This window comes from Plectropomus leopardus, chromosome 11, assembly GCF_026936395.1.
Source record: "Plectropomus leopardus strain MGB_pleo_1.0 chromosome 11, ASM2693639v1, whole genome shotgun sequence".
Classification (NCBI taxonomy): Eukaryota; Metazoa; Chordata; class Actinopteri; order Perciformes; family Serranidae; genus Plectropomus; species Plectropomus leopardus.
The window spans coordinates 22,183,147-22,734,704 of NC_142186.1; the positions used below are offsets into that span (position 1 = coordinate 22,183,147).

The window sequence follows — 551,558 nt, forward strand, 5'->3', positions numbered from 1 at the left end:
TATTTCTATTAAACGGTCAACTTACAAATCATTTTTTGAGTCATGAATTGGTGAAAGGACATGCATCTGAGAATGAATAGCAATATTTACAGTGTTGACATCTGCTAAATGTGTTGCATATACTATTTAACCAGGCACAATGAGACTGCAGGGGTGACAATAACAAATCCAACCCCCCAAAAAACTGCATTACATATAAAGTCAGACACTAGCTGTTCTATTATGTGAAATGTTCTATTTGCCATCCAGGCACTCACCCATGTATAGCACCCTAATGCATTTCAGGGAATATACCACCAAAGGAAACATCCTCTATTGACACAGTCTATTGACAGGACTATACAACCTAAATGCTTATTTCCAAATATTTAGCTTGGGCAGATGAGAAGAGATGTGATTGTGTGTGATGATGGAAAGGATGTCAGACATCTGGTGGTGACAACACTGAAAAAATATAATTTTTTTTTTTCATAAATGAATGAATGAATGGCATATGTGGTCATCAACTCAGTGTCAGCAGCCAGTCGCAGACTAGCAGCACTAATCTGCACAGTACAAACACGATTATTCCAAAATTACCAGAGGCCCACATAATGCTCACATCTCACTGTTTAATCAGTCTGAATATTTAATTAGCTATTAGAACAAACTGCACAGCTATCTTTAAATTCATTCAATTAATAATTCAGTCTTTAAACAGTTATTACACATAAATTATTTCTGAAAGCTTTCTTAATAATTGAGTATTGTACAATATCAGCTATCATTGATAAATAAAAAATGCAGGATATTTCATGCAATTTCAAGCAAACACTTCCTGAGTTGCACTGCATTCCAGTTTGTCAGCGGTGATCCTAAACCAGCACCAGAGCTGTATGTCAATAATAATACACTATGAATTAAAAAAGCCTTGAATCGTCAGTGGTTTTCGAGATTCACAAGTCTTTATTATGATGTAGCTTCTGGTCTCGGTGTAAAAGAGAGCATTTTAAGGTACTAGGAGCACAAAGTTCAGGGACAAAGACTATGCAGTCATTCATAAATACCAGGGGACTTGACTAGTGTTTGCTCGCAGTACAAAGAAGAGAGGAATCACAAGGGATTTCCTGATGCTTGTCACAAAGGACCCCAGTCATGAATATTTAAAGTGTTGCCACCAGATGAAAAGTCTAAAGGTGTGGCAGGTAACATCAAAGTTAGATGAGCAAAGTTTCTATCAATCTCAGGACGCTGCTCTGTATATCTCACTCAGATGGCCATGTTCAGTCTTTTCCATTGAAAAGCCAGATATCTATACAATAAATAATGCATAAATAGGGCTACATTATACAAAAGCAGGGCATTGTAACCCTACTTCTAGTGGTATTACCCTTGATCCTTCTCTATAGGCTTGAATAATTGATCTATGCAGGTCATCAGAAGTGAAATCTTATTTGAGTAGATATTCTCCTACATAACAATGCGCAAACTGATTTGTGACTCCATGCAGCTCGTTCCCACTCCAAAATCACTTCAAAGTAGGAAAAAAATCTTGAGTTGGGGAACCCAAATTAGCAAATCCTAGGATACCGAAGGACTGACCCTCCCTATTCTCCCTATAATTGGCCTTTACTGGTTGCCTTCATTGGTTGGATTGGTTAGGTGTAGACAAGAGGAGTGGGACTGTTTAAGGTCAGGGTAAAAATGTCGGGGTAAGCTGATCAGAGGTAGAGTAAGGCTTACTTTGCCTTACTCTACCTCTGAGGCCTCTGAGGCCATTCCTTCATTATCCTAGGATTTGCAAATTTGCCCTGGGGATAATGCGGTAGGTGTCATACACAAAACCTTCATATATATTGCATACCCTTGTGAAATGCCAGAAAGGTATTAAAAAATAGATAACGCCCAAGTCTAGCTGGAAGCTCAATGACACAGTGACTACTCGCAGGGATAGTTAACAGTCTGTTTGGCAAACTTGTTAGCTCACTAGCTTACCTCGCTTGCTACTGGGACAACTTCTGTCTCACACCTGTCTACAAAGCATTCCTATTAAATGAAACAGTTCTACTTAAAGTTCAAAGTGCAGCACAGCTAATGAAGTATGTGTGCTGTATCTATTTTTGTACTGTCAAAAGCGCTTGGTCAAGTAACACACATTTGCATATTAAAGTTTAACAAAGTTGAACTATATGACATTCACAACAATTATTTTTTCTTTCTTGAGTGAATGCTTTTATTGTGCCAATTTAATTGATGCTGCAGAATTTCTCCATCTCCAATCTTGGTGTGTCCAGGCCTGAAGTCTGGCTCATATTCGCCACCATTACCACTGGCTGATGGGAAATGATTGCTTGGATAGCTGTTTATGCCAAGTTAACACAACTCAGCTCCCAAAGCAGCCTCGATAAGTAGCTAGAACACATCAAGGGATTTCGCCCATACTTGGCCGAATGCTAACATTAAATTGAGACAGTGCTTGGGCTGTCATTGATGGTGTTTTCCAACTGCTTAAAAACAAAAGTACAGATAGGAACACACAAAGACAAAGGGTCTTTATTGGCCCAGTAATTCCAGCACCATGGTAAGAACCACACCAGGCTGCATTTCTACTGGACTGAACACATTTTCTGACTTTCCTCATCAGAGCAATGAATTTTGACTTTTTTTGTTAACCCTGGCTTAGATATTTTCACCCCAGCCTGGGAGGAGTAGTTTCAGATCAGGGGAGTTTCCTGGCCTACTACACCCTTTTCTTGCTGAGTAGTTTAACTGAAGCAGTTGGAGCTATTCTCTGATCAAGGGCACTTGTTTATCAAAGGACACTTACGAGGCAGTTGTCAATGAAGCTGAGAGCATTTCTTATTATACTTTGGTACCCAGACTTTTCCAGCCAAAATTCAAACTAGTGACCTTGTCGGATGCTCACTTGTATGTCCATTAGGCTGCTGCTGTGTCAAAAAGAAAAAAATAATGGCAACTACTGTACAGCCACTCCACTTAGTGTTGTAACATTGTGTGCTGTGATATGAAAAGCCATATTTTCGTTTTGCGCCCACCATTCATAAAAAGATCCTCATGTCTCCATCGTGTAATTCACTAGAGGACAATGGAGTCATATCAAGGCATGTCACACAAATCTCTATTGGCAATGTCTGACATCTAATCTAATCTTGTCCACCCTCCATTTCATTTCACTGCTGGTTTAACAGACTATTATGTTTTTAGCATTTTTGGCTTCCGGTGCACAGGCCCTCCTGTATCTTATCGAGTGGCTTCTCATCTAGGCTGGATACTTGATTTGCCACAGCTATGGATGTCAGGATGCCTCATAAACCTTCAATGAGTCATTTATTTTGTCTGTCCAGCTTCTCTAGCATTTCCGAGCTTTCCAAGGACTCCAGTGGACTCTTAGTGTGTTTCAAGGTGCAACAGTTTGGTCCTAAATTGACATGAAAAGAGAGAAGACAGAAAAAATGTCAATCAAATCATAATAAGTTAGTGACTGTGATATGTCATCATGTATACAGCATGTGAGGTAGCTTTCTCTGCATGTGGATGTTTCATTATTCCCTTTTCTGGCAGTGTATGCATCAGTGTTGAACCAAAAAAAATGAAATGTTCTGAGTCGTCTCTTTATTCCGATATTCTCATCTCTTGCTTCAGGCGAAGACAGCAATACACCACATGTACACCCACATGCATCATTTCAACAGCATCCCCTTTGGTGACAAGTCCATTCCCACAAGCATTATCCAATGTAACATCGCACTCCAAAATAGCAAGACTGGTAAGGATAGAGCAATGTGAACATGTAAAAGCACAGATTTTAATTGCCCGTCATCAGATCTAGTTAATCACATTTACAAAAACCATTTCTTCTTTTTTTTCTCTTGTGCCCACGCAGCCTGCTTGAGAGTCTTTAATATGAAGCCTTTTTTTCACCCTTAAATGTAATGATTAATATTACGTTGCAATGTAGGCTAAAATTTCAGAATTATTTATTGATTTCAGTCAGGGGCCTTTGGCTCTGGGTGACATACGAGTCTGAGCAACCTGTGCTGCAGTGCAATACCTGTGGTACGCAGATGATGAAGTCATGCATTCAAAATCACATTAGCATGGCTTTGACCAGTTTTACATAACGTATCCCTGGATACTGCGGCTCCCACAGGGACGTGAATAAAGCATAAGGCCTTATGCAGTATCTTCCTGTGTTCTAAATATCCCCTCTCAACTTTTTCTAAATGTGCAGTATTTATCATTTGGAATTCTACCACAAAAAGCCTCTGTGTATCACTGGGGGAAGGAGAGGGAAATGGCAAAGGGAGTACTGGAATAAATTATTCGCAGACAAATCTTTTATTCCAACACAGAGCACAGAAAACAAGTGTGCCAGCTCCCCCAGTAATTCAAGAGGTACTTTTCTTTTGTTCTTCCCTTTGTTTTCAGTGCGAATGTGGAAATAGAAGTTGCTAAATAAGGCCCCTCCCATTTCCCAACTCCCCTACGAGCTTCGTCTGTCTTTCTTTTTCACTTTGGCAGCCTCTCTTAAGCAATAGATCATTACCTGTTGTCTGTTTTCAGTAACTTGTACCTCCCAGTCAGGTCTATAATTTAAATTGCAAGTGACAAAGTCCACATTGGAGTTGGCGGGGAGCGTCCCCTCCAGTGTTTATTAAGTGCACCAATTGCATAAATTACCTGTGGTGGCCACATAATTGAGTTGACCTTATAAAATAACAAGAGGGATGGCTCTGATGTGGCACACTGGGCGTCACACCTTCCTCCGCCCCCATGTGACCCTCTCGCTCATTGTTTGGACTGGATCCCTCTTATTAAGACTTCATTACTGCCACACTATCAATATTTCATCCTCATTCTCTCCAGCTGCTTTGGTTATGCTGAAGATGATAGTCAGGGAGGAGGAAAGACTTGGTCAAAGGAATGAGACGGAGGAGAAAGGAAAGGAAGCTCTTTCATCATGCATCACTGTTATTCATTCAAAGTCCTGCATGAGAAGTGGAGCCTCCAAACAAGACTCTCTGCTTTCAATCCCTTAGTTGAGTTGGAGGCCGAAAGGGCAAATTTAAGCTCTTGAATAGTTCAAATACTCTTCATAGAAAAACCCCTAATAACTAAGGTAACACCCTCTGATTATAAACTACAGTTTTCAATAGTTTTACTTCTCATTTATACTGTGAAATACACAATTGCATTAATTTTCTGTCAGTATTCAAGGGTTAAAGAAGTTTCACATAAAACTGGACCGTTTATGCAGTAAAAAGAGATGCAAATACTTTTCAAATTGGTGCTACAGAAAACAGAGAAAATGATGGTTTCGTTCAAGAGGTAGAAAGCCGACAACTACCAGAATGTTATGCACCTGATGTAATGCTGAATGGTCCGTGAAACAATGGCGGCAAGCTGTATCTCGTATTACAGTTAAACGGTAAAACATGTTTCTGAAAACACTGGAGGCGAGACATATACAACTTATTAACTGAATCTTGGTTTGTATTTGATCAGCGCTGCTTAGTTTTACCATTAGATCTGTGTTTTTCGGCGCCCCTTTTTACTGTGCAGGATGCAGCGTGGTGCCCACAGACAAACTCGCCATTACGGTGAAACGGGGTGTTAAAATATGTTTTTGAAAACATTTTAGATTTATATTCAATCAGCACTGCCTAGTTTTTCTTCTGAATTTTGGTTCGAGTCTGAGAGACAGGGTGATGTGCAGGTGTGTCTCTTGATCAGCTCTATACTCGTCAAGCACGTGATGAGGCGCAGTGGGGTTGGTGGGCAATTCGAAAATGCGAAGGTACAGCCTGTAGTTCGAGCAAACCCCTCCAAATGATGTCATTTACGTCATTTGGAAGAGTTTCACCGGGCTGATAGAAAGGATATCTAAACACTGGTTAGATGGAGAAAAATGTTACCTCAATTCATCTACACATATTACCCCCATTAGTTTGATACAAAGCTGATTGAAAATTGGCGAAATCCCCCTTAAAAAATAATGTTAAAGTACATCCCCACAGTGTCAGAATTTATGAATGTTTCAAACTTTGTTTCCACAAGCAGTCCAGGAATTCAGATTGAAGCCTTTCACTCACAAGCCCACCTTGTCTCACCTTTAGCTCACTGCCTCCCTTCCTGTGAATGCTAAGGCTCAAAAAAGCTGGATTACTGCAGCAGAGGACTGCACTGTGAGCAGCTTCTGGGTAAAACTCTACAAGTCTTAGAGTAACATTCTGTTCTTTAGTAAAGCATGTTCACTCTGCCAGCTCACTTTCTTGATCATGTCGAGTGTTGCGTCAATCTGAGAGGTACTGCAGTTTCTCCAGAAATGTTTCAAGGCCTGCCTTGTTCCTACACCTGGGGTTCAAGTGCATGCTTGAATTATTGATGCCCCACAGGTGCGTACAGTATGGTAAATGATGCATAGCCCGCATCAACTCATCCACACTAGGTTGCGATGTGTATTTTGAAAGTAATATTCACTACTAGAAGATTTTATTCAGTTTAACAATCCGTTGGACATAATGAGTGACCTTCATATTATTTAATCTGAACATTTAGAGGTAAAATAGATATCAGTTTGTGGTGTAAAAGGAGAATTGCATCATTTCTCAGCTTTCACCATCCAAAGTGCTGCAGTGATGCAGATGTTTTGTACAACATCAAAATGTGTTTGTTTGGTTGTGTGCATGTGTCTGAGTTTTCTCCACACTGTAGTGTGTGTGTGTATATCTGCTGTACTGCGTATAGGCACTGCATACGTGTGTGTGTGTGTGTGTGTGTGAGAGAGAGAGAGAGAGAGAGAGAGAGAAAGAGATCTTGAGATACCTGGCATCGCTGCTGCCTCTGTTTGTTTGGCTCCAGGCTTTCAGACTGTCAGCGCGAGGGCTGTGTAGTGAAACAAAACATGCTGTCATCTCCGTAACAAGTCTAGCCGCCGGGATTCAACACACACACACCTCAGTGAGACAAGATGCAATGGCACAGCCTCCACCTCTACCTCTCCGCATTCTGGCTCCAGCAGTTGACACTCAGGACCACAACCGCTCTGGGGATATTGGAAAGCTATGAAACACTCTTCCGTTGGCGTGTTTATCCTCGGTATTTCTTTAAGCTTCATGCAGCTCAGTCATTTTGTATAAGTATATTACACAAGGCAAATGTGACAAGATGCAGATCATGTATCCTTTCGGGAAATCAGCATCGGTTTTCAGATAAGGCATCACACAGACTGATATGTGGAGACGAATGTGATAATCTGCGAGGTGAAAATGCCTTCTCTCTTTGAATTGTTTTTTTTTTCTTCCCCTGCAATTCTGAGCCAACTTTCATGTTGTTTGTCTTTGCCCATCTGTTTTCTAAACGCCATGCTCCTAGAGGCACATCAGCCCTGGTCTGTAAGCTGTTACAGACGGGAAGTCAAGCGCCTCTTTCAATTACTCTCTTATTGGTTTAGACCTCCCTCTGGACAGGCCAGGCCCAGTGTCAATCCTGCTCGTAATGAGAGGAGATCTCTCCCCATGGAGGAAGTGTCTCTTTGGGTTTACGTTATGTGTCCTCGTGCTCTAACCTGACAAATAGGAAGTGCAGGGGGTAGGGGTCTTATGTTTGAGCACATGTGTGCAATGATTGTGGGAGTGTGTGTCTTGTGTATCCACTTCTTTGTTCTGCATTTGACATTTTCTGCAGTCAAAATCCCTTCACACACATATAGTCTTTATCCTAATCTTCATCATGTATGTGAATCAAATCTTTGACCAGCTAAGCACCCACATTTGGAGCCACATTTGACATTTTGTTCAACAGAGCACGCTGCCCTTTTGCCTGCCAGCTAGTTGACTACTGTTGCTACCAGCGCAATAACACATAACACCCAAAACCTCTCTCCCAACTAAACTTTTTGCTCTTCCCCAGGGATTGCAAGCTTGTTATGTGTGTGTGTTTGTGTATGTGTGTGTATGTGTGTGTCTGTGTGTGTGTGTGTGTGTGTGTGTGTGTGTGTATACCGAGGGTGTGAGTGTGTGTTTGCGTTTCCCAGCCAGACAGCTGTACACCAGCCCAGTGTGAAGGTCAGGGTACAGGCCGACTAGCAGCAGGAGATGTCACACCAGGACAGGCCATGGCAGCCATGCACAAAATTGCCTCAACAGATCACAGACCTCCACCCATCTGCTGTGACGCCAGATTGGGGGGCTGCAGAAGGTTGAATTCGGTGGTTGAGCTAATAGCCCTCAGTGAGATTCACCACAGTAGCATGGACCGATTTGTAAATGAAGTGTTTGTTCCCTCAGAGATTTGGGGATTAATGAAATAATATTGAAACGCTCTCTGATTGTTATTGAGGTTGCAACACTAGCACAGCCTCAGATGATGGTTGACAATTACTCTTCCTCTCGTCTTGAATATATAAGTTTTGTAAAGTGAAGTAACGTTATGTGGGAAAGTGGGACAAATAAGGTTTTACATCTCAGGCTCTTTCAATATTAGCAGCCAGCCACCAAACATTTAGTTGCATTGAAACTACAATTGTGCTTTACTTAAAACAGTCATTTGGATTAAGTTGAGATAACCAGCAGAGATAAGATTTTAAGATAAGATTTTTTTTTTAAAATCCCAGGTCCCCGAACTTTCATGGTGAGTTATCTTCCATGTTGATTTTCTGTTTTCTTGTAATAAAAATGCTTCAGATAAAACAATAAGCGTATAACCACAGACTGTAAAAATAATGGACATAGCTACTTTGAATTCACCCATTCGTGTGTGGACTGCTGTTTTTTAAGGCCACAAGTTTTGCATTTTAGCTGTCACCATCTTTTTTGAGCCAGAAGTGATCATATTTGGATGAGAGGCTGCTGTAGAGGAGTCAGAGGTGAATCTGATTGAGAAGCTATGGATACTATTTGCGGACAGCCTACCCTTTAATAATATGTGCCTTTAAGCTTTAATAAAATCTAAATGGGTGAGTTATATAACAGTTCCCCCACATATATTTGTCATAAATGGGGAAATTAGCGATGGAGACCAATGCCTATTTGTACCAGGCTGTAAACATGTAAATTTCTTATGTAAAGTTGGGCATTTTAACATGGAGGTCTATGGGGGTTTACTCTGTTTAGGAACCAGCCTCATGTGGTCATCCGATAAAGTGCAGTTTTTAGGACCAAAATGTGGGCTTCATTTTTGAGCTTTGGGGGTGCCCACTAGAATAAATTACAAAAAAAAATGTTGTACTATGTTGTTCTTTATAAACAGTTTGAGCTGAAATCAAAATATTTCCACAGTACATGTTGCTTTTTATGATAAAAGGTAAATTTGGACAAAAAATAAGCTAAATTTAGACATCTTTCTAAACTGAAACCAGGGTGTTTTTGGCTACCAAGTGTCATAAAATCATTGATTATTCTATTGTGTGCCACCTTGTCATATTGCAGACATTTTTAGTGTTTTGCCAGCTAAAAAAATACTGCAATGAGCCCATGTCAGCCACAATAGTCCAGAATTATCCATAATTGTTACTTCCACACATGTCACTTGTAGACAATATGGCACCAAGGAAACAGGCGGCAAAAGAACAGAGAAAGCTTGGCAGAAAAGTTGGCTCTACTGAATTAATGACTGAACTGAAGAATTGATTTAACCATTTGAAATAAACATGACTGTCCCATTTTACCTGAACACCTCAGAGTGAGGCAGCGGTTCTTGATGTGTTTGAAGGTCCAAGTTCCTGAAGTAGCTTAAACAGCAGCATGTTTGTTTGTTTGTTTCAACAGAAATATGGCAGACATGCATAACAAGTTCTAAAAGTAAAACAAGGTAGTCCTCAGAATTTAAGAACAGCAATCTAGCAATATAAGTTTATTTACTATGACACTTTTGAGGTAGTTCTGTATCTTGTATGACAGGTAGAAGTATGGCACACACTGTGAGGTAGTAATGTAACACTTATGTTGATGACTTATCATTGCTATGCAGCATTTTCAGGACAGCATCCCAGATTTGAGAAACCTGGTGGGCCTGTCCACCAGGTCTACCGATGACATAATGTATTGCCAGCTTTAACAACATAAATATGTTCACCGAGCAGCCTACGTCACACTACCACCTGTGAGAGAGGTAGAATAACAGTCGCTGTTGTCAAGGTAAACATAGAAATATTGCTAGTGTGTCAATAAGAAATAGCTCAGGAAAAAAAAAAATACAGGCAAATAAAGATGTGTTTTTTGTTTTCTGTGGCTGCTGGAGTGCTCAAACACACCTCAAAAGCACCAGTAGTATTGCAGTCGCAAAGTGTTGCAACAGAAGTGGGATGAAAATATAATTCAGCAGCACATCATCCTCTCTCTAGGAACCTGACAAAGTCGGAAATGTGTAAACACCAACATCATCCCACACACGCATCACAAAAATGATTTGACTAGACTGAAGACGCGGGGACCGAAGTGACAAGTGCAGTGCAGTGACTAAGTTTCTGCGTCAAAGTTTAATTACATTCTCATAGTGTGGAAATTACAAAAGTGCTGACCTCTGGGAGAATTTGATGGCTTGCAGTCACACTGCATAGAATATGTATTATTATTATATACAGCTTTGAGATTGGTTGGGGGGCTGAACAGAAAGTCTGTGAGCAAGCGCCTTTCTGTCGGCAGTTTCTATTTCTGTTTCCGTTCCTTGTGGCTGATGTGTCCCATCTTGGAGGAGTCAATCTTCCTCACAAAGGAGGAGCCTGCCTTCCCCGGGGACATCGTTTATTCATGTATCAGATTTATTTTTTGCTGCCATGGCCTCCCAGGATTCACACCGCATTTATTACGGGGGGTAATGAAAATTGAATTCATATGGCGAAGCCCCACATGCATTGTGTGACTTGGGTGCAATGTGAAGGTCTCCTCCCTCCACTATAGCTGGCTGTAACCGCAGTTCCAAAGTTGAGATACAAATTTACTGTTAAAAAAAAACCTTGAAAGTTTTCAAGGAGAATAATGGTGTCGATTTCAAGTAAGAAAAAAAAAGAATATTTAAGGATGGAAAGTTTGTTTTTGTTTCTTTTTCTTTTGCAGTTCACTGCGGGAAGAAATTCAGCTGCTGGTTGAATTGAGCTCTCAGCTTCTTTTTTGGAAAAGGGTCGCACATCAGTATGAAGCTATTGATTGTATAGAAGCACCTGTCATCTTATATTTTCTTTTTCCAAACAACACAACTATACAAATTTCAAGCCTCTGTGAATGGAAAAAATATGTCTTAAAATGACATAATGGGCTGCATTTTTCTCAATAGGACAATCTTCACTCTTAAGCTGAATCCGAGATCTATACTAGACACTAATTATCGTACAATGTGAGAAAATTAAGTGTACTCACAGATGGCTTTTCTAAATGAGCTTGATTTTTGAATGTGGTATTGATGGACACTATTGTCCCACACCACACTGCACAAAGGAAACAGGAGCTGTTCACAGCTGGAAAAAATACAACACATTGTTGAAAGTGGCGAGACAGCTCCCGGAACATCTCTGAAAGCCAAAACTAAAGCATTACATCTGAGGAAACATCATTTCCTTTGTTCAGTTTAATTGGCAGTAGCTTTCTAAAATAGCAGTTTGATTGGCGTCCGTCTGTACATGTCTTGTTTCATTTCCTGTTGGTACAAAATGGTGAACTGCAGTAATTTCCTGCAAATGCAGCCAGTTAAATATATACCTTGAAAAAACACTGAAGAAAAAAAAGAGTTTGAGATTTTTACAGGAAGCACAGTTCATAATCTAGTAAATGTCCACAAAAGTAAAAAGAGTAAAGTATCAGTTAGCCCAACAGTTAATTCGCAGTTATTTAGAATGGAGTTTGAGCAACACATAGCCATCTGTAGGTACTTAGACAAACACAAAGCAAATTTGCCCTGCTGGACTTTTTGTGCCATCTTTGTTTATTCACCGACTGACGTTAGCTGCAAGCCAGCTAGCAGCCAGACCGTGTGTGGTGGGTGTTTGGTTGTGCAGCAGCTCAGGCTTTGACTGAACACCTGGAACTGCAGTTCTTTATTTTTGGTCAAGTTGGAAAAAAATGTATATCATGTGCTCACATCTTTGACTCAATTTGTACGACTCCAGTGAAGTTAAGCTGAAAGCAGCTGAAAATATCAGTGAGCTTTAATGGAACATTTTAAACTTAATATATGTTTGACTAAATGGGTCCCTTTGTTTTCCTTGGTGGAATGTTTTGCAGTGTATCACTGCATACAAAATTACATATTATGCACTACATAGCCATACTTTTCAAATGCGCTGAGCTGCAAATACCACATTATCGCAGACCGCATTTCACTTCATTGTTTAGTGTGTTTTCAGCATTACACTTCTCACTTACACTTAAATTTAAAAAATATTGACATTATGACGTTATGACATCAGCTGACAGGAAGTTAACACAGATATATTTAATTAACCCCTCTGTTCAGCTCTGATTTAGTAAAGATTAGATTTAATCTCCTGCCACGGTATTGTCAGGTAAAATACATTAATTTGATTGGTGATATTCTTCATTTTGCATCATTGAATCTGTTGGGGATCATGTGGTTGGATGATAGATAGACTTACAAACTGAATTATTCATTTGTTTATTTATGGGCTCAGATGAATACTTTGAAATGATTATTTATAGTGACATTCCAGCAAATTCACAGAGGGCCGACATGCTCAGCTTGAAACTTTTTAGATATAAAATGGATGCATGCAGGCTCACTGATATGAAGTCGGCAGCATGCATAGATTCAAATAAAACTGATTCAGAATATAGTGAGGCTGCTCCACACTGGGACAGGGAGTCAGGAACCTTCAGTCTTTTTCCTCTGAGGAGTCTTCATCTCCTGCCGCTTCATCTCCATCCCTTCCTGTTCAACTCACCGTGATCGTTTGTCTCCTTTACCTTGAGTATATTTTTCCTTCATCTGTCTCTGCAATGCCTTCTGCCGTGCGCTCTTGCCTGACAGGTTGGCCTTTTTAAATGACCGTTTGTCATTGTGGGAGGCGTCAAGTTGCTTTCGTGAGCCGTTTGCCCTATGAGGCAAAAAGGACAAGGAAAGGAAGAAGGGAGAAGGGGGAGTGGCAGGATGAAGAGAGAGGAGGAGATGGAGAGAGGCAGGAAAGGGACAAGGGACACAGGAGAGAGGGGGGACAGGAGGGGAGATTTGAAGAGAGAAAATAAATCCTCCCGTCGCTTTGAATGACTGTGAAAGAGCATTTTTTCGCGCCTGATCCAACACCAAATTATGAAAGGTAATCTCTAGTGCAAGTGTGTGACACGGTGATAACTTGGCCAGGTGGAGACGAATCCTACATCCTTAGGACCAGGAGTAGAGCCAGCTGATTTTATCAAACATGGCTGATGAGGCCTTTGCTGTTAGCTGTTTCTCTCTCTCTCTCTCCCCCTCTTCTCTCTCTGTGTCTCATTCTCTCATTTCTGTCCTACAAGCTCACTGGGCCTCTCCTGCTGACATGCTTCAGCATGACCACTAAGCACATCCCCACTGTCGGGTCCAGAGTTCACACTGCTGACAGTGCCAATTCATTAGTGTCCACTGACGCACAGCCAAACTCTAAGTCATAATGCCACAAAGCATTACATTTAACTTTTTTTTTTTTTTAGATCTGTCCTTTTTTCCCCATTTTCATCAGTACAAAGGAGCGATTAAAAGTATGTGCTCCATTCTTTCACACCGACATCCTAAATCAATTAGATGGAGAGTGACTGAGAATGACAGTAAACTCACCCAAGCATCTGAAGCCACAGCCAGAGAAAAAAAACCCACACAGGCTCATTTATGTGTGGCTGGCTTCCTCTGAGGCTTTTCAACACTTTAATTAAATTGGATCTGCCTCCTAATTATTCTAATTGATAAATTATAACTTGATTATGTCACATTTCGGGCTCTGTAAATCTAAAATGCTCATTTGCTTGACAAATACAGCGATGTCTACCACGTGTTTGAAGTGAACACGGGATGGCCTGGTCCATACCGAGGGGAACGTGCGGAGCATTGAAGATCCCCTCTTTTTTTCAGTTGCTGCTCAGGGTTGGGCAATTATTTGTCTCCTTTAATCACTAGAAGCCAGTCAATTAGAGCTCTTTTCATTTTATTTCAATAACTAATCTGGGAGTTGAGGGTCTAGACTTTAGAACACACAGGCTGTAATTATATTCAAAATATATTGCCACACTTTTTTCTTGTTCACTTCTGGCTGGGAAATAACAGAACCCAAGGGCTGTATTGCTGGAATGGCTCCTCTTTGAACCACATCAGCTAGAGCTTGATGATGTTAGATTAGCTGAATTGGAAACAGGCTCCCGGAGAGGGGATTGTATAACGTGATAAAGATATCAATACATGTGAGTGGAAATCTGTGAAGTCAGGAGTGTCGCTGCTCACCTAATACAGCGAGGAAGCAAACCAGATGAGCAGCTCCACCATGAGCCAAACAGCAGCTTAGCAAAAGGTAGGTGCTCATGGCCTTTTATCCTCTGCAATTTAAAATAAGATTTCAATAAACAATAAGCTCTCCCAGGATGCCTGCTCATCCTGCAGCCACCTTTGACCCACAGCATGACCTACTGCGTGAACTCGACCGCCTGCAGCCATAAACAGCACACATAAAAAATTGTGTGGGTTGCAAGTGTACGTGTGCTGTGTGTGTGTGCATGATGGAAAAAACAACACTTGGAGAAACACGGAAAGAAGCAGTTAGGGGGGTTATGAACCCTCTGAGACCTCATTAACTAGGGAGCTGTCACCACTTTGTGTCATCCAGCAGCATCTGCTGTCTGATGCTCAGAGGCCAGTACAAGTGGATGACCGCACTGTAATTTTAGTTATTTTAACTTCAGTTCAGTCAGAAACATTCTCGTCATATAGAAGTTGCAGCTGAATTTGCAGTCGTGGCTCAGTTCAAAGCAAAACAAAACCCTCAGGGGGAGCAGAGGAAACAGGAGTCGCAGTGTTGTTAATGTGCATGTGAAAAGGTGCTCTCAGACAGAAATACATATTAAAATTCTTTAGGTTTTCTACATATAATGCCAGTAAAACAGTTAACTAGTCCAGCAAGTCAACAGCTTAAATCAAACAACATGTTGGTGAAGGCTGATGTGGGAGCTTTAGCTGCTGATTAGTAAAATGCAGTCAGCAGCAGGAAGAGATGTATGTAGTTATGCCTACAAGGTGTTTTGTAAAGTGAATGAGTGTTTAGTTGGTACTGATCAAGTAATAATCAGTTCACATGGAGGACACAAATTACTTTATGTTCCTGCCTGAACCAAGCTCCATTAACACAGGCATAGACATATATGCACCATATCACAGTAATGCTGGATTTAGATGTTAAGGCCCTAGAATTTTTGTTTTTCGATTGTTTAGTGTTTTCATCTGACATAACATTATTGACAGTGCACAAAAGTACACATTTTAATATAAGATACTTTCCCCTCCACTCTGAGCCACTTAAGGCTAATAAAATGAGCAGGGAGACGATGTGTTTGAGCATGGAATCTAAAAATAAGCCTATAGTGTGTTTTGAGCGGTATGTGGCTCCTTTTAAGAATCTCAGGGACGTTAGAATACCATAAAATGCAGGGTGCCACTGCCATTTTTTTGAAAGCGTTTCTATTAATTGAAGTGGATATTTTGATCTTTGAGATCAAATCCTGAGGGTATTGAACATCAACAACTTGTCTGCTAACTAGATGCTGATTTTGTGGAGTTCTCAATTAAGTAGATTTTCTACTGCTGATTTATTGATGAGAGACGAAGAGAGATGAATTATTTGCATAAAGAAACAAATTGCATACACAGGCTGACTTCATGTCAATAACATATAGCAAAAAGAAATGAGGACCTAAAATGCAACCCTGTAGGACTCCACGTTTAAATAGTTGCAGTATGAACATAGTTCCATTTACATTCACCACTTGCTTAATAATAATAATAATAATAATAATAATAATAATAATAATAATAATAATAATAATAATAATAATAATAATAATAAATATTAGTATGATTATAAAGGGAGACGGGGAAAGTGCCAGATTATCTTGACCACTTAAATTATATGTAAACACTGACAGTAATTCACTTGTAATGTAGCTCATAATCCCTCAGTGCACTTGAAAGCTTTAGTTAAGTATGGTAAATTGACACCTTAAGGCACTATGTAATCTGAGTTTTAAAAGGAATTTATCGTTCACTTTCATTTTCCGTGTTATGTCGTCTTATAACTACATAAAATTTAGTCTGGGACTTTTGAGGAGCCTTGACTTGTCATTCACAATAAGCAGCTGATGAAAACGTTTTTCAGTTTATTTATCTAAGAAATAAAAGCCCTGTATCTTTGAACAAACAGTGGAAATGTGACTATGGCAGTGTTTAACCTTGCCTGTGTGTTTTACATAATGCCTACCTTAGAGATGATTAGACCTTTTCAGTATCAATCATGTGCCATTACAGGTGGAACAAGGGGGACACTGAAAACGTTTCACTTGTCAGAACTAGAGGGTTGGTATTGTTGCCAGGATCTGATCTGCTGGGAATAAATGTATCCTGTTCTGCTTCTTACACTTTCCTTCAAATTGCACATTGTTAATTTTGAAGATAAGTAAACATGCTAGTACATACTCAAGACTGTGATGGAAATTTTCACCTGACACTGAAAATTGAACCAACTGAACGTGTGACTTCATCTACGTTTCTGTTTCATGTTAGGTCTCTGAGGAAATCGTTTCCTTTGTTGCCACAAGCAGTGATTCTTTTTCAAAGGTTTTCATGTTAATTATTCTTTTTGCAGATTTACTGAACTGTCTACAGGGTTGATGACAGTGAACAAAGTGATTGCACAGGATTCGGTCTTGTGTTGAGCTTACAATTATGGAATTTCTCATGAATGACTTCTGAAACAAAAATAGTCAGAAGATGCCTGGATGCAAATTCCATCAGTGAAGTGATGAATTCAAATCAAGGAAATCAAAAGCCTCCACAGTACCTTGAGTCTTGATTTTTCTGTTCTTCCTCAAGCTCGGGCTGACAGCATAAATCTCACTTGGTGGAGTTTAAGGCCAAGGACAATATTGAATAACCAACCACAGCAGAGTGACAGATTGATCTAGCGTGAACATGATACAGATGTAACCACGCTATTCATCTTCTAACTCTGTCAGTCTATTAAGATGCAAGGTGTGTTTCCCATGCCCTGGTAAATAAGCTTTTATTGCATCAAAGCCTCAGGGACTCATCTGAATATTTAAAATCTTTGGATGAATACACTGATTTAGTAGCTTTGAACATTGCCCTCAGGGTGCTGATGAGAATTTGTGAGAGTAGATTCAGTTTATCATCGTTAATCTTTGAAATGACAGAAAAGCGATGCTGGATGATGGGAAAAGACTGTCCATTAGGGCGAAATTATAATTAATATGTAGAGGAAGGAGACAGGAGAAAATATTTTTATTGTTGAGCTTGTGCTTATTAAAAAGACATGGTTTAACCCTTACAAATCGGGAGCAACATAATTTTTCTTGTGCTACCTCCAAATGACTTTCACAAGTATTGATGCCTTTGAACCCTGAACAAATTGGTGCAATTTTTCTCAAAAAAATGGATGAAACAAAAATGAAATGTGCAACTTGGTAAGAAATTTATTTTTCAAAAAGCTAGGGAAATCATCTAGGGCAAAAAGAAAAAAGCTGGGGAAAAACAATATTTATAATAATAATTACATCTTTAAAGTAATGTTACAAAATTATTCTAATTTTTAAGCAATTTTTCAAAGGTAATTTCTTTGTTGCTGTTTTTAATATTTCTTTTTTATAAAACTAATTTTCCTGTAATTGTTTTGTTTTTTTGCTTACTTTAAGCCAGTTTTCAATTCATTTTTTCTTTTTTTGCTTATTGCCTTCTTCCGATGTTTTTGGAGGAAATCAAGCCAATTTGCTCCGGTTTTAAAAGGTTAAAAGTTATTGAAGCACCACATTATCATGGCAATTTCCAGTTCATTTTACATTAGAGTTTTATATTTTGAAAGCAAAGTTTTTATAAACTCAAGTGTTCTGCAGGCTGGCGAAATATCAAAAATGAATTTTCCAGGCAAGGTGGGATCAAAGCAATATCAAAACCTCAATCTATCATCAGCACCTCATATCTCTGCAAAACCCACATGAACTGAGGTGGATATTGATCATGATACCAGCACACACCGAAAACCTGCGTGAGGTCAAGAAAAAAAGATCCCTCGGAGGGACCTCCAATTCCCACAATCCCCAGTTAACCTGAACATCAGCACAAAGTGAAGCATCTCTCAAGGTCAGAGGAGACGCCTCTACCTACATAAATCATGAGAAGAGTCATCACAAGAAAAACTCGAATGCCCATGAGCGTCACTCAGCCTCGGTGTGTAAGCAGTTTTTTTCCCCTGTTTTCTCACAAAAGCATCCATCAGATTTTTCATCTTTGTTTTCTTTTTCTGTTTTTCATGATTCATCTGTTTTGTTTTCATGTTTGTTGCAGGCTATTCAGTAAAGGTGGATCTAAACCTGTGTGCACAGATGTTTCTGTCTTCTTATCATCTCTTTGTATATGTTCTGTATTAAAACCCCTTCGAGTGAATATTCACCTCGGCTGTAGGAACAGCCACTGCAATATTTAGTGTGGATTTTTTTTTATTATTATTTGAAATGCAGCTTCTTAAAGATCATTTTAATGCATTTAAGTTCTTAAAGGGATACTTCACTCACACAATGATCATTTGCATTTCAATTTCTCACCCCAAATTACATTACGTTCATGGAGAAGACTTTGTTTTTCTTGAATGCCTCCACGGTGAACAAAGAATCCAAAAACTGAGCAAATGCTTGATGAATTGAAGGTATAGGTGGCCGCCTTCAACAACAGCAATTCTATATTAAAACATCCATTTACAAAGCAGTAGGCTATAATTTAAGTTTCATTAATAATGTCTTATGCTCAGTGATTCTCGGACACATCCGTATTTTGCTAAAATGTTACTATTTAAAACACTTCTGCATAGGAGTGGCGTCTGGGCAAAGCGTGTTAGTTTGAACTCTGCTTATGCATTTAATTAAGCAGAATTCAAACGCATGTGGTCTACCCAACTGTATGGGAGACTGTATATGAGTATATGAGGAAGTATTTGAAAAAATGTGGTTTTATAAAAAATGCATGTGTTTGGGAGGTAGTAGGCATACAGCTGGATAAATGAGAGTTGTGCAAGAGTTTTCTAAACAGATGTCTTAAACCACTATAATTTCACTTAATCAAGAAGTTTCTGGATTCTTTTTTCCAGAAGCATGTGAGAAAAGCAAAGTTTTCTTGGTGCATTCAGCATAACACAGAGAGGGTAACTGAAGTACAAATTCTAATTTTTACAGGGGAGGTATTCTTTCAAGTGCCAGTTCTTAATATCAGCATTCATTGGGCTTTTACACCCACTCATGTCTGAGCTTTAAATGTGATCTTATCAGCTGCAAACGTTGCCTTCAGGGACAGAATCACAACTCCCAAGCAGATTGCACAGCACAGTGAAGACATATGTGAATAGCATATTTCCCATTCAAAGGATAAGACTGCTGATGTCAATAGATCCAGTGTTGGGCTTATTACTCTAGAAAGTAATGCATTAGACATTACTCATTATTATTAAAAAGACGAATGCATTTTTTTACCCAATTACTTCCTGTAGAAAGTAATTTGTTGTACTTCTAGTTACACTACTTTTGCATTTCTTTGCAACATTGCCTGAGATGCATTGTCATGTAGTCTAATTGCAAGTAACAACATGGAATATAGGGTGCTTTGTTTAGGCCCCTTTCTAAATCAGTATGAATATGACACTGTAAAATCTGAGTTGATTTTACTTAAAAACATATTGGATAGTGACTTCCTTATAACATAACTATTAATTGTTTTAGGTTTACTTTATATATTTTTATGGTTGATTTTGTAAAGTTGTTGCAACTTAAATGACAAGTGAAACTGCCTTGTTCTCTTAAGTATTAGCAACTTCAGTAAACAAGGTTAGTCTGACTTAACTTGATCATGACAAAGAGGATTTTGCCATGATGAAGTGAGGAGATATAACATGTAAGAATTTTTAGATATGACTGACTAAAATGCAGCTGACAGAATACAGAAATGGCACAGTACACATGGTTTGCTGAAGTTGCTAAAACGTAGACTAAACTTATCTACTCACATTTTTTAAGGCAATTGGTTTACTAGATGTGTTTAATAAAATCAGCTTTTCAGATTTTATAGTGTAGCAGTGCCTACCTGTAAAAGAGAGAGAGAGAGGCACACACAAAACAAAATGTTCTTGCTCTTTTTATTTATGCATCTATTTTTTATCCAATGAATTGCTGTTGATTTGAATATCATTATTTTATTTTATTTTTTTATTTTTTTTTGGTATTTATCATCATTTAAATTGTATCTGAGAATTTTGCAATATTGTTTTTTTTACATTCATGCCAGTAAAGCAAATTGAACTGAATTGAATTGAGATAAAGAGAGAGAGAGAGCGAGAGAGTGTGTTACGACAGTCGTTTTACGGCACCCAGCACACCTCAACAGCACTTTCTATGTGGTAGCAACACTTGCAACTTGGATTACTTTTTATGAAGAACTTCTTTTTTAAATATTTTGATCGGTGGACCTTTACACAGGGGTACTGACGGAAGATTTAATCGAGGACAATGCACACGTTTGGACGTTATGACGTTTTCAAAGGTAGGGAATCGCCACTTTTTTGGTCTCTTTTGTTTAGCACGTCAGCGCTAAGGTTGGCCTAAATGAATACTCTTTGGTGCTCATGTGTTTTTAATAACATTAACTGAAAGATTGCAATGTGTGTAACCGAGCTGACGGTGTGTAGCATGTCTATACCGACAACAGTTTTAATATTTACGTTTGTATGCGCGAGCCTAGCGGCTAACTAGCATTAGCTCTGCAGCCATGTTTAACCCTAAAGCTGCTGTTCACCTCATGAGATCCCCAAACCGTCTGCCAGACAACCTGTTGTCCTCACAGACTGTCCTGCAGGCTGCAGACGTCTGCCAGCAGTACACTGCCACTGTTGTTATTTTATTTTTCTATTCACCCTTTAAGCAGATTATTGGATAATTATGTAAAGAATAAAACAACATTATTGTTTTGTTAGTAGCCGAACTGGAAACTGATTACTGACTTCAGAACAGTGGTGTGTTAGATTACCTTGTTATAGACAAATGTTAATAACAAATGCTAATTGATTACAGTCACACCCAACACTGCATGTAAAGACAACAAGCCCATTTGTTTAAGACATAAATCTTAAAAAAAAAATCAGGCCATATAAAGTTTTTGTGTTTTAAAGTCCTAGTATTTTTATAAAGAGCCAGGCCCTGTTTCTAACAGATGTAACTCACACTGGAGTAAATAGTGCATTTGTTGGGAAATATATTCACTGGTGGATTAATTCACATTTAAGGCTGTCGTGCAGTGGTCACCAAGTTTTTTTTTTGCTTGTGACTCCTTCGTATGAAGAAATCTCTCTGTGTGACTAGGTTGCATGTCTACAAATTACAAACAGAAACAAAAAGTGATTTTTCTTTGTCAGACTCTTTAGTTGGAATAATAGTAAGGCCTGTAGAGCTAAACCTATATACCAGGGATACTCAACTTCCTTTGTTTGGGGGCCGCTTTCGCAAAATAACTGGGGCCAGCTGCAGCAGCCCCATACCTGTTTATATGTTTTTAAGATGTTTCAAAGATTTTAGGATGTTACTAGGATTTTAGGACATTTCTTGGAATTAAGGACAGTTAATGGATTTTAGGACATTTCTAGGATGTTTGGACATTAGGGGCTTATCCAGGACCTCCATGGGGAGTGTGGGGGATCCTCCACAGGCACTTTTTTTTATAAACAGTGCTCTATTTTTATGTTGTTTTATGCACTCTGGAACTTTATGTATGCCAAAAGTACAAAAATAATTCTTATTGTGAATCACTTCATTTTTATTGTGAAGGGGGGCCATCCGGCACCTTATCACGGGCCAGATTGCTGAAAAAAAGTTTTGTGTAGCAAGAATTATTTATTTTTTCTCATTTTCTAACTCAGTAATCACCTCATGATGCATTAAATTCACCACACAACCCTTTCTGCTGGTCGTGATCCCTGGGCTGGGAAACACTGCTCTAGTGAGTATGTACAGCGTTTGTAAAATAAACTTCAGCAAACATGTTCATCGTAGTAAAGGAGCATGTCACCCAGTGCAACGCTGTGGTTCGATGAAGTGTTTCTGATTACAATGAAGGTCTCTGGCACAGAAGAGTGAGCTCAGGCTTTGGTTTAACGGGCAATACTTGCCAGTAACGTTTCACTGCTGGTTTTGGTCTTGTTGTGGAATTTGTTGACTATTAGAAACATACAGATTATCATCATACTCTCCTTTATTTTAGCATGCATTTCTTGAGAAGCTGAGATCCCTAAATTTACATCATGAACATGATACATCATAGAAAACTCATTTTCCCTCTCCATACCTAACTAAGATAGTTGGTGGAGTTTAAAGGTTAGTATGTATGACTTTGATGTTGCATGCATGGTTCCTCGTCTCTGAGCTGCAACAAGCATTCACTCATCTGCACGGTGTAGTCTAAGTTTCTCACAAAGGCCCATTAGCGTTTCTTTATCGTGAGTCTTTGATGCACCTTTTGAGAGAAATGGCTAATTAAATAGTCGATACCGCTTGCAATTCCTGGAAATTTGCTTATTATTGATCCACCCTCCATCTCTCCTGCTGTGAACCAGATGCATTTCTCTATTGATCCCGCTTCAGACTGTGCAGTGTACCGGCACAGTATTTTTAAATCTCAGGCTATTACGTATTGATTTCAAAAAACTTTTCATTTTTGCTCCAAAATACATACAAGTTTAGTTGGAAGGGGAGTCATTTTCAGCTCAAAAGCAATATCAGACTCACAGGGACATTAATTGCTCGGCTCATAATGAAAAATGCATTTGTTGCCATTAATTCAGCCCAGGTACTACCACAATGTTCCTGTGCTCCATTAGAACAAAGGGCATTCTTGGCTTGCATGACACCTTCATAATAAATCCTTTCCTCTGTCATCGTCAACATCATCATTTTTCTGAGGGCGTTTGAAATGTTCCAAGTCAACAGCCACCTCAGTGTTAATTCATGCCTGATTTACAAGATTTCTATATATGGCTCCTACTTCAAGGTACACCCTTTGCGGTTTTGATACAGAGGTGCTTTGTTGTTAGGAAACGGGGATGAAAGACCAAAAAAACAAAAACAGTCTATTTCTGTCGAGCGACAACCCTCTGCAGTCTCGTGGATGTCAGAAGTTGAATTTACAAGACAAAGGCGGTGAGTGCACCGTCGACATGCTGCAACTCTCTCCTGACAGATGGATGAGAAATAAACGGCAGCAGCTGAAAAAGAAAGCGCACCCCCTGTAAGCCGAAGTAAGACGTTTGGCAAGATGTCCACTATTTCTAAATGACAGTCGGGGCTTTGTCACTTTATTCTTTCTGTGCGATCTGTTCACCATGTGTTTATTGTATCTTTGGTCTCTATTGTGTTCGATCTAAAATGTAGCAGCCTGTGCCAGCATTTGTGTCACTTCAGTTCCAACTTATCAGCCAAGAAAACGGCATTTGTTAAGCTTACAGTAATAAGCTGCAAGGATGAGGTCAACACGTTTGATTCAAGCTTCTTGTCTCAAATACATCCAGTTCATTTTAGTTCAAGTATTTTGCATTTACCTTTAAATACAGTTTTCAAGAGCACATTGACCTTGAACCACAGCAGCATATCTCATATTCACTTCCCCTTATCCCAATTAATTCAGTATACTTTTGAACCGTAATGTTAACATCAAGTAGTTTAACATGTGTATATAAGAAAAGTCCCTGTGTATGAATATGTAATGAGGTTTCACAGAGACTCAGCTATGATTATGACTTATGAATATGCATACTTTTAAATCTGGGAGACTTCCACGCTGTTTGGGAATTTTCCAGGCGAAGGGTGTCGAGCATCACACTGTTGCTGCACCGGGGTAACTGATGGGGACACACTCTTAATAAATTCATAAGGAAACAAGCAAGACATTGTCTGAGATGCTGCATGTACGTTCACATGTCTTCCTGGCGTCTGTATCAGCAGGTGGTCGCACAATGAGGTGGAAATTCAAGGATATGACAATTATTATTTGTGATTTCAGATCTTCAGTTTTCTGTTGTTGCTCACAACAATGGCTATAATAATAAGATGCAGCTTTAGTTGTTTTTTTCATACTGTAGCAGAGTGCTGTATAGGATATTGACAGGCAGACTTAAATTATTCTGTATGTTTATGTCTCAAACTCGTATCCTATGCAGATGCACAGATTAAACAAGGGATTTCATAGATATTGAATGAGTGTGTCAAATGATAAATAGGCAACGGGGCGATGTGCCATCATACTGTTTTCCACATACATTTCTTTGCTGTTTATAGCCCTCAGTTGTTCTTGTGCTGCATGGTCGGCTGTGCTTTAACATCCTGCATTGTTTTGTATAATCCCCACTGAGGCAGGTAGGCCTGTGTCGTATCATTATATTTTGCCACTGAGACATTTTCATATGGTTAATATTCATTCTGGATTAGATTTTTTAAAGGATAAGATAGATCCTGCCCCATGTGCTGAAATTTGAAAATATTCACCTCTGAGATATCTCTCTCCACTAAATACAATGGAGGTAAATGGGATTTTGTTTGTGGCGCTCACAGCATTCAACCAACACCTCTTTCCCGAATGAACTGTTTTTATTAAAACTCCTTCCTACCAAAAAAAAATATACCCTATCAAAATAGTAAACAGGGGCTGTGTCCAAAATCACTCTTTCTTTTGCTCATTCACTATTATCATATTGAGCAATAAATTGAGATTTCAGACACATAACAAGTTTCATTTGGCTTCATCACTGGCAGATGTAGTGTTTTAGGACACTATGTTGAGGATAAATTTCACTTTCAATCAGAATTGGGACACTAAAAATAATTGGACAGTAAATATAATGTAGGGAGTGGTTTCACCTCAGCCACCAGGAGTAAAAGTTGTCATTGTGTCTTTCTGCAAACTACAAACGTGGGACATTATTGTCTTTCATATGGATCAGATCAAAGTTTTCAAAGAGACGTAATGTCCGAGGTGACTTTGTCATTGGAGGGGATCATCATCACCATTTTATTTTATTAAAAAACCTCAGAAAACACATTGAGGGAGAACCTTCATTTATCAGTGGGACAAAGGTACATACAACATACACAACTTAAAACAAATTTCAATACAAGAATAATACATGCAAACAAAAAAAGTAAAAACAATGACAGTTTCAGTCAATAAGGTTGCCAATTAAACCTTTCTCTCAGCTGTGTTATGGATGGTATGGATGGCATGATGTTGATGACATGACATGATGGATTATTTTTACCAAGCCGTCACTGTGTTTTTCTGCTGGGATAGCGCAACAAAAAGCACTAGCTTTTTACCAAGGCATCACTGCATTTCCAGGGTGGAATTGTACCCCCAAAACATGGTATCTGAGGCCTTCTGGTGGTGCTACCCTGCTGGCAATCTAGACTCACACTGTTGCTTTTTAATACTGTTTAAGGCTGCAGGTACTGTGCAATAGTTCTGTGAACAATAGGGTGTGTAAAATATGTATTATGTGCAATGTATGTGCAATATTTTGCATGTGCAACTTTGATTATGTGCAGTTTATTGATGTGATTTGGTGCAGCTATAGTGCTGTTGTGTTCATATGTGGTTTGTTATGTTAAGGCTGTCAAGGCATTTAGGTGTGCAGCATCTCAGTCCAAGACCAGTTTCCCTTCAGGGACAATAAAGTGTATCGAATCATATTGTATCGCATCATACTGTATCATATTGTTTTGTCTTAATTTGCACGATTTGATGCAAAAATATTGATTTGAGCATTTTAATTCATGCCAGTTTAATTATGAGAGGAATAGTTTAAACTGTACATTTTGAAGCACATATTCCACTTCATCTGTGTCTATAAAAAACAGGTGAAAAGTAAAGAAAAGGTGGAAAAGGAGTGAATTTACAGTACCAGTCATGAGGTATTATCTTAACTTAAACACAAAAAAATACAGCATGTAGCAGTGTGGTTTGTAGCATGCGTTTACTTTCTCTCTCTCTCTTTCTGCATATGTGAGTGAGAAACTGTGGCTGATACTGTGCCCAGGTGATGAATGACCAACAGTGGATAAAGTACACAGCAATAACCTCCAGGCAATCCAGAGCACACTCGGGTGCAGGCCAGCAAATTTATCATTCAATTGTCAGAGGATTTTATCAAGTCTGTTTTCTCACGTGTCTTTTGATTTATTTTGCAATTTATAAAAGTCACTCTGAGTCAGCATTCGACAAGTGTCATTGCAGCCAATACACAGAGAACTTGCACGAGGCACAGGAGAAATCCAGGAGCAGATCCAGAATTTAACGGTGACCGATGAACAACAAAAGGACGTAACATTTTGCAAATTCTATTAATTTACCAAGTTGTACAATTGTCAAATCGGCCGACAACAGATGAGCGTGAGTGGTGCTGAGGCCAACATTATGCTTCAAACTAAACAAATGACCTCGCTCTCTCTCCTCTCTCTGCTTAGACGAGTGGAGTGCGTAGGTTTGGGCAGCGTGGTGTAGGAGGCACAAACCCTGCTGAGCCCCGTGGGCTATGCACACTCATCAGCACATGGAGTGCACTTCACTATCTTGAACAGAATATACATGCTCCCCCCATTACACAAATGGGTCTACAGGAGTGGAAAAGTTGTCTCGGCAAACCGCTTGTTTATTTCTCTCTAGCAGGCTAATTGTTAATCATTTTCTTTTTAATTGTGGTGGTGGGCCCTGCCTCTCAATCTACAGTGGCAGGCCTCCCAAGGCTCACCCCGGTGTTAATGTGATGTTCAATCTCATGTGTTGAGCCTTGCAGCGCCAGCCTGTCCCCCAGCAGCCACTGAGCACAGCATGAAGGCAGCCCTTGAGGGACATTACCAGGCCAGCCTCTCGGATGCGTAATGTGTAAGCTGCTTCTCACTGGAGGCAGGGAGCCTGGTTCTCTATCTTGCCCGGCTCTTGCATCTCTCTCTGGGGGCTTGGCAGTGCCCATGTGGGGGTGGCAGTGATTGATGATGCCCACTCCGTTTAACACACTGTGGAAACCCAGCGGCAGATGGGGATCTACAGATGCATGCTTTGCTGCAAAGCTACACAAACTCAGGTCTTGAGGAAGTCGGCGTTGCTACAGTGTGTGTTTTACAAGCGCAGTAGATCATGCTGCCATCATTGCTCATATAGATCATTGCATTGAACATGTATCATCCAATATGGCACATGTCAGGAGAGGGGTAACTAATGGTTTAAAGTACTATATCATTCTTAAAAGCATAAAGACGTGGAGCTTGCTTAAATATTCTTCCGCAATGTAAGTTTTTTTCACCCATTTTAAATGCATTAAGTATAAAACTTAATGCATTATGCTTGCATGAATGTTCTCATTATGCAGTCATTGGAGCATTATCACTCTGTGTTCATGTCGTGCAGCGTGGCTCCATGTCCAGAGAAATTGCATTTGTGCTGCAGGTTACCACTTGTTCATTCTAGAGAAATCTGAAACCCCCATTTCCTCCACCACTTTGATTTGACGTATTAATCTTATCAACTTTACAAGAGTGCAGATGTGCATAACTTAAACATCCCAAAGTTATTTTTATGCAAAGGGGAGAGGAGGGTAGGAGGAAGTTATTTGTCGGTCTGGTGAAGTGGGAGGAAGTTCCATTTAATTGGATTTTGATGTGCCCTGTTGTCATGGCACCCAGATCCCATCCTTACACATGAACTTATGTGTACACGTGGGTCTGTGTGTAAGTGTGTGCGTTGGACAGAAGAGCGAGTGAGAAGAGAAATGGAGACAGAAAGACAGACGGGAAACAAAATGGGAATGAATTATCTGACACAGGACATGAGCTCATATGAAGAGCGTTTAGCGATGGAGGTATAGCCGGTGATATTGATTGAGAGAAATAAATGTGTTTGGCCATTTGTCACAACGGACTCAGGCTACAGCTGGTTAAGTGGCCATGTATCCCTTCACCACTGGCAAGAGAAATCATAGCCAAGAGGTTTAGTGCATGTGTAATGAAGGGACACAAAGTCCATCTGCATCTCAGTCTGCTTTGATGCTTTGATGTGGCATGTGCTCTATCTCGGTTTATCTCCAAAGGCAACTCTATGAAACCCCAGTTTAGCAAGATACACACATCGTTTGTCTGTGCTGGATGTGGAGCACAAGCATTAAAGTCCAGAGCATATTTTTTTAAAAAACCTTAATTAACTGGTGGAGAAAACATTCATATTTAAAGCAACAATTCTGAGAGGTTACCATTCAGACTGTTTCTGCTGCCCAGTGTGTCTCGCCTTCTTCAATAGAAAGGCTTGGATTTCAAGTGTTTTTCTCAAAGCGCTAGTTGGTAACTTTAATTTTTTTTTTTCATATTTGCTGATGCTGTCACATTATTCACACAGCCCTAAATGAGACAGATAATGTTTGGGGAAAAAGCTTACTCCCCTTTTTGTTCTGTTGCCTTGCAGCACTTACTTCGTTTACTCATGACTCGTAAACTGTGGTCAAACTGTCAAACTAGGCAGCGTTGAATCAAGATTCTACTAATGTATTGCATATTTCTTATTCCAAATGTTTTCAGAAACATATTGTAGTGTACTGTTTAGCTGTAAAATGAGAAAATTGATCCAGCCTTTGAGCTGTAGAGCTTTAATCAGCCCCAAAAAAATCCGGCCCCACTCCACATCACACTGTTCAGTCCAAGCCTGACCTAAGCCGAACCCTGGCAGCAGTTTTACAACCGAGCCCAATGAAAAACCAGAATTCCTACTGTAAATAGTAGGAGTTCAGTAAAATTCCTGCTGTGAATAAATTAATATATAAATAAACTCAAACGAAATTACAGCCTGGGCCCAATCAGGCTTGGGCGGAGAATCAAAGTGCTGAAGGCAGTGCTTGGTACTTCAGTCAGCTGTTTTTGTAATTGTGGCCAAGTCACAAACTTTCTTATTCTTCAGCTAAACTGTACACTAAAAAAATGTTTCTGAAAATATCTGAGCCGAGAAATTGGCAATGCAGTATCAGATATTCAGATATTCAATTAATATTTGACCAAGTTTGATAGTTTCAGCTCAAAACATTGGTTGTTTTGTGCATTGTTGTCAATTGATGTGAATGCCATCAGAAGCAGTTTGAGGGGAGGAGGGACTTTTTTTTCAACAGACTATCTGTATCATGTACTTCTTTCAAAAATAGTGACAATTTCAGCAAAGATGACACAAAGTTAAGGGCATGTCATTAATAGTTCAAGTTCAATTCCGCATTATTTTTACATATTTCTTAGAAGTATAGTCAAATGGAATGAAAAGCATGGCTATCTCTGTACAATATACACAAAAATAATGTATGTATTTCCAACTTCTAAAGCTGTTGTGGCTAACATGTTAGCTAACAGTTGCTTATTTACACACCAAGCAGAAACACAGCAAGATTTTTTTGTGTTTCTGGCCACCTGAGAAATGAAAATTTTATATTCTAATCTGATCTAATATTAAGTAACCTTTTAGCCCTGTTTTGATCTCATGAGCATGCATGAGAAAAGTTTCTGGCTCTTATCTGCAAAATGCCCCACCATGTTTACAGCAACTCTCTTACTCTACTTCTCTGCTGTTTGGTGCTTGTCTGCAGTGGAGTTATCACAACTTCCTAAGAGCAAACAACTGCCTGCTGCACCTGAAAACAACACTGCTGAGAGCTGTGAGACTGAACACAAAACAGTGAAGTTGCAGGATATTAAACCAAAACAAGGGACTAAAAGAGACTAAAACGCTGTGTAGAGATGAGGGGAACTATAGAGTTGGGTGATGATTCTCTGTTGGTTTGTCACTATGATCAATCCTGTTAATGTTGATCATAGCAACTTGAGCTAGAGCTGATATTGATCAGTGCAGCTTTAAATACTTAATATACAGTTCGGAGAAAGTATTAGGCCAAAGATGTACAATAAATAAAAAATAAATACAGATATACAGCCATTCTGAAAACAGTCAATAAAATATTCATCATTTCTCCACCCAGATTCATGCAGTAAGTGTGAGGATTCAAATCTATAACTTTCACATGGCTTTTCTTATATGTGTTTGTTCAGTCTTCACATTACAGATTTGTTAAGTGGGATGGAAGCAGGCCTTTAAATTCTAATCAAAACAGCAACTGCATTTCTTTAATTCCTTCTTTGTATATTTGTGTATACCAGAACACTGAAGCTGGAAGCACAAGGTGAAAAAAAGACATCAGAAGTAACTGATTCACTCCTCAAACGCAGTGTTGAATTAATTGCTGGTCCCAGTCCACTGAAACAGAGTCATTAGTCTATAAATCCGGCCTGTTGCCAAGGATGTTAAGAGTGACATAAGGCAAGATTAACCATCCGTCCTCAGAAGTACCAAACTGAGTCACAGTTGAGTGTGAATGTAAACACTAATATTGACATGGGGAGCTCTTGTAGCTTAACTGTGCACAAGGGAGCTCTAGCCAATCCACTGACACACTCTCAGTCACAGACACACAAAGAGAAAAGACACTTCTTTTGAGGACGCCTTACATCATAAAAACAAGTACATCCTACTTTTGTGAGTTGTTGTTTCATTTCAAGAGGTGTTCCCAAAGCAGAGTAGACACTCCTAAAATAATTTACCGCAGTCGTAATTTAGAAAAACATGGTTGTTTGTTCAGAGGAGGTAATAATAGAGGAGGCTTTTAAGAGACAAAATGAGTCTCGTTGCATTAAATAATGGACTGTGACACAGCTGTTCATAGTGATGGATTATATGCACTGTATTATTTTTATATCATATCATTACTTGTGGCTGGCAGATATCAATGGTGAAATGTAGTTAAGTACATTAACTGCAGTTCTTTACTTAAGTACAAATTTGAGGTACATTTACTTAATTATCCACATTACACTATTTAAGAGGAAAATATTGCACCTTTTACTCCACTATTTTGGAAAGTTTAGATTTTTGAGTACAAAACAGTCCCTCCAGGATTTCATGATGTTGCAATCCCAACAGTCGATGCAAATTCAGGCAATCCCTGAGAATTCTGTGCAACTTTACCGCAGATTAACTGCTAACTATTAGCATCACACTGCTCACGTTGTTGGCATCAAATTGAGATTAACGACTCGGTGTAGGATGTTGCTGTGGGGCTTCAGTTCATGATGGCAAAATATGAGGATGATATCACATTGTGCCAGTCTGTGGAAAAAAATGATGTTCCAAATCTGTGTCAGCATTACAACTATTTTATAGGTACAATTTTCAGAACCAGACACTTTCATTGCAAAAAAAAAGCATCTTTACAAATTGCAACTTGCATCATAATTTTTTAGAACAGCTGCCATGAAATCAGGCATTTCAGGCTCAACAATCCTGACAACAGCCCACAAAATTCTGGAGGAACTGATACAAGTACCCAAGAGCTGAAACAATTAGTCACTTTACTGATTGCTTGTTTGACAGAAGATTTATTGGCAAGTATTTTGATTATCGTTCTAAGCATAAACGCCCATGAGAATTTGCTGCTTTTCCCTTAAATAATTGAAATCTATTTTCATTTTGAGATTTGGATTATTGGTTGGACAAAACAAATACTGTGAAGGTGTCTCTTTTGCTTCTGGGTAATTGAGATGGCATTTCTCCAGGGTTGCCTCTTAAAAGTTAGAGATATGAGTCATCACTCAGAGACCCTCAGTCGACTGAGACTGATTCAAGTCGAGCAGTCGTTTATATTTTTTAACTATATTTCTTGCTAGTAAGCATGCTGTGCAGTGTATTCACGAGGACTATTTGGTCCCCAGATTTTGCTGCAGAATGAGTGCTCTTGACTGTCACGCTACCCTTTGATACAGAGAGATACGGACATGCTGGCAGCAGCACAGAGGATGAGATGAGAGACGCTCTGCTTAGAGATGGTGAATTTATAGCTCACAGCACCTTAATATAACACGCTATCTGGCTTTTGTTTGATATCTAGTGTTGGCAAAAAGATGTTGTTTGCAAATTAACAACCCATCATCAGCACATTTAGCCTGTTTACTATAAAACATAAATGTCGATATCACACTGATCTTCCCATGGAGCCCGTTAAAACATTAAAACTTTGTATGAAAAATAATACCAGTTGTCAAATATTCGTATTCAACTGCCAAATCGGATTTGACTGGCGTAATTCTGATTAGGGTACAGCCCTACATTTCCCAATGAATGATGAATAATTAAAAAAAATCTAGTTGTTCTAGTTGTAGTTAAAATTTAACTGTAAAAACCTGCTTTCATATTAATGCAAAAGCAAATAGTCTACGGGGTTACCACAGATCCTAAAAAAGTCATAAAAAGCATTTAATTCATTAATATAAATATAAGGCCTTGATTGCTATCAAAATGTCTTAAAAATGCTTAGACATGGGAAGTAGGATTTTATGAATTGGCTTTTTTTCTGATGTTGCATTGTGAAATATCAGAATAACTGGAAACATATTTTTCTTTTTTGAAACAATTTACCATATGTCTCTTACATCAATGTCATGCAGATCATGGTAGCATAGACAACAACACTCACATTTTTTTTCCTGCTGGCATGCTCAGAGCCGCTAGCTGTCACTGTACCCTAAATTCAACGAAAAAATTCTGTTTGATTAAGACTTTGCAGCATGGCTGAGACCACAGCAGGGCAATGTATATGAGGCTCAGTGTACTGTATGTATGCAAAAAGGTCTTCATACTCGGCAAAATGGGTTTCACATGCAGAGAGAGAAACACAAAAATGCCAAGAAAACTCACTAAAAATATTAGGTCTTTCTCACTTCTGTTGTACCCTCAACTCCAACCCCATCTCCGATACCAGCACCAGGGACAGCCGCAACGGATCTCTGAACTACATTCAGGCTTAGGCTTGTACAGAAAGTAGAGGGACTGTGGTGCCTGAACACAGTGACAAAACACCAGTCATACAAGTCATATGAGGGAGACCTCAAAATGGGTTGGTTCATGTTTTTTCCCCCTCCGTTTTGGTGATTGTATATTGGTCATAAAATTTAATCCCAAATTGCATTTAAAAAAGGTACTTTTAAAGCCTTTAAAGTGCATATTCCTAATTATACATACTTTTACTGAAGTAGTATTTTCAATGCACAACTTTTACTTCTAACGGAGTATTCTTACAGTGCTTTATTAATACTTTTACTTGAGTAAATGATCTGAATACTTCCTCCACCACCGGCAGATATCAAAAATAGATAAGGAAGCACCTCAGTGTTGCGAGCGAGCACTTAGATCCCACCACAGTGCTGACGAAAATCTGGAGCATCCAAATTTAGTCGAACGAAATCCAGGGTTAATCACCCAGGATGCAATGCAGACACTCAAACATCTGTTAGAAAAGAGAGAGCACGGTGGCTTGCATGGAAAATTCATTTGCTCCTCAAATAAATAGATGGGAATAGGGAAATTACTTTCCGATCTCTGAGTGGAGAAGACACATTAATTCAGTTTTTGACCAAGCTAAAAATTATGTCGAAGGGGGGGAGAGGAGGGGAGGCACAATGAAGCTGTCCACAAAGGATGCCTGCCTTTAAACAGCAAGTGTTTTATAAATGCATAACCTATTATTCCAAATGGGCTGGCTCCTCATTACTCATTTGCGTCAGAGAAATTAATTGGTATACATGCAAAATCTTAATTGTATTTGCTTCTGAACAAAACCACGCATAGGCTTGCATGGCTGTAGGCTATAATAAGCTGTGCAAATGGTGTAGATATTAACCCACATCAAATGAAAGCTCACTGCTGGCCAAGTGAGCTAAGTGCCTCATAAAAATCTCAAATATTTGGACTTCAGATCTATGAAGCATGGACGTAATGTATGGTGATGGGGTTTTTTTTGTAAGGCCACAGCTCGGTTGCTCACCCTGCACTAAGAAAAGCTTTGTTTTGTCTCTGGAGAGTTTTGGGTTTCTATCCCAGAAGACTCTATCCTACTCCACTCCACACTACCTGATGCAGTGTTGTAAACAGTTACATGAAAGTGCATTTCTCTAACAAGGAGTTTTCCTGGCTGTTAAATTGTGAGTAAAATCTTTTGGCTTGATGCCTGTTAAGCTCCTGCTAATTGTCGGGGAGGAGAGTTACCTTGAAAACACTCTTCAGCTCTCACGTCACATTAAGTCTAACCAATACTGAGAAGTGAAGAGAGAATGAAATAGACTTCACTCCAAAAAACTTAAGACAGAATCCTATGGGAAGATCCGTGCCCATTCATCTTTAATGTATCTCAACTTGTGCTCCGAGGCTCTGAGGACTGACAATGGAGAACAGACAGAACGAAAGAAGAATGGCAAAGGGAAAGAGAGAATTTGGAAGGAGAAAAGAGAGGACGATGGGGCAGCTTACTGGGGAATAGGAGTATACTGTGAATGATAGATGAGCAGACAGGGCTGTTGGGTGCGTTCGCCAAGCAATAAAAATGGACTAATCCATCCTTTTCACTCCCTGAGGATCATAGCGCCATAGCCATCACTGAGCTAGTGGGATTTTTGGAAGTTTCTTTTCACTGACCAGTTTTCAAGAAGCAAAAACAGTGGAGGAGTTTGTGCCAAATGGTATCCAGCACACTGGAGTCTCTCCATCACCTCTGTTTTTCAATAATTTTTCTCCCTTCATCCTCTCCCTGTCTGTCTCTCCTTTTGTCCGCCTGTACCTGTCCATCTGACGCTTGCTTGGTTAATTTGCTTGGATCAATCTGTTCTCCCCTACAAAATGTCCACACTCATCTCCTCTGTCATTTCCCCCTTGACCACCCACTCTCACCAGTGTAATTTTCCCTCCAAACTCACCTCGATTCATGCTGCATCCTGATTACCCTTTTCTCTCTCTTGTTACTATTTTACCCCGTCAGCTGCCGGCCTTTTTTTTTTTTTTTTTTTGCTAAACACAGAGTGACCCCTGTTGGTGAAGAATATACTTACAGGCAGTGGCACATCTTTTTCTCCTCTGGGGGACATCAACCGTGAAATCAGTCTGGCATTGGCTACACTGTGACAGACCTTCTGTCTCGGGGCCATATTTGCCCCCTGCACTCCCTCCTCACTTGGGAAGTAGCACCAGTCAGCAGGTGGGGTGAGTCTCCCTGCTTCGTACGTCTCCACAGTGTTTCCTCCCACTCTTTTACAGCTACTGTACAGCTGACCAAGTCATTAAAGGCTGTACTGCAAGTCTTGTAGCTGGCCATCAGTGCCTCCTCGTGTTTTTCTTTTTGTCTTAGATTCATGAAGTAATGTTTTTGTCGAAGAAGTTCTCAGATTCTGTACTTAAGTCAATGTAGTAATACCACAAAATACTCCATTACATGTAAAAGACTTGCTTCCAGAATTACACTTAAGTATAAATACATAAGCATGCATTAACAAAACCATGCTGTAAATGTAAAAAATAGGAGTATCTGTTTTGCACAATAGTCTCTTTTAGGTTGTTATACATTATACATACATTATACATACTGGACTATTAAAATTGACCTTTTAACATATAAGCAGCATTGTAATGTTGTAGCTGGTATGCTGGACTTAGTGTAGTTTTACCCATAACAATGCTTCATAATGTATTGTAAAAATGGGATATTAGTAGCATATACATGTCAGTCCCAAATTCGGCCTGCCTCCAAAACCCCAGTGAAAATAGGCGGTGACTTTATTGCAGTATCCTGGGGATTTTTTTGCACTGCATGCACATTTGTGTATTGTATTTCAATTTATCAAATACATTTAATCAATCAGTCCATTAATTCTTTGCATTTAATTCAGTTCTCGACAAGAATGACAAAATGTAAGCTAGAGTTGTGTCATAATCTACAAACTGTTAGTCCATTTTTCTTTCTTTTTGTCCTTATCTCATAGTTTAATTTGATATTTATTTTTAATTTGCTTTCATTTTGACTATACTCCCAGGGGCAGAAAGAGGGTTTTTTTTCCTGCAGCTCGAGCCCTGAACATTTTTTTAAAAGCCCTGACCGAATCTCTATTTTCTAAAGAAATCTAATATAAATGAGTAAATGTTATTGTGTAGGACTAATATTAAATTCAGAGTACTGAAGACCACATTGGCATTGTTGGGGATCATTGATTTGAAATTTGAGCAGTTCATTTTCTTATGGCAGTGATCACTCTGTGAACTCTACTTCAGCACTGTATAACAGAAAAAGGATGATGATTTAACATTGATTATATGATAGAACTCGTCTGTTTGTCCATTTTATCTTGTATTGTAGGTCATTTAAATCTGACAATCTGCTAGTGTGCCCTGTGCATGAACCCTCATCTTTCTTCAAACAAATCTGAATGGATTGCTTCACATCTGCTGTTGAAACAACTGACTGACTCATCCAGTCTGAGATACCGTAGCTTCCTGAGAAACAAGGTTGATATCATTGTATTTATCCTGCCGTTGCTCTTGGAAGTCAAAACAGAGAGAAGTGAATCATCTTAAATTTGCTAAAATGCTTAAGTTATGACACAGCCAGCAGAGATTTCCTTTGAAATGTGGAATGTGGTTTGCAGGGCTGTCTACAGTAAGTGAAGTGTAATTGGGTTTCAGTGTAGAAAAATGTCCTGAGCCTCACTTCAAGTTTAATTTGCTCCAGAGTGAAAAGAATGAATAAGACATATGCAGATGGGAATGTCAATATGAACTATGCTTTCTCTTTGCTTTCATCATTCACTAAAGGCGTCGTGGCATTGCCGATTTTGTTGAGGGGATTCAGTTTGAGGAGTGAAAAAGATGTATGCTTGAAACAGGTGATGAGAGGGTTTGTGTGGAGCACCTGGTGTGTTTGATAAAGTCATGTACAACAGCTCTTCTATTAGAGAGAAATTAATCTCAGTTACAAACTGAAACTTAAAGGGACAGTTCACCCCCCACACATTTAAAAGTACACATTTCCCCTTTTAGGGCTCATTTATGCCCGACATTAGATACATATATGGACACAAACGGAGCCTTCTGTCTGTACTCTACGTTAATTTCGTCTGTATTTGTTCACATTTTCTGAAAGCTTATTGATCTGGACAAAATGACGCAGTACCCATAGAAATCATGGAGCATAGATCAAGCAGGATAAGACACCGAGGAAACCACGAGGACATGAAAAAATGGCAGATGTGTTACAATGCGAAAATATAAATATTATATAATGGCCTCACAGACCATCACAATCTACAAAGTTGCCTCCATTAAAGCATACATTATTATGAACTCCTTCATTGTCTTCTATGTCTGAAACTTTTAACTCTGCCCTCTAGATCCGTCTGTTGGCTGTATTGTTGCCAAATAAAGGACACATGGAAGTATGAGGGCAGTGATGTCAACCTAATTTCTTACATAAAGGGAGTATAAATGAGCCCTTAACCAACCTGTAGTGTTATTTGGGTTAGCGCACACTTATACCGTCAGATACTGCATACCCAGGTGAAATTTCAGGAGGACGCCAAGCCTTTCTACTATGAACAGATACGCCCTTCTTTCTGCATGGTGATACGATTGGTGGATGGACATTGTTCACATGTGTTTTCTTTGGTGCTTTTTGCACCACAAGCCGAGTGCCACCTAGTTCTACTATATTTGAGAGAAGGCAGACATCTCTACGGCAGATATCTCCAACACTCAGCAAATCGCACCAAAACAATTTAGATTGATAAATAGCACTCCAGCTAAGAGGCCAAATATTTTGTTCTAACTTTTCTTTTAAGTTTCAATATCCCTCTAAGTGATAATTCACATGAAGATAGTTTACCACCAGAAGAAACTGGCCCCTCTCACGCTCCCAATTACCTTTTATGATTTATTTCAAATTTCACTTGATGAGACTGACCCATTTGCCCCAGCCACAGAGAAGACTGAGTTATAAACGCCAAACAAGAGAATTTGATTTAGGGAGATCCAAGTGATTAAAAGTTAATTGTAGAAATGTGTCAAGGTGGCTTGTTTAATTATGGCGAACGAGGCATTCATTTGGGCCCTAACTTAAAGTCGCGCGGCAGGTAACTAACACCGCAAGGCTCGCCTGTGTGGATGCAGCGCTGCTTTATTTACTTTGCAGAAGTCACAGCGATGACCCCTGAGGAAGATAATTAAGGTGGAATCAACATTTCATGCGGTACGTGATGAGCATATCAAGACAATTATGCTCTTCAGAAAAGGGACAAGGGAGCTTGAAGCAGGAGAAAGTGCTGATAACCAGTGTTACGCAGGTTTAAATTGTGAAGTATAACAGACAGTTTTGAGTATTCAGATGCGGCTTATCCCCAGGCTGCTGCTTACACGGGATAATTAGGTCCGATGTAGTAGCTGGAGGAGGTAGCTGGTGGAGTGGGAGTGCACGAATTCAATCAGCCTGTTTTGTTTTTTTTTTTTTTACCGTATTGTTAAGCACTTGAGCTATTCCCCACTCAGTTAGTCAGCCCCCCCGCTTTCACTGCAGAACCAACAGAATGCTCTACCCATCTCCTTTAGATTTGTCGGGCACATATTCATTGCCATTGATTTATGTGTCAGGTCATAGTCCTTCGTTGGCATTAATGTATTCCATCATTTCCACTGTATTTGAGAAGAACAGGAGCCATGAAGAGCTTTCTTGCCTCCCGCAAAGTTTGAACTGGGTCATGATAAAGACCCCGCAGGCCATTTCTCTTTGCATAAGTATTCCTTTCATGGCATGCCAGTTACACAGCAGATACTCAAGCAAGGTTCATTTTCATATGAACTACTGCCCCCTTTCTCTCCTTGTGAATAGGAAAGAGCACATCAGACTATTAGTCAATAAGGACACGCAGTGTGATTGAAGCACGAGATACCACTCAGCTAATAACATCCATTTACAGACCCGCAGTACTGAAAGTAGCGTCACCTGAAGACTGAGTTGTAGCTGCAAGAGCAGGATTTTTGTTCACACAATAGCTGTTTGTTCGATGTTTGATATTTTACTAGGCCTGTCAAATGATTCATTTTTAAAATCATGATCTAATCACAAAATTTAGTTAATCGCAGTTTATCACATATTTAAAAACGTTTTCAATTCCATTATTTTGCATTTCAAAACTGTTTTTGAACTCCATATTGACAAGCTAAGGCAATTCTTACCAGATTGTCTTGATTAGGAATCAAATTACAGCAAAAAAAGGTATGGGACCTGCAAAAAGTGGGTATATATGTAAAGGAGAGACTCGTGGTTACCCACAGAACCCATTTTCATTCAGATATCTTGAGGTCAGAGGTTAAGGGATCCCTGTGAAATAGCCATGCTGCTTTTGGAGCGTTATTTTGCCTGCTTACTGAGAAGCTAACATGACATGGTTGTTACCACTGGATTCCTCCGGTCTTCTACTTTCATATGATACCAGAGATGGAATTATGATGATATGATCTCATATCATCATCTAGCTTTAAATCCCAGCCCAGTACAGCATCTTAAATACAGGATGAGGCTGGAAATTTATTAAAATTTATTAAAATGTATTTGTTTCTATAAAAAAATTAAGCCGTTAATTATGGACCTTTATCGCATTGTGATTAATGCATTTATGCTGACAGCCAGTCCTATATTTTATTATTTTAGAATTTGTCATTTGTAAGTTATTGCAACTAAGTATTATTTTTTTATAGATTAATCTGTTATTTTCTTGGTTAATCAATTGTTCATTTAGTCAATAAAACATCTGTCAATTTTATTTTATTTGCTGGCATTTGATTTTATTTTTATGCTCTGTAAGGTGACCTTTGGTGTTTTGAAAGGCACCTTTTAAACAAAATTGATAATATTATTATTCTTATTTTCAGTAGTAGTAGTAGTAGTAGTAGTAGTAGTAGTAGTAGTAGTAGTAGTAGTAGTAGTAGTGCTGTTATTATAGAATCAAGGTTCAAGGCTTCATTATACTCATTACAGCGATGCAAATACATGAGAAGAAATAAATTAAGTACTCAGGTCTGGATGGATAGATTTGGTCTGCATAAAAGACATAACTCAAAAAGGACAACACCTCATTAATTTATGTCAGGTCTCTATTCTGACAGTTTTACTCACCAATCCTTTATATTCTGCTTAAAATTTCTATCTGCTTCAGTGACTCTCAGAGATACTGGAAGTTTATTGCAGTGAATTGCAGCTTTGTTCAAAAAGAATTTTTTGCCGATTGAAGTCTTGACTAAAAAGGATCAAATCTTTTGAGCTGCATCTTTTTGCAGTTCTCATTGTCTCTGTGTTTCAAATAGTTGGACAGATATTTGGGGACCTCGGCATAATTAATTTTATGGGTAGGTCTCAACTTGATTTGTATGACTGTTTTTTTTCCACTGAAAGCCAATTAAGTTGTTGAAAACATGCTGAATCAAGATGGGTTTGAGGAGGCAATGACTTCAGATGTCTTGATTTTTCCAACCACTAGTCAAAATCCATATCCAGTTTATAATGATATTAAAGAGAAAAAAAGTCTGAGATATTGGAGACGCAGGAACCAGATCATTTTTGGCATTTTTTAAAAAGTTAGTTCTCTATTTCAAAGGCATACTTTGCAGATTTTCAACCAGCTTGGTATAACAATGTGGGCAACATGTGCAAATGAACTACAGTAAACTTTCCTGAATCTCAACAGCACCCAGATCTCCCTGCTCATCTCTCAGCTTTTTTTTGCCTGCTCTAGGGCTGTTGTTCAAACTACAGGTTGTACTTCTGTGTAAGGACACAAAGGGAATAGAACTGGATCGAGAGAGCGAAGCTGCCTTTCTCTTTCCCTCAAACTCAGAGCAAACTATAAAATGTGGCAACGCTGATCAAATATAAACCAAGATGTTACTGTACTGTTACTATATTGCCTAGTTCTCGCCTAAAATGTTTTTGGAAATATATTTTAGATGCTGTTCGGATGTAATAAGAGAGTTTATGAACATAAAGCAGGTGTCATTTATTTGAAGGTGATGATTACATCTGCACTTGGGCAGCACCCATAAATCACTGCTGTGAAATTGGCAAGACTGGAGAGGGAAGGATGAAAGTATGCATTAAATTTAGGGCTTAATGATATGACAAAAAAGTCATAATGCAATTATTTTGACAGATATTGCCATTGTGATAGAAGTTGTGGTTTAGTAGCAATGTTAAATTTTGACAGAAAAAAAAAATCCTGTAATTTGTTTGCTTGGCTCTGTACCAAACAAGCATGTTCCCTTACATCTCAAAAGTGATGTGTGGGCCAGTGCATCTCTGTAGCACCGCAACGCTTCGTTCATAATAGTATGTTGTGACACGTTTCACCTTTATCTTAAAATTGCTGCTCCTGCGGTTTGGATATTGCACTTTGCCGTTTTGTGATTTTGATTGTATTATGATGAATTGTGCAGCCTTGATGAAGGTATGCTGTTTGTGCCGCATATTTGAACCACAGATGACTGTTACTAATGCATCAGCTTACTTGTCCACTTCTTAAATATGTAGAAATGGAGAGCAATGATAAATCACATAATATAAATACAACCAATCTTAGAAGTGCTATTTTGCATGTTTCAATAGCATTAAAACACAAACACACACACACACACACATAGACTCATTCAGTATAATTGCAAAGCTAAATTATGGCGGCCATGGGGAAATAAGAATTATTTTAGTGTGCTGTACTCATTTCACGCCTGATGGACTCTCACCTTTAACCGGGAATGTGCATGTCTTTCAATGCAGTTTCAGGCAAGGGCCTTCTAATAAAAGAATAATGGAAGCATTCTCCCCTTTTAATTGGACATTGTTAGAGTGACATATCAATCCTGCTGCAGAGATGCCCTTTCCATGTATACTGTAATTGAAACGTTCCCCATTTTCCCCTCACAGCCCCACTATACAGGAGATTGAGACTGCTTATGTCGTGCAAATCTGAACTGCCTGCGTGGTTGTTTATTGTTGACTCTGCTTTACTGAGCATCATATCATCATATCAATTCATTTTTTTTATTTGTTTTCTGACTAATATCTTGGTGCTCGTGTGATTTACTCTCTCTCCGTCTGTCTTCTGGGTCGTAAATTCTTATTGCGTAGAAACCCACTAATGTGCAATTCTCTTTGTATTCTCACTGATATTAGCAAAACTATTTCTATTGGTGATTCATCCGCCTTCATAGCTATTTGTTTTCTGCAATTTTACATTCCAAAAGCTCTGATTTCCATTAGCATTTTTGCAATTATCCAGAAATTCTATTAAAGTTTCTGGCAATGAAATGACAAGAAATGATCACCCAATTAAGCCCCGGAGCTAAAAAACAACATAATGTGCACAGTATTGTATGGTAATAATTTTCATTAGAGGGGAAAAAAAACTGAATTACTACCTGTGTTTAACCACTCAAAATTCCATTTCAGGTATTCATGGCATGAGGCTGACAAGCGAGCTGAAGCCGAGCAAATAAAAACTGGCAGCCGCTGGATAAATGGCTGCATGTTTGGGTCATGATAAGGAAGAATTACATTTTTACACATCACTGAGGAGAGGAAAACAAAGCCTGGTGTGAGGTTAAAAGCTCTTTAAACTGTTGGAAAATAACCCAGTGGAAAAAGAAACAAAAAAACAAAAAGCATCATTCTCTCTTAGCGGTTGAAGCCTTTTCCTCAGTGAAAGATGTAAGTGATTTAGAGCTCATCAAAATCACACAGTATGGCCCCCAAAGCACACATAGTGAAAAGCATGAGAGTGGTCTGCAGGATGGGTAAGGTACTGTATCAATCCTTTGGAGGAGTTCCTAATGGAGCCATTACAGTCAGTTGTCATTTCCAAAGAACTTCATTAATCATGACGAGAGGGATAATACTGCATCATTTAGCAGCAAAACTTCTAGATTCTCCATTTTCTGTAAGATCAAATGTAACACTTCAAGCTCATTCATAGATGTTGGTCCATCTGTCCATCCATCTGTCCGTCCATCCATCCATCCATCCGTCCGTCCATCCATCCATCAAGTCTAACTCACTCTAACTCATTGTCCTGCTCATTGTCAGCCTGTCTAACATTAACTGCATTATCAATATTGATATAAAACAGAAAAATGGCTGCAAAGATTTTTCTCTGGCGTTAAAAACAATCCAACTGTTGTAGAAAATCTTGTACTCTTGATGAACCGATGAACAACAAATTAAACTCGATGAATAATAACAAAAACTCAATGAATAATTAAATAAACTGGAGTAATGAAATAAACTAGGCAAGCTTCAGTTGTCCTAACTTGAATTTATGTTTATTACACAAATCTGATCAGCTTTTGGCATGACGTGTGCATGGACAGAGACATACCAAAACTTTAAGTAACAGAAGAATCCCTCATCTTTTAAATAGTACATTTCACACGTCAAATAGATGTGCCTATCAATGTAGTCTACACGTCAACAAGATCGTGCCCCTGCAGTATCTTAACTTTCAGACACCCTGGAGCTTCCTCACATGTTTACATGCAGACAGTGAAGGACCCTGAAGCCATGATAACTCATGTTTACATTTACATAATTTAATAGTATAAAATACTAATTTTCTATGACACCAACAAAGCCTGATTTTTGGTAAATCACTCATCTTTTTTAAATTGCCAGTGAAAGTCATATAAAGTGTGTTGTCATTTTAAAATCTATATAGTAGATATAGAATAGAAAGTAAATATCTCCATTATTTTTATTGTGAAAATGGTGCCCCAGTTTTTCTGTAATTCATTTTACCTGGTATTTGTGTTTCTGTATTGTTGCCAGTAATTTATCTGATGTGATTTACTGTAAGATTTTTTCATTTGTTGCTTTTATGCATTGGAAAATTTTAATAAAATGCTGAAATTACCAAAAGACAGAAAAACAACCTTAAAACAAAACTGAAAACAAACAACACTTTCTTATTTTTTATAAATTGCAAAAAATCAAACTTAAAAAATGATAAGAATTACCCCAAATGGAAAACCTAATAGAACTAAAATAATGGATTTTTTTTTGTTAACTGTTTCAAATGTCAAAACTTGCTTCTTGCTGCCTTGTGTTATAAACAGGACCATAAGAAGTGTGCCGAGCTTTGAAACCATTTTTCATAGTGGCCAAACAGTGTAAAAACTGTCCCTGTGGCCCAAAAAGACTTTTTCCCGTTGCCGAACATGGCAAAAGACGTCAGTAAATCAGTGAATAAATGCTTTTTCACTATCAGGAGTTAATCCCTTCAGTCCAAGTATATATGAAAACACTAGACAAGCAGCACATTTGAGTCTTATCCTGGTAATTTGATGCACAGCAGTTCAACTGATTTGACTTCATGCACTACTGAGCAACTTTTAAAGGGGCTTCGTCTCTAATGCTGTATCCAGGTCTGTTTATACATCGATGGTTACAAACTGGTGGCATAGAGTTTGGGAGATGCAGGCAGGGAGGGGCTGTAAAATGAAATTATGCTATCAGTGGCATTATGGGAAGTGTAGGATCCGGTTGTTTTGAAATCAACCCAGATACTTAGAGTCAAGTTGTCTCGGCCTCCACGTCTTTGATTTTGACCAACTACTCTTTTATTTTGTGCTTGCAAGTCCTCAAACTTTAAAGAAGTACAAAAGTTCATTGTTGGAGTGCCCTTATAACGGCCACAAATTTATTGCCGTGTATCTAAAATCAAGTGATTTGTGTTTCTTTAAGTACTTGAATATTTAGTCAAGTTAATCAATCAACTATTTTGATATTTAAAGGTTCCAGCTTCTCAAATGTTGAAATTTGCTGCTTTTCTCCATTTTATATAAAATATTGTTTGTTCTTTTTATTGTTTTTTTGGGGGGGGTCAATGGTCAGCAATGGCCAGACAGAGAGCATAGATGCAGATTCAGTTCGGTCATGAAGCACAAAAAAAGGGGGGGGCACGAGGTCTACTGTACATTATCCCAGCCAGTTGGCAGCTTGGCTCCTGAGAGCCCACTCCCACTGGGTGTGAATCAGAAATCTAACAGCTAATGGCAACAGTCGCCCCATGGTAGCGCTACTGACAGTAAACTAATGCCCACACATACAGAGTGGAGCACAAGAGCTGTCAACACCCCACCATGACCCTGTGGGTATAAACTGGCAAAAGAAAGAACGAGTTGAAATTGATGGCTGTTATTTCTTTTCCCAACACCTCTTAAGCACACTTTAGCTTCTACCATTATAGCTGGATTCCCCTCTTTGGTGTTTGTTTTACAATAATTACAAGTGGAAGAGGGAGCATATATTATTATCAACTCAAGCGTTTATTTCAGGCGCTCACACACACATCAAATGTGGATCAGCAGGAAAATTTACAGAACCTGCAAGTGAGCAACAATTTAAGGGAAAAAAGTTTTGGTAATTCTTCTTTCTTAGTCATGCAGGGCCCTGCTGGTGGGATGGAATAACAGATTTTAACACATTTGTTTTTTGTTTGGATGATGGTTGTAGTAGGGCTGTCTAGCATGTTGTTCCAAATTCTCCCATAGGTGTTCAGCTGGGTCGAGATCCGGTTTCTGTGAAGGCCATGGCATATGATTCACAGCGTTTTCATACTCAAACCCATTAATAACGCCTTGTGCTTTGTATGGAGGTGTCTGTTTCTGTTATGTTTTTCCTCTAATCGTGTATGCAGTTTGATGATGATTTGGCACAAAGGGTTTTGTTAGTACTGAGTAAAAGAACATTTCACCTGTATTATTATTAGTATTATTATTTTATTTTGAATGGTATTGCCTCTGCTTGATTTTTTAAATAAAGGACTCAACATAAGGAGCAGCATGCAGCCTGTTGTGTTAGATCATGTGTAGCTCTGCAGAGGGCTCTCTGAGGTATGAGAAAAAACCCTGATGATCTCGGCTCGAGCGTTGAAAGCATGTGTTACAAAATGGTGGCATGGAGTTTGAAAGAAGTGGCATTGAACAGTCAGAGTGGGTCAAATGAAATGTAGATTGGTTGCAATCTTGGAAGATCTTGGCATCTGCTGCTTTGATCTCTTTTTTTCAATATGTCGCTTTATGTCTCCAAATGTTACCGAAGCGCAAAACTAAAGTGCCCCTTTAAACATACAATATGTAACTTTCTGCCGCTAAGGGTCTCTTTATCCAAACAATAACAAAGGACAGAGCAATGCTGTGATGCAGTCAGTTTCTCCCGGTTAGGATTTCTTTATGGTTCAGGAGATTTTTACCAGGAGCCGAATTATCTGCAAAGCAAAAAAAAAAAGGTTCAGGTGATTAAATCTGGTAAATACACCAAATATAGCAGTATTAAAAATCAGTGTTTCTCAGACCCGGCTGTTAGCTCAGCTCCTGTTAATGTCTACTCACCTTTATTCTCTGATAACTAAAGATCCAGATGTTCAGGAGGTTTTTACCAGGAGCCGAATTATCTACAGTGGTCTCTTCTTCTCCCAAACAAATGGAGCAGGGGATTTAAAACCTCTAAAAACACTGGTTAAAGCAGTTTTAAGTTGAAAATTAGTTTTTCTTTGATACTGTTCAGCACGGCAGGGACTGGAGTCGAGCTGCCGCCAACGCTCACTCAGCTTGTTTCTTTGATGACTTCAGATCCAGACATCGATGATCAAAATCCTTCATCCGGTTAAAACATATAGTGAAAAGCAACCAGTATCAGTAAAATGTATTGTAAAAATATGCCTTAAAACGGTATAGGCGCATGCGCAAAAAGGACATGGTGCCACTGACAGTCAAATAACACAGAGTGTGTCCTTGATTAAACATTTGTGGTGGAACATCGTTGGAAACATGTAAGAACACAACTCAACAAAATATTTAACACTGGCCAGGTCGTTTTTAGACATTAATGTGGAAAAGTTACATATTATATCTTTAATTATCAAGTATCACATGTATGTTACTGTAAATCGTGAGAGCAGAGGGAATTAGAGGCTATCAGAATATATTAAAGCGTTATTTAATTAACAACAAAGCTACTAACCCTGCAGGGTGTCGTGAGACGAGCACTGAATATAGTGAGGGAGCCGCTGAACAGCTGCACTCACGGAGATGAGCAGTATCTCCAGCGTTCAGCAGCAGCACCGAGCTGAATCAAGTTTGTGTTATCAGTATGCAGGTTAAACACCAACACAGAGCACCATCAGCAAAGAACAGGAGTCCTGAGGGGAACAGACATCAAAGTAATCAACCACTGAATGCAAGACGAGAGAACGGCTGTCACACCATCCAACGATTTCACCTTTTTTTTTTACTTGGTAGAGTGGAAAAGTGTTCTCTACTAACATTCCTATGAAGGCCATCATTTATTTTACAAAACATAATCCACTGCCATGATAAACCACCAACAATAATGAAATGCCATTTTTTTATGCTTAGCTCCTACAGGCCATAACTGGCTTGATTAATAAAGGCGGGTACAGGTTCAGAAAGTTGAATTGGGAGCTGAAAGTGAAAAACAGCAGCTTATTCCCAACAATACTCTGAGCAAACAGGCATCAGCTTAATCTATCTCGAGCAGCACACATGGCAGAATGCGAGACCGTCATGATTTTCAATTTTGTTATTTAGTTATTTTTTTGTGGATATTGTGTGACTGAATCACCACAATGTGAGCGAAGCACTTCAGCAGAAACTCCAGGTTCTTTCCCTGCGATCCCAGCTGAGAGTGCATTAATCATCACAGTCTCCCTTCTAAGTGAAGACAGAGAGCAACAGCTGGGGGAGAGGAGCTCGGCTTTAAACAGTACAGACTGCAGGAGGTTCAGCCATCACTTCTTGTTGTGGATTCTGACATCAATAGTAATGAATACCTTGGAGCGTTGCCTGACTGCCTGAGCATGAATTGCTATCACACATGAGGCCGGGCTTTGGAAGCAGTTTTGTTTGTGTGTCTTTGTGTGCGCTAGTGACCATGTGTACTTGCAATGTGCGCACTTCTGTGTACCTGGATGTCCTCACGCATTGCTGTGAGTGTGTACCTTTGTTTGGGCAGATGTGAGTAATTCATAGAAAAACAGGTAGGCTGAAATGACCTTAACTGACAGCAACAATTAATCAGAACATTGTTGGTGCTCTTGGACGAGGCTGGGGCCTCATGCTGAGGTTACACCTGCAAGGGCTGGAGCTGCACTGGGATCCAGTGCTCCTATATGCAATGATCTTTAAATGATGTATGGCCGGCTGGACCACATTTATTTCAAGCAAATAAGCAAGAGTTTGCATGGTTGTTGGACAGTTATAAACACATCTTTAAAATCATGAGACGGTCGCATTTCACTCCAAATCTAATGGAATACAGTATTTTATAAGAATTTTTGTCATGTGACCTTTGTCGCACGACAATATGACTTTTCACTAAAGTCACTGGTGTAGCATTCTGTTATTAAAAGTAGTCTGTGTTGACTTTGGGACGCGCTGGTCTTCTCAGGGGAAGTGCTTTGTTTCTTTGAACTATCCACCACCTGTCCCGCCCATCCTACGGTGGTTTTTCTGATATTTGTACAAAATTGTGCACATTTTTTGCTTTTAGTGCTATGTTTAGTCATTTCCTCCTTTGCTATTGTAATGATAACTACAGTCACTAGAGGGCGCAGCCTTATAATAAATTTAAGCATTAGTCAGAATAAGCTGCTTGCACAGTGTATGTGGTCATTTTTTTCAGTGAGAGCAGCCTGAATAAAACGATCTTTATGGCAACATGCCACACAGATAGATGAGAAAATGCTTTTTTTTTTATTTGGTTAAGCTAATCCTTTAATAGAATAGAGGACAATACACTCAGGATACATGCCAATTCTCTTTTTTGATTTCCTCGCTCCTTGCTTCACCCAACAATCACTTCAGTCCGCCATCATGAAGGCCGCTCTAAAGTTCTTATTTCTGCTATGAGTAACATAAAGTTACAAGGTGCCAACAACTCACAGTCTAGAAAAAACTATATATACGTATATAATATGTACAAACAATTGCAATTGCAATTGGGTCTTCAGTTGGAGGGACTAAGATGCAAGGAAAAAAGTGAAGGGAAATTTGGATGCAATAAAGGGAATTGTCATGGACTCATGGACATTTTAAAGTTTTTGTGGCACATTAGCAAACTGTTATTTTCAAACTACTTAACTCAACTAGCTGACAGAGAAAATAAGAATTATAAGATTTTATTTAGGCTACGTTCACATCACAGGGCTCAATGCCTAATTCAGACTTTTCTCCTCAGATCCGATCTTTCTGGCTAGACTGCTGACATTCATGTTTGAAATGACTCATATCTGACATCAGTCTGAACAGATCTCTTCCCTGAAACTCCTCACATGCAGTCAATAACATAACACAAATGCATATTGGAACAAAAACAAAAAATACAACATTTGTGAGACACGTATTTTAGAGAATTACAAATGAAATAGAGATGCAAACTTTCATCACCCAGATGATTTGCGGATGATGATGATGATTGTCGGATGACAGTTTTTCATATGTTGAGGATGAGATGAGAAGACAAAGGAACCAAAAGCCAAAGCTAATTTAATAGCTTTATTCACAGCTGCTGCTGGTAGTTCTGTGGTGTCAGAGGTGTGAGTGCATCCGGTAGAGGAGTCAAGAGTCAAGGGGCAGAGATGTCGAGGGTTTCACAGAGGAACAGTTTCCTCTAAACTTTAGGATGTGCAAGGCTGCATTCCAATATCTCTGTCGGCACCTCATGACAACACTGTCACAGCAGGACTCAAAATGTAGGCAAGCTGTCTTCATCAGAAAGCGTCGGGCAGTCGGGCTCTATTGGATGGCAACCGGGGCAGCATACTGCAGCAGCTGTACAGCTATGACAGCCTTCTATAGTTTAAACAGACACTATATCACGAGTATGGTGTAAAAACAATATGGATGTATGAGAAAAACGTGCCAATTCTGAAATTAGTGTTTTCATAGCAGTTGCTTTGCTAGTTGTTTGATTTGTATCAGATGTAGGGCCACATATGATAGTTTCCCCAATCTGATTGGAAAAGAAATATGATTTCTTTGTTCACACTAATCTGGAAAAAAATTCTGATCAGTGTCACATGAGGGCAAAACAATCTGATTTAGGCCACATTTGCTTCTGTGAACGCAGCCTTAGAGTTGTTTTCATCCACCTTGTGACTGTGCATCCAGTATTGACATTTCTTATGGCTCTGTTTTGGTCTCCACCAACCCCTGAGGGGTAATATCTGGCTCATTAGTTGCTAAATGCATCACTGCGTTCACTATCTAGTGGCTAACCTCATGTGCCATCGGGTGCCGGCAGGCAGTGTAAAGTGAGTTTCATGGAGCTTTTTTGATTCTATCTGTGGCATCCGGTAACAATGTTGATGAGAGACTGAGAGTGAACCAAAACAGTAAAATTGGAGGCCATAAAACCAAAGAAATGAGTTAAAAGACACTGAAACGCTTCAGATATCTGAGGAGAACTGGAGAATAGGGCAACAATTCTGTCACTTTTTCATCATTCATGTTCACTTTATCCATTTTGAAATCACCTTCATTTGACAGCATTACAAGGAGTGCTGCATATTTACAATAATAGAAACCCGGTGAATACGCCTTGTAAATTAAATTGTTGGCCAGTAAGAAATTTTGACAACCCACTCAAATTAGTGTTTGTGATGTTTAGATAAATACAAATGCCTCAACAGTTTATCTCTGTGGGTAGATGTCTATGATCAGCAGGCTGGAGTAGTCACTAAATTGCAATTCTGTGCTCACATCCTGCTCAGGGAATTCAGTTGTCACTAATCAAAGCAAATCTAATTAAACACAGACTTAAAACCTGGGCCGTCTCCATTCTACTGCTCTTTTGTCCAATCCTCTATCAATGCTGTAGCCACCTCGCCAGCTCTGACGCCGCACCTTCTCTGCACTCTGCACACAATGCCAGGAGGTCTTTGCTTGCTGATCTATGTAGGACAAGCACTGGGATGTCTGAAGTAATAAATGAACAAGATGAATGTGAGGGATATGTTCATTTGAAAGCTCTTGTCACCGAGGGTTTGTCGTCCGGCTGCACAAAGGGTGGAGCCGTCCTGCCTGATTTACTTTAGATTCAAACCATGGCTAAATTGGAAATCGTGAATCACTCTGACACCATTGGCGCAAGATGGATTACTCCAGTTAAAGGCTGCCTTTTCTTTACTTTGCTTCTTTTTAAAGAAATCATACAAAAATTAATTTTTCTGACAGACGGCTGACCCGGGCAGTCAACGAAAGGAATAGCAAAGGGAGGCCGGCGCTGAGGCACTACAAAGCCAGTTTTATCAGCGCGGCGCTATCCCAGCCACATCCAAAAGCTCTCAGCAGCACAATGAGCCCAGCTGAATATTTGATCAACTGTCTCAGGTTTAACAAGCCTTGCCAAACTACACCTGCCTGGAGGAAAAAGATATGCCTTTGAGCAGGGCAATGCCTCCCTCCAAGATGTTAAGGAAATAAGCGTTTGATGTTCACAATACCCAATCTGCGCTAATCTCATCCGATCTTGGGCACTTGGATTCTTAGCGAGGTGAGAGATTTGCATTGCTGAACAATAGCTGTCTGGATGCCAATGATGCCTTCCAGTATAGCTGTAAATTACAGAACAATGCACTCACCCAGCCCACTGTAGGCGAAAAAGCGCTTTTACATATTGAATTCAATAAAATACTATATAACTGTCCTTCATGCCGAGTGTGATACAACTGATATTTTTTCATAACTTAGAGACTACCCCGTATATACAGTCATGGATAACTCACTTCTATCAAGAGGTGAATTCACGTGTGTATGTTTCTGTCTTTCACCCTGAGCTTGAATATGTGTGTGTGTGTGTATGTGTCCACCTCGAGTCCTCGTCGCTGGCTGCAGCTCATTGCCCTGCAGTAATATCAGGCCTTGCAGACACCTGGGACCAGTGGTGTGGGCCCTCTGAGGAGGCAACCGCCTGGCAACTGGTCCTGATTACTTTCTCCACTCTCCGGAACTCAACTCTGTATATGCCATTAACCAGCTGCACGCGGTGTGATCCCAACTCGACTGTGCCATTAACCCTGTACACAAAGGGTTGTTTACAAACACACACACACACACACATACATACATACATACATGCACGCACGCACACACACTAGACCAAACTTCACAATTTAACCGCCAGCCTGCTAAAGCCACAACCATCTGCAGGCCAACGTCTTCCATAATCTCCCGGTGAGAGTTGTGCAGCGGGATAACACGAAGCGAGGGTGACATCTAGTGGGCAAATCATAGAACAACTAGACATGAGTTGTCATTTTAGTTGCAGTGTGTTATTATTACAGTAATAATAATGCACAATAATATACAGGGTAAAAAGCTGTACAATAACGTCTACTGAAAAAAATAGGAGGTGTTTTAGTGTGATTTCAGTATGTACAGTTTGATCATGCAGTTTGGAAGATAGTCTGTTGAAAATGGCTTTATTTCCTTGTTGTTTGTGCTCCTGCAGGTTACTGTATGTTTAAAATCAATGGTAATAATTGCAAAATTGCAAAATCTGCCATTTTTTTCCCAGTAGAGTATAAAGTATTGATGTTGTAAGTCTTTACTTTGCTTTTTTCATGAAGGTGACAAAATGCAGAAATTATCAGGAGTGTAGACTCAAGTCACATGGCTTAGACCCATAAATATAATGGTTTGACTCCACTTGACAAATCAAAAAAGACCCGACTTGACTTTGATTGTAACACCAATTCTGACTTCACTTGGACTTCAGCCTATTGACTTGAAAAGACTTGATACCTTCTTCAAGTCCAAAGATTAAAAAATACATTATTTGAAATAATCTATAGAAGCAAATCTCATAAAATTTAAGAAAAGTCATGAAGTGTCAAGGCTATGAAACATTACATATATATATAAAGTACAGAAGTATTACCTATCAGCATTACATCCTTTAATTATGGGGTACCTGTGATGCTGTAATAATGTACCTGTAGTTCAGAGAGTTGTATCATGTAGTATCATATTTATTGATTCTTAGTAGTACTTCATGTGTAAGCAGTGTTTTAATTATTAGTGTAGCTTGTCAAATCATGCACTGATTATGAGGAAATTTGTCATGGTTTTGTGCCGCTTTATGTGTCATTGAGGTAATTTTGTGTCTTTCTGGGTCATTTGTGTCTCCTTGTGGTTGTTTTGCCACATTTTGTAGTCATTTTTCTGTCTTTGCAGTTAATTTATACCTCTTTGTGGCCATTCTCAGTCTCTTTCTGGTCGTTTTATCTAGTTTGAGTTACATGTTGCCGGTGAAGGCCAAGGCGGCACCTGACACTTTGAACCTGGGGCCTACGAACAGTAGAGCGTTTCAGTGATCCATCCATGGTCAGGATATGGCTTAATTTTGTACTGTTTTGTATATTGTACAAAAGGTGAGGTACTTTCCACTACTACCTCGGAAAAAACCCCAGTAACAAACAGCATTGAAATGATGTTTCAGTTTCAATATTTTAAAGAGCTGATTTCATGTCTTTTAAAGACAACATAATATTCGTCTTTTTGTGTTGTTTTTTTTTTTTGTTTTTTGTTTGTTTGTTGCATTTTTGATTAACTTTTACACATTAAAAAAAAATCAATCCACATTAAAAATTCCAAGGGAGATATTTGTTATTTTTCCTGAAACCACGAGGGGGCGCCTTGTCCCAATAAAAATGTATTTATTCATTCATTTAAAGTAGGGAAGAATACCTAGTAATATTTAACACATATAGTCAAAGTGAAAGGTTTATAATAATTTAAAAAGACAGAGCCATTATCCCAGCCTTAACAAAATACAGAAAAGTAAAATGACAGCTACTATTGCATCTAGGCTACAATAAAGCATAAGATTTAATTACTCTTCCAATCGTTTTAACATACAACCTAACAATACATATTTCTATTTGTGTTTTTCTTAAGCCATTATTTATTTATTTTTTTAAAAAAGTATTTGATTTTATTTTTCAATTTTGTCTGTATTTGTCGTCTACAAATCTGCTTTATAAATGAATTAATTTGAGCTGATTTTGTTATAAGGTGCTACCTTATTATAGTAAGGTATTACTATATTAAGGTATTATTATAGCCCAGCCAAATACTACAATAATAAAGAGTGGATTTCATTTCATATCGTGCTTTTACTTCCACTGTGTCGCCTAAAGGAACAACAGCAACAACAAAGCAAATGTAAAGTGCACACTCAGTCGCACACAAAGAAAGACAGAAAATAGCTGGTGTTTACTGCGTGACCGACTGACTGACAGCCACAGGGAAACGTACACCTTATCTTATCTCTGATTTATGCAAATGTTGCAAGGCTCGGCATGCCTCCGTCCGTCTGGAGGAGGAAAAGGAAAGAAATCATTTGCCAAGTGGGAGGTGCTTTGAAGTCCGTGTCAAAGTTACTGTACTTGGAAACATTAACGGGAGTTGTGAGTGAATTCTGCTGACAAATGGGACGCGAGCCGAGACAGACGAGCAGTGGAGGTAAGTTGTCTTTTCGTGACATTTGTTTGCGAAATTTGAGTTGTTACCAGCAAACCTGCCGACCGGTTAATAGTGGAAATGTCCCTCCGGAAAGCTGTCACCTGACCCAGGTAGATGTCTTCTACCGCAGAGAGACGTTTATAAGTCGTTTATATGTTTGTACAGTTACCTTAAAACTAACATAGAGTAAAATGGCGCGGCGTTTCTTCCTGTTGATGTCCAGCTGTCTTTATTTAACAGAGGCTGAGGCTCAGTGGACTTTACAATAGGCTATGTACGGAGAACAGGCCTTTTATATTGGATACTGTGTAGTAGTCTTTGTTATTTAATTTAAACTGCTCATTATAAAATGTAACAATGTCGACATCCACATTTACAGACATTTACATAGAATTCAACTTTTTGAATGTCTAGGTTGATCAGTTTTGGGCTAGCAAATGATATTTTAATATACATAATAACTTGGAAAAATGGAAACTGACGACTCTTTTAAGGGTTTTTGAAAGAATAGATATTACGAAGTCACATTTAGGCTATTAGGATCCCCATTACTTGTAGTGGAAGCAGCACTTGTTCTCTCAGGGGTCAGTGGAAATTATTGGTGAATGTTATTCGTGAAAGTACTTAAAATGAAGTAGGTTAAAATGTAATCTATCCATTTTTATTATAGGTCAATCAATTATTTATTGATGGTTTAATTAATCTCTTGGTCTAAAAACAGATTACAATATCATAGAGCCTGAGTAAAATCATCAAATGTGTTGTGTTCACCCCAAAGTCCAATCCACCCCAAAATATTAAATCTACTATCATTTAGGATCAAAAAGTAACAAAATCTCACACCTGAGCAACTGAAAGTAGCATTTTTTGTGTTTTTGCTTTTAAACAAAATGATTTACAGCTTTAAAGAATCCAGCTGTACTGTATGAAATTCTTTAACAAGCAGTTGATGAGATAGTTATTGAAAAACCTTTGTTGTGCAACAGTTTCCAAAGACACCAAATTTGTCAGGCTTTTTGGGGAAATGCTTGTAAAATGGTGACATCATCAAACGTCATTTGTTCAGTCCAAAACCCCAAGCAACAAATCTATCTATCTATCTATCTATCTATCTATCGTGAGCTCACGGTAAACATGTTACAGTCAGTCAGTTTTGAATATACTCTGTAGTCTTTCAGACAGTGTGGATTATTCTGGTCTTAATGCTACTTCAAGGGAAACAAAAAGAGAAAACTGGATGTGAGGATGTTAAAATTTGTCATGTTTCTAATTCAGTGTCATTTCCTCCAGTCTGTCGATGAGCATCGCCCTGAGACTGCGTCACACGTCTTCTATGCTGCTGAAAAAAGGCCTAGATGCTTCAGAATGGATCAGGCACTTCCCAGCCAGAGTTCAGCATTGGACCTGCCCGAACCAGACAGCGAGGAGCTCCAGCTCAAAGTGGACTTTTTCAGGAAACTGGGTTACTCCTCAGATGAAGTGAAGGCTGCTCTGAGGAAGCTGGGCCTGAGCATGGACACTAACGCGGTGCTGGGAGAGCTGGTTCGGAGCAGGACCAGTGCTGCACCCTGCTCGTCCAGTTCTGACAGTGATGAGAGGAGCACAGGCCAAAAGGACCCCCTGCTGCCCGCCAGCTGGGCTGTCGGACCCTTTAGAGTCACACCGCAACTAGGAGAGCGGAAGAACGCAGATGCAGAACTGAGGCCTATTGTTATTGATGGCAGTAATGTTGCCATGAGGTAATATTAATAAGCTTTTTGTCTCTCTTAATGGTATCATAAATTCAAATCATAATTCACAATCTGCCATCTCTCATTCTCATTTTGTCATTCAACTCTGCCCTAGAAACACGCATTGTCGTGTTACTTTAAAAAGGTGGGTGTTCACCACCCTGCCTGTGCATGTTTTTGTAAAAGCCACTGCTACAATATGCAAATACTCGGCACACACCTCAAAATCTCCACCTCTCAGTAAATATGAGATGTAATACAGGAAGTTTGCAGCAGAGTAATAGCCCGAGGGACACTTCCCTCTGAGAGAACACTCAAAAGCATGTGGTGTTTACACAGATCAACTGAATTTTTGCTTTTCCCTTTCATTTTATCTATAGACAAATTACTTGTACTCACTTCTCTCCCCTACTTCTTTTTTTCAGTCATGGCAACAAGGAAGTGTTCTCATGTCGAGGCATCCAGCTCGCAGTGAACTTCTTCTTGGATAGAGGTCATAACACCATTACTGTGTTTGTTCCCAGCTGGCGCAAAGAGCAGCCCAGACCTGATGCCCCCTTAACAGGTGAGGATACAAGCAATGTACAAGCAAGCAGACAGATGGTTTTCATCGAGCAGAGAAGTGTTAGTTTAGCCACACAAACACTTCCCAGTCAGAGCAGAAACACTTTCACTGACAATGTTTACATGCACACTAATATTCCCCCATTATTCCAAATATTACAATCTTCTGAATTTGATGCCGGTCATGTAAACAGCATATTTTGTTAGGATTTTCCGAATTAGGCCATTTTCTGAATGATAAAATTTTCTGATTAAGACATGAGATGTGCCGTATTCGTCAGGTTTTACAAGGACTCTTTTGACTTCTATGCAGGAATATGCATTTCAGTTTGGTTTTTACTGGACTTTGTGGCAGACAGTCTCTAGACTGTTTACGATGAGATCTTGTCATGAATGTGTTGTTCACTGGAGATGCATGTCCAGAAGAAAATGGCACCTTTCTGATTAGTGGGACAAACACATCTACTTCTAAACAGTATTAAAGACCTGGATATCAACAGGTTTTTCAATATGCACCAGTTTCACAATGCCAACCTTTTCAAGAAGGCGGTTGAAGATATGAGAGATGGAGGCTGTGTGTGCATGGTCCAAGAAATCAGCCACCGGTGAAGACCTTTAAAAACCTCCTGTTTTGATGCAAAGAATCAAAATTCACATTTTGATATGATAAACAACCCGTTCAGGCATGTTAATTGGAGTATCTACAGCTGCATGTGAACAGGAATATTAGTGGAATATTCATTTTCATTACTCATGTAAATAGCTTAGTAGGAATATTGTCTTTTTTAGGAAAAAAAAGGATTTTTTTCGCGGTTCATACATTCTTGACCCTTGCATTCATAAGGTTGAGTGATCAGCAGGTAAGCCAGCCTAACTAGCTTACTTATAAGTTAGTAGTTACAGCAGTGGACTTCACACTATTAGCATTCAGGAAGAAATCACAATTGCTTATTTGGCTTACTTTTTTTTTCAGTTCAAAGATTTGTAGTCACTGATTTCTTAAAGGGCTTTTCTATTGGAACTTTTGGCTGCTTGGAGAAAAAACTTTCTGCATCTATTTGGATTTCCATCACCAGTTTAAACGCACACAGTTGTGCTGAGTTTGGCCCAATATGGACCATCTCCAAAATCCAGCCAAAGTGTGTCCGACTGCCCTCAAGCGGGTTGCTGTGACATCAGATGGGCTTCATCATCATTATTCATTACTGTAATAAAGAGACATGATAAGAGTTACACGTATTTCTTTATTTTTGCATGTAAATAACTTTATACACTGTGTCGCTCACAGGTGGAATGTTTTCTTGCATGTTACGCAGTGTATGAGTTGACATCATGAGTCTATTGATTTCATTTCATTTGAGGTCTTTTTGGCTCTTCCTTATATGCTTTACTGATGGATGGATCTTTAAGCCCTTAAAAATTTCAATAAGATTTTGAAAAGTGCAAAAACATTCTCTACCTTGGAGAAAAAAAAGTGGTGGAGCGTTATTCATGTGTGCTCTGTCAGCACTATACCTACGCTTCTGAGACAATGCAAGCCAAACTCTGACAACAGCACGAAAGTTGTTGACCCCAGTAACACCAGCACAAGCACATCCTCAGTTAAAGACACACCTTAAAGCGGGTGGTTGTAAGGAAATTCAAATCCTTGCTGCACTAAGGTGACGCGCGGGCTAAGCAAATGTATGGAAAAGCTTCAAACATTGAAGCGCATGATTCCAAACTGTCACGTTCAGTTCTGTACACAAATACCCTTTACAAGGACTTACTCATTCACCAACAATGGTGATTCAGTGGAGTCAGTTCTCGTAAGTCAAATCTGTTGAAAGAGATTTGTTCATACACGTACTTAACAATCCTAAGTGACAGTCAGTTTTAGAAAGAGGGGTTGGCTCTGCATCTTTCAAGCCAACAATGCCTTAAAAAAGCCTGACATACCAGCATTGACGAGCTGTACTGGATGCCTGCACTAACATCTTACATGACATTTATAGTTTGTTCTGCTCACAACAAATGCATTTATTGCTGACAAACTATTTTGATCCTCAGCCATTTAAGAACTCTATTCAAGTCTAAGGGGAATTTCAGTGATGACAGAAACACTTCATAGTGAAAACCACTAACCACAGGTTATCTTAGCTTGACACAAAGACAGGAAATAGCACGAAACAACTAATTTGTACAAAAACTAAAGTGTAAAAATATCAATTCACCATTTTAAAAAAAGGGTTTCTGTTTTCTCTGTTTCTTGGCTGGGAGCACTAACTTCTTGGAGTTTCTGCTGGTTGCACTGATCCTGCCCGTGAATTAGTCCAACAAATAAACCCTGTACAGTAAATGAACTTTCATTTGGTGCTTTTTTCCAGGTTCAACCATCAAGATATAACACATTGATTAGTGAACTTAAGGTGTGTTTGTAACAATCGAATAAGCACATTTTCCATCATTTTTAACTAATTGTAGTTAAAGAAATCGGAGGTTCTTATGCTTTATCCCTGAAGATATTTTTGCTTTTGTAGAACTTTTCTCTTACCAGGAAATGTGAGAATGGCTACTACATAAATTTTCTCTGAAACATGGAGGAAGTATTCCCGTATCTGTAAATCAGTCCCGCAGCTGCCATGAGATACAGTTTCAGTATTTTCTAAGGCAGAACTACTGAACTCATGCCAAATCCATGTGGTAATACATTTAGGATTGTGAAACAGTAGTTTACCCAATTGGCAATCAAGTTATGTTTCTTTGTTAAGCCAAGACAGCAGTAAGCGTGGGCACACGAGGAATGATTTGCTGTAATAATTTCCGTGTGGGTACGGTGTGATAATCTCTGGCTGTACACGCAACAAAGAGCTCCGCATTTCAAACAGCGGAGTCACTAACATTTTTGGGTGTATCTGAACAATCCAGATTATTATCACATTATTATCACATCTTATGTTTGAGTACACTGCTAAAGCTGGCAAATTTATCTTACTTAAAATAGTCTTGGAAACCCATTTCCTTGAAGAGCTTAAGTAAATATAACTATCTTAATTTATTTTTACTTTAAATCTAATTGTTGAGTTTACTGAAAATTGGCTGTATTTACTTGATTTTGTGAAGTTGCGGCAACTTAAAAATAACTAACGGAATTACCTTGTTCACTCTAAGTTTTAGCAACTTTTGTAAGCCAAGATAGTCTGACTTAACTTGATCATCAAAAAGAATACAAATAAGGTTGACTAGTTTGCAGCTGGCAGAATACAGATATGTAGTACAGTAAACTTGGTTTACTGACGTTGAGATGCTTACAAAGATTGATTTAATTAAACCTGTTATTTTTGACATTGCAACTTCACAAAATAAAGTAAATAGAACTACATTTTAGGTAAACAAAGTAAACATAAATTACGACTAATAGTTATATTTACTTAGATTTTTCAGGGCAATCAGTTTCCTAGATTATTTAAATTAAAATCAACTTATCATCTACAGTGTAGATGTCTGTAATTCATTCAGTCTTAATGCAGCATGTTTTCAAACTATTCATTCTGAGCTAACCTCTGACATCTCCAACAACAACTATATAATGAATGGTGGACTATTATTTTCAAAACTGATGCATCATCACCATGTGGCTGTCATGATTTAGTAACTATGTGCAGCCTGGGTGGAGCAATTCAAAAGCTCTATTCTCAATATGGGAACAAGGAAATAAAAGTCACCCCACTGTCATTCCTGGGAAAGTCCCATCAGGAAGTACAGCTGTGTTTTTTCTTCCTCACCTGACCCACTTGTAGTTAACTGCTGACTGTCATCTACATTAAGAGGTTAAGTGAAGACAGTCACCCTGAGAGGCACTTAGTTAAAGAGGTGCTTTTAAGTGTTTGTGTGTGTTGTCTGTTAGTCAGTAGCTCAGGCATACACACTTCAAGCTTCCATGTCACCCGACCTCTTTGTCATGCATTCAGGTTTCATGGTTCATTTGACTTCTTACTTATGTAACAAGCAACTGCAGTGTGTGTATTTTGTTGTTGTCCAGTCATATTGCAAATATGATTATATATTTGCATATTAGATAGTTATGTTTGTGCTGGTTATGTAATACCTTGTCTGCCATCTTTTGTTTCCTATGATTGATTGCTGGGGCTTTTGTAAAATACTTAGTGCATGTTTTTTTTAAACATTGTGGTTTTTGAATCCTGAAGGTGCGGTTGTGAATTGACAAATGTGTGACATGTTACACAACAGATCTGTTCGCTCAAGGGCATAGGTTTCAAAACAATGTTGGGGTTAGGAGTCCTTTACCAGAAAATTTTCGGCGACAAATACTTAATTAGCATTCTTGGGAATTTCTCCGCATCAGTTTTTGCCTTTTCGGCATCACTTTATGAAAGAAATGTCTTTATTTTTCACTTAAAAGTCTAACTTTCGACATATTTAGAAGAACGTGTCTCCTGCGTCCCTCCAAGATCTATGTTTACAATTAATACACAGCTTTTAACAAGAAAGGGTAATACAAGTACCTCCTCTCTGCTATTTCTCTGCCACCATTTGACTCCAGCTTGTTTGCACTTTCAGATCAACACATCCTGATGGAGCTTGAAAAACGGAAAATATTGGTCTACACTCCATCGCGCCGTGTTGGGGGTAAGCGAGTGGTTTGCTATGATGACCGCTTTATCGTCAAGTTGGCGTATGAGTCAGATGGAGTGATTGTATCCAATGACACCTACCGTGACCTCCAAGGAGAGAGACCTGAGTGGAAGAAATGTATCGAGGAGAGGCTCCTCATGTTCTCCTTTGTGAATGACAAGTAAGCAATTAGGCTGTTTTCCTACCTGAGCTTTTTCTTTCCACCGATGCTGTTAAATGTGGTTCCAGAGGGCATATTGCATCTTGAGGGTTAAACCAGGGGAACATGATTATGCAGCACCCAGCTGAGTTGTCACAAGTAAATGAAGAAATCACTCATTTGAAGCCGTGTTTATCTGGGTCTAGGTTCATGCCCCCAGATGACCCTCTCGGTCGCCATGGCCCCAGCCTTGACAACTTCCTTCGGAAAAAGCCTCTGGCGACAGAGCAAAAGAAGCAGCTCTGTCCGTATGGTAAGATAAGATTAGCTCAGGAGCTCAGGAAGCCCTCTGCTACAATATACAGTATTTTTTATTGTTTGACTCCTTTAAAAGTTTTAGTCAAGGAAGTAAGTTGTTTCCCAAATAAGATGAACTTTTGCTTGTGTTCATTTTTGTTTCCTTCAGACAAAAAGTGCACTTACGGCATCAAATGTAAGTTCTACCATCCAGAGCGGTCAAACCAGTCCTACCTGTCCTTGGCTGATGAATTGAGAGAGAAAGCCCAGATTTCTTCAGTAAAAGAGGAAAGAAATGCCAGATTATCACCCAGACAGTTCCAGTCTGATCCTGGGCCTGCTCACAATGCCTTTTCCCACCCTCAAGACAGATTATGTGCAGAGCACATAAGAGACCAGCAAAGTTCTTCACATCCTGGCAAGGTTCGTGAAAATACAATGCTGTACTGGGACGATCCCAGAAAAATAACAAATCATATGCCCTGTTCTGTAACAGGAAGCCAGTGTCAGAAAGAGTGGCCTGGGCTGCACTCTGTCCCAAATCATTACTATACCAACATCTCTCACGAGCACCTTGATTCTGGCCTTGGCTCGTATGAGAGTCAGTACTCTGACTATTCACCTTGCCTCAGCAACTCCCACAGGCTCATGCCCCAGCAGCAGAGCGCCCTCGCTGGACCCATACATGCCCCAGTGCAGGCAGAGAAAAATAACACGTGCCAGTCTTGCAGTCGCTGTTCCCATGTAGCGCCCTCAGCTGCTCACCAGCAACACCACAGACACCCTGACCCTGAGTGTCACCCTAAATATGACACCTACCCTCCTCACATGTTCCCGCCTGGTGTGCCACAACAAAACAGCCTTCCTAGCCAGCTTCATTACAGCACAGCCCCACATCATCAGCAGAACTACTGGTCAGATCCCTTTCAGGGGCTTCTCCAAGCCAGGTCAAGTAGTCTCCCCTCTTCAGTCCCTTCCCCACACTCCCACAACTCACACTGCTCTTACAAAGGCCAGCAGTACCACGCCTGGGGCCAACAGCAGTCCTCCTCTGCTGTGTTTAACCCAAAAAGGGTGGAAATCCGCAAGAATCTGCAAGCCATCTTCAACCCACAGCAGGTCGATACAGTCATGGAAATGTTTCCACATGTGATGAATGCGGAGAAACTGGCTGCAGAGATCCTTAACCTGAAGGCTCAGAGAGGGATATTCTGATTATTACTGTGACAACTTCCTTCCTTTGCTTCTTCTCCAGTCAGACCTACATGATACTTGTGCTGACAGAGCAAGTAGGGAATCTCTTGAGAAGCTGTTTTAGTGCCTAGAGTTGAGTGATTTGAAAGCTTATTGAAGAGATGTTTAATTCTATGTAATGTGCCATTACATTGCCTTCCTATTTATGAATAGTTGAGACAATCTGTTTTATGCATTTGTATGACGCTGTAGTCAAATGTGACCCTGTCATCCAGTGTTTTGGATGAAAAGTGCCTCTAGACCAAAACTGAGTTTCTAGAGTTTTGTCTGTTGATGCATATTGTGTCAAATGTGATATATTGTAATCTTTATCCAAGAACATTTTTGTCAAGTGTTGAGGAATTGCTGTGTAAAGTATTAGTTTTTTTTCTTCTTTTACTGCAGTTCTCAAAAAAAGATTGTTCAATATTATCCTGTGAGGTGTAGCTACAGCATATTTAGATATACAGAAGCCACCCAGCGTGTAGGTTACACTCCATCCAGCTGAGGATCCACACTACCAAGTGGTATTTACAGTAAATACTATCCTAACAAGGAAACTGAGAAGACACTATCAAAAGGAATTTGCTGGTGTGTAATAACCATTTCCTGTAAATCGACATCAGTTTCATGAAACATTGTCAGATCAAGTGTTGCTATAATACCTCACATGTATTTGGGTCACTGTCATTGAAAAATGAAATTGTAAAATTTGGAATTTAGTTCTCATGAACGTTTAGATTTATTTTCTCTTAGAAAAATCACTTTGTTAATGTATACTGTAAGATAAATGTATAGTAAGCATGTCTAGAAAAAAGCATGCCAATAAAGATTTAAAGATGTGTGAGATATGATGTGTGTAGTACTTATAGTGCTGCTCTTTCTGGAGCTCATGCATCTGTAAAGACATGTCCAAAGATTATCAGGAACTTAGTATTGGCACTCACTCATGCTGACATCATACCATATTGCCTAAGATTCCTTCACTCCCTGGGTAGAAGATATACTTGCGTAATTAAGTAAAATTACGCAAGTATATCTTCTACCCACAGAGCTGACGACAACTATTTTTCTGAAAAATCTGGGACAGCCCAAGGGTTTTACAAACTATGAAAAGTTTTACTCTGCAGTGCATTTCACAAGTATGAACACATCAGTAACTTTGTGTTTCTAATGTGTGTGTGTTTGTGTTAACAGAGTTTACTATTGTTGAATGATAGTTTAGCTTGACAACTATTTGATGGATTGCCATGAAATTGTGTACAAACATTCATGGTGCCCGCTTGATGAATCCTAATGACTTTGGTGTCCCGCTGATTTTTCCTGTGGCACCACTATGCTGTGAATGTTTGGTGAACATGTTGTAATCATTTTCATCGCCCAGACTACTTTGGTTTCTGACCAAATACCTGCAAAAAGACCCATGGCATTTCCATCAGCCTCTGCTGTACTTTGTGTTCAGTGCTAATTAGCAAATGTTAGCATGAAACCTCTGGTTCCCACCCTTTTTCAAACCACATTGTCGATCCCCTGACCAAGTGGCATACTGCTATATTTCATGTTAGACTCAATGCGTAACAGTAACAGAACTACAATTAAACTGTACAATTAACCCAAATAATGAATGCAGTAACTGCAGGAAGATTGTGTAACCAAGATGCCAATAGATGAATTTTGAGCAGATTATTTCCGGTAAATTTTGTTAGTTTGTTTTATGTTTTTTTTTAATCATACATATTTAACAGGCTTCTTTTTCTTCTTCTCCCTGACGCTTGATCATTGTTCTGTTAGCTCTTTGTTTGTTTTACCTGTGTACTTCTCTAATGTATGAAAAGGCCATTTACCAGAGAGTGAAGGCGTCCTCACCATGCCATTATCCAGAGAGAGTTTTTTTTAATTATTATTATTTAACCGTTCTTGAACCAGGAATTATACCATTGAGATTCAAAATCTCTTTTCTAAAGGAGTCCTGGCCAAGACAGCAGCACACAGAATTTCACATAAAAATGTGTATATATTTGTAAAATATATATATTTATAACAGTAAATATATTTGCAAAGTAATCTAACCTTTACATTTATTTTTTTTACAGATCTTTTTAAAATGCTGGAATATAGATTTACTTTTTTTTTTTTTTTAACTCCCCTTAAATTCAAAAAGACCTCATGACCACCCATGAAGCTTCGATGACCCCCATGTTTGGAACCAATGTGCTAAACTAAGACAGTGAACACAGTAAACATTATATCTATAGCACAAGGCCCAGAGTATAATGACTTCAGACACTTAATTTCCTTAATTTTGGTGCCTTTTATGCATTAGTTCATGGCATAAATGTATTTAATTTTGTCAAAACAAATGTCCTCTGCTATTTTCATCTTTTGGGTGACACATAAAAATATTCAAAATATTGAGTGGGACATGTCCCCTGTTTCCCCCCTGAGTTCTACACCTCTGCTATAACATGTCATTACCATTTTAAGCATGTTTGAGCATGAAGCTCAGGGCAAGAAAAAACATTTTTTGGTCACAAGCTCAACAGGTTTTTCAGAACCTATGCTTGTCATTTTTAAATTTTGGCCAAACCTTACCTTGTGCTTGAAATTGAGCATTTCTCAGTGTGACTGAGACGCCGTGTTGCTAGTTTTGTGAGCAGCCTCGTGCTCCAACTCAAGCAAAGAACAGCAGTTACTTTTGTGCAACTGTCTGTCCAAACTCACACAATGGAAGTATTTGATGAAAGAGTGTTTTTATTGTGAATAACAGATGATTTTACACTTTTTATGTATATACTTTGATACAAAGCTTGATCTCATCACGATAAGATGTCAACTGAATTCTGTTGGCCTTGTTTCCATGCATCCAGATGGGACCAGCGGTTTGTTTTTCTGTCATTCCCAGGCCATGAGTAGTTTGTGGAATGGCACAAAGGCACCATAGCCAGGCTTGCTGCAAAGTACAGACACAGAAACAACAAAATACTAATGATGGGTGTGTTTGAAGCTACTTTAAAATAGAATCTTCCTTGAGATAATGGGCTAAACATATTTCAAACAAAAGAAATGCACATAGGAGTGGTGTTAAAGATCATCCTTTAGTTTTCCCATGTGTAGCCTACAGTAGCTCATTTGCTTATTGTTCTTTACAACCGGGTTAAGTCAGGCTGAGTTTAATTTGTCATTGCTGCAGGCAAGTGAGTTAACACCTCACATTCCAAGTTCATGTCTTGCCTCTTTAATATTGTAATTTGAGGCTGACAAGTTTACCACAGCCTGAGATTTGCATATTCAGCTCAGCCACTAAGTACACAGGATTTACTCAAGTGTGTCTGGAGGCAGTGTTTGGATGTTAAATAGCTAAGGACCACAGTGGGATGTTTTAATTCGCAGAGATACTTTAACCCTTTGAAACCTGAGCAAATTGACTTGATTTCTTTCATAAACACGTGAGAAAGCTAATGAGCAACTAAAGAAGACGTGGCCCAAAATTAGCAAGAAATTAATAAAAAAGTGAGTTAATGAGTTTAGACCTCCTCCAACTCCTTTTTGAACATGGTTTCATGATTCCAGTTATCATCCATTTTGGTTATAGCTATTTTTTTAATCATTTTTTAAATCTTTTTTATTTGCTATTTTATTATTATTTTCTATTAATTTGGTGGGTTTTTGTGCATGTTTGAAATATCTATCTATCTCTCTATTGATGAAAAGTATTAAAAATTTGTTAAAAAACAAATAGTGCTTAAAAATTAAACTAATTATTTAACATAATTTTGAATATTTAATTATGATAATTATAAATATTATATATGTAGATTATACATTTTTCCCTAGCTTTTTAAAAGTACTTTTTTTAAGCTTTATAGAATTTCTTGCAAATTGCGGAACATTTTTACCAAGTTGCTCATTGCCTTTTTTCCCATGTTTTTTAAATAAATCATAGTAATTTGCTGAGGGTTCAAAGGTTTAAATACTTGTGAAAGGCATCTAAAAGTGATGCTCAAGTGATGCTAAAAGTGACCAAGTGATGTTGGTCCAAGTTTCAAAGGGTTAATGTGTTTTATGTAACCCTGGCTTTGGGAATCAGATGATCCTCCAAGAATATTACACACCGTGAGACGCATTAAGGAGCAACATGTTGCTTGTGTTCACACGGTAAGAAAATAATCGGTTACCATTCAAAGTAGTTGTGTCCCCTGTGGCTGCCATCGTGCAATCCATGATCAGGTGTCTGCAGCTCCACCCCAAGGTGGAGATCTGCCTCCCCCTGCAGGTGGCCCAGGAAACGAATCGTCCCCGTGCTGATCCGTCCAGACGGCAGCACGATCTTAACCCGGTGACCCAGCTCCAGGTCCATGGGGGAGTGAGGTATAAAAACCCGGTGAGGCCCTTTGGACGTCCTCCATGACCTCACACTGGAGCAGGAGGGTTCAGTCAGTTTTAAAACATCATAGAGATGATCAGCTCTCTAGGACTTTGGACAAATCAGTGATATTACATCGAACATCACGGATATTACATCATACGTGTAATGTGGGGTTTTTTTGTTGTTGTTTTTTTAAATTAAAGGTCCTGTATGCAGCATCAGACCATAAATGGATATGCATAATTATAATGGAGTAGGGGCACCCTGAGTCGAGAATGAAGTCACCTCTTCGTGTGTTGTAATCTGAGCTTCTCCGTGGTTTGTTCTGGTAAGATGGCCCAGCTGCATATGCATAGTAGTGCATGTATGTATTCGACTAGCTATCTTACTGCTGCCTCTTTGCACGAGCTTATATGGCGGTTACTGCTGATATCTGGAATAGCCTTTCAGAGGAGGTCAGACTCTCCGACTCAGCTGACAGCGTCAAACAAAGTCTTAAAACCTGTCCTTTTAGACTTGCATTTATGTAGCTTTTATTAATTAATTGGTATCAAACCTATTTTTTATTTTTTTATGTGTGTATGTCTGTGTGTGGTAGTGTGTGTGTGTGCGCCGTTGTTGTGGATGCTTAGAGTCCACCCACTGTCACTGTTAGCTGTGCTGGTAACAGTGCTGCCATTGGTTAACACTGTTAGTGGAGTCAGTTCTGTTAGCAGATAACTCATATGTTCTGAATTCTGCGTAGAGCCCATTTAAAAATTAGTAGTAAAGGGAAATAAAATATAAACATTAGTAGGGTTTACTAGATCTGTATCTCCATGCAGTCCTAATTTGACTTTTGGGAGATACACGTATTTGCTTTTTAGCAACAGCCAGCCACCAGCGAGAAACAGCAAGCTTGGCTCTGTCCAAACGCAGCAGCTGTAAAGCTCACTAATTTGCATATGTCCTTTGTTTACTGAGCACAAAAACTGAGAGTAAAAATGTTGTTTTACCGGAGTCATATGCAGGACTACGTCTTGCCTGGGAGCAGCTGTCAGGCAGCCTTTCCAGACTACAGGAAGATGCTGGGCCCTCCCAGTCAGGAAGTAGTCCTGCATACAACCAACCCCCTTATAAGACTGGCAAATTGTGGTTCTTGCTCTTTGGTTTTTGGACAGATGAAACAAATGATATATAAGGTGTTGGTGAGTGAGTTTTAGAGGTAGTTGCTTCCTGTTTCCAGTCTTTGTGCTAAGCTAGGGTAACCGTCAGATGACTGTAGTTACACATTTGCAGCACAGATATGATTTCACTTCTTATGTAACTCAGGCCGACCTGTTTTTAAAGGCTGTACCTGGTGGCTGAAGATGAGGAAGAGGAAGGTCTTGAGCTCAGACTGCTTGTATAAGTGTCGCCCCTTGGTGACGCCTCAGACGCTCTGTGTTGGTACATCGCTCTTGAGAGACCGCCTGTTCATTAGAGCACAGCAGTTGATGTCATTATTGAATGCAGAAGCATGTATGAAAACTTCATCACTGTCGGTGTGTAGTTCTGTCGTTTACTTGAACACTCCTCAAATGCCTCTCCGTTGTCCACTCCTGACTCTCCCTGCTCATCACAGCCGCCCACGTTCACCAGCACTCCTGCCTGAGAGGTCAGCTAAAAAAAAAGGAGACAAGTTACCATTACTGATGTCCACTGGTGGAAAGTTACTAAGTGCATTTACTCCACTTATGTTCGAGTACCTTAAAATTGTACTTCAGTATTTCCATTCCCATCCTACTTAACTGTACTTCGCTATGTTTGAAAGGGAAATATTTTATAGAGCTACAGTTACCAGTTACTTTCAAAATATAAGATTTTACATACAAAAAACTCAGTTTATAAATTATCCATTTTAATATTTAATTACCAGAATATGTGAAATAGCATCCACCTAAATCAACTACATTTATGTACAACTTACATATTAATATATCAGTAATGATGATCAAATATACAATACTATAACACTGACAGTAGCCGCTGAACATTATGAGTCTTTTTACTTTGACACATTAAGTGCGTTTTGTTAATACTACCTTATTTTTACTTAAAAGATAAGTGTGGTCATTTTATTCTGGACCCTAATTTCCCTTTTTTTTGTTTTTAAGTGACTTATGGAAAAACAATTTTTGAAACTGGTCCAGTAACTGACAGCCAAGAAACTGGCTGCAATGTAAGCAACCAGGACATTTATGAACCGACAATGTAGGTCCACAAAAGCTGTTTGGTTTTGCAACTGACAGAATAACAGTTTGAACCTAAGTGCAAGGCCACATTATGGAAAGGAGCATACGGTGATAGACCTATTAAAGAGTGAGATTCTTTTTGGTTTAACCAAACAACCTCAAAAGTGACTCTGTATAAAACACAGTCATTTTTATCATTGTAAAACACTCTCCGTTCAAAGTTCCAAGAAACAACATAAACTCACAAAAACGTCCTGGTTTGTCCTTCTGCGGTTTCAACAATCGCAAAAACCTTAATTCACCCAGTTAGATGTGAAAATATGCTGTCTTTATACACGCTGAAATGAATAATTATTTAAAGTACCACACAAAGTCTAGCGATTTCAGGACATTTTCTGGTGAAACAAATAGGATCTTACTCTTTAACAAAAAGGTCGAGCTTGGAAAAACATTAACAGAAAAACAATAGAGTCCAGGTTGAAAAATACTGAAGTTACCCTTCAACTGAAAATTTGGAGGCAGGAATTTTACATTAAACTGAATATTTTTATACTGTGGTATGCTGCTTTTACTTTTTAGGTAAATGATTTGAATATTTTTTCCACCACTGCTGAAACCCATAGAACCAATTTTGACTACACACACAAACTCGCACACACACACACACACACACACACCCCACACACACACACCTGATAATGTAGCTCTTCCTGTTTTCTTTGCAGCTCTCCAAACCTCCTCTCCCATGATGCTCTCTCACAGGCAACTCTCGTCTTGAGTGACAGTATTTCTTTCTCAGTTTTGGTTAGTCGTTTATGAAGGGCAGTTGTTCGGTCTGGGCTGCCCGGGATGGCTGGCACCCCTTTCATTTCAGAACCTGACAAATAAAGTCGAATAAGGTCATCACATCATATCTCTTCTCACACACGCTCAGGAGATGTAAAGTAGATTTAGAGTAGGATGCAGACAGACCTTTGGCTTCATAAACTAGATAAGACAACACAGCTTGTTGTTGGTTTACATTTAACCTTGATCTATGGAAAACATAGACTTCATCCCATCATAACAATTCATTTTGAGGGGATCATCTTTAAAATTTCCCAAATGACTGATGCATGTTTAAGACTCCTGGAGGCAGAACACACCAGCATCTCTGAATTGATTTAAGCCAGCCAAATAAAGTCTTTTCAGTTTAGAATAAAAATTTTATTAGGCAGTTTTTATCTGTGATTTTATGAGATCCTCACCCACAAGTTGTTTTAGGTGTCGGCTTTTGTCCTCTGTAACGCGCCGTTCCCTTGGCAAGAATTTGATTGCATTGTACGGGCATATCTGAAAGGCACATAAACATGGTTGATGGTCACCATAAAAATCCAAATGTGTTATTGACGAGATGTCCAAATTACAATATGAATGGTTTGTTTCATGGAGCAGTGGTTCCCAACTTGTCCAGCCACGGGGTCCAGATTTCTCCTTAGTCATAAGTTCAAGGTCCACAAATAAGAGAAATTGCCACAAATTAAATTTTATTTCAAAAAATGTTAACAGTTTGTGGGCTTAGAATACAATGACATATTGCAAAAATAAAGTGGTCAGTTACTTAAAACTTAGGAAATTAACAGCACTGCAACACAAAAGTGCATATTAATGCTTGAAGACGAGTGACAAAAATGCTACAAAAGCAAAACATGTTAATAGGCCAAATAATGCTAAAAACAGTCAATAAAATAGTTGCCGTTCTCAAAAAAAATCACTCTCTCACTTTACAGCAGGAAACAACACTTCAAAATAAAAGCTCTGTGCAGGAAAATCTACTTCAAAATGATATGGGTTTTTTGGGGGGGGGGTTATTTTTAAACAAATTTTAAATGCTTGCAAGTCACTTGTGGTCCATTCAGAATAGACCCACGACCCACTTTTGGACTGCGACCCACCAGTTGGGAACCACTGTCGTAGAACACACACTGACCCAAAGGAACCTGCAGGTGCACAGTATCCCCTTGAACGTCCATGTAAACGCAGTCCACAGGATGTACGACGTCATGTTGAAGCATGTTCATCTCACATTGTGGTAATCTGACTGGAGAAAGAATTACTTCTGAATTACATTGTAATTCACATTATGTTGGATCTCTGCGGTACATTGTCGTGATGACATGGTTTTACTGAACTGTGACGTAACGAGTCCAAAGGATCAGGTGTAGGCTGCTAAAAAAAAAAGACGGCCTTCTGTAGTTGGATGCAGCCACGCTATCACTTTTAAAACATTTATGTAAAAACAATTTGGAAATATACTACTGGGAAATGTGGAATCAGCTATAGACAAACAATCAAATAAACATGGATGGAAGTTTCTATTGGAAAATTTAGACAGAGCTGGACACTGACCTTTGCCAGAAGCTCAACTGTAGGATGGGAGGAAACAATCCCATGTGGGGTCATAAGGAAACGGTCGCTCCCATTTCTCCTCAATGGGTCTCTGTCCTAGTCCATGCCGGTGAATGCTAATGTGGCGCACAGGGCTCACTGACCTGTTGCTATGCACCAAGTCTGTGTGAACAGCGCTGCTGACGACTGCTGGGAAGGTAAATCTTGTCTAATCCTCTTAGTCATGCAGTTACACAGTCCAGTTGCATCCCGGCTGCTTAATTTGGGCTGCTGAGCCTTATCTATAAACAATGTGAATAAGCCTCCACATGCAGTGCAACTGTTACCCCTGTTGGAGGGAGGAGGATTCAGTGTCAGCATCCATCTGTTCTGTCTGTCGTTTGATTCAGTCGTAACAGATGAGCAGGTCATGAGCAAATTTTAGGCCTAAAACTTTTTTAGGGTGGATACCTATGAGGTCAAGGGGTGACTCTCAGCTTTAAACACGTCATTTCCCTTTTGATTTGCAACATACTCTATTGACATTTCCCGAGTGTGACAGCAAACACATAGATGTTTTCTATTTGCGTGTGGTTTTTACACTGAGTAAAGTATTAAATCCTAAGGGACTTTAGACTTTAGACTCTTCTTTTTCCACACTGTGACCCTTCCTGGAGGTTTGTGGACGTAGTTAAACATGAAGAAGAAAAGATAACAGATATAAAGTAAGTGGACAGCGACCCTTGCTGTCCAGTTATACAGTTCAGTTTAGTATACAACTGAGCAAACAAGCACAATTTGGTTAATATTCAACAGTTACTGAAAGGAAGCTTGTGCTGTTTAATTTATTATAACTCTTAGATGCCCTTAAAGCCTTTACTATCAGGGCCCCTTGTTTTTGAAACAAATTGCCTGAGGAGATAAGGATGGCAGAATCAGTTCTTTTAAGTCACTTCTAAATGCCCATTTTTATAGACTTGCTTTTGTCTAATGTCGCCTTTTTTTTAAAACTTAATTTATTTGACCTTTTTTTTATGTCTTATTTATTTTATTTCCTTTTATTTGTGGTTTTATTGCTTTTATTGCTTCTGGTTTTTTTTGGTCTTTATTTATTTGTATTATTTTAGATTCACATTTAACGTATGGTATGTATTTTATTAAATGTCAATCAAAATTCAGCCTGACATGCAATATTTGGCATTTTTGGAAACTTTGGCACTGCACTAGATTTTGAACATGCTAGTGAGAACTTACCTGCTGATGTCTGTGGATTGTAGATTTTTTAACTAAATGTTGACGACAAAGGATTTACAGCCAAGTAATAGATATGATAGCTTCATCACATGCTCACTTGAAAAGGTTTAATAACTATTTTGTTCCTCAGTCTGTCAAAGTATTACATAAGAGTTTGGGTTTTACGTAGACGTCAGTGTGCCTGAGTTTAACACTGAATGTAATAAGATGTGATTATTCCACTTTTCTAATGTGACACATTTTATTTGTAGTATGGATTTGTTGTTTGGTTGAACATTGTGTTTTGTTTGCGTATTCATGTGAGACAGTGCTCATCATGGGATGCAAAACATATTTTGAAAAATATTCTTATAATAAACCCCTCACTTACTCTCTCTCTCTCTCTCTCTCTCACACACACACACACACACATGCACACAGGTCACTGTCCTATTATGCGGTCTGCACAAAGGGTCACTGTTGCCTAGTTGTTGTTTTTTTTTGCATTAGCTTTGTATGGACACTGTGCCCTATGTCCAGTATTTCCAAGGCAAAGTTTCCAGGCAATGCAAATATTTAATTCACTGACTAATATATTCCTCATAATGTGGTTTTGGACAGCATTCATTTCCTGAAAAAAATGTTGGAGAGCTGTGAGTAACTGAAACAATAGTGACTGTCATGTAGGTGCTTGTGAGACACAGGAGTATTTGTTTAACATTTGCATCACATGTCTCACTGTTTGGGGATCGAGAGTGAAATGATTATATAGTATTAGAGGCATTGGTTTCAAAGCATTCAAGTGAAATCTGAGCCTACAGGCAACAGCCATTTACAAGGTTAACCGTTGTGTGTCAGTAAGGCGTATAAATTCGGCACTTATGTGGTCATTTTCTGTTCAGGTGTGCTATATATTTTTTTTCGAAATGTTTGCATTGTTTACCTCTGCAAACCCACAAATATGTTACAATTGCGCATTTCAGACAAATCAGATGAATTTGCCATCAGGAGGTGGAGGGAATGGTAGATGGTGTGTCACTTAGCAGGGACACCTGCCAAGCTGGAAACGACTTTTGAGATCAACAAACAACAAACTGGTTGTATTATAGTGACCTGTTGCTGTTTTTCCAGCAGCTTTTTTAGCCACCAAATGCAGGTCTTTCTTAATGACCCACCACTGTTTTTCCACCGGGAATAGTGCATCAACAAAAGGTTGTTTTTTACAGAGACGTTGTTGAGTTTCCAGGTGGGATTGAGTCCCCTAAACCCGATTCTGTGCCTAAACCTAACACCACATTAACCACAACATTGTTGAAACATAAAGTTTTGGTGTATAAAAATTGACAGTAACAATGATATTTCACCTCTCTACTCACAGCTACTCATTTGGCTCGTTTGTGGCATGTTGGCTGTCACACAATAGTGTTTTTGTAAAAGACAATTTTTGAATTATGAAAATGATGAGGATATTTACATGGAGATTCTGTTACAAGAGATGTGTTCCCTTTTTTTGGAATTAACAAAGAGGCAGTTAATGTGCAGTAGTTCTGCAATATGGAAAGACGACCCAATTTGATAGATTTTTTTCCTGTGTGCCGTAGCAGCCCTAAATAAAATATCCTGTTGGTCACCGTATAGAAAAAAACATTGTGGGGAGCTGCAGTATGTATGAGTGTGCATGTATGTTGTGTCAATCTGTGTGGAAAAAGAGATGCAATCTTATATTTAAAAAATAAAACACATTTTATCTTTGACCTGTAGTTCTATTATCAGTCTAGACTGTTTTGGTGGGAGTTTCCCAGAGTTGGAGATATCTGCTGTAGGGATGTCTGCCTTCCCTCAAAGATTATGGAACTAGATGACACTCAGTTTGGGATGTTCAAAGTGCCAAAAAACAAGCAACAAAAAAAACATTGAAAAACTCAACAGCAATGTCTCTTTTGCAAGATAATCCACAGACGTTGTTGTGAGCAGTTTGTGTAGATAGCATTTCCATTGTTATATGCTGTAAAGCCCTCTGAGGCAAACTGTGATTTGTTAAAATGTTTTTTTTAAATAAAATTGACTTTACTACTGATAGCTCTCCTGGCACCACTGAGTTTAGCTGAGGTTACAGCTCAGCTGAGGGGGGACGTCATTTATGTTCACATCTCACACTGTCATGAACACGAGCCTCCATGAGTTAATGTCCTCTTCTTCCTGCGCAGTAATACAGTTGGCGGGTGCAGTTCTGTAGAAAGAAAATAGTTCCTACACAAACTGCTCCCAACAAGGTCTCTGGATTATCTTGAGTAATTGGGTCACGGTTTCTGGGATGAGACATTACTGTTGAGTTTTTAAATGTATTTTTTGGCGCTTTGAGCACCACAAGGCGAGTGCCATCTAGTTCCATTATATTAGAGAGAAGTCAGACATCTCTACGTCCGATATCTCCAACACCTGACAGCTCACACCAAAACAATCTAGATTGACAAATGGCACCACAGGTGAGAAGAAAAACGTGTATTTTTGATTTTGGCATCTATTATCCTTTAATGTAATACTGACTTGTATATATGCAAAACAACTAAATAACTTATATCCAACAACAGGGTTGAAGATTGTGTGGGCACACAAATGTAAACCATTCCCACATTTTCTGGTCATGTGAAAAGATATTTTGGAAGAATATATCTTTAACCGTTATTATTTGCATATTATGAAATTCCCAAGGACAATAAGATGATGTATCTCTTTCTGCACAGAACAAAGACTGATGAATCAGTCCCACATCTTGTATAGAAAATACTTTATCAAGGGATCGCTAGAAGTGGAACAATTACAGCTATTTATCATTTTTTTCAGTGTACATATGGATATGTTAGTATTCCTTTAATGCTCACTTGAAAGATACAAACATATCTTTTTAAGAATAAACACAGCATGCCTCTTTTTTTTCACCTGCTGCACATTTTATCCCACTAGCAACAGCAATGATGCCCAGAATTTCCTCTCATACTCTTCAGCATCTTTAGTAACATCTTGTAGACCAAATACAGCAGACAAAATTTCATTTGTTTTGTGAAACTGCGATGAAAAACAAGGAAGGACTTCTGTCACCTGAATTGCGCAGGTCCCTTTTGTGTCGTGCCCAAGAATTCTACGTTCTGTTGGCCACAAAGAGGTAATTGTAGTCTGTGTGGGCTTTATGGCTGGCAGAGAGAGGGGTCTGATTTCACATTGTGTTGAACAGAAACCAGGAGGGTCCCTATACAATCACCCCACAGGGCACTGAAATCTCACCTGTGCTCTTATAGATTCGCAGAGGCTTAATCCACTGAGTTATTTGACTAAATCTTTAAATGCTGGGTGCACAGTTTAGCATTCGTTGAAGTAACCCAACAATGTGATGTACTGTAATGTAATATTGTCTTTTATGTTGAATGGGCACAATATAAAGTCCTGATAAAAAATATTTTGATAGCTGAAGGTTGAAACTGGAATTATAAGTATTTCATACACGGTTTTATCAAATGTTGGATTTAAAAAACAAAACAAAAAATTAATTACTATGTCACCGAATTCATTTAATTTAAGCATTTAGTTTGATCTGTCTTTGTTTGGACAGATTCCAGGTCCAGATGGAAAGCCTGAAGCGGTCATAACAGGGATAATTATGAAACACGTGCTTTTAGTTTTGACAAACAATGCTGTAATTTATCTTGCCAATGAGGAGCTTTTTCCAGGAATCATTACCACATCGATTCTGAGGCATCTTTAGACCCACCCAGCAACCACAGGCCTTTAGTCTCCTCCTCTCACACCAGTGTAGCTGTGCAGGTGAGAGTTTCCACTTGATACGTTGCCACTTCAGTACTGTCGGCAGGAAGCGAAGAGGGGGGGAGGTGACAGAGAGCAACTCAGAAAGGGAACACCAGAGAGAGACCTCATTCACTTCAAGCACAGCTGACAAAAAGCCCACAAAGTGCACTGCGGGTAAGTGGAACATTACTGATTTTATATGATGTTTCTTTTATTTGAATTCAGCTGAATAGAGCTTTAATGTTTGTGCACTGGGAACCACAGGGGTGATGGAGGTCAACAACAGCGGTGCTTTTCATGTTTCTCTTGCAAATGTTATTTTACCTACGTGCTCTCAATTTGTTATATTTGGAATAAGTCAATTGCTAACAATTATTTCGTTAAAAATATGGGTGAATTTATTTAATTAAAATATAAATGAGTCAATCAGAGAGCCAGTCCAAGGATTTTCTGTATTTTTTAAAATATTATTTAGATTTCTTTCTCTATACAAATGACTTACAGTTGTGTTTCATAGTATTCATAAACAGATTCTTATGAATCTTCACAGCAGGTGATACAGATGAGGATGGCTTTTGTTTCCATTTAACTACCTGACACACCTGTACAACAAGATGAAACAAGGTGTGATATGAGAATTTAGCACATTAACACGCCTATTGAAGCTCTGTACATCAAATTGAATATCCACTTATAAATCTAATCTTTACTTTTTCCAATTAAACTCTACATTTTCAGCTTGAAGCCAGAATGGCCACTGTTGTCACTCAGTTTCCAGGGTGGAGAGCCCTGAGGAGCCCGTTTTGAGCTCCAAGGGAGAGGAAAAAAACAAGCTGTGTCGCTTAGCGGTTCTCCCAAGGGGACTAATGGAGGAACAAACACTTTTTAATTGTGTTCACTGATAAACCACTGCAGTCAGAGATGCTTTGGATATAATTGTGTGCCACCACACAAACTAATCTTAGCAGAAATTGACCTTGTGAGGACGTCACTATTGATTGAAATGGCTTATTGTGCTTAAACTTCACTTCAAATATTATTATTAAAGCTTTTACTCCACTAATGTGAGAAACTGTGCGAAAGAAGTAAAAGTGCAGTTTTAAATCTCACATTTACAATTTCTTATTGTTGTGACCCAACCAAACAATTATGAGATCAGTTTCACCAGAACAATTAGAGGATTGTAAAGGAGGACTCACAGATCAAAAGAACTGCTCAGGTGGGTTACAATGGCTCTAATTCAGAAACTTATTAGCATGGGTAAAACTTTGAATTGTACCCAAATTATTTGTACCCAAAAAAGGTTTGTCCTTGCTCAGTTTATTTTAATAGCATTAATTGCAGAACATCTGTCAGTTGTTTCATACATGTTAATTGTGTGTTTTTACTCTTCACTTCGCCAGCATTCTGGCAGATATGACTTCATTACAGGCTGGACAAAGACCCCTCTCCCTCTCTGCCAATGTGGTGATGGCCTCCACTGCTTTTTTAAAAGACACAGGTATGAATGAGTTTGCTTTATTTTAAATCACTGTCAGCAGTCACATAGTTACATGCTCACACTCAGAGCAACATAATAGAAATTGTTCTTTTCATAAACCTTGCCTGTAAAGGAAGGTCAGATTTATTTTAAACAAACTCGTTCTTTAGATTCTAAATTTAGATAAAGTCAAATTAAAAATAGTGATTGTATATACAAGATGGACAATCTGAATGGCAATATTAGGTCTGTTGAAGAACAACAACCTTAGTTTTTGATAGTTGGGATTTACCTGTCTTGTGCAAAGTGACGTGCATGTACTGCAGTGCGTGTCTTGCTGAAATCCCTTTGGCAGGTCACGTGACTTTTGTGTGGTAAAAACCTGAAACCTCTCTCTGCCTGTTGGTTGATGTTTTCCATGCAAAGTATTGCATATTAATTTCTTGTTCTGTTTAATGTATATTTTATGCCATGTAGGCCGTATTATGTATTGCCTGATGAACATTTGTAAATTAACACCCATTACACAATGCAGATAGAAATGTTAAAACTCTGCTGCCGCTGTCCCAAAAGCAAAGATGTCATGCGGTAGCTCTCTTGTGAAATGATGACACGTGCTATTGGTATAGGCACTGTGCACCAGCGCTGCACGTATGGCCACAAACACATACAAGCATTTATGCTAATGAAAGTTTACACTGTCTGCTTGATTTCGTTGCTGCTGTCTTTATTTACATGTATGTCTCAGTTTCTCTTATCTTTTCACTTTTGAGTAAATGCCATGTCTTGCTTAAATTTATTTTTTTCCCCCTCTTTTGTCACTGTGCTTTGAGTAATGCAGACAATAGCTCGCTAAAATACTCACAATTACAACGCTAACATGCTGATGTTTAGCTGGCATAGTGTCAAAGGTTTAGTATTCTTCTGGAGCATGGAAGTTGATTGTTGAGTATCATTCCCACATTGTGAAATACCAACAACCTTGGGTTGGTGTACTTGGACCAAATGACAAACCCAGAGTGACGCCATTTAATGACAGGGAATGAGACTCAACCTCTGCTATGCTTAAGTGAAGGCAAAATATCCAGGATATGGCTGCTGCCATCTTGTGCTGGCAATAATTCGAAGCCAGAGTCTGCAGTACCGATCTCTGTGGTGGAGGAGCTCCACCCAAAACAGAAAACAGTGCGAGAAGCTACATTGATCTTGAGCTTATGGATTGGCACACACTCATGGCTGAAAATCCCCTTTTTGTTGAATTAAATAACTCACTAATCTTATTAGAAAAACAAATATTAGGGTGATGTAAACTACCTTCAATGACAAAAATCATCTTTAGGAAAAAAAAATTTGGCATGTACTTTCAGTCTTTAGTTTGGACCATTTCCCATTCATCCTCACTTTGAGTGAGCTGTCAAGTGGTCCATCTTTATATACAGTTTATGGACTCAACAACTTTCAATCAACTTTCTTTCTCCAGAATTAAATATTGCACTATTTAATTACGTTGAGCATCTTCTTTTTCTTTGTAACATTTGCTAATGCAGCTGAAATAATTAGTTTTACAGATAGGCCTGATGGTGCCACAAGAGTAAAAGTAAGGGGATCACCAAAGTTGTTTAAAAGAGTGCAAAGCTATGTTGAATAACTGCAAATAATTTTCCTGTTATTTTCCCAAAATGCCAGGCTGCACAGGCACCCTGCGCCTCCTCCTGTTAGGACTACTTCTGCCATCAGTATTAGTGTCAGGCCAAAGTCCCACTGCTTCCTCTTCGATGCCCTCCACTTCCATGACTGCACCAACCACCACCTCCCAACCTCCTGCAGCCACCACCTCCGGAAGCACTATCATGCAGGCTTCCATCTCTACTAACTCTGGACCCACAACACCCTCAACCACCATACAGCCCTCTACGACAACCAACGGTGGCCCAGCGACCCCCACTGCCCAGTCTGCCACCTCCACCACAGTTGGAGGTACAGAAAATACTGCCGTCACCCAGTCTCTCACAGACACAGCAACCTCTGGAGGCATAGCAACCACCACTATCACCCAGTCACCCATAACCACAATAACATCTGGAGGCACAGCAACAACCACTTTCACTCAATCACCCTCAGCCTCTAGCACCTCCGAAGGCACAGCAACCACCACCATCCAGTCTCCCACAAACACAGCAACCTCCGGAGGCACAGCAACCACCACCATCCAGTCTCCCACAAACACAGCAACCTCCGGAGGCACAGCAACCACCACCATCCAGTCTCCCACAAACACAGCAACCTCCGGAGGCACAGCAACCACCACCATCCAGTCTCCCACAAACACAGCAACCTCCGGAGGCACAGCAACAACCACTTTCACTCAATCACCCTCAGCCTCTAGCACCTCCGAAGGCACAGCAACCACCACCACCCAGTCTCCCACAAACACAGCAACCTCCGGAGGCACAGCAACCACCACCACCCAGTCTCCCACAAACACAGCAACCTCCGGAGGCACAGCAACCACCACCACCCAGTCTCCCACAAACACAGCAACCTCTGGAGGAACAGCAACCACCACCATCCAGTCTCCCACAAACACAGCAACCTCCAGAGTCACAGCAACCACCACTACCCAGTCTCCCGCAACCACAGCAACCTCCAGAGGAACAGTAACCAACATTTTCACCCAGTCATCCTCAGCCTCTAGCTCCTCTGAAGGCACAGCAACCACAACCATCCAGTCCCCCATAACCACAGCAACCTTCGGAGTCACAGCAACCACCACCATCCAATCTTTCACAACCACAACAACCTCCGGAGGAACAGTAACCAACACTTTCACCCAGTTATCCTCAGCCCCTAGCACCTCTGGAGGCACAGCCACTACCACCATCCAGTCCCCAACAGCCACAGCAACCTTGGGGGGGTCAGCAGTCACCACACAGTCTGGCACCAGCACAACAACCACTGCCAATTCTGCATCTTCAACTTTAACCATTGATTATAATTATTCAAGAACCACATCTGCCTCCTCTACAGTTAGTTCAGCAACGATGAACCAGCCCACCATGACCCAATCCAGCCCCTCCATGCCCAAGTCCAGCCCCACTATGCCCAAGTCCAGCCCCGCCATGTCCAAGACCAGCCCTGCCATGCCCAAGACCAGCCCCACCATGACTTCTAGTCCTGGTTCCATGGCCTCAATGATGACCACTGCCACTGGTATGTTTTGTTTTAAAAATGAATAAGTTGTTAGCTTCCCAGCCTTTATTTTCTCGTGTGAAAATACAAAAAGAACAGCTTTATTTTTATTTGTCTTTCCCTCTCATTGATCGTAACATCTGTCTTTTTGCCGTAGGTGGTATGCCTGGTATGAATAATAATGGAACCAGTATGGTAAAACCTACTTCCATGAGCATGCTAAGTTCACCTTATTAGAGAGAAGTGTAATGTTGTATTTGCATGTTTCCCTTAGCCTGTCATCTTCATCATGTACTTTTCATCTCTCTCAAACACAGATTTACTGCCCCTCATTCATGTGTAACTACTCAGACTGCTATACAATGTACAACAGTCAGAATGCCACTTCATGTGCTGCTGGTGACTTTTGTCAGGTAGGTAGGAAAATGACACCGGCAAAACCTTGAAAAACCATACTAAAAACTTTTTTTCATGTATTTCCCATAACAACCTATGTATGAAGCTAAACATATATACAGCAAGTGTATTGTACTAAAAATTCATGGAAGCAAGAGAAATTTTGAACGATGCAATTTAATGTCTAAGAAACTGCTAAAAGTAATGGCTGATTATCCTTTTTTTGTACAACCCCAATTCTGAAGAAGTTGGAACACTGTGTGAAATATAAATAAAAACTGAATGCAATGATTTGCAAATACCGTTTGACTTGAATTAACCTGAATACAGCACAAAGATATACTGTTCAAACTACTAAATGAATGATGCCCCCCCCACCCCCCAACTTTTTTTGAAATGTGTTAAAGGTATAAAATTCAAAATGAGTGTATACTTGTACAGTAAATATATTGTCTTTGTACTGTATTCAGTTGAAAATCGATCAGAAAAGATTAGTAAATCATTGCAGTCTCTTTTTATTTATGTTTTGTAAATACTTTATGCTGTTACTGTCTGTATAATGCAATTAAGTATCGTATTATCATATTATTTTGCTATATTGTCAATTTCCTTTATAAGAAAAAAGGGCTATTAAAACATGTATTCTAATGTGTCATTCTGCAATGCATCAGCTGATTAGACAGACGGACATGTGCTACACTGTTAGCTGCAGCGCCTCCTGTGCTGATAGTTGCCTCAACGCCTCTCTGACCAACTGCTCTGTGAACTGCTGCAACTCAACTGGCTGCCTCAATGGTAGTTTTGCATCCATGATGATGACAATGACAACCACAGGTAAAACAGACTCATCTTTAAGATCCCCTGTCTCATAACTGTTTAATTTATTTCATAATCCTCACACTGTCCTGACAAATTAATACATTTTATCTAATGTACTGGTTTACAAGTGTGCACCTTTTGTTGTAAACTTGCACATTTGCAAATCTCTTAAATATTTTATTCTTTTCATCACGTGATTTCAGCACCCACAACAACCCCAACACCCAAACCAGCGACCACAAAGACTACAATCAGTCCACAAACAACAGCAGACAATGTAAGACAAAAGGCTGCATGTGTGAGTGTGAGCTGGCATGTGAATGGATGCAAAAGTGCGAGCAGAAGACTAGAGAGTTGTGTGCATCACTAAATTCAGTTAATTTTGTTTTCTCTTGGTCAACATCTCTCAGACACAAACTGTCTTTGTTTTGATTAAATTGGTGACTATAAATTGTCCGTAGGTGTGAATGTAAGCATGAATGGTTGTTCATCTCTGTAGCCCCTTTTACACTGCCTGTTCAAGGCGGGAATATTGTGCCGGTCTGACGCCTTGGCGTTCTGTATCTGATCGCAGACTAAGAGGACAGAGTTGTCTCGCCTTTAAAATGGCAGCGTAGGTAGTAGCTGAATCGAAAACTGTGTAAAAGTGACAGCTGGCAGAACGGGACCATGGGCCTGATAGGTATGATGTTTTGATAGCATGTCATGCATACAACCCACTGCGGGAGATTTAAAAAGTAGCTAGCAGCGGTTAGCGGATAACTCAAAAAAGAAGAATAGCCATTAAATTAGGAAAACAGTGATAAATTAGGAAAAATTAGGAAAACAGTGTAAATTAGGAAAACAGTGATATGTCATCGATATTGTTTAGAAATGTTGACACCTATGTTATATATCACACTAGAGGCAGACACTGGTGTATCAAATATCAGGCCTGTCGCACCTCCTTTACTTCCATGATGCTGGCATGCTATCTGAAATCACGCTGGTGTGGCTTGATGCTGCCGTTGTTTGGTTCTGTGTAGAAATAGTTCACCCCTGCGATAGTCTAGCAACTTGTCCAAGGCCTCCAGGGACAGCCCCTGCCTGAAGCAGCTGGGCCTCACAAAGTTTCTCCCTTTCCCCCCCTTATGCCAACAGCTGCCAATGTCTAAAAAATATCTGTATACAGTGTTGACCTTAAGCCAATGCCCAGCAGTTATAATAACATCCTGCCCAATTATTTTATATTTTAATGGAGTATAGAACATTTGTAAAACAGTCAAAGCCAGGCCTGGTGTGACATTAATATCATCCTTTCTTCTGTGTTCTTTTTTTCAGGGAAACAAATGCCATAAAGGTACGTGCGTTGGTACAGATTGCTACAAACAGTTTGCAACATCCCAAACATGCGCCCCCTCACAGCCACACTGTCAGGTGAGAACTGCTCCAGCAACATATTCATATTCCTTAATATACGATTGATTAAAATGTCCAGGTTCATGTTGGTTCATCTTTACAAGCTTATATGCACTCAATTTTGTCTTTGTTTATCACCTTTTAAATTATTCTTAGCCCACACACACAGGTATCCACTTTTTCAGCACAAACTCAGTGACAGGACTGATTTAACAATTTGTCAATACAACAAAGTATTAGGTTGACAGGAACCCGAAACACAAGAAAAGATGTATACATCTTTAGTGATAATCACTCAAACTACAATTATAGAACTGTTTAAGGTGATAATATCCGTAAGTTTTATTATTTATACAAACAAATACTGCAGAAAAGGGGAGAAAACTATAATATTTATGTTATGTAAAGGGATCTTATCCACTTTTTTGTGTATTTTTCATTTAAGTTTATGTATGCTTGTAAATTACTGAAAATGTTAGCGCTTCATAGTTATAAATTTTCTTTCAAAAATATTTTAGTCTACAAACATACATAAAATACTGAGTGAAAGACCCACATATGCACTTTTAACTTTTCTCAGCTTGTCTCTATTTGATATTTAAACTAAACTTTCTATATATGAAACATGCTTAGTGTTTTTTAACATTGCATAGAGAAATAACAAACATTAATAGTTAATAATGTCTCGACTTTACACCACAAGGAGCTTACCGTAGGTCCTGTACGATTCTTTCCCTTTCAACTTTGCCTGTGCAGCTGAAAAAGGAGTCCAAAGATTCCAGTTTTCAGTGGACATCAGGTTGCACTACCAACTGTTCTGGCGAGACCCCATGCAAGACCAACACCAAACCTCCGTGTCATCTAGAGTGCTGCAACGCCACCACGACCTCCTGCCTATGGTTGAATGGTACACTCAATCACCCCAATTTTGCCACAAGAGGTCCTCATCTTCACACAGAGTTGATTGCTTTCTTAGTTTGCCTGCTTGCCATCACTGTGCTGCTGTGAGAGACTGAGTAGGAGCTTGCTCAGCGGCTGTGTGGGTCATTAGGTAATCAGAGCTTTGTGTAACTCTCCATCCAGAAACAAAACGCTTAGCAGTGCAGAGGTTAACACTACTTCGCCTACAACCATCTTTCTCACTGATTTTCACATCAGATTGTAATGTATATAGTGTATGTATGGAATTATGTAAAGCATAAGTTACATTGTTTACTTGTTTTATTAAAACTTCCCAATTACATTTTTTATCTCTGATTCAAGTTCAAAGAAAAATGGATTTGAACAGTATTTCTAAACTGAGAACATCAACTTCCAGAATTCTGAAAAACATGCTGAAAGCAGCTCAGTCATCACATCCAACATTTAGTCTGCAAATCACTGTTGTAATTAACAAAACCATTGATTAAAGGGACAAAAATACATATTTTACTCTTAACCTGTACTGCTGTTTATCAGTATAAACAGAGTTGGTGTGAGTTGCTGAGTGTTGGAAATATCAGCTGTAGAGGTGTCTGCCTTCTCTCTAGTAGAAAGGAACTAAATGGCCCTCAGCTTGTGGCGCTAAAAGAGGCGAAAAAAAAAAATTAAAAAACTCAACAGCAATGTATCTCTCCAGTAATTATAAGCCAGTTACTCAAGATAATCCACAGACTTGTCAGAAGTACGAAGCATTTTCTGTCTACCAAACTACGCCTTCAAACTGTATCACTGCACAGAGGGAGGTGCTTCCACTGCTAGCTCACCTAGCACCACTGAGCTAACCAACATCACAGTTCAGACAAGGAGGATGCCGATATTGCATCTCATGCTGTCAGGAGTCTCTTATCTATGAGTAGATGCACGCTTCCCTCTGTGCATTGATATGGTAAGCAGCTGTAGTTCAGTAGAAAGAAAATAGTTCCAACATTAAACTGCTCACAGCAAGGTCTGTGTATCACCTTATAAAACGGTCATAATTTCTGTCAAGACACGTTGCTGTTGAGTTCTTCAAATATACTTTTATTGGCACTTTGGGCTCCACAATCTGGGTGCTATCTAGTTCTTTGACATTCGAGAGAAAGCAGACATTAGTTCGGCCAATATCTCCAACACTCAACAACTGACACCAAAACAATCTAGACTGATAAACAGCAGTACAGGTAAGGGGGAAGCTATATATTTTTTATTTTGGGGTGAAATCCTTCTCAATTACAAGCTTTGAGAAAGAATAGGAATGGCTTAACACCTTATGATTTGTTTGGGCCATGACCTTGCCTGTAACAATTTGAACTCAGGGCCTATCTAATTGAAAAAAAGCAAAAAACACTTGCTGTCTGTGTCCTCTCACTTTAAATGGATTTTCGACACATTCAATTTTAAATGGGTGAGTGAGCCTAAACACAACATTTTATGTTGACATGGCTATAATTGTTTTATTACCAAAACGTCTCTGTAGATTACAATCTCTTCAAGCCATCGTGAGAGTAACGCAGCTATGACTCTATATGCACTTTATGAAACACAGATGTTGAGGGTTGCTTCAGCAATTTCAGTAGATGTGCAATTCAGTACATTTTGGCTACTTCTTGTGCTATATTTATATATGATTTTTTTTTTAGCTGGATGTGTATACTGTGTGGTTTACAAAGTATATCTAAAGGTATAATGGTGTCATGTAAATGTTGAATCAGAGCTGTCTGAGTTATAGTTTTGTGTACTGTGTAAAATATGATGATTGTACCTGCAAAGATATGAATCTCATAAACTATAAGATGAATCTTTGATAATTTATCAGTTTAAATACGAAATCTATTTACCATAGAGGGGTGGTGAAAGGTTAATACATTTCTTGGGGCTCATGGTGGCAAAACAGCCAACAAAATTACATTAGGATTATTTTATTATAAATGTTAAGTCCTGTAAATTTTGTTGTTGTCACGTGTCAGTTTTTCTTAAACACTTGGCTAATTTAAACAAGTCAGTCAGTGGTGCTTCTGACTGAGCAGATGTAGGTCACTGATGAAATATGCACAATACCTTAGTGTCCATTACATTTGCATTAATGGGGATTTGTCTTAGGCACTGGTAAATAAGACAACACTAAACTATACAACAGTTAGTCCATCTTGCCAGCTTAAAGTGACCAAATGGCAGAAATTTAAACTGATGAGATGATAGTTCTTCCACTGATATGTAAAACCATAAAAACATCATCACAATGCATGACATTAAGCAGTATTTATTTTTTTAATTAACATTTTTAGTCTGTTGCAAATAAAACACTTTACTACTTATCAAGAAATTTACTCAGAAATGCAATATTATTTTAAACTGAATAGCCTAAATCAGAATCAGAAATACTTTATTGATCCTGGGGGAAATTGTGGTTTGTTAGAATCGCTCTGATGCCAAGCATAAAGAATAATAGAAAGTTGAAATATATATATATATATATATATATATATATATATATATATATATATATTTATATTTATTTTATATATATATATATATATATATATATATATATATACTTTATTTAACCAGGTAAAAGACTCACTGAGATTTAAAATCTCTTTTCCAAGAGTGACCTAGCCAAGAGGGCAACTTAAAACAAAGTTACAACAATAAATACAGACAGACAAATACAACTATCACACAATACAAAGAGTGCGCACAATCTTCAGTTAAAAAGTAGAAATAAGTACCAGAACGAAGTATATAAATAATCTAAATACAGTAATTTAAAAAAAAACTCCAATTAGCACTTTTATGTAAACATTTAAAAAAAATTAAAAAATATAAAATAGCCTTTAAATATAGCAATAAAGAACAATTAACACTAGTGTGTGTGATCATTAAAATTTAAATATGTGTAATGTGCTGATTGTGTAAAGTGTGTAAAAATGTAAAATAGCCTCTAAATATTGTAACAAGGAACAATTAGCACTAGTATGTGAATATTCAAAATGTAAATGTGCTGAGTTTGTAAAGTGTGTTAAAATATTACATATAAATACAGTAATAATAAAAACAACTGGCACTAATAAGTTAATACCTAAAATTGAAAAATGTACAATGTGTTTGTAAAAATATAAAACTATGAGCCTTATGCTACAATACAATATATAAAACGAGTAGGTAAAGTTAATCAATATAAATAAATATATCACAAGTTGGTTTCAACAAACGCCCGCTTAAACCTAATTGACCTGATCGGCTCACCAAAACCTCTTCGAAAGCTTTGATATAACTTTGTAGAAGTTGGGATACGGCTCTATTGTGGGACATAATCCTCTTTGGATCAAACGCCTGAGGCCTAATCCAAACCTGATCCAGACCTGATCCAGACCCAAACTGCGCTGACGGTGACAGCCCAGGCGTGACGTCACCGCGGGTGCACGGCACGAGCCTGAATCAGTGCGTGGCAGTCGGACTGGGCCGGGCCAGCAGCGCAGGAAGAAGACAACATCTGGACCGAAAAGGGAACAATGTCGGATAACACGAGGACCCCGAAGTACCTCTCCTCCTTCTGCTGCGCACTGGGAGACAAATAAGAGGTGTTCCGTGAAACTCCTCCGGGTATTTTCGCCGGGGAAGCGCGTAGCAGAGCAGAAGCTGTCACACAAGTCTCCACCATGGATCAGTCCGTCGCAATTCAAGAGACTTTGGAAAGGGAAGAAAACTGCATCATAGTATCCTTTGCTGCTTTCATGCGCTGTTTTTAATTTTTATTATCAACACTTAAGACGAAGGATTACCTGCGCCAAACTAAACTGAACTAACTCTGTTGAGGAATGTCTGAGCTCTGAGAGAGGCCTGTGAATAAAAGGCTCTGCCACGTGTTTGACATATATCTGGACAAATAATACAACAGTCCTGGGAATGTATTTACAGTACACGCAGTTTTCAGCACGAGGGTCGGTTTAGTCGGGTGTGACTTCTCAAGAATTTGAGCCAGTGTTTGTAGTGAGACCTTTCATCCACACGATGGCGACTTTGTGCCGCCAGGTTTGTCATATTGGCGGAACAAACTTAGAAAAATACCAGTAAAAGTGCATTCAGTTGTCACTTAGGTCAAAGTATTAACAGCTTAAAACATCTAAAGTAAGAGGATTTTTTAGAAGAATTATATAAAATAATATTTGATTGTTATTAATGACCACTAACACAAAAGCAACATTTATTGTTGCATGGGGTTGAGGTTTTTAGAATGTCATATATTTTATAATATGGTGAAGCTGTTGATACAAGGCAGTAACTATAATATATACCTAAATTAAAAATAAAACATAGTATAACTAAAATATATATATGTTAATAAATTGCTATGCTACAGAGACAGTCTTTTTATTTTATTTATTTATTTGCACCATTAAAAACAGTAACAGAAAACAGGTCAAAAAGAACAAAAAAAAACCAAAAAAAACAAAAAAAAAACAGGGTGCCAGAGGTTAGAAACCCAACTGGGCTTATAGAAATACTTCACTGAAGGTAATACAACAAATTACAAGTCATACAATAAATTACAGTGCTTTGATGCAAAAATATACAACAGGGTCATCAAATAAACAACAAAAAGATACAAAAAACACCCAATATTGACTGCATGGCTACAGCCTTGGGTTAATATGTAATTTACCAATTACTAACTCGTACATAATTATGTCAGATCAATGCTGTAGAGTATAACAAAGCACATTATTTCCTTGTGGAATGAAGAGGAATTAGTATTAAATGGAAATACTCAAGGATAAGCACCTTACCACTACTGTAGGAAACAATCTTAAAACATTGCCTATTGTAGCAAAAAAATGACTTGGTGTGATGAAGAGCATGTAGCTCGAAACGTCTCTTCGGCAGTAATTGTGTTCAATATTTATGGGAGCATAATCTAATGTGCTGACTTTGTTTCTCTGCTATTGTGTTATCTCTTCTCCAGCACCTAGTTTTTTGTCATCTGGATGTGCGTGCGTGCTTTTGTGAACATTTAATACCAAAAAAGGTGCAACTGAACGAACACATGAACACCTTTCCACTAATTCCTTAACTGAGCTGTAAACATGCTGTCCAGTGTGACGTCTTCATGGATGACATCACAGAGAGCAGACTGCTGGGATTGGTGGAGTCTGCAAAAGAGCATGCGTGAGTTTTAAAAGACACTAGAAATTATGTGTAATATGGCTTCTGTGTCTGCAATGCTGCAAAGCTAACAAAGTAATTTTGTAAGGGAGTGACAGCATTATGCAATCCATGGCAACGCCACAAACCGGCCTAAAAATGACCACAGAGTTGCATCAACCTGCCTGACACAGTAACCCAAATTATACGTTGTATGGAAATGGTAGTATTTACTGTCGAGCTGCAAGGCCACTCCTGTACTGGCTTGCACATTTTTTTATACAGGTGTGTTTTTATGTGTCAAACTCTGCATGTGCCTTCAGACTGCCAAACTAAATCCACCTTTTTGTTTCGTAGACTCTTTATTTATACCCATCGAAGGATGGCTATCACTGCTGATGACGTGTCACTGGAGGACATCGTACCCATCTCCCTTGACTTTGCTGTCGTGGAGGGTGAGCTGCCTTCACGTCTTGTTTCTCATTGAAAACACACTGACAGATAAGATCGATGATAATGTGTTCCTCAGCGTACCATGTAACAGCACAGCAGTAATTTCACTAAAGTGACCTGAAACAATTCTCACGTTGCACTCTTTTTTTAGTTTCCTCACCAGAGGAACTTGCAGTTGTGGGTGAGTTGCCCTCATTTCCGCTTAATCATAATGTGCTACAGAAATGATCCACTGCATGAAACTGAACATTTTTTTGCCATGTTTTCCATCCGATTCTAGGTGCCGATACCAAAGTGAGATTAAGCTACCAGGAAGAGGAATTAGAGCTCAGACTTCCTTTTGGGTCCCACTCGCGACTCTTCCTCAGCGAGGTCAACAGAGCGTGGAGTGGTAGGTCAGCCCCCAGATATGTGTGATATTTTTACACAACACCCACGTGTGATTGCTTTTTCGAGGATTTTCACAGCTGTTGAAAATTCCTTGAAACTTTAAAGAAATTTTAAGGAAAAAAAAACATTAACTTCGGTGACATAGGCAAGGATGCCACTGAAAGACATGTGGACACTAATACACATTCAAACAGAGCAGACACATGGACGCTCACCTTTTTGCATATGTTTGAGTTTAGTAGTTGATATATTTAGACTTCCTCCTCAGAATAGCGTAGGAGGCACCCACGTATGAAAAAGAACAAATAATCTGCTCCCGCCATCTGTTTGGAGTGAACCCGCTCAGCCAGTCTTCAATTGCCTTGAGGTTACATTATGTGGCCGATTATTAAATACTGTTTTTCTTAAAATATCACCTTATTTTACCTGTGAGGGGGGGTTAAAATACAGAGATAAAAACACAAATACTTTGAGTGACTGTCGGCAGCTGTGTATCACAGCTTCAGCCAATTTTAGAAACCGGTGGTGTCACTTCGTCTGTCAGTGAATAGGTGTGCATGACGCATGGCTGAAGAAAAAAGACAGACGAAGAGAAAAGGGGTGGAGTTTAGATGGTTTACTCTTGTGTAGTTTGTCTTTTTCCACAGTAACCGTTTACACGGGACAGGATAAAAACAGTTTTTCAAGGATCTTCCTCTTCATTACTCCCTTTAACTACTTTTTACTTCATGTATCCTGTGATTTAAAAGGAATGGGCCATTAAAAGAGCAACAGATGATCTGCTTTGTTAGGAATGTGTCACTTTTGCCACTGGCTCACGACTTTTCACGGTGGAAACCCCACAGACACGCGGACCAAGACTGATATGTTTGTGTCACTTTTTTTATGTGGTACTCTAAGATGAGACACAAAGGCTTTTAACCTGGTGAGGGATACCAGTGATGGAAAGATCAAATGACCTGGCACCTGTTGTTGTTACCAGGAAGAGTGCGAAAAACAGTAAAGGTAAGCGGATAAGAGAGCGATATCTTTAAGGAAGTCCAGCACACGTATCTCATAGTCACACTTAAAGAAGTAGAGCATAAAGTGTGAAGGTGGGCTTTAGAACAAGCATGTAAGAGCAAAAAATACAAAGTTTTGAAAATTCCTTTATTTCTTTAGCACATGTGGAGTAGATAAAGAAGCACTGTTGTTAATGAATGAATCTTAGCATTACTGTCGCTCCTGCGTCTCCACTTCTGCCTTAAGACAGCAGAAAATGTGATGTTCAATTCTGCTCTTCACTCATGCAACAACTTATTCTATAACTCAAGTTTTTATTATTTTTGAATGGGTTGGTATATGACAGGTTATCATACCTGATGTGACATTCCTTTGGCGACAATAAAAATAAAATGGCTGCAGAATAAAGGAGAACCGTACAAGAGAGGGCACAACTGAAGTCAAAATCCACAAAAAATAAATAATTTGAGATGAAAAGTGATTAATACTGTAAAAAGAAAATTAAAAGTAGGCAGAAGGAGACAGAACAATAGTCATATTTCAGGGTTTTCAGACAGTGTAATGTAATTCCAACCCCCCCACCTAAGTAGCATGTTTTTTGTCAGTCATCCTGGTCAGCATGGATTCATGCGGCCGTTTTTTGTCATATAATTGACCCACATTTTTTATTTCTGGGGTTTTAGTTGATTTCCAGTACTGGAGGATTGTTCTAGCAGCTGCGGTGAACCCAAAAAAACGTATGATGATACAATGATCTTACGCTCTCGTTTTGTCTTCCTTCCTTCCAGATGTTTGCAAGTCTACCACACAGACACCTAAGTTCGAGTGGATCAGCAAGTACCACAGAGCCAACACAGGCCAGGGAGTTGTCAAACAGGCCCTCGCACCTCTCGGCACAACACTCACTAAACTCAACCAGCACCGGAAAACAGGTTTGTCGTCTTAATTCTACTTGAAGGATTTCATAGCCAGTATCTTCACGCTGATAAAACTTGGATGGATTGTAATAAGTCTAACAGTGCTTGTGAGGTGGATGCTCATCTTTATCTTTAGTGTTGACTCTTCCCCTGCATCGATAACCTCACATGGAGAGAAATCTACATGAAAGAGTTGCGTCATAAAACTGGGCGTTTTTGCAAGTGCCACTTCCTTTAAATGCAATTTGCCCAACCTGTGTATGAGCTGAGAGAAATTTACTCAGAGCTGTCAGGGAGTCACACAATATGTTTGACGTGTTGGTTTTCCCTCTATGACACAGACACTACATAGAAAGTTTTTTTCTGGAGCACATAAATTACAATACTGTAAAACAATTTCAAGAGAGGGTAAAACTGTGCGATAAACAAAATAAATTAAAACAACATATAAATATTGAAGTAATAAGTTAGAAAAATGCCATCCTTCACACGGCCGGTTATTAAAAGCTTTGTGAGATGGGTTTCAGACTTAACTTGTCTGACACTGAGGGGGAGTTTGCTCCAAACTGGTGGAGCATACACAGCAAACACATGCTTTCTTTTGACACTTCAGCATATTTGGTTGCCAGGTCAAACAAACAACAGAGTAAAAGTAAAGCACCCTCTAGCTATTAAGTGATATACATAAAAGGCAAACACATACAAACGATCTGCAACAAGATTCCATATGAGCTCTCTGAGTGTCTTGCTGTGAAATGCTCAATTTGCATGCTTTATGTATACAAATATGCATAATTGATCTTACATGTTGATGTCATACAGATGTCATACAAGGTTAAGTTTTTGCATGCTAGATTAGAGCCACGCTATTAATGACTGCATGAATGAATGAATGCATGTTATATGCAAAACATATAATGTAAAATGCAGCGGTGTTGTTAGGCCTGGGCGTCCGAAGCTTCAGCCCTGGATGTTTTATAAAGAGCCATGGATTTAATATACATGCTTTATTTATTTTTCAAAAACAAGAATAGGTCTAATGATAATTTAAAAAAAATGCCCCTCATCTAATAATTTGTCATTCCTCTCAGTCTTGTGCTAAATTAACTTAGCTATATTTGTTAACATATATTTAACTATTTTTCCAACTCTAGTCTACACAATTTATAATGATAGAATTTGTAAATTAGTATTCTGTACTCAATACTAATTACTAACAACTACTTATATTTTTTATGCTATTACAATTCATTATTAACTTGGAAAGTAAACAAACAAAAAAAAACAAAAAAGTTTTTAAGGTTAAATAGGGTGCCAATTTCATTTGATCATGTCCTTGGTCCAGGAAATGCTTCAGAGCAAATCCCTCTTTTTTAAATTACCCACACATCCATAAACTGTATTGCACTACATCTGAACTATTTACTGTATTTGCACTATTCTTCCCATAATCCTGTCTATGTACTTTCACTTTGAAAAAAAAGCCTTAAAATAGATTTTGAACATTAAAAAAAAAAAAAAAAAAAATCCTGGGGAAGGATCCCCAAGACCCCCCCAGCCGAGGTCTGGGCTAGGCCCCGTATGCATTCAAATCCTGGAAACGCCCCTGGTAAACTGCAACTAACAAATCTAATGCAATGTACAAATGATGCATTTTCAATTAAAAAAAAAAAAAACACAGTTACATAAACAAAGATTGTGTTTACGGAACTTAATTGTCTTCTTGTGGTGCCTGAGCTTAACTTCCTTATGAAATGCTGATGCGATGAAGCGTTTTCAGGTCGCATTTTCTGCATAGTGGATGTGTGTTTGGAGAAAGATACTGTTGGTTCGTTCAGCCTCCTGCCTCTGCAGCAGGAAGGTAAACTCCTCCTACTACAGCCTTAGCATGGGCAGGTCTGACACAAACTGGACATTGCTCTTCTGCACAGAATGCGTTGGAGCGGGGCTTTGAGATGTCTAGGGTGATGAGAGACTCTGGTATGAAACATTTTCCTACATCTTTTTTTCTGTCCTTTTTGAGTTGGTAACAGGAAACGCCATCGCGTCACTCTGTACGATTCAGTGTACGCTAATTAGCTTCGTAGCTAATGCTAGCGAGTAGTAGTGGTTGTGGTAGTTATTTCAAAGAAGCTATCTTTAGCCATGTTAGCTACAGGGGCCAGTGTCGGGCAGGTGGAATAATTGTTTGTCTTAAATTTTGGTTGAATTAATGTCTGTTGCTGCCTCAATGTCAAGCTACCGTTAATATTAGCCCACATAGACGGTTGGTAATAACGGCTAATGTTAGTCCTGGCTAAACGTTAATGTTGTTGCTATGTCATAGAAACGGACACACCTGTTGGTGTTGCAATACAGTGTTGTAGTTAAACAGAATTGTGCCATTTATTGAGACACTGTTTCTCAATACGCAGCTTAATCTGTGTGCCGTTTTATTTCTGGCTGTTTCTAGATATATACTTTCACTTGCGGCTCATCCTCTAAGCTAAGTTAGCTTGTTAGCTTAAATCAGTTGTCTGTAAACTTTGTTCAGACAGCCTCTCACTCAGATAAAGTTGTTCTCTGTCTGCTGCAAATGTGAGACAAGTCTCTGTCAAACAAATGATCCAAGCGTCTTATTACATTTTTTTTTTAATATTGCATAATAAGATGTACAGTTGAGAATAAAAAATTAATTTAAAAATTGGTTCCCCTGCAGTTTATTACCCATAATTTTAGATCATGAGAGGAAGTTGTGCAACGCTGAACTTTGAGCAGTTGTAGTTAGAAAAAAAGCTGTGGCTGTTTTAATACAGGAGATTCTCAGAACTGATATGTCTTGACATTTGTGCTGACTTAAGATCCACGGCAGATATAAAGGCGTGCGAAACCATAGTTAGTGAGACTTCATGCAACTTATTCCTCTGTGGTTAAAAATTTAGTTAAGCTCTTTAGCTCATTAGCTAGTTAAGAATACTAAAGCATGGGCAGGAATGTAAAACATGTCATGAAATAACAAAACCCTCATGAGGCCGGGCCTCATTCTGGTGCTTGTTGCATGAACAGTTGCAGGGGTGGTTAAATTTAACAAACTAACTAATGAGAAACACATTGTTGCATTACTTTCTTCAGCAGGTTGCAAACACAGCAATGACCAGTCACTCATATTTTCAGGGACACCATTAGCTGTATTGTTTATCTGAAACTGTCAATATTTTCTGACAATTACCATATGTAAATCTTGTGTCTCAAAATTTGCTTAAGTTCTGTTTTGCGTTGCACCTTGTTTTTACAATGGGAATCTTAGTATTTACGGTACAGTGTTTAGTGTGCCATTGCTGCTGTTCTACTTTTTCCAGCTGAAATGTAGTTCATTGAGAAAAAAACTGTGAAACTCTCGCATATCACTTTTGATTAGGGATGCACAATATTGGATTTTTCTTTTGATATCTTTCAGCTCAATTGCTGATTTTGATAATTGCAAATATGTTTTAACACCTAATTCCTGTGGTGGAATTATCACATTAAGCTTACCCTTAACCTGATGGCTGAACTGGCAGATGCAGACATAATATTCAATGCTTTTCACATTGTACACATTAACCTGGCAAACAGGAAAGCGGCTTTAACCTTTATGTTATGGGTAAAACGTGCCATATTTATTTCCATGTAACACATTTAAACGAAACTGTAAAAATTATCCTAATTTAACAGATTGGTATGACCCTCTCCCTGAGACAATCCTGACAATAGTCAAAACCAGGACAAATTGGACATATTTCAACATAAAGAAAGCTTCATCTTATCAGTCATACTCGTAGATATTTCATTTTAAAGCCGATATCTGCCTGATAATATCATGCATCCCTACTTTTGATCCACCTGGTATTCTAGCAGATTAGAATAAGCATTTTAAACTTACTGTACCTTAAGGTTATTGATACAAACTAAAATCACCTATAATGGGTTATGGTTTATCAATCAATATGAGTCCTTGCAGTCCAAGGGTTGTTAATACTCATGATCTCTTTTATTTAACAATGAAAACTCTTATCAATTGAAGTTTTTGCCATGCATGCACATGGAGATTTTCTAAAATATAACATGCCTATGCACATTTTCAAAAGCATCTCTCAGTTTGCTGGTGTTTTTCTTATGCAAACACCAGGCCATCTTCTCTTCTGTTTCTTATTCTAACAAACAACAATAACACTGATCTTATATTTAAACATCAATTAAAGCCTTTGGGAATTTTTTTTGAAATGTTGCTTATAGTCAGCTCTGTGTAGCCTTACCCTTTTTTTTCTTTAAAGAATGTACAAAATGTAACAAGCAGTGTAAGCATTTCTGACATGTCTTTCCAGAGTCTGGTCACATAAGTCACAACCTGTTTTCTTAATAAAGTTAGAGTAATGAGAACATTTCCTTTGTAAAACATGGATGAAGCAAAAAATAATGTCACATGCCAATTGTGGTCATCGTGAAAAAATCAATAGAATCTTTTGTTATAATTGACCGAAGTGCTGCGTTTGACACAGCTGCGACAAAACTCACACCTTTCTAACAGAAGTTGTGCTTTGGGTCTGGCAAAGCTTTGTCAGTCAGTCTTTAATTTGCATTGTTAAGTCGGATATATTTTTAGATAGCCCAATCCCTTTTGTTTCACAGGTTTACCTCCTTGTTTTATTTCCTTATCTCTGTGAACTTGTTTTGAAAATACATATTTTTAGTAACTTAAAAGTATGGTTGATATCCATGTCCAGTCAGATAAAGTCAGTTTAATTCAGCTACAGTGTTTAGTAGTGAAAGTTGCGCACAAACAGATCATAAAACAAATGCATTGCAGGTTGTGATCCCTTTTTAAGAGCAAAAGTGGCTCTTATTGTGCCAAGTAGAGGTCATGTTAATAAAAAGATTACAAGAAAAGAAGCTTATTTATTTATCTCATCTTTTGGGTCATTAGGCGGTGTTGTTGGTCAGGTGCACTCCTAATGTAGTCTGCTATAACTTTGTAGAGTTAAATTTCCTGCTCAGAGAAAGTGGCTTTTCCTTTCAGAGCAGCCAGCTGTGTTCCCTGCCAAGCTGCAGGAGACAGGGGCCATGCTGTCTCATACTTCACACTCGCCCATTAAATCCAGCTACTTAGGATGCAATAACTGTAACCAACTGCAAAAGGCAGCCTCGGCCAATTGACCACAACAACTGAACCCTGACTTGGCACTTTTATGATTGACTTGCGTGTTACTGTGTGTTTGTTTTTAGTCATAATTAGCTTTAATTTATTCTCCATATCAGTTAGAAAAGACTTGAATATGGATTTGCACAGGGTTGGGTTTCTTCTCATTAGGTTGTCAATACCTAGGGCAGAGTTTGAGATAATGCTGATGGGAAGGTCTCCCGGCAGCTAGAAAGACACGTTGTCACATAGTCTTAACTGGCAACCTGCAAATAGTATATAAGTTTGTGATTTAAAGTACAGGCAGTTCTGATCAATTATGCAGAACTGTGGTATAATGCCATTATTTACCTTTATGCTCTGTGTTTAACCTTGTAAACAAGAGATCTAAACAAACACTTAATATTACTTTTCTCTCCCGCTCTTCCTAAATAGAGAAATCATCAGACAAAAAAGGAACTTCGGAAAAGGAGAAAGGGTCAAACAGTGGCACGCAGAGGTCCAAAGCACACTCCAGCCCAGAGAGGTAAGGCCTTGTATCAGTTCACATGTGGGAACTCTCAATAACAAACTGTATACACGACAGTGTCTTTTACACAGTAGTAGAGAAAGTCATAGAGTTAAGCAACAGTTTATGACAGGCCAGGATATGTTGTGCTCATATCACAGTTAAGGGGTGTTTTACGGCCAATACAAATCTATATCAGTTGTGATATAATCATATCACGGCCTGGAGTGAGCTATTGCTTTTACAAAATGGTTTTCCATTTCACTATGAAATTTATAGATGGCTTCTAATTTTAGACATATTAAAAAAAACAAGATCCTGGAGTCTGACATTATGCAGACAACCATGGGGGGGTGAAACAAGGGACTTCACCTTCAGGTTAAATAATCATCATGTTTATGCTTTGATTATATGCAATCTCAAACCATAACCCATTGGTGTTTTTTTCTACATTTTCTTTAAGTATTTGTAAAACATTGTTCTTACAAAGAAATCGACCGCCCCCGCTGCCTGCACAAAATGCTGGACAATTGCTGTGCAATATATTAGCTTTTTTATTTATCACCCTGTAGTTCCTCCGCCACACTTTTACCGTGGGTACACTGCGTCGCTCAGAGGAGAGCGGACAGCATTTGCGTAGATTTACCTTCGGAGAATGACTGAAGTAACTCGAATTCAGCCAGGTGATTTTCCCCCTGAAGATATGCACTGCTCAGTCTACTCCTCCACAATTATACCCAAACAGAGGTCAAAGTGGACCTTTAAATGTTTCTATTTTGTAGCAGTTTGCTAGCTAACTTGTTTTTTACGCTAAACTTGTTATCACCTCATGTGCAGAATTTGCCTGATATCAGCAGAATTGTCAACTTGTTACAGTCTGTTTCAACTCCGTGGAGTGGGCGGATTCAGGTGTGACACCCAGGCAAACATGGAGTGATCCTAAATTGTGTAAAGGAAGTACAAGTCATTGCCATTGTGTGGTTGTTACACTATGGCTAACGACTAATCAGTTTGCGTGTTTGTTTTTGTTTACACATTTTCAGTGTTACCCACCAAAATGTGTTGTTTGTATCCATGAGGCATAACAAAAACATTGAAGGCAATTCCTTCTTCATAAAACATGCACATTTTTGTTGTTAAAATATTTAGAAACATACAGTATTTATAGCCACTATTACCGTCTATCTGCATTCCTCTTTCCTGCCTTTTGTCGGTGTACTTCTGTGTTTCTTGGTGCATTACCGCAATCTTAAGATGAGTGCGCTTATCTAGTGTGAAACCACAGTCTTTACCATTTGTACAGCTGCGTAAAGCCTAAAACATATACTATGTACTAAGTATAAGTAGATAAAAAAGCAGAATTACAGTAATTTGAGTACTTTCCTCCACCTGTCTCACAACAGATAGTGTGTACGTGTCTGGCAGCAGCTTGGCAAATAGTGATTATTGAAAGTTATTAAAGTATAAAATGCAAATTTGTTCCTTGGAGATGTTTAACCTGGAAGCCTCTGCTGACACTTTTGGAATGAACGCCAATACTGGAAGATTGAGTTTCGTTACAGCATATTCCTGGAAGATTACAGGGTCCAGGCATATTAGATTTCTTCCTCTCCCCTCCGTCTCATTCCATATTGACAGCATGGAAATGGAGCTTCACTGCAGAGCCTGGGTTCCTGTTGTCACTGCAGTGATCTACTGTACATTAATCTTAGTCTGGAGCAGAGTGTAATACCTCTGCTATGCCATAATTTTATGTGCAGGCCATAGGAGAGGTGTTGCTTGATGCAGTTAGGCTGATTTTTAATGTGAACCTATACATACAAGCAAATGAATGCACCGTTTATGTTAATATGTTCCTTCTAAAATCACACCAGAGATAAAAAATGACCCTGTTTCTATCTTGGTCTGTCTCTCACCCCCACGCCTAACTGTTATTTCTCCTCTCCCGGTGTTCAGTCTGGCCATCCCCGGTCGAGAGGACCGGGATGACCTGGTGCGCTCCTCCAGCCATACCCCGTCCAACAAAGCCCAGATACTGGCCATGCCGCAGTTTGTCCTGCGTGACAACCTCATCAAGTGTGAGCTGCGGAAGAATGAGGACCTTTACACTTATCTGGAGGATTTCAGGTAATTAACTCTTGACTGCTTGTTTTAAATCTGTTTAAAATTGTTTGGCTGATAGGTGCAGGCAAAGAACTCGGTGATCATGATTCAGCTGAATAGCACATCACTTTTATCATGGGAAGTCTAACTTCTTACCTCCTTTATATTAACACGTGTTGATACTTGGGTGGGGCTACTTAATAGTTGTGTTGATCTGTACTCTGCTTGTCAGTTGTAAAATAGTCATTGTCGGGGAGACAGTTTGTGCAGGAGCAGTGTGAGCCCACAGTGTAACTATGAGCACAGTTTGGATGGAGAAGCGTTGTGTAAAAAGAATGAGTCAACATCTGTGGGTTTGTGTTTCTGTGTACTTAGCTCTTTGCTAAATTAAGCACCACCGTCTCAGACACTGTCAAGAAATGCACCAATGTAGTGTAATGTAGCTAATCTAGTTTTATATTTATTGTAGAAATGAAGGCCCCTGCAGAGAGATACTTTTAGATAGTCAAACGAATAAAGCATTTGCTGAGTTGGCATCATGTTGCAGCTTTTTACTACACTGCCTCCTGCTGGTAGATCTGTGCCTTAATATTGACACCCATATAAATAATAGAGCAACAAATAAAAAGGAATATTGATATAATGGGAATGGAGAAAGGAATCTTAAATATGAAAAGATTAAAATACAACATCATCAATGATACTAACAAATAAAAAGGGAAATATTCCATACGTTGTGTTAAAACATGCAGAAACATTCATGCTAGTGTAAAATTTTAGAACTGTAAGAACAGGCATTATACATGGCTTTCACAGCATGTTAGCTCAGTGGATGATACCCAAAATGGTCCCGTGTTATTTGTTCTCAGTTCTCATTTCTTTCTGTGTGGAATTTGCATGTTGGTGCAGGTTTCCTCTGGCTGCTCTGGGACATGAAGCTTGGATTAATTGGGAACTCTAAATTAACTCTGGCTGTGTTTGTATTATGTAGCCTGTGTGACTGCCTCCCAACCTCCCCAAGGTATTTCACTACCTTTTGCTCAAAGCATTCTGGGAAGACTCCTGTCCCTGCATGACCCTGAATAGAATAAAAAGCTTAAAGTTGGCCTCTACAGAAACGGCAGTTATACAGAAAAGGATGTGTTGTGCTGGGACATGTGCATTTCCTGTTTTCATCTCGTATTGCGCTACATACTGAGAATGCACTTAATTTCTCTGCTGATGTGCAGATTAGAAAAAAAAGCGCGGGAGATAAGTAGTCCAGGATTATGTTATACAGACAGCTTCAGCGTGTTGCTAGTTGGCTGAGAATGGGAACATAAGGGCAGCAAGTGTTGTACTGTGGGATGACGGTCAGCACTAAATAAGAGCTCTTTGCTGCCCCTGTGCAGCTGCATGAGTGGAGCTGCAGCTGCCTGAAGGTCAAAGAAAAAAAGCTTTTGGATGGAAGGAAGTTGATTTTCAATTTGGACCCGCAGAATAAGTCTCAGTAGGAAGGTAAAAGACAAGGGCTGGGTCCTTTTACCATTTCTCTCAATTTTAGACATCCTTCAGCAAAGAAAGTTGCAGTGGAGCTGCTGAGAGACTTTTTTTATGCTTTAATGTCACTTTCCACTGTAGACTTCTAGTTGTTACTATGTATGAGTGAAAGGTACAGGGTATTCTCAATCACAACTAGTTCTTAAAATGTGTCCAACCAGGTTGGAAATCAAAAGTGTTTATAATGGTAGTTGTTCCAAATGGCTAACAAATAAAGCAAGCAGAGGTGAGGTGAAATGTCAGCCGTCATAGAGACAGAGGAGATGAGATATTGTTCAAATATGGGGATATTATTGCACACATTTCCACACTGTCTCTCTCCTGGAAGACATTTGTAGTGTTTCACTTGGTTGTACACACGAAAAGTGACATGTTTTGTCAAGAAGGAAAAAAAGAGAGCAACAGGGAAGTTAAAACCTTGCCTCCTTTCTCACACAGTCATGGCGTGAAGCTGTTGTGAGTGTTGTATCATAAATTTCAGAAAGTTACAGGAATAATTGGACAGAGATGAAGGATACGGGGTCTGTGTAGCTGTCTGTCAAGCTGTTGTGATGAAAACTGGCTCCTTAATTGAATAGGAACATCGTTGAAAATGGTTGTTCTCATGTAATCTAAATTTAAAAAAAAAAAAAAAAAGAGAACATGAGGTGGGGAGCTCTGCAGTAAAGCAGCAAGGCGCCATCCTAACATAGATTGAGGTCAGTGTTTCACTATTGACTCTATTCAGTTCTGATGTGAAGTGAACAGGAAATTATAAAAAGCAGCCTTCACAGTCTACAAGATAAACTCGAAGTAGTTGGCAAACAAACTGTGGATCTTCACTCCTCTTCTTTTGTGCCAACCTCTCATCTCTCCCCATTCTTTTCTCAGCTTTTTCCTCGGCACATACAATGTGAACGGACAGACACCAAAGGAAAGCCTCCGTCCTTGGTTGAGCTGCACCCTCAACCCTCCTGACATGTACTGCGTGGGGTAAGATACACTCACCCTGCTGGAGAATAGCCTTGCAAGTCTCTGTTTAATCCCATTTCACAGACAGACATGCACTGCTCAAACCTACAACAGATGTATGCAACCATTGATCCTGTTTTAAGTAGAACATGCCCACCCACAGATTCAGCACTATGTGTAATCCCGCCTACGTTTCAGTTTACTAACTTTGGTATTGAAGTGTGGAAAAAGTTTTGAGAATACCATGGAAGCACTGGGAAAAGCTTAAACATCACAGTTGTAGCTTTTGTCATTTCTGATAGTTTTCAGGAGCTCGACCTCAGCAAAGAAGCTTTCTTCTTCAATGACACCCCCAAAGAGTTGGAGTGGACGAAAGCAGTGTCTGAGGCCTTGCATCCAGATGCCAAGTATGCCTTAGTAAGGAAGTCTTTTTTTCTTAAATCATGTTTTCATGCGTTAATATAGTTATCAACCCCTGGTTGGTGTTTGGACTGCGAATGTGTTTTCCAGCTGACCATATACTTCCTGTAAAGCTCATGTCTTTTTAACATGGAGGCTGGTACTGAATTTTGGTTGATTGTGTTGGAAGTGTTCCGTATTACAGTAAACTGTCCGACAGCTTGTGCAATTTCTGCCTGTCGCCACAATAAATAATAACCCACTACATAACACTGTACCATCAGATTATTACACAGGATATTCCTGCAGTCATGATATCCCTGCTTATTTCATGAGCTTAGTCAGGCAGTATATTTTAAGTTACTTTTTGGTCTTTCTCTTTTTCTTCCCCTTACATGCTTTCACCCACTTCTCTTTTCTCAGAGTGCTGACTGGCTTATTAGCTTCCGCCTCTCTTGGCTTGACTGTTTTCTTCTAGTCATTTTGGGGCTTACAGGATGTCTGCAAGTCACGTAGGCAATATAATGACGTGTCATTTCTTCATACACTGTCAATGCTCAGACTAAAGCACACTTGGCTGATCTGTGACTGACACTGCATAGCTCAGCAGGCTGAAAAATAAATGTTTTCACCATCACATCTGAATGTTGATTTGTGTAGGATTGACAGGGAGGGGGATCAAACTATTTTTGCAACTGCTTTATATTCTGTGTCTTTTTTACTTCTGTTTTCTGTAAGTTGGGATGAGACTAGGGCTGGAAAAAAATATGATTGCATTAATTTTTCCATACTGATATTAATCACACTATATAATTTGATAATGCTGTCAGTTTAATATCCTGATAATGACCGAAGCCTGAGGAAAGAAGGTAGACTAGAATAACATAAACATTTAACTGTGCAAACATGGCTTGGTTTAGAATATACATAGTAATGAAAGGATGTTTTGAATATTATCTAAATGTAAACATTTAACCTTGCAAACATGCTTAACAAACAGTACAAGTTAGCCTATGCCTTGTAACTTGCTAAAATAATGGTGTGGTCACTGGGATTGTATCTTCTATGGTGATGGAAAAGATTTTAAGATTTTGAGATATCTAAACCATTTCCAACAAAGTGATGTCAGGCCAATTTCTTCAGCTTTGGAGGATAACGCAAGTTCACTTTAGCATAATAAGCTCCGAGCGGAGAGGCAGCAGGCTGACTGACTGACTGTTGTCACGTGTATTTCCACTGTGGTTTGTCTTCTATTTTCTGCATGAAATGACATTTGTAAATCTACTCATCCTGTGCTGCAGGTGAAGTTGGTGCGTCTGGTTGGCATCATGCTGATCTTCTATGTGAAAAGTGAGCATGCAGAGTTCATCTCTGATGTGGAGGCTGAGACTGTGGGCACTGGCATCATGGGAAGGATGGTAAGGACTGATTTTACAGCTCTTATTCTTTAGCGCACTGGTCCTGTAGATTTACTGGTGGTGTGCACATTAGAAGATATTACATTATGAGCTGTTGGGAAATTTTTAGAACCCCTGTTTCAAGCAAGCTGCCCTTTGAATGGGCAGGCATAGAAGTATAAAAGTGTCACTCATTCCCTTTCCATTCCTCTCTTTGCTCACATACCGAACAGCAGTCCTTAATGTTTCCTGATTCCCTCTCCTTGATCTTGCTTAGTCAGGGATGTGATAAAATCCTTGCAGAGTTTCAACTTCCAGGCATCAGGTGCCAAAAATGTCAAAATTGATTTTTACAGTCAGTATTTTAACCTCACTGTTATTGTCTTTGGTTTCACTTTAAAGGCCTTTCATTGCCATCATAAAATGCATTAGTTCTGACATACAAGAAGGAAGTGTTGAGTTATTATCAGCAGTGAACAGCATTGGATTAGAGCAGCAAATGAGTGAAGCAGAGAAAAGCATTTGGGCTGCTACAATGAAAGTGTTGTTTCTTTGCCAGAACAACTGCAGGCAAATACCAAAAAATAAAGGCAATATTATGCTCTAGGGTTTTGAATTCAAAACACTTTCTGGTTACTGCTTTGAACTGTTTTATCTTTAGTGCTTATTAATCCATTCAGTGCTTCATCCAACAGTCCCATCTTAACTCCTCATGTTCTGTTGCAGAATAGATTATTCTTGCACAGAATGTGGCTGTGCTTACTGAGCAGTCCCTGCAGTGTAGAGCAGATGGCTGGCTGGTGACCAGTAGGGGCCTTTGTAAGGTTGCTCCATCCTTCCCTGCAGTAATGAGAGGCTGGTTTATGATCTGCACCAAGAGCCATCTGAAACAAGTGTCAGACTGTTTGCATAATATCGGATTACAGTCAAGCAAAGGAGCTTTTAACTGCATACTGTCAAAAATGTGTTTTCTCAAAGTCTTCTGGCAGGAGATTGTAGTTGTGCTTCTTACATTATTCTGACTGAAGTTCTCTTTCTTTCTTTCAACCAATCATTGATTCGCAGGGCAATAAGGGTGCTGTGGCGATCCGTTTTCGCTTCCACAACTCTGATATCTGTGTGGTCAACTCTCATCTAGCTGCTCACATTGAAGAATACGAGAGACGCAATCAGGACTACAAGGACATTTGCAGTCGTCTCCAGTTTCGCCAGCTTGATCCTACCCAGCCTCCACTCACTATTATGAAGCATGAGTATGAAAACAATTAAATATTATAGAATTTGTCATCAAATGTATTCAGTGCTTTCTTTAGAAACATTGAATAAAGTCATTATGCCACTACATCAGGAAATTGTCATGCAAAACTCATCTCATAAAAATAATGCCTTTTTTGCTTTAAATTCAGATATGCTGGGATATATGTTGAGGATTAGTATGTTATGCTGAAAGAGATAATTCCAAAATTGTATCCAATGTCCAGATGACAATATTTCATCCATATTCATGTTTCTTCTGTCTCTCTGTGTTTCCCTCACCAGTGTGATTTTATGGATTGGGGACCTTAACTACAGGATCAGTGAACTTGACGTCTCTAACGTGAAGGAGCTCATCAGCAAGAAGGACTTTGAAACGTTGCACAGTTATGATCAGGTAATGTCAATGAATGTCTCGTCTTTCTGCTGTTTTAATAGTCTGCACTCATCATTTGTGTTTGTAAATGGTGAAACTTACCAACTCCATGTGGTCCTTAGCTCAAGAGGCAGATCGATGAGGAGGCCGTGTTTGTTGGCTTTGCGGAGGGAGACATTGATTTCCAGCCCACCTACAAATATGACACCGGCTCTGACAAGTGGGATACAAGGTAATCTTATATGAAGGCCTGACTGAAATGCAGAAGGGAGCATTTTGAGTAAAGAGATCATTCTTCAATGATGCGGTTATTTTTATAGTTAAAGTAATCGAAAGGGGAAGTACTCGAACAATAGTTGGGTTTCCATCCAAATGTAGTGCAAATGTTAACCAAATTTTTAGAAAAAAGAGAGAATAAAATACAAATTTATGCTAAATTCTTTTTTTTTTTGCATTTCGCAATTTATGCAAATTTTATGCTTTTCTATCCACTACTGGGAGTTGGTTCATTGATAAAAGCAGTGGGTGGCGCTAATTCTCCATGCCAAAGTCTGCAGAAGAGGCCACAACCAGATGAGGTAATTAAAAGACCGCCAGCCAAACCTCAAACAAAGTAAATCATTGAATGCTTAATAACAGAGAGCACACTGGACAGTAGAAATAGAGTTTAGAATTATTATTACAACTATATGCCTTTTGGTGACTGCCCTGTGTGCATACATAAGTGTGTTAAAAACCTCCAGAAATGTCAAAGAAAGACTATAGTTGCCTATGCAACGACTGTATGTTGTTAGTTATTTGCTGAATATGTTTCCATTGCACTAAGTCACATTTACCTTTATCGATACTTAGACTTTTCCATGTCTCCTAGGTGTAAATACTTTCTTGCAATATTTTAAGATTATTTTGAGTTTTTGGTGTTTGGATGGAAACACACCGAATGAAACTATTTGCAAATCTTTATGGATGCTTTCTAGTCTATGAACATACAAACGTCTCTCCATTTATAGACCAGCAATGTCTTTGCATGTGTTCTGCTATTTTAAAACCATGGTATTGAAATACTCCCAAAACAACAACAACAAGATAACATCACAGCAGCATTAATAACAGAAATATGGGGTTCAGGGAGGAAGGCTCATATTGTAAAGTAATGCAAATTATGCAAAAGGGGAAAGGGTTGTTTATTAAGTGAACTCTGCTCATGAGCACTTTTGAAACAGCTTGCCTTGCACAATTCACCTGGTAAACATGTAAAGGGGCTTCTTGCATTGAACCACTTACATTTGCACTTAAGAAATCACTTTACCCACCCTTTTTAATTAATGTTATCAAAAAAAACATCTCTCACAGTTAATTTGGCTCTAAATCGTAGGAGCAGTGTTGTGTGGTAGTTTTGCTCATGCACCTCGTTACCTTTGAGTGATGTACAATCACCCTGTGTATTTGGATAACTTGTAAACTAAAAGATGTTATAAACATGCTTGAGAAATAACCTCTGTCCTTTCTTCTGCATGTAGTGAAAAATGTCGTGTGCCTGCATGGTGTGACCGTATCCTGTGGAGAGGGAAGAACATCATGCAACAGCATTATCAGAGTCACATGGCTCTGAAGACCAGTGACCACAAGCCAGTCAGTTCCCTGCTTGTTGTTGGGGTAAATATTTCAGCCATCCTTTTGGTTTTAATCTTGAATTTCTTTCATTTGGTTTCTTGTTGTTTGAAAAAGATGCAGTGGTACTCCTTTTGACATTTGTACTTACTTTTGAAAAGTGGGGCAGGGGAAGAGAGATGATAATTCAATAAAAAATGCATTTAGATTCAACGTAATCTGCTTGTCAACAGGTTCTTTTTTTTGCACAGGCCATACCACATACCTATTGCAGTCTTGTCTAAGGGTTATATAACACAGATATTTATGCTGCATTGTTTCTTTGCCCCTTACGTTTTTCTTGTCTGTTCATACAGATCAAGAAAGTAAATGCGGAGGCCTATAAGAAGACCTTTGAAGAAATTGTGCGCAACATAGACAAAATGGAGAATGAGTGTATTCCATCTGTAACCTTATCCAAGCGAGAGGTAAAGTTTCCCATCCCCTTTGGTCCTATAAGAGTGTAATGGGAGCTATAATACCTCTCTGATACACCTTGTAGAATCAATTTCATTCTCATTACCCTTTGATAAATTCAGTCGGTTAACCACAACTAATGAAGCTGTGTATTGATCTTCGGCTGTGAGCCGAATGCAAGTATTTGAAAGATTTGTTTACATGAAATTGAGTAAAGTTTTTCTTTGCTTGCCACATGAACCTTTCCCTCTTCTTTCAGTTCTACTTCAAAGATGTAAAATACATGCAGCACCAGGCAGAGACGTTGAGCCTCTTAAATGATGGGCAGGTCCCGTGTCAGTTTGAGTTTATCCAGAAGCCTAATGAGCCGACATACTGCAAGCCCTGGCTCACAGCCAACCCCCCGAAAGGCTTTATCGCTCAGGGTGAGTAGCACATAAAGTCAGAGTTTTATCACATAGGCACATATTTCATCTTGATAAACATTACTGTTCTGCCTTTAAGGCCCAGACACACATGACAGACATCAAAGAACCAGTGGCGACAAAGCTGACTGATCTGCTGCTTTCCGTCGCCTGTGTCATGGCCAAAATGTTTTACATGAACACACCTCAAAGATTTCAACTAATGGCCATCTAACACGTATGTTCTGCACCTGTGTATGAGGAAATGACTCCATACCAGCAGATGGTGGTAGTCTGTAATCGTCATTAAACCGGAAGACCGTCTTGACGATAGTTAGCCACTTAGCACTTTAACAACACCAATGTCAAAAGATCATAGCATATATAGCGTGTACCAGTGAACAACAACAAAAAACATCCGGAAATGGTACTTCAAAGAGCTCAATGGCTAAAGAAAAATAATTTCACCCCATATAACTAATTTGGTTTGATCTTACTTCTTCTTGACTTTAGTTCTTTTACTTTCCTCACTTCTGTTTGTCTATTCGTGCACTGAACTGAACTGCCAATCAGAGTGGTTATAATTCATTGACGGGCTCTGTTGTCTCTGACGGCAGTTCAGCATGCTAAATCGGTGAGGAAAAAAAGCAGATGAGGGCCAATATTGTGTGACACACTGCAGCAACGAGGGTGATGGATGCTCGCTAACAGCCCAACATTGACTGACGGCCAAATACTGGCTTGGTGTGTCAGGGCCTCAAGGTTTTAGAAATTATGAAGTACCGACATGAACTACGAGGCCAGAACTCGTTGATTTTGACTGACATTGGCAGGCGTTCTGTCTTGGAAGAAGAAATTTAATCACGGATCACAGATATCTTGCTGCTTTACAGATCCTCAGTAACTGCTTGTCGTAACCCTAGCACAGCATTACACAATGGGAGAGCATTTATCAGTTCCCAAATTCTGACAGTTCAGCCACTCCCTTACTGTGGGTTTCTCTCATACAGGTGGCTCCGTGGACATTGAGCTTGAGATTTTTGTAAACCGCTCAACAGCTCCTGAACTTAACTCTGGCAAGGAGGAGATCGAAGACATCCTGGTGCTCCACCTGGAGCGCGGCAAGGATTACTTCATCTCTGTGACAGGAAACTACCTGCCCAGCTGCTACGGCTCCTCCATCCATTCACTGTGTCAGCTGAGGGAGCCCATCCAGGACATGCCGCAAGAGACCCTCCGTCAAGTGGTTAGTGCCCCCATGTGCAGAGCAGGGACAGTGTCCTTGAAATACCTTTTCTCCATTCAGGGTTGTCTCATAGCGACAGCAGAGTAGTTTCTTTAGTGTGCAAATTTGACCTTAAAACACTGTTGAGTCCATTTTGACTAAACTGCTTCGTTTGTTCACAATATCAGGCGGAGATGTCTGTGGACGAGAATGCAGCAAACACTGAAAAGCCTCTAGACATTCCTAAAGAGCTCTGGATGATGGTGGATCACTTGTTTCGCAATGCACTCAAACAAGTAAGAAAAATGTGTTTCTTAAGGTTCTATTTTTGTGCCATAATAAAATCAAAGAACACTTTATTCCTATTGAGTTTTTTGGGGTAGCTTTCTTGTTTCAAGGTTTATGGTTGCTCTTGGCCTCATTCCAAGCTGTTTGTGTATTTTGTCTTCAGACAAATAAATGAAAGACACTGCATGCCACAAATATTAAGCAGAATATTAAGTTTTAATGTATACAAAGATTCTGGTATGACCCCATTATTTGTGACTGTGGATCCAGTGAAACTGGAAACTGAAAGTTTTGCATGACAGATTTTTTTATTGATTTTTTTAAAAAGGGACCATTTACAGTTTAAAATGTAAATGTTACTATATATACTATGCACTGTACCAGATTATATTTTGCATCTGCAGTCCCATCGCAGGCCAGAACAAAGACAATAACATAATATAATATAAAAATACACCACACGTCAAAAAGTGATGCAAAGAGGAAGACATGAGACACTCTGCAACATGAAAACTAAACCAAAAAGCACATCACACGCTTAACACGCAATATAAAGCTACAGATTGTAGTTGTGTAATGACAATGTTAAATGTTTCTAAATAAACCAGTTAATGCATCCACATCCATCCTGGATCACAAAAACAAACTGATCCACAGGTCTTTTGTCTGACTTTTCCCTTGAGTGGTTGTGCCAGCAGGCTAAGTAGTTTGTAGAGTTAGTGCATTGATTTGGTGAGGAGAAGTAATCATTATTTTAAAAAAACTTTGATTCAGTTAATGTAATCATTAGATTGTGGTATTCATTTTAATTATGTCCATTGCAGCTCCACAAGCTTTTTTTTTGTCAGCCCAATTGAAGCTGTTTGTAATTTTTCTCCTTGGCTTAAAAAATGTGCTTCTTTAAGGACATTGAGATGTAATATTAACATTTCTCTATTTGCAGGAAGACATATTTCAGCAACCAGGGCTCCGGAGTGAATTTGCAGAAATAAGGGATTGTCTTGACACTGGCATTCCAGATTCTCTTCGTATCCTTCAACACTATTACCGTTATAACCATGGGTTGAAAAAATGTTTATAGAATATCTGAGTTAAAAATAGTGTAATCCATACATGTTTTCTTGTTTTGTCAACAGTCCTTTTTTATATTACCCTCTCTAATTGTTGAGCAGCTTTGGCCCCATAGTCATTGTTTGATTTCAGAGGTATGCAACAAAAAGTTTGTTCTTTCTAAACACTGCACTGTCTATCTCTTTTGCCTGTCTGGTGGTCAGCCTGCTCCTTTTGAATAAGTCCTGGGATATAACAGAATTATGTCCTTGACTCTGTATTGACTTGCAGCGGGCAGTAACCACTCAGTGGCAGAGGCCTTGCTGCTCTTCCTAGATGCCCTCCCAGAGCCTGTGGTCCCCTACTCCTTTTACCAGCAGTGCCTAGAAAGCTGCTCTAATGCCAGTCAGTGTGAGAAAGTGAGTGAGACAGCTTGCAATTAATCTATGATCACCGTTGATCTGTTCCCAGATGTGTTAATTTAGACAAGTTAGTCTCAGTTTTATTTTTCTTTGTTTTAAATCTAATTTTGATTTCTTTTGTCTTCAGGTCATTTCCATACTACCTCAGTGCCATAAAAATGTGTTCAACTATTTAGCTGCCTTTCTCCGTGAGCTGTTGAAGAATTCTGCTAGCAATCGATTAGATGTCAACATCTTGGGTAAGAAAAAGAAGCAGGTTGCACTTCAGTCTCTTTCATTCGTTTATGTGTTGTTATTATTAGAGCTGCCTTGTGCTTTAGTTGGTATGTTAATAAGTGAAAAGAAACTAACAAAGCGATAAAATTTAATGAAAATAGCGTTTAATATTCTGCTCTGCTTATGGCTCAAGGACTGTTTTCACTTTATCTTTTCAATACTTAAAGCAGAGCAGGAAGTTTGTGTATAAGAGAATGTGTGCTCACCCAGCCCTATATAAATATATCTTGAATATGAATAAAATTATAGTAGCAAAGGGGATTGTAGCAACATCTACTGTAAATATGACATATTTAAAATCCTTCTTTTAGGACAGAAAGTTGAAAGTTCCCATCTTTTCTGTCTTGTTGAAACATGCAAAAAATGAAACTGTTAATAAAGGTAACATTTAAAGAAAAAAGGACACCTATTAAACGATGCAGTGTAATGCAATATATATAAATATTCGTTTTCTCCTCTGCATAGCCACCATTTTTGCCTCGTTGCTCTTGAGATCACCTGCGAAACAGGATCTTGCAGAAAAGAGGAAGACTCAGGAGTTTTTCCAGCACTTCCTGACCCACAGCTCCTCCTAGATGGAGGACTTCTCCGTCTTGTTCTTCATGCTGAAGTGGAACACTAAAAACTGTACAGTCCAGTATTTGAAATAAAATGTATTGATTTCTTATATTCTTAGATGGCTCTTTGTATAGATATATAGTATAATAACTGTAAGTGACAGTTCTAATAATAATAGTTTGTTTCACACACGATAATGTTTGAGATCTGTTGATGCACAGAGTTTATTATATATGGTTAAGCATCTGTAGAGACCTAACAATTTGTAATGTATGAATATTTTATTTAAAAAAAGATCATTTGTATTTTAATGTTTTTGATCTCAACAGCAACGTATTGTTTTTATATATAAAACTGCTGGAAACAAGGTGTGTGTAAGTGATGATTTTTGCCAGTCACAAGCAAAGAAATTAAAATTAAATGAATATGTTTTTCATTATACCCTTCTCTAAATGCAACGTATACAATCACATTTGCCTCACACAAATAAAAGTTTATTTTTTAGGATAAATGGCTTTTAATGTAGTAATTTAGCATTAGGGATGATATTTAATTTCCCATAATTCATCACGAATGGCTGAGTCCGTGACGTTGTTTGGTATCCTAGGGAGGGGATAGGAAGAAAGTGGCAAACATCTAAAGCATAGGGATAAGCGTCAAATTTTCGCAGGTAAATACATTTTAATGTAATTTCCTTTTAGTCCGTGAACCATTCATTGCGGGGTGTTTGTTAGTGTATCACTCTGTAGCATGAATCGTGTTAACCTTGTAAGGAAAATGGGTAATATAAACTGTCGACAGTGAGCTGGTTAACGTTATCTGCTAGCTCCCCTAGCTAAGCTATGAGCCAAATTGCTGTTAGCTAGCAAAGCTATACATGTGCAGAGAAATAAAAGATAGTTGAATTTTGCTATCTAATGCTCGCATAAAAAGACAAAAAGGGTCCTGTTTGTGACACAAGTTGAAGAAATGCTGATAACGATAGTCGTTTTATTCAATGTTAAAATAACCTTACACGCAACACTAATACGTTTTGATATCTATTTGTAATTAGCAGGAAGCTAGCGACACATCTGAGGCTAGTAATGCTATGATATAAGATGTACTCTACACTAACATCAGGATATTATAAACTAATGCATTATTACACAGTACGCTAACTAATGTTATACTGGTAACAGCCTCGGTACCGTGACATTAAGGTAGGTTAACGTAAGTGTATTGTCAGTTAACGGGGTAAACTTGGCGTGTTTATCGGGCCACCCGTGTGTTTGTAAACGCTAGCTAGTCATGTCTAATATGGCAAAGTTAGATGGCATTGTCAAGTGAGAGTGACATCTTTCATATGTTACTTGTTACTTTTTCTAAAAATAGCTGGGGGAGTTTTAATCGATGGGAAATCATCAATCATGTCAGTTATATTAGCTGAGTTTAGCCGCTAACGTTACTGTCGCGTGACTTCTGTCATTGAAATAAGAAAGTTCTAGATTTCGGTAACGTGAGTTTCTCCTAAACGGGGCACGTTTGTGCTGTCATTCATGGTTTACTAGGGAGCAATCCGTGTTTCAACAGTGAAATAATTAAATTTGATTGACTCAGGAAGATATTTTTCATTGGCATTTACCGATTTGAGTTGGCGCTGGTAACTGTTTCTCTCAGAATAGGCCTCCAGCTTTTTTAACAAGGCACTGGGTCTCTTTATTTTGTGTGTATGGTGTTCACGTGGGCCAGTGCTGCGTTAGATCTGCTATGTCGAGGACAGTCCAAACCTCTCGAATCATTTGGGACAGGTTTGTTTACTGAGGAAGCAGCTTTCAGTTTTATTTTTACATCACATGTCTGGAACAGGCTCTCAGAAAATATGAAGTCTGCTTCAACTCTTAATTATTTTAAATTTAGACTTGGGTTGCTGTGGTTTTAAATTTTCATGATTTAATAATAATTTCTCAGAAAAGATGGTTTCGTGTTATGCGATATAAAACTAGTACTGTTATCAAATGCAGTTACCTTTAAATTATTTTTTTTTTTGGTTTAACAAACACTTCATTAGAATTGGAACTAGTTTTTAACTTAAGTATGAGTAAAAAATCTCCCTTTTAAAAATAAAACATAAAGGTGAGATTCTCTGTCCCTTTACATCCTTTTCAATACTATAGATAAGCAGATGCACACAGTATGATAACTGTCAATGTTCATACCATGCTATACCTTGAAACCAGTATATCACTGCAACCTTTATTAAGATATTTCCATTTGGTCACGGGGGGGCTGGAGCCCATTTCAGCTGACATTGGGTTGCATTGATAATATTGGATTGTTGATCACTGTGTATATGTAGGTCCACATCGATGTATCGTTAAATCCCTACTTATTTATAATAATTATCAAATTTGTATTTCAGGCTGTAACGTCAACAGCTTGAGTGTGCAGTCCTCCTTGCCAAGGAAGGAGAGGCGCCAGGGACCATGAGTGACAATGGCCCTCATACAGAGGCGCCGATGTACTTTGAGGTGGAGGTGGATCCCCTGGGGCATGACGATGAAGAAGAAGAAGAGGACAAGATCCACTTTGACAAAGATGATGATCTGATTGCTGAGCCTTCGTCGTCCTCTGGTCGGGTGTACGACCGAACCACAGTGCTAATTGAGCGGGACCCTATCCGGCTAGATGAGGAGGGTGAAGAGGAGGGTCATTGTGGAGGGGATGAAGATGGGGTCACCTTCTTAACCGAAGGGGAAGGAGATGGTGATGAGGAGGATGGCTCTTTGGCCTTCATGACCGACCCTGACGGCATGTCACAGGGTTATGTGCACCACACTATTTCTCCAGACCAGATCCAGTTCACTATAAATCCAGGCTCCACCCCGATGCCACGCAACATAGAGGGGGCCACCCTCACCCTGCACTCTGAGTGCCCAGAGACCAAGCAGAGAGAGGTAAGCCTAAAAGGGTGCATCTCCTCCAAAATGTACTGATAAAATGTATATGTGCTTGATGGGTTACCAAGGGAATTTCTTTTGTCATGTTCTCAAAAATATATATATTACTCTGAATGTTTAGTCTGAACGCAGGTGCACAATGATTTTGATAAGAAGCTACTTTTTGTATCAAGGTTTTGTGCTTCTATTCAGTAACATGGCGTAAATACATTTTCACACCAGGTACAACACAGGTGAGGTTAGAGTGTGGTCAGCTCTCATTGTTGAAATATTGTTTGGTTTTGTTTGGTTAGTGATGAAGTAATCACTTGGTTTTGTTTATGTAATGCTTGGTTTGGTTTAATTATTGTTGAAGTTATTGCTTGGTTTGGTTGGTGGAGGCCTTTCCAGTCATTCCAGCTAATTTCTCAACAGACCAGCAGATGGTTTAATGATTAAACCTGTCCAAAACTGAGATGCGTAATGTAACAATTAGGGCTGTCAGTGTTGGCACGTTAATCGCAATGCAATGAAAGTTCATACATAATGTTTATTTTTGTTGTTGTTGTGTTGCGGGTGATCCCTGCTGACATTTCGGTCTTTAAGAGGCTGTGCTGAGCTCAGTTTTACTGGTAGAGTGATGATACTGGTATGAAACTAGAAGACCTAAGGAAAGTGTATTCTGTGGGTCTAAATAACGCTCCAAAGTTAGGCTACCTTTTGGCAAGGGCAAATGACATGGACATTTCACAGGGGCCCCTTAACCTCTCACCTCAAGATGCATAAATGAAAATTGTGGTGAGTCTCCCCATGAGTCTCCCCTTTATAGACACGCCCACTTTATGCTAGTCCGTTGCATTTTTTACATGCATTATAAATATGTTATATTCGCCCATTGTATTTGAATATTTTTGCACACTGGGATTCCTAAACAGTCTTGAAATTGCTACCACCTACAATCTGAGCTGAATAGGTGGCAACTTACTGCACACTAGTCATTGAGTGATTCCCAATCAAGACAATCTGATAAGAATTCCTTCACCTTGTCAATATGGGCTTCAAAACGTTTTGAAATGCAAAATAATGTTATTGTAAACATGTGTTAAAAAATACAATTGATCACAACTAAATATTAGAATTCAGCAATTAATTGCAATTTAAAAAATTAATTATTCAACAATCCTAGTAACAGTATAAAAAATGTCATTATTTCCATGTATTTCTTTGGTTAAATGCAATGTACAGTTGCAAATATGTTAACATGCTGGAAGGTCTTTTAAAATTAGCTTCCCCAGCAGCTTGATGGTTGTTCAATTGGGTTAGGTAGAAGTTACCAACTGAATCTAGCAGAGACTTCAGCTTATGTCTGTTGGTGGTGTCACCTCGCTAACAGAGGAATTTTTACCCAGTGCTTGCCTTGGGCTTAGCACACTCACAACACACCTCTTCTCTGTGTTCATGTGGTTAATATGCCATATTTTGACATCTATCCCAGTCTAATCAGTGGAAAAAGACTGAAATAACGTGATAGCGAGTATTCACTGGTAAAGCAGCTGGTCTTTGTAGAACAAGAGGTAGGGTGCTGAAGGACAACAGCAGGGAACGGCTCAGTTTTATGTTAAGTCAGTTGTTTCAAATGTCAGATGATGCACATTATATTCCTATCAAGGAAATGCAGCTTTCATTTCTTGTGCCAAACACTTGGAACGAGAGGTTGTTAATTATTGACCAGTTGCTTCAACATCTACAATAATGAAGTCCTGAGAGGACAGTGATAAATCCATTTGTGGTGTTACAAAGAAATTTTACAGTTTGTATAGGAGGCACAGAAGCATAGAAGATTTTGTTTTTTTATATCATGCATGACATTTACTGCCATCTTAATAGACCTAAGCAATATACTCTTCTTTTCTTTTTGTTGGTTTTAAATGTGGGTTTAATTCTGTAAGACTGTATTTTATTTTGTGAATAATAGCACTAGCATCATTAGATGGGTGGAGTGCTAAAGTGGGTGCAGTTTTTTTCTCTAATGTTATTAATACAGAGACCCCAAGGGAGAAATTCCTCTCCAGTGCGTTTTTTTAATCTTGACTTTCTAATGACAAAGCCAATATTGGTTTGATCAACAACAACGTTTGAGACAAAATATTGTGGATTGTGGATTTTAGGCATTACAATTTTTTTTTGAGGATTTTGAAAACACTGAGAAAATTATTTTAATTGTAGACCCCTATGCCATCCCAGGGAGAATGTCACTGAAGCTGTGAATGAATACACATTACTATAGACACTATACTATAGATTCTTTATTATTTAGATTTTCTGGAGATTTTGTGTTACTTTTTTGTCGTTAAGTGAGAAGAAACTGCACCAGTAGTTAACATTTCCTGGAACAACAAAATGGTGCAACTCTTTTCTGATGGTACTGAGTCACAAGAAAATGACAGACAATTCTTGGTGATGTATCACTTCCCTTTTTTAGTGAAAATTATTTGTTGACATGAAGTCGAGTGTATGGGTTGTCTTTTTGAAGTTATGCACCCGTAAGGCTTTTTAATCCACCAGAAAAATGTCACTAACCGACAAAATGTGAAACATGATACTATGGGTGGAGGTTGGCTAGTATTTGTGGGTGTTACTATTGTACGCCCAGCACAGTGTTTGTTTTATCTGATTGTCTTGATCGCCGTCATTGGCCTTCCATTGTAAGTTGGTATTCATCTGCATTGTTTTGACGTTACAGCTTAGTTTTTATGACACTGGAATGATGATTGCCATTCTTTGAGAAGCATTATTTTTGATTTAGTCCATGAAAGTGTACTTTCTGTCAGTGGAGTCTTTCCATGAAATCACAGCATGTAGTAAATTGTGCTGCTGATGTAAATATGAGGCCACTGTGATGTGGTGCAAATAATGCTACTAGTAATGCTATAGTAATACACAGAAAAAAATGTTCTAGCCAGTCTTTGAAAAGCATGGCAAGAATAGAGAACACCCAAGAAGAGTGGTTATTTCATTTGAATATATAGAATTTTTAATCTCCTGTTCAGCAAGTGTCAGAAAGAAACCTAATGGCTAGCAACGTCAAGCATTTAGTGATATTGTTATAAATACACTGACGTAACCATTTCATCTGGTGGTCTTTTTTCCACTATGCATGTGGGAGACCAAAGCATACAATGCTCGCTGACAATGATCGAACTGATGGTAGAGAAGAGTCACGATGGAGTGGGAGATGAATACAGTACTGAGCTACAAGTTTTAGCAGGCCACCTACAGTGGCTTTACATGGATGTTTGCCAGACAAATGATCTCTCCCACATCCTTAAAATCAAAAGGAATGGCTTTAAGATTACCCATCATTCAGATGAGTGTTTGTGAGTAAGGCTGAAAGGAAATTTAATCAGCTTTATATCAATCGCATTGTATGCACAACAGTTAAGCAGGTTTTGTCATTTTCTTAAGTTGTGTTGGAGAGTGTGTCCTGAAGTGAAGCATTGATACTGAAAGGATGAACATCATAGGGTCTCTGATGGGTCATTTTTCAAACTGACAAAGGCTGGGGATGTGTGCGATTAATTGATTAGGTGTTGGTTAGATATTTTCTTGCTAGACGGAACAAGAAAGGTGCTATTTGGCACATGGGACATCCACCTCTGTGTGTGTGTGTGTGTGTGTGTGTGTGTGTGTGTGTGTGTGTGTGTGTGTGTGTGTGTGTGTGTGTGTGTGTGTGTGTGTGTGTGTGTGTGTGTGAGAGAGAGAGATATCCCTTGAATCTGATGAGTGGAGATGAGTCTGAAATTGGGATGTAAAGACACAGTAAATAAATGTTGTTTGTGTTTTTATTAAGTGAGTTTTTGTCATGTTTTCTAAATGTATAATGGTCATAACAGTGCAAAGTGCCGCACATTTCAGCAGCATTTAAAATACAGTTTAGTCATTGAAAAATGTGATTAATGGTTTCAAATTGCTATTTAAAATATTTTTTTCAGTGTTTACCATAACAGATTGAATTGTGCTCGGTTTTGACTTTTAATTTTACGCTCTCTTAGTGTTTTTCTACTTTTACACAAGTCAGACAGTCGAAATTTAAACTTCAGTTTAAACGTCAGGAAAGGTTACATTAGAAACATCCCCAACAAAATTATCACTTGCACCTTAAGAACATCATAAAGAAAAAGTTTTTGCTTATGAAAAGATGTAACCCAATGCATCAGCCCTTGACTTAAAAGTGTTTTGTCATTTACAGTTTGACAGTTTTAATGAATTGTTTAAAGCAGTTTCATTTCGACATCAGGTCTGTCATTTCAAAAATGTTGCTTCAGTTGTCTTGCTTTCTTGGATGTTTTGCAGCACTTTTGGTCAAAGGTCTTGCATTACAAATATCCTGATCTCAGATGTCTTCAACAAAATGAAGATCTTATCGAAACGCTTTGTATAGTTGTTCATTACTTGGTGTAAAAATGAAAATAAAAATAAAACATTTTCTTTCACTTTCTATTTTTCTCACTTAGCTGGCTACTTAACAGAAAGCACTCAGCAACTACCTGATCCGTTACAGAAGTTTTTTCTTTTTTAATTTCATGTACCAGATATTTAAAAGGGTAGGGACAGTGATTTACAAGAATAATGTTCGCTGAGAAAAGGGATCCTTTTGTTGAGGTGGCCCACCACAAATATCATCCTCCTGACTTTGCGTTCAACACAGGACAGCATATTTTGAAGAGGAGAATGAGCTGCCTTTATTCACATTGCCCCAGGGCTTTAGTGTTTGAAGAGAACAGGAGACTGCCATACTGCAGTGGATATTGCTGCTGTGAAACAGAATTGGAGGGGATGTATTGCACGGGGGTTAGTCATCATTGCTGTCCTTTGTGCTCACCCGCTTCATGTGCTGACGGGTGGCTGAGTCATTGAGTTCAGGTCCCGTCTGAAAGGTCACACTGAGTCAGACTGTCACTTCATCTTACGGCCTTGCAGGTTATAACTGAGATGGATTAACAGTTTACTTTCTCTCTGGCTTTAAGAAATACAGGTTAAACTAATTTTTCAGAGTGGTAATGTCATATTTTTCCATGGTTTGAGCATGATTTTACACAGTCCAGTTGAATTTAGCCATGCTTAAGTGTTAATTTCCCTCTTCTTTTCTCTCTCTATCAGGTGAAGCGCTACCAGTGCATGTTCGAAGGCTGCACCAGGACGTACAGCACGGCAGGGAACCTGCGAACACACCAGAAGACACACCGGGGAGAGTACACATTTGTGTGCAATCAACAGGGCTGTGGAAAGGCCTTCCTCACCTCGTACAGCCTCAAAATCCATGTCCGTGTTCACACCAAGGAGAAGCCGTTTGAGTGTGATGTGCAAGGCTGCGAGAAGGCCTTCAACACATTATACAGGTAAGCCTTTACTTAGCTTTGTTGTGTTTCATTTTGCCTCACGTGCTGTTCAGTTCATCATCACCTCAGGTTCTGTCAAGGAACTGTAGTAAAAGCAATAAAGATTAGACTGTGTTAAGATAGCAGGTCAATAAACAGGCAGGTCCTGCCTAAACGTGGGTGGCCCAACTGATGTTTTCACAATACACACATGTCTAACACAAATAATACAATATAAAGATAGGCATGTGTGTGTGGTTAATTTTCTTCTACCCACAGTATTACAAAGCTCAAATTTAATCTAATTATCCAAAGAAGTACATTTATTTGGTCAGAGGTGAAACTAAACACAATCAGCACAAAATTACACAATGTAAAAACACTAGAAACAATCCATAAATGGAACAGTGGTTCAATTTATGGATTGAAAAAGGAATTTAAGGTTGCCTAAATTCTGTGGTTTTAATCTTACATTGCAATTTTCAGACCCCTTTTACTCAAGTAATGAATAAGTAAAGAGATGAGTGTGGTCATTAAATGCATTGTGTATCTTATTAAAAAAATAGGTAAAGCTGCCTCAGAAATGTCTAAGGGTCTGTTTTTGACAACACCAGGCCCAGTTACAGTTTTAGCCCATTCAAACCAATGCCAGGCATGTTTTGTATTTTGCATTTTCACTGTTCAGATGTTGCTGTATTTTGCTGTGATCTCAAGCAGTCCACATCCAAGCCCTCTCTGATCTGTATTGGTTCAGTTGCTATGACAACATGTTTGGGGCTTGGTGGAGCTGTGCCGCTGCCATCAACTCTTTGTCAGAAGCTGGTACGGCCAACCAGTGCCACACATGGCTGGATTCTCTTTTTAGTACCATCACTTTTCTCTCGCCATCTTCCTCGGTGCCGTTCTCTTCTCTGTAACCAGAATCAGTTGGTTGTTTCAGTCTTTTTTTTTTGTTTTTTTGTTGTTTTTGTTCTTTGTTTTTTTTGCCTGTGTATATTATGTTGTCATCCAAATGTGGAATAAACTGTCATTCCATATGCTTTTTACACATTTAAAAGAAGTGCAGCAGGAGTCAACATGCCATTTAATGCCACTGTGCTCAGTGTGTTTCTCTCTGCATGTCTCCCATTGTGGTTTAATGAAACACATATGATTGCCTCTGCAGACTAAAAGCACACCAGAGACTTCACACAGGCAAGACATTCAACTGTGAATCAGAGGGATGCACAAAGTACTTTACCACACTTAGCGACCTGAGGAAGCACATTCGCACACATACTGGGGAGAAGCCATTCCGGTGAGCATTTCCATTATCAGCAGGTTTAATCCAGCCTGAGTAGAAGATGAAGGACCTTTGATGCTTATAGTTAGTCACAGAAGGCACTCTTAGTCTGTTGCAGTGTTTGCTTGTTGACACAAATAAAATGTTCAGGGTTTTTATCATATAAATTGTTTTACTCATAGTGTTCAGTAGAAGCCCTAAATATAAATTCTGTCGATTTTCATCTGGCCTTCAACATGATTTATTTTTCTGTCTTTGCCTTCAGGTGTGATCACGATGGCTGTGGCAAAGCCTTTGCTGCAAGTCATCACCTAAAAACACATGTACGGACACACACAGGTAGGTATTACTGGTGTGTTTTATGTAACCTTAGTTTTTTAAGGGAAAGTCAAACAAGGGCATTTGCTTTACAGCTATACCTGATTTGCATTTTGCAAATTGCCTCCTACACACTTAATTTGAATAGCCCAAACAAAGATGTTTCCTGCAGCCAAGAACATTTTTATGTGATTTTGTTTAAACAGAAGTCTGTGTAGAAATGTAGTTAAAAGACCAGTAATTAAAAGTGTCCATACTGATTGGACAAATAACTTCCCTGAATATTGTTGGCTTTATTCCTGGACCTGATGGATAAGAAACTAAGTTTTTAAAATAAGCCCCAGAAGTACCTTTTTTCCCACTTGCTGATTTAATTTGTCTTCATCTACCTGTAAACTTCCATTTATTTTGAAATGTGCTTAAGTTACTTCACTTCATAAAGGTGATCCACTAGATCTTAGAAATTATGGACCAAATAAGAAGTTAATTTTTATTCAGTAATCAGTATAATACATTAATTATTTCGATGTTTTATCCCCATCACAGTTTGGTTTTGGTTCAAATTTTCAACTGCTAGTGCCCTTGACATCATTGTTTTCAGGCAATACAATGGTTTTATCCTCAAATGGAAATTTGAAATTAATAAATAGGAAGTTTCCAGATGGACAGCCCAAATGTTTGTATGCTTGTTCAGGGAGGGGAGTCCACTACTTAACAGTTACAGATATCACTCCTGTTCAATTCTTTATATGGTTGATTATCCCAAACTGTAGATCTGAAAATGTTGTAGATCAACAGTCCAGCGTCAATATCCTAAACTTAGCTAAAATCATGAAATGATATTTGTTGTGTCTGCAGTGGATCATTGTTACATTTCTTTGTAACGTTATCCATTCAAAGTTAAAAATAAGAGGGGACTTTTATCTCTGAAGTTAAAAGATTAAGGTGTAAAGATTAGCTCTCGCCTCTCAGTCTCCTTTCGTATTCTTCCCTCTCTGTCTGTGCTCATTCTATAGGGGAGAAGCCATTTAACTGTCCCAGTGACGGCTGTGAGAAGACTTTTAGCAGCCAGTACAGTCTGAAGAGTCACATCCGAGGCCACGACAAAGGACAGCCCTTCACAGTCACCCTCACCCATCCGCTCTCTGAAGTGAGTCAGAGTACAGTAACTTATTCACTCAATGTTCTCTTCTCCACGCACAGCCCGAGAGCAGCATGACACTTTTGTCCTCATCATTTTCACTTTATTAAAACGTGAATATAACACATGCTATGTTCCAAGACTCCAGTGGGCCTTTTGATGTTGAGGGCATTTTGTGTTATGCTCTCACACACATAACATGGCAAGTTTTGCTACTAGATGGGGAGCATTAATGAGGGCATTGTAAAGAGTGTGTCGGCCACACTCTACATTAAAGTCTGAATACCTGCATGATACTGACATATGCAAATGTCTCAGTTGGAGGGGTTCACATTATACATAAACTACAGTAAATCTGAATTTTATCATTTCAAAAAATATCTGTAGATTAAACTACTTGTATAAAAACAAAGTTTGCTTGTTCTGTTCAAAGGAATGATTATTTTTAATGTCACTAAGTGTGTCATTACCCACTTTGTGTGGTAAACTGTTCCTTTCAACTAAAAGGATTTTCAAATTAACATACAGTAGTTGCTGCATTCTCTCCAATTTCACTCCCCTGTCATGACTCAGCGTTTGATCCCACAGCAGTACAAAGTTTAATCAGGTCCAATTTATCTCTTAATTACAGGATGCAAATCACTCGCTGTGCCTCAGCGACTTGAGCCTCATCTCTACAGACTCAGAGCTACGAGAGAACATCCATAATGTAAGTCTGCCCTTTGCCTTAGCTTTATCAAACGGACAGTGGATTGAAAATGTTTAGCATTGATCAAGATAGTCAGTAAAGATTCCAAATAACAGGCATCTCTTTTGACACCTAAGATAAATTGTAACTGTAAAAGGAATTTAGAGTTTCATAGATGCTACAGCAAATCTCTTCCCTCTGACTTAACCACCCTTTCCACCGTAGCTATCCTGACCAAAAATAGGTTATATGTAATAAGTCAGGGTATTTTGTCTGAAATAAGTTTCTTATTTATGTGCCATTGTCGAGAAGTCTGTTTTATCACTTGCTAAAAGAACATATACACACTTTCTGTATTTAAATATGTGTAGATAGGTGCATATTTTTATATGTGCGTATTCTTCATGTCTGTTTTTGTGAATACATACGTATGCATGTTTATTTGTGTATATACAGCACAATTTTGTTCTAGGTAAACTATTTTGTGATTTAAATTGTAATTAAAGTTTAATGTCTTAATTAATTTATTATGTACTTTTCTGTTTATATTAATTAATTAATTAACTATTATCACAGTTGTTAGCTTTATTATATTTTTGTATTCACATTCTTTTAATTTATGTAGTTAAGTCATTTAATGCATTTATTAAGTTTTAATTTGATTACAGGCTCAAAATTTGGACCTCAGCAATGTGACCCCAGTGAAAATCTTTGAGCTCATGTTCCAGAGTCCTGAAAATAGTGTCAGCCAAGATGATGTCCATCCCAATGGTCAGTGCATTTCAATACCTGTCAGTTTGAATTGAACTGAATGTTTTCGTTCACTGATGGAGGTTTTTTTTCCTTCCTCAGAGAGCCTTCCTGAATCCTTCAGCATAGAGAGGTCTACCCAGTCAGTAGTGACTGATGGCTCGTCTCTCATCTCTTTCTCTCTCCATCCTTCCTGCTCATCCTCCTGCTCGCACACATCTACAGTCATGGAGGCTCCTCCCCAGATCAGTCAGACCTCTTCCTCACAGGCATCCACTCCTGCCTCTGTCACCGCTACTGTCAGCAACACTCAGCCTTCCCCTTTCATGCAACTAACTGGGCCTCAGCAGATCTCTGATGTGCCTGCTCAGGCTTCTGTCCAAGCACCAAACCATGTCACCCCCCAAAACTATGTGGCACTGCCACCCACATTCCTGCCGCCAGATAGCGCCACCCAGACCACTCCTGTACCACCAGCCATCTCCGCTCCTCTTCCAGTGGCTCCAGCACTGACCTCCACAGCGCCAGGCACTGCTGCTGTGTCTGTCATTGCAGGTACTGCAAAAGATGCTCTGGTAGCTGGGGCTCAACCCGTGCCTTTGGCCAACAACCCTGTCCCAAACCCCGGCCCTAGTTTGGCTCCCGCCCCTGCCACCATCACCATAGCTCCCACCCCAAACCTGCTGCAGCCCAGCCTGGTCATGTCTGACCAGAACCTCCAGTGGATCCTCAGCAGTGCTACCAACAGCCAGCAGAACCCAGAGCAAACAGTGAGTAATGCTTCCACACAGTGTTTGCACAGAAAATGGCAACTTGATTTATACTTGTCTTGATTTTGTGATGCATTAGTAAGTGAAAAAAACACGTTGCAAAAAAAAAATCATGATTACATTAAATTAAAATCAAGAATTTCTTTAATTTTGTCCTCTAATTGCATGTTAACATAGGAGGATTAGCAAAGAGCCAGCCATTCACTTACGTAAAACTTTTTAAAGTTTCTAATCACCTGAAACTAAGACTCTTTTTGTTTTCATTACCGTAGAATGAGCCACTTAAATCTATATATGTGGGGGGTCATCTTCCACAGAGTCTGCCATGTTGTTTTCCCAGAACGGACAAACTGACCACTGGATCTAGATAGAGCAATTCAGATTTTTGCATTAAGCTCTCCTTCAGTGTTAACACATTGAAGTTTCAGTTGGTTGCAGTCTGCAGCCTTACTACTAGATGCCACTTAATCCTTCACACCAGACCTTTAACATATAAATATGTAAAGTAAAACATTTTGAATAGCTATGTCCATTGTAAGCACTGACTGTGTTCGCAGTGTTTGTTTTTTTAAATAATACTTTTAAATCAACACAAATACATCACAAACATCCCTTTGATTCGGGTAGAACCAGGTGAGAACCAATCTGATAACCTCATAACAGCAGCGGGTCCCCTGTTGTGTTTGTTTTTTCACAGCCACAAGGAGGTCCAAAAGTGGAAAAAGTTTTCTTCACTACAGCCATACCAGTGGGAGGAAATGCTGGTAAGTTAATGAGCATATATTATTATGTATTTTTCTGTCATGGTTTGGCTGTTGGCCAACAGGCTGTAATGAAATCATTAATTTGTCTTGACACCCAGTGCAGTACTTAGCTTTAATAGGATTCATTAAATAGTAGATTGGTGTCCAGAGAGCTCCACTAAGGTACTGTCACAATGGTTTTATTACTCAAATGAGAGTTCCAAGACACTGACGCTCAATTAATGCATAGTGCACAGTTAAAACTTAATCCCATTATAATATTTAAAAAAGAAAATGGCAAGTGAAGGCACAGGAGCAATAACAGTCAAAACATTCAACAGAAAAGAGGAGAGTAAGAACTGTCAACTTATTGATTAATCGACCTCTTCTGTTCTGCATTTATATTATCCTTATTATCCTCCTCAAGAATCTTGACAAGGTATCTCTCAATTTTTAATTTCTTAAAAGTTAACTCTTCGAAGGCTGTGAAGGAGTGCAGTGTCATCCACTTTAAAAGTTGATGTACCTGTGAGGAGAAAAGTTATCTCTAAGTCATATTTACTATATAGATTTTTACTTGTTGACCAAGAGGTCAGTCAGAACAGGTAGCATTTACTCTGTTCTCTACTCACTAATGAATGACTTCTTCTTACCAAGCAGCTAGTAATTTTTCATCTTATTTGTTTCCTCTTGATAGGCTTTGCAGGGCATTTAGACAGCAAATATGTTTTGTGGTTCTTCTTTTCAGTGAACTTCTGATTGTGTGTTTGTTTTCAGGCAACTCGGTCCAGCAGATCGGCCTCAGTCTGCCTGTCATCATCATCAAACAGGAGGAATCCTGCCAGTGCCAGTGTGCCTGCAGGGACTCGGCTAAAGAGAAGAGTTCAAAGAGTGCCTCCTCCACTGTTTCAGCCCCAGCACAGACACAACCACCTGAGCCCCCGCCTCCCCCGCTGCCACAACCCCCAGAGCCTCCACAGCATCCAACCGCCTCATCTTCCTCATGCTGCCTCTCTGAGTCTTCCTCCAAGGTGGGTGAGGTGGCCCCCTCTTCTTCTTCTTCCTCTTCCTCCTCCACAGCTCAGACTTTCTCCACGATAGTGAGCAGCACTGCCACAAACCCTCCTTCGTCTGGCACGTTAGCCAACATGGATGTCTCGGACTTCCTGTCCCTGCAGAGCCCCGAGACAGCTGCCAACATTGAGGCTCTGCTGCTGGTCGCCGATGATTTCAACATGGCCACTGATGGCAATCCTTAGAAGAGCTGCCTTCTGAGTCTGGCACCATGTGTTCGTCTGTTGCACCCACTTATGCACAGACATCTATTCCACCCACATCTCGAGTCATTCTCCACAGCGACGCCTCTTCTTTCTCCCTATATAGCGTGTGCATCAAACCCCCTGTACCTGCAGTGCATTCTGTTCTGTAAGGAACAGCATGCAACATATATATAGATATATATAGATAGATAGATATAGACACAAACTATGGATACTTTTTCTGTTGAAGCTCACCGCAGTAATTGAGTTTTAAAGAACAGGATTAGTTTGCGTTTTGAGGTTTAGCAAAGTCAGCGTATGCAGGGAAAAGGCAGTAGATCCTTTTGTTATGAACATAATCAAACTGTATATAATAACCCTTGATATCAGCTCTGAATTGATTGAATGAAACAAACGAGTGTCGTCCAAGCACTGATAACTTAAGTTCCATTTTCCTGGCTTGAAGGTCAAACACCTGAGCAGGAAAACAGAACTTGTCTGTATATCCTTGTACTGTACTACAGGTCCTAACAAATGTTTAAAGCTGGTATGCAACTGACCAGAATGCACTGTATAATAGAGGAAGTTCATTTTAACAAGCATTGCTCCCAGTAGAAATTTAAAGGGGTTTACCACGTAGCCCCTCATATGGCGGTCATACTATATGAAGTAATTTCTTCAGTGTTTTTGTTTTCTAGGAAGACTAGTGTAGTCCATAAAATGTGATAATTCTTTATACTTCTTTTGACAGTTATTTACTAATTGAGAAAAGAACCTGTGATCCGACCTGCCTGTCTTTAAGTGAAATTAATACATCAATAAGTTGCCTATAACTTAAACTAATTTAAAATTGTACATGTTAATTTATTTAAATGCCTGATTCTTTCATTATACTGGTAATAATATTATCTTCAAGATAGCAAAAAAATCTATTAATTTATTCCAATCACTTGTTGTATTTTTAAGTTGAGTTGTTTTTATGTTACTGAAATGTTTTTTTAATAACATAGTGGGGGAATGCTTGAGAAAAGAGGCACCTAGTAGACTGCACAGGGAAACAAATTATCCTGGAGGAAGTGCTTGTTTGCAAAAAATGTCCACAATGAAACAGTAAGGAACTACTGTCAACATCCCATGTTTTATAGGGTTGTGACCCTCTCAGGGATGCATCAAGTCATAACTGATCCTGGTTCCCTTAATTTGTTACTCTGACTTAAGTTTTTTTTTTCTCATCAGATGCCCCAACTTTGCAGTAGCCCTACGTTTTGCTGCACTCTTCCCTGTTTATTGCACACTAACTTGTAAAGCGAGTAATCCGACAGCTCGTTAGCTGAGGTGCAGCACCACTACAGATGTTTTTGTATACAACTGCTGTAAAGTAGCATTTAAAAGATGGTGTCCTGGCGACAGTGTAAATACATTTTAGTGTAAACATCTTTGAGAAACTTGTAGATTATTCTAGAATTTGTATTTTTGTATAGACTTTTGAATTACTAACTCTCAGAGTTTGGAGCTAATGTATACCCTCTATCCTTGCATCCTCTCCCCAGTCACATTTATGCAGAAGAGTTTTTGCTGTGTTTAGTTGAGTAGTTCTTCAGCCAGCTGGGCTTTTGTACAGTCCCCATAGTAACAAAATATATGTAACAAATAGCCTCCTGCTCAGAGTATAATTTAACAGTATTGTTTCACACGGGACACAATGCAATGATGATAGAACGAAGGCATTATGCCCTGTATACTAGAGTGTAGAGCTACTTGGCCTTACAACATAACTGCTCTATGAGCCTCCTTGCCTTGACAGTCTCTGCTTCAGACAGACTTGCCATCGACATGCCGACACGCTCATCTTCACTGAGTCTCAGGCAATCACTTCCAGCAGCAGATCATAATCAGGCTAAAGCAGTGAGACAAAACTTTATTGTTAACCTAGAATCTGTTTTCCAGCTATCTGTTTGCAAAGTAAGTGTTTATGCAGCCTATACAAGTGATGCGATTCTACATTTTTTTGATTGAGGTTTTGGGATCAAACCAAACCGGCATGCATGTAACATAAGTTGTCTGGCTTTTTTTTTTTGTCTATTTGCCAAAATTTAGGAGTTGAGCCTCAATTTACATGTGCCATGGTGGCAGATAGATTTGTTGTGAAAGGCTCCAGGCTCATTCTGTGCTCAAAACCATTCCATGTATGCAGTATAAGAATCAGGATTATCTCTACTTTCAAAAATGTTTTTAATTTACTCACCATTTCCCCGTTAAGGCACTGGGTGAGTGAAATTACTGCCAGGAGTCTCATACCATCAATGTTTATTCTCATACACGCATACAGTCAATGAACACAACTATGCAATTTTACATATGGCATTCAGATATTTAAACAGACAGAGACAAAGATTTATTCCTCCCTCCATTCAATTATATTCTGCCACAATTTAATAATATGAACTCCAGAGGCAAAACCTGCCTTTCCAGTGCATACAACGTTCAGCATGTTTCTTGAACTCCAGTTTATTTCATTTCATGTTTGAGTGGTGTGATTCTGGACTTTGTTATGTGTCCAAGTACTGTTCCCATGAATGTTGCACCACAGTGATCCTTTTACATGCTGTTTAAACCCCAATTGGATTTGTTTGAAGGAGTACTTCATGAATGAATGATTCTGTTTTAAGAATTATTTTTTGGTCAAGTGTATGCAGCTTTTTTTTTTTTCAAACACATTATGCGTAAACATGTTTCATTTTGGGCTCACTCCATAAATGTAATCATCTCAGCCTTTCATGTATTTGAATTTGACATGTGGATAATTTGTTGGTTCATTTTCACCACTGAAAGTTAAACTTAACAGCTGCAGTTTTCTTTTATTAATAAGCAGAGAAACTGTTTATGACTTGTGGCCCAGGTTTGTCTTTCTGAAGTTTACCTGAAAAGGTAACATCAGCATATCACTGATGGGGACATTTCATTGGAAGTAGATTGTTTCTTCAAATATAGCCAGAGTTTTTTTGGAAATTGAGATTAAGAATTTCCTAACCTATTTACAATTGGGCAATATTAAAATAGTAAACAAACCATCTGCTTCCAGGGGAATGTCCGAACACCCAAAGAGAGAGGAATTGTTAAGGATTTGTATTTTTAAAAAAGAATGTATAATGTGAAAGTGTTTTGCTTATGCTTGTTTCGTATAAAGTAACATGATAAATACATTTGGGAATTGAGAGCAATATAATACTAATAAAACCTTATCCTTGTCACTGAAATGCGTGTTACTCCTGCTTAATGAAGTCTTTTACAGTTCAAACTCACAGGTGATCATATATTGGATTTATTTAATTATATAAAATAGAAAAAAGGGAGGGGGGGGGACTTCTTTTTACTTCTGTGATGGCAAGGACACATCATGGAGAGATTTTCTCTGTGGAACATAAAAAAGACTTTTGAAAAATGGGCAATAAGTCATGAACGTCCAATGAGAGAAACAAAAAAGCTCACCACTAAAACATCACTTAGATCGTTCAGATCATTCAGGACCTGGTTGCAGAGGCTTATCTGCTCAGACAGGGTCACCAGTCTGTCCCCAGCCTCCTTCAGGCTCTGTGGAGGACAAACATGTTGGTCACCAGTTAGTTTGGCAGACAGTCATCAAAACTTCTTGCCTCAGATTGTGTCTGACCAGTTTTATCGATGAAACGTGCTCATCAGTCCGCAGGGTCGTTGAGTCCTCTGTACAATCTGTAACTGTTTTACAAGCAGATTTAGACGTTATATTGATAATGTATCAGTTTGGCTGAGAAAGTGCATGTTTTGTTACCTTTTTCCGAAGCCATGAGCACACACTTGTTATTTGTCCTTTGAACTCTGCGTTGTGTGCGCTTTCTGCATGTTAAAGGCAAGTGCTCACAGGTGATTTAAATTGTCCTAATCACTGAGGGCTGAGCAAGGCAGGTAAGAAATGTAGAATATATGTACAAATATAAATATATACATAAATATATATAGAGAGAGATGGATACTTAGAATAATAAAAAGACAATTATTTAAAAGATATGCCTCACTGTGGAAAATCTCTGAAGTTATAAGAAATAACAGGAAATGCAGCTCCAGATTTTGCAAATGCATATTTCCAAAATAACATATAGAGCATTTAAACTGTGCCGACCCCAGATTAGAATTTTTATTTATTTTATCATTTACATGTATTACCAAACTTTTCTCTTGTCTCTTCAGACAATTGTGTTTTACAACTGAAATATATTAAATAGTTTTCGGTAAGGTTGATAAAGTTATGGACTGTTTGAATACAGTGGTTGAGGATTTTTTTTTTTGTTTTGTTTTGGGGTTTTTTTTCATTTTTTTAACTGTATTTGATTGTTCGTTTGAGTGTTTTACGGTAGTTTTTGGGATATAATATTGTGCTTGGATTTATTATATATATATATAAGTTATATATATAAGTTATAGCGTTGTTAACAGCAGACATCATGAAAACGCGCAAAAATGTTCCAACCTGTATATTTGTTTGAAAAATCTTCCCAAAAATAACAGTTTAACACAGCTCTTTAAAAACAACTTTTTTGTTTATTTTTTACCATCAAGTCCACGAAAGGGGCATTCATGTTGTGTCCTTTTTTTGTTACCATAAAATATTTTGTTCAATATCATCGATGTAGTCATTTAATTTAAAACATAAATCACAATCTAAAGTCCGACCTTTCCCACTGCAGCTCCGACACAACGTGCTGCTGTCCCTTTAAGAAAATTGGCGTAATTTTTTGGGGGCGTAACCCGGAAGACGCCAGCATGCTCCTTGGTTTTGAGATTTCAGCTCTGCCGCTGTCGCTTTGATTTTATGAAGTTTCTTTGTAACATCGCCGTTGAATTAATCAGATCTCGAGCAGCTCACATTTCAGCCGCAGCTCGTCGACACGGAGGAGAGATGTGTAAAGAGCTGAAGACCAAAGTGCTGCGTCTGCTGCCGCCGACCTCCAACGGACCCTCCGTTCAGCCGGAGGGCTACACAGGTTAGCTTAAATTTAAATGCACGTGCTTTACTGTAACGCCTAACATTAGGTTTTCGACTCTGATTGGCTTTATCTACCGAAGAAAGATTTGTACAGTGTGTTTGGTAATGTAATCATTGCAGCATGTTACATCAGAAACCAGATTTTCCCGTCATAAATGTCGACGATCCGCCCCACACCGATGACTGTACACAGTTTACGTCTTTACCAACACTTTTTAAGAGTAACTTTAAGTTTCTTTAAGATTACACTTTGTAAACAGGCAGCTGTCTGCCAAAGTTGGACATCAGGGCCCAAAGCTTTATTTCTTAAGATTTGATGCACTAGTTTTCTCACATGACAACAATCCTGAGCATTTAGCTGTTGTTTTCTACAGTAATAGATATAATTAGGGTGGTATAAGTACATTTCCAAGATATCCAAATTTACTAGCCACCAATTAAACAAGTGCAAAAGACAAAAAGGAAATCCTGTAGTTAACAATTCACTTACAGTCGCCAGAGACTGTGATTTGGCTAATTGTTTTACAGTTTTACATTTGGCAGTTTTGTTAATAAAATGACAAATCAAATGTGTTTTAAGTAATGCATTTTTATAAATAAATACAAGTTCTTATTGTTGTTACAAGTTGTATCTTATTGTTTCTATACAGCAAAATACAGTTTTCAAAATACCCAAAAGTAATTAAAAGCATATATTAAATATATTTAATTGAATGACTTCCCATTTCTGGGAGTGGAAAAGAAACCTTTTTAATTTTTTAAAGAAAGGCCAAAGTATCCTATGTGGCAAAGAAATGCATCTTGTTGGCCTGGAACGACTAAAGGCCATCAACAATCAGTTTGTTTAAAAACATTTTGAATGAGACTTTACACTTTGAGCTGCACTTATACCCTAAAAAATAAGTTGGACATATTTCTGAAAACATGGGAACCACTAATAACCTCTGACCTCGACCTAGCCGGCAAGACTTTATCTGATTCTGTGTGGAAAGAAGACAATTGTTTTGTGACCATAGCTGATCTATATATAGTTTTTTTTTTTATTCACTCATTTATTTTTAAATAATTTACTCGCTTTGTTTCATTGTCCCAGTAATTGTTTTGTCTAATATTACCCCTATTTTTACTGTATTATCTTTTAGATGTTTGTCAGTTTTCTGTACATACTATACAATATCTTTATTATTAGTTTTGTTTGCTCTCTTATTTGCTGCTGTAACAATTTCCCTCACTGGATTAATAAAGTATTTCCATTCTAAAATGTTGAAAATCTTAAAGACATAATTGACAAATAAAGAGAGGTCAAAATGATAAAACAAGGGCTGAAATATTCCAAATTATAAACCCTAGTATAATAAGTATGGTTATGATTCAAAATAGCTGAAAACTACACTCCCCATAATGCAACTCAGTAGCTGTGTAACTGGTCTTACAGGCTGAGCCGCATTCAACCATTATTTTAACTCAGAAATACATTGAGGTAGAGACCTCATTTACAATATAGCCAAGTAAAAACTAAAAAAAAACATCTTGTACACATTTACCAACTTGGAAAAAAATGGCGATAAAAATCAAGTGATTAAAAAACCAGCTTAGTAAAATAATAAAAACTGTAAGAAAACAGTTAAAATGTAAGCAAATGAATCAACTGGAGCAAGAACAGCTGGAAGTGAGAGAGGGGAATTTTGAATTGTTTTAAGGGTAAAAAATAGGTAACCTTGATTGTTCTGCATGTTATTTTAGGTGACCGGTGCACAGAAAGAAAAAAATAGATTTTTCCAGCTCGATAAAAACATCTGGCACCTGCAGCATCATCCAGTCTTGTTAGCGTGCTCGATAAGAGCCCACTTTAAAATACAGCAACGAGGTAATGCAAAAGAGTTAAAAAAAAAAAAAAAAGTTTATCATTGGAGTTTATGTGCAGTTCAAAAGCAACACGTGTAATTTATCACTGTTCACCTCTGCAAGATGAGCTCATCCAGTAAAAACCCCCAAATCAGTTTACACAACACAACTGACCAGCTCAAAACAGTATTATTGAAAATAATAACAAGTGTGTTGTTCTTGATATGTTTATTATCATATGTGTCTTATGGTGGATGTTGCCTCCGTTAACCCTCCTTGGTTTTTGAACTGCAGATGGTGCTGAAATCCTGAGCTCCACTGTGAAGGCTCTGAAGGACGGTCATGTGGTCGCTGTGCCCACAGACACCATCTACGGCCTGGCGTGTCTGGCCCAGAACTCCGAGGCCGTCAGAAAAACCTACAACATCAAAGAAAGAAATGGACATAAACCGCTGGCCATCTGTGTGGGAGAAATCCAGGATATTTACAAGTAAGTGTGTGTTTTGGTGTTTTACCACCAGACTGAGAGGATTACTTTGAAATGGGCCCATTTTGTTGTTTGATGATGATGTATTAAAGGAAAAAAACTTTTACTTCTTCCAAAGATGATTTTCTTCTTTTCTTCATTCTTAGTTGTTTTCCAAAGTAATAATCTGAAAGGGGAGACAAAAATTTACCACCTGTTTTAATTTTCTTCTATAAAACCTCAACATAATGTTTTGGGTTTTTTTTTCCCAATTTGCATTTTCTTTTATCAAACTTACAATTTTTTAACTTCAAAAAATTCTTCGTGTTTTATCTTGGTTGACTTCTTTTTTTTTTTTTAAAACAGAGCTGCTGTTTGAGTTTTTTTGTCATTTTTGTAACTTATAATATCCGTGGTAAATGTTGCTGTCGGTCCCTCTGAAGTCTGAAGGTTTCTCTGTAGACTTTCAGTGTTGCACATAAATATTAGTCATCCACAGATGAGTCACATATAGAAGAGAGATACCGTCTCCACACTGAGACACATTTTACATTTTGAGCGACAGGAACACCTGCTGTCGCAGAAATACCCCAGCGTTTATTATTTAATTTGTTAGGTAACTGTGTCTTAAATGATGGCATCTAAATCTCAAAATAATAGAGCGATGCAAGAATGAGTCCTGAAACCTGGAAATGAGTTTTTAGCACAGTTCCCTCGTCTCAAAGTAAATGTTTTTTTTTCTTTAAATTAAATTTTCATTAGATGCCTGGAATAAGGTCTGTGGTTAAGACAACTTGCTTCCCACAGTTATGAAATTCTTGGAAAATTTGAAAAACAGTTTCCAGGCCAGGAAATGGTTTGGAATGAACTACGTGTTTTGGAAAAGTTTTGGATATACATTCAGGGTTCCCACGGTCATGGAATACTTGGAAAACTCGCGGATCTGATAAAATCTTGGATAAAAACATGCAAATTTGTTGTGTTAAATAGATTAAATTACTTTAATGTAACATAACTGAATTTATACACACCAATCACGAGCACACCGGCTGCCACATGTGGCTGTCAATCGTGACATCAGATCCTTTTTCTGCATCAAATAACTACTTAACTAATGATTTTTTTTTCTTTTACGCACAGACTGAATCGCTGTAACAATTCATTCTTGCCCACTTTCATCAGGTTCCTCACACCCTCACACCCCACCGCACGCCCACCCATCCCACCCCACCCCCTTTTTCTTTGCAATATCCACTTTAACGTGCAATACTTTAAAATGCAACATTCGGCAAATGTGCGGTTATTCCACACGTGCAATGATTATTTTTTAGGACGTGCAATAATTTGAAATACTTGTATAACTGCACTGCAATGTATTCAACAGTATAAATAGGTTAATGTGATGTATGTGTGTCAGTTACAAATGTCTCAGTTGTTTTTTATGCTGCACTGTAGTGAAACAGAGTCCAAAGCAAATTTCTCTACGGGGACAATAAAAGTTTATCTTATCTTATCTTATATTATCTTATCTTAAAACCAAATTTATCAAAAAAAAATGAGCCCTTGAACATACTTCAGTGTAATAAGAACTACCAAAAATAACAGAAACCATGTTTGGATAGAAAGTATTTGATGTGTACGTTGATCTTTTACTTTGCCCCATGTCCCCTCCATTAAAGTTAAGGGGGGGTTATGACCTATACTGCAGCCAGCCACGAGGGGGCGATCAAGATCACTTGGCTTCACTTTTGAGGGGCCATCATGTTATCCATCTTTATATTCAGTCATTGGGCTTTAAATCAATCATACACCATGGTGTAGTTCGTTCATAGCTTAACAAAGGGTTCCTACAAATTTATAAGGACAAAATTTCAAAACTTTTCTACGACTTTTCAAGAACCCTTACTCAGAATTTGCTTTCTTCTCATCCTACTTTCCCAGCGTTTTTTCAAACGTATCAGATTCAAACTCTATTCATACATAATTTTAGCTGCAGAGAATACATTTGCTGTCATGTTACATTATGTTAAAGGTGATTTGTGGAAGATTTCAGTAACAGTTTCATCACACACAACAAAATCCCATGTCTAATATTATTGAAATAAATATTATACTGGAGAGCTGTTGGCAGCGAATGAATCCTCATACCACGGTTACAGTTTGACTTTCTGCTAACGTGAACATCCAACTGTTGACCGCAGGCTTCAAGTCCACAGCAAAAACATCAACAAGCTGTGTCCTTCTAAATAAACCACAGGTTCCGCTTTGATTTATGTAATTATGACAGTACTTTATCTAACTTCACTATAACAGTACTTCATTTAACTTTTTACTTTACTTTATCAACTATTATAACAGTATTTTATTCAACTTTATTTGTAACTGTGGTTCATCTAATACTTTTTTTAAATTTTAGAAGTTTACAGTAGTTCAGAGGAGATATCAAAATATCGAAATACGTATCGTGTATCGCAATATAGCCTAAAAATACTGTGATATTATTTTAAAGCCATATCGGACAACCCTACGCAGCACCAGTTTTAAATGCACCGCTCAACTCAAACATTGTTTTTGTTTCCATGTACAGGTACTGTAAGGTGAAGGTGAAGGAAGCTCTGCTGAGCGACCTGCTGCCTGGTCCCGTCACTCTGGTGTTTGAAAGATCTGAAGCTCTGAACACAGATCTCAACCCCTTCACTCCAGTGCGTCAGCTCCTTTTTGATTGGATATTACAGAAAATGAAAACTGCACATGAATGTTTTATGAATAAATGTCAGTCATCTGTCGTTAACACGTCCATGTGCTTCCCAGCTTGTAGGCGTACGGATCCCAGATCATACCTTCATGAGACGCCTTTGTCAGATGTGCGCTGAACCACTCGCTCTTACCAGCGCCAACATCAGCTCACACACCAGCACTGTGGCTGTACATGTAAGAAAAAAATAATAAACGACTAGCCAAGAGATGGTTTTATCAGTCTCACATTCACAGTGTTTTTTTCCAGATGTTTCCCAGCATCCTCATTCAGATTGCAACGTAGTCTCTCTCTGTTTTATCTCTTTGTCACGTAGGTTTACAAATGTGTGCTTTATTGTTTAACGCAGCTGTGTTTTTCCTCCGCAGGAGTTTCAGGAGCTCTGGCCCAAGCTAGCGGTGGTGGTGGACGGCGGGCCAATAGGAGACGACAGCCGGCTCGGATCAACGGTGGTCAACCTATCAGTGCTTGGGAAATACCGCATCATCAGACCTGGCTGGTGAGTTCACACTGTGAAAATTTTCTCACTCCAAATTAAATCATCAATAAAATCCCCAAAATTATTAACAGGGGCATTAAACCTTTGGCAAAGAGAAAGTTTTTATTAAATGCTCTGACACAACACAAATACAATAAAGGTGATCTAATATGAAGTGAGATTATTCTATTTCTGATTGCACTGAGCAATTAATTTAGCATTTAAGTGGCTTCGCATTTTACCTATGATTTATTTTTGGCCTCAAAATATATTAGCATGCTTAAAGGTCACATTATACTTCCATGCAGCAGAGTAGCCCAGAAAAAGGATGTGATGGATCAGATTGTGGTCATAAATAAATATTGATTAGAGCAATCTGTAAAGACTGTGTGAGACTGATGCTGCAGTTTGTTATTTGGTTGTGTAATATTGTACAAAATTATATCATTACTACTAAACTAACTAACTAACTAAATTTGGCAGTTGTTCACACTTCAAAAGAAGTGAATTTCAAACAGAGCGTTTATATGCAAGACTGATATATAATGTGACTGTAGCTTCAGGTTTCCACTTTACTTCACAAGTCAGGGAGAAAGGAAACGTGCTCTAAAGAAAAAGCTCGAGCAAATTCATAGCACCACACCAACAAAGTGTCAGTTGTTTTTTTTTGTCTGTTTCCTGCTGCTGTGCTTTCTACTAAAGCATAAATGTCATCACAATGTACTCCACCACTGAGAGGATGAGCGTCCTGCAGCACCTGCAGTGAATAGTAGTACTTTACAAGACCTAGTATAGTATGTCATGAAAAATATACAAAGAAGTAATAGTATGCCATAGCCTCGTATGTTAGAAAAATGTTTAAAAAAATTCTCATCATTGTATGTTATACAAAATGTTGGAAAAATTATAGTATGTCATAAATAAGGGCACTAAACAAGTCGTAGTTCAGTATGTCATGAAAAAGTCATAGTAAATTATGTCATATAAAAATATAAAAAAAACAGTCATAGTATAGTATAGTATAGTTTGTCATAAAAAAGCCATAAAAAGTCATACTATAGTACATCATTAAAATGTTTTTAAAAAGTCATAGCATAGTATGTCCAAAAAATGGCATAAAAGTCATAATATAGTTATCATGTATCATCAAAATTGAAAAAAAAAGCCATACTGCAGTATGTCTATGTAGTAACTGAAAAAAGTAAAAGTATGGTATGTCATGAAAAACATGAGAAAAAAGTCAAAGTACAGTATGAAAAAATATTAACAATAAAGTCATACTTTAATTTTCATAGACATATGGATAAAAACAAATGGGTGTAGTATGTTATGAAAATGTTAAAAAACAAAACAAAACAAAACTCATAGACTTATAGTCTCTCATTAAAATGTAGAAAACATGCATAGTATAGTATTTCGTTAAAAACAATTTTGAAAGTCATATTATACTATGTCATAAAAATAATCAAATAAAGAAATAGTTTGTTTGTAATAACATGTAAAAAGAAGTCATCATATAGTGTCATTAAAGAACGGAGCCAGTCTCCAGTGGCCATTAGAGGAACTGCAGTTTTTAGCACTTATGCATCGGCGTCATTATTGCCGCTTTTACTCTGGAGGACACCCTGTGCATTAAATGAGAAATGACTGTAACTCTTCTTTTCCAGCGCCCTTTCTTTTACGGTTGAGGTGCTGGAGCACAAATATGGACTGTCAGAAGACACGGGGGACAAATGACCTTTGAACTCTCCATAACACATGCTGAGACGCACAAATAGCTCTGACCCCGGGGCTTTTTCAGAGAATATGAATCCTTTTCATGTTCGCGTGGAAGTCTTCCCGGGGAGGACTGAACTCAGGAACAACTGGATGGACGATATTATTCTGTTGACTGCTTTAAGGTCTGGACTTTTTTTTTTTTTTTTTGCGTTTGATGACCGTATTATCTGCCTTACAGCGTCTGCTATCATGGGATTATGTGGGAAACACAGTGCAGGGTCAGCTATATAGTATGGGATTTTTTTGTGCAACAAATTTAAAACTTTAACTTTCTGTACTGTTAAAACAATGTGGCTTAACGGAAATTGCAATGGTGCGAGTTTTTATTTTAATATTTCTATAATGGTGAGAGGTGTTGGAGCCAACTTTTTTATGGCCTGAATAGTCATTTATGATAAGTGTTGGGAGGAGCTCTAATTTGCGTTGACTCAATGTCAAACTTGAGTTCAGAACTATTTTTATTAACTTTGAAATTCCCTGTATTTATTTTATCCGCATTTCAGTTAAACAGTGTGCAGTTACGGTTACAATTATTTAATGTAGTTTTATACTGTGGCCTAAAGGAACCGTACACTCCAAAATCAAAATGACATATTTTTCCTTCTCCTTTTGCCATTTATTATTATAGATTGTTTGGTTGTGAGTTGCCGAGTGTTGGAGATATCACCTTTAGAGCTGTCTGTTGTCTCTCGAATATACTTAAGCTAGATGGCATTCAGATTGTGGTGCTAAAAGTGCCAAAAAATACATTTGATAAACTCTACAGCAAAATGTCTCTTTTCAAAAATCATGACCCAGTTACCCAAGATAATCCACAGTTCATGTAGGAGTGGCAACCATAACACTAGACAGAAGGAAATACATTTTTCATTTTGGGGTGAACTGTCCCTTTAAACAATTTACATTTACAAGTTAAAAAAATATATATATCAGAGTTGTGTTGGTTAGCACATTCAATAAGTGGATAGACTTTATGAAATTAATCCGCCCTCTTGTATGTTTAGAGCTGAAGCATTTTTAAAATTCCCATCACCTACTGTAAACTCTGCAATGTACAATCATTGAACAGACACAATAAAAGTTTTTTTTGTATCAAAGTCTTATTCATGCGTAAGAAACCATCTGAGAAATATGTCTCTTTATTTTTAGGTGTCTGAAAGTTAAGTATTTTTAGAAAAAAAAACGAAACAGAAACCACTCAGAAGCGCCCTTCACAACCAAAGAGCATACTTTTATTCTCAAAAATGCCCGTCTGAAAGTAGCTTTTACTTTAATAGGTAGCAGGATTTCATTAAATCTAAATCTCACGAATCCATATAACAGAGTGCTTCTGTGTCGTACATTTTTATTCATCTAGTTACTCCAAAACACAGAGCCCCGGACCTTAACAAGTCTGATTCTGTTATTTTTACTTAGGTGAAAAAAGTTAATGCATACCCACAATCAACATGGCTCCTTTCTTTTGCAAATTACACCAAAACTCAGATGAATATTAGTCAAATTTATCAAATTTCAGACTGTTTTTACAACCTTAAGACCAAGTTTGGCCTCATGACACTGCATTGACCTGTCTGACTCTCTTCACTTGCCAAATAGATCGACATACTCTGACTCTGAACACTGCCGGTTAGCACAGTGGCGAGTAGCAGTGCTGGTATGTGTGCTATAAATGAAAACATGCTTAAGGTACTTTTTTTTACTTACTATTATACTATATAATCTTTAAAGGGGCTTCACTTTAGCAGTCTCTCTGATAAAATTACCAAAATCTGAGATGATACAAAACCATTATTACCAAATAATTCAAAATAACATGACACTGCACTCATGACCCACTGGAAAACAAACATTTTTGCCATCTTACCGAGTGTTAGATAACATCGACATAGCCATAAGGTCGCCAAAGACTTAGGAAAGTCACTGCACCTGGTTAAGAAATAGTCATAAAACGTCATTGTTAGACTTTGATTTTTGGAGGACAAAAACGTAAGGTATAATTGGTTAATAAAATAGCTTTAGAACTGCTGGACAATTTTGTTATTGTTAGGCTACCTGTTTCCAGTCTTTATGCTAAGCTAGGCTAACCGGCTATAGCTTCATATTTAATAGGCAGCTATGAGAGTGACATCAATCAAATGTCTGCCAAAAACCATAAAACCATAAAAATGTCTGACTATTGTAATCAATTCTATTATTTTACTACAGAGAGGGAAACGAGGTTCTTACACGATGACAGTTTTCTCAGTGTGATTTAAACAATCGTTCATTCAGCTGAACAAAGACGACCTTTTAGAGCTCAGTGGAACAAATTCCCCAGAATAACCCTTTTATGCTGCTTTCCCCAAAACTCAACTGAGACAACTCACACTGCGACAGTGTCCCGTTCTTGCAGATCAGCAGGTGTGCACAAAAATATGCAAACAAACTTGCAGGAACATCTAGTCAAGTTATAAACAAGTCCTTGTGCACTCACATCTACACTGATCAGTCTCTACACTCACGCTCCTCTTTCGTTCTTTCCCTTTCATGTGCACACACACTACCACTACAGCATGCTGTTTCAAGTCAGTTTGATGAAAAGCTCACATGAGCCACTGCTCCTTCTCTTTGTTGAACTGCTCCGCCCACCGGCGCGTCAACTCCAGGTAATGATCAGGTCCATGCGGCTGATAGTCCAAGTACACACGTGTCACCGTTTTTTTAGGCACCGCCCTCTCTATCTGCGTCCCCTCGTGCCATTCATTGAAAGATGTGATTGTGACGACCTCTGGCCTCACATTCAGCGCCGCCTGCAGGGCCGTCTCATAGTAACGACCATTCACCCTGTTGCGCATGTTGTGGTTGTTCCACGGCCGGATGCTGGTGTCGATGTAACCAGGTCCGACACTGGGAATGAAGAGGAGATTGTTGCCATCACAAAAAGCTTTGATGGCCTTCCAGTTCTGGTGAGAGGAGCCAAAGGAGAAACCGTTGGAAGCAAAGTATGTGTACATGCCATCGAAGCCTCCCGCAAGGATGTCATGCTTGTGCCGCTCTTCCACAATCAGGGCAATGAAGATGGAGTCATAGGCCGAGCTGCGCACACTGTGGGAGCCACTGGGAGTCAACAATTCAGACCAGGACTCTGGAGGAGTCAGGTAGGAGTCGTAGATGTAAAACAGAGGAAGACTCTTTCCTGTGCTGGAGGTGAACTTGTAGAAGGCTCCATGGTCACCGTACCTTTAAGGACAATAATACAGTAAAATAATAGCATGGTAAGTTCATGCTGAATTCGTTAATTAAAACAAAGAACTGCACTGTTAATGATTTTTCAAGTAGTGGATCTAATAATGTCAAGAAAAAACTGGAATTTGCCTGTTAAGATGATCAAATATCTTGTGTTTAAAGTTGACTGTGGGACAAATTTACTCAGTGAGTTTTTTGATAATCTTAATATTCAATGAAAAAAGTGAAACATGTGGCCTGACTGTTTTGATTTTCTCTTTTCTCTCGTAGATTCATTTATGGCTGTAGAGGAATATTTAGCAGCTAAAGAACTGGCAATGGCTTACAAGTTTTCCATTTTAAACTTACAAGGTGAGTAAATGTCACTGTCGTGTTCACAACATATTTCTGCTGCCGTTGAGATGATCTTCTTGACAGACTCTCCTTTTCAGGGCAACTTTCATACTTAAAGTTTAGAAAAATAGAAAAAGCTTTTGCTTCAAAAACTCATTCATAACTCATGAAACTAGCCTTACATAATCACAAATGCTTTCTGAAAGTATTTTAGTTTTGTGACTAATGTTCTTTGAACTGTGCATGAAATTTTAATGATTTTCTGAGTCAGTGATGGAGAAGTGCAGCCCACCTGTCAATGATATATTTGATGTTGTCATGCACACTCTGGTCGTTTCGCCCTCTGTATGGCTGGATGTGAAATGCAACCTAGAAAAACATGCAAAAAGACACACACGTTGTTAGTTTTAATTCATTGTATGACTGTCAAGTATTGGCTTTATGAAACGTTATGTTTCAAGAGGGAGACTTCTAAAAGAGAGCTGAAAAGTGCAACAATGTGTGGGGGAAAAAGACACAGAAAAGTATGTCAAAAATGTATTACTGAAAAGTCATTGTTTATTTTATGACATACTATAAAAGGTATGTGACACGCTAATACTATAAAAAGTAAAATAATGTATAGAAAGCTATATAGTCATAGTATAGTATATCGTCAAAAATTACGATAAAATGCATACTTTATTATGTAGTCAGAATGATGAAAAAAGTTTAGTATCCTGTCAAATAGTGAAAACAGTCATACTATATAATTTCATTGAAAATAATTTAAGATAATGAAAAAACTCAAAGTATCATATGCCACCAGAAATCATGAAAAGTCATAGTATAGTATGTTGTCCAAAATCAAGAAAGGTCTTAGTATAGGATGTCTTCAAAAATCATTAAAACCATTAAGTGTCTTACATAATCATTACAAAACTCATGTAACAGTATGTTGTTGTCCAAATATGTCCTCCCAAATCATTTAAGTAGTATGTATAGTTACTATGTATCACAAATTCTGATAAAAAGACAGAATCATATCATAGCAGGTGGTCCAAAATCACTGAAAAAAGTCATAGTATGTCTTGTTTCTGAACTCATGACTAGAAGTTATAATATAGTCAGTTGTCCAGAATCATAAAAAAAAGATCATAGTGAAATGAGTTGTCCAAAATCATGAAATATGTCCTACAAATTCATGAAAGAAAATCATGGTACAATATGGATAAAAAAATTCTAAAAAAAAAAAAAAAAAAAAAGTGATGGTATGTATGCTATCAGAAATCATGAAAAACGGTTGTAGTAATATATCTTCTTAAATATCATGTAAGAAGCTGTCATGTAGTCATAAGTAGCATGTCAAAAGAAGAGCCAAACATGTCATGATATCGGATGTTCAAAATTTGACAGAAAACGTCAAAGTATAGCATGACGAGACACGTCATCGTATAGCATGTTGAAAAAATGAACGAAAGGGCAAGGCTATAGTAAGGCAAAAATTTCAAAAAATAGCATGTCCCAAAAACAGACGAAAACATCTCAAAACAGTGTAAAATAGCGCGTCAACACAAGCCATAGTATTAAAATCCGAAAAAACGACCAAAAACACGATAAAATAGCATGTTGAAATAATGAACAAAAAGGCAAGGCTATAGTAAGGAAACAATGTCAAAATATGACATGTCCCAAAATCAGCTGGAAACACCTCAAAATAGCATAAAATAGCATTTTGACATACGCTATAGCATTAAAACGTGCAAAAACGACCCAAAACACCATAAAATAACAAGTTGAAAAAATGACCGAAAAGGCAAGGCTATAGTAAGGCAAAAATGTCAAAATATTACATGGCCCAAAATCAGCTGAAAACATCTCAAAACAGATTAAAATAGCGTGTCAACACACGTAGTATTAGAGTATTAAGTATTAAAATCCGCAAAAACGACCCAAAACATGATAAAATAGCATGTTGTAAAAATGAACAAAAAGGCAAGGCTATAGTAAGGCAAAAATATCAAAATATGACATGTCCCAAAATCAGCTGGAAACACCTCAAAATAGCATAAAATAGCGCGCTGACACATGCTATAGCGATAAAATCCAAAAAAACGACCCAAAACACCATAAAATAACATGTTGTAAAAATGGCCAAAAAGGCAAGGCTATGGTATGGCAAAAATGGCAAAATATGACATGTCCCAAAATCAGCTGGAAACACCTCAAAACAGCATAAAATAGCGCGCTGACACACGCTATAGCATTAAAACGTGCAAAAACAGACGAAAACACCATAAAATAACATGTTGAAAAAATGACCGAAAAGGCAAGGCTACAGTAAGGCAAAAATTTTTTAAAAAAGCATGTCCCAAAAACAGCTGAAAACATCTCAAAATAGAGTAAAATAGTGCGTCAACACACGCCATAGTATTAAAATCTGCAAAAACGGCCCAAAACACAATAAAATAACATGTTGAAAAAATGACCAAAAAGGCAAGGCTATAGTATGGCAAAAATCTCAAAATATGACATGTCCCAAAAACAGCTGAAAACACCTCAAAACAGAATAAAATAGCGCGCTGACACACGCTATAGCAATAAAATCCGCAAAAACGACCCAAAACACCATAAAAAAGGACATCAAAAAAATGACCGAAAAGGCAAGGCTATAGTAAGGCAAAAATGTCAAAATATGACATGTCCCAAAAATAGCTGAAAACATCTCAAAACAGAATAAAATAGCGTCAACACATGCTATAGTATTAGAATCCGCAAAAACGACCCAAAACACGATAAAATAGCATGTTGAAAAATTGAACAAAAAGGCAAGGCTATAGTAAGGCAAAAATGTCAAAATATGACATGTCCCGAAAACAGCTGAAAACACCTCAAAACAGCATTAAATAGCTTGCTGACAAACGCTATAGCATTAAAACGTGCAAAAACGGCCCAAAACACCATAAAATAACATGTTGAAAAAATGACCGAAAAGGCAAGGCTATAGTAAGGCAAAAATGTCAAAAAATAGCATGTCCCAAAAACAGCTGAAAACATCTCAAAACAGAGTAAAATAGCGCGTCAACACACGCCATAGTATTAAAATCTGCAAAAACAACCCAAAACACAATAAAATAGCATGTTGAAAAAATGACCGAAAAGGCAAGGCTATAGTAAGGCAAAAATGTCAAAATATGACATGTCCCGTAAACAGCTGAAAACACCTCAAATCGACAAAAAATAGCGCGCTGACACGCGCTATAGCAATAAAATCCGCAAAAACGACCCAAAACACCATAAAAAAGGACATCAAAAAAATGACCGAAAAGGCAAGGCAAAAATGTCAAAATATGACATGTCCCAAAAATAGCTGAAAACACCTCAAAACAGAATAAAATAGCGCGCTGACACACGCTATAGCAATAAAATCCGCAAAAACGACCCAAAACACGATAAAATAGCATGTTGAAAAAAATGAACAAAAAGGCAAGGCTATAGTAAGGCAAAAATGGCAAAATATGACGTCCCGAAAACAGCTGAAAACACCTCAAATTGACATGAAATAGCGCGCTGACACACGCTATAACAATAAAATCCGCAAAAACAACCCAAAACACCATAAAAAGGGACATCAATAAAATGACCAAAAAGGCAAGGCTATAGTATGGCAAAAATGTCAAAATATGACATGTCCCAAAAACAGCTGAAAACACCTCAAAACAGCATAAAATAGCGCGCTGACAAACGCTATAGCATTAAAACGTGCAAAAACGACCCAAAACACCATAAAAAAGGACATCAAAAAAATGACCGAAAAGGCAAGGCTATAGTGTGGCAAAAATGTCAAAATATGACATGTCCCAAAAACAGCTGAAAACATCTCAAAACAGAGTAAAATATCGCGTCAACACACGCCATAGTATTAAAATCTGCAAAATCGGCCCAAAACAATAAAATAACATGTTGAAAAAATGAACAAAAAGGCAAGGCTATAGTATGGCAAAAATCTCAAAATATGACGTCCCAAAAACAGCTGAAAACACCTCAAAACAGAATAAAATAGCGCGCTGACACATGCTATAGCAATAAAATCCGCAAAAACGACCCAAAACACGATAAAAAGGGACATCAATAAAATGACCAAAAAGGCAAGGCTATAGTAAGGCAAAAATGTCAAAATATGACATGTTCCGAAAACAGCTGAAAACACCTCAAAACAGCATTAAATAGCTTGCTGACAAACGCTATAGCATTAAAACGTGCAAAAACGGCCCAAAACACCATAAAATAACATGTTGAAAAAATGAACGAAAAGGCAAGGCTATAGTAAGGCAAAAATTTCAAAAAATAGCATGTCCCAAAAACAGCTGAAAACATCTCAAAACAGAGTAAAATAGCGCGTCAACACACGCCATAGTATTAAAATCTGCAAAAACAACCCAAAACACAATAAAATAGCATGTTGAAAAAATGAACAAAAAGGCAAGGCTATAGTATGGCAAAAATGTCAAAATATGACATGTCCCAAAAACAGCTGAAAACACCTCAAAACAGAATAAAATAGCGCGCTGACACACGCTATAGCAATAAAATCCGCAAAAACCACCCAAAACACCATAAAAAAGGACATCAAAAAAATGACCGAAAAGGCAAGGCTATAGTAAGGCAAAAATGTCAAAATATGACATGTCCCAAAAATAGCTGAAAACATCTCAAAACAGAGTAAAATAGCGCGTCAACACACGCCATAGTATTAGAATCCGCAAAAACGACCCAAAACACGATAAAATAGCATGTTGAAAAAAATGACCGAAAAGGCAAGGCTATAGTAAGGCAAAAATTTCAAAATATGACATGTCCCAAAAACAGCTGAAAACACCTCAAAATAGCATTAAATAGCTTGCTGACAAACGCTATAGCATTAAAACGTGCAAAAACAGACGGAAACACCATAAAATAACATGTTGTAAAAATGGCCAAAAAGGCAAGGCTATAGTAAGGCAAAAATTTCAAAAAATAGCATATCCCAAAAACAGCTGAAAACACCTCAAAACAGAATAAAATAGCGCGTCAACACACGCCATAGTATTAAAATCTGCAAAAACAACCCAAAACACAATAAAATAGCATGTTGAAAAAATGAACAAAAAGGCAAGGCTATAGTATGGCAAAAATGTCAAAATATGACATGTCCCAAAAACAGCTGAAAACATCTCAAAACAGAGTAAAATAGCGCATCAACACACGCCATAGTATTAAAATCTGCAAAAACGACCCAAAACACGATAAAATAGCATGTTGAAAAAATGACCGAAAAGGCAAGGCTATAGTAAGGCAAAAATTTCAAAAAATAGCATGTCCCAAAAACAGCTGAAAACACCTCAAAACAGCATTAAATAGCTTGCTGACAAACGCTATAGCATTAAAACGTGCAAAAACGGCCCAAAACACCATAAAATAACATGTTGTAAAAATGACCAAAAGGCAAGGCTATAGTAAGGCAAAAATTTCAAAATATAGCATGTCCCAAAACAGCTGAAAACACCTCAAAACAGAATAAAATAGCGTCAACACACGCCATAGTATTAAAATCTGCAAAAACAACCCAAAACACAATAAAATAGCATGTTGAAAAAATGACCGAAAAGGCAAGGCTATAGTAAGGCAAAAATGGCAAAATATGACATGTCCCAAAAACAGCTGAAAACACCTCAAAACAGAATAAAATAGCGCGCTGACACACGCTATAGCAATAAAATCCGCAAAAACGAACCAAAACACAATAAAATAGCATGTTGAAAAAATGAACAAAAAGGCAAGGCTATAGTAAGGCAAAAATGGCAAAATATGACATGTCCTGAAAACAGCTGAAAACACCTCAAATCGACATAAAATAGCGTGCTGACACGCGCTATAGCAATAAAATCCGCAAAAACGACCCAAAACACCAAAAAAAAGGACATCAAAAAAATGACCGAAAAGGCAAGGCTATAGTAAGGCAAAAATGTCAAAATATGACATGTCCCAAAAATAGCTGAAAACATCTCAAAACAGAGTAAAATAGCGCGTCAACACACGCCATAGTATTAGAATCCGCAAAAACGACCCAAAACACGATAAAATAGCATGTTGAAAAAATGACCGAAAAGGCAAGGCTATAGTAAGGCAAAAATGTCAAAATATGACATGTCCCAAAAACAGCTGAAAACACCTCAAAACAGCATTAAATAGCTTGCTGACAAACGCTATAGCATTAAAACGTGCAAAAACAGACGGAAACACCATAAAATAACATGTTGTAAAAATGGCCAAAAAGGCAAGGCTATAGTAAGGCAAAAATTTCAAAATATGACATGTCCCGAAAACAGCTGAAAACACCTCAAAAAAGAATAAAATAGCTTGCTGACAAACGCTATAGCAATAAAATCCGCAAAAACGACCCAAAACACGATAAAATAGCATGTTGAAAAAATGACCGAAAAGGCAAGGCTATAGTAAGGCAAAAATTTCAAAATATGACATGTCCCAAAAACAGCTGAAAACACCTCAAAATAGCATTAAATAGCTTGCTGACAAACGCTATAGCATTAAAACGTGCAAAAACGGCCCAAAACACCATAAAATAACATGTTGAAAAAATGAACGAAAAGGCAAGGCTATAGTAAGGCAAAAATTTCAAAAAATAGCATGTCCCAAAAACAGCTGAAAACACCTCAAAACAGAATAAAATAACGCGTCAACACACGCCATAGTATTAAAATCTGCAAAAACAACCCAAAACACAATAAAATAGCATGTTGAAAAAATTAACAAAAAGGCAAGGCTATAGTAAGGCAAAAATGTCAAAATATGACATGTCCCAAAAACAGCTGAAAACATCTCAAAACAGAGTAAAATAGCGCATCAACACACGCCATAGTATTAAAATCCGCAAAAACGACCCAAAACACGATAAAATAGCATGTTGAAAAAATGACCGAAAAGGCAAGGCTATAGTAAGGCAAAAATTTCAAAAAATAGCATGTCCCAAAAACAGCTGAAAACACCTCAAAACAGCATTAAATAGCTTGCTGACAAACGCTATAGCATTAAAACATGCAAAAACGGCCCAAAACACCATAAAATAACATGTTGAAAAAATGACCGAAAAGGCAAGGCTATGGTAAGGCAAAAATTTCAAAAAATAGCATGTCCCAAAAACAGCTGAAAACACCTCAAAACAGAATAAAATAGCGCGTCAACACACGCCATAGTATTAAAATCTGCAAAACAACCCAAAACACAATAAAATAGCATGTTGAAAAAATGACCGAAAAGGCAAGGCTATAGTAAGGCAAAAATGTCAAAATATGACATGTCCCAAAAACAGCTGAAAACACCTCAAAACAGAATAAAATAGCGCGCTGACACACGCTATAGCAATAAAATCCGCAAAAACGACCCAAAACACAATAAAATAGCATGTTGAAAAAATGAACAAAAAGGCAAGGCTATAGTAAGGCAAAAATGGCAAAATATGACGTCCCGAAAACAGCTGAAAACACCTCAAATCGACATAAAATAGCGCGCTGACACACGCTATAGCAATAAAATCCGCAAAAACGACCCAAAACACCAAAAAAAAGGACATCAAAAAAATGACCGAAAAGGCAAGGCTATAGTAAGGCAAAAATGTCAAAATATGACATGTCCCAAAAATAGCTGAAAACATCTCAAAACAGAGTAAAATAGCGCGTCAACACACGCCATAGTATTAAAATCCGCAAAAACGACCCAAAACACGATAAAATAGCATGTTGAAAAAATGAACAAAAAGGCAAGGCTATAGTAAGGCAAAAATGTCAAAATATGACATGTCCCAAAAACAGCTGAAAACACCTCAAAACAGCATTAAATAGCTTGCTGACAAACGCTATAGCATTAAAACGCAAAACAACCCAAAACACCATAAAATAACATGTTGTAAAAATGGCCAAAAAGGCAAGGCTATAGTAAGGCAAAAATTTCAAAATATGACATGTCCCGAAAACAGCTGAAAACACCTCAAAAAAGAATAAAATAGCTTGCTGACAAACGCTATAGCAATAAAATCCGCAAAAACGACCCAAAACACGATAAAATAGCATGTTGAAAAAATGACCGAAAAGGCAAGGCTATAGTAAGGCAAAAATTTCAAAAAATAGCATGTCCCAAAAACAGCTGAAAACACCTCAAAACAGCATTAAATAGCTTGCTGACAAACGCTATAGCATTAAAACGTGCAAAAACGGCCCAAAACACCATAAAATAACATGTTGAAAAAATGAACGAAAAGGCAAGGCTATAGTAAGGCAAAAATTTCAAAAAATAGCATGTCCCAAAAACAGCTGAAAACACCTCAAAACAGAATAAAATAACGCGTCAACACACGCCATAGTATTAAAATCTGCAAAAACAACCCAAAACACAATAAAATAGCATGTTGAAAAAATGAACAAAAAGGCAAGGCTATAGTAAGGCAAAAATGTCAAAATATGACATGTCCCAAAAACAGCTGAAAACATCTCAAAACAGAGTAAAATAGCGCGTCAACACACGCCATAGTATTAAAATCTGCAAAAACGACCCAAAACACAATAAAATAGCATGTTGAAAAAATGAACAAAAAGGCAAGGCTATAGTAAGGCAAAAATTTCAAAAAATAGCATGTCCCAAAAACAGCTGAAAACACCTCAAAACAGCATTAAATAGCTTGCTGACAAACGCTATAGCATTAAAACATGCAAAAACGGCCCAAAACACCATAAAATAACATGTTGAAAAAATGACCGAAAAGGCAAGGCTATAGTAAGGCAAAAATGTCAAAATATGACATGTCCCAAAAACAGCTGAAAACACCTCAAAACAGAATAAAATAGCGCACTGACACACGCTATAGCAATAAAATCCACAAAAACGAACCAAAACACAATAAAATAGCATGTTGAAAAAATGAACAAAAAGGCAAGGCTATAGTAAGGCAAAAATGGCAAAATATGACATGTCCCAAAAACAGCTGAAAACACCTCAAAACAGAATAAAATAGCGCGCTGACACACGCTATAGCAATAAAATCCGCAAAAACGAACCAAAACACAATAAAATAGCATGTTGAAAAAATGAACAAAAAGGCAAGGCTATAGTAAGGCAAAAATGGCAAAATATGACATGTCCTGAAAACAGCTGAAAACACCTCAAATCGACATAAAATAGCGCGCTGACAAATGCTATAGCAATAAAATCCGCAAAAACGACCCAAAACACCATAAAAAAGGACATCAAAAAAATGACCGAAAAGGCAAGGCTATAGTAAGGCAAAAATCTCAAAATATGACATGTCCCAAAAACAGCTGAAAACACCTCAAAACAGAATAAAATAGCGCGCTGACACATGCTATAGCAATAAAATCCGCAAAAACGACCCAAAACACAATAAAATAGCATGTTGAAAAAAATGAACAAAAAGGCAAGGCTATAGTAAGGCAAAAATCTCAAAAAATGACATGTTCCAAAATCAGCTGGAAACACCTCAAAACAGCATTAAATAGCTTGCTGACAAATGCTATAGAATTAAAACGTGCAAAAACGGCCCAAAACAACATGAAATAACATGTTGAAAAAATTACCGAAAAGGCAAGGCTATAGTAAGGCAAAAATTTCAAAAAATAGCATGTCCCAAAAACAGCTGAAAACACCTCAAAACAGAATAAAATAGCGCGTCAACACACGCCATAGTATTAAAATCTGCAAAAACAACCCAAAACACAATAAAATAGCATGTTGAAAAAATGACCGAAAAGGCAAGGCTATAGTATGGCAAAATTTCAAAATATGACATGTCCCAAAAACAGCTGAAAACACCTCAAAACAGAGTAAAATAGCGGCACAACACACGCTATAGCAATAAAATCTGCAAAAACGAACCAAAACAAAAGAAAATAGCATGTTGAAAAAATGAACAAAAAGGCAAGGCTATAGTAAGGCAAAAATGTCAAAATATGACATGTCCCAAAAACAGCTGAAAACACCTCAAAACAGAGTAAAATAGCGCGTCAACACACGCCATAGTATTAAAATCTGCAAAAACGACCCAAAACACAATAAAATAGCATGTTGAAAAAATGACCGAAAAGGCAAGGCTATAGTAAGGCAAAAATGTCAAAATATGACATGTCCCAAAAACAGCTGAAAACACCTCAAAACAGCATTAAATAGCTTGCTGACAAATGCTATAGCATTAAAACGTGCAAAAACGGCCCAAAACAACATGAAATAACATGTTGAAAAAATGACCGAAAAGGCAAGGCTATAGTAAGGCAAAAATGGCAAAATATGACATGTCCCGAAAACAGCTGAAAACACCTCAAAAAAGAATAAAATAGCTTGCTGACAAACGCTATAGCAATAAAATCCACAAAAACAGCCCAAAACACGATAAAATAGCATGTTGAAAAAATGAACAAAAAGGCAAGGCTATAGTAAGGCAAAAATTTCAAAAAATAGCATGTCCCAAAAACAGCTGAAAACATCTCAAAACAGAGTAAAATAGCGCGTCAACACACGCCATAGTATTAAAATCTGCAAAAACAACCCAAAACACAATAAAATAGCATGTTGAAAAAATGAACAAAAAGGCAAGGCTATAGTAAGGCAAAAATGTCAAAATATGACATCCCGAAAACAGCTGAGAACACATCAAAACAGAATAAAATAGCGCTGACACACGCTATAGTATTAAAATGCAAAAACGACCCAAAACAAAATAAAAAAGCATGTTGAAAAAATGAACAAAAAGGCAAGGCTATAGTAAGGCAAAAATCTCAAAAAATGACATGTTCCAAAATCAGCTGGAAATACCTCAAAACAGCATAAAATAGTGCGCTGACAAACGCTATAGCAATAAAATCCGCAAAAACGACCCAAAACACAATAAAATAACATGTTGAAAAAAATGAACAAAAAGGCAAGGCTATAGTAAGGCAAAAATTTCAAAAAATAGCATGTCCCAAAAACAGCTGAAAATATCTCAAAACAGAATAAAATAGCGCGTCAACACACGCCATAGTATTAAAATCCACAAAAACGACCCAAAACACGATAAAGTAGCATGTTGAAAAAATGAACAAAAAGGCAAGGCTATAGCATGGCAAAAATGTCAAAATATGACATGTCCCAAAAACAGCTGAAAACACCTCAAAACAGAATAAAATAGCGCGTCAACACACGCCATAGTATTAAAATCTGCAAAAACAACCCAAAACACAATAAAATAGCATGTTGAAAAAATGAACAAAAAGGCAAGGCTATAGTAAGGCAAAAATGTCAAAATATGACATGTCCCAAAAACAGCTGAAAACACCTCAAAACAGAATAAAATAGCGCGCTGACACACGCTATAGCAATAAAATCCGCAAAAACGACTCAAAACACCATAAAATAGCATGTTGAAAAAAATGAACAAAAAGGCAAGGCTATAGTAAGGCAAAAATGGCAAAATATGACATGTCCCAAAAACAGCTGAAAACACCTCAAAACAGCATTAAATAGCTTGCTGACAAATGCTATAGAATTAAAACGTGCAAAAACGGCCCAAAACAACATGAAATAACATGTTGAAAAAATGACCAAAAAGGCAAGGCTATAGTAAGGCAAAAATCTCAAAATATGACATGTCCCAAAAACAGCTGAAAACACCTCAAAAAAGAATAAAATAGCGCGCTGACAAACGCTATAGCAATAAAATCCGCAAAAACGACCCAAAACACCATAAAAAAGGACATCAAAAAAATGACCGAAAAGGCAAGGCTATAGTATGGCAAAAATGTCAAAATATGACATGTCCCAAAAACAGCTGAAAACACCTCAAAACAGAATGAAATAGCGCGCTGACACACGCTATAGCAATAAAATCCGCAAAAACGACCCAAAACACGATAAAATAGCATGTTGAAAAAAATGAACAAAAATGCAAGGCTATAGTAAGGCAAAAATGTCAAAATATGACATGTTCCGAAAACAGCTGAAAACACCTCAAAACAGCATTAAATAGCTTGCTGACAAACGCTATAGCATTAAAACGTGCAAAAACGGCCCAAAACACCATAAAATAACATGTTGAAAAAATGACCGAAAAGGCAAGGCTATAGTAAGGCAAAAATTTCAAAAAATAGCATGTCCCAAAAACAGCTGAAAACATCTCAAAACAGAGTAAAATAGCGCGTCAACACACGCCATAGTATTAAAATCTGCAAAAACAACCCAAAACACAATAAAATAGCATGTTGAAAAAATGAACAAAAAGGCAAGGCTATAGTATGGCAAAAATGTCAAAATATGACATGTCCCAAAAACAGCTGAAAACACCTCAAAACAGAATAAAATAGCGCGTCAACACACGCCATAGTATTAAAATCTGCAAAAACAACCCAAAACACAATAAAATAGCATGTTGAAAAAATGAACAAAAACGCAAGGCTATAGTATGGCAAAAATGTCAAAATATGACATGTCCCAAAAACAGCTGAAAACACCTCAAAACAGCATTAAATAGCTTGCTGACAAATGCTATAGCATTAAAACGTGCAAAAACGGCCCAAAACAACATGAAATAACATGTTGAAAAAATGACCAAAAAGGCAAGGCTATAGTATGGCAAAAATGTCAAAATATGACATGTCCCAAAAACAGCTGAAAACACCTCAAAACAGCATAAAATAGTGCGCTGACACGCGCTATAGCAATAAAATCCACACAAACAGCCCAAAACACGATAAAATAGCATGTTGAAAAAATGAACAAAAAGGCAAGGCTATAGTAAGGCAAAAATTTCAAAAAATAGCATGTCCCAAAATCAGCTGGAAATACCTCAAAACAGCATAAAATAGCTGACACACGCTATAGCAATAAAATCCGCAAAAACGACCCAAAACACAATAAAATAGCATGTTGAAAAAATGAACAAAAAGGCAAGGCTATAGTAAGGCAAAAATCTCAAAAAATGACATGTTCCAAAATCAGCTGGAAATACCTCAAAACAGCATAAAATAGTGCGCTGACAAACGCTATAGCAATAAAATCCGCAAAAACGACCCAAAACACAATAAAATAACATGTTGAAAAAAATGAACAAAAAGGCAAGGCTATAGTAAGGCAAAAATGGCAAAATATGACATGTCCCAAAAACAGCTGAAAACACCTCAAAACAGCATAAAATAGCGCGCCGACAAACGCTATAGCATTAAAACATGCAAAAACAGACCAAAACACAATAAAATAGCATGTTGAAAAAATGACCGAAAAGGCAAGGCTATAGTAAGGCAAAAATCTCAAAATATGACATGTCCCAAAAACAGCTGAAAACACCTCAAAACAGAATAAAATAGCTTGCTGACAAACGCTATAGAATTAAAATGTTCAAAAACGGACGAAAACACGATAAAATAGTATGTTGAAAAATTGAACAAAAAGGCAAGGCTATAGTATGGCAAAAATGGCAAAATATGACATGTCCCGAAAACAGCTGAAAACACCTCAAATCGACATAAAATAGCGCGCTGACACGCGCTATAGCAATAAAATCCGCAAAAACGACCCAAAACACCATAAAAAAGGACATCAAAAAAATGACCGAAAAGGCAAGGCTATAGTAAGGCAAAAATGTCAAAATATGACATGTCCCAAAAACAGCTGAAAACACCTCAAAACAGAATGAAATAGCGCGCTGACACACGCTATAGCAATAAAATCCGCAAAAACGACCCAAAACACAATAAAATAGCATGTTGAAAAAAATGAACAAAAAGGCAAGGCTATAGTAAGGCAAAAATGGCAAAATATGACATGTCCCGAAAACAGCTGAAAACACCTCAAAACAGCATTAAATAGCTTGCTGACAAACGCTATAGCATTAAAAGCGATGCAAAACGGCCCAAAACACCAAAAAATAACATGTTGAAAAAATGAACAAAAAAGGCAAGGCTATAGTAAGGCAAAAATTTTAAAAAATAGCATGTCCCAAAAACAGCTGAAAACATCTCAAAACAGAGTAAAATAGCGCGCTGACACACGCTATAGCAATAAAATCCGCAAAAACGACCCAAAACACCATAAAAAAGGACATCAAAAAAAATGACCGAAAAGGCAAGGCTATAGTAAGGCAAAAATGTCAAAATATGACATGTCCCAAAAATAGCTGAAAACACCTCAAAATAGAACAAAATAGCGCGCTGACACACGCTATAGCAATAAAATCCGCAAAAACGACCCAAAACACAATAAAATAGCATGTTGAAAAAATGAACAAAAAGGCAAGGCTATAGTAAGGCAAAAATCTCAAAAAATAACATGTCCCGAAAACAGCTGAAAACACCTCAAAACAGCATAAAATAGCGCGCTGACAAACGCTATAGCAATAAAATCCGCAAAAACGACCCAAAACACAATAAAATAGCATGTTGAAAAAATGACCGAAAAGGCAAGGCTATAGTAAGGCAAAATTTTCAAAAAATAGCATGTCCCAATAACAGCTGAAAACACCTCAAAACAGAGTAAAATAGCGCGTCAACACACGCCATAGTATTAAAAATCTGCAAAAACAACCCAAAACACAATAAAATAGCATGTTGAAAAAAATGAACAAAAAGGCAAGGCTATAGCAAGGCAAAAATGTCAAAAAATAGCATGTCCCAAAAACAGCTGAAAACACCTCAAATCGACATAAAATAGCGCGCTGACACACACTATAGCATTAAAACATGCAAAAACAGCCCAAAACACCATAAAATAGCATGTTGAAAAAATGACCGAAAAGGCAAGGCTATAGTAAGGCAAAAATGTCAAAATATGACATGTCCCAAAAACAGCTGAAAACACCTCAAAACAGAATAAAATAGTGCGCTGACACACGCCATAGTATTAAAATCCGCAAAAACGACCCAAAACACAATAAAATAGCATGTTGAAAAAATGAACAAAAAGGCAAGGCTATAGTAAGGCAAAAATCTCAAAATATGACATGTCCCGAAAACAGCTGAAAACACCTCAAATCGACATGAAATAGCGCGCTGACAAATGCTATAGCATTAAAACGTGCAAAAACGGCCCAAAACACCACAAAATAGCATTTTGAAAAATGACTGAAAAGGCAAGGCTATAGTAAGGCAAAAATGTCAGAATAGATTGATCTCTGAAAAAGCTCCCTCTCTCTTATCCAGTTGCTTCAAGGTGTGACAAGTATCATTCTACTTGAAGCTCTCTCTACAGATGTGAAGGACAAACACTTTTTGTTCTACTGGACCTGGGGACCATTTCTTGATAACCTATGTGCATCTGCATTTCCAAGGATGACATCGGGGCTCAAAGACCTGGCCTGGAGAAAGGATGTGTGGCCATAGTTTGATGTGATATCAGTATGCTGCCTTCCATGAACCTTCTGGACTCCATAAATATAATTATGCATTTGTTTTTATTTTTATTTTTCGATTTTAGTCTATTTATTTGTTTTCTGTCTGATTTTGTTTTGTTTCTTTTTTCTATCTATTTCCTTGTTAGTTTCTATCTTAGCATGCAAGGTTTAGTTGTGAGTCATGTATTAACTGTTTGTATTATTGGTATATAATTTGTTTTCCTTGTCTTCCCTGCTTTGCAAAAAAAATAAATGAAAATATGTCTAAAAAAAAAGAAGTAAATAATTACATGTCAAACAAACAGATGAAAAAACCCCATATCAACATAAAGTTGCATGCTGAGAAATTTCATAGCATTGGATGTTGCAAAAAGAGCCAAAAACACCATAAAACATCATGTCGAAAGGATGACTGAAAAAGCAAGGCTATAGTATGGCAAAAATGTCAAAATATGACATATCGCAAAAACAGCTGAAAACACCTCCAAACAGCATAAAATAGCGCGTTAACACACGCCATAGTATTAAAATCCACAGAAACGACCCAAAACACGATAAAATAGCATGTTGAAAAAATGACCGAAAAGGCAAGGCTATAGTAAGGCAACAATGTCAAAATATGACATGTCCAAAAATCAGCTGGAAACACCTCAAAACAGCATAAAATAGCGTTTCGACAAACGCTAGAGCATTAAAACGTGCAAAAACAGACGAAAACACAATAAAATAGCATGTTGAAAAAATGAACAAAAAGGCAAGGCTATAGTATGGCAAAAATCACAAAATATGACTTGTCCCAAAATCAGCTGAAAACACCTCAAATCGACATAAAATAGCGCACTGACACACGCTATAGCAATAAAATCCGCAAAAACGACTCAAAACACCATAAAAAAGGACATCAAAAAAATGGCTGAAAAGGCAAGGCTATAGTAAGGCAAAAATGTCAAAATATGACATGTCCCAAAAACAGCTGAAAACACCTCAAAACAGCATAAAATAGCTTGCTGACAAATGCTATAGCATTAAAACGTGCAAAAATGGCCCAAAACACCATAATAACATGTTGAAAAAATGACCGAAAAGGCAAGGCTATAGTAAGGCAAAAATGTCAAAAAAAAGCATGTCCCAAAAACAGCTGAAAACATCTCAAAACAGAGTAAAATAGCGTGTCAACACACGCCATAGTATTAAAATCTGCAAAAACGGACGAAAACACGATAAAATAGCATGTTGAAAAAATGAACAAAAAGGCAAGGCTATAGTATGGCAAAAATGTCAAAATATGACATGTCCCGAAAACAGCTGAAAACATCTCAAATCGACATGAAATAGCGCGCTGACACACGCTATAGCAATAAAATCCGCAAAAACGACCCAAAACACCATAAAAAAGGACATCAAAAAAATGACCGAAAAGGCAAGGCTATAGTAAGGCAAAAATGTCAAAATATGACATGTCCCGAAAACAGCTGAAAACACCTCAAATCGACATGAAATAGCGTGCTGACACACGCTATAGCAATAAAATCCGCAAAAACGACCCAAAACACCATAAAAAAGGACATCAAAAAAATGACCGAAAAGGCAAGGCTATAGTAAGGCAAAAATGTCAAAATATGACATGTCCCAAAAACAGCTGAAAACACCTCAAAACAGCATTAAATAGCTTGCTGACAAACGCTATAGCATTAAAACGTGCAAAAACGGCCCAAAACACCATAAAATAACATGTTGAAAAAATGAACAAAAAAGGCAAGGCTATAGTAAGGCAAAAATGTCAAAAAAAAGCATGTCCCAAAAACAGCTGAAAACACCTCAAAACAGAGTAAAATAGCGCGCTGACACGCGCTATAGCAATAAAATCCACAAAAACGACCCAAAACACCATAAAATAGCATGTTGAAAAAATTACCGAAAAGGCAAGGCTATAGTAAGGCAACAATGTCAAAATATGACATGTCCCGAAAACAGCTGAAAACACCTCAAATCGACATGAAATAGCGCGCTGACACACGCTATAGCAATAAAATCCGCAAAAACGACTCAAAACACGATAAAATAACATGTTGAAAAAAATGAACAAAAAGGCAAGGCTATAGTAAGGCAAAAATGTCAAAATATGACATGTCCCAAAAACAGCTGAAAACACCTCAAAACAGAATAAAATAGCGCGCTGACACACGCTATAGCAATAAAATCCGCAAAAACGACCCAAAACACGATAAAATAGCATGTTGAAAAAAATGAACAAAAAGGCAAGGCTATAGTAAGGCAACAATGTCAAAATATGACATGTCCAAAAAACAGCTGAAAACACCTCAAAACAGAGTAAAATAGCGCGTCAACACACGCCATAGTATTAAAATCTGCAAAACGACTCCAAAACACAATAAAATAGCATGTTGAAAAATGAACAAAAAGGCAAGGCTATAGTATGGCAAAATGTCAAAATATGACATGTCCCAAAATCAGCTGAAAACACCTCAAATCTACATAAAATAGCTTGCTGACACACGCTATAGCATTAAAATGTTCAAAAACAGACGAAAAACACGATAAAATAGCATGTTGAAAAATGAACAAAAAGGCAAGGCTATAGTAAGGCAAAAATGTCAAAATATGACATGTCCCAAAAACAGCTGAAAACACCTCAAAACAGAATAAAATAGCGCTGACACACGCCATAGTATTAAAATCTGCAAAAACGACCCAAAACACAATAAAATAGCATGTTGAAAAAATGAACAAAAAGGCAAGGCTATAGTATGGCAAAAATGTCAAAATATGACATGTCCCAAAAACAGCTGAAAACACCTCAAATCGACATGAAATAGCGCGCTGACACACGCTATAGCAATAAAATCCGCAAAAACGACTCAAAACACCATAAAAAAGGACTTCAAAAAATGACCGAAAAGGCAAGGCTATAGTAAGGCAAAATGTCAAAATATGACATGTCCCGAAAACAGCTGAAAACACCTCAAAACAGCATGAAATAGCTTGCTGACAAACGCTATAGCATTAAAACGTGCAAAAACGGCCCAAAACACCATAAAAAAGGGACATCAAAAAAATGACCGAAAAGGCAAGGCTATAGTAAGGCAAAAATGTCAAAATATGACATGTCCCAAAAACAGCTGAAAACACCTCAAAACAGCATGAAATAGCTTGCTGACAAACGCTATAGAATTAAAATGTTCAAAAACGGACGAAAACACGATAAAATAGCATGTTGAAAAAATGAACAAAAAGGCAAGGCTATAGTATGGCAAAAATCTCAAAATATGACATGTCCCGAAAACAGCTGAAAACACCTCAAATCGACATGAAATAGCGCGCTGACAAACGCTATAGCATTAAAATCCGCAAAAACGACCCAAAACACCATAAAAAAGGGACATCAAAAAAATGACCGAAAAGGCAAGGCTATAGTAAGGCAAAAATGTCAAAATATGACATGTCCCAAAAACAGCTGAAAACACCTCAAAACGGCATAAAATAGTACGCTGACACACGCTATAGCAATAAAATCCGCAAAAACGACCCAAAACACCATAAAATAGCATGTTGAAAAAATTTCCGAAAAGGCAAGGCTATAGTAAGGCAAAAATGTCAAAATATGACATGTCCCGAAAACAGCTGAAAACACCTCAAAACAGCATTAAATAGCTTGCTGACAAACGCTATAGCATTAAAACGTGCAAAAACGGCCCAAAACACCATAAAATAACATGTTGAAAAAATGACCGAAAAGGCAAGGCTATAGTAAGGCAACAATGTCAAAATATGACATGTCCAAAAAACAGCTGAAAACACCTCAAAACAGAGTAAAATAGCGCGTCAACACACGCCATAGTATTAAAATCCGCAAAAACAACCCAAAACACAATAAAATAGCATGTTGAAAAAATGAACAAAAAGGCAAGGCTATAGTATGGCAAAAATGTCAAAATATGACATGTCCCAAAAACAGCTGAAAACACCTCAAAACAGCATAAAATAGCTTGCTGACAAATGCTATAGCATTAAAACGCAAAAAATGGCCCAAAACCCCATAAAAAAGGGACATCAAAAAAATGACCGAAAAGGCAAGGCTATAGTAAGGCGAAAATGTCAAAATATGAAATATGACATGTCCCAAAAACAGCTGAAAACACCTCAAAACAGAGTAAAATAGCACGTCAACACACGCCATAGTATTAAAATCTGCAAAAACGGACGAAAACACGATAAAATAGCATGTTGAAAAAATGAACAAAAAGGCAAGGCTATAGTATGGCAAAAATGTCAAAATATGACATGTCCCAAAAACAGCTGAAAACACCTCAAAACAGAATAAAATAGCTTGCTGACAAACGCTATAGAATTAAAATGTTCAAAAACGACGAAAACACCATAAAATAGGACATGTTGAAAAATTGAACAAAAAGGCAAGGCTATAGTAAGGCGAAAATGTCAAAATATGACTTGTCCCAAAAACAGCTGAAAACACCTCAAAACAGAATAAAATAGCTTGCTGACAAACGCTATAGAATTAAAATGTTCAAAAACGGACGAAAACACGATAAAATAGCATGTTGAAAAATGAACAAAAAGGCAAGGCTATAGTAAGGCAAAATGTCAAAATATGACATGTCCCAAAAACAGCTGAAAACACCTCAAAACAGAATAAAATAGCTTGCTGACAAACGCTATAGAATTAAAATGTTCAAAAAGCAGACGAAAACACGATAAAATAGCATGTTGAAAAATTGAACAAAAAGGCAAGGCTATAGTAAGGCGAAAATGTCAAAATATGACTTGTCCCAAAAACAGCTGAAAACACCTCAAAACAGAATAAAATAGCGCGCTGACAAACGCTATAGCATTAAAATCCGCAAAAACGACCCAAAACACCATAAAAAAGGACTTCAAAAAAATGACCGAAAAGGCAAGGCTATAGTAAGGCAAAAATGTCAAAATATGACATGTCCCAAAAACAGCTGAAAACACCTCAAAACAGCATAAAATAGCTTGCTGACAAACGCTATAGCATTAAAATGTACAAAACGGCCCAAAACACCATAAAATAGCATGTTGAAAAAATGACCGAAAAGGCAAGGCTATAGTAAGGCAAAAATGTCAAAATATGACATGTCCCAAAAACAGCTGAAAACACCTCAAAACAGAATAAAATAGCGCGCTGACACACGCTATAGCAATAAAATCCGCAAAAACGACCCAAAACACGATAAAATAGCATGTTGAAAAAAAGAACAAAAAGGCAAGGCTATAGTAAGGCAAAAATGTCAAAATATGACATGTCCCGAAAACAGCTGAAAACACCTCAAAACAGCATTAAATAGCGCGCTGACACACGCTATAGCATTAAAATCCGCAAAAACGACCCAAAACACCATAAAAAAGGACATCAAAAAAATGACCGAAAAGGCAAGGCTATAGTATGGCAAAAATGTCAAAATATGACATGTCCCAAAAACAGCTGAAAACACCTCAAAAAAGCATGAAATAGCTTGCTGACAAACGCTATAGAATTAAAATGTTCAAAAACGGACGAAAACACGATAAAATAGCATGTTGAAAAAATGAACAAAAAGGCAAGGCTATAGTAAGGCAAAAATGTCAAAATATGACATGTCCCAAAAACAGCTGAAAACACCTCAAAACAGAATAAAATAGCGCGCTGACACACGCTATAGCAATAAAATCCGCAAAAACGACCCAAAACACGATAAAATAGCATGTTGAAAAAAATGAACAAAAAGGCAAGGCTATAGTAAGGCAAAAATGTCAAAATATGACATGTCCCGAAAACAGCTGAAAACACCTCAAAACAGAATAAAATAGCTTGCTGACAAACGCTATAGAATTAAAATGTTCAAAAACGGACGAAAACACGATAAAATAGCATGTTGAAAAATTGAACAAAAAGGCAAGGCTATAGTAAGGCGAAAATGTCAAAATATGACTTGTCCCAAAAACAGCTGAAAACACCTCAAAACAGAATAAAATAGCGCGCTGACACACGCTATAGCAATAAAATCCGCAAAAACGACCCAAAACACGATAAAATAGCATTTTGAAAAAATGAACAAAAAGGCAAGGCTATAGTATGGCAAAAATCTCAAAATATGACATGTCCCGAAAACAGCTGAAAACACCTCAAATCGACATGAAATAGCGCGCTGACAAACGCTATAGCATTAAAATCCGCAAAAACGACCCAAAACACCATAAAAAAGGACTTCAAAAAAATGACCGAAAAGGCAAGGCTATAGTAAGGCAAAAATGTCAAAATATGACATGTCCCAAAAACAGCTGAAAACACCTCAAAACAGAATAAAATAGCGCGCTGACACACGCTATAGCAATAAAATCCGCAAAAACGACCCAAAACACGATAAAATAGCATGTTGAAAAAATGAACAAAAAGGCAAGGCTATAGTAAGGCAAAAATGTCAAAATATGACATGTCCCGAAAACAGCTGAAAACACCTCAAAACAGCATTAAATAGCTTGCTGACAAACGCTATAGCATTAAAACGTGCAAAAACGGCCCAAGACACCATAAAATAACATGTTCAAAAAAATGACCGAAAAGGCAAGGCTATAGTAAGGCAAAAATTTCAAAAAATAGCATGTCCCAAAAACAGCTGAAAACATCTCAAAACAGAGTAAAATAGCGCGTCAACACACGCCATAGTATTAAAATCCGCAAAAACGACCCAAAACACAATAAAATAGCATGTTGAAAAAATGAACAAAAAGGCAAGGCTATAGTATGGCAAAAATGTCAAAATATGACATGTCCCAAAAACAGCTGAAAACACCTCAAAACAGAATAAAATAGCTTGCTGACAAACGCTATAGAATTAAAATGTTCAAAAACGGACGAAAACACGATAAAATAGCATGTTGAAAAATTGAACAAAAAGGCAAGGCTATAGTAAGGCAAAAATGTCAAAATATGACATGTCCCGAAAACAGCTGAAAACACCTCAAAACAGCATTAAATAGCGCTGACAAACGCTATAGCATTAAAATGTTCAAAACAGCCCAAAACACGATAAAATAGCATGTTGAAAAAATGACTGAAAAGGCAAGGCTATAGTATGGCAAAAATGTCAAAATATGACATGTCCCAAAAACAGCTGAAAACACCTCAAAACGGCATAAAATAGCGCGCTGACACACGCTTTAGCATTAAAATCCATAAAACGACCAAAACACCATAAAAAAGGACATCAAAAAAATGACCGAAAAGGCAAGGCTATAGTAAGGCAAAAATGTCAAAATATGACATGTCCCAAAAACAGCTGAAAACACCTCAAAACAGCATTAAATAGCTTGCTGACAAACGCTATAGCATTAAAACGTGCAAAAACGGCCCAAGACACCATAAAATAACATGTTCAAAAAAATGACCGAAAAGGCAAGGCTATAGTAAGGCAAAAATTTCAAAAAATAGCATGTCCCAAAAACAGCTGAAAACATCTCAAAACAGAGTAAAATAGCGCGCTGACAAACGCTATAGCAATAAAATCCGCAAAAACGACCCAAAACACGATAAAATAGCATTTTGAAAAAATGAACAAAAAGGCAAGGCTATAGTATGGCAAAAATCTCAAAATATGACATGTCCCGAAAACAGCTGAAAACACCTCAAATCGACATGAAATAGTGCGCTGACAAACGCTATAGCATTAAAATCCGCAAAAACGACCCAAAACACCATAAAAAAGGACTTCAAAAAAATGACCGAAAAGGCAAGGCTATAGTAAGGCAAAAATGTCAAAATATGACATGTCCCAAAAACAGCTGAAAACACCTCAAAACAGAATAAAATAGCGCGCTGACACACGCTATAGCAATAAAATGAACAAAAACGACCCAAAACACGATAAAATAGCATGTTGAAAAAAATGAACAAAAAGGCAAGGCTATAGTAAGGCAAAAATGTCAAAATATGACATGTCCCGAAAACAGCTGAAAACACCTCAAAACAGCATTAAATAGCTTGCTGACAAACGCTATAGCATTAAAACGTGCAAAAACGGCCCAAGACACCATAAAATAACATGTTCAAAAAAATGACCGAAAAGGCAAGGCTATAGTAAGGCAAAAATTTCAAAAAATAGCATGTCCCAAAAACAGCTGAAAACATCTCAAAACAGAGTAAAATAGCGCGTCAACACACGCCATAGTATTAAAATCCGCAAAAACGACCCAAAACACAATAAAATAGCATGTTCAAAAATGAACAAAAAGGCAAGGCTATAGTATGGCAAAAATGTCAAAATATGACATGTCCCAAAAACAGCTGAAAACACCTCAAAACAGAATAAAATAGCTTGCTGACAAACGCTATAGAATTAAAATGTTCAAAAACGGACGAAAACACGATAAAATAGCATGTTGAAAAATTGAACAAAAAGGCAAGGCTATAGTAAGGCGAAAATGTCAAAATATGACTTGTCCCATAAACAGCTGAAAACACCTCAAAACAGAATAAAATAGCGCGCTGACAAACGCTATAGCAATAAAATCCGCAAAAACGACCCAAAACACGATAAAATAGCATTTTGAAAAAATGAACAAAAAGGCAAGGCTATAGTATGGCAAAAATCTCAAAATATGACATGTCCCAAAACAGCTGAAAACACCTCAAATCGACATGAAATAGCGCTGACAAACGCTATAGCATTAAAATGTTCAAAAACGGACCAAAACACCATAAAATAGGACTTCAAAAAATTACCGAAAAGGCAAGGCTATAGTAAGGCAACAATGTCAAAATATGACATGTCCCAAAAACAGCTGAAAACACCTCAAAACAGCATGAAATAGCTTGCTGACAAACGCTATAGAATTAAAATGTTCAAAAACGGACGAAAACACGATAAAATAGCATGTTGAAAAAATGACTGAAAAGGCAAGGCTATAGTATGGCAAAAATGTCAAAATATGACATGTCCCAAAAACAGCTGAAAACACCTCAAAACGGCATAAAATAGCGCGCTGACACACGCTATAGCAATAAAATCCGCGAAAACGACCCAAAACACCATAAAAAAGGACATCAAAAAAATGACCGAAAAGGCAAGGCTATAGTAAGGCAAAAATGTCAAAATATGAAATATGACATGTCCCAAAAACAGCTGAAAACACCTCAAAACAGAATAAAATAGCACGCTGACACACGCTATAGCAATAAAATGTTCAAAACGGACGAAAACACGATAAAATAGCATTTTGAAAAAATGAACAAAAAGGCAAGGCTATAGTAAGGCAAAAATGTCAAAATATGACATGTCCCAAAAACAGCTGAAAACACCTCAAAACAGAATAAAATAGCGCGCTGACACACGCTATAGCAATAAAATCCACAAAAACGACCCAAAACACGATAAAATAGCATGTTGAAAAAAATGAACAAAAAGGCAAGGCTATAGTAAGGCAAAAATGTCAAAATATGACATGTCCCGAAAACAGCTGAAAACACCTCAAAACAGCATTAAATAGCTTGCTGACAAACGCTATAGCATTAAAACGTGCAAAAACGGCCCAAGACACCATAAAATAACATGTTCAAAAAAATGACCGAAAAGGCAAGGCTATAGTAAGGCAAAAATTTCAAAAAATAGCATGTCCCAAAAACAGCTGAAAACATCTCAAAACAGAGTAAAATAGCGCGTCAACACACGCCATAGTATTAAAATCCATAAAACGACCCAAAACACAATAAAATAGCATGTTGAAAAATGAACAAAAGGAAAGGCTATAGTATGGCAAAAATCTCAAAATATGACATGTCCCAAAAACAGCTGAAAACACCTCAAAACAGAATAAAATAGCTTGCTGACAAACGCTATAGAATTAAAATGTTCAAAAACGGACGAAAACACGATAAAATAGCATGTTGAAAAATTGAACAAAAAGGCAAGGCTATAGTAAGGCGAAAATGTCAAAATATGACTTGTCCCAAAAACAGCTGAAAACACCTCAAAACAGAATAAAATAGCGCGCTGACAAACGCTATAGCAATAAAATCCGCAAAAACGACCCAAAACACCATAAAAAAGGACATCAAAAAAATGACCGAAAAGGCAAGGCTATAGTAAGGCAAAAATGTCAAAATATGACATGTCCCAAAAACAGCTGAAAACACCTCAAAACAGCATGAAATAGCTTGCTGACAAACGCTATAGAATTAAAATGTTCAAAAACGGACGAAAACACGATAAAATAGCATGTTGAAAAAATGAACAAAAAGGTAAGGCTATAGTAAGGCAAAAATGTCAAAATATTACATGTCCCAAAAACAGCTGAAAAAACCTTAAATCGACATGAAATAGCGCGCTGACAAACGCTATAGCATTAAAATCCGCAAAAACGACCCAAAACACCATAAAAAAGGGACATCAAAAAAATGACCGAAAAGGCAAGGCTATAGTAAGGCAAAAATGTCAAAATATGACATGTCCCAAAAACAGCTGAAAACACCTCAAAACAGCATGAAATAGCTTGCTGACAAACGCTATAGAATTAAAATGTTCAAAAACGGACGAAAACACGATAAAATAGCATGTTGAAAAAATGAACAAAAAGGTAAGGCTATAGTAAGGCAAAAATGTCAAAATATGACATGTCCCAAAAACAGCTGAAAACACCTCAAAACAGAATAAAATAGCGCGCTGACACACGCTATAGCAATAAAATCCGCAAAAACGACCCAAAACACGATAAAAAAGCATGTTGAAAAAAATGAACAAAAAGGCAAGGCTATAGTAAGGCAAAAATGTCAAAATATGACATGTCCCGAAAACAGCTGAAAACACCTCAAAACAGCATTAAATAGCTTGCTGACAAACGCTATAGCATTAAAACGTGCAAAAACGGCCCAAGACACCATAAAATAACATGTTCAAAAAAATGACCGAAAAGGCAAGGCTATAGTAAGGCAAAAATTTCAAAAAATAGCATGTCCCAAAAACAGCTGAAAACATCTCAAAACAGAGTAAAATAGCGCGTCAACACACGCCATAGTATTAAAATCCGCAAAAACAACCCAAAACACAATAAAATAGCATGTTGAAAAAATGAACAAAAAGGCAAGGCTATAGTATGGCAAAAATGTCAAAATATGACATGTCCCAAAAACAGCTGAAAACACCTCAAAACAGAATAAAATAGCTTGCTGACAAACGCTATAGAATTAAAATGTTCAAAAACGGACGAAAACACGATAAAATAGCATGTTGAAAAATTGAACAAAAAGGCAAGGCTATAGTAAGGCGAAAATGTCAAAATATGACTTGTCCCAAAAACAGCTGAAAACACCTCAAAACAGAATAAAATAGCTATTGACAAACGCTATAGCAATAAAATCCGCAAAAACGACCCAAAACACGATAAAATAGCATTTTGAAAAAATGAACAAAAAGGCAAGGCTATAGTATGGCAAAAATCTCAAAATATGACATGTCCCGAAAACAGCTGAAAACACCTCAAATCGACATGAAATAGCGCGCTGACAAACGCTATAGCATTAAAATCCGCAAAAACGACCCAAAACACCATAAAAAAGGACTTCAAAAAAATGACCGAAAAGGCAAGGCTATAGTAAGGCAACAATGTCAAAATATGACATGTCCCAAAAACAGCTGAAAACACCTCAAAACAGAATAAAATAGCTTGCTGACAAACGCTATAGAATTAAAATGTTCAAAAACGGACGAAAACACGATAAAATAGCATGTTGAAAAAATGAACAAAAAGGCAAGGCTATAGTAAGGCAACAATGTCAAAATATGACATGTCCCAAAATCAGCTGGAAACACCTCAAAATAGCATAAAATAGCGTTTCGACAAATGCTATAGCATTAAAACGTGCAAAAACAGACAAAAACACCATAAAATAGCATGTTGAAAAAATGACCGAAAAGGTAAGGTTATAGTAAGGCAAAAATTTCAAAAAATAGCATTTTCCCAAAAACAGCTGAAAATATCTCAAAACAGAGTAAAATAGCGCGTCAACACACGCCATAGTATTAAAATGTTCAAAAATGGACGTAAACACGATAAAATAACATGTTGAAAAAATGAACGAAAAGGCAAGGCTATAGTAAGGCAAAAATTTCAAAAAATAGCATGTCCCAAAAACAGCTGAAAACATCTCAAAACAGAGTAAAATAGCGCGTCAACACACGTCATAGTATTAAAATGTTCAAAAACGGACGTAAACACGATAAAATAGCATGTTGAAAAAATGAACAAAAAGGCAAGGCTATAGTAAGGCGAAAATGTCAAAATATGACATGTCCCAAAAACAGCTGAAAACACCTCAAAACAGAATAAAATAGCTTGCTGACAAACGCTATAGCAATAAAATCCGCAAAAACGACCCAAAACAAGATAAAATAGCATGTTGAAAAAATGAACAAAAAGGCAAGGCTATAGTAAGGCAAAAATCTCAAAATATGACATGTCCCGAAAACAGCTGAAAACACCTCAAAACAGAATAAAATAGCTTGCTGACAAACGCTATAGAATTAAAATGTTCAAAAACGGATGAAAACACGATAAAATAGCATGTTGAAAAAATGAACAAAAAGGCAAGGCTATAGTAAGGCGAAAATCTCAAAATATGACATGTCCCAAAAACAGCTGAAAACACCTCAAATCAACATGAAATAGCGCGCTGACACACGCTATAGCAATAAAATCCGCAAAAACGACCCAAAACACCATAAAATAGCATGTTGAAAAAAATGAACAAAAAGGCAAGGCTATAGTAAGGCAAAAATGTCAAAATATGACATGTCCCAAAAACAGCTGAAAACACCTCAAAACAGAATAAAATAGCGCACTGACACACGCTATAGCAATAAAATCCGCAAAAACGACCCAAAACACGATAAAATAACATGTTGAAAAAATGAACAAAAAGGCAAGGCTATAGTAAGGCAAAAATCTCAAAATATGACATGTCCCGGAAACAGCTGAAAACACCTTAAAACAGCATTAAATAGCTTGCTGACAAATGCTATAGCATTAAAACGTGCAAAAACGGCCCAAAACACCATAAAATAACATGTTGAAAAAATGACCGAAAAGGCAAGGCTATAGTAAGGCAAAAATCTCAAAATATGACATGTCCCGAAAACAGCTGAAAACACCTCAAATCGACATGAAATAGCGCGCTGACACGCGCTATAGCAATAAAATCCGCAAAAACGACCCAAAATACCATAAAAAAGGACATAAAAAAAATGACCGAAAAGGCAAGGCTATAGTAAGGCAAAAATGTCAAAATATGACATGTCCCAAAAACAGCTGAAAACACCTCAAATCGACATAAAATAGCGTCAACACACGCCATAGTATTAAAATCTGCAAAACGACTCCAAAACACAATAAAATAACATGTTGAAAAAATTACCGAAAAGGCAAGGCTATAGTAAGGCAAAAATCTCAAAATATGACATGTCCCAAAAATAGCTGAAAACACCTCAAAATAGAACAAAATAGCGCGCTGACACACGCTATAGCAATAAAATGTTCAAAAACGACCCAAAACACGATAAAATAGCATGTTGAAAAAATGAACAAAAAGGCAAGGCTATAGTAAGGCAAAATGTCAAAATATATGTCCCAAAACAGCTGAAAACACCTCAAAACAGCATTAAATAGCTTGCTGACAAACGCTATAGCATTAAAACGCAAAACGACTCAAAACACCATGAAATAACATGTTGAAAAAATGACCGAAAAGGCAAGGCTATAGTATGGCAAAAATCTCAAAATATGACATGTCCCAAAAACAGCTGAAAACACCTCAAAACAGAATAAAATAGCGCGCTGACACACGCTATTGCAATAAAATCCGCAAAAACGACTCAAAACACCATAAAAAAGGACATCAAAAAAATGGCCGAAAAGGCAAGGCTATAGTAAGGCAAAAATTTCAAAAAATAGCATTTTCCCAAAAACAGCTGAAAATATCTCAAAACAGAATAAAATAGTGCGCTGACAAATGCTATAGCAATTAAAATCCATAAAAACGACTCCAAAACACCATAAAATAGCATGTTGAAAAATGAACAAAAAGGCAAGGCTATAGTATGGCAAAAATCTCAAAATATGACATGTCCCAAAATCAGCTGAAAACACCTCAAAACGGCATAAAATAGTGCGCTGACACACGCTATTGCAATAAAATCCAAAAACAGACAAAAACACCATAAAATAGCATGTTGAAAAAATGACCGAAAAGGCAAGGTTATAGTAAGGCAAAAATTTCAAAAAATAGCATTTTCCCAAAAACAGCTGAAAATATCTCAAAACAGAGTAAAATAGCACGTCAACACACGCCATAGTATTAAAATCTGCAAAAATGGCCCAAAACACAATAAAGTAACATGTTGAAAAAATGAACAAAAAGGCAAGGCTATAGCATGGCAAAAATGTCAAAATATGACATGTCCCAAAAACAGCTGAAAACACCTCAAAACAGCAAAAATTGCTTGCTGACAAATGCTATAGCATTAAAACGTGCAAAAACGGCCCAAAACACCATAAAATAGCATGTTGAAAAAATGACCGAAAAGGCAAGGCGAAAATGTCAAAATATGACACGTACCAAAATCAGCTGAAAACACCGCGAAATAGCATAAATTAGTGTGCCAAGACATGCCATAGCATTGTATGTTACAAAAATGGCCAAAAGCACCATAAAAATGTATGTCAAAAAATGACCTAAAAAAGCAAGGCTATAGTATGGCAAAAATGTCAGCATTTGACATGTCCCAAAAAAAGCTTGAAACGCCTCAAAACAGTATAATCTAGTGTGCCAAGACATGTCATAGCATTAAAACCCACAAAAACGACACAAAACACCATAAAATAGCATGTTGAAACAATGACCAAAAATGCCATAGTATAGTATGTCGAAAAATGTCAAAATATGACATATAGCATGTTGAGACACGTCATATATAGCATGTCAAAAAACGGCGAAAATGTCTTAATATATGATGTCCAATTATGTCAAAATATGACATATCGATAAAACTGTTGAAAACCCCATAGTATAGCATGTTGAGACATGTCATAGTATAACGTCAAAAAAACCCTCAAAATATAGTATGTTGTGACAGCTGGAGTTAAATCACGTGGGTGTAGAGACTCGGGTCCTGTGGGTGTGTATACTGTCTATGCTGTGTCTCCAGATCCTGGACCATGTGGAGCCAACTGCATACTGCCCTGACGTTTTTTCATGATTTTTGATCATGTTATAGTATGACTTTTTTTCATGATTTTGGATGACATACTATGGTATGACTTTTTTCATGATTTTGAAAGACATAAAGTCATAGTATAGCGTGTCCTACAAAATCATTGTGAAAAAAGTCAGACTAAAATATGCCGTACAAAATAATTAAAAAAAGTCAGACTAAAGTATGTCATCCATAATCATGAAGAAAATTACACTATAGTTTATTGTCCAAAATTACGGGAGAAAAAATCCGTAGTATACTATGTCATCCAAAATCACAAAAAAAGCAAAGTATAGAATGTCATCCAAAATCATGAAAAAATGATAAAGTACAGCTTATCGTCCATAATTTTAAAAAAAGGTAATACTTAAGTATGTTGTGCAAAATTATTGAAAAGAAGGTCATAGTATAGTGTATCGTCCACGATTTAATTTACAATACGAGATGTTGTTTAAAATCATAAAAACAAGTCACAGTATATTATGTTGTTGAAAGTCACAAAAAGTCAGAGTATCATATGTTGTTGAAATTCATGAAAAAAAGTAATTGTATACTATGTTGTCAAAAATCATGAAAAAAGTTATAGTGTACTATGTCATCCAAAATTGTAAAAAAAAAAAAAAGCCATATTATAGTATGTCGTCCAAATTCATAAAAAAGGTAATAGTTTATTGCTGAAATTCTTGAAAAAAACTCAATAGTATGCCATCCAAAATCATGAAAAAAGCCATATATACTATGTGGCCCAAAATAATGAAAAAAGTTATAGTATTGTATGTAGTCCAAAATCATAGAAATTGTGACAAAATGTCATAGTACAGTATGCTGTAGGGCTGGATGGTATGGTCTAAAATTTAAATCACACTATAATTTTGAAGAATAGACTGTAACAGTATTTATAAGGGTATTTTAATTTCTCTTAAAATTTCTTTATAAATGTTTCTAAAGGGGTAATACACTGGTAGCTATTTCTGTATCGTAATGGCCTAATAAATAAAATCTCGAATTTTGTCACACGTAACCTGATTTCCGTTTTTTTGGGGTTTTTTTCCTTTACACCAAGCAAACTACAAATTAAATATTCAATAAATTGAATTTCCCTTTGGGGTAAAAGTGCAAGCTGCAAACTTGTCTTTAAAGTATAGAATATGTCTTTATTGTCATTGCACAAGTACAACGAAATTGAAATGCAATCCTTACAGTGCAAGAAGAGATGTCATAAAACTATCTAAAAAACTACAAAAGAGTAAAAAAACAAACAAACTATGAAATAAATAATTTAAAAAACTATGAAATAAATAACTAGCATCCTCAAACAGCAGGCAAGAGACATATTACACACACACACACACACACACACACATTCTGCAGGCATTGTACGATCCATATCAGTGTTGAAGCTTTTGCATTGTTTAGTGCAGTTATGGCTCTGGCATTAAAAGTGTTCTTTAACCTGTTTCTCCGTGCTTTCAATGTCCTGACGCATCTGTCCAAGGGCAACAGTTCAAAGAGGGAGCGTCCAGGGTGAGATGGGTCCCTGAGAATGCTCTGCGCTTTCCTGAGACAGAGCGAATCGTACAAATCTTCCAGGGAGCGGAGAGGGCAGCTGATAATTTTCTGGGCCCTCTGGAGCGCTTTCCTGTCTACAGCTGTGCGGCTGGAGAACCACACACAGACGCAGTAGGTCATAATGCTCTCTATGGAGCAACGATAGAAGGACAAGAGCAGCGTTTGTGTGAGTTGGTAATTCCTGAGAACTCTCAGGAAGTGCAGTCTCTGCTGTGCCTTCTTGATGATAGCAGTGGTGTTGACGCTCCAGCTGAATTCATCCTCTATGTAAACGCCCAGAAACCTGAAGTCTGAGACCCTCTCGACGCAGTCCCCGCTGATGAGCAGGGGCTGAAAGCCCGTTCTTTTCCTCTTAAAGTCTATGATCTACTCCTTGGTCTTTTTTGCCAAAAAAGTGCACTAAGTAGTCTCAGGGGAGTGTAGTTGTTTAAATTTGCACTGAAGGTTGCAGTAATTTCACAAAACACATTTACATGAATTCATTTATAACATATCTTCAGCGATATGCAGCGCAACTGTATCAGTAAGAGCTTTCAGTGTTCCTGCGTCACCTGCACTAGTCTATATTAGGTACACTGAGGGGGGTAGAAAACTGCGTAACTTCTTCTACAGCTGCCAACAGCCCACCATCACTGGGTGAAATCAAAGCAAGGCAGTTAGGCTGGGGCACCAGGCCCCCAAATCATTAAATCCGCCCCTGATAATGAGAGCCGCTGGATGAGAGGTCTGTCACTGCGCTGCTCTCAGTCTGCTCCGATGGATCTATCGATCAGTTGTGTGATTAGCCAGCGGTGTTGTTTGTTTTTATTAGGTCTACTTTTTGTCAGTTGTTAAAAACAGTAAAGTTAATCACTTGGGCTCAGTTACTTTGGTTCAGACAGGAATGTGTGGCACGAGCGTCGCTCTAGTATCCAAATGTGTCTGTTTTCAGGTGCGTTTGCTAAAAAAACCCCAAAAACAATAGTCTATTTTTATGCATTTTGAGTATGTACTCAACCAGCTGCTGTTGGATGTTCCCGTCAAATTTCCCTCTTTGTATATCGGGGCAGACGTGACCCCTGGTCCTCTGTCAGTATTACGCGCCTGGTCTAGGGCTCTAAATCGGGAGAAATGTGACGCTGGGAGGACACCGGGAGAGGGCAGGGAAAAACATGGGTCTCCCGGGGAAAACAGAAGGGTTGGCAAGTTTGCTTCTGCCTCTTCAGGAGAAAAAATACAGTGTACTTCGCTGTCCTGTGCAAACCTCGCTAACGTTTAGGCCTGGCAAGGGCTCTTAACATTGTTGGAGAAACACTGTAGCTTTGCAGCAGGTCACTCTCCTGTAATACAGGACAAAATACTGTGTAAATAAAAGAAAGCATAGTACAGTACATCGTAAAAAATCATCAAAGTAGTAATAGTATAGTATGTTGCACATCAAAAATCATGAAAATAAAACCTCGTAGTATAGTATTTTGTCCAAAATCATAAAAAAGTCATAGTACACTATGTCATCAAAAAATCATGAAAACCCTCATACTATAGTATGCTGTCCAAAATCATGAAAAAAAAGAGTCATAGTATTGCATGTCATCCAAAATCACAAAGAAGTAGTATAGTAGTATAGTATAGCATAGTATAGTATGTACTCCAAAATCTTACAAAAATATCACACAGCATGTCATCCAAAAGCACTAAAAAAGTCACAGTATAGTATGTCGTCCAAAATCAAGAAAAAGAAGTCATAGTACAGAATGTCGTCCAGAATCTCAAAAAATAGTCAGTGTACAGTCATTGTATTGTTTAGCATGAAAATGGCATTAAAAAGATATAGTATAAAGTAATCTAAAATGCCCAAAAAGTAATAGTTTGTTACAAAAATCTCATTAAAAAAACCACAGTATAGTATGATATGAAACATGGGAGAAGTATGTCATAGCAAAATATAAAAATGTTATCAAAAGCAATAGTACATAATATCACGAAAAATGTTAAGAAATAAAAAATAAAAAATAAATCATAGTATAGTATGTCATAAAATTTGGCATTGGAAACTCTTAGTGTAGTATGTCCTAAAAATAATTATGTCATCAAATTGTTAGAAAAAGTCGCAGTATATGTTAGAAAAATGCTTGAAAACAGTCATAGGGTAGTATGCCATGAAAAAACGAAAAAATGTAATTAAATAGTGTATAGTATACCATAAAATAGAAAATAAAGTTATAGGATAGTATCCAATATATAATGTTATAATATATTATGTCCAATGAAGTCAAAGTACAGTAAATAGTTCATAAAAGTGTTGCTCATAGGCCTATTGTGGGCCCTTAGATACAATCGTCCATGCACTTCTCCTGTGCGGCCCTTAATCATATGGTTGCGTCCTTATTGTCACTCAATCATCAGAACTTTGAGAACCCCTGCCCTTAAGTATCGCATGACATTTGGTTTCTCTCCCCTGGTACCATGTTACTGATGACTATACTTGTTTACAGTTTTTTTACACTATAAATAAAAGGGTACAACACAGACTTACAACAGCAGATCCTTTCAGAAAGGATGTGACTGTAAAACACTGTTTTCCCTGTTTCATTCTCTGTCACACTGTAGGAGATACTTTTCACCCTAAGTGCTGCCTCTCTGGAGGCTTTTCTAACACTCAGTTAATGGCTCAGCTAGAAACGGGTTTTTGCAATTGATGAGCAAAAGCAGCAGAGGAACAAGGGACCCGAAGTGACACGTACACAAAAAGTGCTTAAGTTGAATATTTTAAGAAGCAGCCAGAGAATTCAGAGACATTGAATTATGCATGATCAAAGTGAAACACTTTTCTTCTCCAGAAGTGGACACCCAAGGGAAACAATGTGAGGGAAAAGGGCTTTTTAAGATGTTTGAGGCCAACAGCAACTAAATGGATGTAAGATGATCAAGTGTGCGACATCACCTATGTTGTGTGACTCCTGTTATCCCTGATTAAACCTTATTAAAGTCTGCATTTAGAATTTGCTTGAACAGGACTACAGCGGATTAAAAAAAATGAAATTTCTGACTGGACAGTGGCCAAAATCAAATGTTAAGTGATTCACTTAACTCAGTATAAGCAGAGTAATTACAATTCATCCTGAAGGGGAGGGGTAGTAAATTTCAAGTTTATCTATCAATAGCTGCAGAGACATTTCACTTAAAACCACAAAAGTCTGCTGGTGCTGCTAAAGTGAAAGTCAGGGGATCAAGTCATTAAGCACCCACCGCTTTAATTCCAACATGAAAATGTCACTGGAATCCGTCTCATAGCAGAGATATTTCAGTCTGGAGTGGCTGACATTTTTAACACTGACCGAAAATCTGCAGGATTACAGTGCATATATTACTACCAAGAATAAGAGCTTCACAATGATGAAAAGGGATGTTTTTGATTTTTGTTCACCATATTTTACCATTGTCTTATGTATTTTGTAAAGGTTTGCCCATTGTCATTTAAAATGTCTACTCTAGGGACGCTGTATTGCAAGCATAGGGTGAAGAGTGCTTTTTCTGTGGAAAAAAAGGATTGTCGGCCACACTGACTGTCAGTATGACTTTGACCAAAAGTGTACTAATGGATTAAAGTGACGTTTGGAATTGGCTTAAGCCAAGCAAAGTGTTTTAAACTGCAAATGTCTATAGATAACTGCCAACTTGAGGCAAGAAAAACAGAATCACTTGTGCCACTAATGGAGATGCTAAGTGCTTTTATGTGCAGCAAAACATACATTTTGAGGGATTAAGATGCACTTCGCTGGCAAAATATCAATTTGAAGAAAGATGGGGGAAAGAGGATGCTGACTATATGAGTAAATCATATAGTCAGGAATCTGTGTTTGTGAAGCCATAACTCTCTGGACTTCTATTCATTTTGAAAAATGGTCAGGTAATAGAGGATATGAAGCCATACAATTAATAATCCACAGAGGGGGGCGGGCATTTATGGTCTCCTGTTCACTGCAGCAGAACGCAGGCCACTAGAAAACTCAGCTCATTTTCCATACACACTGGTCCATTACTCTGTGGTAATTTAGAAGTAAATGAAACAGAGTCGATGCATTTTAATACCTCATAAACATTGACAGCATGAGCCAGGAACAGCCCCAGCATGATTCATGCTGAGCAGAGTGGAATTTAGTGCCATGTCATGCAGAAAGCACTAAGGGAGGGATATGAGCCAACACAAAGATAAAGGTCCAGACCCTCGTAACAATTAGATCAAATCCAACAAAGCTGAGCACATTTCCTCATAAGAAAGTGCCAGTTTTGGTCTGTGGTCAAAGTCAGCAGACGCACAGAACAATGCAAGGACGCAAACGACTGCGTGTAGCTACTCTCTACATCTGGGAAGTGTGGCTGATGCCATCATAGGGCACCCATGGGCGTTATTCCCCTGTGCACATGCAGCCACATGGCCTACTTACTGGATAGAACTTTTACAGCCCCTCAGGGTGCAGATTGTTCAGAGAGGCAAACTGAGTCATGGGACCCATAATGCACATTTCCCCTCTGCTCCAGCTTCCAATCACCCCCCACCCTGTCCTCACCAATCTGCCCCCACCCTCCCCTGGGCAGAAGGACTATTTCAGCTCGCTGTGGAGGCTCCATGTGATCTGCTCTCCAACTCTACCGCTCAAAACACAGGCTACACAAGCTGTGTGTGGGAGCTGCAGAAACACTGTTTAACTTATATAATAAAAAGTACATTGCTTGCTTGTGCAGCGTTACCTGAAAGAGGGGTCAGCGTGTTTTTAGCTGTGCAGTGTGGGATTGCTAGTTTGATAGAAGATGGTTGTTTTTGTTGAAGAAGCTCTGCTTCAGTTTCCATTCATCTACATTCTAACTGGGCATGCGGTCGTGTCCAATATGTAATTAGGTGCATGTCTCTCATCTAAACTGGCAAACAGCTTCCCCAGTTTGGCAACGCTACATTACCAACCCGGATAAATACAGGAAATGGTCCTGATGCCCAAGAACCCCAGTTCTAACCCCCCAGTTCTAATTCGATCTGACTATTGTTCAGTTATCTCTTGTTATATACCAAGAAATGTTCATAACAAATCCTCCATCTTGCCTGTAAGGAGGCTGGGAGTGACAACCATTTATTGGCATATTATTGACTTGAGCGTCACACCTTAATTGACTTCATCTTGTGTTGTGCTGCACTTTCTTCTCTATTAGGTTTATTTTTTCTTTTGTTCTTACTCTTTTGTTTTGGTATTTTTTGCCTATTCAACACAAGTCAACGGCTGCTCTTTTTAGTGTGCTCTACGCATAAAGTTTGACCCAACTCAACCTGAACGCAGGGGTGTATACATAACTTTATCCAATCAGATGGGGCTTTGGACAACTAATTAATCCTGCATAATACTTGACCATTAGCTCAGAGGTCATATTTGCTAGCAGGCTAATGTCATAGTAGGAGTTGTGTGTTTGGATGTCAGTTAGCAATTATGGTGGTTAGGCTCAAAAGTTTTAGTTTTACCCACCTCCTCCTGATTCAAATATGAAGTGATGCAGGGCAACTGTCTTCTACAACTCCAAATCACGCTGGATTTACTGAATCACAGCCACTTTTAAGGGATCCATGCAAATTTGAAGAATCTGATTTGACAGTAAATTCATTTAGTATTTTGAAAATGAATAATATGTTAGTAATTTTTCAAGCAAATATGCCAAACACTTTCAGGTTTCAGCTTCTGGAATGTGGGAATTGTATGCTTTTCCTGACCTTACAAGACAGTTAGTTAAATATTTTTTGGGTTTGAACTGATGATTAAATAAAAGGAGGGAAAATGGCAAGAGGGCAAGAAATTAGTCAATTTAGAATGTTTTTTTAAGATGGGGAAAAATGTCCAGAAAACTATATTCACAGTTATCATAATTATATATCATTTTAAAATTAAGTTCAAGAATTATTTCCTTGTTAGTTTTTTTACTGTACTTTTCTCTTTATTTATTGATAAGTAAAAAGTAATTTTCTTGTACTTTTTCACTACTTTCTGGGAAACTTAATGTTATTTTTGTGTAATTATACAGACTCTCCAAGGGCTTGATGTTTTTAAAAACAAAGCTGCCCAAAACTCTCCCGAGCATTTCTCAAATTGGCTGGTAGCCACTTTGCTACTAAAAGCAGATTGCAGATATGTGTTTCCTGAATCCTGATCTGATACAATTTTGGCTGTAGCCACTTCTCCTGTGGGACCATCTGTCCTCCTCACTCAGGCTTTCCTCCCTCCTTTTAGGCTGGCTCTCGGTGGAAAAGAGCAAAGAAATTATTTAAGGTTGTTGCTTTAGAAAATTTGCATTTAAGTTCCAAATGATCAGAGCCAAAGTTCTTTACCTTGTCAGCATTTTCACTGAAATTATGCAAGAAGAAGCACTCCAAAGATAAATGTCCTTCTGTGCAGAGGGAGTGGGAGGAGTTCATCAAAAATAAGTACTGGAAGAGGACGCTTGTAAACGCTGCACTCAACACGCTGCTGTATACAGAAAGAAAGTATTCAATGGCTTTCTCTCTTCTGCTGTCTGATTGTGATCTATGTGTTTTTATAGGACAGCACTTCCTTGTGTTTTCAGTGAGGCTCTAAAATGAGCAGCTGATTTGCAGAAAACATATCTCGGTCTGTTTTACCACACACGCTTCCTCTGTACTTTTTATGAAATGTCGTGCTTGCTCAGTCAGTCATGACAATAAAGCATGGCAGTAAGTTCAATCTATTAGCTTTTCTTCTGACAGCCTTTTGTGTAAAACCTCATCAGCTCAGTGTTGCATGTATAATCCCGCGTACTTGTCTTGCCCTCGCAGAGATACATTATTTCTTTGCCTGCAGCCAAACAGCAGACTAAATAAGTGCAATATCAAATCTGACAGACTGGCCTGACAAACCTACTGCTTCTCATCCGAGTTGTTTACACGGAGGATGAGGACAACAATATGTGTCACATCGCTGCTGGAAAATAAATTATCTTTATCTTCCCATCAGGATACAAACACTGGCATCATAATGGTTTTGTTATGATGATCCTTGCAATGACTTTGCTTTGTAATTAACCTTGATGATCAGTTTAGGGAGTTGCAAATACAATTTGTCTCCTTATAGTCTGGTTATATTTTGTCCTATATGTTAAAATAGGAACGTACCTCAGTAGTCTTACAATTACATGTGGAACCTTCTGTCTTCAGCAGAACAGTTTTTCAGTGTAAGACAGGTGAGCTCCCTTAAAGCTTATTTATGCTAAATGCTAGATACTCAAACAGAGACAGACAGGGCCTTCTGTCCATACTCTGCATTCATTTTGGCCGTATTTGTTTTTAAGTTCTCTAAAAGTTTACTGATATAGACAAAGCAGAGCAGTTCCACTGGAGATTGCGGGAGCAGTTTAGCGAAGTTCAAGCGAGATACGACCATTGGAAATGACAGACATTAAAAAAAACAATGGGATGGAACGAATCATTAATAAATTTAAAAGCATTCTTTGTCCATGATGTATTTAATGGCCAAGCAGACCATCGTCGTCTACAGTGTTGCCTACTTTGAAAGGTACATTACTACGATCTTCTCCATCGCCTTGTTTGTTGTTGTGTAAAACTTTTGACTCTGTCCTCTTGTGCCATCTATTGGCTGCATGTTGCCATAAAAAAGGACACATGGAAGAATAAGGGCAGGAGGTTTTTACCGAGATATGAATCTCAGTGCAGTGACGTTTAAAACATTTGAAATGGACGTATATATTTTTGTACATAAAGGGAGTATAAATGAGCTCTTGAAGGTCTATTTTAATGAGGCTGGATTTGGTAACATCAAACTTTTCCAATGTGTAGAGGTACTACGGTGACCAATGCAAATACATGAATAGCCTTATTTCTAACCACTTTTTGGTTTGTCCATTCTGGTTTACTGTAAAAACATGACGTACTCTATTGAAGAGGACCTGCTCCGTGTATAAATATAACCAGTTTATTCCAAGGTAACAAAAGCACGATTCGTTTCAGGTGACTTAACACTAACAAAGATATAGTTATGAATATTATATTTCATTTCTGCCAATATAATCCCCAGAATCCTGCACACTGGACCTTTGAAGTGAATTGAATGGTCTGCTAAAAATAATGATAGTCTATGAATTGGGACTCAAAAAATAAAACAAAATAAAATAAATTCCAAGATTATTGCCCCAGATTTTTATTTACTCTGATCACTAGGGCTGCACCTAACATTTATCTTGATAATCAGTCATTTAGAGAACATTTTTTAATTAATCATTGGTATATAAAAAAAATCAATAGTAAAAATTGTCCATCACAACTTTCTAACTGACATCTTAAAATGTCTCCAAACCCCAAAGATATTAAGTTGATAATGACCTGACATCATGATGATGATTGCTTTTTTTTTGTTTTCTCATTTAATTTGTCTAATTTCATTTGATTTGATTTGATTTTTGCTCTTTCTTTTGTCTGACTGTGGATCCATTTATCTCTATATAATTTACATTTGTGTATTCAGTGCTAATGTCAATATGTTTTGGATAATGCTAAAATTAATTTTAAAAAATGAATGACAAAAAAAAAAATGATATGACAAAGAGAAGCAGCAAACCCTCATATTTTAGAGGCCTGGACTGGGGAGTAGTTTGACATTTTTTTAAAATTAGTTTTCACTGAACTATTCTTGAAACTTGTCTGAATAATCAGCTAATCCTAGTAACTAAATCGATCAAAGCTACTCAAGCATATTGACCTTACAGTAATGCATATGCTTTTATCTAGTCGGTTGTATGTAGTGTGTCACACAAATGCTGTTGTTGCATTATTAATGGCACCTGCTTTGACATAAGAAAACTCTTACATGCCTACATCTCTTGTGTCATTTTAGATTCATACAGAAAGCTTCTGAGTATTTTTCATATGCACATAATGACAGGATGCATCTTTCTTCAATGATTATTTAAGACCATTTTTACCGGGGAAATCTGATAAAAAACACCTCAAACACTGATAACTGTTCCATAATCTCTAATCTTTCTGCACACGTCCTCTCTGTTAATCTGCAAAGCATCTGACGTGAATTGTATTGCATTGCAAGCGAGCGTTCCCTGTTAAAGTTTAATAAGCCTTCGATACAGTGACAGGACACAGAGAGACCAACATGGAGGGCAGTTATTTCCTTCAATGTGCCATTTTCCAACCTAATTGGCAAATTGGTCATGTGGATTTGCAACCCCCCACCTCTTCACCCTGCTGATGTGCTCCCAAGCACATTCAATCCCCGCTGCACAACTGATCCAGCAGAAGCAGCTATTTGACCTGTTTTTTTTTTTGTTTTTTTGCTCTAATGCTGGAGACGTCACTGCAGCTGCAAACATCCAGAGACAAATCCCTGAGTAGCACAGACAGCAGCAGAACAAGTTCAACAGCTCTCAACCTACCTCTCTTGTGACAAAAACAAACTGCTGCAGCTTCTGTGTATAACTCACAGCAGCAATATGGCTGCGTTGAGATTACTATCCTGAGCAGTGTTTAGCTCTCTGCTCACCACTATAAAAAGCATCATTAATCCTTTTCTGGCTCCAGTGTCACTGTGCTCATGGTGAGATGAATGGATGGAGAGATAATGGACAGACAATCATATTTACACAGTGTGTCTCAGCCTCAATCATATTCTGGCAACGATTCAAAAATCAAATAATGGCCAGTTCCTCAGACACTGACATTTGAGTTCAACAGGTTGGATGTTTTACACTATTAACCCATTTAATTGGTGCTGAGTGTTATTACCAGGTTCTCAAATACGGATGCTTTCAGTTGGTAATCCTAAGTGTTTTTCAGCTATCAATTATTTTCTCAACACTTCTGTACATCGTTTTTAAATACTATGATACAGCACACTGTTTGTGTATGATGTAGACTTTCTGCTGTTTCATTTAGTTTGTAGAGTCTGAATCAGACAAATGTCAATGGGCACAGTCAAACTGGTCAACTGTATTTATTGGAGTGCCTCAAGGTTCTGTGCTTGGCCTACTTTTATTTTCTCTTTACATTAGGGATGTCAAAGGATGTCATGGTTGACAGTTAATCTGTTAATCACCAAGAATATTACAGAATTATAATATATAGAATAATATCCCTGAAGATGTATTTCAGTATTGCAATCATCATTTCAGATCACAACATGTATCTGTCTGTCTGATAAGAAAACGCTTGTTTTCTGATCCACCTACTTGGAACAGTCTGAAAAATGAGATTGATATGATGAATCTGATATAAATAAATATTTCTTTTCTTAATTTTGTCAGTTTTCATCTAACTTTTAGTCTTATATTAGTATGTGTCTTTATTTTTGTTCTGTGTTGGTCTGTGTTGTATGATTTTATATTTTTTTCTATGCTAAAGGAGATTTAGTGGGTTTTACCTTGATAAATTAACTCAATTAGAAACAACTAAAAGGTTTGCATGCCCACTTCAAAGTCCATGCCAGCATTATTGATTGAAAACCAAACAGTCTTTCAGCAACTGCTGATTTAAAATGGACAAATCATTAAAAAAATTAACATTCATTTTCCTGCAACAACTTGCAGTATGCATAAAAATCGAGCTCAATATCACAACTCAGGGGAGATTTGATTGCTCTTTTTCAAGCCTTGGACTCGTCTCCCACTTCGTTTGAGGTCTCTCTCTCTCTCTCTCCCACACACACACATAAAGGAAATGTGCTGATGCTTTTACCTTGAGGTTGTGTCTATATGCAGCATCCAGTACAGATGGTACTAAATCCTCAGACGGTTCCCCGTTGTCGTCAGCCAGACCGGGAGGATACCAGGACAGGACCAGAACCCCTGGAGACACACAGAAACTCATGAGTCTGATAATCCGCCCTGGACCAAAGACACAGGTTAATACCTCTGAGAGCATCTACTGCTGAGAATGTCCAAAATGCATATGAACCTCTAGAGGTGTTATCTTAGGCATTGTTGAAAGGATGGATTTCATGCTGATTGTAAGAAATGCTGACCATCCTGCTGAGAGAAACAGGAGCTGGAATATTTTTGCTTTCATGAATCTACAGTGAGGTTTTCACGCAGCCCTTCGCAAAGTTTTACAGGCCTATTTGAGACCACTGAACAAACTCAGTCAGTTGTGTTTTTAGTGAACACACTGAAATTTCTGCCCTGGTAATCCATTAGGGTAATTACCGTATTTTATGGGACTCAGACAGATGCTGGTAAGGATTGTGGCCAGGTGCTATTCATGGACGGATAATCAAACGGGTCCTTGGTGGCAGATATGCAATAGGTCAGACCATCACTCCAAAAAGCAAAACTTAGACTTTGTGTTGGTTTTATCTCTTTATGTCGTTGTCATTTTGTCTCTTAATTTGAGTGACATTTTGCAGGCAAGGCCACAGAGCACCTGACACTTAAGTAATTCATACATGGTTGCAGATATGTTACGTGTTCCTGACCCCACGTTATAGTCCTTTCTTGTCATTTTGCATCCCTTTGTGGTCATTTTGAGTCCATTTGTGGTCATACACGCCTGATGTTTGTCTTCCACTAAAATGCTGATTTCCCTTCTATTAGAGCAGGCATGTCAAACTGGTCCACAGGGGGGCCGGTGTGGCTGCAGGTTTTGTTTCCAACCAAGTAGCAGCACACCAGACTTGACTCATTTAATCAACTGATCTCCGTCTTCAGACAGTTGATTGGTCAAACTGTGTGCTCTTGGTTGGTTGGCACAAAAACCTGCAGCCACACCGGCCCCCCTGTGGACCAGTTTGACATGCTTGTATTAGAGGCTCTAGCCCAGACCCCTTGAAGCACTGTGCCCCTGGGTCTCTGCTTGGTAGCCCTGCACAGTAATCCATCCACTGCTGTGTCGAGGTCAGCTGACTCTTTATCTGAATGCATACCTGCCCATCACCATATCCCTCACCTAATTGATAAATATGCACTTGTCATCTTTGAACTATTTATTATGTCTTGTTTTAGTGGCAATCTCTCTGTGCAGCTCGAGTGTGTGACAGCTCATAAATTCCAGTAGAGAAATGCCTCCTCATGCTCTGACATCGGCTGAGAAATACTGTAGCTCCATATCAGCCACAACGGCACTTGGCACCAGAGACAATCTGGCACATTGGATATGCACTAAGAGCTAATTCATTAAACTCACATCCGCTTGCTGTGAAGCTGTGGGGACTATTAGATTACAATACCCAACTATGTCTGTGTGTATTAGGAATATGGCCGCTGCTATTCATTTTATTTATGGGCCACTAATGAAGTGGCAGGGAATTAGTCATCAAGCCAAATGGAACTATTTAGTGTTTGGCTCATTATGGTGTCTAATTAAATAGATTATTTTAAATAAGCACCACGAGCCAGCACTCCCATGATCCATCTGTCAAGGCAGTGAGGTTTCAAAGGGATGGACGGCCTGGTCATCAGTCTGGATGGTGTACAATAACCTACTGGGCCGCAGGACAGCAACATCAGGGCCTATCATGTGAAGTCTGCTGACGGATGGACAGACCAGGCTGTTACTTGACACCAGGCGACAGGACTTTGCTGTCTTTTAGGGAAGCCATACAAGTTTTTGAAAAGGCCAACAAAATACCCATTAATGTTTAATGAGACATTTAAAAAACTGATCTAAGCCTGAAGTTCTAAGAATAGACATAAGGGACATATGAGCTGGCTTTTTTTATACAAGCCTTCTAACTACAGTACACAACCAAATTCACATTTGATAATTTCACACATTTGAAAATCACATTGTTTCATTCCTCTAGCATTTAAAGCTGTGTTATCAGATGTGTTCTGCACATCTTGGCATTGTTTTTACTAAATTGATGTGTTGGTTGATTGATGGTTGTCTGGCTTTAGTGTGGTTTTTCTAGAATGCTGGTTATGGTTGTCTTACTGTTAATGTTTTCTCAGGTGGCCCCTCATGAAAGAGAGATCTGGATCTCAATGAGACTACCTACTGATAGGAAAAGTGTGGAGGAAAGGGCCCTATCTAGAGAGAATGTTTGGTTTTTCAGTTCAGGGCTACTGTAGAAATATGATGGTGCAACATGGCGGACTCCATAGAAGAGGACCCCCAACCTATGGAGAGATAAATGGCTCAATCTAAACTAACAAAAACACAACGATTTTTATTTTTAGGTGATTACTACCTATTTCTGCCAATATGTCCCCCTTAATTCTACACACTGGACCTTCACATAAAGTTGCAAAGATATTAACGTCTTTTCTCTTAGTGGGAAAGTATTCTAATGATAGGACCATACTGTATTATTGTTTTACCTAATTGTGATGAAGTTATACCTGTAAAAAGTTAATCTGGTTCAAAAAAATTTTTTTTAAAAGTCCTACAGTTCACTGTATCAAATATACCACTGATATGGTTTTCGCCATATTATTTTTAAACATACACTTATTAATACCCTGATGTTATTCATACATGCTGTATTGATAAAGAATACTAAATTAAACCACACCTCCTGAGTAAGTGTGACAGTCAGGGAGGTGGTCTATTTATAATTAAGACCTGAGAAGTTTATGTCTTGATTACTGAAGCTTTTAAAGTCATTAAGTGTCTCTGTGCAGCAGGAGGAAGCATGGCGGCAGATATTTGGGGACTTTAAGCTGAGCGCGTAGGGAGCTGTCCACTGGACGTGTGGTGCTGAAAATATTTTGTGCCCCTCAAGCAGCTTTATGGATCCCAGATTTCTATGCAGCTGCTGAGCACGAGAAACAACACTCAGCTCTTTTCTCTCTCTCCAAGAAACTGGTTGCATCTCTGAACTGTACCTGCAGCAGATGCCCCGATCTGCTCCATGTGGGACTCCAACACGTCCGGATCCCTCGAGCTGTACGGACTGAGTTCGGGATAGAAACTGGAGCCGATATCTTCAGGCGGCATGTGTCTCCCTCTCGGGTAGCTGGATGCAATTTTGGGGTCCCAGTGTGGCACCAGGATGTGGTCCCAGTGGATGTATTTGCCATCCATATGTGGGTTGCCGTACCAGGTGTAGTAAAAGATGTGAACATCATAGAATATGGTCCCTTCTGGGCCGGAGTTGGACCAAACTGCTTTGGCGTTGCTGCCAGCCGGCTGGGCTTGACCCGGGGACGCAGTGGCGACACGGGACACGGAGCGCCGGTCCATCTTCCCTGCTATCACCGGCAGGAGCTCCAAGCCCGGAGCCAAATCCGAGAAACCGTCACTGGGCTTCAGGGTCCTCAGTCCCATCATGGTCCCAAAGATGAATAGCGTAAAAAGAAACAGAGCTATACAAGCTTTCCTCCGTAGTCTTGCCATGTTTGTCTTGAGTGGCAGAGGCTGAAAACGGCGTGGACAAACGAGCTTCTCTCTGTCCTGTTTCTGCACCGAGAGTTCACCTCTCAGCCTACGAGCTCCTCTTCAAAGTGTCCTGCGTGACATCTGCAAACGGCATATCTTTCTGCTCTGATTTCATTACTAAAAAGTGACTACATGATTGCAGTCCGGTCGCTGCAGACTACTTGACGCAGTTGCTTGTTAGATTTTTAACTTTTCTCCTGCAGCTTTATGTTTTTCCTTCTGCTGAGCTGCTGTATCATCGAGTCTACAAACCCTTGCAGCTGTAACCGAGCGGATGTTCCCGATGTTGTCTCCATCAAGACGTATCACACACTGATATCCAAACTGTCACTCCTCCAGCTGGCTGCCGAGTGCCGCCCGGAAGCTGATCCATCCACCTGACACCCGACACAGACAGACGACCGGCGTCGAGATGCAGAGTGATGCTCTCCGGTGATGGTGTCCGGAGGGATTTTCCAGCCTCCGTGGGTGGTTGGTTGGTTTCTCCTTTACACAGACCGTTTTGGGTATCAAAGAGGCGGGACTCTTCTGATCTCTGTTTTGCACGTTTGCGCAGCTTGCAGACAGAAACATATGGCATGGGGGGGAAAATAACCTTATGAATGCTGCCCGCAGATCAGCAACAGAGTTAGGTCAAAGTCTTGTCATTAATGTCACCGTGGCTCTTTATGGAGTAAACGGGCCTAATATCTTCAACTGGAGACAAGAGCATTTGTCATAATATTGTTTTAAAAGTTCAAACTGACTGCACGGTGAATTCAGAGTTATACTGACATCTAGCGGTCAATTTATAGAACACAAGGGAACTTCGCCATGCTGCGTTCAGGTACTGCCGAGAATTATGATGTCTAATGTTATAATATGCAGCTTAATATGCAGAGAAAGCAGGGAAATTGCAAAGTAGGTGTCGCTAATTGTGTTCTTATTATTTTGATTATTATTATTATTATCATTAGGCTGCAACAAACAATTATTTTCAGTCAACTGATCTGCTGATTATTTTCACAATTAATTAATTAAAAATTTTGGAAAAAAAATACTCAAAATTTAAAACCAAAGTGACATCTTAAATTTGACAAATTCTGTTGTCAAACCAACAGGCCAAAACGCAGTTACTCCTCATTTACTATTATTACTGCTACTACTGTGGTAGAAATGCCAACTCAGTGAGCTTCTTTGATTTATGACGTGGGACCTATTTATTTTCGAAAGCAAAACGTCCTTTTAATGTTATTCATTACTTCCCACCTAGTACAAAATGAGCTAGTTTCAAAAATTTAGCCCACTGAAGAGCACTGTCGCAAAAAGGGCATCCTGTGAGTTGCCTTTATTCACATAAAGGAAAGTTGGTCCAAATAAAAAAATAAAATAAAAACAGCTATCCTGTATAATTCGGAAGGGGCCGTTGCAGTCTATCAGCTTGTTGCACCTTGGCTTGGGTCCAACAGGGACATCTTGGCTTCTGGCCAAGACAGTCTGAGGCACTGGGAGGCACTGACCCCTGCTCTGACTTGCTGACAGTTAATTAGATTGCTTTCCTCGTCTATTGGGCAGTTTGTTTGGGTATAAACTGATATATCCTCATGCAGCCGGTGTTTTAAGTTATGTGTGGTTTGACAACTAAATCTAAAATAATTGAAATTGGCTTTATTGTCGAGCGGATTGCTGTTTAAGGACGCTTGATAACCCATAACCCATTATTTAATTATGTAAACATGTCGTACATATCCAACTTTTATTGCGTGCAATTCTGGAACTACAATATTAGGGCGAACTGAGCTGGAGAAGATAAAATGTCTATTGTTGTTAGTTTTTAAAAGGCAACATTTTGCGCATATTTTTGCTCAGATTCCGTGTTTCAGGGCAATAAATAGGCTACAAAATATGTGGAACTGTATTCTGTTACTGTTTGAGTTGAATACAGTTAGGCCTATTGTCTTTTAAAATATAGTAGTATACTTGAAGGGATTACTTTAGGCTATTTGTTTTGCTATTTACTGAATGTAATGCGAGTGAGTAACGGTTTCAATACTGAAATTTCCCGCGAGCGACGCAGCAGTGCTGTTTTGGGCTGGACTTTCTATTAATTCTCGTCGCTCCTTTGAAAGCTCGGTAGTGGAGGAGGAATGACTGATTCATGAAGTTTAATGAGTAATCTGCACGACATCTGTTCATTGCATTGCAAAAGCCTAAAAACGGTCACAGTTGGTGATGACCAAGAAGTTTCAGGTAAATGACTATCACCGATAACAATCGACTAGCTGTCATATCATTTTCCAGATATAAATATCACAATATAAAATGTGACTTTTCCGTTTAAAAGGTACAAACGCCTATGTAGAAAGACAGAGCGTCCTCGCCTATATTTTAAGTGGTTAGGGACTATACTTTTCCAGAGCCTTTTTTCTTTCTTTCTTTCTTTCTTTAAAAAAACCCCCAAAAAACTCGTATATTATGATCCTTGCAAGATCTACAAATACACTTCCTTGTCTATGGCACATAGTGTGCTTTGGAGATTTTAAAGAAAACATCAAACCCACTGCACGACGATTTTGAAGTAATCCAAAAATATTTAGAATGCATCACTTAGATTGAATAATCTAATAAAAGGCATTACAAATTACATTGTGGGGCATGTACTCAGAAATATGTAGATGTCTGCAGTGGAATGCGTTTTAAAGAGAGACCGTCCCAAGACTATTATTTTATTATTTTATCAAACCTGGTCATTTCTTTCTTGTGTCGTCCTTCTATTTTTAAATAACTAAAATTTCAGACTTACTGTGGGTTATCGCATATAATAATAAATTATTTTTTAAACGTCAAGCAGTAGCCTAGTAAAACAGGGGGATACTTAAACTTAAAACATGATAAACTAAATAAGGGAGCATAGATGATTTTGGCAGATTGAAAAATACCACAGAACAACTACTTGTCATTCTACATTTCAACATCACATAATGGCACCTACGTTTCAAAAGCAATTCAAAACAAACAAATATCCCAAACAGGACGATGTATGAATCTAACAAGAAAACAAACCAAATTAACAGCTGGTTATATTATTAAAATATATTAAATGCGTTGTATTCGGATGAGAAACTTCAATGGTGTCTATATTGGTTTAAATTTTCATCTCGTCGGTCTGTAGATGTTACACGAAATCTGAGAATGAAAGTTCTGCCTTTCATTATAATATAACCCCTCTCTGGTCAGTTATATATTCCAATACTTTTCTTTTTTCTTGTTGAAAACACCAGCTTATCATTTTAATGTTAGGCATAGCTTTCTCTGATTCTTGCCGTTATCATTTGGGATATTTAACGTGTTACATTACGTAATGTCCAGGGTCATAAACGTGCGTGTTTTGCGGGTCCACAAGGGGTCGTTGTGGTAGTTGTGATGAAATCGACAGGTCACCTCTGAAACATCCATTAGGCATTATATACGCTGAGGCGGAACCCATATAATTATAATAATACTAATACTAATACTAATACTAATACTAATACTAATACTAATAACATCAACAACAACAACAACAATAATAATAATAATAATAATAATAATAATAATAATAATAATAATAATAATAATAATAAATGAATACATATTTCTCCACAAATAAAAGTAGCTTATCAATCTCTCGCTCTCACGGGCGGACAATTCAGCTAATAATAAGCCTGTTCATTTAAATAGACCTGCATACACATATAAAAATTGTGAGTGAAACTTGCCTTATTCCTCTGATACTGGTTAGTGTAATTTGAACGAATAAACTATTCGAAAAATATTATTTCTCATAATTTAGTTATTTTTTTCTTATTGTAATTCTTTAATCCGTTTTAATTCATCATTGTAAAAATAATTTATGTAGTTATTTTTGGGACTCTTTCACTCAAAGCTTGGTTAAAGGATCACTTTCCTCTGTCTTTGACCCATCCATCATTCCACAAGGACACGAGTCAACATCTTAGCATGATGTGATCAATCACTATCGATCCATGAATTCGTTTGGCCAGTTTGGCTTGTTTTCGTGATGCCACCTTGTCGGCCTGCTGTGGGCTGGGTTTTTTTTTTATTTTTATAACTGATCTTTATCCTTTTTTGTTTGGTTCAAGTCCGTTTTCGTTTTCTTTTATATTTCAAAACGCTCCACCTCTGGTGTTAGGGTCAGATTAACTGTTTCTCCTCGGCTGCATGGCAAGAAAACACTTCCCAGCTTCAATATGGATCAAAATTATAAACCTCTCTTTGGCATGTTAGGACAAAAACTCACTGAGTACAAAGCAACTAATGCATTAAGGACCACAGACAAAATACGCAATAACATGGAGTACAATAAAGTGAGTCTCAGTATTGCCTAAAAAAACTACACATTCCTAATAAAAACACCTATTAAACCTAAAAAAAAATCGTAAAAACAGGCACTTAAGGTTTATCTCCTTCATTTTATCACCAAGCTTCATAAAGTTAGATCGAATTTTACACAAAACGTTACTTATTTCTTCCAATTGGCCTATGGAAATTTAAAGGTTTTTGGGGGGATAGGATTTGTAATAAAATACATTTTAACCAGTTTTATGCCGAAATAGCACTTATACTCTAAATAAAGTACCCTACAGTTATACACAGGCCAGTGAGTGCCAAATATTACTGCGGGCCTAAGTATAAATTATTTAAGTCACTAAACTTTCTGGTTGGAAATAACAAACATATCACGATGATTTTTCGTTGGACCTGATTGGTCACCTTCAACATTTGGGCCCTTATTTCACACAATATGCAATCTCTCCTTGGGGACTATAGTTGTGAATCACGTGGACATGACCGAGAGTGTGTGTGTGTATGCGGGGAGGTGTTAGATGAGAAATGGTCATTTGTATTGACCATCAGAGCTGACCACTGCAGGACAGAGAGAGGGAGAGAGGAAAAGGCGTTTCAAGAAAGACACTGGGAGTAAACATGGCAGAAGGTATGTTGGGAGCTTTTGGGGGGGAAGTTATCTCCGGGAATGGTTGAAGTGGCTTTGGAAGGGGTTGGAAGTTGTTGCATTGTTTTAGCTTTTTTTGAGGGGGGGTTCTTCAGCAAAAACCCTGCCCGGTGGCCCCCACCCCCTCCACCCTCATTGTTTAGGGGGAATAGGTTGCCAGCCCCCTTTTGTTTACCTCCCTCTCCCGCTTTCCCTCTCGCTGCGCAGTTTCTGCTTTTCACAGCATTTTGCATGAAAGTGGCAATCTGTGAGGATTACCCAGTTTGAGGGCTAAAAAAAGGATACTGTAGCTTGGGTGCTAATTTTGACTCAGGGCAGAACTGAAGACATGGGCTCCGTTTCTAACCAGGAATTCCCAGGTTGAGTAACGAAATGAACTGCATTTTTGCCTTTTTTTTTGGTTGACTTTATGAAGTTGCTTTCTGATGCCACTGTGTGTGTGTGTGATAGTAGTGAAGCATTTTAAGGCATTGTTCACACACGTGATGTGCATCCCGTGTGTCTTATCAATGAATTAAACGCTCTTCAAAGATTCTGACATCATGCAAAGCTGCAAGAGTTTGCACGACTCGTGATAGTAGAGAAAAGAGAAAGAATGACCTTTAGTTGCTTTTACTAAATTAGTAATAATCGAAATGAAGCCAAAATGCAGCCGAAGCTTGTACCTCACTTCATTGATTTCTATTGACTGATGATGCAGCAGCGCGAGAGAAAGGGGGGGAAACTTTTCCAGTTTCACTTAAATTACGTTTTTTTTATACAGTATGTGCATTTTAAACACGATCGCATCAATAACAGTACCTAGCCTACAGATTTGTGTTGTTTTTACATACATCTTATCTTTGCAGGCGTGTGCAAGACCGAGGAGGATGAAGGACCGAGCACCGAGGAGGATTCACAGTCTTTTCATGGGGTCGGCGTGTGTAAATGGTTCAACGTCCGCATGGGCTTCGGGTTCCTGTCCATGACCAACCGGGAGGGAGTGCCGCTGGACGAACCGGTCGATGTATTTGTCCATCAGGTAGGATGACTAACACGGTGCACGGTGGCGGAAACTGTGACTATCAGTGTGCGGAAAACCAGCACTGATCTGAACACTGCTATAAGTGTTTCAACTTTTCCGAAATCAAAAATGAAACCAGGAGCGGTGAGATCATACCACCTGTTCTCTATAGGCTACAGATTTTTTTTTTTTTTTAAACTTTGCCTTTTTTTTCTGACGGTATCTTCGAAACTAGTCAGCAATTACTTATTAGTCATGTAAAAATAATCCGAATACAATCAAATTGGATTTGTTATAGCAAAACTATCATTCAAACAGTAGGCGTGGGTTCCGGCGTGTTTGATTAAAAGTAAAACAAAATGCTATATATTTAACTGGTTTAGATGGGTGTCCTTTTGCAGTGTGGTGGGTGTTTCTCCCTCAGGGGAACACGTGTTGCAGCCAGAGGAGAGCTGCTGCAGGCCTCCCTCGTGGGTTTTTTTTTTGGGGGGGGGGGCTTAATTTAATGTGATGGACAAATAAAAGTGTGGCTGACATCAATGCGTATTATACATGAGGAGAATATAGAGTACAGGGAGCGCTGTGAACTGCTTGAAAACTGGTGTTTTAGGAAAGAGATGTAATTGATCCTGAAGCTATTTAAACAGGGCATTTGTTCACTTCAGTTTTTGTTTGGAGTATAGGGAGTGGGTGTCACATTTTGCAATTTGTCATTGCATCTGTTGACAAACCTGGAGCATTTTAAATGAGTCATAGGTGGTTTGACCTCAGTGCATAGGAAACCATCTAAACAAGGAGTGCTGGTTACCTATTAAAGGTTAAATATGCTTTTGAAACACACACATTTAAGGCAATATTTATGATTGTGCCTTTTTGTGTTACTTTTTTACAGCATACAGCACAATCACTTCACCTATATCACGAAAGACTTCAATGACTATATGTTTGTGAGAGCTGGAAAAAATTATCATATTTGGATAAATGTAACTGCAGATTTGCAGAAGGTGCTTTCTGTTCATTTCACACTTGGGGTTTTATTTTTTCCTTTGTCAGACTAAAGAGAGAAAACTTCTGGGTTCATCCAGGTTTAAACCTTCCTATATACAACTAGTAAAGTGAGCGGTAGAGAGGTGGGGGATACATCTCCCTCTGACTTCTCATGTGAGTGAGCCCCTCCATTACTGTCTGATAAGATAAAGGCTTAGCATGTGAATGAGAGGAGTCCCCACTAGCTGCTCATTCACCTCAAGGTTCCTGTCATAAAGTGATTAAAGGCTCTTTGCTGTCTGCTCAACCCCCTGTGTGTGGGTGTGGGTGAGTGCATGTGTGAGGGGCACTGTGTTTTATTAGCTTTGGAAAGGAAATTTTTGTTTGAGGTAAATTTCCTTGTTCACATCATGCCACCAATTTCCAATGCCTCATACACTGTAGACATCAAGTGCCATTTCTTTTTTAAGGGTATGATTTCATTTGCCAAAAAAGCATCCATACAAAGACAGTCTATCATCTACATTTTATCCTTATAAGCTTTCATGTTCCACACTTGGTTAAGCTTAGTTTTCAGACTCGAGCTGCTCTAACTGGTTTCTGAGGTTGTATGTTTATGATGATTCAAATAGAGAGATTTCATTGCTCTGTGCAGCCGTTGTAACTGAAATATTGTTTGACTATGCACAGGAAGTAGTCTTCTGATTAATCATAATGCCACTGGGGTTAGAAACTTACAATTTGGTGCTCCAGTAGTTACAGAAAGGTATGTGTGGTTTTAGGTTTAATGCCAACTGCTATTATATGCAGTTTAATTTGAAAACCTTGTGTCTCCATGTCAGGTAAATAAGCTCATTATTGCTTAAAAAGGAACTAGAATTGAGGGAGAAGAGTAGTAACACTCACTGCTTAATCAAAGTAAGAACCTCACACGGCGCTCTCAATTTATCTGCAAGAAATGCGTAACCAATGACTTACTTCCCTTTCTGTCACCAGAAAAGGTAGACACACACACACACGTGTCCGTGATGGATGTATAGGGGTTATGGCAACGTAAAAGGCCTCAGCCCTAAAATTAGTGGCCGCGTGTCAAGGAAAATTAACTCCCAGGGTCCACTGGCCTTTGTGCAGGTGGACAATAGAGCCATGCATCCGAATGAAGCACCCCTCGGCCGTGACCGAGCCCCTCTTTGTCTCAGAAGCAGTCCTGCTTTTGTCCCTCGCTGCTCTGATGTCTTTCTCTGCCTCACTTGGCTTCCAGACACATCCTGGACAGAGTTTACAGTAGACCCCACTAATAAGGCCTACACATCAGATCCTTTAAGTTATAGGCATGTACACTATCTGTGTGTGTGTGTGTGTGTGTGTGTGTGTGTGTGTGTGTGTGTGTGTGTGTGTGTGTGTGTGTGGATAACCTGATGTGGGCATGTGGCTGCTGAGGGTCCGTTATGGGGGTGGGGAAGGTCACACATGGGAGAGGAAGTGGGTTAACGGTCACCAGGACAGAGAGGCCTGATGGGATTGGGGCTGTGCGGACATCCATGTTGCCACTCAAATGTCATGGCTCACCAAACGTGTTGCTTGGGACTTTGCAGCAGATGCTCAACTATGAGTCACAGGATTAGAGGACGGAGAGATTTGTTTGTTTTTGTTTTAATCATCCCAGACTGCGTTGCTAGTTTGCAGCTCACTATAACTATTACTTGTATCCTTTAATTGATAACCTGTCCCAAAGGATTGTCCCATAGGATTTGGTTTAAAGCAACCCCCAGACAATAAACAGAGTGCTTTGAGAAGCTCTGTTTCATCTCTGGTGGTTTTGGCAAATGCAGGCTGCAGACGGACATTCATAACTGACAAATCGACGTGATGTTACCTTAAAGTGAAATAAAGAAAATAGGATTAATGTCTATCAAAACAAAGCTGCAACATCATGGATCTTCCTTCTTATGCAAACAGTCTTCTATAGATGTGACAAGTTGATCTTACAGTCTCACCAAGGGAATTTTAGAAAGGGGTTTCCCATGTTGTGTTAACCAATCTTTGGGTTTTATCCTCGAAACCGCACCACACCTTCCCTTCCCCTTCATCACTGTTTTCTTTCCTTTGGCATCGGAAATGTTTCTCGCAAGAACATGAACCTCCTCAAAGGTCACTTCAGGTAAACACAGTTTCAGTTTATATGTAGCTAAGTAAGTGGCTCAAAGGGAGATATCAGTCATTTTTGCTTTCCCACAACTTTTATCTTCCACGTCTTTCTGCCAAACAACTATCCAAGGAATGTCACCCTGACCCCCAACCTCCCAGAGAAGCCTTCTCACCCCACCCCCAACCGTAGCCTAACCCCTGCATCCTGCAGTGTAGGGTTAGTGGTGGTGGTCAGTGTGTTAGTGGAGCTTTGTGATGTGGGTGGGAAGAGGGATGGGGTGGGGGCAGCAGTGTGGAATGCTGTTCCTCCAGAGGGGGGGATGGGTTGAAGGTTATCCTCGTCAGGTTTACCACTCAAATACAGCATAAAGACAAAGCAGCATAAAGACAACAGTGCCTTGTAATGCGGCGCAGTTTGAGTTTTAACTGATCTGTTGACTGGGAAGACCAAGCTTTGGGGCTCTTTTTTGTTTTTCAGGTGATTTAAGAATGATCACCAGAAAATACCTTAAGTCCTGTCTGGCTGTGATGGTATCGCAGAGAGAGGAATGAGTGGGGGGTTGTTCTTATGGGTCAAAGTGTCTTCAGGCTCCATGTGAAGGTGATTTGGTCAAAGGTTGTAAAAAATCAAGCTATCACTATCCCACTAGCAACTATCTACTGTATTTCTCCAATGGGGGGAAAAAACGTTAATTTATCCATTTGGTTCTACTTGTTATGTCTTTTAGGCCTTGACAAACCCAAATCACCATAAAACTTGAGTTTCCCAAACATCAAACAAAAAATTTGATGTCAAATCCTTTTCTGTCCTATGTCACTTTTCAGAGCAAGTTGCACATGGAGGGCTTTCGCAGCCTGAAGGAAGGCGAGGCAGTCGAGTTTACCTTCAAGAAGTCCTCAAAGGGCCTGGAGTCGCAGAAAGTCACTGGACCGGGCGGCATCCACTGTGTGGGCAGTGAAAGGAGACCCAAAGGGAAGAAGGTCCAGAAGCGACGTTCAAAGGGAGATAGGTAAGCAGAGATGATCTGGGAAAGAGCAGAAATGACAATAAATGAATGTTAGGAACACTTTTCAGTTTATCTGAAACTTATTTGAAAGTAATCACAGAATTTGTAGATACATGGCATCAGATGATTCACCTTTACATTAGAGGGCCTGAATGTTGAGGCCAGTTTGGATCACATACACAATGCTGTTTTAGTTTCTCCCCATTTTTCTTCCTCTTCCAACCCCCACCTCAAGACCTAGCAAGGGTCATACCAGCAGGCTTGACATGTGACCTGGATCAATAACTGTTTAAATCTGCTGGCCCCTGGTGAATTCACAGCCACTGACTCTCACTGTTCCTAAACCTTCCTAAACCACCAACATAATTTGAATATTGTGGAAAATTAATGTAGAGTTTGTAAATTATTCTAGCACTTTCTCCATTTCATAGATTGAGGGATGTTACTGACTGGGTGATAGTCATTAATAACTGCCACACAAGAATAGATTTTTCTATTTTCATTTGATCTAAACCTTAAAATGATCCTAGAGGAAGTAGTTTTGTGAGTTGTGGTCCTGTGAAAGTTATGAGAAAACTTAATGATCAATCTACTTTTCATCATGAAACATTTTTTCGTAAGATTCAAGGGTTTCTTGCAAAGGCAAAAATATCCCAAGTGAAAGAAAGGAAGAGGGAAGAGCCGAGGGGGCTTGATTTTTGGGTCATTCTTTGAATATCAATATAGCATGGGGTTAGAGGTGTATCAACTTCACCCCCCTGTCAGTTGTGATTAGAGCCAGAGAGTAGTCAGTGTGAGAACAGAGATCATTACCGCCTCAAAGAGTCCTGGGAGGCCCGCTGTGGCTCAATAATTCTCCCTAGACCACACTGATCCATGGATAAGATCGTTCCCCTCTAGCGCATTTCATTATGTAACGCTGCATGGTGTTCCATCGGTTCATGTTTGATTGATTGATCATATTTATAGCCAATAGTTAAGATATCATTAGAACAGTAAGGAGTCCAGTTCTGGGTTCCTGTTCTGCCACCAGCTGTTTTTCAGTCTATGTTTTATAGACCACCTTTGTGAGTGTGTGTGTATATATATGGCTGAGGGTGGGGAAAAAGCCCCTGTCCATTTAATTGATAACAGATGTAAGAGCCTGGGCAAGGGGGTGAAAGGTCACTGTTGTCATGGCGACAGTGTATGAGTAAATGCAAGAGGGCTGGGGGCTGGGATGGGATTGGGGGTTAGAGAAGTGAGGAGAGGGCGGGGAGGGCAAGGTTCAGAGGTCATTACTGCAGTTTTTTTAGACAAAGGGACCACTTCCCCTTCCCTCCGCTTGCCTCCTCATGGCCGCTGATGTAGGGACCTTTCTGTGATGTGACGGTATAGACCTTGACACCACCTTTAACGGCCACACTGACCCCACGGCAGCCGCCCTGTCCAAACGTCATCTGCTGTTACAATGGTGGCAGGGGGTCCACAGTGGCACAGAGTGACCGCCCCACGCCCACTACCCATCTGTCTTTCGCCCCTGCACGCGTGGCCATTCTATAGATTATGTTTGAACAGAGGTGGCCGATGGCACCCGTGATGGCTCCTGCTGACCCCTCATGGTGCTCATTTATAAAGTTCAATGCCGATGAAACGGATGTCTTACTTTGATACAATAGAGTCCAACGGGAAGCTTTTGGCAGTGACAAACTGACAAATAGGACAAGCTGTTCATGATACACTGAGATAATATGAGTCATGGTGACCTAACAGGTCTATGGAAAAAAAGGATCCCTACTAGTTGAACAGTGAAACCTTCTGTTGTCCAGTAAGAACACTGGTGTTTTGGCTGTAATTTCTGACCATCTGAGGAACTATGTTTTGAGATGTTCTGACCTGGTTTGCGCTTTCAAACAGCAACTTGGTGTGACCTGGAATGCCCCTGCAAGATTAATAACCAAATGCAAACTCAAGTCATTTTAGGTAAATGTTGCCATCTAGTGGCAAACAGCTGCAACTTAAAGTCCCTGTCAATTCTAATGTGCTTTAGTTAATGGTGGGCCTCTTCAAATGTTTAACCATCACCATGCAGAATTATTGATGTGATGAGTTTCACACTGGAAGTTTGTATCTTTCTTCAACTGATGAAGGAGAAAATATTTCTGTGGTCATGATTATTTCAAGATATGTAGGTACAAGTATGGATTTGCAACATCATAACCACCAGCCAATCAGGGTTCAATTTACAATATGGCAAGGGACTTTTTCAGTGAGGTGGCATGTGTCTTATGTCCTGAGGTAACGTTTCAATTTTGAGGATTTATTTATTTAACCAATTAATTGGACCTTTTTTGTCAAACAAAATGCAATAGACACAATGTCGCAAAACATTATGCTTTTCTTTGACCTCAAACATTTCTAGAGTGGATCTTTCAAGCTGTTATAATAAATATATAAGCCTACTTCAATATATTTAAGAATGGATCACAAGGTTACTTTTAGGCAATATAAATAGCGTCACTTGTTACAAACTTTATTTGTCACTCTTTAAAACAGGGTTGCACAACAAAACTACACAAGAAAAACAGAAAAACAAAAAAGTGGTGCATTCTTATAGTTTTTGAATTTGCATCAGGAGGAATGTTCTCTGGGCAGATGATACAGCTGGCATTTTTACATTAAAAATTCAACATCAGTTTGATGCTGCCCATCAATTTTTGATTATGTTTGAACACAAAGCATAACTGATGTAAACAGAGTCCACTTCCCCTCATCCCACTGAAGTCCTGCTGGTGGTCGACAGTCCTTTATCAAACAACAGGCCAATCTTGAAACTCACGATGAAGGCAGCATAACAGTCTCCAATCTCTTGTTACTGAGTTAGTCTGAGTCTGACTTCATCTATTATACAAAAGCTTATGTCCAAGCTGGGCTAGTCTATCTCCTAACCAGGCTCTCTTTCCTCTTTTCCTGGAGTGGTCACAGCACCCTCAGTGGCGACTGGTCTAGCACGACGGTCATAAGATGTCATTGGTACTGGTCATCTCAAGGCCCACTGGCCAAAAACTCATCCCTGCCCCTCCATCTCTGATGTTAATGATTGTATTCCCATCATAGGCCATACATGCTCCATTAACAAAAGGTGAAAACACATCAAATCCAAGCATAATGTATAGAAATAGGCCGCAAAATCAGCATGCACCACTGTTGCCACAAAGAATTATCTGCAGTTCCCCTCAGCTCTTTGGAGATTTTCATTGTCTTTCAGCTCATTGTTTTGGTTTTCTGGTCTGGATCAGCACTTTTACTACTCTCAGTGTTGTTTATGACCGCTGCAGGCAGCAGTCTTTGAGTTTAAAAAGTGATGCCATGCCACCTTCCCAATAACAGCAGACAGACAGAGGTAGTGAGGCAGCTGTCGAGCATAGCTGAGCGTTGTGCAGAGCTAGATATTTCCTTCAAGAATAAATGGAGGCTAAAAAAGAGTTAAGAAGAGAGTGAATATTGGACTTGCATTTGGTGGCCAGAAACATGACTCTTATTAATTAATAATGTTGCTCTGCTTGTTGTGAAATTGCATGATCAAGAACACATTACATGTGAATAAATCCTCTCGACTCTTGTAGGTGCTACAACTGTGGAGGCCTGGACCATCATGCCAAAGAGTGCAAGTTACCACCCCAGCCCAAGAAGTGCCATTTCTGCCAGAGCATTGACCACATGGTTGCCAACTGTCCAATCAAAGCACAACAGTCCTCACCAGGTTCTCAGGGAAAACCATCCCCCTCGAAAGGAGACAAAGAAGAGCACAGCCCCTCGGCACCGCCTCCCGAGACCTCCGATTAAGCCGGAAATTGGGCAAAGCTGATCCCGGGGAAGCACAGAGGCCAATCAAACTGCTTTGATGGAGAGATGGGATACAGAGATCCCCTTCATCCCGTTGAAGCTGCTTTTGGAACTACCTCAGGTTAAAAAAATGCTGATGAAGAATGTTGCTGATATTTTTTTTTTGTTTGTTTTCAGTTGGTGTAACACTCAGGAATACTGCTGTATAATTGCACTCAGGATGCTTTCTAAATGAATCACTGCTGTTGTTTCAAGGGATTGAGATTGTAGTGAGTAATGCCATATTACGGATTATCTTGATGAGTTTTTGTAGAATCTGCCTTTTCTTTTCTATGGTACATTGACCCTCTCAAGGGTATTGTACTTCTTGGGTTTTTACATAATACTCAATGTGTTTAGTATAGAGCTACACTTTTGCTGCCTTACCATTTAGTCCCTTTTCTGACTGTTACACCTCACTATCCCACAAGGCAGATGCGTGACAGTTGGTACCTCTGTAATGAATGTTAGTTTGCATATCGCATGGGGAGCGGGAGGGTTCATGAAAACACATGGGACGGGTTTTAGGGTATAGCTATAGGCAATGTATTGGCATACGCCAATATTGCAATTGACCATCCAGTTTTCCTGGGGCCAAATGAATGTCAGACCAGAAGTGGTTTCCAGCTTTTGGTCAGTTATTTTTTTGTTGTTTCATTATTTTCATCTATCTTTTGACAGTTTTGCTGACTGTTTAAAGGTGAACAGTCTACCTCATTGGTGCATGTTTGGTCTGCTACTAAAACTGTTGTTCTAACTGCTGATGGTAAACCAAATATTCTCAGAATACAGCTTTGGAGATTGAGATTTAAATTGGGATTGAATCAAATCCTTTTTGCACTACAGTATTTACACAGCATTGCCATTAGTTGGAATAGATCCCATTTATCACTGCCTGATCAGGAAAATTTGCCTGAAAAGGAGAAATTGTCAGACGCATTCCCTCCAATTCTGATGTCAGAAATGTGTGGAGAAACATGTTTTAAAAGCTTGTCAACCAACCAACAAGCACTTCAGCATACTGTTGAACCTCTCATAAAACCCAATAGCCATGAAAAATGACGGCATTGTACATTTCTGCAAACCCTGGATATGTTACAGTTGCACATTTTTATGGAGCTGATACAGTTAAACTTAAGGTTTCAACAATGCTGTGGATTATGTTTGGGCACAAGAACCATCAGATATGGCAAGGAAAAGTGCACAAAACTTGATGCCATTATTCCAACAGGAAGAGCAACACTTTTTGTGCCTAAAAAGCCACTGGAAACAGCAATTACTTACTAAATCACATCAGCTTTGGTGTGCGTTGGTCTCAAAAAGTGAGCTACCATTTGGCAGGACCCATTGCATCTTGCTTAGGTGGCATACTTAAGATGACAAAGTCAGCTTATGTACCACGTCACCTTAGGAATGTTGATATATAATATGTTTGAAATGAGACAATGTTACATATTAATGGTTTGCAGAAATGTACAATCACAACATTTTCTCCAGGCAACTGGGCTGAACCACACTCCAGCTGGATGTGATAAGTTGCACTTGGCTACATCACAGCTGCTCAGTGCTGAAAAACATGTTGCCACCACTTTTTGGCAGGAAAATTTCAATTATCAAAATGGGTATATTGAAAGTTTGAAATCTCACTCAGAGAGGGCAGCAAACGTGCTTTTCTGCCAGGTGTGAAATCCCTATTAGAGTTTTCTGTGAGCTTACCATCTACCATATATTCTCATTTTATTGGCTGCTGTGTGAAATACTGCTGCTTTATAATTACCTCAACTTGGATTTGATAGTATTCCAACTAACATGATACTAAACCCAAAACATTACTTTTAATAAGATACTTGACCTGGACTGAGTTACTGAGGGGTCCAGCTAGCTCTCCTCTTGATACTTGAATATAACAAGGCAGAATCAGATATGATGTTGCCAGTGAGAAGGCTGGTGTTTTTGTTTATATCCAGTGTGATCCATTTCTAGGTAGTTATTTAAGACATTACCTCCCTATAACCCTTAGTAGGGTAATAGTTCAGGAACACCAAGCCTGCACGGAGGAGCATGTAGAACTAGCTAGCTAATCAGCATTTTACTCCCGTTTTACAGGAGAAGCTGAAACGGCTTTTACACCCAATTAATATATATGTAAAATTATTCTAAAGCTTTTTTAAAAAAAAATCATACTTCTTATTTATTTTCATCCAAGAGTGCTGCCGCTTCTTCTTCTGCTCCTGTTGAAGCCTCTCAGCAATGAATGTTCAAAGACACATCAAAACATTCAAAGCTAAATATGACATGAGAATATATTTGGTTAACACATTTTTAACATCAAGGTACTCATATTACTTTGTACATATGTGCTTGATAAATCAATGTCATTGTCCTGAACAATAATTCAATGCAGTATGAATACAGTGTGACAGTAATATATTCCAACATATTAGTAAAAATATACAGTATGTACTGTACAGGGACATAGTGTTATGAGGACTGACGTAAACTGTGAGTTTATTTTTATTTCTTTTGTTTTTTATTTTTAGTTTTTTGCCTTGAATGATTTCTTTTTTACTCTATTTTTGTACACAGTGAGACTTTCAGAAGACAGACTCATTGTTGATCTTATCTATCTATGCCAAAACCAATGCAATGTTACTCTGCACTCATCATGTGTAAGATGCATTAACTTTTTAAAAAAAAAATATTCAGTTTAATCTCTTTATGAATATATGTTCAATATTTTATATTATATTTTTTTAGATTTTCATATACCATAAACAGTCCGTCACCAGTTAGGGAAAAAAACTCCACTCTTAGGCTCATCTCAGGAATTGCCAGTCTGAAATCTCAGGGAATACATCAGATTGATTGGAAGGAGTCGAGGAGTGTTTATTCCGAACAAAGTAGGGACTGAATGTTCATCCACATGATGTGAAGTGTAGGACAAGGATGCCAAAGTAAAATGGGTTTGGGAATATCTTTGTGTTTTGATTGTGGTGAGAAAAAACAATGATTACAAATGATGTGTAACAGTTGAAATTCACAAGCTTTTTGACTACTTTGTCGACTTTCCATGCACCCAGTGTGATGATGTTCTTTATATTTTCGGCCTCTTTGACAGAACTTTGCCATGATATGAAGAAATGTTCCACTATTGTTGTTTTTGTTTTTTTTTTTTTCCTCTATAATCGTTGTAGATGGGGATGTAGTAGAATATTGTTAAAGGAAGTGGGGCGAGTAGGACATAATCCAGGGTTGTCTCATCTCAACACAGGGCCCATTCGAAGTGTTTCAGACTATCAATGCTTTTGACAAAAAGAATGTGTCATGGATGACTTAACGGCCAAATATTGCTTCATACTCTGCTGATAGGTGGTGTTTATATAAATGTAATAATTGATTTTTTAAAAAAAACTGTTGTGATGATTCTTCTCAGGACATGAAAGGATGGAAAGATTGTTAAAGTGCTCTGATCAGATGGGATGGTTTACTTTTCTGTGTATTTTTATGTTGAGTTTACCACTTACGATTGCAGTGACAGAATATCCTGTAACTTGAACACTTTCCTTTCTCTGCATTTAAAAAAGGGACATACATGGATCAATTTCTTTGATTAACTTTCTCCAAACCACTGACTAACTCAACTGTCAAACCTTAAATTGTATATGGCACCCACTGTTTAGATAAAGGTTGAATTAAAGTACTGTATTGTGATGTTTGCAATATTGTGCTGTACTTGTTGATGTTTTCAAAGTATCATTTGAAAACTAAAGTCCATGAAAAACATTCTGATTGCAACAAATCTGTTTGACCCCTCAGTGGTGTGTTATTGTGATTTGATTGTCAGGTGTTAGATGGGTCCTTATATATATATACCTTGAAAACTCAAGGACTCTTAAGACTGTGTGCTCAGGGCAACATTTGAAGCACGTCAAAGAATGTATTAATGTTTACTGCCATAAAACTACATGTATCTTGATCCATCTTATCTTGATTTAATGGCTAGTTTGTCAATGATGAGCAGCATGTAGACTTTTCAAAGTATTTCTGTGATGATGTTTCTATATGGAAAGATCTGCTCCATTTCCTAGTAAATATGTCAATATTCATGTGTCCCTTTTGCCTCATTTTTTCTTCTTACAACAAAGATTTTAAACAACTAACAACTACATGCATTTAAAATCTTACTAAAGTAAATGTGCCTATGTGGACTATTATCATCAAGGTGAACTGTAACATCCAAAGTGAAAGTATTCGTTGTGCCGGATATCTCCTTACAAAGGACGATATACTGGCCAAATGGATCTGTGTAATACCTGATAACAGAAATATTTTTGTTTCTTAATGGTTTATGATCAATCTATTCAGTCTTAATGAATTAAATTTTGACACTAATAGAGGCATTTGTTACAACATACGGTAGGCCGTATAACAAAATGGTACCCAATATTTTAATGATGTAGCAGGTTAAAGTGCAGCTTATTTTAACATTTTTATATTATTATTTTATATTGTGTTGGGAAAGTTATTCCACCACTGAAACCACCACTACAGAGTTTTAATTGCTGAAATTTGACATAGCTATATGTCAGGATAGTGAGTAACTTTAACTTTACAATGTGAGACTTTGCCCTTTTCTGCTTTAATATATCAAAATTTATATCATACATATTATCTTTGGTTTTGGACTGTTATTCTAACAAGACAGAGACGCAGAGCACTGCTCATTTTTTTTTAGTAAAAGATTAATAATGTTGAATGTGTTTGGTGTCCAAATGTCAATAATATGCATCCTTGGTTCCCCACCAATGCACCCACCAATAGTGAACTAGATCGGATGAACGGTTATTGAGATATGCAAAGGACACATACACATACAAGATTCCGTGCTTGATAGTTTACTATTTTTTATGGAAAAGTCTGCTTTTCATTCAAAAGAATCCATTTTATGTGACTAAGTGACTCAACACCAATAACAAATAATATTGCACAAGACACAAAGGACACACACCTTAATAATGGATTTTAGTACTTATTCTATTCTATATAAATATTTGTATATGTCAGGCAATCTTGTTTCAAACAATACCGACAGGGTTAAAGTCTATATTATTTTCAGTATATCCATGCCAATTAAATTACTTGGCATATACAGTAGAAAATCTCACTTACATTATGTACCATTAATCGGTTAACCGGCAAAAATATCACTGACCAGGGATGCATGTTGGTCTTAAGATCAATTTTGCTACTCTTCAGTAGAGTGTGAGCACATTGCTGTACCAAACAAATCTAGATGAAATATTCATTCATTCACTCATTATAAGGGGTGGGATTGACTATGTTTTTTACTTCTTTTCAAATATTTGAAGCGAGTCATTTTGTATTAAACACTTCTTTTGCTTTATGTTTTTTCATTGTTGTAAACATTACTTTGCTTTTTGTCGGTCTGTTTTTGTTCAATATTTCTTTATTTCCTTTTTTACATGTTTGAAATAAAATAACAATCAACAAAAAAATAAATCAATGCTACACTGGCTAGCAAGCCACCGCCACTCTGAACTGTGCACTACACCTGCACATTCGTGGCCGACCCATGATGGAGGGATGGAGTTGTTACAGAAACATTGTTCCCACCATTTAATCTCCACTCAGGTCACCCCAGACAGCAAGCGGCTCACTTGACTGCAAAACCCCTCTACAATCCACAGCTCTGTCAGCACAGCTAGTGGTGCATATCCCTATAAGAAATGTAGCACTTCAGACAATGAACATCCATATCAGCAACCTTGCTCAGCTCCTTGGAGATCATCTATGTTGTAGATGTACAGTGCTTTTGCAGGATGAGTAAAACGCAATATTCCAAGAGTCCCTCAAATCCCTGGGAACATCCTGAGATGTATCAGAGGGATTATACAGCGACATGGAATAATTTCTCTACCAGAATTATGCACCATCATCTAACATCTGTGATGTCAATGATCTGCGTTACCTGCTCTTCTGCACCGAAAGGGTTTCACTGGAGTCCAGCCTACTTCCGCCTCGCAGGGACTGCTTACAGCTGCATATACAGTGTGCCAAGTACCAGACAGCAGTCTGGAAGCACTGCCTGGAAGAGTAACCAGACATGCCAGAGTTAAAAAGACATTACTGGACAACTGATGATTAAGAAAATACAGTAAATAAATGTTTATCATTTTTCTCTAGTAATAAAATTGCATAAATATGTAATGTAATGTAATATAATGTATAATGTAATGTAATTGTAATGTAATTTCTAGACTCACTGCAAAGGATGAGAATTTTTTTTCCATTTATACTTACAGGTATGCTGATGTTAGATTGGATGCAGGAATCTTTCACACCAATGGTCATCCTGGAAGTTATGACCTTACGGTGCGTACAGACCAGCAAGCTTCCAGACTGCTCCTGCCCTGCTCCTGCCCTGCTGCAATCAGAGGGAAGAGGAGGAAGCACAAGTTGTCATGAAACTGGTTACTATGGCAATAATAATGATGATTAAGAGGAGTACAGGGCATGTTTTCACACATACACACAAAGACAAAGACCTGCTAAATTTTGGATGCTCTGCTGCAACCACTGCAAATGTTCAGTCACTTGACAGATCTATGTGCTGATAATGATAAATAAACAGAATATGAATACTCAAGAATGGATATTACTTTGACAGTATAATATGGATTTTTGTTGTGATGATGATTATGATAATGATGATTATGATGATGACTGGGAGAGGTTGAAAGAGGTTGTTTTATTATTTTCTATGTTCTACACATATCAGGTGACAAAACTTTTTTCATTCTTTGGATCAACAATTTGTGTAATTGAGTGTTGATTACTATGACTAAGGATAGCATTTGAAAGGCTTATCATGTCAAAATATCACCGACAGATAAAAAAAAAAAACTATTTCAAAATACCAGACATGAATTTGACACCTTGATTGGTAGAGGAAATTCTGGTTGGGTGCTCTAACGTGACTTTCTGCCTGGCTGGATCTGCTCTGTGCAGCTGCATTTGACACAGCGCTGCAGCAGCAGCGTGTCCACAGCATCTGAATAGTAATACTTATTTTTCAAAACGCACCATAGTTTGTTTTTCATCCCTCTTCAAACCGCCTACTGGACTTACTCCACATTTAACTACATTTACACATGGATGTAGTCCATTCTGATAGATTTATGTACCTGAGAGGATAACCTACTCCACCTAAATGAATGACCTACCCCACCTTTAACTACATTTATTATAGAGCACATGTCACCCCGCTGCTAATTTCTCTTCACTGGCTTCCAGTGGCAGCCAGAATCAAATTCAAAGCACTTCTCTTGGCTTACAAAACAATCACAAGACCTGCTCCAGCCTACCTGGAATCCCTGATCCAGGTCTACTCTCCTTCTCGCCCACTACGCTCTGCATGCGAAAGACGCCTGGTGCTTCCAGCCCAGCACGGCTCTAAATCTCTAGCCAGACTCTTCTCTTCTGTTGTTCCCAAATGGTGGAACAAACTTCCAAACTCTGTGCGTTCTGCTGAGTCCCTTTCTACTTTTAAGAGACAATTGAAAACTCAATTGTTCCGAGAACACCTAGGCACTTAACCTGACTCTTCTCCTCTTTGCCCTTTGGGGTAGAGTAAGTCAGATGGTCCAAAACCCAGCACCTAATGATTAACAAAGTTGTGTGATGTTGTATGTTGATTGTCATCGTAAGTAGTGATACTGAGATTGTTGAATCTCAGATGCTGAGATCGCTACTGGTTATTACTTTGGTTTCCAAAAAAAAAAAAAAAAAAAATGGGGGAGGGGGCTGTGCGGCACTTCTTCTGCCACTAGACGGCAATACCTGTGACCAATCACACCTGAAGCACTTTTTGCACTTACTAAGGGTTTTTTCCTTAAGTCTAAATTCTTGCTTGTGTTGTACGTCGCTTTGGGTAAAAGCGTCTGCTAAATGAAATTGTAGAATTGTAGAAATATTAAGGAAGTAGGCCATTGTGACAGATATTTGGACCTGTCCCAATGACCTACACCACCTGCCAGAAAAACGTCACGGTCTGTCCGATACATTACTCGAAGTAAAATACCAAAGAAACAACAAATTCCTCTTTTTCTCTCCCTGAAGTACTTTACCATGCTTCTAGATAAAAGCAAATTACCGTTTTTTTCCACCAGGGGCGCTTTTCTCTGTTTATATTCTCAATGACACAACCCCACCAAATCCAACATGGCCGCACAGTAACAGGATTGCTATCAAAACTCGCAGTTAAAATAACAAATATCATTGCATAGTGGGGCTATTTTTTTACAGTTTGAAGTGAACTCTTCAGTCGCTATGTGGCTGCCATTTCACACAGTGTGTTTGAGAGGCCAGGCTCTCTGCAGAAGAAGCGTCGCTGCTGGTTTTTTAAGGCGCTCAGGGCTCAGGGATCATGCTAACGTGTCTCTCTTCAGTCTTTCTGCTGGACTTGCAGCACCAACATGCAAGGCTCTTCTGTTCAGAAAACACGGAGACCCCTCTCAAGTTGTTCAGTAAGAGTTTGTCTGAATAAACATTCAAAATATTGTTTATTTGCCCCCTTGTGACCACGCAAATGCAAAGTTTCGGTTAATGTGAGGCTAAAGACGCTCTTTAACGGAGACGGGGCGGTTAACCACACAAACATTTGCAGTGGCAGCCAGTTAGTCTTCATTCATTAAGTTTTTAATCTTGTGACACTGAAAAAATACTGAATTACACGTGAAAATCACGAGTCTCACCTGTCGCTTGTAAACAGTGTGTCGAGTGCGACGTCTTCTTCTCTTTATTGTGGTGCGCCAAGCAGCACTGGGCTCATTACAGCCCCTTGAGGTCGGAGGGCAAAAAACACCCACCGTTGTCAGCATTTTTGGAAAAAAAAAAAAAAAACATTTCAAAAGACTGGAAGAGTTGCACAATTGAATAATTTCATCAGCATTTAAGTAAACAAAAGTCTAAACCAAATAAGCTGCTTGGCTCATAAAGATTTGTAGACTACTTGCTCAATAATACAGAATATAGGGGAAATCTTTACTTGGGAGGTCAGATTTTATTGGCTTCTGGCACCACTGAGACATTTTCATGAGAATGAAGGGGGCCTTGGTCACTGTATCAAGTTATCTGTCTACATCCATACATTCGACACAGCATGAAGTCTGTTTCACATTCTTTATTGTCTGCTTTGAGTATTACTTTTTTTTTTCAGTTTTTTGTGTCCAATATTACTTTGGTCAAACTTTTCATACCTGTTTGCATCTTGATAAACACAAGGGACAACCTGGGCACATTTATCTGTTACTAGATAAAGTCTGAAGTCTGAAGTCTGAAGGTTTTTTTTTTTGGTTGTCAGGTTGGAGGATGTAGACCTACCTACCATAGGTGCAAAGGATGTCCTGGTTAAAATGTTGGCAGCTCCAATTAACCCATCTGACATCAACATGATTCAAGGTATTTGGTTCAGTAGCCACCCATAAACTAGACAGCACCCATACTTTTGGCTTATTTGGATAATGCTTTACCAACAGGAACAAAACAGTAAATAAACCCAACACAGAATTCATTTTGGTAAGGTTTTCAGATCAGTCACTTATCTAACTATGTGTTCTCAGGTACTTATGCTATCCTGCCTGACCTCCCAGCTGTTGGGGGCAACGAGGGAGTGGCCCAGATTGTAGAGGTGGGCAGCCAGGTGAAGACCCTCAAAACAGGAGACTGGGTCATTCCAAAAGACGCCGGTCTAGGTTAATAACAGCTTGAATTACATAAATGAGTCAACAGGACCACAGTTACGTCTCTTAAAGCACAAGTTTTTGTTCATTCGTGTGAGCAGGGACGTGGAGGACAGACGCAGTGCTAGCAGAAGACGATGTCATCTCACTGCCAAATGACATTCCCTTACTGTCTGCTGCCACACTGGGGGTGAATCCCTGCACTGCCTTCAGGATGCTCTCTGACTTTGAAGATCTCAAGCCAGGTAATCATTTACAAATTTACAACCAATACATGGAATGATTCTTTATATTCTACTAATGTTCCACTTTCTAAAGAAAATGTTGGCCAAATTGCATTTTTGGTCAGCATGCATGTTTCAAAAGACCTCCAAAGCACAGGCGACTTTAAGAAGTAGTCCTTACTTTGGTAAGTGAATTTAAAGCCACTGCCTTGGTCAGGTTTATGGGCTGGTATACAAAGGAATCCTGCACTTTTAAAGGCAGTAATACATCAAGCCAACATCTGAGAACTAGAGGCAACAAAACAAACACATGATGGAAACAACACGACCAATTTATGATTTGAGGATCTCTAAAAACATGACATTTTGTGCAGTAATTTTAACCATTATGTTACAGTTTCCCTCAACCTGCTGTTTTTGCAGGTGATTCTGTGATCCAGAACGCAGCCAACAGTGGAGTTGGGCAGGCTGTAATACAGATTGCTTCTGCGAGGGGAATAAACAGTATCAACATCATTAGAGACAGGTGAAGTCAAGTACATAATTCTTTTTAAGAGGCTAAACTTTTCAGTCTTAATCAATGGCTCAGGTAATCAGTGAAGAGAGAGACTTTTTTTTAAAGAATTTATGACTGTAATGAATTTCTTCATTGTTTCTTCCTTTTCAAAGGCCAGAGTTCACACAGCTCAGTGATAGGCTGAAGGCCATGGGAGCAACTCATGTGATCAAAGAAGAGTCACTGAGGCGACCTGAGATGAAGGAGCTGTTCAAGGTCTGTGGGCCTGAAGACAGCTTAAAAAATATGATAATGTGGCTTTGGCATTTGGTGAATAAACACAGCCCTAATATAATTGTTTTTTTCTTTTAAAAAGACCTGTCCAAAGCCTAAACTTGCACTAAATGGAGTCGGAGGCAAGAGTGCAACAGAACTGCTCCGTCATCTACAGTGAGGAGTCATCTTTGTTGACATGATCTAACGTTGTAAACTGAAGACAAAATATGATCATAAAATGTTGAAATTTCCTTTGCATTCCAGGTATGGAGGATCTATGGTGACGTATGGAGGGATGGCCAAACAGCCAGTTACTGTCCCTGTGGTAAGATGAAACCTCCTACGGCCTCCCAGATTTAATATTTCACTTCACAGGAAGATGTTTTCCTCAATACACCCACTAAACTTTTTCTCTCCAGAGTGCTCTTATTTTCAAAGATGTTCAGGTTCGGGGATTCTGGGTCACACAGTGGAAGAGAGATCACTCAAGCGGTAAGTTGACATGTACCTTCTTCTTTCAACAAATAAATGTCTTAAATTGAATGAAATGAGATATTAAACTGACTTTCTCCTTAGATGGAAGGGCATTTAGAGCCATGCTGGATGAACTCTGCCACCTCATCCGGCAGGGAAAGCTGACGGCTCCAGCCTGCAGCGAGGTGGGCCTCCAAGCCTACAGCAGAGCTCTGGATGCAGCTATGCAGCCTTTCACTTCAGCTAAACAAGTCCTGATCATGTGAATGGATTCATCAACTACTGACCAAAGTATATGAATTGACGTGTGACCCCAGGAGTGCCACATTATTGTTAATCAAATACACTGCTGAAGCACATACTCAATAAATGTGCCTTCACAGCCAGCTCAAAGTCCAACATCTGTCATTTTATGAGTTCTGCTAAGTTTACTGACTGTAATTGGGAAGTCATTACATCCAGATATTGCAGCTTTATCTGATATGTTTAGTAACAGGTTGCACCGGTTGCACGTTATAGGGGCATGAGTCAATGTAATTGACAGTAATCACTTTTGCAATCATATTAATACATCCATTACACTGATTCTTGTTGCTAAAGTAACATTCGACCAATGAACAACAATTTTAGCTATTATTGGTTTCATTAAATAGATAGAGTTTGACAGAAAATAGAAACATTTGACAAAAGTCTGAATTTGATTTAGAACATCACAGGAGACTGATATGTACTTAAGCCTCTTGAGCCAAATTACTACCACCTCATTGTTTTTCTGTTTACTGGAAACAAAGTATTCAACCAGCTTCAATAAACCATGGTTGAAAGGCCACACAAAAGATTGCTGAAGCCAAAGGTTGTTTTTTTACCTGCGTTAGTATATGCATGACTCATCTAAATTAGAGATGTCTACAATATAAAATATAAAAACACATCCTGCAATGTCAATTGTTAAATATTTACGTAGCCACAATGATCTGTGATGGATGATAATTACTGATTAGCAAATACTAGACTTAAAGCCACAGAGAGAACTGGCAGCAACCGGCCATAAACTGCAGCTGCCCCTTCTTTTTCCAGACAGTGCTCATACCTTTCAAAGTCTACCTCTCTGGCTGCACATACGTGGTCAATACGGCAGTCCTTGTTACACTCTGTCAGATCATAGCTGACAGAGTTGAACTCATAGTATTTCTGCAGGTAGCAGCGGTCATTAGCAATGCGCTCCAGAACCTGATGCATGGAAGCTGGGGAGGCGTCTGGCACTCTGAAACTCTCTGTGAGGCGATACTCCTTCTCCCAGCGTCCGCGGGCTGAATTAGCGTAAGTCAGGTTCAGATAATAGGTCACCACATCCTTGGTGTGTTCAAGACAGTTTAAGAAACAGGACAATAAAATTGTTAGATACTTTGTGAAAGCTGTATATTGCAGCGTAGAAATGCTCCTTAACATATGTGAATAGAAATGATACAGACTGTTTTCTGACTTACTTTGACCAGGAGTGTTTGAGTGTCATATTCAAAGATGCGAATCCCAGGGTTGTTAGCTCCATCCACAACTCCAGGAAGTGTTGTTTCCCACGGCGTGACACCTGGGCTGAGGAACATCGTACTGACAGGAGAGCCTGTAGAAGCAGAAGGGCCATCACCTCTGATTACCACAATATTAAACATGCTATAGGCACTGCTCTACCCTGAATAAATGATGTTTACACCAGATGCTGCAGAAATAAGGTTGGGAGATCCCAACCACTGAGATAACTGCCTTTTCACCCTGTTGAGAATGGTAGGAAAGTACAGGCTGTTCCAGGCTAAGGAAGAGCTTCGACCCTCAGGACACAAGGATCCTATATGAAGACCCTGACTAATCCTAACCATTGCCATTGGTTTATTAAAACTATACTATTTTGAATATGCAAATTGATGGAAGTAAAAGCTACATTTTGCTGAAATCATATTTTATGATTTCATTTGACAAATAAATTGATACAATACTATGTAGCAAAAGGTGAAAAGCAACTTCTGGACACCTAATATGAGAGTCACTCATTGAATTGCCAACCAACAGCCACTTGTGCAAAACAAAGACAAACAGCAAATCAGTGTCATATCAGTCAGACCTTACCCTCTGAGCTGTAGAACATTCGAAAGCTATCAGTATGATGATGGCCGAAGAATTGTCCAAGTATGACTGAATGATGCTTCTGGATTAAATCCAAGTACAGCTTGTTGAATTTAGGCGTGAACCAAGGCTTGTTTCTCTTCTTCTCAAAGAAACCGGGGGGAACGTGGCCAATGATGTACACCTGGTAGATAAGCCAATGTGAAGTTAGCAAAAATAATCTATTTTCATTAACAGTAGAAATAATTCACCTTATTAGGCTATTTCCAAGACGTGAGTTAACCTGGCCTCAGATTTAATAATTGCTCATACAGAGGAAGTAAATTGAAAGTATACTTCCTGTTAAACAGCATTAAAAAGAGACATTAGGTTTTAATTACTAACTGAACAATTCATTGCCCTCTAAGCTGTTTTTCAAACATTACATTCAATCCAATTCAACCCCTGTTGTGGATCATAGATAGACAAGATGCTTTGCCTTTTCTTTGTTGTTGGCTGCCTCTGTGAGAATCTGATCCGCCCAGCTGAACTGGCCGGCTGGGTCGTCCATGTCCTGGGTCACCTTGTTCTGGTCATAGTAGAGGTTAGTGTTGAGGACCAGCATCCTGAAACCTGTTTGACCTAGCAGCTTTTCTGTATAATATCCACCTATAAGAAGAAAAATAACACAGGAAATGCATGACACAGCTGGACATATGCTTTCCCAGCAGGCCACCAATGTCATTAGATATTTAGTTGAATTTAGGATGTGACATCGGGGGACCAAAATTCAATGTCAGGAACACATCTGTAAACTTAACCGATTTAAAAATTCATTCGTTCCGACCTCCATTAAACGTTTAAATAGTGTTATTTGAGGCTGCAGGGATTGTGCAATATTTCCATGGGTTTTTACCACAGGGTATGTGCAATATGTGCAATGTGCAATATATGTTATGTATTTGTATGTGCAATATCCTGTGACGTACAATGTTAACTATGTGCAATTCATTATGTTTGTTTTATCACACTGTGGAGGCATGTTGTGCGCAGCATACGAGTCCAAATTTCCCCATGGGACAATAAAGTATATCGTATCGTATCGTATCGTATCGTATCGTATCGTATTGTATCGTACATCTGATCATAATGTTAAGTTGAATGTAGAATACTGACAAAAGATGAAGTTGATATTTTGTTGGTTTTAAGTTGTTTTGGTAAGCAACTCAAATCCAACGTCCTCAAAATGTCTCACAGGGTTCTTGCGGATCCTCAAAAGGTCTTGAATCCATTAATCTAAAAATATGGCCTTAATTGGTATTAAGATATCTTCAACAGATCTTTCAAAAGTCTTAAAAATGATAAGACATGGCAAGTATGATTTTTCCAAACTGTTTTTCTCATGTTGCATTGAAAAATCTCACAAATAATTAACCTATTAACGTCACCAAAAAGTCATCTTTAATTACAATAAATATTCGGGCACCATACTTTCTTTTCTTAAGTAACTGATCTTGTGGCTTTAAAAAAGTCTTTTAAAGCTTGAATCTCACTTTCTGTAAGCTGTAGGAACCCTGGTCTCATGCCAACATCATCCTGCAGAATAAAAAAATGTAGTCGTAAAGTATGGAAAACAAATCCCTTGGTTTACAAAACATCATGGTAATGTTAACACAACTTGAAATTCTAACGTTGTCAAACATTTAAAATATTGTCAAGACGAGGTTCATTCAACCCAAGAGTCCAACATCTTTCTGCCATCAGATTGACATCCAGTGCTAGCTGCGTTATAATGTTTAATGCCATATGTCACAATTTGATCTATTGATTCTTTGAAAAGCCATGTGTTAAGAGTATCACCTTTTTTAAATGTTCCTTGTGACTCTGGCTCCAACCAGTCCTGCCACATTTCGGCTGTCCGGTTATAGATGTAGTTTGAGGTTGCAGGAAGTTGGCTCTTTGGGTGGTAATCATGGTTGCCCAGGGCAGAGTACACCTTAGTGTCTAAGGAAGGTTTAACCAATAATATGAGTTAATCTCTGATGTTTTCTCCTTTAAATGCAAATGACCTCACACTTACTTGGAAACACCTCAGTTATAATGTGGGTAAGGTTGCTGATTATGTGGAGCACCGCTTCTTCCCCCAGATCCTCATTAGGTACATGTGGTGTGTCATCACTAAAGGGGAAACAATACATAGCAGATATATTAGCACTGAATGCTTGTAGTGGAAAGTACTTCTTTTTGGACACCACAGTTTAGAGGGTTTATTCGTGTTGGAATATAAATTTCCAATGAAGGCCTATAAATTCTTTCCGTGGATCAATACTTCTGTGCACCTAGAGCATGATATCTCTTAAAAGAAAAATATAAGACACACAAGCATTCCTCTCTACAGATGGACTTGGGACTCTAGCTTGCAACACGCCATGAAATATGTAACATAAAGCTGATACATACCCTGTCCACACTATGAAGTCCGGGTCTGGTAGAATATCCCTCATGGCATAAACAGAGGAGTTTATTAGAAACCATGGCGAGTCACAAACATAGTCTCCATATTTCCCCGCCTTGGCTGCAGGTCGTTTGCCGCTTGATGCGCACACCGATTCAGGATTATCGCTCAGCTTGTATGACGGGTCCCAGTGCAGATCCGTGATGTGCCAGAAGTTTCCTGGATAACAACCACGCGTAATTGCGCACATAAAGTTGCTCCTCCACTAGGATTTTAGTTTGTTTAGAGAAATATTTTTTTTTAATGTTTTTGCTATAAAAAAAATAAAATCAGGCTACTTACCAGATAGCGTGACAACCTCTTTGAAAAGCAGACAAGATAGGACAAACCTCACTGCGGACATGTTGAACTCTCTCGGGAAAGCAAAAGTCCCAAAAAAGTCAAGTGCGGGTTTCAAAGGTAAGTCTATAAAGGGCAAACGAGATAAGAGACATGATACAGCTGTTCACGACGCGTCTCTGGTCCGAGGGGGGTCCATTACCGATTTCTCTGCATGTTATTTTATAGCTCTTTCAGTTCCCTGGATTGTTATACTTTTACAACGCAGATAAACAACCTGCCTGCAACAGGTTGGTGTACTACAAAGTTCAGACGTCAGTAGGGTTTTTTATGGATTAAAAGAAGTATAGGCGCAATATAGACAGATATTTGTCAGCAGGCCCAGAACACGCCTGCGTTGGTAGCTGGCTATGAGGCAGATCTTCTGTATTATGTGGAATTACTCCATGGGTTAAATTCAGAGATTTAAACATTGCAACAACAAATAATATTCATAGGCTACAGATTTGAGAGTGCCATGAAAAGAAATCAGATCGGCCTACACTAATACGGGTACTTCAGTGCTGAATCCCTCCATACAAACTATTTTTATTTGGGCTAAAGATAAAATCACGAGGGATGCTGTTGCAGTTGTCCTTTTTGGCATGTAGCCTAAATTTTAAGTTTACAGATGACATTTATGTGTTCACAGCAAAACAAATGAGAACATGTGTCTCTGTTTTCTTTTATCGATGTGGATGCGTTTCCATTTTTGTTACATTGTAAATGTAGCCTGTGTATAGTCTATATCATTCAACGTAAAGTGACAGAATAGAACAAGTTGCGTGTGATGCCTTCGGGTGATGCTCGTACTAGGCAACATGAACTGCAGATTTCTTTGAAACTGTTGATTCAAATGATTCTCCTTAAAATCAAATTATGTGTTGATCAACTAGTATTTTTTTTTTAATATACATAAGCCCGTTAGGTAGACATTAAGAACTTCAAAAATGTCTAACGCTTGAGAACATTGTGCCTGTTGTTATTTCATAAATTGACATTATGCCCCTTAGTATTTACTACCTGAGAATTGCACATTAAGTGGTAAATGAGACTCTGTATAAATTTTAGTGAGCTACGTTCACGCAGCAGCTGCCACGGATACAGCAATATAACGCTCAATATTTCCAACAGGACTTGAAGGCAACACAGATCTCGCGTTACTCTTGTATTATGACCCCGAGCGCTGTCTTTCAGGTGCTCTATTATCCGAGGCTGTGAACTGCCCCCAGCAAGCTATATGACCATAGTCTCGTGTAAATTAACGCTAACGGTATATTCAAGGAAATTATTAAGAAATGGGGTTTCCACAAAAGTGGTACTGTACGCATTCAGAGATGAACGACTCCCTGACAAGCTAAAATTAGGTCTAAATACCCTCAGTAGCAGCTGTTGGATAGAAGGTTTCGCGGGACTTCTGCTATGCGCATGCGCTGTATATCGAGTTTGGCGCGCGGGACTACACTAGGAAGTCTGCTGAACTGCGTGTGGCTGTTTTCCCTACTACACAGTGTTAATAACTTTTCAGATTTTATTTTATTACATTAAATACAAGGAGCTGACATGTGGAACCAGGGTGAGTTTAATGTTCGCACCGTTGTGTTTTTAAAGGGTTCAGATCGGCTTGTTGACGTTGTCTGGCTGCAGCTAATGTTAGCTTTACTACGAACTTGCGTCTTTGTTATTGTGTCTGTGACGTTAACGTCACAACACAATAATCTACACAATAATCTAGAGTTTTCACGGGGAGAATAAACGGATCTTTATATCAGCTGTCACTGCCTTTTTTGCTTTTTCAGGAGGATACGGTGAGTCGACTGTGGGTGGAGGTTATACTCAGTCTCCAGGAGGTTTTGCATCACCTGCTCTGTCCCAGGGAGGAGAGAAGAAAGGGGTCTGTATTCAAGTCACTACAGCTTCTTTATAATCAACTAGGAACTAGGGATGATAACATTTAATCAACAATCGAGTCAATCAGACGTTTATCGAACATGCACAATTGAAGTTATTAATCAACAGGCTATGAAATGCTGTCAAAGAATATCCAAAATGTTGCTTTTAGCTTTGACTGAGGAAAAAAATGCATTGGTATTGTGCTAAATAAGCAACTTTTTTGTGTATTTCTTTTCAAATAACGAGTAATCAATCATTAAATATACCGATTAATCCATTAAGAAACATGCTCACAATTGACAACCCTACTGGGAACAGATGTAGAGCACAAAATAAAAAAAATAAATAAAAAAAATGCTGAACATTATCTTAAAAAACATCCTCTAAGTTGCACATTAGGTTCATTAACCCATCAATATCTTAGCCCATCTCTCCAATTCACAAATTAGTTCATAAACTGCTGTATAGCCTATTGTTGGAAACACTGACACTATGTGTGTGTGTGTGTGTGTGTGTGTGTGTGTGTGTTGCAGAGAGCTCGTGCCAATCAGATAATCCCTTGTACAGTGTCTCAGCTGATGTCTGCCTCACAAGCTGATGAGGCCTTCAAAGTTGGAGAAGTGGAAGTTGCCCAGGTAAGCAGAAGCAAAACAGGGATTGCATGTATATGTATGTATGTATATCATTTATTTTCTGTTGTCAAATATTTTGGCTTCTACGTGGGAGCATAACTGAAAAAATATCAGAGTTGCAAAGATGCTAAACATACTTTCCCTGAGTCCTAGTTGATGTCCTTAAATTGCCCCTTTTGTCCAAACAATGATCTAAGAGATTCAATTACGGTGACATAAAAAAGAAGCAGCAAATCCCAATGTGAACACTTTTGTTAGTTTTGTTTTAGAAGTGATTTTAATGATTAGTCTGAAATTGTTGCTGCTAGAGCTGAAATTATTATTTGATTAGTCAATGAGTCAAGTGACAGAAAAACAACCTGCAACTATTTTGATTCAATTTTCCCTTTCGTAGGCCCTTGAGCTAAAATGCCCAAAAAATACAAATGTGAAAATTTTGTGTTTTTTTTCATATGGTAGTAAACTGAACATCACTGAGTTTTTGGTTGGTGGGATAAAACAAATAATATTAATACATAATCTTGGAAAACATAATGGCCCTTTTTTCTGCTTCTGACAAATTATAGAGAACAACTAAAAGAAAGCAGCTGTCGGATAGATCAGTGGTTAAAATCTAGTCGGTAGGCTCCCTAGTTGTTGAATTAGTTCTGTGGTTCACTAATCCACTGCTTGTTTAAGCACAACATGGACGTCTGTAAGGTACTATTGGTGAGAGAAATTTTATGCAGAATAATTATCCAGAATTAAGCTTCTGTGCAAATCACAACCTCCCACTGAATTTTCTCTATCTCAGATTAATACTCCATTTGTGTCTCAACAGTGAGCGTTAACAGTGGCAAGGACCACAAAGCTGCCGGGAGAATAAACTTTTAGATATTGTGAGGAACACGGGGAAATTTGCCAAACAAAATCCAAAAAATATGAATGTTTTTTCCTATTATGTACGAACTGTATATGATGTACTATAACATATTGATACACCCCTATCATGGAAATGCAGCCATTTAACTGACTGGATTTCACAGTTAGATAACCCTTTCTGTACTTTGTCACAGGTAACCATTGTGGGTATCATCAGGAGCACAGACAAATCTATGACCAACATTCAGTACAAGGTGGACGACATGACCGGTGCCCCCATGGATGTGAAGCAGTGGGTAGACACAGAGGTCAGTAACAGTACCATTACATTTGCACAAACTATTTGAAAATATTCTGCTGTTGTATTTGTCTCAATCACTTGTGAGAGTTTCATTTGTAAAACATAAATGCATGATGAATAAAATCTATTACCAAAGATGTCACATTGTTAGTGATTTCCTGTCTCACACTGTCTAACAGGCTCTTGGACCATTTGATTGAACAAGATTATATATATATATATATATATATATATATATATATATATATATATATATATATATATATATATATATATATATATATATCCTTTATTTAACCAGGCAAAAGAGAAAAACAGTCTCTTTCCCAAGAGCAACCTGGCTGAGAGGTCAGCATAAAACATTGTTACAACAGCAAATACAACTATCACACATTACAAAGAGCCAGCACAATGTCAAGTTAAAAATGCAAGATTGACTACTGCTGTCGATCATTTCTGGTGAGCTATGAGTTTTACTTCCCAATTTTGTTATGAACCGGGGAAGTTTTGGCTTACTGGCAGGCAGGCATCACAGAAACAAAAGTAATGACACTCACAAACACCAATATGAATATATACCTATATGAATATATTTTAAGTGCTTTAATTAAGCCTCTTGGCAACACTGTTGTTTTGGTTTGTGTAGGACCCCAGTGTGGACAGCACTGTACTTCCTCCGGGCACATATGTCAAAGTTTCTGGCAACCTTCGCTCCTTTCAGGTCAGTTTACCATCCAAACATGCTCTCTACAGTACCCAGAACCAAAGAGGAACTTAAGGTCCCTGGGGCCACAGGACTGTGTGACACTGTAATTGCTGGTAGACATAAGCTTGTTTCATGAGCAGATGCACTATTTTGTTCTTGTTATTTTTGTTTATGTCACAGTAGTTCTCTGAATTGAGCTGTTTTTCAGCTGTTTTAATTCCATGGGTCTGTTTCTTGCACTGTTACACTGTTACTTGTGTTACTTGTTTTGTTTTGCACTGTAAGACTCGTACTTTTTATATTTTATATTTGTATCTTCTATTTTATCTGTTTTCTTTTTCTATATTTATGTTGCACCAACCCACCAGAACAAATTCCTCGTATTGTGTTAACTATACCTGGCAGTAAATCTTTTTCTGATTCTGATTCTGATTCTGATTTAAAAATGACTGAGGGTGTGAATCTTTTTGTCTTCCTGCCTCAGAACCACAGATCTGTTGTGGCATTTAGTGTCAGATCCCTGGAGGACATGAATGAAATCACCTCACATATGCTGGAGGTTGTTCAAGCGCACATGATGCTCAGCAAATCTCAAACCATGGTGAGAAACTTTAAGCGTACAGCAGTCTTTTGGTGGTTTCAATCACCAAGCGAGGAAGTAAGGTTACCAGTTTCTGTTCTGTTCTGTTAGCCAAAAGTAAAGAATGCCTTGTTAAGTTAGCAGTGAGAAAATAATAATAATAATAATAAACATCTCTGAACTTTTAAGACACTGATAAGCTGACAGAGCACATCAACGTGAAGCTAAAATGCACTAAAATTATGTTTGCTGGACAACTATCATCTAAGAAGAGTATACTGCACGCACGGACACTGTTGTTAATACATTTGTACATTTGCTTAGCCTTTTTCCTGTAATGGTTCATTTAGGAGTCAGTTTTGCTCGTCACATTTCTAAGTATCTGTCTTGCATCTATTTTTGTTTTTTCTGTTCTTACCAGGAAATTTGTCACCACAGTTAGTTTCGTTTTTGTTTCTGTTTCAGTCAGGTGTTGGAGTAGGAATGAGCAGTAATGTCAAACCCATGACACGACCAGGCATGGAAAGCATGGGAGGGAGCTATGGAGGTGCAAGCGATATGGCTAACAATGGGTTAAGCGCAAACCAGAATCAGGTGAGCCTAAATCTGTGTGTTATGGATACTGACCCTGATTGTAACAGAAAAAAAGTTGCCATTAATGGGTTTGACGGCTGGTCTTAATAAACGGTCTTGACATTTTGTTATATTTGAAAGCTTTTCAACCCCACAAAAAAAAACTTTCAGTAGTGATCTGTGAGCAGTAAATATGCTGCGGTCATGATCAAAGAAAGCTAATCAGTGTCGGCAGGAGCATAAATTGTCTGTGAATTGTTAAGCCAAAATTTTCATTTTCATATAATGCACAGAGGAAGACATTGCACCACACAATGTCAAGTGTCTCATACTTGCTGTCCCTCAGTGGTGGGTAGTAATGAGTTACATTTACTCCATTACAAGTATTTGAGTATTTTTTTAAATCAGTTGAACTGCTAAGAGTTGTTGTTCTGCTATATACATTTTACTCTTTCTCAAGTACATTTGCGCAACAGTAAACTTACTTATACTCACTGAAATTGAGCTGCACACTTTTCTGCTCCTCTCCTTTTTAACATTTTTTATATATTATACATATATACAAACATGTACCAATACACAACTATACACACATAACAAAACAAAGAGGAAAAACAAATATATGGAATAAATAATGTTCATAGCTGAGCTCACACACGAATCAGATTGTCCAACAGTGGTGGTCTATGTTTTGGACTCTAAATGCATTGACTATACACACACACACACACACACACACACACACACACACACACACACACACACACACACACACACACACACACACACACACACACACACACACACACACACACACACACACACACACACACACTGCACTCTGCATGTAAGCCTCTCCTTTTGGGATTCTGTAGGTAACACATAGGATTTTTCTTGTATTAAGAGATTAAATGATGCTTAAAACATATTTTGCCATTTTACTGGTTCCTGTAGATGACCTGTTTGAACATGGCACATTGATGTAGTAAATTGCATCTATGAAGTTACTCACTACTTGAGTTGTTTTTATACACTTGATTATTTTTACGAGTACTCTTACTTTGACTTGAGTCAGTATAATTATAAAGTAACAATACTATCACTTGAGCATTTTTGTTTACCCAGAACTGCTGTCTCTCCATGCTGTATCTAAGTGTTACATTAAAAAAAGCGCTGAAGGATGCCTCTGTATTTGCAGTTTGATGCTGTCTTCATGTTTTAATGTGTTACTGTTTGTTCTCACAAGGTGCTGAGTTTGATAAGAGGCTGCCCAGATGCGCAGGGCATCAGCATCCAGGACCTGAAGCAGAGACTCGGTACCATGAGTCTGGCTGTCATCAAGTAAGAGAAGTTCTGCTTTAAGTTGTAGTGGAATAACCCATCACATAAAATTTCTTTTGCGCTGTTCAAGTGAATTTTTAAATTAAAGTCAGTGACTGTAAAGCTGAAAAGTTGAGCACTCGGGCTCATTGACTCTGAATTAATGATTGAACATTGGTACACTGACACCACTCGATGACTTTGTTCGTTAAAGCCAATCCGTTGCATTGAAGGGATGCTACAAACACTTTACAGGAATATCCCATATATTGTCAACTGTAGGGACCATATAGCTGTTTTTTGTTTTTTGTTTTTTTTCCACAAGACTTTAGGTGAACTGGTTTTCAAATGACAAGTGAGCCAAATTTTATACTATTTTACATTGGTGTGATTTTTTTTATCAATCTCTTATGAAGCTTCACAGTCCTTGTTCTATGTAAAAGATGTATTCAAAATTTATATGCAGCTAATTTCAGGCTTTAGCAGTTAGTCAAATCAAGTGGGTATCACTTGACTAATTACAGCTTTTTAAGTACTCAAGTTCCCCTTTGAAACACAAACAGAATCTTCAGTACTTAAAAGCATCTTGTTGTCCAAAAGTTTCAAGTATTGAATTTACTACAGTGCAAGACGGAGAAAATAACAAATTAACATATCAAAGAACCCAAATTCTCAAATGTTTGACAGTTTTAGTTGACTGAAACATTTAATATACCTGCCAGGTGATTTTCTCTCAGTCAACTAAGTTTTGCAGCTCCAATTGCAAATCAGTCAAAGAAGTACCGTCTCTGTTAAGTTAGTGCAAATCTAAAGTCTCAGACTGTTTGATAAATTCAAGAGCGATATTTGCAGTGCTTTAAGTTCGTATTTCTCCTTGTGCTCTAACAGGCAAGCAGTGGAGTTTCTCAGCAATGAGGGTCACATCTTTTCCACCATCGATGAAGATCACTTCAAATCAACAGACAGTGACGATTAGACACCTTCACCTTCTTCACACCAGTTATCCGAGTTTAACCTGATAAGTTTCATCAGTATAAGGTTTTATAACTCAAAGCTTCTACTTCTCACGAATCATCTCTAATCTGATATTGAGGTTCATGTTGGTTCAAGAACACATGGTTTATGTGAGGTGAGACCTTTCAGTTTACACATCCTGTATTCCTGAGGTTGCTTCTGCTTTTTTTTGCAAGTCCCAAGGGTGTTGCTGTTGAAGAAGCAGTTGTTGGCAGTTAATACTGTTATTCTGTATTTTTCACCTCTAAAGCATTTTGTAATTTTTAAAGATTTGGAAAGCAAGTACTCAATTTATTTGTGTTTATGTATCTGTGTTGTCCCAAAATAAAAAACTTAAACAAATACAAAATACAGTTGGGTTATCTATCACCAAGTCTTTTGTTTCATATTTTATACATACAATTTTAATTATATTTTTCTAATTGATGTTAACAGTAGTGGTGTTGTCACAGTACTTGAATTTCTAACTTCACTGAAAAATAACTTCATACCAGGGGGAAAAATTAAGATACACGGCATAAATTTAAAAAAAGAAAAGATCAGGGATTATTTTCTTGGCTAGTAGCAGAGAACAGCAGAACTGTAGTAAACATTATAAGTAACAGAGCAAGAACGCGCAGCTGGTGCTGGTGTGTCAATACTGTGAAAACTTGCTATTGAAACTGTTTAATATACTCGGAATTGATATGTATCCTCAAATTTTTTTTTGATAACACTATTTGAAAATATTTAAGCCATAATCACTTTTCCACATTTTGTTGGATTGAACAGTAATTTAAGACAGTCACATCTGCATCCCATTCCCACAAAGAAATGCAAACAAGCACATTTATTAAAATACAGAAATAGCCTTATTTACATTTGTATTCACAACTTTTAGCTGTGCCACCATGAACGGAGCGTCGCATCTTGTATGCTAGGGTCACATGTGATGCAGAATTGTTACAAAGTTTGAATAAACCCTGAGAGGATTCTGAGACAGCTTTTAAGAAATTATTTTATGATTATGGATGTCTTTAGTACAAAAAAATAACACTCAAGACAAAGTAATGACAGCATGTTTGTAATGGCAATAATACCTTTAACTTTAAAATGGAAATGGCATGCAGAATATATTTCTATTGGCTATTTTGTTGTTTCTTTAGCAGTGACTTAAAATCATCAGTGAGTCATTTCAATGAAATACAAAGTAAAACCAAACAGGATTTGACAAAATGTGTGGTACTCTTAGATCATTAGTTTGCTGTGACAGCGGGCAGAGCTTCTGCTATTTGAAGGTTTTGACCATCTGAGAAGCTGGAGAAGTGCCATTTTGTGTTCTTTGTGGCTAAGACTGTTGCCGCCCAGCGAGGACTAATTCAAGCCTCACTGTTTAGAGTTTGCATTTACTGGAAGAGAGTGCCTTGTACATTCAACGACTGCACAATAAAATGTACCCAGTACTATTTCTGTGAAGCTTATAAATATACATTTTAGAGAAAACAAGGTGTTGATATAACTCTGGTTATTTTGAAGGTTGTTTGTGGCGTCACGTAATGTTTACAAAACCACAAGCTACATCTTCCAAAACTACTACATGGTTAAATCTATAGCTAACAAGTTTGACCAAAAAGTACAATAGTATGATATTTCAGCAAATACTACAACTCTAAAAACTACGGCAGCATTTGTTCAGAGTTTGTGGGTTGTCTACCATATGTGACACAGCCATAGCCTCGTACAACCTTTAAGAGGATGAAGCGCAGAAATGATTGAACAAAGTGTTTCACTGACCACATCACAAACAGTGGTGTCATTGTATAATTTGTAATGCTCTAGAGGATGTTGCCTTGACCTCAAATAGTTGTGAAGTGAAACATTTGCTAGTGCCAGTGCTTTTGCCAAACCTGCACTTTGTGTTCACATTGGTAGAAAAACAGTAGGGTGACCCAATCATGTCACCAGTCACCAAAAGCTCTGCGGGGTGCTACAAATCTTGCACATGATCTCATCACAGATGCAGATTGCTGACCTGAATAATTTAAGATATAACTGAAATATCTATGTTACACAAGTTGTTTTTGGCACAAAATCAAAACGCATAACATAATATTATAGGATTTAATTGACAGCTTGCTTGGTCTGACTCTAAATCTCAGTATAAGACTATGCATTCATACACTGACATAAAATTATTCAAGATAGGACAGCTCAATAACTGTGATATGTCATGTTCTTCAGTCACTTTTAAATTAAGATCCCTCTGCACGTATTTTGTATTTGACGTTGCGACAGAACATGAATTTTAGTAATACATGACATTTGCTTGTGCTTTCTTCATCATCTTTGTGAATGTCTCATCCACAATTTCATAGTCATGGTCGCTGTCCACATTTGCTTCAACTTCACACTGTTTCACTGGGGGAGAAATGTGCAATATTTCATATTTATCAAATAAATCCAATGAAAAAGCAAACGAAAAATTTGATGAATCAGAAAATATAAAAAGTGCTTAAATGAGTCACAAATGAGTCACTTCCTTGTCTACATGAATGTAGGCACTGTAGTGTGAGTCAAAGCCCCATACATTGTCCTGGTGCCTTATATATTTACTAGAGCATCAAATGTGTATCAGACTGCATCTAAAAACAGTGTCAGACAAATGCTTTATGAGTTTCTATTTGCAGGGGCATAGCACCAGTTTCTGGGTCCTTTGTTGGTTTTTTTTTTTGTTGCTTTCTTTACTTTTGCTTTCTTTCTTTCCTTTTCAGAACCCTGACAATCTAAGTTGGGGCTCCAGCAACATAAGCAGTCACTCACTGGACTCTAGCTGAATTTAGAAATGAATCCTGGTACAGGGCGGACTAAACCATTTGCGCCTTTAAGGGGGGAGGATGGCATCAGAGAGCTTCCAAAATAAAAAGTTCAATCTTTATAGTAGGAATTGAAAATTGAATTGAATTTGGTTATGGCTTTAATTAAATTAAATGAATTTAAATAAATTTAAAAAAAGAAAACAAAACCCAACTTTTTATTAATGCCAGACTTTTTGAGTACCCTACTCTCCCATTGGATAATCAGTCCCACTCTTCCTCCCTTTAGAAACGCCCCTGTCTGCTTGAGTAATATTTATTACAAACTACCAAGTATTGTTGGTTTTGGTCTTTTTGTTACAATTATAAGAACTATAGATTACCATCAGAATGATGCTTTAAGTGTTGCAAGTATGGCTGAAACCTGCATGTTTCTGCAGTGAGAGCCTCACCTTTTATCCTCGACTCCTCCATTTGTACATATGTGTTTGGCAGAGCCTTGCCTGTTGTCATTTCAGCCGACTGCTTTCGTGGTACGACTGGTGGAGGCTGATCATCTGAGATAGCCTGTGCAATAAGAGGAAGTCAGAAACATTCAGCTTTATTACACACGTCATTTCTTTACCTTAGTGAAAAGTGGAAGCATCATGTCTTTGCATAGTGTGAAACAGTTTGGGATTTCCTGAAAGTGACATTGTGAGAAACGTCTTTCTCACAAACAAAAGTAATTCTGTGGTTTTTAAAGAATAGCATGAGACCTGTGACAAGAAGACATGTTAAAAATGAGGTCGACCATGATTGATTCTAAATAGTTTTTGAGACTGTAAAACACTCAAGAGTGTAGGTTTTGTTTCTATATTGGGGAGTGTATATACAATGAAGGGTTGGGGGATCCTCCACCAGAAAATATTTACCATCAAACACTTTATTTCTTGCAGTCTGGTGGATTTTTCTGCACCAATTTGTGCCTTTTATGCACAAATTTATGATGTGCTAAATTTCCTTTTTTTTGGTCAAAATAAAAGACTCCTACTATTCATGTTTTTATATTTAAATATTTTATATTTTAATTTTTATTGAGGGAGACATGTCCCCTGCGTCCCTCCTGAAATCTACGCCCAGCATGAAATGAAATACTTACTGGAGGTGGGGGAGCTGGGGGCCTTCTTTTGCTATTTAAAGTCAAATTGGCTAACTCCTTGGTCGGGATGCTTTTGTCTGCTCCATGCTTGGACTTGTCTTTCTTTGATGTTTTTTTTGAGGGTTTTGATGATTTTTTGCAAGACGTTGAAGATGACAGATTTCGCTTCGGTGGTCGAGGTGGAGGAGCTGCATCTGAGTTCCCCTTTTTGCGAAATTCGTAAAAGAATGTGTCTGTCACCTCGGTAACCCTGTCCGTGCGGCATGTAGGCTGATGACTGCTGGGCCATGGGAGGGGGTCCTTGGTAAAAAAGACAGACATAGAGAGCCACTGGATTGGGATCTCGAAACAGTGGTCTGGCCTGTGTGAGAAGCTTGCCTGGATGACGGGCTCTAACATTGCCCCCTCAATTCTGAGACATGCAAGCCCTACCAGCGGATCTGAGTCGAGTTCAGTATCCCTGCTCACCACTTTAACATCCAGGGGCAAACTGAACTCCAGCCCCAAGTCCTTGAGTTTGTACTTCTTGTTATCACTTAGTACCTCCACAAAGTGACCCTGCATATGCAGAGGCAGAAGAATCTCCTCTGTCTCATCCTTCTGCTTCACCTCCTCTTCATCATCTTCATCATCATCCCCATCATCCGGATCTTGGAGACGCTGACACAAAAGAGCCTCGACGGACTGCTTCTCTCCCTTGCTGCTTCCGCAAGGTACCTCCATCGTTTCATAGCGGACAACCTGCAGTTGTTCCCCCACACTGAGAGCAGGCCAGCCCTCCTCCTCAACTTCCTCACAGTTCCTTGTTACGCTGACCTTCAGCCCCGGGGCCTGGACTGAAGCGACATGCAGCTCATACACTGAATTAAACTCTCTTGGCCGCCTCCGAAATCGTCCACCATATTGCTGAGATACCAGGAAGTACTGCTGTGCCTTTCGGCTCTTCAAGCTAGACAGTAAAATCATGGCTGAGGTTCCTTTCTTGTGGAAAATCAGGCGGCTGCTCCTGCTAAGCTCTTTCAGCCAGCTGCACTTGAACAGAGAGTGGGTCTCTGGACCTTCCAGTATCTCCACTACGGCAGGGAAGGACTCCTCTGGCTGGGAGTGGATTTCCGTCAGACTGAGCGGGGTCACAAAACTCACATCCTGACACAGCTCAGTGACATCGATCACATCCACTTCTAAGCTGGACGGAAACTTCAACACGTTCTTCCTCACTGTGCAAAAAAAAAAAAAAACGAGAAATGATAAGGAACTTGATGATGAAATCAAATGATTAAATTGAATTAACTGAAATCAGAGTACAGCGGGCTTTATCAGTGATGGAAGTAAAAGTACTGCTTGTATAAGTAGAAAATATAATGTGAAAATACACCTACATTCAAAATCTACCTCAATGAAAGTACAGCCATGTTTAATCACCAGCAAAATAAACCTAAAGTGATAATTCAGGATTTTTGAAGTGGGGCTATATGAGATAATTATGTTTAGTCAGTATATTACATACAGTAGCTGGTGGTTGGCATGCTCCCAGTTTGCAGAAACAGACAGGGTGCGCACCTTACAACTCAGCATTACCACACTGTACGTGTTTTAGTCACTATAAAAAAAGGCCCACCTAAAAAATACATCAGTCTAAATGGATGCCGTATTGAGAGTATTTTCAACAGCTGCTAACAGCACTTACTGATCAAGACAGCTGACTGGCAGCAGATGAGAAATACAGTGCCAAAGGGAAAGGCTGTGTTATGCCCACCCTCTGTCTTGGAGGCTGTCATAGCCAGTCTCATCGGGCAACTTCCCAATATAAGAGGGTCGTTAGCATGATAACGCTCAGCTGGGCCTTCCCAGCTATAAAAGCCAGCCCAGGTGTTTACTTGTTCTCTCCCTTACTCCTGCAGACATTTACCCTACATAGCGGTTTTGGTTTGGTTTGTTAATTTTTGTATGTCCTAGTTTAATAAATTTTAATTGTTTTTACTAAATATCTTGTGTGGACCTCCTCTTTGTCACATTCACTGAGCCAGTTTATGTGTGACAGGGGGGTAAAGCTGTGAAAATATTTGAAATATAGAATCCACTTAGACTGATATTGATTTTTTTAGGCAGGGCTTTTTTTTTAAAGTGGCTAAACTATGCTTTAATATCAACCCCTATGGGGTGCACGCCCCTGTCGGTTTCTGCAAATTGGGAGTGTGCCAACCGCCAGCTACTGTATGCAATACATTGACTATACATAAGTATCTCATACAGCCCCACTTCAAACACCCTGAACTACCCCTTTAAATTCTCAGTAAAGTAAAAAGTAAAAGCACTCATTATGCAGAAAGACTATTCCTGTTAGTGTTAAACTATAATAAAGTATATTATAGTACTGATCACTAATGTATTCATGTTGGCCAAATTGATGCTAATTTTAATGTATTTATTTACTGTTGAGTAATTTAATCTTAAAAAATTCTGACTACCTCTTCCCTGCCAATCTGTCTTTATTCTACCTGTTTTAAAATTGTGACCATTAAACACATCATTTCCTGGATTCTGGTGAATTTTTGTGCACCAATTTGTGCCTTTTCTGCATTCATTTATGATGTAAATGTCTTTAAATCTGTCAAAATCAAAGTCTATGCTACTTTTGTGTTTCTGTTGAGGGAGCCAAATGCATATGTTCTATATATTGAAGTGGATGTGTCTCCTGCATCTCCCCCAAAATCTACATGTGTGGTTTTGTAAAATCTTAATCTGTCCAAAACTACAAACGAAATAGATATAGCAGTAAAGGTGTAATATTTGCCTCTCAAACGTAGCATAGTATAAAGTAGCATAAGAGGGAAGCACTGAAGTAAAAGTCCTTCAAAATCATATTTAAGTGCAGTACTTGAGTAAATAAAAATTCAAAAAGTGCGTCATTCTCACAGTTCATGATGGCGTGGACCTGGTATATCGGACTGAGGTGAAGGGGCTGATCACACTTTGTGGTGTTGATGAGACAAAATCTTCGACTTCGCAGGAAGGGTGAGGACATGATCTCTTGCAGAGTGAAGCGCTCCTCGCTTTCACACTCTCTGAATTCCCCTTGGGAGGAGAGTGGGATGCACACCTCTGCAGAGGCTTCCTGTTGTCCTCGAACATGGCAGCGTACCTGATCCTCTGCACCCTCATGCCGCTCGATGGAGAGCACAGTCAAAGCTCTGTTGGCCCCCAGTGTAAAATTGCCGATCGTCATCTTGGAGCAGCTGGTAAAAGTGAAGGGGAGGCTGGACTCAAGGCCGATGGGCCTCAGGCTCACCATCTCTTCGATTGTGCTGTACGGCATCTTTTCCGGAACAATCTTGAACAAACCTTTGAAACAGCAACAAACAAGTCTCAGTGGTTGGCCACGAAACAAAAATAGCTGTTCTCACAAAAATCTTGTCTGTTGTTCAGATTAACCTGTGTGGTTGATAGGCAGCTCAAACTTCTCATTGTTGCTGATGTCTTCACAGCAAACTGATAGGAGCTCAACGCCAATGACCTTTATTAGGTCTCCAGTAGAAAAGCACACTTCACTCCCAGAAATTTCATATATAGACCCTGAAACGGAGAGTGAAAAGTAGAGCAAAGAAGGAACTGAATGAGATCAACACACTCAATAATGAGTAGATATATTGTGTGTTAATATTACTACAGCAATGTCTGATTTGGGGTTGAGAAAGGAATGAAACATGTACACGGCATTAATATAAACATATATGCAATCGCTACAAAGAAATCCAGACACATAGCAATGTGTAGCGATCTAATCTCGTCAGATAATCTTTTATCTCTTTAGCTTTGTTGTCATCTAACATTTTCAGTTCACAATGACTAAAACAATCAAAATAGGCTACCTACCTTGGAAATACACCCCAGAGCAAACTTGAAGAATTTTTGGCAGACAGGAGTTGTCCAATGAAGCAATGAACTGTTGAAGTGGCAAAGCAGTCACCCCTGCCATCCCTGCTGCCTCAGTGTACTGCAATCAAAAATGAAGTCAGACAGCAAATGGCAAGCGACGCATGAAAGGAGGTTGCTTTCTCACTCAAAAAACCACAAAAGTGAATGAGGAAGTCACAGGAGCTATTTGCACACTATGTTTGCATTCACAGGCGGAGGACAAGTGATAGGACTGTTATACTGTGGAGTTGTTAAAGATTATGTCTGATAGATTACTCATTTAATTAATTGTGACATAAGGTCTTGAATTTCTGTCACCCAAAGAAAATAGACTGAGATACTCTAAGATTTATGCCCTTATAAGGAAATGTGTGAGAATTTGCGTATGTGTGTGAGTGAGTTTGGGACCTGCAAATATTGCAATGTGCACACAAGGCGATCCTAAGGGATAATGTGCTCTACTTTTAAATAGACAAAATCTTTTAACAACTGACACTGTTTTAAGGGCTAAAAGATCCAAAACACCTAATTTTGCTTTTGCCTGTCAAGCAGATGAACAACTTCATGCTTTGACCAAACACAATTTTTTTGTGTCATGTAGAAACAATGTGGACAAATTCTACAGGGCCAAATATAAAATCTCTCCCAGTCTGTTGCACAGCACTGATGCCAAAACACAACAAAAATAACTGATTCTTGAGAGGAAGGACATACTCTCTTCCCTGAGCTCCCTGAGTAATTTAATTTTAGTAACTGTACCACCTGCCAATCCAAATATATACTGGTCACTTCAAAGTGCTTCATAACACATCATACAAATATGGTGTTTACCCTCCAAAACCACCTTTGACACTTCATAGAAAAAAAAATATATATTCACTTCCTTCTGTTGATGTGCAGTAAACTCTGCCTCCTCCCACCCCTGTGACTTGATGAGGCAGCCTTCATTGTATCTGAAAAAAATCCACAACACTTTCCACATAAAACTGTGGTGCATGATTCTTGCAACAAAAACACATGTGAGAAACTTGGGTTGTTCTAGTTTCCAAGCTACCAGCTGTTTATCAGAACAACACAAGGCATACATTTCAAAACCATTGTTCTGCAGCACATGGCTGCTAAAATATGGTAAGAAATCTGGCCTCCAATGACCTCTAGTGGTTATTGAGGGCATTGAAAGTATTTGAGACTTGAATTTCTCAGAGGGGTTGGCTTGGATGTGACTTTTTTTTTTTTGGTGACAAGCATTTTTCCTTGAAGCTCAATGACAAACTGGGAGACAATATATGACCCTCCCTCTTAGTGCAAACTGTTTATTTTGGCCAAAATTGTAAATGACACCCAGAGAATTACGTAATTTTTAAGACAGGCACCTACATTGTGTATGATGTGCCCAAGAACTGTAAAAAAAAATAATAAAATCCAACAATGATTTCTGTTTTTACAGTTTCTGGCTATAATATAAATGGGTTAATTATGGCCATGTTAAATAAAACATGTCTTTGAAAGACGCCACCAGGACCTGGGGCTCAGTGAATATTTAAAATAAACAAAACAAAACAAAACAAAACAAAACAAAAAACAAAACAAAAAACCCACTATTATAATTGAATGTGGGAGGGCCCCTATGCCATAATTAAAAACACAAATCCCTCACTAGTGCTTAAAAAATAATTGACATGCCTCCCCCGTTTTGCACCAAACACTCCACCTTATTATAATAATAATAAACCGTCCCTTACCGTGATTTATCTCACTTTAAGTTAGCACATTGATAGCATGATAATAGTAATAACCCAGTCGAGTTCTTTTTAAATTGGGGAAATAATATATTTTATTAACTGTTTGTGAAATCTGGATGCTATGTGTTAGGATTGTAAAACTACAACTCCCGGTAACCCAGAGCCGCGATTACCCACCATGCAGCTCAGCCATGAGAAGATGAGGCAAGATGGCGACTAAAACAAGCAAAGAAAGTGCTCCTCCTTTTGATTGTCCAACATGGTGAGAAAATGCACATGTTAAAGTTATAACCGTTTGCTCGCAATGCAACATCAGACTCAAATGAGCAAAACGGCGTTCCCTTATTAATATCATTCACGTTTTTCTCAGAGAGAAGCTAACCATTACTGTAGCTAGTGTTAGCAACCAGGCAAGCTAGCAAGCTAACTCGTTAACGCTGCTATCAGTTTACAAATGTTGGGTGTTTTAATTTTATAGTTTTTTTCGTTTTTGACAGAAAAGACGCTTCATAGTTTTAATTTTAAAGTGTCAGTTATGAACACAAGGGATTTAGTGATACAGATCGCACATTTTAGCCTTTGTCTTGGTCTGTGATAACATTGCTCTTGCAAAAACGTTAGCAAGATGACGACCGCTGTAAACGTGAACTGCTCGGGTCCAAGCAGTCGTTTTTATGAATAAATCGTTAAGTAAACAAAGGGAAATGGTAATATGCTATTCAGTGATCGCGTGTAATGATAAAAATTGCTTAAATATCCGGTGTGAAGACCATCAAATACTTAAAACGTCCTCAAACTGTTGTCTTTCAGGGCAGGCAAGCCGCCTCAGGGGCTCCATTTAGACGTGATGAAGGGAGACAAACTGATGGAGGTAACTGGAAGCTGGGGCATTATTACTTACACGTTATTTAAGTACTTGTGGTAAAGCATGAACTAGATAATACTGTGGGAGCTAATGCACCAGATACGAGCCTGACAGTCCACCTTGTCTCAGATGTGTGTTGCACACTGGGATCCTCCATGGCTGCATGGCTTCAAACGGTGCGAGAGCAGCAGCAGCCCTGAGATTTAAGCTTTTCAGTGGGAAGCAACACTGTTAAGTTATGGCTCAGAGGCACAGAGACATCGCAGACTGTTAAACAGATGTTTTCACCGGTTTTTGAATGACCTACATTCACTAATACAATCTTTTCCTGTAGAAACTGATCATAGATGAAAAGAAGTACTACTTGTTTGGGAGGAACCCTGACTGGTGTGATTTCACCATCGACCATCAGTCATGCTCTCGTGTCCACGCTGCCCTGGTGTACCACAAACACCTGAAAAGGGTCTTTCTCATAGACCTCAACAGCAGTAAGACATCATTCACAACCGTACTTGTATACTCATTTTGTATTTAAAAGCAGTTTCTGGAATGGTTTGACACACACATGCAATGGGCTGAAAATCTAATAGAAATGACGTACAGCAAATAAAGGGTGGGATTTACCACAATATTATCACAATAATAGAATAGCAGTAACGTATTGCAGTATATTACTATTTGCTACATTTTTTCAACTTCAGATTAAGGAAAAAAAAACTTTGTAAACATCACTTCTATCTAACAAGATAAAGGTTTCAGTCCGTTCACCTGACTTCAGTCGTTTTCATCACAGCAACATGTAGTTAGTGGACTGATAAAGCGATTGTTTGTTTGTTTTTAACAGTAGGCCAATAAAAATTTAATTTGTACTTGCAATAATAATAATAAATTATTAAATGGAAAAATGTATACATAGTGGCTGTGTATAAATACAATAATAGAAAGCAAAACCTTGACATTAAGTTGTGTTGATTTTTCCCCCTCCCCTTGCAATGAATTATTTTTACTGGCTAGAAAAAACAGATTTAGAGTGAAAACTGTCAGATAATTACTCTATTAGATGATGGACAAAAAATAATAGACAACAATTTGATCACCAGTTACCTGTTTTAGACATTTTTGTATTAAAAACATGCTATATATCAACTAGTTCTAGCTTTGTAGATGTGATGTTTTCCAGCTTTGTCTTATATCCCTGTAAATGCAATATCTATTTTTATTTGTACTGTTGGCCAACCAAACAAACTCTTTTTAATATTTTACTTTTGACTTTAGGAAAATTTGATGGACTTTTTTTAATTCATGACATTTAGACAAAGCAACTGATCATTTTGCAACACATGCATTACAACCAGGACTGCCGTAATAATAACATCTAAAAACTATGAATAATCTCTTAACATATGCACACTTATTCATTTGATTGTCACTCTTTTAGCACACGGTACTTTCCTTGGACACATTCGTCTAGAGGCACACAAACCTCAGCAAGTTCCCATAGACTCTACAATATCTTTTGGGGCCTCAACAAGGACCTACACCATCAGAGAGAAACCCCAAACTCAAGGCACCGCTGGTTCTGGGGACAGTAAGACAGGAGATGATGAGGAGCTGAAAGGACTGCTCGGGCTTCCAGAGGAAGAGACGGAACTGGAGGTACATTTAGTTTGTCAATAATAACAATATTGTCATGCTCTCAAGCATCATCTACATAAAAGAAAGAGAAAATGGCTGCACCTTGTTTATTAATGATCCCTGTTTCACCATCAAATTACAGTTAAATAGATGCACAACAATATTTAAAATGTAATTTAGTGTTTTTCAGCTGTTTTTTTAAGTAGCTACATCTACAAAGTGTAATATTTGCATTTTATTTTAACTCTCACAGATCAGATTGTATAATGTGTATTATTACAAACAAATAACATTTATGTTTGATTTGTTTACGCCTATTTCCTAGTTATTAAAAGGTAGTTATCTTTACTTTTTCCTTAGTTTCACGTTGTAACCTGTTATTTTTCTGCTTAGTCTGGTACATTGTCGTGTTGTAATGTAGCAATATCTTTATCAGTGCAACCGCATTTTTCCTTTCCGGTCTGCATCTTGCCAGAACCTGACAGAGTTCAACACAGCTCACAACAAGCGCATCTCCCTACTGACAATTGAGGAGGGTAATCTGGAAATCCAGAGGCCTAAGAGGAAACGGAGGAACTCCAGGGTTACCTTCAATGAGGAGGATTCCATCATCAACCCAGGTATGAGTCACAGTGAAGGCAGTATTGAAATACATACAAAGACATACTTATACCTAGAAATAACTCTGTTTAAACAGCACTGTGTTGTTTTCACTGACAATGCCAAACCAAACACTTTCTTATGGTTGATTGATCTCCTCACTGAATAGTCATCTTGTGAATTATTTAAAATTAAATATTAAATTATTGTAAAACTTGTACTTTAAATGCTTACAGAGGATATAGACCCCTCAGTGGGACGCTTTAGAAACATGGTCCAGACTGCTGTCATCCCCATCAAGGTAAGCTTTGGCTTTGTTATTAAAAAATGTTGAAGGACCATAAATAATTATTCTGTGTTGGGTGGTTTGGTCACCCAGTGCTATGGTTAGGCGAAAACAATAATTTATAACATATAACTCACTAGGTGAGCATGGCACAAGTATTTTCAGAATTAGTGCGGTGCCAATGACTTGAGTATTGCTGCTTGCAGCTTTCTTGAGAACCATATATCCAAAATACTCCACAAATGGACATTGCACACCTGCCATGCCATAGTTGCATACCCTAGCAATGCTAGATTATAAACACAATTTACTAACAGCTAGCTATTTGGGACCAGGCTTTTTCTTGGAACAAAGGCATTATTCAGTGAGTTATATCACTGATGCTTAAAATGTTTGAGTTTGCGATCATGTAACATCTCTGGTCTCTCTTTTTTATGTTCTTGAACATACTGTAGCGTTGAGAATGAGCTGTATCCATTATGCAGTTCAGCGGTGTCAACAGTTAATAGGAGTCCCCTCTCAATACACTATACATTATGTACTGTTGGTAGTAGCAACACGTGACTAATGATATTTTTTTCTTGTGGGTCCATGAAAACAGCACAGACAGAATTCTTAATTAGTTCTTCTTTTATCAACAGCAGTTTGTTGAGTTTGAGTCATGGGAAAAATAATTGATAGTTGATCCAATCATAGCTGATCAGATCAATGTATTAGAGGAGCAGCTGCTGCAGAGGCGATTGAATGCAAACTTTTAGACCCAGCAAAATTAACGCCCAAGTTTCACTTTCACAGTGCCTGACGGTCCAGCTCCAAAAAATAAAAGATCAATAAGTGGCTTCAGATTTTTTTATTGTGGCTTTTGTGCTGCCACAAAAAAAAATATTTGTGGGAAACCCTACATGTATGACGAAGTTAATACTTTATCATCCCTGCTCCAGAAACGCAGATCAGAGGGACAAAACACTCTGGGTCTTGATGACCTGACTTCGAAACGCATGCATGGCTACAGCTTGGGTGGTGGTCTTTATGGGGACTTGCCTCCCACCAGTCATGAGAACCAGCCAACAGGAGCTCCAGGAGGTGTTGCCATGCAGGGAGGCCTACCTCTGCCTTTCCCCAATCCAGCACCAGAGGTGGACCTGGCCCCAGAGGCTCCCCAGCCCCCTGTCACACTCAATCCCACTCCTGTCACAGCCCCCTACCTACCAGAGACCCACAACGAACCACGCAAAAAGAAGTATGCCAAAGAAGCTTGGCCAGGCAAGAAACCAACCCCTTCACTACTCATCTAACCGCTTTCTCAAAGCTGCTGACTCTCAGGTTACCAGCAGATACATCAGGGACTGTGACCTGGCAGAGGTGGAGTCATTCACTTCTAAATGTTTTTATTTTATTTGTTGTGTTACTCATCGATATCATAAAAAGGCACCACATTTCCTTGTGGTCTGTTACAAGATTTCATCTATATTGCCATTTCACTTAATAAATTGGCCTGCAAGCAGTAGACTGTTGTTGATTGGGAACAAAATGTATGTAAATTGACAGGACTTGGCAGTGAACATTTAAACGTCAGAGTGGCATTTATGTTTGTGAGTGACAGGCTACATGGATATGATGGGTCAAGAGTTATGTTTTTGATGTTTTCTGATGTTATGTTAAATTTTTTTTCTACTAAACATGTTTCAACATTTTTTCACTCCTCAAGTGTTTTGATAATGCTATTAGACAAATGGCAAAAAGTACTTTTATATAAAATACATTACGGTGAGAAGTCAGGAGAATTCAAACGTGAAGTCAGTTTCTATCTAAAAACAGGGCTGCTTTTTATTTTTCAAAACCTCTTGATATAATGTGAAACATTTCCAATATGTGTGTTAGACCAAAATGACATCAACTGAAGTGTCAACAGGCCACTAGATGGTGACTTGTGCATTAAGGTCAGCGAGTTTTCAGTGAGATTTGGCTGCAGACTTGCAGGTATCATTGTTTATGGCCTGCTGCACAAACCATAATCTTGGCCAGAATCCACATGTGGCATCCTATGAAACCGGTGAGGCAGGCTTAATTTTAATTTTGATTATTGTTTCTATGTTTGGAATTAATTGGATTGTTGTTTAGTAGAATAAAACTGAATTTGAATGGCATCACAAGAACAAATACTAACTTTGCTGAAAAATACAAAATTATAGTAAAAATAGAAAAGGTTGGATTTAGTGTTTTAAAGGTCATGTGGTGTGTCAACATATTTTACATACAATAGAATACAGTGCAGTTTATACAGTATACCATTCCTATTTAGTTTGCCCTAAACTGACGTAAAATATAGGAACTGTCTTTGCACAGACGCAGATATTCATAGATAGCCATGTAAAACACGTAATGGGCACTATGTATTTGGTTTATACACAGTGTAATCTAAATGTAAGGGTCCCATGAAATGGTGTTCATGCATTTCTGCTTTAATTAGAAGACAAAGAGTTGATAGGAAATGAAGAGAGGGAGAGGAAATAGCCTGCAACTTAAGTCCTCTAATGTTTTCACACCTAAAATATTGTGGTCACAGTATATGGTATGCATCTTAACCACAAGGCTGCCATGGCGCCTCTGTGTATTCTCTGTTAGTAGAGCTTGTAGTGGGGACATAAAACCGTTAGCTATCAATCAATTCAGAAGATAATAGTGGTTAGTGTCAGTTCTCCTTTGTACAACAAAAGGATCCCACTAAAGATGAGCTGTTTTCTTAAAATTGAAGTGGCCATTTCATGGGATCTTTAAATAATTGACAGGTTGGAGATCAGAGATCAGCAAAAGACGAGGTGTTTCATTTTTACAAACTGTGCTGGTGACTTTTCATCCTTGTGGGAGTGTGGATTTTGTAATCATATGACTGTAAATAAAAAATGAATTACTTTTGACTCAACTCGGCAATGTCTTTAGGTGTTACATACTATAAAATAGTTAATGTTTAAAAATGATCCTTGCACACTACTAAATAAAACAGAAGCAAAGTTCAAATCAGCTTTGTTGAGTACAAAAGAAGGCGGCCAAACTTTTAGTTGGCTCTAAAAAATGTTTAGATAAACCTTTATTGCTTTAACCTGACCTGGGTCTAACTCAACCATAAACTATAAGTTAAACTGTCAACCACTGAATATACGATAGTGGGTTACACAGTAACACTGACATCATTTCCCTATAGTAGTTTCCCTTGTGGGTCAACAGGTTTGATCTTGATGTAGATGCAATCTTTTGAGCTAAGTATCAGTTTTGGAATTAACCTGCCCTTCTTTGTAATCTGCCTGTTCCAAACAGGCATGTTTTGAATGGGCACTGCACAAGATGTTTTATTCAACATTCAGAGCATATCTATGGTTCAGAGTGTGAGGTGGGATAGTCTGCACACAGTTCTCTACATGGAAGTGGCTGAGCTGGCAGCTAGCAGCTAATGGAGCTAATTCAATAACCAGTGCTGACAGCCACAGTGCTGACAGAGCAAACTGTGTTAGCCAGGGGAAACCGCAGGTTGCTTCCATAAGAAAGCCGTCCTGCCACCGTGAGTCAGGAAGGAATTATTAGCAGTTACTGTCATATTGACACATCTACGTACTGCAGAGTTTTGTCTGATAAATAAACAGATAGAGAGTAACCATAGACTGAGCCAGTCACACGGTATCAGGTGAGGACAAACCTTGGACCAGCAGAGAAGGGCACGAATGCATGAGGTGACCTTTTGGAAGCATTCTCCGGTAGGAAACGCAGTGGGTCAAAGACCTGTGTGGACACAAGATGGAAAAAGCAAATGCCAGTCAGTCCCACATTTTCTTAATTTTTCCTCTGAGAATTGAATCACTTCATGCAGTTTATGACACGTTGACATCTGGTACTACGGCACTATGGATTTTGCATTAAGTATGCACCAATTTGATGACAATGTTACATCTATTATTTAAAACATTTTATGCAAAAGTAGGGTGCAGGGCCACCACAGAAAAGAGAGATCACACTCTTAATTAAAATTTAACATGAAGTGAGCGGGTGACAGGTGAGTTATTTCATTTCAAAAACATTTGTTTAGGATCAAATAATCTTGACTTACAGGTCGGGTTTTCCCAGACAGTTGCATTCCTGTGAATCCCAAAGACACTTATTCGAATATAAGAACCTACAAATAAGAAAAAAAATGTCAAAATAAAGTTTAACGCTGCATAAATCCAACTTTAAGTGTAACTTAAACTAAAGCTTTAAGTTTAAAAAAATGAAGTTATCTGTACTGTTCTATAACACTTAACACAAAGTTGCGCCTTACTGGGTGGGTGAGTTAGCTTACCTCCTTCACATGTCCGAAAAGCCAGTGTGATGGAGGTCCTGGAAAAGCTTCGAAGTTTTGAAGTATATTTCTTCTCCGGACAAACAAGTTGGCAAATGTATAGATGATGGCAACCAGACAAAGTAGAGCAAACAAGTGATTCATGTGAGGCCAGCCCAAATAAAATTTCACGAGAGCCTCAGTTGACTCCATCTCGGTTCAGTAAAGTTGGTGCTTTTTTGGTGAAAAGACTCTGAACACAGAAAGTTTGCAGGATAATAAAGTCAGGCACAAAACAAAGGGTCTGCATCATTGTGTCACCAGCATGGTGAACAGAGTAGGCAGAGTTGACACACCATTTGCAATGAAATTTCAAGGGCTAGAGTGGCAGATGTCACCAGGTCATACTGACAACACTGGAAGGAGTGAGGCCTGTTCCAGAGTGAACGTTAACAAACTCTGAGTCAAACTCTGAACTTTGAGTTGCCATGAGAGATGCAAAACTCTTAAGACTAGAACACCTTCACAAGCTCCTCTGTCCCAGAATAAAGGTTTTACAGATAATGAAGGCCTTTATTGGTGTGAATATTGTTTTCAAGACGACTGTTGGAATAAATTGCCCACCGTCATCAGAGTGAAGATGGGTCAGACCCCCTGTGATTGTCCATTTGTTTTTGTAAAACAAAATATATAACCAACTGCTTTGCGTATCCAGTTCTATGAGTTTGTCAAAGTCAATCCTTTGTTCAAAGGAGATTCTGATATAAACTCTTGAGACAGTCGATGTTATTGCAGGCAGCAGTTATATTCATGAATGTCTGGGTGAAGTGACTGACTTAAAATATACTTTTGACACAAGTAATACAACTGCACCCAAGAACTCTGAACAAAGACCAGAATCAGACTTGCTGAATTCCAAGAAGTCTGTACACTTTGTAAATGTCAAAATAACAGATGCAGGAAAATATTTCTGCTGGAAAAATGGATGTGATAGACACAAGCAGAAGCTATTGACCACCAACTTGTGTGTACTTATAGGTGATAAAGTAACACATGAAATATATGTCAGAAATATATATGTTAGAATTCAATAACATCAAATCTAATGTCACATTAAATGTGGAGACAAACTCAAGGTCGACATCAGTGCTTGTAGATCAATATGGGTCATTGATTTGCAGTGTAAAGCACATATTTAAAGGACACAGTACAGTTAACAGCACTAAGGGACCGTCAAATCCATCTGTTTTTAAGGAGTTCATGCCCTGAATCAAAGGAATGTCAATTCTTCTGATTTTTGTTTTAAAGATATACCGAAAGGATCTGGATATTTGATTCCAGTTATTTATGAGGCATCAGCAGCCCATATGTGTCGTATTTTAATAGAACTTTTGGCAATTTGGTACCTAAGACCAAGACTGCATATCTACAGGATATGATGCTCTTTGGCTTATTAAATTTCCAGTTTGTTTGTTCAGTGGTCTGTGAACTTGAAACAGAAGTAGATGTTTGACATTGGGCTAAGCATGCGTGTCCCTCCCGATTCTGTTTCTCTTCAAAGCATTTCCTATCCACCTTTGTTTCAGTGTCTTGACTGGCAGGGTAAGGTTACTTAATGGTGATGATAGGTAACTAATATCACTTGTGTTGTTTTGTTTGGATGATGAATATCTTACCTGTGACTGCTGCAGGTGGAGACATCAGTGGTTTACTTGACAACTGTCATCAGGAGACCTGCAAAAACAACAATCAAATGACTTACATCAGAGGTTTGGTGTATACTGAATTGAAACTCTAAGGTAAAGTTCCCAAATTGAGATGCACAATAATTGCAACTGTTATGTTCATAAGGAAAAGTTAGATTTCATCAATTCTGAATGGAAATTATGAAACATTAGGTTTGGTTTGCTTCTTTTTTTTCAACAGAAAATTTCCTGTGTGAAATTAATCAAGTGGCAGTCATGATTGTCTGATTGTATTCTCTACACAATAAAAAAGTAAATGATCACCTCCTTTCCTTTTTATTTTGTCAAACACAAAAAAAAAATTAGACAGCATAGTAATATTGGTAAGATAATTTTAGTGGGAAACTTTAAGTTTGATAGTTATGGTGATTTATGTAAAAGTGACATCACTCATGTCCTTGGAGATTGTAGCTTCACTGAATTCAAGGGTTGCTATTTGTGCTCTAATACTGCCATCTCGTTGGCTTATTGGAGAACACACCACATTATTAACTGAATAAACTCTCAAGTATATCTTATACAAGCTACATTTATTGTCAATAAGTAGCCTACAAAACAGGTAGGCTAATATCATTCTGCATTGTATGTCCTTCTGTCTTCATTATTTGTTGTGTTTGTCGTGTTCACTGTCATTATAAAAAAGTGCCATATTTCCCTGTGGTCTGTCACTAGAAATCACCTACATATTGACCAATCAACTCATAAATTGGTGAGCAAAAAGCAGGAGCTTGTTGACTGCGAACAAAATTACGTACATTAATTACGTTTATTGGATTTGAGTTACAGTTACATATGAGTATCTGTGAGTGTCATGCTATATCCATATGACGCTGTATCCACTTTTTTTTAACTCAACTGTTTTTTGATAATGCTGTTAAACAAATGGCAACAAAGTACTTTCACAGAAAATATATTACTGCAAGAGGTCTGGAGAATTCAGAAATGAGGTCAGTTTCTATCAAAACGAGGGGCTGCTTTTTATTTTGAAAACCTGTTTATATAATGCGAGACCATTATTTTGATTCTTTTTTCTATGTTTGAAGTTAATTGGATTATTGTTTAGTGGAATAAAGCTGAATTTGAATGGCAGCACAGGAACAAATACCAACTTGGCTGAAAATGAAAAAAGGTAGTAAACATAGAAAAGGTTGGATTTAGTGTTAAAGGTCATGTGTTGCGTCAACATGTTACACGCAATAGAGTACAGTGCAGTTTATACAGTATATCGTTTATATTGAGTTTGCCCTAAACTGACATAAAATATAGGAACTGTCATTCATTGTTAGCTGTGTGAAACATATAATGAGCACCATGTAATCAGTTTATACAGAGTGTACTCTGTATAAACTGATTACATAGTGCTCATTGTATTCATTGTATTCATGAAATTGTATTCATGCATTTTTTCTTTTAATTCAAAGGTGGAGAGGTGACAGAAAATGTGGAGAGAGAGGAAAAGTGACCTTCAACAAAAGTCCTTTTACATATTCAAACCTAGAATATTGTGGTCACAGTATGTGATATGTATAGTGAGTATGGTACTAAGTATATGGTTAACCACCACCACCATGATGCCTCTGTGTATTCTTTTTGGTAGAGCTTGTAGTGGGGACATAAAACTGCGATCAATCTTACTTTGAAAGAAGAGAGCAGTAGTCAGTCGTAAGTTCTCCTTTGGTACAACATGAGGTTCCCACTAAAGATGAAATGTTTTCTTAAAACTATAAAGAAAACTATGGCTATTTCATGGGGTCTTTAAATATTTGACAGGTTGGAGATCAGTGATCAGCAAAAGACGAGGTGTTTCATTTTTACAAACTGTGCCGGTGACTTTTTGTTCTTGTGGGAGTGTGGATTTTGTAATCATATGACTGTGAATAAAAAACGAATTACTTTTGACCCAAATCTCTGACGTGTTTCCATCCATCCACATATCCAAACTTTTACAAGTTTAAAGGTCCTCTTAGGGTATATAATTTGTTGCCTTATCAACAAACAACACTGACTGAGAACAAAGGTGATCCTATTGTCCTGCACACTACACCTCCCTAAGACCTTATTCTAGGGATAAAAACTGACCAGATGCCTCAGGTGACTTAGGACATGATTAAATTGAGTTAATCTGGCACAGATAAATCACTCATGACAGGAAAATATAATCTTCACACAGATTTAGTGAACTTAGTCTGTTAATGTTTGAAAAGCACATCCACATTACTGAACAAAACAGAGACACACTGAGCACCAAGATGGCTGCAAAACTGTCAATCACCCACAAATTAAACTGTGAACTACTGAATTTATGATAGTGAATTACACAGTAACACAGACCTGCAAACCTGCAAAAAAAAAAAAAAGAGTAGTGGAAAAGTTTACAAGATACAAGACCAAAATCCAGTAGAAAATTTAAGTGATCTTTATACACAAATGTAGTCCTTTATACATGTTTTTGCATGGGAACATTAGAAAAACACCTCTTTGATTAATATTAAGTTTTATTGCATTTTGACTCTGTTACAGTCTTATATAATACATACTTTTAATGTATTGGATAGCCTATAGCCTGGACTTGAACAGGAGGTCTGTGGTGCGGGGGGCACCAAATTACTTTATTTCTTTATTTTCATATTAAGATATGTCTGACAGAGACATGAGCATGAACTCAACATATTATTAATGAAAAGAAATTGGCCTTTTTATAAAACCCATGTAATTTCCAGAACATTAATGATAGGCTATCTGTTACCCACCGTTATGAATCCTTGTGTAATCATTGGTGGCTCCTTTTTTTCTTCTTCATCATGTAGTACCTCTCCATAACAGCAAAGTGAACTGGTTAGTTAACAGTTTTGTAATATTGACACTTTATTGCCCAATTATATTGCATTAATTATTGCATGTCCTTGCGTAAAATCAAAGCGTATAAACCTAATGTTAGCTCCACCTTCACTGAATGCAGGCGCACTCCTGTGGCCAGGGTTATCAGGGACAGCTACCTTGGCACAACACCAGCACTTTATTTGCTCAGGGCTGCAACAGATAATCCAACTGGACTCACAGCAAATAATAATATACAGTTATTGTTTTCATTATTATTTCTTTGTGATTCTATAGAGTTTTTTTTTAATTTTACAATTTAATAAACTTTAATTCCTCACAGATTTCCCTTACTGATAAAAGTACTTTCCAGGTTTACAGTCCTTTTTGCAGTTACTTCACCTTTACTCTCGTGGATCTACAGGTTTGATCTTGATGTAGATGCCATTGATCGAGCGAAGCACTAGTCTTGGAATTAACTTGGGTTTGAGAGTTGGGTCCTCTATCAGCTGGTACCTCATCAGTGTCATGGCTGTTGCCACTTTCAACTCATTCATGGCAAAGTTCTGACCAATGCAATTTCTAAGAAAGAAAAACAACAAAAACGTGAGGTATGTGATGATAAATGCAATGCTTCTAAGCAATAACATCAGAGGACAGAAGCAAGTTAAGTACACTTTTGAGGATGTTATGGATGCAAACATGGTAGAATGACCACATTGTTTTACAACATCGGCATACTAACTTCTGACACTAATAAAGTTATTGCTGCAATAAACCTGCTCTAATTAAGTCCATGTTCTACTTTATAATGGTGGTTATGTCAACGAAGAGCTGGGAACAAGACATTGTTTTGCAAGTCACAAGTAGGTTTCAAGTCTTTGCACCAAGTCCCAAGTCAAGACTGACAAGAAGACCCAAGGTCTAAACTTTGTAATCTGCCAGTTCCAAATAGGCATGTTTTGATTGGGCACTGCACAAAATGTTTTATTCAACATTGGGAGCATATCTATGGTTCAGAGTCTGAGGTGGGATAGTCTGCACTCAGTTCTCGACATGGAAGTGGCTGAGCTGGCAGCTAGCAGCTAATGGAGCTAATTCAATAACCAGTGCTAACAACAGCCACAGTGCTGACAGAGCAAACTGTGTTAGCCAGGGGAAACCGCAGGTTGCTTCCATAAGAAAGCCGTCCTGCCACCGTGAGTCAGGAAGGAATTATTAGCAGTTACTGTCATATTGACACATCTGCATACTGCAGAGTTTTGTCTGATAAATAAACAGATAGAGAGTAATCATAGACTGAGCCAGTCACACGGTATCAGGTGAGGACAAACCTTGGACCAGCAGAGAAGGGCACGAATGCATGAGGTGACCTTTTGGAAGCATTCTCCGGTAGGAAACGCAGTGGGTCAAAGACCTGTGTGGACACAAGATGGAAAAAGCAAATGTCAGTCAGTCCCACATTTTCTTAATTTTTCGTCTGAGAATTGAATGACATCATGCTGTTTATGGCACGATGACATCTGGTACTACAGCACTATGGATTTTGCAAGTATGCACCAATTTGATGACAATGTTACATCTATTTTTTTAAATATTCTATGTAGAAGTAGGGTGCAGGGCCACCACAGCAAAGAGAGATCATACTTTTACTTTAAATTTAATATTATATTAGTCATGTACAGCATGTAGTGAGCAAGTGACAGGTGAGCATTCATTTCAAAAACATTTCTTTAGGGCGAAATAATCTTGACTTACATCAGGGTTTTCCCAGACTGCTGCATTCCTGTGAATCCCAAAGACACTTATTGCAATATAAGAACCTACAAATAAGAAAACAAAGATGTGTTTGGGTTTAGGATTGTGCAGTGACTGAACAACAATGTGTATAACAACAAAGAGACCTTTAACCTACATCAGGGGTCGGCAACCCTTACTATCAAAAGAGCCATTTCTGGCCCAAAACAAAAAAAAATCTGTCTGGAGCCGCAGGTAACACAACACATATAGTCAAACTAGCCTATCAATATTATTAATGGGTCTACATGAGCGTTCACTAATATGACCACGATTTTTTATTTTTGTTACATTAACTTCGCAGTGTTGGCGGTAAAAATAAAAAGATCTATCCATGCACTGTTAGTTAATGAAATACATTTTCATATTCTGTGTACAGGCTACATATTTTTGCAATTGAAAAATTTAATGAAATTTTTTAAAAAATAATCGCAATTCATTTACATATCATTTTTAGTCAGACACAGGAGCCACTGGAGAGGGGCAAAAGAGCCGCATGTGGCTCTAGAGCCTCAGGTTGCCTACCCCTGACCTACATGGTAATACCGTGTAGGTTAAAGGGTTTATGCTGTTTATTCTGAAAATTGCGCAAGGTGGACTTTGTAAATGTTAAATGTTAGCATTTTAAACGTGGAGTAAAAGTTAATATGTACTCCATCAAATGTCACCTTCCCACCTCCAACAAGTTCAGAATGCAGCAGCTAGGCTTCTCACTGGTTTTAACAGATACCTCACATCACCCCAATCCTGGCTTCTCTTCATTGGCTCCCTATTTGTTTTCAAATTGATTTTAAGATTTTACTGTTCACTTTAAACTCAATCTGGGTCTGGCTCCAAGCTACATAGCAAAGAAGTTGACCAAATATGAGCCAACTATCAGCCTTAGATCTGCAGTTAGTGCACTTCTGGATGTAACTACTTCAAGGTGCAAATCTAGAGATGATTGTGCTTTTGCCATACGGGCCCCTTGGTGTTGTCTAAAAAGTTATTATCATTATTTTATTACTTTTATTAACAGTAAACTGTCTCATCCATAAGAACTTTCCAAAAACATTAAGAACAAACCTTTCTCCAAAGTCCTTCCATCAATAAAGGTCATGGGTTTTGTGATCTTTCTGCCTATTCCTGGTACAGGAGGGTAAAGGCGGAGGGATTCTTTTATGCACATTGTAGTGTATGGAATTTTACTGAGGTCCTCCCTTAAATGAGACAAACATGTGTTAGTTGTCAATATTCTAAAAAAGTGACTTCCTAAAGCTCACCTAATCCATCTGCTGTAGCACAAAGCAGCACTGACTTGCACTGCCCTTTGGTTTTCAACAGGTAAACCTACCACTCCATGGTGTCCCTGCCATCCAGGGCTTGAATGATCTCCTCCCTGCACATTTTCTGGTGTTCTGGGTGGCAGGCCAGACAGTAGAGGATGAAAGACAAGCCACTGGCTGTGGTGTCATGGCCCTCAAACATGAAGGTGTCCACCTCTGCTCTTAGGTCCTCATCTGACAGACCCTGCTGCTTTTCATCCTGATGGTGAGGAAAAAAAAACAGAACTTGCAAAAAACAAACAAACAAAACATAACAAAATATGAAAGATATCCAATCTGTATTGTATTTGTAAAGCACTTTTGAAACCACAGTAAGATAGCATAAAAACACAAAGACAAAACATATTGGACCATATGTTACATGCACACAGCGCAGCACAGCTATCATCCCTACTTTGAGAAAAGGAGTTGTCTTTTGTGACAGTTCGCGTGTTGTTTAAGTATGTACTTACACCCAACTGTGCACCCATAGGTCTGTAGGTCATAAAATTGAGGAATGGTCAGGTGCATTGTTGACATATTTTTATTGTGTGGCAGCAGAAAGCGACTGGGCTATTAACCGACAAAAACTTGATGTGAAGTCAGAAAGACTCAGTACATCCCTACCATTTAAAGGATGCATTATTTTGATGGTAAAATGTACCTGCACATCACATTTATATTGTACCAGCATGCAGATGGGTTGCATACACCACAGTTAAATTTTAAGTTCACTAAAATTAGCACATAGCAGAGGGCAGAGCAGAGCTCAGGCCTGCTGTCGGACTCCCTTTAAAGAAAGACGATATGCACGTTTACACACAAGGAGCAGATTAACTTTACTGATTATCAAAGAGGCTAAACGTTTAATTCTGATTCCTCTGGGAATTTTTTTAAAGAGCAGAAATGTCACACAGTATTTGCTGCAGAGACATTGCTGCTCTTACTACATTACTCTTGCTTCTCCAATTTGCAGAATCCACCATACAAATAGCAAAAGCTTAAAAAGGAATGGGAGAAGGTACTCTAATAGCATGACTTCAAGTTACAACCAAAAACAGCTATGATTAATCAGGAGACAAAATGCAATCCCTTGGCTGCTTTTGTCCTTTTTTGCACACCAGGTCAAATCTGGAGTTAGGCACTCAATTGTAATCTAACAGAGGAGATTGATTAACAAAGCACAATATGTTTTTGTGTGGGGGGTGGCAATTATAAACCATACTGTACAAAGGTACAGTAACTTCGTGACTAATTGTGTATTCTTGAGAATATTTTCATACGAGCAGTTGATGGAAATTTTCCCAACATTTAGATAGACACATGCCTATAGTCAGCCTATCGCCTTTTTATCAGTGGCCATTGATATGCTGAGCATGAGGCAGCCTTCTGCTTCTTTTTGCACAGGTGCTTTTCCAGTTGGACATTATGTCAAATTATGTCTTACATGATCTTTAGTTTTTCTACATTACTGATTGTTTTTTAAAGCCATTGCTTTTGTTGTCTTCATGGTCTTTGTCCATTTTTGGTATTCTACATGTTTGTGTGGTTATCCCTATTGCTGTTTGTATAGTGTGGTATTTTGAATGTTGGCTGCACAGTTACTTTGAGCTTAAATTTTTAAATTATTTTACAGAGGACTTTGTAATAAAGTTACAAAGTCCTCTTTGATGGTTGGTATAAAACCACAGTTGACTTACTGCAGGTTTGTTACTCGTTGCTAATGTCATGACATTGGCAGAAGTGAGAACATCTAATACCTTAAATTAGTATACTACATGCGAAGTCACATAACATACTTCTGCAAAGAGAAGGATGTCCAGAAAATCCAAGTGTCTTTTGGCCTGTATGCGGTCCAGCTCTTTCTCCTCCTTCAGTGCGTCCTTCCTCTTTCTGATGACCGCCTCTTCAAAAGACAAGACAATTAATATTTGCAGACTAACTCTTTAATTACAGCAACATGCTATATGGCAACTCAAAATTAAGTGTACGGGCTATTCTTTATGGCAAAGCGATCAAATTCAGTTTGACTGACAGATGGAAATAGTTTTAGATTGTCATTAACCAAAGTATGCATGTAAATTTTACCTGTATGACCATGAGCCACTCTGCATGCTTTCCTGTATCTGAAGCCATGTGGGCTGAGGTAGAAAATCAAGTCGTTATGGTATGGAAACGTCCTAAACCGAATGTCAATCAGATTGCTGAGCTCATAAACTGCCTTGATGTATTCGTTTTTTCCACTGAAATGAGAACGTAGACAAACATTGAACGATCAGTTTCTTCCACACGATTCAGACGGCTTAAGCAATCAACAACTGAAAACATAGATCTGAACTTGTGCACGGCTGAAAAAGGGTTGTATGGACTCACCTCTCAGTCTGACAGTTGCTGCTGTAGCTGAAAGCACACTTTAAGATGCTGTCAAGTGTCATGAGGCTCACGTGTTCAAACAATTCAAAGGACTCACTGGTGTTTGCATAACTTTCCCATTTGTCCTGGAAACATTGAGAACAGATGTGACATCTCTGCAGGAGATGGAAAAAACTCCAACACACTCAACCAACTCTGACACAACACATGTCATCTCGACAGCATTACTTCACTATTATGGTCTCTGTTATCTTATTATAAATTGTCATTTACATACCAACATTGTTTTAGCAGAGTCTGCCATCAGTTTAGTGTATGGTTTCAACACATCATAATGGAAACCTGGGGTCAAAAGCCTTCTGTGCCGAAACCACTTTTGACCCTTTGACACCAACAAACCGTCACCTTAAAAGAGAGGAACAGTGTGTTCATGTGTGTGTCGTTCAGTCAAACATCCATCTCAGTAATTAGTCAAAATATTCTGTAGAAAAAAGGCAAATCAGTCTTACCAATCCATGACTCAATAAATCTATATCCTAAATCATTCTTTGGCTCTGTTATAAAACAAACAAATAAATAATCTGTTAGATTGACCTTCGGTTGTTAAAAAAAAAAAAAAAAATCCAAATGTTCCTGTTGGAGATTATTTAAAGCACTGAATTGATAACATTGCTATAATGGTTTATCACTTCAGTAAAGATTTTAAAAAATGCTCACACACCTGTTGATGCCAATACAGTCTTCACAAAATCTGGATGTTGAATATTGAGTAAACAAACAAAGGGCCCAAACCAGATTTGGAAAGCATAACCATACTGCTTTCCAAATTCCACAAGCCTGTACAAATCTGTCCCATCTTGTTTAAACTGAAATAAACATGAGAACACGGGAGAGTTAACTACACCTTTCTTTCCAGTAGCCTGGGGAGGAAAATGTGTTGCTGACTCAGCTGATGATCACTAACTGTGTGTCACTAATGTACAATATTACTTAAATCCCCTAGTTAAGTAAAAGTAGAGAAACAACATAAAACAAATACTCAATTCTAAGTTTAGGTCTTGCATTAAAATGTTCATATCAAAGATCATAAAATATATATATATGTGTGTGTGTGTGTGTGTGTGTGTGTTTTTTAAGTTTTAAAACTAAATGTACTCTAAATGCAAAATGAACTGATACCAAGTGTCATATACAAACCAAATACAATTTGGGAGCTTTAACATTTCCCCTGTTGCTGGCCTGTACAGCCTTGACATATGTTTGGATAAACAGTTTTAAAACATTTCATCAACCTGTAATCAAACATTTTCATAACTATTCAAACATCCCAACATACCCCACTCTCCCCTACTGAATCGAGTACCCTGAGTTTAATGGAAGCAATAGTTAATACAAACAACGGGGTGAAACATTGTGACTATAGACCATCTTTTGTAAACTATCAACAAATTTAGAATCGAATTTGTTATTTTAACCTGCTATTGTTGAATTCGGTATGTCAAAATAAAGTTTAACGCTGCATAAATCCAACTTTAAGTGTAACTTAAACTAAAGCTTTAAGTTTAAAAAAATGAAGTTACCTGTACTGTTATATAACACTTAACACAAAGTTGCACCTTACTGGGTTTTCATGAGTTAGCTTACCTCCTTCGCATGTCCGAAAAGCCAGTGTGCTGGAGGTCCTGGAAAAGCTTCAAAGTTTTGGAGCGTATGTCTTCTCCGGACAAAGAAGTTGGTTAATTTATAGATGATGGCAACCAGACAAAGTATAGCAAACAAGTGACTCATGTGAGCCCAGGCCGACTGGGATTTCACGAGAGCCTCAGTTGACTCCATCTCGGTTCAGTGAAGTCGGTACTTCCTTGGTGAAAAGACTCTGAACAGCGCAGATGTTTGCTGAACAACAAAATGTGAGGCGCATAACAAAGGGTCTGCATCATTGTGACATCAGCGTGGTGAACAGAGTAGGCGGATCAACGGGCCATTTGACCGTGAAATTTCAAGGACTAGAGCGACGGATGTCGCCGGATTGTAGTGACCTAAACTAGAGAAGGCAATTTCGATACACAAGATTGAACTGTTTTGCAAAGTTCTTCAGCATGCAGCTCATGACGGGTTTCGAAACGTCACGTGATCGGTTAACAAACCCGGACAGAGAGTATTAAAAGACCGCGGGAAATGCGGGCGTTTGTGGTGTTGTGTTGTGGCGATGAAGTAGAGAGAGATTTGTGCGAATTGAGCTAAACTTTTGGTAGGTTGACAGATAGTAAGGTAGACGCATAGACAGATACATGCATACATACATGTCAATGAGTTAAGGCATATTTATATTTTTATTTGAATAAACTTATCCTTTTCATTTAAGGTGGTAGAGAAGCGAAGAAGCCAACTGAAGTCAAAAACTGTGGATTTTTTTTCTAAATAAAAATATTTGAACAAATGTTTCTGAACATTATTCTTGATTCCACCTTGTTATTGATGTGTATAACCATAACAGTGAAGTGCAATATTTGAAACATTTCTCTTTGTCCAGGCCATTTATACATACAAAACCATTAAAATGCTCTACAAACTAACAATAACATAGCATAGGACCAATGTCCTTAGGTCACATAGCTAATAATGATATGAAATAGTCACCATATCCTACTAGAACTAAATCAATACCAGTTTGATTTGATTTGCATGACATTGGGGTAGGCTTTGGGGTTCAAAACGTTTCAAAATAAAAGTATTGAAACGTTTCAAATTTGCCATCTCTATCATAAACAGTGGGAGACTGAGAAGTGGGGCCTGTTCCAGAGTGCAGGTGAACAAACTCTAAGTCAAACGGAACTTTGAGTTGTCATCCTGAGATGCAAAACTCAGTTTTTGGTTTCACAACAGCTGATCATAAGAGTCAGTTAAATCAACTCAACTAAGATAAACATTGCAATGCAAAATAGATATACTGTCAAGACACAATACCGTCATAAATTCTTTTGCCCCAGAATAAAGGTTTTGCACAAAATTAAGGCCTTTATTAGTGTAAATATTGTTTTCAAGACGACTGTTAGAATAAACAGCCCACCGTCATCAGAGTGAAGATAGGTCCGACTCACAGTGATTGTCCATTTGTTTTTCCATAGAACACACACACACACACACACACACACACAAACAGTATGTCTGTACCCAACTGCTTTGCTTTCTATATGTTTAAAAAACAAACTTTTTTTCTAGAAGAAACTCTTGAAACAGCTGACATCATCACAGGCAGCAGTATGTCTGGGCACTTATGTATGTCTGGGTAAATTGAGTTATTTAAAATTGACTTTTTAAGCAAGTAACATGACTGCACTCAGGAACTCTGCACAAAGACCAACATCAGACTTTGTGGATTTGAACAAATCTGTACACATTGTAAATGTCAAAGGAACAGAAGCTGGAAAATATTTCTTCTGTAAAAGTGGATGTGATGGATACAGGCAGAAGCTACTGACTATCAACTTGAGTGTAAATACAGGCAAGAAAATAACATAAAATAATTATATCAAAATTAAATGGTATAACTTATAGTCTTTTTTTCATTTTATAGTATACGAAAGTCAGACTTCATCTGTTTTTGAGCTGTGATGTATGACTTAGCATTCAATATCATCAAACCTAATGTCACATTAAATGTGGAGACAAGCTCAAGGTCGGCATCAGTGCTTATAGATCAATATGGGTCATTGAATTGCAGTGTAAAGCACGTGTTTGAGGGACACAGTACAGTTAACACTGCTTCCAACAAAACAACAAGTGAACGTTTTTCCATGTCTGTCTTTCAGGAGTTCATGGCCTGAATCAAAGGAATGCCAATTCTTTTGTTTTTTGTTTTACAGGTATACCAAAAATCCTGGATATTTGATTCCAGTTATTTATGAGGCATCAGCAGCCCTTATGTGTCTTATTTTAATAGAACTTTTGGCAATTTGGTACCTAAGACCAAGACTGCATATCTACAGGATATGATGCTCTTTGCCTTATTAAATTTCCAGTTTGTTTGTTCAGTGGTCTGTGAACTTGAAACAGAAGTAGATGTTTGAAATTGGGCTAGGCGTGCATGTCCCTCCTGATCTTTCAAAGCATTTCCTATCCACCTTTGTTTCTGTGTCTTGACTGGCAGGGTAAGGTTGCTTAATGGTGATGATAGGTAACTAATATCACTTGTGTTGTTTTGTTTGGATGATGAAATTTCTTACCTGTGACTGCTGCAGGTGGAAAAGGAAACATCAGTGGTTTACAACTGTCATCAGGAGACCTGCAAGAGATAAGAGATATTTCTCATGTCTTTGAGACTGTAACTTCACTTAATACAAAAATTGCCATGTGTTAATACTGCCATCTTCTGGGTTTTCAGGAGAACACACCATATTATTAACTTAATTAACTCTTAAGTGTGATATTGTACACAAGGTATGTATATTGTTAAGTAACCAAAAGCTGAAGTATTTTTTCTTAAACTCAATTCAGTCTTTATTTCTTGACCTCAGTCTGTACAAAAGGTACATGTAATTTATCTTCATTATTTGTTGTATTTCTCAATGTCATAAAAAGGTACATTTCCTTGTGGTCTGTCATGAGACATCATCTACAAGTCAGCTTATAAATTGGTGAGCAAAATGCAGGAGCTTGTTGACTGTGAACACAGTTAAGGTACATTTATAGGACTTGGCAGTGAGCATTTAAGGATCTGAGTGGCAGTTTATATATGTGTATCTGTGAGTGTCATGCTATATCCATATGATGGGTCATCATGAGTAATGTTTTTGATGTTTTGGGTGTAATGTTGATTTTTTTCTTTCTGTTAAACATCTCTCAGCATTTTTTAACTCCATAAGTATTTTGATAAGGCTTTTAAACAAATGGCAAAAAAGGACGTTAATAGGAAATATATTACTCCAAGAGGTCCAGAGAATTCAGAAATGAAGTCAGTTTCTATCGGAACACGGGGCTGCTTTTTATTTTGAAAGCCTGTTAATATAATATGAAAAACTTCTGTTACATCTGTTAAACTAATATGTAATCAACTGAAGTGTCAACAAGCTACTAGGTGTGAGTTTTCAGTAAGATATAGCTGCAGACTTGCAAGTACCATTGTTCATGGCCTTTAGTAGAATAAAGCTGAATTTGAAAGGCAGCACAGGAACAAATATTAACTACGCTTCAAAAAGACGTAGTAAAAACAGAAGAGGGTGGATTTAGTCATTTTGAAAGGTGGTGTAGTGTGTCAACATATTTCAAATGCAACAGAGTACAGTGCAGATTATACAGTATACTATTCATATTTAGTTTGCCCTGAAGTGACTTGAGACATAAGAACTGTGTCTTTACACAGTTGTGGAAAATCATAGTTGTCACACATGTAATGAACTGATACACTATGTAAATTTTTTTTGCAGCGTGTACTCCAAATGTAAAGGTCCCATAAAATGGTATTCATGACTTTTTACATTCAAAGGTAGAGAGGTGACAGGAAATGAAGAGAGAGAGAGAGAGAGAGAGAGGAAATAGCCTGCATTTAAAGCCCTCTAACATAGTCACACCCAAATTATTGTGGTCACAGTATATGGTATGCATCTTAAACACAAGGCTGCTGTGACGCCTGTGTATTCTCTTTTGGTAGAGCTTGTAGTGGGGACATAAAACTGTAAGCTATCAATCTTACTTTGAAAAAAGAAAATAATAGTTAGAAACAAGTTCTCCTTTGGTACAACATGAGGTCACCACTAAATATGAGTAGTTTTCTTGAAATTTTAAGTGGCCACTTAATTGGATCTTTAAATAGGTGACAGGTTGGAGATCAGAGATCAGCAAAAGACAAGGTGCTTCACTTTTACAAAGTGTGGATTTTGTAATCATATGACCATGAATAAAAAATTAATTACTTTTGACTCCTAACGATCTGTGGTATTTTGAGCTGTTATTAAATAATGGTGCACTTGTTCTGATATTAACTGCCTGTATTCTCACTTTCTACAAGTTGAAAGGTCTTGTAAAGGCATGTAATTTGATGGCTTAGAAGCAAACAGCACTAACTGAGAACAAAGGTGATCTGATTGTATTGCAGACCACCTTCCTAAGACCTTATTCTGGGAACAGACACTGAGCAGATGCCTCAGGTGACTTTGGACCTGATTAAAATGAGTTACTGTGGCACAGATAAATCACGACAGGCAAATTAAATCTTCACAGAAAGGCAGTAAATTTTCTTAATAATTAAGTACTCTTTAAAGACATGTATGCTGCTACAGGAGGCTGTTTACCAAAATCCAAAATCACATCAATTGAAAGGGTGGTACTCACTTCCTAATCATATTACACAACATAATATTTGGTTTTGAAAAATGTGAATGTGTGTTTTTGTATTGTAACCATATAACTATATAGACCCTAGGAGGAATAGCTGCTGCAATGCAAAAGCTCATGGGTATCATGATGAACAAACACAAGTAAACAAAAAATAGAGGTGAAGTTAACACTACTTTTGTAATGAGCACAATATGTCAGCTAGCTCTATAAAATGCCCAGTTAAACCTATTATTGCTTTGGCCTGACCTCTTCCTTACTGAGCCATCAACCCCCAGTGAAACTGAAAACGACTTAATATATTACAGTGGATGATACAATTATGGCACAGTCTGGTCTGAAATAATTTGTACCCCTCTACATTTTTTGCAAAAGAAAAAACTTATCCATATGCACCAGGCATGGTCTTCAGTTCATACAAAACAAAAAAATACTAAAAATGCATGGTATTTACATAGCACGTTAATAACACAAAGCAATTGAGGTAACTTATGCAGTGTGCCTAAATATGTTCCTGCTCTCTATAATGTGCAGTCTCTACTACCATCAAGAAGTTTATTTTGTATATACTTAAGATCATGCCTAATGCTCTTGTAAAAATGTAGACGTTTCAGTTTTTCAAGCAGAAGTTATAGTGGGATGTAAATTCTTTTAGACTGCATTTTCAACTTGCAGCAAAACATATCCCCTCTATATAATGTACAGTCTCTGCTCTAAAGGGTAATCAGTTAAAACATTGCTTGCCTCACTCTATTTGTCGAAATGTTCAAAAAACTGAATGTAGCCTTGTTAATAACATTGTGTTCCTGTTATGCAGGTTTCCAGTGCTATGATAGCCTACAGTGTTGACTGTGTATTTGAATAATCAATATCCTTACAAAAGGTTGAATTAGGTGTACATCACGTATAGAACTAACCTCCAAACAGTAATGACCAAGTAACTGACTCTGTGGTATATTCTAACATTGCCAAAGTATCATTAAAAAATGTTTGCTTTACAAGGAAAAAATGTGATTGCCTTGGTTTTTCAGTAGACATTCTCAGTTTAGTACAATGAATAATTTGATACTACATACAAAATAATAAAGCTATTAATTTGAACAAATGAGCCATTTATTACACCGCAAATTATAGTTGATAAAACAATTCTAAAAAATAATGTAAACAATCTTAATGTTGCTTTTCCCCATTTCCTCAAGTAAAATCAAAGAGTAGAAGCCTAAAGTGGCTCCACCTTCACTGAACATGCACCCTTCCACAACCACAGGAACACTTCCTATGAGGGGCAACTATCTTGAAACAAAATTGGTACTTAATTTGCTCAAAGCTGCAGCAGGTAATCAAACTTGACACGTGGCAAACCCTTAAGTGCAAAGGGTCAAGCATTCCTACTTAATTCACTTTAGCCTCAACAACAAAAGTGCCACACTGTAGCCTCCAAACATGACAAGAGTGACCATGCATGTTGATGTTTGCTATGAAAATAAAAGCTAGACACCTGCTAATGTTGAGAAAGGAGTAGTAGTAGTAGTGAGTAGTCTTCCAACGGACATTGCAGATGAGAACCACTGAAATGCCACAAAAAATGGAATACCATAAAGTAATTCTCCAAAACACATTCAGACACCAAATAAAATATTAACAATTAATCTTCTCATTATTATCTGTTTGTGATTCCATAGTGTATTTTTTTATATTAGAAATAAGAAACTTCAACTCTTCATGATTTATTCTTACTGATTAATATCTGTTTCAGGTTTATAGTACGTCTTACAGTTGCCTCCCTTTACTCTTGTGGGTCTACAGGTTTGATCTTGATGTAGATGCCATTGATCGAGCGAAGCACTAGTCTTGCAATTAACATGGGTTTCCAGATGGGATCCTCTATCAGCTGGTACCTCATCAGTGTCATGGCTGTCACCACTTTCAGCTCGTTCATGGCAAAGTTCTGACCAATGCAATTTCTGAGGAAGAAAAAGCAAAAAAACGTGAGGTATTCTGATATACAGAAGAAGGTCAGAGTATTGATATTTCATCATTTAATCATACACTGAAACAACAAAACATTAAAACCACTGAGAAATCAAGTGGATGAAATTGAGCATCTTGTTACAATGCGATGTTCGGTCCTCAAATTCATGTGGACCTGGGACATGAGCTGAGGGTAGTAGTGCTGACAAACCTGGGCCCAGCAGAGAAAGGCACAAACGCATGAGGTGACCTTTTAGAAGCATTCTCTGGTAGAAAACGTAGTGGGTCAAAGACCTGTGTTGAGACAAAACAAAGTAGCAAATTCCAGTAAAAACTAAATTTTCTTTATTTTTCCTCTAATAACTGAAAGACTTTATGCTGTTTATGGCATGCTGACATCTAGTTCCAAGGCAAAATATAGCATTGTGCATTAATGCTGCATTGACTATGTCATTACTATTATTTGACACATATTGTGTAGGAACAGGATGCAGGGCCACCACAGCAAAAAGGCATAATGTTTTTACTTAAAACATTGATTCTATTAGCCATGCACTACATGTGGTGAGCGGGTGACAGATGAACTTTCATTTCAAAAACATTTGCTTCGGATAAAATCATACTGACTTCGGGGTTTTCCCAGACAGTTGCATTCCTGTGAATCCCAAAGACACTTATTCCAATATAACAACCTACAAATAAGAAAAAAAGGTGTGATGGGTTTAGGATTGTGCAGTGACTTTACAAGTTGTATACAGTACATACAAACAGACCAACATTGTATCTATTTAAGTATGAGACAAAGCATTGTAAAGATGCTACTACCATTTCAAACATGTATGTCTATGGGTGTAAATGTGCCCATGTTGTACAAAGCTGACTTTGAAAAACAAAACATGCTTATTCCAATATAAGAACCTACAAATGAGACAAAACAAAATATGTGTGTTTGGGTTTTGGATGTACAATAACTGGACAACAAGTTTATAAATTCAAATACACTTCATCTATTTACGTATGACATACAGTATTGTAAAAACGTTTCTACCATTTAAAACGTGTGTTTAATGATTTATATGTGTATATGTCCTATGTTGTGCAAGGCTGACTTTGCGAAACAAAAGCCATAGTCAATCTGGAAAAAATGAATACAAGTTAATATTTTACCAGTCTGGTAAAAGTGATTATATAACGTAAGAGTATGCTGTCTTATCTATATAACCTTTCCAAAAACATAAACAACAAACCTTTCTTCAAAGTCCTTCCATCAATAAAGGTCATGGGTTTTGTGGTCTTTCTAGTTACTCCTGGTACAGGAGGATAAAGGCGGAGGGATTCTTTTATGCACATTGTAGTATATGGAATTTTACTGAGGTCCTCCCTTAAATGAGACAAACATGTGTTAGTTGTCAATATTCTAAAAAAGTGACTTCCTAAAGCTCACCTAATCCATCTGCTGTAACACAAAGCAGCACTGACTTGCACTGCCCTTTGGTTTTCAACAGGTAAACCTACCACTCCATGGTGTCCCTACCATCCAGGGCTTGAATGATCTCCTCCCTGCACATTTTCTGGTGTTCTGGGTGGCAGGCCAGACAGTAGAGGATGAAAGACAAGCCACTGGCCGTGGTGTCATGACCCTCAAACATGAAGGTGTCCACCTCTGCTCTTACGTCTTCATCTGACAGACTCTGCTGCTTCTCATCCTGACGGTGAAAAAAAGACAGAAATATAAATAATAAAATACTAATAGGGTCGCTCACTCTCTATTTTATTTACAAGACACTTTTTAAAACTAGTACTTCACTGTACAATAAAACCATATTAAAAGAGCATAATGTGGGGCCATCAGTGAGCATCTGTCAGCCTAGTTTTTTCTGTGTCCCACAACGTTGGCACTTGTCTGCTTTTTGGCCGACACACAGGCGGCCAAAAAGCCATCATCGCCACTAGTTCTTTGATGTTCATTAAGTGTGTCTGGGCCTTAAAGGTTTGTGGTTTGTTACCTGTGTCATGACAGTGAGCAAAATTGAGACTATCCAACTCCTTGAATCATTGGACTGGATACAAGATCACATAACATACTCTTGCAAAGAGAAGGATGTCCAGAAAGTCCAAGTTTCTTTTGGCCTGTATGCGTTCCAGCTCTTTCTCCTCCTTCAGTGCTTTTTTCCTCTTTCTTATGATAGCCTCTTCAAAAGACAAGAAAATTTAATATTTGCGGACTAATTGTTAAAATACAGCAATGTGTACACCAACCAGTGTATGCATTACTCTTTAATGCAAAGTGATCAAATGCAGTTTCATTGAAACTTGCCAACAGTTTCAAATTGTCATTAATTAAGGTGTGTGTGGAATTTTTACCTGTATGACCATGAGCCACTCTGCATGCTTTCCTGTATCTGAAGCCATGTGGGCTGAGGTAGAAAATCAAGTCGTTATGGTATGGAAACGTCCTGAACCGCAGGTGAATCAGATGACTGAGTTCATAAACTGCCTTGATGTATTCATTTTTTCCACTGAAATGAGAACGTAGACAAATATTCAAAGATCAGTTTTCTCTACACATGATTCAGATGGCTAAAGCAATTAACGACTGAAAACATAGATCTGACCTTGTGCATGGCTGAAAAAGGTTTGTATGGACTCACCTCTCAGTCTGACAGTTGCTGCTGTAGCTGAAAGCACACTTTAAGATGCTGTCAAGTGTCATGAGGCTCACGTGTTCAAACAATTCAAAAGACTTGCTGGTGTTTGCATAACTTTCCCATTTGTCCTGGAAACAGTGAGAACAGATGTGACATCTCTGCAAAAATCTCCGACACACTCAACCAATTCTGGCAAAACATATAGCATCTAGAAAGCCTTAAAGCCTTTTTGTTCACTTATAAATTGGGATTTAAATGTCTACATGTCTCATTTACATACCAACATTGTTTTAGCAGATTCTGCCATCAATTTAGTGTATGGTTTCAAAACTTCATAATGGAAACCTGGGGTCAAAAGTCGTCTGTGCTGAAACCACTTTTGACCATTTGACACCAATAAGCCTTCACCTGAAAACAGAGAAAAAAACAGTGTGTGTGTGTCATTCAGTAAATCATCTCAGTAATAAGTCAAAATATGCAGTAGGCAAAAGGCAAAGCAGTCTTACCAATCCATGGCTCAAGAAACCTGTATGCTATATCATCTTTTGGCTCTGTTATCAAACAAACAAATCAGTAAAAATTATGTTACATTGACCTTTGGTTGTTAAAAAAAAGTACCCAGTACCCAGTGTTCCTGTAGGACATTGTAAAAAGTACTAGATGTACTACACTGTTATTATGTATATCATTTCAGTAAAGGCACACCTGTTGATGCCAATATGGTCTTCACGTAATCTGGATGTTGAATGTTGAGGTAAGAAACAAAGGGACCGAACCACAATGTCATAGCGTAACCACACTGCTTTCCCCATTCCACAATCTTGTCAAAATCTGTCCCATCTTGTTTAAACTAAAAGCAAGATGAAAACATGAGAAGGTTAACCACAGGACAAAGTGCTACTGACCAAACTGATGTTTAATAACTGCATTTTGCTAATGTGCGACATTATTTAAGTCCCTTCGCTAAGTAAAGGTTAAGAAAATGTATAAAAAGTACTAAATTACAATTTACCACACAGAATATGAAAATGTATTTCATTAACTAAAATGTGCATTATATTTCTGTGACCTTGGTGTCTTTTCTGCTTAATTTTGCCAAATTTCAAAAATGGTGGGCAGTTCTGGTTCAAAAGGCCTGACTAGCTATGGATTCCAAATCCAAGACAGGAGAAGACTCAGAGAAAAATGGAGAATAATAATAATAATAATAATAATAATAATAATAATAATAACAGTGCATGGATAGATCTTTTAATTTTTACCGCCAGCACTGCAAAGTTAATGTAACAAAAATAAAAAATAGTGGTTAAACATATTAGTGAATGCTCATGTAGACCCATTAATAATATTGATAGACTAGTTTGACTTTATGTGTTGTGTTACCTGCAGCTCCAGACAGATTTTTTTTTGTTTGTTTTGGGCCAGAAATGGCTCTTTTGATAGTAAAAGTTGCCTAGCTGACTAGCTAAAACCAACTAAACCCAACTAAAAACCAACTATTAGCATTTGTAATTTAGCTGTTCTCTTTTTTAGCAGGGTGCATAGATCTGTCATTGTGATGCATCACTGTAAAGCACTCTGCAACCTTTACTTACTTATAAGTACACTAACATTACTTACACAAATATTGTTTAAGTTACTAGGCAGAGTACATTACCTCCTTAGCATGTCCAAAAAACCAGTGTGCTGGTGGTCCTGGAAAAGCTTCCGCGTTTCGTTGCGCATCTCGTCTTCGGCCAAACAAGACAGTCAGTTTACTGACGAAGGCAACAAGACAAAGTAGAGCAAACAAGTGAAGCAACTGAGGCCAGCCCACATGAAATTTAAGGAAAGAGTCGGTTGACTCCATCTCAGTTGAGTAGTGTCCGTGCCTCGCTGGAGGAAAGACTGAATTTATGGAAAAGTGGCTTGATTATATTGATAAAGTGAGACGCAAATCACAGGGTCCGCATCACTACAGCATCGGTGTCCCCCTGTGACGAGCCGAGGAGTCGGACAGTCTCAGTCGGACAGTCTCAGTTTTCATAGCCATTAACTCTCAGTGACAAGGTATGATGTAATCAACGGTGGGCGGGCGGAAAATCTGCTCAAGCTTGTCTATCATGTGATGACTTCAGGTGCTGACAAAAACACAGGATTTTGAAGGAACTTGGGAGGAAAGTTCATGAAAAAATGCCTAGTAAAAATTATCTTTGGGAATGATCAGTTTTGTTCAAAGTGTATCAACAGAGAGGTGTTAATTCAACTGTATGGTCATTTTGGAGGTTTATGGCGTTGTTGATCAAGGCTCAAACTACAACAGGCTATTGTGTTAAACTTTATCTCTGGGCAGCCTTAATGAGGGATTTTTTTTTTTAAAAAAATCTTCCTAATAAACATGTTACAGATGCTCAAAAGTCAGAGACAGAGAATAATCCTAAAAAGTGATTTGAGTGCAAAAAAAGAATAAAATATTACAAAATACATATTAGATAAAATAAAAATAATAAAATATAAAATCCATATACACTGCATACACCTTTTACGTATACAAATACTGTACATGATAGTTACCCACGATAACTAAAACATACACATACTGTGTAGTATATTTACTAAATATTTTTTGTAATACAATGCTGCAATATATATATATATATATATATATATATATATATATATATATATATATATATATATAAAAGCTGCATTTTCTTAGGCATTGTGTGTATTATTGTCCAGGTTCACTAGTAAGCTTATTTTGTATGGGGGAGACTTTAACTGAATTTGTGATCCACAAATCTCATCTAGCTGTCCCCTTCCATCAGATGCTCCACTCTTTGCAGCTGTAGACGAAATTAAGAAATCTTTTGGTTTACCCGATATATGGTGCTGTCTAAATCTCGGCTGCCATGAATACACATATTACTTTAAACTCTGCAACTCTTACTCCAGAATAAACTATCTGCTTTTGTCAACTGCCTTGAATGAGAATGTAAGATATTCTGAGATCCGCCATAATTTGAGATCAGAACATGCTTTTATTTCTGTGATATTTTCTCAAAGTTAAACAGTATAAGAAGCTTGTGTCATTGGTTGAGTGGAAAAATAACAGACTGATTACATGTATGGGGTTGAACATTTACTCTGCTTTAAAGCAAAACAAAGGTGCCAAAGAAAAACATTGTGGATGGAACTTGAAAAATTAGAAAAGCAACATATGGATAATTCGAGTAATTTGGAGCATCAAAAAAATCAATGTTTCTCATGAAGTCGGAGTTGCAAACTTTGTATAGATTAATGCCATAATATTTTGAGAATGGTGATAAGGCTGGCAAAATGTTAATTGCTCAGCTTATAACAAATGGAGAGTAATTGATAATTGTTGCCATCCATTACTGCAAGGGGTCTTTAAGAACAAGAACCAGTACAAATAAACATGACTTTTTGAGATTACTATACATAACTATATGATATATTTTATTATTAAGGAAGCTGATGCAAATTTATCTTAACATCGTTGAACTACACTGATAGAGAATATGGAAAGGACAGTGTCAGAGATTAAATCTGCAATTAAATCACTTGCTTCTGGTAAAGCACCTGATGGTGATGGATTCACTATTGAGTTTTATAAATATTTTAGAGATACACAGTCACCTTTTCTACATTTAATGTATCATACTGATAATTATTCACTGCCAGGCAGCATGCGCTCAGCTGTGATTTCTGTGTTGCAAAAACCATGCAAAGACCATCTACAGGAGGATAATTTTCACCCCCTGAACCTTTTAAACAGTGACTATAAGATGTTTGCAAAGATGCTCACAATATGCCTTGAGACTCCTAAACTCATCCTTCAATTCGAAAAGATATAGCAGGATTTAAGGACAAATTTTTATTCCTTTTTTAAAAAAAAAAAACTACATTAAAAAAATTACTAATACATCTACCTTGTACCTTGAAAGAGTGGTTACTTCTTTAATATGAACCAAGTGGGTTTCATTGCTGTCCTCCAACATGAGGACACCTTTTCATGCTATGTTGAAACAACATCTCATCGGCATCCAGCAGTAGTGATATCGCTGGAAAAAGTGTCTGACAGGATAGAATGGCCTTATTTATATCACACAGTAACACAATTTGGCTTTGATTAAACTTGTCTGCAGTGGATTAAGGCTCTTTATCATGAAACCATTGCCAGTGTTATAACCAGTGGTATAATATTGTCCCTTTTCCAACTTTTCAGGTCCACCAGACAGGGTTGTCTAGGTTCTCTGGCTTTTTCATACCAGTACTTGAACCACAGACTGTGCCATCACTGCCAATTCAAACACAACAGATATTATTAACCTTTATGGATGCCATTTTAAAATGAATCTCTGTGTGGACGACAATCTTTTGACATCATCTCACCCAGGTGATTGAGTCCCACACCCTTTAAAACTCATTAATGATTTCAGCCATTAGTCTGGCAATATGGTCAACCTCAGTAAGAGAGAGGCCACTACGCTTAACCATTTTACTCACCCAGCAGAGTTAGCTTCTACATTGTGTGCAAGACTCATGATATGAAATATTTTGGTATTATGTAATGTAATCTCCAGCTGAAAAAAAAATTACGAGTTGAATGAACCAAAGCTTTTTAAAACTGTGAAGCAAGATCTTAATAGATGAACAACAATGCCCCTATCATTTTGAGGAAGAGCAGAAATAATCAAAATAAACGAATTTCCAAGACAATCTTTTTTCACGTACACACACACACACACACACACACACACACACACATATATATACATATATGTATACATATGTATGTATAGGGTATGACATGATTTGAAGTATACAACAGGTATTTCAACTTGACTCATGGCAAACCCTGACATTCCTAAAACAATTATTCCTGCTTAATCAACTTTAGCCTGAACAAATTACGTACCGCTCTGTTGCCTCCAAACATGACCACCAAAAGCTAGACACTCCCTGACGTCAAGAGTAGGGAGTGTCTTCAAGTAGGCATCACATCGCAGATGAGAGCAAAGTTCTGACTGGACCATAATAAAGCCACGGAAATGGAATACCAATGTAATTATTACAAAACTGATTTGGTGAAAATGTCCGACTACAATATACTGTAAGTGCTATTCATTTTATCATACATACAGTGCAAAATGCATATTAAAAACTCTTAGTGTTAGAAATGATTCTAAAATACAAGTGTAACTTATTAAGTCAAGTAATTTCCCCAAAACATATTCAGCCACTAAATAAAATAGTTTACATTTTTATCTTATCTGTTTCTGATTCTATAGTGCAGAGGGGTTTTTTTTTAATCTAAGAAATTAATAAACTTCAACTTCTAACAAATTTCCCTCACTGACCAATGTATTTCCAGGTCTCTCCAGGTTTCCCTATAGTAGTTTCCCTTATGGGTCTACAGGTTTGATCTTGATGTAGATGCCATCTATTGAGCTAAGTATCAATCTTGGAATTAACTTGGGTTTCCGAGCAGGGTCCTCTATCAGCTGGTACCTCATCAGGGTCATGGCTGTCGCCACTTTCAGCTCATTCATGGCAAAGTTCTGGCCAATGCAATTTCTGAGGGAGAAAAACAGCAAAAAATGAGGCGTAACATGATAAATGCAATGCTTCTAAGGAATAACATAAGAGGACACAGGTAGGTCAGAGTAGTGATATTTCATCCTTTGTACTCAGAAGGACAAAAACAGTAAATGATCAACAAAATAAATCAACAGTCAGTACCAGAGTTATTATTTTTGCATGTGGACTGACTTAATATGAAGAAAAACATATGATAGTCCTGTAGTAAATGTGGATGTAATAAAACTCATGCTGATCAGTTTTGGTGAAAATCTACATGGGACCAGTGTAATTTAAGTATTTTTTTAATGGATTGTCATTAGTGCTGTACAAAATACTTTCAAACGTCTTTCATAACTTCAACATCTGATTATACATACATATTTGCATGTCTATTCATTCTGTTAAAGCCTAGTATTTCTTGCAGCAAAATATTAGGCTACGCTAATGTTGGTATTAATATACTTTTTGTAGAATTAGATTCCAGTGTGTAGGATTATTTCTGACCTAAATGATTCAAACATCTCCTATAACTCCTTCAGCTCTAATATGTCAATAAAATGAAACAATAATTTAAAATCTGGTTTTATCCGAGGTTAAAATTTTAGTTCAGGAAATATGCACATTAGTGCATATTTAATTAGATTACCAATTTGCATAATACAACTTAAATTTCAGAAAATGTGGAATACAAAAAAAATTGTCTTACTGTAAGTTATCAACTAGGGAAGTTAAATGGTAATATCTGTTAGTTAATCCTATTCCACCTGGGGTGTCTCCCCATGAAGTATTACCTTTAAGGGTTGTGCATCTAACTATTAATCCCAGCAATCTGTTTCTATTTGTATGTGTGTCCTTTGCATATCTCAGAAAAGTTAATCCAATCCACTTCACCCTTTCTGGGTGCAATGCTGAGGATCCAAGGACGTACAATGTCTAATATAGCCTAGCAGTTTTTTTTGTCATGGTAAAAAGGCGGCTGGTGCAAGGTTACACATCCGCATACTACAGCCTTTTGTCTGATAAATGCACAGAGAGTAAGTGTGGACTGAGAACCTCCCTCCCTAGCTCTTAGTGAGGCAGTAACGCAATATGTAGGACAAGGTGAGGACAAACCTTGGTCCAGCAGAGAATGGGACGAATGCATGAGGCGACCTCTTGGAAGCATTCTCCGGTAGAAAACGCAGTGGGTCAAAGACCTGTGGAGACAGCAGATCAAAAAAACAAATGCCAGTAAATCCCAACATGTTCTTGATTTTTTTCACTTTTTTCCAGTGAGAATTGAATGACTGAACTCTTTTCATGATATGCTGACATCTGGTACCAAGGCAAAATAGATTTTGTATGAATTATGCACCAATTTGTCACCACAGCTAAGAGCGATGATACTTTTATTTTTAATGTAATACTTCTATTGATCATGTACACCATGTCGTGAGTGGATGACAAGGGAACTTTCATATAAAAAACTTTGCTTAGAATATAATCATCTTGACTTACATCGGGGTTTTCCCAGACAGCTGCATTCCTGTGAATCCCAAACATGCTTATTCCAACATAAGAACCTACAAATAAGAAAAACAAAAGATGTGGGTTTGGGTTTTGGATGTGCAATAACTGGACAACAAGTTTATAAATACAAATACACTAACAGTTCATCTATTTACGTATGACATACAGTATTGTAAAGACGTTACTAGCATTTAAAACGTGTGGTTAATGGTTTATATGTGCCCTATATTGTCAAAGGCTGACTTTGCAAAACAAGGTGAAAGTTATTATGCACTCAACAGTAAAAACATCAAGATCAAACCTTTCTGCAAAGTCCTTCCATCAATAAAGGTCATGGGCTTCGTGGTCTTTCTGCTTATTCCTGGTACGGGAGGATAAAGGCGGAGGGATTCTTTTATGCACATTGTAGTGTATGGAATTTTACTGAGATCCTCCCTTAAAATAAGACAGATATGCAATACCCGTCAGAATCCGAAAAAAAATGGTGACTACCCAAAGCTCATCTAATCCATCTGCTGTAACACAAAGCAGCACTGACTTGCACTGCCCTTTGGTTTTCAACAGGTAAACCTACCACTCCATGTTGTCCTTGCCATCGAGGGCTTGAATGATCTCCTCCCTGCACTTTTTCTGGTGTTCTGGGTGGCAGGCCAGACAGTAGAGGATGAAAGACAAGCCACTGGCTGTGGTGTCATGACCCTCAAACATGAAGGTGTCCACCTCTGCTCGTATGTCTTCATCTGACAGACCCTGTTGCTTTTCATCCTGACGGTGAGAAAAAAAGACAAATAGAAAACAAAAAACTTAATACTGTATTTGAAACTGTCATTGATAGTTTCAGACCAACAGAGTTGTCATTTTAATGGTCAGCGCTCACATTGTGTAAGTATGTACTTGCACTCATCTGTGAGCTCACGGGCATGTTGTTTCCTACTTGACGCATGGTCAGGTGCATTGTTGATGTATTGCTATTTTGAGGCAGGCGAAAGCAATTGAGCCATTTAAAAACAAAACCTTGTCTGAAGTCAATGCCACAGTATTTTCCTAGTATTTAAAGGGTGCATTACTTAGATAATAAGATGTGCCTACATAGGTGGGTTCATAAAGTGGACACATTCTGCTTGTAACACAAACAAGGACTTGCTAATGAGTGAAAAAATACAACTCCAATTACAAAAAAGTTGGTATGCTGTGTAAAATATGAAAACAGAGTGCAAAGATTTCCTTTCGACTTATATTCACCTGAATACACAAAGACAATACATTGTTAAAACAGATAAATCCTTTTTTTGAAAATACACTTTACAATACAAATTTGATGACTGCAATATATTTAAAAAAAGTTGGGAAAGGGTCATATTTACCACTGTGTTACATCACCTGTCCTTTAAATAACACTGAGTAAGTGTTTTGGAACAGAGGACACTACTTGTTGAAGTTTTTAAAGTGAAACTCTTTGCCTTTCTTGCTTGATGTACAACTCTGGTTGCTGAACAGTCTCTTACAAGTTTTTTTTTACCTTTAAGCTGCAAACTGGACAATTCCAATGAAATCTCACTGTATAACCTACAATGACAGTGAAGGTCTATCTATCTATTTATCTATAATGTGATACATTCGCAATTGGAAACATGTCTTGACAGTAGGCAGGCCAGTTGAGTGCCCACTCTTTTTTTTTTACAATGAAGCCACGCAGTTGTAACACATGCAGAACGTGACTTGGCATTGTCTTGTTGGAATAACAGAATGTCCCATCGTCTGGATGGCAGCATATGGTGCTCCAAATCACGCATGTATGTTTCAGTGCTCATGGTGAGTTCATGGATATGAATGTTACCCATGATGCCATACCCCTATACCATCACAGATGCTGGCTTTTTAACTTTGAGATAGTTACAGTCTGGATGGTCCTTTTTTCTCTTCAGCCCAAAGGACAAAATGTCCATGATTTCTAAAACAATATGAAATGTGGTCTCATCAGACCACAGCACACTATTCCACTGTCAGTGCATCTCAGATGAGCTCAGGCCCAGAGAACTTGGTGGCGTTTATGGATGTTACTGATATGAGGCTTTCACTTTGCATGGGACAGTCCTAACTTGCATTTGTAGATGCAGAGACAGGCTGAGTTCATCTACATTGGTTTTCCAAAGTGTTCCCGATCCCATGTAGTAATGTCCTTTAGTAAGTCATGCCGGTTTTTAATGAAGTGGCACCTACAGCCCAGTTCAGATCAAAGATTTGCGATGAAATGAAACCATTATAGAAATTTGCAGAGTAGGAATTCGCCAGTCTCAGCTCGACACAGGCCAGCTAATGGTGTCACCTGCAAATAACCTGGTCAAATTGCTAGTGGCTGGTTGTAGAAGGTGAGGCATGTTACCTGTTTCAACAGGTACATCAACTTGTAGTAAAGTCCGCTAGTCAAGTCAGTAAACTGTCCGCAAACAGCAATTGCTGCTGCAATTTATGACAACAGACCATCCGGCACGATCCGGCAGGTTGTTGGAACGTTACAGACAGGTGCAGTGCAAGTAGTTGCCAGTTTCACATCCTCTCATCATGAATCTTTGGTCTGAACTGGGCCTAAGGGATTGACAGTCATAGGCACTCAGTGTTGACTTTCCACCTTTTCCCTTTATGTGCAGACATTTCTCCTGATTTTCTGAATCTTTTGATAATGTTATGGATTGTAGAATCCATAAATTCTTTGCAATTGTGATTGAGAAACTGTTGGACTATTTGCCCACAAAGTTTTTCAAATGTGATGAACCTTGCACCTTCCTGGTTTGTGAATGACTGAGTCTTTTGAGGACAGGGGGACCTGTTACTGATTAACATTTCAAACAGCCATTTTTGAGCATTTCAAAACTTTTTCAGTCTTTTGTTGTCACTGTTCCCACTTTTTTTTAAATGTGTTGCAAGCATCAAATTCAGAGATAGTGTATATTTTCAATAAACAATAAAGTTCGGAAAAAAAGAGAGATTACTGGTTTGCTCTGTGGATCACAATCAAATGTAGGTCACAAAATAGTATTGGTTGCTCATCGAAGACAGGCTACAACAGGATAAAACAATACAGTTTATCAGTATGAATATTAAATATCTCTTGGACTGTATTAAATTGAATATATTGAAAAGTATTTGAAAATCATTGCATTCTAATTTTATTTATACTTCAGAGAGCATTGCATCTTCTTGGAATTAGGGTTGCATATCATTTGTAAGAAAGATATAATATACATTTTCAAAATGTGAACAAAGCAGAGAGCATAGCAGAGCAGCAGAGGTGCAAGACGCTGTACGTATTTACCACAAGAAGCAGTGTAACTTCATTGATGATGTCAGAAGCTTATAGTGAAGGCTATTTATACTTTAAATGTCTTTATACTACACTTTTTAAGGAGGACTTTGTAATTTTGTGTTTTGACTATTGGTTGACAGTTTACTCACTAAAAGGCCCTGACACACTAAGCCAATGGCCAGCCTTTAGTCCAGTATCTTTGATCCTTATTTTTGTGGTGTGTCCCATACTGTGTTTTTTTTTTTTGCCAATTCAGCACGTTGAATCAGTGACTGAGACGTCAGAGCCCGTCATGCAATCAATCTGATTAGCTCAGTGTCGAGGTGAGAAATGGAAGCGAAGAAAATAAACTTTGTATTGGGTAAGATATTTTTTTTGGCAATTGACCTCTTTAGCAGAAGTGGCTTGTAATTCTTGGGGTTATGGTTTGCTAGCACAAGGCAGATATATTTTTTTCTTTTAAAATCAGATTGTGTTGTAACATAACATACTTTTGCAAAGAGAAGGATGTCCAGAAAATCCAAGTGTCTTTTGGCCTGTATGCGGTCCAGTTCTTTCTCCTCCTTCAGTGTTTCTTTCCGCTTTCTGATGACTGCCTCTTCAAAGGACAAAACAATGAATATATGCAGACTAACTCTTAAAATACAGCAACATGTAAAATATCAACCCAAAGTTTAGTGTCTGGGCTTCTCTTTATTGCAAAGTGATCAAATGCAGTTTCATTGAAACTTGCCAACAGTTTGAAATCATTAATCAAGGTATGAGTGAAATTTTTACCTGTATGACCATGAGCCACTCTGCATGCTTTCCTGTATCTAAAGCCATGTGGGCTGAGGTAGAAAATCAAGTCATTATGGTATGGAAACGTCCTGAACCGCAGGTCAATCAGATGACTGAGCTCATAAACTGCCTTGATGTATTCATTTTTTCCACTGAAATGAGAACATGGGCAATCATTAAAAGACCAGTTTCCTCCACTCATGATTCAGACAGCTAAAGCAGTTAAGCAATTAACAACTGAAAACATAGATCTGAACTTGTGTGTGGCTGAAAAAGGTTTGTATGGACTCACCTCTCAGTCTGACAGTTGCTGCTGTAGCTGAAAGCACACTTTAAGATGCTGTCAAGTGTCATGAGGCTCACATGTTCAAACAGTTCAAAGGACTCACTGGTGTTTGCATAACTTTCCCATTTGTCCTGGAAACATTGAGAACAGATGTGACATCTCTGCAGGAGATGAAACACACTCAACCAACTCTGACACAACATATGTCATCTAGACAGCATTACTTCACTATTATGGTCTCTGTTATCTTATTATAAATTGTCATTTACATACCAACATTGTTTTAGCAGAGTCTGCCATCAGTTTAGTGTATGGTTTCAGAACATCATAATGGAAACCTGGGGTCAAAAGCCTTCTGTGCCGAAACCACTTTTGACCCTTGGACACCAATAAACCATCACCTGAAGACAGAGACACACAGTGCATGTGTCATTCAGTATAACATCTCAGTCATAAGTCAAAATATTCTGTAGGCAAAAGGTAAATCAGTCTTACCAATCCAAGGCTCAATAAAGCAATATATAAAATCATCTTTTGGCTCTGTTAGGAAACAAAAAAAATCAAAAAAAAATCTGTTACAATGACCCTTGGTCATAAAAATATAGTCAGTGTTCCTGACGGAGATTATAGAAACCACTGAACTGGCAACACTGATATAACATTGTATCATTTCAGTAAAGATGAGAAAAAAAATTGTTCACACACCTGTTGATGCCAATACGGTCTTTACATAATCTGGATGTTGAATGTTGAGGAAACAGACGAAGGGACCAAACCATATTGGGAAAGCATAAGGGTAATACTTTGACCATTCCAAAATCTTGTCAAAATCTGTCCCATCTTGTTTAAACTGAAAGTAAGATGAAAACATGTAAATGTTAACCATACCTTAAGGTTAATGACAGCATGATGTGTTACTGACTGATCTGAAGTTTACTCAGTTTTGTTAATGTGCAGTATTACCTAAATTCTTTAATTAAGAAAAAGTAAAGAAACAACATAAAAAGATACTCAATCACAAGTTTAAGTCTTGTGTTTAAAATGTATTGATTTATTTTTAGCTTTTGGTGTATCAGACCTTCATTAGAGTCAATAATGGATTCAGCAATGGACTGGCAGGTTAAAATAACTAATCCCATTTTAATCATTGGCATTGGGCCTATGCGACACACCTGTGCACACCATGGTGGCAGAGGCATCACCTCATGGAAATTGTAGTTTTTAAGTAGGGGAGAGCTGAGTCAGTTGGGACAGGGGGACACCAGGGACAGTGCCTTTTTAGTACATTTGGAAGCAACTATTCCTAAAATATTCACTAGGCTCATACTAAGCACCCCCCTCTTCATCTTCAACATCAAAGTGGAGATCTTATTCCAGTCCAAATTCAAAAATAACTAGTGCTGACTGCTGATTTATTTTGTTTATTGTTTGTTGAATTTTCTGTCTGAATTCAGAGCATGACTCATCACTGCTCTTACTTGCTCCTGCCCTCTTATGTTATTGCTTAAAATCATTGCATTTATCATCATACACCTCTTTTGTTTTTTTCTGCTGTTTTTCTCCCTCGGAAATTGCACTGGTCAGAGCTTTGCTGTGAATGAGTTGAAAGTGGCAACAGCCATGACACTGATGAGGTACCAGCTGATAGAGGACCCCACGCAGAAACCCAGGTTAATTCCAAGGCTGATACTTCCCTCAATCTATGGCAATTATATCAAGATTGAACCTCTAGACCCACAAGAGTAAATGGCGCTGCTATAAGCCTGGGAAATACATTAATCAGTAAGGGTAATAAGAGGAGTTGAAGTTTTTCATAAGTACTTTCTTAAAGAGAAGTTGCACTTATGTTTTGGTATTATTTTCTCACTATGCAACAGTTTTTAATGAGACATTTTGCACTTAATATGTGAAAAAGGAATAGGACCTATAATAAATTGCGGTATGACATTAGCACCAAATCAGTTTTGCAACTTACAGAGTTGTACTCCACTTCTGTGGTATTTCTATCGACCAGTCAGAAATATGATCTCATCTACGACATGATGTCCGATTTAAGACACTCTAGTCTTGACGTTACATAGTGTCTAGCTTTAAGTGATCATTAATGTGCATGGTCACTCTTGTTATGTTTGGTTGCTACAGCGCAGGGCTTTATCTGTTCAGGCTAAAGTTAATTGAGCAGGAGTAGTTGTCCTTGTTATGTGAAGGTTTGCCATGAGTCAAGTTTGAATACCTGTTGCAGCCTTGAGCAAATAAAGTGCAGGAGTCATGACAAGGTAGTTACCTGGCCACAGGAGCATGCATGCATTCAGTGACGCTAGATGCTATACTTTGATTTTACTTAAGAGAACAAAAATAGCAACATGTGGATTGTTTAACTTATCATTTAGTATCAACTATGAACTCAGTGTGGCATTGCTCATCTATAAAAATAAATGTAGCATATGTAAATCACATTAAGCTGTACCACTGAAATAAGGACTCAGAGGGTAGCCAACTTCCATATCTCAGTAAAAATTTGAGGATATGTAATAATTTTACATACGTTTTCTTTTTCTTGAAAAAATGTTTGAAAAAATTATAAATAAATAAATTATGAATGCTACATACCTATTAGACGATCAATTTATATTTATTTATATTCCCTTCTTTTTTTTAATAAAAAATCTTTTTTTTGTGTCCCAACCATCCCTACCAACTGTCCAAACTGTCCAGAAGAGGCAGAATTTCAGGAAATTGCATTCCTACATTTATAGTACAACAAAACTTTTCAATTTAAATCTATATATGGCCATTTAATAGGGTTGCTGATCGATTTAGGCCCAGTTCTTGACATTTGAGTGCTAAGTATTTAAATTTTACCTTTTGAGTGTAAATACGCATTGTGCCTGCCCTCTAAAGGTTAAAACCTGGCTATTGCAATTTAAATTTGCTGTTGGCAGATCCTGGTAGCAGAAGCCTGGTTTCATCACCAACCGAGCCCTCTCTTGCCGCCCCGTCACCACCCTCTCACCATCTGACTACTTTGTGTGTGCAGGGAGGTTTGCTGTGGATCAAGAGGTGGCAGGATTGGGTGACTGGGCATGCCTTAGCCACTGTAGTTAGTGCTGTAAAGGCTTAGTTAATTGTTAGCAGACACCACCTGTGGGATCCAACTGCTTTGATTACTTTGCAATACATCTGTGAGTAATGAAAAGTGATTTTGTATCCATAGAAAATGTCCCAACCAACCCCACTCTCCCCTACTGAATGGAGTACTGTGAACTATACAAATGTAAGCAATGCTTTTTATAAAACACAAAAATGGGGAGAAACGCTGGGAATATGGCAAAACATTTCTGCCAATGATTACAATGAGATTTGTTATTTGCACCACCTTGAATAAGTCTGACATACTGAAATCTCCAAAATTAAACAATGGATAGATCTAACATTATCTGGCCTAAACTGTTATCTGTCATTGTAAAGCACTTTGCAATTTTGTTTATTTAAACTGCTATAAAAACACAAAAGTTATTTTTAATGTTACGTAACACTTATCTAACACAAAAGTTGAGCCTAACTGGGTGCTCATGAATCTTGAATTACCTCCTTCACATGTCCAAAAAGCCAGTGTGCTGGTGGTCCTGGAAAAGCTTCGAAGTTTAGAAGCGTATCTCTTCTTTCGACGAGCAAGATCGTGAATTTATAGACGACGGCAACAAGACAAAGTAGAGTAAACAAGTGATACATGTGAGGCCAGCCCAACTGAGATTTCACCAGAGCCTCAGCGGACTCCATCTTGCGTAGAGTTTGTGCCCCGCTACAGTACAAATAGACTACAGGTAAAAGTGGTATGATACTAAAAGTGTGAAGAGTAAAACAGAGCGTGCGCACTATTGCTACACTAACAAAAGGTGGTGAGCAGAGGAGGCGGTGTCTGCACGCAGTTAGACAGTTATCATCCGCTGGATCAACTGGCGTGTATTTCACCTTAAACACACGACACGTTAAGGGAGATTGAAAAACATATCTGATTAATGTCATTAAGGCTAACACCATGAATCATGAAACGTACATTGTGATCATCAGCCTTCTGTCCATTAATTGTCAACTAATGCGGGACGAAATTGTTGTTTGTTTGGTCAGCTTACAATTGTGTTATTATTTTCCCGGCCAAAGGTACGTAGATGAATATGAGCACAAAAGGTTGGCGTGAAGGATCTGCTCGCACCTGTCTGTCATCTGATGATTTCAGGCACTGAGGGAAACACCGGATTTTTCCATACAAAAGATCATGAAGGAGAGTCATTGCCTAATAAAAGTGGTCTTTGGGAATGATCAGTTTTTGTCCAAGCTGTTTTAGAGAGGTGCTGATTCAACTCTGTGATCATTTTAAATGTTTTAGCATTGCACTGTGCTGTGTTTGTATGACTCACATCTGATTCATATCCTTCATGTCATGTAAACTTTTCCATTGTTGGACTTTCCAGTCATTGAGCTTGTTTGCTGTCAGTGTCTGCTCTCTGTTGACCTACATAATCCTTTAACTTCAATAGCACTAAAATAAACCTCTGGCACTTTCAATGACCTGTATTTTATGACTTAAAGTGAGATAGCCACTGCAAGAGATCCCAGTTAAATTTGAGCTTGGCAGACGAATAAATCATATAAGAACTACACTAGCTTTTTTGTTTTACTCAAATAATTTACAGATTTTCTCATCTATATAAAAACAGCAAAGACTTCATACAGTTTGACACGTTTATGTGAGAAATTACACTTGTTGCAAATGTACATATTGCATCTCAACACCTAATGCAAAAGTGAAATAAATGCTACACGATCAGAAAAAAATGTGTGGGTGAAAGCCGCAGTAAATTTCCTTTGCATTGGCTGTTGGACCACTTCCGAAGTATCAACATGAATTTAGTCCTTATTCTCAATCTTAAACCTTCTGATGCGTTTCAGAGACTCTGATCATTGTTTTCATGTGCAGCAATAGTATAACCACAGAGGGGGTGTTTCATCCGTTCAGTATTGTCTTCATTTCTGAAGAGACATTACTGCCTCAAGCACAATGCAAACAGGCTTTATTTTTCTAGTGATTATTTGGGCCTCATCCACTTTTGCCTCAGGACACAGTAAGTAACAAACTTCATCATTGATTTTACTCTATTTCAAATAGAGTTTTGGGACGTATTGGTGATACATTATTTATACATTTTCAAGCTACTGTTAAGTACAACTGAATGTCTGTTTTTTACAGCCTCAACTCACCTTCAGTTCTCACTTGGATGTCAAGCTGTGATACCTTGTCAACATAAGAGAAGTGGTTCAAACTCTTTCAAATGGTTTTTTAAGAAAGATTATCATCACAAGACAATCCAGATATATTTTCAAAACAAGAATGGATTACAATACCACAATCCACTCTTTCGCCCCAAAATGAGGGTTTTGCGTGATGGTTCCTTGGTCATTGATCGTTTGACAGAGGATGATGAAGGCCTTTACTGGTGTGAAAATTGTTTTCAAGACAATTGTCGGGGACAGTCCCCAGTCATCAGAGTGAAGAAAGGTCAGACCCACTGTGATTGTCAGTTTGTTTTTGTAAAACACAATATATAGCCAACTACTTTGTGTACCCAGTTCTATAGGTTTGCCAAAGTCAATTCTCTGTTCAAAAAAGCAACATCTTTTTTTCAGAAATTCTGATGGGAACTCTTGAAACAGTCTACGTTATTGAAGGCAGCAGTTTTACTCATGCATGTCTGGGTGAACTGACTGACTTAAAATGGACTTTTGAAGAAAGTAATACAACTGCACTCAAGAACTCTGTACAACGACCAGAATTAGACTTTGTGGATTCGAACAAATCTATACACATTATAAATGTCAAAAGAACAGATGCTGGAAAATATTTCTGCTGGAAAAGTGGATGTGATGGATACAGGCAGAAGCTACTGACTATCAACTTGTGTGTAATTACAGGTGAGAAAATAACACAAAATATATGTGTCAGAATTAAACAGTTTAACTTATAGTCTTTTTTTTCATTTTATAGTACACGGCAGTGAGGATTCATCTGCTTCTTGTGCTGTGATATGTGACTCAGAATTCAGTAACATCAAACCAAATGTCACATTAAACATGGAGATGGGCTCAAAGACTATATCAGTGCTTGTAGATCAATATGGGTCATTGAACTGCAGTGTAAAGCACATGTTTAAGGGACACAGTACGGTTAACAGCACTCACAACAGCACTCACAACAGCACTCGCAACAGCACTCGCAACAGCACTCGCAACAGCACTCACGACAGCACTGACGGATCGTCAAATGCTTCCAACACAACAGGTGAGCGTTTTTGTTTTTTTTTCCTTTGTATCTCTCTTTAAGGAGTTCATGGACTGAATCAAAGGAATATCACTTCTTATGTCTTTGGCTTTACAGGTGTACCTACAGAGCCTGAATATCTGAATGCAGTTATTTATGGGACACCAACAGCCCTTCTGTGTCTTATTTTAATTGCACTTTTGGTAATTTGGTACCTAAGACCAAGACTGCATGCAGGTAGGATATGAAGTTCTTTGTCTTGTCAGATTTCCTGTTTGTTTGCTAAGTGGTCTGCTGCCAAAACATAAGTAGATGTTTGACATTTGGCTAGGCAGCTGATTCAGTTTCTATTTCTTTAAAGCGTTTCCTGTTTACATTTGCTGCTGTGGCTTCAATGGCAGGGTAAGTTTACTTTATGATTATGATGGGTAACTACTATCACGTGTTTTGTTGTATTTGGGTAATGAAATTTCTTACTTGTAACTGCAGATGGAAGAGGAGATGTCGGTGATTTACTCATCAATTATCATCAGGAAACCTGCAAAGATAACAAACAATCATATGACTGACAGTGACAGTAGTTGTGTGTATAGTGTAATAAAAGCATAGAGGAAAGGTCCCAAATTGAGATGGTCCATAAATGCCAGTGGTATAGTGATAGCCGACCTGTTTTTCATGAGAAAAGTTGTTTGTGATTCTGAAGGGAAATTCTACAGCAGCATTAGGTTTTGTTTTTCTTTAATTAGAAAGTTTCCTAACTGGGTGAAATGATCCAAGTGGCAGCCATAATAAAAGCTGATTGAATATTTTTATGAATATTTATTAAACAATTTCTTTCTTACTTCCTCACCTTTTTTTGGTCGAACACAGAAACATCCTTTTTATAATATTTTGCCCTAACGTGACAGGCACTTTAGGTGTTTCAAGACAAAATATTTGTTTGTCCAGAGAATTTGAATTTATAACTTTAGGTTGATGTGTCTTCAGATATTGTAGGCCTACTCAGATTAAGAGTAATTTCCAAATTGACTAACTACAACATTTCAATGTTTTATTTGTCACATAGAATCGTAAGGTAGAACTCCAGGGAAATTATGGCCTGTATGTTAATCAATAATCAGCATCTGTTAGCCTATACCTCATTAAAAATATTATACAGCCAACACATTTGTTAACTTTTCTTTTGTTTACAAAAACCTTGAACTCTACTCTAATGTGTAACTTTGCGTTTTAATTCACATCTTCCATCATCATCTTCCAGTTGGATGTAACAAGTTGACAATTCTGTATCAATTGTGATACCATACAACCCTCACTTCCTAAAAAAGGAAAATAATGGTAACTTTACCCCAGTAGGTGGCTGTAATGCGCCAAAAATGTCGATGGCAATCCTACGAAATACAGCAGATGGAGAAAAGTACGCCTTCCATTCACTCATGCCGACTGTGTTCATTCATTATCCGATAACAAACCGAACAGTGTGGTAATTTTTGCTCAACTTGGCTCTTTGCTGTCACATATAGATATTTTTCATCCCATTTAAGTAACCAAACTAACGCTGAAACGTACGGAAACTTGCGGAACACAGCTAACATCGTGGCTAACTGATTAGCTTAGGTAGCTGCTAGTTAGCAGGGTAAGTTAGCTACTAAACGTTAGCCGTGTGTTGATGTAACGGACACGGTGAGGCCTAACGTTACCGGAACCCTGGTCTTTACTGTGGAGGTTCAACCAAAGACCGACGTCTGTGTTCCCAGCAAGTGGACAGCTACATTTTGTCTTTTCTCAGGTAACGAAATAAATTAATTTTGAGAGCGAGTTAGCGTTAGCTGCTAACCACACTGAATAAGCTAACAAGCTAGCTCGCGAGTTAAAGTTGTCAACTCAGTTAACGGTCGAAAGAAAACAGTGCCTGTAACAACTTACATAAAAATATTAATGATAATTATAATATTATATGTAACAACATCTTCTTACAGAGTAAAACAACTTTTTGCCCGAGAAAACATGGAAGCTCCTCCTGTCACCGTGATGCCAGTCACCGGGGGCACAATCAATATGATGGAGTACCTGCTGCAAGGTGAGCTAACGTGGAGATACGTCCTTATCTGCGTACAATAACATTAAATTAAACATCTTTATCGATTATCCACCTACCAGTTAGTGTCATACATGGCCTGTAGTGGACTGAAGTTTTACAATACTACTGGGTGTTATGTGATAAATTAAAATGTCAGCAACTCATATAGATATTTTTAAAGGTTGTGCTATAAGCAGTTACTTATTTTAAGTGTCTAATTTTACGTTAACAACCACGTCTTGTTTGGTAGTACTATAATGCTTAAAATAAGGAAAATATAAATTAAAAAAAAATTTAATGAAACTGTAAAGTATTGTAATTTTACAATTTCCTTGGTTTAAAACAATAAAATGTCAAAATATAACTTTGCTACTTTAACTGAGAATAGTTTTACAAATACACACTTGGGTGAAGTTATAGGAAGAACCAACATGAAGTACCATACCTATGTTAACCCTTATGCCCCCCTCAGACATTTTTGTACCTTTTTCTTACTTTTTTAATTTTTAATATTAAAATATTTTAATAGTTTTTTCTGGGTTTTTTTCATAAATCACTTAAACAACTCCAAAAGTGCTCAGAACAACCAAGCATTAAACCATTTTCAGGATTTTAATCCTTTAAATTCCTGTTTAATTATTTGAATTACTAATTATATATTACAAAAAACACAAAAAATAATTATTTTCCATATAATAAATAGTAAGGGATGGGGCATTGGAGGTGATTAGAGTCTTGGATATGCCAAAGATTAGTAACAAACTTGATTTGATTGCATCACTATTCTTTATGTAGTGTCAGTTACTCCCTCTGGACACCTTTGTGGCCAAAAATGCCTCATTGACTTCCATTAAAACCATTTTTAATCTCACTGCCATTACAGTATATAACCATGGATTCTCTAATGTCAGCATTTTATTTTGAGGAAAAGTAGTGATATTTGACATTTTTACTGTATTTTACTGTATTCCAGATTCAACCATTTTCCCATTGTAGGCCGCTGTATGAAATTCTTGTATTTTTGCCAGTTATATTATGGACTCATGTGACTACCAGGGGGCCCCAAGAATTTTTTTTTTGTGTGTGTGTGCGCGTGTGTATGTGTGTGTGTGAGTGTGAGAGAGAGAGAGAGAGAGAGAGAGAGAGAGAGAGAATCTGCAAGCATGCATTGATCATTTCAGTTGTGAAAAAAGGACATCTTTTGAGGGATGTGTTTCATGTGTCTTTGAAGAGGTGCTTGAGTAAAAACATGGCCTCCTGCCTTTGCTGTATTCAAAAACAAAAACAACTGTTAGTGTATTTATGCACATGGCTGCTTTCACAGCCAAAGATAAACATGCACCTTGGCTGAGGGGTCATTTCATTAGTGAGCAGAGAAGGAGAACGATCTGGAACAAAGAGAAGGAGCAAAAATGAAGAGGCATTTCAGTGCAGAAGAGGCTTTAGAAATGGCCATGCAGCCTTTATCTGCCAGTGAGCTGCAGGACTCATCTGAAGAAGACACAAGCTTCGAGGAGGAGTCTGACACAGAATGCTTCCTGGAGTCCTCCACCTCTGTGAGTGCCTCTGACCCTTCCTCTGAAAGTGGAGAGGACACTGAGGATCCTGCCCATCCTAACAGTGAGTGCACAGCGAAGAATGGGCAAGTCTGGTCTCCATCTCATGCCGAGACGCTGCCCTCAAAGAAACCACCGACACTGCAGAAGGAGAGTTGTGTGCTGGTTGTGCACAGGCCTAAAAAAGAGGTCTTCTACCACCTGCACCAAGTGTAACAGGTGCATTTGTAGAGAGCACCAGGTCACATGCTGCAGGACCTGCTGGTGTGCTGCAGGAAATGAACTAAACTAAACACACACACACACCCTCTCTCAATCCATGTATCTTTTTATCTCAAACACACACATAACTCACATATTCAAAGCCTTGTTGAAGTTTTCAAAGTTGTTTCAGTTTGCACAATAAATATTCACATTGATGAATCAGATTTTGATATAAAAAGGATTTATCTCTCTCTCTCTCTCTCTCTCTCTCTCTCTCTCTCTCTCTCACACACACACAAACACACACACACACACACACACACACACACACACACACAATCAAATGACTCTTGGGGACCCCTGGTAGTCACATTAGTCCATAATATATAACTGGCAAAAATAAAAGAATTTCATGCATCGGCCTACAATGGGAAAACGGTTGAATCTGGTGGAATACAGTAAAAATGTTAAATATCACTATTTTTCTTCAAAATTAAATGCTGACATTACAGAATGCATGGTTTTACACTGTAATGGCAGTGAGATTAAAAAATGTGGTTTTTCATGGAAGTCTATGAGGCATTTTTGGCCACGAAGGTATCCAGAGGGGGTATCTGGCACTACATAAAAAATACTAATGCAATCAAATTAATTTTGTTACTAATCTTTGGCATATCCAAGAGTCTAATCACTACCAATGCCCCATCCCCCTACTATTCATTCTATGGAAAATAATAAATGTTTTGTGTTTTTTTTGTAATAAATAATAAAAAAATAAAATGATTAAACTGGCATTAAAAGGGTTAAAATGCTGAAAATTATTGAATTTTTGGTAGTTTTAAGCAAGTCTGTAGATGTTTTAAGAGATTTATGAAAAAAAAAACCAGAAGAAAATATTTATGTATGATGATTTACTAGCAGTTTTTTTGTGTGTGCACATTTTTGCCACGGAGGTGTCCAGAGGATAGTAAATTTGAGGAGGTCACAAGGGTTAAATGCTTGGATACATCAAACCTTTCTATTGGATTATTATGATTGATATGAGCCTCTACTACTGTGAGCTTATTTACAGGTCAATGAGGTGATGTGATATTAAGATTATCTCTTAAGTCAAGTGTTGTCTTTAACTGTTTAATGAAATACTTGAAAAATAATTTAATGAATGCATTCTTTCAAAAGATACATCCACTCGTGATGTTATGATTATGGTGTTGGAGTATGCCAACTAACCTCTCGTTCCAAGATCTTCCAAATAGTCTTCCCTCATTGATGTAAACTGGAAAGACAAGATATTAGAAACTCGTTAACATGCAGTGGAATTCAGCATTACCAAACTAAAGTTGAAACCAAACCTCTACCTCCACCTAGAGTTTCATAAAACATTTTACTAAAAAATGAATATTAAACCACTGATAAAGTGGAAAAACATCTGATGTGTTTGTGACAAAGGCCTGTCACCTTCCTCTTTTGTCAAGGAATCTCCGCTGTTGTAATGTTAGAGGCCTTGTGTTTATTGTGCAGATTTAATGTATATTGAAACTATTGCATTGGATACAAGATATTGAACAGTCCAGATGATTGCACCACATTGTTTATACACTGTTTATGTATTCATGCATTTGTTTGTCAACCCTTTATTAACGCAGGCAGTGTGTTAGACCAAGCCCTGGAAAGCCTCTTGCATCGCCTCCGAGGTCTGTGTGACAACATGGAACCTGAGACCTTCACAGATCATGAACTGGTTTATCTTCTGAAAGGCCAACAAGGAAACCCTTTCATTCTGCGTGCCCGGCGCTCCCTCTCACACCCCACGTCACCATGGCACCTACGCTACCTAGGCCAACCTGAAGTGGGTGACAAGAGCCGCCATGCCCTGGTGCGTAACTGTGTTGACGTAGCTGCCTCTCACAACCTGCCCGACTTCCTCAATGAGATGGGCTTCCGCATGGACCACGAGTTTGTGGCCAACGGGCACATATTCCGCAAAGGTGCTATGAAAATTGTGGTGAGCAAGCTGTCACGCATCCTGGTACCGGGTAACACAGAGAACACAGAGCGTCTATCACTTTCATACCTGGTGGAGCTGAGTGTGTTGGCTCCTGCTGGTCAAGACACTGTGTCAGAGGACATGCGCAGCTTTGCTGAGCAATTGAAACCATTGGTTCACCTGGAGAAGATTGACCCCAGCAAACAGAGACATTGAATGTCACCATTTGTATGGTCAAGTCATTTTTGACTACCATGGACAAACCAGACTTCTATTTTTTTACATTGTTTACATTTGAACTAAAATTAAATACAGTTCAACTTTGACTTAACTGTTACACTCCTGGTTAATTTGTTATTTAAGCGGGAAAATAACTCTGCAATTACAAAACAACATTACTGTATTCTTTTTCAACCAAAGCATGTACACAATTTTGAGTTTTGACATGGTAACCTTATCATTCTGTCACAAATTAACACCACACAGTTTTGGTTATAGGAGCAGTGTGTAGGATTTAGTGGCATGTAGTGATTAGGATTGTAGATCGCAACCAACTTCCCTCATGTGCCAAGTGTGAACTCCCGGGTTGGATTTCTTTAGTGTTCACTATTTAGGATTTTTTTAAAATCTGGAGCCGAGTTGCCTAGAGAGGTCTCCTCTTCTCTCAAACAAACAGACCAGGTTATTAAAATCGGTAACAACACTTAATAAAGCAGTTCTGCATTTCAAAACCTTTTTTCTTTGACACCGTTTGACTTATTGCGAGCTGCTAGCCCAGCATCTGCTGATGTGTCCCCAACTTTTTCCTCTGATAACTTAAGATCCAGACATTTAGGAGGTTTTCACCAGGGGCTGGGTAATCCGCAAAGGTTTTTACTTTCCAAAACAAACAAACCCAGTGATTTAAACTGGTAAAACACTGAATAAAGCCTTTTCTCATAAAAAAAACCCAACTAATTTTCCAATGCTAGTTGGGTCGTTGCAGAGGGCCAGCCAGTGTAAAAACGTATGGCCCTATCTAGAGCAACTGTTTGCTTTATTCATCCAGGGCTACTGAAGAAACATGTCGGACTTGGTTGACGAGGACCCGCTCCCGATGTAGATAGAAATGGTGGTTCATTTTAAGGTAATGAAAGCATGACAATTCTTATTTTCACATAATTATGCATGAAAGAAAATGTATTACATTATATTCAATATCTGTCAATATATCCCCCTACATCCTACACACTGGACCTTTGAACTAATTGCCAAATTCATGTTTTTGCATTAATTACATTTAGTGTTTCCATAAGTAAGCTAGTGACTGTGTTGAGTGTGAAGCAGTACAAGAACCACCCCTTTATACAATAAGTGTTGCCACAAAACACTTCTCAGACCAGAGATAAGTGGTATTTGTCATAGTAATAGAGGGTCTTTACAACTTGTTGCTCTTGGAAATTTAATTTCTTTACTTGGTTTTAGTTTAAGACTGATTATTGATTATATTCTTTTATTAATGCACAAATTTATTTCCCTCTATAAGTCAGGTTTAATAGCTGAAAAAACACTATTCCTAGTGTATGATGTATGTTGCACAAATACCTGAAGTATTTTTTTTTATTTAATATGATCTGTGTTCTATATTTAAAGCTATTAGTTGTTATATCTTTTTTTTTTTTTTTAATTCTGTTGCTTTTCCATGAACACATTCATTTTGTCCCACTAGGGGTCTCTCTTGCTCTTCATGTGACTGGCTGTCTTGCCAGCTGAACGCTACCTCAGATCATCTACAGGAGCTGTGGTTGCCATGGAAATAATTAGCTGTGAGATCTGCACATCTTTCCCCCCACTCTAATTAGCTTTCTCAATTGCTTAATGATACATAGACCTGTGAAAGCCTTTCTTTCTTCCCCTCAACAAAAGCATTGATTTTCCCTCTCTTCCCCTCTCATTTCTACTGTTAACCCATTAGTGCCTCTTTCATGGGAACTTGAGCTGGGACTATTGCACATGAAAGCACTACAGCTGCCTCAGGTTCTTCACTCCTTACGCTGAATCCCAAAATGGCTCGTACACTCGTGTGTCAACATTATGGCCAATGTGCTGCAGAGACTGAGGTAACTAATGCACATCCTGTCAGTTATGATAATAATGTGGGCAATATGACATGAGTGCTTCTAATAATACCCCAACAGGAAGATGCATTTGCAGGGGCTGCGATGTAAAGTGGCTGCATGCGTGTCTGAAGGGCGAGCTGGAGGGCAGATGGCTGTCTGTACATGTTGACCTACCTGTATATCACAGCTGATGAGGACAAGCTTGCTGAGGTGGAAAGGTGAGATGACATTGCATTCACATACATTTGATTCATCTCGAAAAGCACCATTTGAACATTTTAATATTCTGTACATTGTATTGCTAAGGGACTCTTTAAATCTGTCTTTTGAAGGCAAATCTGATCTGAGCTCAAATTGAATTTTAAAGTTTGATACTCGGTACACAAAGTTGCCCGTCAATGAGAGACCAGATTATCTGATGCAGACAGTTTTATGTTCCAACAACCAGAAGTAGACCACTGGCCCTCAGGACTAAAGCATGATGTTTCAGCTCTGAGTGAATTATGTATTAAAGAGGCAGATGCCTCCTTGCCCAAGGCTTTATATGTCCAGCATGGATACACTACAGTCTGCTGGCTTTCTTCCACTTAAACTTGTGTTTAGCACAGTGCTCTTTGGTGATGAGCTGGACTCCCACTGCACCTCCACTCCGCATTGCCTGGAGAACAGAGGCAGAGCTAGGCTAATCAGTGTCTTGGCATCAGGCCTTCTCGGCTATTGTGGATGTAGCCAACCACTGACTTGCACAAGTGAGGGATTTAAGTCGTTGCTGGAGGCAATCTGATATTCTGCATGGTTTATTTCAAGAAACTAAGACTTGAGTAGCACCATCTTCCAACACAGATGCAAAAATCCTGATAAGTCTTTGAATATGGTTTCATTAGGGGTTAAGGTTACAGCATATGACTGATCATCAATCTGATTACTTTTTATAGTGGGATTGTTATTCTTGGCAGTGAAAAATGTGTTGATTGTAGGGTCACTGCTAATTTCATAATGCTTGCAAATAAAACTGCGGCAGAACTCAAAAGTATTTTTTACAATTGAATTTAAAATGATATAAATGAAGGAAAAGCAGCAAGTACTCACATTTGATAAGCTGTGATCAGGTATAGATAGATAGATACTGAACAAAAATTTAAATATCTTTTTTTTTTGCTCCCATTTTCGCAAGCTTAAAAATTTAATACTTTTTATGCACTCAATAGATGTATTTCTCTCCAATTTTGGTTGCAAATCTGATAACCTGTGTTTGTGAGCACTTCCTTTCCAAGATGATCCATCCACCTAACGTGTGTAGCATATCAAGATGCTGATTAAACAGCGTTATTATTACACAGGTGTGCTTTGGACTGGTCACAATAAAAGGACACTGTAAACTGTGCAGTTTGATCACACAACACAAAGCCACAGATGTTACAAGTTTTGAGGGAGTGTGTTATTGACATGCTGACTACAGGAATGCCACCAGAGCTGTTTGCCTGTGAACTGAATGCTCATTTTATTACCACAAGCCATCTCCAATGTCGTTTCTGTGAATTTGTTAGTACATCCAACTGGCCTCACAACCACAGACCACATGTAGCCACGCCAGCTCAGGACCTCCATATCCAGCATCTTCACCTGCTAGATAGAATTAGAGAGTAGCCCCCCAGATGCAACAATGGTTTATACAATGGAAGAATATCAGCACTGCTCCGGAAATTTTATCATCATGCACATAGTCCTTTACTGGGTCATGACCTGACAATCATAACTATTCATCGTCACCGTTTTGTGGGGCTGGTTGGATTTCCTGCAAAATCCAGGGAAACAACATTTGAGATGTCTTATGGTAATGAAATGAAAATTAAGTTCATGGGTAACAGCTCCGGTGGATGTTTCTGCAGTCAGCGTTCCAATGGCAAGCTCCCTCAAAGCTTGAGCTATCTGTGGTATTTTGATGTGTCATTAAAGCAATACCTGTATAGTAATGATGCTGTTCAACCAGCATCTTGATATTCCACACCTGTCAGGTGAATAGACTATTTTGGATAAGGAGAAGTGCTCACTTACACGGATTTTAACAAAGTTGTGGCCAAAATTTGTGAAATAAATCCACTTAATGTATGAAAAAAAGTCTCAGATCTTTAACTTAAACATGTGACAGATGGATGCATAAACAGAGGCGTTGCCTTTAAATTTTTGTTTAGTGTTAATTAATAGATATATAGATTTTTATTTATATCTAAATTATTACAATTACTAATTATCCTATGGACAGGTGAACAAGATAACAATACAATCTTATTGTACTAGTTTGATCTATGTTTCAGAAATATCATAATTAACTTCACTGTCCAATCGCTTCCACTGTAAGCATCTTTGACATCAGTTTATTAAAATAATTACGCTCGCCGCACTTTGGGGTATGATAGCAGAGCACACTGATTTTCCTCATTGGGCCATTTGGTTGTTCTGGGTCTCTGACTGTTAAATATAATTAATTGGTGAAGGCAGATAGTGTTCGTCTATTATATTTTGTTAGACCTTTGAAATTGGGAGAGACGCTGTTACCTGCACATGCCTTTACTTTCCATTCCACAACACAGTCTTAATTAAAACTCTTGGCACCAATTGTTTTTGCTGCCTTTGAACATAATGTTCATAGTTGGCAGCAGCATGCATGCCAAGATGCCACAGAAAGCTGGCTCTTGCTTGGGGCAGGAAGTCTTTAAGTCATCCTACTTTGGGCCAGTGCCACGAAGGGGTGAAATCCAGCTTCGTCTACTCAGGAACGTTCCCGATACTTGGATTTGAGCCCTCTCCTTCATGTGTCATTGGGAGCCCATATGCTTGTTAGAGAGTGTGGGTTGTTTGCGGAGAGGGGAGGAGAACCAGGGGAAGTGTTTTCCCAAACAGGCAACGATCTCCCAAGGGTGTTCTTGTGGCTTCTCCAGCATCCTCTCGTCCTAATCCCACCGGGCAGAATGGGTTGCAGGGATAAATTGCACAACATCATGAGGTTGCGAAGGACGTCTGGAGTGGCACGGCCAAGGAAATGAGGATGGGCCTCGCGGAAACGGGTGGAAAAAACTTGTCCCTTTCCTTGTGTGAATGAAATTCCAGAGCACTTTTTCAGGGTGCAAATTGACAGACACAAAGCTCTGCTTGTTGTTGGTGTGGTGCTCTGCCTTGCTTGTGGCTGGCTGAGGTGATTACTGCTGTGCAGAACATGCTGTTCCAGGATCAGCCACTCACAGCCTAAAGCCAGCCACGCTGCCTCTGGAATGTCTGGTATGGGGACAGTGTAGCAGTCAGCCTGGAAGGGACCAAACATATATGTAGTTTTTTAAAGTCGTGCTGCCTGCGCCTCCCTCCTCTCTGTCTGGCTGACTCCTCTGCTCTTCCTCTGAGTCTTGTTTCTCTGGAGATTCAGGCCTGCTGTGAGCCTCTCAATCTGCTCATTTGTCTTCACAATTACCTTCCTTTCACTTTTTGTGTAATCAAGCTCCGTTGTGGAGTCTTGTGTCACCAAAATTTTGGCACTCGGGAGAATTATTTGTGAACAAGCAACACAAGTAGCACCTTGTATTACTAGACTAGAGGATATGGAAGAATGCCATTCTCTGGCATTGGTTAGATTTGACTCTTTGTACATATTTAACCCTATAAAACCTGGATCAACAACAGCATTTAAACCTTTTAAAAGGCAATGAGCAACTTGGCAAAAAATGTTCTGCAAATTGCAAGAAATTGGTAAAAGGTGAGAAGAAAAATGACCTCAAAGTGAGATAAAGATTTTTTTTTATAAAACTAACAATAGCTAGCGAATATGTAAAGAGAACTACATATGTATATATACGATTATTTATTTAAAAATTATTTCATAGAAATATATATGTAGTCTTTCAGCACTTTTCTGCATAATGTCCTTGTTTGTTTTTGTTTTTTTTACTTTTCTTTCCTTCAAATTTTCAGGACATTTTCTTGTAAGCCCAACTTTTACTATTTCTTACTATTTTTTGGATAATTGTTTGTAAAGTTGCCCATTATTTCTTCTAATTCTTGAAAAAAAAATCAGGCCAATTTGCTCAGGTTTCAAAGGGTTAATTGGCCAAATAATAAATACTACATAATAAATAATTTCCCCTTAATCAAATGTATTGACGCAAAGGGGCTTGAGGACTTTTTTTTTACACAGAAAACTATTAGCAACATGGCATTTTAACCATCTGATCCCACTGATGTTCAGCATTAAGTCATTTCATGACACACGATGACACATCCTCCCGCATTTAAAAAGTGTGCTATTTTTGACACACATTTCTCAACATCCATCTCGCCTGAGTGCACATAGTGTGGCCACATTGTGTAACTTTTAAGTACAGCTTCCATTTAAGCATGCCTTGCACATATAGGGCGGGGCCCCCTCAGACACCTTGCTGCACAGGTGCTTGTTTTGTTGGTGGTGATAAACTATGAATGTGTCACTCTGAAATATGAGGGTGTTTCATTGAAACTATAAGTATGTTGGGTAGAATCCCCCCTTAAGCGTCTCACTGTAGACAGTTTATGCCTCTGTGTTGACAGACAGTTTATTATTTAGCTGTTGAATATTTTGACTGCAGTCCATTCATAAGAACATGCCCCGGTTTGTCATACTGATTACTCATGGGCAGGGGTGCATTTGCAAGTACATTTTCTTAAGTACTGTTCTTGATTATAGGTTTTGAGTATCTGTTCTTTACATGAGTATTATTTATTTTGAAACTTATTACTTTGACTCCTTAAATGTTAACTGCGCACATCATGGCCTACAGGAATATGGACATTTCTATAGGCTTTGCAGCATATTAAACAAACTTTTCATTGTACAGCTTCTACAAGAAAGTCAGTGCATTCAGTGGGTTGTTTTTGAGCCATTGGGGTCTGTAAATATATTGTGACAATATAAACGAATGTTTTGAGATGAAAAAAAAAATACTTTGAATACTCAAATTTTTTTAAAACAAGTTCTTCAGTACTTTAACTTAAGTAATAATTGACTCTTTCAACTTTCATTGTATTGGAGTAATATTTGACCAGGAGTATCTGTACTTTGGCTCACGTTATAGAGTTGTGTACTTTGTCCACCACTGCTCACGGGTGGCTAAAATGCTTACATGGAACTCCTGCCTAACTTCCAAATAGTATCGGAAATTGTAGTGTGCAGTGTCAGTAAGTAATTTAGGAAGTAAGGAAAGCTTTATTTATATTATAAGAACACACAGGTACAAAGTGCTTCACACACATAGGCTATACACACTTAAAATAAATAAGTGAATTAATCAATTAATCAAGTTTCAATACATTACAATATAGAGCACAGCACAATGAGGGACAGACAAGACCAAAATAAAAACAAAAACATAACACATAAAGTTGCTCTATGGAAAGGCTTGCCTATTAAGATGGTTTTTTAGGAGACGCTTAAAAAAGTCAAAGGGCGCAGCAAATCTGATTGACTGGGAAAGATTGTTCCAGAGGGTAAGGGCTAAAACAACAAATCCATAATTACCTTTTTTGTGTGTGTGTGTTTGTGTGTTTGTGTGTGCGTGCGCGCATGTGGAGGACTGCCTATAAAAGTCCATGAATAAGTAATATTGTCCCCACAGCAACCATAACAGGTGTGAATGTGCATAAAAATATGAAACAGACTGTTGCTGTAGAATAGCTTGTGAGCTCAGCAGATCTTTTGTATTGAGGTGAAAGGTTATGGGCAGTTTGAGGCTACCATCTTATTTTTTATAGGCTAAGAAAAAAAAAGTAATGGCTTTTTGTGGGAAATAAACAGCCAATGAGATTCGAGCACCTGAGACCGTGAGCCCGCCCTGCTGTCTGATTTTAGGAAGGGGGGCTGGTGTGGATGGAGGGGCGGAATCCCCTGCATCCATCCCATCCAGTGTAGCAGAATTACACACACGGCTCTGACCACTGCCAGAGCTGCGTGTCTTTGGCGTCGAGGTGCTTTTACGCCTCCTCACTTTGAGTGCGGAGCAGAGATGATCTTTCAATCTGGCCTCTGAAAAGCCCCATTTCACCTCACTCCGCGCTCGGATTAAAATCTAGGGTTACCTAATCTCTCGTAATCTGGACTAAATCTGTCTAATCGGCATAGGAAATTACACTGGCTGAGGTATAGCCCAGCACATAATCAGCAGGGGTGAAACCTCATGCGCACCGTGAGGTCTCCCCGGAGGGCATTTGGACGCTGCATACGTTACACGGGACAATTTGTTACGCACAAAGGCAGATCAGACACTTCTTTTTTTTAAAGACAAAAAATGTTGAGATTATGAAGGAATTTTCCCCTTTGTAGCCTTCACAAGTGTTTTTTTATTTTTATCACCGCTGGATGGAGGCTGGCACACAAAGCCCAGGGTGACGCTCCGCCAGAAAGATCATTATGCAGAGTTTTGATTGAGAATTTGGGGTTTGCTCCCTCCGTTCATATCAGATACGGTGGAGAGACAGCGAGAGAGAGAGAGGGCGGGAAAGAGAGCAAGAGAGAGAGAGAGAGAGTTCGGGATTTCGTTGTAATCATGTTAGGAGAGTATTGATTTCGTGAGCGCACTCCAATTGGCAGCATCTCCACTACAGCGCCGGCGCGTCATCCTCGGTTCACATCGACGGAACGAGTTGTAAGCAAATGAGAACATGTGTGGGATCTGAGAGAGTGAGAAAAGGCAAGGGGGGATAGAGGGGAGCAATAGGAGGTGTGATAAAAGACTATTTTATCAGCCTGACAAGTGGATACGAACATTTTTGATCGCTGGACTATTTTTTTTTCTTTTTATTTTCCAGACTGGGAATTTATCGATTCGTCACATGCGCACGCCTCTTCATTATAATTGCAGACAGTTGGGTGCTGTTCAGGCTGAATGGACTTGAATGTGCCGCTGCCAGCTTAATCCGTGCAGACTGGAAGATTTAATAATTCACGGTAATCACGCATTATCGCCTCAGTGGATGCTCTCAACACAGCTCTGGTGATTTTCTCCACCATTCTTCCTGTTGTCTTGTGGAGGATTTATCGACGACTGCTTTGCAAATATGCTCCTTATCTGAAATATCATCTGTTGCTGCAACTGGATTGAAAAGCCCCCACATGACTGGCTCTGACACGCTTTGAGGTAATGTGGACTGTTGAATAAGAAGCATTTTAATCACCGTTTGATATTTTGACTCCAGGTAAAATGGACGAAAAATTATTATTACTTTTATTACTTCTCTTATCTCTGCACGCGAGGCTGTGATTCTGCTTGTGTTCATCATGATTTTTTTACTCCGTTCAATTGCCTCTTATTGATTCAGACTGGAAGCTTAATAGCAGTATTACAAGGCAAATTTGAAGTGAGGACAGTTGCGGATCGTGGAGGTATTTCCCTCCCTCGCTCTTCATTTGATTTCATTTTTCAACTGAAGGGTAAATGTTGATGATGGAGGACGACGAATTAGACAATCATCAGGTTGATTCGGATTTCGAGCCGCAGAGCCGGCCTCGCTCGTGCACCTGGCCGCTGCCTTGCCCGGAGGATTTCCCCGGTGGACACGAGGTCAGCGGGGGTCTTCCGCTGGCCAACATCAAGGTGGAACCGGAGGACGTCCCGGCTTGCATAGCGGGGCTCGTGGGCGGAACGCCCGGGGAGCTGAAGCATCCAGCCGGCGCCCCGGCACCCACAGGCGCGACGCACCCATGCCTGGCTGGCGCGGCGCTCGATGTGACCGGACCGCTGCGCAAAGCCAAATCCTCGCGGCGGAACGCGTGGGGGAACCAGTCCTACGCGGATCTCATTACCCGCGCCATCGAGAGCACCCCAGAAAAGAGACTCACGCTGTCACAGATATACGACTGGATGGTCCGTTATGTGCCCTATTTCAAGGATAAGGGCGACAGTAACAGCTCAGCTGGCTGGAAGGTAAGAAATAAAGCACACACAATGGAGGTTTTGACGTGTTAATCACAAGAGTGTCTCGAGATTATTCCTATTCACTAAGCCATTATGATTTTTTCACCCCTCGTGCCATACACATGTCACCGTGGGATTCCGTGTCGGTTACGCATGAATGGTGCCATGCGTTATCTTGTCTTAGTTCATTACTGCCGTCAGTCAGTCTAATAGATCATTGATGGCAGGGATGTAATAGACTGGAGTGTAGTCACTTGCTGCGTGTGTGTAACCAGTTCATCTCAGAGCAGCTCATGATGGGCAACAGCGTCCGTAGTAGCGCATGAAATCCTTTCAGCAGAAGCAGGAGAGTTAATGATTTATTCCCTGCAAATAAATGAGGCAGATAAACAGAATAGTCAATGCATTTTCATGCAAATGGGCAGCACACATTTTTAAAAACACACCAACAGAGGGGCACGTAGCAGGAGGTCAGCTGTCCACAATGTAAATATTCAGAGGGGTGTCCACAAGTGACCACAGTCAACCACCGCTGCCTGTCTGGCTGAAAGCCTGGAGTAACCTCCTGGACTTCTGCCCATGTTATCAGCTTCTGCTCCCAGCCTCATCATGCTGCTATTCATTATGGCCATCTGAGGACAGGGAGAAGGGGCAGGGGAGATCAGCAGTGCTTGTCCTCACGGAGCGCCTCTGCTGAGCTGATGAGACTTGATGTTAATGATCTGCTCACCTTTTCTATGGCAATGTGTGACAAGTTAGAGGCTGTATCATCATTCATCAGAATCATGCGCTAGGCTGTTTTTGACCAAAGCAAGACCACTCAACAGGACTTCACATTGTCTCGCCTCACCTGTTCCTCAGCATAAACCCATTATTGAAAAGACAGTTAATGCTGATTCCTAGATTTATCCCATTAAATACTTAGTGGAAGAATTCTTTAGTTGGCAGCCACATGATTTCTACCCGCCCAAAACTATCTGGGTGTGCCATTCATATCATCAAATACAATCAAAGACCAAATTAATGGCACACATCCAGCAACACATACATATTTGATCCTTTCCGAGAAGCCAGTCTGTTGTCAAAACTTGTAGCGTTGCATAACACAGACTCTGTCACCGCTCGGAGTCTCAGCCGTAATCACAAGCACATGACTTGACACCTTAAGCCTGTCCCATTAAAGTGAACTCTGCTAAGGTGCGTCTCCAGGTAGACTTCATAGTTGCACCAACACTCTTCAACCACAGGGCCTCTTTATCTTTAGTGCCAGAGTCCTAGTCTGCTATTTATGAAACTGCAAATTAGGAGGGGGTTGACACTGGTAGTCTGAGGTCCTGGGCTATTTCAGGCCACCGGCGAGACGTGGGGCCCACTCCAGGTAATGACGGGGCATTAGGTAAGTCGTTTAAAGCAGGCAGCCAGAATGTCAGTAACAGGGTTGACCTGGTTTGGTCAGAGACAGAGTGGTAATGTAAACATACACTTAGAGTCACATGTACTAACAGGAACCAGCATATGGAAATATTCACTCAGCAGTGTGTGTACAGTAAAACCATAATTTCTGATGCAACTGCCTACCTTGGCTCTTGCAATAAATGTGTTCAACTTTTAAGTGAACTTGGCACGTCAAATGAGAGGTCCTTTTGAATCTGTAGGAATACAAAAGGAAGCCCTATGGAATATTTGTTTGTTTTTGGTAGTATGACAGAAATTTACATGCAAATTATTTCATTAAGGGAGTTATGGAATAAAAAGGGCAGCGACACAAAAAAAACATAATCTGTTTGTTTTTAAGATCGCACGTAAAGACCAAGTTCAACCAGGTTAATATGAAGTCCATATTCAGATTAAACCCCTGAACCCAGGAGCCAAAAACACACTATCTCCCCTCCTCACTTGCGCACAACACAGGTGCACTCTCATACATGTAATTTTACAATCATATCAGGCAATTATATTTGACAGCAGCATTTGCAAGTTGGAAAACATTACTTGTATCATCCGCTACATTTTCATCTCAATCAACAATATCATGCACGAGCAAAGCACTGGATGCAAAACAGCCGGCTGCTTTTTTTTTGTTGTTGTGGCAGGGAAAGGGAAAAAAAGATAAAAGAATTGTTGGTAAGCTGCTGATGAAATAAAATGAAATTAAGTGGTATAGCTTGGCAGTTTGCGTAGGAGGCTGGCGGGCGGGGGGTTGGGTTGGGGTTGATGGCTTGATGATGGGTGCTAGACAGCCAGTACACCTAGACAGTGCCATTAAGCTCCTATAAATACCTAATGGCTTCTGACTTCTAGGAAGACCGCAGTATTCTGAGGTCATGGCTTCCTAATCACCTCCTTACTGAAGGGAAGTTACGTAGAATCATGTAGTTGTGAACCTGATTACACTTTCCACAGTCACTACTGAGGTGTAGATTAATGGCAGCTTGACTGGCCTTTATTTTCCAGTGTTCTGTTAACTGCAACCCAATTGGCAGCATAAAAGTTGGCAAGGTATGTCTCTGCAAACCAAAGATATGTAACGTTTAAACAGTATTACATTGCCAATATGTTACACATACATTTCTTAACATTTCAACACAGCTGCGATTAATGTGTGATTATGTGGCACAAAAACCTCTTGGTTATGGTTGGGGAAAGATCATATTTTGGCTAAAAATACCAGGCTTTGGTGCCACAATCACAGCTGGAAATGTAAATGGGTGAAAGATCTCTGTCTACAAATGGATTTCTGCCAGAAGTGCATTATTTGTTCCGTCATAGTCGTCATGGTTTTACCGCTAATGCTAAAAAAGATTTTTCGAGTATTATTTGCTTCAAATCAAGGCAAAAAATTTGATCCTAACAGGGACCGCCATTATGCATATTGCTACATGAAATGCAAATGTTTAGTATCAGTTGATACAAAGTGTAAAGCTGAATGCGAAGGCACACTGGCATTTCACTGTACATTTAGCATAAAATGAATTTACCACTCTAAATTATAAACAATGGATTACCGCAAAGGAAAGAGGCAAAGATATGGCAGTTTTAATTAATGTGCACTTCTCTGTAGGGATGGGTAACATCAACAAAACCTGGTATTAAATGGCCCCAGGGCCAAATTATTAAAGATGCTTCATCAACGGTAGCTTTCTTTTTGAAGGTAAAATGTTTTATTTTACACTTTTTATGCATACATTACTGCCTTCTTCCAGGGTTAAAATGCATGCCCAGAGTGCACCAGAAAGCACTATTCAAAAAAAAAAAAAGATGTGGGAAATGCTCTTTGACACCCCTAGGTCACTTCAGTGGGCGTCAGTGAGCGGTGACACATCACTCGCATCAAGTGAACTCAATTTTTTTTTCTCACCAGGACCCAAAAATATGGTTGCTTAGCAGCCATTTCACCTATGTGTCACACCATCCATTGTCCCCTCCACTACCAGATGAAAAAGCAGGCTCATATACATATATTTCAAACTACGTCACTTTAGAAATATTGCTTTGATTCGTATGAATGTACAGACCTAACGTGGTGTTCAAAAAACACACAATGGCAACACTGTCTTCTTGCAACTGGGCTGGCAATCAAGCTAGTCCAACATAGAAATTTACAGGATGCTAAACTGAAGTTAGCGATTGTTTCTGAAGCCATGTATTTACGGTTGTGTTTTATGCCTTTACAGCTAATTATATCTAAATATGTCCTCGGGTGCATGTGGATGCATACTGCATGTGTGCGTGGGAGAAGCACATGTCAATTGCAACAAAGCGTCAGGGTTGGTAGAGTTGTGTGTGTGTCTTTGTGGGGGCTAGTGCAGGGGGAGGTGCTGTCTACTTCTATAGGCGTGTGTGTTTGGGCCCGCTGATTGGTCTGACAGCATGTCACTGCAGAGAATGCTGCATAGTCTTGCTCTTGACTTCATAATGCCTCTAATGGAGGGGTTTAAAGGCAAGTTGGTGTGGGGATCGCCCTGTAGGCGCCCAGAAGTTGATTAACTTCAAGGGGGTTAGATAGAGCTTTTGTAATGCTTGGAGGGTTTGCTTTATTGTATATATCACTGTGGTAGTTATGGGATACAAAAATCCACAATACATCAATCGCTTTGTTGTATAGAGTTTATTTAAATAAATCGCATTAGGTTTTGGGCAATTGCAACTACAGTGCATCTGTGAAGAACTGGTTTGTTTCTTTCCTGCTTTATTGTACAACACGTAGCTTCCCTGTATGTGTTTACAGGTTTTTTTCCGGCACTTGGGGCATGTCAGATGCCAGGGGATTGCGCAGCAGGTCGGCAAGGGTGCCAGGCAGTCACTCAGACACTTTAATCCAAAGCGACTAGACTGTTATTTATAAAGTGTCTTTAGGTAGCGGGTCTGTGCAAGGCCAGCAGGGTAAAAGGTCATGTTTCTTCCTTTAATGAAAGAAATCAGAGACAGACCAGAAAGATGAAGCTCCAAAAAATCTAGAGAAATGTGACAGCGACTGCAGGGCAAAGAAAGGGAAAGACGAACTGCATGTGAGGAAATGAAGAGGGAGAAAGAAAGATGTCTCTCTGGGTATATGTATAGTCTTATCTTCTGTAAAGGCACATAACCCCTGTCTCCACAGGCAGTAGTATTTATAACAGAGCAGGATCATATCACTTTATCTAATTGATTTATAGGTAAAGAGACAGACAGACTCTCGTAATCCTGTCACTATGCACGGGCTTCAGCAGCTGCAGTAGAGAAACACTTGTCAAATATGAGGGATATGAATGTCAAATGTGCAGCAGAGAGCGTGTTTGACGAAAGCTTAGCATGAAGTGGGGAGACTTGAAACTTTCTGAGTGTGTGCTGTTGCTCGCGCGTGTCTGTTACGTGTGCATATGTGTAGGAATGCATGCTTGTGTCGCTTGTTGATGGTTGGGGAGTCTGGAGAGACTGGAAACTATCCTAGACTTCAGCTGATTCATATTTTATCCTCCGTCTTGGCTCAGGGGAGCAGAGTAATTTGAGAGTGTGACAGACACACACACACACACACACTTACACACTCAGAAAATGAGAGCATATGATGCATGCTGGACAGATTTATGGTGTAGGATTATGAGCACCTTACATCTCCCCTTGGCTCCCGCAGCCGGAGCCAGGTTGGGTTCAGGCAGTATATTCGGGTTGAGCCGGGTTTCTTGTGCCAAGAAGCCCGTTCTCACTGCCTTTTCCCCCTGCAGCCGTCAAGCAGCCGTGGCAGTTCATTTCTCTCTGAAAATGATTAATGTACATGCAAATTACCAAACCATGGGCACGCATTCAAATATGGGAGACAGCAATCAGGAGACGGTAATATGAAAAACAATATAATTTTGCCTTTGATATTACTTTGCTCTCTCCTATCACTCTATCTAGCAGACACCCATGTTATCTTCTCTGTTATCTCTCCACCTTTCTCTCTCCATCCATCTATTAGACGTTCTATACATTTTTTCTCTTTTTTAGTGGTTTTCGGCACAAGGGCCAATTGAGGTGAGGAGTCTTTCTCAAGGGAGCTTTGGCATCAGTCTCCTGCCAGTGATCTAGACTGCCTTAAGCAGCGTGCCTCCTCTCATCTAAGAGAAATCTCATATCTCACATTATCTCAAGAGATAATAGGATAACAATGCTGGATTTTCCCCAGCTCAACTCCTCTCAGCTACTGGGTCTTTTGGAGCAGAATACAAGGGGGATGAGACCGTCAAGTTCCCAATTCGACAGGGTTGAACTAATTTGGATGTTCTTCTCAGCTGAACTGAACTTCAGCTGTTAAAGCATTTCTTACCAAGCCTATTACCCATGGCTCTGCATTTTTTTTTTTTTTTTTTTCAGCCCTTTGGTGACATTTCTCAGAATATTAAATACTCCTCTCACTTCATTTAGTTTCCTTAAACCGAAGAAGCATAGTGAAGCAAAGAGAAATTGTCATTCTTTTCCCATTGCACTATTTAGGGTGATGGTTTTCGACTATTCCCTCTGGCTCACACACACACATACACACACATTTGCACGAATCACACAACACACTTGTGCCTCCTCAAACCACCCATGGAGGAACACTCTGTTCTTGGGTGGGGTGAACCATTTTTGGGGGAGAGGAGGGGGCTGACCGAGAGCGGAAGCGACTTTCTGCGGTGCTGTTTTGCTGTCTGATTTGTTTTGAAACCTGTCTGACTCGCGGCGATTGGCTCATGTGGAAGGTGTGGCTCTGTTTGGTAAGCGCCCGCGGAGTTTTTGGCAAAACCGCTCACAGCTGCAGGGACAGAATGTGGTGTGTGTTTCTCTCTGAGGCTGTGTAAGTTTGGTGTCATGGAGATGTGATTTGGGGGGGCAGCTTTGAGTGTCACACACCAATACTGGATGATATGAACACATCTCTTTTTATTTCCAGGGTTATGCAACTAGGGACAGAAAGAGGTCCTCTCTCTTTCTCTTTCTCTCTTTTTCTCTCTCTCGCTCTCTCTTTGGGTCTATGTGCATTTGGATTAGCACCTCGCTAACTTGAATGGTGGTCTAAAAAATGTAATCTTGCAGTTCTTTTAGACTTTCCAAATTTTATGGAACCGGATGTTTTAAACCTAGACAGTTATAGAAGATGTTTCGCATGTGTTTTGACGCTCACAAAAAATGATTTACTGATTAACAGACATCTCTTTCCCGATGTATGTCAATGGGGAAAAGTCCCTCTGGGCCAATATGCATCACATGACCGACTTGAACAGTGTAATTCTACTTTCAGCCACTATGTGAATTTTGCATCACTACTTGCAGACCACCATGAGTGGGTATTTTTTAACGACAGGTTGGGGCATTTTTTAGCCGTTTGTTGTGACCTAACTGGGTATTTTTTAGCAAGAGTTGGGGACATTTTCAGGTGTGTTTTCTTGGGACAAAAGTGTATATTTTTTAACGACAGGTTGGGGTATTTTTTAGCTGTGTTTGTTGTGACCTAACTGCGTATTTTTTAGCAAGAGTTGGAGACATTTTCAGGTGTGTTTTCTTGGGACTAAAGTGTATATTTTTTAACAAGAGGTCAGGATATTTCCAGCTGTACTTGCAGATTCAAAACCTGGCATTTTTAATGAACAATCACAACATTTTTAGTAATGTTTGTAGTGACCAGACAGTATTTTTTATAAGAGGTTGGGAAATTTCCAACTGTGTTTGTGGCTACCAAACCATATATTTTTAAACAAAAGTTCAGGACTTTTCTAGATGTACTCGTGGCCACATGAAGAGGTATTTTTCAATGCAAGGATGGGACATTGCATTGTATTTTTAGCAACCAGACCGGGTATTTTTTAATAAGAGGTTGGGACATTTCAAGTTGTATTTGTAGTGACTAAACTTGATATTTTAAAATGAAGTTCGCTACTTTGCCAGCCATATTTGTAGTGACAAAAGCAGGTAAATTATTCATGAGAGGTCTGGACCTTTCCAGCAGTGATTGTGGCAACCAAACTGGGTATTTTCAGCCAAAACATGATCTTTTTCTAATCCTTACCTAGTGGTTTTTGTGCCTAAACCTAAACCCACATCACAACATAAAATGAATTATTGTACAATGCCAGCATTTATTCTGGTAATTAGGTCGCTATATGTCTGGGCAAACATTGAGCTTTAGGCATCCAGCCATAGGTCTAAATGTTAATAAAATGAGAGCGAAAGTCACTGCTCAATTTCCCCCACCCACATCCGATTGACACCAGTACTGTGACTTGTTGTCCTACTAATAAAAACTCCAGGAATTGCTTATATTTTGCTAGTTCAGACAAAGATCTCAAACATTTTTATTGGCTCCTTATACTTCTTAGAATTAAACACTTTTCATTCATGACCATTAAATACTTTCCAAAATGACTAATAGGCAATAAATGACTCATCATCTGATAACTGGCTTGCCTCATAGAGATGAAATACCTCAGTATGCTGTTTCTCAGTGTAATGCTGTTAAGAAAATGCCCTTTGTTATTACACATGCTTGATCAGTAGAGTAAGCTGAATGGACAGGAGTCACTTGTTGAAAAGCGTTCTTCTGCTGTGTGAGATATTTGGCATTTTTCAAATTCACTCAAGTGTTTTGTTGAAGTCGCTTTTTCTAATACTGAGAAAAGTCTGTCAGTTTCAATCTGATGGCAGCGTATGAAGTTATTTTGTCCCAGAGAAATGTTATTTGTATTGCAAATGTTGTAAATGGCTTTGGATATTCACTTCGGCGTGCGAGTAAAATGTGTTAGCCCTCGTGGAGCTTGAAATTTCAGTCTCTGTGTGTAGCAGCATGCTTGTTGCTCATCTGTGTCAATGTGCATAATGTGTGATTGTCGTCGTGTGTGTGTGTGTGTGTGGATGTTTATGAGTGCATTTCTCTCCCCTTTTTCCCTGCATCAGTGTATATGAGTGTGTGTCTGTGTGTGTGCATGTGGGTGTGGGGGGGTTGATGGGCTCAGTGGGAGCCCGGATCCCGGGGGAACAGCTCTCGTTAATAATTCAGACGAGGCTCATTATCAAGGCAGCGCAGATTTCTCCCTGATTCCACCTTAATTGCAGGCAGGCTGCTCCACTCAGGCAGGCGGTAGTCACGCTGGGTCGACTCTCTCTGTCTTTTTCTCCACCACTACAGGGCCTGCTCTGCTCCACTCTGTTCTGCTCCGTCTCCAGTACTCACCCCTATCACAGCAAGACGGCCTCAGGCTAGCCTACTCCATATTAGCGTACACCTTAATAGCCGTACTATGAACATGCTATTTCTTTGTACTTAAAGATGTGCCTCATATATTTCTGATTAGATGCAGACCATGCACTGTTTGGGCATCACTATGGAATGTTTGGTTTCGTTGGCCAACAAAGACGCAATGTGGTTGGTTGTAGACCTCAAAGAATAATTAATCATATTAACTTATTTGCACAGAATGAATCAGCAACCTTTTTGATGATCAATTAATCATTTCAGTCATTTATCAGAATTAAATGCCAACAGTTTGCTGACTCTCAAAGTGAAATTTTGCTGCTTTTCTTGGCTGTACAACATTATGAATTGAATATTTTTTCAGTTTTTCTTCACAGAACATTTTTTGTAGACCAAGGATGTTCAGCTTGCTTTGCCTTGGGCTCACTTTAGTAATATGATTAGGTACCAGTGGCCAGTTATTAGACATTAATAACATTTATCAGTATTTCTAAGAAATGAATTGACTGCTTTTAACCATAGACTGTATAAAATACTGGAGGAAGCCACCGTGGTGTCATCAGTTGGTTTGTGGACTGCTGTTTTGAGGCCTCAAATTCTGCATTTCAGCCTTTGCCAACTTGGATTTTTGGAGCCAGTAGTGACCATATTTGGGCAAGAGGTGGCGATTAGAGGAACTACAGTTTTTGGCCTTTCGGTGTTACTTTTTTAACTCTGAAGGTCGCTACTTGTTTTTCAACCTTTTGATGTTTGCTGTCCCCACTTCTCTTTGCCAAGAAGCAAATTCAGTCGCAGCAACCCTGCACAGGTCAGGTGTATGCAGGCCCGTTTCTAGGATTTGACAACATGCGGGGCTTAACCTGAACCTCTGTCAGGGGAATCTACCTCTTGCACTTTTTTTATAAACAAGCTCCATTTTGATGCTTTTTATGCACTCTGGCACCTTTTTTACTTTCAAAATACAAAATTTGAATTTGAAAATGGTCTATGGACCATCGATGAGTTGAGTGTCATTGTAGACATGATGATTCATTACAAAAATAACATTTATTGAAAAAGAAAACAATCATTAGATCCAGCCTTTATGATTTACATTTCATTATGACTGAAGCACCATTTTGTGCTTGCAGATCCATCTAAAACATAAGCTATATAATGCCTTATGATGATGCTCATGACACAATGCCTAATGTGTTTTGCAGTGGTTATATGCTTTGTGAAATATTATAATGGTGAGTTTATCCTTGAAATAGCCTATAGCATATTATCATACTGATGACACTATAGGACGTGTGTTGCCATGATTTATATCGGGCTACAATAATACTCCTCTTCATGCCCATCTATAGGCTTATGTAATGTATCTTGTCTTCATAATTTACACTGACTGATGGGTTCCCATTCAGTCCATTCACCGAAGCCTCGCTGAGAGAGCAACATAATGGGCCTGATCTTGTCATACATGTATATGAATATTTCAGATCAAGCCATTGTAACTAGATGGGGCTTTAGATAAACAACACAGATGCTTCTTCCTCTTTGCTCTTGCTATAAGATGAAGTGTGCTTCGAGCTGTATTTCTCTCTAGGCCACAAAACTCGCTTCCCACAAATCACGGTGCCCATATTTCCTAATTCAATTTTTCTCTTCGTCGGATATCCCTTCCTGTATGCAAGGGATTGATGGCTGTGCGCATGTGTGCAAATGTGTGTGTTTACGTGCACGCATATTGCCGTGCCTGTCCCTGAGAAAGAGATGATGTATACCGAGCTAAACGGTGTATTTCACAACGCTCCATCTCCGGACCCTTCCTGGCAGCCACGTGCCGGGTCTCTCGCTCCTCTCTGCCTGTCCATCAAGCTCCTGTCATGAGCCAAAGGATTGTGGGAGGGGAAAGAAGAGCGTATGAGGGCCGTCGATCAGTTTACCTGAGCTTGGCGGTCCCGGCAAGTGATGGAGGGAGCCAGCTCACAAAGGGAAATGTAGTTAACGTTGACGGATCGGGGCAGGTGGATAGAAAAAATAGGAGGGCAGCGGAGAGGAGGAGTAGCAAGAGTTATGTTCAAGAAAGATGCTTGTTATGCTAATGGCTGGTGGATGTGCTGCGGCTGGGGCATGCGCCCGCGGCTGATGGATGGAGCTGTGGAGGTCACCTCGGGTAGCGGCTGGTCACTGCACCCCTGCTGAGCTGTAATGTCTGCTCACCTGAGCTGAAAGAGGAAACTGACCTTGGAAAGAAATCACTTTACATCCCAGCGTGGATATTTGTATGTGTAAAAGCAAACCATGTGTGAGCAAATCTGTGTGGGATCCAGCATATGTGTTGGGAGGTTACAGGATTGGGGCGAGGTTGTTGGGTTATGAGGTGACTGTCAGACCAGCTGGGATCGGGGGGGGAGGGGTGTGTGTTTTTGTGCGTTTGAGGGGAGGTACGGTCAGACAGGGGGGTGAAATTCTTCCCTCCCCGATTGGATTTGTGTGTCACTGACTTGAATCTGGGTCAGGATACTGGGTCCGGTGTTTAGTATGCTAACCGTGTGAGGTCTGAACTCCAAGTCTGCTCATAGCCCTGAATGAACCCAGCACGTCTGCCTCGCTCTGTCTCCTCTCCCCCTTTTCTCTCTTTCTCTTGGACCTTTTTTTCATCTTTCCCCTCTTTCTCCCTCGTTTTTTTCTCTCCGTGCCGAGAGCCTTTTTCTATCCCCTCCTCTGTCTCTCTGCCTTTTTTCTCTCCGTACCCCAGGCTTTTTTTTCATACCCTTCTTTCTCGTGCTCTCTTTTTCACTGTCAGTCACTCACGGCCTTCTCTTCTCTCCTCACTTGTTCTATTTCACACTCTCAGTCCTCCCCACAAAGTAGCCTTTTTATCACTCATTTCCCTCTTCCCTCGCTCATTTCTCCTGCTCCTTTCATGTGCTTTTGAAATCCCCTTTTCATCTTTAGCTCTCGCTCTCTCTTGCCTGCTCTCTCCTACACACACACACACACACACACACACACACACACACACACACACACACACACACACACACACACAGGCTCATTCAGTCATTCCTTTATTATCCCAAAACTAAAGTGATAAATGGCTCTCTTTCTTCTCCGTAAATGTCACTCGGGGAATTGTCTCTGCTCATTGATTGACTGGAGTAGAAGGATGGCCACACATGCACGTGCACCAGTCGCCCACACGTGCACACGGGCACAAAAGAGAAAGACAGAAGAAGAAGAGGGCGGCTGGGTAATGATCTATCATTAGAAGTACAGCTTGGCTGGGACTGTAGCCGTCAGGGTTAACATCTGGCCCTCGCAGGTCCAGCTTTCTCTCAGAGGTTGATGCATCATTTGAAGAACTTGTGCGGTTGGTTTATAATGAAGCATCAATTCTCAACAGGACTTGGCATTCACAGGAGTGCCGGGAAGCAGGAGCTCGACAAGGGATCAATCACAGTTAAACAATCTGAGCAGGCAGGCCGGGCCCGTCTTGCCATTCTTTTCTTTCTAAAGTGGCGTGACGCAGAATGCATAAGTGTTATCCCCGGTTTTATCATTTATCTTTAGCATATTCCTAAGTGTCAGAAAAGTGGCGGCTGAGGAAATAGGCACCAGAGCAGACGGTGTGCCACATGTGTGTGTAAGTAAGTAGGGGTTAATAATGCTCAGTCATTTTCTTAATGTCTCATTCACCCTGCCTCAGGCTAAAGAGCTTGATAAAGGTCAAGACTGCTGGTGGTTGCATGTCGTCTTCCCTTATTTCATTCTCTTCACTGCACAGCGGGGAGGAGGGAACCAAAAGTCCGCGGCCAGGCAGCGACTATCCGCGTCCCTTCGTTCTCAGAACCAGGATAAAGAGATTTAATAGGGAGACAGAAGGGAGATGGGGCGGGCGGCTCAGTCAATGAAGAAGGGATGAAAATATTAAATTGATAGAGAGACAAAGATATAAAGACAAGAAGAGGGAGGTGAGGAAGATGGAGAGGGAGAGAAAAGAGAGTTGGGATAATACAGAGTAGATTATAGGGCATCCAAGCAGGACTGGAAGCCAGACTTGGCTGCACTTCAGCTACACTCTGCACTTTTCAGCTCAAGTGTGCGTCCATTAGTGCACTCCCATTGCACTCAGAAAAGCCATGCACTCTGAGATGCAACACACATGCATGCACACGGCAACATTCTTACATACCATTCATACATGCAAAGCCCCAAAGACATACAGTACAGTTATCTTACAGTGTCCCTCACACACATTTCCCCAAAAAGCTACGCTGACCCAGTCTTGCTCCTCCTCTCTCTCCCTCTCATTTTCCCTCACACACACACACACACGCGCACACATTCACGATCCCTTCACTAGCCACCAGATTGCTTCCCGTCAAAATAAATAATTAAATGCGTGCAATAACAGCTTCCGAAAAAAGATCCCTCAATTAGTGCAAAATGGGTAAATGGCATGGGGGTAGGAGCTGCGAGGGGGGTGGGGGGAGTGGTATTTCGGGAACACACACACACACACACACATACATCTACACATACACACAATCTATTACATAAGGCATGACCCAAGAAGGTTTTTATGCAGTTGTGCAAGGGTAATTTCTCCCCTCCCCTTTAGCAATCAGCTTAGTGAAGTCTTTTCTCAAATCCTTACAAGTGATCCATGCCCAAAGAGCAGCCGGGGAGAGATCTAGATGAGCGCCAAGGAGGTGCAAGAAGGGTGGCTGAGGGGATGCTGCAGGGGTCAGCGTTGTGTGTGTTTGTGGAGCCTTCTTTGTACATTTCCAGGGCTGTGTTATCTGAAACGGTGATTAGAAAAGGTTGTAATTCATGCAAGGGAGTCTGTGTGTGAGAGAGAAAGAGATACAGGGCTAGACACTGATGTTCCTTTTGAGAAAGGTGTGTGGTAAAGGGCAGAGGTTGCAATGTTACCTGGCTATGATGAGAGAGAGGTAACTGTAGGATAGATGCATGTTTATTCACAGGGATTGGCGTGGTAGGGAGCTTTACAGCCTGACCGTGAAGATCAGTAATTAAGTTGGAATTGCTAAATCCCCTCGTGGAAATAAAAGCATGATTCAGACTTTAATGGAGCTGCAACTGATGATTATTTTCATTATTTCTTAATCTATGGATTATTCTAATTAATAGATTATTGTTTAGTGCATAAAATAAAAAGAATAGAGGGACACAAGCTTAATGTAAGCATCCAAAGACCAAAGGTCATCTTTCCTATTTTCCATTTTTTTAAAAACATCTTCAATGAGATGGAGGCTTCAGCGGTTTTAGTGTTTGCCTTATAGCCAGGAGCGTAGTACCAAATTCTGGGCCCAATACATGAGCAGTCTTTGTGGACACCCCACCTCCCTTGATCCATTTCCCTTTCAATGCACATTTTGATTTTTTTTCATAGTGACTTTGCTTTCTTTCTTTCTTTCTTTCTTGGGGAAACACATGACACTCTATGAACTACAGTTATAGCTCGATTAGGCCATTTAATAGGAACACTGTCCTTGTCCCACTATACAAGCACCGAAGGAGAACTGATTTATTGACAAAAGTATGTCCTACTCCGCCATGGTAGGTGGCGATATGCCCCCTTTTGGCTTGTTGCTGTTGGACCTTCTTCCGATTGACCTATTACATCACATACCTAACAAGTTAGGGTTACATGTCAAATGGTGACAACATGGATAACTTTTTGGCACTGTACGTTTTGTATGCACCCAACACTTAACTTCTTAGTGATTTGTTTTCTTCCCTTCCTCTTCTTATTTTGTTTTTCCCAGCTGTCTTTCTTCTACATCTGTATGCTGTTTGACTTTCTGGTCAAAAATCCAGTTTTAGACAGACTAACACAATAATTAAACTTTTTCTACCATTATGTAAATGCACTTACTGGGTCTTGCTGTGTTTAGAGATGATTCCTACTGCAGGGATGGACAAAACCATTGTGCATCTTTAACGGGTGAGAGGGGCCTCAGCAAGCTTTCACTATTTTTTTAATACAAAGTTCTGTCTTTCAACCAACCTATTCTGCCAATTTTAATTAAGATATGGAATTAATTATTTAGATTTTTTTAAAAATGCAAACAAAACCAAACTTTTCATCCCAGGCTTTTCAAGGCCTTCCCCTCCCGTTGGGATCCTTTGGTGATTAATCCCACCCCCCCCTACGATGCCCCTGCTTGTAGCCACCCCACCCCACTGTCCTCTGTTGTACCTGGTTGGTCACGTGTTCCTTCAGCAAATGCTCACATGCCAGTTTCATTTCTGACACCGCACCACGCCAAAAATCTTTTCACACAGCTGGCATCTGGCCGTATTGTACTGTTGTCATCAGCAGGGCTATAATACTAAACTACACTCACAGCAGGTGCCAAAAGCAAGCTCGCAAATGTTTCACTGGGACAAATATATTACAGAATAGGCCTAATCTGTGTGTGATGAATGCTACGACAGTACAGCAAACAGATGGATGCCTGAACCTGGAAACCTATCGAGTAAGCAAACTAGGGGAGAATTAGCACTAGCGCTAACACAGCTAGCTTAGGCTGAGCTGTTCTGATTTTTAAATGTCAGGCATGTTGATTCTGGTATTCAGCAGCACAGGTCACAGACCTGGAGGGACAGAAGGAGATCAGAGGGATCACTCTGACTAAAGAGAGGGTGAAGGGAGTGATGGAGAGAGTCTTATGGTGGAGTGGTGCACGAATGACTGTGGACATGAAGCATACTGACACAGAGTGTCAGATGAATGGATGGATTGATGGGTAAACGTACAAATGAATAAGCTGATGGTTGAAGGGGTGAAGGGCTGGCACGAACAACATGCAGGGGATGAAGTGCTGAGATGGAGTATGGAAGTGACGGCTAAAGAAGTGAAAATGTCTCACATGTGTAGAACAGTTGTTTCACCTTGCCACAGTTAAGAGTAGGTCAACTTGCAGTGATGTTTAGTGCAAGGAGAGAAGCGGCTGTGCAATGCAGAGTGGGTGAAAATGGGAGCAATGGGCTGAAATGGAAAGATGTAAGCGTAGAAGGGAAGTAGGATGGATAAATCTGGAGCTGGGTAAATGAAAAGCTGCAACGCACCGTGCTTAAGTGAGGGCACGGCTTGAAAGATATGGGGAGGGACAGAGAGGGTCAATCAGAGATGCAGGGTGAGAGGGGGGAAGATGGATGGAGGGAGGGAGAGTGACAGAGGGGGAGAAAATGACAGAGGAGGGGGTCTTTGCGGTGGGGCGATTGCGTGACTGAGAGGAAAGTGCACTGCTGTGTGTGTAATGCTCTCAAGACGGATATTAAGACGCGCTGCCCCGACTCACACAGTCACTGCCCCTCTCTCCCCTTTTCTCCTTTACTCTCCTCCATTCTGCTCCCTCTCTTGCTCCCTCCGCGTCCACTAATGATCCTCGCGTCCTGCCACACTGCCAGGCTGAGTGATGCCCACTGACAGTCGCGCTCAGGCGGAAACGCTGCAACCCCCCCTTCCAGGAGTGCTGTGACACACACACACACGCGCGCACACACACACAGAACATACAGAGGTGTAGCACTTTCTCACATGCATGTATCAGCTCATGCAAAGCTGCTGACAGATGAGAGTGTGTGTGTGTCTGTGTGTGTGTATGCGACCATCACCCGCACCGAGCCCCTTCGTGGTGCTCACAGTCACGCACTTACTGTAAATATGCCTCCATTCGGCTGCATCTGTCTTCAGGAATTTTCATGTGATGGATAGACGTGGGCCATCGAGGTAATCACAGGGTACAGCTAGCTCGATAATGATGCTCCCCAGTCTGTCTTTTGGCCCGTGAGCTTGATGACAAATGAATTTGTAAAAGCGGACATGGACACAACAGATAATAGATTTTGAATTTAAGCATTTCTCGCTATAGATGCACTACAGTTTGCATAGAAATGCTACATCTAATTTTTTTATTTTGTTTCTGCAAATGCGGCATCAAAGTCGCAGATTAGTCATTTGACACACTGCATATGCAATCCACTTTATTTTGCAATTTAGATGACAGAATTAGACAAAGGGTGATAAATGCACTGGAGTACCCAGTTGACAGCAAAGTGAAATCTTGAACTCAACCTCTTAAAGTACAGTGAGCATTGCCAATGCAGTCCCTTCTCAAAGGTTAATTCCCCTCTCAGTACCTCCGCTGGTTTCCCTCTATCATGCCTAGAGTGTGTTGGCAGTCGAGGCAGGAAACAGTGAGTGGGGTGGGGGGGCAGCTTGTGGTGCTGCTTGTTTTTAAGTTAGTCTGTGGCTGCGGCCCAAATGCATGAAAGCATCCTATTGAGGTGGTGTTTATAGGTAAAAAAAAAAAAAAATAGAAGTCTTTAGTTGTGTGATTCTCTCTGTCTCTCTTTTTAGATAGTTTATATGGTAAGCTTTCTTTTATATCTCTGAATGGTGGTTCTTTAACCAAAGAATAAAATTCCTACACCTCCCAACATAAAGAAGTTAAAGTATAAAATGTCTCTGCGATGTTAACACTTATGTGTTTGCTCTTCTTAAAAGATTATTTTACAACATTAAAAAAACAAGACATCATTGCTGTATCAGTTTATTGTAATGAAAACTATTTTCATTGAATCTTTACATTTCAGGGCAGTTGAGGCCTAGTTAGCTGCTACTGACAAGGCCTAACCGCTCCAGCTTTTGTTTAAGCCCAGAAACGTAAAATATCAGGGCTTTAACATGTAAAAATAGTTATACTAATACTGATATTTTGTTTACCATGGTTTTCCGCATATAACAGTTTAAAAAAAAAACTTGAAAGGGGTTGGAAAAAGATTTACTGGTTTTTATTTCATTGAGAAATTTTCAATGGTTGACTGGTGAAAGAGCAGTGTAGATTAGTGTGGTGGAAACATTTGAGAGATTGAGCCATACGTGTTTTAGCCTTGTTTACCTAAATTGAAGGCTGGCAGATATAGCAGAATGGCAACTGTAGTTAGCATTGTTTATTTATGCTTGTTAGCTTGTAGACTCTCTGGCAGTGACTGAAACAGCGCTGGTGTTTGTGAAGCATACAGTAATAACTGATGGAGTTTTTGGTAGGTAGTGGAAGGAAGCTCCAGTGTGTGGTTTATATCCAGAAACTACAAACTCTACTCTGTTTTTGTCAAAACTTTCACTATGCTAATGCTAATGCTAACTCTTACTCTGACAAGTTCACTCTGCAGTTGAGATTTCAGTTTTCTTCAAAATTGTTTTGTCAAAGTCTGTTCCCTGTCAATACCTGTTTTCTGTATTATACAGCAATTGTTTTTCGTGTTAGTGTCATAGCCAGTCTAGCTTGCCTGGCGTATAGTTGAATCTCAGATTTTAGGGAAATGCAAAGACATAACCTACTATAGCAAAGGAATGTAAAAGGCCTCCATAGAGGATATAAACACAAGAAAAATACATTTTTGAGTAGAGGGGGACTTAAAGTAATTGCACTATATCCACATTTTTTACAAAACTTAAAAAATGTAACAAGACAACAGAAATAAAATGGACATAATGTTTAATTTGAAGGACAGTCATAAATACTGCTGTTATCTGACTACAGTAGGGATTAGATGCAAAAAAGTATGATCAACAAATTAACAACATCTATAACATCATTAAACATAAGAGGGCATAGTTCTGATAGCTAACGTGTAAAAAGGTTTAGAATATATAATTTGTTATGGAAAAAAAATGCATATCGTGCAAAGTAAAATGCATTGTATGCATTATATTACATGATTACACATTAAATTTAGCTGCAGTCCCATGATGGTCTTGTCTCACTCTCTGCTGCCTGAACCCTACCTCCTAATTTTTCATATTTAAAGAAATCTTCCCATCACTTCCCCTCTGTTCAGCCTCTTTCCATTGCCATACTTCTCCCTGTGAGGCACCTTCTTTTTTCCCGCCCTAGTCCAACTGATCCAAGCAGAGGCTCCAACCCATACCGCCGAGGAGAGGTTAGGAATTAGGTCACAGCATCTTACTCCTCTAATTAGATGCTGTGAGTGTATGCATGTCGATGTATGTATGTGTGTGTCTGTATGTGCGTCTACACGCTGGATGCTCTTAATCCGTAGGTGGCCTCTATGGTAATGGAGAGTCCTGGGAAGACGCGTTAACGGGCATTTCTGTTTCTCCGCGTGTGATCAAAATGTGTCAGTACTTAAAATGATGATGAGGTAAGGAGTCCGTGATAAGAACGCTCAGGTGAAACGTATCCCAGGGGTGAAAGAACAGGTCAGATCCAGCCATAAAAGATGGATGTAAAGCATTAACATTCCCAAAGAACAAGCTGCAGTTGAGAGGGCGCTTTGGCCTGTACACGCCCCACGATGCAAGCAGGTCAGGATTCGGTTCAGGGCAACTCCTCTGTGGAAGTAAATGGCTTTTAATGTGAAGGAGCTCTTCACCTTGCTCCTCAGAGCCCTGTAAAGTCTCTTCTTGAGATGTATCCACGTAGGGGGTGAGGAGCGACATACCTGCCTGTGCAGTTTTAATGTCTACTCATGTTTTTGTTTATCTCAGGATGTGTGCGCGCTAACATGACCGAGAAATTGACGTGTGCACAAAAAGCCTGCTTGAGTCATTTTTCAAGTTTTATACCTAGAGGTCTATTGTGCATCAGATCAGCGGGGTGTGTAAAAGGGCAAGGGGTAAACAATTGGCATGCACTAGGAGGAGAGAAGATGAGAACGAGGGATCATAAAGAATTTTTTTTTCACGTGTGTGTGTGTGTGTGTGTGTGTGTGTGTGTGTGTGTGTGTGCAGGCATGCGAGCATGAGTCGGAGTGTGTGCGTGGGAGAGGGAGTAAGAGAAAGGAAGAGTAGCGCGGGGCTAGTCTTAATTAAGTTTTCAGGAGGCTCTTAAAAGGTCATGGCACGCCGCTGCACCCCCTCACCACCACCACCACCACGCCCCGCCGAAATTTCACTTTCCCCCCTTCCCTCCCTTCCCTCCTCTCCCTCCCTCACCTCCCCGTTGCGATCTATCCAGTCATCAGCCCCCCATCTGTGCACATTAGCCATTCATGAACACACTCATTAGGGTGGGAGTTTGAAGCGATTGTGTTCACTAGTCTGCGGCTGGAGCGTGGCGATTAATATTTCAGCGTCTCCCGTCGAGGAGCTGAGAGCAAGTTTGGCCCTCTTAGGCTAGAGAGAGAGAGAGAGAGAGAGAGAGAGATTCACCCCTCTTTTTCTCTCCCTAACAAACCTCCCCCCTTTTCTCTCTCAGACAGTCTCTACAACTTACAGTACGTTGCCCCCGTATTTCCATTTATTGCACACACACTTGCGCTTTGGATTCACAATTTTTTGCCAACACACACACACAGACACACACATAAGACCCTAACTCAAACTGACTTAATTGGGCTCTTTTTGTTTCAGGAAACGGAGAGGGGAGGGGGGAGGAAGGAAGGGAAAGAGGAGGGGGTAAATCCTGTCTTTTCTTGTCCCCCATCTCCTCATTCCTCTCAGGAGTGTCTTTCTCCCGCTACCCTTCAATTTCTCTCCTCCTGAGGTTGCATTGAGTTGGTCGAGCTCCAGTCAGGGTGGGGGAGGTTGAGGTGGGTGGTGTTCTTAACCGCATATAACCGCACGGAGTTCATTGAGACCAAATCGATACGCTCCCTGGTTCGCACTGTACACTGGTACTTAAAGTATGAGAATTTGAGGCAGCCAGGAGCATCATAGGTTATCAGGCAGTCAATATTTGAAGAACTGCTCCTGAATACAGAACTCACTTTGACCCGACAGGAGTTGAGCTCTTCTCCTTGATTTCACCAGCAACATCCTTCAGAGGTTATGTCCACACTAACGTGGATTCATTTTGAAACACATCTTTTTCTCTCTGTGTGGAGACTCAATAACACTAAAGCAGCACTTTTTGAGCACCAACAGTTGATCCGTTTGGAGAAAAGGAAAGATTTCAAAATGCTGGTTCTGTATTGTGTCAAAATATTATCACACAACGATATCTAACAAATTAGCAAATAATGAATGATGTTACATACTTAACGCAAAATTGTTTCGGTTAAGCACAAAAGAAACATGGTAGTGACTTACCTTAAAATAACTCAAAGTTCACTCGGTTTCCCACAGTTCCAAACAGCAGTCTTGGGAGAAAGTCCAATGTTTGTTTGCCTTCTTACACCATGGATGTGTAAAGAAAATTGGATACAGTATTGAAGGCGGGTTCTGTTAATTCATAAGAAAGTTGCTCACTAGCGCATCAAGCCAAAGTTGTTCAACTGCCATGTATAAAATTACAGAGATGATCAACACTGTTTCCGCACCGTGCATCCCACAGAGGAATCCCGCCGGAGACTTCTGACTGCCAAGCCAGCTACCTCCAGTTTACCTTTCTGCTAACTTGAATTCATATGAATTTTTTAAATTGTGCAGCTCTTTTAAACTTCCAAATGTTATCAGACCAAATAGATTGAATTCCGATAATGAAACTGATTTACAGACATCTTATTTACCATGTTAATCAATGGGAAAAAGTCTTTTTGGGTTGCTTGGCATGACATGACAAACGTGCAAGTTTTAATTCCACTGTTTGTGGAATAAAGTTATATACGATTGTGGAATTTCTTTGGTAGGTATGTGTTTAAACTGTGCATGAGAACAGCCTGAATGTGGACAGATCTTTTTCCAAGTTGTTATACATTGTCATTTATTCTTATGCATGATATTATCATGATGTTCATATGTTAACAATCTCAGTACTCTTTCACTATTGGTCTGACAGTTTCTGGGGGTACCAAACAATATTTTGAGAAATCTGTTGAAGCCAGTGGATTAAGTGGGAAAATACTTAATCTTCCATGCACTGGTCATTTTAGCTAATCTCAATAAACAGATATCTGCATGTGAAAGCAGTTAAATTAAAAAAATTAAAAGATACATTGATGGGTTTCAAGACTGCATTTCGGCCAATACCTTCATCTCAACACAGACTTTTTACTTGCTGCTCAAAAATGGTTGGTTAATACCGCTTGAACAAAAAAAAAAAAAAAAACAACACAAAAGGCTTCTGATACCAAAATCTTGTCCTGTGGCCTACAATTGCCTATGATTGCCTACACATATGCAGATGACTGTTTATAGATGTTATGTCATTTATAGAAATTTAAGCATTTTCTAAATTTGGTCAATTCAGTTGATCAAAAGTATCCACACACGCCTCTGTGGAGTGAAACTTTTGACGCACAATGCATCGAAGCTTTATGAGGACAGTATCAATGAAATAACTCTTCCACTCAATTTTATCCTTAGTCATGAGGCTGTGTATGCTCATATGGATAAAAAAACAAAAAAAAACAGTTTTCTCAGTTTCGTCCTTCCATCCAAATCAAAGTGAGATTTACACCTGAAAATTAAGCTTTTCCTTCCAAGTGGATAAATCTGAAAACTGTGATGAATGCTCATAAATGTTACCTATTAACCAAGGCCAATGGTACTTCTGGGGTGCCACACTGAGATGATATAAAACAATTTAATTGTAAAATCAGTTACACATATAGACAGTTCAAAGGAATTAATTAAACTCATAACCACAGTTACATTTGAGCGCTAAGAGGAGGCACCTTGGCTCTGTTTGCAGAAGCTTGATTGGTCGTCAGTGATATGTTAGTGTTTGTGACAGCTCCATTAACAGGTAGCGCTTACAGCCATCATTCACAATCAAATTGCTCTTTTATAGTCTGACCACAGAAACTAAGAGATATTTAAATGACAACATACAGAGTGTGTTACACAAAAAAAAAATGTTACTGAGAGTGACACAGCAAACTTTTAGAAATTTAGAACAAAACATTTAACATGTAAACATTGCCTGCTTTACCATGGGCATGAAAATGTGATCACAAATGGTAAAACAGCTTGCTATATGCTCCAAAGCAACCTTAAAGACTACGGAGGAATGTTTGCAGTTTGTCATGCTGTTGCATTGTATTCGAAGAAAGCAAACTGTATGTACAATGTGCTGTCTGTGTGTTTGTGCTATTCTTTGGTTTGAAGGATAGAGGCTGTAGCTGAAGGTCAAGGTTGGTTAGGAGGAGGCACCACTATAAAGGGAACTGCTTTCATACAGCCTTTAACTACCTAAGAGTCTGCCACTCTTTCAAGCCGGGCCCCCACATTCAAGACCCTTTCTAACTCCCCTTTGTTCCCCCATCCTTTTTTTTGTTCTTTACCCACCTCTGCCCTCTCAGCCCCTCCCCCCGCAGATACGCTCGACCCCCCCACCGCCAACTCCCTGCTTTTCATTCTAAGCATGCCATTCTCTATCCTCCTCTCTGTATAGGTGTGCGAATAAGTGGGAGTCTATGGGCTGTGCGTGAGTAAGTGGCAGTCTGCAGACTGAAGTGTTGCATGTGGGTAGGCATTCATGGGAAGCAGTGGTTGGTGCGGCACACACTGATGGCTAATGAAGTTCCCCTGCACCTCATAGCCCTATTAAACCGCTGCCCCCTACCTCTACCCACTTCACCCCCCACCTCTTGCCTTGTTTCTCCCCGAGGGAGAGAGTTGGCAGGGAGCGAGCTGGCTGCTATGGCAACAACAAGGAACCCTCCCTCTCCCACAGGTCTCCTTAGCAACTGGTAGCTTGGCATTGCAGTAATGAGTGTGCCCGGTGTGCCAGGCTTTGTATCATGTTGGCATGTGTGTGTGCAATGTAACGGAGTGTGTGTATAGGTGTGTGTGTGTGTGTGTGTGTGTGTGTGTGTGTGTGTGTGTGTGTGTGTGTGTGTGTGTGGTGCAGTTTGCCAATTTAGGTGAGAGTTAAAATGTGTGATGACAAAGAGATGTGGAGCCACTACTTGGTGCAGGTTCAAAAAAAATGTGAAGCTTATTTTATTAAAATGTAACCAAAACTGGCATGTGACTGACTACTTATCTCCTCTCTGTGTGTGTGTGTGTGTGTGTGTGTGTGTGTGTGTGTGTGTGTGTGTGTGTGTGTGCGTGTGTGTGCGTGTGCGCGCGTTGATTGCGGTCATCCTTCTCTGTTCTGTGAAAGTGAAGCAATTAAAGGGACGATCCGATGAATTTTGCATGGCTGCCTATGAGTTTCCTGCTCTGCTGAAATTAAATTAAACGCTGAGAATGATGTTTATTAAAGTGTGATCAGAGGTGTGCACTGACCTTTAGAATGTGGGAAATGAGATTCTCATTGTTATGAATGAGATTATGTTGGAGGCCGAGTGTGAAAAAAAAAAAGCCCGAGCCTGCATTGATTCCATTGTTGGCCGACAGTTTCTTGTATATGGCAGAGGGAGGTTTCAATATAATCAAATCCACACGGTGCCTGTTGGCTATTAAATGGACTGATACACAAATATAGACACACAGCCGCTCACATAAATGCAGATTGACTTGTGTGCGCTTGCACACATGCATATCATGCAGATCTTGTAAAAAGGGCCATAAAAAGCCTCTCCAGAAACGTGTTGGTCTTTAACAAAAGCATGGCAAGCCCAGTGGAAAATGTTAGTTTGCTCCCTAGACGAGGTGTGAAGTGCGAGCAGGCGGCCGGCTCCACAGGTGGCTCAGCCCAAACACCTGTTGTGTGAATCCTCAGTGGGAGGGCGCAAGCTCTGCCTACCTTGCAGGTCCCAGTGGAAAAACCACACCCATGCTCTCCTCTGGCACGTGCACGCTCATGTGCTCGCACCCACTCGGAGGCTCCCCCCGTTTTATGCGTGGGCGTTGGACACGATGCCCAGATTGTGTCCCCTTTGTGCCCACCGGAAACACTCAGCTGTCCCTGGCATCAGGCTAGCGGATTTTCCGATCTCCTGTCCGGGTCTCAGATGCTCTACTAATCTGTCAGCGTCTATTTTTACCCACCAAAGCTGCGGCAGCCCTTCTCTATCCCACACCCCGCCACCCCGATGCCAGCCCTTCCCTCCGCGCCGGGGTGGGCACGGCTGATGGCTCGCCAGCCATTGGATGCAATTAGTGCACAGTCAGGCAGGAATCCCCTACCAACTCCATTACACCCCTCTCCGCAGCCACTTCCTGATCTGAGACTACCAGACACACTACCACACACTTGCTTTCCATTTTAAGCCTTTTTATAAATGGCACTCCTGCAGTGTTGTGGAATAATGGGGTCGGATACAGAGCACCTTTCACAGTGCTTGAATCACTCTACTGTGCAAACGCAGTCTATTCAAGTACAATGGCAGGCGAGGGAATGCACATTTGAATTGTACCTGTTCAGATTTGGTGTTGAGATTAAATGAAAGTTCTGTCTGTAATAGGACAGCTATTGGTGAAAAGTCCTTGAGCCACCTCAGTTCACTTTAGCCTGTTCTGTAATGATTCGAGAAGAAAAGAGTTTTTGACTCTTTCCTGTAAATCGTATTTATTCAGCAAGAAATTAGAAATGCTGCCAATCCTCAGAGACCCCACAGTGATACTGCGATAGATGCAATTCCTAATCCCAGGTTTATTTCTTCCCCAACAAGGGCTGTAATGCGCCTCGCATGCCAATGCAGTCGTGACCAGTGCTGTGGAGGCGATGATGGCATGTGGCAGAGAAGTAACTGTTTCTCACCTCCTAATAAAAGAGACTCCTTTTTAATCTTTTCAATTTGATTGCATTCCAAAAACAGGCCTGTCTGCCCATCTGTCTCTCTTAAAGAAGCCTCCTAAAGGGATTTTAATCATCTGACTCTGGGCTTCTCAGGCAAATAGCTACATCTCTCTCTTTCTCTCCCGCACACACACACGTACTCTCTCTTACACACATACACATACAAACAATTTCCAATTTTCTTTCTTGTACTCACTGTCATAGTCTCACTTGTCTTCCCTCACTCTCTGATACACCATATCGTCTCAGCTCCATTGTGCCATATCAGTGCAGCCATTAGGCCCTTCAGTCCCTCTTCAAGTCCCCCTCAGACACATAAAATTCCCCCAACCCTGTCCCTATTAATCCACATGGCTCTAAATTCTTTATTTCCCTTCAAAGGGACAACGCGAGCCGTGACATCAATCATGGAAAGCGAATATTTAGCCGGCGCTAATTTCCACCAATAGCCTGGAGACAGGCTTAGCTGACAAAACTCATTCCTGTGCTGAACAAAACTGCTTGTGTTGAAACCTCCCCTCCCCCTGATCCCTCCTGCCTTCTGCACAGGCAAAAACAGCATCACAATAAACACAGTTAGTGCTTCTGTTACTCCCCCTTGATTTGGGCTTATCAAATGAATGTGCACCACAGAGGGATACCCTTTGACAATACATAATGGCTCCATTCTGCATGAAATGGTTTGGTAATACCAGTCGAGTGTGGCAAACAGCTTTACCCGGTGCCACTACAAGAACAGCTGCTGTGTTCTTAGCTGGGCAAGCGCACCACGCTGCTTCACCCTTGAGGTTGTTTGAATCGGGTGAGTGGTTTCTTTTTGCTGGTTCCCAGACCCCACTCACAGGCCTTAGTTCGTCACTCAGTTCTGTTTGAATGAGTGCACATTCGCCACAAGATGGGTCCTATAAACCGTTTGACCTGTTTCCTCTCCCCTCTGTGTGTGAGCATGTGTGTGGGTGTGTGAGCGGGAAAAAACCTTGAGTGGGTTCTGATGGGGGTGGAGGGTGGGGGTTGGGGGGCTAATGGAGGGGATGGGGCAGTGGGGGGCATTTTGAGGGCACCCCTTTGTGTGGCGTGGAGGGGCCCCTTGCGGTACCTCTATATTCCCACCCCTTACCCCCAGGCCCCTCCACCTCCTGCTGTACCCCCCAGCACAGCTGCCCCCATGCCAGTCAGTCAGGTTATCCCAGATGAACCATTGGGCCCAACATAACAACCCCTGCCCCCACACTCATGTACTCCCAATGTTAATGCCTGACTGACATCTTGGGAGAGGCAACAGAGGGACGCGTTGGGCACAAAGCCATTTTACACAAGTGGGCACAGTCACTTTAACTGACAAGCCTGTGGCAGTTACACATTGTTGTGCGAACAGTGAGGATATGGCATATTGAGCACCCATATTGGCCTCATAATGCAGGTGGATTGTTTAGTTAGTCAGACCTTGATGTGTGCTAAGCCTCAGCACTGATAGCCATTAAACTTCATTGATTCCCAGCACTAAATAGGCCTCTCCAGTCCCTGAATCAAACCAAGTGTGTGTGGAAGAAGGGAGGGAGGAACAGGAGAGCAATTGATTGGTATTGTAAGATTTCCAAAAGCCAAATGAATGGTTCTTAAAGACATTATTATGGATGGATTCCAGGAACCTGGTTCAGCTCATCAACAAATATTGAGCCAATGAAAAACCCTCTTATTGCTTAGTCCACCTGTGTGTAAGCAATATGAAAACATAATTTACAACATTTATTAAACAATAAAAAACATGCTTAAAACTCTTAGAATGGAACTAGAATATACATTTTGTTAAGAAGCAAATATTTCTACTGTATCACAGATAGGACACTTCTTTTTTTTTTAAGTGGAAAACAACCTCCAAAAGTCAGGCTTTTGAAATTTCTGAAATGACAATTATTTTTTCATATTACTAGTTTTCTGACATTGTATATTTAAATATGCAAATGAGGTAACATTTAATTAAAAAGATCTGCAATGATTTGCATACAATTTCAGAACAAAAATCTTAACATTGGATAAAACCGGGTTTAACATTTTTGTTTGAGTTTGTTGTCATGTTAGAGCCATAGGTTTCACAGAGGAAATGTTGGATATGTCTTTTCTTCTCTCCACAATTAAGAAAATACTCTTAATAGTCATTTAAAAAACTCAGATTTTGCCATGTTTTTAGGGAGAAAATGTTGATGATAATAATAATAATAATAATGAATCAGGCTATGAATGATACATGAACAAACCCCTCTGTAAAAAAAAAAAAAAAACCCCTTCAGAACATAGGTAAAATAAAACTGTAAGGTGTGGTGAACGTAAGTGCAACTAATATGGAGGTTTTTGGCTCAGAGCATGAGAAAAAAAAGTCATTTTTAGAAAATGGCCTTTGACGATATGTACTGCAAAATTTCATACATTATAAAACTAAAAAAACAGATTACATTAAGACAATCATTTTTTGTATTACAAGTTTTCTGAAATGTCATGTTTAAATATGCAAATTATTCTTTATGTAATTATGCAGTTTTTGCATACATTTCCAGAACAGAAATCTAAATTAAAAAAACATCTAAATGTATATTTTAGGCAGGTTCCACTAGTTTGCACTTGTCTTAAAGAAAACATGTGAAAGCAAAATAACCCAAAATATGTTTTCACCTGACCTTTTGCATCTTTTTGAGGTCATTATTTATACAGTTTGTTTTTGCAGAGTTTTTTTTTATTGTTGGTTGCCCAGCCATCTCTTTCGGTGCTGCTCGACACAATATTCATGATTATCCTGATAATGGAAATTCACTGCGAATTGTGTTTTTTATGACTATATGTGTTAAATTTGCATACCGATCCATCCCTACGTGTGTGTTGTGAGAAAAAAAAGTGTCACTTTGGCAAATTTGTTCCAAAAGAGAGCTTAAGCTTCTAATCTGAGTACAAAGAGGACTGTCCTGTAGCTTGGTATCTATTGTCTTAATATCTAAATCAGATTTTTAGGCTTTAATGAGAGTTGAACCCAAGTTCATTGTTTTCCAGCGACCAAAAGAACCTTGTTCACCTTAATTGGCTTTGATTGGTCCATAACCTCTTACCCTTATCCTCTTTTACTTTACATCCAGTTTAACCCCTTTCATCCAGATTGAGTTGTGTTTGTAGACGGAGGATGAAATTGGATGTCCCTGATCACAAAACAAAGAAGTCACACCTCTTCTTATGACTCTGTCGGTTCTGTTCAGTATTACGGGACCAGGCGGTGCATCTCCCTGCATAAGCCCAGCCACTGGTTCATTCATTATTTAGAGCCCTCTCCACTAGGCCCATTGTATTAAAGGGCTATGATTTGAATAGGAAGCAGCTTCCTGGACCCAGGCGTGTGATGTGTGTGTTCCTCTCTGTCATTGTATGTTTCTGTGGGCTTCATCCGTCTGCCTTAGCAAGCCAGGGGGCTGAAAGAGAATTTCCATTTTATGAATATTTAATACATAATAAAGTTTTCAATTTTATTCTATTCAACCCGTAGGGGTAGAAATGTGGCAAAGCCAACCCTCAAGGACAGAACACAGAGTAAAGGTAGTTGATTCGATGGAGGCATCAAAAAATGCGGTTAACATCGGATCACTGCCTCAAAAAATCTACTAAAAAGCACACACACAGACATTAACACTACATCCTATAAGGGGTTTATGGTGTCCCTATTTCACACATCTCAAACTTCCCTTTTGCTGTATTACTATTGGATCATAGCATATCTGGGCTGCCCGCTGCGTCCGCGGTGACCTGGCATGGCTCCGTGTGAGACACCCAGCTGGGAGTGCCCCTGAATCAACTTGGGATTAGCCCAGGATTGTCTGGGATTACTCAGGGATGGAGGGGGATTAGCAGTGACTGCTTGTTTCGGGGGCGTGAGGGCCATAGGCTGGCCAAATTGCCCCTGACTCAGAGTGAGGGAACAGGAGGCGGACAGAACCACACCCACAGTGGAACCACCTGCAACCTGAGCTATTCTTAGATCCTAAAACACACAAACAGGATGACAGAGAAAAACATGTGGTGGAAAACTACACGACAGGAAGCCGGCAGCTAGCAGTGATGATGATGATGATGCCATGGCTGGCCACTGTCCGAAATCTCTCAAATCTCTCTAGCAGGTGGATTCATCAGATAAAGAGGGTTTGGGATGATGACAAATCCCTCCAAGTTCAATGGGGCTGCTCTTCCCTCATACGGGGATAAATCGAGATTTGAATCAGACAGGTCACACAGAGTTGCAGCATGAAGTGGCTCAGCTCTCTGAAAGATGCCCCATTTACAACCGGCCGTGGTGGAATGGCATGAAAGCTTACATATGTTTTAATTCAGGCATGCACAGGACTTGATGGGGATGATTTGGAGTGGTATGATAGGTGGATGATCCAGCCAGGGTGAGACAGGGAGTTGGCGCGGCACGTAGAGAAGCCGTCAGAAGCAGGGAGCGGGCATCCCCTGCGGACCTGCACTGCCGAGATGAAAGGCTGTTTAGTGTTGGAGCAGCAGCATCAAACAACCGCCTCCTCTTGCATCCTTTCCCCCATCCCCCCACTCTCCCTCCATCTCTCTCGCTCACTCTCTTGACTCTCACCACAATATGATATAGTTCTGCCGTTGCACGTTTACCCGGTTGCCATGGTTACCCAATGCCGGAGGTGTCACAGCGAGATAACCCAAGGAGGCATTCACAGATCACCTGAATTCAGTTCGCCTCCCGTTTCTGTGTTCTCCGCCGCAATTTGATTTATTTGTTTCCCCGCCGTGCAATTCAGCGTGAATACAAATAATCCGCAACATAATGGAGATGGTGGAAGTGTGAGTACCCCTCAATCTGAAACAATCTATTGTCCCAGTATATTCCTAAACCACAGGAGGTGCTTTTGATTTGATATTTTCCTCCATGAGCGTCAAAATGCCGCACGCACAACAAAGAGCAGAATTACGACGACAGACTCTGTTGCACACCAGGAACCTTCAGCATTCAGCAACCCTTGAGATGTAAATGATTATAAAAAAATTTTTTAAAAAAAACAAAACACTATATCCTATGAATTACTGAGTCAGTGACTGTACATGCCGGTGTAGAGGATAATGGGAAAGTAATTGGTGACACACTGTATAATTGAAGGCACAGAGATGGAAAGCAGAAGTGGAAAATGACTGTTGTGTGCAAAGAGGTGTGTGAAATGGGAAAAATAAAAAATATGTAGAACTCAGTGACAAAAGAGGAAACGGGTTCGTGATGAAGACAGAACAAGGGAGGGAGAGGGAGATAGGCAGTGAAGGTAGATGTCGGAGGGTGGGATACATCCATTAGCCTTCCTTGCTCCCGGCTCAATCTTGCAATACATCCCCCCATTCAAGCTACGAGAGCAAAAGAGACAGCGCTGGCACTAAGCCAGACTGGCACCGACTTCAAACATACAGTACGCCCAACCACAGCAGCTTACATCAGCCCGGCTGAAAGGAAAAGTAGAGGAGGACAGATGGATTGATGGAAATTAAAGTGGGAGGATTGACGCACATAGGGAGAATGTCTCAAGACCGAGTCTCAGGTCGTCTCAGGTTGGTTGAGGCTGATGAGGTCGTGCTCCGTGCTGTCCTTTGAAACATGTTTGTGTTTTTTAACGTGATCTAATTTTTCTGACATTGGTTGACACTGATTGCACGGAGGGTTGTGCATCTACTTAGGCGTGTTTTGTTCATTTAATAATAGACGTGGAAGCGACCTTATAATTTGGCACATTTTTTTCTACAACTGAGCATGTATAGAATGAATGATTCATAAGTAGGCTCGTCTGCATTGCTGATTTTTACGTTTGATGTCAAAAAATCTTATTTTCCTCTGGTACATTTTATATGAATCTTATGTAAATTGCGCTCATTTAAAGTGTTCACCTCAGAAAAGCAGTTTGTGTACAAATGAGAAGTTATGTGATGTAATACAATTTAATTTGATCTCTCTCTTACCGTGTTCGTCTCTCTCATCTCTCTGCAGAACTCCATCCGACACAACCTATCCCTTCACACGCGTTTTATCAGGGTGCAGAATGAGGGAACGGGGAAGAGTTCTTGGTGGATGCTGAACCCAGATGGAGGGAAAATGGGCAAGGCCCCCCGCCGGCGAGCAGTTTCCATGGACAACAGCACCAAATACCTAAAAAGCAAAGGCCGCGTCAGAGGCAAGAGGGTTGGCCGTCCTGGGATTGGAGCGGGGTCTGTTGTGGTTGGGCTCCAGGGCTCTCCCGATCATGGCAGCCCTCCACAGAAAGGCCTCCCAGGAGCTGGAGGTGCATCTGGCACAGATGGAGAGTTTGATGCTTGGACAGACCTCCATTCCAGAGCTAGCTCCTCAGCCTCCACGCTGAGTGGCCGTCTGTCACCGATCCTCGCAGAGGGAGAGCCAGAGGAACCAGAGGAAGGTGGTCTGTCCTGTTCCACTTCCCCCCATCTCTACCCCTCACCGACCAGTGCCCGCTCTCCGTCCATGGGGGCAGGGAACCGCTGTCCTCCTCTTGAGCAGCTGCCTCAGCTGGCCAACCTGACAGGTGCCATCAGCCTGGATGAGCAGCTGATGGAGGACAGTTATCATCACCATCACCCACCGCAGCAGCAACACCAGCAGCATCCAGCTGTTGGCAGACACAAGCACCAAACCCCTGTCTACCACTACAGCTCTGGAGTGAAGGGGCAGAGCCCATATGGTGCAGGCGTCTATGGTGCAACAGGCATGGGGATGCTGCGCCACCACTCACCCATGCAGACCATTCAGGAGAACAAGCCAGCGAGTTTCTCTGGAACCATGCGAGCGTACTCCAGCACCAATGCCCTGCAGAGTCTGCTAACAGGGGGTCCAGCCAGGCAGCAGTACTGTTCCAAGGACATGATGCTGGGACAGGAGAGGGAAAGCCACCCTATGATGGCTCAAGCTAGTAATGGAGTAGGCTCCAACCATCACAGCCACCACCACGGCCACCACAATGGCCACAGCCACAATGGACCTCATAATCACAGCTCAGCTCATAGCCATAACAGAACTCACAGCCATACCAGTAGTCACAATCACAACAATGTCACCAACCACAACCACAACTCACCTCACAGCCTCGCTCACAACGGTCATAACCTCAGCCAGAGCCATAACCACACACCGCCCCGGGCTGTGGCCCTCATCCCGCGTGGCAACAGCAATCAGCTGCAGACCTACAACCACAAAGCTCCGTACCTGTACAGCCCCCCTTCACACGCCCACCTCCCTGCCTCCACCACCCTCCCCCCAAACCCAGCAGGTATGCTTGGCATGCCCCAGGACTCCTGCCATGTGGCCACCGCCCCACACCCCCGTCACAACCATTACCCCGACCCACAACACCAAGGCATGACTAACGGACCATATCACCATGGCCAGGGGATGGGGAATGGTAGTGTTGGGAGCAACTACCACGGCTATCACCAACCTCACCCTCACGAGAGACTACCGGCTGACCTGGACATTGATATGTTCCACGGTAGCTTGGACTGCGATGTGGAGTCTATCCTCCTCCATGACATTATGGACTCTGGGGAGGAGATGGACTTTAACTTTGACTGCTCCCTAGCCCAGGGGGTGGGCATCGGCATGGGTATGGGTATGGGTGTGACCATGGGCATGGGGATGAGCGGTCTGACTGGTCCACAGCAAGCCCACAGCAACCAGAGCTGGGTGCCTGGCTGAAGTCAACACCTTCTGCCCTCTAAAGAACTACCCTACCCATGAAGCACTGTGCTCAACTGTGACATTCCTGACTTGACACAGAGACTATAGGACCAACACTCCCGTCTCGCTTTGTTGTCTTGACAATTCTTCTGTCGCCCTCTCCTCTTTTGACCCCCCCCCCCAGAGATCTAGTTCATGTCACATTAGGTTTTTCTTCATATCAGCTATACTGTGATGACAATCTCTCAGCTGTGCTCGCCCAACATCGCTTCTCATCTACCATGAGAACTGAACTCTCAATGCACTTTATTGCAAGTGGGTCACATCTCGCAGTGTCACGCGTTCACAGAGCAGCTCAGGCAGAGCTTGGCAGATTTTGTTAAGGTGACGGCGGTATTTGACGCCAACAAATGAGGAAATTACAAGCTCCATTGATAAAGTGTCACATCTTGACACTGAATTAAAATTGGACTCCTTTTCTAATATGCTGTCATTGTCAGAGGTGGGGACTTTTTTAGTAAAAAATCCTTGGTTGCTTAGAGCCTTGTTTTTTCCAAATTCAGTGTCAGCTCAAAAGCTTAGATATTGCCTATTCCTCATCTGTCCACACAATTTAAAAAAACAAACAAACATAATTAATATTATATTGTTAAATTAAACCCAGATTTGACACTAGATTCAATGTAAATACGGTGCATTTAAAAATAGTTTTCTGATCTGAAACCAGTAAAAAATCTTAAAGGGATAGTTACGATTTTTTTTTAAGTGGTGTTGTGTGAGGTACTTAACCCATAGTCAGTTTATTACACACATACTTACATACCTCTCCCAGTTTGGAAAAGTAGCAGGAGTACCGACTCTGAAGCTAAGCAATGTACTGCTGTGGACGGGGGCAGCAACAAAGCATATTTTAGCCACTTAAAAATACAGATTCACCACAAAAAAATAAATCTATAACAGTTTAAGTATATGCTGCAATGAGAGTATTTCCACCACTTTACCTTTTTTGTCAGACAGCCTGTTCAGACGGAGAAGCTGTTAATGCTTCAGGTCCCCATCTATGTGCTCGTCAAAGCCACCAGACCCCATTGACAAAAATGATAGTTTTAATTGCTGGCCCCTCTACAGCAGTATATCGCAGAGCTTCCATGTCAGACTACAGCCTGCTTCTCCAAACTGGAGGCGTGCTGATTGCCATCTATTGCAGATAATACACTGACTATGGTTAAGTACCTCATAAATCCCCACATCAAAAAATCCAAACTGACCCTTTAATGCTAACGGCATTCACATGTTCATCAGATCCAACTAATTATCTTACACCAGCAGTCCTGTTATTTACAGCTACATGCATTTAGTCCTTGGTGCATTGACTTTTATCTTGGAAGTAACATTTTGTCAGTGCCCTGTTGTCACCGGTTAGAGAATATTGTCACTACATCCTTAAATGGATTCTATCATTACTGGATAGCATGCAATTTGGTGAATTAAAATGTCGTATCACCTTGTCTCACCTGCGCTTCTCGTGCCAGGTTCCCTCTCTCTCTGCCCGCCAGTGGAGACAAAGTGACCATTCCTCACACCGAGCCATTAATGTGGCTTGATTGAAATTCAGCATCTTGTTTTTAATCTCCAAAGTGATGCAGCAGCGATGCGTCATTATTGAGAATCTAACGCGTCGTCCTCCCATCTCTCACCCCGGCCGTCCGGGCAGCCGCTTGCCTCCCGTGACTTAATGTGCCAAGAAAGCGAGACAAAACTGTGATTAACGCCAAGTCACTCTGCCTGCTGTCCTGCTCTTAGAAGGGCCAATGTCACTGTCCGCTTGCCTGCTCACAGAGGGTACAAATAGAAAAAGATGGAGACAAGGGTGGAACAAAAGCCTGTTGTTGCAGTGGGATCAATCATCGGCCTCAGTTTCCATACTCTGGGTGTGTGTGTCTGAAAACAGGTAGTGTATTCGTATTGTAAACCATCTCCATTCTCTGTATTTTGTACTCCCCTGTTGCCATGTTTTCAGTGCTTATACCCTGAGCTTCAAATACTCAAACAGGTGCAAAGGGAGCGATTTAAGGAGAAAACAATCAGCCCAATCTGAGTGGCATGAGTCTATGTCAAACAGGGTTGTAATGCCCCACAGCCATCCACATCCACTTTTTGTGTGTTTATTCTGTTGTCTTGTAGTTGTTGTTGTATTGTTGAAATTCTAAGGACCAACAAGAGCTGAAATACGCATAGTTTAAGGACGGAGTTCAATGTTGGTAGTGCAGTATGACCTTCCTATTACCCTGCACCCCCTCCCACACTTGCTCTGCTTAATTGTCTCTGTTTGTGAGTTGGAGAGTCTGAAGCTTGTTTCTCATCGGCCTTTAGAGAAATAGAGAGAGAGAAAAAATATTCTCTAGTTCCCTAAAGGAGACTCTGTGCTTGGTCTGCACCAAGTACGGCACACAAAAGAAAAGATGGGGGGTAAGAGTGCGGCGGGGGTTATTGTTACAGCCAAAGGTCAAGCACGGCGCAGACTATCAGACCCATAATTGAGGTAAATACCTTTATTTCAGGGCTTTTAGTCGCGTTCCAGCTAATCTCCGTGTGGAAAATGCGTGGAATTTTCTGAGCAAATGGGCCTCACAAAGCAGTTATGTTATAACCTATGCTACAGACATTTAGCAATGCCCTGTTATTGGAAAGAGCTATATATGATGTCTAATTTTCCTATATTTATTTATGAAAGAGATTGGTCTTTGTCACTCCTAAATGTGGTAGTTGTTTGAGTCAACTCCTATCCCCTCCCCCTTTTTATTTTCTCTCTGTTTTTTAAGATATCACTCTCTATTTGCCCCTTTTACTGACTTTTATTTTGTACAAAATCTATATATTAAGAATATTGTATAATAGTTTTTAAAATCTCAAAAATAATATCAGTTTTGTTGTCTATTTCTTTTTTAAGAGAATGTATCTCATCATCTGGTGACTGTTAAATAAATGAAATTAAAAGAAAGTCTTGTGTCATCACATTTTTTGTGAATATGACCATGAAGATTTGCTTTTGTTCATGGAAACACAACAAACTGACCTTTTCCTGAATCTTCACAGAGTCTGAAGTGGGTTCTCCTGAGCGTACTTGTGCTTGTCAGGTGCTATTTCTTTCATGCGCACATGTACAGGAGCTGACAGGATGAATGAATGTGGGCTGCTTGTTAATTTATTTCTTCATTGTGTTTGTTTCATTTTTAAAACATAAGTCCTTTGGCACATGCAGACAACCCTGCTTGGCAGTCGTGTTTGACCAGAACACCAAGTCGCTGAGTGGGAGGTAGAGAGAGTGGGCAGTATGAATGAAAAATTAGAAAAAAAATGTACCTTCACATATGTCAGGAAGCATCACTTGTGCTAGAGACTGCATGAGAAAGAAAGACAGAAATAATGTGATTTTTGGGGGGTTTTGTGTGTGTGAGAGAAAGAGTTCTTGACAGACAGACAAAACAAGGACAGACAGCCAGACAGAGTCAGAAGGATTGGAGTAATAGGTGTGTATGTGTCTGTGTGTCATAAGGCTTGTTATGGCCCATGAAGCAGTATAGGTTGGCCACAGCTGTCCCGGTCCCATTGGAGGCGTTTTCACAGGAGAAGTGTGCCGAGCTACAGCGCCATACTGCCAGACCCCAGGGGAGCCCCCACCTCTACATGCACTCAGACATTTCCTACACAGACACACAACACTCATTCACACACATACATCTGAAAACACCACAAATTCACACATTTACACAAAGAAGCACACAGCGCGCTTACGAAACCATACGCGCCGACACGCGCACTCAAACAGACATTTCTCACTTAGATGTACGGTTTTAATTGACTCCACTTGGCAAAGCGTCTCTGCAGGGAGAGGAGTGAGAAGTAGAGGGAAAGGAAAATGTATAGGTTGAGGGAAGAAGTCAGGCAGCATTTGTTTAAATTTAAAGATGCCTGAAACAAAAACATTTTTAAGCGTCTGATGAGCTTAAACATGGTCTGGTAACTTTATACTTGTTTCATAATTTCACAATTAGACCAAACGGTGTGTGATTGAGTGTAACTGAGAGCCTGGCGTACAGCCAAAGTCTCACTCTTCCCTGCCCATCTCCTGAGAGAGACAGAGGCTGAGGTAGACAGGAAGGCAGTCCAGTCCAGGTGCTGTGCCTCGGGGAGGGTCTGCTCTTCTGTTCCTCATTATCAGAGAGAGAGAGCGAGAAAGAAGCTGTGTTACAGTGTCATTATTCATCCACTCAAGCATCTGGGAGCAGGTCCTTCCTTACTTGGCCCGGTGATATCGCTGTAGAGACCGCCCTTGGAGCTAAAGGCTGGCTGGGGACACCGCTAACTGCTAACAGACAGACCCACCCAGGCAAGGCTCCAGGGTGCTGATGTCCTTGAGTGCTTATGAGGATTCAGCAGTTCTTGCTCGCTGGTCATGCTGCAAAGGGAAAAACTGCTTTATCTTCAAAGTTCAATTGTTCATAGAAATGATTAATTTGCTAATATGGAAGGACTGAGTCTGATGTAATGGCTCTACAATGACACTTTTTTTCTCAGCTACTGCAGCCACAATAAAACAATAAATGCAGTTATCATCATACCAACGACATACAATAATGATCCTCATACAACAGGCAGTATGATATATTAAAAAAATGCATGCTGCAATGCAATGTTTGTAGGATATCTAAGAAATTAGATATAATAACGCGCGACCATGAGATAGTTAATGCGTGGCTACGAGATAATAAGGCACGGCCACCAGATAGTTATTGTATTCATCCCATGCAGACTGTTGCTTTTATCATGGACAAGTTTGATTTAATTTTATTTTATTTTAATATAGGAATGAATTACAATGACATACTTAAGTCACTTGCGGCAAGGCATGGAGTAAATCTTAGCAAGAGACACTTAATTCGGCTGCTCAAAATGCATGGGCTTAAACACAAGGAATCTCGTGGCCACAGGTATTATCTCGTGGCCACGCATTAACTATTTCGTGGCCACAAGTTATTATCTCATGGCCGCGAGATAGTAATATGTGGCCACGCATTTTTTTTTTTTTTCATCCAATTTCACCAGAGGGGCTCCGTACATTCTTACCTTATTTAAAGTTATGTAGGGTAAGTTCAGGAAAAGGAACAACATGATGACAAATATATCATATTTGTCATCATATATATTATATTATATTATATTAGCTTCACGCAGTTCAGAAAAGCAGTGTCCTGGTTTTCTACCCCAACCTACCTTGTTACATGAAATTTCAGTCGCTATGCTCCCGTCAGCACATTGATCACGTGATTGCAGCCTTCCCAATTGCATGGGCTATACACCAACTAATGGTTTGTGATGATGTGTGTCAAATACAAATTGTGGTGCATTAAGTTCCCTCGACAAAAAGCCAATGAGATTTTTCCATTGGCTTTTTGATTATACAGAAAATAAGCTCTGTGGCAAAAGTGATGATACTCACATGTTTTGCTCAACAATACAATCTTCACAAATCATTACTTTTTTGATTTTTGAAGCCAATGCAATCCCCAGAAGTAGAAAGTTATCATTATAATACAAATGAACAGTTTGTTTATAACACGACAGTGATGTACTTAGTTACAAACTACACCACTGTCATAACAACTTTATCATTCACAGACAGGTTGTGTTAACCACAGACCTTATTTCAGGCATCTAATGTCATAATTTTAGTTTTATTTGTTATTGTATGGACTTTGTTTGGGGGTTTTCTGTTTGTGTTTCATATTTTTTGTTTTGCTTGTTTCTAGTTACAGTGTACAGTTTCTGTTTCCTGTTTTATTTTGTATTTATCACTCCTCATGTGTCATGTCTGGTTTTGCTCCCTGTCTTTGTTTGTCTTCTCACCATTATGTGTTTCCCTTGATTAGTCTTATATCAGTCTGGTTTGCCCCCCCTTGTTAGAGTCTTCCCTGCACACCTGTTCTGTTTTAGTCTTGTTTGCTCCACCCTTTTGTTCTCAGCCAAACCTTCATTAGTTAGCCATCCCTGTGTTTCCTGTGTCCACTTACCTCACCTGCGTGTCGTTGTCTTGATTAGTTCCCAGTGTGTATATATACCTGTGTGATTCCTTTGTTCCTTGTCAGTTTGTCTGTTACTCTTGCTGTGCTCCTACCCTGCAGCTCTGCCCTGTGATTCTCCCATGTTCTCCTGTGTGTTGCTGCCGCCTTCACCTGAGTTATTTGTTGTTATCCTGGCTTGTTTCAGTTCAGTTTTTGTTATTTTGTATTTTGGGGTTTGGATTCCTACTTCTTTATTTCTTTTTTCTTTTTTTTTTTTTTGACTTATCAGCATTAAAGTTAAGTTTTTGTTTGCATACCTGTCTGCGTTTTTGTGATCTGCATTTTGGTCCCCAACCTTGACATCGAACCAAAAGTTCTATTCTAGACCCTAGCACTCTATTAGCCTAGTTTTCATAAAAAACATAAGAACACTGCATCAGAAAAGCCTGCATTACATCATCATGAACAAATCCACTGTCTACATCTTATAAATCTAACTGAGGTCCACAGACGCATGCAAACTGATGTGTTTTATTACATCTCTGTCTGAAACCAGTCCAAAGGCACAAAGGTTGGTGTAACGTGATCCTGACGAGGAAAGTTAAGGTAAGGTAAACAAAGAGTGACTAATACATGGGCGACTTTTTACAGATCAGTGGAGGATAAAAACGTTTAAATGTGGAAATATCTTGTAGTGGAAAAAAGTCAGGTTGCATGCAGACCTTTTACTCCAACATGTTGTGGTGTCCTGAGGATGCCAAGTGATCCTGATGATGGTCCTCCAAATTGGCTCCATATGGGAATAGAGCTCACAGAGGACACCAGCAGACCACCAGGAGAGGGTTGCTGTAGGCTCGGCTGTTGAATTTAGAGATTACGTGTTGTATTTTAACAGCCAAGGCCAACAAGTTGTAGCAACATCACGTTCTGCCCCAGACTGAAATGAAGAACGAGGACAGTTGAAGGCCACAGACATTTTAGAGATGAAAATGGATCATTGTGGTTGTATCCACTGGTAAACTGAGGACAAGAGCAGGCTTTGTGCTCTGTATTTCTAAGATTATTCAAAGATATCATTTAGCCCAAATCTTAAGTACTGTAACAGCACTTAAGAGACAGGCGCAATTCACAGGATCAGTTCTTTTTTTTTAAACAAAGGGATGATCCATTGAGGGTTCAACCAGAAGGAAAAAAATGTGACTGTTCTCTCAAGAAAAATCAGAAAATGCTCAAAACATCATATTAAAGACCTCTGCATATAAATCGGCTCCCGAAAAAAATCCTGAAGGTATGGATCATTAGTTATGAGAGAAAAAAAGGTGAGCACACATTAGCAGGTGCTAGGCTAGTGGCCTATCTCTGAAATGCAGAAAAGCGCTAAAGAGACACTGATTGATTCAGTGAAATGGCTTTATTCAGTGTTTTTACTGGTTTAAATAACCATGTCCATTTGTTTTTGAGAGGTGGAGCACTCTAAAGTGGATCATTTGGCTCCCGGTTAAAACTATTTAACACCTGGATCAAAAATAAGTTATCAGAGAAAACAGTTGAGGACACATTTGCTGGGCAAACAGGGCAACTGTGATGTGATGAACGGGGTAGGAAAACCACTGTTGTTTTTTTTTATTTTTTATTTTTTACATGAAATGACTTTATTCAGTGTTTTTACGGTTTTCATCACCTGATTTGTTTGTTTTGGAGAGGAGGAGACCTCAGTGGAGGATTAAAAACCTCTGGAACGATGAACACTAAAGGACTATTAAACCAGTAGAAGTTTCAGCTGGTTGCAATATACAATCCTCACCGATATATGCCACTAAATCCCCCTAAATCTTACATAATGATCCTTAAATTGTGCAATTGTGTGATTTATTTTATGTTTTGTTCTCAAAAGCAGCGACAGCATCAAGAATATTGTCAAACAAGAGGTGTTAAAATGGCAAACAACCTTCTCGGGGTTGAGACGAGGCACAGGGGTAGTGTTAGAGGAGGCTGTCAGAAGGCCTCTGAGAGTTTTCTGCTGAAAGCAGAGTTAAACGCCGTGGGACTGGTGCACAGAAACTGGCACAACACAAAGATAGCAGCATGTTCAAATTGGCCTCACGCACAGATAAAAACATGTTGGTGAATACAACAAATGACAACTTTGTTAGTATGCCTCTATCTTTCACAAAATATCTATAATACCATTAATCAATACCATGGTACAGTATAAAAATGTCATTTTAGTATCATTTATGCCAGTTACTCAGACAAATTATGAAACATTGCACAATGTAGTGTAAGGCTCTATAAACGACACCACAGAGAGGCCTTTGCATCACTTCACATGGCTTGAATTTTCCTCACATTGATGTAAACAAACCTTAACAGCATCAGCAAACATTAATAACTTGGATTCAGTTGTTGTCTAGAGCCTGTATTAAAAGACCTGTCAATCTATTTGGGAGTGATTGGTGTTTTCAGTCCTGTGTTTTTGTACTGAGGCTACTCTTTTCTTTATTTTTGAGCCTTAGCAACATCTAGCTGCCTAGCTTCCGCATAATAGATGTTTTGGGATATCAGTGCATCAACTATGCAATCAACTATTTCTTGTCAGCACCAACTGAAAAATAGATTGAGTGGCTTACTGAGACAAATCAAGGCCAGTTATCACAAAACAAGTCTAATAATCTGGTGCATATGGTGCTTGATAACAGTATTTATCTTTAATAAGAAACAAATGAGATCTAATCCTTATAAAACAGGATCTTGTGACTTTTCTAAATTTGTATTTGCCAGTGCAATGAAATTTTTATTAGCATACTTTGTGGTGGCTCGAAGGCTTGTACAAGAAGTCTATTGACTGTAATTATTCAATCCAACCATGATGCACTCTGAAGCAAGAAGGAGGGTAGAAAAATGAATTATGGACACAGCTTGATCAAGTCTTCATGGCCTAGAGAGCTGAGAATCTGCGTTAAACCAGAAGTCAAATGTTTAAGAGCCGAGCCTACGCTTTGCTGGAGCGTCCCTGAATAAGACAATGAATCCCTGCACGCTTCAGGGTCCCTATCAGTTCCGACTAACCTCTGCAGGAGCGCATGGTGGGGGATGGATGATGTCTGTGTTCGGTGATCAATAGCAGGTACACAAAAATCAGTCACAAACATTGGCCAACAGTTAATTTCAGTAGTTGAGATATACTCTAAAGCAGCATAACCTCATGAAATCTGCTTCAGGATTGGGTTTTACCAGCTATTCATCAATCCATCACTAACTTTGTGTGTGAAGTCCCACATGAGTTCTTTGTAACAACTAGCTGTTGTAAAAGTCATTATTTACTTCATCGCATTGCACCATTAAGATATAAAAGGTCTTAGCTAGTAAAGATTTAACTAATGTGTGGTCTTAATTGGATGCTGGGAGGACACATCTGTGGTGCTGCCATCCAATCAAAAGCAAGCAACTATGTAAAAAGGAAGTCACTGTAGCATCCCAAACTGTAAATAGCTGTCCCATATATTAAATAATACCTTGTAAATATAAACATATTGTGTATTTTTAATGAAATGTGATACAATTTTTCCAGTTAACATTAATATTAAGCAACACTGTGATGAAGTGTCAGATCAGGTATTGGTGTCCATCTTACTAGGCCTATGGCATATTTTTAGAAGTACAGCCTACCATGAAGAATTTTTGGTTACTGTTTGTTTGTAAACAGGCTAACCATTGAAAGTGAAAGTAAAAGTCAGATTCACTCTTATTTAGTGTTTCGCCTTGCTACATTTACATTTTTTCGACATTGTGTCTTTTGGTTGCCTGGTGCCTACAGTCTGGCATCTGGTCACAACCTGAGCGCTGTTGGGGTACACAGAAAAAAAACACTGACACACTTCTAGTGGGTCATAAGTGATGTCTGGAAAGGATTACTTCTCTATGAGTCTGTACCATAAACTGTAAAGATGGACAATAAGGCTCCACTTAACCCCACTATGACTACTTGAAGTCAAAATATCCTGGATATGGCCAATGCCATCTTGCGCTGGTGCGTCAATTTGAGGAAGAGTCTGCACAGCAGCGATCTCCAGGGTGATTGAGTTCCTGTCAAAACAACTATCTGACCAATTGCAAGCAGCACCATTGAACACAAGCACACGGATTGGCACACCTAGCTGTCAATCATAGCATATATTCCCTTTTATTAGTATTAAACAACTCATTAAAAACCAAACACATCAAAAAAACAAACACTTGAACGTAAACCTGAATAATGAGAACCACTTAAATGACAGAAAAATTTAGTTGACGTGTACTTTGAGCTGACATGTATTGAATTTTAGTTTTGGCCCAGGTCCTAACATGGAGGGGCGGGCTTTATGACCTTTACTGCAGGCAGCCACCAGGGAGCGATCGGGATGTTTTGGCTTCACTTTTGTGGAGCTGTCATGTCATCCATCCTTATATATATAATTTATGGTCTATACATTGTTTTTTAAGAAAATCCTGCAGAGTTTATCTTTGATACAGACAAGTCACATATGAGCAAGCCAATGTTACCTTTCTTGGTTGGTTAGCTACATAACAGTTAGATTTGGTAGTTATGGTGATACTTTGTTCCTTTCTAACATGAAGCATTAAATTGACAGCTATTCTATAGACCTACTTGTGTGAATCCAGTTTCCTTGTCACTGCAATAATTCATTTTAACAAAAACTTTAGTCTTACTCTTGAATACCTAATCTTTTCTGACTTGTAATTACAATCATCAAATCTAAATCTAATACAACTTTTACAGTTTCACAACTGCTGCCACAAAAATCTCCAAAGGCCAACTCCTTATCTTCAACCTGTAAGGCAAATGTGTGTAATTTGTAGCTGCGCTCCCACATGCATAGTGCAGAATATTTACATCATAACTAAGATGAGTTTGAATGTAAGAACAGTTAAACATGCTAAAAACATAACAAGTGAAGCTGTAAATTATGACTCAAAGCTTTCTCAAAGCCCATTTCGTTAATTATTTCTCAAAAAAAGAAAATCCTCCCTAAAATGATCCAAAACCCCAAAATAAAACAGATTACATAATCAAGTCTATCGTCCCTTGGGTGTCCAGGGCTACTGAGTTTCTCCTGATTAAAAGAAAATGACCTACCAGGAAATCCTCCTATCCTATATCCCTCTCCTTCGCGCGTTATTAAACCAATCACTGTCCTTAATGACTCCAAGCCCCCACCCTCCTCCACCTCTTCCCTCTTGTCCCCGTTTCACCCTCTTCCAGCACAGACAGTCAAGACAGATCTAATCAGATCTTTTCTCTTCTCATCCGCCAATGATCCACTCATCAGGAGTGGGAGAAGAGGAGAGGTGTGTCTTGTGTGTGTGTGTGTGTGTGTGTGTGTGTGCAGGGGAAGGGGAGGGGGTGACCTGAAGCGGCGATGACACAATTAATGTCAAATTAATGCTCCTCTCAAACACCGACATCACCTCACCTCATTCTTGTATTCCTCCCCGCCCTCACCTCACTACCTCTGTCTTCTGCACCTCTCTCCCTCCTTTATTTCCTCCTAGCACACATCCAGCCTGCCTCACCCATTCCTCCCCCCACCTCCTCTCCTATCTAACCGCACGTGGCCTAATCTCACACATGGGGGAGCTCAACTCAGCATTGTGCAAAACTGTGCAGCAGCTAGCTTAGCTCAGTAGCACACAGAGAACAGTGTGGAGTGTTAATGGGGGACTGGGGGTGGATGCGAAGGGGGGAGCAGAGCAGGGGCCTGATTGGTGTCTCTAATTACGGCTTGATACTAAAGAGTAATTAATGAGTTTGTGGCTGATGGCAGCAGCTTTGGAGCGTCAGACTCGATCGCAGGAGATAAGAGCTGTTTGTGCCGAGGCCAGGATCCCACGGGACCGGCATACGTACAGACACACACATAGATACACTGAATGTGCTTATATAATTAACAGTTGCTCTTTCATGAAGTACACTGCTGAGGTGAAACCGGGTAAAATAGTGTATCTCAATGTTTCTCCATAAAACCAATCACAGAGAAGAGGAAGATAATGCAGATCTTTAAGCACTGATGGACATCATATAGATTTTGGTTATGGCATATTAGCATCTGCTCTGTACATTCAGTACAGTATTGACTAAAAGTCAACATATCCTCATACAATGGTTCACACAATATCTTACAAAAAAGCACATACAGTGGTTTGTATGATATTTAAGAAATTGCCATTATGTACTTTATGTAAAGTTACGCTGGTTAGGTTTAAGAAAGAAACAAGGTGACAACATACCTTAAATAACTCAAAGTTAAGTTTGTTTCAAACAGATTTGAACATCTGTCTCCTGGTTAAAGAATGACCCACCCCAACCCGCCTCCTGACAAGGACTACTTCCTTCTTATGCATCAGTGCTGTGCCGTCAGCGCACTGGTCACGTGATTGCAGCCTTCCTGATTTCATGGGTTACACATGAATTATTGGCTCATGATTATGTGGGTTATACGCATTGTTGTGCTTTACATTTTGTAGGTATACGTACAAATAGTGCATGAGATCACCCTGCAAATGTATGATTCGTAGAAAGAAAATTCTAAAAAAAGTATAAAAACATTTGAAGTTCACCCTTCTAAAAAGTCTTCATCGTGCCAACTAAATTATGATATAACCGCTTTATTTCGTAAAATCACTCCTTTCTCACAATTATTATGTTTGTAAAATTGCAAATACTCTACAGTTGCACTCTTTTTTTGTTATAGTTTTTCTCAATCACTGATAACTGGGCCTATTAACTAAATGTCCAAAGCCATGACACCAAAAGACAGACCCATTTTCCAAAATTATGAATACTGTTCACCTGATTCCACTCATTTTGGTATTCAAAACTCATTCTGCCAAACTTTGCACAACGGTGGCCAAATAAATCATCCACAGCACTGTATGTTCACTCAGCAGACACATGCTCTCAATTTAATTAACTTAACTCATCACAGCTTATATTTGAATGCCACACCTTCTCCAGGTGCAAACACTGAACCTCTAAATTGTTAACACACCGATCAGAAAGGCACAAGTCAATTAACAGGTTCTAGGGGCATATCCATGTGCTTTGGAACAACAGATCCTACCAGTAACAAATTTGCTAGACCAGAGAGAGGAAGAGGAAGACAACAACAACAACAACAACAACAACAACAACAACAACAACAACAACAACAACAACAACAACAACAACAACACGGGCAAGTACGCTGCAAAAATGTCAATTCTAAAAGCAAGAAGAGAAGCAATAAAATAGGGAAAATATTACTTAAAATTAGCAAAATTGTCTGACAAGAGAACAGGAAAAAAATTTTTGTAACAGGTAAAAAAAAATCTAATCTTATAGAACCATAGATATCTGAAAACTAGTGCGACCAGACTAAAAACAAGTCCAGATACAAGATTTAAGAGTTTGTCTCCTTGATAATTTTGCAAATGCTTGTGCCATTGATTAAGAATAAATGTTTGGGAATTGTATCTTAAAACCCGGTATAGCTACACTTCACAAACATGCTGCAAAAGGACAAAACAGCTTAAAACAAGTCGTAAATGTCCCCCCAAAACAAGCATATATTGCCTTGATTTAAGATATTTCATCTTACTTAGACTTCAGTTTTTGCGGACTTTGTGCAAGTTTATGAGGTGCTCATACATGGTAGGAATATGAGAGAAACTGGGCAGCCAATGCAACTTGTCATCTGCAGGCAGCCTTCTATTGGCGGTAGGCAGAGTCTTCTCACAGCTGAGCAGGAGTCTGTTTTGAATTTCTCTCACCAGGCCGTCCATGAAAGGGTTATCTGGAGAGTCAGTGCTGTGATTTTACAAAGTTCCAAATTATTTCTCTGAAAACTTATTCTTTGTTTGCAGTGTTTTGAATTGATCCCTCCAGTGTGTAGCAAATGATCACATAGTCTGTGTTACTGATACTTTGTGTGTTGTCTGAAGGCAAACTTTTAACTGCAATCAGAAGTTAGATGTTTCTACCAGTGTGTGAGCTTTTAAAAGTGTGTGTGAATATTTGAGAAAATGGCAAGTTATTCTAGGAATTGTGTCCTAGCAACTGAGAAAAAAAACTGTAATTCTTGAACTCACTGACTTTCAAATACAGATTAAATCCTGGATTTAATCCCATATAAAACAAACCATGTTGAGATGTATGCAACCACTCCCACATCTACCATCTACTACTGCCATGATTTTTGCAATACTGAGGTCAAAAGGCAAAATAAGATTAATTAATTTTTGCTTTCTATTTATTCGGTAACTGCTGAATGATACTGTCTGTGAAATTTTTATTTTCATTTACTGACCTAAAAGTAATAAAAATGAAAAAAATGTGTAAAAACATGCTGGAATCAACCTGTGAAATACCAAGATATGTAAAGTGTACATTTCCTAGAATTTGCCAGATTTACATTTACAAAAAGGTCCCACATTTAGTCATGTATATGATTCTTGACTTTACAAAAATCACATATACCATGCCAGGACCATTATATAGACTCACATGGTTTAGCTGAAAGAAAAGTAAGGCATGCACAAGTTTTATAGCTGCACTAGAAGCGCCTTGTGACAGTTAAAGGACAAAAACAGACTCCAAAACAAAGTCACACCAGGAAGCCAGGGACATACTGTATCAACATGTCCTAAAGGTTTCTACGGCTGGTCCAGTAATTACTTATTTCGAAGACTTTACTGTAAAATACAGTGATTAGTTTCCTTGTGCTGCAGGAAACAGATTTAGATGTGAGGGATAAAAATTAAAGTGCAAATCAGTGTAAATTACTTCTTCAACTACTACTTGTGCTTTTACAGAATCTGGGTATTTTTTTGGGTTAAAGTCTGTAATAAACTAAATTGATGAGCCTTGTGATGAGTGCAGAGAAGTGGGCAAAGAGAAATACAAAGCTTGAAGGACAATATGTGTGCCTGTGACTCTCTCTCTCTCTGTGTGTGTGTGTGTGTGTGTGTGTGTCTATTAGGGGCTGTGAAACAGAGGAAGCCGTGTGTGTGAGTGTGTGAAAGAGAGAGAGAGACAGCGTGCTGAGGAGTGTCTCTAAAACAGGGGCAGCTGTAGTGTAGTTAATGAGGCCTGCAGTCGAAAGCCCAGTGTGTGAGCACATCGTGTGTGTGTGTGTCAGTGTGTGTGTCTCAGAGAGAGAGATCGAGAGACAGTGAGTGTGTGTTTCTGTGTGAGCAAGGTGAGTTACCCAGTGTGCAGTCTTGCTTGACCCTCAGTAAGCCTGTCACCTGGAACCAACGGGCCTCGGAGAGGAGACGGAGAGCAGGAGGGAGGGCGTGGGGATGAAACAGAGACAGTGAGGGAGATTTTTTTTTTTTTTTTAAAGGCGGCGCCTCTCACTCAACCAAATAACTGGAGCAGACTTTCAGCATGGCTGCTAACAAGCTCTCTGTCTCTCTTTCACTCTCTCTCTCTCTCTGCTTCCTTTCATTTGTCTCTCTCTCGTTACCCCTTCGTTTTCTCGCCCTCTCCAGAGTGGCACTTTAATGAACAGAGTGTGTGCGTGCAGTGGCCAGGTTACCATAAGAGATGCCTCACAAGAGCTCCTGATTATAAAAACCCATGTAAAGAGACAAAGAGGGAGAAAGAGAAAGGCCCCATAGTGAGACAAGCTCCAGCTTTTCACAGCTCACCCCACAGGCACCTGCGCTGACAGGCGATATGAAGTCCGCTGCCTTCATAGTAGCATGCAAGGCTAGCTGCTAACAGCTTCTCCCTCAGTGGCTCCTGCGTGGACAGAAATGGGGAAAAAAACCCTTATTGAGTCATTTTTGGCTAAAATTGAGCCCTTACTAAACATTTTTTTTTCTTCTGGAGACACTGTTGGAAAAAGTTATTTATGGGAATACACATATTCACTGTCTTTCTGTTAATGGAATATGAAGATTGATATTCATTTAATGTCTGAGGTTGATATTGATCTTCTCATCGCACTCCCAGAAAGAAAGCAAATAATCCGATTTCACAAAATGTTATACTATTGCTTTAAAACAGAAGACGATTTATGTCAGTGAATAAACAATATGTCCACCTGTTTGTGATGCAGATCAGACAGAAACTAATTTCTAGAAAACTCTTGAAATTATTTCAACAATTTTAATAAAGACATAAGCCATGAGAGGCTGTGGTTTGCAGTGATTTTAGAACAGCTAGGGGCATTTTTAAGCACAATGTGGAGCCAAGTCCCCTTAGCTGTTTTAAAATCATTGTAAAACAAGGCATGTGGTCACTTTTATAAAACAGTTTCTATCTGGCAATGGTTCATTAAATTCTTTAAAAGCAACAATAAATGCAAAAATATACTGATAATAAATAATCACTCTTCTGCAATGTAGTTCTTCAGTAACGTTTCAGAGAAAAACAGAAAAGAGAATCAAAGAATCACACTGGACGCAGTGGAAAGTTCTGGTTGTTTTAGGGCCGGCACACATGCTGCGACTTTAACAGCCTGGAAAACATGAGGTTGGGTGCTGGGTGCTACTCTTGTGCCTAATCTGTGCAAACTTGGGGCATGGAGGCATGTTAGATGTGTGGTTAAAGGAGCATAACCAACACCACATCACAGCCTATTTACCAGAAATCCTGAGCACAGAGTCGATCTTGCAGTGCGGCTTCCAAAAGTTGAATTATTATTATCTTACAGCACAGCTCGGGCCCACAAAAACTGTTGCTATGAATGCCTGAGCGCTGCGATGTTTTCCCTCTCACTGTTTTTTTAGCATGCCTACTGAATGTCTACATAGAAAACAATGGATTTGAGGGTGCAAGAAAGGCGGCTTGTTTACAGGCCCTTACAAAACTCTAACAATATGGAGCCAAGAAAGATATCCCCCATGGGCTGTAGTTTATCTATGATTAGGACAAAGAATAAAAATGTTCTTATCATCATGCAGTTACATTAAAACAACATATGTATTTATAATCGGAAACTTTTTTGCTCACTTCTCCTGAGCTGTTGTCACTTCCCAACATTGTAATTTTTGTTACAATGTAGCTGTTTTACCTGCTGAGTAATGAAGTTACACTGTAACAAATAGTATACAGTAGTTGATAGCAAAGCTAAAGAAACATGTTTCTGGTGGATCTCGTCCTGGTGAATGATTCGAGCTTCAGTTGGTGGTTGCTCTCTTTAGCTCTGTATCCAGTATGACAACAGGTGACTAACTGACACAATATTTCTAGTTTAACACTGTCACAGCTGTATGTTTACAGAGTGATTTACAATGAATTTGAACGCTCAACTGGAGCTATCAGTTTTATATTTATTTTAATTTCTTTTCAGAAAAGGTTTTCAGTACTCAGATGTAGACAAAAGAAATTAATAAGATGGAGAATTTTGCTGAGTGGCATCCTGAGGGAACAGACAAGTTTCCTTGGTGGTTTCTGGCGGCGGCATTTTTTCTATTTGTGAAATATCGAAGCAGCCTAGTGGCAAACGGAGACAAGAGTGGAGATGGATGCTGGGAAACATGTGTAACTGAGTACTTCTGATGACTTTGCCAGTGGAGAGGTCTCTCCAGAACAACAGAGGTCCCCCTGGTGTTAGCAGAGGTCCCTGTGGTGGAGCTCCGCCGTGGGCTTGTCTATGAGGAAATAAAAGGGCCTCGGCAAGCTAGAGTGTGTATGATGGTGGGATTTGGAGGGCAGATCTTTTTTTTTGTCAGCCTGTGAGAGCAGAGCCCTAACAGGCAATCACAGTGGAGGAGGGTGTGTGTGAGGGCATCCATCATAATATTGTCTGCCCAAGGGCCAGTTTCTCACACACTCGAATTATAGAGATAGCAATGACAGTAGCACACACTGTCACTCAGACATGTCTGTGCACAGTATACAGACAAACACACACTCATTCCCCACAAAATACAGCTCTGCAAGTGCACCCCTCAGACACACGCACATGGCCAATACCTTCACATGCTGCTTCTACACACCTCCCAGACACACACCCCTCAGAAACACACTCTCCTCTCTCCACACACACAGACACAAACCTTGCCTCTCGCTATTCCCTCAGCAGCAGCAGCAGCAGCAGTAGGCAGGGTACAGTGTGTGTAGTACAGTGCAGCGTGGTGGTGATTCTTTGCTGAGAGGAGCTGCCCAGTCTAGACGGAGGCGATAGACATCTCATTAGGCTTTTGCTTGCTCTCCCTCCTCTACAGCACCCGCCGGCTAGCAGCCTGTCCTCACTAAGAGGGCCAGAATAGAGAGGAGAGGAAGGAGGAAGACGACGGAGGGGCGGAAAGGTTGGAAAGAAGGAGATGAGAGATATATCAGAGAAAGAAGAGGGAGAGGCAGATGAAATGAGAAGGATTGGGGGAGGGAATAAAGGAGGGGAAAATTAGACAATGATAATAGCAATAATAGTCTTGATCCTCCAGGAGGCCCACTCCCAGAGGCTCCTTCTCTCTCTCACTCTCTCTCGCTCTCTCATGCTCCTTCTCTCCGCCAGTCCCTCAGCCGCCCTCCCTCCCATCTTCCCTCCTGCTGCTGTTTCACTCTTAATTAATTTCTCACTACTCACCAGAGCCCAGAGCTGCAGCTCTCCTCAGCCGGCCTCCGAGACTGCTCTCAGATCAGCGCTGCCGTTGCCTCTCAGCCACAGCGGCTCATCTCTGCCTGCTTCAAATCAGCGCTGAAGGTAGGCCTGCACCGTGACATTGCCACAAGGCATGGATCTACACTTAGATCAGTTTCACTTGCTTAAGTCACTGTGAGGCTATGTGCTCTGTCAGTCCATTAGGCTTCATGGGGGTCAGATGATGTGCACTTCAGTGTGCGGCAAAGTCAAATGGCCTGCGCTCAAATCAGATTGTTTTCTCCCATAACCGCAAACCACTTGTGTGTCACCCGCCTGCATATTTTGGTGATCATGTAGAGAAATCCAAACAAATTAAACCAAAGAAACTAACTTTTTTGTAGTGGAATTATCAAAAATGGTGGAGAATATTAAAGGATTAGTCTGGTTTACTACAACTTGGATCTTATTCTTGTAGTTTGAACAGCCCTTCTTATAGTAATAGTTAGATTTTACTTACGCTTAGGGATTAGGAGTTAACCCTGTATGTCGTTTAATTCCCACACTCCAAAAACCCAACCAGCATATTTTAAATATCTCATTTTGAGATTATTATGAGAATATTTTATGTTTAGAAGTGTAAATAATATTTTATCTGTGCCCGTGCCCCATGAGAGCTCTACACCTCTCTTGATGTAGACTGCCTCTCTATTAACCAAAGCCTAATGTCGCTAGAAAGACAACAGTTATATACATCAGTTACCCCATAAAATGGAGAAATGTCTGCTTGTGACCCTTAATCACAATGTGGACGTGACTAGTGAGCAGGTCAACAAAAGAGATTCTCAGATTCTTTAATATGGACAACTTTGAATGCATGTTGTGTCCCCTCACATTGCCTGTGCATCAGCCTAGAAGTTGCATTTGAACACTCTGCAAAGACTGCAGTCAATCTCCAACTAGCATATACGTTCTGTGCATGTCATGTTTCGATGTCATGCCCTTTTCTTGTTTGCTTTCCTCACTTCCCTTTCTCTTCTCCTGCACTGAGCTGAACAGCCATTCAGAGTGATTTCATTTAACAACTGGTTCTGCTATCTCCGACGTAGATTCAGCATGTGAAATTTGCTGAAAGAAGCCGACTAGGGCCGACTAGTGCCTATGGTGTGGGACACAATGCAAAAACTTGGGCGACAGACTTTTACCGTAACCCAACATTGACTCATAAGTGACGGATGACTTTGTGTGTCAGGGCCCTTTGGGATTCTGAGGAGGTGAAATTATCTTAAAAAAAAAATAAAAAAATAAGAAAATGAGAGAAAAGTAAGAAAACAACAGAAACCACTCTCCATCACAGTTTACAGACTGACTGTGCTTGCAACAGTTATGGCCAAAACTATAAAAACAAAACACAAATTGTAACAAAAACTGAATCCTCCCCTAAACAGTTTCTGGGCTGGTTCGATTCTTTGGACAAAAAGCATTTAATCTCTGCTTACATCAGCATCACCTCAGCTAACACACTCTCAAACATACCCCTGCACACACTTAGCACTCTGACCTTTGCCTTCCCCACTAATTCCCAGCCCATGGTAATCCTAGCCCAGGGCATACCCTAAAGTGCTCACTGAAGCTTTTTCTGATAGCTACCTAGTGCATCAAGAAAAGAGGAAAGGGCCATGACCTTAGGTTTTCCACCTCCCACCCACTCCCACTCCCACACACACACACACACACACACACACACACACACACACACACACACACACACACACACAGAGTCTCTTATACCACAGAGAATCAGGTCTCTTCCCTTTGCAGAAATTGAGATTCATTTATTTGTGAGCTTCCTATAGCAATAATCCAGTGAGTTAGGAGAAAAATGGTAGGACAAACAAAAAAAAAGAAAAAGCATGAAACTAAGCAGACAATCTCAAGGTCGTTCTGCAGTGTGTGTGTGTGTGTGTGTGTGTGTGTGTGTGTGTGTGTGTGTGTGTGTGTGTAGAGAGAGAAAGAGAAAGAAAATGCATGGATGAGCTTAAGGCCAGATCTGTGTTGTGACCTTCCTCAGGGGAGCCAATCACTGTTGGCCTTTAGGTTTGACCTTTAACCCCTGTGGCCACCAATTTAACTAAGAGTAAACCCTACACAGTACTGCACTCCCCTTCCTCCCAGCTCAACTACTCACAATGTTTATCTCTCCCTTTAGAAACCACTTGCCCTCACTCTCTTATTCAGTGCACTTTAGTTACCTGGGTAGTCTCAGCTGTCTGCAGATTTTCTTGAATGCCACATCACGTTGCTAAATTGGGGGAAAAGGATGAACACTAAGATGGTTAACACAGCCACATTTCATCTGGAGAAACCAGATATTTTTGTCCATTATTCTTATCAAGGATATTTTTTTACATGTGGATGACAAAGAGAAAAAGAGCATTACTGTGCAGCAGTTCAGCAAGCTGAAACAAAAACATCTTTACTTTCAGCCAGAGGTGGAAGAAGTATTCAGATCTTTTTACTTATGTAAAAGTACTGTAACCTTGCTGTGAAAATACTCTGCTACAAGTAAAATTCATGCACTGAAGATGCCATTTAAATTAAAGTTATTAAATATTATCAGGACATGTATTTTAAGTATTAAAAGCAAAAGTATACAATGCAGAGAAATCTTAAAAAATTATAAAAACAAAAAAAAACACCCCCAGAAAACTCCAAATAAAAGATAGAAAACTCAAAATTATAAAATAATTAAAAATATTAAGAAAACACACCCCAAAACTTACAATTATTTGTGAAAAATAACACATTCCAAACTCAGAATTACAAGAAAAAATAGAAAAAGACTTAAATGTATATACAAATAGATTACAATACATTTTCTGTCGACTGACTAATTAACCACTAATAGTTTCAGCTGTACTTGTATAAACTGGTTGATAATTTAAATTATAACATCACATTTTATAAACTCTTATTATGTTTTAATGCAAAAAATGGTAAAGTAACTAAAGCTGTAAGTTGAATGTAGTGAAGAAAGAAATACAATGCTTCCTTCTGAGGTGTAGTGAAGTAAAAGTATACAGCAGCATGAAAAAATACTCAAGTAAAGTAGAAGTACCTCCAATTCATACTTAAGTACAGTACTTGAGTAAATGTACTCCCTCCGTCACTCCTCCTCTCCTCTCCTCTCCTCTCCTCTCCTCTGCCTCCTTCCCTGGTTAAATGAGCCACAGGGGAGCATCAGACAAGCCATAACCTAGCAGCTGGAGCTTCCAGCTGGGTTAAGAAGGAGAAAGAGAGGGAATAGGAACGAGAGACACAGCAGAGTCTGCTCTTGGAGAAGGCAAAAAGCAGGGCTTACTGGGATGGAGATTGATGCTTAAAGTCAAATGTGTTCTTGTGTAAGTACACATTTTAGAGTACAGAAAAGGTACTGTTTTTTTTCACCATCTTCTTCTTATCCCAAATTTCTATTTTCGTACATTTTAGTTTTATAGTGTGTTGCAAAGGTGACTTGGGCTGCAGTGAGACTTGATTCACAAATTTGATGACTTTAGACTTGACATGACAAAATAAAAAAAAGACTTGCAACATGACTTAGACTTGAACATAATTGACTCGTAACTTCACTTGGACTTGATCCTTTTGACTCCCCCTAACCCAAAGATTAAAAAGTACATGATTAAAAAAAAACAAAATAATAAATTTCTCTTAATTTCCTAAATCAACTAACATTAACAATATTCATTCTCAGCAAGTCAACACCTTCCGACAGCATCCAATCAAATTGCAGAAGACAACCATGAAGAACTAATGTACGTTACTGAGTGGAAAAAATTATACAAAAAATATTTTTTTACATGTACAAAAACACATGGTAGTTTACATATCCAAATTGTGGTTTGCAAGGGAATGGGATGCTGTGTGATGTTTACAATTTATCCAGGTTCCTGGTCACTATCTCCTCTGTGCACAGGCGAGTAATCAACCATAGTAATGGTACATACTCAGAAAAAAATATTATGACAGATGTATATGTACATGCTGAATGTACATGCTGTACATGCTGAAGTGAAAGTGAGGCTATAAAATGTGGTGGATAAGTTGGGTATCACTTGTAGCTCACATTTTCCATTGCTTGTGATGAGATAGAGGAACTAAATCCAGCAGACAGTAAAATGCAGCAGTGCACCTGTATATCCGAGAACAGGGATACAATAGTACAGTGTGAACTCAATGTGTCTCTCTGTTGCGTCACTGGGCCCACCATCCACCATCTTTTCTCATCACTCTGTAACTCTGTTTGTTGTCCCCCATCTTGACTATTCACACGTGTACCTGCACTTCAGACCACATACCAGTAACCTGAGGTTTAGACTGGAAAATAGCAATGCCCAAACCTGATGGTAAGGGACCGCTGGGGCAAATATACTGAAGATCACATGACTGACAAGACTGAAGCTGGGACCCATTTCACCAAATTTGCAACATGCAAACTGTGATGCTCAAATGAGATGATTTCCCATTTTTGACACTTTTTACTAATCATAACAAATGCCTTCCGTGCCTCTAATTCGCGAACATCTTAGTCCTGAAGGATTTGCAAATTATACTGCGCTGCTCGTAAAATGTCTGTGAAACCGGCTCCTGACACTCACTTGTAGTTGGAGAGTTTGGTGTGAAGGATATCTATCCTGCACCAGGAAAGTTTCATGAAAATGCTCCTTAACACGACAAAGACTACAGCCAACAGCCAGCTGGAATGTATGTTCTGCACCTGTGTGAGAGGAAATAATTGTATTCGTCATTAGAAAAGGAAACCAGACAACTGACGTGATGGATTCAAGACACTAGTTAGATGGTTAGCACCCTAACAATGCAGCCCTATTTTGAAAAAAAAAAGGGCCAACTAGTGCCCATGGTGCAGGACACACTGTAAAAACTATGGTGAAAGATGCTCACCAGCAGACATTAACTGGTTGACCTTTGGCTTGGTGTGTCAGGGCCCTTACAGTAACATGTGATCTTAGTAGCTTCTAGTTACCACATTAATTTGGAAGACATGTAGGTATGGTTAGATTTGACATCACAAAAATACATTAACTTCAGCATGCTTACATGCATGCCACTGTAGCCTAAAGCTGTCACGTGCATTATACAATTGTTTGTCAGTCAGTATAAATCAGATAATTAATAGAAATAATGTAGTATGTTATTCATAGGGTCTAATAGGATCGGGAAGGATTGAACTGATGAATGAGTCGAGCACTCGGGCTCTGATGGTAAAATTACGTAATTATCCCCGTAGTCTTGTGGATGTTGACACAGAAAGGTAGTGGTAGGGAGTGCTAATCCAGATAATTTGGACTATTCTGCGTCACCCAAAAATGTGCAGCCTCTCACACCTTGAACTATAAATTTACACATCACTTAAGTCTCACGGTAATGAGATTTGAAGTAAATAATAAGATTTGAAAACATGCAGAGGGGCTAATCTGGGATTGTTATTTTTGATGCTGTTTTACACATTTCTTTGCAACCATTTAATGTTTGATGACAAGCCTACCTCGCCATCTGTGCACCATGAAAAACCATGATAAATGTAAACGTCTGACTTGATCGTGGCATCCTGTGGGGATTTTTTTTAAATTTACCCTTCGTGTTCTCATATTTAGAATCACACTGTTATCACATTTAGGAAATTATATCAGATCAAACTGTCAAGAATCCCCACTGGCATCTCATTCATTATGATTTATAAAGCCCTGAAGTGAACCTAAATCAGACCTCCTACTGTGTACAGGAGGAGGAGGAGGTAAGGCGGTCAACGGTAAAGGCCAAGCACGAGCAGACAAACGGGCCAAGTAGACAGGGAATGCTCCCCAACCTCCCACCCATGAACAGACACTAATTGAGAAGTCTATGAAATATAGATGATCTCTGTGGTGGCCCCCCTCTTACTCTCCCTCTTCTCTCCACTGTTCCTCACATCCTCTGTCTGCCTGCTTGAGTGACTCAAGATCAAGATTGCATGCAGACGCCGTGTTGGCATGCACATGCCCCGCTGCACACTAGGTATATCAGGGATGGTCCAGTGGACATGATCGGTCAGCTCAGTCGGTCAGTGTGTGTCTCAGTGTGTGTGAGACAGAGAGAGGGACCAGGCAAAACATTATCCATAGGATTGTTATTATCTAAACATAGGAAAAGGAGAGAATAATTGTAAGTGTATTTGAGTTTCTATGCTTGTATGTGTGTGGTCTTGTTTGCTTTTCTGTGTTTGTATTCTTGTAATCACAAAATATCCAGACAGAACAAGAAGAGAAATATGAGAAAAATACTTCAAAACAAAATTCCCCTCACTTGGGGGACTATTTTAGTGCAATCTTTAGGTTGAGGTTAAGTTTTTGTAGTTTCCGTCTTTAACATTGTCCACATCAGAAGGGGCATTTTGGCGGTGAGGAGTCATGGTGGGCAACAATGTGGTGAGAGAGGAAGTCGTAAACCGGAAACATACGGCCCAAAGGATGCCAATACCAATTTAGGTGACAGTGTAGTGGGTGGCAAATACGGATGCGGGAAAATTTTCACAAGTTCCGTCCGCCAGCCACAATCAAACTTAAATGCCAACAATGGCAACATTGTTTCTGTTGCAACACTGTTATTTTGCATCCTGGCACAGTATCCATTGAAGTGATGTTCGTATGGAATCTGCAGCAGATTTTTGTTGAAAAACAAAATTCATTGACAATACTGGAGTCAGTGTGTTGTGTAGGGTGTAGAAGACAGGGGTGTGGATGGGTGTGTCGTGCATCTGACTTTCATGTCCAGAATAACAATCCATCCTGGCTTTTTTTTTGTTTTTTTTACTGTAACCATGATTCTTCCTCAAAGAAATAGTTTAACATTTTGGGAGGGAAAAATGCTTATTTGCTTTCTTGCTGGGAGCTTTATAGGAAGTTTGATAAAACTGTCAGGCCTGTATAACATATATAAGAAGCAACCACAGTTGCACTGTGACAGGAGCTTACAGAGCGCTCCAGCAATGACATTTTGCTGTAGGCAGACATGGAAGTTAGCATTGTCCTGGTTCCCTCTTCCGATAGCCAATGGGAATTTTCCACTGGATTATTGGATTTTTGCAGAAAATAAGATCTGTGGCATACAAATGTTTATGATACATGTTTTGTTCAGCAAGATAATCTTAACAAATAAAAAACACTTGTGATTTTTTTGTAAGTCTAAATGCAATCACCAGAAGTAAAAGCTTTCAGTTGCTTGACTGAGTCCAGGAGGGCATGTGAATAGAGACACACAGACAGTCAGGTGAGCAAGGGAGCACCATACTGACTCTGCCTATGTGTTCAGAAAACTTGTTTGGAGTCAATTATCTTGCAGGCACTTGGTGTTATTGTCGTGTGTGTGTAGTGCAGTGAATGAAGGTCGGGGTTAGGGGTTAGTCTGTGAAGGTCTTCTCAAGTGTAATTATACAAACTTGTGTGTGTGTGTGTGTGTGTGTGTGTGTGTTTAGAGGGAGCACAAAGATGGAGAGGTCACTAATTTGCCCTGCAGCTGCAGAGGAGATGTTTAAAGGCCAGCAGCAGAGGACGGATGGGGGCCTGTTGCCACTGTAGTTATTTTTATGGGATATCCACACCGCGCACAACCAGGACAAACACAGTCACTGGGGAATACAGTTTAACCTTCCTGTATATCCAAACTTGTCTTTTTCTCTTTAAATTCTTTAGTTTTTTTGTCTTCCTTTTTGATTTTTTTTTTGTGTAATTTTGTTTGCATTATATTTTTATGCTCATTTCCCTTCAATTCAGTACAAATAAATTATTTTCAGTGAATTTAATTCAACTGAAATAAAGCAGCTGTTTTATAAGAAACATTTTATAACATTTTATCAGACAGATATCACTGTATTTATCTTAAGAAGTAGCAAAAAGAAAATCTCTATGAGAATTGTAAAGCTCTGCCTCTTGTGTATATCTGGCAAACACACACACACAAACACACACACACACACACACACACACACACACACACACACACACACACACACACACACACACACACACACACACACACGCACCCTCCTGTCCCGGCTTTTGAGAATTCCAGGAGAATGTTGCTTACCATCAGCACTTTGCCTTGGCTGTCAGTCGTCTCCTAGCTCTCTCCGATGGCTCACACACAAGTGGAAAATCATGCCTGTGTGTGAGTGTGTGTGAGCGCATGCCATGTGTGTGTGCGCTCTCATGTGCAGATGCACTTGACTGTTAGATTACATGTGTGTTTGTGCATGATCAGCTGAAAAGCCTGGCGTCTTTCTACAGACTGTGCTGAGGAACAATACTGGGTGTAGCTCAGAGAAGCAGCTCGCTCTGTCTGGAAATAAAAGATCTTAGTTTTCGATGGAGTGCCGGTGCTCAGTTTTGCCCTTTTCCAGATGATAAGTGACACGAGCTGACATCAGGGTCAGCCATGCAGTCAATTGTGGAGCTGTGGAAAGCCATTCTGTGCCACTCCAGTGGTGTTAAGCCTCTTTAAATCTCATTATCTCGCTCATTGGCATCTGCAATGCATTCTCCACCAAATGTCACATTATAATTTGTGAAAGTCCAAATCAGCCGTACTTTTCTTTACAGGTGAGTGTGAGAAAACTGATGAAGTGAGCTACAGGAGAAAGTTAGGGCATGTAGGAAGGAGACAGACAGCAAAAGAAGGACAAGGGAGAGTAACTGCTGTACTTTTATTACCTCTCTTCTCATTTATACATCCTCAATTCCTTTTCTCTCCTCCTTTCCTCATAACTTATGCCACATTCACATGCTGCTTGGATGGTCCCATTTCCCAATTTCGGAAGTCTTTATTCTGACTTTAGTGTGTTTTTCACAAGCTTTAAACTATACTGTGGAAACAACAGGGGCGCTACAAAGATGTGTTGACTTTTATTGTCCAGAGCATTCAAGCAACATGTTGATTACAGATTGAAGCTTTATATAACAAAGTGATTTTGTCTCATATTTGTTGCTGCACCAGTACCACCCCTAAAATACTAAATTATTAACTAATCTAGGTCCCTCTACATGGACAGCAACTTTCGATTGCAACCTATTATGTTTCAAATTGCATGTGAGCAAATAATTGAGACGCAATATGTGAATTAATATAGTTTCTATCAACATTTACTTTCACTTTTTCTGCATGTATGGCATTAACTTGTGTACCAACATTTTTTGAGCAAAAATCTGCAAATATCAAATACAGAAAATATCATAAAATGTTACGGAAAGATTTTTTTCAAATGTAACCTCTTTGTAATCACCAACATTTTGATAAGTAACTATAATTTAATTACATATTATGTTCAATTACAATTGCATTTATTTGCAATCTAATTACTGTAACTAATTACTCTCCAACACTGCTGAGCAGACATTGAACTAAGCATTTGCCAGGAGGAGAGTGGCTCCGGGAGTGCTCCTCAGCCCTTTGTCTAATGGTTAGCAGGTGATAAGTGAGGATATCATTTGAATGATCCTTTAATTTGGACCGAGCCTTTAATTTAGACCAGGACAAATGAGCGTACATGCTGCTGAAAGAAAGTGGCCATATGCGGCCAAGACCAGCTTCGAATGTGGTTTGAGTGATGGGATCTCTAGACACATTGAGGACGCATTTGGCGCATTTACACCTGTACTTAGAGCTGTCAATTTGTGATCTAATCACCTAAGATGCATTTTAATGCCAGTTATAAACAGGGCCTTAATAAGTTAATAATGGTTCTAACTGTGCAAGTTTAATGACAATATGTAAAGACAAACGAATCACTGAAATGATAAGAGTCAATTTTATTTCACATTTTTTGTTAGTTATGTCTTAGTAATCTTGATTAGTAAAACATAGTTTGCTATAATTTCTAATCTCCAAAGTGATACTTCCAAAAGCCACTCTTCACTTTCCTCCATCCTTCTGACTTCTTTCTTTCACTTCCAGCTCCCTTGTGTCTTCTTTCATACAGGCCACAGTCTCTCCATCCAGCTCTCAAGTCATCAGTTTCTTTCTTCAACCACCCTCCCCTCTCCCTCCCTCCCTTCCCTGTCCTCCAATTTCCTTCTCCCTCCTCACCCAGGTTTGTCGTCTGCCACTGTGGCATGCTAACACTCTGACAATGCGGGGAGCTGAATAATTGATGTGTGGATGTGAAAGTTTGATGCCTGACTCGCGGGCAGATTGAACCTGCAGGCAGCATGCCTTTGCCCATCAGCCGACTCCCTGCTCTCTGCACCACTCAACACTCTCTCTCTCTCTCTCTCTCTCTCTCTCACACACACACACACACACACACACACACACACACACACACAAACACACACACTTTACCATACAGTATCTCCCAATGGACTCCTCCACTTCTTCTCTCAAACTCATTGTAAAACCTCTCAGATATTTGCTGCAAGATTCTGTAACTGTTAGAGAAATTGACCTGAAATGTGTTACCAGTACTTGGGCTATCACTTATGATATTGATGGAATAAACAATATTTTCTGGAATAAAGAAAAGCACCAGTTGAAAACACCACTGAGGTGTTGACAGAGGAAATTTGTAACCAAAGCAACAACAAATTACAGAAAAGTGAAGTCTAAAACTCATATGGCGCTAATCAAATGACCACTAACCCACACACTAGACACACTGACACATAACAGAACCTCACAGCATGTAACAGGATAAAATCATAGCATAAAATCACCTGCAAAGTAAATGAGTGCGACTTTAGATTCATGACTCTTTTGTGTATCACTTGATTTATCACCTGAAGAGCCAATCTCTCCTGTAATGACTAACCAGGAAATGTCTTTTTTAATATTACCTTCATGAAACTAAGGCTGGCTTATAGATGTCCGGATATCATTATAACTCAACAATACGTTTCTCCTTGACAGCTATCACCAAACTAGAAAAGTCACTTAGTGCCGTGCGTGCAAGACTTGGGAATTTTAATGTCAGTAACAGTTCAAGTAAACTTACATTTCAGTTGACTCATATTTCCCGTGTGATAGGATTTGCTGTAGGCTATCCATCAATTAGTTAGAATCTAAACACACTTTCTAAGTGCTGAAATAGAACCTGGTTTGCTTGAAAAACTCAATTTAGTTCATCTGTTGTTAGGGTTTTCTGTGTTCAGAAAGATGATGACTCCAAAATACCTAAAAGTCTAGCTACAGTTACAACCTATGACTGCATTTACAAAATCTTTAAGCATTTAATAATAACTGAGGACTGCTTCTTTCATTTCTTTTAGCATCATTCATATTCAGCACCCGCACAAATTAAAGATGAAATCAGAACTATATTTAGGAACAAGTCATTTTCTTTTGCAGCTAAAAATAACTTACCACTTAAAAAAAAAAAAAAAAGCCAGCGCATTATTATATTTACATGAGCATGATTACACTGATCTCATGCAATGTATCATGGTGTATAATAATGGCTATCTTAAGTCCAATCATTAAACATGTAAACAATATTTATCCTCTGTGTGTCTGCACTGTGTGCAAGGTCACCATAGTACAGTATATTAATGGGGGTTGCAAGTGTCGCTTATCAGTGCCAGACAGTCACTTGTCAGTTACATCGATGTCTGGAGATAAAGACTGCAACTAGAACTATGATGGTTTTCATTATCAGTTAATCTGTTAATAATCCAGTATGTGGGATTTAGTTGCATAAAGTTGTGAGTTTGCAAAACTGAAACTTCTCCCGTTCGCCAAGCATGTAGGAGAGCTAAGGCGGCCGACACGAAAATACAAAAACGCCAATGATGGACTCTGTGGAAGGGGCCCCGCTCCTTATGTCACTAGAAACAATATAAACTCATTCTGTAGTAATGAAAACTCACTGTAAATGTGCTTGGATACTTTCCACTACATTAAATTATTTCAGTCTGTAATTTAGGTCAAGTCAAAATCAACTCGTTACCGGCATTTTCTAAAAATAAAGTGTTATTAATGGTTCTTGGTTCTAGTGCAGCGACATGCCTTACTTCCATGTTTCAACATACAAACACTTATTTGTAGAACAGCTTAATTTTTATAGGAAAAGGGTTGAGCAGGTTTCCATTAGTAGTTTCCATTATTAGTTCCATGAACTGTGGTTCATGTACAAGCACAACTAAACTAACTAAAAATATAAACGTAAAAATAGAAGTACAGTAATAGTAAACAATTAGTTCAACATGTACATATCTAAATAAAAATAAAGTATGTATAATATAAAATGTTTTATATATATATATATATATATATATATATATATATATAATGCAAAGAAATACAGTAATAGACAATTTGCACTAATATGTGAATATTTAAATTATAATATGGATAATGTGCTGAGTGTATTAAATGTGTAAATTAGAAAACGGTGCCTTATGCTATGATACAATCTATAAAACTAGTGTGTAGGTTTAAATATAAAATTAGAAATATGTGTGCAATGCTATAATGAACAACAGAGATACGCATAAGTAAGAATAACAATAATAATATGTAAAATATATACAATATGTGTCGCATGTTACAATACTTAAGTACATTTAATATTGTACAATTACTTTTGATACCTGAATACAGTAAATGTCAGATACTTTAGGACTTTTACTTAGTAATATTCTAACAAACTTTAACCTTCTACTAAAGTCATTTTCTGGCAAGATATTTGTACTTTTACTCAAGTATTGCTCTCTGGTAGTTTGTCCATCACTGCACAGTAACCTACAACAGTCCATAACGGAAATGCATTCAGTGTAAGATCACTTAAAACAGAGAAAAGTGGCATATTTGCACATATTAGAAGTTAAAATCATTTTGTAAGAAAAAAAAATCGATTTAAATTCTGTCGATCAACTAACTGATTAATCAACTAAATTGTTTCTCCTCTGCATATGTCAAGCTGTTAAAACACGACACCTGACACTATGCATTTGCTGGAGATTGTCTGAACTCCCAGGCCCCCTGAACTGCCCACGAGACAGTTTAACCAGCGCACCTGAAACTGACAGGAAACGCTTCAACGTGGATGCGCAGTTAGCTTGATATTTCCTGGACAGGTAAGAAACTTGCCTGCCTCAAAATCATTAATATTTTACATACATTCAACACGAACCCTCTTTAAGCATTGTTTTGTGTCCTTCACAAGAATGAAACACATGAGTTATGCTGGCACATTGTCTCGTTTACCAGGCTGTGCGGCACCACCTCACCTGTCTAAAATGTAGTAAAACTGTGACTAAATATTTCTATATGAAGCCTCGAGTTATCTCTGTGGTCTCCAGCAACTGCCTGTGGACGTTAAGGAGAAAACATTTAGCTAATCATGCCCTAAAGCATTAGAGTCAGCGCTTACATGCTCAGATTTAAAATGCCTCGATTTAAGCATTTTTTCTTTAATCTACAAGGCCTCCTAAGTGTTTGCGCTCCTTTTAAATATACTGTGGAAATTACTGTTTATAGCCCTAGGATTTGTGTCTCGTATTTCTCCCTCAGGTCACAACTGAAATGGGCCGAAAGTGCCTCCATGAACTTCATCTTAATGGAACTCGAAATGGCTTAAAGCAGCAGGAGCTGGTCTCCAGGTGAGTTTAACCTGTTAATGAAGGATCTTATGGCACACTCAATATAGTTGTATTCTCGCTTTGTTCGGTTAAGATAAGACCAAGGTTGACACATATAAAACTTGTGTGCTGGAACACATTAAGAGCACACAACATTTATCTTGATATCATAAGCTGATACAGCAGTATTTGCACTTTGCATGCATTTTTTAGATGTACTGTTTTAGTGTGTAGAGCTCCAACAAATGTACCAATCAATTGTCTTTTTTTACAAGCAAATTTGCTCAAAAGTCTGAGGTTCAAGCTTCTTTATTGTGGGGATTTGCAGCCTTTATTTGTCTTATGTGATAGTAAACTGAATGTATTTAGGGGTTTGTGCCAAAACAAGCATTTCGATCCTTTGACTCCTTTGAGCACATTGGTTTGATTTCTTTGATTAACATAGGAAGAACGCAATGAGCAACTTAACAAGACATTGCCAAAAATGAGCAAAACATTAATAAAAAGGTTACAAGAAAATTAGCTGGGGATATGCAAAAAAAAAAGGGGAAAAAGCAACAACAAGAAATTTACCTATTGTGTTGAAAATACAAAAAGATGTATTCATTTTATATTTTTTCTAATAATAAATAAAAAAAATAATATATAATAGTTTTTCAGGGCATTTTTCCCTAAGTTTTTGATGATTTTTCAGTAACTTTCTCCCTTTTTTTTTGAAACAATTAAGTAATTTTCTTGTCACATTTTACAAATTTCATGCTAATTTTTGGGATGTTTGTTGCCAAGTTGATCATTGCCTTTTTTCCCCCCGTCACTGAAAGAAAGCAAACCAATTTGCTCAGTCTCAGGGTCAAATAGCTTGTGAAAGGCATCTGAAAACACATGAAAACTGATGTGAATTCAGGTCTTTAAGGGTTAAGGGTGCCCGATGTCACTTGGGATAGACACCAGCCCCCCGCAACCTTTAACAGGATAAAGCAGTTTCAGATAGTGAATGAATGAATGAAACTTCTCCCGTGTGTCAGGCGTAAACTCCCGCTTAGAATTCCTTCAGTGTACGTTGTTCAGAGGATTTTTTTTTACCCTAAACTGAATTATCTGCAAAGATCTCTCCACAACAAAATGGCCAGCCGATTTAAACTGATAAAAACACTGAATAAAGCAGTTTTATGTTACAAATCAGTGCGTCTCCGATGTTGCTTGGCCTGTTGGAGATGGGCCGCTAACATTGCACCTGCTAATGTGTGCTCACCTTTTTTCTCTGATAACTTAAGAGTCGGATGTTTAAGAGGTTTTTAGTGGAAGCCAAATTATCCACAGAGGTCTCTTCCTTTCTAAAACAAATGGACCTGATGATTTAAACTGGTAAAATACAGAGTGATGCAGTGTCACCCTACAAATCAGGGCTTCTACATCGCTGCTTAGCATGTTGGAGATGAGTTTCTAACCTAGCATCAGCTAATCTGTACTCATCTTTTTTCTCTCATAAATTAAGATCCAATAATACAGGATGTTTTTACCAGGAGCCAAATTATCCACAGAGGCCTCTTCCTCTCCAGAACAAGTTGCCCCAGTGATTAAAACTGATAAAAACACTGAATAAACCAGTTAAAGAAATCTTTTTTTCAGATGCTGCTCCTCTCAGACGGTCTGATAATAATGCAGTGCACATGGCAGAATCCATGGATGACAACCTTCTCCCTCTGTACATATAAACTGCTCATTCTAAGGTAAGGAAAACACAACTATTCTTATTTTCATACTTGTTATATTATATTTCTGCTAGTATATCCCCTTAAATCCCATACACTGGACCTTTTAAGAAATCCCCTTCAACTTCAGATGAAAATAATTGTTAGATGCAACCCTGGTTTATAATATGAGTGAGTGCCCGCTTTTGTGCTCATATGCATTTTGCTCTACGTGAAGGCATCCGTGTCCCTGCCTCTCTATCTTCCTCTCCTTCTGTCGACTGTATGTGAATGTGTCATGGAGGAGACGTTAGAGCCCTGCATGCTGATTTATTCATGATATGACTTTTAATATCATTTACTGGGACATGGGAGTCTGCATCTCAAATAGGCCTGCCGGCACCTTTGTGTGCGTGTGTGTGTGTGTGTGTGACAGAGAAAGAAAGAAACAGACTGCACTTAAATATGCTCACATGCATTTATATTTGTGTGTGCATTTGTGCATATAACTAGGCATGAGTGCATGAATTGGCAAATGCTTGTGCACTAACATTTGTGTGGAGGAAATCGAGACAAATTGTGTTTGCAGCAAAGTGTGTTTGGACCAACAAAGAGGTGGACCTTATGATGATTGCCCATAGTAGGGTTGTGATTGAGTTATCGTACAACAGTAGGAAGTCATTGTGTAATGGGCAGTAGCCAGCTATGGGGGCTGATACCAATCTGTTAAGCAGCATAGGGTGTGGAGAGGAATGTAGGAGGAGGTGTCTAGTTTCTGTGGTAGCTGACTGTTTTGTTAGCCAGTGTGCGTGCTTGCTTGCATGCATGTGTGTGTTTCCATTTAATTCATTGCTACGTATTTGTCAGTACATGTTTGACAGTTGACGCTGCCAAGACAGCAAATGTAAAATTAATTTTGCCTACTGTATGCTGAAATCTACTTTCCGCATTTCATTCTGACTATATGCAGTAAATATTCAATTCAACAGCCACAAATACATATTCCACATATATTTTTGTCAATTAGCTCCATGTGCAGAGGTTTTTTTGTGTGCGTCTAACCATACCTATTACTGACTATAATTAAATGATGAGGAATAGGTGGGTGGATGGAACAGGAGGCAGACAGAGAAGGGGGCGGCTGGAAAGCGTGATTTAATTTGGTTATGATCTAATTTGCTTTGATTAAAAATGTATGCAAATCCCTCTTAGCATAAGGGATCAGTGAGGAGAGGCGACACCTCTTGCTCTCTCTCCCTTTCTCTCTCACTCCCGCTGTCACCCACCTCCTCCTCCTCCTCTTCTTTCAGTCCTCCTCCTCCCTCTGTCTGCGGCCACTAAAGTGAGATGTGTGAATTGGAGAGCGCAGTGTGTACAAGTGTGCATGTGTTGTTCGAGGTGTGTTCTTTTGTGAAGCGACGAGATGAACCCACTCACATTGGGTGTTATTGCACCTCATATCTATTGGCTGAGTATCTGCTACAGGCTGGCTCTGGGTGTGAGGTGGTTTTGTGAGAGCGTGTGCGATTTTGTATGCGTGTGTTTGTTTGGTTTGACCCCGTCTGCCAGTGAGCCGCGTGTAGGAGTGACTTTGCCAAGCCGCACATGTCTCCCAGAGGTTGATCCTCCCCACAGCCCGACGCTGAAGGTCAAACTGCTGAACGCTATCTCCTCCTCCCAGTTTCCCTCAACATTCTTCATTTCTTGTTGATCTTTCTCTCTTTCTTCTTTTCATTCACACATGTAGACACACAACCTTACCCTCCACCTCTGTCCAGTCTGTCCTGTGCTCTCGGCCACTGACAACCTTCACAAAAAAAAGCCTTACACACAGTGTATGTGTGTGTTTACCTGCCACTCTCCATTTTGTGTTTGTGATTTTATTCTATTGTGTCGGTATAAGGAGCAGGCCATCTAGGTAACTGCATCTATTAGCATGGGGGCTCAGTCTTCACGCCACTCTCAATATCTTCCCGTCTCTGCACTCTCTGTCAGCCTGTCACCACTGCCTCTCCAAGTTTACTGTAATGAACTCTGGTTTGCCTCTGTGCTCCCCTTTCTCCTTTCCTCCTCTCTCTTCTCCTTCTCCTCTCTTTTCTGTGCTCGCCTGACTCCAGGCAGCCAGGCAGCCAGCCAATCAGACGTTTTATTAGACATCTAAGCAGCCAGCTTTCCTTATCAGTTAGACCGACAGCTGTCATGTCAGGAGGATGACTAGTTAGTTGGTCAGCACCACTAAGCTGGTGAGTCAGCTAGGTAGTCAGTAGAGGTAGGCACAAATATTACAAATGTTGACTCTTTTTTTTTTGGTCAGAATTAGTCATCACAACTATGTGGACCAAGCATTTCAGTCTTGTTGACAGCTGGGAGATAAGATGTTACAGTGTGGGGTTTTAAAGAGTAGTTTCTCATCACAGTGGGGAAAAATACAGAAGGAAAACTGTAAAATAATGTGATCTTTCACAGGGGAGAGGGTATTATATTCTGATCCAAGTAAGAGTTTCAGTGTAGAGCCGCAGCATACCTGATGTTCATCCGCACTCTTATGGAGCTCTCGCTCTCCTCCAAATCTCTCTGCAGAGTTTTAGCATTTTGCATTTTCACTCCATTTCTTTGCCTCTTTCTTGCAAATCCTAGCATAAAGTTGGGAGACACGTTTTTTTCCCCCCAAGGATTTCTGTTTTGGTATAGGAACAAATCAGAATTCATCCTCACAGGAATTCCAGGGTTGACTACCACTGTTGACGACTGTAACTGCAACTGCCTTTTTGATAACAGTGTGCAGATTGACAGGAAATGTAGGAAGAGAGACGGTAACCAGGACACTTCAGCTATGTAACTCTGGAGGGCTTCACACACCAGGGCCGTGACAAATAAATGACACAAAAATGTGAAATACTCTGCTGCGAATATGGCTTTACCTGACTTGGAATAATGTCAGTCAGATTGAATTTAGCTGTTCAATACGAATACATTCAACTATTCTTATTTTCCCATATGGAGTTTGAGAATTTGAGACGGCTACGTTCACGTAATATAGTGAGCAAGCCAAGTTACCCTTCTGACCTAATTCATGCTAACTACACTAACAGTGGATCAAAAATATGGAATGTTTTTTTCGCTGACACTAGATATCAAACAAAAGCCAGAGACTTTATCATATCAAGTTGCTGTGAGCTGTAAATTCACTGCTTCTAAGCAGAAGGCAGACAATAACTTTATCTTTGAGCCTGACTGGGAAAAACCTCTCTTTCTCTGGGCAGCTACCTCCATCTCACTTAGACTCACCCTGGGTCTGCGTCTGCAGCTGCCTATGCTGCAACACGATGTGAAAGTGAGGAGCAGTCAGACCGAAACATCCCCAGATGTACACAGACTGACAAAAAATAATAATAAAAAAACCCATCTGCTCGACTTGAAGAATCTCTGGCAAATATTCAACCCATTCTCATTCCAAGTTGTCAAATAACGCATGTTTGTCAGTGATTTCTGTGTAAGATACCAACACCAAAAGCCACCTTTCATGGCAGTATGATAAACTTTGATGATAAACTTTAGGTTGTCATGAGGCTGGACAGAATCTTTTGCGATGTTATGATACACCACCAGTTGAGTTGACAGCATATGGCGCGGCTGTATGATACATGAATTGGCGGAGTCAGTTGTTAATGCAGCTGGATGGAACCCGTTACGGACATATAATATGTTGCTGGACAGCGTCAAGTTGAAACGCTGCCGGTAACAACGTAATTTAAGGAGTGTGAGGGTCCTTGTAGGGCGGGCGGGAGGGGCAGTGGATGCGTCAAACAAACCCTGGGAACCTGGTGTTCACCTAGAGCGTAATGTGTAGACGTGGAAGTCCACTTTCAGAGCAGATGAGAATGTGTTGCAGTTTTAGACTTTCAGGGGGCACCCCAGCCTGCAAATACTGTCCATCAGAACTATTTCTACTGGCAGCTATGCAAATTTTCAATAACAACTTACCAGGATCCTGTTGACCCAGAGCAGCGTCTAGCAGTCTGTCTGAGCTAAATTGTTGTATAGCCTAAGCTATTGTTAGCAATTTTATTGAGTTTCCTTTTTGCAACATGCGTAAACTTGAGTCACGCAGTGTTTTTGCACAAAACTGACAAAAACATCAATTAAAAGAAAATGATGTGCAATAATCTCACAAAAAATACCCCTGGTGCATAAAGGCCTTAAAAGTTTGTAAGCAATTTTTTCCTACCTTTTCTGATTTGTAAAGGCCAAGGATATGTGCAAATTTCCACTCAGATTGAAATATTCTTAACTTGCATGGATGCATCTTCGCTCAGGCATGTTTGCGTCTAATCACGTCTAATCACGTCTTCCCACGTCTTCCCACGTCTTCGTCTTCTCGCTGACTTTATATGTAAATGTACCATCTATAAACTTTGCTTCGCATGCATGTCTGATCGAGTGTTCTTCTCTGCATTTACTTAGTTGTTTAATATGTGCTTCTTTCTGTCTGTCAAAGCCAAAAATATGTTTATATCGATGGCAAAGGTTGTGTGTCTCATCTTTTGTAAATTTCAGTAATCTAAAAGTGCTTTCATCTAATCACTCAGTCAAGTCAGCCAGTTTTTTTTTTTGCAGTTTGAAAGGCATCAAATCAGTCAGTTTGTTTACTGAGTCAGTTGGTCAGTCAGTCAGTAACTCAACCATTCATCCAGTCAGTCAGTTAACTCAGTCAGTCAGCCTGTGTCTGCTCTCTTACATAAGCTGGGCGACAGATGCTGAATCATGAGCTGCCCGCTGGAATGCTCTCTCTACCCAGAGGGTGCCAGGAGGGAAGACAGCACACACACACACACACACACACACACACACACACACACAAATATCCCCTCAAACACACACATGCACAAACTCAACTGTATGCATTCATGCAAACATCGTGCACACTCTGGCTTGCATGTACAAACACACACACATTGCATGTCATGCACTATTTCACATGAGATTCACTCCTCATGATTGAACTCCAGAGGGGAGATAGTAGAGGAGAGAAAGAGGGAGAGAAGAAGGGAAACACAGGGGTGAGAGAGTGAGCGAGCAAGGTTGAGTGTGAGACAACAAGACAGGGAGAGAGAGAGAGAGAGAGAAAGAAAGAGGAAGAGAGAGAGAGGCTTGCAGATAGACTGACAGAGAGTTCAAGAGAAAGAGAGAAGAAAGGAGAGTGAGATCTTCCCTCAGCTGTCTGTGAGGGTTTTGATGTGGTTTAAAGGGTTTTTCATGTTATGCAACTTTGAAGACGAGGCGTTTGATGTTTAGTTTGCTAGTTTGTTAGCTATTGGATTAATCTCTCTACCTTCTACCTCTCTTTTTCTGCAATTTATCTGATTAGTGCTAGGGGGCTTGCGTCACCCTCTTTTTGCCTTTTGTCTCGAGCGATGCTCAGAAGGGTGTTTTTCAGCGTCTCTTCAGAAACTTGGCACCTATCATCTATTTATGGGAGAAGCAATTGAAACTGGAATAACGGCCCTATTTGCCTGCCTGTCTAGCCTTTCAAAAACACGACTGAAATGCTGATGGAACAATGACAACCATTTCTCCCTTTTTTTCACTCTCATCTCCCAGTTTCTCTCACTACCTCTTCCAATCTCGCCTCTCCACGTCCCCTCAGCATGGGTGATTCATTTGTCTCCAACACAATATAGCACAACATGGGCTCGCCACCGTCCATATTGCCACAATGCGTATTTGCCGAACGCCGGGGATTACATAAATGTATTTCCACATTCCCTCCTTCCAGCGTTTTCCTCCTCTGCCCTTCCACTTTTCCCCTCATTCACTTATTCCCTTTCCTCTCAGCAGCAACACACACGTTCCCAGTTTCTCCCCCCTCTTCCTCCCTCTCTCTCTCTTTTCCATCCCTCTCTCTTTCCCTCTCTCATCAGACCAATGTAAGAATAGAACAGGGGAAGCCCTCTCACCTCTCCCTGCACACTGGCTAATTAGCATATTCATGAGAGGTGCCATAAATTATACATGAGATCCGGAGGGGAAACAGAGGCAGAAGAATGAGACGCAGACACACATACTCTCTCTCTCCCACATGCACGTGCACACGCGCACTCCCATATGCAGGTATGCTCGCGCACACACAAATAAACACACACACATACACACATATCCTCACTTTCTCTTCCTCTCACACCCTCTCTCAATCACACAACACAGACGGAGATATACAGGCAGGTAATTGGTGAGAAAAAGTGTGTGGTACAGTACACTGGCAGTGTGCAGGGCGAGACAGCATACACAGTATCGAAAGGGAGAAGTCACTCTCAGGCGAACAGAAAATGCAGTGCACACACGCAGGCACAATGCTTAGGTTGGCTGTATTTTTCTCCACACTCGAAGGTAAGAGGGTTTAGGCACTTTGAGGCACTAAGTAAGGTTAATGCAGCGAGGGTTAATGCTAAAAGGAAGCTCGAGAATGGAAAGCGTTAGATTCAGACAGATCTGGAGGTCATTGGTTTGCTTTATAACCAGTAAGAGGGAAAACTGAAAGGCCAGAAAGATCCCTGGGATTATTCCTAAATGTGACATTCCTGTTAGGGAGAATAAAAGCTTAAAAGTAATTAAAACATCACAAGTTCAGCTGCCACTTGGTCGAGCAAGAGCCTCAAAGTTATGCACCATCATTCAAACTATACCATATTTGTTTTAAATCCAATTAATGTGTTTTTCTCTCTTATGTGATGGATATTCCAATTTGGAGCCAGACTCTGACTCAGCATGCTGACGGATGATCTAGACGTCTTTAGCCACATATATCATATTTACATGTGGTCCAAAATAAATGCAGGAAGATGAAAGCTGACAGGAGGCTGGAATACCTCCAAGATTTTTTCTTTTTTTGATGAAAAGGGGCTTCTTCAGTCTGGAGAATGAAGCCACTCCATGGCAGCATCACTGAAAGGGATAGACTTTCAACCAGCTTTGTATCGTAACAGTATGGGTGGTATGTGTAAATGAACTGTGGTAAACTTCTCTCCATCTTACCAGTTACCAAATTTGCGCTGGCCTCGAACTACAAATTTTTACCTCTGTAAACCAGCAAGCACAGAAACACAGAGTATAGGCACGAATCCAGAGAGCGACGCTTGCCTCTCTCACTTTCTCTTAAATGCAGACCAAACTCAAATTAAACTGTAAAACTAGACAGTGCTGATGAAATATAAACCAAGATTATATTACTGTGTTATCTGTCCCTCATCTAAAATGTCTTTGGAAAACATATTTTAGTGCACTGTTTGGCTGTAAGAATTTATGAACAGGAAATGGGCACCAAACTGCTCATTGTAATGTAGAAATTGAGGCTGAAAAAACTGAGATCAAACAGTTAAACAACATGATGTTGTAAACCAAGAGTCTGTTTCTCTATTGCCTCTTTCTCACCTAAAATGCTTTCAGAAGTGCACTTCTTAATTGTAATACAGGTTTTTTGGTCATCAGCGGCCGCCCTGTTGTTCCAGGCATCGAAACGGACATGCTCATATTACAAAACCCACCAGTGGGTTTAGTTTAGTGGTCCCGTATGGCCAGTGCATTCTGGTAATTGTAGGTTTTCTGCCTCTTGAGCAAAATCAAATGCCACAGCTCTTTTCTCAGATCATGTAACACCAATTTCAAAAGTATTTGTGCCTATCTGCTATAAAGACAGCCCAATTTTAAGAAAAAAACATCTTCCCAGCAGTGAAATGCTTCTTTAAAAGGCTTTATATCCCTAAAAAAGTGAATTATATCAATACAAGAATTAGAAAAAAAGGAGTTTGATCCATAAAATGGCAGAAGGTTGTGAAAAATGCCCATTCCAGTTACTTAAATCCCAGATGTTGATATCTGGTTACTTGTTTTGTTGAGCCAAAATTCAAAAACCAAAGCTATTCAGTTCATTATCACACAAGACAAAACAACAAATCCCTCACATCTGACAAGCTGGAACTAGAGTACGTTTGCTATTTTTACATGAGCAGTTAATAAAGTATCAAATTAGTTCCTACCATGTTTATGTTAATTACCTAATTAATCAATCAAATTATCATTCTAGCTGGATTTCAAGCACTCTTTTGTCCATTTTGGGGTCAGTTTCGGCTAACATAAACTCATCCAAAAGAGGTACAAATGCCATCAATAGCCTTTTTTACACAGCGATTGTGCTATGACTGCTTCAAAGTCCCATCTTTGTGCCATAACTATGCGGCCCAAGGTCCCTTCCTGCTGGCTCTCCCTTTTACACAGACCTCTGTTTCTGTGCTGTTACTACATCCATCGTCAGTGATCACACCTTTTAAACAGAACAGGGAGGCAGCATAACGGAGCGATATTCCTGCCTTGAACAGACAGTATAAAAAACATCCTCTTCAATGTCTTTTAGTCAGTAAATTCTTTGATGATGCAGCTGACTTAGAGGTCAAGGTATTTCGATCTCTCGTCACACCAGAAAGGCAAGGTAATAACTGATGAGGTGACAAGCTTCTTCATACAGGCAGCATGCAAACAGGAGCATATTTAGGGACCCAAATCCAAATATCAGATAAAACTCAGTGGGCACAATTTACATTTTCACTCTCCCATACATCTTTGAAATAAACTTTTTTTTTTGATGTGGCTATGTAGAATTTAGATTCAAATACACAACATCAAGAAGATGTATACACATTACACACACTGGCTGTTAATTGCTTGCTATCTGCATTTAAAAGCCTTAGACTTGCCTTGATATCTTTTTTTCATCGAATACTGATTTAGTTTTTACTGTATCATTGGAATCCTGCATTTGCCGCCTCATTTGCACTTATTTGAAGAACTGCAAACAGGTGACAGCGTGTTAAATAGCATACTGCAGATACCTGAACACTCTAAAATAATCATAATTCCACTTTATTTGCGTCAAGAAAAATGTGCTTTTAAGGCTTGGGAACTGAGTAGATTAGATTAGAGCAAGATGTGCTGTTATTAGATAATGCTGTGCAGTGTGGATCCATATGGCACTCTTAACTACACTTTTAGGTACGACAGAGGTCCTGTTGAAATGATGTGGAGAAATGGAAGCGACAGCCTGAAGTGGAGGCAAGTGATTTTTACAGAGTTGCTGTTGTACATGATGGTATGTCTAAGCGTGCGATGTTGCAGCTAAAAGGTTCCCCCTCTGGCTTGCATAATGCTCTGTCACCATTATAGTCCGCAAATAGGCAGTAGGGATCCTGCCATACATGCTCAAGTGCTTACGACAATTAGCTGATTCTGGGTGGTTTGGATCTAATTGAAACACAAGGGAATGAGCGCGATTGAGCGATTTGCCTCTCCAGTGTACTAGATGGAATATTCATGAACATGTTGCCAGGACTTATCGTGTTCAACCAAGTCCTTGAGTGTTCGCCGGAGAGAATCTGCTTTCTTTTATCCATCCGTTTCCTGGATCCATTGGTTTATTGATAAAGAAACAGAGGATGAGCATGAATTTCCTCATGTATATGTTGAGCTGACATGTTTTTCTGTGATATTTATCATGAATTTGTGGTTCACCATGTGAGACCATGTTAATGTGTATGTGTTTGTCTGCAGGACTCTGTGTCGCTGTATACATGTGGACATAAACATCTGTGTACCTGTTGTTGTCTCTCTTAAAGGGCTGAAAGAGTTTTGAAAAAAAATCGAATTGTGATCATTCTGAGTGATTGCGATATGAATTGCTATATAAGCAGAAATACTAATGTTTACAGCACCATTCTCATTTTCATTGAAACACATATTGAAATGATTGTGGTGTGATTTTTATGGGGATCTGTATGGAGCATAAAAAATTCTGAAGTCTGCAGAATATGATGTGTAGGCCACAACATCTCTGCAGCATAGAAATATTTAATTAGATTTTTTTTTTTTCTTTTTTTGTGCATTTCCTCTTTAGCAAATATTTCGTGTCCTGCAATTTGAAAAATTCAATAGGCCATAGTTTCATTCCTTGAATTTGATAAAATTTCAATTAATTGTTCAGCCCTACTAGTGTTAAGTAATACAAACCGGGTAAACCGGTGCAGAAGAAAATCTCAATTACTATATTCTTTTTCCTTATACACAAGATTGGTCTACACACATTTGCACATCCCAGTTTTGATGATTTCATATTTTCAGTTGAGCAATATCATGTCTTGCTATGATGTTAGCACAATCTCAACCCCTCTCAAAAGCATGTTGGATGTCATCAAACGTGCAGTGTCCTAAAGCTAAAAACAACCTTCATCTAACTGCAAAACTGATGTTTGGTACACATGCATTCTTGACTTGTGCAATCGCATGCAAAAATGGAAATGCAAAAATTAAGAAAATGCCCTGTAAATCTGCTGTAAATACTAGAATGCACGAGTTAAAGTACAAGCTATGGTAGAAATTCACTCCTGTTGCAGTGTGAAATAATGATAACCTGCTCGTTGGTGAGTTAGCATTACTAACGTTACCTTCAGTCTAGTGTGTTTTGATACTTCTGTTTTTTGGAGCATATTGCCTTTGCCCTTAGGGGACACCATAGTTTTCACCCAAAAGCAGTTCTCCTCTCTTTCATGAATATGAATAACTAATTTCAAACGAGTGTAAGTGTGTGTGCTTTTGTCTACCCTGCAAATGTGTGCACGCCCGTTTACATCTGTGTGTGTATGTGTGTGTGTGCTCCTTCAGTGCGGGTGGCAGGAGCTAATATCAGATTACGGATGTAAATTGGCAGAGTGGCTCTCTCTCATTATCACTAATAAGACTATGGCCTCGCTCTCTGCGCCCTCTCTCCCTCTCTCTATGGTCGGTTAGATGAGAGAGAGATGAGCTGATAGAGAGAGAGAGGGAGAGTAAAGGGCCGCTGCAGCCCTGTTCCTGAAAGCAAACGATTTCAAAATGCACTCGCTGATACAACACACAACTATACCACATTATACACTGAAAGAAAACCAGGGAACTTTTTCTTGAGGAGCACAAAAGCGGTGCAAGTGTATATATTATTTCCTCCTCCCCCTCTCTATCACACATGTAGACAACTGTGTATCTTACACTATTAAAGTAGCATGTACTCACTGTTTCTTTCCCTGTCTTTGTCTCATATATAATTACACATGTATGCACAGCACCATTCTTCACACATCAGTCCAAGGACATTACACTAAATGAGACAGAGATGTATTTATAGTCACAGAGAATTTCTGAGGCAGAACTAAGGCCTAACATACAAACTAACACGCAATTATTCTCACTACTTATCGTCAGCAATGCACTTTATTTCATAATCTAAGCAGCAAAGCTCTTTATTATATATGTATTCCAGCAAAGATCTGCATGAAGATTTACGATGCCAAAAGGAGTTGCAAGCAATTTTAATGGTACTGTAGAGTCACAATCAATCATGTAGCTTATTGGATATGAAGCAGTTTAGAGTCATTCGAACATATGTGCACATGCTTGTTTGGAGACGCACAAAGCTCTGGTGTGTGTGCGTGCACAGATACAAAATTTCAGTATTTGTGGTGATTATCCCAGCAAATAAACTTCGACTGATGCAAAAATGTGCACAAAATTGTGTTTCATCGCGTATTGATAACATTGCTCTAACTACATAACACACCAATGCGCTCAGTGAACACAATAATCACTCGCTCTGTCTCTCCGTTCCTTTCTGTCTTACTCCTCTCTCCGTGGACTGCATTCATTCAGTAATTACATTTCAGCCATTATTCTCAGCTGACACTTGTGTACAGTTAATCATGTCCATTTTGCCATCACGCACAGGTCAGAGTGTGAGGGTAAGTATGAGAGATAGAGAGAGACAACCTAAAAGGATAAAATTACATGTGAATCATGCACCAGGATGTCTGCTGTGAGCACTCATTTGACTACTTGTGTGTGTTTGCGTTCTTGCATCAGCTCCGTATTTGCATGTATTACCATTTTTATTTATCTGCCTTGGAAATGTGTAATTAATCCGTCTGTGTAATGCTGCATATGTACATGTGCACTGTACACACGTTTTCTTTGTCCCTACACTTTGTCATGGCACAGTATACGACAAGGGTAATGATGTGTAAAGTGATGATGTGCAGCCACCCACTCTCACCAGCAGGGTCACAACCCCTGGCCTCGGTTGCACCCTTGCTTGTGTTTGTGGGTATATGAGTGTGTATGTGCGTGTGTTACAAGCCAATCTGGCTGGCGTCTGCTCACTCCTCTATCCACTGCAGGCCGTCTGCTGTCTTTTATTTCTGCTTTAATGACCTATAAAGGGACTGTTACTTTTTAAATAAACCATAAAGCAAGGGTCATAAAAGGGGAGTGCAGTGCTGGGCACAGGCCAAGCTCTGAGAGAAGTGTGTGTACTTGGGTGTGTGCCTGTGAGTGTGTGTTTGCATGTGTTACACCAAACTGAACCTGCAGCCAAGCAGATATCACAGTCTGAGAGAGCTCTGTAGCTCTGGTATGTAAAATGATAAACCTACATATGGTGACCTTGCTTCACATAGAGATGAGTGGGTGGGTGAGGAGCAGGTCCAAGGCTAGAGCGTTTTCTTTCCCAAGCCACTGTCTTGGAGCTGCTGTAGTGGGTGTAGAAAGAAGCGAGCCTGGGGCGGCTTCAGTGGCGCTTCATACAATGAATAAAACCCCTTTACAGCAACTTATATCACGGAGGACTCTTTTATATTCCCACGACCGACAGAGGAAGCTTATGAAAGTGCTTAGAGATGCTGAGAAGTGGTTGAGGCAGGTTCAACCAAGCACTACTGACAGTAATATATGGGTCTTAATAGGTGCATGGTGGTGATATCTGCAGGAGGTGTAATTTCAGTAATGCTTGTGACAGAAAAAAAGAAAAAAAAGTTTAGGAAACAGTAAAGTGCCTGTCTTAGAAGAAAGGTCTTTGCACCATGCATATTTACGTCTTAGTTAGAGGAATGTGTGGGTGCAAGTCATCGCTCCCTGTCTCTCTCCTCTACCCCCTCCTCATACGCCGCGATTCTAAAGCCAAACATAAAAAAGGGGGGAAAAAAAATAATTGCCCGTTTTAGCAGAGTGTAACGTCGAAAATGTGTGTCGCTCATGCAGAGCTTCAAACGGGCTCGGCGAGGAACAGAGAGCAAATCTTAGCACGCCGCGTTTAGGACATCAAACGGGCCGCAATCAACCGCTTCGCAGAGAGGAGGAGGTGGAGGGGGGGACAGGAGGGGCTCGGAGGTGGCGGCGGCGGGGGGCTCATTTCCTTTGACGTTCATGCACTTCTTCTTCCATAAGAAGAAGTTTAGCTACTTCCAGCATCTATCAAGAGAAGGAGAAAGAGATGCGCTGACTGTCATACAAGGTGTTGGGTGATACAGACATAAGGAAGCGGAACAAAAGCTGCAAGAGGTAACGCTGAAGGTTATGTGGGTTGTGCAGACAGGTGTAGAAGGATGGACGATGCAGGATGGCAGTGTGAAATCCCTGACTTTTTAAAATATTTCCCTGAGATGTCATCATCTGTTTGAGGTCTTTTCTTAATTAGGAGGCAATCTTATTTTCCATGCAGCTGACAAAATAGACTGCTCTCGCTTTTACTCACAAACATTTCTTGTTGCAGTGCTTCACTGATTCTTGCCCCTAAAGAGGAGCTGATGGTGGAAAAACGTGTTGTGTTAATTCAGAATAAATGAAGGGCAGGTAAAAATGTAAATTAAACAGTGTTTTTACAAATATTTACCATCAAGGATTCAAATGTTGCCTGGTACCCAGAGCTGAGACTAACAATGATTTTAACTTTGAGAAATCTACCAATCATTTTTGGATGAATTGTTAAGCCTAGTCATTTAGTCTATATAATACATGGATGTATAAAGAGATACAAAGTTCAAGGTGAGGCCCTGTTTATTCAAGTTGTTCAGTGGTGCATCAAGCCAAAGCATTTTTGACTTCCTGGGTATAAAATTGCCCGCATCTTCCACGTCGTTGGACCTGAAATGCACTACAGAGCCGAGCAGCTAAGATGCGGTTAATCCCTCTTCTAACTTGAGTTGGGATAAAATTATTTCAAACTTCTCCAAGTGTTGACTGAAAAAGTCATTCATACTATAAAATGTCATAAAATAGTGAAACATTTCCAAGAGCCCAAGGTAGCGTGCTCAAACTGCTTGTTTTGTCTGACTCACAGTCCAAAAAAGATCATTCCAAAAATGGATTTTTAATTTAGAGCGCCCTACACCAGAAAAAACAGGATATCCTCAAATTTAAAACACTGAAAGCAGACATTGTTTGGCATTTGTACCACATCTTAGTTACGCTTATCAAAATTGTCATCACAATTTTTTTTAGTTTAGTTGATTAACCTATGAATCAATTGAGCACCACTTGTATCAGCATATCAGATACCTTATCTAATTTCAGATACTGGTATGTAATATGCACCATTTTCATTAGATTTACTTAATGTGCATCAAGTGACAAATGTGTACTTTGAAGGGATACATTGACATTATTTGACATTGATATTTTAAAAGACCATTTTCGTCGACAATTTTCAAAAAACGTTTCTACGTTTGTCCTTCACAATCATGCAAAACACGCTCTTAGCGCGGGACTTGTTGTGAGGGGTGATAACAACATGAACACTATTTACAGAACCTGCAGAGTGGATGTTTTTCCGTCAGTGTGACAAATATCCGCTGACAAAATATATATTTAAAATGTCAAGGTATGCCTTTAATTTCTTTGAAATGTACCTTTCCCAAATGCTACAAATTTGCCCTTTTACGGGCACTGCCACGGTGACAAGCTATTTGTTGCAATCTGTTCTTTTAAAATGCAGACAAAACATGCAGGGGGAAACATTTCCCCTGGATGCTTACTTCAGTGTAACAGTCTTTTATTTCATAAACCTGCAGTAGATTGACAGGCTGACAAGCTGCAATAAAGTGTTCTTTGATCCGTCTCACTCTCAAAGTTGCACTCCGCTCATTCCAGTCTTCAACTTAACTTGTAACTTTTACATTACAAAGATCCTTGCCTCCAATCACCTCTTCAAACACGTCATCTCCCTGCTAGTTGCGCTGTATTTCTCCTGTCCTTGCCTCACCTCTCCTTTCTTTCGTCTGCCAAGTCGCTTTGTGCCTTTCTTTCTTAATGTTAATTCACCTGTGATCTTTCACTGCTCTCCCTCTCTCCCCGCTCTGTCTTTCTCTCTTTTTTTTCCCCCTTCTTTTCTCGCATCTCTCCTGCACTTCTTTTGTCCTTGATTACCTAGTAGTGAGCTCCTGGCTGTGTCTCCCTGCCACTGGGTAATGGACTATTTGCATGCAAATGGCAGTGCCTGGAAAGATTAGACAGGGTGGAGTGGATGGTGGAGGAAGCAAGGGAGGAGGAGGAGGAGGAGAATGAAGAAGGCAAGGAGACAGACAGACTTTATTGAAGGAGGGAAAGGAGGTGGAAAAGAAGCTCAAAACCAGATGAAAGGCAGGGATGAGTGCGTTCTGCTTTTTATCGTTTTGGCAGTCTGGAGGTCTAGATGATTGTCTTCGTTAAGACGCTATTATTGACAGTTACTTCCATGTGTGTGCGTGCATGTGCATCTCAGTTGTGCTGCGTGTTTGTGTATGCAAGTGTACGTGATGCTCAAAGACACAGAGAGAAAAAGTTTGAATGTCTGTGCCTCAGTATTTGCATGTTTATGTGCGCCTAACTAGCTTAGCTCCGAACTTGGGGAAGATAGGGCACTGCGGCATCTCTATTTCTGAAAAATTAAAGCTGGAGACCAAAGGTTTTTTGTCTGGAGAGAGAAGCCCAGGCCTCGCTGCCTCCTCCCCCTCCTCCTCCGACTCCTCCAAATAAATAAGAATTTTTGATTACAGTAATCAGGGCCATTAATAATGCAGACGCTGTGATGATGCAGAGGAGATGAAAGATGGCTCTTCTCAACCTTTCTGTGTTAGGAGCGAGGGGAGATAGCTGCTAGCTAGCCGCACACACAGACACACACACATTTGCACATGCACACACGCACACGCAAACACTCACCCACAAGTATTAAACATCAGTGGAGACTTGAGACCCAAAACGCAACCTTAAAAAGATACAAAGTTTTAGGGCTATTTTCATCCGACTTCTAATTACATTTGGTACAACAGTCCCGACTAGTTTTACTGCCTAGAACAAGGGTTACATCTAGGTCATTTTGTGAGTTTTTGATAGACATTATTAAGACACCAGCTGGTTATTTTTGTATTTCACAGAAAGGATTGCAGATCAGCAGAGTTGTGAATTGGATTTGTAGCATCTGATTATTGTCTTTAGCGCTCTTTGAATGCTCCCTCTCGCATCTACCTCTCTCTCTCACACACACATAAAATCAGAACATATTACATACCTCACCTTCCTCACTCTCTCTGTCTCTCTGCCACACACGCACTCCTCACACCGTGTATACCTCTCCCCCCCGAGGGTGAGTTGGCAGCGGGCCAGCAGTGGGGAGAGAATGCATAAAGAGCTATTGTGGCTGTTGTCGTTAATCAGGCCCGTATGCTTTCTGACAGCAGCATGCGAGGAAGGGAGACTGTCTCTCCTATAGCCTCTCCATACTCTTCTCCATTAGCTTACACCAGCCAGACAGACAGTCTCCAGTTACAAAATGCTAAAGCGTAATGGCACACAATATCGAAAGAGAGAAGGAGGCAGAGGGAGGGCGAGACGTGGGAGAGAGATGTATAGCACCATGGTGGCATAAACTGGATGCCCCGCCACCCCTCCAGAGTCCCAAAATTCACATTGGAGCCAAGCTGTCAGTGAGTGAATGTTGATGAATGAGGGGTTAAAGATGGAGCACGTTGTGTGTGTCTACATGTTGGCATATCTGTGAGCATGCACTTCTGCCGGGCACATGGACGTCCATATGTACATCTGGAAACATGCACGGCCATACATATGTGCTTATACGCGCGTGCGTGTGTGTATGTGTGTGTGCATTCAACACAGATCCACAGAGACCATGTCAAAGACTGTGTCTCCTACAGGTGTAAGCCCTGAACATCTGGCTGGCACATTTCAAACGCTCAGAAAGGCAGGAGGGGTGGGGCAAAGCCACAGAGGAGGGCTATACCACAGTCATTAAACAGCGGAGGGTTGGGGAGGTGGGGACCAGGACTGCACCACTACGGCATACACCTGCTCCTTGCACGTCTGTCTACCCACAAACCAGTTTTCTTCCGCTGTGTGTTCATGCAGCGCAAGTGGCCACCCATCAAAAACGAAATGGCTAAAAAGCAGCATCTGGGGCCAATCAAGACCACACTGGTTTATCAGCAGTGAAAGGGTAATACAAGTTTACGAATTTAGATCTAAGATTATTATTTTCATGGCAAAAGCCAATCAACGACCCTTTTAACGATGTTTGACTAAATAGAGTCACCCAAAAAAAGAGCACGGGGAGCGAGCGATCCCATCTGATTTAAACTGACTGTCCTCAGAAAACACATTGCTAGTTAAAAACAGAGTGTTTGTCTTGTTAAATGTGTAGAAGACATTGCAGAGTTTATATGGATTCATTAACAGTGGTTACATGGTCCCTCAGACATGTTGCGGAGACGTCTAAATAAAAGGAAAAAGACACTTCAAAACATAAAATTTGACAGTCACCCCCGCTTTCTAGTACGACTGGCCAGGTGTGGAAAGGTGTGAAAATAGGCACAACACCAAGTGTATTCTCTGTGTTGCCAGCAGTGGAGGTGTTGCGCTGTCAGAAAAATGAGAAAGAAAGTGACTGAAACCTGAATCGAGTTCTGAATAGCAGAATTTATACTTCATCAGAAACAACCCGGTAGACAAAATTTTCCTTCATCTTAAATGAAATCCTTGCATTTAGTATTAAAAATATCATGTAACATTTCTGCATTTAATTTATGAAAACAACAAGACCTATGTTATATGTTTTCTGAGTTGTGCTTATATTATCCCAAATGTTTTCAGCAATGTTCAAACCAGGAGAAATCTGCGATTTTATTCAGAGTGATGGTACCATTTATTTTGTTGCCTGTCAAGTCGAGTCATATAACCTTTAACCCCTCTAGTTGCGGTAACTTATGGAGAAACACAGGAAACACCAGATGATTTGTGATGTCAGTGAAAAGTATGCAAGCAGTATTACAGAGCAGTATCACAGAGTTTTAATACAGCATTTTTTTGACCACACAGCAAAGTTTTCATTAATTGCCATCCCATTTTGCAACACAGTATTCCAGTAGAGACCTAATTTGTTGATATATTTGAATGTCAATTCATCTCATTAAATGTGCTAATATGACAAGTGGTTCATGCCAACCACCTTGCCAATGCATACTTAAGGGAATAAAGGTACAGCAAGCAGGTCGTCCCTAAATAAACCCAGACAGGTTAATGCAGGACTTTGACACTGAATTCGAGTTGCTACAGAGCATTTAATACCAGACTAGAAGATGAAGCTATCACGGCCTGTTTTTGATCTCATGTGTCACATTTCTGCTTTTGCTCTGAATTAGTACATTTTCATATGTAGAAAGAAAATATCTGTAAGTTTGCAGTAAGGTTAAGTAAGGTTTTGTGAGGCCTGTCAGCTGTACTATATTAAGCCTTCACTTGTTTCATAATCAGACAATAGGGGGATGTAATATAAGTGATGGCGGTCAAATATAAAATTACTTATCTGTACTTTAAACTGCTGTAGCGCTCATATACACAGTAATAATGTAAGCCCAAGGCATTTACAGTATGTTGATCTTTCAAAGACATTATTGCCACATTAATGGACTTATTTCATTATGCAGAAGCCAGAAGTTATGGACAACGGTTGACCTCTGTTGGATTCCACTTACATCATCTCCAGCAGGGCTCCGCACTGTACACATACACAGCGTGGAGTTTACACATGGATGATGGAAGCACAGTGCCGGATTTAACATTCACACTGTGGGCACTTACATGTCAGCACACATCAGCCGGAGTCAACTACGCTCATGGTGTACGTGATTCACATGACAGAGTGGAGAGTTAGGCTCAGAGCAAAGATTCTCAATGGCGTCCACAGCGTTGGTCATGTTGGCTTCAAACGAATCAGGGTGAGTCAGGTTGGGGGGGCGGGGGGGGCGTGGTTAGACTTCCAATGCTTGTTCTGTTGGATCTCACAATCGAGCCTCACATGGGTTTTTTAACTCAACCTGCGTGGATTTGGCACTACGTTGCTTCAGTTGTGATTCAGACTGATTCAGACTGGACGTCCACTCAGTTTATCATCTGTATTCATTTGACAGAGAGTCACTTTATGTGACAGCGGAGACTCTCCACCCCGACTCAGCATGAATGTGCCGGTCCAATCTACTCCAGTCACAGCCTGCGAGTCGTGTAGCATGTCATCTGATGCCTGCTGTGTCTGCAGATGCCAGGGCGGCTACCTCTGTTGTAGGATAGGGCACAGGTCACCACCCCTCTGCCTCTATCTGTCTCTCTTCCCCTCTTTTTCTCTCCTTTTTCCTCTCCTTCAATCTCTCTTTCTCCTCTCGCCTGCCTCTCACCCTCCCTCACTCCCTCCTCTTTTTCACTCCTCTGCACTGACACGTTAGTCAAATCTGCCCATTATGCGCTTCGTTGGCCATGCATTGCTTTTTATATCTGGCATAAAGCAGTCAATGACACTGAAAAGGGAGAGCACATGAAAAGAAAAAAAAGGTTCACATACAGAAAGGGGTCTTGCGGTTTGGTAGCCTTTAAATGTGAGCATCTAAGAGTAAGCATCAGTCATCAGTGTCACTGTTTGTTTTTCTGAATGCTTCCTCATCATTGGTGTATACAGGGTAAGACAGAAGGCTTGTTACAATAATTATACACTCTGCAGTGCGGCCCATCATTTGGCACAAAAGACAGGAGCATGTGTCTCAACAAGATCAGGCCAGAGCTGTTTTACATAGAAAACTGTTGGGGTGGATGGTTTTTCTATTAGTGCTCTGGCTATTGCATACTGACCAAATGAATGATGTTTACATATTAATATTGTGATTTTCTAGGGCCTTTGGTAAGAGTCTCGCAATATAATTTGTATCATGATACAGGAGTTACAAATCAATATATTGCGATATTTTGCGATACTGTAAGCCAGATGGTGTATTGCTATATTTTTAAAATCTAATTTTAGGCACTAGAGGTGCACCCTTTACGAGTCTGCCTATTTCATTGGCTTTGTTTTTTATGCTTGCGATATGTTGTGCTGAATTGGAAGAGTCAAATGACTATTGATAGATTACCATACTGCTACCTAGTGGTATGGGGCATGAACACATCACAAAATGAACAACAGATATTTGCATATAAATTATTAAAGATTGATAGTGTTTTTAAGATTTGACATAGTATTAAAAAACATAATATTGTGACACTTAAGTGTACTGTTTTTTTTCTTACACCCATAGAATTTTCTTGGGGTAGGGGTTGGTATCATTTGAAGTTTGAAATACTAATACCTTTGGCTTTACTGAATGCCATTTTTGAGGTTTTGAATCTTCAGTGATATTTCCTGCAAATTTTGAAAATTTGCAGAAAAATTCAAAGTTTCAGCAGGGGGTATGAGTAATCAATCATATTCATATACACCAATCAACCAACCGAACACGAACCGACTTGGGTAGGACTTGGCGCCGCCGCATGTGTGTGAGAGAGAGTGAGACAGAGAGAAGAAAGAGAAGGTGAACTATTGCACACACTGTTTCTGTAAATTATGAATAACTCAGAAGGCTTTGGGTCGGGCTCATCACAAGGTGCAATCCAAGTGCTTTTCAACAGATTACTGGTGAAAAAATTAGCAAAGAATGAAGCATTCAAATACTGGTGTGGATATAGATTACCATAGCAAAGACTGAAGCTTTGAAGCATTCCAGTCTGCCCTACTAGTACACATGTGATACCTGAATTTAAATGCCAAAACAGTATGTCTTTTCATTTCCTCAGATTAACTGTGAAAGAACCAAAAAAATCAACCAGGTGCACTGAATGTAGTTATGTATTTAGATTGTGTATTTGGATTTTTTTGCAGTTGCATTTGATCAGACAGGAGGGTGGAGGAGGTCATGTGTCAAAAGGGCCGTAAAACTGACCTAAAACCCACTGGTAGGGGCTAGGTGAGCTACCAAGGCGCACTTGTACTCACTTTCTTTACAACATTTTGGTCCTCAGACCTTCATCAGGTAAAAGTTTTGTATTCGTACCTTACTTTGAGAAATATATTTATGTTGTCATGTGTATTATGTTGTCATGTTGTCTTAGGTAGCTGTGCAAGAACTCTGCACTAAATAAGATAGTCTAAAATGTTGATTTTACATCATGAACCATCTGATCAAAAAATAAGCAAACAAGATTACAAATCTGACCAGGTACAGACACATTTTTGTCACTACCAAAAAATGTCCCATTACATCCGAACAGTCTATTTTAATGCCAAGCAGTCGGGTCGTATGGCTTTTAAATTTCATTCCGGGAAGCCTGTGGCCGAACTGCTGGAGGCATAAAAGCAATTCTGGATCCTGCACAGTGTTGCAACTTTTTGAAAATATAGGGCTTTGGCCGTGGCTATAGTTGCCTGTGATGGGAGTGAGCTGTGAAGACTATAATCAGTGTCAGCTCACACAGCCAGACCTGACACCGCACACTGCGAGACGCAATATCTCTCCCTGTGACACACTCATACAAACACACGTATGCACATCATGCACACACACACTTTCTTTCTCAATCTGTCTCTCTTTCTCGCTGTCTCTCCGTCTTACACCCACACTTTCTTTTTCTCTTTCTCTCTCTCACTCTCACTCTCACTCTCACACACACATACACACAGATGGATACTGGGTACAATTACAGTGAGTGACCAAGCACACAGGCATCTGGGGGGGGAGTGGACAAAGAGATTGTCAGTCCACATTCAGTGTGTTGAGTGTGTATTGCGCTCACAAACACGAGGATGGCAGGACTTGTGTCTATCTATGTGACAGAGGATGTGATTCCCAGTGAAGTGTGTGTGTGTGTGTGTGTGTGTGTGTGTGTGTGTGTGTGTGTGTGTGTGTGTGTGTGTGTGTGTGTGTATGCGTGTATGTGTGTACTTATGTGCATTCCTTGCCTTTTTATCTGGGTATAGCCTCAGAGCAATTCACAGCCTGTCACTCACTCTCTAGGACTGGCAGTAAGAGTGAGAGGGAGAGAAGGATGGGGTGGAGAAAGAAAGAGAAAGAGAGACTGAGCAGCAGGAGGAAGAAGAGAGATTAACAACAATTGGGAGATGGAGAAGGACAGCGAGAGGCTGAGAGGGAGGACAAGAGAAGGAAAGGGAGAGATGGTGATATAGAGAGCGGTGGAGGCTGTTTGCTCCCTTGGGTGCATGGGTTAGGGCAGCCCGCGGGCGCAGTTGGCATGCAGCTGGGCGCACTGTCGCTCAGTCCCTCCAGCAGGCTGTGTGCTCCCACTGCCTTCCCTCGGAGAGCAGAGGTCGAAGGCAAAGAGGAGTGTATGTGTGTGTGTGAGTGAATGTGTGTGTGTGTGGCTGCTGCCTCATCAAAAATGCCAACAGTGCTACACCATAGCCCATATCTGTTTATGGGCTCATTGCTCAGTCCCGTTGTTGCTCAGAGGGACCATTTGCAGTCACACTTGCATAATGATAATAATAGGGTGACTCGGAGTGGTTGGGAGCGTGTGTATGTGTGTGTCTTGATGCTAAAGCTGCACAATATATTGATACTTCATTTTTGTGATAAGAGATTAGATATTGTAATATCATAGGTGTTGTCTTGTCCTAGTTTTAAAGACTGCATTACAGTTAAGTGATTTAATTTTCTGAATTTACCAGACTCCTGTAGCTATTCTATCATTTACCTCTACCCACTTAGTTAATATATAAGCATTACTGCTGATTATTTATTGAAACTTTCAGTGTATGTATTCCATGAAAGCACCAAGCCAACCCTACAATATTGTTGCAATATCGACATTGTACCTGAAATCCACACTTAAGTAAAATTACAGGTATCTCACCAGAAAATTACTTGTCTAGAAGTTAAAGTTGTCTCTTAAAATACTCCTTGAGTAAAAGTCTAAAAGTGTCTGCTATTTGCTGAAGTTAAGTACAAAAATAATTGTATTATATTACATGTATTTAAGTATTAAAAGTTAAAGTACAAGTAAATGTTAATGAAAAGCAAGCGGATAGACGAGACAAGACAAGATGAGATGAGATGAGATGAGATGAGATGAGATAACCCACACCGGGGAAATTTACACATTACAGCAAGCTCAAGAGTCAAAAACAGAGAAAAGATCAAAAAAGTGATTTCAGTGACTAAAAAGGATGAAATATTACAAAATACAATGAAAATAAAATAAATTAATATAAAATATAAAATCTATATACACAATGTATGCCATTTACTTACACAAATACTCTATATGTGAGATTGATAGCTGCACTAGATAACTAAAATACACGCATTTAGAAGTTAGAATTAGAGGATGATGTTTATTTTTCATAACATACACCACTTTAAAAATAGAGCACATGTTACACTTGAAGAAAAATGGGTTCTTTTTGAAACTTTAAAGCTTTAAAGAACAACATCCAGTTTTTCTATTCCTCTTATTCCTTCATTATTCTGTCCATCCCCTACTCCCTTTCTCAGTTCCTTCCCTATTTTGTAGTAAGTAACTAAAATGCTTAGGGGAAGTGTAATGGATTAAAATAAATAAATATAAAAACTCAAGGAAATTAAGAAAACTTAACTGCAATTAAGTATTATTACTTTGTTACATTACACCGCTTCACCCCCAGACCTACTTCTCCTCCTCCTCCTCGTCCTTGATTATCCCCCTATCTCCTCTCCACACTGTTCCTGCCCCGTCCTGCCTCCATTGACTGAGCACCCACACACATGCCCTGGCATGACCCTGCTGGCATGCCACAAACTGCTGGGGCACGGCCCACTTTAACCATACACTGGACCAAAGGTGATGATTACATCACATGCATCGTCGGCCTTCTGACTCTTCCACCAAAACCAACACCCCACCAACCCATCATTAGCTCACATGCCACATTGGGCGCGTTCATTTTTCTTCCACCCCTTTTCTAATTTTACAGGGCTGGGATCATTTTACACCCAGCGTGTTTTTTTCTTTTTTTCTTTAACCGCAGGGCGGTTTGGGCCTGCAAAGTATTTTGCAGAGGGAGAGAGGAGAGAGAAAAACAGACTCAATGAGCGAGCGGGCCCTCCATGAGTACTCACAGTATAGCACATTATATCACATCGCTGTGTGGAAGAAATTTAAAAACATTAAATTAGTACAAAAAATGTAGCAAGAAATCAAGAAAAATAAAATAAAAAAAGAAATAGGTTGACGGAAAAAAATGTAAAAGTAAACTGGTGACTTAAACACCTTTTAGTCAACTACCAGCTGCTTGCAAAATTAGGTAAATACCACTTTTCTGACAACTTTTTCTAGTATTTGTTGCTCCATAGTCACTGGCCTATACTCGGATTAACATTTTTAAACATGCATTAAATTGTTTTATTTTTTAAATTAGCTGGGAGTGTGTGTAAACTGGAAATCAATTCAAAGTTTCATACAGTTGTTAATAAGTGATTGAAAAATGTATGGCCAGGCTGACTGAAACGTGTTGTCTGACATCAGTATGCCAGACCAGTCGCTCATCTTCGGAGAAGCTTAATGTTATATTATTTTAGAGTTGCTCTGATACCAATACCAGTAACGGAAATGCCACCGATACTGCCAGAAGTGCTGTATTTGGTATTGCAGCATACGTAAGTATATGCAACAATCCGATACCACGTGATTTATTCATAAACTTTAACCTGAATGTTGAGGCTCATGCACACCTTCAAAACACTTGTGGACTGCTGCATAGGAGGAAATTATCCATAGAATGTTAAAAAGAGAGAATTCTTGCACACAGTCCTGTTAGTTTTTTTTAAACTGATGAAGGTCTTATGACCAAAACATTGTTCACTTAATATGATATTCTTTTGCAAGTAATTGGATAGTGTGCCGGAATTCTCTCTTTTTTGCATAAACTTTAACCTGCCTTGGTCATTGATGTTTTATACAACATCAAAGTACTATATTTACTATTTTTAATATATCTGCCAAGCACTGTGGTCTAAAAACTTACTTTAAATAGTCCTGGAACAGCAGGTTTTTTTAGAGACTTTATAAAACTAATAAATCCAACACTGTATGTTTTCTGTGATTATGTATCCATGTAGCCACAGTGAAAGGAGTTCTTCTTGTTAGCTGTCGGTTGACAACAATTTTTAACGCAATGGCATCAGATTAATATTTAGTATTAGCTAATATGCAAGCTCAGGTGTTGCAATCGGTATTGGGATGGAAAAAACTGGAATCGGAACTCCTTTATTCCATAGACACACAAATTTAGTAACAGACATTTTACTAACCTCACTATCTATATGATCTCATTAATGTTTGCAAGGTCTGATTTGCTCACCAAACCTGTCGAGGGTAAAATACTGCTGAACACTTGCTGTACAGGTGTCTTTAATGCTTGTGAGGGCTAGACTCCTCGCTCAAGATTGCCTTTTGTCAGTCTCGAGGCCGCGTGTCCTGCCAGCATAACAAACAGCGCTGCTGCTCATCCTGCACATTCAAACCTATACTCTTGAACAGACGGTCAGGATTTTTATAAGAAGAGTGCGTTTGATCACATTGTGTGGTGCCCATATCATTTGCGCATCTGTGCCCACATATGTGTCTCAGAGGCAGAAAAATATGTGTATGTGCCATGCCACATTCCTGCCATCTGACTAACCGCATTCCTGCCATAGCCTGGCAATTAAAAGCCTTTACCTCCAAATCCCCACCACATAACCTAGCCCAGCAGTGAACTAAGAGCACAGAAAGCCCATTAAAATGGGAAATGCATGCCAGCTTCTTAATCGAAACACATGTAAGCCATTAAGAGTACACTTTGAATTCTTCTCTGTGAGCTAAAGGGGGGGAAACAAGACATAGAGGGAGAGAGCCAGAGACAGACGTCAACTCGGAGAGGAAATTAGGGAATCTTGTCACTCTTAAACAACTTCAAAGTCCTCAACAGAAGGAAAGAAATGCAGATAATAGAAAAAGAGACAGACAAAAACATAGGGAAAGTAAAGAGAAACTGGGGGCTTTGATTAGTGGGCCAGATGATAGTATTAATATGGGGTATTTAAGCACTCAATCCATGCTCCAGCCGAGCCTTCGCATCTTCAAATCCCCCCCTTCCACATCTTTCAGATGGTTTGGCCGGGGGTTCTTTGAATCGGGTCCCTATGGCGACAGCCCGGCTGGCGGCCAGAGCAACACTCTTTCCTGATGCTGTTTGGAAGTGGCAGGGATCACAGAAGGCCACTTCTGAGCACAGGCTCTCTGCGAGGGCTTTGTGTCTGTCTGTTAAGTGAATCTACCTCCCGTACTTCAGCTCAATTATCACAGGCAACATTACCAATTTCTTCTTGTAGTTTTGGTAGTTTGTGAGAACCAAATGAAGTTTTTCTGTTATGTAGCTGTATAAAATGCTCTGTCTGTGGTTCCCTTCTGTCTCATTGTCTCTCTTTTTATTGCCCTCTTCCTCGATTTGTAATTCCTAATTCAACCTCCCACTGTCTGTGTCTTGTGGTTGTTACATAAGTGAACCCAGCTTCACACACATGCACGCACACATGCGCACGAGGACGCACACACACACAGTGCCCATTCATAGACCCCTCTCTCTCCATTAGAGACACACATTCACAGCGTTTCAGTTCAGGTTTAACTGTTACGTAATGTTTGAGGGAAGCGCCAACATTTAATGGATTTAGGCTCATGGGCTCATAGGCTTTCTTGAGCCAATATTCAATATCTATAGATTTGACCTAAAATCCATAAGTATTTCTTTAATCTTATATATTTTGATTTGAAATAGTAGATAATCCCAGGCACACTGGATAACATGATAATAACATAAACACAAATTAAACAATGTAATGCATTTTGTTTATAAATTGATTTTAGGAGCTGGAGATTTTGGGGTCTTTTCACACCTTAAAGTGCGAACTTTTTTGTTACATAGTGTAGATCCTGTTAGTTTTGGTGTCACTTTGCAATTGCAATTATGCAATTTAGTAATGAACTATACATGGCATACCTACATCCTGTTGTCATCACATACATAAGCTGAGTCTCCCTTTACTTGATTGGCTTGTGTACTGGCAGCGCGTCCTCATATTCCCTCTCTCTCATCCTCTTAGAAAATAATTGAAAGGTTACTGAATTCCTTTGAGTTTTTTTTTTTCAACTTACTCTTCATAGAGTCGTCTTCTCCTCTCCCCGTGTGCCGTGGCAGCTCACTTTATCATGCTGCATTGTTCATGGACCAACTGAAACCTGCACTGTACATTTACAATCATTTGACAACTTCACAACTAATTTCTCTGCTGTTCTGATCATCAACACCTGTCTGCTCTGAGCGCAGCCACCATCACTCTCTCTGATGCTAAACCACACAGACTACACATTTTTAGATGCCACACTACTCTTAAGTATAGCCTGCCAAAACTTCCTGTAATTGGACCAAAAGTCCGAACAATCCAAAATATGTTTCCACAACAGAAACGAACCTAACCATTTTGTTTAATTCGGACCGAGACCACCTCTTTTCATCAAACGAGCTGTTTGGTTTGGACCATGGTCTAGGAAGGTTTTGCATCTGTAATTTTTAGTTCAGGTCAAAGTGAAAAGTTCAAAAGTGGGGTGCCCAGTGGCTCACCTGGTGGAGCGGGTGGCTCATGTCACCACGGGTTTGGTTCCACTCTCAGCCCTTTGCTGCATGTTATCCCGTCTTTCTCTTCCTTTCACACTGTAGCTGTGCTGTCAAATAACAGCCAAAAGCCCAGAAAATAATCTTAAGGAAAATAGAAAAGTCCAGAAGTCTAGACCGAATGAGGTAGATAAAAGGGCTCTTAGATGGTGTGTAGGTTGTATTTTTCCAGTAAAAAATCTGAATGGATGAAGTAAATGTTCCTGGATTCCTGTAGAAAATAAATAGGTGATTAAATACTGCGTACTGCATTATATCAATTGAAAAATTTCCTCCAAGAATTTGTGGCAATTTAATTAATTTAGTTAGTAGATGATGGCCTAAAAAGTAGCAACACTCATTTTGTGTACAGTATTTCCTGTATGGAATAGTTCTCCTGCTATTTTCCTTGACAGAAAATGTGTTACTGTTTTTCTGTTGGTCCTAATTCCTGTCAATGTGGCCTGTTGTGTTGCATCAGATTTGTACGAGGATTCAAGTTTCCCAGACTTCTAACAAAAAGACTCATGAATCTGCTCCTGAACTGTTTGTCCTTCAGTGTCCTCTAGAAGTGTCCTGGGCAGATTGAGGTTCAACACTGGCAGCTGCATGAGACACACACTACTGAGAGGGAGCCCCCCACCCCCTCACACACACACACACACACACACACACACACACACACACACACACACACACATTCGCACAAACACTTTTCACGGGCTATTTCCAAAGTTTTCTTCACCCCCTCTGTTCTGTTTTTTTTTTTCTTTTTCAGTTGTCCCTCTGACTTTTTTCTTCCTTTTGTTGTTTTGATGCCACTGATGTTTTTATATTCCTTCTTCTTTTTTCTCTGTCTTTCTTATTGTCAAATCCCTCATGCACTCTCTTTGAACGTGTGGACGCACACATCACAAACTCTCATAGAGAGACTCTTCCCTCCCTGACCTCCTCATGCATCTCTCCTGTCACCCTCTGTCTCCTCCTTTCTCCCCTAACCTTTTCTCCTCCTTGTCTCCATCACTTCCTTCTTTCTTTTCTTCTGTCTGTTAAATGTTTCTGCCCTCACTCCCTCAATCCTTTAAACATTCCCTAAGATGCTCCTGTTCCTCCCTGCATCTCTCCATCACTCACTCACTCATACTCTCTCTCTCTCTCTCTCTTCCTCCTACGCTCCTGCCTCGCTTACTCTTCCTTCACTGTCTTTGATCCCGTTGGTCAGCCTGGCACACTGCTGCGGGCGTACTGACCAGGGTCATAGCAAAGGAATCCCCCTTCAGCCCTCCCTCCTCAGTGCATCATGGACATGTCTAGCACATGGCATCGGCCACACTTAACACTGACAATAAAGGCCTGACACTGTCTAACGCCTCAGTCTTTGACCTCCTCACATTTCTATGAAAGGAAAAAAGGAAAAGATTAAGGTCTTCCCTGCTGTTAGGTTTTGAAGCATTTGTATTGTCTCTATGTACATTTTGCATTTTTCTTTAAATGTGCATACATATGTGCATGTGTGCAGTGAAGCTGTTAGCTTTCAGTACTGCATTTTGACAGTTGGTTTGCGACTGTGACAGCCACCGTGCTCAGCCACTTATGACTGGAACCTGCTTCTTTGGGCTGCACAAATACAAATGCACACAGGTTCTTTTATATATCGATTCAAGGATCACTGATCCAAAATAATTTATGCAAAGTCAAAACCGTGATAACACTTTACTATCTTAATGATGCGCCTTTATTTTGAAATTAACATGATATGACTGTGTCACCATTTCAGTCCAAGCACACCTCTTCCTAAACAATCATACAGTGCTTGCAGTCTAATGCCAGGCAGACAATGACAAGAGGCCAAAAAAAGACAGGGAGGATAATGAATGAATGAATGACTTTAATTTGAACCAAAAATTAACACATATTAAAGCAAACAAAACAAATTACAGTGTCCAGAAAGGAGTAGGCAGAAGTAAAACGTATATATCCCTTCCCCTTTCTCACTTTTTTTCTTTTAACTCATGTATTATTTCAGCAAATTTCGAAATTTATTTACAGCTAGTACACAAACAACCATCCCCAGTTTACTTACCACCAAATTAAATATATAAATAACTATCCCAGGTTTATTTACAATCTAAATATCCCTCAGTGTTGCAAAATAAATAGAAACAGCCCTAAAACAACCTTTCCTCATTCATATATTTACTGGCAATGTATCATATTGATCGCAGGTCCCTGAACTGAACTGAAATGAACTGAACTGAACTGAAATCATATCGTAGCAGACTCTGTGATAGGCTATCAGCAAATATTGTATAATCGTCCAAAGACTTGAGATAATATTGTATTGTGATGCCTTGTGCTTGTGATTGACATTCCTAGTTGTGTGTATGATGTTATTTGTTAGTCATGATTATCATGTCCAGCAGCACCAAAGAGACTGCTGGTAAAACCAGCAATAAAAGATAATCTGCAAAAACAGGCAGCACACGCACCAAGCTCTAAAAAAAACGCAAAAAATCTGAAAAGCCAGTCTTTTTAAGAGTGTTTTATTATTTTTCAATCAAAAGGATGTTCTCTAAAAAAAAGATAGAAAAAAAAATGTTCTTTGACAAAATGCTTGTTTTAGTTCCATTTTAGTATGAAGTATATTTAGATGATTATAAGGATAACATTATGAATCATTATTTTTTTGGCCAGGATAATTATGGCATGAATTTTCATATCGTTATATACCAGGCACATACTGAAATTAAGCAGCTTGTTTTTGAAATTCAAGCTAAATTCAATGACTGTGGTGCGTCTTGGTGGCTGATATCTGTACGTAAAGGGTCAGGTGGACAGTCAGGGGTAATAAACAGACAGAGATGAGCAGACAGGGGAAGAGGAAGGGATTGAGAAAAAGACAAAAGCAGGCGTAGAAGTTAACTGCCCAGTGACAGCAGAAGGGTAATTGTACAGTGACTGGATTCTTCTGGAGAGAGTAGTCTATATGTGCACACATAGACTTGTGTTTTTACAGTATTCATGTGCGTGTAGGGGTGTGCGTGTGTGCATGTGTGTACATTGCAGCCACAGGCAGACACATGGGAGCCTGAGGAGCGGTGAATATTACAGAGGAGTGGACCACAGAGGGACCAGGCCCATAGCCAACAGACAGGCCCCGCTCATAAATCCTCTCCACACTGACGCCTTTCCCCTCTGTCTCTCTTTCTCTGTCAATCTGTCTTTTCTCGACTTATCCCACTGTGTGCGTGTGTGTGTGTGTCTGTTTTGTCTAACTTACCCATTTTGCATGTATTTCTCTCCTTAGCTGGGAACATAGTCTTATGAACAATTTGTAACCCTCCAGTTCTATGAGTATGGGCTCTGTGGTCTAATTTGAGGTGGGGGGAGAATTCACTGTGGTGGCCTATAACTTGTAAACCCACACAAACATTGTGTTGTACCACTTTGTACAGATTTAAGAAATTCATGCGTGTACAGGAGATTGCGTCATGTTAGTACACAAGCGAATTCGCAACAAATGGATTGCTGCCATGATAGCACCAGAAAGGGGGCATCGCCTGCAGCCACTATCTGCCCTGGCACAATGTCCTATTGCACTACTGATATTACAGTGCGAACATGGCCATAAAATGTTGCAGCTGAGTGCAGTTTGACCTTTTTTGCATCTGTTTGCGGTAATTAATGTGGCAAAGTATAAATGTTGCTTTTTTGCCATAAAATATAAATGTTCACACTTGGAGCTACAGGTCCTGACTGACGAGGTGCAGGGGCATTCCTTAAAATTGTCAGGCAAGAAATGTATATGTATCCAAGAGAAATTGTGCTTGGGTCAGTGCAGAGTGTGACAACCCTTATAATTGAGCTTCAATTACCACCAACTCTCTCACACCAATTGCTCATGTCTGTCAGTGCTGATCATTGTGAATTGGGCTGTTTTTGCAATGGCGTCATTTGCATTGAAATGGGCATTTTTGTACCATATTTATATACATTACCTCATTTAAGTTGTGCAAATTACACATGAGCACCAATACACTATTTGCTTGGCAGTGCAGCTAGGAGTGCTTTTGTGGTTGCTTTCAGAATTACACGGTTTCTTTTTGTCTTTTGCCTTTTTGTCTAGTTTAACAGCTGCAAATGTCTCATTTCCAAAAATATTCTTGCAGTATTTTTCTATAATTTTCTATTAATTTTTCCAAAATTCATCCAGCTTTAACCGACACCTAAATGTCTTTTAACGTGCAAATCACCAATCCTCATTGACTGAGCTGTGCTGTCATCTGCTGCTCCAGTGATTATGTGCAACTTTTGAAAAGCCTGAATGAAAATTCATATGCTTCTGCTCCATTAAATCTTCACAGATTTCATTTTTAACTCCATTAAAATCCTCATGGTCTGTCTGAAACAAAACACATTTCCTGGCCTCAAAGATGGTACTTTTAGAAGTGTATTTGTTTTAGCATAATCCTGTGCTAGCAAATTAGGTTCAAAACAGTATTTTGGGTATCGTGCTGTGGGTTGTAGTCACTACAAAGCACATCTGTCCTGTTGAGGTCTGTCAAAATAATAAAGGTAATACTGATTCTTTAAACTCTAAGTCACAAGCAATTTCACTCTCGTGTTTTAGGACTATAGTAGACTACCTTTGTCTGTCAGAGGTGTCAGTTGCTGACAGATAAATTCAGACATTTGTGCTTTCACTGATAAATAAACTGCATTCAGTTCAACTATTTTGGCACGGTAAGGACAGTGTCATTTGAGACACATCAACTTATAAATCGGACAGTGGGTTTTCCTGTAAACCAACCCAATTAATCCTGTGGAGCAACACACTAAAATTTGTGTGTTTTGGCTCATCCAGCACCCTGCTGCTGTTGAGGTTTAAAGAAAGGCCACTCTGTCTGTGTCCAGTTGACCTCAACGGACAACAAAAAACTCTGGACACCACTGAGAGGGGGGGAGGCCAGTAATGGTTAACTTCTGCTCAAACAGAAGTAGTTTGTATAAAAACAAATCAAAAGTTTACTTTCTTAAAGTTATACTTGTTCTGAGAAGCAACAATGGAAGGTGGGGTGAAAAGTCAGCTGTCACAGAGAGGGGAGATATGCTATATCGTATCCATTTTCAGACAGTGTCTCCTGGAAGGCATTCATTTTGCTGCGTGAGGGTGGTCACATAAAAAGTGACAGAAATAGTCATGTCAAAAAGAAGCTAGTTAGAGGAGTTCAAAGTGGGTGTGTATGCAGATAGTCTATTTCGTAAAGTTACAGAAATGGTCCGACACAGCTCCCCCTAATCGTATGTCGGAAAGGTGAATGGGAAAGGAGGTTTCCAAAGCTTTTTGATTGTCTGACGAGCAGTTCTGATGGACTATACAGACAGCTTAAGATGCCGCAGCCTGCGTGCAATAGAACGGCGTCTCTTACAACAACTGAAAGTTGTGGGATCACAATCACAAACATATGCAATGTCAGCATGAGGCAAACGGACCTTTGTGGCATGGCATAAATCTCGTTTCTCTCTTTCTCAGTTTTTCTTTTTAGCTAGAGCCTCAGTCACAAACAGCATAAGATCAAACTTGTGCTAAATCCGTGTTAACATCTTTACACATAAATCCAGGATCCGGCAATAGCAATTTCTTTGTTATGTTTGTTATCAAGACAAGTGCCACAATATAGTGAAACAACATTAAACTGAGATAATATAATAGTTAGAAGTCAGTATAATAGCATAATTTTCAGTTCTTTATTTACAAAGACAATACTTTTGTGTGTGTTTTTTTGTGGTTGCTTGCACAGACATCTTACCAATACTTTCTTGTAACACTTGGTTTGAAGTGTAGAACACTTTACCCTACCCCTCTTACCCAACAAGAATTGGGATACGCTAGCCCAAAGTGTCACGGACAAGGGGTGTGTTGGTCATCGGACACACTGCTCTCACTCGATACCTTATCATGCTCGAGTCCTGTCCACCATGGGTTGCCTGGATACAGGGTCATATCAGAGGGATATAGCAGATCGGGCTGGAACGTATTTCCTTACATAGATAAAAGTATGCGTGACAGTATGCTGATTGCAACTAGGGAGCATGCACCTGTCAATTTAAAATAAGAAAAATTCACTAACATTTGCACGGTGATAATAAACTTGATCGGTGTGCACGTCTTGAATCCGCCTATTTTGTGCAGAAAGGAAGAACATTTCTGTGCATGGTAGTGAGTGAGGTCCATTGCCAGCACAAATTAACAAAAGAATAGCACTACTTACCTGAGCTCATAGTTTATTAACAGCCAGTATAAAGAAAAAAATTACAGTAGAAAGTTAAAATGCAGAAATTGTTGGCTATTTAAGAAAACTCAGATGGCCACCATTCCTGCCCATCCATCCACCGTGACTTTCTTCTCTTTTTTTCTTCCTGGAGCTGAAGTGTCAGAGAGGCAGAGATCTATTCAGCAGGCAAAGTGTGTTGTGAGTGGCAGAAATGAGATTGATTTTAATCAGAGAGCCTATAATTACATTGCTGCCGTTGTTGTCACTGATGCTGACAACATCCAGCCCTCCTATCTGCCTGTCCTTCAGTATGACTATATCTCTTTGTCTCCCTGCCCAAAGCCAGTCTCACTGTCAGTCTGCCTGTGTCTCTCTCTGTCTTCTTTTTCCTTCTACCTGTCTTCCTGGCTATACGACTGACTATTATTCGTGTCTTAAAGCATGTTCTTTTGTGCGTTTCTTTTAATGGTCATGTAATAAGCAGCGTAATCACTTGTTTCTTTGCATGTTCCTGTGACTCACACATACAGAAAGCTTTTAACCAGAAGAAAAAAACGAGCATGGCAGCCTTGGAATGGCAGCTGCAAAAAAGTGACCTTGATTCACAACCTTCTGCTGAAGTCTGTTTGTCCTGCTTCCTGTCTGACTCATTTTTGTGTTTGCTGTCACATGTTTGTGTACCTGTCTTACCTTCTGTACATGAATGTACTATCTGTTGTAATGACCGACCTTGTGCATCCCAAGATTTCAACAACACCTGCCCGGAAGTCTGCTTCTGGGTCTAATCTAAGCCATTCACATTACTGATTGTGTAGCAGTACAGAAAAAGCACACAAAAGTTGACCCAGGTGCATTTAGTGTAGTTACGTGTTTATTGACAGTATGTTGACCTGCATTTTAGTTTTTGAAGGGAACTTCTTTTTAAAAGGCAGAAGCAATTGAATTTGGCTAATGCAAATAATCACTGTAAATGTGTACTTAATAATACAACCAATAACATCAAAAACAAATCATGCGTTCCAGTTCCCATACTTGTATGCTGGGATGCTGGGGAAAAAAATTTGAGTAAGTCCGAGTACATAGTATGTCAAATGCAGTATGCCAAAAATACCGGGATGTTCTACTACATCCGGTCTCATTTTGCAGTATGCAAGCCAGCATGCTTTTCTGGCTATTCTGACTCACTGTCTTCTGCGCAGTGGAAGATACGTCACATCGACTGAGCTGCAGACAGATCATCGACTGATCACAGAAGCTGAGATTACTATCATCATTTAATCATCAATTGCAAAAAACCCACAATTGCAGTTGCTACAGTATGAGATTTTTTTTTACAGAACGATAACCATCTTAGAAAATATCGTGGTTTCACTGTGCCACAGTTTACAGAATTATTCTTATCAGTAATGACGACCCTTAAATAAATGAGAAATAGAAGGGGTTTTTTTTTTTGCTTGAAGAATTTTTTTTCCTATGAATGAAACTCAAAGCTATTTTTGAAGGAAGTATGTAAAAAAAAAAGGTATTGATGGTGCTGATGGTAATTCAAGTTTATATGACAAACCTCTTCTTTGTCTGTAGCTGTTCACTTGGCATTGTTTACATGAACAAAGCCTGTGTTCAGCATCACGTTACAACATTTGGATAAGTGTTTTGTGTTGGCAGGAGTCGTGTGTGAGGTCACAGCTCAACAGCTGGCCAATCAGAGCTGCCAGACCCAAAGTGTCCCCAAAATTAAGTGTAATAAGTAATATAATAATTATGGAAACAGACTTTTAAAAGAGGGCATTTACAACTTAAAAATGTTGGAAAAGCATAGAAATGACCTGCAGTAAATTAATGTGAAAACACAAAACAGAAGCTAGACTCAGTAACAATGAGTGAGAAAAGGGGGTTTAAATATTTATTGGACTGTTTCACTATTTAATGGCAGTATTATATTTTTGATGATTTATTTCATGACGTTGATATTAATCATTTTATGTCTCTACTTTGCGGGTTGGACAGAGCTTATGTACCCGAATGTGTAAATGAGATGAATTGTGAGATGGCATAGGATAAAATATTGAAATCATTTTGATAATAAATTTTGTAATTCCATTTAAAAAAAACATTTAAAGGCAAAATTAGGAGGCTGAATAATTAATTGTCAGATGTAATTGTCTTTTCATTCTAATGCATAAATCAAATGCTAATTTAATTAACTGGTTTATAATTGCTTTTCTAAATTCATCAATGTATTAATTGCTCATAATTAAACAATCAAAGCGCATGATTATTCTGATGGTGCACTGCAGACTTCATAGACCGCACCACTTAGTAAAGGTTAGTAAGCTAACAGTATATTTAAAATTGTGGTGAACAGATACTTACGTCACTGCGTGTACGTCACTGAAGCTCGTCTTGTTCTTTGGCTCTAGTAATTATGGTGCAACAGAAGCAAAGACATTGATTTTGTCTCGCTAAAAATGTCAGCAAGGTGCAAACGTTTGAATCGAACATAATCCTATAAAATAAGAGCCACAGGCCTCTGTCGGGGTCGGGCCAAAAGGTCCTCATGGCTCCATGTTCAGGAGCCGGTGCATCCGTCTGCCTGTTTCATGTTCGACATGGCAGGGTGCAGTGTGGTGAACTTTGCTGCCTGGTGGCGCAGAGGACTTGTGACACTGCTTATCCTCCGCACAGTGTGAGGCCGACGCTGCAAGCAAGACAAAATGGCATAGGTCAACTCCTCTCTTCTCCCTCCGTCACCCTCAGCGGCAGCGGTCGGAGCAGACTCCCAATTAAGTGACTGTGATTCCCTCATAAACAAGGTCAAAGAGACAGGAATGAGAGAGGAAGTGAGAGTCAGAGCATGAGTTTGGACCCGAAAAGTAAGGAGGGAGAGAGATGGAGCAGCGGAGGAAGACATATGAGGCTGGGTGAGTCAGGACGGAGGGAGTGAGAGGAAAAAAAGAGAAACAGAAAGAAGGGGAAAAAGAGAGGGAGATTTGAGAGACAGAAGGAAAAGGCAGTATTAATATTCACAGACTCCCAGCGCTTCCTAAATATTTTATTACTTCCAGCTGTTTGATGTTAAGGAGACTCACCAGAGAGCCCCCTACTCACACACTCACACGCACAAACTCACACTCATAAAAATGGATACATGCACACACCATCACAAAGCCACATGCAAGTAAATACCAACACATACACACACACACAAACAAAAACTCACGACCACAAGCTCAGTCACATGAACGGCAACAACACCAACAAACACACTTTTAACACACATGCATGGACAACTACACACATGTGCTCAGCAGGAAACACACAATAAAAACATGCATGTTTACAGCCCCAAACTAGCACACACCAAACCACATGCAGAGTGGATACGTACCCATACATAACCATAACACACAAAAGTAAAAAAAACACGTTTAGAAAAACTCACACACGCGCGCACAAACGCATGCCGCTGACTGTACATCGATCATAATCTGTCTTTCAGGAGTTCTGTCACGTTTATTCATTTATTTATTGGCTTATTTATTTATTTGTGTATTCATTATTCGTTGGGCTGACTTTCTTTTTATTTGCCAGCTCGGTTCCGAGGGGAGAGCGGGGAGAACATTCATCTTCTGATGAGAGCAGTCATTAATTCAGAACAGGCCCATCCCTCGCTCTCTCCCTTTGTCAGTCTGTCTCTTTCTCTCTGTCCATCAGACGGGTTCTCTCGCTGTCTGTCTCTGCCCATCAGCCCAACTTTCTGCCACTGTCTCTCACTGTGTGTCAGTCTGTCTGTCCTTCTTTTTGTTTTCCAGTCTCGGCCAATGTCTCTCTCTCTTTCCCTCTCTGTCTCTTGAGTTTCCCAGCAATGCATTCTCATTCTTTTTGCAAGAGTATGCCCATACAAAGTGGATGAATTATGAAAATGCATCGTATCCAACTCCACATCAGAGTTTTCAGACCATTTCATTAAGATCTTGTTCCACGCTGAAACATCAAAACAAAAGGAAAATGGTAAAATCTCTCCTTTGACATCCTCTGTCAGTTCACAAATGAAAGTGCATCATAGTCAACATCTGGGACAGACACAGCGTGATCTGTCCTCTCTCTGTCGTAGCCCATACCATGCCCATACTATACATGCCAAAAAAGTCATTTGCAGAGTTGTCTTCTTATCTTAACTGCTACACAGTCTGACTAAGCTCACATCATCTTTCTGTAAATGCTCACTTTTCCATCCACGCTAACATTTGAGTCTAGATTTTTCAGATTAATCCACAGTGGATCTGAAAAACATCAGCTTTGTATGGATAGAGGGCAAAAATGGTCAGCTGCAACATTAAGAAAAACACAAGGAGCTGCGCTGGCTGGAGTGTGTTGCTTTTAGTACTGGGAATGATGGAATTTGATACAGGAAGGCCTGCTGGGGTGGTAGATCTCCGACTTTTCATGTAAATTAGATGTCAAAAGACTGCACAGAAGTTTATAATACTATGAGGATTTTATAATGCTGGATATGCTCTTGCATTTATAGTTGAGGTCCATAGTTTGTTCATGTTTATAAGCATTATTATATTGGTATTATGTTCATTTTTGCGGCTGTTTATTTTTATTGATTTGACTAATTCACAAAAAAAACATCAACTAAATTTGGTTTCTTCAACAAATAAATCGCATGTCCTCTCGACACAAGATTTAACAACAGCAACAAAAACAGTTCTAACACAACTAGACTTTGGTTGCATGCCCCTTAGCCATTTTCACCTCATTTGAATGCTTTTTGTAGCCATCAATACTTAACTGGCAGCATTCTGGATGAATCTTTGACTACTCCTCAGGACAGCATTGGCTAAGTATAAACAGATTTTGCAGTGACTTGTCTTTTCAGACCAGCCTGCATATTTCCAGTGGGTTGAGGTGAGGACTTATAATACTAGCTTATAATACTATGTGACAGAATTTTAGAACCCTGGAGACAATCCTTTTGTCCATTTGAGGTAGACCACAGAGGTATAACCTTCATAATGCAAAGTAATCATCAGGAATGTGAAATTGCATTCACAGTTATTGATTGGCCCCCACATTGAGTTGCTGGATGATGTTGCATTGTGTCAATCCAGCTTCAACCTGTTTGACATAAAACCCTGCATTTTTATGCCTCGAGGCATTATTTCTTCAGGTAGTCCATCCCATTCTTGTGTGTGGGATATCTCAAGAACCCTTTGAGGGAATTCCCTCAAATTCGGCACAAATATCCACTTGGCCTCAAGTATAAAGTGATTAGATTTTGGTAGTCATCGATCAAATGCCAAGGTCACTGTGACCTTATTTCAGTCTCATTCTCGTGAACGCAATAGCTCAAGAACACCTCGAGGGGATTTCTTTAAAATTGGCACAAACTTCCAACAAGACACGGTGTAAATTTTGGTGGTCAAAGGTCAGTGCCACCTCGCAAAAACCTTTTGCCATAACTCATGAATTCATACACTAATTACGACAAAATTTTACCTAAATGCGTAATACAGGATAAGGGTAAAAAGCTGAAGTGATGGCATTTTATATTCAAAAGGTCAAACGTCAACTTCGCAATGACATTATAATGTTTTGCAAAAACACTTTTCTGTGCATAACCCCGGAACAGAAGGGGGGAGACATTTGGCCGGACACTGAAATGGTGACACTAATCTTGGGTGCCCACTTTGAAACTGTGCTGATTGTAGAGATCTTCTGTGCTGCCGGGTTGAGGATGTGTGTGAAGCATCCACGTTTTAGAATTTGTAGCGTCTTTGCAGCCACATTCATAGTTTAAGCACTGTCTACTGTCATGGCTACAAATAAATCTGGACAGACATGGATATAATAATATTAATAATGATAATAGATAGGACTTATATTCACTTTTCTAGGTACTCAAAGACTCAATTCAATACTCAATTTACATAAAATACAAAAAGAAAACAAATGCAAAATAGAGTATACAAAATTCTGAAAGACGCTTACATGAATAGAACAGATACAAATACAAGAGTAGAATGCAAAAGCAAAATGTAGAGGCTATGGCAGTTCAGATTTGGGGAGGCAGTGGGAGATGGGAATTATGGGCTTTTTTGAAAAGGTAGGTTTTGAGCTTATTTATAAATGAGGGTAGTGAGTTTGAGTTTGCGAAGTTTGGAGGGAGTTCCAGAGGGTTGGGGCAGCAATGGCAAATGCTCTGTCCCCTAAGGTGCGGTGCTTAGTCCTGGTGATGGGGGTATGGGGGTCAGAGGTTTGCATCAGAGCTTCTGTGTGTGGGAGTGACGTCGAAAAAGGTCAGTAAAGTGTAAGGTGGCAAGTTTATAGAGGGCTTTGTAGGTGATGAGGAGGATCTTGAAGTGAATTCGGTGCTGTGTTGGGAGCCAGTGAAAGTGTTGAAGGATGGGTGTGATGTGTTTTCTGGAGCAGGATCGGGTATTAACTGTAACTTGACTGGGTGGCAGAGGCGTATAACTGTGAGGTGGTAGCTTTAGTATTTTTATTCATTTCTATTTTTTTGTGCAGGATCCCTCATCCTCTGTACCACCGCTGTGCCAGCCCCAGCGGTCTCACCGAAATGAGCGAGACGGCTAAGTTTTTTTCACATGGTGCAATGTTAGTCTGAACATAGGCTTACTGTGGACATACTCAAACACTTCTTTTTCTCTGTCTCTCCCTCCTCCATCTATCTCTCCCCCTCTGATCCGTCTACCCCCCGTGTTCCCAAGCCTGTTAATCAGCAGATTGTTAATGAAGGCCTGAGTTCAAAGACGCAGAGAGAGAGAGAGAGAGAGAGAGAGTGGAGGCACAGAGTGGTAAGATAGGGAGGAGTTTTGGACCAACTGTCTGTTTGTCAAAACATGTCCACCCGTCTGTCTCTTTGCCTGTCTTCTCCTCTGATGTGAGTCCCTCAATGAGCTCCCCGCAAGGACCACAACACAGCATTTGCTCTTTGGGTTTCCCTTTCATGTTCCATTAAATGTGAACGAGAAGGAGACAGAGAGACAGCCAGAGAGGGTGAGAGAGAGATTAATTACATGTTTCAATAATGGAGATTAATTAGTATTATTTAAACATTGACAGTATCAACTAGACGTCAAGCATTTTGCGAGGCGCACACTAGAGTTCTCACTTTAATGGGTAAATTCATGTCTCTCCATGGCAGCCTAAAAGTCATCTCTTCACATCTTTTCCCTCCTTCCACCGCTCTTTCAATACTGTACATCAACTCCGCTGGCATCCAAAATTGTTGTTTTCGTGCATATTATTTCATGTTTATTCCTACCTATATTAAGCTTTCGCAAGCTTGAAATAATCTTCCTGACATTTGTCTTTTGCTGTTTTAGACAAACCACAGCTTTCATGAATGACAGGAGCATAGAGAAAACTCTCAAAGTGGAAATGGTCAAGTTAGAAGCACTAACGAGTCAAAGCCTTCCCCTCCCCTTCCCCTCTCCCGATGGATGCCGACACAAAAGTGGCAATACAGAAATGGAAAAATCCAGCCTAGTGGCTGTGAAGATGTCACACAGCCGCTGAAAACATGCCAGTGCTCTCCAGCCTTGGCCCCAGTTTGAGAGGGTGACAGGAAACAGTGAGGGGAGAGGGAAAGATGGCAGAGTTACTGTAGAGAGGAGAGCGTGAGCTTTCAAACCACATCCCGACACCACAGGCCGACTTCACCCTTTTTAACAGCGCCATATTCCCCCAAAATGTATCAGACGCAGCACGTGATAGCCAAATGGCGGCGAAATCTCTGATAAATCCAGGGAGGCGTTTTACTCTTGAGGGAAAGGCTGTCTGCTAGAGTCATTTATAAGGGAGTGACGAGGAGATCTAGGAGATTAACCCTTTGGAACCTAAGCAAATTGGCTCAGTTTCTTTCAAAAACATGGAAAGAAGGCAATGAGCAATTTAAGAAGAAATGACCAAGAAATTAACAAGGATTTAGCAAAAAAATACCCAAACATTAGCTGAAAATAAGCAACAAACAAAAAAAGAACAAACCAAAAATTGGAAAATATATAAAAGCCACAAATGTGCCACAAAATCTATACACTGACTTGAATTTTTGCTCTTCGGGGGAATGTAGGTATGTATTAGGTAGGGTTTTTTCTCCTGCAAAGACCAGCTTCACAGTCATAGCTTTACATGCGGCACATGGGAGCTGTCCGGCATTAACCCTGAGGTCTTTTACTATTGAGCAGCTCCGGCGCTGAAGAGCAGTATGAAGCGCCCCTCCTTGCTATGTTGGCGTGAGGGTTTGAGATGTATACTGAAGTAACAAGATCTCTGGTTGAACTCTCACAAGACGGAGATGAGGGAAGTGAAGAAAAACCAAACAGCGGGCATCCGCCTCATACTCGGCTCAACGGGGTGCATTTGTGTGCGTGCATGCATGTGTGTATGTTGTTGTGCGTGCATGCTGTGGGTGTTTGTGTATCCTTTCTCCAGCAGGACCCCCAGATCAAAACCGCAACCCACTCTCCCTCCCCATGCCTCTCTCTTTCTCTCTCTCTCTCTCTCTCTCTCTTCGTCTCTCCACCCCCTCTCTCATTAAAAACTGCAGGCCCTGGCTTCTAATTAAATCCCACTTGAAAAGTCTTAAAGTCAGCCTCAGATTGATTCAATTTGCATTTCTGAACAGAGAACATTGCCTAAAAGGATTAATAAATTGGACGAAAAAATTCCTTCTTTCTGCGCCACGCCGTCAGAGCTTGTAAGACAACATCCAAAGAGAAATATCCCCCCTCAACAAACGTCTATCCAACATATGCTCTTGCTCTCTCTCTTGCACGTCCCTCCCAGGATGCCAGCAGAGATGGGAAGTGTGTATCAGGACTCTTTGTGTGTTAGTGTGTGTGTATGTGTGTGTGTGAGTGTGTGTGCGCATGCATGTCCTCGTCTGTGGAACAAGCGCAGAGTCCTCTGAGGCACAGTCGGAAAGGAACACACGCAATCTGACTCTCACTGTGTGTGTCTATTTATGCCCGCGTGTGTGTGTCTGGGTGTGTGTGCATGTGTGAGAGGGGCGACTTTGTTGGAGCGTGCCAGAGTAGCTGAAAGTGACAAGGAGGCACAGTGGGAAAAGATCCTCGCTGTACTGTCTGTATGTGAAGAAACAGACCACGGTGGTGGAGCCTTGCCATTGGCGAGTGGACACCTACAGCAACATGTTTGGAAATCCAAAAACACATCGCCAGCTCCGAAAGCCAGATTCAATTAGTTCGATAAAATGAAAAGAGCAAGGAAGATGTTTCAAACGGGCCAAAAACTGATGCCGCTGCCAAAAGAGAGGAGCAAACACTAATGTGAGAATTTACATTTGCATTGACACAAAAGGTCCCTCTCAAAAATTGGACATTTGGAGGCTCTTTGTGTATTTGTACTCTGGAATTGACTAACAAGATAAGAGGAGGATTACCTCTGAAATTTCTTCTGAGACAGCTGAAAACATTTTTGCAAGTCTTACAGAATTGTGCCTATAATGTGTGTGTATGTGCAATTTGTTGAACCTTGTGGGAAAGTATGATTTAGTGCAGACTGTTGGGACACATTGTCACTGTTGTTATTTGCCAGTCAAACTGGCTTGTATAATGTCTGATGGACTTTCCCACTGGTAGTTCAGTGGTTGAAGCTGGATTAATAAAAAACTAGAAGCAAGTGGAAATCCTGACAAACAGACAGAAAATATAGCAGGCACGGCTTCACCACACAACATTTGGTTTGCCTGTAATTACAGTAACGCAGACAGAATACGATTATTCCCTCAAATGCATCAGACTCACAACTGTCTGCAAAGGAAACAAAGCCAAGGAATTTTGCATAATAAAAGAGAAAGTATTCATTGAAAAGAAATAAAAATCCATAATCATCATTAGAATAAAAGTCTGAGAGTTTAAAGAGGATAAAATTATTCTGTGCTGTGCTCTCAGGAAAGCACAAAATAATCATGGTGAAATGAATTTAGGGAGAGGAAAGCGGCAGAATTATCTGGCTCTGATTTGTATAAAACAACACTGACCCCTAGTGATGTTAGTTAGGACCATCCACAAGTGATTTGCATTATGCCTGTGTGCAGGCAAGTGTGAACAACTGTATGTCTCTGTCTCTGTGTGAGGACGATGAATACATAATTTTTCTGTGTGTGTTCCTGAGTTTTTCTTAGTATGCCTGGATTTTTTTTTCCCGTGTGTGTGTGTGTGTTCTCACTGTGTGTGTGTTTAATCCTCCACATACAGTACAGACAATCATGAGAGCATTAGATTTAAGTTCTGTGTACAGTGTGTGTGCATGAGGTGTGTGTGTGTTTGTGTGTGTTCTAATAATGGTGCCTGGTGGACTGGGGCTTCCTTTGATGCGATGAAGGCTGACAGGCGTGAAACAGGTCCAATCAGGCGCGTGGGCACTGCCAATTAACCCTTTTCACCGTGTGAAACCAAACATAATTGCCTGGGGTGCAGGGGGCCACTGGGCCATGGCCTGCCCAGCGTAGGCTGAAATGGGCATTAGCAGTGCTGCCAGGTGACCATTACACACAATTGAACTGCTGGGTGTTTTTCCAAATCACACAGTTACAGTTGCTACCCAGATGTAATTGGCATGGCATTACCAAATGGCCCTTATTTCTAATTTTCACACCTACACAATTTATCTGGAATATCTTTAGAGATTTTGTTCTCTGCCAGGTTTTTTACACTACTGCAGGCACACTGTATTTCAGTGGTATTTTGCTCTCATAGCGTGGATCACATTATGTTTGAGATATTAAATTGCTCTATTTGTAGTACATTTTGACACTGTCATGACTCTGTTCTCAGAATGTTATAATAATCTTAACTGGAACAAATAGTGGTTAATAAGTGAAGCTTTGTGTGCACTGATAATCAAATTTTATTCATGTTATGCTCAAGGCAAATACCCCACATTCTTAGTCAAACACCCCAAACTAGAGCACAGTTTAAATGAAAATAGAGCAGCGCTCTGTACGGCAGTAATGCTGCAATAATAATGTTTACAGAAATTCCACAAACGTTTGTCTTCTTTTAATATTCTTACAATAAATTAATCATTATGACTATCAACATTGTTTGATAAAATGGCTGCTTATTATTAATGAGACTTTATTTCAAATTAAAGAGATACATAAAAGCTAGAAAACTCAATTTCTGCAGCATTTCTACTAGCAATTCAGCAGTTTCAGTGAGCTTATTGGACCTCTCGAAATTGTTTTTTAAGTATATTATTTCCACTGTAATATGCAATACTACTATTTGTGCAATGGCATTTAACCACATAATATTCATTTATAAGCAGGTTGTATGCTGTCTGCTTATATATGAATATTAGTAGTGATATGCTGTTACACAAATTGGGCTGCATACAGTGTTGGGAAGGTTACTTTTGAAATGTAATGGGTTGTCAATTACTACTTACTTTTTAAAATTGTAATACATTGTGTAACAATTTAAATTACTCCATCAAAGTAATGTAACTTATTTTATTGATTATTTTCATAACAAATGTTTTTAATGTGGAAATAAAGCTGAAAAATGTCCAGAAATAGGCTGTAACAAAAGAAGGCATTCTTGCCTAGGGAAAAGTTGCATAGAAACAGATTACATTTTAAATTCTAGGTATGAAAGTCCTACTGAAAAGAGTATATTCATATGTAACACCTTTGTTAGTAATTGTAATTTAATTACATATTTTTTGCATATTGTTACTGCCCAATTAGTGACCCTAAGTTCAGCACCTCTCATAAACTGGACATTAAAACCTTTATTAATGTAGAATTTATTGCAGGACTGTTGTATTAAATTTTATTAATTTTAACAAGGTGTGCCTTTTGAAACTAGCAATTTAAAATATTAATAGAGTGTGCTTATAGCCTAAAGATGTAAGTGCAGTAGATGTTTTGGTATCGCAGAGGAAAAATTGTGTCTTAAGATTTTTTTGTATTTATTTTAAAAAGCTTCTGAATCCTGCAACACGCTGGCAGGTTTAAAAGGTATGTTTTATTTAACATTCGCCAAGATCAGACCTTATATTATAGCGCAAAACTGTAAAATCAGAAATCATTGTCAGATTTTCACATTTTTGACAGTCCTTGAAAACTTATTTCATGAAAAAAGCTTCCGTCAGGAAACATAACCAAATCTAAGCTTAAAATAATGATATTTCATTAAAACCACATTATTGTCTCACTTTAAATTTCAGCAAAATATAAACCTTTTGCACTAAACAGATCCTGTAAAAAAAAACACACACACACACACAAAAAACAATAGTAAATTTTGTGCTTCTGCAGGAGTAGAGGGGTAAGTCAAGGTTTTTTTCAATTCTGAATTTTTAATTGTTATTTTTTTGCATAAGAAATTAGTTGTTTGTTTTAATGATAACTCTTACTCCCACGCTGTGTGCTCGTTGCATTAGCTTCAATATTTAGTGTGAATATTAGAAAAAAATTTAATAAAAAAAACATTTAAGGTGATTCACTTAGGGTGGCTCTAGGAAAAATAATTGTAGCCCAGGGGAGCTTCAAGGGGTAAAAAGCCTCCCACTCCTCAGATAAAGTACAGTCCCCAAAAGATAATTCGGTCATTGGACTTAAACCCTTTGAAATCTCGAAGACATAATAGACACAAGAGAGACACAAAGAGATACATAATTCCAAGTTAATAATAATTGAAAAATAGGGAAAATGTCCAGAGAACTATTATTATTATTATTAGTAGTAGTAGTAATAGTAGTAGTAGTAGTAGTGGTAGTAGTAGTAGTACCTTAACTTTTTCATCCATATATTAATTTTTATTTTTATTTTAAAATTTTGTTTCGTCATTTCTCTTTGATTTTCTTTTTTTGACAAAGGTTTGATAAATGTAATTTTTTAAAAAAAACTTTTTTTAATTCAAATTCTCCAAACTTAATTGACATGCTCAGTACCTATACAATTAACATTTTCAAAATAAAGGTTGTATCAGAATATTTCATTGTTAAAAAATTAATTAAATTGCATTATAAGTAAAATGTAGAGGAAATAAGAAACAAAAACATAAATAAATAAATAACCTCAGGATCTGCTATAAAGATGGAATTAAACTGAAATTTCCAAATTGCCAATTTAAAATTGATGCGTTTTAAATTGTCAAGTAAATTTCAGAATTATTGTCTTAAAATATGAACCAAATCATTTTATGTACATAATATTTTTGCAAAAATAACCAATAACCAACTTGAAATGCTATAAATAATGATAATAATAATGATAATAATAATAATAATAATAATGATAATAATAATAATAAAGTTTGGACATTTTTTCCCTTATTTTAACTTGAAATTATTTCTCTCTGTGTGCCATGTCTGAAATCTTTTAACCGCCAGGGGTCGTTGTTTTGCCCTCTCTCCATCCCCCTCACCTCCAGTCTGCCTCTTGCCTGACTGACTGCCCACCGAGAAATGTTGGCAAAACACCCCCTCCTCATCGTGTAAGGGAAAAAATGGCGGACAAGCGCTAAATCCACATCAGAAACAAACACACACGTTATAAAGCAAGGTAAACAGCCTCGGATACACCGAGCGACGTCGCCTTTTGGGGCTCAGCTTCAGCGTTGAGCCCAGGTTACCACCGGCTAGCTTCTGTGTGCTAGCACGCTCCCGTTTTGCTAATGCTAATATTTATAATCAGGTCAACGAGCTAGCGAGCCACCTAGCATGCTAAGCTAGCATCCCGGGCAGTAGGCATGTCTCTGTGTAGCGTCGCATAGCATGCTGGAAGTGGTGTCTGCATGGACCGCGCCGGCTTTATGCTTGTGTAATTTCCTCTCTGTGTCGTTATTATCTGATTTACACCTTAAAAGCTACGGTCGAGGCAGTGTTTACTCCTGAATAACACAATTAGCGATGCTGTCACGCATGCAAATACAGCGAAAGAGAGGGCGGGGGTACCCATGTGTTGGCTTTGTGTTTTGAATGGAGCTCAACAATTTTCTGCAATATAACACGCCATATTTTGGCAATACATGACAGTAGTGTCCCGTGTAGATGTCAGAAAAGTAGTGTTATCTGGTCGTTGAGTTGTAAAGACTCGCAGCAACAGGAGGACTCTGTCCCCGGCTGCTGAGCTCTCTAACGTCAGTCCTCCTGTCACTGTCCCAGACTGGAAAACAGGGACCGGGCCGCTTTAATTTGGACGCCACCCCCCTTGGCGGAGGAAAAAGGCGCACTTCCATTGAAAAGGAAATCATCCGGGGAGGAGAAACGCTGCTAAACGGTTATGAAGTTTTAAGGTAGGTATGTTTATATTAACAGCATCGTACTTAAGACACATTGTGGATCATCTGTCGTTGCTTGTTTGCGAGTTTTTCTGTTTGATTTTACAGTTCATTTATAACACAATAAGCTGGCATGTTTTCTCAGCAAATTCAAATATTTGGCAGATGGTGAACAACTGTGGCTGTTACTGTTTGTCAGTACTTGCTTTGGCATGTTTTAAGAAAACGCTTGCATATAGTTGTATTATCAAAAACTCTAAATATGATTAGAAATCTGTGCAATTTAGATTTATATTGTGTCTTTTAACTGTCCCATTGGACTGTGGTTACTGTGGGACTGACTGGGACAGGCAACCACTTGAAGCACATGTTTCTATCAGTCTGACCTATTGACCTGGATGTTGTGTCTGCTTAGTAATGTTGGTTAGACCAGGGTTTGGGTTACAGGAGTCACTGAGCCTGAAAACATGTTGCCCCTCTCTAAAGCCTTATGCACTGATTGATGGCGAGAAATGTTGTGAACTTTCAGCACTTTCATTTTTTACACAGAGGCAATTTTGTTTCTTATCAAAACGTAGTAGGTTGACTTTCTTATTAAATTATAACATATTTTATAACTGACATCCTGTGCAAGCTTAGTTTGTAGGGTTGCAGCAGTGTACAATGAAACTGTATACCATGGTATGAATATATTGAGGGATATCATACCATGAACATTTGCTTATCTATGATATTGGGGAAAAAATGCAACCAGATTGAGAATCTTACCTCTGAGTGTGTATCCCCTGTTCTACAGCACAGACTTTTTACACATACAACAAAAAAATGGTTTTAAGTTTCAATAATGGACATTTATTCAACAAAAAAAACCCTCCTGTTTTCATGTCTTTAAGGGTCTCTGGAACTTGTAATAGTTATAATAATTTTGAACCATAAATTGTGATATTTTCTTGTGAAACTCTCATGCTGTTGCAAGCCTAGCTGAGTGATACTGATGAAACTATAAGGTAGGTGTTAATTCAGTGTTTCTAATATTTTTTCCCCTAGGTTTATATGAGTGACTGCCTGCATTTGCAGTTAGTACAGCAGCTTTAAATTAGTCTTCAAGGTGTGAAAAAGCTAATTGAATCCACATGAAGTACATTGATCTTGGGTCTCTTTATTTAACTTGCTGCTGGTTGCCTCCCATGATGACCCCCTGCTTGGAGAGAAGGCCTGTGGGCTTCAACAAGGGCTGCTCTCTGGTTTTTCTTTGAAATGAAGTACAGATAACATGTGGCAGCCTAACCTATGATCTGAATACTGCTGAGTTTTTATTGCTGTGATTAATTATTTGAGTTAACTCTTACACTCTTCATTGCCATGCTGTTAACCCCTTTATGTCCCTCTATCTATTTATTAATTACATTTTTTAGAACAAGTATATGTAAACACAAACAAGAAACAACACAATACTTAGCTTTCCCCCCTATACACCTACTGACCTGCAATTAAAAAAAGTACTAGAGAAATAAAATGTTGCCTAAGTAGCAAATAGTTGTCCATGTATGCCCAGATATGTTGTCTCTTAAAGCTTTACTTGATGGTCACATAAAGTAACACACACTACTTAGTTACAGGCAGGTTGATTTGCTTTCTAAAAAAAATAATGAAAGGACCCCAGATCTCAAATTTACAGTATGAGTCAGATGTGGAGTAACTAATTACCTCTGGATATAAAAAGAAATCACATCATCGGGCAATACAGAGGGGATGTTGATTGTCATTCTTTCAAAATAACACAACACATTTAAGCCCATTCTCATGATAGTGTTAAGGTTCAGGTCCTTAAACAGTCTTCATATGTCTTCATTAAAAAAAATAAAAGTACTAGGCTTTAAAACTGCATTAAATAGTCATAAGTGTGAATTCGTGAGGTCTCCATTGCCATAAACATTATCTAATGCCGTTTTTCCATCTTGTAATTAATTTTTTGTTTAAATTATTTTGTATGAAAGTCCACAGTTCTGTTAGTGCTAACATTAACAATGGTTCTGTTCTAGTGAGCAAGCATATGCAAAACCTGGAACCTAATTATGTGTCTTTTTTCCATGTCTTTGCAGTAGAGGCCACTGTAGTGTTGTGAGCTTGGTCAGTATTGCTGGAGCATGAGGAAACCTGTGCCACAGAAAAGTAAGACTTTATATTCCATTCACAGCATGATTTGTAACAAACAAATATTCACAGCAGCTTGCAGGTAAAGCTACAAGTATGACACATTTTAGTTCATTTCAACCAGTTTATTTTCTTTTTCAGTGCAGGCAGATTCATGCATTATCTTGTAGTAATGTCATTGCGGACAGTGTTTGGAGCGTTGAGTTTGTCAGGTCAAAGTCACCAGTAGTTGAGAGCTTATTGTATCTTTCTTGTCTCCTTTAGCTATAGAGTGGAAAGATGCCAGAAGGATCAAGCATGCCCGGAGTGGACGGCCCTCCCGGGTTCCCTCGCAGTACCAAGGTAAATAAGCCACAGCAGCCAGTGATATATGAAGTCCATTTTGGGCAATTCCAATAGAAAACAGAGCCTCAGCAGAGTTTCATTAATCACAAAGACAACGTTTTCTACAAATGTTGATAACAGATTTTAAAGCCTCATGTGTCTTTGCTGTTCTGTTTAGGGCTCACAAAATATTGCATGTTAAATTGAACCACAAATTAATAAAAACTTGAACATTTGTCAGACTTTCTGCAACTGGAAAAACATCTTAACACTGTTGTAATATGATATGAATGTCTTGTTGCTCCTTGTGGTCCTTTACAGGGCATTTCAGTTGGGAGAAATACCTAAAAGAGACAGGTGCCTCAGCTGCACCCTCAAATTGCTTCAAACAGGTGAGAAAAATTGCTCTTAAAGTCCGCTCTTAAATGTCTTTATTGAACACGTTTGTAAGCATCTCTTCTGTGAATACTTCATCACAGTAAAGTCTTTGTCCACTGCTGTTATCATGCTGCAACTCTCCAGCTAACACTTGTCTGGTGACACTATCTAGAGCCTCACACCTCCACTTAACGAGTTCAAGGCGGGGATGAAGCTGGAGGCCCAGGACCCGCGAAACACCACGTCCACCTGCATTGCCACAGTGGTGGGCCTGACGGGCTCTCGGCTGCGGCTGCGCTTAGACGGCTCTGACAACAAGAACGACTTCTGGCGCCTCGTGGATTCTTCAGAGATCCAGCCGATCGGCAACTGTGAGAAGAATGGAGGCATGCTGCAGCCGCCACTGGGTGAGGACGCACACACAAATCACATGATGACAGGGGAAAACACTCGCTGCGTTCCAAAAGTCGTTCAACATGCCCTTGTTCACTTCCCCTCGGCACTTGGTCTGTGGTCTGTACAGGTCGGCTTACACACATAAAATACCACTAGTCTATTAGTAGATAGATGCTTATTGAAAACTGTCATATAATTAATTAGTTAGGCTCATATTTATGGATATTTGTCCTTTTCAGCTTGTGGAATGTCTGTATTTCCAACATTATTTGTAAATGGATGGGGAAATGCTGTTTTGATATCATAAAGATATCATAAACCCAATAAAAATTATAGTTATGATAATGATGATACAGATCACACTCAAAAATGATAAAATCAGAAACTATTGCAGCTGATTACCGATTGACTGTCAGTGTATTGCAATTACCTGCAGAAGATGCCTTCAGCTCACAAAAAGGGGTCTGCAGGTATTTACTATACATTTATATATATATAAACACAGTGTAGTTCTGATGATTAAGAAATAAAAGCAGTATATAGCCGTTCCTGAAACTGGTGGTCGATCCATGATAGTCAGGTTGAAAGTGAACGTTGGCAGGTGTGTTTCATTTCAGTCCCCCGCCAACTTTCCTTCGGCTCTCCAAGTGGCCTCCGTATGGCGTCAGCAGTTGTGTAATACTAAGGGCTGAGGGGAAGTGAAGGAGGGCAAGTGGAACAACTTTTGGAATGCAGCAATTGTTGAAGGTTTTCTTCTGATTTCAGTGTCTTTTCTACTTTTCTTTTTTTTAGTGGTTTTCAATTTGGTCCACTAGGTGTCAGCGACTAACAGCAAAGAATGTCTATGTGTCATGTTAATGCCTATAAATAACTTCCTGACACAGCTTAGAAAGCCTCCTACTCCAGAGGTTTCTGCATTAAATACCCAGGAGAATACACCAGAGCACGGTTTTGTCTGCCTTTTTAGACCACGAAATCTTGTTGAGTGTTTTGAGGGCTGCAGATACAGATGTGACGATTAATCGATTAGTTCACATATATCGAATTATTTACACCACTAATTTGATAATACATTTGAGGGATTTATATATTTAATTAAAAGTAAAAATTCTCTGTGAATATTTTCTGGTTTCTTTACTCCTCTATAACTAAATATCTTTGATTTGTGGACATAAAAGACATTTGAGGATGTCATCTTGGGCTTTTGGAAACATTGATCAAAATTATTCACCATTTCCTGACATGACCAAATAGCTACTCAATTAACTGAGAAAATAGACAGACATATAAATCAATAATGAAAATAATTGTTAATTGCAGCCCTAGTTTGAAATATTTTTCCATTATTGATTAATCTCCTAATTATTTTCTTATTGCTTGGTCAATAAAATGTCAAAAATAGTGAAAGTTCATCATAATTTCTCAAAGCTAAAGTGATGTCTTCAAATGTCTTGTTACTTGTGACCAACAGTCCAAAACTCAGATATTCAATCTGCAGCAAACAACAAATATTCATATTTGAGAAACTGAAACCAGGAAGATAGTTTGTGAGCTTTTTCTTTATAAAATGACTGAAACGATAAATCCATTAATCACTGCAGGTCTTACATTTATCCTCTGTTTTGTTTATGTCAACATCACCATGTTCATCAAACAGCCCATGGATCTAAAGCTGGTGTATTTTTAACAGCAGCTGATCTCCTCTGCAGGTTTCCGCCTCAATGCGTCCTCTTGGCCCATGTTCCTTCTGAAAACATTAAACGGAGCAGAGATGGCACCCTCCCGCATATTTCACAAGGTACCTGTACAAGGCTCACGAGCTCAACACGCTCCGAAAAACTAGTTGCTGTTGTATATCAGGGAGAAAACAAGCATGCTTATTTACAGGTCTTAATAATTTTTTTTCGAGAGTCCACTAGGATCATTTTGTCCACAAAAGATGTCTTATTGTCTGGTTAAAAAAAAAAAAAAAATAGTCACCCAATACTAAATTCAACCGCATTTTTATTTTATTTCACTCTATTTTCCTAGTACAAATAAAAGTACAGATACCTGACCCCCTTTCTGTCTCTCCCTGTTCCCCAGCAGGAGCCCCCCGCCCCGGAGCAGAACTCCTTCAAGATTGGCATGAAGCTGGAGGCAGTGGACCGTAAAAATCCCCACTTTATCTGCCCGGCCACTGTGGGTGCGCTGCGTGGTGTCGAGGTGCTGGTCACCTTTGATGGCTGGCGGGGAGCCTTTGACTACTACTGTCGCTATGACTCGCGTGACATCTTCCCTGTTGGCTGGTGCGCCCTCACTGGAGACAACCTTCAGCCGCCTGGCACCAAAGGTACACATCTTAACAGTAGGTGGGAGGTTTATGAAAAGGGGTGTCACGTGTTTTGGGGAGTTTTTTGGGCACCATGAGCATCACAAACAAGATTGTATTCACATCCGCTGTACCACTGAGGAGGTGGAAACATGAGCGATCGATGTTTCAAACCACCACATGTAAAGCCAAATCTGTCTGTATGGCATTATAACAGTATGGAAGGTGAGACGTTTTGATGAACTGACCCTTAAGAGCAGTGATTGTCAAAGGGCGACCTGCAGGCCGCATCTGGCTCGCCATAGCTTTCCATTCAGCCCACAGAGCATTAATTCATTCATAAAATATGAAGAGGGAAAAAAATGCAGTACAGTATGTAGTATGTTGAGAATTTCGTTTCTCCCTATATTAAAGCAACACCTGAAACATTTGAGATGAAAATCATTTTATTGATAATGATATAACCACCCCAAATATGTGCGTTTGACCCATGGTTACCTAAGATGTTATAAATGCATCTGTCAGCTTATTATTAGTTGTAGTGCAGAGTTTAGTCAGCTGACCTGAAAAACATCAACATCAGTGTCAAAAACTGGCAAAGTGAGTTGTCATGAAGTGACAGAAATTGGTGTAGTAGTTGATCTTCCACCCTCTACTCCCCTCTCTTTTTCTCTTTTTCACACAAACACACACACACACACGCCACAGCGCTGTCTCTGTGCAGCCTGTTGTCACTCACATCTCATCAAATACAGGCCTTTTATCAGTGGATTTCATCCAATGACTGATGCTCTGTCTGAATCTCTGTACTCAGTCCCCACTATAATAAATAAAATGTGTGCTTTTCAGGTCCATATCGCTTCATGTTGTTGATCAATCAATAATTAGCATACTAAGGTGCAGAGGGGCGCCCTGTAGCTGACCTGGTACAGCGGGCGGCCCATGTACGAATGCTATGTCCTTGCTGCAGCCGCCACAGGTTCAAGTCCGACCTTGGCCCTTGCTGCATGTCTACCCCTTTCTCTCTCCCTTTCACTCTAAAGTCTTTCCTATCTAATGAAGCTGAAAAAACTAAAAAAAAAATCATCTTAAAAAAATATATATAAATAAAGCAAGCAAATTGGATAAGTGTAGCAGAAATGGGATGTTGCTTGGGCCATATCTTTAAGCAAGACTAGGGGCAAAATTATAGCTCTGATGTAACTTTTTTCCCCTACATGCTCTTATTTAACATGTTTTATTTTCATATTGGCAAACAATTAGTAATTGAATCATTAAACAACGATAGGCCAATCACAGCCGTGATGATATATAGCACAACAGCACTGCCTCTCGTGTGCTATTGCTTAAATATAAATACACACACACACACACACACACACACACACACACACACACAGACACGCACTCACCTTTTTTCAGGACACTGGAGTGGAAGTGTGTGCAGTGTCTTGGTCGACATGTCCTTCCAGTTACAACTAACACTTTTATCATTATGAATTTGAGCAGAGATCCAGTCATCGGGGTTAACTGAAAAAACCTTTGTGGGTTTGCAGGGCCTTAAACAAGCCAAGGTTGTTAAGATTTGGGTTATTACTATACAGGGTTGGACACGCACATTACATTGAGCTGTATTTAAAGGATCTAAAGAGCATGGCAGGGTTTCCCACACATTCATTTGTGGCGCACTCCCACAACAGCAGCATCTGACACCACTATAGATTTTCTAGTTTTGGAGCTTCCCCCCTCTCTCTCTCTCTATCTCTATCTCTATCTCTCTCTATCTCTCTCTGATTGATCCGACCACAAACTGATCTAAAGGAAGTCTTGAATGCTAAAATCAAAACAGTTTGTTCCTCAGTTAGCCACCTGGCAACTTAAATAAGACAGGCTACTGCAAAGGAGAAAATTGAGTGATGAAAAGTTCCATTTGCGCTGCTTCACAGACCTGCAAAAAACTTTAAATTCAGAGCAGGGACATGGGCTCAAGTGCATTTCAGGTTTGTCCAACTCCACGTTACTAGTTAAATGGTGCATAATCTGGGCGCAAAGGGGTTGTATTTAGTATTTCCATCAATCATAGATGCCTTTTAGGCATAACATAAATTAGCGTGTTATCTCCTGTTCTTCCATAAAAGCCAGGTGCACCTGTACTTGGCGCATTGCTATTAACATTCAGCAAATTGGAGAGGCGCACTTTTATCTGCTGAAAGTAATGTAATAAGTAAGCAGCAAACATTGTTTAAGCAGCAAAACTAAAATCTATAGCTGTAAACTTGACAGAGGAAACAAAACTGAAGTTTGAGCTAATGAAATAATTTGATAGACCAGGATTTTGTTGGTCAGTGGTGCAATCGCTTTGTGCTGTCTCGAAACAGCAATATGCCTGATCACACCTCATTTTAAGACCTTACACACTCATGGGCGCACAGATGGATGCAAAGACTACATAGTGTGGGTGCTGGCCATGAAAATAACAACTGCGTCAGTTGAAACTAGCAATGACAGTTGCACTGCGCTGGTGCATCATAGTTATCAGTACATCATCTGCCTGAAGGCATCATTTGCAAGTCATCAACATGAGCTTGCTATTTTTAATTCCTAATGGTGTTGAATTTTCTCCAGATAACTTTTGAACTGTGTTTGCAAAAGGAACAATATCCAGTGACATCCTGTCCCCATCGTACAATGTTACAGTATCATGGCTTTAGTTTTGCCTGTATGTGCGACACAATCTGGCGTGGAACAGACCTACATGATACATCCTTTTTCCATTTCGAAAAAAAACAAGGAGCCTTCTTGTTTCCAGTTAGTTTGTCTTTTAAAGCTGGAGCATTTTGGAAGTTGTATCCATGTTTACTTTCTCATCATAAAGAACCAGAGGAAGCAATTTGTCACTAAAAACCTAAAAGGGAGAAGTGGATACAAGGGTTATCAGCCAGAAGGTCAGCTTTACTCATCTGTTAGAAGCTGCAGTATCTGAAGGAGTGGAAAAGGAAGGAGGGATCTGGAGGAGGCAGGACATGCCTTTGTAGCCTGCTAGTGTTTTATGAAGGCCTGGCACTCCCCCAGTTGGCAGAGTCGGGCCATGACGTGGTTGGAACAAGCCTGGGTGCCCCTCCACAGGCCTCCCGTTGGCACCCTCTCTAACAGGCTGTGATTAGACACCTCAGAGAGGATTGAGAGGGGATAGACACGAAGAGAAAAGACAGACGTATGCTGTGAGAGGTGGATTGTTTACATTGTTAGCAGATGGTGGGAGGGGAGAAGAAGAGAAGGGAGGAAAAAGAAAGGAGGAGCAACATTGAGGAAGAGTGGGAGAGGAGGACAGGGCAGGAGGAGAGGGTGAATCTGAGGACAGCTGTGCAGACAGCCACACACTTTTGACTTTTGTTTGGGAGCGAGAGGTGAGTAAAAATGAATGAAATGATAGAAATCTAGTCAGAGTGAAATATTATGAGCTTGTGAGAAGTTATCTTCCTGTAATGTGAAGCTGGCAGCGGTGGTTTTGTGAACTCAGTGAACTCAGTGCACTCATGGGAGAGGAGGGAAAAAAGGAGTTTGCTCGTAACACGTTTGTTTGGCTGTATTAACAAGCACTGCCACTGATCAATGAACATGTAACCTCAAGCTTTTTAAACCTTTTAAACATTATGTAGGATTTATCCAATTTATTTAGGATCAATCAGGTATCTTGTTTTTCTGTAGCTTCACAGTGGCTTCCATATGAAAAGTCACAGTAGCCTGCAGACTGAGCTTTGCATTGATTGGTGTGCCCGTGTGTTTAATAAATACTGCCCCGCGGGCCAAGACCTGTGTAAATGAATGTGGCCACTCCTCTCGTAAACCTGTCCTCAGTTGATCCAGAATGAATCTGTGTGTGTGTGTGTGTGTGTGTGTGTGTGTGTGTGTGTGCGTGTGCGTGTGCGTGTGCACGCGCACAGGCTTGCAGGTGCATGTAAAGCCAGCTATTTCGTGCTATACTGTGGTTCCTTCCTGTATGGTGGTCAAACACATTCTTGAAATTTTGCCAGCTCTGTGTTGGCTTATTTGGTTATTTTAATGTCTTTAATCTAAGCCTCGCTCTAAATGATTTTACCATGTGAGTGCTCCCTCAGTGGTTCATGTGATTTCTGAAATGCTTCCTACAAGAAAGGAAGGGTGTGTGTTTGCGGGTGGGAGTGCAAGAGATACATTTTAAGACCATCCCACAGCTGTCAGCAGCTTACTTCTTTATTAGGGTTTATTCCTCTGGCTTTTGAGGTGTTCACATATTTCTTTTTTTTTTAAATTCTAGCCAGCAGGGAGTTTAAAGTAGACCAAAAGAAAATCATCTTTGATTACTTTTGTTCTTTCTTTCAAAACAATTCATCCTTTTCCTTCACCTCTTGCCACAAATCTTTCAGTGCTTGTTTTTCCTCTGCTTCATCTTTTGTTGACTGTTATGGATCACAGCTTGTGCAGGTATTGCCTGTTTGATTTCACAGTACAATACTGGGCTGATTTGTGTTGTTTACAATAGTGATACATATTTTCTTGCTTACTTTGTTGTTTTGTGACCATGCAGATGGTTAGGCGTTATTTGCTCTGGTTTTTAGATATCAGTCCCAAGGATTAACCCTGACACCCTGTGCAACAAATGAAATTCCACTGACAGATTTCTCATAGCCTGAGCAATAAAAAATAAGAAATCCTAAGCTTAATGCATCCATTGGAGCTTAGTGGAAAATATGTTTCTTGTAATGTGTATGAACCAAGCTTTAATATTGCATGAGAAAATAGCATCATTAGCAGTGTCTTAGAGCAAGACAGCATATCAGGATTCATTTTTGTATCTTTTATTTTCCCCTCCTTTAATCTGACTACCATCAAGAGAAATCATATTGCAGTGAATTTCTCAAGACTCTCGTTCCATCCTTATTTATATGCAGAAAAAAACCCAGATTAAACCCCCTGAGTTCACTTCAAGGTTAAAATCCACAGAATGAGCAGTCTTCTGAAGCGAACTGGAGCATGCACTTCTTGATGTAACCTCTCACCCTCTTTCCTTCTCTGTGTAACCGCTCACTCTCTCACTGTGAAGCGCTCTACAGTCTGAGAGGTGCAGAAGTGGCATCCTCATGCTTATAACTGAGGAAGGAAGTTCAAGAGAGGAAAAGTGTCTCACTGCTGAGAATGTTTGACCTTCTCTGCTGCTGGGAGAAACTTGAGCTCAGGTGTTATGAGCGGCCTGGATTGAGTTTTTCATTAAATAATACCGAGGGATTTGGAATTTTTTCATGTTTAATGCTCCAGACCGTGAAAAACAAGTAATATGTTACTTGTTCAGCATTAAGGTATTTACAGCATACAGGAGTAATGGTAATACTTAATGAGCCATATAACACTGGGTGTGCAACATGTGTGTATGACATAACTCTTTTTTTTTTTCTTTTTTTTTACAAGACGTTAATTACATTTTTTTACTTAGCGAGTACAATAGTCATATAACAGGACGGTGTTATAGCATTTCCATATACACATAGTGATTTCAAAGTGGGAATACACTATGCACCCCTGCATTTTCATCAGTAACAAACAAAACTAAGACTGACAAAAAATCATGATTGTGAATAAAAATCCACATAAATGTTTCTCTTGGTACAAAATCATGCTCAAGGTTTCAGTCTTCACGATTTAACACAGTATCAATAAACATAGGTGTCTTCTCCATTGAAAGACAGTAGGACATTTCTCTCAGTCATTGACCATTTGAGGTCTTGACATTTTTCCAACAAAGGTGTCAAGAACAGTGTGTTTACTTCTCTGTATATATGGTTTAAGTGGGTACACTCCCAAACTAAAAACCTATAGCACTGAATATCATTGAATAGCATTGAACTTTGACAGTGAGCTTGATCTACACTGCAGACTATACAACTACATCCAGTAACTACTATTATGGCAGAACTTTACTACCGGAAACTCTGGTCTGTTTTTGCAGCTTTGGTGTAAGAAATTGTGATGTTTGTTACAGCTTCAGTAATATCTGCTGTCTTTCGTTGGACACACAACATAAGACAGCTCACTCACGGAGCAGCTCCAGCCTCTGTCTTTGTCATTTGTGGCACAGCAGCCTTCAGTGTTAATGGGCTATTACTCGTGATGTGTAACCAATCAGATAATGCTGCAGGCGGGACACTGAGTGATGCTAGAGTGGTGACTGCAGACAGAGAGGCTGCATCAGAGCCAAAGTAGCACATTTTTCTATGAATTTATTATATTCTCTAAAAAAAAAAAGCAGTGATGATGGTTATGGACTCAGCACTGCAGTGCCATCACAGGATCACTGTATGCAGTAATGTAGTTATGGTTACAGCCCTAATTTAGCACAGGTTTGGAGACTGTGGACTAGAATCCCCCTTTCTGAATGATTGCTTCTCAAATGTATGGAATTTAAGAGGACTATAATTAGTTTGCGTCGTCAGTGATAATGTAAGAATTTGTGTGCGATAGTAACATATTGGGTTTGGGCCTTTTAATAGAGGCATTCTGCCATTCTTCAAGTGTAATCTGCACTTGTAAATCTTCCTTCCATACATTTAACTCATTCAGAGGGTTCTGTACAGCCTTAAAGCAGTAGGCCAAATGACATGCAGATTCCACCATTAGGGTCTAAAGTTATCTTGGAACGGCTAGTTGTCCTATACCTCCATCAGATCCACAAGACACAACATCATCAACACCCCAGATTGGGCTAAAGCAAGTAAGAGCCCAAAAATATTTTTTACATCATGCCAGGCATCATATTGGAAACACTGAGATTGGATGTTTGTTTTCAAAGTTTCTTAACACCTGCAGAGTACAAATACAAGTGAAGGAGTAACAGACTCTGTTTCAATCTCCAGCCACGATGGAGGAGTTTCACATGAGAAATAAAAACAGTGTTTCAACAAAACTTTTTTGTTGATTGGCTGCAGCTAGAGTCAAACAGGGACATTGTAGCCAACAGCGTAAACGCTTCTTGGATGTGTGTGCAGTCGGGTGCATGACTCATTCTGCTATGTGTTATGTGCTTGTTATGTGGCAAGTGCATGGTGTAGTTGATTTTGAATGAACCTGTTTCTCCTGTAACTCACCTCAAATAACCATATATGTAGTCTAGATTTCAGATTAAACACATGATAATAAATGAGAAAATAACTGTTCAGACTGATCAAGCATTATTACATTTCTTTATACCCCCTGTGATTAAGTGGGGAGCCTGGAGCTGTAATTGTTAATTAGTTATTTTTTGCTGTTATGACACAGAGTTTTACTCAACTTCCTTTTTTTATGTATCTGTTTGTCTTTGCCTATGCAGTAGTGTTGCCTAAGAGCCTTGGGGCACTGACAGAAGGGAGTGTGGAGAGCCCAGCCATGCACCCAACGCCCACAGTGGGCAAACCTCCAGGTCAGAGAGGACGCAAGCCAGGCCGCAGGAAAACCAAGGTGACAGGGCCCTGGAATCAGAAGGGCCCAGCGTTGGGACCACAGAGCATCCAGCCAAGCAAAGGCCTGGAGCCCATCAAGATCCCCAAGAAACGAGGGCCCAAGCCTGGCAGTAAGGTAGGTGTGAAGTGGCTCAGCGATACCATCAGGAACAGATGATTGCCTTAAACTGCAGGGTCAGTTCACCCAAACTACAATAAACAATTAATATTTTCTAAATTGCATCTAATGGTGTCATGCCATGGCAATAGTTTTTGGACTATTTCTTCAGTCTACAATGAAGAAATAAATCTGTGCATTATTAAGGAAAAAAAATAGAGAATTTATGAGCACCACTGACAAAATTTAATTCCAGTGTTTTGGGGTGTCGCCAGCTCATAGCCAGCTGTATGAAAACCAAACTACTGTATCAACACTGCTTACTCTCATGGGCTTTGATGGCTAAAACATTTTGACCTTGTGTGACACCTTGATTTCTGTTGGAGGAGCCTTATCATTGGAAGGTATTCCAGCATGTAGAGTTACTCTGCCTGACACTTTGTCTCCTTTGCTCTTGGTTTGCAGTTGGGCTGGGCAAAGAGAGCTGGCTGGCTGGAAGATGCCATGGCTGGCCCAGGACGGCCAGTGACAGGCCCAGGGCGAACTAGGGGTAGACTGCCTGCCAACTGGACGCAGAGGATAGCTCTGCAGCAGGCTCAGACTTTAGAAGAACCTATCAAGATCCCAAAGAAAAGAGGACCCAAGCCTGGCAGCAAGGTAGACGTACAGAACATGCACATTAACACAGGCATCACTGAACCACACGATATCACATTATAGCAAATAACTTCTTGAGGATGGAATTATTTGGGTGTATTTTTGTATTTTATAAAACACATGATTCGTAATTTATCAGCATTTAAATTAGGGCCGTACCCGACTCAATTATGTCAGTTGAATTGGATTTTGCTCTTCAAATATTTGACTATTTGTTCAAACTCAACATGGAAAAACAAGACAATGCTCATGGGGATTTTTAGGGTGACAGTAACATTTACTTGATACAAAAAACAAGCAAAGTTGGCCCTCTGAGCTAATGTGTGCTAACTACGCTAACGACACATCACAAATGTGTAACGATTCTTGACAAAGTTAGATATCAAACAAAACCCAGACACTGTATCGTATTAAGTTGCTGTCAACTGTAAATTCATCACTTGTATGTAAAAAAAAGAAGATGGCAATATCTCAGAGCCTGACTGGGAAAAGCTTTTCTTCTTCCGGGCAGCTGCCTTAGTCTGACTCAGACTCACGTCGGGCCTGTGTCTGCAGCTGCCTCTACCTGAGAGCAGCATGAAAATAAGGAGCACTCTCTTTGCAGCAAAATAAGAGGAGCAAAACTTCCCCTACAGTACCCTGCACACTGACTGACAAAGAAGGACTGCTCATTTTGAAGAAACTCCGTTGACTGAAGGGTCTCTGACCGATGATTCATATTTTTGACTTTCATGGGGCAGCCCTAATTTCAATAGTCAGCAGTACATATTGTCCAGTGCCCACCTCCTTAACTTAGACAAGTTGTTTAGTCTGAAATTGGAACAATTAAAACATAAAACAAAAATAAAAATTTGGATGTTGCACCTGTTGATAAACTTGTTATATTTATCTCTGCTCTGCTACGTCCTGCTCTGATCTTTGTTGTTACTACCTTTCTGACCAATTAGACTGGACAAACACCTCAGGAGGACATGTTATAAAAACACTAAGCACATTAAAAAGGGTCTATCTTTTAACATGCTGTGTATGTCTTTTGTTAACATTTATAAACAAATGCCATTCTGTTTGTTGATATTTTTGAAGTAAGGCAGATTGAGCTGGTTTCCATTTCAAAGGCAACAACAGTCCAAAAACACAGTGGTTGTCCACAACAAATGTTGTATGCTGGCAAGGCAGGTAGCTGCGCTCATCAGGTTCCAATAATGTACTGAGGAGAGATTAATGGAAATACTTGGCAGAGGCATGAATTTTCCTTTTGATCTTTGCTTTATTTTCCAGTATAACACCATGTTACAACTACAGAAAGGCACTTTGTTTTAAGAGTCTAAATAAGAATACTAAAATAATAGCATAAAAGACCTAATCCAGTCCCATATGTTGCTATATTATCAACTTTTCCTTTCAAATGTATGCACAGTAACAAACCAGTAAAGAGACAAATGCTGTAAAATGTCTGAATGTGTGTGTTTGTGTGCAGAGAAAACCACGCGTGGTACCTAATCCAGTCCCCACGTCTCCCACCAGCAGCACCCCAGAGCCCGACACCAGCACTGTGCCTCTGGATAATGCCACCATCCCCAACTCTGCACTACAGGCCCCCACAGGTACATGACGTGCACAAACCCTCAACCCCCCCAGCATCTGTCATGCTGTCACGAACACAGTCACCATGTTTTTTGCTGCATTGACAATCAGACCAAATTAGACAAATAAAGATTAATACACGCAAACAAGGTTTAGAATAACAGAATATATTGCTTTTTAAACCATGATAACATTTTGTTAATCAAATAAGTCACATCAATATTGACTCCTCTTCTTGCTGTTTCCCCCCCTAGTTTGTGTGTACCTAAATAAGTACGGCAAGGTGGGACCCCATCTGGACCAGCGGCGTATCCAGCAGCTCCCGGACCACTTTGGGCCAGGCCGGGCCTCATCGGTACTTCAGCAGTGTGTTCAGGCTTGTGTGGACTCCGCCCACAACCAGGGCACAGTCTTCTCCTGCCTCAAGTCTGGGCAAGGAGGCGAAGTCATTTCAGGTGGAGATTAAACTGACATTACTAAAAGGAGTCTGATTTCTCCCTCTGTCACACTCCTCCTCCTGAGAAGTCCTCATGAAACCGCATTTTAAGAGGCTCTTGCTTTATTGCTTCCTTGTTTACTGTGGCGATCACATCTTTGTTCAATTATCCTGCATTAGAGAAGAATGTTGTGCTGTTGTCAAAGAACTGCCACCAAAACACTACTAGACCATGTGGAGCACGTATTTCTTTTGTTGCATAAAATATGCATAAAAACGTATAAAAGTAATGCTCACATCTTTTGATTTTTCTTCACGTAAAAACAAAGGGCTACACTAGATTTAACAGATTTTGATCCTCTGCCCTTTGACCCTGTTTCCCCTGTCTAGCCTACTTCGACCAACAGCAGCGCACCCTGACCTTGCCTACAGTCAGCAGTGTCACCTACGTCCTCCGCTTCTTGGAAAAACTCTGCCACAACCTTCACTGCGATCCTCTGTTTGGCAGCCAGCCTGTAGCCAGAGGAGGGCTGCACTACGATAGCCACACATACACTACAGGTCAGAGCTGCTGCACTGTGTGACTTCACGTCTATCTATCTCTATCACATCTATCTACATTGAAATAGCATGTGGTTAGTGTTAATGCCTTATTTGATTTACAGTAGCTCTGTTAAGATTTGTATCCGTTAATGGAAACAAATCTGATAGCTGGGGTGTCACTTTTAAGGTTTTTTATTATAATAAGAACCAAAAGTTGACTTTACTTATTTTCCAGAGAGCATATTGCATGTGCACAGTTGACCTAAGTTTCAGTTAACTTTGCTTAGGAAGCCCAACACCTTTTAACTGGTCACCAACTGGTTAAAATTTAAGGGAAACATTTTTTTTAAAAGCAAAATGAAATAAAATAGAAAAAGAGGCCTGTCCTTGTATCATTTAGCACCACATTTCAAAGTGCTATGTATTAGAGGTGGCAAAATCTCAATGTTTTGTGATGTAAAGGTTCTGCCTTTATTTTATTTTCTGTTGGCTTTGCTGATTCGCAGTCGGCTAGTCGCGTTAACATGTGAAAACATAGTGCCCACTGCTTACCCTTTGCTCTCTACGTGTTAGCTTATGTTAGTCTTGGCTGCTGAGCACTGTGCACCACCCACGTTGGGTGGGACCTAGCTATCCTGATCCATATTGGTGGGACTGTGTTACTGCATAAACACAGTGGCTGTACTCTGATTTCCATCCAGGTAGCCCTGCTGAGTAAGCAGCTTCTTTTTAAGCAGCCGAACACCTTAAGAATTGTTAACTATGTTAGCACCACTAGCTGTGCTGACACTGCTAGTGGCACTGTAGACCTGACAGTGATAGTTAAAAATGCTAAAGAAGGTTTGCTGCTTACATTTTAGGTTGAATATCTCACCAGGGGACCTGGAGGGGAAACTTGAGGATGACCAAAATCCTGCCACATGGTGTTACTGTATGAGCGGTGCCGCTAGCTAGCTCCCACCACACCTGGGTGTTTCTTATTGCAGTAAACTGAAAAGTAACAAAATTAACATTTAGACTGATATGAGTAACTGGTCAAAAATATTCTCTGCTGTGAACTATTGACATACCTAATGTAAACATATTTCTTAAAGTTGACAAGAACATAAGAATAAAACAATACAGATTCTCTTAAAGTCTCATAGAACCAGCATTTGGGGCACCAGTATTGGTCTTCCCATTGTGTTTGTGTTTGGTTGTTCTTTAGAAGATAAAAACTCCTACAGCAAAAGAAAATCTTGTCTGCCTTACTCACGTGGAGATGTTGGCAGAAACCTTCTAAGAAGCAAATCTTGTAAATACTCGAGGGAGGTGCACTGTGGGCCTCCCCCGAGTATCTGCACAGTATGTTTTACACTGCTGTACAAAAGGCGAATAACTTGTACCATGTCTGCAGTTAAGATTTCTTGGGAACAAGATAAAGCAGACATAAAAGAAATGTTGTTGGCAACCAAATATACAGACATTATTTTATCTTCTACTGACAACAAGGCTCCTTATTGGAGTGGAGTAGAAGAAGAAGCATGAAATACGACGTCCATCGCCGTGATGATCGTTTGTTGTGATCGTAACCTTTTCATTAATTCTTCAAGTCAAAACCTTCCGCTGTGATCATGTGGAGGGTTAAACGAGTAGTGTGTGATCTTGATGATGCATTTTAGCTCCCAAAAGTTATGAAGGAATGAATGATTAACTGACACAAACCAAGTTCGCTGTTTTTACAAGAGTACCTACTTGACAGGATCTATATTTCCGGTATTCAGTATGTAAAAAGTCTGTACAGCCATACATGACATACAGCCTGCTCCAGGTATATGTAATGTCCTCACCTCTGACTGTATCACATGTGGCTCTTTCTTCCATCTGTGCTGGTTTTTAGAGAGGAGAAGTTTTGGAGACAGCCTAACGACGGGCCCGGGGCGAGGCACCAAGCGGTTCCTTCAGGACTACAACAGTCCACTGCCTCAGAAACTGTCCAAAATCCCCCGGCACTCCACCGATGGTATGTTAATTTTGTGACTGTCTTGTTTTTGTTTTTTTTTTGCTCTTTTTTCTAATCCACCATGGGCCTCGTGTCTAAACCTCAATAAATTCTAAAAATACACAATTTTCTGCTTGTTTATATTTAGACAGAGTCAGTGAGAAATCTTTGTGTTTCTCTCTGACTATGGATGTTTATTATTAGTAGTCAGACGGCAGTCATATCTGGAACAAAAACAATGTCAGGACCACACAGTTTGATTTTCTAACCAGTTTGGCCACCCCTAACAAATATACCGTATTAACACTTTGGATAGCCGCTTTTTCATATGAACTCTGTAGAGGAAGTTCCGGACATCAGTTTTTCTTACACATGCGTAGCACCCAACAGGAGATAGTCTTTGTCAGCCACGTCCTAACGTACTGGAAATACTTTGTTTGGTTTAGGCAGGGGTGGTGCCTGTGTAGGGCATGCAGGAGGCAGGACATGATGCAGATTACACCGCGGTCACATAGCCGGTTTGTAATGCAGAGTCTCTTGCCGTCTGTTTAACTATTCTGATTTCAGTTTCATCCCTTACCAACAAAATTTCCCAAAACTTGTCATCTTTCCATTTTTGTTCCCATCTTTGTGTAAATGAACCTTCTTCTTCACTCTGATTTTTTTTTTCTTGGTTTTGTGCGAGCCACATGATTTAAATGTCATCAACACACCCACTCACTCGCCGTAAACTCTATGGACAGTTACCGGCTCTGTCCACATATGGGCTCAATCTGACATTACAAGGCCTTTGTACTAAGGAGCTGACAGGATAAAGCCTGTTTAATGTCCCATGCAGCTGATTCGGACATTTGCGTTCTGATGTACAGCTCCTCCGGCTAATTTCCAGATAATTTCAGGTTTGCAGTGTATGGGTAAAAAGGGCTAGAGTTTGGCTTTAATTACAGTATTAGACAGTAATAAATGATTTCCCCTATATGTTGGAGGCTAAACTGTTTTGCACCACCACATTTGCACTAAAATATGGCAGGTGCCCAAATTTTTACCATACCCACTTTGTGCATTGTTGGATCATTGTTTATACTGCTCCTTGCTGGTAAATTTCAGATTTTTAAAAATGATTGTATCATATTTTTCTTTTTCTTCTTTGTGTGATAAAAAAATAACTTGCAGTCCAAGTAAATCAAAGGATTTCCCTGATTAAACAAGCCTCTCACTCGTGTATGTAGTATTTGTTTATATAATCAGTGGCTCTCAACTCAAATGCTGCACCACACTTTATGTAGGACATTTTACTCTAATAATTGACTGCTCTGAGTTGTCCAGTAAAGCCTTATGTAATCATGTAAAAGGAGGTAGTAAAACAGAAGAAGCTCTTGGCTCAGGAGTGAATCATATTAGTTCTGGGGCAGGAGGTTAATCATTTAATCATCTTTCAATTTCCTTATATTTTAATTAAGTTAATGGAATATTTGAAGAGATTTATGTAAAAGGGTAATATCCTCCTTAAAAGGGCCCTACACTTTTACAGAAGGCTCATGCACACTCAGATCACTAATACTTTCCCAGGGTTACAGCCATATCGCTGCAAAATGGAGACAATTCAGTCTGCATTCCTTTAGTTGCAGCATTTTAATCACTTTATATTTGTATGTACTTGATATATTTTCTCTTAGGCTGGTGGCCCCTTCTGTTATTAGGGCAATGTTTAAGCAGCCAAGTGTTTATGTAATCTCACTGCCGAGTCTTCTGTGTGCTTTGTCATCAGGTGAGTCCTTCGTGGAGAACAGTGTTGCCGCATCAGAGCACTTAAAGAAGAGCCCTCTCTCTCCAAACTCTTCGGTACAAACTCCCAACCTGAGGTCTCCCTCCAAGCTGCTGCATCACAACAACTCCACAGGTAGGAAGACACCCTAGTTGGGTTTCCATCCAAATGTAGTGCAAATTTGTACCACATTTTCACAAAAACAGCTAAAGAAAACGAGTGTTTATGCTTTTTTTTAACACCCACTTCTCCCATGCAAATATTGGAAGTTGGTTCAGGGAGACAAGCAGTAGGTGGTGCTAATGCTCCAGTCAGTTGCCACTGCAGGAGAGGGCGCAGCTAGATGATATGATAAATAGATTGCTAGTCAGAGCTTGAAAGAAGCAAAAAAAGACTTTTGAACAACTAATATTCCAGCCATGTGCTCTTGGAAGAGTTCTGATAACAGCCCTGTGCGCATAAATAAGGATGTTAAAATTGTTAAAATTATGGGATGTCATGATAACATTTCTGTACTTAAGTACTACTCTAAGTACTATTTTAATGCTCCTAAGTGGATGATCAGACTAAAAACAGCAACAAACCAATACGACATTTAAGATGTCGCATTGGTTTTTATGTTTTGCATCAGGTAACGGTGAAACAATGAAAAATGATGAAAAAGTCCACCAAATCCAATGTCAGTTTCATCTTTCATGGTGAAGATCTCGAGGTTAACTGTACGTCACAAAGTAATATACCAGGACTTTGTGCTTGCTCATGTTTTATTGGCCACGAGCACTTTGATGGATGACGACTCTACATTTATTTGTTGGAGCCCTCTGCACTGGCACATCGATTGCACCTCCGGAAAAAGACCCTATTCAAATGCATGAGGGGGCTGCATTTTTTCCATGCAGTGCTGTAGTCTGTCTGAACACAGCCTAACTCCTTATCAGAAGAATCCCACTGACTCAACAGTAAGTAGGCTTTAACTATACACTTTTTAAGGGTGATTATGGTGTAGTTGAACATCTGTGTCACATGTTACTGTTGGTGAATAATAGGCATAACATTCTGTTTGCTGCTAGAGTTTTATCATTACAAGAAAAGTAACATTTCTAGATTTAAAGCTTTCAAACTTCTTAGACTGTTGGAATTACTTAGGGTATGTAACGGAGCCGAAATAGTCTGTAGCAGTAGTTTGTTCTGTTAATACAACATACTGTCATGGAAGCGTTCAGATATGCAAGTCGGCATATGAAGTCCCCCCCTCATGTTTCCTTAGCAGCCAGGGGTCTAAGTCATCCGCTTTCTCAGAGTCAGTAAGCTTTAGTTGCTTTGTTGAAAAAGATAATGCAGGTTCTCAAACTCCACACAGAGAGCACTGACTGGCAAATATCTGATATATTTGACAGGTGTTAAAGTTGCACAAGGACAGCTCCAACTGCTGAAATTTGATCAACATGTTGTAATTTTCTGAATTGTATTTTGGTATTGCAAACTAAAATGTATCATAGCAATCATAGCTTTATCAATTCTGACTGTCATGGATTTGAATTTGTGGTTTGCACTCTCAGGCAGTTTCAGGGAGAGCCCAAGGCCGAGTGGACAGGACCCCAACCTGTGGACAGTGGAAGATGTCATGCAGTATATCAGAGATATCGACCCAGTGCTGGCACCACATGCTGACCTTTTTAGAAAACACGTATGTATTCTTAAAATAACAGCGATGGTTCTCTTAAGAAAAAACTACTCTGATTTAGGAAATAAACATGTTTCTTCTCTTTTTAGATTACACTTGACATCATTTTCTGTGTAGTACATTTGTAAAGTTTAACATGGTGTTTTGCTTTACACAACAATTCTTTCAATTTCTTCCTTTTGCTACAGGAAATTGACGGCAAAGCACTTTTGTTGCTGCGCAGTGACATGATGATGAAATACATGGGCTTGAAGCTTGGTCCCGCCCTCAAACTCACCTTCCACATCGACAAGCTCAAACGGGCTTGAAAAGATCAGCTGACTAGCCGCAGCCTTCCAAAGGATTAACAGCATCTCTCTGTTATTGGATCAGTATATCAGGCACTGCATATTGGACATATACTGGCCGTTTACATGTAGCGACTTCCATCAGACCACCATATCTGGTATTACATACCCTGTCCCAGCCTCATCCAATGAGGAATGTTTATTTTGTGTAGCACAATCCAGCCTTAAGGCAGCATGGAATACGTAGGATCACCCACATGTCCGTCATCTGTTTCGCATTTTCAGTATAACTTGAAGAGTCATATGTGGCCATCTTAACTGTAAAAGGCTTTTTTGGCCTGCTTTTGTTATGTTACATTTATTCTGTACATTTCATATTTTGTACTTTATGGATATATTGACTTGTATTTTTGCCTTTTTGACAGTTTGTGTGGGATATACTAAAAGAACCCTAAAGGAAGCAAAGAATACACTATGTTCATCCCAATAGTTGGGACTGCTTCTGGTTAACGTCTCGGTTTGAGGCATGATTTTGCAACTACGACGAAATTAATTATGATTAAAAACATGTTTATGGAAAGAAACAAAAAACACTTTATTCTGAAAATACTGCCATGAGGAAATCTGTTTGTTTATCCTTATTCTGGATGTTGTTTACAATGCCTTGTCTTGTCTTTGTTATTTGTACTTTTTTAATTTTTATACTATATTATTAGATTTCCTACATGGAGAGCCCTATCATACTTAACAACAATTTGTTCAATAAATATATAATAATTCAACTGTTGGTTCAGCGCTTTTTGTTCTGCAGTGTCAACCTTGCCACTTGTGATTACATATTTACAATCTTGGGTTTATACTACAGTTTGTCGAATATATTTTAATTTGCACAATATCCGTGTCTCTAACCGGCTACAGGCTGTCGCTGTAAATACACCAGTCAGCCACAGTATTAAAACCACAGATGGGTGAAGTGAATGATGTTATCATGTACTTTCTCATGGCAATGCCCAGTGGCAGTCTGATCCATGGTTGGGCCTTTGACCTGTTGATTCATGAACATAGGACCTCTGGTTTTGTCCTGTTGTGTCAGGCACCAGAGTGCTGTCAGTGGATCCTTTGAGTCCTGTTGGTTGTGAGGTGGGGGACCAGCATGTCCCACAGATGATTGGTCATATTGAAATCTGGGAAATTTGGAGGCTAAGTTGACACCTTAAGCTCTTAGTCTCATCTCTTGAGTCATTCCTGATCAGTTTTTTCAGAGAGACAAGGTGCGTTTTCCTGTTGGGGGGCAGTACTGTTGCGATGAGGGGGTATATTCGGTCTGCAACCACATTTGGGTGGGTGAGTCTGGCTGTGGTTCAGGAGGTAAAGCGGATCATCCACTGGCTGAAAGACTGGCGGTTTGATCCTGGAAGTATCCTTGATTCTGAGCCCCATATTGCTCCTGATGGCTGCTCCATCTTTATGTGAGTGCATGTGAATGGTTACTGAGTAGCAGGTGGCACCTTATATGGTAGCCTCAGCCACCACTGTGTAAATGCGAGAGTGAATGTGTAAATGTGATGTTTTGTAAAAGTACCTTGAGTGGTCGGAAGACTAGAAAGGTGCTATACGACAGCAGGTTCATTACCTTAACCATCTACATGAATGCCAGGACCCGAGGTTTCCCAGCAGAAAATTACACTCTAATAAGATGATCATTCACCTGTCAGTGGTTTTTCTGTTTTAAAGAATATATTTAGTCCCATTTACTGTTGTTTTTTCTATTTTATTTACAGTAGTTGACCAACAGGGGGCAGCACGGCCTCGTCTACTTTTTTGCATTTACGTCTCCTTGCTGTTTCTCCTTGGGCCTCTCTGACATATACTGCCATGGGTGGCCATATCTCCATCTGGTATAGTCAGCATGATAATCTCTGTGATATTTTTATACCACATAAAGATTTCATCATGTAGCTGTTATTATTGTGTTGCTCCAGTGTCTCTCCTGTATTGCTGCGCAGTTATTTAATGCATTGTCCAATATGTAAATACTCTCTCTGCTATGATAATGTCAACCTATTGTTCACGCTGCTTCTGGTAAATATTGCTGTCATTGTTTCTGTCAGTACATGAGTGGGCTATTAGGCTTGTGGGCGAAAAAAATACTTTGTGTCTACTGAAACAACTCAGCACAAGGCAGAAAATCTTAACCACATCCTCCCAGTGAAAACAGGAAAACATATCATGTAAGGTTGAAAACAGTGACCAAACCCACTGACTCTAACTGACATGGATGAGTATGAATGCATTTCTCTGTGTGTGAGCATATGACACATACTCACAATCTGCACTGTGTGTTATGCTCAGGCACATGTGACAAGCTCCGAGCTCGTGGCTGATGCCTGTGCTTGTTGATGTATAATAGTAGCCAAAGTGTTGTGCATGAAGCCAGCGCTATTTATAGAAATAACAGCTCCTTGTGCTGCATATTGTGTTTGTGAAGGTTGTGAAGCGAGTTTGTACTTTGTGCCTAACGCTACAGTATGATTTTATCAGGCATCATTCTTGTGCTGCTGATAGGGCAGCAGGTCTTTAAGTGTCAAAGTGAATATTTAACATGACAGACTGGGTTGTCTGAAAAAATATAAGCAAGAAAGGTTATCTTTATTGTTATGACATAAGGGGGTATGCAGTACTTTGGGGGAATTCTGCCTCTGATATTTACCAACAATGCTGTGCAGCGCACCTGAGTCATCCAGTTTCTTTGCCTCAACAGTCATGCACCATATAGAGCAGCGAAACCATTTCAGTATGCATGAAAGGAAGTTTTGCGGGCTTGCAGATCAGTCATAACTGAGAAAAAAAACGGCTTTCACAGGTCTTCAAGTGACAAAATATAGCATGGAAATACCATATTCTCTGCAGAACCAGACGGGCATGTTGCAGACAAGTGCAGGCCAGGCGAGGGAAACAACACAAAATCAAGGTGCTCAGACCATCACGCTCTCTCCAGCTGATACCAGTATTCCCAGCATGCCTTTGGGCTGACAGTTAAGGCGCTTTAGGGTGGGGGTCCTGCTGGCCCCAGGAGCCTGTGTGTCTGTGAAACTCTCAGCTATTAAAGAATGTACTTGAATTTGTTTGTCAGGTTGATCTTTAAAATCTGTTTTCCAGATTGTGCAGTGAGTTCAATTCACAAGTCTTCTGCAGTACAAGACACTTTTGTCTGTTATTTGATAGACATAGAGCAAAAACTCCACCACTAATGCCGCACTGGTATATGGGACTAGAAGACCTAAGATACCCATTGGTACGCCTTGCTAGTTTATCAGGAAGGGGTTTACATAATGCTCCAAAGTTAGGCTACACTTTTGGTAATGTAAAGATTGGCATGGCCATTTTTACAGGGCTCCCTTCACCTCTCATTTTAAAATACCCGAATGAAAATGAAATGGGTTTGTTTATTTAATGCTAGTCCCATGCAGTGTTTTGCATGCAGTACAAATGTGTTATTTTTTGCCTTTAGTGGTTGATTATTTCTGTATACTGGGGGCCCTAAACAGTCTTGGAATTGCATGAATTGGGTATGACTGGAAAGCTCAGACCCTTTTGGATTCAGTGAGCCCAGTGTATTCGTGTATGATGATGTTCGCCTCCATAGCAGTCACTTTATTGAAGTGAGAATTTTTTTTTTAAACTGACATCACCCTATGCCCTATAGTGACCTCTAGGATAATCACAGCCTTGTGAAACTTTACAGCCACAAACTAGAGACCTCGAGTATTCAGAGGATTTATGGCTTTATTAGGTATTTTGACAAAAAGGGGAGTTTTCATCAGTTTCCAGAATAGAAGTGCTCGCCATCCAGTTTCCTAAAAATTACACATTAAAGCATGGTGTTCTCTGTGGTGTTCCTCGAGGTCTTTGTATCTTAATGTGGCATTTTAGATGTTTTTTCCATTCTCAAGTGATCAAAAATGTTAAAAGTTATTTTAGAATTTATGTAACAAATTGATTCAACATAAAAATTGCTGCAACAACCTATGAGTCATAACTGAGCATGTAATTGATCATGTGCTTTCATCATTCATATTTTAAGCTCCAATACACTTTAAACGTTAAAAGTTTGAATAGGCACCCAATCAGAACACAATTTTCATTTCATATATATTACTATAAAAACTTGAAACAGTGCTGAGCTGCTCCTCAAATTAATCTTTGGATTTCCTGCTTTCAGATGTATATTACCTCTAACGTTGCATTTAATGTTGACCTGCTGATCCGCTGCACCCCTTAAATAAAAAAATGGGATAGGGTGGTTAATTCAGTCGCATCCCTGTAATGGACCCACTATAGTTTGCATATTGCCCAAACTGGTCCACAGATGATGCCGTCAACCTGACACTGCAGTCCATCCTACAACATTGACGACGATCTTGAGTCCAAATATGCCTATGCAAGAATTCTGTTCATCGATTTCAGGTCCACTTTCAGTACTGTCAACCTGCTCAAGCTCTTCAGGAAACTCTACGCCATGAGCATTAACATCTCACTATGCCTCATGATTTAGGAGGATTTAGTGGCATCTTGAGGTCAGGATAGCAGAATGTAACCAGCTAAAAACTTCCCCTGGCTAGAATTCCTCCTTCATTGTTCAAGAGATTTATACCAGAAGCTGAATTATCCACAGAGGTCCAACATGGTGGACTTCACAGACGATGACCTGCTCCCAAACATCCATATTAAATAAGCTGTATTCCATTTCTGCCGTATCCCCCTGAATCCTGCACACTGGACCTTTAAACAAAAAAAAGTTTGCTGTGACAGCCATGTCTAGTTAAGAATTTTTCTACAAATCACCTTCCATAATTGAGGCTGCTGACCTGCTTCACTTGCTTGTCGACAGTGACTTTTGATTGGGAGATAATATCTGCTAAGAGCAATGTCTTGACAGCCCTCACCCCAACACGCTCACCCTGTCAGCCTTGTTCCTGCAGATGGTGTGGGCCGGCTAATGTCAGGATTTTCCTACAAGGAAAATGTTGGTCACACGGTAATGAGCATCCAAAAAGAGCATGGATCACACATAAACATAAAAAAATAACAAATACACAGGTGGTTATGGCATGCATATGATTCTCCCTGGCATTAAGACATTTATATTACAATACATGGATATTTCCGCAGCAGGATAACACTCGTAAAGCCTCACAAGAACTGCTCTCTTGTATTAATTCCACCCCCAGCCTATAGCCTATGTCTCTGGTAGCATGTGCTTGCCACTGTAGCCAGATTAGCACGCCGGCTTAAAGCCCTGCTCACAAAGACACTGTGTACAGAACATAGCCCGTGCTAATACTGTTTCCCTCTATTCTAACCTATGAACCTGTAACTCTCCTGGGCAGCCTGCAGAATTTTCTTGCTCACATTTAACAAGTCATATAAAATTGCCAGTACAGAGGGTGAACCCGAAATGTGAACTCCTGAAAAAGCTTTGCAACCAAATAATACCTTTGTGAACTGTATAATGCTGTCACATTCACCTATTATTTTGTACAGTAAAGTGTCATGACAGGAAATCTTGCTGACACACTGTCAACAAAGATTTTAAGCTTCAAAGGGGTAATATTTGCTTCTGTTTTGGATTGTATGACATTGCATGTGTTACTGTTAAATGTTAGCATTCCCTTGTAGTATGTCAGATTCTGACACATTGAAGTACAAACCAGAGCAGTTTGAGAGGTAATTAAAGCTTATTCTTGTTGCTGAATCAGTTTGGATTACATGATAAAACTCACTTTATTTAGTAATGCATGCAGTTAAAAATAAAACTTTAAGACAGAATTCTCACAGATCCTTAAAATATCTTAATAGGTATTACATTAAATCATCTATAAGTAAGGCCTTAATTGGTATTAAAATGTCTTAAATCTGTCTTTTAAAAGTCTTAAACATGCTAAGACACTCGAGGTAGGATTTTATTAATCAACTTTTTTTCATGATATCACATAGTAAAATTTGTAAAATAATTGGTAATATCTATTTTATTTAAATTATTTGTCAAATTTAATGTAATGCAGATCAGTGCAGAAGAGACAAAAACACTCATTCATTTACAAAATGCAACCAAATGAAAAATGAACTTGCTTTTTTCAAGAAATGGACACTTTCATGATAAACATAAGTTAATTTTTTCCACTGTAAAAAGTTTTTTTTTTAAAAAAAAATCAGCATTTGAGATTAATCTAACTTTTTGATCAAAGTCATATCTTATATTGAAGTAAACATTTGGGCAAGATTTTTCTGAAAAAGTAAATCATTTTTTTTCCCCACAATTTCAGTTATTGTGATATTGATCTTAAGTTTCACTCTGGGTGGCATTAAATACGTCTTAAATTTAACTTGCCTTAAGATAAAGAAATTTCAAAAGACTAAAATAACATTTTAACAGGGGATGTTACCAGTTCACCTCTATGTGCTGACACTGAGGTTAACTTTCTGCCACTGTTGTGAAACCACAGCTCTGCTCAGTTTGGCTCAACTGTGTAAATCACACGACCCTTAAATATTTACCACCTTTAGACATTGTTGGGACTCCTCGATGTGTTTGAGCCAGTTTCGACGGAGAAGTGTCAGCTGTGTGCAGAAAAATAAATTATTTACACCCCCTCCTTCTACTTCAAAGAGCTGGCAAACCATTCAGCCCCAGATTTGGGGAGGGGGGTCGGAGGAGGAGTCGCTAGTCACTAGGCAACCTCTGTATCACCTGCCCCGACATGCCAAAATCAGCAACTTACCTCTGGAGGCTGCGTTCACAAGATACAGGGCTGCATTTAAAAGCCTCCACAGCAGGATTCGTATGGAAAACAAAACAATTACTGAGACACAGCTAAACTATGCGGCTCTGGGAGAGAAAGTGTGATGTGATTATATTGCTTTTTCCCTTGTGTGCTAAAGAGGAAGGGTTTAGTTGCTTAGAAGATGCTGAGCTTTACTAAAAAAAAAAAAAAAAGCTCAGAAGCAGAATCTAACAGTGCAACAACTGATGTTTTCCACAGAAAACCTGTTGAATAGAAATATCTGTGAAATGTTTGTGTTTTTAAGACGCATGAGGAAGCAAGAGCAGGGTGCCAATAAGACTGCATGTCAGGTGGAGATGCAGGGTGACTGTTCAGCTAGAAAATCAGGAAGTTCGGCTTAAGCAACATGTCCACTGGATGAACCCTGCCCTGAGGGATCTGCTGTTTATTTACTCCCTGCCAGCACACAATTGTACACCACTACACACAGCCACACACACACACACACACACACACACACACACAAGGTTAACACAAAACATGCCAAAAACCTCCAACCTTTCTTGTGAAAGCAGACAAGTTCAAACATGTGCCCCCTTCACACAATATTCACATGCAGAGATAGAGACATGCCCCTTGTTGTCAATAAATAACTCATCCTCTCATCTGGGAAACTCAAGTTTTCTTCTCACTTTGTTTCTCACTTTCAGTGTGTATTTCACTCTTTGCTTTACAGTTATTCACACTGAGGGATTCTTGACATGACATTATAGAGGTACTGCTCAGTTTGGCCGTCCGGTTTCGAAATAACACATTTCCAGTGCAGCTTAATGAAAGGTCCAGTGTGTAGGATGTAGAGGCATATATTGACAGAAATGGAATTTAATAAGTATGTTTTCTATAGTGTGTAGTCACCTGAAAATAAGAGTCGTCATTAGAATAAGCTGTTTATATCTACATAGGGAGCGAGTCCTTGTCATGATGGAGGTCACCATGTTGCATTGCACCATTTGTATGTGAAACTGCTTTATTCATGGTTTACCAGTTTGTTTTGGAGAGGAATAATCCTCTGCTCCCAGTTAAAAACATTCTAAACATCTAGATCTTAAGTTATCAGAGAAAAACGTTGAGCACACATGACAGGTGCAGGGTTAGCCACCCATCTGTGGCATGCCAAACAGCGTCAGAAAAACACAGATTTGTAACATGGAACTGCTTAATTCTGTGTTTTTACTGACATATATCACTAGGTCTGTTGAGGAGGAGACCTCTGTGGATAATTTGGCTCACATTAAAGACCTCCTGAACGTCTGGATCACACATTAAGTTTAAAAGAGACAAGTTTGATTAAAAATATGCAAATGCTGATCAAGGAGGCATCTGCAATGAGCCTCACAAAGTATGAGAAACTGATTTGCAATGTGAAACTGCTTTATCTAGTGTTTTTTACTAGTTTAAATTATCTGGTTTGTTTATTTGTTTTGGAGAGGAAGAGACCTCCGTGGATAATTCGGCTCATGCTAAAAACCTCCTGAACAGTAACCACTGACAGAATTCTAACATCGAAAAGTTTCAGATGTGTTAGCTGCCACTAAATCCCCCTAAAATCTTACACACAGCTCCTCAAAGTAATATTATATGGATATTCTTTAACTCCGCCATAATCTACCAACATACTGTCACTGTAATGATCACAATGACCAGAGATGAGATGTAAACCCTATATCATCTTCCCCTGGCTCCACACTGATATTGAGGTATCCCTGTTAGCTTGTTTGATCAGGTTGTGTGCTGATGCTGTGAGTGTGTGTGTGCATGTGAAGACCTGGCCATGCGTGACAGCAGCAAATGACCACCTATCCATCATTGCCGCTACGGCACGAGATTACCACAAGCACAGGCTTGGCACCAGCTGAACCAAAGCCTGGACACTCGACTGTGCTCAATGCATAGATACATACAGCTCATATACAGATATGTGGCAGCGGAGAGGAATTTTATCTGGATTGTATTTAGCATACCTCGCATGAAGGCTGTAAAATGGAATCATAAACCTGTTGTGGGAAAACCCAGCTAAAAAAATCCCCAAAGACAAAAAAAAAAATCCCACCACCTAATTTCTATTTAAGTGGAGTGATCCTTACATTTTCTTTCCCCCTTTCTTATGCCTCTTTCACTTTGCCTTTCTGCCTCTCTATCAGAATGTGGCTTTTGGTTTCTGACTTAAATTGAGAAACCGGCAGACTGCCACAGGAAGACAACAGCATTGTATTGAGCAGTTGCTGTGGGTGGGCTGAAAACGAGAGAGCAAGAAAAACAGAAGTAACTGTAAACGTCTCTGAGTGTCCCACCCTGCTTAGCATGCGTCTAGACGGACCTCTGTGAGGCAGGCGGCAGTCATAACAAGGGATTGGGAGAGCAAACAGGGCTGTTTAGCGTAGTTAACAATTCGTCTATGGACTCACAATCAAGAAACAAAAACCTCTGCATTTAATTGAGCTAAACAAGGAGCTCACAGTGTAGCATACAATTATGAGATATACGAGGAGACAGAGCTCTGACAGTGTGCCAACGTGCCCCATGTGCCACACACCAGAAGACCATCTCACCAGATTGGCACTGGGCAAGGGACCTGCAACCGTTACTAAGCACTGTGCCAAGGCTGTTGGCCTACTTATGGGCCATTCTCTTGACAGCGCAAAGCCAAGAAAACCAACACACATACATACACACCCTTAAGCGAGTCTCTGTTACTTGAAACAAGCCCACATTCAAGCCAGGATATTTCAGTTTGGATCATCCCTGATACCGGGTTTCAAATTAAGCTCACCGGCCTTTAACACAATTGGACAAATGAGAGCAGATGAGGCAGCTTTAAGAGCAGAGTTGAGTCAAAAATTGAGCAATCAGCAAACACTATTCCTGGTTGCGAACCACAGTGCTCTCATTTTCCCCGTTACTCACTAAAGATGCCTTTGTTGACAATGTGAAAAGGCTCAGCGCGGTGATGACATTCCCAACATGACCTCAATCAAGCGTTTTCATAGCCCGCAGGCACAAAACAATCCAGCAAACTCAGCCACCACAGAGAATCTCTTTACCCTTATTTCATAATGAATGCAATTATATGAGGAAAATTGTTTTACTCCTCCAACTGGCTGTGGCTTACACTGGAGAGGGGTTGTACTGGATTTGCATAAGTCATTTGTTATTATTTAGAAGCAATAGTTTCTCTGACCAGCCAGTGGAAAAGCTGGGAAAAGCAGTGCTGTCTTTGAGTCAGAGCTTATGAGCTTTAAGTCAGTTAAACCCCCATCAAGGTAAGCATTCCTTGGTCAGTTTCACCTCCCCCAACCACACACAAACTTGCATTACTTTGCACACAGAAAAGTAACAAATGTTTGTGGTGCTGTGGAGGAGTCAGTGTTATTCAAATGCAGCTATAGGAAGACCAACAACATTTGAATGAGTATCTTGCTATGATGAGAACCACCTCTAATGTCAATACATGGCAGTTGCTTGCACCAAGAAACAATGATGACTCGTGAATCACATTTTCACTCCCTGAGATGTCACATCAGATGTACTCTAAAAGATCCCAGCTGGCCACCGATGTAGTTGGATATTGTCATTTGGTTGAATTTAAGTTGTGTTATGTCAGATGACCAAAGTTCTGTGTCAGGACGGTGTCTAATGCCAAGATCAATATGACATAAAATACTGACAAAAGATGACATTGATATTTTGTTGGGTTAGTTAAGGCCCCTTTAACTAACCCTTTGTCCCTTTGGAGTCGGATTTTGGAATCATCAGTTAGAGACGCCTCAGGCGACTGAGATTGCTTCAAGTTGTTATTGGGGTTTTTTTTTTTTTTGCTAGTTTTGGTCCCCACATTTTGCTGCGGAGTGAATGCTCTTGACTTTGACAATACTCTTTGAGATATGGAGTTGTGTACATGCTGCGGCTGCACAGAGGAAGACACTCTGCATTGTAAGACTCTGTGTTGACATTATCTTCTCTCTTCTGCTTAGAAGTGGTGAAATTACAGCTCACAGCAGCTTAAAACAATACAGTCTCTGGCTTTTGTTTGATATTTAGTGTCTGCTGCTTACGACATCTCATGAATGGCACTGTCACACTACCCACTAAGTCCAGTTAAATCTTTAAAACTTGACATGAAGAAGAAAAAAAGAATCATTGAATATTTGTATTGAACTGCTGAATCTGATTCGGCTGACATAATTCCAAGTCTGGTACAGCCCTAGTTTAAGTTGTGTTATTAAGTAACCAAAATCAAATGTCTCACGCCAACCAAAGTCATCTTGATGTGGAATAACTTCATTTATTTGTGAGGTTTTAGAGAACAAAACCCAACATCTGCAAAACGTCATAATGGTAACGTCCACACAACATTAAATTCTAATGGCGTTAGACATTTAACATATTGTCCACCAAATGTTATTTCAACCAAAATTTTATGTCTGTCTGATATTACAGTCCCAACGTTTTTCTGTTTCCTTAATGTCCATTGCCAGCTGGGATTAAACAGCTCCTCTTTTGCTAAGCAGCAGAGAAACATGTCACTATCCCCGCATGCCAATGATGTTCCTATCAGTGACACCAGTGGCATTATTAGCGATGAAAATTTGAAATGAAGACAATGATCAAATACTGAAAACACAGGAGACTTGGAGTATATATCCTTTTCAAAAAGAATAAATATTGCATCTGTTTAAATGTTTCCAGCAGACTGAAAAAAAGAACTGAGGTTTCTCTTCACCCGCAGGTTAACCTAAGCACTCAGCTTGCTCTCCACCGCCCGGGGGGAAGAACTGTGCAATGAATGGAAAGCAGGCCACATTTCTATCCAGGCCATCTTTATTGATCCTTAAAACCCCCTTCACAAATACCAACCCCCCAATCTTGACCACAAAAAAGGGGACAATATAAACAACCAATAAATAAGAATCTGCGCGATTAAGGCGGTTCTACATCTCCAATAGAACACAACAGTGTGGACATGTTGGAGTTATACAGCTTCATACAGTAAAAGCAGTAGGTTTTTCGAGAACATCACATCTAAAAAGGCAGCACTTTACCAAAAGTGAACCATTTTTTTAAATCTGGATGAGGCTCCCATTCAAATGAGACAGCATTGTACTTCTATCATGTCTGACTCTTGATAGAAAATCCACGCTCTTCTTTGGATGACCTTGTCATCTGAGCTTATTTAAATACTAGGCCAAATAGGATGAGAAATCATGAGCAGAAAACTTAATTTGAATTTTCTCCCCCATCCCACTTCAGAAAAAAAATTCATGAAAACCACATCCCAAAAATAGAGAAGGTGGTTGTTCTTTATATCAGTTTTCTCAGATAGGAATAAATAAATACACCTTTGTACTGGTAAACTGTCATGGAGTCCAGGCTTGGAGGCTACACAGTGTCATAGCATTGTTCAGAGTGGCTTTCAGCATTTCTTTATTACATTCATGTCCAAGAGAAGGGAGAGGTGGAACTCGGCCGTAACACCATCCACCCTCTGGCCACTGGCACATGTGAGACTCGAGCACTGTGTGTTCCCTGTGGATATCCAGAGTTCTCTTCTGAGCCCCCTGCGCCGCATCGTGGCTTAGTTGTACAGGGTCGGTGCTCAGTAAATAAAACTTGAAGAGATGAGCACTCTTCATCCACCCTGGACAATTCTCACTCTTCTGTCTCCATTTGAGCCCCTTTTGCAAATCAGGTCCTCTCAGCAACTAACGGTGCTGGGCTGCTGTTTGCTGACAAAGTCTGAAATGAAGTCAAACTCATTCTGGCCCAGGAAGAGTTCTGGCAGCTCCTGGACCCGGTCCAAGCCCAACTCCATGACCAGCGAGGTCAGAACCTCCTCGTCAATCATATCTGCGTCCATGCCGTTCAGCGCCAGAGCCGGCCCGGCCATGTGCTGCATGTTAGCCAGCTGGGCCGGGTTCATGCGGTACTGGGTCGTGGGCCCCATGTGGTTCCCACCCATTGGCCCCAGTGGGTGTCCATGGTACTGGGTGTTGAGTTTCTGCAGCTGCATGCTGGCCATGAGCTGCTGGGATGTTAACCCTCCATTCATGAACTGTTGCTGCTGCTGTTGCTGCTGTGGGTGCTGGGCTTGCTGCTGGTGCTGCTGTTGGTGCTGCTGTGGGTGCATGTGATGCTGCTGCTGAGGGTGATGCTGCTGCTGGGGCTGGCCGTTGTACATCATGTTACCAGAGGTCATCTGGTGGTGACCCATCTGGGCCCCGTTCAGCTGTCCATTCATGGGTCCGCCCACCATGCCCTGCCGCTGTCTCATGGCCGTCTCCATGTTGGCCTGGGCGCTGCCGTAGTGCATCATTTGGCCGTTGGGCAGTGCCCGCATGCCCTGCTGGTTGGCATGCTGCTGGTGACCTGCCTGCAGGCCGCCATTCATGCCCATCCTGTAACCGTGGAGACTGGCGCCCGCTGAGCTGTGATTCATGGGCATCATCAGATGGTCTGCCATGCCTCCTGTCTATGAACAGAAAGAAGACACTGTTAGAACATGGTGAGGAGATGTTCAGAAACATTTAAGGGGAGGTGCAGCTGGATCAAGTCTTGCATGGCATGAGCGTATGGCGCTGTCCATTTGAACCTGCAGTAGTTACACAGCTTTTGTGTTAATGGTGCCATATATGTTGTGGAAGAAATGTTTCATTGCTGTGGTTCAAATCTATTTTAACGAAGCTAATTGACTACTCTTATAGTGACCAAACATTTCATCCTCAATGAGAGGAAACAAAGATTCAATTTTCCTTGTAATGTCACCATTCCGCCTCAAGTTAAACCACCGAAACGCTACCGGAAGAAAAAAATATCTGCATGGTTGTTTTGCCTATTGGCGGACACAGAAAACCTTCCTCGTGTGTTTAGTCTTCCTAAAACCTCCCCTCTTTGTGCCAAGGAATGAACGCCCAGGTCGCAATTACAGGTTAACATACATTGTTTGGGTCCATTTTTTCCAGCCAGATAATTCATGCACGACGGGATCGACAAAAACGGAGTCAAAATGCGTGCATCGCGTTATGCATTGCTTTAAATCCCATCAATGTTGCATGTCAGCCGAGGCAGAAAAATCTGTTACATTTTACGCACGTAAGGTTGCAACAAAGAACACTGACATCATGCAACATCTCCCCAACAGCTGAATCACCACATTTCTAACAAGGCAGAAAATCCCAACAAAAGGCTTCGCTTTTATCCGATTACTTTGTACCGATTTGTTAAAACGTTCCCTATCCATTAATCGTGCACGCTGTAGCCAAATAATATCCATTCTGTTAATCGCGAGTTTGAAACAAGGGAATGCAAACAATGGAGCAGCAGCCCCGGAGACCACCGCACACCTAAACCCCAATTTCTCCAACAAATAAATCCGATAAAAAATCACTTACCCGTATCCGCTACGTTTTCACAAAGTTGCGCGACTTTGCTTCGGCTCCGTCTATTTAAGCAGTTTTCCCGTGCAAAGCAAAAGCTCCTCTGAATTAGAGTATGTATTCCACAGGGTTACGCTTCATGCTCAAGCGGGGACGGTGTGCACAAAGACTGCCGCATCAGATCTTGAAACGACTGCCTATTTTCTGGGTCAACTCAGGGATTATGTACATCTAAAAAGCTCAGAGGAAGGCAGTCGGGGAGAGGTGGAGCCTCGGTCCTGCCTCTTCTTTGTTCCTATTGGCCCTACTTAATATAATTGTGCATGGGCGTAGAAAAAAAAGGGGCTGTTGGAGAGCTGTGACACAGTAGCCAATTTAAATACCCTCCGCCCCACTGTTTCTTTTTGAAAGAATATTTGGACATCTTGTTTGTCTTTATATATAACTGCTGCTGTTGTGGCTGAATCATGAACACAACGCATTTTTTTTAAAGATTTTAGATAGAGCGATAAAAACACAGATAGAGGGATATATAGATTACTGACATATTTGTTTATGCATTTATCTAGGAGCCAGCATGCATGCTCACATTTGCACGTGTGTCAGAGAGCATAACATTAGTGTAGAAATCAATGTTCCCAACTTGTCCACACGTACTTATCTTTTTGCCCCTGTGTGCATGTGTAGCAATAGTGTTGCCCTGGTATGTGCACGTACACTTCATCTCCAAGATCACTGTTGGTCCATGTGACCCACCAGTCTGCTGTGTGTTCGCCTCAGTGAGGCAGCGGAGGGAGGGCAGAGGAATGTAGCCTGTGTGCTATTCTAGGCCACACTAGCTGCAGCGGCAGTGTAACTACTGCTGTGCACGGATGTGTGTTCTGGTTTTTACGTGCATGGACTGTGGATGCAGGCGTATGTGTGTGTGTTTGTGTGTATGTTCTCTGTGTACCTTCTGTACTTTCACTCTGCAAATGCACATGTCTCTTGATTGCCCACTTCAGGACAACGACCTCTTGCCTGCAATTGCAAATGAATGGAAGCACTTTGGGAGAGCAAGCCAATCTATTGTCCTGGGAATTCAACTATAAATGGGCAACCGTTGCCAGGCATTTGTCATTGTTTGACATTGTCCGGCCACTTTAAGCTAGTGTTAATAAGCCACTCCCAGGTGTTGGTACTATCTGAGAAACTCACCCAGCCAGTCAGTCCAAAGAAAACACACAATCAACATAAGTTTCTGTTGAGCTGCTGTGATGAGCACTCCTTTAGTGGAGTGTTTGCTCTGTGCAAGGTTACTGCAGCCTGTGACAATATGATAAACACACATTTTAAAATGCATCAAAATAGTCTATTTTTTAACACAGGGCCAAAAGCTCCTAATGGTGTCATTTGCATCAGAGAGAGCGCAGACAATGTTTCCCAACCTTCTGGAGCTCACCAATCACATTCCTGCGTCTGTTTAAACCCCAAGATATTTGCATGAAATCGCAATCAGCCATGATTGTAGTGGAAATATATGCATTTTGTAATTATATATCCATTAAACAGGCTTGCTTTGCTGTAATTAGATGGAGGATGCACTGCAGTTGTATTCCTTCAAGTCTCCTTTTCAGATTATTGTGCGTGTTTCACATCTCTGGCTGTGGTCTATGGTTTGGAAGAGAAGCATCTGCACACACTTGCTTTGAGCCATTTATTGACTTCAGTTTCTGAGTGTGTGTTTAGATTCAAGGGACAAAGAGCAAGAGAGAGAAAGTTAAGATGACTATGTTTATAAGAGCAATAGATTAGAAGTGTTGCTTCCATTCCTAGCTTGGACACACCCCTTTGACACACTGTAAAACATGCAATAAAATACTGCAGTTGTAGGATCAGTTGGTATTACACAGGTTTCACACACAAAACAGTGTCTAAAGAATTATAGTTTCCCTTTTTTGTCTTCTCTGCAATTTAGCATGAGCTTCTCCAACTGCTGATGAGCTCCTCTATTAAAAGTTTCAGCATTACTTGTTGACTCTTCTTTAGTGATAGCAGACAACATAACTAATACGTGCGTTGTCAGAACACTCTGTACAACTCACCCCACTCTGTCGGTGCTTCATCTGCCTCTGCACTCTACATGCTGTTCCCACTGTCTGCACTACCTCTAACTAACTTACTAACAGTTAAGAGGTTGGCCATGAAGCCCAAGAAATATCTAGCTGCTGCCCTCAGGTCCTCCAGGTCAGACTTCAAGGAAGCTGACATACCTGTAGAGATGAGATGTTTATTGCACCTCAACAGGGTCTTTGACTTTGTGGAGAGCCCCGGAGAGTAGAGGTGCTCACTGGTGAATAGTAGAGTGGAGGTCTGATGTTGTGCACAGAGGCATTGCATACTTGATAATGCACCAACTACCAGCTTCATCCCTGGTTCTTTTGGTAGAGCAGAAACTCATAGAAATTGGGGATAGTTCTGATATTTTGAAGTGAGGTTGTACGAGGTACCTATAGCCAGTGTATTACATACAGTTTTATGTCAGTCAGCATGCTCCCAATTCAGAAAAGCAGGCTGGATTCCCAGCAGCTCATGTGTTTAGCAAGCCAAAATTACTGTTTTTGTCAATGCAGTCTGGTGGCATTGACGAGTGCATAGATTGAAAACTTAAGCTGTTAATAGCTTTCCTGTAAGAATGGGTTGTCTGACAGAAAAAATACTCTCAATAAAGTATACAGTTAACCATTCATAGATTTCTTTGTGGAACAAAAAAGAAGCCACATTTAACTCCCAAAGAGAGGTACCAGCAAAAGTGTTTTGTGCGTAAAAAGTGTTGCATTTCTATTAAATGTATTTTTTTGGATAGCCTGTTGCTAAGTTGGCCCGACAAACTCGCGCTGCAGTAATATCACTATGTTCTGCAGTCTGAGATGAATGACTTGGGGCCCTGACACACCAAATCAATGATTGGCCGTAGGTAGTGAGAGTCTTTCACCCTTGTATTTGTAGTGCATCTTGCAACGCAGACATTGGCCCTTTTCAGCTGTTTTTTGGCCGTTTCAGAATAATGAATTGGCAGTAGAACCTGTCAGTGATGAAATTACTCTTATTGGCAGTTAAGATCAGAACAGAAAAGAAAAAATTAAGTGAGGAAAGCAAACAAAACACTTAAGTCAAGAAGAAGCGAGATCAAAACAAACTTGTTATATGAGATTAGAAGATTATTTTTAAAGGCACTTAGCTCTGAAGCAGAAACAGTTCATAATTGTTTGAATTTTTGTTCACTTGGACATGGTCAATGTCCTTTGTTCTTTCAACATCAGGTTGTGTTGTTCATGTGCTAACTCACTAATTAGCATCTTGAATCCTTAGTGTCAGTCTTCTGGTTTCCCTTCATGAATGACGAATACAGACTACCACGGCCTGCTGCTATGGAGAGATATTTCCTTTCAACCAGAACATACATGCTAGTTGGCCATTGGCCTTAGTCTTTGCAGTGTGTTCAAGTGCAGCTCTTTGGCAGAGACACATGCAACAGTTAGCCTTCATCGTCACTAGTTCTTTGATGTTGGATTGGTGTACCTGGACCTTTATCCTGTGTCTACGGGAGATTAGATGGACAAAGTGATGGGCAGCTCTTTTGGCTAAAGTAATCATCTACCCATGGACACTGAACTGATCACCCAAGTCATCTTCAATCTCTGTCACCATCAACTAAGAGAAGCTGACTCAATCCTTCCTACCTGACTAATCCTCCCAACACTGTCTCTGCCAGTAATTACTGGCAATGTTAGCAATGTATAGAGCCTTTTGGCTGGTGCAGACATGTGCGTTTATAGAGGTGGAGCCATATGGCTGAGTTTTCAGGAAGTGCCACCACATCCTTAAAATAAAGTTGTTTCACTTACTGCTATAACAATTCCTTAAAAACAATGTGTTGGCGCATCTCAGATAAAACAGCTACTCACTGTTATGTGTTTTAATACCTCGATAATAACTGACTGTTGTGAAAGGGAAAGTGTTGCTCCAGCAGGCATTTGAGATAAAAATGCTTTACTTTTTTTCTGCTTCTTCTAATTTTGGTTATCTACAACTTTAAGCCTTTTTCAGTTGAGGCACTCACAGGAGCCATTCAGACTAACATAATCACCTAAATGCTTGAAACATCAAATTTAAATGGATGATACACTTTTTAAAACATCCCAAAAGTTTGCTCTCAAAATTTCTAGACTCAAGACACAAATCAACCATGAGTCACTTTCAACCAATTCTGTTGTAATTGTTTCATAACATCAACATGAATGGACAGTCAACCTTTTTCAGCAGGACAAGTGCGTCCTAGTATGCACATTTCCCCCGAGATGTGAAACCAAAAGTCAGTTTGCTCCTCTCTTGGTGTGGGGGAGGGTTGTTATTGTTCTGGTAAATGAGAGAGTCTCTATAAATACTCTCAAGGCTTCCTCCTCTGCCTCAACCACCAATCAACAGTCACTGTTTAGCCGAGCAGCTGAGAGAAAGCAATAAGCCTGAGTCAAGGCTAACGGGGGAGGGTCTGACTCAAACATACTGTGGTGGAGGAGAGGATAAGGGACTTTGGAAGAGAGGGAGGGGGAGAAACATGGTAACTGCCACTCACGGACCTGAGGCCACAAGTGGGTGAGAGGCTTGAGTGAAAGTTGTGATTCGGTGAGATAGGGGTAACCGAAATGCAGCTTTCCACCAACTTTTGTGATTGTTCCATGTGAAGTTAAATTACCATTTTTTTCCGTTTAAATCAACTTTGGTCTGTCACTATTTGACGGTGATACACTTGATTGGCTTGTGTTACCATTTACTTTACGCTTCTAGGAAGCCCCAATAGGCTTGATCTCTAAATGTCTTCTAAGAAACTACAAGTGAAAAATATCTAAGAACAGGGTTTATAAGAAATGAAATGGAAGAAACAAAGTAACAAAGTACATTCACTCAAGTATTGTACATATGTACAATTTTGACAAACTTGTATTTACTTGAAAATTTCTATATTATGCTGCCTCATACTTTTACTCCCCAACATTTCAGAGGGAAATGTACTCTGCGATATTGTACTTTCTCCTTTATTTGACCTTTGTAGTTACTAGCTACTTTTTATGTAAAGAAACATGATATGGTTATATGATGTAGTACTGGCCCATACATCAAATAGGGTAGCAATGGTATGAGATTTTCATGGTAAAATAACAGTCTCAGAAAATATTGCACTTTCATGGCATCATAATATTAGAGAATTGTCATTCTAATCAGTCAGAATGACCCTTAAAGGAATAAAAACAGAAGGGTTGGTTTTGGTTTTGAACAAAGATTTATCACTATGATTTAGACATGAAACCATTTTTTTAAGTGGAAGTTGTGTTAAATAGCTCACATTGAAAATAACTAAAATAAAGGCGAGATTCTCCATCCAGTTGCATTTTTTCATTACCATAGATAAGCAAATGTACATGATATGATCATCGTCAACTTTCATATCATCGTATACCTTAAAACACACAGTCACACTCCATCTGTGACTGCTGTAATCTTCTCTGTGGGTTGTTGTGGTAGATGGTCTGGCCACATGTACATGTTTGTGCATGTCACTTAGTGTGTGTATCCCACTGGCTAGTACGTGACAGCCCCTCTGCACTGCACTCATACAGCGGTTACTGCTAATGACAGGACAGTGTAGCTGCAGAGGCATAGTGCCAACATTTTACCCCTCCACCACGTTAACACTCTAAGCTCTGTCAGCACCACTGCCATTGTTACCACTGCTCTAGCTGTTAGCACCATTAGCCGCGAACTGCCATCTCAGCCACCTCCATGTTGAGAGCCGTGTGCAGACAACATCTGAATTGTAGATACACTCTGAATATCATATAGAGCTATATGATAATATAAATGCACATATATGTATCTGTCAGTGATAATACCAGAATAGCATAATGTACTCTACTAATATAATACCAAGGAAGGAGCCATTCTGCATACTGGGAACTCTTACTTTTGATACTTTAAGTACATTTTGCTGATAATACCTCTGTACTTTTACTTAAGAAACACTCTGAAATCCAGACTTTTGTCATGTTCTTAGACTAAAGTATTTCTATTTTAAAAGATCTCAGTACTTCTTCAATCACACGATGATTATATTTCCTAAGAGAAGAGACTATCCAAAATTGTGTCCTTTTATTCCCATTTGTCTAATTCGTCCCATTTTCTCTAACCCCTCCCCTCTTTGTGACAGCAGACTTTTCACCCCCAACTCAACGTGTGGCGATTCAGAATAGGTATTGACACTGTAGACATGGTCAGATGATGTATCATATGACTGTTAAAGCATACCGAGGTCTTCAGTGTTAGTAGGAAGAGATGTCATAATGTCTCAAAGAATGCAATGTCCCTGTTAGCTGAGAAAGTGGAGACCATGAAGGGATGTCTGAAGCCCCAGATAACCACTGAAACAACTTCCCCACTCCAGCTGAGAATTCCCAGCATGCTTATCATGATAGCAAAGACATGATAAGTAGTATTACTGCCTGCAGGTGTTCACACACCCCAGTGCTGACTTAATGTGAGCTATACAAATACGGCTGCAGTTGACTCCCAGGTTTCATGTATCCAATCCTGGCTCATTACCAAGCAATGTCAGTCATTTACAGTCAGCACCACAAGCCCACTGCATGCATTTCCGAGCAACACCATTCTTCAGCATTTACTAGCCCGAGGAATCATTGTCGACACAAACACTAATCATGTCCCCTTCACTGCACTTCCTGCCTCACAGCCACTCATGATGTTCCCGGTTACCTCCAGGAACATGCACATGAAGCGCAGGAGTGCAGGAGGAGGGGGGACTGGATGGACAACAAGAAGCAGCACAACCTGTCAGACAAGTAGCTATATGGAAGGAGGGAGCCGAAGAGAGTGGGAGAACACAGTGACGATGTGAAGAATGACCTATTAATCATTCATTATCTCCCAGCACTGTTAATGAGGTGACGACTCTTAAATAATTAGCAATGTGACTGAAGCATATTTCCATAGCAGTAGCCTGAGGACGTGGAGGGCATTGGGGACGAGTGGGGAAGGGAATATGGGATGCACCAGGCACAAAAAAGAACAGCCCCCACACCAGCTTAGCAAACAATAACTATTCTGATAGGGGGCTCTGGGAGGCATGGACAGAGAGATAGAGATACAGAAGAGAAGGGAGATAATGAAGCTGTACCTAATGTGGAGACAAGAACGAGCCATGGAGGAAATAAGACATTGAAATAGTTATGTCTATATGTAGTGGGCGTTTAAGTTGTTCACCCAGCAGCCTTCATTATCCGTCTCATTTCAAGAGGGGCAGGCCAGGGCCTTCAGGCTTTTTCTAACACACAAGTCAACGGGGAGCTGCGGCCGGCTAGCACCCCAGCCTGCCATGGGCCTATTCATCTTACACAAAACACACAAAAGAGCAGACCATGAGCCACATTCTTGACATCCAACCTCATCACCCCCACTACCCTCCCACCCCCTGGCCCTGACTAGCGCCCCTCCCCCAGTGCCTCACACCAGGCAGGGCAGACAGGAGCTTGCTATGCTACACTACCTAACTGGCTGGATGGTTGGTATGAGTTGTTTGGTTGGAGGAAGGGATGCATGGAGGGGAAGGGAGGGTGTGGGAGAGAGGGGGCAGGGATGTTTTCTCTTCAGTCAGCTAATTGACTCACAGATGTCAGGAGGAGTCGGGTTTGTGGCGGGGGCTAAAGCACCCGGTGACACTTTTCCCCTCCACAAACAAACACCCATGCACGCAGGAAAAAATATTGTGCACATGCCCGCACACATGCATGCACATGTACCTGTGGCCTTACCGTCTGTTCTCTCTCTCTCACTCACACACACACACACACACACACACACACACACACACACACACACACACACACACACACCTTGGGTAAACAGATATGTCTCTGTGTTAGGTAGTGGGAATTGGGGGTGGGCATTTTTCACTTCTCTGAAATAAATCTCAAGGTGTAAATATGACAGTGAGATGTAAGGTAGTTCTGACTGTAGCTCAGCTCTACACACACAAAAAAACACCAGGAGGTAACAGCCTTTTGTGGACAATAACAATCTGGAATGGTCTGGGCATAATTTCATTTTTCTGTTTACCATCTGGGGAGCCTCTCTGGCTGTCAAGCTAAAGCAGGTCTCATCTACTGATACATCTGTGCAATAACGCTGAGGCAGTTCAAACGACATACAACCTGTGATATGACCTATTTCCACGCCAAGGTTTCATGTCATGCCATGTTTTGCAATTCCATCTCCTACATGTATGCACCGCAGAATTCAGATGTCTTCTCTGAACACCCAAACCACTGACAGCTGTGTATGTGTGCGTGCATCTGTCATCATGTTCATGTGTTTGTGTGTTCCAACGAGACTGCTAAACAGCTGAGCCCAAATTGAAAGTCAGTGCTGTCATTCCCTATATTTACCAAATGACTCACTCGCAGCAGAAATCTGTTTGGACACACAGTTAGTATTCAAGCAGTTGGTTACAACATCGTTGACAGCAGCAAAATAATTAGGAGGGGAAAGTATGGGTGAATGAGGAAAATATTGCAGTATTACAACAGTAGATGGCTCGTATGTTACAAAACGAGGTAGAATAGTCTACCTTTGGTCTCTAGGGTGGTGATAAAAGTACAGTCAACTTCTAAAAAGCACAATGTTGCATCTTTTAGACTGTTTTCAATAACAGTTGAGAGATCTGTACATTCTCAGAGATATTCATCCTCCAGAGGGACATTCAGGAGAGCAATCATGCTGTACGACCAAGAAAACACAAATCATGCATTATTGAGTTGCCCCAAAAGCTCTGTGCCTGGGTGAAGTTCCCCCTGTGGCCTTTGTCCATTGGTCTTCCCATCATGAGGTCTGTTAATGGTTGGAGCCATATCCCGCTCCTACCCGGGTGCTGACAGCTAGACGTCCCTCCAGGAAGCTGCTAGTTCTCCTTCCTGACCAGGGAGCCCTATCTGTGTTGCACCACCATCGCTTCTAAATGTTAAGCAATGTCCTGGTGAGCACGTGTCTTAGCGGGTTATGCTGGACGTACACATGCACAGGATTCAGCAAAGACACGCAAACATAAACACACACACAGGCCAATCCACTGCCTGCTAAAGCTGTCTATAGTCTGCCTGTCCTCTTCCTGTTTTTCCACTCACCCACACTGTTGTCACTCTGGCCAGGAAGCTGTGGGAGAGATACGCATGACAAAGTCTCTCTTTATTAAATTGGCAGAGTGTCTGTAGTGCTTTTGGAGTCCCTGTATGTGTGTGCGTGTCTGTTTGAGAGCGAGAGGGAGAGAGAGAGAGAGAAGGAGAGCAAGCACTAGAGAGATGGGGGTGGGGACCTAAGCCAAGGGCTAGAGGCTTATCCAAGATCCACTCTAGGCTCATCCCTGGATATTGCTGTTTGAAACCATGAATCAAGAACAGAGGATACAGAATAAAAACCAAAAGGCAGCTTTCATATATCCATAATAATATCCATCCACTGCAAGAAACTGTCAAATAACATTTTCAGATATTGATTTAATAAATACCTGAACTCCATCTTCAAGCTAATGTCAACATTATCCAGTGAATATACCAATATATGTAGTGCCTTTATATGTAAACAATTATTCATACATACACTGACAGTCAGTTTCAGCAGAACTGCCACAATTAGTTTATTTGCTCGTAAAGGCAAACTAAAGTGGCTTTTGTACAGAGTTCAGTTTGTGGCCTTGACCAATTGCAAAACCATGAAACTTTTGAGAGAAAAGAGACCAAAATAGAAGGTGCTCCAACATAAGCCACAAAAGTTAGCATACATATCTAGCCAGCTTAGGCTACTATCCACAGCGTTATTTTCAGAGGGGTAAGGAGCACACCAATGTGGAATTATTGCTGTGTCAATTTAGCTCGGAAGTTGGAGCTGGGAATTATGTCAAACCAGATTTGAGCGTGTTCCTGTACAAAAAGTTCGGAAAACCAAGTAGTTGTTAGTTATAACTGCAGTCAGTTAAATTGCTTTTAGAGGCAAACTAAAGTGGTGAGAGTTCAACTTTGTTGGACTTCAGTTTATGGCATTGAACAAGCAGACCAAAATGGAGGAAGCTCTGACATAAGATGCAAAAGTTGCCTGTCTAACTAGCTTACCTACAGGGTTATTTCCAGAGTCAAGGAGCAAACCAGTGTCAGAGTAATGCTGCATTCGACTTACCTTGAAAGTCTGTGGTTGAAGTGGCTTTTCCCATGTTCAGCTTTGGTGGACTTGAATTTGCAGCGTTGAACAATTGCAAACCATGCTGATAGTGCTGACTTTTGAGAACTGAGACCAAAATGGAGGGATTTGGTTTTTTGTGGTTGTAGTTGGTGTGATTCTTCCTACTTTCCAAGTCAGAAATCTAACTTCAGGGGGCGTTCCAATTGAAATTATTGACTGAAACTCAGGGCTCTTATTCTCTTGACAGCACATTTGATATATATAATAATCAGTTGATGACAACATCAAATCTCCACAGCGGTAAAAAAACATGCACTCAGTTTCTTTATTGAAGTGAATAAGTGATAAATCACCCTTGTACATCTATAATAGCCTTATTTTACACATGCTCCATAAAGAAAAAGATACTTTATTTATATTTTAGATTTTAGGGATCCCCTAAAAATTTCACAAATGCTGTTTTTAGGGGAGCTAATGACTGATTAAAAGAAGCCTAATTTCCTCTGTAGTTCGCACTTTGGATTACTCCATTACCTAACTGTATTATTATGTGGGGTTACAAGCTATGTGGGTCCGGGGAAATGGTCAGTTTGCTTAACCGCATTCAGTTATTGTCCAGATAGTGGCTGAGAGACCATGTAGTCACTACGTCATCGCCTCCTATTTTGTATGGATATGAATGCATAGCTGGATGCTAGCCTGGCACTGAAGCTACTCTTATTGTTTATTTTGGCTGAAAATCTCTTTTCTTTAGACCAAACATGTTTGCTGTGTGCAATAGGATCTAACTATTATATTATGTCTTATAATACTTAATAATACTTGGAGCCAATGTGACATCTTGTTTTTCACTTAAGAGCAACCACACACTAAAACCTTTATTGGCCATATGTAGTTTTAACCTGAAGTTATTTTCTTAACAAACTGGCTGTTTGAATATGACTGAGGCAACACTTTCATCTGTACCGTATGAAACATTTAAATCTCATTTCCAATTTCTGCGGGTAACAAACAGCTGTGTACAGTCTCCTTGTCCATGTGCAGGAGATAACGACAGGGAGGACAGAGGACAAGATAAGACATTGTGCTCTGCGGTCAGGGAGTACGCCCTCCTCTCCCTCCTCCATTCTCCCTCCTCTCCTCTGTCCCTCTTATCTGCTGCCTCTGTCTTGACCTCCACCCTGCTGCATGGTGTTTAGTGAGGGGGCAAAACAGCATGAGACTGGAATGAGTACAAGTGAACTCTGTTCAAAACATTCTCCAGAGTACTTCTCATTTAAATATAAAGTTAATAATGCTGTCATTTAGCACGTGTTCAAAAGAGCAATCAGACTGATGCATAAGAGCTTTCAGTTTTTATGCAATGCAGAGGCCAGTAGAGTAAAGGCTATTTGAGCTGCAAGCTGAAGATTTTTTTATTGAAGACATTCACCTGAAACAAATGTAAACACATTTCTTGGACACACTTTTACAAAAAACACAGTGCGTTCATGGTTTTTACCGCAGCAATTTTATCTGGCATGTTTGCACAGGAAACTGGCAGATTTATGACCAGAATAACATTTCACTGCACATGTTTAGTGGCTGGACTCATCTTTTATTACAGCTTTCTATATTTCCCAGTGCTGTAACACTTCACTGCACTTTAGCCTTTTCATTCTAAATTGCCCAGTTCAACACCAGTGCATTATCACTTGATTGTTGGCACATGGTTAACTTGTTTAGCCACTGCTGACGAAGGCTGGGTGGCTGAAAACATGGTGCACTCTTTAGCAATTTTACAATGATAATGTGTTGAATGCAATTGTTAATATTTTATACATCCCCAGTATAACATCACATGCCATGCATCAGTATTTGTAGGGGAGAACAGGTAGTTGGTTTTTTTTTTGGTTTTGAAGTCATTATTTAAAAAACCTCTTAAAGTATGTGGATACAATTTTTATGACGCTGTCTGTGTTTTACTTGTTGACAGTTAATAACTGTTTTTACAAACAAGGCAAGAGTGGCAGTATTGATTGAAACACTAGAGGTCAAATGTAACATCTGCCCATATGTGCGGGGGTGATTGCAACTCACAAGAATATAGAATATGGATATAACAAACAATTAAATAACCATTGAGCAATTAATTCCAGTTTAATTCATAACAGTATTATTAATTATATCAAGTATGAAACATCAGTTTCATACTTGATACAGTTTCATCACAGACAGTGTGCATAATGGGTTTCATGTTTTTTTGTCTCTAGACTATAGAAAATAATTCACATGTTCTGTGATGTTACCCAGTCGTTTATGGACCATGATTATTGGAGCCTGGAGTTTGGTATTTCGGCCTTCGTCATTTTAGCTTTTTAGAGACAGAAATGACCATGGACGAAAGGTTCGAGCTGATTTGGTTTGAGTTAGGGCTGTATCCAACTCACAGACTGTAGTAACCGGTAGCAACCCCCCCCCCCACCTCCACCACCACCACGGACGTTAAAATTGGCATGTTTATTTTTTTTGCTGTAAAGTTGAGCATTTTAACATGGGGGCCTATTTGGATTTACTCTCTTTCAGACCCAGCCTCAAGTCGACATTAAATAAACTTGAGTTTGTGGCACTTCTGCAGTGGCTTCCTTTTCCAGCCTCAGAGGTTGCCGCTTTGTTCTGTTTCATATCTGAGTGGTGCAGTTAGAGATGTCACAACTGCCCTGGTCTCCCCTACATAATTGGTTGCATGTTGTGTCTCAGGTTTACATTTTTTTTTTGTTTAGTTTTCTTTCTTTTGCTCTTTCATAAAATCAATAAAAAGACAGTGAACTTGCTGTAGTTGAGGAAAGCATCTGACCTAGCTCTGCAAACGTCACAGATCACACTTAAACCATGATTTCTATTCGTTGTGGAGTGTTATTATGTGAATCATCCTGAGGCAAAGTGCTCACAAATGTCTATGTGTTTGCAGTGCCGTCTTTGACATCAGTGTTTGTTCAAGGTTGCTTTGGTGTCTCACATAATCTACGGTCAGGTTGAGTACCAGTGTGCTACCCACTGAATTATCAGCCTTTGTTTTACTTAAAATGCCCATTGAGGAGGGACCTGCATTATAATGGTGTTGAGCATGAAATGACAAAGAAATAAATATAAATAAATACAACCCTCTGAATTTTGTGTTTCCATGGAGAAAGTTAATTTAAGTTTTCTGATAACTGTGCCTGACAGTGTATGATATAGACTTTTAAGCATTTTTACCAAAGTCAACTCTACACTGGCGCGTACTAATCTTGTATTGCCCATTAGCATTGCTTCTGCTGTATAAAAACATGGAGGTGTTTTCAGATTTCACAACTGCAATGATTACGACAGTCTGTGCATCAACATTTACCGGAGACCATGTTTGAAAGTAGAGTTGAGGTTTTTGAATAAAAAGGAACCTCACAGTCAAATTCCCTTTTTACTGATGTTGAAACGCGACAGGGTTTGAAATGAATTCTGTGGTTGTGTGTTAAACTTTCTTTGGTCACTCACCTCTAAGTGACAAATAAAGAGTGACAGTTTAGACTTTGAAAAAAGTAAAGACCACTGTGGTATGTGGTAAATGTTAAAAAGCTTTTATTTATTTGCCTGTAAAACAAAAGAATGAAATAATTCAACTGCAGAACTCTGAATCATGTGGATCATTCATTGCTTTTACTTTTTAGCTACTCTTTATCTTACTTATGAAATCATAACAAAACATGATAAAGTTTCATAAATCTTTTCATTCATAGCAGCTTCTTGTTTGTCAGTTTGTCAGTGCTATCCTGGGATCATGTGGAAAAGCAACGTCAGTACATACCCTCTACAGTTCTTAAATATCAGAAGCCAAATTGTAAAGCAGCACAGGCAGTCAAAAGTTCAGAGAGCATTTCTCTTTATAGAGAGTAAAAATATTTAGACCTACTGCAGTACTTTATGTGGAGTATGTTTAAAATTATAATGGTCTGATGGTGCACTTTACCATGCATGCTGGTGTATAGAGGATAAAACTTTGGGCAGTGATTCATGTGGCTGAGCCAAGTCCTTCATTACACATTATTAGCCATGTTAGCTTTAGGAAAGTAATGAGAACATAACCTCATTCATTGTGCAAGTGACTCCTAGCTGGTCAGTGCCCCAACAGATCTGGTAGAGTGAATCCCTGCTCACATTAAGATGTCAGCGTACTTGAAACATCTATTTCATGGGACACCTTTTTGAACCTCTTCTGAAGGCGAAATTGTTCCTACTTGTAAGTTAAGTAGTTAATCTACATTTATACTGCCTGTTCAAGACAGGAATATCACGTCATTATGCAGTCTCACTGTTATAAATAAATATATATAAAGTCTGATCGCAGGAAAGGGTAACAGAGTGGTCTCGCCTCTGAGCCAGGACATGAGGCAGTAACAGCACTAACATAAGGTCTGTGTAAAACGTAAAGCCGAAAAGACCATGGTCAGCAGGAGTGTGACGTTGCAATGACATGTTTATGTGGGAAGGAGCTTCTTACCCTAAGATCAGAGGACAAGATCAGCTGCCATATAACAGAGAAACTAACTGATTGTGATTGGCATGTTTTGCTTGTTATTGTTTAGGGAGTTCTGCTGATGCGTATATTATATTTCACGCTAAAGGCGAACGCTCTTACGTTAAATGTCACACTCGTCATGCCTTTTTGATCATGGGATGCCGCGATGCAGTGTGTAATCACACACAAGCAGAATGATGCTGCTGTTGGTTGGTTCTGTGTCTGAATACAGGGGAAGGTATAAAAGGGGGACCTCGTTCTGTTGTTCCACCTTTAAACTGGCAGCGGGGGTAGTAACAGTGCTGCATCGACGTCTGTGTCAAAGGTGTGAGCCCGCAGGACAGGATCATAGACTGTATGAAGTGACAAAATGGGGATAAGGATGCACACTATTGTCAATTCTCAGTTGTAGGCCATGCTAAATCAGCTTCTAAAGTAAGGTAAAAAAGTTAAAGATAATTAAAAAAAAACTCTCACTACTAGCCATGGAGACATGCAGAAAAAAATGTTTGCTGAATCAAAATGGGCAGCAATCACTCACTGGCCAGCAAAGACTTTCCACTTAACAAATTACCAGTTTTACTTTTTGTTCCAGCTGGCTCTGCATAAACAAAAAAAATGTTCTGCAGAAAATTAAATGACTTCACACCTCCAGTTGCAATTTGGTAGGTGTGAAGTTTATTCAAAAATGGGGACACAAGGTCATTCTGCCATTTTGCCAAGGGGAAGAATACAAGAAGAAGCCATTCCCAAGTCAGCTTTAGTAACTCTGCTTACTTGTGAAAAAAATGTGATCGCTCTGTTGTGATGTGCCATTCTGCCATGAGGAACCGAAACACCTACACAACGCTAACAACACTGCTGATGTGTTAGAGCAATTTCAAAAAACACTAGAAATATTTTTGCCGTTTAGAACTGTGAAAAACCACTGCTAAAATGCTGCTGTTCACTTTTTATGTTTCATAAGCATGCTGCCGTGCTAAAATCATTAAACACACACGGTAAAAAGTGGAAAAGCAACAATAGGTTTGGTGATCCATGGTGGACAAAGACATCTTTATTTGACTGTGGCAGTAATTCAAACATGAGAGCAGATGAGAGCTCTTCTCTATCCCTTACCAAAAAGACAATGATGGCATTATCACTGAAATGGGATGAGGTGCCACAAGCTGCCCCCTGTGGGGATTTCCTGGCGATATGGTGATCAGGACATATACTTCCTCACACAAACATAAATACCATTGCCTATTTGATGGGATTTAAATGGACTTATATCCTTCTTCAGTTAGGCGCACAAACACAACTCCCCTTCCACCGGTTATTAAGGTGTGAGCCCATGACTGTTTGACTTGTGATGCATGTGAGTCATGAACAAATTCATAGCATGACAAAGGCAACGCAGAATCAGTCACAGTTGTCTCGGTTCACAAGCTACCCGTAAGTTATTCTCTTGTTCAGACATCAAGCTTTATGTGACTGATAAAGTGACAGTTTCTGTACTCAATTGAGGAGAGCAGGAAGGCAGCATTTGAAAGAAAACAAAATGAAGCCTGTAACTGCAAAACACTTTATCTAGTCATGGCAACTCCACTGTGACAAACAGGAGTGCCTTCCACATTAAGCTCTTTTACTGTCAGACAATTTCATCTCCAGAACTGGCAGCCGATTCAGTTTCTATAAGTGCTTGCCTTTGCAGCAACGAGGCAGTAGCAGAGCTACAGTTGAGAGCAGCTTCAGCTAAATTCAATGCAGGAGAAAATAAATTCTTCACAGCATAGCAGAGGAGTCTTTGTCAGTGTCTCTGTCTGACTCACTGCTTTGTTCCCTGTCATAATACAGCCATACCTAGAACCACCAAGGCTTTTCAAAGACCCTAAAGCATGTATGGGAAGCTGCGGAAATCAATAAGCTTCAAGTGCTAAATTGTTTGCAAGCCATTGATCGAGTAGAATCTACATCTGTGTTATTCAATCCGCTTAATAAAAGCCAATTATTGTTTCCCCTGCTTCAAATCCCAAAGTTCGAGTCTCCAAGCCTTGATTTGATTCCAAAGAGACAAATCTATATATCGATGCCTCTCTTGTTTTCCTTAGCTGACCTTTGCAGGTGTAAGGTTGAATACATATCTCTCTGTGTGTGTGTGTGTGTGTGTGTGTGAGTAAATGGTGGAAAGACACCTCCACGTGCGCCACACCGCTGGCTGTCGCAGTCGTGTTTCTGAGTGTTGACAGCTATAACTGTCCACAGAGCTATAACAGTCAAGTCAAATCAGTGTGCCTGACCGCTGAGTACACTTCATTCTGCCTGGCATGACATGACCTTTAGATACTGTTAATACATTTATACATGATAAAACCACTCGTCCATGACTGCTAAAATGCAGCTGGTCATTGGGCTCAAATTTGAGAGCTGTTGTTCAGTTTAGCGAGAAGAGACTAATTGAATGGAAGGCTTAGGCAGTTATTAATAAAATTTATGTGTTTAACACGGCACAATACAGTAAAAGCTGGGGCGATATGAGTCCTGAGGCAATTAGATATGGGATGGTATGACCCTATTGAGACACATAGAATATCCCTGATTGAGTACGATATACAGTGCTGGTTTTAAGCAACCAAACAGCATTAAAGGTTTGATGTATGCTTATTTTCTTTCTTGCAGAGTGTGAGTCTGTCCAAAGGTATTAAAACTGCCTTCCAGCACATCTAAAGGCCCAGACACACCAAACCAACTAATTCTCCACCTCGCATTGCTTGTGTCTTGGCCAAAAGTTGCATTTGAACACACCACAATGACTACAGCCAGCCCGTTCTCATTCTGAAGTTGTCAAATACTGCCACTTTGTCAGTGATTTCAGCATAAGATACAGACAGCAAAAGCCACCTTTTGTGGCATGTGTGATTTGCTGCCGGGCTACATCGGTTGAAAATGCGGCTGGATGAAACCTGTTGAAGCCATATGATACACAGCTGGACAGGGTCATGTTGAAACACAGCTGGCAGCGATGTCATATAAAGAGCTGGAAGGTCCCTATAGGGTGGGAGGATTGGTGGATGGTTACAACAAACCCTGGACTTTTACCTGTGAGCCTGGTGTTCATTTCCCACATTAATGGAAAGCCAAATGATGGGTTTTTTTTTCTAAACCTAACCACCCATGCTTTCGTTGCCTAATCCTAGTTATGTGCTTTTATTGACATCCTGGCATTGGTTGCGGCATCGCAGTACATAAACAGCAGTAGCAGGAGGATACCTAGAGCGTAATATGTGGACACAGAAGTCCACTGACAAAGCGGGGATATGTGACGGTTTGGGATGAAAACGTGTTACGACAGCCAACAGCCAACTAGCGCATACAGTACCAGAAGGGCAGTGGGCTGTATTTGTCTTTCAATAAGGGAATCCAGAAGGCTGACAGGAGGGATTCAAGACGGTAATTAACCAGTTAGCAGATTAATAACACAACCCAATGTTGAACGAACAAATTATATATACCCTGAGGTAGTGAACGATATACAAACAATTTTTAAGTGTTTCTGCTTAAAAGCTCAATCGTTGAAAAAACAACTCACCTATATAACATTTTCATCTCATCTTCAGCTCAGACGGTGATTCAACTTGCTGAATTGGCTGAAAAACAGCTGACAAGGGTTGATTAGTGCCAATAGTGCTTGATACACAGAAAAAACTAGGGCAACAGACACTCACTGACCATTGACTTGGTGTGTCAGGGCCCTGAAGCTCACCCAGCAGTCTCGTTGGTTGCTGCTGGACATATTATTCATAATTATCCCTATAATGGAAATTCAGCATGAAAGACTTATTGTGAATGGCTTTTTTTCAGTGGATATACAAGCTGGAACTAGTTGGCTAGCAACTTCTTAGAGTCACCATTGGTTTCTTAAAACCTAACTGTTTCAGCTTCTTTACCTTTTGCTTCATGACACTATGCTATGCTAACTATCTGTTGCCTGTGTCTTCATATTAAAAGCACAGACATGCGATATGGCATTCATTATTCCATATAACAGTTTGTTTGTAACAGGCAGAAGTTGTACTATGTTTATTTGCATTGTCCCTATAAATTTAAACAAAAATTTTGGCAAGAAAACAAATAAGCAAGTTTCCCAAGAAGTTAACCTTCTCCCTTTAGACTTTGCATGAAGAGTTGGATGGATGTGACCTAAAGCTCAATCACACTCTGGGGCTAGCTGTGATTAACATGAAGGTCGAGGGGTGGCAGGGGGTTGTCTCAGTGGAGTTCCTGAATGACAGCTGACAAAAGCCCAGAGAGGATAAAAAACAGAACAGCAACAAGATAATGGGTTAACAGAGGTCACAGCAAAACTTGAGCAGTGAAAGTAGATGGGAGACACTTGTGGCAGCCCAATTGAAGTTTGGGAATGAAGAAGGCATTTTGAGAGAGAACAACATTTTGGAATGTGAGATTTTAAGTTGGTTAAAAACAGCACTTGAGAAAATCAACATCATCTTTTAATCTCAATTTTTAAGAAAACATGATCTATATTTTCATCAATATGGAAAAAAGTAGTCTCTCTGATTGACTCAGATGAAGTGTTCTGCCAAATTCCGGGTTATATCCATGTTAGTGAAGAGTTTATCCACTCTTTGTAACATGGATACAAAGTCTCCCCTCTACCACACATCTTTAATGGTGTGATGCAACAACTGAACATGGGAGGAAACAAATGAAGTCAATGAGTAATCTGAGGTGTCTTGACAACAAGTATTACAGGAAAAGGTGCAATCCTCTGTAAAAACATGTTTGGAGCTCAACAGCAATGAGACGGAAATGCGTTCGTTCTATATTAGTGAGATGGTGATAGCCTTATTAATATTTGAGGGGCCGGTTGAGTAATTTATGGGTTCACTGACACAGTGGCCGTGCAGCCAAGTGGGGACTTGCCACCTCAGTGTCTTCAGACTTCAAATGCAATGCTCGTAAATAATGTGTGAGTGTGTATGTGTTTTGAGTGAGGGTCAGGAGGCTCAAGGCATTGATCAGCGCTTGTGTGCATATTGTGAGTCTTTGCATTATATATGCCCGTGTGTGTGTGTGTGTGTGTGTGTGATTATGCACACATGGTATATTGTATTACAGGCCGCAGCATCCAACCTTCCTCCCTTCTCCGCTCCTATCCAACGAGACCCCCACTCTGTTCCCTGCACCAGGCTTATCTCGCCCAGCCGTTCATTCTTGAGAGAAGCAGCGTTTGGCAGAAAGAGACATCTGCTCAGTGAGAGAATGCCCTAATTATTCATGACCATTTAACCATTCAGGATTTGGTCTGCGCGGCATATGTGGCGTTTCTCATAAGTGTGCGTCAGCCACACTTGTTAATGGCAGTTTCATTACTGATTGTTTTGTATTCTATACCTTTAAATTACCACAACACAGCGTGGAATAATTCTGTTCTGTCTACTTGTTGTTATAATCCAAGACAAAATATATTTGTATTTGGCAAGAGGAGAAAAACAACTGAATGGTGTGTTTTCTCTCCCCTTTTGTGTGTTTTTTCTTGTAATTTGCTGCAGTTTGGATGTCTACTCTCAAACCTGTGTGACATAAATCTATTGTTAGGCCCTCTGTTTTTTTCTCAGGTGTGTTCAGGAAGTGCTCTCTAGAGGACAAACAAATGTCCAAATTGCTCTCTGTTTTTTCTTTCTTTTCATCTGACTTGACTTATCATGCTCTCTGTCTTTCTGCCTTTCTCCTGTCCCTCCCTCTTCCCTCGTCTGTTTGTCCTTATCATAACAAAACCTTGTCACCACGGTAGCCGTGGCCACATAAATCAGCCCGGCCAGCATCATCTGTTCCCAGCTGTTTACCTCCAGCCAAACAAAGGAGTCTGCCTTTTTGTTGTCGCTGGGGTGGAGTGCTGCGTCGGCTGAGGGCTGTTATTCAACAGCGCACGCTGCTATCAGCCCCCCTCTCTGAAAAGGCCAATTCAACACAGAGAATCAATGGAATAGGAGGCAAGTAGGAAAGATGTCAATGTGGGGGTTGTTGGACACTTAGAAACTATATACAATCCGTCTCTCCCAAAGGAGTCAACACAGACAGGGGCACAAAGGAGGCACATCACAAGCAAACGTGAAAAGCAAATAAATAGTTGCGCATCCCCGTTACTCTCAGCTCAGGTGTATGCAGGAGCTGTTCTCCGGAGAGGAGGGGGGTTCAGTTTGTGTCTCCAGAGGAGGCTTAGCGAGCGTCGGTAGGAGCTGCGAGGTCTCGTTTGCATCTGCAAATGAGACAGAACCCGGCTGGCCCATGTCACCTTGGCAACAGGCCATCAGCACCTCCCTCTCTGCTATATTAGCAGCCATGGTTGTCTGTCTGCTTGTCAGTCTGCACCCTGCCTCCCTCTATCCCTCCACTGCGGGTCTCTTCACCACAACAGCAGCAGTATCTGTCTACCTGACTAGACCCATAGGATTAAGAATGTCCCTAAATCTTTCATTGAGACCGTCAAATAAAGACAAAAACAGCATTATAAAAGATGAATGCCCCAGGCTTTTGTGGGTGTCCCAGTGAATCCGACTCAAAGCGAAGAATTGGCAGCAGTAACATGCTGTGGTCATGAAATTTACATGGTGTGCCTGTGCCAAGTGATGGGAGGCTGGCAGCCTGGGCTCTTTAGGATTTTTTTGTGGATAATGCACACTGTTGATCAACCAAGTGCCAGCCAACAAGTTGCATACAGACACCAGGCAGGTCTGTGACACTGCAACTACGACTGATAGGAGAAGCACACAGAGCTAACTTAGCTTTTCAATTATCTTCAGTATTGATTCTCAGAAGGTTGCCGTTGTGTTGGACACGCTACTCAAAGTGAGCTGCTGTTTCCGTGTCATGTGCCAGACAGATCAGGGACAAAATGCTGCACGTTGTGTTTCTTTCTTCCTCTTTGGAGGACTATTTTTATAACACACAGGAATGTCAAATGCTGTCCATCACAACATGCTCCATGGCCACAGAGTTTTGTTGTCCATCTTCTTTTCCACATCAATCGTATTATTTTTTGTTCTATAAACTATCAAATTATATATAGTTGTGAAATGTAACTAAGAATATTTACTCAAGTACTTTAAGTACAAATTTGAGATACTTTACTTTTTACTTTTTTTTTTATGCCATGTTGTACTTTTACTCCACTATGTCTCAGAGGGAAATATTGTACTTTTTTACTTCACTACATTTATCTGCAATCTTTAGTTACTTACTTACTACAAATTAAGATTTTTGCAAAAAGGCATAAAATAGTTTATAAAATATAAATTTTTCATTTAAATTAATCAAGTACAGATGAAGTGATAAGTCAATTAATCAATTAGCCAATTGTTGTCAAATTACTTGGCAATTATGTTGATAAAAAAATAAGTTTTTTAAAATAATTTTGTCGGATTTGGGTTTTTTTAGATTATTTATTTAGTTATTTATTTATTAGTAGTAGTCGTAGTGGTATTGTTGTTTTCTGCATTGAATACTTACTTTTTTTTAATGCAGGACCTTTACTTTTAACATACAGTTTTCACAGTATGGTATTGGTGCTTTTACTTAAGTAAAGGAACTGAATACTTCCTCAAAACTGATTTAATACATATAAGCTGCTGCATGAGCATGTAAACCGGTTATTTCTATCTTTATCTTTCCTACCTTCTTCCTACCCTCATTTTTTCAGTCAGCTTGTGCTTCCCCTCCCCCTCTTACAACATGCCACACGCTTCCTGTTTACTCTTGATAAAACTGGAAGAGAACAGGAGAGGAATATTTGGTTTGGAGTCAGCTCCTTAAATTTTCTTGAGACATAGAGCACAAGATTATTAAAATTCCTTTTAAATCACCTCTTATCCTGTAATTCCACTTTACCCAACTACTTGAAAATTCTGACAGTCTTAATCTTACTGATTAAACTCTTGTATTTCAGTTCATGTCCAGATTTGAATCAGACTAGGTGTGCTCTCAGTGTTGCACACACAGCGACAGACAGCGCCTGTCCTCCCATGCAAATGATGCAAATATGATTTCAGTGGAAGGGATCCAAACAGTTCAGGCTGAAAGCAATTAAACTCAACTGATGCAACTCTGCTTGACTGGAATTCGGCACATGCTTACATCATCACATCCAAAGTGACTCTGCCTATAAAAGAACAATACATACAGAGCTTGATGAGAACATTTAATATACTTTGTAAAAAACACCATGAGACTCTTAAAAAATATGGCTCCTTTTCTAAGATACTTGAATACAAAAAACATTTTCAGTATAAATCCATGTGTTGTATTCTCTGTGACTGCTGTTAGAGTAGAAGAAGTGGGTTGCTTGGAAATGCAGCACTAAAGCATTTTTCACAGCTTATGGGTTATGGGTTACGTTTTATGTCACTAATAACAGTATTCCATTACGGAGCTCCTCAGTCTACTGCAGTCACCTTTTAACATATACTTGGCCGCGGCACTTATAATAATTTACCCTGGGTGTAATACTTAGATGTTAACGTGACCTCTTTGGGTATTGATGTAAAAACAGAGTCCAACACCTTCTGACCCTTGAGCTCATGAGTGCAGAATGCTTATGTTTGCCTTGGCGACTAGACGGTGTAATGCTAGCCCTAGCACTGCGGCCACAGGGTGTGTAACTTAATCACGTCCGGTGTGATTGGCAACACTGATGAATGTCCACTTTGTTTGCACAGCATAGTCATCCCCCCGTCCTCCCCACTCAGGTTGGACGCAACCAAGACTAAATCTAATTAAACAGGGCCACTGATGCTCCCTGCCCCCCAGTTCTGTCCCATCAGCACTGAGGGAACCACGGTCCCTGTGTACACTGTGGCAGAGTATGAATCCCTTTGTTTTGTGTAACTCAGACACAAGGATCAGTCCTCTTGCACGTGTGACCCATTTTTCAGACATCCTGTAGGCAATGAGCCACACCTCCGGCTGCCTCGCCTGATTTTTCATCACAGGTCACAGCACTTCTTTATGTGTCCTGTGGATTGAAGCCATTCCAGTGCTCATTGACTGTTTGTCATTGGGGAAAGATCGTCTTTGCTCATGAGGGTAAATTGGAAATGGATCAATGCAGAGTGTAGTAGTGACAGGGGGTTCATGTGTCCTTTTCCTTCTCAATACCATGTCCTTTTCTTATGGAGGATCTGCCCTTGTTGGAACTAATCTACTGTGGCTCACATGTTGTGAGATTTAATATGGAATATAGTTTTTATAAAACATTTTTTATATATGACTAAGAGGTTTTGTCATATTTGGTGAAAAAGAGACAACACTGAAAATTCGACTGTAATATAGTTACACATAACTCTAGTTCTATTAAAAAATCTAATAATTGTGATTGAATAACTGTACTAGAATGGCGGGTCTATTTCCTGTTATGTTAATGAAATTAATGAAACCATATAACTGATGCAAATAACCTGCGATAACATGAAATACAAAAACAAATGCAAAGAGAACAGTCATAGAATACATCTAGATCAAGCAGTATCCTCCAAGGCTAAAAAAAAATGAAGCCAACTCATATGCACCAAAAGCTGCAGTTCTTTGAATGGCCACTTGAGGTTGGCTCTAAAGGCGAGTCCATCCCCATAGACCCCCATGTTAAAATGTGTAATTTCTCCATTTATGACAGCTGAAAGGGAGGGGGGGGGGTAAGTTTTACATATAACAAACCTGTTTACAATTCATTAGGGCTTAAAATTGTGCAAAATTAAGGGCAGGGCATCTTAAGTGACAGGCTGTCTGCAAGGTCTTGGTACAGATCCACCCCTTACTCCTTCACTGTTCCAACCTCTTGTCCAAATATGGTCATTTCGAGCTAAAAAAAAAGAACAAGATGACAGCAGTCTACAAAATGATAGGTGATGTCACCATAGCTACATTGAATATTTTTATACAGATTATGAGATTATGATAGGCATGTCCAAAGTTCAGTGCGGGAGCCATTTCTGCCCCTCGAACCAATTTTAAGTGGCCTTTGACTTGACTTTTAAAATATACTATATGTGGCTGACCACACTACATTGGTTAATCAAGCAAAATCACTTTGCATTTTCTCCCTTCAGTGGCAGGACTACAGTTTGTAGACATGCATCAAGTAGGAACTCTGCAGGCGGAACTGATGTGTTTTCATAAATAGATGGTGAATGAGCAAATGGAATGATTACCAAACAGCAGACATTTCCTGCTAGGTAGCAGACATGGCCACGGCACTTTGCACTACTTTTCAGGGCTGCTGCCTTCAAAAGTAGTGCAAAGTTGAATATTTTTTCACTGAAAAATGAAACACTAGCTTTTGTCTTATTTAGCTCAGAAATATGTATATTTGGAATATAGTTAAGATACAGATGGACAGAGGAGGAGTGACAGCCACCTTTGCACACTGCTGAGAGCAGAAAAGTAGGCAGAGACACTGGAAGCACACACTGAGCAGGTAGCTTGCTCATCTTGTTCAGCCTCTTGACCTATGTGGCATCAGTGATGGGTTTATGGTGAGAGCTTAGTCCATATAGATGAAGCTAGGCTGGTAGAGAGATGGCTTTGTAAAGCAGTTAACTGCTACTTACTCTAGTAGTCTTAGCAGTCAGTGCACTATCCCAGCATGCTTTACTTCCAAAGCACTGAGATCAGTGGCCACTGGTAAGTAACTCATGATCACAAAATCAGAAGAGGACATCCCTTGCCATACGGTTAATTGGAAACTAAAGATTAGGGTAATCCACATTTATTAAATAGGTTCATCCTGACTGACGTAATCTCAGTGTGGTAATGGAGGGCCAGTTTAAACAAACTTGTTAGAGAGTAAGGTCGGCGTGAAACAGAACTACACTTCAAGAGCAGATGAAGTTCTTATTCTCACCTTCAAGTGAGATATTTTGAAGAAGAAGTAGGTGTAGTCACACTGAATGGAAATGGGTGATAATGGTTTGCTTGGAGCTCATATTCATGAGTTATTCATTTTAAAAAATCAAGATCATAGTATCACTGATCATCAGAATGAGAAATACATGCAAAAAGAGGTCAATGTTAAAGGTCAAAAACATAGACTTTGTCTGGCAGGATAATTATGCCGGAAAAAAAACTTTAAAATTAAAGTTTGTTTCTGCCACGATTCATACTCCAAACTGTCCTTGGAAGACCGCAGTGAGCCTGGATGACAATAACAAAGTAATGCTTGCTGATAAGGAGCGGCAAAGAAGTGAAAGCCTGAAGGTCAGTCCTGGTTGTGCTGGGAGCTCCCAGAGCGCTGAGGATTCTGCTGACATCCGCCGTCTTTGTTCTGCGTAATTGGCTAAAAGACTGAGCAACTATATTTACACATCCCCCGAAGAACATTAATTACAGACTGAGAAAGAGAAAGAAGTATCATCACTTCGCTGGTAGCTGCACATATGCATGCTTATTAAGGATGGTGGATAATATACTAGCTCTGGCACCATATAAAATTACAAATAAGATCCAGACGGATTAAATATGCCTAATAAGCATAAATGATCACTTATGTATATGTGGTTGAGAAGGATTCTGTATTAAATTGGACATAGCTGACAGCTGATGTGTTTCACATGCCATAACAACACGTAATACACATGTCAAACCGGCAGGTAAGATTTTAGTCATGTTCATCTACTACAACTGCAGATCCTTAGATTGACTATCCTTGAAAAGGAAAGGTCTGGTAGATGTTATATTCACCTGTGGATTATAAATAGAGATGAAATGAGTTATTCAAATAGCAGTAGGAGAGAGAGCAATCAGGAATTACAGTCTATCGAGGCTTTTGCCAAAGAAAAAGTTGGCAGCTCTTTAGTTTATGACTTAATACCTGCAAGACTTATGTGATTCCCATTAGCCTCAGATGTGATTTGTGTTAATTGCTCATTAGTTAATATATGCTATGTTCACATTACAATCAAATGTGGCCCAAATCCCTTTTTTTGGCTCTCATGTGACACAGTTCTGATTTTTTTAGAGTAGTGTGGACCATAGACTATATATAAAGATGCACAATGCGTCACCACTTCCTTCAACTGTACAAAATTAAGCAAAAATATCCTGGATATAACCACTGCCATCTTGCACTGGCGATGTCATTTGGTGCAAGAGTCTGCGTGGTAGCAATCTTCACAGTATCAAGTTCTACCGTATATCTGGTCGACCAATCTTGAACACACTAATTGTCACACACAGCTGTCAATCAGGACGTCAGACCCCCTATTTATAGCATCCAATAACTAATTAAAACCAAACTTATCAAATAAATAAACACTTGACTAAACATGAATGTGATGAGAACTACCGAAAATGACAGAAACCATCTTTAAAAAATAATTATTAGGTGAGTACTTTAATCTTTTAGCTTGGCCCTTGTCACATTAGTCAACATGAGGGGGCAGGTTTTATAGCCTTTACGACAACAGCAAGGTGGCTAACAAGATGTTTTGGCTTCACTTTTAGGGAGCTGTCATGTCATCCAACTTTATTTTACAGTCCAGGGTGTTAACACAGAAATCACATCTGGGCCACTTTAATATGTGGTCCGAAATCCGATGCATATCCATTCAGTGGCCATGAGGCTGCTGAGGTGCAGTCATGTTGGAATTCATGTGTTTCTCCCATAAATCCATGGTTCATTGCACAGGTGCAGATCACTTACCATCCAGTGTTAGAGATTATATGATGTGTTGAGTTTCAATTTTCAATTGTGGCTAGGTTTAGGCTTAGAACCACTTTGTTAAGGATAGGAAGATATCATGTTTTGGCATAAAATACCTTGTTTGGTGGCTACAAACACAACTAAATGTGTCCCTAACTGATGTTTAAAAATACCCTTGATCCCAAACAGTGGTCTGCTGCTATGTGCTACTTAGCAGCCATTTTACCGAGATGTCACCTTCTCCTCCTCCTTGTGATAAGTTACTCAGCTCATACACATGTAATCCGAATTAAATCATACGTATGAAACATACAAACATATCTGTGATTTGCAGAATGGTACAATATAATTTTCATCTGGCAACTAGGCTGTAAAACACACTTACTTGACAAAAATGTTATTGTTTGGATTTGAACACATAAAGAACCTTAATAGAAAGCTACAAAATGATAGAAAAGTCCAAATAAATAAATAAACCTGCCTTTTAACATACGGATATTAGCATTTATCTCAAGGCAACACTGTACAGCCTCACAGAGCCACTAATATAACTGTAATCTTGTCTTAACACCAAACCTTCTGCCATTAACCCCTAATGGATAGAGTGATTATTTCTATACACTTGAAAAACTCAATTGTGTTGTAGCTACCCTGAAAGTATTTTTGAAAGGTTGTGTTGTTTACTTGCAGGGATAAACTAAAACTCCATCCAGCAACAAAATGAATCCAGAAGGCCAGAAATATCAATAACATCTGCTTTAGTTTATAGTATTATTGTATGTATTTTCATGCGTGTTCAGAGAATCACTCAAGGGCGAATAATATTTACAAGGATCTAATAAAACACACTTTTATTATTGCATATTTAACTATAACAGACACTCCCCTCATTATTCGGTCGGTCACATGAGTGCCTATTTGCCAAAAGTGAGACCTCACCTTTTCCTGCTGTTCACAGTTTGTATCCTGCTTTACTTTAAGCAAAATAAAATCCGTTGGAGTGTCCTGTAGATGTGACTTTGACGTTCAGTTTGAAACAGTCATAGTGTTGTCATGTTTTTTTCTTTTTCAGGCATTCCACTATAGGGGATGCCTGTTGGGGACCTTGTTAACCACTTCCTGTTATTGTCTCTCACAGGAAGTTGATGGCCACTACATTACAGAAGTTCAATGGCAGACTTTCAATTTTCCTGTGTGTGTGTTCATATTTTGCAACGGATAGGCGCAGATTACCCAACACGTTCCGGAAACAGGAAAAAAAAACATTGATGTCCAGAGCGAAAAGCAAACAAACAAAATGTGACAGTGCAACTATTTATTATGTGCAATCAAGGCCAATTTGCCAAAATACCCAACTCAGTAAGCATTATACTAATCATTTGTGCATCAAAAGCGGCACAGTGGGGTAATACACTTCACAGCACAGCCCACAGCAGCTTTAATCATTATCACAGTTCATTTTACTATAATACATTTAGAGAAGCTCCTTCAGAGGTTGCTTTGAAAAGGCACTTGATTAAGTATAGTGCTGTGTGAGAAATACAATGTGAGCACTTGACCAGAGAGTTAGGAGAGCAGCAAGGGAATTATGGGGAAAAAAAGATTGCAGGGATGTGAATAATCTGGATCATCAAGCTATTTGTCTGATACTTCACACTGGAATTGTGATGAAATACTACACAGAAGGGTTAGCAATACAACAGTTTGGATGATGTGACAATATTGTTTGCAGCAGCAAGACACCTGTGACTTATAAATGTGACTGAAAAAGACAGCGTGAGGGTAAACCTTTAGCTGCTACAGGGACTTAAAAATCAAATCTGTAAAAGTGATTTATGACACACTGAGACCACAATCCTTCACTTTATGGCCCTCCTGCCACTGAGTATAACATACCTCAGCAGGTAAGATGTTTTTTCAGGCTTTAGAAATTATTCTTGAAGCTGAGAAAAAGGGGAAACATGTAATTACAGGCGCACAAGCGATAAATCATATTCATTGTTATGTCTTGTATGATGTTTGTCAATTACATCATGCCACGCTTTACAAATCTTTGAGTTTATAATGTGTGACCAATGCGCCTTATTATTTGGAGTAACCAAACAGTAGTGATGCAATTGAATGCAACAACCTAATCATTTCCCATGGAGCATGTTTTTGTACCCCTTCTTATTTGTCTTAAATCCACATTGTTTTTCTGTTTGGGTTTTTCTTCAACATAATGCCTGAAACCTATTGACACAGGTGCCAATCATAGTGTCTTTATTTATTTTTATTTTGTATTTATGTGGATATGGATATTATGTAATCCTGAATGTTGGTTGAAGGAGACAGGCGAAACTGACAGAGGGCATAAGTGCAAGCGTAAGGGAAGAAGAAAAACAGTTCTTGCTGAGGAGGACGGGGAGTTGGCTGATGTAATTGAGATAGAATGAGATGGTATCAGCAGTGGGGTCGCCATGAATAAACAGAGGGAGGGCACTGAGGACAATTGAATGTGTGAAGGAGAAAGAGGCCAAGCCTGTGCATGTGTGTGTGTGTGTGTGTGTGTGTGTGTGTGTGTGTGTGTGTGTGTGTGTAAGCATTCTCCTATATGCCTTTGAGCATATGTGTAGCTTGCATGCATGTCCATTTGTGTGTGTGAGGATCATCGTTGTGGCAGGGGGGAGGGGAAGCCTTCGTTTTAAGCCCTGGAAACTGACTGACTGGTGCTTTCCCCTGCGGAGCGCTGGCTGTGTTTGTGCAGCATGGAATAAAGACCCCGCTCTCGGGAAATACCCGGGGGATCATCACCTACACAAAACACCATCACGCACGACGTCGTCCTCTCTTTGTCTCGCCCACACGTCTATCTCCCGAATGTATTTGCTCACTCTATGCACACACTTAACACCGACACATCATCCACGTCAACAATCAACAGCTCGCACACAATGTAAACTGACAGCCGAAGGGGGTGATCGTGACAGAGAAGCTTTATGAATATGGAGAGCAGATCATCAAGTACTCGCAAATAAATATTAGCAGTTTTCACAACATGCTTGGAGCACCAGATAGGTTGGGTTCTTGAGAATCTATCTCACTTGTTACTGACTAACTTAGTTAATTCTGTGCAACATGTGAATTTGGCTTAAAGATCACAATGCATCAAAACAGATGTGTGTGAGACATTAGCAAAAGAAATATCATAACATATGGCCTTGATCGAACCTGAGGTTTCTGGGTTGGAATGGGTGGGACACACTGCCAGGCTCTGGCAGTGCAGATTTAGTTACTGTTCCCTTCCCCCCACAAGATAAAAAAGGGTAAAGTCTTTTGGGATGAGTAGAGTTGGAATGTACACAACACTAGAGATACTACAGATGGTATCAAACACGGTTTTGCTCAGAAGACCTCCAAAAAGCTTCAGCATTTCCTGTGTAATTAAAATGGACGAGAAATGCACAGCAGGTCACTTACAATGTTCCCATTACACATGTAAATATATTTTTCTTCTGACAGCATCACACACTAGTCATTTGTGAGAAAGAAAGGGGATTTTGTCATACAAACTCTGCAGGGCTTTTACAATAGCTGTTTGGAAAGAGTTTTACTGTAAATAAATCATTAGATATTTTGGGAAATCAGCTTACTTAATTTCTTGCTGAGAAGTAGATGAGACGATTGATACCACTCTTAAATTTGTCGACCATGTATGATGCTAAAGCAATGGGACAATTATCTAAGTTTAATAAAAAGACTGGACTATATCTTGTTTATGTAATCCAAATACAAACAGTAATGTAAAAATGATAGTTTGTGCAGTGATGTCCTGGAGTCTCCACTGGTTCCCTGGCAAACTCATGGTGGCCACAAGATTTGTGTGAATTTGAGTTTTTCATTATTTTGTATTGTGAATTTAAAGCCCAGCTCAGACCAAAGATTCATGCCAAGCTGAAACCGTTTAAGAATGTTGCAGAGAAAAGTTTTAGCCATGTGAAATGACTTGCGTGACTTTGCATGTCAGGTTGCCAATGGCTGATTTTAAAATGTAAGGCATGTCGCTTGTTTCAGCAGCCAATCAACTTGTAGCAAAGTCCGTCAGCCATGTCAGCTACAAACACAAATATGGCACATTTGTTTGTTTTGGCATTCACTGACAACAGCCCTTCATCCCTGCCGAGCTGGATTTCATCTCATTTACATCAGCACGGCTGTTGACACGTATGTCGGTCTTCATCCTCACACTGTTCCAAAGATGGACAGTGTCACACTTGCGCATTAAGGAAAACAAATTATTCTTTCAGTCATTACTTGTACCTGAAAACTTGGATTTAAGAACTGAAGTAAATTGAGTTGTTGCCATGGAGATGATACACCACTTCGTGTAGTCACATAGCTGTAAACTGGCAGGTAGTAGTGGTGAGTTTTGACTCATCTAAGTGGGACTCTTTGGTCTGAACAGCACAAGGGGCCTCAAACACATTGATACATTGAATTCTACTTCCAACTTTTTAAAGTAAAAATCTGCCAAATAAATATTATATCAGGCGTTAAGTTTCCTTGCAACCCATTTATGGTATCAAATGACTCTTTGTGGTTAAGATAATGTCATTAAAAGCTTCAACAAAGCAATCCACTAGACTGTTCTTAAACATCTATGGCTCAACATTACCTGCAGTTTTTGAGGTGTTTCAGAGTCAGGTGACTTGTCTGCCAATTGGGCAAGTTGGCAATAGATAGCTGTCTAATTGGATGTTCATTCTTGCAAAACAAGTATTTTGCCCATTGCAACATAAGAGTTTCACCTTGTCTCACTGATGTGGTCGGGCTCCATGTAGGTCCACCAACTAACCAGCAGAACTTAACTAGTGCAGTTATGAGGGTGTGATCGAACCTCAGGTCTCTGCAATCCAGTAGACATTAAAGATTGTTGTCTAATGTTTTTTTTTAATTTGTGGTATTTGTGCACAGACCTCTGTTATTTCATATGGAACTTGCTGCAACTAGGTACAGTCTTGGGAAAGATACTCTTGGAAATGTTGGATCATGTGAATTGTTAACTGGGTCATTTTAGATGATACAGGCTGCATTGTTGACTACTGAGCCTTCTGTTAATACTTGAAAGATATTTTGTACTTTTTGTTATTTTGTACAGTTAAGTGCACAAGAAGAGAAAAGGAGGTGAGGAAAGCGAACAAATGACCAAAGTCAAGAGGGTGTTAGATGAAACAAACTTGGTATATGAGTTGAGATTATTTTTTTTGTCATTAAGCTCTTCATAATTCTTTGTGTAATTGTCCGCTGGTGCACATTAAATATCCTTTGCCAATTCAACATCAGGTTGTGTTATTGTGTGCTAACTGGCTAACTAGTGTCTTGAATCTGTCCTGCTGGGCTCCTGGTTTTCCTTTTGAATGACAAGTAAAGACCACCACCGCCTGTTGACCTATTTCCTCTCATGCAGGTGCTGAGTGTACATGCTAGTTGGCTGTAGTCTTTGCGGTGTGTTCAAGTGCAGCTTTTTCTACGAAATAGGCAACGTGAGGCAACGCCACAGTCAACCTTTGAAGTTCACTAGCTCCTCTATGTCCGTGTGTCTTGGCGTTAAGTGATGCCTCTCCGACCTTGTGAATAAAAACTCACCACCACACACCAAAGTGGATCCATAAAACACTATGCACACTATTTGTTTTAAGTGTTTGTTTATTTCCGGTGAATAAAAGCATGAACATGTATGCTTCAGCATGTGTGCACACACACATACACATATACAGTACTTGCACAAAACAGAGACAGACATGTCTGCCGTCAATGTGAGCATGTCCTGGCTAGCCTCCCTGGAAGCAGCCCTTGGAGAGCCTGGGGACTGAATGAGTCCTTTTGAGTCCTGGCTGGTGAGGGGCAGGTCCATTGTTAAGGACAGCTGGGCCTCTTGTTTCTTGCTTTCTCTCTGGGGGCAATGGGCACCCAATATGAGGAGATTGGGTTTCTACCACACACTCCCTCCCAGCCCCCCACGCATCTGCAGCAGCATTGACTGTGACTCTCTAGCCTTCTGTCTGAGGCCACTTCTGGACTAGACAAAACCTTGCTGTTGCACTTAAGGCTGTGGATGAGAAGAATGCATATGCCAATAAATTAACTTAAAGAACAAATTTAGATATATGAAGTGAAAATACAAAGATGTGTAATAAATAACATGGTGTAGAATTAAGAAGTTGAATTTTTAGTTTTAAACATGGAATAAAATGAGGCATATTCAGATCTCTTTTTATTGTTTTTTGAATCAGAAATATTGCCAACAGTCATAAAAACAAAAAAAACCTGTTTTATAAATTAGACTATTAATGAACAGACCCCCCTATAAAAACCATTAGAAAATAGATTGGAATAAAACTGTAAAGTTTGGTGAATGTAAGTGCTGCTGAAGTGGAGTTTTGGCCCAGAGTATGGAGTATGGAAAACTCATATTGAGAAAATTTCCTTGAAAGAGATATATATTCTAAAATTCCATACATATTTGGGCAAAATTTTTAACTATGGATATTGCCATGAAATTTTCCTGGTTTTTGCATGCATTTCCACAACAGAGGTTACTAAAATTAATACCTAAAAGTGTATTTTGCAGGTTTTCTCTCCACTAGTCTTTTTTAGTGGTTGGCGCAGCAATGTCATCCTTTTGTATCTTACAATGAAAATAAATATTTCTGCTGGTAAGACTACTCAGCTCTTTTGTAGTATCATGCCTAAATGGCTTCTCAAACAACACACACAGCTCCAAGCTCATTGTTGTCGCCACATCTCTTCCTTCTGTATCTCCATCCCCCATTCCTCCACCCCTCTCCTTTTTCCCACACTCTCCTCCTTCCCTCCCTGCCTGGGGGAGTGCTGTGATTGGGTGAAAAGAGCTGCTCTCTGCGGAGTGTGCACCGTCTGTCACCATCCTTGTGGCAGGAGAGCGGAATGGAATAAAGCTCCCAAACTGGGCTATTAAAGGCTATTTTCATCCCTGCACGTCTGTTTCTGTGGGCTCACGCTCCAAATATAGATCTGGCACCAGTGACGCTAATGAAACGCGTCCCCCTTTTCGCTGCTTTAAATCTACTTATGTAATCTCTTCCTCGCATCAACAGGAGCTGGCCATACCTTACCATCTGGGCCTGATCCTGCAGTTATCTCCTCCTGTCACTGCTGTCTTGCAAACTCAGGCCTGTGTGTTTATTCTGCTGCAGTTCTTAGAGGTCAGGTGCATGAGCAGGAAAGTGGGAATAGGGTGTAGGAGCAACATGTTTCCATTTGGATGTGGAACAGTAATCCAAGAAAAACATGCAGGGTGTGACCTACAAGTTCCAGCCAGTATCCTGTCATTCCAGTGCACAATGCAGGGAGGGAGGTGACAAATCCCTAAGCCACTTTGTGTCAGATGCAGACACAAATAGAGTGGCACTCCATGTGACAGATGCTGCACACGCAGAGGCTGTGTTAAAAATCAATGACAGTTCATTTCACCTGTCATGTTCGACGCTTTGTTTCACTAAAAAATAAATAAAGTGAAATAAATAAATGAAGCGGATGAAGCAAGAAGTCTGCATGTACTAGCATTCATCAGTAGGCAGTAATGTCACCAGTACCCCTAAGACACAAGCATGGAAAGATTTGTTGTGTGTGACCTGCTTTTATAGTAAAAGCACTTTGGTATTTGAGGAAGTCAGCAAGCATTCTCAGTCAGTGTACCTTTTGGTCTTTGAATTTTCCTTTCAGAAGCAGAAATGAGAAAACAAAACACCATAGTTATTTGATTTTCATTTCAAAATCCAAAAATGAAAAACAAGAAATTTTTAGTTCTTGGGGTCAGAAATGGAATCTAGAACCTAGAAATGCTACTTTATTCCTTTCCTCCAATCAAAAAATAATAATAAAATACCAAGAAAACTGGAAGTCCTGTTGGTATTTTATTATGAAACTGGAAGTTGTCCTGGGGACAAAATAACACTGTTAAATGCAAGGTTGCCAAAATCAAACTAGTCTAGTTAGCAAGAGAAGTGATGAGTGAACAATGAACTTATTGTTATAACTAGCACTGTAATGGCTTTGGAACAATATTCAGACATCATTTTACACTCGTCAAAACAAGGTTTATCATCTACAGAAATCTGTGCATTTTTCACATAAGTGTAGGGAAGTCTGAGATTTTTCTGCAAGGTGTGTCAGAAGACCCTGCACAGAAAATTAAAGATTTTATTAGATTTTTTTTGGAATATGAGAAAAAGAAAATTTGCGCCCCCTCAAAGGTGTAAAATTTTATAAATAAATAAATATAAAGATGTTTCCATTCTTTGTTATCAATCTCTAACTCCAAAACACTAAAAATGGCTTGTTTTTCATATTTGGATTTTGAAATGAAAATCAAATAACGTTTGTTTTCTGCTTTTTAAATTATTTTTCTGAAAGGAAAATTCAAGGACCACAAAGTAAACTGACCATTCTCACCATCTGAGTGGGCGTGGAAGATTAAATATCAGGCTTTAAATACAAGAAAAGCAACATTTTATTTGCTTGGAGCATATGTGTTCCCAATGCATGCTGGGATGCTTAATTTTGGGGTTGAATCATTACAACAGTGTGTCAGCAGTGTCCTTAGGTGATTTATAAGAATAAAGCTCCTTTCCTCACAGCTACACGCGAGTGCACGTGGCAGCATTCCCCTCTCTCTCCTGTGTGCGTTTGCTGAATAGAGGTACTATGGGTCAGTGGAGCAGCTGGTGACTGGGAGGAAGAACTTAACCAGGCCTCCTTTGTGGATCAGCTGTCTCTGGCCAAGCTTTGTCATTCCAAATTGGGTCCCTTACATCCAGAGCCTGGGGAGGTTTTGACATGTAAATGGATGACTGAGAGCTCCAAAGCCCCTCGATTACTCACTAAAATGCTACAGGGGCCAAAAACGCTTCCCTGAGATGCACCGCTGGGGGGAGGAAACACACACAGCCTCACCGCAGACTGAAGTGTGCCTCACAGTCTGGAATTATGTTAATGATTAAGCCTCCGTCTGGACACCAAACACTCTCCACCCTAATAGAATTATTTACGGATGATGTGGGCAGTCACTATGTGGGCATTCGCATGAAGCATGTAAACACTGTAAAGCCTTTTGGGTCACTGGTTGTAAGATTGTGTTATACAATACATAAACTCTGCTTAATTTTAATATTTCATCCATCTGTTAATTCATTTAATAGGGCATTTCTTATAGATAGTGCAACACAGAAAAAAGAAATGCAACAGATGTTACAATTCATGTCAAATCCATTTTCCCATTCAGTGTTTAAATTAGTTTTGCATTCACTTAAATGTAAGTATAACAACAGATCACACAAAACAGACTGTGTGCATATGTATATGAAAATATGTGAATATATTGTACATGATTGTGTATGCACTGATGATACAAGTGTAAAATGTGTGTGTATGCATTTATGACAGCAGTTGATCCACTTTAATCATTCAGTGTTCCTGTCGTAGTTGGGTAAACCCAAGTTTCGCTGAAAGTGTGCATATATAACATATATAATCATTTCAAAACTGATTACAATTTTAGACTATATATAGTTATGTACTAATCTTGTTAGTCTTTGTAAATATGATAATTTTTTACAAATTACAAAGGTTCATTTTATTAAAGGTCCCATTTAATGTTCATTTTCAGATTCATACTTGTATTTACGGTTTTCTTTTTTTTTCTTTTTTTTTTAAGATTATTTTTGGTATTTTTGCCTTTATTCAATAGGACAGAATTATAGCGTGAAAGGGGAAGAGAGAGGGGATGACATGCAGCAAAGGGCCATGAGCCAGAATCAGACCTGCGGCCGCTACAGCAATGACACTGCCTTCATACATGGGGTACCTGCTCTATGCACTGAGCCACTGGGCGCCTTTTATTTATGGTTTTCAACTAAAACATGTTTACATCCTTTAATGTTCTGAAAAGCTCATTCCAAACTCATCAAATAGCTCCATTCTCTCAATGCTTTTGGTATAAGTCTGTGATGTGGTTAGAGTCCTGTGTTCGCTTTCTATTTGAATGTGATGTTTTTTACTACAGCTTACCATGTGCCTCCTTCCCCTCATCCTAACCATTCGTGACTTTTTTTTTTTGCCTAAACCTATTTATCCGAGCTGTTGTTGCATGTGCTGTTGCTGCCTAAACACAACCATGTGCCATGTCATCCCGCCATGTGCTTGCTGACATTGGGGTAGTGGCATCCTGGAGTGTAGACGCAGAAGGATACCTAACTCTTAATATGTAGGCACAGAGGTCCACTGACAAAGCTGCAACATGTGATGAGTTGGGATGAGAATGTGTTGGAAAAGCTCAATTTTAGCACTTGTCTCTTTAAGCCCCCTTTCCAACAAAAGCCCAATATGCTCTGATTGGTCAGTGTTTCGGGTCTCCCACATCTGTGCTCTTGGCATCTGTGCTCTTGGCATCTCTGCAACGTCATTGCAGCCGAAAAAATGACTGTAATGGCATTGTAGCGGTACATTTTGCCTTCATTTAGTATAGTTATAAGTACAGTAGTTGTTAGTTTTAGTCATGACGAATTGTTAAAAAAACAATTTGCTATTGCAGTTTTTTTTACAATGACTATATTAAATTAAAAACTGACAACAGATTTCAGCTTTGACCAAAAGTATATGAATGACAACAATAAGCAAACAGGTAAGATAAACACTCAAAATAAAGGAACTGCGTGGAAAGTTGTCTTATACAACCCTAACCTTTGATCATTTCAGTAGCTCTATAAAATGAAACTTATGGCCAGACAGCAACGCCCCAGTGAGCTGCTGTTCAGCACGTCTGTGTGCCACATGTGCGCACGGCTGTAAAACGACCAACACCTCGAACTCGCTCACTCGCAGGAGAGAAGCTGCCCATATGTTGCTGAATGGTTACAATGCTGCTTTAACCAAGAGAGCAAACAAACAAGAATAACTCGGCACATTTGAACAGGCGCCAGAGCTGCAAACATCATTGCGCTAACACAAACAAAATACTCCATGGCCTCAATAATGCACCACATCACACATCTGGAGCGTGTGTCTCATATTTGTGAGAGAGGAGTAAAACCAACAGCAGAGAGCCGCCGAGCAGTGGGAGCAGTAGGCACACAGGAAGTGAAATTTGCTCAATATACTGTAGCCTGAGGCAGTTTGTGGGATAATTGCTGACACTCCAAGCTTAGCAGATAGCCATGCTGCTGCAGTGGTCAGGAAAACCCTCTGTTACTGACAGCTGTCTGAAGCACGGCACACGGAAAGAACATGACATGAAGCATGTTAACATGGATTTACCCATGTCCTCCATACTGCCCGCACAGCTTATTATAGAAGGATGCTGGCACCATAATAAACCTGGAATTGCTGCATGCTGTGGCGGAGTGCTTCTTTCCAGGCTGCCCTACTTTCTGCTTGTAGTTGTTGACTTGGTTTATTTGTACTGAATGGCCACTAATCGCTGTTTTTTTCTTTACTTTTGCTGTTTAGGAGGAAATGGAGCGTCTCTACAAACACTTACGGCTACTGCTTTGCCTTCATTTTCCTTCCCAGGTATCAGGGTTGTGATGCTGGGTCCCATTACACAAGGAAACATTCATCACTCCCACAGAGAAGACTGTGATAATGAGCTTTAATTGACAGCAGAACAAACAGTTTAAGTTGCCTAATGTGTTTGCATGATGTAAAGCACTTAATAATGTGTTTGCATTTAATGCCAGTCACACAGTAACTGATCTGATAGGCAGTACGCTGACGCAGTGTGTGAGGGAGAGAGGGCATGGGGGTGTGGGGGGGTAAGGAGATGAACAGAGCAGCAGATAATGACCTCAGCTTCCATCTGCTGGGCACCGCGGGGCGGAGACACCTTCAACCTGCCACCGGTCGGTCGCCACGGCAATCTGCCACTCCCTATCGTCCTGGTGACATCTGCTTTTGGGTGACTGAAAGATGAATGCAGCACCAGCCACACGGGCACAGAACAGACGTCACGCAGACCACTAGACACACACACTAACACTGCGGCACAGATGGCCACAGACACACTACTGTGGAGATTACAATCCAGGCATTCTCCTCTGCCTCTAACCTCTCTGTAAAGTGGATGTAATATAATGACAGATTTGTAGCGCCGTTAACTGTGAATATGTTTTGGGTTTCTTCCTAAAGAGCTGGCATCAGTGGCCATTGGCTGGCGTTCCAGAAACCTTGCCATAGTGCGGTTTATTTAACACCCTCCGGTTACCTAGACGCAAGCTTTCACCTGTCATGTCTATGCCTGTTTGAGTTCATAATATGTTTGTTTTCAGAGCGCGGGGAATAAATGTTGTTGTTTACTAGTACTTTGTATCTATGGCGATATCGTTTTGCTTGACTAGAGTCCCCAGCCACAGCTGTCACCATTATTTAGTGCCTCTGCGGTAACCTTGGAAACACCCATCCTGCGTACAAGTGTTTTCACAAAGTGAGATCCTGATAAACAGGTGAAGAGCCGGGAATGTGGTGATTACACACAGAGCAGCATGAAAAAAGTAACAGAACCACCTCGTGTGTTGGGTTCACTTTGAAGAGAAGGACAGCTGAGGAGAGGACAGAAAGAGAGGAAATTAAGGGGTGGGGCGGCAGTGACAGAGGAAAAGAGAAGCGGAGGAAGCAAAGGAAAAAGAGGGGAATTCGGGTCAGTGTTGTGGACTGTGTATGTGGGGAGGGCATTTTGATCCACCTCTGGTTTTGAGAGAGAAAGAAACACTGGGTTAGAAAAGGCAATAGATAAACAGAAAGACAAGCTGCAAAGAGAAAATATGATCAATTGTAACTGGCTTTCATAAATTCTCAGGGAGCAGGGATGAAGCTTTGTCATAATCATCTCATGAGACAGCCGGTTAGATTTAAAGGGAGTGCTGACAGATTATGCCAGGCCTGAAATATTATGCACAGTCGGATGAATGGGATCCAAAACAACAAATGAAATTAAGAAAGTAAAGCTTGGATCTGTCATTTGCAGCAGGACCGAAGTTAAACACAACTACAGATTTAGAAAAGCACTAATTTTCAGCTAAAATAGGCCAAACTTTAATGGGTTGATTTCAGTTTTCTAAAATACCAGGCAAGCTTAGTTTATAAATCGTAATTCCAGGAAAGAGTCCATGTTTCCTCAGTTAAGCAGCACTGTTTAGAGTTCAGAATAGCTCTTTTATGGGTGTTGGAGGAACTGAATATCTCTCAGACCAGTGTCAGAGGCGTCAAAGACCAAAAGTGTGTCAGTGTTTACTGGGTCAAAAACTATTTGGGTCAACCTGGGTATACGGATTTGTTTTTGATTGTCTGATCCAGCTTCGAATCAAAAACATTTGAGTCAGCATTTTGTGAATATGCAATTTCTTTATGGTAATATATTACATAAAACTATACTTGATTGAGTTACAGCCCACATATGACAAATCCCACCCACCTGGCATTTAAAGGGCCATGTCATCCTCCCATTCTAATGTGGGTGGATATGTGAAAATGTGTTATTAAAATTCCAGTAGAGTTATGTGTGTTTTTACATTGTGCCCCCTCATCTCGATGCCATTAGCACTGCTGTCCCTGCAGTCAGACAAAGTTGGCTTTCTAGCAAGCCCAACTCTGTGACAAGTTTATGTGTCACAAAGGTCAGAAACAATGAATATCCTCCATCTAGCTAAGTTTATGGACCATATACCATGTCAAACAACCTTCTTACATAACCAGTTGTAGATAAGTGGTTTAAGGTTATGAAAACGCTCTGTTTTTCTTATGAGCATTGTTTGTTTGTTTCAGTTTATCTTTGAATCAGCTGACCAGCATATCTAACTGGCAGCTCAGTATTTCACAGTGGGGATCTCAAAGTCTCTCAGCGGAAAGACAGTTTTCTCAGGTCTAAAAGATAAGTTGACCTGATCTGTGAGTGTTGCTGAAATACTGGTTATAAAGATTAATGTGAAATATCACTTCCACAGCTGAGCTTTAGTTGCTAGTGCCTAACTAGGTGGCAGAATTTAGCCTTTTCAGCTGCACAAAATATTATAGAGTTGTTAAGCAGGCACTGTTAACAAGCATTCTTGGCCTCCTTTTTTCACCTTACTACAGTCTGCATATCAAAGGATCCTTGGGCAAGATACTGACTCCTAAAAACGATGCTCTAGATGGCTGTTCCATCGGCGTGTGGCATCTTGTATGGTAGCACTGGCCATCAGTGTGTGAATATGTGTGTGAATGGGTCAATGTGACATGTCGTGTAAAAGCTCTTTTGAAGATGAGAAAGGTGCTATCCAAGTGCAAGTCCTTCCATTTCCTGTTCATTTCAGGCCCCCAGGAAAGCAGCTCAGCTGTGCTTCCGATTTTTCCCAGTGGCCATGAGTGGTATTCCAGCAAAAAAATTTCTTCGCGGCCCAAAAAGTATTTTACCCTCAGACCACCACTGCAAATGAGACGTATGTAAAACTGTTGATGGGGCACCTTGAACTGTAATCGAGGTCAATTCTGACTCTGTTATGAATTTTTGAGCTGGAAAAAAATAAAATACAATTAATGATGTCATCACGATGTAAAGGCTGTGAGCCGAGCAGGATCTAGTCATTAATATACATCCATGCTGTATTCCCATTTCAAAACCTTCTTTAAATAGTATCCTGGATGTTACTTAACAGAAACATAGGACTCTATCTGGCCTAACAATATAGACATCAGTTTTAAGTATTTTAACTTTATTTCAGAGAAATTATACTTTGTTTATCATTTTGGATTGGTCTAATTACTCAATGAGGCCATGAGCCTGGGCTGGTATTACAGTTACAAAAGAGAGAAGAGTCAAAAGTCAAAAAGTAAATTGATTTAAGCTGTAGAATGTAATGACAGTTGTTAGTGGTGGATGTAAAAAAAAATTAAGCTTGGAGATTGGACTTTTCTTGCAGATATGCACCTTGGAAATAACAGTTACATGTATACTATATAGGATTGTCAATTACTGTTTGTGAACACGATGGCCAAGAAAAGTGAATTAAAACTTGTACTTCAACTTGTCAGAGATGGCAATCGGGAACAAGGTTTTTCCTACATAAGCATCCCATTATTAGCTGTTGATAACATAGCCAAGCTGAAGGCTTGGGTTATCTATTACTGTTTAGAAAAATGAGGGTGAGCAAGTATGCGTGATCTGCATGCGAGTGGCTGGGTTAATTTGCATACATACTCATACTAAATGAGGTAAAAGTGTAGAGCTACAACTAACTTTTAAAGTTTCATGGATTTTTTTTTTCATTGAAAAATATCTAAACATGGTATAACAGGAAATACATTTTTAAAAATGTTGACAGAGCTTGATAAATTTGATGATACAAAACCTGCTGCAGTTTTCCAGATTTCAAACCGACAATGAGAACATGACCTGTCAATCATACTCTGATCAGACAACTGTGAGAAAAACAACTAATTCACGGTTCAGTATCACATGATACTGAATCACTGACACGCACACATGCACTGGATGGGTGAGTTGATTTCATAGTCTTTAATAATACAGCGGACCAAAAATGTGCCTGGTGGAGTTGCTCGACTGGCGCATACACCAAAAATGTTTACTGGTTTCCAGATTTTTATCCCCAGTATGCGACCCACTGACTATGCACAGTAATGTTTCTCCTGCTGGCCTCGCCCATAAATTCCCATTTGCTTCATAGACATTACATTGAGATGACATCGCAGATTTTTAAATAGCTTTTTTCAGCTCTAGAAAAGTTATACAAATATAAAACCAACATGGCTCAAAAATTCACAATATGTAGAGTCATGATTAACCTTGTTTGAATTTGAAGTGTCCTGTCAACAGTTTTACAATCGTCTATTTTACAGTGGTGGTCTATGGGGAAAATGCTGCCCTGACCTATACCTTTTTCTCACTCTGAAATGAACAAGGAAACTAGGAAAGGACACAAGGAAGCAAAAAGGAAACAAGTAGAAACAGAATGGGCAAAAAGGTTACAGAACAAGGAAACAAAACAAGTAAACAAAAGAATGAAATAAGGAAACATAGACAAAGACAGACAAATAAAGAAACACTGAAAGGGAAGGAGGAAAAAACAGGGGCAAGCACGCAAAAGATGGTAAGCAGGAAAGGGAATAAGGAACAAAGAAGGAAACAACTGAAACTGTCTAATGCATAGATTGCCAAAATAGGCCTAAATGCAACAGTGTTCACCTCATTGCACATTTTTTTGTGTCAAATGCTAGTACTCTAAAATATGCAAGCCTTTGTTTGTGCGGGGTTTAAATCTCTGGATGCAGCATTTGCATGGCATTCGAGGTATGCAGGAAAAGTTAAACACAACTTTACTGTTAGCAGCCTACTCAACATATTCAAAAGGCTTTCTTCTGTAAACCTGGGGGTGGGAAACTCCAGGACAAGCTGCCTATATTATCACGGTATAAAATTACTAAGGCTATCGTTTTAGCAAAAAGTTGCTCTCTCGGGATATACCTTGCCAAAGGTCGGCTATCTGTCAGTGATGGACTGTCGGTGAGTGTCTGTCACCCCAGTTTTGGCAATAGACGGACCTTGTTGGTAGTTTTTGGTCATTTCAGAATGTTGAATTGTGTCTGAGACTGTTTTTGGCAGTTCAGCTTAGTGGACGAAAAGAGAAATGGAGGTGGACAAGCGGCTAAAGTCGAAGATGATGTTCTCTGTGCAGAGTTTGCATGTTCTCTTTATGTCAGCGTGGTTTTCTCCGGGTTCTCTGGCTCCCTCCACACATTCTAAAGACATGCAGTTTAGGTTAATTGGTGACTCTAAATTGCCCGTAGGTGTGAATGACAGTGTGAAAGGTTTTCTGCCTATATGTGTCAGCCCTGTGATCATCTGGTGACCTGTCCAGGGTGTATACTGCCTCTCGCCTAATGACTGCTGGGATAGGCTCCAGCCCCCGCGACCCTCATGAGAACAATCGGAATGGACAATGAATGAATGATCTTTTTAGCCACTGAGCTCTGAAGGAGAAATGGTTATTCTCAGCCATTTACGGCAGAGGAACAAGCTGTTACCACAACACTGAAATATCTTTTAAAAGTGTACGGCAAGCATCTACCAAACAATAGGTTAAATTAGTGTTCATTTGAAGGTGTGTTTCTGTTGACCAGAGGATTTAGGGTGAAATAGTCACTCTCTCTTTTTGTCTCCAGGGGCCCTGACACACCAAGCTGATGGTCCATGTTGGGCCATCTCAAAGAGTCTGTCGCCCTAGAGTTTGCATGTGTTTTTCGCATTCTTTTGCACTAGGTGGACCTTGCCAGCTTTTTTTTCTGCTGATTCAGCATGTTGAATCTGCATCGGAGCAAAGGAGCGCATCGGTTAATGACATCACTCCACACAGTGGACGAGAAGTGAAATGGAAAAGAAAATTAAACAAATGACATAAGTCCAGAGTGAGAAACAAACTCTTTATATTTGGTTAGATTATTTATTTTAGTCATTGAGCTAGAGTTTGTAATTTTTTGCTGAAGCACAGAATACATCTTTTGCTCTTTCAACATCGGTTGGTGCTGTTAATTTGGCTAATAGCATCTTAAATCCCTCCTGTTGATCTTCCAGTTTCTATTTTTGAATGACGAGGTACTCTGCTCTCATATAGGCAACGAACATAAGAGCTAGTTAGCCGTTGGCTGCAGTCTTTACGATGTGTTAAAATGCATCTTTTTGGCTGAGAAACGAGTGACATTAGAAGATGTAACAGCTTGCTTTTGTTGCCACCAGTACTTTGATGTGCACACAAAAAGCGTGTGTTTGAAGTTTACATTAAGTCCAATATTTACTCTCTAGTTTTGCTTTTGATAAACTCCTAAGAAAAATTTTTGGGCACAGTTTGCATTTTCTTCACCATGTAGTCTGTTTCTGTCTGTTTACTGTCTTCATGCTGGCCAGGTAACATGTAATAAAACTAAAACATGAGCTAAAAGAGGCTAAAGCAGTTGTAGAGTTGGGTGGTAATTCTCTGTGGGTCTGTCACCACTTTTACATGACAACTTGATTCAGTGTTGAAAAAGGCAATTAATTGAGCTTTAAAAGGCAATAAAAAAGCAAATGCTAATAAAGTGAATTTACCTCCCTGCGTGGCTTGTTTTTGCTTGTAGCAAGAAAAACATTGTTGTACAGCAACTGACTTGTGGAAGATTCACTAGCCTGTTTCTGGCTCTACAGACTCTGCAAATTTAACATCACACTCTGAAGATTCCACTAGCTACCCCCAGCCAAGTGTGGAGGCCCACAACACAAGCTCACACACACACACACACACACACACACACACACACACACACACACACACACACAAACACACACACACATCAACTCATTTAAACACACACATTTATACATGTAGTTACAAAATCACATGCTCCCCAGTACACATGCGGGCACATACCGACACATGCATTCATTCTGACTTACATGTGCACATACACACACAAACACACACACTATCCCTGCTGTGCCTGTAAAATCAGCATAGCTCTCAGAAATTCCACTAACACCTCCCACCCCATGTGGACGCACACTACACACATACACACACACACACACACTCGTGTGAACCCACACAATTAATGTGAAATCACATCCATCTTCCACCCCTCTGCCCCTCCCCTGTTCTCCATTACAAATAGCTGAGGATTGCATTCTCTCCCTCTGGCCTTGCCTGATGTTGTTTTTACATGTCTTGTTGTGTGCAATACTCTCCCTTATGTAAGACAAAATTACCCAACATGAGTGTTATTCTCAGCGGGGGAGATTGCACTGGTGCATTCCAAACTCAATGAGAGACGGAGAGAAATTGAGAGAGAGGTGAGAGGGAGATAATCATTCCTTAATGATTATTTTTATGGCAGCCATGCTTCACTAGATGGCCGACAATGAAGACGGAGAGAAAACAGGGGAGAAGGAGGTATGCTGCTAAAGTCATGAGTCAGATTCAAACTCACGAGCACCTGCTGAGTTACCACGACGCCTTGGAGTCAACAATCTTAAATGGATTATTTCTTTGCAGATTTAACCCCTGCCTCAGCATGAGGATGGAGGATTCCTTAATAAACATTGACCGAAAGATAAGGAGGCACTGTGCAGTTAAGATCTTGTTTACCTTGTACATAATCACAGGGGGCTGGAATCTAGTCCAGCATACACTGGTGGAAGAGATTAACATAACCTGAACGGATGTGAAGTGCACACTATAAATACGGAACATGAAGGCACCAGAGGCACCATTAGGCTCAAGCAGCAACCTCGGGGTCTGAAAAATAAAGCCTAAAACTACAGTTTTTTTTTTGGCTGAAAACACAAGGAGCTCCTAAGGAAACGTCCAGATGGCAGCGTTTGAGAACGCTTTGGAGGCATTTGTTTTTTTAGCTGAGATGCTTTGGTTGTGTCTAGTTACTATGATACCGAATAACCACGTAACTAAAAATGTCAGCACAACGTACTTCCTCTGGATGAAAAAATGCTGAAGCCCGTTGGGAAATACGACAGACCTGCTATGGTTTCATGAAAGGAAACATTTATCAATATACTGTATATTAATATAGTAACATATTTCTTCTCCGTTGTTGTAGTTACGCACTTGTGCATGTAAAGACCACAGAACTAGTGGCGACAAAAGCCAATTGTTGTATTGTCTCACATTGCATGTAACTTGGCCAAAAAGTTGCACTTGAACATGTCACAAAGACTACAGCCAAGGAAATAACTCCATAGCAGCAAGCATCGGAAGTCTGTATTCATCATTTCTTTAAAAACAGAGACTGAAATACCAACAGGACAGATTCAAGATGTTTGTTAGCCAGTTAGCAAAAAGAAAAAAAAGAAAGAAATTATTTTAATTGTTGCTAGCAAAAAATAACACAATTGTGAAATGTTTCTGCTAGAGCTAAATGCAAAAAGAAAACCTTATCTCATATGTGTGTTTGTTTTGATCTCATGCCCTCTTCCCCTTAGCTCCTTTCCCCACTTCTGTTTCTCTTTTTGTGCACTGAGCTGAACTGCCAGTCAGAGCAATTTCATTCAGTGAAAGGCTCTGCCATCTCAGATACCCATTCAATTTGCTGTACCAGTTGGGAAAAAAAAGACATAAAGGGTCGACAAGGGCCAACAATGCGTGACACATCGCAACAACTTGGGCAACAGATGCTCTGGGTAGGCCGGGGCTTGGTGTGTCAGGGCTCCAAGATGTAATTATTGGTGCTCATGGTATATGTCCTTTCTACACTGTGACTTAATAGCTAGTGTGCAGTGTTTTACCCAAAGTTGAACATTTTTCAAATCTCGGCGCTCAGAAATAAACAGGCAGCTCTCAGCAGGATACAGATGCTCAATGCCTCTTCATGCTGCTGACATTGGTAGAATATGCCGCACTCCCATTGCAAAGAATTTAAAATTATGCTTCTCTCAAGAATAAAAAACAATCCAAAATGGCCACTTGAGGCTGGCTACAAAAGCAAGTCAAATCCCACAGACCTCCATATTAAGATGCCTAATTTTACAGGAGAAACATGTTTATGGCCTGGTACTAAGAACGGTTTTGGTCTATAGGTAATGTCCTTTTTATGACAACTGTATGGGGATGATTTTCTATATAACTAACCCGCTTTCATTTTGCTATGGCTTCAAGTCATTCATAATTAAGGATGCCGTCTCCTCGCTCCTCCACAGCTCCACTCTCTCCTCCAAATGAAGTCACTTCTGGCTCCAAAAATCAAAGATGATGACAGCCAAAATGATAAACTTTAATGCAGAAGTGCACAAGCCAGTTGTTGAAGTCTTGATGGTTATGTCCATTATTTTTATACAGTCTATGAATCAGCCACAAAGAAACAACATTGGGACAGAAATTGTCCATCAATAGCGTTTTTGTTTTTGATGCTTCACGCTCTACGGACAACAACTGACACATTCAGTCTTTTGGCCTGAACTTAGCCATGAAAGTCTTGCAGTCGTGCAGTCTCATGTTGGACTTAGATGAACCTTTGGTCTATATACAAGTCTGCATAGGATCCATGCTTGTTACCAAACAGTTCACAATCCACAAGGGCCAAACCACATTGGTTACGGCTCGGTCATGTTTCTGCATTTTTCCATAGGCTACATGTGATACAAGTGTTGCGTTCTCTAATTTATTCATTGTCCTCGCAATCCATCATAAAGACTTCTTACAGATGAAGGAACATACTGATACTGACAGATACAGACAGAGACAGATCCTCTGTTGATAAGGAGACCAAAAAAGAATAGTACATGGTATAATTCTGTAGCTTGTTTGTGGGCATAATAGACTGGAAAGTGCACATGAGGTATGGGGCAGGAATGGAGATAGCGTGTGTACGGAACTGGGAACATTGCAAAGTTATGAAATACTTAAGGGTAAACATGAAAGTAAGAATGCTGGTGTGGATACAAAAGTTGACTATACTACATTTCTTCCATTTACATATTTGGGATGGAAATATGCAGTGGCCGTAGGTTCAATTCCGGCCACGGCCCTTTGCTGCATGCCATCCCCTCTCTCTGCCCCTTTCATGCTTGATCTTATCTATCCTATCAGTAAAGGCAAAAAGCCCATAAAAATAGTCTTTGGTGTGTCTGGGCCTCAAAGGCCACAACTAGTGGCAACAAAAGCTGACTGTTGGGTTCCCTCATGTGCGCTAGACAAACAATCTCTCTGTCTCAGGTAAAAAGCTCATTGGCTTAAACAACTTACCTTATTTAACAAGTTTTTTTTATCTCACTACCTCTCAACTTTAGTTGTTTGTTCACTATCCTCTCTTCCACTTCTGTTCTCATGTACTGAGTTGAACTGCCAATCAGAGTTATTGTCAGTCACCGACAGGCTCCGTCATCTCAAACACCAATTCAATGCTGAATCAGCTGAGAAAATGTAAACAAGTGCAGACTAGTGCCAACGTGCATGTCAAGCTGCAAAATCTGACCGTCAGTTGACCTTTGGCTTGGTGCGCCAGGGACTTAAATTTAGATATTTCCCACAAAAGACAAAAAAAAAATAAAAAAAGCTAAAAGTAGAGTCAACATTGGACTCAAAATCCTCTGTTCCCTCAAAACACGACTTCAACTGAATATTAGCTTATTGTGAGTTAAAAGCTTGACTTTGCATGAACGCCTTTATAAGAATGTTGGTACTGTGTTGGCAACTTTTTCCACCACCCTAAGTGACCAAAAATAAAATGAAAGCAGGTTTAAATGGTGAAATTTTGCAAAAAAAGGTTGAAATATATTGTGGTTAGTGAGAAAATAGTTTCCTCAGAAGAAGAGAAAAAAGAGACATATTTGCAGCAGTGAGAACATCCTAATATGAGATCGAGAAATATTCCTGTCTCAGCGCAATATTGGGAAGGAAATAACCTAAACAGCACTTTTTAACTATTTTGAACTTGATGGCAACTGAAATATTCAGCAGTAAGTCCCACCTCTCCAGTAAAGCCTGTAAAGGATGCTGCCACAGTTAAGTGGTGTAAGCAAGCTGAACGGTCTTCAATGCATGAAGACGTTGAAATTACTGAATAACTAAGTCAGTGATAAAAGGACTGCTTGTTCGCCCCGGCCTAGCATCTGACTTGAGAATGACATGTGGTCTAAAAGCGCTTATGCACGTGGTCACAAGGCATCAGGGTGCATCTTTGCCCTATCTTTGGCATCATTTGTTATTAGTCTAAGTACTCAATGTCCACGGTGTTGTGAGTGCCACTTGAGTTATTTTGGGGAACAACAGCGAGTATAATACTAACTTAGGTCGTGAAAGAGAATTAATAATCTTAGTGTGTTTTGATTTTGGGGAAGAAGTTACACTACTGAATGGAATTATCTTATTTTACATTAAATCAGGCAAGAGCACATCATTTTTACATGGCTGTCTGTTTTTATTTGAAACCTTCAATGTGGTTTTTGATTAAGACAGAATACTGAGCTGTGTTTTTATTGTAAGAACAACAAAAGAATCCCTCTCTGTTTGGCCTGGCTTTGAAGTATCAGTCTCTTCACCATTCCACCATCAAAAAACTCTTCACAGAAGACATAATAGTGCTTCGGTCAAAGGCCACAACCCTTTATTGGGGGCTTTTTTTGCACATTACACACATTATTTATAATGGAATACATGGCTTGATGAATGAGCTCCCATGATCTTCCTCTCAATCTCTCATTGAGCAGGCATGTCCTCCTGAAGGGGGGTTCAGTGCAGAAAACAGAGGACAGCATGCGTTTTAAATTAATCAATCCTTCTCATTTCCCCCTCTCCTCCTAGGCAGACAGACCTCTCCTAGAGGGGGGTCTGCGGCAGTGGGGAGGGGTAAAAAAAACAAAACACTGTCATCTGTTTGCATGGAGGTGGCAAAGGCCCAGCCTCTAGCTGTGCTTTGGCGAGGAGGATGAAGAGAGAGATAGGGAAAGGAAGAGTGAAATGAGGGTGAGGAGGGTATGTGGTAGAGGAGAGAGGAAGGATAGAATAGGAAAAGAGAGAGATGCAGTAGGAGGGAGGTCGAAGGAAGCAGAGAGATAAGGAATGGGCAGGAGAGAGCAGGAGGCCACATGCTAGGAGTTGGGCTGGGATAATAGCAGAGGATCATGGGATATGCTGGCCTCCATACATGCACAAAGGCAACTCGCAGATGACAGTGCAGTGGCATACCAGGCAACCATCCAGAGCCTCGTCCCCGACGGGAAGAATCTCCCTTACACTCTATCTGAGCACACCTCTCTCACAAAATCACTCAGTTTCTATTTCTCTCCATTTCACTCCCTCTCATCTCTCTACTGTCATCCCTGGTCCCATGTTATCCAATAAACTCTCTCCCTCAATGGCTTTCTTCACTGGTGCTCATAATCAAATTAGATTTGCTCCAAGTAGCGGGAGGAAAGACTAACTCTCAGTGCAAACACCAAACAGACAACGCCCTTCAACTGACATTTGTTTTCTCAATAACTTGTGGCTTAGGCAATAGGGGAGAAAATGGTAGATGTCACACTCCCACACACACATGCATGCACATACATAGCGTAAACAGAGTATTAACTAGGTTTAAGACAATGACTACAAACTCACAGTGGGTTTCCCCAGAGGCCTATGAGCTGGATTTCTCAGTAAGACCATTGTTTCACTCATGTTTACAGCCGCACCTGACCTTGTTGTCACATGTGTATCATCACTGTAACTGGAATTCAAATGTGAGTTAGTGTGTGTGTGGGTGTCACCTAAGAGCTTTAGATAACTTTTCATTAATAACTCTAATCTCATATTGGTTGAAGCGTGCTTTATTGAATACAATTTGAGCATTGTATATTGATCAATAAAAGTAGTTCTTTTAAGGAATTCACAAGACAACAAGACACACTTGTACCCTCTTTTCTTAATTATTTTTTATCAGTTTCCCATTTCATCTGCTCTATGATATATATGTTTTTTTATTTGTTGACTGTGAATTTGTATTTGTTTCCTGCTTTCTTTTATGTGTCCTTGTGTGTGAAGCACTTTGTAACAAAGGTTTTATCAAGATTTTTTACACTAGTGTTGAAATGATCAGTCAATTATTTGATTAGTTGATCAGCATAAAATTAATAGAAAGCAATTTTGATAGCTGATTAATTGTAAAGTTATTTAATGGCTAACAAAAGAAATCAATCAAATATGCTGGCTCTAGTTTTTGAAATGTGAGGTTTTGCTGCTTTTCTTAATTTTACATAATTTTAACTAAAAGGGATTTTTGGACATAGACTGTAATAATAATGGCTGTAGCTACCATGACATTACCCATTGGTTTGTGGACTCCCGTTTTAAAGCCTCAAGTTCAGCTTTTAGGCCGTCACCATTTAGATCTTTTCAGGCCAGAGGTGACCATATTTGGGCAAGAGGCTGGCACTGTTTAGGAGCAAGGGGTTGATCTGACTGAGAGGCCGAGGACGCTATCCTCGGCAACTCTAAATATATACTGTTACAATATCTTTCATCTCATCCGTCACTCCAAGTGGCCCGTCCCTCATTATACATAATTTAAAGCTTCAGTCAAATGTAAACGGGTGAGTGATATAAACATGTTTGTTTCTGCTATAAAGTTGAGCATTTTAACATGGGGGTCCGCAGAGACTGACTAGCTTTTGGAGCCAGCCTTACGTGGCTTAAGTGGTGTTAGCTTCATTTTTAAGCCATGGAGGTTTCTGCTTGGTTTGTGTGTGTGTTGAGTGTGTCTGAGTGTTGGTCAAACAATAACAAACAATTTTGCAACAGGACATTGGACTCTGAGAAAATCTGATGGCCAGTTTGTTTATTAGGGTGATGCTTTAACTATTTGGATTTTTGTGTTCCTGCCAAAAATAAGCAAATTAAAAACAGATTTCTCATTATTATTTTTGTCAGACTTACTTGACACTAAAAGGTACACACAGAAATGGTTAGATATAATTTTTTATTAGGCTTTATCATTAAAAGTTACCTCTTATGTGTGTTTAATATATTCATTCCTAAGCCATTTGTGGACCTTCAACACTGCTCAGTTTTGAATTTAAAATTGATCTGATATTAACTTCAAATACAAATGGCACATAAATGCCCATCCCAATTAAATGTGTCTTGTGATATCAGAATTGTTAGTATTTTATGTATTTTTCTATAAAAAGAATACTTGTCCATTTGTCCATTTAATGTCATTTCCAACACACTGAACAAAATTTGAATTTATTTATTTATTATTTGTGTAGAGTCTGTGTACTTGGTGATCACAGCAACAGTCATCTGACAAAACATGACAGTTAGCTCCATGGAGGAAACTGAAATAAGAGCAAATCAAGGTCTTTGTCAAAGAAAATATGTTTATTGATTGTCATTTACAAACAGCTTATATTTCCTTTAAATGTACAAATAATGAGAAAAACAACATTGTATATTGTATATTATTTTGTGTATGTTTAATACTAATACTAAAATTGACATTAGAATGCTAACGTAATGAATTTAGAAAACACAGAAACATAGAAAACATATAAGGTGATGACAATGACAATGCCAATGTTGCATCACAAGAAAATGTATCAATAATTTCAAGTTGTATTTTCTGAAAGTTTTCAGATAAAAATGGACCAAAGTTGAATAACCCATTCATTTCTGACATTTTATAAACTAATCAATCATTTGACTGATTAAAATAAATTGTAGATTAAATGGATTTATTGACATCAATTATTATATGAAGCCCTACAACACCTGATGTACTCCCTGCTTCTTATCATTTGTCTGACCAAGACGCTGCAGACCCTTCTGTCCGTCACCTGGTTAAAAGTGGTAAGTGTGTGTTTCTGCTCTGCTGCAGCTCTGCACAGATCACCATTATCCATGCTACCCACATGCCTAACCATTTGCCGCCACAGCCACTGTTTATCCAGCCCACCAAGCACATGAGCAGCCATAATGACACTAATTGCCCCAGAGCTCACTTTCCTCTGAGTGGTTGCGTACTGCATTGTGCCTTAAGAGCCATCTGTGTTCCCGTCTTAAATCGATCTATCTTGCACATTCCAAAACTACAAAGGAGAGGGAAAGGCACCACTCCCATTCATAAATAATGTGCACGGGGTGCGGGGGATGTGGGCTACTGTTTCTTTGTGCGTCTGTTTGGGCAGGGAGTTGGACCACACCGGACTACTGAAAGTCTGGAAGAGTGAAGCAGCTCATGACATCTGACCCCGGTGCTATCTGACTTATCAGGATGGCGGTCAAGGAAACGCTGCCAACACCGACTGATATTTTACTTTGGAGAGTGTGTCTATCCTCCTTTTAGCTTGTGGTCATTTGCCTTTGACCATTTACTTTTTTTGGGGTATGAACCAGTTTAATTTATTCTTATACCATCACATTACATGTAATAGATGGTCCTTTTAATATAGAGTGGTACAAGTGTTCAGTTAATAGTCTCAAAACATAATAATTACTTAACAGAGAAGACAAAAGAAGATACATTCAAATGTGAGACAAAAAGGCTAAGATAATTTTGAATTATTTAATAGAGCTTTCTCCCATTAGCTCCAAGAAATATTAGTCAAAAGCCTATTTCTTCCAATTTGTGCTGTTGATAATCTGATCTGCACCAGACAATTACATAAGACGGAGACAGAAAATGAATTAATTTTTGCATTTAATGAGGAAAACAGTAAGGGGAGTGATTATAGTTATTAAACTATGACAAATGTTAAAGTGATGGTTCCATATTTATATAAGGTGGGATTTTTTTTTTTTTGTGGCATGTTCAAGTGCAACTTTTCAGCTGAGATGACGACGATATGATACAATGATGATGCAACAGTCAGTCTTAGTCAGTACTTAGCTTAGCATTAAGACTGGAGGTATGGGCCTGAAGTTCACAAGTATAGCTATAAATAAAGCTCAGAAATTACCACATATATTTTTTGTTTAATCCCCATGGAAACTGAATTTGTTGTAGCTGTACAGGGAGTTACTTGTAGGAAATACTTCTGGTCATCAGTAGCAGGTGCAGCAGCTTCATGGCTCTAAAGCTCTATGGTATCAATCCGTTCAGTTAACTCTCAAAAAGTCAGCAAATATGTGTATTTTCTACAATGTCAAAGTATTCCTTCTAAAGAGGATATTTCCAAGCAAACTGAATTGTGGTGTTTTGAATATTCGCTTTGCAGTCACTGCCACAACTGTGTCACAAGTCTGCAGTGATGATGTGATTTAGCAAAGTCAATCACTTTTATACGAGGTCCAATATGAAATAGGTGGACAAAATGGGTCAAATCCACGTCCCCTGTCTTGAAGTATGTGTAGCCTGAAGTTATTTTGAGTTTATTCAATATTCAAATCAACTCATTTCAGATTGAGACTCATTGGCTTCTCATGATGGTGAAAAGTAAATAACAAATCATAATGCAGACAATCATTAACAAACAAGTCTGAGCTATCACAGCTGACTTTGGCCACAGTCAGACATGCAACCAAAACACATTGCAAAACATGGCACTGCATGGCACTTTCCTGCTGTCTTTTTCAGAAAATGTGATTATATTATAGGTGGGGATTGGACCCTTCCATCCACAGATGTGTTTCCACAAAAAGGTTTTCATAGAGGTGGAACTACCTTTGAATTGCCCTCTCTGTTATTTTAAGATTGCAGAGAGATGAAGGAAGCACAGTACCTCTTCATGCGGGAGGTTAATGTGTGTCTGTGCTCACTTGTCAGATGTAATTGAAGGGAACAGCTTATGAAAATGAGGTGGCAGGGATGAGGTCTTTAATTAGATCAAGATCATGGACAGAAATGAATTAGAATCACCACTCTCATTACCCACAGCAAAACTGGAGCAACACGACAATGAATACATGAAGGAAAACTTTAATATCTCAGAGACAGTGCTACTGTATCAATGGGGTTATGAGAAACGATCGCTCTATTTTGGAATGGCTCACTTGACCAAACCAGAATATTTAAGGGTGTCTTTACTTGCACCAGTTTTAATCTCTTTGTTGCTGTATCTAATGGCCTATCTCTCTCCATAAAATCACTGGATTCAATATGTGTGAATAACCTCATGCATGTTAAAAGCTCAATTTAGCCTGATATACGCTGAACAATGCAACATAGAGCTTATGTGCCATCTAGTGGTGGAAGACTGCTGTTTAAAAGCACAAATTCAAGGAAAGCAGATGACAGTTACAAGATGAAAAACAAGGTCGTTTTTTTTATTTATAGTTTTATTTTTTTAGTAAAAATAGGGTAAATAAGAAAAAAATGATGAAATAAATGACATAAGAAAATTATATAAATATATAAATATAAAATGACAGTATTCAATGATGATGACAAAAAAAAGAAGTTGTTTTGAGAATTTCTATTTGTGAATAAAAAATGCATTTAAAATAACAAAAACAATCTAATATTTAAGAATGCAATTATATGTATTATCATAATAATTAATATATTTAAGGTCAAAGGAGTAGACAAAATTAGATTCAAAGAAATTATATTTCAGATCTTAAAGTCAAGGTACAAGGTAGATTCATTAGTTATTTTAAACATAGTTTTAAAAAGAAAAAGAAAAAGAAAATAATTTAAAAAAATTGTCCTTGATCCTGCTACATCTTTAAGAGTTGAAGGGTGAGTTGAGGAGTCTCACAGCCTGGGGAATGAAGCCGCAATGAGGTCCACAATCTTTGGATATATCACAATAATAATAATAAGAAAAATAATAATAAAAAAGACGAAGAATCGATTTTATATTATGTTTACAAAAAGATCAGGAAATATAAATGTTTGTACACTAATCAATAAGGTCATTAGCAGGGTAGGCCTACATTTAATGTGAAATTTTGAGATGACTTTGGAATATTAAATTCACTGCAATACATGTGACATCATGGTGTAGACAACTTTCACATTTGTCGCCCAGAGTGCGGCCTCTCAGTGAGCCTCCCCTCGTCCATCTGATTGGCGGATCCTGTGGGGGCGGTACACGATGGTCTGCCTGACAGGCTAAGAAGAGGGCGTAAGTACCCACGGCAGACTGAAGCGGAGGGACACAAACTGTTCAACGGCTCCCGCACGTGCTCACTCTGCTGCAGGAACGTGGACACTGATGCTCCGTAAACAGTGGAGTTAATTAAAATTCACGACAGTCACCGAGACTAAACGCTAACGTCTTTCCCTGTGACCGCTAGGTAAGTTTGTGTGGCTGTAAAGATATCCATAGTGTGCTAGCTAGAGAGCTAATTAACAGTTTAAACATGCCGTCAATTTGTCGTTGTTGTCTCGAAATTGCTCGCTAACTAAACTGTTAGCTTAAACTGTAGCGTGTTAGCTGCGCAAATCAGCAATTAACTTTACCTCTGTCGATGAGTATCACGCTTAAAAAACAAAGTTAACATTAGGTCTGCAAGACATGTTGTGGCCAAACAGTTTAGACTAGCTAAACTAGTTTAAACTGCTCCACTCATTACAGTCTGATAATATACCAGTGTATTGTATTTATTAATTGACAATGAAGGCTTCGCATTGTGATGACAAGATCAGTGTAACACAAACGCTCTCAGGCGCCTCCCTCATATGTGTGGTTGGTATTTCCCGCCATTTAATTTCATATCATGTGGTTGACAGTTGAACACAATGTTCAGCATGCAGTAATTGTTGAATATAATATGGTTTAGACTCATTCTTACGTTTGAATTGGTTGGATTTAGTCATGGTGACTCATTTGACCATGTGTTTTGTGTCTAGATAATGTGAGAGCACAATATGCGATCCAGATGTAAACACTTAGGGTAGTCCCACTTCCAAGTATAAAAACACATCAATATAACCACTGCCAGACCGACTGTTTATTTTTTTCTGATGCTTATACATGGTGGTGTAAGGTTACATTGGCAAAGTTTGAAAACACAGGAATCAAAGGAGTAAAAGACTGCAGGTTTCAATTTTGATTCAGTGAGAAACATATTACTAAATCTGTATGTATGTATATATATATATATATATATATATATATATATACATACATACATACATACATACATACATACATACATATGATGTTAAAATGACTCCTTGGGACTTTTTAGTTTACCACTTTAGTAACAAAGCATGTCCACAGCATGTGCGCTTAGTGTTTCTGTTGCATCAGCTCTTCATCTCATATGTGGTCGAACAGGTTGAGTTGGGCATGTGCCTTAAGTTTTTTTTGTTTTTTTTCTTTAGCTTTCACACACCACTATGAAGTACATTCTGGTTACCGGTGGTGTCATATCTGGCATTGGCAAAGGCATCATTGCAAGCAGCGTGGGAACAATCCTCAAGTCCTGTGGCCTTCATGTCACAGCCATCAAAATCGACCCATATATCAATATTGATGCTGGCACCTTTTCACCTTATGAACATGGTGAGTAATTGAGTGCATTAACAGTGTTGCTTGTATTGTCTCTCATCTGCTCAAACATCTGCTGTTTGTTAAGATGTACAATAATGAATTTTTTCAGCTGGTACCGATAATCAATAATTACCTGCTGCTCAGGGACAGTACCAATAAGAAAGGGATGCACAATATGGATTTTTTTTTTTCAGCCAATACCAATAAATGACAATTACCTGCTTCTTGTGTCTTATACTAACAGCATAACCTATAACTTCACATCTTTGTATTTTAAAAAGAAGTTAATGAATTGTAGTTTATGCAACACCTGAGGGCGAGAAAGGCTAAGATGTGAGAGAGTTTAGAATATCTAATATGCCCAGCCATGACCTAACCAAATCTATTCTTTCTGCTAACACAACAGAAACAAAGCACAGTCCTGACCTTTTAAAATATTCATTAAATTTTTGTATAGTAAAGTATACCAAAAACTTCCCAAATATTCTTAAGTTTTTGATGTCTAAGAATTGAAATTAAATGCTTCGACACAATCTGTCAAAATAAACGTGTCAAGGGGTTATATACAAGTAATTGAATCAGAAAGTAAAGTCTCTCTGTCTCCTTACAGACACACTAAGAAGTACACTATGGAGAATTACTGCTGTGGGACAGTTGGTGAGAGTCCACCCACACTGACAATGTGACAAGGCTAACTGTAGCATCACAGGGCTAGTGTTATGTAACAGTTATTAATTGCTTTAATGACAGAGTTGAGCCTTTTTGGTGTGAGTTTATTTGGTCCATTAAAAGTGTTGGATGAGAGCTGCCACTGCTGTTAGCTCGCACTCCAGAAACTGTCGTCCAGCACTGCGTTTGACCTGTTAAACTGCAGCAGCAAATTTGCTGATCTGGTAGGGAGTTGGGCAGTCGGGGGTTGGTCCCGTAGTGCAATCATGTTGTCTTCCTCTGAAACTGTGGAAGACATCTACATCGGCAAAGACATGTTGTGCTCTAGTCAGCATGCTGCTCTTGTTCTTCTTCCTCTCGGTGAAGGCCACTTACTGTACAAGATTGTGTAGATGCAGCCCTTGTTAAGTCAATAAAAGCAGTCTGGCCTCTTGTTATTGGCACTATTTTTTTGGCTATAATTTCATTATCGGAATAATGTATAATAATCTGAATCTTGCTATCAGCTGATATTTTTTTATATATATCATGCATCACTAGTTAATATGACAAGATGTGGCGTGGTAGCACGTGGACTAGTGGTCAGACCACCAGCTGAGTGTCATGGGGTCACCATGTGTGTCCACACAATAGTTATTATGTCATAGGAAAAAAGCATTGGATTTCTACCAGTTTTGGTTAAGCCGTCTTCACTAACCCTGTGATAAACTGATATAATGTCTATGTTGTGCAGGTGAAGTTTTTGTTCTGGATGATGGCGGGGAGGTGGATCTAGACTTGGGAAACTATGAACGTTTCCTGGACATCCGTCTCACCAAAGACAACAACCTCACCACTGGAAAGATCTACCAGTCAGTTATCACCAAGGAGAGGAGGGGAGACTACCTGGGCAAGACCGTACAGGGTGAGTGACTGCACCTGCTCCAAAACATTGAAGCTCCCCTTAACCGTTTACATGCTGCCAATACACGTAGCACAGTGGTACACTTGTTTGCATTTTTATTTTCCACTGTGTCTGTAGTACAGAGAATTTGGCGAGAGCTGTATCTGTTTTCACATGCATGTCCAGTGAGCTGTCCAGATTTGTTTTATATGACTTTTTCACTGTAAAATGTTTTCAGTGGTACCCCACATCACAGATGCCATTCAGGAGTGGGTGATGAAGCAGGCCAGGGTTTCAGTAGATGATGATGGTGTGGAACCACAAGTTTGTGTCATAGAGGTAAGTTGGTCTTGTTGGTACTTGTCTCTGTTCTCATCATACAGGAATTTATGTTAATGAAACTCAGTTTTGCAATACATGCAAAAAGACATTGAAACCTTCTTTGTCAAGTCAAAAGTGTTCAACAACAATGGGCAGCTCATAAGGAATTTTTTACCTTTCTTCAGTGCGTTTTATAGGAATAGAAGAGGCTTTTGATCAGAAATTAATTAATTAAATAATTATTTTGGACAGCATATACTGCAAAAGTATATCATTTTTAGTACATTTGCAGCTGAATTGTTTCAAACCCTCATAAGCAAGGATAAATTATTACTCTGCCTCCAGCAGTTCTTCTCTAATGGCACACATCCAAACCAGTAATATTATGGGCACAATATAACCAATAAAATCCTGTACTTTCCAAGGGTGTGTTATATTATATAACAAGCTTAGAACAAACCTGTGTGTTTGCACATGCAGTTCTGTGGTCTAAGCTGGTGTTTTGTGTCAACAGCTGGGAGGAACAGTGGGCGACATTGAGAGCATGCCGTTTATCGAGGCCTTCAGACAGTTCCAGTTCAAAGTGAAGAGGGAGAACTTCTGCAACATCCATGTCAGCTTGGTACCACAGGTATGGTCCTCGTAATGATAATAATTATAAACTTTATTTGTAGAGCACTTTTCAAGCAAAAGCACAAAGTGCTGTCCAAAAGAGAAACACAAAAACAGTGATTATGAAACATGCATAAACGTACATATGTATGCAACAATTCAATAAGAGGAAACAAGCAATGAAGCAGTATTACACTAGAGAATGTGCTTTAATTCATTTGTGACATGACAGTGATGTGGTCAGGACCAAAGCGATTGCACAGAGGTCCCTTGGCGCCACTGAAGTGCTCAAATGACATTAAAGCACACCCTTGAGTATAATATTGGATTATACAACTATTATGAACAAAATGAAATATTTAATCAAAATATATTCATGTTTTGGGGCAATTAGCTCTCAAAATTAAAATGTTTTTTGGGAGTGTGATTCCCATTTTCACGGAATTACACTGAGTCTAATGACTGGAAAACAATCTGTCCCATCAGTAGAATCAGTAAAAATGTAATGAAACTTGCTGTACTACTCCAGGGTATGCTTTCTGTTCCCTCTGCTCAGAGAGTGCACTTTTCTATTTGTTTTTCAATTTGTTTTAATATTTTTGTTTCATTAAAAAATAAAAAAAGTTTTGCTGTGTTTTACTTTTGCTTTTCTAATAAAATTAGAAGTGAATTTGCTTTTGCATTCTTAGCCCAGTAGCACAGGAGAGCAGAAAACCAAACCAACCCAGAACAGTGTCCGAGAGCTCCGAGGGCTGGGCTTGTCTCCAGATTTGGTGAGTCCAATTACAATGTGCTGTTAAAACTTGGCATTTACTCCTGCACCTCAGATATAAACAGGCTGTGCCTCTACTTTTACTCTGTGTGTAGAAATCTATATCAGATAAATCTCGGTTATGTATTCAGCTCATGTCGTAAACAACCAAATAAAATCTGACATGAAATGACTTCAGACTATACCCTTGTCCTGTGGTGTATTGTAATAAAATAAACAAATTCATTCTTTCTAGATTATGTGCCGCTGTGCATCACTCCTAGAAACAGCTGTCAAGGAGAAGATCTCCATGTTTTGTCATGTGGAGCCCACACAGGTGAAATATTGTTGCTTTTATTTCTTTTTCTGAACAACCTAAGTTGAAGCTCGATGTGCACAGCATGCTGCTTACATTAGTCATGATCTAGTACACTTCATGTTGCCACCCTCCACATCTGCATGTGTTATTTTGTAATATTGTCTTTTATAATGCGTGAACTATACAGTACTACGTATGAGGGAAATGAGGTAGTGAGTACGGATTATTGCTACCTCACTGTATGCTAATACAATTAAGATTTGAGTGGTATGTGATTTAAATTGTTCTCTAATGATGTATGAATTTGTGCCACTGGCGGAACAAAAAGCTTAAGCACGTATTAAGAACGTAAGAACATTTAACTTTAAATATTTTAAATCTGGAAAAAAAAAAAATATATATATATATATATATATATATATATATATATATATATATATATATATATATATATATATATATCAGAAAAGCCACCGCAAATCAAAAACACAATTTTAGGATTAATATAATTATGTAATTAATTGTAATCTTTAGGATTTTTTTATATATTTGTGTGTGTGTTTTTTAACTGATTTCGGGGGACAATTGTATTTTATTTATTAAGTTAATGTTGATTTAAAACTGTTCTCATTGCTCTGCCCTTTCATTTGGAAAAACAAAAAGAAGAAAAAAAAACAACTGCAAGAAAATGTTTTTGCATTTCTCTCCAGGTGATCTGTGTCCAGGACGTCGCCTCCCTCTACAGAGTGCCCCTGCTGCTGGAGGAACAGGGTGTTGTGAGCTACTTCTGTCAGAGGCTGAACTTGCCTACTGAGATGAGGCCCAGGAAGATGCTCTTTAAGTGGAAGGAGATGGCTGACAGGTGAGGAGGTTTGTCTTAGCAGCTAACTTTTTCAAGGCTTTTAAGGAATGGACACAAATCATTTACCTGACAGTCAGGGAACAGTCAGTTTAGTCACTCAGGCACTTCTGGGAATTAAAAAAACAAAGAACGTTGAGCTCTAGAAGCCAAATGTTCCCCAGGCACTAGAGCATACTGTAGAAGTTACATTGCTGGACACTGAATTGTTCTTTAATTAGCAGTAAAGTTCTGATTAAATGTTGGTCCAGATCAGTACTGTGAATCATTCCCCTCTCTCCTCAGATCTGCCCGTCTCTTGGAGCATGTCTCCATCGCCCTGGTGGGGAAATACACAAAGTTATCTGACTCATATACATCCGTTATCAAGGCCATGGAGCACTCAGCCCTCGCCATTAATCACAAATTAGAGGTTAAGGTATGGAAACATTTCACATTTTATGTTTGGATATTTATGTCCGGATTCTCTGCAACACTGCTTTGCTGTTTATATTTTGACTGTTGTCACAAAAGCCTGGCATCGAGCCTAACATTTGCACATATTTAAACAGAAGTCAGGGTGTTGGCCATGATGTTGATCTCCATCCAAATGATATTGTTTGATGTTATTACAGTACATAGACTCTGCAGACCTGGAGAATACCACTCTGCAAGAGGAGCCAGTGAAATATCATGAGGCTTGGCAAAAACTCTGCAGTTCTGAGTGAGTACATAGACGATCAATATTAAGTACCTCACTGGTGATCCAGCGTCATTACGGTGTTTTGATGTGTGCCACATGATGGCAGCAGAGTGCTGTCATGCCCAGAGGTTTATGCCCCTTCATAAAATGATCTGTCCTTTTGCAGAGATGCACAATGTTTTATTACATCTTTATGTATAGGTTACTCCCGCAGTCTACTGGGAAAAATAATTGTATCCGTGTGTCCTGTGGCTAGGGGCATTACCTTTTTTATGCATTCATTTTAAAAGAAAGCCTAATCAGAGCAATCGATAGATGACTGTTACAATTGCTGTCCAGCATTTTGGCTAGAATACCTGAATATATGGAGAGAGAGTGGATTTGAAAACAGAGATATGCAGAAAATCACAACAGTGTTATCAGTTATGTCTCTGTATACAGCTGTTTATATTGGATGACATTTGTCTCATAAATAATCTGGACTAGTTCAGAAAATAAACTGAGGCTGTCGCTCCTTCCTTCCTCCTCACAGTGGTGTGTTGGTACCAGGAGGTTTTGGTGTGAGAGGGACAGAGGGCAAGATGCTGGCTATTAACTGGGCAAGGAAACAGAATAAACCATTCCTGGGTAAGAGAGATTCAAAACTGTTTTGTCTTATGAGTTCTGCCTTCTCCTTCAGTAGGAGTGTAACGTTCCACAGAAGTCACTGTTTGGTTCATACACCGTTTTTGTAGCCACAGTTCAGTACAGGGGAAAATCTCAAATGCATAAATATGTTACTTTTCATTTATTTTGAGCAGACAAGACAGACAGATAAGATCCTCTTTCTGGGGACTGAGGTAACATTTTTCCCACTTGCAACTTTGGTGAACTATTTTCATTAACATTTAAAATAAAACAACAATAACAGGCCACAATAGACTATAAAACTGAAAGACATCAGACATCTGAAAGACTGGAGAGTCTCTGCTTGTATTTAAATCTTATACTTATGTCTGGGATGTTCCTTGGCGCAGGTTGCAGGTGAGGTTGATAAAAAGATAGTGACCAGGTGCCAGATCATAAGCAGGACACATCCAAGAGGAAGTTACACAAATTGCAGACACAGTACTAAAAAGATGCAAATACAGCAAGGCAAAATGCCAAAGGACAAAGCTCGTTCACTATCACTTGTGCTACTGTTCACAAACAGTAACTGACAATCCCTGCATATTACACCTTTCACAAAGATATTTCATAAATTGTTAATATGCAGCTTTATAATTGCATTAATGTGGATAAAACAACAACATTGGTAGCTACAGTGTCTCTAGGAAGTTATTTTCTTATTTAGACTCATTTTTTGTTGCTTTATTCACAAGACTGAAACCTTGTTCAGATAAGTACAAAAAGAAGAAATATAGTTGGTTGCATAACTAATTTACCACTTTGCTTTGACGCATGTAAATTTTAGCTAGTGCTTTTAGATGTTGCATGTTAGGTTCGGTACCCATCACCTGTATGGCAGCCTCGTGCTGTGTGGATGTCTCTGAGAAGGGCAAAATAAATTGTAGCAGCTGTCCTTCAGAATTTCTCTGTATTTTGTCTGCCAAAGAACTGTGACTTTGGATAAAATGTATTTTCCTGCAAAACATCAACCTGAAATATGAAGCCAAAGCTGCACAGAATGAGAAACATGTATTTGATGGCGTCAAATCCATTTGAGAAAGTGTGGCAAAACTTGAAAATTGCTGCACTTTGATGATCACTGTGAAAATTCCCATAGTTGGAGCAATCATGTTAAAAAATGAGGCAAGAAATGTTCAGATGTATTATGTAGTTCGAAACCCACTCTACGTTTAATATAAAGCCGAAATTTGCTGGCAGATATGAGAAACACAGGCCAAAAGTGCGTGTATTTACTTTTGCAGTCAGTTACTTTGTGTGTTAGATTTTTATGTAATTTAGATCCATTTGTTCTCACTTTGACATTAAGGAATCTGTTTTTAAATTATCAGAAAAAAATATCTTAATTGCATCTGCTTGAACATTCAAAGCTGTAACTTAGGGAAAAATCCCTAAGGTGAATACTTTCTAAAAGATACTTTATAATAACATGAATATAATCACATGCAAATACAGTAATGTTTGTCACATAAGTGGTTTCCACAGTGGGGATCTTGTTCGGTCTTTATTTATGAGTCCATACAATAACACTCATTATGCAAGAATCCTGCTGGTCTTGTTTTGTGCAGGAGTGTGTTTGGGCATGCAGCTGGCAGTGTGTGAGTTCGCCCGCAATGTTCTCGGATGGGAGGGTGAGTAATTGTGCTTTTCAATGTGGACCACTGTTACAAAAACATTTGATTGTTATGGTTTCTAATTTAATGATGAAAGAACCATAGCTCTGATGAGAAGTTGATTTTAAGCTCAGATCAGTTTCACTTATCTTTTTCAGATGCCAACTCCACAGAATTTAATCCAGAATCCAGTCACCCTGTGGTAGGTTATCTTTTTCTGCCACGCTCATATCACATCATATCAGCGGAGACTTCATTGGAATGGGTTTAACATCCTGTTTGATCTTGACAGGTGATTGATATGCCAGAGCACAACCCAGGGCAGATGGGTGGGACGATGAGGTTGGGGAAGAGGCGGACCATTTTTAAATCCAACACCAGTGTACTGAGTATGTATCCTCCTCGAATAATTGGCTGACTGTTGGCTTTTTCTTCTTTAAATTACAGCTGTTGTGTTTCTGATGTCTGATATTTCATTGTTCAAGGAAAACTGTACGGACATGTCGAGTATGTTGACGAGAGGCACAGGCACAGATTTGAGGTAAATTAAGGTTTTAAACCTCTGATTGACAAGTGTAAAACCAATGCATGTAATACAGCAGCAATACTCAGAGCAAAGCTTAAGTGTTTTTGAACTTGGACCCTGTTTTCCCACATTTTTGTTACGAAGTGGCTAATGGAGAAAAAAAAATTGGAAATTGGTCTAGTACTGAGAGATGCTGCACCAGTTGCAGTAGCACAACGGGCTGCATTGAGACCCCTACGGGCAATGATGCACCATCAACTTACATCCTTTAAAGTTCCTGTTTTTACCACAGAGAGGCACAGATATTATTCGACATTTCTGACACAATTTTTGATAAAACCCTGCAGCTAAATAAAACATTTTACTTTAATCTTTTGTTTGAGTCAGTTTGTTTGTCCTTGTGACCAAGTCTCACTCAAAGAGAAGTCTTGCTCTGAAATCTTGGAGACTTTTCCACATTGTTTGAATCAGCTAAATATTCAGCCATGACACTGAGGATCCTTTAGATAACACTAAGCAACGCTTTCTCTTCTCCCTCTGGCACTCTTCTCCAACTGTCACTAATGTTTCCATGGTTGTTTTTCCTGCAACAAGTCTCCTCTCTAGATTTCACGCCACAACATCTTTGTGGGGTCCTTTCCTTAAGGTTGTCAGAAACTTATAATAATAGTCGGAGCCTGTCAGTGTGCAAAAAAAGCATGTTTAATGGACACAAATTGACAGTGCACAATGGTTTAAAGGGATTACATTGCTGCGGCTGCCACAGCTTCTCTCAGTACTAGACTTTTTAAAAAAATTATCTCCATTTGTCACTTAAAGACAAAAAAACATAACAAAATAAGGAAAAATACCAAAGTTCCTTTAAGGTGATAATATGCTGGATGGCCCGCCTTCTATTTTATAATACACAATACAAAAACAGATTGATTAACTTTGGGATTTTTTTGTACTGTGAATAAAAGTAAGGTATGAGAGTGCATAAAAAGCATTCAAAGAGAGCTTGTTCCTCACATTTACAAGTAAAAAAAAAAACAAACGAGAGGATCCCCCAGACCCCCCAAAGTCTGAGTAAAGCACCAAATATCTCAAATCCTGAAAACGCCCTGCATACACTCTGCCTGTGTGGGGCTGCTGTGACTGGACTTGCTTCTTAGCAGCCATGAGTAAGGATAGTAAATGTCAAAAGGATGAAAACGAGCAATTCATATATTGCACAGACGGATAAATATTTGCCAAGTTTTTATTTATGAACGGGGCTTTTGCCAAAGGGGCCGCTAGGCAAAACAAGTTGAGTATCCTGTTATACAGCATGTTATTCTGCTCTTATGTGAAGCAGGACCATGAGGACATTTACTGTTTAAGTGTCATAGAATAACCTCAAGGCCTCTCAGAAACCTTTCCTTAATCCATCAACCATTTCTCATTTTAGGTGAACCCTGAGCTGATAGTCCACTTTGAAAAAAAAGGTCTGAAGTTTGTCGGCCATGATATGGAAGGAGAGAGAATGGAAGTCATTGAATTGGAGGGTGAGTGGAAAATGTTCCTGAAAAGACGCATCTGCGCACTGCTGCTAATGAATGCAACCTGCTGTGTATGACCTGAAAGCTTTCACCTGGCTGATCTTTAGGATAAACTCTACAACTTCAGGGTTTCTTCAACAAACTTTGCCTCAGTGTCCTTCTGTATGTTTAAATAAGTGTAGTTTATGTAGTGGAGGTCTGTGTCTTTACTAATCCACGTGTCTGTTTCAGATCATTGTTACTTTGTTGGGGTGCAGTACCATCCAGAGTTCACCTCGAGGCCCATCAAACCTTCTCCTCCATACTTCGGTCTCCTGCTGGCTGCTGCAGGAAAACTCCAGAGCTACCTGAGCAAGGGCTGTCGCCTCTCTCCACGGTGAGTTCTTTGGTTTTTCTACAATTTTGCAGTAAATTTGAAATGTGAAGTGTTACTTTAGTGCTCTCCGTCTTTCTTTTTTCTCTGAATTCTCTGGTTCTTTTTTGAGTAGCATCATATCACACTTGAATAAGTTTCTTTTCATATTTTACCCGCTAACTGGCATTAATGCTGATTGGTTAAAATAAAACATTGGCCTTACCTTTCATGTGGACATTATGTTCATGGGGGCAGCTTATCTAATATTAAATAGTGTATGAAGTCATTACATTACATTTTTATTTTTATTAAACCCTTTACACTATACATTGTTGGCATTTTTATGTTATTGAATTTGCTCAAATGTAGTTGAGTTGTCAGGCTGAATGGAAATTTACAAGCATTTTTTTTATTTAGTGTCATAATCTACTACAGTTAGTTTACAGCGACACAGTTGTCAGTGCACCAGCACTCACAATAAAGCAATCCCTGTCAGCATTGCTGCTATAATGCTCATTTTATGTATTCATCTTCCTTTGCAGGGACACTTACAGCGACCGCAGTGACAACAGCTCTCCTGAAGCAGACATCTCCGAGCTGAGGTTTCCCTCTTTGTCCTTAGACTAAAGTGTGTGTAGTTGTTGCGTATGTTTAGTAGTAAATGCAAGGTCCAGAAAAAAGCTGGTCCACACAATGGTTTTTACATACTGATAGGTACAGCATCCTGTGAGAGTCATTTATGCTGTAGTAAATATAATGTTTATGTGTAAAAAGGATGCCTTGCTGTTAACTCTGTGGGGTTTAGGAGTTATGGTTTAAGAGTATGAGCAGAAGCCTGGATACTGTTTTAATGGGGGATTTTGAAATACCTGTACAGACTTTTTTTTTTTTTTTTTTTTTTTTTACTAAAGAAAAATATAAAATAGGGTGAGACATGAATGGTAGAACATTGGTCTGTCAGTATGCAGTATATGCAGTTTTTGCACCTTTTAAGATCATGATGCTTGGCAAATTGTGAGGAGATGGATAGTGTATTTTGCAGTTAAGTATAGAAAATTGTGACAGGCTCAGAAAAAGCAGATTTGTTTGCAGCAGTGACAAGTGGTCAGGTCAGGAGTCGGGGTCTGTGCAATCAGGATGCTCTTCAGGACAACCATCCTGCAAATCAGTCCAATCCAATGTACGAAAATACACATTAGAACCACTGACTTTTTACAGTTGTTCACAACTTGTATTGTGAAAATGTTGCCTGTGTATCATGACAGATGCATCCAGTGGTGTAGTGGAGTGTATACAAAGGTATTCACACCTCTTTTTCTGGTTGTTCACAATATTCCCACTTATCAGACAAAATACCATTAGAATATATAGGAGAGTGCAACAAATCCCTCTTTGGCTACAAGTACACCCACCTCATCGTCTACCACTACACCTCTGGACACTTCAATACAGTTACCTCCTTGAAATATTTACTGTCTGTTTTTACAGTTTTATTATTTGTATTTCTCCTTTTAGGTTTAATACCGCCTCACATATCTTAACTCTCATTCAGGGTTCTACACAAAAGTGAGTAAGCTACATGTCACTCTGGTTTAAAATGATCTTGCACATAGAGCGTACATGCATATCTGTGTGAGATAAAACTGGACCACATTGTTGTACTTTGGTGACTTTGGGGTGTTTGTGATTTATTTGGGTTTTTTTTTTTGTTGTAAGAGGGTGAACCACATTAGCCGATATCACAAGGGCAGTGGGTGAGAATTTCTTCATGCAATTTGTGCACTTGGTGGTGTTATTCCTTTAAGTTTTTACTTCTTAAACCTGAGCTCACCAGTTTGTTCTTGCATGACTTTTATGTTTTGAGTCCCTCTGCCAGCTGACATCAACAAGCATGGTTATGACCACATTTGCCTTTCACAGCTGTATCTGACCTGAAATGAAAAATGCTGATGCACAGTCATCTGACAATCTGGTCAACTTAAATTGCCTTTTGTCAATAGTATTTACTGAGAAAGAAAGCTTATAAAAATGGTTTTCCTTGAACTGAAAGAAAAAGCTAAAGAGTAGCAGTCAGCTGATCAGCATCAAGCTTCCAAGTTACATTTTCACTTGGAGTCAAATGTGGAGGACCTGGATAGTTAAATGATTGCTGCCAGTGCCTTTATTTATCTGTTGTTGGCCCAAATGTATTAAAACAAACCTATTTTTATATTTATGAAGTTCAGATGCATGTGTGATGCATTATGTGTGTTTATTCTGAATAAATATATTTTTATTCCTCATGATAATCTGGCCTTTATTCTAGTAGAGCTGAGAATGACAGTCAGTTCTGCCTTTTATTGGGGACTGTGAGACGCTTCAGTTTTAAGGCAAAAATATTCATTGATACATTTTAAAAAGCTTTGTCTTCACTGATAGCTCTATTTTCATTGTCTTTTTCTATTGGGAGCACACTGTTGTATTTATTTATATGCAAAACTAAACAGTGCTGTAGCAGCCCCTAGAGGCTGCCCTTTTCATTACTACCCACTATCTGAAAAGGTTACAGAAATTATGAAAACAAACCCACAATATGAAAAGGTTATCGTGATTATATAAACAAACCTATAAAGGACCAGTGTCTAGGATGTAGGGGATTTATTGGCAGCAAATTGAATATTATATTTACCAGCTGATGTAATGTCACAAAGGCTGTTTTTATTTTTGTTTGGACCATTTTGCCAGGTTTTTATGTTATGTTTTGTTTTGTTTTTTTGTCTGTCTGTCTATAGATAGTCCTTGTCAAAACGATAGTCACAAAATTTTGCCATTTACGTTTTAGGTCAGCCACCGTAGTTCTTCCAAATGCTTGGTACAAATGAGAAGTTTCAAATCACCACTAGATGCCATGAAAGCCTACACTCCAGACCACTAACAGAACCAGAAAACAATCACTTACAGGAGTGTTTAGTTGCTGTGCAGTGATAATCATGTGTGAAAAGCTCACTGAATTTAGGGAGTGGTCTTATATTTTTCGTTCTCTAATAGACCACAGATTGGACCTTCAATGAGTGGCACCTATGGTCATTACTAAAGCAGCCACAATGACTGAATTAAAGTGAACAGACATGTAGTCATCTCTGTAAATAACAGTAAAGCCATTGTAGAAGAATGACTTACATATCCTGAGGCTTTCCCTCTGTTTCCCCAGGGAATGTAAAGCTGTATTGTTATCAACTTCCCCTTTTTGGAGGCAATGTTCACTCTACAGACAAAACCATAAAGTGATTAAAATGGCAGCAAATATGGGCAAACACTTGCCCACACTCACCCTCACTGTCTATGATTAGTAGTTATGAGCTGGTGACAGCAGGAAACTACAGTGTTTGCCTTGATATGCCAACTTCTACTTCCTTATCAACCCCCCTCTTCACTCCCACATTTGACCCTCCCATTCCACAACAGCCCTCCCTGTGTCCTTGTGCTGCCCCGCCTTTAGTCAAGTATCAACAGGCAAACTTTAGAAGTCCACACCCCTGCAGCGCACATGCTTACAGTGGCAGTTAAGATCTGCAACTCAGATGAGAACTGCAGCTCCACCGGGATCTACTCTTTTCGTTGGACAGATTTCTTCACATGCCTGCTTCTGAGGAGTTTTTGGATGAAGCACCATGGGAATGAGACCTGAGAGACCTGTGCTGCAGCCCTCAACTGTATAAGAGTCGGGGATGACTTGAGAAAGTAGACTCCTCTGCTGATTTGTGAAATTTAGAAGGAGTGGCTGCTGCGGCTGTTTCTCAACATTTGGAGCGTCAAAGATAGGGAAGCAACCTGTGGGAGGCTGATGTGGGATTTCTAGTCCCTTACAGGTATCATTTCTTTCTCCAACCCCCTGGTACGATCTATGCTATTCAACATATTTCTTCTTTTAAAAAATCCCTAACCATGCTTATATCCACTTCTAGAATTTATTTCTTTGTCTTTCTCATAACTTCTATACACCTCCTGTATCCCCACAAGCTGCTTTCATTATCATCCCATTTTTTTCCCACTAGCAGCAACTATGGACTTGACTTTGTGGCAGTACCAGTTCAGGATCATCATGCTGGGGGACTCCACAGTGGGCAAGTCCTCCTTGCTGAAGCGCTACACTGAAGACTTGTTTCTGGAGTCCATCAACCAGACAGTGGGTGTAGACTTCTACGTTCACTTCCTGGAGGTGGAGCCGGGGGTCCGCGTCAAGCTGCAGTTCTGGGACACGGCTGGGCAGGAGAGGTTCAGGTGAGGATGCACCCAGTCTTGTAGGAGGATGCCTTTTTGCAAAGACAGTAAAACAAATAATGCCATTCTTATGATGAATATTCAAGAGATGACTCGTGAATGCAAATGTTCTCTCCAAATAAACTACCAATGGTTACTCCATTCACACCGGAGCTGTTCTTCAGTGTTTGCTCCCAGCTTCCTCTGTGTTTCCACCCTGTCGGCCTCACAAGATCACTGTGTACAGAGATTCAGTATGTGTAATGCTTAAAGTGGAAAGGCAAATCTTTGAAAAGGCATATTCTTCATGCTCAGCATATTTAATGGAAAGAAATAACATGTTTCTGTCTGTCTCTGATTGCATTAAATCATTTCTTCAGTTGACTGAACTGTAGCAAATTGCAAACTGTTTGTGTTTACCTCCTCTCTGCATGGTATCTGTGGCCTGCTAATCCCACATGAGTCAGCTAAAACTCAGCCAAATCCGGGTTGTTTTCATAATGAGGTAATGAAGAAGTAAGTTTTCACTAACTGGCTGTTCGGAGAACCGTTTACAAAGCCTTTTCTTTGATGTCAGTGACTCATGGGGGAGCCGCATGCCTCTTGAAGGTTTCACGATTAGGGTGATAACAAACACAGTGGCCATCAATTTCTTTCAAAGAAACAGACTCTTTGTCAATCTGCTTATCTGGGAAAAAAAAGCTCAGCTCAAACAGTGCAGAGGATCAGGTGATTATTTGCTCACTGAAACAGGAAATAAGTTGGTAACAAAGTTTGAACTCTGCACAACCTAGTGAGGGCTTTGGGGGGATTTCATGTGTTGAAATTCAAACCGCCTAAGGTTTTCTTGTATGTTTTCCCTCCGTGTCTCACTTCTTTTCACAGGTCAGTGACCCGCTCTTATTACCGCAACTCAGTTGGAGGCCTGCTGGTGTTTGACATGACCAACCAAGCCTCCTTTGACCATATTAAGGAGTGGCACGCTGAGGTGTGCGAGCGCGTGCTGCCGCATAAGGTTCTGTTCGTTCTGGTGGGCCAGAAGAGTGACCGAGACGCTGCGGGGGAGAGGGTGGTGAGTCGAGAGGAGGCTGAGAAACTGGCTGGGCAGCTGGGGATGCCCTACGTGGAGGCCTCTGCCAAGACGGGTCAGAACGTGAAGGACGCCTTTGAGCTGCTCACTCGACGGATCTACCAGGGTCTGTTGAGCGGAGAGGTAGAGCTGCAAGAGGGTTGGGATGGAGTCAAGTGCACTGCACCACAGGCTCTGCAGTTACAGAGAGCCAACCTGGCACAGCCCAGCACAGCCTCCAAGAGCAAGAAGTGTTGTTCTTAATCTGTGGACTGGTGGTCAGCCATGCACTTATGTTACTGTAGTACCAAAACCGGCCCTCAGGATGTTGGATTTGTGGTGTAAGTTTACCGTTAAGAAAACCACTCACTGATTTAAAATGCTTTTTTTTTTTTTTTGCACCTTTAATACCATCCTGACCTTTTAGTAATGTCAGAGAATGATTTGAGACATACAGACATTGCTAAACTGGGTTAAGATTTTAAAGTGATATTTACAGATATTTTTTGCCATGATGGCAGCGTGGTAATGTTGGTCCACCCCTTTGATCCAGACGGAAATACCTATAAAATCTAAAAAACCCTATTGGATGGATTGCTATGACATTTTGCACAGACATTCGTGGCCCCTAGAGGAATAATTCTCACTGACTTTGGTGATCCCCCGACTTTTCATCCTGCACCACCAGCAGGTTGACATTTTTGGTGAAATGTCCTGACAACTGTTCAGTGGATTGCTGTGAAATTTGCTGCAGGTGTTCTAGGCCCTTAAACTTCTAACTAAGTGTCATTACTAGGTCAAATTTTCAATTTGCCAAGAGTTTGGCCTTTGAAAACTAATGACATTCTCATCTACCACACTAGTGCTAATTAGGCTTCTTACAGCTCGAGGCCAGTTAGATAATCAAAAGATTTTTAATGCCAATCATAATTTAATTGAAGACCAATTTTACAATCACTAAAATTGAAGTAAATGAAAATAATATGGAAATGGACGGTTCAGCAATGTTTATTTGAACGTAAAATGTCAGTATTTTGTCTCGTGAGACAAAGGTGAAACACAACTGAATTTGTTGGTTGGTTTCGTTGTGTTGGTTATTTTGTGTTTCACACTCTGCATGTGGGATTCAGCTGCTTTTATTTCATTTTCATTATTCGTTGCACCAAGTTTGAAAACTTTTTTCTTATAACATTATACGTTATATAACATTATAACACAGAGCCTTGTACTGCTTTCAGCCCTGCCCTGAAATCTCTATCTGCAACATTGGTTCGAGAGGAATTCACTAAGATATTTTTTTAAATTATTATAAAGAATTTGCCAAAGGTGGGAATCACCAGATGGTCCACGTTATGAATTTATCATGATACTTGAGACGCATTATAATAATATTGCAATTCTAAATCTTTTGTAATGCTGAGTATTGCAGAATCATATATTGCAATGTATTACCTTTTTCAACTGCAGATTATGTCCCTAGAAGAAAACTTTAATGCCTGTTTTAACTAATAAGTTAGTTTTCAGTCTGTTCATCTCACTTTAAATATTTATTCTAATGCAGAAGATGTGATTGTCGAGCTGATGGCCTGACCAATCACGAAAACTGACGAATCCTGTTAAACGTAAAAAAAAAACTCAGCACCATCTGGTGGACTGAAAAGCAATTGATTTTTTTCTTACAGTTTAATTTATTTTTTAAACATTAATAATTTATATAACATTGATTTTTGTGGTCTGTGTATCAATACATTATTGCTAAGCAAAATAACAATACTTAGAAATGAAAGTGCAACATAAAAAAAAAGATTCATAAATTCCTGCTTCCCATATGTTAGCATTTTTATGACTTTCTAAAGATTGATTTAAGTCATTAAAGCCAATTAAGGCCTTAATTTTAATTACGTTAAATGCCTTTTAAGACTTTTGTTCACAACTGTTAGCATGCTAACAGGCTAAACTAAGATGATAAACGGTTACCTGCTTAACATCAGCATGTTAGCGTGCTGATATTTAACCCTAAGAGTGCTGTGGTCACAAAGCTGCTTGTGTAGCTGTAAACTGATGTTGAAATGCAAAATCTGTCCCTTTTTCTCTGCACTCTCCAGTTTGAGATTCTCAGCCCACAGCTAATCACACTAACGCGGACTGATGAGGTCATTGCTTACCTCAGGTCAGAGGGTCAGGGCTTGTAATGATGACATATTGAGCCAAAGCCACTGGCTCAAGACGAGACTGTGTTGCCTTTGCATTCAATCTACAAGGATGGGATACCATTACATCTTCTCTCCTATCGATTTTTGGACTTTGGCTGTACAGTGGAAAAGTGGATGCCAACCTTGGGGTCGCGATGCTTTAAGGGTCTCAGGATGTCTCTAAGTGGGCCGTAGGATGATTAAGAGAGGACATTTATATTTTTGCTACAGCTTGTTGTAAGTTGTCTTTTGCTTGTGAAATATTTGGTATTTCTGTCTCTTTAGCAGAGCTGAAAAATGTTTCGTGAAACTGCTCATGTCCAAAGGTTATAACTTGCATCATGGGGTTTTTAGCAGGCATTTGCTTGTTTTGAGGGGTCGCACATCCAAAAGGTTTGGGAACAATTGTACTGCAAGGGCGTACAGCTTTTTCCTCAGAACCCATTTCTAAACCTACATCTGTGATTTTTGTTTCTGTTGGTCGTTCTGTCAATGATCAGCAGCAGTTTAGGCAATGGATGCCCTGGTCGAGATTTGAAATGTTCCTCTGTGACTGTAAATGAATGTTTTGGGCCTGAGTGGTTGTGTGGAAAAGGCTTTGTTGCATCACTAATAATTGCACAGCATGCTGAGAGTGAGTGATTGTTTTCAGGTGCTGTTGTTGAGATTAATTAAATGAAACAACTCTAGGGTGCCTTTGGATATTGCTCTTTTGAAATGTTGTGAGAGGTTTCCATAGCAATTACTGTCCATCTGTGTGATTGACAGCCTCCTGTGCATCTGCAACCAGAATGCAGAAAATGTATTTTACTGCTAAAAGACAAACATTTTAAAAAATGATCACTGACATGTTGAAGGTTTGCCTCCTTGGTTCTCTGCAAATGTACAGCAAGTGAACTGATTTTACGTTAGTTACAATAAAACCATTTTCCTATAAACGTAGAACCCTTGTATATTCAGTCTGGCAATAGATGCAGTGCTCCGAAACATTTTTTTATAACAGTTCAGGGATTTTATTAATATTTTAATCTTAACATAGCGAAATGTCAACATCTGGCACCACTTCTTCTATCATTATTACGATGCAATTTGCTAAAATAGACAAAGTAAAAATAACACTGACAAGGATGGATGACATAGATGTAATGTAATAATACCTACTACAATCAGTAACAATACACAACAGCACATAAATGTCTAACAGAGACAAAGCATTTACTGCGTTTGTAGCCACCATTTGCAGTAGGAATTTGGTATTATAGACCCCCATTAAAAAATGAGTAGAGTTGATAAACAGGGGAGCCATAATCTCTTAAGAGTTATTATCTATTATTGCCAGGCTAACACAAACTTTTTTTTTTTTTTTTACATTCACATAAGAATGCTCTAGAGTATCAAAAGGCAAACCAGATAACAGCAGTGGTCATAATCCAAAAAAAGTATTCCAGTAAATGTTTATTGACAAAAATGCAATGAAAAGAGTTCTGCCAGGCTTAGCTTAATGGCAACAAAACAGAACCAGAGACAAGAGTTACATCATTGTGTGATGGTGCTGGCAGAACTCTCGAAAGTTAGAGAGACATGACAATGAAACACTTATGTCTAACAAAAAAAAAACACCTAAACCATCTCTTTGTCTCATTAGTCCAAAAAATCCAAACTGCAAAATGAAAAAAAAAAAATACAGAGTGGGTACAACATGGGGGTGTACAGTCTTGCTACTTTTTGGTTGTCTTGCGGATCAGTGCCATTCTCTGAAATGAAAAAACGAAAACAGTTAGGCCCACTGTATGTGTTCATTACAGTATAAAACAAATCAGTTACACCGACAAATGCAGGATTATTAACCTCTGTCATGTTTCTTTACATGTTCCATTAAAATGAATTTTCTGCTTTATCCAGCAGAAACAAAGCCTTCTGTTTCTCACCTGTTTGTGAGCTTCTGTAGTGCAAGCCTTCTTGAACGGCCGGATCTCATCTGAGCCATAACCAGGAATCCACATGTTCCACTGGCGCTCTGAGAGAACGAAGCACAGTATCAGCAGGACGCAGGTTATCAGCATACTGTCACACTCCCAGCATCTAACTTCCATCTCATTTCAAACTAGAATTACCACCTTGTGGTTGCATGCCCCTGCCAACCAGTCAGACTGTAATTAAAGTTTACATCCATGTCTGTCCGGACTCATATGTAGCCATGACAGTAGATAATGCCAACTTAATGTCTCCCCTTCTGTTCCTGAGTCTTTATGGTGTTTAATAATTGCCAGAAATGTGTTTTTGCAGAATATCATGATGTCAAAGTAAAGTTGACTTTTGACCTTTTTGAGATAAAATGTCATCGCTTCAATATTTTAGTCTCTTAGACCTGTGGGTGAAATTCTGTCATAATTAGTGTATGAATTCTTGAGTTTATGGCCAAAAAATGTTTCTTGAGGGCATAATGACCTTTTGACCACAAAATTCAAATTGGCTCATCCTTGGGTTTGAATTTGGACAAATTCTCTCCAGACGTTAGTGTGATATTGCGTTCGCGAGAATGATAGGGATGTGAGATCAGTGACAATGACCTTTGACCACCAAATTCGAATCAGTTCATCTGTGAGTTCAAGTGAACGGATAAAATTTACGCAAGGCGTTCCCATGAATGGGATGGACAGGCGAACAACCCCAAAACCTAATGCCTCCAGCCACGTCTGCAGTAGAAAAATTGTTAATGTTGTGTGGGCTATAATGGAAATACTTTAAACTTCTACAACATTCAATGTGACCTTCTGTGTGCATTTTACAGAGAGGAGAGCAAAGCAGAGATGACAATGTACCTGCCAGTGATTTGGTTGCAATGTTACCGTAAATCTGTCAATAACTTTCTCAGGAAGCTTTTGCATTTTCTGACTGACTGTTTGAAGTCACTCAAAAGGATGAGCACAAATTACTTTCACTCAAAGGTAGGACACAAGTTTTTTGGCATCACATTTCAAAGAGTATTTGTTTTTGTATTTTTCTCCACAGATCATGAATCCTCGAAGACGTCCTCTTGAGACACCAACTGTCAGAAGCTTTTTGTAAATTCAGAAACGGAAAATCTGCTCCCTTCAATTATCACAAATGTAAGTGTCATTATTTCAGGATAACTTGCCATTATTGCAAAAAAATAATGAGATAACACTTTGAGTTAAGAAATGATTCGCACATCAAAATTGACATGATATATGCAGCATAATTTTGATCTAAGTCCTGACAAAATTGTTTTTGAAAGCTATTATATACTAGTAATTACGGGCGGACTGTATATCATGGATACTTGAGATTTTTTTTTGTGACCCACAGAGACACTTCACCTACAATTGTAAAAATATTAAATGTCAAAACCCCGCAAAAAAGCCAGCAGCAACTTACCAAGATGTAATTGAACATCCTTCACTTCCAAGGTGTTGGATTTGCGATGGCGAGCCAGCTGACAGGCCGCTGTCACTACGCTCTCTATAAAGTCATCTGCTATTTGCAGCAGCATCTGCGAAGGGACAGGCATTTTGAAAACCATTAATCATGCTCAGTTAAGGAAAGCAACATACCACAGCAGCTGGACAAATCTTACATTTTCAGCTGCTCACTATGTTTTTCATGCAGCCAGACATTCAATAGATTAAGATTTCCAAATGATGGATGTGGCAGTACTTGGTTAGGTAAGCTATAGCGCAACAAGAAAATGTAATGTGAAAGTGGTATTCATTTCACAATACAGCTTAAAAATCAGAGTTATTTGAATCTCTTGTTAAAACTACTGTCAGACCTCCTCAACGTCCTCATCCAGCTGCTCATTCGGATCGATCTCTCTCACCAGGTCCTGCAGCTTCTTCTTACTGAGCACCTGGAGAGGAAACAAATTCATTGATTCACTCAGTAACAAAAGAGAACAGGTGTGCCAATGTAGTAGTCTACTGATGACTCTAAATGCAAAATGACAACAGGCCTTTTACATTTAAAGTCAAAACTTGCAAAATAGGTTATGGTGCTGAAGCCTGAATTTTACCTTGATATTTATTAACTTTGTGATGGGGGTCCTGCAGCTCAAGGCAAGTTAGATTTAATGCTTTAAGACTTTTTTTTAATTCCACTTGGAATGAGATTTAAGACCCATTTTACAGAATTTTGTCCAAAATTGTCCAAATGTTTTTTGTAACATAAAGCATGGATTTGGGGGTAATGTGCATGCAAAGGCAATTTGGCAAAATGCATATATTTAAAATAATAATTGTAATAAAAATAAATATATTTTAAGGTTTTAGAATGCAGCGTCAGAAAAAATCATCATAAAATCCCATTGCCCATGTCTGAGCATTTTTAAGACTTGAAAGACCGTGAATGACATATCTAGCCCCATGAAAAATAAACTTTGTGTGCAAAATACAGTACAGTTTCAAAAAAAAGATTAATCACATCATGTTATATTTCTCTCTAATTGTTTGATTGGAAATTGAATAGCACAAATTGAAATTGAAACTTTAGGGAACTCTGCTGGTGAAGAGAATTTGTTTTTATTACCAAAAAATTAATGGTGAATGTAATAAAGACTGTAATTTGCAAACTGGCTGTTTGCCTGGCAGAAAACTGCACAACCTTAGCTTATAATCAAAATTATGCAATATATAAACACTGACATTAAGTATATGGAATAGTATTAAGGTAGTAAATCCTTTAATACCACACAACTTTGAGGCTCATATCTGCAAAGGAAATGTTTGTGTCTGCCTCAGCATTGTAAGATTTGAGTATGCGTGCAGTTATCCAGACAGTAGATCAGCATAACTCTATGCAGATTTTTGGGCTCAGTGAATGACTCACCTGAGATCCCTCTGGACTACTCCTGCCAGCAGGGCCAGGGGTCCCAACCTTCACTGCTGTTGCGGTGCTGTTAGCCATGCTGGTGGCCAATGGAAAACTGTAGGGACTCTGGACTTTGAAAGGAAGCAAAACTGTTGTTTGTCTTTGCTGCTATGTGTCAGAGTCTCCAGTGAGATGATCAGATGTGACAGCTTATCTTTCAAAGGGACCACCTCCGTAAATCTATGGAAGATTCAGAGGGTAGACAGGTTAGCATCACAGAGAAAACAGATTGATATAGACTTTTATTTTGTTGTTTTATTTTACGTTTTTGACTCTGATTTTGTTTCGTCGCAGTGCTTACGTTTCAAAATATAACCTATTTAAAGCTTGATGTAGCTTTGAACGATGAATTATAAATAATTACCTATCATTATTATAATTAGCTACAGGACTAATGCAGAAACCTAGCCGTAAAACAGCGCTGTAGCATCTAATCAAAATTAGTAAGAAAAAGATAAAAGCACCCTCGTAAAATAACATGACCACATTGCGGCCTTTAAGCGACTGCGTAACTTAAAAAGGAGAAAAAACGAAAATTACCGCCGCTAACAGTATGTTATGTGCTAAAAACAATAGCAGCTATCAAGCTTTGAATTTAGCCTGAAAGGCTAACATTAGCAGCTAATCCAGCGGCGCGTCTGTAGGCGCGCTACATCCAAAAAATACGTGTTAAATTGACAACTTACCCAATAAAACAAACACTATCTGTCCATGTTTCGGCGTCGTTGCGACAATTATGAGTGAGTTTGAAACAGAAAGACTGCCTCAAATTGTCACCGCACAGCTAAAAAAATGAGCGAGGCTACCTGTCTTTACTTCCGCTTTGTTTAGGTCTATTTCCGGTAGCAACATATCGCCTCTACTCTGCCACCTGCTGGATATTTTATGGAAATACATCCGGATTCAACAGACTATTATTAATTCAGTACACTAAGTCGATTCGTTTAATAACAATATAATGACAATTTCATATAAACGCGTGTGTGTGTGTGTGTGTGTGTGTGTGTAAATAAAACATAACAACTTAATCCGGTGCTGATATTGATCAGTGCGGCTTTAAACAATTAATATACAGTTCAGAGAAAGTATTAGGCAAAAAATATGCAGTCAATAAAAAAATACAGATATACAGCGTATTTCACAGTGTCTAGCTAAGAAACATGGTGTGATATTGGAGATTTTTTAATGAAAACGTATTTCAAACCTACTTGTGGGTTTTTGGGTTCTAAGGGTTTTTAAAATAAATACAAGATATTTAAAGTTTAATGTCCCTCCTGTAAGCCAAATCAAAACAAAAACTGCCTCATTTATGTTTATGTGGTTTGAAAATAAACCCATAGAAAGCAGATAATATTATTAGCAGTGCTGTGTATTAACATGAGGAGATAATACAGCACAGACAAAGTTGGAGGTCCTCTGCCTTTGAAAATGTCAGCTTCTCTATCAAGAATAGAGAGGTCCCTATTTGCAGTCAGTAATTAAGAAGAAATAAGTTTCTGTATATTTTTCAGATAGCCTACAGATATATTTTACACAATGTTTGAAAAATATTTTCTTCTATTTTCTGGAGTTTTTTGAAACATTGTATATTTTTAAGGATATTCTCAATCTAGCAATAATAGCCTGCAGGTATGCAGGCCTGGGGTGGATTCAGTAACACAACTGACTGAAAGTGAGAAGATAATATTTTGGAAGCTATTCCACTCAGATAGTCTAAAGATGACTCTGTAAGTAATTTGAGTCTGCGTCCAGCAAACAACATCTGATGCCGTTTGACACTCTGAATCTCTTTCAATTCCGCCTCCTATTCAGCTCCGGTTAACAGCTAATCAATCTAAGGTCAAAGCAAATGAAGCGTAAAATGTTTGCTTGTTCGGCACAATTCAGCATAACATATCATACCGAGAAGCTGCAAAGCTTTGCGACAACATGTTGACACTTCTTTCACATCCTGTTGAACTTAGTCAGAAAAAACAGTGACCTCAACAACAAGCCCAGACTGATAACCTGACAGGCCCGACCTCCCCCAGAGACTTATGACGCACTAGAAATTAATATGATTATCTGCAGCACTTCCTTCTTTTGCAGTTCGCGTTTAATATTTCAGGCGTTAATTCTGCTCAGAGAAAGTGAGTCATAAAACCAAAGACTTATCACATTATTGCTATAGAGCCATTTATTTTCGGTAATGTAATGATTTGCTTGGTTTGTTGTGTTTTCAGAATATCACTGAGCCTGCTTCCTGAGAGCACAATAAGCCACACCTACAGCCCGTTATAAATACATACAGAGCAAACTTTCATTTTAGATTAGAAGCTGCAGAGGAGTGCGTACTTTATTTCCTGATATTGAAAAGGTCTTTTCACAGCCATGAAACTGCTTTTGGTTGCTGCACTGGTTGCCCTGATTAATGGCAGTTATGGTAAATATATTTTTCTCTCTTTCTTTCTCATGGACTGTTATACTATTTTCTCAAATCATTTGGTTTTATTGCTGCTCTGTAATGAGCAATTGATTCAAGCTTCGAGTCTGATTCTGGTCTTTTTTCTCACAGATGTATTCATATGGTTACTGTTGGCTTTTGTGTGTTTTGTGTGTGTGGCTGTTTGTCTGCTCGCCTGTCTGTTTCTGAGAGTCCTCTAGAGAAAACGCTTTACTTTCTTTTCTGTCACACTGATGGGTTTCCCCTGGTGGCTACAAGACTCAGACTCAAATAGGAAACATTGCTGGAATTATCAGGGGACTGACAAGAAGAACAATTAAATATTATTTTATTTATACATACTTTCTATATGCAGAGACCTGTTTACATAAAACTCACAGTTTAACAGTGAAAAAAACAAATGTAAATTGTTTGGGTTGTGCGTGTATTCTTGCCTGAGGTGACAGACAAACAGCCTCTGTTGTCAGTAAACTGGAAGAACCTGTTGCTGGTCATGTGGCCGTGGTGACTTTGAACGTATTGGCAGTTTTCCCACAGGAGCCTGAAACAAATGTCAGGAAAAGGGAGCAGTTGTTTTCAAAGTGTTGCCCAGCAGAACAGCAGCTTACATCCCCAGTGCCGACCCCCTCCAGTGAGCCCCCCACCTATTCATGTTGTGATTAATAACCTGCATGTGTCATCTCCGTCCACATGCAGCCACTCTGATCATTAAAGGGCCGACGCAGCCGGTTCTGGAGGGAGACAGGGTCACACTGGAGTGTCTGTTGACAGACTCTGAGTTCAACATCAGCCAGGTCCGTTTCGAGGTCTTCTCCCAGGTGAGTCACGGGGGCGACGGGGTCAGTGATTATGAGAGATATAGAGGAAAAAGGTGCATTTCAAAAGTTCAGGACCCTCCTCTCACAACTGTTATTCAGGCTTTGCTTCCAAGAGTTTTATTGTTGTTGAGTTATTGTAAAATTCATGTAACGTATTCTCATTGATTTATATCTATAATATATTATTATAATATTATACTATTATATTATACTAATATAATATTACTATTATATCTATAAGCAATATGGTAATAAATTATGCACAAATTGCAAGAATTTGAATTATTCATTTTTTTGTTAACTTGTTTGTTAGTTGAGTTTTTTTAACTAGTTTTCTTTTACTTATTACTTATTTCTTGTTTGTTGTTTTTTTAAGGGGGGGTTATTCTGTCTTTTGCTCTTCCCATTTGAAAGAAAACAAGTCAAATTGCTCAGGGCTCAAAGGGTTAATAACTCTTACAAGAGTGGAAAAGTTTTATTATGCTGTTTTCTACACCGAAGCTGATACTGTACATAGGAAAAGAATGTTTACTCAACGTTTTCATGTCATTTTTTTATTTATAGCCTGAAGTAATTTGCAGTGGCTGTGTCTACATAGGCATAAAGTGTTTTATGTAAATATCACATCGAGCAGCTGACTGCCGTGTAGTAAAACACAGTGGAGAACTGTGCACGCTTGAAACACATCAAAAGTAATTCATCAAAATGCTTCTCACAGTAATGCGGTTATGTTAGTTTTGGATTACGCTGGAATCCAGCATATTGAGCTCCCAGGTTCTCAAAATATGCATTTAAAGAAATACTTCACTCATAAAATATGCATTTGTATGTCAGTTAGTCATGGCATGCTACTTTGAATTTGTGACAAAAAACGTTGTTTCTCTTGCATGCTTTCACGAAAAATGGCAAACATTAATTTCTTGATTGATTGGTGTCCACATTTAACAACAGAAAATTACATTAAAAACATCTGCTAACAAACTCTCACATGACTCTTGCAGTATAATCCAAGTCTCATTTATCCAGTCGAATGCTCAGTACTTCCCAAACTTTTATTTTTAATAAAACTTTATTATTTAAAACAAAACTGAAAGTGAAATCTATGCTCTCATTAAAGTCAGACTAACAAAAACGTTTTGTTTTGTTTTGTTTTTTTTAAGTAAAAAGTACTTTCCAAACTCTCGTGCATTTCTGCTAAACCCCCCTTGTGGCAAGAGTGAAGAAAGGCTGCAAAGAGTGCAAAGATTTTATTTTCAGTTCAGTTTTAAATGATACCGCTTTAGTGAAAATGCATGTGAGTGTGTGAAGCACTGAGACTGGATAAATGAGACTTGGATTATCCTGCACTAGTTGTATGAGAGTTTGTAAAAAGATGTTTGATAGAGTTTTGTTGTCTCTAAATGTGGTCCCCAGTCAATTGATAAAGCAATATATTTTCCATGGAGGCGTACAATGAAAACAGAGTTTTCTTCACGAATTTAGGGTAACACAGCATGACTAAATAATTTAGAAATGGTCTTTCAAGGGTGAAGTATTCCTTAAAACTCTTATGAAAGGAAAGCAGCACAAGAAATGTGATGCTGCTCCAGGTTACAAACTATTTACACCTTTCAACCCTGAGAAGAAGATTGGTGAAATTGGTGAGCAACTTGGCAATAAATGTTCTACTATTTGCAAGAAATTTAGTAGATTTAGAAAAAAACCTAGGGAAAATATCTAGGGGAAAAAAGTGAGGGAAACACTATATTTATAATTATCATAATTACACACTTAAAATTATGTTACGAAATTACTATAATGTTTTAGGCAATTTGTTGTTTTTTTCAAACTTTCTGTGTGTGTGTGTGTGTGTGTGTGTGTGTGTGTGTGTGTGTGTGTGTGTGTGTGTGTGTGTGTGTGTGTGTGTGTGTGTGTGTGTGTGTGTGTGCGCGTGCATGTGCTCGCATGTGTGGGTTAAAACTACTTTTCAGGGGATTTTTTTCAATTTTTGGTTCATTTCTTCTTCCGTGGCTCATTGCCCTTCTCCTATGTTCATGAAAGAATTCAAGTCGATTTGCACAGTTTTCAAAGGCTTAAAGGATTCCCTTTTAAATGTTTTTATTTCACTAAAAAATAAATTTCTTGTAAATATTGTTGAAAAGCCAGCAGAGGAATTTATCAGTCTCTAAAATGGTGTAAATAAGCAGAGTAAATAAAAATGCAATAAATTAAAGTCTCGTATTTTTTCCCTCTCTTTCTTTCCCTTCACCAGTACATGCAGAGCTGGAGACCAGTTTGGCAGCGATTTTATTGCTTCCATTCCATGCCCATCGAGCAAACCACAGACAGTCTAACCATGACTATCCCCTTTGTACAAAGTTACTATGAGGGACCCTACCGCTGTGTGTCTGACGCCGAAAATGTGACTGAGCTGGATCGCTCCTCCCAGCCGCTGTCCTTCAAAGTGCATTGTGAGTGCCTCGGGTTGATATGGGTAGGAGCTGCTGCTAACAATGATTCTGCAACACCATGTATCCCTTTTGATAAATATAGCAACCTCAGATTTTTCATGTTGTCTGTGTCCTGCAGAGGTCAAAGAGATTTCTGCTACAATCTGATCATGAGCCGGGGGGAAAATGTGACTTGCAAGCACAGCTTCTGAGTTTCACTTTCCAATAAAGAAATGAGAAGTAGAGCTGTGAATGTCGACATTACTGACAAAGAAGGAAGCATAAAAAACACCTGTCTGTACATTGGTAAACAACAGTCTGGGTGAGAAGAAGGAACAGATAGAAACCTTGCAATTTACGTCATGTTTCCAACCAGCAGGAGGTAAAGACAATTTTTCACACACTGTGGACACAGCTTTCTTCACAGTGAGGGATAGAAAAACACATTAATAGTTAATAAGACAAGACATATCTATGCAGCTGCAGAGGGTGTACAACAAAACAAGTGCAGAAAAAAGTACAGATCCAGAGCAAACACCGTGTTGCTATGATAGGTTGACTTGAGATATTTCTTTTTTTTTTTTTTCTGCACTCCAAGCAAACAAAGAGACATTCTTCCGGTGGGGCTCAAGTTTGAAGCTATCGGTGAAGGATACACAATTGCATGAAACGGCATCCGTGGCGTAGCTAGTCAGATTATCAGTGTCCTCTATCTTCTCAGTGGCCATCAAATCGACCGTAATGCTGTTTGATAGGCTCCTCAGCCTCATGGGGGGAATCAATAAGAGGCAAAGATTAGAATGGACTAAAGGACTGAAGGAGACAGAGGGGGAGAGGAGCCAGGAGCTGGATGGACGTGGGCCATCTATTGAGATGGAAGAGAAAATGAGCCATTATTCACAACACTGCCTCTCTAAAGACTTCGATAAGATGAAGCCTATTATCATTATTATTGATTGCTTAGTACAGTCTGGGAGGCATTCATACTTGAGCCTATACACTCAAAAGATCTGAGTGTTTAGCAGCTGCTACCGCTGCAAACATGTGTTCAGTCACGTCCCAAACCTTCGAGAGGCTGCTTCAGCATGTTTAATTTCTTGCTTCATTAATGCTTGGTCATTCTTTCTCGTTCCCGCTGGGTTTTTAGATTTGAGGGAGCTGTCACTGTCCGTGCAGGGCTACACCAGCTACCTGGGCGTCCCGCAGGAGCTGAGGGTGCGAGTTGGGGACGACGTTGTGGTGACGTGCTCCACCAGCGCATCAGAGGAGCCAAGCTACCTCTGGAGCAAAGACGTGAGAAAGCCTCAGGATTGTGCACAGTGGCCTCATTATGCTTTTGGAAACTTGTCATTCTCTCTCTTTTGCTACCCTCCCTCCTGTTTCGACCTGACCTCTTTACTTCGTTCCAGTCTTTCCAGGTCCCTCTGTCTCTCTCTTGGCTTTGCTCAAAGCATTCTTTTAATATTCTCTCCTCCTCAAACACTGTTTTTCCCTCCATGAGTTTCTCAAGCCACTCAGCTGTCATCTTTCCATCCCCTTCTCTGAGGAAGTGCTCTGTATTTAAGTGACTGGTTGGCTTAGGCCCACCACTCGCTGGGGATTGCAGCTTGCCCACTTACAGAGGATTAATAGTTTAATGAGGTCTAGACAAGAGCCAGTCAACCTGAAAACAATTATGTGGATAGATTTCTAATGATTTTTTCAGTGTTTGGTTAACCAGTATTGAATTATTCAACTGGGCTCTTCGCTGAGCTAAGGAACCCTGACCCGAGGGAAATTAAGGCGTCTCTGTGTAAAATGCCGTAGCGACAACAGGCATGTAGAGCTAAAAGGAGATGATGAGCTGAGAGGTACACTGTGCCCTGGTGGTGAGAAGACAGTATTACACTTTCAGGGTAGGTTGCACCAGCAAAGATAAATTAAATCTAAGATTAACTTAGATCAGAGTTTAGTAAACTAGGTTTAAAATGTGTAAATCCAGATTTAAAATGAAACAGAGCTCTGCTGCACCATTAAGAGTTTATCTCAGTTTAGTAAAACCATGTTTATTTATTTTAACCAAGGCTGTCGGCATAAACGCATTAATCCCGATGTGATTAAGATACATAATGTGTCATAACCTTGTCAATATGGACTTCAAGAGTGTTTAGAAATGCAAAATAATGGAAATGAAAATGCAATTAAAAAAAATATGATTGATCACGACTGACTATAGAAATTCTGCGATTAATTGCAATTTATAAAATTATTCATTGACAGCCTGAATTTAAATAGAATTTAAACAGAGTTTAATAAAAATGGACAAATGTAATACCAAAATTAAAATAATACTTAAATAAATAAATACATAGATAATCAGCATGCTGTTGGCATCTAGTAAGTATGAAAGAGAGTAAGTCTGCTTTTCTGTAACAATAAATGTTACATTGTTGCTATAGCTAAAAAGTTGCTAAATTAACAGAACTATTGGTTGACAGACAGTCATGTTGTGTAGGCCAAAAAGGTCACCCAGCCATCATTTGGAAACAACCAGTAGAATAAAATCTCAGGGCCACCAGGAGTTGGAGCGTCAGTGGTACAGCTGTTCGTCTGTCACTGCCATGTTTGACAGTCGGCCCAATCTTTCTGTTTGGCTCCAAAATAGTTTACTTTTGTGAACTGGTGTCTTGAAAAAAAAAATCATCATCCTACAACTCAAGTGGTTAAAGTCTAAACTTTCTAAGAGGAACTTGAATATTTTTGCTCAATCCATCTCAAAAAGGAAGCCGTTGTGAAAGCTAAACCTCCTCAACTGTAGCTTTAAATTTAACCCTGGATCACAGTTTAAAGGGACGTTTTGCTGCAACAGAACTGAATTTATTATAGGTTTGGAGTAAAAACTAATCTGAGGTTTAAATTGAACCTTTCTTAATTTTTAAAGTGAGTTTTAAAGTTTGGTGCAATAGAATTTAAACTTAAACCACGATTTAATCAGGTTCAAGGTAATTGTTGTTGGTGCAATCTAGCCTCAAAGTGTAATCAAAATTACAACTGCCACCACCAGGAAGTCACAGGTGACACAAAGCTGCGCAACCATGAAGATATCATGGGAACAGCTAGACGTAATTGCCAAGTTCCCTCTTTTGTTATTCTTCTTGATAAGTCGGCTCAGGGTTAATGTGCTTGTTAAAGGGTCACTGCTAATCCGGGTTTTAAATGGGCTTACAAGCCAAAATCCAATTCAGTGGACATTTTATACAGCTAATACTGTTTGTCCTCTGCATGATCATATGTAGTGCTTTAGGGGTTTTGTCATTATTTGTGGAATAAACTGCACTGTCACTTTAGGAATAATAATAGTGGCTGTCAGCGTGACTCACTGTGAGGAGTTGGACTCATTCAGCGCACCTGTCACCTGTCACCTGTCACCTGTCGATCTATCCCAGCCGCATTTACATAAGTCACAAAACTTTTGGAAAAGAGGAAATGATGAGATGGAATGATGAATGTGAGGTTACTGTACGTATGACAGGAATGGATATGGGGCAGAAAGTAGCATCAGAATGGCCCACTTTGACGGACAGTCGGCGTGGGCACATTGGCCCCCGGTAATGACAGCAGGACAGAGGCAGAAACGGGCCACTGCTTTGGGAGCCAGTGGATTTGCATACAAAATGCTGCTTTGGCCAGACCTGGCCTTTATGGGAAATCCTCTTAATTCAGATCCATTCAAATTGAAATGGACTTTCTTGGCAGGAGCTGCAGCTCCCAGGAGCCAAATCATTTGCATGGTGTAATGTCTTTTTTTTTTACCCCCTCCTCCACATTTGTTTGTTTTCCAATCCTCGTGTTTGGCCTATTATTTGTTTCCTCCCATGTCGGGCTCTATCTCATAATAGTGCTGCTATTTTTGTGTCAACAATTCATCCCGCTCCCTCGCCATCTCATTATGGGTTGTGTTAACAGTCTGTTGTTGCGGCATCGTTCTTTGCGGATGACGGTGTTATCTGGGTTATTGACTTGTGCCGATGTGTGTTCATTCGTTGGGATTACGGCTCAGGTAAATACACTTCATTTGGGACTTTTGGGGACAGTTCTCTGAGGGACGTGCACCAGCAGATATTGTCTGTCTTTCTGTCTGTGTCCCACTGCCACTGCCAGTCTCTCTGTTTCTCCCTTTTTGTTGTTCTATTTCGTTCTCTTCCTCACTCATCCACAAATCAACCAAAATAAAACTTTCTCTGCCTGTTCTTTTGCTCTCTTTTACACTCCTCATGTCTGACAGTTTTACTGTTTCTCTCTCTATCTTTTGCCAACTAGCATCGTCTACTCTCCATCTTTCTTGTGCCCTCAGCTCAGCACAATTTTAATTTGTAGTTTAAAGAGTTTTTCGATTCTCTTAGGGCTGCAAACAATCCAGCCAATATTTTTTTTTCTACTTTCTGCCCTGCTCTCTGTTTGTTTAACTCTGCTCCTGTATGTCTTCATTTTTCTCTCTCAGGGAGACGACTGGATCCTGCCTTCCTCAACACTGACACTGAGGAAGATAAGAGCCACGGATGAAGGACAGTACACGTGCATAGCCGAGCATCCCACTGTGGATTCACTCAGCAAGAAACGCACCATCAGCATCATTGTGCTGCCCGGTAAGAAAGTACTATAGATCTAACCCAACAAGTGCCATTGTCCTTTTGACTGACTGAGTGCAGAGTGACCGCGTACCACTTCCTCTTTCTAAAAACCAGTTTGGGTTTTCTTTGTAACTGTTGGGAAATTTAGCTGTCAACATCCCCGAAGCAAAACAAAACAAAAAAGACTGTGTTCTCCTTCCTCTTCAGTTGCTTAGATGTGACCAGAAAGGTCAGGCGTTTGTGTGCAATTACATCATCAGGGGCAAGTTTTCATTTGTGAAGGAGTGAAACCTTTAAAGCCCTACATTTCTAAGGAAGCAGTACTGGGCTGAGGTTTAATTTATCTGCTCACAAGAATTATTTAAAAAATGTTGGGAAATTACTGTGACGCCGTAATAAAGAGAGGTGAAGACTTTATGAAAACACCTCACGTAAAAAGGGTGACAAAGAAGTCCCAAATGAAATTACCTTTAAAATGTCAAATGAAAATAATTAAGATGATACCAGAGGACGAAATACATTTTAAATAACATAAATAAATGGCGAGCACAGAACCTCACCAACTTTAAAGGATAAGAGTATAATTATCAGATATTTTAAAAGCAGTTTTTTTACATGACCTTTAAAGTGCAGTTTTTAACTTTTACATAAAAAAAACCTAAAAACTTTTCGATGTTTGCTGAAATGGTCACAATATTCACACAGCACTAAATGAGACAGAAAATCTGTGTGAAAAAAACCCAAATGTTTTCCAAAACAAATTTTAGTGTACTGTTTAGCTGTAAAGTTATTAAGTTGGTCTGGCCGGTGGGTGGCGCTGAGTTTTGACTGTTTTCAACATGACAGTCACAAACTATTTTCATTTTGCAGCTAATCAACACACTAAAATATATTTCTGAAAACATTTGACTTAGGAAAAAACTAATGTTGTCACAAATTCTTGATTCATATTTGATCGACGCTGCCAGGCATGGCATGAATGACATGACTGACAGCTGCTCTGGAGACTCCTCGGCTTTGACTGGTTGTTTCTGGTGTGCCATAGTTGATTCTAGCGAATGCCATCAGAAGCGGTTGAAAGAGTAGGACAATCTGTCTTATATACTGTAATACTTCATGGATATACAGTAGTGACAGATTTAGAATATCCAACACGAATGTATTTTCATAAAAGTTACCAGCTGTAGCTTTAAAGGCGAACACCACCTAAATTAAGAATGCCAATATGATATTTCCACGGTCAAGGAAGGTTTCTTCAATATTTGTGAACATGAGCCACTCTCTTAAAACCAAAAACCAGCAAAGTAAATTTCAATCTTATAACGCCATCAAGTATAAGTAATATAAATATAATAAGAAGAAGAAGAGGAAGGAAAAGAAAAAGAAAAAGAAGACACAGAAGTCTGGTTGTCTGATAGCTTTTGCTGGTGAATGTCTACTTAGTGAGTTTTCTTTATCTGCATCTGTATGACTTCCCTTATTTCTCAAGAAACGTGAGAATTGTACTCAAGTGGAGAACTAATTTCATTACAACATTATAGCTAATCCAATTTACAGCACTTCATCTGTCTTCATCATTGTTATCAGTGACCTGTGTGATGACTGCACCGTGTTATTGCACTGCAGTTTTTAAACACCGTCCTCTCACCCAGTACAATTCATAAGCCTTGTGATTTCAATCGTTGAAATTATGCAACCTCTAAAAATGCAATTAAGCCAAGGCATGTTATTTGTTATGGTAGAGCTGTCTTATTACTTATGCAATTGACTTGTTGGTCACTGCGCTTCACAGTGTCTCTGGTATTTTCTCATGAAGCACATGTAGTAATTAAAAAGGTAATAATTTCTAGATGCTAGAATAATGTTTACTCATCCTTGAAGGTGTGGTGTGCAAATGTCACATGTTACTTCTATTGCTTTAAAGCTGCTGTACAATAGGAGTACAAACCTTAAGAAAACATTACAAGTGGGAAGAAAGGGATTACTGTATCTATGAACAGACAAAGGCCATGTTTGTTGCTGCCTCAAATCCTCATAATCATCAACCTTTACTTTGTCCACTACTCTAAAGAAAGGTTTTAAAACCATAAGGTCCACAAAATCTGCAAATGTTTTATATAATTTGTGGGAATGTATGCACATGAAGGCATGGGCGTTGATTTCAGGTGGGATGCACAATATTTGGAACCGGTTTATTTGTCTGCCCTCAGTCAAAACAAGCAAAAGCAGAGGACTTTTATTTTGACAAATTTTAAACATTTCCACGATTAATTGATGCAGATAAGGCACAAATTGATGCAAAAAATGCAGAATGCGGGAAATTATTTTTTTTTTCCAGGGAGAGGATCCAAACCCTCCATTTCATATGTGCCCCCCCCCACCCAATATTAATACGAAACCTATACCCTTGCATGAAGGGGATAAGGGGACACTGCTTTTAAAATTGTAAAAGGCAGACTTCTTGAAGATCAGCGCTGTGTATGGCAGGAAGGCCATCTGAACTCTGCACAGACTCTTTTCTTCTACAAACAAACAGGAAGTTGCCTTTAGAAGCTTTGCCTCCAGGCAGGAAGCTTGTATTTTTGCTGATTTCAGAATCTGTGTGAAGCATGTTTTCCTTTATGTCTGACTGATCTGTCCCACAGAGGATGCCCCCTGGTATGAGTCTAGTAATGGCCGTCTCATGTTGATGACCTCTGCGGCGGCTGTCTCTCTCTTGGTGTTCATCCTCTCCATGAGTGTATTCCTGTGCCGCAGGGCCAAGCAGGCCAAGACCAGCAAGGGACCCATGTAAGAAACAGCAGTTTGAGTATTTGTGTGTGCTCCTCTTTCATAACAAGCAATTGTTTTTTTCTCTTTACTTCCGATCTGATCTTCATTTTAAATCATACTCAAAACTTAGGGAAGTGCCTCTGAGTATCGGTGGATTATGAGACAACGGGCCTCTGGACACAGATATGCAGAGGAACTAACCACCTCTGTTACATGGGAGCACACAAACTTTCTGGTGGTTTTGCATCCCTTTGCAGTAGTTATGACTTTTTTTTGTGGTTTTGTGTCTCTTTGTTGTTATAATGTAGGTGTTTTGTGTCTTGTTGTAGTCGTTTGAGTCTCTTTGAAGTAATTGTGCATGATATAGAGGCAAAAATTATCCCTCTTTGAAGTAATTTTATGCTTATTGGTTTTTTATTGCTACTTTGTAGTCCTTTTGTCTCCTCATGATTGTTTTATGTCTTTTTGTCATTGTTTTTCCTTTTTTGCCATTATTTTGCATCTCTTTGCGGTTCCTTTGTATCTCTTTGTGGTCTTTTTCTGTCTTCTTGTGGTTGTGTTTTTGTTGTGTGTGTCTTTTTTTAGTTGTTTAGGTTTCTTTGAAGTAATGTTGTGTCTAATTGTTATTATTTTGCCTGTTTTGTAGTTATTTTGTTTGCTGTTCCTTTGCATCTCTTTGTGGTCTTTTTGTGTTTCCTTATGGTTGTTTTGTGTCTTTTTGTAGTAGTTTGGGTCTCTTTGAAGTATATGTTTGTCTTATAGAGGTAATATTGTGTCTCTGTGAGGTAATATGTGTCTTTTTTTGGTTGTTTGTGGCACTTTTTAGTCATTTGTCCCCTTGGGGTTGTTTTCTGTCTCTTTGTTATTGTTTAGCATGTTTTTGTTGTTATTTTTTCTCTTTGCACTTCCTTTGCATCTCTTTGTGGTCTTTTTGCATCTTCTTGTGGTTATTTTGTGCCTCTTTGTTGTTGTTTGCATCTCTTAGCTGTCATTTGAGTGTATTCCTGGTTAGTATGTGTTAGTTTGAGTGACGTTTTGAAAGGAAAGGCCATGGGGTCCACTGACACATTGGGCCCCTTGGTCCCTGTGCCTGTGCCCAGTAGGCCCGTTCAGTAATCCATCTATACCTCTGAGTGTGTGTGTGCCTGTGTTATTATTTAATTTCTTTACCGCACATTATCTGCACTCTCCTTCCTATTTTCCCTAACATGGCCCCAATCTCTCCTCCTGCAGTTTGACTTTATATTACAGATATGGTTATTGCTGCAATATTTCATTCTGTCTCGTGTGATAGAGCCAAGGCCATTTCAGTTAAAGTATGTGTATTTTAGCGCACTTGCCAGTATGCACCTTTGTGGTCTTGCAGGAAACCTTTCCACACATGTGCAGTTCAGTTCCTGTGTGCTTTTAAAAGGTGTTATTCACATTGCATATTAAAGTCTGTCTCCGAAGGTTCAACCTACTTGACCCCTCCTTGATCTCTTTCATGCTTCCTCTTCTCTTCTGTGTGTTTCCATGTGCTTGTGGAAAGCCTGGGCTAATAGCACCAGCTTTTATACTGTGATGGTATATAAAGCGTAAAAAAAAAGGCCACAGCCGTGTTAAGAGCAGTGGCGGAAGTCCCATTAAAACGATTGCTGACAGCATGTTAATGTGCACCATGACCCCATGCAGTTTCGCTCATTAATGTCTTTTCCATATGGGCGGAAAAAGAAATTCAAAAGGCTGAACTTCCACAAGAGCTAAATGCTGCCAACTGTATATAAGCATGTGTGTATAAAAAGAGACAAGGAGGTAAAGAGAGAAAAATGGACTTTCACATTAACAGCCAGGTGTGGCTCCAGTGCTCGGTCTAGGCTATAATTTCCTCACTTATATTTTTCTAGCGCCTACTTGGAGGTCGATATACTGATAATAATGCTCCTCTGTCTTTCTTTCTCTTTCTTCTCTCTGCAGTGATGACCGGTCTCAGAAAAAGCCCATCTACAAAGCCAGTGTGGAGTCCCTGCCCTCCACCTGCGCAGACAAACAACCTCTGGTTTGACTGCACAGGCAAGTGGAAGGATGAGGGGCAGTGTCGATGATGGAGCGAGAGGCGAGCGAGATGGAGTGGGTGGCCAGAAAATGAGCGATGGCATAGAGGGGATACTTAAAGAGGGAGGAGGTGGTGTAGGGTTATGGATGGTTACATTGGGGGAGGAGAGAGGGAGGAAAGGAGGAAAGCAATGAGGGATACTTGGAGACAGCAGGGAAGGAGAGCAAAATCAAAATCAGTAACAAGTTGGTTGTGAAAAAAAAACTGAAGGGCAAATGATTGCTTTAGAAACATAGAAGCAGCTTTGCTTGTGGGCGTCGGCTTCAGTTATGCATCTTGAACAGAAAGCTTGGCAATTTTCTCTTCATAAATTCTGCAGCGTGGAGAATAGTGAGCTACATTCTTAGCAAAACGATGGGAGATTAAGAGCCGCAAAGACTCCACGAAATACTCTCTTTTCTGTTACAAACATAATTACTCAGCTGTGTACTATGAATGAACTATTTGGGTGATAGGACAAGGTTTTATTTTGTTGATTTGTTTCCCTTTCAACCTCTCTTCCCCAAAACCAAAACCAGCTCAAAGCGTCTGAGAAGGTTATTATAATCTCTTTACTGTGACAGCTCTCAAGCACATTGCACTCAACTATTTAATTCACTGTACTTTGGATTTCTTTGATATTAAATGGCTTTCAGAAAATATAATGTTCCACCCTGTGTGCCATTGATTTTGTTGCATTTGAGATATAAAAGTGGTTGGGGAGTATTGACAACGTGTTGAAAGCTGGACATGTACGCTCGCATGGCCGCACATCTTCTCCCCCCAAAGCCATCTCAGGCTTGCATCAGCTTGTTTACCAACCTTCCCTTTCAGAACGTAAGACCTTACTCTGAAGCAATGACCTTTAGTCGAAGTGCTGTGCCTGTGCATGCTTGTGTTTCTCCCCATCTGCCTGCAGGCACAAACCCATTTGCAGTCATTTCAGTTCACAAACACATGCGTGAACTAAAAACTCACACTTACCCACAGTAAGAATAACAGTTACCCAGGTAACCTTGACACTTAAATATATATATATATATATATATATATATATATATATATATATATATATATATATATATAACCTTTTATAAATGAGGGAACAAAGACATGTATGTTAATATAAAAGTGAATACAGGCCCAGCTAGACCCTGAACAATAACACACGTACATAATAAGAACGCATAACATTACATTAAGGTTGTACCACAACTCATTAAAACAATATGAGCAATATGAGACAAAACAAACAAAACTTGCATAGCCAGAACCCTGATTCTGGCTACCAATGTTGCCATCATTTGGAAGAGAAAGAAGCCACTAATTCAGACGAAGCATCAAAAATCCTTTTCCAGAATTTAAACAAGGATGGACAGAGCCAAAATGTACATATAATGCTGGCAGAGGCCTGATTGCATCTATTACAGTTCGAGAAAACATCCTTGTAAATCTTAAATTGGCGAGCCTTTGTAAATTAAGTGCTGTGCACCACTTTTCCTTATATCAAACCAGGATTTGCACACAGAGGAGTTCTCTATCCTTTGAATTCGAGAACTTCGCCCTATACCTCCTCTCCCAGATCTGTCTCCTGTCACATCATAATCGTAACTTTGAAACTTTGCCCAGACAGTTAGTACTGCTAGTTCTACTTCAATATGAACACGATTTAGTCTCTTCTTATTCTCCCCAAATTAACCATAATAGACTACAACTTCATCTTTTTAATTTTCTCCTCTGTTGCCTTGTAACCCCTGACGCCACGCCACGGCACCATCGCTTATTACCATAACCGTGCTCATAATGCAAAGAATTTCATTACGCTTGTCTGCTGAAGTTATGTTGGGTTTTATGTGGTTTTATTATCGGTGTGTGGTTGACCGTAGGCCGTCGTTAATAATGGGCGAAGCGGCAGTTTAACAATGACACTCCATTAACGGGTGCATGCGCCAGAGAGCACAGCCAGGATAATGTTATTAAACTGATCATTCAAGCCCCCCGTACAGCTCGCCTCTGCTGCAGCCATCCTTTGTCAGACATTTTACAGACTCTTTGCATTTCTTTTTCCAACTCTACAAACTTCTGATCATTCTTTATGTCTTTAGCCCAGAAATAAGAGTCAACAGATAGTCAAAATGGAAAACCTTTTTTTTTTTAAATTCACACTGTGTCAGAAAAAAATATATAATATTGTAAATTTCAAATGCCCCCCACATGTGAAATGCCAGTGAGCACCATTTTGTTTTGGCCTTTGAGTCAGTCATGAGTGAAAAGCTGTGTGCTCCCGAGTGAGCTTTGGTCCTGGGGCTTCAACCGGTTGGCTAGAAAAGACAAGATTATGTATCAGGAATTTCGCACAGTGGAGCTGTCCCTGAGGAACGCGGCTGTGTTTGGGAGGGAGAGAAGTGTAGTTTACAGTGACATTTTGACCTTGAAAGTGCCTCATGGATAAACCACCGGACAACAGCTCAGGGCGATGCAGGAGCTGTGCAGAGAATACAGAGATGTTTTGTCTGCAGGCAGGGTCCAAACAGGACAACAATGCAGATCTGTGACTCCTCTCTCGTGCCAACAGTTAGTCAGGTAGGCAAACAGTCCTGACAGCCCTTGGTACACTGACCTACAAGAAAAGGTGAATTATACCAAACATGACACCTCATTGACTAATGCAACAAAGTGCCAGGCATTCGTAACTGTATGCCGTCGCCCACTGCTGTTCTCGTCACGGTCACTTGGTTTTGTATGTGCATTGTGCATATGTTGTGTCAAATGGCTGAAAATGAAGGAGTGGAGTTCGCTGGAGAAGCAGGTGTTTTCCCCTCATTACTTTCTGACAATGCCCCATCTGGTGCGGGGGAGCTGCTGCCACCAACTCCCTGCCAACTGGGGAACAAACACTCACAGAGGGGCTGACGGG

The 551,558-nt window shown here is 39.4% G+C and overlaps 25 protein-coding genes, 2 long non-coding RNA genes and 1 pseudogene across 38 annotated transcripts; 17 read left to right on the top strand and 11 right to left on the bottom strand.

Moving 5' to 3' along the window:
* Window positions 1–54,578: 54,578 nt before the first annotated feature.
* On the top strand, window positions 54,579–64,178 carry zc3h12aa (zinc finger CCCH-type containing 12Aa). Of its 2 annotated transcripts, none has more exons than XM_042490567.2 (6): window positions 54,579–54,738; window positions 56,029–56,477; window positions 56,894–57,033; window positions 61,593–61,827; window positions 62,013–62,119; window positions 62,273–64,178. In XM_042490567.2, exons 2-6 carry the CDS (start codon window positions 56,104–56,106, stop codon window positions 63,316–63,318), a joined length of 1,902 nt encoding a protein of 633 aa, XP_042346501.1. In that variant the 5' UTR covers window positions 54,579–54,738; window positions 56,029–56,103; the 3' UTR covers window positions 63,319–64,178. The 2 variants fall into 2 exon arrangements, with proteins under 2 accessions (XP_042346501.1, XP_087940402.1); XM_088084276.1 differs by lacking the exon at window positions 54,579–54,738 and adding an exon at window positions 54,826–54,848.
* A 1,891-nt stretch (window positions 64,179–66,069) lies between these two features.
* LOC121945415 (uncharacterized) lies at window positions 66,070–72,654 on the bottom strand. Of its 2 annotated transcripts, none has more exons than XM_088084277.1 (8): window positions 72,304–72,654; window positions 71,885–71,991; window positions 71,163–71,247; window positions 70,608–70,792; window positions 69,247–69,343; window positions 69,039–69,153; window positions 67,512–67,751; window positions 66,070–66,286 (listed from the first exon to the last, which is right to left on the bottom strand). In XM_088084277.1, the coding sequence occupies exons 2-8, from the start codon at window positions 71,957–71,959 to the stop codon at window positions 66,229–66,231; spliced, it is 855 nt and encodes a 284-aa protein (XP_087940403.1). In that variant the 5' UTR covers window positions 71,960–71,991; window positions 72,304–72,654; the 3' UTR covers window positions 66,070–66,228. The 2 variants fall into 2 exon arrangements, with proteins under 2 accessions (XP_087940403.1, XP_042345508.2); XM_042489574.2 differs by having other exon boundaries at window positions 71,885–71,995; window positions 72,304–72,652.
* Window positions 72,655–77,301: 4,647 nt separating this feature from the next.
* LOC121945416 (uncharacterized) lies at window positions 77,302–87,356 on the top strand. 2 transcript variants are annotated; one of them, XM_088084278.1, is made up of 10 exons: window positions 77,302–77,490; window positions 78,720–78,817; window positions 80,483–80,773; window positions 81,824–82,006; window positions 82,143–82,180; window positions 82,303–82,398; window positions 83,053–83,215; window positions 83,404–83,477; window positions 84,521–84,616; window positions 85,355–87,356. In XM_088084278.1, exons 2-10 carry the CDS (start codon window positions 78,733–78,735, stop codon window positions 85,604–85,606), a joined length of 1,278 nt encoding a protein of 425 aa, XP_087940404.1. In that variant the 5' UTR covers window positions 77,302–77,490; window positions 78,720–78,732; the 3' UTR covers window positions 85,607–87,356. The 2 variants fall into 2 exon arrangements, with proteins under 2 accessions (XP_087940404.1, XP_042345509.2); XM_042489575.2 differs by having other exon boundaries at window positions 80,483–82,006.
* A 1,644-nt stretch (window positions 87,357–89,000) lies between these two features.
* inpp5b (inositol polyphosphate-5-phosphatase B) lies at window positions 89,001–113,801 on the top strand. The gene is made up of 23 exons (XM_042489671.2): window positions 89,001–89,273; window positions 90,644–90,724; window positions 91,058–91,155; window positions 91,305–91,334; window positions 91,434–91,544; window positions 93,334–93,477; window positions 99,053–99,143; window positions 101,082–101,252; window positions 103,638–103,739; window positions 104,021–104,135; window positions 105,419–105,535; window positions 106,580–106,767; window positions 107,054–107,165; window positions 107,267–107,376; window positions 108,665–108,800; window positions 109,112–109,222; window positions 109,471–109,636; window positions 110,626–110,861; window positions 111,029–111,136; window positions 112,072–112,156; window positions 112,470–112,597; window positions 112,728–112,839; window positions 113,342–113,801. The coding sequence occupies exons 1-23, from the start codon at window positions 89,218–89,220 to the stop codon at window positions 113,449–113,451; spliced, it is 2,718 nt and encodes a 905-aa protein (XP_042345605.1). The 5' UTR covers window positions 89,001–89,217; the 3' UTR covers window positions 113,452–113,801.
* A 222-nt stretch (window positions 113,802–114,023) lies between these two features.
* mtf1 (metal-regulatory transcription factor 1) lies at window positions 114,024–131,938 on the top strand. The gene is made up of 11 exons (XM_042489748.2): window positions 114,024–114,104; window positions 115,836–116,370; window positions 121,513–121,751; window positions 122,896–123,027; window positions 123,278–123,351; window positions 124,347–124,480; window positions 125,103–125,180; window positions 125,828–125,930; window positions 126,012–126,679; window positions 127,377–127,443; window positions 128,200–131,938. The coding sequence occupies exons 2-11, from the start codon at window positions 115,900–115,902 to the stop codon at window positions 128,679–128,681; spliced, it is 2,448 nt and encodes an 815-aa protein (XP_042345682.1). The 5' UTR covers window positions 114,024–114,104; window positions 115,836–115,899; the 3' UTR covers window positions 128,682–131,938.
* A 49-nt stretch (window positions 131,939–131,987) lies between these two features.
* Window positions 131,988–132,641, bottom strand: LOC148188258 (uncharacterized). The gene is made up of 4 exons (XR_015777919.1): window positions 132,490–132,641; window positions 132,352–132,416; window positions 132,171–132,272; window positions 131,988–132,093 (listed from the first exon to the last, which is right to left on the bottom strand). It is a non-coding gene; the product is annotated as an uncharacterized LOC148188258 (long non-coding RNA).
* Window positions 132,642–133,444: 803 nt separating this feature from the next.
* Window positions 133,445–142,121, top strand: yrdc (yrdC N(6)-threonylcarbamoyltransferase domain containing). The gene is made up of 6 exons (XM_042489197.2): window positions 133,445–133,699; window positions 135,841–136,036; window positions 138,600–138,714; window positions 138,824–138,943; window positions 139,136–139,266; window positions 140,913–142,121. The coding sequence occupies exons 1-6, from the start codon at window positions 133,528–133,530 to the stop codon at window positions 140,980–140,982; spliced, it is 804 nt and encodes a 267-aa protein (XP_042345131.2). The 5' UTR covers window positions 133,445–133,527; the 3' UTR covers window positions 140,983–142,121.
* A 101-nt stretch (window positions 142,122–142,222) lies between these two features.
* LOC121945163 (glycoprotein endo-alpha-1,2-mannosidase-like protein) lies at window positions 142,223–191,820 on the bottom strand. Its single transcript, XM_042489195.2, has 4 exons — window positions 190,651–191,820; window positions 187,565–187,674; window positions 144,875–144,951; window positions 142,223–144,243 (listed from the first exon to the last, which is right to left on the bottom strand). Exons 1-4 carry the CDS (start codon window positions 191,159–191,161, stop codon window positions 143,607–143,609), a joined length of 1,335 nt encoding a protein of 444 aa, XP_042345129.2. The 5' UTR covers window positions 191,162–191,820; the 3' UTR covers window positions 142,223–143,606.
* A 4,108-nt stretch (window positions 191,821–195,928) lies between these two features.
* On the top strand, window positions 195,929–206,717 carry lin28aa (lin-28 homolog Aa). 2 transcript variants are annotated; one of them, XM_088084285.1, is made up of 4 exons: window positions 195,929–196,178; window positions 197,045–197,217; window positions 201,160–201,344; window positions 204,947–206,717. In XM_088084285.1, the coding sequence occupies exons 1-4, from the start codon at window positions 196,169–196,171 to the stop codon at window positions 205,164–205,166; spliced, it is 588 nt and encodes a 195-aa protein (XP_087940411.1). In that variant the 5' UTR covers window positions 195,929–196,168; the 3' UTR covers window positions 205,167–206,717. The 2 variants fall into 2 exon arrangements, with proteins under 2 accessions (XP_087940411.1, XP_042345133.1); XM_042489199.2 differs by lacking the exon at window positions 195,929–196,178 and adding an exon at window positions 196,208–196,555.
* Window positions 206,718–213,424: 6,707 nt separating this feature from the next.
* mecr (mitochondrial trans-2-enoyl-CoA reductase) lies at window positions 213,425–217,274 on the top strand. Its single transcript, XM_042489196.2, has 10 exons — window positions 213,425–213,751; window positions 214,588–214,685; window positions 214,847–214,978; window positions 215,068–215,211; window positions 215,614–215,716; window positions 215,860–215,962; window positions 216,063–216,136; window positions 216,227–216,287; window positions 216,382–216,454; window positions 216,539–217,274. The coding sequence occupies exons 1-10, from the start codon at window positions 213,555–213,557 to the stop codon at window positions 216,700–216,702; spliced, it is 1,149 nt and encodes a 382-aa protein (XP_042345130.2). The 5' UTR covers window positions 213,425–213,554; the 3' UTR covers window positions 216,703–217,274.
* On the bottom strand, window positions 216,984–221,464 carry smpdl3b (sphingomyelin phosphodiesterase acid like 3B). The gene is made up of 8 exons (XM_042489194.2): window positions 221,331–221,464; window positions 220,994–221,207; window positions 220,614–220,711; window positions 220,394–220,537; window positions 219,033–219,202; window positions 218,558–218,738; window positions 217,924–218,057; window positions 216,984–217,789 (listed from the first exon to the last, which is right to left on the bottom strand). Exons 1-8 carry the CDS (start codon window positions 221,389–221,391, stop codon window positions 217,427–217,429), a joined length of 1,365 nt encoding a protein of 454 aa, XP_042345128.2. The 5' UTR covers window positions 221,392–221,464; the 3' UTR covers window positions 216,984–217,426.
* On the top strand, window positions 221,312–229,595 carry rpa2 (replication protein A2). Of its 2 annotated transcripts, none has more exons than XM_088084283.1 (9): window positions 221,312–221,447; window positions 223,166–223,260; window positions 223,793–223,894; window positions 224,947–225,060; window positions 225,700–225,774; window positions 226,244–226,360; window positions 226,805–226,933; window positions 228,159–228,253; window positions 229,121–229,595. In XM_088084283.1, the coding sequence occupies exons 1-9, from the start codon at window positions 221,390–221,392 to the stop codon at window positions 229,206–229,208; spliced, it is 873 nt and encodes a 290-aa protein (XP_087940409.1). In that variant the 5' UTR covers window positions 221,312–221,389; the 3' UTR covers window positions 229,209–229,595. The 2 variants fall into 2 exon arrangements, with proteins under 2 accessions (XP_087940409.1, XP_042345990.1); XM_042490056.2 differs by lacking the exon at window positions 221,312–221,447 and adding an exon at window positions 222,783–222,942.
* Window positions 229,596–230,060: 465 nt separating this feature from the next.
* On the bottom strand, window positions 230,061–237,262 carry themis2 (thymocyte selection associated family member 2). Its single transcript, XM_042490647.2, has 6 exons — window positions 237,053–237,262; window positions 236,612–236,752; window positions 236,096–236,521; window positions 233,180–234,396; window positions 232,491–232,605; window positions 230,061–231,643 (listed from the first exon to the last, which is right to left on the bottom strand). The coding sequence occupies exons 1-6, from the start codon at window positions 237,153–237,155 to the stop codon at window positions 231,531–231,533; spliced, it is 2,115 nt and encodes a 704-aa protein (XP_042346581.2). The 5' UTR covers window positions 237,156–237,262; the 3' UTR covers window positions 230,061–231,530.
* Window positions 237,263–238,960: 1,698 nt separating this feature from the next.
* ppp1r8b (protein phosphatase 1, regulatory subunit 8b) lies at window positions 238,961–245,145 on the top strand. The gene is made up of 7 exons (XM_042490828.2): window positions 238,961–239,098; window positions 239,647–239,707; window positions 240,036–240,189; window positions 241,140–241,357; window positions 241,812–241,956; window positions 242,173–242,237; window positions 243,164–245,145. The coding sequence occupies exons 1-7, from the start codon at window positions 239,046–239,048 to the stop codon at window positions 243,515–243,517; spliced, it is 1,050 nt and encodes a 349-aa protein (XP_042346762.1). The 5' UTR covers window positions 238,961–239,045; the 3' UTR covers window positions 243,518–245,145.
* A 1,251-nt stretch (window positions 245,146–246,396) lies between these two features.
* LOC148188259 (uncharacterized) lies at window positions 246,397–285,878 on the bottom strand. Its single transcript, XR_015777920.1, has 4 exons — window positions 285,778–285,878; window positions 260,794–260,852; window positions 248,208–248,265; window positions 246,397–246,784 (listed from the first exon to the last, which is right to left on the bottom strand). It is a non-coding gene; the product is annotated as an uncharacterized LOC148188259 (long non-coding RNA).
* Window positions 250,431–258,680, bottom strand: LOC121946133 (cytochrome P450 4B1-like). The gene is made up of 12 exons (XM_042490577.2): window positions 258,212–258,680; window positions 257,289–257,433; window positions 257,077–257,121; window positions 256,845–256,972; window positions 256,568–256,692; window positions 256,283–256,437; window positions 255,994–256,100; window positions 254,224–254,414; window positions 253,956–254,089; window positions 252,852–252,916; window positions 252,428–252,510; window positions 250,431–251,675 (listed from the first exon to the last, which is right to left on the bottom strand). The coding sequence occupies exons 1-12, from the start codon at window positions 258,401–258,403 to the stop codon at window positions 251,498–251,500; spliced, it is 1,548 nt and encodes a 515-aa protein (XP_042346511.2). The 5' UTR covers window positions 258,404–258,680; the 3' UTR covers window positions 250,431–251,497.
* LOC121945974 (cytochrome P450 4B1-like) lies at window positions 263,996–269,581 on the bottom strand. The gene is made up of 12 exons (XM_088084279.1): window positions 269,177–269,581; window positions 268,225–268,369; window positions 268,026–268,070; window positions 267,800–267,927; window positions 267,523–267,647; window positions 267,236–267,390; window positions 266,957–267,063; window positions 266,387–266,577; window positions 266,119–266,252; window positions 265,499–265,563; window positions 265,083–265,165; window positions 263,996–264,864 (listed from the first exon to the last, which is right to left on the bottom strand). The coding sequence occupies exons 1-12, from the start codon at window positions 269,366–269,368 to the stop codon at window positions 264,687–264,689; spliced, it is 1,548 nt and encodes a 515-aa protein (XP_087940405.1). The 5' UTR covers window positions 269,369–269,581; the 3' UTR covers window positions 263,996–264,686.
* LOC121946153 (cytochrome P450 4B1-like) lies at window positions 270,520–282,858 on the bottom strand. The gene is made up of 12 exons (XM_042490607.2): window positions 282,573–282,858; window positions 279,690–279,834; window positions 279,480–279,524; window positions 279,258–279,385; window positions 278,991–279,115; window positions 278,696–278,850; window positions 278,410–278,516; window positions 275,189–275,379; window positions 274,916–275,049; window positions 274,603–274,667; window positions 274,219–274,301; window positions 270,520–273,099 (listed from the first exon to the last, which is right to left on the bottom strand). Exons 1-12 carry the CDS (start codon window positions 282,762–282,764, stop codon window positions 272,928–272,930), a joined length of 1,542 nt encoding a protein of 513 aa, XP_042346541.1. The 5' UTR covers window positions 282,765–282,858; the 3' UTR covers window positions 270,520–272,927.
* Window positions 283,397–286,463, top strand: LOC121946358 (uncharacterized). 2 transcript variants are annotated; one of them, XM_088084281.1, is made up of 7 exons: window positions 283,397–284,107; window positions 284,233–284,541; window positions 284,670–284,954; window positions 285,028–285,320; window positions 285,414–285,537; window positions 285,662–285,702; window positions 285,790–286,463. In XM_088084281.1, the coding sequence occupies exons 1-7, from the start codon at window positions 284,044–284,046 to the stop codon at window positions 285,907–285,909; spliced, it is 1,236 nt and encodes a 411-aa protein (XP_087940407.1). In that variant the 5' UTR covers window positions 283,397–284,043; the 3' UTR covers window positions 285,910–286,463. The 2 variants fall into 2 exon arrangements, with proteins under 2 accessions (XP_087940407.1, XP_042346846.2); XM_042490912.2 differs by having other exon boundaries at window positions 283,401–284,107; window positions 285,028–285,321; window positions 285,418–285,537.
* A 150-nt stretch (window positions 286,464–286,613) lies between these two features.
* Window positions 286,614–291,464, top strand: med18 (mediator of RNA polymerase II transcription, subunit 18 homolog (yeast)). Its single transcript, XM_088084284.1, has 3 exons — window positions 286,614–287,089; window positions 287,280–287,380; window positions 290,787–291,464. Exons 2-3 carry the CDS (start codon window positions 287,308–287,310, stop codon window positions 291,341–291,343), a joined length of 630 nt encoding a protein of 209 aa, XP_087940410.1. The 5' UTR covers window positions 286,614–287,089; window positions 287,280–287,307; the 3' UTR covers window positions 291,344–291,464.
* LOC148188261 (uncharacterized) lies at window positions 288,420–289,507 on the top strand (annotated as a pseudogene).
* Window positions 291,465–291,612: 148 nt separating the features above from the next.
* On the top strand, window positions 291,613–337,183 carry LOC121946167 (forkhead box protein O6-like). Of its 2 annotated transcripts, none has more exons than XM_088084280.1 (5): window positions 291,613–293,226; window positions 293,305–293,444; window positions 300,052–300,380; window positions 300,673–301,166; window positions 332,491–337,183. In XM_088084280.1, the coding sequence occupies exons 4-5, from the start codon at window positions 300,678–300,680 to the stop codon at window positions 334,204–334,206; spliced, it is 2,205 nt and encodes a 734-aa protein (XP_087940406.1). In that variant the 5' UTR covers window positions 291,613–293,226; window positions 293,305–293,444; window positions 300,052–300,380; window positions 300,673–300,677; the 3' UTR covers window positions 334,207–337,183. The 2 variants fall into 2 exon arrangements, with proteins under 2 accessions (XP_087940406.1, XP_042346566.1); XM_042490632.2 differs by having other exon boundaries at window positions 291,613–292,932; window positions 293,082–293,226; window positions 300,052–301,166.
* A 28,711-nt stretch (window positions 337,184–365,894) lies between these two features.
* Window positions 365,895–439,429, top strand: LOC121945922 (polycomb protein SCMH1). Of its 4 annotated transcripts, XM_042490293.2 has the most exons (19): window positions 365,895–365,943; window positions 366,380–366,468; window positions 368,077–368,177; window positions 416,463–416,593; window positions 418,681–418,750; window positions 418,997–419,074; window positions 419,378–419,448; window positions 419,607–419,841; window positions 421,540–421,628; window positions 421,916–422,162; window positions 429,484–429,728; window positions 430,176–430,367; window positions 431,845–431,971; window positions 432,206–432,406; window positions 432,778–432,948; window positions 434,810–434,932; window positions 436,680–436,811; window positions 438,236–438,363; window positions 438,549–439,429. In XM_042490293.2, exons 5-19 carry the CDS (start codon window positions 418,726–418,728, stop codon window positions 438,666–438,668), a joined length of 2,184 nt encoding a protein of 727 aa, XP_042346227.2. In that variant the 5' UTR covers window positions 365,895–365,943; window positions 366,380–366,468; window positions 368,077–368,177; window positions 416,463–416,593; window positions 418,681–418,725; the 3' UTR covers window positions 438,669–439,429. The 4 variants fall into 4 exon arrangements, with proteins under 4 accessions (XP_042346227.2, XP_042346226.2, XP_042346228.2 ...); XM_042490292.2 differs by lacking the exons at window positions 365,895–365,943; window positions 366,380–366,468; window positions 368,077–368,177 and adding an exon at window positions 415,723–415,860; XM_042490294.2 differs by lacking the exons at window positions 365,895–365,943; window positions 366,380–366,468; window positions 368,077–368,177 and adding an exon at window positions 415,723–415,860 and having other exon boundaries at window positions 421,919–422,162.
* A 10,863-nt stretch (window positions 439,430–450,292) lies between these two features.
* cited4b (Cbp/p300 interacting transactivator with ED-rich tail 4b) lies at window positions 450,293–453,089 on the bottom strand. The gene is made up of 2 exons (XM_042490092.2): window positions 452,878–453,089; window positions 450,293–451,958 (listed from the first exon to the last, which is right to left on the bottom strand). The coding sequence occupies exon 2, from the start codon at window positions 451,947–451,949 to the stop codon at window positions 451,185–451,187; it is 765 nt and encodes a 254-aa protein (XP_042346026.1). The 5' UTR covers window positions 451,950–451,958; window positions 452,878–453,089; the 3' UTR covers window positions 450,293–451,184.
* Window positions 453,090–509,349: 56,260 nt separating this feature from the next.
* On the top strand, window positions 509,350–523,390 carry LOC121945150 (CTP synthase 1-like). The gene is made up of 18 exons (XM_042489179.2): window positions 509,350–510,130; window positions 511,164–511,344; window positions 512,735–512,905; window positions 513,123–513,223; window positions 513,720–513,836; window positions 514,507–514,590; window positions 514,825–514,905; window positions 515,598–515,749; window positions 516,032–516,164; window positions 516,361–516,449; window positions 516,961–517,055; window positions 518,663–518,725; window positions 518,866–518,909; window positions 519,000–519,096; window positions 519,193–519,248; window positions 520,663–520,759; window positions 520,985–521,129; window positions 521,651–523,390. Exons 2-18 carry the CDS (start codon window positions 511,179–511,181, stop codon window positions 521,733–521,735), a joined length of 1,776 nt encoding a protein of 591 aa, XP_042345113.1. The 5' UTR covers window positions 509,350–510,130; window positions 511,164–511,178; the 3' UTR covers window positions 521,736–523,390.
* A 706-nt stretch (window positions 523,391–524,096) lies between these two features.
* rab42b (RAB42, member RAS oncogene family) lies at window positions 524,097–529,297 on the top strand. Of its 2 annotated transcripts, none has more exons than XM_042489182.2 (3): window positions 524,097–524,956; window positions 525,146–525,368; window positions 526,233–529,297. In XM_042489182.2, exons 2-3 carry the CDS (start codon window positions 525,151–525,153, stop codon window positions 526,678–526,680), a joined length of 666 nt encoding a protein of 221 aa, XP_042345116.1. In that variant the 5' UTR covers window positions 524,097–524,956; window positions 525,146–525,150; the 3' UTR covers window positions 526,681–529,297. The 2 variants fall into 2 exon arrangements, with proteins under 2 accessions (XP_042345116.1, XP_042345115.1); XM_042489181.2 differs by having other exon boundaries at window positions 524,112–524,956; window positions 525,143–525,368.
* A 300-nt stretch (window positions 529,298–529,597) lies between these two features.
* Window positions 529,598–534,342, bottom strand: taf12 (TAF12 RNA polymerase II, TATA box binding protein (TBP)-associated factor). Its single transcript, XM_042489183.2, has 6 exons — window positions 534,182–534,342; window positions 533,454–533,675; window positions 532,402–532,479; window positions 532,008–532,122; window positions 530,537–530,625; window positions 529,598–530,362 (listed from the first exon to the last, which is right to left on the bottom strand). The coding sequence occupies exons 2-6, from the start codon at window positions 533,529–533,531 to the stop codon at window positions 530,327–530,329; spliced, it is 396 nt and encodes a 131-aa protein (XP_042345117.1). The 5' UTR covers window positions 533,532–533,675; window positions 534,182–534,342; the 3' UTR covers window positions 529,598–530,326.
* Window positions 534,343–535,757: 1,415 nt separating this feature from the next.
* LOC121945727 (CD166 antigen) lies at window positions 535,758–549,306 on the top strand. The gene is made up of 7 exons (XM_042490035.2): window positions 535,758–535,917; window positions 536,635–536,756; window positions 539,008–539,206; window positions 540,333–540,478; window positions 543,666–543,810; window positions 546,441–546,585; window positions 548,524–549,306. Exons 1-7 carry the CDS (start codon window positions 535,866–535,868, stop codon window positions 548,609–548,611), a joined length of 897 nt encoding a protein of 298 aa, XP_042345969.2. The 5' UTR covers window positions 535,758–535,865; the 3' UTR covers window positions 548,612–549,306.
* Window positions 549,307–551,558: the final 2,252 nt, after the last annotated feature.

Bases quoted from the DNA above. Each gene is read 5' to 3' on its own strand.
- zc3h12aa (XM_042490567.2), top strand. From the start codon at position 56,104: ATGGATCAGGCACTTCCCAGCCAGAGTTCAGCATTGGACCTGCCCGAA. The intron at 56,478-56,893 runs GTAATATTAATA...TCTTTTTTTCAG, and splicing joins GGCAGTAATGTTGCCATGAG to TCATGGCAACAAGGAAGTGT. The intron at 62,120-62,272 runs GTAAGATAAGAT...TGTTTCCTTCAG, and splicing joins GAAGCAGCTCTGTCCGTATG to ACAAAAAGTGCACTTACGGC.
- LOC121945415 (XM_088084277.1), bottom strand. From the start codon at position 71,959: ATGACGTCGTACATCCTGTGGACTGCGTTTACATGGACGTTCAAGGGG. The intron at 67,752-69,038 runs GTACAGCCTTTA...CTCCTGCTCCAG, and splicing joins TCCTCATCTTCAGCCACCAG to TGTGAGGTCATGGAGGACGT. The intron at 66,287-67,511 runs GTAACCGATTAT...TGTACTTTGCAG, and splicing joins GGACACAACTACTTTGAATG to CAAGCCTGGCTATGGTGCCT.
- LOC121945416 (XM_042489575.2), top strand. From the start codon at position 78,733: ATGACTTCATTACAGGCTGGACAAAGACCCCTCTCCCTCTCTGCCAAT. The intron at 82,399-83,052 runs GTAGGTAGGAAA...GCAATGCATCAG, and splicing joins CTGCTGGTGACTTTTGTCAG to CTGATTAGACAGACGGACAT. The intron at 83,478-84,520 runs GTAAGACAAAAG...TCTTTTTTTCAG, and splicing joins CACAAACAACAGCAGACAAT to GGAAACAAATGCCATAAAGG.
- inpp5b (XM_042489671.2), top strand. From the start codon at position 89,218: ATGGATCAGTCCGTCGCAATTCAAGAGACTTTGGAAAGGGAAGAAAAC. The intron at 109,637-110,625 runs GTGAGTAGCACA...TCTCTCATACAG, and splicing joins GAAAGGCTTTATCGCTCAGG to GTGGCTCCGTGGACATTGAG. The intron at 110,862-111,028 runs GTTAGTGCCCCC...TCACAATATCAG, and splicing joins AAGAGACCCTCCGTCAAGTG to GCGGAGATGTCTGTGGACGA.
- mtf1 (XM_042489748.2), top strand. From the start codon at position 115,900: ATGAGTGACAATGGCCCTCATACAGAGGCGCCGATGTACTTTGAGGTG. The intron at 124,481-125,102 runs GTGAGTCAGAGT...TCTTAATTACAG, and splicing joins TCACCCATCCGCTCTCTGAA to GATGCAAATCACTCGCTGTG. The intron at 125,931-126,011 runs GTCAGTGCATTT...TTCCTTCCTCAG, and splicing joins AGATGATGTCCATCCCAATG to AGAGCCTTCCTGAATCCTTC.
- yrdc (XM_042489197.2), top strand. From the start codon at position 133,528: ATGAAGTTTCTTTGTAACATCGCCGTTGAATTAATCAGATCTCGAGCA. The intron at 138,944-139,135 runs GTAAGAAAAAAA...TTTCCTCCGCAG, and splicing joins CCAGCACTGTGGCTGTACAT to GAGTTTCAGGAGCTCTGGCC. The intron at 139,267-140,912 runs GTGAGTTCACAC...CTTCTTTTCCAG, and splicing joins CGCATCATCAGACCTGGCTG to CGCCCTTTCTTTTACGGTTG.
- LOC121945163 (XM_042489195.2), bottom strand. From the start codon at position 191,161: ATGGCAAGACTACGGAGGAAAGCTTGTATAGCTCTGTTTCTTTTTACG. The intron at 187,675-190,650 runs GTACAGTTCAGA...GTGTGTCTCCAG, and splicing joins GATCGGGGCATCTGCTGCAG to GGGTTCTGGTCCTGTCCTGG. The intron at 144,244-144,874 runs GTGGGCTGCACT...TTGTCCTTAAAG, and splicing joins ATCAAATATATCATTGACAG to GTACGGTGACCATGGAGCCT.
- lin28aa (XM_042489199.2), top strand. From the start codon at position 196,525: ATGGGCTCCGTTTCTAACCAGGAATTCCCAG. The intron at 196,556-197,044 runs GTTGAGTAACGA...TTATCTTTGCAG, and splicing joins TTCTAACCAGGAATTCCCAG to GCGTGTGCAAGACCGAGGAG. The intron at 201,345-204,946 runs GTAAGCAGAGAT...CGACTCTTGTAG, and splicing joins CGACGTTCAAAGGGAGATAG to GTGCTACAACTGTGGAGGCC.
- mecr (XM_042489196.2), top strand. From the start codon at position 213,555: ATGTGGCTGCCATTTCACACAGTGTGTTTGAGAGGCCAGGCTCTCTGC. The intron at 215,212-215,613 runs GTAATCATTTAC...CTGTTTTTGCAG, and splicing joins CTTTGAAGATCTCAAGCCAG to GTGATTCTGTGATCCAGAAC. The intron at 216,455-216,538 runs GTAAGTTGACAT...CTTTCTCCTTAG, and splicing joins GAAGAGAGATCACTCAAGCG to ATGGAAGGGCATTTAGAGCC.
- rpa2 (XM_088084283.1), top strand. From the start codon at position 221,390: ATGTTGAACTCTCTCGGGAAAGCAAAAGTCCCAAAAAAGTCAAGTGCG. The intron at 225,775-226,243 runs GTCAGTTTACCA...TTCCTGCCTCAG, and splicing joins GCAACCTTCGCTCCTTTCAG to AACCACAGATCTGTTGTGGC. The intron at 226,361-226,804 runs GTGAGAAACTTT...TTTCTGTTTCAG, and splicing joins TCAGCAAATCTCAAACCATG to TCAGGTGTTGGAGTAGGAAT.
- smpdl3b (XM_042489194.2), bottom strand. From the start codon at position 221,391: ATGTCCGCAGTGAGGTTTGTCCTATCTTGTCTGCTTTTCAAAGAGGTT. The intron at 221,208-221,330 runs GTAAGTAGCCTG...GTTGTTATCCAG, and splicing joins AGAGGTTGTCACGCTATCTG to GAAACTTCTGGCACATCACG. The intron at 220,538-220,613 runs GTAAGTGTGAGG...AACCTTCCTTAG, and splicing joins TATAACTGAGGTGTTTCCAA to ACACTAAGGTGTACTCTGCC.
- themis2 (XM_042490647.2), bottom strand. From the start codon at position 237,155: ATGGCAGGGGTGACTGCTTTGCCACTTCAACAGTTCATTGCTTCATTG. The intron at 236,753-237,052 runs GTAGGTAGCCTA...TCTCCGTTTCAG, and splicing joins CTCTGGGGTGTATTTCCAAG to GGTCTATATATGAAATTTCT. The intron at 234,397-236,095 runs GTGAGAATGACG...TTTTTTGCACAG, and splicing joins GGTCCACGCCATCATGAACT to TGAGGAAGAACGTGTTGAAG.
- ppp1r8b (XM_042490828.2), top strand. From the start codon at position 239,046: ATGGCGACTAAAACAAGCAAAGAAAGTGCTCCTCCTTTTGATTGTCCA. The intron at 239,708-240,035 runs GTAACTGGAAGC...CTTTTCCTGTAG, and splicing joins AGGGAGACAAACTGATGGAG to AAACTGATCATAGATGAAAA. The intron at 241,358-241,811 runs GTACATTTAGTT...GCATCTTGCCAG, and splicing joins AGGAAGAGACGGAACTGGAG to AACCTGACAGAGTTCAACAC.
- LOC121946133 (XM_042490577.2), bottom strand. From the start codon at position 258,403: ATGGAGTCAACTGAGGCTCTCGTGAAATCCCAGTCGGCCTGGGCTCAC. The intron at 256,973-257,076 runs GTAAGACTGATT...CTCTCTTTTAAG, and splicing joins ATTTATTGAGTCATGGATTG to GTGACGGTTTGTTGGTGTCA. The intron at 252,511-252,851 runs GTAAGTCAAGAT...GTGTCCACACAG, and splicing joins CAGTCTGGGAAAACCCTGAT to GTCTTTGACCCACTGCGTTT.
- LOC121945974 (XM_088084279.1), bottom strand. From the start codon at position 269,368: ATGGAGTCAACCGACTCTTTCCTTAAATTTCATGTGGGCTGGCCTCAG. The intron at 267,928-268,025 runs GTAAGACTGCTT...CTCTGTTTTCAG, and splicing joins GTTTCTTGAGCCATGGATTG to GTGAAGGCTTATTGGTGTCA. The intron at 266,578-266,956 runs GTATGTTATGTG...TTTCACCGTCAG, and splicing joins ACATCCTTCTCTTTGCAAGA to GATGAGAAGCAGCAGAGTCT.
- LOC121946153 (XM_042490607.2), bottom strand. From the start codon at position 282,764: ATGGAGTCCGCTGAGGCTCTGGTGAAATCTCAGTTGGGCTGGCCTCAC. The intron at 278,517-278,695 runs GTAAAAATTTCA...TGTCCTTTGAAG, and splicing joins AGTGGCTCATGGTCATACAG to AGGCAGTCATCAGAAAGCGG. The intron at 273,100-274,218 runs GTTTGTCCTCAC...TTTCTCCCTCAG, and splicing joins CCATTCTCTGCTGGACCAAG to AAATTGCATTGGCCAGAACT.
- LOC121946358 (XM_088084281.1), top strand. From the start codon at position 284,044: ATGCAAACAGGCTTTATTTTTCTAGTGATTATTTGGGCCTCATCCACT. The intron at 284,108-284,232 runs GTAAGTAACAAA...TGTTTTTTACAG, and splicing joins CACTTTTGCCTCAGGACACA to CCTCAACTCACCTTCAGTTC. The intron at 285,321-285,413 runs GGTGAGCGTTTT...GTCTTTGGCTTT, and splicing joins CAAATGCTTCCAACACAACA to ACAGGTGTACCTACAGAGCC.
- med18 (XM_088084284.1), top strand. From the start codon at position 287,308: ATGGAAGCTCCTCCTGTCACCGTGATGCCAGTCACCGGGGGCACAATC. The intron at 287,381-290,786 runs GTGAGCTAACGT...TTATTAACGCAG, and splicing joins GATGGAGTACCTGCTGCAAG to GCAGTGTGTTAGACCAAGCC.
- LOC121946167 (XM_088084280.1), top strand. From the start codon at position 300,678: ATGTTGATGATGGAGGACGACGAATTAGACAATCATCAGGTTGATTCG. The intron at 301,167-332,490 runs GTAAGAAATAAA...ATCTCTCTGCAG, and splicing joins ACAGCTCAGCTGGCTGGAAG to AACTCCATCCGACACAACCT.
- LOC121945922 (XM_042490293.2), top strand. From the start codon at position 418,726: ATGAGGAAACCTGTGCCACAGAAAA. The intron at 421,629-421,915 runs GTACCTGTACAA...CCTGTTCCCCAG, and splicing joins CCTCCCGCATATTTCACAAG to CAGGAGCCCCCCGCCCCGGA. The intron at 438,364-438,548 runs GTATGTATTCTT...CTTTTGCTACAG, and splicing joins CTGACCTTTTTAGAAAACAC to GAAATTGACGGCAAAGCACT.
- cited4b (XM_042490092.2), bottom strand. From the start codon at position 451,949: ATGGCAGACCATCTGATGATGCCCATGAATCACAGCTCAGCGGGCGCC.
- LOC121945150 (XM_042489179.2), top strand. From the start codon at position 511,179: ATGAAGTACATTCTGGTTACCGGTGGTGTCATATCTGGCATTGGCAAA. The intron at 514,906-515,597 runs GTGAAATATTGT...ATTTCTCTCCAG, and splicing joins GTCATGTGGAGCCCACACAG to GTGATCTGTGTCCAGGACGT. The intron at 516,450-516,960 runs GTGAGTACATAG...TCCTCCTCACAG, and splicing joins CAAAAACTCTGCAGTTCTGA to TGGTGTGTTGGTACCAGGAG.
- rab42b (XM_042489182.2), top strand. From the start codon at position 525,151: ATGGACTTGACTTTGTGGCAGTACCAGTTCAGGATCATCATGCTGGGG. The intron at 525,369-526,232 runs GTGAGGATGCAC...TTCTTTTCACAG, and splicing joins GCTGGGCAGGAGAGGTTCAG to GTCAGTGACCCGCTCTTATT.
- taf12 (XM_042489183.2), bottom strand. From the start codon at position 533,531: ATGGCTAACAGCACCGCAACAGCAGTGAAGGTTGGGACCCCTGGCCCT. The intron at 530,626-532,007 runs GTAAGTTGCTGC...TCGTTCTCTCAG, and splicing joins GGATGTTCAATTACATCTTG to AGCGCCAGTGGAACATGTGG. The intron at 530,363-530,536 runs GTGAGAAACAGA...TTTTCATTTCAG, and splicing joins CTACAGAAGCTCACAAACAG to AGAATGGCACTGATCCGCAA.
- LOC121945727 (XM_042490035.2), top strand. From the start codon at position 535,866: ATGAAACTGCTTTTGGTTGCTGCACTGGTTGCCCTGATTAATGGCAGT. The intron at 536,757-539,007 runs GTGAGTCACGGG...TCCCTTCACCAG, and splicing joins GTTTCGAGGTCTTCTCCCAG to TACATGCAGAGCTGGAGACC. The intron at 546,586-548,523 runs GTAAGAAACAGC...TTCTCTCTGCAG, and splicing joins AAGACCAGCAAGGGACCCAT to TGATGACCGGTCTCAGAAAA.